The sequence below is a fragment of the Crocodylus siamensis genome, chromosome 1 (genome assembly GCF_052110815.1).
Source record: "Crocodylus siamensis isolate JL-2025a chromosome 1, ASM5211081v1, whole genome shotgun sequence".
Classification (NCBI taxonomy): domain Eukaryota; kingdom Metazoa; phylum Chordata; order Crocodylia; family Crocodylidae; genus Crocodylus; species Crocodylus siamensis.
In genome coordinates, this window is record NC_143395.1 from 385,125,567 (window position 1) to 385,702,282 (window position 576,716).

The window sequence follows — 576,716 nt, forward strand, 5'->3', positions numbered from 1 at the left end:
TTTGAGTTTGTAGGTCTCTAGTGTGACTCTACACAACATATACAAGCAATATCAACTTCCTGGAGAGGAAAACAAAAGTCATATATATAACTGTCATAGATCTATCAAAGCTGGGTAGGTAAATATACCTCACTCATCACCAGGATATCTGAGGACCTTATAAATGTTAAAGTTTCACAAACAAGGGTATCTCCTCTCTTTCGGGATACTTATGATCATTTTTACTGTTGTTGTTGAGAGAAGTGAGACTGAAACAGAGTTTTACACCATGTTGTGAATATGGTGAGTTTTGTTCTTGTTCTGTTTTCCAGTGGCAGTAATTCCACCACCCTAAGCCAGCTTACAAGAAAGTTTCATCTCTCCCTCCCATGAGTCTCCTCTTTGCGGTCTGTAGTTTCTTAATACCTGTGAAACATGGCTGATGCTGCAATTCTCAAGCTATATCTATAGTTAACTTATGTAACCATGTGGACTTAGTACACTTGCCTTCAGCATTCACATCCCTGTAATGTTGAGTGTCTGCTGGCAAAACCAGGGTGGATAAGGCACCATCATTTCTGTTCCAGTAAAGGTGCCACTGGTGAAAGCTGTGTGGGCAGAAAACAGGTGGTTGCGCAGGTGTGTCCTAACTATGCTCTGAGGGCGTATTATCCTACATGCTGATAACTTTATTACATCAAAGAATTTGGCCAAACCACATGAGTAACCCTTTTCCTTCCTCCCACAGCATTATTAATATTTAAGTTATATGTTGGGCACAAGGGAAATCAGTCTAAGGAAGTCTAAGAAAGAAAACCAAAGAAATTGTGAATTAGCCCAAATCAAGGCTGAAAGACTTGGGACTGTTCAGCCTGAAAAAGAGGAGACTCAAAGGGGACTTGATGGAAGCCTATAAATATATTAGGGCCGTACATCAGGGCCTGGGGAAGCATCTGGTCATCAAGGCCCCCAGCAGGGAACAAGAAATAATTGCACAAACTGATTGAAGATCGCTTCAGACTGAACATTAGGAAAAACTTCTTTACAAGCAGGTGTCGGGGGTTTGGAACAGCCCTCACCCCCCAAAAGGTGATACAGTGACCCACCCTAGGGATCTTCAAAAAGCATCTTGACACCCATCTTACTGGAGTCATTTGACCTCAGCAGTCTTTCTTGCCCAAGTGCAGGAGGGCTGGACCTGATGATCTGTAAGGTCCCTTCCAGCTCCTAACATCTATGAAACTCTGAAGTCTAAGTTGTTGTAACATGCTCACTGGGGAAACCAGAAGCACCAATGTACAAGTCTTCTCAACCTGCTTCTTCTCTGAATTTGGTTCTCCATGTACCTGCTTCCCCAAAGATCTGGGCCTATGAGCTCACATATATTCTTGGATTAGCAATCCATGCATCCTGCTTTCTCACACGGGCTAATTCTGCAGTGCATAATGGTGAGATTGTACCATAGTTCCTACCCATTGCACATGAATTTTGAAATGGAATGTATTACCCCCCATATATTTTACAAAGATGGTGTGGCCCAAAGTTCTCAGTAATTCCAGATGTTCAAAATAGTTATTTCCTACTTAGAAATTTCTGATCCAAAGTCCACTTCCATGTTCCTTGAATTTAGTCTCTTCTTTTATACTGAGGAGAATGACAGCAGCATCAAGCCCTGTGGCTATGAAATTACTCTTGACCTCAGGTAAGGCAGGCTTCTGTTCAGAGTGTTACAACCAATCTCTGCCCTCTTTTTCAATAACATGTGAAACCTGAAAAACTTCATAAAGTTTAGGTAGAATGGAAGGAACTCATCCCCGACTCTCAGCTTGTTATTGTCCTGATTGCTGTCTCATGGGCTCCCAATAGGTTGGAAAATGTGGTGGTAGGGGAAAAGTGGCAATTAATATAGCCACCATCCCTCACTGTCAAAGTCCCAAACTCCCAGCCCTGTGCAGGGGGTTGGGACTGGGCCACACCCCCTCCCTCCATGCAGGACCCAGTTTGGGGCCACTCTCCCCCAACAGAGCCAGACGGGATCCTACTGTTACCACCCCAGACACTACATCTGGACCACTGGCCAGATCTTGCCTGTGGACACACTGGGCACTGCCCCTGCAGCTCACCAGCCAAAAAGGTTGAGCATCACTGTACTAGAGCATTCTTACTCTTAGTCCAGCCCCATCCATCTACCTTAGAGCCTTACTATGCATTACTTTTAGGCTCCTGGATCTCTTAACCCCTATATTGTCCACATATTAAAACCATAAATTAGTTTTAAGTACACTGTAGCCATCTCAAAGATATGACATTCCAGGGCAGGTTTATCTCTGATCTATGTTATCTAAGTCATGTTCCATTAACGTGTAGCCACTCCTCACAAATGAGCCATCCAAGTTGCAGTCCTCTAGTATCCCAAGAAGCAGTGTCCTCTTCCCTAGCCTCCTCTTCTGTGTCAACAGACTTTCCACCCCCTGAATTCTACTGCCCTTTCCACCCCCAGGGATGTGACCTTCCCAACCCTAGGGGCACAACCCTGTGCAAACACCCAGTGGGGGAAGAACAAGGTAGAGGGCTAGATCAGGTCCCCATGAGCTAGGGCTTCCTTCCTGGGGCAGAGGCAGTAGCTCCCCAAAAAACACTTTCCCTCACCACTCCATCCTCCCAGCCACCCCCACACCAAATTCCCAATTTCTTTAAACATGATACCTTCTTTAATTTATTTCCTCTTTATTTCATTTTACATTCTTTCTTTTTTTACTTCTTTTTATTTTAAACTTCAGTGGCCAACTTCTTTCATTTCACCACCCTGTCCCTACCCCCATTTCATTTCTACCTCCCATTTCATTACCCACCCCCATCCCATTAACTCGCCACCTCCCAGCTTCATGTTCCCACCTCCCCCGACCCATCTCTCTCACCCCACAATCTAGAGCAAGGATAGAAGCCTGTTGTAGCTCACCAGCCCTGTAGTGGCAACTCACAGCTAGGCAGGCCCCTGCTTGCCAACCCTCTAGTGTCAAGACACAGCTGTGCAGGTGGAGGACAGTTGGAAAAGGTTTTTAGCCTTAAGGTGCGACTGCTTAAACCTCAAGCTAGCACTAACACTGATCAACATTTGAGCAGCTAAAAGTGCAACATATAACAAGACCTTCAGTCACCAAAAATCCCAAATCTCTCCACCATTCAAAAAATATGTCTGGAAGAAGGAAGGATCACAGCAAAGAAAGATTGAGGAAATGGGCTGTAATAAAGCTTATGTGGTCCCTACTACTAAAATCATCAACCTGTGTACTTTCTAGGAGGAAATTATATTCTTTTTGATTTATATAGAACTCTTCATCTCACAGGTATCCAAACTGGTCTTCTGAGGTTATATCTACATGGCACAGCATAACAGCATGTAGTAATACCTGAGCTGGCTAGTTCAGACATACCCTCAGGGCCAGATTACCTTTTATCTATTAGGCATCTAAGGAGTACTTAGGTATCCAGCCTGCTTGAGTTCCTGAAAAACTGTTCTTGCTCCTACTTTTGTAATACACTGTCAGGGCTTGGCCTGGTTAAAGTTACAGGTACAGCTACCTGGTACCTTCTGAAACCTGACCTTTGGTCACGCGATCACTTGCCTGGTTTTCTGTAGAGGTGGTCCCAACTCTCGCCTTCTGTGTCTTGATATTTTAGAATGATAACAATTGGAAGGTGGTAATTGTCATTGTCACCGGATGATGATCACTCAAAGTAGGTCTCCTCTGGGGCTCTGACCTCCCCTACACCCTGGCCTAGCACCACCCAGATGTTATGCCACCATTTCTCTTTTTTCAATCTTAAATGGCATCTCTTCTTTTCTTTCACAGGCTTGTGTGCATCTATACAATCATCTTAATGGAACTAAATTGATGCGGACTACTGGACTTCTTCAGTCTCCGGTCAGTCCCCTGGTTAGTCAGGAGAGGGCCTTTTCTATATTCCCTCTCCTTGAAGGTCAAGCCCTCTAACAATAACAACAAACCAAACTAATCTAAACCAACAAACCAACTGGGTGTAGCAGTGAACCTTGGGGTGCCTGCCACTTTAAGGGCTGGGGGCAGGCAATGCACCTTTAGTTGTTGCCACTTTAAGAGCTGGGTGATGATCGCTGAAGATGACCCCAAGAGCAATGCCGTCTGAAGCTCACGCTCCTGGTAGGGCCACCCATGGTGGCAAGGTCAACGGGGAAGTTCCAGACAATGATCCAAGAAGTCTTTGATGCCACAGCAGGCGGAGGAAAGCTGAGGCCCCAATGGCTATGAAGGTGGAAGAAGGCTGCAACAGAGAAGTGGTCCCAGTCATTGTGGTTCACCATGCCACTGAGCCTGGCTACCAACTGCCAAGACTGTGTGAGCCCGACTGCACACCAGAGTCCCCACGCTAAACATGCCATGTGCAGGCTTCCATCAGGTCCAAAAGCACTGTGGCAATGGAGGATTGGTGGTGGGAACAGGGCTGTGATACCTGGAGGCCCCCAGCCAAGAATCTGCATACAGGCGGCGGATGCATGATGGTCATTGGGTACCTGTGTCAGGACAGGAGTATCCTTCAGCAGCTGCATCTGTGACTGAGCAGTTCTTTTTAGGACACCCTCTGCTCACCATGAAAAGTGCCTCAAAAATAGGCTGTCCCTTCTCTCCTGGCTGGGAAACTGCACCCAGTGGGATCGCCATTCCTGCAGGCAAAATAAGAGAAAGCTAAACTTCAGAATCTAGAATGTGAAAATGCTCACTGACAACCCAAAGAGAGATATCCCAGAAAGACAAACTGCCATCATGGCTTGGGAGCTAGTGAGGCACAACATCGACATTGCTGCTCTCAGCAAAACTCGGCCAGGGAGGGTACAGCTTCTGGAAAGGGAAACCAGCCCGCAACCCCCATATCCACTGAGTTGGTTTCACCATCAGGAACAAGATTGCTGATGAGCTCCCCGAACTCCCTTCGGGTGTCAATGGAAGGCCGATGATCCTTCACCTGTACCTTAGCCAAAACCAATGCACCACTATGCATATGCTCCAACTTTGGATTCTGGTGAGGAAGTCAAGGAAAGGTTCTACTTTGATCTTGATAATGCCCTTGCCTCCGTCCCCAAGGAACAACAAGGTCATTCTCCTGGGTGACTTTAATACCCAGGTTGGACATGACCATGAAATCTAGAGCAGAATTATCAGCAACAGTGGTGTAGGGAAGGCCAATCCCAATGGTATCCTGCTCTTGACCAAATGATCCCAACACAGCCTGATCATGACAAACACCATCTTCCACCAGACAGACCAGCTCAAGACCACATGGAGGCATCCAAGGTCACAACACTGGCACCTCTTGGACTATATCATCATCCGGGGTAGAGACTTGAGGGCTGTGCTTGTCACAAGGTTCCATGAAGGGATCTGAGGACTGCTGGACATGCCACCAACTTGTGCGCTCAGTGATGAACATCCACCTGGTGCCAAGACACCAGAAGACCCAGAAGGCCGCCCAGAGATGGCTGAACGTCACAGCTCTGAAGAACCCTGGACAGTGGGAGAAGCGCCATCCCCAGCTGTATAGTGTACTGGAGCAAGTCCCTACTGCTTATGACATCTCCATCCAGGCACACTGGGAGCAATTCAAGTCCACTGTTCAAGACACCTGCACCCAGACCATTGGGTTTACATCAAGACAGAACCAGGACTGGTTCAACGCCAGTGACGCTCAGATCCACAGTCTCCTCAAATGGAAGCATGCAGCCTTCATTGCCTGGCAAAGCCATCCATGAACTCAGTAAAAGACGGCAGCATACCACCAGCTGAAGGCTGAGGTCCAGCAACGCATCCATGCCATAAAGAACAACTGGTAGGTAAAGAAGACGCACGTGATCCAGGGCTACACTGACCCACACAATGTATGTAATTTCTTCCAGGCTACCAAGACAACCTATGGACCCTGCCCCATTGGACAAAACCCCTTCTGATCACAGGATGGCTCCCGGCTCCTCAAGGATGATGACGCCATCCATCTGCATTGGAAGGAGCATTTCAAACTCCTCCTTAACTGGGAATCCACTGTATCAGGGGAGACACTCCAAGCCATCCTGCAATGCCCTGTGGTGGATTCCCCTGCCAATCCATCAACCATCAGAGAGCTGAAGAAGGCCATCCAACAGTTGAAAACCAACATAGCCTGTGGGCCACATAGTATACCCGCAGAGGTCTACCATGCTGGCAGTTTCCGGCTCACGTCATGACTCCATCAGCTTATCCTCCACCTTTGGGATGAAGAGGACATCCCTGGGAATCTCAAGAATACAACCATCATGACCATCTACGAGAAGGGGACAAAATCTAACTGTGGGAACTACAGGGGGATTTCTCTCCCATCCATTGGAGGTAAGATTCTGGCCCGCATCCTCCTGAACCACTTTTGTCCCATCTCTGAGGAGATCCTTCCGGAAATCCAGTGCAGCTTCTAACCATCCCAGGGCACTGTGGACATGGTTTTCATTGCTGGACAGAGCCAAGAAAAATGTTAAGAGTGAAATCAAGAACTTTTCCTTGCCTTCATTGACCTGACCAAGGTATTCAATTCCTTAAATTGTGAAGCTCTGTGGACCATCCTTCAATGCCTTGGCTGCCCACTGAGACTTGTCACCATGCTAAAGTTCCTGCATGATGATACGACTGCCACTGTCCTGAGTAGAAGATGTGAAACCGACACCTTCCACAGCCAAACTGGAGTCAAACAAGATTGCATGATCACCCCCACCTTGTTCACCATCTACCTGACCATCATCATCCACCTCACCAGATATCCAGATATGATGTACCATCCGGCATCAGTATTGACTGGATGGGCAGCTTGTCAATCTTGGGTGCTTCTGGGCAAAAACGAAACTCACCACCAAGGACATCTATGGCCTTCAGCTTGCGGGTGATTTCTGCATGATGGTTCACTCTGCACAGGATGTGCAGGTGACCTTAGATCTCTTCAACACTTTGTAAAAGAGACTTGACCTGTCCTTGAACATTGCCAAGATGAAGGTTCTCTACCAACCCTCCCCAGGCCAATTGAACATCCAACATGCTATCTACATAGACAGGGAGGCTCTGGAGTCTGTGGAGTAGTTTCTGTATCTCAGCAGCCACCTCTCTCAATGGGCTACCATCAATGAATAAGACCAGCACTGGGTCAGCTGTGCCAGTGCCACCTTCTTCAAGCTGCAACAACATGTCTTTGAAAACAGAGAACTTCAGAAGTCAATGAAGGTCCTGGTTTACAAGGCTGTTGTGTTGACCACCCTCCTCTACTGCAGTGAAACCTGGACCATCTACCAATGCCACATCAAGACCCTGGAGAGCTTTCACCGGCAGTGCTTGCATCAAATCCTGGGGATCAAATGGAAGGACTGCTGGACCAGTGCAAGCATCCTCCATGAAGCTGCGTCCACCACCATCAAAGCCTTGCTCTTGAGAAATCAACTCCGATGGATGAGCCACTGTGCCTGGATGTCCGAGAACTGCCTCCCTCATCAGATTCTCTTTTCCCAGCTCTCCATTGGCCAATGCTCAAAGGGCAGCCAAAGGAAATGGTACAAAGACACATTCAAGGTTGCCCTCAAGCATGGAGGCATCAGCACCAACACCTGGGAGAAGCAAGCTGCTGACCATTCGGTGTGGTGCCACATGGTCCACCAAGGCACTCACCACTTTGAGGCCCAATGACTTGATACAGAGGCAGAATGGTGGTGGCAGAGGAAGGAGAAGGAGACCAACAGAGCTGCAAATCCCATTGCCCCATGCAACAACATATCCCCATTGCCGAAGGATTTGTGTATCCAGAATTGGGCTCCTCAGTCACCTGAGGACCCATCAAGCCTGATGGATGTCATCCTCAACTCCAAGGGACTGCTGATGATGACGATGATTAGGGCGGGCTTTGTAGGACTCAGTTCACACAAGCTGGGGTAGCAGTTTGCTGCCAGCCACCGAAAGAGTAACATAACCTGGCTGAGCTACTTCTCAAAGAACATCTTGGAGGCAAGAGCAGGAGCTATGGGGATGGCAGGAGGCTCCTGGTCCTGGGCATGACCTGAAACTGCACCCTACCAAAGAAGGGGGGTCTGGCAGGACTGTCTGGGGAAGGACAGCCCCCAAGAAATATCAGACCAGTTACCTCCCCGGTGAAAAGTGGGTAGGGGTACCTTAACCCCAGCCCCCACCATCTAGTGGGTGAGTGTTGAGAGCAGTATGGGCCAGGCATGTTAGTAGAGAGGCACTTGAGCCCAGCAGGAGTGTGAGATCCCAGAGGCCCCAGACAGGGATTAGTGTTGTGGTGACTGCCTGCACAGAGTAGGGTGTAATTTGGGGCACCTGAAGGACTCTGCTAGTGGGGTGCAGAGTAGGACTGCAGAAGGCAGCTTGAAGGGCTGCACCAGGGGTGTACTGAATAGGGCTCCAAAGGTGGCTTGAAGGACAGTATGTGGGCCAACCCCAAGCATGACAGCAGGAAATTAGTTGCGGTGGGGCAAAAGCAGCCCACCATCAGCACAAGGTGACATCACATAGAGTAGGTGAACTTGCAGGATCTGAAGTTACTGCATAGTAGTGCCAGAGAGTGAGTAGCAAAGCCCGACAGCCCAAACGGGTCGCTCAAGGGGAGCAAGGGCCGTAGGAAGTGGCCCAGTAATGGGTGGTATGCTAGAGGCCCCTGTGAGAGGGGGTGGCGTACAAGAGGCCTTTGTGAGAGAGGGCAGCGTGAGTGAGTGTGTGGAAGAGACCAACAAATGACTAAGTTTGCTTTGGCCTCAGACTGAGGAGCAATACCAATCTGGATGCCATCTCCAAGGCATGGGCCATGGTGTAGGGAAGGTTCAGAGCCATGGATAGTGCCCCCTGGCATCAGGGTATCGAATGGGCAGCCTCCCATTTAATATAACATGATAACATTCAAGTTGTGGTAAGTGAGTCAGGGCAGACTGCCTTAGGCAGGTGGGCAGGCTACCTCATAATCTAGCCCCAGGAAGGCCCAATGTTACACTGGGGCACTTGTCTCTCCTTTGCTGGTTCCCTGTGGCTATCAGTAAGTAGCTCTCCTCTTTCCTCTTCTTTACATACACCCTAACCCAGGGGTTGTCAAACTTTTCAAACTTGAAGCACCCCTTTGGAGACTCGAGGCACCCTCAAAAAATGCCAGCTCTTAGTTTTGACTCTTATTTTTGACTGCAGAAAATACTAAAGCAATTCTTCTGTTGCAAAGAACTTAGAAAGACCACAATAGGTCATACCTTTTTTAACACTATGGATTCCTGTTTGAAATCTCTAGGTTTATCTTGTGAAACAAGTTTTCAAACTTAACAGAGCTAACTTTGAATTGCAACCCTGGTTGAGAATCATGACCTTAAGGTGAAGACAGAAAGCTTCAAGGAGGAGGACCTGCCCACCTTCTATACTGACAAGTTTTCAGAGACAGTAGAGTGGAGTAAGATCACACTTAGATAGCTGAGTGTGAACAGGCTCAGTCTTGTTCTCTGGTAATACAGCTCTGTGAAACGGCAGCATAGCAATGCAGCCTGGCACCCAGGGCAGCTGCCACCCACAGAAACAGCAGTGACTTCTGGTTGCTGCTGCCACCACCAGTGTGTTTACTATTGCAAGTTATTTAATACCCCATAGCAGAGAGGATCCCATATTTATAGAACAATAGGACAGAAATTCACTGCACATAGATCTGAGGGGGCATGATTATAAAAATGGGTTGGATTTGCACTCAGTATTTTGGGTCAAAGTGGCTTATAACTGTGAGATGACAGATGTTTCTGAAATCAACCTTTATATCAGACATACCACAAATTAGCCTCACATCCTTCTCAAGTGTCACTTAGACCCCTTTCTCCTGCCTTATCTGCTGCTCTTTTAGGCTTCCTGCCTGACCTGCTGCATTGCTTTCTGCTTCATGTCCCATGGTCTATTTGACACGCAGCATACAAAGAGGCTGCCTGAGCCACTAATGGTATGCCTGCCACAGGCTGGCCACCCGTAGCTTACTCCATGTAGTGCTATGTCCACATACTCACTTATGTTGCAATACACAGTCTGCTCCACAGATATTGCCTGCGGTATTTTGTGGTTCTAGCAAAAGGTGCTGCAATTTTATTCTTTACTGGTATAAAATGAGTCCTTCATTTTGTGTCCTTCTGGATATTAAAATGAAAGACATGGTTTATTAATGCATTGAAATATAATAAATTAAATAAAACATTCCTTAAATGTTTTGGAAGTAAAAATATATTGTCATTGTCAAACAAATATTCTCTTCAAAAATTAAACTGCAGTTAGAGTATGTTATCCTCCTCCTGACTCCTGTGTGGGTTGTCCAGTCTCTATCCTAGAAGACTATGAAGTGAAATTGTAGGAAGTGTTGTCTTTTGCCCCTTGCAAAGCATTTATGTCAAACAACATCAAATATTTATTAGGACTGCACAAAGCTGAAGAAGTCATTCAATATGATCACCAGTAACCCTGCAGAAAACACTTAAAATCTGCAAACAAAGGACAGCATAACAGTCATTATTTAACAAGTTAAAGGTGAAATGCATTTGTCTAATGTCCTCAGCAAAACATGAACAATTTCTTATTGAAAAAGTGGAAAATAATTTAACGTAAGTAGAAGTTCACAAATGAATAAGATGATGTCAACTTCTGTGGAAGTCAGAATCATAGTCACAGTAAGTGTGATTTTTTTAACCTTTGTTTTATTGTTAATAGGCTTGTAGGTTTATATACAAATATCAGGCCAACTCACAATTCTTTTCAAGTGAGAGTTTTAATGATAGTTTAGAAGTGAGAATGATCAGTCCTAAACATCTTATTAAATGTGTTTTATAAAGATCTCTGGAAGAACTAATTAAATCATTTTAATGCAGCTGGTAATTAAAACAGTGTGTAATGAAAATAAATTGTTTCACCCAATTATAAACTTTTAATGTATCAGTTAATATAATCAGATTTTACATAGACAAAAGAAATGCGGAAGATCTAATCTCTCTGGATCTAAGTAAATGACTTGTTATGATGCCACTTGGAATATTATCAATTCAGCTGCCGAAGATGGTGATAATTAGTACAAGAAGATGTGTAAAATGAGTAAGAAACATGCTAACACACGGATAAGGAGGGCCAGTGTTGAAAGGGGAAGGCTGGATTTCCTCAGGATCGCCATGCTTAATATTTTCATTAATAACTAATGCAGAAATAAGTTCATGCTAATAATATTTGCTGATGACACACTGAATACAGAGGAGGATCAGTATATCACATGGGGAAAAAAGAAATTATACTGGCCACATTGACACGAGACACTAACTGCACAGTCATTACTGTGCAGTCATTTTGTACTTGCATACACACGTACTAAATGACTGCTCAGTAACCATGTAGTGGCACAGCCAAATGGCTTTCAGGTAATGTGGCTTTGTGCTTCGTACCACGTAACACTACTGTGCAGTAGTAACAAGCTACTGGGCAGTCACTGTCTCATGTAGACACAGCCACTGAGAACTAAAGTAAGAAAAATGGGATGATACTTAGTAGTACAAGTTGCCATGCACTTGGAAGCTATAAGAACAAGAATTTATGCTATAATCCAGGAACTCATCAGTAGGAAATGACAGAGGAGGTGAAAAACATGGGTATTTTGGTTGATCAAACAGCAGTAGTAAGCCATCAATGTGATATGGCCATGTATATAGCAAATGCAATCCTAGCAGGTGTCAGGTAAAGTATTATACTTCTGGAATACTGTATGACAGTGGTGCTCAAACTTTTGGCCCTGCAGGCCAGATGAGTGGCATGAGGCTTGTCCATAGGCCAAATCAAGCCACATTCACCAAGATCAGGCCCTGGGGCTCTGCATCCCCTCCACACGGCAGGATCGGGCCCTGAACACCAGGATCTGGCTTGGGGCCTCTGTGCCACCCCTGCCTATCCCCACATGCTAGAATCAGATTCTGCATACTAGGATCAGCTTCTAGGACCTTGCACTGCTCCTACCTGCCTAATGTTCCAGGATTGAGCCCAGCACACCATACCCTGCACACTATCTAGTTTATAGGGTCTCACTATCTAGCCTGTGGGCATCCCCATGGGTCCAGAAATTTGGCAGCATGGGAGTGGTTGGGGACCAGATGTGGCCCGTGGCCCAGGGGTTAACTGCTATGTGCAGTTCTGGTCACCCAAGTTTGAGAAGGATGGATTGAATACAAAGAAGGAATGATAGGGGAATGGAAAGCCTGTCATGCTAGAGGAAAATTAAAGAGCTTGGTAGGAAATAGGTAGGTATATGTAGTAGCGGAAAATCCCTAAATAGTTCACATGCCTCTCTACTTGATACCCCACTGAGACATAGCAGCTTTATAAACTTGAGGAATTACTGCCTCAAGGAAAGGAAAAATAACCTAGTCCCTTTAGATAAAAATAGTTTATACCTGAGCAAAGAGGAATATCACACCAGAGCATATCTCAGGGGGAAATGGTGCATTTGGTGAGTTTATGCTCAGCATATGGTCTGGCAATCTGCTCACTTTCCTTGCTGTCTGCGTCATTTCCATTAAGGGATCAGTAAAAACTGAACCATTTATAGAATATCAAAGTCTAGTAGGCTTCCTTGCTTTTAATAATGACTTGAATACAAATAACTAAGGCTTATGTCTGCAGCTGAGTCCACATGAAGTCAGGGGCCAACCAGTGACCAGCAGCAGCAGATCAGGGCCTTTGTAAAGGGACCTGATTGAGCCGCTCTTAAAAGTCGCAAAGATCCACAGAAAGTACAGCTTCCAGGGTTGGAAAACACAGACAAAGGCACTTACGCATGTCCACTCTAGGCCTTTGTTGGACTCCAGGCCTGGTGCCCATGTTATCACTATACTTCAGGACAGTGGCAGAGCAGTACTGCATTAGGAATTGATTAGCTGCAGTTGCTAATGCAAGAAGTTGTTATTAATTTCCCTCACGAGGCCCAAACATTTAACTTCCTCAGTTACAAACTTCCTCTACCACTAGAACATAAGCAGTTTTCAAAGCTGGGTACAGCTGTGCCGCAGTATAGCATCTCCTGATTTTAACTGAAGATGGGATGTGACAGTTTTGCTTACTCTAATAATTCACAAACATAAGTCTGTGGTCTTGACATTAGCGTTTATGACAATGCTTCTCAAACCCCTTTTCATATCAATGGGACTACCCATGCGCTTCAGTACTTTGCTGGATCCAGGCTTACATTTACAGCTCATCTAAAAATGAAGGAAGGGTTGGACTTGAAAGCTCAAGAAATGCTGGGAGAGGATTCTCGAGAACCACATAAGAACTAGCATTAGACAAGAGAGAAGCTGCATTTTTTTTTAAATTGCTGATATAATAATTCAGCTGTCCACTGACAAGGCTTATAGAGTATGCTGAGGTCCAAGCAAAATTAAAATATGGGCATGAGGAAAGCAGTTGCCTAGAGGAGTGTTGACCCATGGAATTTATGCTCGAGCAGTTAGTATTGTATTACACTCACAAAGTAGAATCCAAATGTCAACAGCTGTGTCTTGTATCCATTATTTCCCTCCTCCCCATATATAAACCTTCCTCACCTTTTTAATTAGAAAAATTGTTTATTGACTATGACGTGGGAATGTTTTACATGCTGTTGTCCAAAACGGTGATTATTAAATAAGCAGGAAAATATGTTCAGTGGAAAATAGAGATGACCTTTAAAACAACGTCAAGCCCACACAGCCTGTGATTTGTGTAAAGGTATGTGCTGCTTTAAGAAGAGAAATTGCTGTATATTACTAGTCACTTCACATTAGTCAAAGCTGCTATGAAAAGTATCTTTGGCTAACAGAATATAGGGTAAATGAATAATTACGAGTTAAATGAATGGACTGTAACTTGCCACAGTTCAGGCTAAGATTGCTTGTGGAGGGGCTGTCTTTTCAGTGATCATTATGTGAAAAAAAAATAATTGGACTTTGTTTTTAGGTTGAAATATATTTTATAGTACTTCTTCGAGATTGAACCATCTCTTATTTTGGCTGACTCATGCACCATTGCTACAGCAGTCTCTCATGCATAGCAAAAAAAGCACCCAGAGTCACACAAGGAAAATAAATTTACTCCTTTAAAAAGGATGCCATTTTTGAGAATAAAAGGGGGTGGGGAATCTGAACTAGGTTATATGCTGTCCTCAGTTGCACTCATGTCATTCCAGTGAAATCCTAGGGGGCTGTTCAGGTGGGAATTAAGACAGAATTTGGTTCCTTCTAATTAGAAAATCAGCCAAATTGTACTGACATTTTTGGAGGTGGGTGAGAAAAGGGAATTCTTAAGGGAAACAATTTGTACAACACTGACCCTGAATAATGCTGGTATCTGAGTTAAGAAATATATATTTCAAGAAATGTTGCCAAGTTTCTTTAACGTAGCTGTTACCACACCTCATCAGAGGACTCTGATTCTTCAGTTGGATCGGCAAGCAAGAATCCTGTACTTCTGCAGAGCCTTGCAGGGGTCCTCTTGAACAGAACTGTTTACAGGTCTTACATTGCTAATGATCTCTCCCTATGTACATACAGATGAAAATGAAAATTCCCACATTATGATATAGACTTTTGGGAAGCAATATGTTCAGTTTAGTTAGCTTTCTTCATCAAAAACTTGACTGTCAAGCAGCCCAGTGGCAGCATAGAATATGTATTGCAACATGTAAGTGAATATGGCTAGGGACAGAAATTACACATAAACCAGTTTAAGTGAGCATAAACTGATTTAAACTTGTAAAAGAGCATAAGTTCAGTGCACATAAACCAGTTTCAAAATGACTGAAGCCAGTGTGGCCAGATTCTGGCCAGCATGGCCCTCTGAGGCAAAGGAGGCAGGAAGAAGGTTTATTCCACCCTCCATCCCCGGGGGACTACAGCTGAGATCTTCCAGCCCCAACTGCCACGTCTGCTGATCAATCCCTGCATGGGGTGAGTAGTGGAATAAGACCCCTTCCTGCCTCAGTTGCCAAAAGGAGCCATGCTGGAGCGGTGAGGGGGGAGTGACCCTCATGGGGCAGCAGTCCCTATCATGGTTTCCCAGGAGTACAAGCCTCTTCCCAGTGGGGGGGTGGGAGGGGCTGCGCTGCAGGTAGAAGCAGGACAGGCAGGGGTGCCACAGACTGCACAAAGCGCGTGGCAGGCACTAGGGGAGTCTGGGGAGCTATGGCCACCCCTCTGATCCCCAGTGCTGCCATTCATCCTACCAAGTCTGTGGCAGCTCTGCCTGCCCTACTCCTGCCTGCAGCACAGCACTCCCTGCCAGGAAGAGGCTTGCACTCCTGGGAAACCATGACAGAAGCTGCTGCCCCCATCATGGTACCTGCTGCCCTGCTGCTCCAGTGGCAGGGGTGGGAGCATGGCCTGAGACCAGTCGGCATGGCCCCCTTAGATGAAGAGGCATGGAGCAGTGTTATTTCCCCTGCCCCTGGCATCTGGTGGAAGGGGCAGGGAGGGGCTTATTCTGCCACTCATCCTGCCCAGGGAGCAATTAGCGGAGGCGGTGGTCAGGGCTGGAGACCCCGGCTGCAGTTCTCTGGGGGTGGGGTGGGGAATAAACTCCCTTCCTTTCCCATTTTGCCCAAGGGGCCATTCCAGCTGGTGTGTAGCCATACCCCCCACCCCTGCAGCAGTGAGGGAGGAGCACCAAACAGAGCCCAGCTCCGGTCTGTGCTGGTGGGACAGGGAGGCAGGAAGACTCTGCAGGGTTGCTCATCACTTCCTCTTCCTGCCTCCAGGTGCCTCTGGGATTTGTAGTCCACAGTTGCAGTTCATTTGAAGCTACTGCTCAGGCTGGCCATCCCCCGCCCAGGACAGCTTCTCTGCAGCCAAAGGCATGATCTAACTTCCCCTGGATTCTGGCCCAAGCCACTGCAGGCATGTGCCTGTATTTCCAGAGTCAAGGGAGAATGTCTATTCACTTGCAAATTCATTCAATCTAGGTGGGTTAGACTAACAGCAAAGACTAGGTATAGACAGTCAAAAAACCCCAGGCCAAATCAATTCAGTCTTTGCAGGTTAGTCTAAGCTGCACACATTAAATTGAAACAGACATGAAGAAACATTTACCTTTGATTCAGGAAACGCAGCCACATGCCTGTAATGGCTCAGGCCAGAAGCTGGTGGGGGGCGGGCACTATAGCAGAGCTCCCTGGCTGTGTGTTCACTTCCTCTTCCTGCTACCCCCAAGGTCTCTGGAATTTGCAGTCCAGAATTATAGCAGCAGGACTTTGTAGGGTTGCTCATCACTTCCTCTTCCTGCTTCCATGTGCCTCTGGGATTTGTAGTCCATACTTGCAGCCAGCAGTAAATCTGAGGGGAGGACGGGGTATTTAACCCCCCTCCCAGACCCCAGCTAGGGTTTTGCCTCTGGGGGGGGGGCAGTTTCCCCCCTGTAGACTGGGCTGCCTCCCCAGCTGAATTTGCCCCCCGCCCTTGTCAGCCAGCCCTCACTGCTCCAGGAAGGGAGCAGAGGGGTAGGGCCAGCCCTGCTCTCTGGAGCAGACAACACAGCCCAGACCAGGGCTGGAAAGCATGCTGGCGGACTGTAACTTAACTTGAACCAGGAAAGGGTCTGGAACAGAAATTCCATAAACCAGTTTGACCCAAATCAGTTAAGTCTGATACTACATTCAACCAGGTTTATCTTAAACCAGCTTCAACCATTTCGAAACTGGTTTACATGCACTGAAGTTCTATTCTGTTACAAGTTTAAACCAGTTTCTGATCACTTCAAACCAATTTATGTGTAACTTCTGTCTCTAGCCCTAAGATTGTATCAATTCAGTGTCCAGCTATTTGAATGGTTGTCCCTAGTCTGTGTGGACATAGCACTACATGGAGTAAGGTGCATGACCAACCTGTGTATGCCATAAGTGGCACAGACAGCCTCTTTGTGTGGCATGAGTCAGACTAGAAAGGGGACAGGCAGCACAAGCAGACAGCATGGGGCAGGAAGCAGAAAGCAAAGTAGTAGGTCAGGCAGAGAGCATAGGCCGGGGAGCTGAATATACAGAGTAGCTGATCAGACAGGAGAAGGGGTTTAAAGTGGCACTGGAAGAGGATGGGAGGCTAGTTTGTGGCACTTGTGAAAAAGGCTGACACCCACTGGAGTAAGGCGTGTGAGATCATTTCAGGATTGCCAATACCGTAAATGAAAAGACAGGCTGAGTTATTTCTGAAGTACAGCCAGGTGAAAAATGTTAATGGGGAGTGATAGGCATTTTAAAATAGGCTTATAACTCAACCTAACATTTTTTCTAAAGCATTGCAGGGTGTTATAGTTCACAGTAGAACAATGGGAACTGTACCTTGAATCAGGGGGAAAATATGCTAGTCAAGTCCTTTTCTCACACAAAAGGTAGCTCTATGGACAATAGAGGCAGCTGGGATTTTCCACAGGGAAGTGAATCAGAGATTGAACAGCACTGTGTAAAAGAGGTCCTAAGAGCCACCTGAAGGCAGTACCTATACGTATGGTACTTATGTGCAGACCTGGTTGGGAATTTTTTTAACTAATGGAAAATACTGTCAAAAGCAAAAACTTTCCCATAAGTATTACAGTTTGACTAAACTTTTATTAGGAAAGATTTCTTGGTTCCAGCATGGAAACTTATTTGACAAGGTGAAACAATAGCCTTGTGGTCAGGGGCCTTAATAGGAATCTAGGGGGGTCATGTTCAAGTCTCTGCCGTGCCTAGGGCCATAATCCAAAGTGTAGGCCTTCCACACTGATGGGGATGAGAGTCTCCTGACCAACAGGCTAGTCTGGGATTTTTTTCTCCTTTTTGATTTATGAAAGATTGTAAGATCTTGGTTTTATGCAGAACAGGAATATTTCTAAAACATCAAAGCTGCTCAGAAAAAGGAAAATCATTTCTCACCCAGGTCTATGAATATGGCTCCCATCCCCATAGTACCCCAAACACTTCAATCTATAACAAGGTTGACCTTAAAACACCCTTATGAGGAAAGGATTGGGAACTACTCATCCCCATTTTACAGATGGGAAACTGAAGAAAGAGGCAATTGAGTGACCTATCCCCAAGCTTTTACAAAACATCGGTGGCAGAGTAGGTAAAAAGCATTAATCTCCTGACTGACAATCCTCCTTCATTCTGAGAAAGTGAAGCAAGGAGGTTTGAGTGAAGCAGACAGGTACTTTATTTAAGACCCAGAACTAAAGACTCTTCTAGGTAGAAGGCATGTAACCTACAACTCAAAGATACCACTTGGTGGTGACATGGTGATGTCTGTGACAACAAGGCGATTTTCTGAACCCCTGCTACCAAGATGGAAAGGTCACATAGATGTGGGAAAGGAAGTCTTGCCCAAGAGAAAGCAGTGGGCCTCTGCAAAAGAAGAAAAACAAAGATGACATGACATTGGAGCATGGAGAAGACGGGGTAAGGTATTTTTGTTTTCATTTTCATTACCCCAGTTGACTTTTTACTTGGGATATGCTATCCACAATAAGAAGGAACTACTCAGAAAACAAGGTAAGTTGTCCAACCAAGACTGCCTGCCAGCTGGGGCACAGCTACAAGCATGGGCAACTGGTGCCGCCTTAGTCAGGGGGGGCATGTGTCCTCCTAGCAACCATTTAGTAACCGGGGGGGGTCCCCCTGCAGCCAATCTCGCTGATGCTACCAACTGGGGGGGGAGGGCGGCCCCCGCAGCCAATCACAAAGCAGCTGATCACTGCATGGCACTCCCACATCCCGGCCGGCACTTGTAGGGAGGGCACCAGTGCTCCGGCCTCCCCCCCACCCCCGCCCATCGCCTAAGCAGTGACTGCATCCAGTCAGGAGGTGCACCGGTGCTCTCAGGGGGTGCATTTTCACCCCTGTGCACCCCCTACTCATCACCACTGGCTACAAGGACAAGGGAAAATATCTGGACTCCAAAAAGTTATTTACTTTAAAATTCCTAGTAAAAGTGAGAACCCCCAGATAATGCAAAAAATGGACATTAGTGTCAGATAAAGTAACATAACAAGGGGCGGGCAAGTGAGTCCCCCAGCCCTGATTTAAAAGGGGTGCAAAAATGGCAGCCCCCACAGAGTCCCAACTGTGCTGGCCTCATCACAGTGGCAGCCACCCATGGGGGAGGTAGTAAGCAGTTGGCACTCTCCTCTTTCCCGCACCACTGTGTGCCACCCAGGGTGCCAGAACTCCTAGTTACACCTCTGGTCAGGTGCCAAATCACAGAAAATATTTCTTTCTTTTCAAACTAAATAAGAAGCTTGAATAAAATTGGGAGCATTAGGACGCAGTTCTGGTGGGGGGGGGAACAAAACCTCTCTCATTGTAGAGCTTCCAACCTGAACTTTCCCCAGCCCCACACCTCCTGGACTTTCTGTGTAAGATTTAAAAGAGCGGGGCACATGTCACAAGTCAGGAAATGGCTTCACAAAATAACTTTCATGCAATTTTTATTATTAACCAAAAAGATGAATGTCTGGAAAATTGGTCCATTCTTGTTATCTGTTATCAAATTCTATCACAGGCATAAGGGGAGAAATTGGGATTTCAAATGAAACATGCAAGAAGCATAGGCAACACACCGGGGGGGCACATAGGGGCATGTGGTCCCCCAGATTTCTGGGAGTTTGTGGAGCATGTCTAGGGGGTCTGAGAAAGGTGGCTGTGCTGCTGCTGCTCCAGGTCCCCCCATGGCTAGAGGCTGGGTGAGCAGCAGCAACAGCAGCCTAGTGTCAGCAGGCAGAGCCTGTTGCAGTTCTCCCCACACCTAGAGACCACCTGAGCACCAGCAGCAGAGCACAACCAAGTAGCAGCACCTCATCCTGTCCCCACCACTGCCTCAGGTGCTGAGTAATCACACCAGCTCCTAATTAGTTGCCTCTGGCCTCACTGCTACTGCCTTTGCCCCCTTCCCCATGCCCAATGCCTCTTTTCTTCACACTTGGCTTTACTATTCCTTTCACACACACCCTCAGTTGGAACAGCTCCCTGCATATTGTGCAGTGAGTACCCTGCCTCTCTTTCAAACCCCCCATGGAAAACCTGCTTCTTCTACAAGTCCTTTGTGTGTTAGTTTCTTCTTCAGTTTTGCCTCTACATTTGGCTCTTTCTTTTGACCTGTGTTAAATTATAAACCCTTCAAGGGACAAGATCTCATTTGATTTGTTTTGTAAGACACAACATACATTTATAGAGCTATATAAATAATTAATATATGCCTTAATTTAAAGATTATGAAGAATAAGGTGGTGATTGCTACAGAAAGATGAATGCGAGGAAAATAATTCAACCAGACTATAATTTTCTCTGGTGACCAATGAAAGAATTAACCTAAAGGAGGCCCCTTTAAGTACTTTTGCAGATAATCCTATGAATTCCAGGTATGGCTTTACTTTGCGTTCTTTATTTGCTTCCTTGTTCCAAGATACATCTGTCTATATTGTGTGTCTTCACACACTTATCCTTTCGTATTCCTCTGGGGATAATTTCTCCAAATCATTTTGCACTGTGACATCTACTGACCGGTACTTTTTTATGGCGCGCGCGCATGCACACACACACACACGGAGAAGAGCTTAAGTGACAAATATCCTAAGAACCTTCAGCATAAATTTCTTCAAGTAGTGCTGCAAGAAATATTAAGAACCAAAGTCCAGACCATAAACCGCACTTAGATATCTAAGGCAACACTTCACTAAAATGTACCCTTCTGCCTAGGGGAATCCTCAGTCACAACATAGGTGCCCAGGATTCCCACAAAATGCTTGGGAAGAGTCAAGCACCTAAAGAAAGTAGCCTCAAAAGCCAGCTGAGTGGGGAGCTAACATAGCCAGATGCAGATAAAGAGCTGGGGCTTATATGCCTCAATATCTGACTGGCCAGGTAGACATTTATGCCTCTCATAAAGCAGGTATCTCCTTCCACTCATAGTTCTCAGCCATGAATCTTCTCTTGGAATTAGGTGCCTTGGTCTATCTATGGAAAGCAAGAGAGAGAGAGGTTCCAAAATAGCCAATAGCCTAGTTGTCAGAGCACTCCCTTAGGACACAGAAAACAAGGTTCATAAATATTTAATTATGGATATGCAGAAGAAAATTTCAACAGAAAAAAATGGAAGAGACTCACCCCATCATACCCAACAACTTGGTCATTTGGGCATGGTCCTGAAACCTAGGTACCTACTACAAATCAGAGTAGAGTTGAAACCATGTCTCCCCAGAGAATGCGCTAACCACTGGCTTGTTGGGCATACTGGGACAGGTGATGTATGCTTTGAAAACAGGCCAACTGGGCTTTGCAGGCACAGTTGCCAGGACAATGTTGAAGGATCCCACTGGGGCTGTAATCCCTACTTCCATTGAACTGCTAGAACCAAGCTGTCCCACTGTAAACGAGGACAGCTTGGTTCTAGCAGTTCAATGGAAGCAGGGATTAGATTGCTCTACATGTACTCTTATTTCAGGGGTGTTGGCTGTAGCCATGTTGGTCTAAGGGCATAGGCAGGAAACATTCTTTGGGTAAATGTGATATCTTCTATTAGGCCAACTAAATAGTTGGAAAAATTGTTCCTTGCAAGCCTTCAGGTTCAAGTACCTTTCTCAGGCTGAGGGAGACTCTCTGGCAGTCTCCTGCCTGCAGAAGGGTGCTTGTACCTGAAAGCTTGCAAAGAACATTCTTTCCAACTACTTAGTTGGTCTAATTAAAATTTTCACATCTACCCAAAAAATGTTGTCTACATAGGCCCTTTAGACATTTAGGGACCTACAGAATTAGTCACCTGCTAAATAGGGATGTGTTAATACCAGTTAACTATAAATGTTGGATCTTAGCACCCAAATTTCTCCTAACATACCTAAGTGTGAAGCTAGCCCTTGGAAGAGGGCTGCAGTGACTCAGACCGTTGAGCCTGGTGAGGGATCATTAAACAACAGTTCTTTGAAGAAATGATCCACACAGGTGGCCTTTGTTAGACCATGGTAAAAGTGAACATTACTTTATCAGAGAATCTCTGAAAAGTTGTACGTGTGATTGTGTGATAAACATGGCCAGGAGCAAATGAGAAGGTTGAACTTTCATTGTATGTGACTGGTCACAAGTTTCTTTCATGAGTCTTTAGCTTTCTCTCCCTTTTCTTCTGAGTAACTAAAATAGCTCAGGCTGTAGAGACTGAAAAGTGGGGGGGAAGGAACGCCTGTGGTGAGGTCAATTAAGATTGAAACAAGTGAATACAACACAGCTGCATGGTTAAAGATTTGGGCTGGGTCTTTTCCCCCTTCTCTCTCTCAAGCAATGCCTTTTAGGGGAAATGATTCTTATAATGGCCAGGGATTTCATATGCCAAGGGGGAATGAAGGAAAGTTACTTATAATGCAAGAGCAAGCTGTTCTTCATGGTAGCAGCAGCTGAAATGAAAGGCAAATACTTTCCACTAGCTTTAATGATTTCACAAGGAACAGGGCAACAGTGATGTGTGTGCTGAAGCCAGGAAGAGAGAACTCGAAGAAGTATAAACTTGAATATTCTTGTCTTGTTTCTTAACTCAGTGGAAGATTTGTTTGATTGCCTGAGTAAAGATTTCAGGATGGGGTCCTTTGTGCAACCATATACGAAGGGATTCTATGTACAGAAATGTATTCTTTCATGCAGGCTGGATCTAGCATAGAGAAGGAATATCTGAAGGGTTTTTGTCCTCTGGAAGCCCTGTAGGCAAATATATGTTTGTGCATGTGCTCATGTACATGTATCACAGGAAGTTCCCCCATCCTTATTTTTTAGCAATGTCAGCCTGCAGTAAGGAAGAACCTGTATGGATGTATGGCAGATTAATTTGAGGGCCAAGGAGACTCTTCTCCCTTGAAACTGTAACATTTCCTGCCTTATTAAAAGACTTCAGGCCATTTCAAAAGAACTTATGTAAACACTGTATATTGTGTGTTCATCTGCCTTCCTCCCCCAGACGGAAAAAAGAGATGAGAAGTAGAGCTTTCTTTAGAAGAGGAAGCAGAGAGCTAGCATCCAGCTGGAACAAGCAATCTTCCCCTATGGGGAGCTGCTTCTGATCCATTTATTGGTGGGAAAGGCACTGAGCCCCAGAAACTCCTCAGGCAAGCACCTGCTCCTCCCACCTCTTTCAGCTTAGCTTTTCCTGAACAAGAGAACTCACTTCACCAGCACATGGGGAGGAGGGAGCCAGAGTGATTGAGCCAAGCAGCATAAAAGGGAGTTCTCTTTTATCCTTGTGTGGCCTCAGACAGCATCACTCCTCCATCTCTCTCACTTTTTCTCCTACCTCAGTGCAAACTCCTGTTTCATTTGATGCCCTTAATTCCCCTAATCCTTTCCAGAGCTGCCATTTTCCAGGTATCTCCCCCCTTTTAAATGCATTTGCCCAGACATAGAAGTTTGAATCTTCCTGACTGCACCTCATGTTATTTCCTGCCCCTTTGTTCACTTAGCCTCTCTGCAGTGCACAACACTGCCTAGTGTTACAATGCAATCAGCAAGATTAGATGCTGCATTTAACTCCTTGCAGGAGACACTCAGCTCCAAGTGGGAACTGGTGTTACTTGGCACTTTGTCAAATTAAGCCCTAAACATAACCCAGTCCACAGAACATTTCCCATTACCTTGATTTACAGTAATTTATTAACTTTTTTTTTTTTAAATCATCCAGCCAGTTTTCAGGCCTTTACCAAATATATTATCTTTATATCTTAATATTATCTACTGTGTTCCATTTATCAACCCAATAAGAGAAGAGTGATGTAGTAACTATGAATCTACCAACCCTGATAAGTTCTAGGTACTAAATTTTTTATTTATTTATTTATTTACTGTACTATAACTGAAATTAGCCATCATCTGGGAGTTCTACTTTTATTGCATTCTCTGCTATGTTCTACCCCACAAGGGAGAAGAATCAATTCCCTATGCATGCACACCTTAGTGACAGTTTCCATTAAGTGCATCTCTGTTTATCCTGTAATAAATTACCATGTAGGTACTTGATGGTAATGAAGATCTCTTTGGATCCATATTTGCACTTAAGGTGTACTACATTTTGGGTAGATTTGTTTATTTATAATAGCTCAAAGAAATATGGCAAGCCTTGAAAGAGGAATTTAAAACGTTACAAAACCAAATGTGTTCAGTGTGATCCTCAATTCATCAGTAAGTTTAGTATTAGTGTAAACTAATACAATGGTAAAAAGTGATGGTAGTACGAGTGCTAGTTTATTATTACATACAGAATTCATAACTGTACAGATCCTGAAGTTAGCTCAAAACTTACATTTCAACTCACTTCACCCCCTCCCCCACACTTTTTACAATTTCATTGCAACACTTGCAATGCAAAAGAAGCAGTGACAAACTGTTTCTGAATACAATATTAACTGTATTCCAGTTGTGCTATACTGCAGTTTCAGTGCAAATAAAAATTTCCATCTCTTGTCCAAAACTGGATACAAACAGATGAGTTTATACTGAAGTCAGATTATATTGGGTTCAAAAATAAGGGGAGAAATTTACCTCATCAAGCTTACCCACTGTATCTGTGGACCCCTCTATGCATTGCAGATATGGCAGAATTAACTGGTTGTACAATTAACTGCCTGACCAACCCGATTGCCTTCTATGGTGACTGGCTTTGTGGATGCTGGGAAAACAGTGGATACGATATACTTTGACTTTAGCAAGTCTTTTGATACAGCCTCCCACAGTGATCTTGCAAGCAAGTATGGTTTGGATTATGGACTGTAAGGTAAAGAGAAAACTGACTGGGATCATTGGGCTCAGAGGGTAGTGATCAATGGCTCAATGTCTAGTTGGCAGCTGGTATCAAGTGGGGTGCTCCAGGGGTCAGTCCTTGTTCAATATCTTCATTAACAATATGGAAGATGGGATGGATTGCACCCTCAGCAAGTTTGCAAATGACACCAAGCTGGGAGGAATAATAGAGACACTGGAGGATAGGGATTCAGAGTGACCTAGGCAAATGGAAGACTGGACCACAAGAAACTTCATGAGCTTGAACAAGGACAAGTACAAAGTACTGCACTTAGGATAGAAGAATCTCATGTACTGGTACAGACTTGGGACCAACTGGCTAAGCAGCAGCTTTGCAGAAAAGGATCTAGAGGTTACAGTGGACAACAAGCTGGATACGAGTCAACAGTGTGCCCTTGTTGCCGAGAAGGATAACAGCATCCTGGGCTGCTTTAGTAGGAGCGTTGCCAACAGATTAGAGGGGAATAATTACATCTCTTATTCTGCACGGGTGAGACCTCATCTGGGGTACAGTGTCCAGTTTTGGGCCCCTCACTACAGAAAGGACAGACAAGTTGGAGAGGGTCCAGCAGAGGGCAAGGAAAATATGATTAGGGGGTGGAGTGCATGACTTCTGAGGAAAGGCCGAGAGAACTAGGCTTATTTAGTCTGCAGAATAGAAAACTGTGGTGAAGTGGGAGTCCCTGGCTAGCCTCAGGGCTAGTTTCCCACCTGCCTTTCATGCCACACCTTGTTGGTGATTAGATTGTTAATTAAGGTGGGAGGCTGCCCATTGTACACCCCAATAGTGGGAAGGCTATCTGATACTATCTGTGAGGCTTGGGCCATGATGTATCTCAGGTAATTAGCTCAACCATCCCCTTCACCCATTAGCTGTGGACCCCAATCATGGGGACCTTCCATTTCCATAAGCCCTGGCCCCAACCCAGGCCAGCTGGGACCCCAAGCTTCTTCACTCATCATGGGCATCCCTCATGGTGGGCCCTGGCCCTTTTGACCCTTCCAGTCCTGGCCCCAGCACTGACCAGTTGAATGCCTCAGCTGGGTTTCTGCCTCCTGCCTGCGCTTAGGGATCAGGGTCCCCCGTTCCCAGCTCAGATGCTCCTGGAAGTGTGCCTGGCCCTGCCGGGTCATTCCCCAACAGGCTCAGGCACCTCCAGAAGCTTACCTGGCCTACTCTACTCTGATGTTATCTGACCCACCCAAAGGTGAGGGCTGGGATTAAGGCACCTCTACTCTCCTTTCACCAGGGTGGTAACTGACCTGGCATTTCCTGGGGGCTTCTGCACCATTGAGAGCCCCACAAGGCCACCCACTCCCAGTAGCGTGCAGTTTTAGGTCATGCCCAGGACCAGGAGCCTCTAAACCATCCCCTACAGCTCCTCCCTTACCTCCAGTACATTCTAAGCAGCCCTACAGCCAGGCAGTTTTACTGCCTGTAGCAAACTTCCCTGTTTATATAGGCAGTCATGGATCTAAAATGGCTGCTGCAATTAAGCACCTACTGGTTGCTTGGCTCAGCCCTTAAAGTGGCAGGCACCAACAGCGCCCTGCCACAAAGATGAAGGGGGATTTAATAGCAGTCTTTAACTACCTGAAGAGGGGTTCCAAAGAGGATGGAGCTGAACTGTTCTCAGTGATGGCAGATGACAGAGCAAGCAGCTGGAAACCAGCTACATGTTCAAAGTAGCTATAACACAATTAAAAGCTCCAACTAGATATAAAATTAGATCTTGAAAATGTGTACTAACTTTATAGCTAGTTGGTATCAAGCTGTAATTTGCACGTGTAGCTGGGTCTCCCCTGCACCATGCCCAGTGAAAAAACCCCAAGCCCTAGGGATTGAGGCAACTGCGATTCCCAGGGTCTAGATGTGCATGAACCCTCAATCCTCCAGCCCCTACAGCAGTCCTCTTGCCCTGGGGGTTTCCTGCACCCCCTGGGCAGGAAGATCACCACAGCAGGGATCCTCCAACCCCAGGGGGGCATGGGGCACCTCCACAGCTGGACGCCCCTCAACTGGGGTGCATGGGGCTCCTAGCCACAGCAGCCTGATTCTTGCTGGTACAGGGGGAACCAGGGATCAGCCTCCCCCTGCATCAGCAATAGGACACAATGACATCTCATGTGCGATCCCAGAATTGCACCTCCTGCCATGCACATATGGCATGGCAGGAGGCACACCTGTGTGAATTGCATATTAAATCCTATTGCACCTTTACCAGCATGTGTAGAAGGGGCCTGTTTCATCTATCTGCTCTATACCGTTGTAAGTGGTAAAGGTAAACCACAGTAATTTAGCAGCTGTTTTATTCAGAGTTAAACTGCCCTGGTTTAGTTTCTGCCTATCACAAGATTGAGCAGGCTCAGAAACAGCTGCTGTGGATCCACTGGCACATAATAGGTCCCTACACTTTTTAAATTGCTCTAATTGTTTTATTTGTCCATGCTGTATAAATATTAGTGTGGGCTATTAAACAACTACTACACTCCATCACCAAAGACAGATGAATTGTGGTAGTGGACTAGTGAGTCTTGGATTCATACATGTATGTGTATATACACACACTTCATAAAGTGTTTTGGGAACTTGAGGTATGGTATTAGAGAAACCTGAGCTTAGTATGGGTTTCCAGGACTGGAATCTTAACTGCCTCACAAGGATCAGCAATGAAAACAGCAGAATACGTTTGTTGTAGTAAAACTGCAAAACAGTTTAGGACAATGGAAGTTCAATCCTGCAGGGTGCTAAGCACTCTGGCACCAATCCAACAGAGCACTTAAACATATGAACTGTAAGCAACTGAACAATTCCAGTGAAATGATGGTTCAGTACATGCTGTGCTGGATCAGACTCAGAGTGTTTAGCATGCTGCAGGATTGAGCCCTAGGCAGGCAGGGGCACGTGAGGTTATAGCAGTAAACACTAGTGGGCAAAACTAACATCTTACTGGTGTTTGGTATCCTTGATGAAGGAAGGATCTGTTCCCACAGTCAATCGGTGCACAGGGTGTCTGTTGAGATCAATGTGTGGTTCATGTTTGGTTCAGGCTCAGAGATTGAGCAAAAATTTAAAATAGAGGATAGAGGATAAAAATTTAAAATGTAGATAGAGGATTAGTGAAGTGGACAGAGCAGGTGAACTAATCCAGACAGTTGTCATGGGAGAGAAATAGAAATGACCTCCCAGAAAGAAGAAGAGCACATGTGGAAGCCAGAGAAGGTCAGAACTGATATGCTGGAGGGAACACAGTCAAGTGGGTGGGATAGGGACACAATAAGCTTCAGAGTGTAATTTTGTAGTAGAAAATAAAGTAACTAAAGCTTGTACTAATTCTGTTATACGGCACCTTGATCTTTGATGATGGACACTCAGAAATCAAATTAGATTAGAGAAAACGGGGCTCTACCCTGCAAAGAGTGTGATGTGGTCCACAGTGAGGAACTGTGCTGCAGCACTGGGAACAGACTGAAAGTTGAGTGACTTTGGAAGATTTCTGAGTGAGAAATGGAATGAGCAAGCCATGAGGTGCCCGATGTGTTTCAAAGCAAAGATGTAAGAGGCTCATGTTGCACTGTACAGCCTTTAGCTGGCAAGCTGGCAGCACAGCAAAGGAGAACTCAATCAAGGCTGATTCCAACACAGGCGTATAGGTATATTTATGCTTGCAAAAGCAAGGAGTGTCACTTGCACAGATATATTTCATATAAATGAAAAAAAAACAACCTTTATGTTTCCTGTAGTGCCGTTAATGCGCCTACATTCCACATCCCGCAAGAAATATAAATTGGAGATCCATTGCCCCAAAATAATGCAGTCCTTTCAGAAGCTCCCTAGAAACAAGGAGTTTTCTAAATCCCAGCTCCTGGGAATCTCAGCTTTCATTTTCCTAGAAAAGACATTTTTGGCCCTTATGGTTGTGAAGCTCGAAACTTAAAGAACCATAATACAGAAGGCAAACAAAACAGGACCCAATATTTACAATCTGTTCAACCCATCTGGATTTTTAAGCAAATATCATGACAATTACAGGGGCTTCTTATGTATTTTGAATGCCTGAAAATTGGCAATATTGCAGTACAAACAACATTAAACCACACTGTTTTAGGACAAATATGTAGATAACTCTTCTCTACTCCTTCCCATCTTCTCAAAGATGATGACGTGAAAAACTTTGGTCTACAAATGTTTTTACTTGATTCTGCTTGGTGTTAATATGCATCCCATTAAATTGTTTCTTAACTAATGGGAAGTTTGCTTTTCACAACTGGGTAAATGTTAATTTCAGTAGGAATGTACTACATGTTTTTGTTATTTACTATTGAACATCTACCTGGACATTTACACTGTATACACTGCATTTTACTAAAATAGTATATGTGTATACAGTCTGTACATACTTCTATATTCATTCATATATTCAATATCAAATGCATTGCAGAAAAGAGACTAATTTTTCAAGATTATATTAATCCTGTATGAAAGGGATTCTTTAACATGGTTGTCTGTCATAGGGACTAGATTTGATAATCCACAGGGTGCATTTCAGCTCTGTGTTCCTTCTTTCTAGCCACTTCTTTACTCAACTACAGTAGCTGGTTCTTAAATATAAATATTTAAAATGTTTTCATGAAAACTTAAAACTACTTAGAATATGCATGACCATAACTCATGATCAAATTCACGGATGCATGTGGTTTCAAAAGTATATGTAGACATTATATGATCTAGTACAATAAACAGATTACACCACTTTCTAACCGGAAACTACAGGGTTTCAGAAGACATATTTTTGCCTAATGAAGTACCAGACTAAAACACAATAGTATGAGACCAGCAGCATCAATGCCATGTAAATTAATTTAAGTGTGATGTTAGCTGTTGCTGCCACCACTATAATGAATGTTTGTTCAGTCAAGAACTTAAGCAAAGCCAAATTAAACTGCCTTTCTAAGTTTCTGGTTGCAGATGGCTGATAAAATTCTATCATTTCAGCCTTCTAACATAACTAATCCTATTATAACAAATATTTTTATTGGCTGGAACTCAGCATATATATCTAAATGTTTGGTTACATATTATTTTAGTTCACTGTAGTAAAAATAATTTTTTGGAAATAAATTAAACAAAACAAACCCCATGAGTCTAAATTATTAATGGTTTTATGCCAGTACAATTGCTGAGTGCTGTACAATTAATCCAATTTCAGCAGTCGTATGGCATGAAGCAAAATAAAGTATGTATTCTAAGATGTAAAATACTTTTTAGTGCATGAAAATTATGTTTAAGAAAATTGTGTGTTATGCCACCTTGATGTACGAAAGTGAGTCCTAAATTAAAGCAACCAAGCTCCATATTGAAGGTATGTAACTTCTATGAAATTATATTGAACATTGTTTCAAATGTAGCATGTAAAATTAATTAATTAGAAGCAACCTCTTTATATTAGATCTTGATCCTGTTCCAGGGTAGAGTATTTAATGTACTATTGCAATCATTTTTGATAATCTAAAACTGGGAAGTTAAGGGTACCCTCAGCTCCCAATAGGACTAGCAAAAGTTAGGTTTGCCTTGCACCCTGCAGGGTTTCCAGTATCTTTAAAGTAAGCATAGACCATTATGATTGTCAAGCTATCTCAGTTGGCTGCACACCTGTGATTTCCCTGAATGTAGCCTGTCAGGTGTCACGCCTCATGTCATGGTGGAATTTTGTAAGATAAGGTACTTGGCTACAGCACCCTGTGCTTACCCAGAAAGCTTGACTGAATTTGGCACTTTTGTTTTTTCTCTTTGAAGGTCTATGGCCAATTGGGAATGTAATAACCAAACAATAGCATTGTTTATTTTAATAGTAGGAACAGAGCTTTAGATAAGCAGGATTTTAAGACAACAGTGTATGGACATGCCTATCTCACTTCAAGGCTTCTCATCCCTTGATGTTCAGTTACTCTGACCTAACTTCTGCTATTCCCAGCAGATCCTGGTTTCTAGATGTCTTCTGTTTCACTTCATTTTCAAAAGGTAATTTAGGGACTTTCAGAGATTTTTAGGGTCAGTAGATCATCAAGTTTGACCCCTTGCCCTGGGCAGGAAAGAGCTCTGGGTCAGATGACCCCAGCCAGGGACTTGTCCAATCTCCTCTTAAAGACCTCCAGGGTAGGAGAGAGCACCACCTCCCTTGGAAGCCCTTCCAGATTCTGGTAACGCTTACTGTGAAGAAGTTCTTCCTGATGTCCAATCTAAATCTGTTCTCTGTCAGTTTGTGGCCATTGTTTCTAGTTACCCCAAGGGGCACCCTGGTAAACAAAGCATCTCCTATTCCTCTCTGCTGCAACTCCCCCCCCCCGCCCCCAATGGATTTGTTGATGGCCACAAGATCACCTCTTACCCTTCTCTTGCAAAGGCTAAAGAGATCCAGGTCCCTCAATCTCTCCTTGTAGGGCCTTACCTGCAGGCCTCTAACCATATGAGTAGCCCTCCTCCAGACCCTCTCAAAATTATCCACATCCTTCTTGAAGTGCAGCACCCAAAACTGGACACAGTACTCCAGCTGTGGCCTGACCACTGCTGCATAGAGGGGAAGTATCACCTCCTTAGACCTATTTGTGATGCACCTGCTAATGCATGATAGAGTGCAGTTAGCTTTACTGTTCATCACATTGATGACTCATGTTCATCTTGGAGTCTACTATGACTCCGAGATCCCTTTCTGTGGCTGTGCTGCTTAGGTCATCTCCCAATCTGTATGTGTGTTGGTGATTCCTTCTCCCTAGGTGCAGCGCTTTGCACTTATCTTTATTAAACTGCATCCTGTTCTGTTCTTCCTACTTTTCCAACCTATCCAAATCTGCCTAAATCCATTCCATATCCACCCATTTGCTTACTTTGCCCCATAATTTGCTGTTGTCCGCAAATTTGGACAGAGTGCTCTCTACACCCTCATCCAAGTCACTGATAAAGATATTAAACAACACTGGTACAAGGACTGAACCCTGGGGGACCCCAATGCCCACATCTTTCCAGGTTGATATCGACCCGTCCACCACCACTCTCTGGGTGAATCCCATAAGCCAATTCACCACTCCACCTGACCATCTAATTATCTACATCACAGCTGCTTAATTTATTTATAAGAATGGGATGAGACACCCTATTGAAGGCCTTTTAAAATCCAAGTAAATGACATCTACCTTGACTACTGCATCTAAGCGTTTTCTGACCTGGTTGTAAAAAGAAACAAGGCTAGTCAGGCAGGATCTACCTGCTGTGAATCCATGCTGGTTGCCCTTCAGCATTATTTTTACTGCTGGACTCCCACAAATGTGTTCCTTAATAATTTTTTCAAAGGTTTTCCCAAGGATAGAGTTGAGACTAATTTATAGAACCTATAGATTCATAGATGATTCATAGATGCTAGGGTCGGAAGAGACCTCAACAGATCATCGAGTCCAACCCCCTGCCTAAGCAGGAAAGAGTGCTGGAGTCAGATGACCCCAGCCAAATGCCTATCCAGCCTTCCCTTAAAGACTCCCAAGGGAGGAGAGAGCACCACCTCCCTTGGAAGCCCATTCCAAATTTTGGCCACCCTTACCATGAAGAAGTTTTTCCTGATATCTAGCCTAAATCTGCTCTCTGTCAGTTTGTGACCATTGTTCCTTGTTACCCCAAGAGGTGCCCTGGTGAACAGAGCATCTCCGATCCCTTGCTGCATCCCCCTAATGAATTTGTAGATGACCATAAGTTCACCTCTCAGCCTTCTCTTGTGGAGACTAAAGAGGTCCAGGTCCCTCAGTCTCTTCTCATAGGGCTTGTCTTGTAAGCCCTTAACCATATGAATGGCCCTTCTCTGGACCCTCTCAAGTCTATCAACATTCTTCTTGAAATACAACGCCCAAAACTGGGCTCAGTACTCCATCTGTGGTCTGACCAATGCTGCATAGAGGGGAAGTATCACCTTCTTGGTTCTATTTGATAAAATGCAGTTAGTTTTGCTGATGACTTTGTCACACTGACGACTCATGTTCATCTTGGAGTCCACTATGACTCCAAGATCCCTTTCCGCTTCTGTGCTGCTGAGAGGGTCACTTCCCAGCTAGTAGATGTGGTGGATATTTTTGCGCTCTAGGTACAGCACTCTGCACTTGTCCTTGTTGTACTGCATCCTGTTGTGTACTGCCCACTTTTCTAACCTGTCCAGGTCTGCCTGCAATCATTCTCTACCCTCTGGAGTGTGCACTTCAGCCCACAATTTAGCATCAGCGACAAACTTGGACAGACTACACTTCACACCCACATCCAAGTCACTGATGAAGATATTGAAGAGTACGGGTCCAAGAACTGAACCCTTAGTTACCCTATAGTTACCCAGCTCCTCCTTCCTTCCTTTCTTGAAAATAGGGACCATGTTGGCCCTTTTCCAGGCATCTGGGACCTTCCTGAGCACCACAAGTGCTCAAACAGTCTTGCCAGTTGTTCTGCTATGACACTGGCTAATTCCCTCAGCACATTTGGATGAAGATCGTCTGGGTCTGCTGACTTGAACACATCCAGCCCCTCCAAGTGTCTCTTCACTAGGTCGGTGCTAACTGTTGGTGGGCTAGTATCCCTCTTGTGCCTGTCTATAATCCAACTGGGAGATACGTCTTTATCTGTGTTTAAGAATACAGATACAAAAAACTCAATGAAGAGCTTTGTTGCTCCTATCTGTCACCAATTGCCCTAGTCTGTCCTGTAGAGGTCCTATGTTGCCACGTGCCTTCTTTTTGCTCCCTATATACCTGAAGAAGGACTTTTTGTTGTCTTTAATTTTTGATGCCAGCCTGAATTCTATTGCTGCTTTGGCCTTTCTAACTGACTTCCTGCAAGTGCCAGCCAAGCAACTTCTCCTTGGTGGCTACCCCCTTCTACCACAGTCTGTATGCCTCTTCCCCGCCTCCCCCCCACCAGCTTTCCTGGATTTCCCTGTTCAGCCAAGAGGGTTTCTTGGCCCCTCTGCCCCCCTTTATGTGCACTGGGATTGTTCCCTTCTGTGCCTGAATGATCATTCCCTTGAGGAACAAACACCTTTCCTGGACACCCATCTCACCAATGCTCCTGTCCCAAAGTTAGCCTTTCTGAAGTCTCACACTTCTGCCCTACTGGTTATCTTCCCCACCTTTTGCCAGATAGTGAATTTCAATACTTGAACTTAGTGGACTAATTCTCATTCTTATCAGTCACAATCATTTTAAGTGTCTAACTCAATTTCTGAAAACAAGTCTTAGCCATCTAAATGCCTTAGGGGGACATCCACAAAAGGACTTGGTTATGCAACATTGAATATTGCATTGCATAACTTTTAGGAACCTTACCACCTAATGGAATCCACAGAGCCAAGGTAAGCACAAAAAAGACTTCCTGCACAAGGCCTGCGGAAAGTCTGGTTTCTACAAAAGGGATCAACTAAGCCATCAAGCTGAGCAGAGAGCAACCTAATCTATCCAACCCTGCTTTTCCCTGGGACTTAAATATTTATCTCTAATTGGTTTCTGCAAACTGGAATTCTCTCCTGGAGTTAGGTACCTACAACAGCCATTCCTCACAGGATACAGCTGGAGGGAGGAAGCAGTGGGGCAACCCCCTTCTATATGACACCTTTGTGATGGGAGCGCTCACCCAGAATATGGGACACTCTGGCTCCATTTCCACTTCAAACAGAAAGGATTTTGAACCTCTATCTCCTACCTTTGATATGAAAGCTCAAACCACCAAGCTATGAAGTGTTCCAGGGAAGGGTTTTTCCCGTACTCTTGTTGAAGCTATTCTGTTTTGCATTACTGACAGAAGAAAGCGAGTGACTCTAACGTGTGACTAGGTCATTCACCTGGGATGAAGGAGCTCTGGATTCCAATCCCTCTTCCTATGATTTCTAATATAAAATGACCAGTGAGCAGGGACTAGAACCTGTCTATCATCCCAGATGTAGAGGTGTAACTGGTAAAATTTGTAAGCTGGATAAATCAGAATAGCCCTGCTCCCCTCATCAGCCTTGCACCCTCTCCACACCCTTCCCTGTGGGAGATGCTGCTACTGTGTGGGAAAGGTGTCAGCATGGCCAGCAAGAGGTTTATACAGCAACCTTCTTGCAGCCCACTACAGCCAGTGCCATTCCCCAATGCCACTGAATCATTTGCCACAGAGATATCACAACACAAAATTCTTGTGCCCCAGATACCCACTGCTAGTTCCTCTACTACACTACTACTTACTACTTCTTTCCCTCTTTTATTGGCCTACTCAATGCTACCCTGTAGTGGGCACTAAGCAAAGGATGGTTCATACTTGTGTTTTGGATGGAATGGTAAACACACCTGAAAACCACCTTTGCATCCCACTGTTCCTGTATTCTCCTGCCTCTTTGCAGTTCAGCCAGAGTTCTAGATCTGTATTAGTTCCTCTGAAAATGATTTAACATTCACACTGCCTGACACAGTGGCATAAGTCGTGTAAGTTACTTTTGAAACAACAGTCCTAGCAATGGCAATATCCAGAGTGGCTGTCCTCAGAGATTACACAGAGTAAGTGCCAGTGGGCACTTCCTGATGTGGACACCACATCCTGATGTGGACTGTGCTGAAGTGAACTTTCAGGAGAAAACGTGGATGCTTAGTACTCAGCATATGCCAGTGTAATGGTGATGTTAATTGTCATGTACTGTAAAGTTATAACATGAACTACAGTGCCCAGAAGCCCCCAGAGGACTGGAGGAAGGAACTGTAATTTGTTCTATAACCCTCAGAAGGTGGCAGGGGCCAGGAGGAAGCAGAAGGAGCTGCATCAGAGGTGGGGTGGGCAGGGCAAAGAAGGAGATGCATGGACAGAATCAGAAGGAGCAGCAGAGCTACAACTGTGAGCTGTAGCAGCAGGGCTAAGATAGGGAGCCCAGACAGATGGCAGTTAAACATTTTCATAGTTGTTTCATAGTTGTTAGGGGCTGGACGGCACTGTATAGATTATCAGGTCCAGCCCCCCTACACATGGGCAGGAAAGACTGCTGGGATCAAATGACCCCAGCAAGACAGACATCAAGAAGTTTTTTGAAGATTGCCAGGGTGGATGACTGTACCACTTCTGGGGGAAGCGTTCCAAACCCTTGGCATTTGGCTTGTAAAAAGGTTTTTCCTTATGTCTAGCTTGAAGCGATCTTCAATCAGCTCGTGCCCATTATTTCTTGTCCTTCCCTGGGAAGCCTTGGTGAATAGATGCTCCCCCAAACCCTGATGTATGCCTGTAACTTGCAGTGCCTGTCCGGAGCTCCCCGCTTAGGTTTTTCTAGTTGCCCTGGGCCAACTGTGGTCCTATGGGCCAACAGTTTGCCCCGGCACCAGTTACCTAACCCACTGAAGCTTCTCACCTGCCGTGTCTTTGATGGAAACTATTATCTCAGGGACTGCTGTTATGCCTAGTTCATTGGTGTCCTGCTACGGTCTCTTGGTAGTGCAAGGATCTTGGGGCTCCCACCCCCCCTATACCCCACCTAGTGCCAACATGTTGTTACTTTGATGTTGCTCAGACACAGTGTTTTTCTCAGCCATCATCCTCGTTCTTCCTCCTTGGTCTATTGCAGTCCTTCTTGGCCCTGTCCCCAGTAGGGCGCCCACATCTCTTCTGATGTTTCATAGTTTCTAGGGTCGGAAGGGACCTGAGTAGATCATCTAGTCTGACCCCCCACCATGGCAGGAAACAATACTGGGGTCAAACAACCCCAGCAAGATGTTCATCTAACCTCCTCTTAAAAACCCCCAGGGTAGGAGCCAGGACCACCTCTCTTGGAAGTTGGTTCCAGATCCTAGCCACCCTGACCACGAAGTAGTGCTTCCTGATATCTAGCCTAAACCTACCCTCTGCCAGCTTGTGACCGTTATTCCTGCTCACTCCTGGCAGTGCACAGGGGAACAGTGACTCCCCCAATGCCTGCTGATCCCCCCTGACCAGTTTATAACAGGCCACAAGATCCCCCCTCAGCCTTCTCTTTTGGAGGCTGAACAGGTTCAGGTCCCGTAGCCTCTCCTCATAGGGCCTGCCCTGCTGTCCCCTGATCATGCGAGTGGCCCTCCTCTGGACCCTCTCAATGCTGACCACGTCCCTCTTGAAGTGCAGCGCCCAGAACTGGACGCAGTACTCCAGTTGCGGCCTGACCAGTGCCGCATACAGGGGGAGGATCACCTCTTTGGACCTGCTTGAGATGCATCTGTGGATGCATGACAAGGTACGGTTGGCCTTCCTGACTGCCTCCCCACACTGCTGGCCCATGTTCATCTTGGAGTCAATTATGACTCCAAGATCCTTTTCCGCCTCCGAGCTGACAAGAATAGTCATCCCTGGTGATGACCCCTTCCTTCCATTGGGTATACGCCTCCTTTTTAGCAAGGAGACAATCTCGGATGCTTTTGGTGAGCCATGGAGACTTGTGTGCTCTCCTGCTCCCTTTGATCCTCATTGGGATTACCTTCCTTTGTGCTTGGAGGATCGCCCCCTTAAGGAGCAACCACTCTCCTTGGACATCTGGCTCCCCTCCCCTCTGGGACCTCAGCGCATCCCCGATTATCCTCCTTAGCTCGCTGAAGTCTACCTTTCTAAAGTCTAGGGCTGCTGCCTTACTGCATGCCCTTGCCACCTTGAGCTGGATGGTAATTTCCAGCAGGCGATGATCGCTGTCGCCCAGGTGGTCAAGCACCTGCAGCACCCCCACCAGGTCATCACCCGTGGCCAGCACTAGGTCCAACAAGGCATCCCCCCTGGTGGGGCTGTGCACCTCCTGGGTTAGATGGAGGTCCTGCACTCTGTCTAAGAACCTACGTGAGCGTTCAGACCTGGCTGACTGCTCCTCCCAGCAGACATCCGGGAAGTTCAGGTCCCCCATGACTACCACATCTTTAGCCTTCACCACCTCTGTGAGCTGACCTAAGAATTCCTGGTCAAGCTCTTCTCCTTGGTTGGGAGGTCTGTAGTAGACCCCCACCATTAAATCTCTCACCCCTCGACTGCCTTGTACTCTAACCCAAAGCACCTCAGAGTGCCCCTCCTCTGACACCTTGCTAATTAACGAGGATGTGTATTCCTCCTTGATATAGGGTGCCACGCCCCCACCTCTCCTTCCTATCCTGTCCCTCCTGTACAACCTATAGCCCTTGACGTTCACCGCCCCGTCATGCATAAAGTCCCACCACGTTTCCGTGATCCCCACTATGTCCGGGCTGGTGTCAGCCATCAGGAGGGTGAGTTCCTCCTGCTTGTTTCCCATGCTATGAGCATTTGTGTAGAGGCATTTGAGGCCTCCCGTGGATGTGTGTACTGCCCCCCTATTCCCAGCATTGCCCTGGCCCCCATTGCTTACCTGTTTGCTCGTTTCACTCATTCATCTGGGCAGGGTTGTAGTTGTGGGTGTTGTTTGGACTGGCACCCTGATGCTTCCTCCGCCCTCATCTTCCCCATCCCCCAACGAGCCTAGTTTAAAGCCTGTCGGAGGAGGTCCACCAACCTAGAAGAGAACACATGCTTACCTTTAGGGGAAAGGTGGAGCCCATCCCATCCAAGCATGTCTCTCATTGCGATGTGCTGGTCATGGCTGAAGAAGCCAAAGCCTACCTCGAAGCACCATTCCTGTAGCTGCCAGTTGGTCTCCGCGATGCACATTTCATGCCGTCTGCCTCGTCCACTCACTGGCAGGATAGAAGAGAAAACCACCTGTGCGCCCATCTCGCTCAGCACACGCCCCAGAGCGTGGTAGTCCTCCATCAGGCGATCGGGGTGCTCCTGGCCGCATCATTAGTGCCCACGTGGACTAGGAGCATGGGGTAATAATCAGTGGGCCGGATTACGGTCTAGAGCATCCGTTTCACATCCTGAATCCTTGCTCCGGGTAGGCAGTAGACCTCACATGCCGAGGGGTCCCGGCGACAGATGGGGCCCTCCGTACCTCTCAGGATGGAGTCACCAATGACAATCACGCGACGCTTCCTCCTCCTGGCCTGCTTGTCTCCTTCAGCTCTCTTGGGATGCGGTGAGCGTGCAGTTGCCTCCGCCCTGGTTCCGTCCTCTCCTTCTTCCTCCTCCAGGGCTGCCAGGGCCTAGTACCTGTTCTCCAGCCAGACTGGAGGAACTGGTGCTGCCATGGTACGAGCAGCCCTGGCACGGGAGGTGACCGTCTGCCACTTAACAGTGGAGGGCACTTCTTGAAGTGCATCCTCCTTGGTCGTACAACCCTGCAGGGAAAGAAAATACCTGTCAATTTCCTCCTCTGCCTCTCGGATTCCCCTCAGCCTGCTAACCTCCTCCTGGAGCTCCCTCACCCGCGCCTCCAGGGCCCCAAGGCGGGCGCCTGCAGGACAGGTGTGGGGGTCCCCAGTCCCTGCCCCCCCAGGCCCTGCTGGGCAGCTCCCGCAGGCCAAGGGGGTGGGGGCCGCCAGCCCCCCCGCAGGCTCTGTCTGGGTGGAGGCCTCAGACAAGCCCCGGGAAGGGTGCACCCCCCAGGCAGAGGCCCTGGCAGCACTCCATGTCAAGACCATCGTAGGAGTTGCTGCCTGCTACTAGCTGGATGCAGTGCCTCTGCCCATGCTTGCAGGAGTCAGCCTCCGGGCCCCTTCTGCTTGCCCTCCGGCGCAAATGCCGACACAAATGCTGACGCAAATGCCTGCGCACTCTTACAGAGCGCACCTGTTTGCACGGCTCGGGAGTGCGGCTCCCTACCGGCTCAGCTAAGAGGGATCTGGGGGGCTTCCCCTCCGGATCCGGCTCAGCTGTGTCAGTCCCTCCGCCCCACTTACCTTAGAGGGATCAGCTGCTGCTCCCCACACTGCTGCTCCGCTCGCCTCTGCTTCTCAGCTGCTCCGCTCGCCGCGGCTCCAGGTCCCGTAAGGGGGCACATGTGTGTGTAAGACACACGTGTGCCTGTGTCCTTCCTCTCCCCGCTGCTCCTGGCTCTCGATATGAACTCCTTCAAGTCATGATTGAAAGCAAAGTGAACATAAGCCACCAATGCAATACTGTAGTTGGTAGAGCTAACCAAACACTGGCACGCAGCCACTGAGGCTTCTTGATCAAGGCAAAGGATGTCATCCTCCTGCTTTACTCGGCCTTGGTGAGACCGCAACTGGAGCACTGTGTCCAGTTCTGGGCACTGCACTTCAAGAAGGATTTGGAGAAGCTCAAAAGAGTCCAGAGGAGGGCTGTCTTGGTCTCCAGGACTCTAATCATGCATGTGACAGAGCCTGTGTGTTGTGGATTATTTCTCCCCAGATAAAGCACTTCACATCTCTCTGTATTAAATGACATCAGGTTGAGGTCTGCCCACTTCACAAGCCTGTCCAGGTCAGCCCATATTGCCAGCCTGCCTTTCAGTATGACAACACTCCCGGATAGCTTTGTGTCATCAGTGAACTTTGCCAGATTGCTTATAATACCTGAATCCAAATCATTAATGAACATGTTGATGAGCATTGGTCCAAGTATTGAACCCTGAGGGATGCCACTGGTCACCTTCCACCATGATGACTCAGTTCCATCAATCAATACCCTTTAGGTCCTACCATGCAGCCAGTTACTTAGCCACCAGACCATGAAGTAGTCGAGGCTGCATTTTCCCAATTTGACCATGAGGACATCATGGGAGACCAGGTCAAAGGCCTTTTTGAGGTTCAAGTATATGACATCACCCTCATTTCTCCTATCCAGGTGACACGTAACCTGATCGTAGAAGAAAATGAGGTGGATCTGGCATGACCTGCTTGTAACGAAGCCATGTTAGCTATTGTGTCAGGGCACTGTTGGTGCCTGCCACTTTAAGACTGGAGCTAAGCAGCCAGCAGGTGCTTGATTACAGTGGCCATTTTGAATCTCTGGCCACTCATATAAAAAGATCGGTTTCCTGCTGGCAGGGCAGGCAGTAATGTTGTCTGGCTGCAAGGCTCCTGGAGGTAAGGGCAGGAGCTGTAGGGGATGAACTGTAGGCTCCTGGTCCTGAGCATGTCCTAAAACTGCACCCTGCTGGGAGTGGGTGGCCTGGTGAGGCTCTCAGTGGCACGGAAGCCCCCAGGAAATGCCAGGCCAGTTATCACCCCAGTGAAAGGTGGGTAGGGGTGCCTTAACCCTAGCCCTCACCTTTGGCTGATATCAGGAGGCGCTACTTCACGGTCAGGGTGGCTAGGATCTGGAACCAACTTCCAAGGGAAGTGGTGCTGGCTCCTACCCTGGGGGTCTTTAAGAGGAGGCTAGATGTACACCTTGCTGGAGTCGTTTGACCCCAGTACTCTTTCCTGCCATGGCAGGGAGTCTGGCTTGATGATCTGCTCAGGTCCCTTCTGATCCTAGAAACAATGAAACTATGAAACTAAGTAACACTGGAGGTAGTTGGGGGCCAGGTGTGGCTGAGGCCACCTGAGCCCTGTGGGGTGCAAGACCCTGAGAGACTTCAAGGAGGGAGAGTGGGAACCAGGCATGGCTATGGCCACCTGAGCCCACTGGGGAGTGAAGCCTCGTGGCCCCAAGTGAGGGGGCGGCATGAAGCCCCAAGTGAAGGGGGAAGAGATGAGTATCCCCAAGTGAGGAGGCAGTGCGGAGCCCCGAGTGAGGGGGGCAGAGATGAATAGCCCCGAGTGAAGGGGGTGGTGCAGAGCCTCGAGTGAAGGGTGCAGTGCAGAGCCCTGAGTAAGGGGATAAAAATGCCCTGGTGGTGGGTGGCCCCAGAAAAGGGGTGGAGATGAAGAGCCCCAGTGGGGGGGAAGGAAAACCAGAGGGCTGAGTGCACAATAGGTTTACGTATATAGAGTTGCCCCCAGAAGGGGCTAGAGCAAGCTTAGACCTGGTTGGGTAATTGGCTGGTCATTACCCTGGTGAGGGTCGCGGGAGAGGCCCAAAAGATAGTATATCTGCCACCCAAGGGATGTACTAGCTAAGCCTATGGCCTAAGGGGCCCACTCCAAGAGGGAGCAAGGCAGGATGAGTCACTGATGTATGAAAGAGACCCTGTGAGAGAGGGTGGAGTGAGAGAGGCCCTAGTGAGAGGAGGACAGTACGAATGGGTGTGACTGAGGCCTGACGGTGTGGCCTAAGCTTGGTCCGGCTATAGGCCGGGAGCACTGTAACATCTGGATGCCATCTGCGAGGCATGGGCTGTGGTGCAGGGGAGGTTCAGAGCTGCAGATAGTGCCCCCTGGCATCGGGGAATAAAATGGGCAGCCTCCTGCCTTAATTAACAACTATTAATTAATTAAGAACAAGGACTGGCAAATGAGTCAGGTAAGTGGTGTGCCCAATGGCAAGTGGGGAACCTAGCTCTGTAGCTGGGTGGGAAGCCCCACGTTGTCACAGCTCTCCTTCAGAATACTGTCTTCAGTTAACTTCTGTGATGGTTTCTTTGATGATTTTCTCCTGGATTCTACCTGGGACTGAGGTCAAACTGATTGGCCTGTAGTTTCCTGGGTCCTCCCTTCTCCCTTTCCTAAAGGTAGGTACCACATTGACTTTTTCCAGTCTTCTGGGACCGCTCCCACTTGCCATGGCAAGTCTTCAAATAAATTCACCATCAGTCGTGTGATGTAGTCATAGATTTCATAGATTTCATAGACATTAGGGCTGGAAGGGACCTCGGGAGATCATCGAGTCCAGCCCCCTGCCCAAAGGGCAGGAAGTCAGCTGGGGTCATAGGATCCCAGCAAGATAAGCATCCAATTTACTCTTGAAAAGCATCCAATTTACTCTAGTCAACTAGTTCTTTTAGCACTCTTGGATGTAGTTCATCTGGTCCTGCTGACTTACAGATATTTAGCCTTTGTAGGTGCTCCCCTACAAGATCTTTGCCAACTATGGGAGGGTAGTCTCCCCCACCATGGTTATCTTGTATCCTGTCAAACAGACTAATTAACCAGTGGAATACCAACATGAAGTATTCATTCAGGTGTTCAGTTTTGTCCTGAGCATAGGCCGCAGAATGGGGTGGGCCACCTGGGCCATGGCCTGACCAACTTTTAGCACATTAATTTATATAGCCCACAAATGCACAATTGTCATTCTGGTTAAAACTGCATAGCTAATTTTTAACAGCATAGCTAGCTAAATTAACGTGCTAAAAGTTGGTCAGGTCATGGCCCAGGTGGCCCACCCCATTCTGCTGCCTGTGGTCCTGAGTGTCAGTTAACAGCCATCCCATTTCATTTACCAGGGGCCCTATGCTTCTCTTGTTCCTTTTGTGACTTCCTACATGTCTAATGAAGGACTTTTTGTTGTCCTTGATTCTGGTTGCCAATTTATGTTTGGTTTCACTGTCCTGATCTGCTCCCTGTAGGTGCTGGCAGCTGCTGAATACTCCTCTTTGGTAGTTGTTCCTGACTTCCATCCCTTGTAAGCTTCTTGCTTTAATTTCAGGAGGTCTATGACTTCCCTGTTGAACCACAGGGGTCTCCAAGCTCTTTTGCTGACTTTCTTGTGAGAGGGAATAGACTTTTTGAGCTTTTAGGATTGCTTCCTTGAGGAAAGACCACTCTTCTTGTATTCCCTTCCTCATCAGAACATGGTCCTGCAGGGCCTTGCATTTTATGGGACCAGAGACTGGTTTGGAGCCCTCTGGAGTTGTAGGAAAGTTTACAGTTCTCAAGTCTATATATCATGGTGTTAGTGTTTTCTACCAGTTACCTGTTCTTGGGTGATTTCACCACAGTGTCACTGTTTACTTTATGTTACCCAGATCCTAAGGGTATGTACCTTAATATTAATGTTTATTTACCTATGTCTGTCCAGCTCTTCTTAGCCCACCAGCCTGAGACCCTAACCCCCCGCATCCCCTATATAAAAGTGGGAACTTTCCTTGCCAGATCCCCTGCCAGTTTCTGAGGTTGCAGGGTTTGGTACACCAGAAAAGGTAAGCAAAGGAAACTGAACTACTACAGTTAGCCACAAAACCAGGCTGCAAGGGTGTCTCTTATACATCAGTATATATAAGACCATCAATATGCCCCAAAGGTACTCTGAAAGCACACAGTCTACTGAGAAGCAGAAAGTAGTCAAGCCTCCAGTACACCTGAAACTGAAAACCATGATGAGAACTTGTAAATGTTAGTTAAACTACTAGGCAATGATAAGAGCAAGCATCTGCTAATAACTGGACTGAAAACCACAATTTATACCTTCCAAACCACTTAACAAGCATCATTACTGACCTAGATATGATTCAAATAGTATCCCCAGCCCAGCTGTATGGGCAATTGCCAACTTCCCCCGTAATATTTTTAATAAAATTATTGTAAAGACATTCCATATAGCTGGTTAACATTATCATTTTTACCAAACTAATAGCCATGCTTTGCTAAAAGTAAGTAAACTGTGAGGAGAATATACTGCAGCTCATAAAGCAGCTTTTCTGCAAAAGTGCTCTTGGATAAATAACCGTATGAGTTCTTGTAAACACTCTGTACTCTCCAAATGTAAATAGTCAAAAGGTGTGTTCGAAAACCTGAAGTGATGCCAGTTCAGCATTTTATTAATAAGGGATGGTGAATTTTAGTTCAGTTTTTATGTACAAGTTACATTAGCCAATATAAAAAAGTGTTTACTTGCCTAACAGGGCTTACTGCTTAAATCAGGCTTCCTCCAACATTTTTGATAAGAATATGCAAAGCAGTAAAAGATATTTTAGATGTTAGCAAACACCTTATGCAATATATAAAGATAAGATATGGGTACTTGCCATAGAATTCAGACTGGCACTGAAAACCAGAGGGAGGTAAAAATGGGTTAGGTGTGTGGTATTTCATGCCATAGGGGACTCGCAGCAAAGTGTTTGAACTGGAATTTGGTTCTGAATTCAGAAAGGTTTTGGAGGGAGTCTGAATCCAGGATTAAGATTATCCATGATAGTGTGGAAGTTGGAGCATGTTGTCCTGAGGGTAATCCTGCTGACCCACCTACCAAATAGGTATGTTTGTGAGAAAAAGATGTCCACAGGAAAAATCCATCAAAGCAAGTGTAATGATGTGTCTCCACAGGAGTTAATGCTTATGAGGTAGATGCTCACTCCATCTCTGGCTTCCTCGGAAGGGTTAAATGAGAAAACACTGCAGAAGCTACTAAAATGGGGTCAAGGCCTCAGAGTCTGATCAGCCAATGAGAGACTGTTCCGACTGTGGGTAGGTAGTTCAGTACTTGTGCCAGGATCCAGCATTTAGTCTCCTGCTGGGAAGGTTCAGGAGTCAAAGCTCCCTCGTGTGCAACAGGTCAGTTAAGGCTTATTAAACTTATGCTTGTTTTCCTAACTTGCTTTCAGAATCCTAATTACTATTGTTCTAAACACAACAATGTCATAGTACCATGAAAGCTATAGACAAAAAACACCTGTTAAGGTCATGCAGTTCATTTCCCTCCTGATTCAGGATTATTCTTACCATAACATTTCCTAGCTTTTCCCCCTCTAGTCTGGTTCTGAAACTCCCAAACAGTGAAGTCTCCACTGTTGTTTTCAAAAACGGTTCCACAGGCTAAAAGGGCTCATTGTCCCATAATTTTTCCTTTCCCAGTGAAGTAGGGATTGGTGGTGCCTAAGCCGGGAAGGTATTATAAAGAACATAAAGGAAACAAATGAAGAAAATGGGCTGATTTTTTACTGACACTGGAGTTTTGGTTTGAAGGTGTACAGAGACTCAGTACAAGAGGTGTTGGGATCTTGCTGGCTGAACTCTGAACTCTGCATTTGGATCTCACATGTAAGTCATGTGTATGCAGTAAAGAAGTGTCCCTAGAACACACTGGGTGCATCTATATGAGATGATTTACTGCAAAATAGTATAGTTTACTGCACAGTAAGCATGCTTGTCTACACATGCATACACTGCACAGTAAACTTTGCTACTCACAAGTAAATTTGCTACCTGCACGTGCAAGTAGCAAATTTACTCACAAGCAATTACTGCTCAGTAGTACATGTGTAGATGCCAACAGGGAGCATATTTACTCCCAGTCAGCCCTGCCACTAGGGAGCCAGCCTGAGCTCAGCCCCAGGGTCCAGGGACTGAGACCCTCTCCTGCCCTAGGGCTTGGCTGCCTCTATGGCAGCCCCAACCACAGGCTCTTGAAAAACCTGCAAGCATGTTGAGCCCTGGTGCACAACAGCAGGGAGCCTGGGGTGACTGTTGGCCTCTGCTGCCCCTTCACAGGCTGCAGGCTACCTGTGCCAACCTGCCTGCATCCCAGTGCCACTGCCTGGCACCACAGTGCTGTGTAGGTGCCAGGACCACACCATCCAGCCCTGCAGGCTTCTGCCAGGCCTGCCAGAACACAAGTCCAGCTGCAGCCAGCTCCAGGCCACCAAGGCCAGCTCCAGCTGCCCACAGCCAACCCCCAGGGGCCTGCCTGGAGCCTGCAGGTGCTATGGGGCATCACCTCACTGCACAGCTCCTAGTTCCATGCCATGCCCATGCACTGGGCACTGCAAGCAGCTGTCCAGGAACAACAGCACAGGGACAACTGCACGGAGGCCCAGAAAGGCCTCTGGCCCAGAAAGCATCTGGTCCATGAAGGAGACTGGTGACATCATGGCACTGTGCAGCAAAGTGGAGATGCAGCAGCAGTTTGCACAGGATGGGTGCTCCAGTGCGCACATCTACAAGGGGCTGTCAGGCTGGATGCAGGAGCAGGGACATGACTCATTAGGTGGCAGTACCACATATAGGTCAAGCCCTTGCAGGCACAGTGAATTACAATCATCGACCACAAGCATCAGTAGGGGAGTGCTTGCAAGTTCATGCCCTTTATACGGCAGCTGACTGACATCCTTGTGCCCCAGAGGATGAGGACCCAAGCCACAGTCATGCTGTGTACTGCAGCACAGGCAGCCTGCCCAAGCCTCTGCTCCAGCCTGGAACCTGCAGTGATGTGACACCGAGGACAGGCCCCTCAGGGCACCAACAGCCTGTCCCAGCAAGCTCCCTACCCCCAGCCTCCACCAGCAGCTCAGGGAGCCTGGGCCAGTGCTTGCCCCAACAGCTGTATGACCTCAGCCCCAGCAACAAGGCATGGCTGGCCATGTCACCACTGGCTGCCAGCAGTGCCAGCTCCTTCAAGAGGGGAGGCCCTACCCGGGAACCCGCACACTGCACCCCGCTGCCCGAGTACAGCAGGAGCCAAATACCATGACTGCCATCTGGGGCCAACCAGAGTCACCAGGCATGCCCTACACAGTAAACCCTACAATGGGGTGAGAGCCCTCCCTGACCTAGCCCTTGGCCCTGGCTCTGGCCCCTGCCCCTACTCCCCACTGAACCTGGCCATTCTCCCCTGGCCCCTTGGCTCCCACCCCACAGCCTGCAGGGAGACAGGAGACAGGGAAAATCTTTGTTGAGCAGCCTGTGCCCCCAGAGCTAGGCAGGCATGGGCCTCTCATATACCAAGGAATACATCAATGCCAGTGGCAATGTCCTCCTTACCTGCAGGTGCAGGGACATGTAGCACAGCCACAGGTAGCCTTCCAGGTGATGGCAGAGGTTGCAGGATAGCCTGGGCTTACCCTCACACTGTCAAAGCTCAGGTGCACAACTGCACCCAGGGCACCATGGCCATCAGCAGCAGCAGGGCATAGTAGGTTGGGCACCCCTTGGTCCATACAAATAGCTCCTCATGCATTGTCCAATAAATGTGCAGCAGGGGCGTGCTCAGAGCAGAACGGCAGCTTGGTGGGGGCTTAGTTTCATAGTTGGTAGGGTCGGAAGAGACCTGAGCAAATCATCAAGTCCAAGCCCCTGCCATGGCCCATGGGCTTGCCCTGGGCCATCTCCCTGGAGAGGCCCCTGTGAGGAGGATGGGGGTGCAGGCATATCCCAGTTATCCAGAAGCTCCACACTTCCCAAGACCAGGCACCATGGTCTTGGCAGCAGCATAGGAGACAGGCTGGCCTGTGGGAGGAGAAGGGCAGGGGGAGCAGGGTCTGGAGCCATGAAAGCAAGTGATGCCAGAATCCTGGCCTGTCCCAACCTGGGAAGGGGGTGGGAGAGACAAGCTGCCTGAAGCCAGCACCCAGCAGCTCACTGGCCCCTGGGGAGTGAGACTGGAGTGAGCTCAACCACCAGCTGCCTGGGCCTTCCCAGCCAACTTACCATGGTTCACAGGCACCCATGCACACCCAACCCCCAATCTGAGGCTGGGCAGTACACAGGCATCTGGTACACAGCATCTTATCTCAAAAATGTTACAAACTCTCACAAACAGCTTCTTTCTCATGGCTCTGCAGGCCCTGCAGCTGCACATGGGAAGAGGCCACAGTTGGCAGCTGGGATGCAGCATCAGGGTACTCACCACCCACAGCTGTGCCCTGCAAATGCAGCAGCTCCATAGGAGAAGGACTCAGGACTGGACCCTCTTCCTGGACTGGCTGGTGATAGCCACAGAAGACTGGCTGGGATATGCACAGACATGGCAGGTTAGGACATTGCCCACCAGGACAGGTGATGGGTGGAGGACATCAGCCACCAGGACAGGTAGTGTGTGGAGGGCATGGCCTGAAAGAATGCGTGGTGGGCAGATGACATGGCCCATGAGGATATGTGGGACTGGCACATAGCCAGACCCTAGCAGACCAGGAATTCAGGGTTCATCTCCTGGTCCTGGAGCAGGACCATATGGAGATCCTGTGGGAGGCTACACTCATGGTCAGGGCAATGGAGGCCATGGAGGAAGACCACTGGGTACTGGGATACCATTCTGACCCTGACTGTCAATTTCATGCTGTCAACCCTAGCTCCACCTACCTCCTAGAAGCCACCTGTTGCCCAGCAGCAGGCCCCTCCATGAGCCTGGGCAGAGGTCCAGAGTTGCCTCCATTGGCCAGAAGCCCTTGCCCTGGTCCCCACCCCAGGTCCCCCACTACCCAGTCCCCCCATCTTTGCCCAGGCTTGCTGCTTACCCCATCTCTGTGCAGACATGCAGGCAGGACCAGGACTGCACATCAGCCCTGCTGGTTCTGGCCATTGGCTGCCGAAGGAGGAGCCACCTGCACTGGGGGAGGAGCAGCCACCATCACCCCTGGATGAGCTCCCTGTATGCTGGGCTTGCTATGGCATGCACACCCACAGGGAAACAGCCAGAGGCCAGTGTGCTGGCTACCTGTCCCCAGGCTCTGCCTCCTCAGTGCCCCCACTTCATGGCTGCTCATCCCGGGAGGGCATGCACACAACTAGAGCACTTCACTTGTTGTAAACAGTTTATATAGGGAAGAAGATGATTTATTGGTGGTAGATGGGCTGGGTGGTGGAGGGGCCCTGGTGTTGGGGAGGAAGGGAAGACAGACTCTGTTGTTGGGGGGGTATGTTTGTTGTGAGGGAAATAAAGTATTTTTCTGAGACCTGTCTGCTGGGGGTGGGTGGTGGGGCGGGGGGTCCACTGGTGGCTGTCCAAATGGGCTACAGAAACGAATGCAGGAGCAGGCGTTTGGCCAGCACCTCTCACATCCAGTGACCTGGCCCCTGCTGGTGGGTCACCCCGAGGCCTCAGAGGCAGGGGCCCACTGGGACCAGCAGAACCAGCACCATGGCCAGCAAGAAACTGGGTCACTGGGTGTCAATGATAGGAGCAGGGGCTGAAGTAGCCATGACATGAGGAGGAAAAGGCTACAACAAGAAAGTTGCCGCATAATGAGTCCAAAGTGGCTGGCTAGGAGCAGAGTGTGGGGCTGCCTAGAAAAGATGGCTGCCAGCTGCTGGCAGGTGTGGCTGGAACCTTGCACTCCCCCTGGTGGTCACATGGCTGCAGAAAGGGGGAGCAGTTTGCTGCTAGGAGCAGCATATCTGCTCCCACATGCCTGCATGTGTAGACACCTGCCCAGGAGCATTTACTCATGAGTACTTTACTCACAGGTAAACTGATCCCAGATCAAATGCATATGTAAATGCACCCACTGTTTTCACTGCACCACTTGTCAGTGTTTTTATATCTGCTCAAACAGGACATAATTTGCTCTCCATACACTGGACACATATCAAGCCCTTGGTGCTGTTTATACTCCACTTAAACAGCAAGAAGTAGGACCCATTCTACTGGGGTGAAACTCACCTAAACTGGGGGTGACCATATGTCCTGGTTTAGCCAGAACAGTCCAAGATTTCAGAGGCCAGTCCTGGCTGGCTGTTGAGAATTATAATGGACATCCCAGAAATGCACGGACACAGGGCACAATCTGACTAGAAGTTGGAGCAATGCAGAGCACCTTGCAGGTTGGCAGGCAGGCACTGCTGACTGCCGGGCACACTGCTCCACCCCCACAGGGGTGCACGGGGGGAGAGGGAATCATGTGGTGTCCCAGATTTCCCCAGTGAATGTCCCAGATGTCCTGGATCTCCTTATGGGCAGCCTACCTAAACTGCACACTAGGGCTGATTAGAGAGTCCCCATCTCAAATTTTCCCCTCTGTCTCCTCAAAACTGTCTTTGTAACTGACCCGTGCTTAGATTGCTGCTATACACAAGTCTTTTCCAGATATCTGATTTAACAGGCTTTGAATACCAAGAGTCCTGAGATAAGTACTGTAGGTCCCCACCCATGCACCAGACTCTAGAGTCGAGACCACAACCGATATTTGAAGCAACAGAATTCTGTTACTAAGATTGTCAGGTATAAAAGATACTTATGTATAACCGCTTTTAAAAGTCACAACAAAAGACTAAAACAGTTCCTAACTTGATCTGTAACAGTAGTCTAGAAAAGACCTATGAAAATAAGAGTTCTACTGATCTCCACGATGGCAGGCCACTGTCTTGTATTGGTGGCACCTTCTAGCACCCTGCAAGGTGCAGGATGTATTGTTGCCAAACATGCCTCAGCCAGCTCCTTCTGCAGTCCGTCTTCCTCATGAGCTTGATTCCATCTGACCTCAAGCTGTACTTCCTAGTCCTGTACTCCAGTGACTGTGAACTCTGTATTGACCAAGTGCCATAACAAAGAATGATGCTTGATAAGCAGGGATCCTGGTTTCTCTGATAAAAACTAGGGGTGGATAGAGATTTTGGGGGCCAATACCGATAACCAATATTTAAGGAGGCATATGAGCCGATAGTGATCCGATTTCCAATACAGCTGCCTCCAGATGGTAAGTCTGTTGTGGTGGAAGGGGTGGGGAGAGGGAGGGGGTGGGAGAGGAAGATCAATGCCCCCCCCACAGTGAGGGAGGGGGCAGGGGCAGGAGCAGGGGAAGGGGCACAGGGGCACGGGGGCCTGGAGCCACAGCTTGTGGTGGGGGTGGCTCCTACCGCTGCTTGCACCCCAGATGGGAGGAGGCATATGCCCTGCCAGTTCTGTGCAGGGTGGGGTGGGCTGCAGCTGGGGCTGCGCAGGCCTCTTCTTGGAAGGGGCAGGGCTCGGTCTGGGCGCCGGTGGCACTGAGAAGATGCAACATCCACCCTAAATTCCACCACAGTTCTTCTCCCAGCACCATCACCACTGCCAGCTGCCCAGCACAGCCCTGACTCAATGCCCCACCTCCACCCACATGCTGGGAAGAGCTGGGGCTATGCTGAATGACTGGTGGCAGCAGCACTGGGAGCAGAGGTGCAGCAAAATTTGGGGTAGATGCAGCATCCTCCCAGCACCACTGGTGCCCACTCTGAGCCCAGCCCCCACCTAGAAGAGCCCCATGCAGCCCCGGCTGCAGCCTGCCCCACCCCACACAGATCTGGGCGTCACATGCCTCCCCAGCCACCACTCCCAAGCAGTGGTGGGAGGCACTCCCCCCATGAGCCATGGCTCCAGCCACCGCCAACCCCACCCTGCCTAGGTAGTACCTGCCCCCCCTGCATTATGAGGGGGTTGATCTGCTCCACCCCCATGCCCTTCCCTCCCCCCTCCCCTTCCATCAACCAGACTTACCAGCTGGAGGCAACTTTCCACACTCCCAGCTCTGCTCCTCACTGCCTCAGTGCTGTGCTGTGGCTATGCATAGCACGGGCATTTATCGGCCAAATTATTTGGCCCCATAAGGCTGATATCTGATACAGCCAATTTTCTTTATATCAATACTGATCTGATATTGAACCAATGTATCAGTGCACCTCTAATAAAACCCCCCAAATCCATGATTAAAATGAAACACCACTCTACATATAGGTACCAATTGAACACAAATTTTTATTGATATATTTAAAATTTTAAAGCAATTTGGAAGCCCACCAGTGCCTCAATCATTATAATTAAATAAATTCTAAATACCTATATATTTTGCTATTTGATTCCAGGGGGTTTTTTATCATGAAAAATCAGAGGTCCCCTGCCTCCTTTGTTCACAGATCACAGGTTCAGGCCCCTCATTCCCAAGCCCCCCAGCCTTGCTGGTGCCCCTCTCACTCCCCTCCACAGCCCCCCAGCCCTGCAGGTGCCCTTCACTCCCCACCCACAACCCCCTGGGCCCTGCTGGTGCCCCTTGCTCTCCACATAGTCCCCTGGCCTAGCTGGTGCCCCTCACTCCGCACCCCCACAGCCTGCCCAGCCCTGCTGGTTTCCCTCACCCCCTCAACAGTCCCCTTCCCCACCAGCCCTGCCAGAGGAGGCCCCCAGCTGCCAGGGCTACAGGGCCAATCCAGGTCCACAGCTCCCTGTCTGCTGCAGCAGTGCCAGAGCCATGGCTGCCACCCGTAGAAGGCAGCAGCTGCTGCAGCAGGGCAGAGCATGGAGCCCAGCTCTTCCTCCCACACAGGGGGCACAGCCAGAGCCATGGGAAGGCGAATGCGGGCTGCCTGCTGTGGGCTCAGGCAGGGGCAGTGGGGCTGGCTCCCCGCCACCGCACGCATTCCCAGGGGAGAGGCAGGGGGACCTATGCCCCTCAGATCTGTGTGCAGAGCAGGGACAGAGACAAGCTGCCCACTGTGGGCTCAGGCTCCCCACCCTGCTGCCCTCCCCGCCGGGGTTCTGTGGCCCTGCGTCACCCTGACAATGTGCCCCCTGCCCACCCCACAGCAGTAAGGGACACAACCCCACACCGCTGCCCCCGCTGCTGGGGGGAGGGCAGGGAACTTCTCACCAGAGCAAGGTGGCACTCACAGCTGCAAAAAGCTTCCTCACCTGGCCCCACTCTACCCTTCTGCACTGCATCCCACTCATTGGTGCGCAGATGCCTCAGGGGAGGGCAGCAGGGTAGGGAACCCAAGCCCACAGCAGGCAGCCCGCACCCACCTCCACCCCATGCAGAGATCTTGGGGGTATGGGTTCCCCCTGCCCCACCTGGGAGTGCACGCAGCAGCAGGGAGATGGGCCCACCCCTCAACCCCAGGATAAGCTGCCTGCAGCCCTGTCCCACTCCCTGCTGGGACCCTGCAGCCATGCAGTCCGACCCCAGGCCCCAAGCCCCACACACCCCCAGGCTGGACAGTAGCCCCAGCCTTCTCCAACTCCCTCCCTCTCTATGGGGGCCTCAATTGCACCCCCACCCCCAGACTTACCTGGCTGCCTGGGGGCCATGTACATATACATGCATATGGTGCCGCCTACCTGACCGCCCTCCTCTCGCTCCCTCCAGTCCCTTGCAGGCTAGAACTCTGCCAGCCTGCAGACAGCTCTTTGCAAAAGTGCAAAATCTCCATGTTTCTCCATTAAAATGAGAAATCCATGTTTTTCTCTGTTTTTCCATGGGAAATGGAAAACCCGGATCCCTGCTGATAATGAAACAGCAGTTTCATCCCAACATCTTCATTCTGTTTATGGCTTGTTAATACTATCTTCAAATATAGTTTACCATCTTTAAACACTAGGTTCAGGGCACAATGAATACAGGAATAATAAGGGCCTTAGGCCTGGATATTTTTCTTTCCTCAGCAGTGTTTGTACTGCTCTGTTTACCTAGGTGTGTTTCCTTGTTCCTCTTTTTAGAAAAAGCATGGGCGCCATGTGAACAGTGGTAAGAAGAGTTTTGCAATTCTATTCTGGAGCCTGGGAATTTCCCACACTAAAATTAAGTGCATTGCCAGCATTCCATCAGTGAAAAATCCAGGAACAGGTGGGGAAAAATGTGGCTGTGGGAGAGGAGGGTGAGTTGATTGTGTTTCATAACAGTCTGACCAATGTGCGCTATACATCTCACTGCATTTTGAACGTAGCCTTCAGCGTCTGTGTTATAAGTTCAGGTATTGTAAGTAAATGGCTCATATAATTAATAACAGAATAATCATTTAAACCAATTCCTAAATTGCTCTTACAGAACACAGGTGGGCTCCTGGCTTGTGTATTTGTTCCTTATGCTGCTGTTTTGGTATACAGGAGCCACGCAAGCCCTACATACGAAAAGGCAGAAGAAAGTACCCCTGGTCCCCCTTCGTGCTTAATCTACAGAGGTTTAGATACAGGCCTAACTAGAGAACAGTAACTGAGAACTTCACTTACGTGGCAACCACCATCTTGACTGACTCAATGCCCACTGAACCATGGAGTTGCAGATGTAAAAGCAAATGCTGCCACGGCTTGAACTTAGGAGCTAAAATTATCAAGGTGGAGCTGCAAGAGACTCACATCCTTTGCAGAATGGGAAGGTAAAGGGGCCTGTAACACAGAGACTCACCAGTGTCTTATGTTTGTGCAAAGGGAAGGAAGTCTGTGTGATGTACAGCATTGTGGAGGATTCGTGGGGGTGTGGAGCAAACCATAATCATCCCTGCTGGGTGCTGCATTTAGGTACAGCTGTACAACTCTTCAACTGTATTGTATCAGGGGACACATTAGCTGCCAAAATTGGCTTAAAGCCACCTTTTACCTCTCATGATCTGAGCTGTGTAGTCTCTGTGAAGCAGGTTGATATTGGAGGGGCAGGAGAGGGTGGGAGTGAGGGTGTTTAAGTTTAGGTTAATTTTGTTCCTAGCCTTTGCCTTTCTCTAAAGCATTTTTGAGTTTTTAAATGTTTTCCATAGCATCTTCACTGCTCTCTGGATCAAGAGGGGAAAAAATGCAGGAAGCAGCTAAAAATGTGAGTCTTCTGGCCAGACCAGGATATTTAAGATCTGCTCTGACCTTTTCATTTTTAACCCCACATGTGAATTAGAGCAATGCATCTTCTTTGCCTTCTGCTTCTCCAAACCTAGCACTAAATTCAGGGGAAGCCTACAAAGAAAGAAAGATAAATAGAGACAAGGTGATATAGGATAGAGACCTACCTTACTAAAGGCTGGAGAGCACAAATATAGAAAAGCTACTAACACAGAAATCCAGAAATTCCTTTGGTTGTAAATTAGTTTCTTTTTTAGATGGTGGTCTCCATTCAGCCATAGCTTTGTCTGAAACTACTCCTCCTTAAAATTTACCCTACCCTTACACTCTTTGGGGACCTTCCCCTTCTTGTCTGTCAACACAAACCCTTTACTTCAAAAAATGAGAAGGGTTCCCTGCTGCTTCTCACGCTAAAGGGGCCCCTAAAAACAAATGTAGATCACCAAGGAGACCTGCCCTTGGCCCAGCCCCAAAAACACTTTGCAGAGAATAAAGACTCTATCCTTTTCTCAAGCTTAGGGGAGAGAACAATACCGATTATCTGAATTGTATATAAGATTCCAAAAGTCAGTTTCTGCACCACCGGACTCTATTCCTCTTACATGAATTAGCAGGCACGCATATGTCTAACTAATCAGAATTTTATTTGCTTCATATTCTAGTGTGCTTAATAACTGTGCCAAAGATTTTTGACTTTGTGAATCACTGGTCCAGCCCCAGTTGAAAGGAGAACTATATTTTGCCCCAACTTTCATTTAAAAATGTAGAGTATATTAAATGGAAAAATCAGTGATAGTCCAGGTAAATTGAAGAACACTGCAACCAGAATGCAGAAACAGTAAATGACTGGATGTGTATTTTCTATGGGGAATTTTCTAACATTTGGGCAGAAAGTGCAGAATTCATGTGTCAGGAAAACAGCAAAAAATGTCTAATGTAGAAAGCTGAGAACTGAACATGTGCAGGTACCCTGAGAACTTGAGGGTGGCAACAGAGCAATTAAGGTGTCTTGCTGCACCCTCAGGGCATGAATTCAAGCTCTGCTTTAGACTTCTGCCAAAGGCAATGTCCAGTGGACCCAGCTATAAGTTCTTAGCTGTACTCATTTGGTCTAAGGTGTCAAAGGTTGCCACATCACTCGCTTGTATGGAAGCAGCTTTGGAATCTGGCATGGCTTAACTGTGTTAGCCTAATGGACTATTTGTTTTTCATGGACTTTTGACTTGTGTTAGGGTGCTCTGAGATATTAGCCAGATAAACACAAGTAGAGAGTACTATAAAAAAGTGATCATCCTTCCGTGCTGCTATTCTTCATAAAAAATGCAATTGGTACCTATTCTTAAATCTTCTGGAACAATTTCTGCCATCATTTAAACCAATGCAAGCCCATAACCTTCATTAACGTGTCATTCTGGAACACAAACCAAGCAACTCAGTCAGGGTTGAGCTCAGAACTTGGTCCTCTTGATGACAGTCAGCTGGTATCTCTTCTCCAAAACCCACTATTGTGTAGCTTTTGGGGGCATTTACATCACTAGCACAAGCAGTACTATCAAATCAGAGAGGCACCAAATTTACACTATGGCCACACAAGGTATATAACAATAGTGGATTGGACCCCACTTACTGCCAATTGATTTAGTTTTCTCTCCATTTCTAGATACTTAGAATTTCCCTATGTCATGCAGTACTCTGATCTCTACTACAGCTTTCTATTCTACATGGATTATTGCATGTAGAAACCCACGTGGTATCTGATGGAAAACAAACTATGCACAGAACTTCCCCCAGAAAGGATCTCATAGAACAATGTTATCTTGAGGCCTGTATCATTAGTAATCTTTTTTTCTCTCTAGTTAAACACATTAGAAGTGCATTTTCAAACAGCTAGTCTCAATGATGAAGGTATCGGTTCTGTTGTCACTACTACAAGACATCCATTCAACTTTCTGAGGCAGATTTGCTCTGATCAAAAGTTACTGCTTGTCTGCCAAAGCTGGAGAGAAAATAACTTGCTGTTACAGGCTAATGAACATCTCTGTGATAACTGTACTTCCTGCTTTCAAATCATCTAGTAGGCTCTGTCTCTTGCATAGTACTAGCTTTCCTTCTGATAAGAGTGGTTAATGTGTTTTTAAAATTTTGCTCTAGAATCTACAGTTCCTGAACAATGTTTTGTCCTGTGGGTCTTTTTAGTATTGTTGCCCCTTTGGACCTGAGTGTTCAAAATTCAGGATCCTGCACTGGAAAGAGAAATTCATGATGGAGAAGAGAATTCCTTGGATGCAATTCTCTTTATTTCCATTGATAAAAGTCTTGTTTCCCTGAACATAGCAGGGATCAAAGAGGACAATTTCTTAGCTCACAAATCTAATCTAGCCAGTGTTTTCCCCAGCTGCTCACTTGCTTAATTTTTTCAGACGGTTTAACCATGAGTTTCCCTGGCTGTATCTAGGTTTTCTTTGCTCTTTTCTGTGTCTTTCTGTCCTCAGGTTCACACTGAGGAAAGGGAAATGTGCTGAGGGGGTAGGAGAACATTGCAGCAACTGCCAGATCTGTCTTTGACTTCCTTGCTGTACTCCATCCATTGGAATGGGCTCTGACTTCAGCCATCCTCCGCTGAGAAGAGTGGCTGACAGGCCAAGCCAGGGCAACATCTGTGTAAGCTTCTCCCTCATCCTTGCCCAGAAGTTATACCTCCCTTCCCTCCCCTAGCTAAGAGGCCTGTTCCTCAGTGTCCTGGAGAGCATCCACAGAAACAGGGTGTTGGCTGGGTCATTGCCAAGAATGGTAAGGAGCTCACTGATAGAAGGGAAACCTTTATGGGATGGCTCCAGATTTTTTGTTCTGGGGTTCACAGTGGGGTACACTTTAGCCTTGGCTTTGGGCTGGCAACACTTCAGCCTTGTTTGGACCCCTTGACCTGCATGCCCCCACTATCTCTTTATAAATATCTTTGTTCTTGAGTTTCCACACCGTCTCTCCCCATAGGCTGAGATCCAGAACCCCCTTCTTGCTCAAGGCAGGTGCAAGTGGCTTCAGTGCATACATCTCTTTGTAGTAAAAATGAATGGATGGTAAGAAAAGAAACTTTTTCCAAAAGAAAGAGGAGGCGATAGGGGGCTAGAGGGAGTTTATAATTTTGACCAGAGTAGTTGGCACCAATCATTTTGGGATTGCTGATGGATACTGCTACAGCCAACAAGAACAAAGCCGTGTGGATTTTGCTGCTTGAGAATGTGATGTCAGTCAGCTGAGCAGACCTGGGGTTTTGTAGGCTTATGGATACTTTACTGGTGGGGTCATATTAGTAGAACTTTCTAGTGCAGGCCAGGCACAGACATGCACAGCTGCAATTTACAATCAATCCTGCCTTGCCCCACATTTACATTTGGCCCACAAGCTGCAGATTCCTGATCAGCTTCACATGTGGCTTGCATCTCTGGCAGTGGCTCCTATTGTTACAGCTTTCCGCAAGCAAAGGGCCTGAAATAAAGGCAGCTGTTATGTGCACCATTTCAAGAGGCCTTGCTATATTTAATTTGATGTTAGCTTTCTCTCTCCTTCCCTGGCAGACAGGGTTCATTGGGTAAATGTGATATCTTTTATTAAACCAACTAAATAATTGGAAAAATTGTTCTTTGCAAGCATTCAGGGACAAGCACCCTTCTTCTGGCATAGGGAGAGTCTGCTGTTGTTTTGTGCTGTCCTGGATGGAATAGAAGCTAATATGCAAAATACAGGTCTGTGAAAATGCATGGCAGAGGCTATGAGAGACAATAAGTGTGAGACAGGTAGGTGGGGAATGTTGACCTGGCTATTTCCCTGGCTCTTTTCACTAGATTCTTCCAAATTTTGCTGGCACCTTGATGAAGTCTTCAGTGTTTCAGAGAGCACCATCTAGGATGACCATCTTTTCAAAATGGAAAGGTGGGACATATGCCTGCCTCTCCTTCCCTCCCCCCCACAACCGTCTGCAATGGCCAGAGCAGACCCCAGAAGGGGCAGGCTGTCAGCTGCAGGCTTGGGGCTCCCCACCCTGCTGCCTTTGCCCTGGGAGCCCTGCCTGCACCATCTGTGCACCCCCTGCCCGCCCACAGCAGCAGGAGGCACAACTCCATGCCATTGCTGCTGGCAGCCAGCAGGCATGCAGGCAGTGTGGGGCTCCTGGGGGAAAGCCAGCAGGGTGGAGAGTTCAGGCTACATTTACTCTGCCCTGCACACAAATCTGGGGGTCACAAATCTGGGGTCCCCTCCCCTGCCCCCTGGATGAGCCACCTGTGGCTCTGTCCTACTCCTGCCCTGAGTCCCATGCACCTTCCTGGCTAGGCAGTGCTCCCAGCCCCTGCCCCATTCCCTCCCTCTCTGTGGGAACCTCAATCTGCCCCCTCCACGCCCCCTGCCCCACCATAAACTTATTTGCAAGGAGCTGCTCTCCTAACTGCCCAGCTCTCTTACCAGCCAAGTGCAGGTGTGCATATGCACATGGTGCTCCCTGCATCCCACTCCCAGGAGCTCCTTGCAGGATGGAACACTGCCAGCCTGCAAGGGGAAGCCCATTGTTTCCCGTGGATGCCTGCACAAGACTGATAATCTGAGACAAATGCTGTCCTGGAATCGTGCAGCCTGGGACCAGGACTTGATGATCCCATTCCGGCCCAGTTAAGGAAGGGTGCCTAACACCATCTTATCCAGGGGACCCCTGATCATAGGAAAGTAGGTCTGGAACAGACCTCATGAAATCATCAGTTCCAAAAAAATCAAATCCTAAATACAAAAACAAGATACTTAAGTTGACAGTTTAGTCCATAAGGAAGAAGTTAATGATATACAGTATAGTTGAGGGGTGGAGACTGCAGGCACCCACAGTAATGCAACAAACAGTGGACAACCAGAGCACTATCTTAATTTTAGGCCTTCCGCTAGCACAACTGTATCAGCTAGTACATGGAGAAAGATCATGACTCATAGCTAACATGGCTAGGCTGGAGGCATGCTCATTATGGACACAGCTTTCCTTGTGGAAGAAGGCTTCTGCTGACAAAGCTTCACCCATTTCAAGAAGCTGGTGAAACCCTGGCAGCACAAAAGCTCCTTTTGTCAGCAGGATACCTGCAGTTGCAGCCCTGTTAGGTAGACTAAGCCTTAATCTAATTTTCCTAAATACAAAGAGAATAGTCAGGTATAGGAGATGCAACAGGGTCCTCACCAGGGGTGGCCACAAAGCCCCTGAAGCCCACTCTGCCCAAAGAAAGTAAAGTTGACAAGGGCTATCTCCCCTTCCACCTGCCACACTTTGACGAAGTTAGCTTTAATAAAACGGGAGGCTGCCCCAGAGCTTCCCAAACGAGAACACAGATGTCGCTTCACATCACCTTAAGGGCTCCTCATCTCCCCTTTAGCCACATCCAGGCCTCACAGATGTTACTGATCACTCACTGACTCAGGTCTGCCTTCTCTGTCCCTCCTAGGCTCCAGCCTCTGTCTCCTTCCACCCATGCCCAAGCACTTAGCCCATCTTGGCTATTCCTGGGCACAGCCCTGGGTCCCTGATACTATTTCCACCTCTCAGAGGCAGTAGCCTCTGGCCTTGTTGCTTCCCTTTTCTGGGTTGCAGGTCCCTGGCAGTAGCCCTCCTTGGCCTTTGAACCCCTCCACCTGAGCCCTGGCCCTGCTCCTAGGCCAGTTTTGATGTGCAGGCTCCTTAGCCCCAACAGACTCTGACTGTGGCCCCTCCTCAGCCTTTGGCCCCTACTCTTGGCCCTGGCACTGGCCCCACTCCCAGCCCAGTTGAGACCTCCCAGGATATGGGCTCCCTGGCCATACTTGTTCTTGCCCCTATGGGCTGGTCCATAACCCTGGCTCTCACCCCTCATGGAGCATTGTTCCATGACCCTGGCTGTGGCCCTGCTCCTGGACCTTGGCCTCTCTCCCTGGGCCCACTCCTAGGCTATTTGAGACCTCCACTGCTCCTAGAGTCTCAATCCCTAAACCACCAGTCTTGCTTACTCCAGCTCAGTATCAGTCAGGCACCCTGCTGCTCCAAAGCTCTTCCCTCCACAGCTCTCAGAGCTAGACAGCCTGCTCAGCTTAAGCCCTGGCCTTATATCCTACTAACCCAGCCCCTTTAGGGCATGTAGCTCCTAATTGCCTCCTGCCGCACCTGCAAGCTGTTTCCTGTGCAGCTTGCCTTCTCTTAAAGTAGCAGGAACACCCAACCTCTTAAGCTTGGTGCCACTTAAGCAGAAAAAAACACACTTGGAAGGTTTCTCAGCTGAGCCTCCTTTTAGCCAAAAAAGATCCAGTTCTGCAGGCCTCCCCGATACACAATCCCTCCTGAGGTCAGGGGGAGTTCCGTGAATGGGAAGTATTTAGGATCAGACATTCAGTCTCCTGAGAATATTTCTCAGGCCTGACTTGCTCTGGAAGTAGCTGTTAACATCTGTGGAAAAAAATGGAGCAAATGTCCCTGGGTCATAATGGGAGCATCTGACTTGCTTGAATAGAAGCAGCCAAGGGAATAGAAGGCCTTCCAAAGGTAACCTAAACCACATCTCTGGAGAACCGAAGCTTCACAATGCCAGTGCATTCCATCCTGTTCTTTTTTATTATTTCCCACTCTGGATAGATACTGCTGTTCATTCAGCAGTGCAAAACCTTTTTCACAGCAGTACCCTACCAATGTCAAGCATAGGACACATTGCAGACTGACAGTTTTCTCATTTTATTCCAATTCCCTTGCCTCAGTCCACCAGAGAGAAAAAGAGGAAAATGAAGAAAGGCACGGTTAATTTTCCTTCTTTTAGTTCTGTAACCTTAATTTCTTATCTGGCCAGCTGCACCAGAATACTTTTCTTGGGGTTTTTTTGTAATTATAATAGAATCAATTCACTTATGTGTGAAGTTATTTTTAGATTCAGTTAAAAAATTAAGCCTCAAATACATCTAGAATACTTCTTTGTAATTGACTTGCAAGAAATGAAAACTTTGTTGGAAACCGTGCCTATAAAACCTTGCATGCAAGCTCGTATGCTCAAGCACTATTCATTACCTAGGTTAAAAACTTCTGGATTTAGATTCCTTTAAAAAAATTAAGTGATAATGCAGCACTTTGGGTGCCTCAGAACAGTCTTAATCCATGTAATGTGTTCAAAAGAAATTCTGTCAAAAACCTCTTCTGTAAGGCCCAGATCCTGGCCTGGAATATAGACCATTTGTGCCACTTATGTATTGCAAAGGACACACAAAGTTCTTCTAAACAGAATTTCCTCTTTCCAAGTTAGCATCCATTTTTAGTCCTGGACATACAGTAATTTACCACAAGGTAAAAGGGGACAGGCTTTACCATGCATCAGCTGCTCTGAGGTAACTGCCCGTGTGCATACTTAATCATGAGCTCCAGCGGTTTATGACCATACTGGCTGCTGAAATCCAGCCAAAATTAAAACAGAGATTTGGGAATGCAAAATGCAAAGCAAGACAGCAATTGAGTAAACTGCCTTTAAAATGTAAGTGTTGCTTTATTTCTTAAAGTAGACATTTAAACATGTGTAGAACTTTAACTGCATAAAATTGAATAACTTCACAGGAACTGAAGGAATATATGTTGTTCTCTCTCATAGAAAATCAGATTGTTGTTGGCATTACAAGCAGCACTTTTAGGCCCCTTCAAGTAGAGCTAAAATGTCCTAATGAAATATGAGATTTTCCTTTTCTTTGTCTAAATTTATTCTTTGTACTCAGTTTCAGGGGGCATGCGCAGCTCATCCTCAGCATGGAAATTGGCAGTGCTTGTGACACCAGCCAGGGAATCAAAGGCTCCTCCTTTTGCTGAGGAGAAATAATTTTACTGAGAGAAGGAGCCACTGCTAAGGACCTCCTATAAATTTTTCTATTGATATTTGACATAATTTAACATAGAAAAAATATTGCTACGTTATTTCAATGCATTAGATAACGCCTGTAGGCCCCATGACCTGCCAGGGTTAGAAATATTTTGCCAGATCAGCACCAAGTTTTTTCAGGATGGATATACTTTCTTCAGCATTGGTAGACTCGCCACAAAAATGAAAAACAGTCAAACCTGACTTTCTGTCATACTATGCTCTAGTGGGCACACCAAAAAAAATGTACAGTTGATTATCACTTAATTTTTGTATTTCATGGACTGCACTTTCTGTCAGGCTGCAGTGCTTTCTGTTAATTTCAAATGCCTGTGTCATGATTCAAATGTGCCCCAAACCAAATGGTCTCCACTAAGTTAACAAAAATAAGTATTTAGTCTTATGTTGGAAATCTATTCACATTACTTAGACATTGGGTAGACATGCATCAGGGTGCCATTCATATGCTGTATCTTAAAAAGCAAAGTATCGGAAATTACTTACAAAGAACAGAAGAGTTCTAGGAATTTTGGAAGTATGGTGTTCATAGAAACAATATCTCATGCCAAGTACTTTTAAGCAGGAATGCTACTGATGAAGTGGACATAAATAATGAACAAGTAAGGACATTTGCCGAATTACAGAGAATGTTCAACAAACCAGGGGCCATTTCTTCAAAAACATCCATGTTAAACATAGTAGATTTGATTCTCCTCTCACAAGCACACTGCTGTACCTTCTGCGCATGTCTACATGAGACTCTTTAGACTAATTTACTACACAGTAAGGTGTCACCATGCAACTGTGCACAGCAACTACTGCACAGTAAATTAGGCTAGTACACTGTTTTCTACTCTGATTAACTCTGCAGTAGCTACTGTGCAGTACCACTCATGTAAATGTTGACTGGGAGCAAATTTTCTGTCCTGCTTGTGGGAGCTGTCCTGCTTGTGTCCCAGGAACAAGAAAGATCTAGGCCAGCCCCTGCTGGGCAGGAAACCCCCACGCAGCCAAGGGCTCAGTGGCAGCTGCCCCAAGAGTAGGACTGGTTCTGCCCAGCCCCCTGCTGAGCAGGAAATCCCCACCCAGCAAGGGATTCACCAGCAGTTGCTCCAGAAGCAGGAGAGGTGAGCCCCCCACTGGGCACTGATCCCAATGCCCAGTGGGGGGCTCACCTCTCCTGCTTCTGGAGCAACTGCTGGTGAATGTACCTGGGGCTGGAGCTGGAAGAGCTCCAGGGTCTGGAAAAGCTACCTGGGGTTGGAAGAGCTCTGCTGGCTGCTGTGGCAGCTGTCTCCTAGCCCCAAGCACATAAGGACCCCTCCCAGTGTGCACAGGGCCTGGAGACAGCTGCCACTGTAGCTGACAGAGCTCTTCTGGCCCCCTGTGCATTGGGACCAGCCCCCATGTCCCCTGCCAGCCCCCAGGCGAGTAGGTATGTACGAAATTTTTGGGTGCTGATTCAATTTGGAGGAAATTTGGCCTAATTCGGAGGCTGAATCTCCGGATCCAAATCAAATCAGGAAACCAGTTAAAAGGTCTGAATCAATTCGAGGCTCTCTGAATTGATTCAGAAAAGATTTGGAGAGCTTCACCTATTTGGGCAGTCCCCACTCGCTGCAGCAGGGAGCTGGACCCGGACTCCATGCTGGAGGAAGGGGGAGGGGGGAGAAGACCATGGGGGGACCCCTGCCAGGCCCCATCCCCTGCCTGCTCACCCAGACCCCTGAGTGCCCCCCGACCCCCGCCCGCGCTCCCAGCCGCCCCATGGCTGCCCCACCCACCCCAGCTCTTTAAAAAAAAGCCCCCACTTACTGGCTGCTGCAGTAGCCTTGAGTCTTCTGGGGGCTCGTGGCAGAGCCCCCCACGCAGCATGGGGCAGGGGGGAGCGGCAGGGATCCCCCACCCCCACCTAGCAGGAATCAGTGAATGGTGGTCTTTTTTTTTTTTAAAGGGCCAGAAGCTGGGCCGGGTGGGGCAGCCATGGGTGGGGGCTGGGGCTGCGGGCGGAGGTCAAGGGGCTCATGGCAGAGCCCCCCTGCTGCCCCCCACATGGCATGGGGCAGTGGGGGGGGCAGCAGGGATGGCCCCCCTGCCTGGCAGCAGCCAGTGAGTGGGGGCTTTTTTTTTTTTTTAAAGAGCTGGGAGACCAGATGGGGCAGCCATTGAGAGCGGACAGAGGGTGGAGCCAATTCAGAGATTTGGCTGATTCAAAGACAGTTGAATCTCCAAATCAGATTCAGCCAAATTGATTTGGGACAGTGATTCGAATCACCGAATCGAATTTCTGACCCCCGAATCAGCCAAATCCAAATCCAAAGCGAATACTAGCTGCTTTGTACAGGCAAACAGGCTAGCACCGGGGGGGCCTGGAGCTCCTCTTGGGTGCTGCAGGGGGGCAAGAGCAGCCCTGTAGTGGACTGCTCCCATTGGGAACAGATTTGTTCCCAACAGGGTGCACTTGTAGAAGTGTTCTGAGGGGAGGCTTACTGTGGAGTTATTCCAGATTTATACCAATGTAAGCAAAAGGATCTGACCTTGTCTTGCTCTATTTCTGCCTGCCTCAACTGTATTACTATAATTAAAACTAAATGGGATGATATGAATAATGTCCCCAGTGCTTCTCTAAAACTAGGAAGATATTGTCAAATCTGAAAGTTATATGAAAAAAATCAAAAATCAAGAAAAGCAGGAAAGCTGCCTCATGTTTAATTCAAAATGGTTAGATTTTTAGCTGCATTTATAATACCTCCAGTTTATCAAGACTGTGAACAAAATATAGTGGTGTGCATGCTGTATGTCGTGGATTCATCAGTATGTGTCAATACATGTCAATCTGCAGCATCCACTCTGTTATGAATATTGTCATTTACCTGATTACATGGATGGCTCACAAAAGATATTTCTCTATCAGGCAAGTGATAACAGTATCATCCCAGCTGCAGTAGCATGAAGACTTCTGCTGTAGGTTTCATAGCTCTCTGGTGTTCACCTTGGTAGAACTGCCAGTGCAGGCTGTGAACAAGTGGAATCCTATGGCATCACTACCTCTTGTTTCCTACTGTTTCAGAGAGATTTGTTCACCAACTGAAGTTCTTTGAAGAATTCAAGATGGAAACTTGATGTCAGCCACAGAAGTTAAAAAAGTGTTGGGTGCCTATAGACAAGCAGGGAAGCTGCTCCGATGCACGACGTGGAGGGCAGGGGGCATGGGGTGGAAAGGGGAGTGAACATAGCTGTAGTCAAAGGATGCGAGACAGGGAATTGGGGGGAAAGGAATGAGACTAGCTGGTTAGAAGTGGAGGGTTTACCTGGGGAGTCAGATGTGAGACAGGTTATAACGTGTCATAAACCCAATGTCTATATTTAGTCCATGATTTTTTGTATCCAGTAGATTGATAAAGTGAAGTTCATAGGCTCGCTTGTGAAAGATATTTTGTCAGAGCTAAGAGCTGGCATTTTCCAAGAGATACCTTGAATCTAACAAGGTTGAGAACCATTGTCATATGCTAATGACTGGGGGTTCATATCCCCTCAGAGTTGCTGGTTTGGGGATTTCAAAGGCAATTACATGTAATAATACTATAGTAAAGAATTCTTTATGGGCAAGAAGACTGACTGGATGGACTAACAGGACATTTTTCCTCTCAAAGGAACTCGCTATAATACAAGTCTGAAATAAATTAGATACCATATCCAAAAAGGGTTGGCTACTTTAACAAGTGTATTAGCAATAGGAACAGGCAATGCAATGAATTAGGAAACTAACCTTTCCCCATAAGATGTGCTGGCTGAAATCCTGGGCCCATTGCAGTCAACAGCAAAACTCTCATTGGTTTAAATAGCAACAGGACTTCACCCTTAATCTGTGTCAGAAAACTATAAGTGGCAGCCTCCATTGGGACTAAATTAACAGGAATATTGAAGGTCAGGATGGAAGTGTATTTGCAAAGCTGTGCTAGGCAGCCTGCATAGTTTCCAGTTCAAATTAATTTTTCCTCATGACCATTATGCTCACATTTTGTGTTTGTATATTTTATTTGCTAAGGGCAGGTGGAGTGGTCATTGCTTTACAAGATAAGACAATCCCTGCCCCAAACAGTTTATCACCTAAAAAGCTAAACAGAGAGACAGAGTGTATTGTGAGGCCTAGAAAAAGGATAAGTGTGGGGAAAAATTGCTAGTGTAGCTTAATACTCCCTATCTTTTTTATATAACTTTACTAGAACATTTCAAAGGATTTAGTAGAGGAGGAAAAAATCTATGTAAACATGGATTTGGGGAAAAGTTGAAACTATCTGGACTACTTAAAGCAGTCAGAGTGCAGTGCATTGAATTCATCTTTTCTTCAGGCAGGGAGGAAGCAGATTTGGCAAAATGGTCACTTACATAACAGCAGGGGATCTGCTTAGCTCAATACTGACTCATGCTGCTGCAGCTCTTTCCTCTACTCTAAAACTACAGCTTTGCTTACTCACTGCAGCATCAGAGAAAATCAAACCTGACGCACTAGACAAGACCCAATGTCTGCTAGAACTGTCTGCTAGAATTGTAGCTGTCATTAAGGTAGATTTTCTGAGCAAAATCATCAGCTGTGCTGAGGTATCCAGGTTGTAGCCATATTGGTCTAGAGGAAAAAGAAATCAAAACTCATGGAAGAGGTGATATCTTGTATTAGAGCAACTAGATATTAGCATACAAATTGCTGAGCAGTTTTTGGCCTTAACTCAGGAGGTGAATTAAACGCTACATTTCCCCCAATCCTGGGACAATTCTACACCAAGTTGAACCTACAGGCCCATTTTAGAGCATCCCTGAAATTGATGCCATCTATGCAAGCTGCCCACAGCCTCAAGGAGAAAATGCCAAAGGTCCCTACCTTGGTCTCAGGAAGAAGTGATGCAGTCATCAGTGACTTGGACAAGGGGGTAAAAAGCACCCTGTTCAAATTTGTTGATGACATTAAGATGTAGGGGGATGTGGCCACGCTAGAAGGGAGGAATAGGCTGCAATCAGACCTAGACAGGTTAAAGGGCTGGGCGGATGAAAATAGGATGGGATTCAATACTGACAAGTATAAGGTGATGCACCTGGGGAGGAACAACCGGCAGCATACCTACAGGCTGGGGAACTCCCTTCTCATCAGTGCAGAGGCAAAAAAGGATCTTGGAGTCATCATTGACTTCAAGATGAACATGGGCCAGCAGTGTGGGGAGGCAGTCAGGAAGGCCAACCACACCTTGTCATGCATTCACAGATGCATCTCGAGCAGGTCCAAGGAGGTGATCCTCTCCCTCTATGCGGCGCTGGTCAGGCCACAGCTGGAGTACTGCGTCCTGTTCTGGGCACTGCACTCCAAGAGGGATGTGGACAACACGGAGAGAGTCCAGAGGCAGGCCACCGGCATGATCAGGGGGCAGCAGGCCAGGCCCTATGAGGACAGGCTCAGGGACCTGAACCTGTTCAGCCTCCACAAGAGAAGGCTGAGGGGGGATCTAGTGGCCTGTTACAAACTAGTCAGGGGGGACCAGCAGCCATTGGGGGAGTCCCTGTTCCCCCGGGCACTACCAGGACTGACTAGAAATAATGGTCACAAGCTGGCAGAGGGTAAATTCAGACAAGACATCAGGAAGCAAAACTTCACTGTCTGGGTGGCTAGGATCTGGAACCAACTTCCAAGCGAAGTGGTGCTGGCTCCTACGCTGGGGGGCTTTAAGACAAGGCTAGATAGTTACCTTGCTGGGGCCATTTGACCCCAGTACTCTTTCCTGCCATGGTGGGGGGTTGGACTTGATGATCTGCTCAGGTCCCTTCCGACCCTACTAACTATGAAACTATGAAACTATTAGGACTCCCAGAGTACCCAATGCCTGCTCTGGTGGGTGCATGTTCCAGCAGCCTCAGCATCATGTGTATTCAGCGTCCCCATACTTCAAAACGGCAGCAGGGGTGCTTTAACTAAAGTTCATTAAACAAGACTCTGCGGGTGCTTTAATTAGAGCAGCTCCCAAGACAGCCTACGATCCTACCACCCCGGAGCACGTGTAAAGACACCCCCAGTGTTTGCAATGTGCTTCCTGGGGGCAACTGTAGGCAGAGCCCCTCCTCCAGATGCTGGATGCTAATAATTTAGGACCACTTTGTGCAACTGGACTGGCCTTAGGACCTATGTCAGAGAATATTGCCCTCTCTGGCCATGAATGGATGTTCAAAAAGCCCAAGGAGAAATTGATATAAGTTACACAATTTTCTGTAAGTGACCTAGGTTAGATTGGTAGTCAACAGTATACTTATTTGCCCTTTTGTTCGGAGTGGAGGGGCACAATATCTACCTGAACTGGCCAAGGTCTGCAGGTTGGGGGCACACTGCACACCTCCCAGCATGCCCCGTGGGCTCCCCAGGCTGCCAGAGACTTCCAAGATCAACCAAACACCTAGGCCAGCCCAGACTGGCTGCCAGGCATAGGCAAGCACACCCCCAACTCCCTGCCATGTCACTGTGGACCCTACCCCATTTCCAGGCCCAAGCTTCTAGAAGAGCACCAGAACAAGTACCCTCCATCGTGAGTTATATGTGCCTCCATGTCCCGCCTGCCTGCTGTGGTGTCCCACCACCTACGCCCAAGTACAAAGACTCAGGAGCTGCAGTGTGTCCTGCTTTTCACCCTATGTGACTCTCAGTAGAGATTGCAGGATATCATGCACCCCACCTGGTCATAACCTGGCAGCTGGCCACCATGGGACATGGCTTCAGCCCCAAGCCAGATAGACAACTACCTCCTCAGCCTTGAGGACCAGAAGCCTTCCCTGAATGAGTAGGGCCAGAAGGCTTAGAGTGCTCATGCCCTGGCACTAGATCTCCTACCCCGGGCTCCTCTGGCCCTGCATCCCAGGCACCACTGCCCACAACCCCGGCTGCCTGGACACTGTTCCCCTCCCCACTCCAGGGGCACACATTGAGATGTGGGGAAATGTGGCACGACAAAGAAATGTACCTCAGTTTATAAGGTGGTAGTTACCAAATTTTTCTCATGTTTAATAAAAAAACCTGTTGAACATTGCCTGTGGCAAAACATGGTCCCTCTTCCCATTGACACAAACCAGCAAAGCTCTGGAGAAGGTAGAAGTCAGGGCAGAGGAGCAAAATAACCTGGAAGGTGTGATTCGGACAGGAAGGGGTTGCGGTCACGGGGAATACCACAGGGCCTGAACTCAGCAAACACAAAACCTTGGAGGGGAGCATGGGGTAGGGAGCTATAGACCTGGCACACTAATTCCCAGACTTGAGAGTGAAGACCAGGGACTTCACCATGCAGGAGCTGGCCAGATGTGTGATCTTGGACCCACTGTCCATCTGAGAGCTGTAAGGCAGGGGCAGGAGGCAGCTGCAGGGCCAGGGAGAGAAGGCAGTGGAGCAGAAGACAACACCACAGTGAGGGCCATGAACTCCTGGCTCTCCCTCATGGACCCCAGTCCCTTGGTCTCCACCCCCAGGGCCCAGGCTCCCCCTTCAGGGACCCTGGCCACACAACTCTCAGCCATACCTGGGGCTCATGTCACACTGCAGAACCATGGACCTGGGTGAGGGGCACGGGGGATCTGGGACCTGTCCCAGATCCCCCTGTCACGCCAGTAGCTCCCAGTCGGGGCAGGATGGGAAGCATTCCACCCCAGCTGGCATTCAGGGATCCCTCCCCTAGGACCCCTGTTCCTGTAGCCCCTGGGAAGGGTCCCTGGAGAGGGGCATGGCATGCCATGGGGGTTTGGATGGCAGCCTCACTTGCCACTCCCAGCTGGAAGGGCTATGGGCTGTCTGCAGGAAGTAGTGCTAGTGCCTGTTAGGCATGTCATAGGTGGATGCAAATGATCCAGCATCCTGTCCCTAATTCCCTCTCCTGGTGCTGTGACTCTGCCACTCCACAGAGGCCCAGGTTGCCTCCTCAAAACAGCAGGTGGCCATCTCAAGCCCCTGTTCCTGCACCTTGGCAACCCCCTCAACCTGAATATGTCCCCCCCTCCACATCTGGAGTCCCTCCTCATGCCATTCCCCTAGCTCCTGGTACTAGGAATCAGCTGTGCATGCCGGGAGCTTGGAGGCAGTGACCAAGGCCTGCAGCACCTCTTCCTTGCTTCTTTAACACCTCCTACAGATACCCCTCATGCACTCTGCAGCTGTGTGGGTCCCTGGCTTTGTGCCAGCATCACGTCCTGCCTGCACCATCCTCCCTCACATAGGTGGCATCTCTGCAGTTAGACAGGGGAGACACACAATCTTTGTGTGGGTTGCAACTTTTGCTGATAAAATGAAGTATAAGAGCAGGCATCTAGGACCCTCCCAGCAGTTGTCTGGGCACTCACACAGAGACAGCAAGGTAGCTATAGTAAGTCCCCTGTCTGGACTCTTCCCCCACCCAGGGCCAGGAGCCATACCACTTCTCTACACCTGTCAGAGCAGAGACCAGGGTCCCAGCTGTGCTGCAGTGGTGCAGGGATGGATTGCCAGGGAGGGAGGGTCTGTGCCCCCTCCAGGCACTGCAGTAGGCAGTTGCTCTGATCCCTCAGAGAGTTCAGGGACCCAGGGTCCAATAAGGACTTGGGCCATCCCTGGAGCAAGAAGGGACTGATCACTCAGGGGAATGCCAGCAGAGCTCTTATACTACCCCACCCCCACCATTCTTCCCTTACAGGAGAGGCATTTCAGTGTTGTATTCATGTAGGAGCAATACTTCACCTCTGATATTTCAGTGACAGTCAGCTGGGCCTGGAGAAATTACTTTTTCTACTACTCTCAAGGGAACGCCAGCCAATACACTCCACTCCTGCTGCAGGACATGGTTCTCTGGGAGGTGCTCAACAGCTGAAGGGGGACCATCTGCTTTGGCAGTGCACCGGGGACACCTATGTTGCCATTCAATGTGAGAATCCACCTCACATACTACCTGTAGCTCCACTATGATGAACTGATGCCCATAGACACCTTCACAATTGCCAATGCTATTGGCACACTGCCAGGGGCAGCACTAGGGGGAAGCTTGGGGGGCTACAGCCACCCCAAAATTCACCTTAGCCCCCCATAGCCACACCTCCCAGTGTCACCCCTGTCCAAGCCCCCCGCCTCTTCCCCAAGCCACTGCCACCTGCCCCACACAGCTGAGCCTACCCTGCTCCTGCCCACAGCCCACAGAGGTGCAACACTCCTGGCCCAACCCAGACAAATCTGTTTGCATACAGTATATATTTTTATTCTCCTTTTGTGGATAACATAGATAAAACAGATATTTAAGTGGGTATTGTTAAAACTAATAAGTATATTAGGCCAGAAGATGTATAGTGCAGCCCCCCTCAATTTTCTGTCTAGCCCACTTCAGCCCCTCGCCCCCACCAGGAAGAGGATGGCATCACTCCTGCATACTGCTGAACCGATGACTTGATCCCAAGAGAGATTCCCCAGACTCCAGCTGCCTAAAAAGAGTCCTGCCATGCACTGTCCTTCACTTTCCAGTACCATTCTTCTACTTCGAATACTCCAGGAGGGGGTGGAGTTGGAGGTTGCTTTGCTTTCAGGGGTTAGGGCGGGGGGGGGCGGGATCCAGGACTGCAGTAGGGACACAGTTGCAGGAAGGGGTGGGAGTTGCCTTGAGGGGACAGTACAGTGACTGCCTGCACTGTGACACTTGGAGTCACCTGGCGCACATGGATTTTCCCCAGGGGTCAGATCAGAGGGGAGTGGGGAAGATGCTGGAGTGCCACTTACAAGCCTGTCCAACTGGACAACTCAACCCTGGAGGTAAGAACAGTTCAGCTGAGATAATGGTTCCCACATGAGACTCCTGCTATCACAGCTGTGCCTTTCTTGGACTGGGAGGGGGGGAAAGAGAGGGGTTGTTTGGCAAGGGGGAATTTTCTTGTTCTTGCTGTACTGCAACTCCAGTGGTTCTTATAGATAAACTGCATGTTATCTCCTGTCTGTGACCTCAATGTCCTCTCTGCCACCGGGCCTGTGGCATTGCCAGCCAGGGTGGGGTGCAGAGCACTGACACTTGTACCTGTGTTTTACACTGCATCTGCAGACCTCAATAAACTCTTTTAGTGGCTTTCTGTGAGTACAAGGGGTAGGGGGAGCTGTTTCAGTACCAATGCTTTGGCCAGCTGGGAGGAGGCTCCACTTCTGAGCGTGAGCATGGCCCTGAGAGATAGGGCAGGGGGATGCAAATGAGGCAGATTTATGTTCCTATAGAGTGGGAACATAAGAGATAACCACCCAAGGCTAGAGGCAGGGGGCCTGGCACCTCAGCTGGGGTCCAGGATGGGGGGCAGGTCAGGGGAAAGAGGGTAACTAGTCTGCCCAGTGTTGAAAGACAGAAACCTCTTAAGAATTTAGTGTCCTGAGGCCCTGTGCTTTGAGCAGTCAGGCTAGGGCAATGCACCCCCTGTGAGATTCTTGGCTACAGTGGCCTGAGAGATGACTGTGACTATGGGGATGGCCTGTAGCAGCTGTGGATCCCCCTGCTCCACCTTATTTCCCCCCTTACACCCCAGGAGCTCCACATTTCCCCCAGTGACTGGGTATCTATCATAGCCAAGTGAAGCATGTGCTAACCATAACATCCCAAGCTGCATGGTGTCATCAGTCAGTACCTGACTCATCAGCAGAAGTGTAGGGGGAAGGGCTGGCTGTGGGTCATGCTGCAGAAGCAGTCACTATAGGTAGTGAGGGCTTGGGGGGCACTCTGCACATCTGGAAGGGAGGCAAGAAGGTGTCAGAGGAGTGGAAGAGGAACACCCATGGCAGTTGTGTGAGGAATGGTGTCCTCGAGCCCACATGCTCAGCTGCTGTCTATGGGGTCGGGGACTGGGGTGAGGGGCTCTCATCAAGTCGGGGGCATGAGTCTCAATTGTTATGGCACTGGAGCTTTCCCCCTGCCCCTGGATGACCTGCTACCTGCTCTCAACCAGACCAAAGGTCCAAGAGTGCTCAGGTCCAGCTACAGGTGAACTCAGCTCCCACATCCTGTGATGATGTGGAAACCAGCACCAATGGGGGAGGACTCCTTGTGTTCCACCTCCAGAAGCTGACCTCTTGCCTCAGACCTGCTCCTGGGTGCCCAGTTGTCCTGTTGTCCCAGGGCCTCCCTGTACCTCCTCCTCCAGTGGCGTCCTGGCTAACGACTCCTCCCACCCCTCGGTGGTGCCATAGGTGTGCAGATTCTTGACACCCCTGTCCTTGGCAAGGAATCAGGACAGCTCCTCATAGAAGAGCATGGTCTGCCTTTGGACTGTGGACCTTTTGTTGGTATCATTCACAAATGTGTACTGCATCTTCATTCATTTAGTCTTGGCATGGCACTGCACACAGTCCCTGTTGGGGCTCCATGCCTGAACCTGCTGGGTAATGCAGTTTAACACATCCCTGTTGTGATGCCCCTTTTGGAACTAGTGCTGGATCTCTTCCTTGCCCCAGATGATGACAAGATTCCTCATCTCCCCGTAGTTCCAGTTGTATGACCAGGGTTGGGTAGTGGAGAAGGATGGGATGGGTTCATCCATCGACTGTGGCTGCACCCAGGGAGTCTCCGTATCCCTGGGTGGATGAAGGTCTGGCCATTTGGAGGTGAATGGAAGGATAGAAGGAAGGCTGGGAGGAGGGATGGATGGAAGGAGGGGTGGATGTACATAGGTGCGAGTACCAGTGCATGGCTCTCCCTTTCACTGCAGCTGGGTGTGGCCCTTGCTTCAGAGTGACTGGGGCTCCACTGGTCAAGCCACTCCTGCAATCTCAAACTTTTCAGGGGCTTCCAACAGACACCCCCTGATTCTGGCAGTGCCCTGTGCCCCAGCTTGGAAATTTCCAGTGTCCTCTATGTGTAACATGGAAACAGCTGGACAAACCCAAACTTCTGAAGTTTCCAGGGACATCTGCCTGCTTGCCCTGGCTTGGATGCTCAGTGCCCCTTCCCCCTGCTAAACCCACCCGGTGCTCTGGGACCCTGTAGCTGTGGGCAAAAAAAGCCTTGCAGCACCCTAGATTCACATGGCCTAGGTACTTGCCAGGAGTGGCCAAGCCAGGGATATCATGCAGGCTCAATGCCAATGTTCTCCCATACCAGCACCTGCTTGGTGATGGGGGGAGGGTCCATGATGGGATCCAGGTAGCAAGGTGCCTGGCTCTGGTCTCTGAGATGTGGTGTGCAGGAGCCAAAGTCAGGGTCCGTGGGTCTGTGCCAGAGTATGGGGGCATAGGGGTCCCTGGCTGGATGTGCAGGAGCCAGAGTTGAGGTTTGTGGGGCTGTGCCCAAGTGCAGGGTCATGGGGTCCCTAGCTGGGTATGCAGGAGCTAGTATCAGAGCCCATGGAGCTGTGCTCAGCATAGCGGGTTTTCTGGGCTCAGTATCAGGTCTGTGTGTACATGGTGGGGTGCTTCATGACAGGGTATGGGGGCACAGACCAGGGACTCAGGTGCCCAAACCCTGAGGCTCATGCAGGGGACACAGATGCTTCCCTTCCTCCCGCTGCCAGCCTGTGGCTGACAGATGGCTGGAGGCAGGGCTGGAGAGACGGGCTGTGCTAGCTCAGAAGTTCAATGCACTGGTCTAACTTAAATAATCTGATTTAACTGTACCTTGAACCAGGTCTATCTTAGATCTCTTAGACTATTTTTAAACAGGTCTATGTGTGCCAAATTTCTAGACAGTTATGGTTTTAGATAAATTTCCGATCATTTAGACCAGTCTAAGTGTAATGCCTGTACCTCCTCCCCACTCCCATTGTAAAACCAAGACTGTTTCATTCAAATAAGTTTTGCAAACAGAAGCACACCCAGTCTTGTTACATGGTAAATCCAGGACTAAAAATCAAGAAGCCATGCTTCTTGCCTCCCTGTGCTTAAACTGTGCTGCCTCCACAGCTGTTATAAACTATGGGACTAACTTTATACAATACTAAAGCAATAAATGTCATGGATAGATATTATATTCTAATATATTTCTTTGTACTTAGTTTTTCAGCTATCACTTCTAATGCAATTCAGTGAGGTACTGGTTTTGCTTGTAACAGTGTCTGTTTAACGCACCCAATAAAAACACTTCATATGAAAAGCAATGAGAAAAATTCTAGTAAAACTCTGACAGTGAAATTTCTATGGTGAATTATGTATTTTTTGCTCTCCTCCTCCAATAATCTTTGTCATTAACACAAATTAAAACCAAGCCTGATAGGCTGCTAACCATGGAGTAATTAACATTCCAAGTGCCTGTTTTTGTTTTCAAAGAAAGGGTTGAAGTAATCAAGGTCACTTTAATGCAGTGGGGAGAATGCATTTTGCAGCACTGCATTTTGGCAGATCTTCCAAAGGTTTAATAATGTAAATCAAGCATTTCTCCCAGGTTTTAAAAGGTTTAATAAATATAGATTATTTGACATGGTGTTCTTTTGCCTAGTGTGAAAAACAATCAAATTATAATTCAGTTATTTTACCCTTTGCTTATGTCACTAGACCTTAAGCAAGAAAGTCCATACATGACAGTCATTGGTAGCTAGATTCAGTAAAGGGCTCAGGGCCAGATCTGAAATAAGAATTAGGCAACAAAAGTTAAATGTAGTGGAATTTAGGCACCTAAATCCAAGTGAGTGATCCACAGGACAACTGCTTAACTACTTAATTACCTGAGACACTGTCAGCACCCATTTACATGCCTAGAATGACTGTCATCTTGACCAAGCTAAGCAGAGCCAGCCTTAGGGGTGGGTGATGTGAGCAACTGCCCAGGGCACCATGGTCAGGGGGTCACCAAACACACATACAAATGTGCATACATGCAAACACATGTTTGAGCAGCCCAGGCTCACAGCAGCACTCTCCCCCTGCTCTGCTCTCCCCCAGCCTCTCCCTGCCTCAGGGAGGAGGAGCGGTGCCCAGCCCAGCCAATCCCCTGCTTTCAGTCACTGCTCAGGAGGAGCCAGGCTGGGCATATGCAGGCAGGATGGCACCTGCTCCAGTCCACCCACCTTGCTTCCACAGAGCAGCAGCAGCGCCTGCCCACCCACCTGCTTGGCACACCATGCTGCTCTACCTCCCTTCCAGAGTGCACCCCACACCCTTGCCTGCCTGCCTGCCTCTGCCTTTACCTGCAGCAGTGCTGCTGACTTGTGAGGAGGGGTGGCAACAAAATACAAGTTTGCCCAGGGCACCATTTTCCCCAAGGCTGGCTCTGAAACCAAGCATTCTAACAATTAGTGGCCACCTGGATTAATTTAGGATTCATGAACTCTGTGTCTACACATCTCCCTGAGGGGAGCTCAGAGCATGCCTAACACCTCAAAAGCACTGAGTTCCATATAGAACACCACACCCAGGGCTATTTCCATATCAAAAAATGGCTAGAGGAGGTAGGGAAGTTCACCATTTTTTATGGTAGCCTAATAGTTAGAACTTTGTGCAGGAAGTGGGAGACTTAGCTTCTAGGCCCTCTTTAGCTTGAGGTGGTAGAAACAAATATCTCCCATCTCCCAAAGGAGTGTCTGAATGTCAGATGGGCTAGGCTAGGTAAGTGGGAATTTTTGGCACCCCTTCTGTTGATTCAGGATCTCCATGCATCAAGAAAGCAAGATCCACTAGGCCAGGAAAAGAGCCTGTGACTCCGTAGCCCAATGGTAAGAGAATTCCCTTAGGGAAAAGGAGATCTGGTTTCTCTCCCTGCGCCCAACTCCATGTATGCATTTTATTCATTGACTATTAATTGAAAATGCACAGGCCTGGGGTACAAGCTGGTACCCAGGACTCCCTTTCCAGTAGAATAGCCTCATCACAGCTACACAGTAGGGCTGTGCAAAGGTTCAGGGAGTGATTCGATGTGAAGGAGATTCGGCCCAATTCAGTGGCCAAATCTCCAAATCCGAATCAAATCAGGAGACCAAGTAAAAGGCCCAAATTGATTCGAAGCTCTCTGAATCAATTCAGAAAAGATTCAGAGAGCTTTGGAGATCCAGGCAGTCCCCACTTGCTGCCGCAGGGAGCTGGACCCGGACCACTTGCTGGTAAGTAGGGGTTGAAGGAGGGGGACTGGAGATGTGGGGAGGGGACATGGGGGCACCCCTACCAGGCCTGATCCCCCGCCTGCTCTCCCAGCCTCCCTGCGCACCACCCACCCCCGCCCAATCTCCCAGCCCCACCATGGCTGCCCTGCCCATCTGAGCTCCCACCCAGCCCTTGAAAAAAAAAACAACCTAAACTCACCAGCTGCTGCAGCAGCCTTGGAGCTTCTGAGGGCTCACGGAAGAGCCACCCACACAGTGTGGAACAATGGATCATCCCCTGCCTGGCAGGAGCCGGTGAGTCATGGCTTTTTTTTTTTAAGGTCAGGAACTGGGCCGGGCAGGGCAGCCATGGCAGGGCTGTGAGAAGAGCCCCCCATGCAGTGTGGGGCAGGGGGGGAAGCAGGGATCCCCCTCCACCTGGCAGTAGGCAGTGAATGCCTGGCTTTTTTTAAAGAGCCAGGAGCTGGGAGAACAGGTGGGGCAGCCATTGACAGCGGGCAGGGGATGGGGCTGATTCAAAGATTCAGCGGATTTGGCTGCAGCCAAATCTCTGAATCAGATTCAGCCAGATCAATTCCAGACAGCGATTATTCAAATCACTGAATCGAATCATTGCGCCCCAAATTGGCCGAACCTGAAGGGAATACTAACCGCTTCACACAAACCTACTACATAATCATGATCCTGCTTGCTTTCTCTCTCTCATTTTCTTGGATCCCTTTCTCTACAATGATCCACCTTCAACAGGAGAGGCAGGCAGGGAAAATTACACTCTCCCCCCATCAAGATCCTTGTCTTGTCTCTAGCCTGCTGGTTAGAACACTCTTCTAGGACATACAGAGCCGGAAGCTGGGAGAGCAGGCGGCTCTGGTACATCTGAACCCTTAGGGCTCTTCTAGAAGTGCCAAATCAGCTACTTTCTGGACAAATGCTCTAATCACTAAGCTCTTATCTGGGTGGGTGTGCTGACACTTAAAAGAAAACAATGAGCCAGTCCTCCATACCAAAGGGATAACTTAGAAACCTATGTCTTTGAGGGGTTTGGGGCTGTGAATCCAATCTTACATGGGCACCTAACTCAGGGCTGCAGGTAGGAGCCTAAGTCTGGGAAAGAAACACAGTTTCAGACACACCCCTCTTCAGCATTTTCCAATGGATGGCTTATGTAATTCCCCACTCTGCATGCTTGCTCTTACAAGTCCTTTCCCAAAGTTCCTAAATCAGGTGAGTTACTTCCACTATCAAATCTGGGTGCCTAAAAGTGAATATGTGGCTGTGGTGAGCACTGCCACATCTAAGTCCCATTTATGGAACTGGGCCTGAGTCTTTATTTGGGTCTAACTGGTTCTGGCTCTACCTACCCAAGCGGGGTCTGCAGTACCAGTCCTTAAAGTAGATACAGCCCTGCTTTCATGCTGATCCATGTGAGCTTTGCTTTTGGCTCTCAAAATTCTAATATAATAAAAGACTTTGTCTGTCTGTCCATAACACTCCGGGCCAACCGCACATGTGCTGCTGAGAGGGTGTGCAGCAATTGGCTGTGAGAGCCCAGAGTACTACAGCCAGAGGGGGCAAGGGAGCCACCAGGGAGGGGGAGGCGGCGGGAAAGAGGAGAGGAAGGGAGGGAGGGTAGGAAGGGATTTCTGACGGCAGCGCCCCCCTGCTGCTGCCTCTGTGACCACTGCCCAGCCCCAACAACAGCCAGCAGAGAGGGGGAGGCAGCAGGGAGGAAGGGATGAGATGGGGAGGGGAGACAGGGAGAGGGGGGATGTTTTGTGCCACCCAGTGTCAGCAGCTGCCACCGCATGCAAGCTCCTCTCCCCGCCATTCCTGGGAGCCAGCGGCAGCATGGGGTCAAGTGGCAGGGGGTGGCAGGGTGCACAGGGCCACACCAGAAGCAGTGGGGGGGGCTACAGGACCAGATGTGGGGGGGTGCATGGACATGGGGGCTGGGGGGGGCACAGGAGAGGCACATAGGGCTGGATGCAGGGAGCACGGGGAAACGCTGGAGGCAGGGGGGGCACAGAGGACTTAGACGCAGGGGGCAGGGAGGACACAGGAGTCAGGGAGGTGCACAGGGCTGGAGATGGAGCAGCAGCACCACAGGTCGCTGGGTGGCAACGCTCCGTCTCCGCCTACCCCTCCTCCCCCCCGCCATCATTCATGACAGGCAATTTGCTAGTATTCAAATAATGGCTCATCAGTTAGTGTTCCAGCTACTTGAGGAGATTCCCCTGCTGTAAAAACAAAAAGAAACAGCACTTGAGCAAGACTGACTAAATAGGCCAATATAAATGGAAAAGCCTGTATAACAGCCCCAGGCTTACTATATGTGGGCCCTCAGACTATGGGGCTGGTGACTGCCAGGAGTGGGAGACTTCAGCTGAGTCTGTTCTCCTAACAGTTCTGGAAGACTTGAACGCCAGGCATAAGCAGCTTATACATGTGTACACTTATACACAATATTGGTTTGAAATTTCTTGGAACTCTCCATTGTATTTTAATAACCTTTGCAGTGGTGGGGCATCGACAGTTCCCTTGTCCCCCTGCTTTACCTGGAACAGGTTAAGGTGTTCTTGGTGTTTTGGGGCAATGCCTCTAGTTGTGTGACAGGGTTGTTTGTATAGTTTTAGGAATAGGTTAGAAAAGCACTTCGGATAGCAATGATCCTGCCTTCAACAAGCTTGGACTAGATGATTTCCTGATACTAGATGAGTTCCTTCCAGCTCTACTTTTCCATAATTCTGTGATTTTTTGACATATAATCAAGCAAGCAATAAGGAAATACAGAAATGTATGCAGCAGACACTTACACTGCAAGCTTCATTCATGGAAGTGTAGGCCTAATTCCTTACTTCCTTGCAGTTTGGACCAGATAAGCAGTACAGGATAAGGAGAAACCTTCTTCATCTGTTCTCATGAGCATAGGGTAAACCCCTAGGTGCCATAAATGAAATATTGTCATCTCGATACTGCCTTCCTCTAGTCTCTGGTACAGAAACAACCAAGGGAAAATAGGCAAGGCTCAGGCATCCTTAGACTCCAGTGTTCTTTTGTTGCTGCAGTGCACTACTCAGGGCTATGCTACTTTGTGCAACTCATGGACCATCATAAATTGTACTTCCACATGATCCCTGGGTCTTATGCATTGTGTATAACAATCCCTGTCAGTACTCTCAACAACTGATCTTAGATATCCCTTCCTGTGGGTTAAAAAACAGGGGGCTTATTTATTCTTCATTCCAATTGTTCATGTTTTGGGTTTTCAAACAGATATACCATGAACAAATATCTATAGTGCAAATTATTTCCTAAGCCATTTTGTTTAGCTCAGGGGTTTTCAACCTTTTTCACTAAGTGTACCCCCGGCAACTGGACATGGAGCGGGCAAGGGGGAGGGGAAAGGAGTGCAGCTGAATGCGGTGCAGTGGAGCAGGGTGGTGGATGGTGGCAGCAGATGCCACCACATGCAACTTCCCTTCTCCTCCCCGCACCCTGCATCTGACTGGCTGGGCGGTGCCTGCGCGACCTGCAGAGGGGCACCACTCCCCTTGTCCCACCCCGGTTCTGCTTCTGGGAAGCAGTGACACGTGATGGTGGATGGTGGCACTCTGTCCCTGCCTCATCATGCATACTCCCTAGGGCCTTTCCAAGTACCCCTGGGGGTTTGTGTACCCCCAGTTGACAACCCCTGGTTTAGCTAATCAGGCAGTAATAAAAACTGTGTGCCTAACTGTGTTAGTTGCATTTCTTTCATGGGACTCTGAGTCTCCTCAGCTCCGACCTGGCGGGTTCACAATTTTCAATACCCGCTCTGAGTAAGACAAGAATGAGCAGAAGTCTTTATGGTACCATGAGATTATAAGCAGAAGTGCCTACTAAAAATCAAAAGTGGAGTTATGCTTAAAAATATGATATTATGATACAGTTTAGCTTTGCTCTTGAAATGTCCTGCTGCAGAGATTAAAAGAGATTTAGAACAACTTCAGATAATAATCACCACAGCCCCTAAAATTAGAATGATTATCCCAATTTGCCAGCTTGTTCACCTTCCTAAAACCCATTTTTTAGGGTTTGCTGGTTTTAAGAACTTGTGCTTGTTTTTGTTTTAAAAGACCAGGTCCAAGTGACCTGGTGGCATATTGCTAATATGTGCTGTGAAGATGTTAAGCAAAACCAGGCAGAATGAACACTTCTTGGTTTTGGTTTTTTTTATAGCCTTTGCTTCATCTCAAGTAGCCTGGATTTACAAGAATATAAGTGTCAAAATCTCAACCCATATCTCCTCCTCCAAGGTGGTGGGGCAAGGACACACTCAAGAGCCGTGAAAAAAATGAGTCATATATCTCCCAGCAGGAGCCTCTCCATTCAGATAAGAAACACGCTTGACTGCCTCCTAGGGAGTGCTGTCTGCCTCAACCAAAAATGTGGTAATGGCTGTATGGAGCTTCAAGGTGAAAGCATGAAAAATAAGTTTTTCTGGTGTCATGTCTGATTCAGTAGATAAAGAAGCCCTCATCCTTTTGTGGAAAGCAAAGATGGAATAGCACACAATCACTGTAAGATGCAGCTGCTAATCAGAAAATGATGTTGGAAAATGTGATATTTTTTAGAACAAATTTTGTAGTGTAAGAAAATGAAGCAGAACAGGGAAGAGCAGATGACAAGCTGTGCACTGCAGATATTTTCCAGAAGCATAACAAATATCTGTAAGAGGGAACAGTAAAAAGACAATCACCGCCTTTGCCACCAGTGAGCTAAAGAGCGCATGGGGACCAGCAGACTCAGATGTGGTTCTCTGCCACAGTATCAGGAGTCGGTGTAACAAACAGGTTAAATTGCCCCCAGCTGGCTTCAGTTACTGAATGGGCCTGGCTGTCAGTGGCCTAACTACCCCAGCTGGTCTCAGTTGCCTGCATGGACATTGCTGACCAGTTATAAGCAGCAGCCCTTTCAGAGCCCTGGAGGCTCCTCACCAGTACTCTGTCTAGCTTTGGGCTACTGACCCCTTGTTCTTAGTTTCCCAGTTCCTAGTTGCTGCCTCTTTGTCCCCGGTGTCTTAGGTCCTGCTTGTTTGTTCCTAGTTTCTTCTTCCCTATGTGCTGGCTTCCTCCTTGTTCCTGGTTTGTGCCATGGTTTCCTGCCCGCTGGCTCCAGCCTGGACCCCATAGACTCCAGACTACCTTGCCAGCTCCCTGACCCTTGTGTTCCGGACCTGCTTTCCTGACCTTGTCTGTTCCTGGTCCCCTAGGTTGTGATCCTCCAGGGTCAAACTCTGACTACCTACGTCTTGGTAGTACCCCTGACACTATGGGTGTTTGTCCATGTGCTCAGGGGGAGGGGGAGGGGGCAGGCACTTTAATTAGAATGGCTCCAAGAGGGACTGCTTTTCCAAGAGACTTTTTGACCACAGTGAAGCTGCCTGCCCATGCACCTGTTGCAGATATCCAAATGATTGGGGAGAGGAGGGAGAACCCATCTGCAATGCGCCTGAGCACAGTAATCTGCACACAGCCTTGTGAATTGTAACCATGAGGGCTAAAAGGCAAAAGAAACAGAAAACACTAAGGCAGTGGCATCCCTCCTGAGTTTTAGGTAGCCAAAAGAAGTATCTCTGTGGTGTTAGCTTAACAACTTAATTAAAATTAATAGTAAACAGTGGAGACCCTCATTCAATTAGTAAATTGATCATTCTGAAATCCCGTCCACTTGGGTCTTCTGTTGCTCCACAGCAGAGGACCCCCACTGAGCTGACAGCTGCTTTCTGCCACTCCATGGGATTCTGGGCGCAGATTATTCTGCTCAAGTGCATTGCAGGTGGCTTTTCCCTCCCTCCTCTCCCCACTCATTTGGAGATCTGGAACAGATGTGTGGGCAGGCAGCTTCAGTGTGGCCAAAAAAGTCTCTTGAATAACAAGCCCATCCTTCTACCAGCCAGCCCCACTGGCTGATTGAGGCCAGAACAATTAATATATAAATCTAAATTTCCACAACCTACAGGAGTATTTGGTCTGGGCTTTTGGTGCAGGCCTATCTGGTATTAAAGTGGATGACATTAAATCTGGTCTCTGTCAGCTACTGAAATATAGCACTGAACAATGAATTAGTACAGGCAAAATGGTTGGAATCATTTTTTTTTTTTAAATACTTTTTATTCTTATGGAGAACCACTGCTGTACCAGGAATGCCCATGAAACGCAGAGAAATTGTGGGTCATGATTATTCTGTATTTCCTTAGAATTAAGACCCATTAATAATGGCACTGATTTCACTGAGCTTCTCAGTTTTAAGTTTCCCCATAGACCAGACTTTGCTATAAATATCTTCATAAGAAAATATATCAAAGAAAAAGTCACCTAAAGGTTTAAGCTCTACTTCCTAACTAGAAAACTGCTTTAAAAAGTGCTAAAAAATCAGCATAAACATCAGTGCCCATAACTTCCCCAGGAATTCCTTTGTTCATCCCAAACATCATTATTGCAATGGACCAGTGCACTATGGGTTCAACTGACGTAAAGAAGTACTGAAGGGAGCTCTGTGATTTTATGGAAGCAAAGATCAGAGGTGGACCTTGGTTTGCAAACCCAAAATCTTCACCATAGACTGCAGCTTTTTGGTAGTGTTTTTAAATTTTAAATCAACTAATTATTTGGAGTCAAACAAATGAGTTTAAACACATGCAATGAGCAATCTTTGTAACTGTGCTGACGCATATCACTTTCATAATAATGCTCCATTATACAATAGTAAGTGGAAGAAACGAAAAAGAAAAACTGAAAGAGAGATAAGGGCCTTATCCACTTGGGCTTTAAGTTTTTTCATACTGTACTGATTTTCTAAAATCTCCATGTAACCGGAGGCACTTCTGTTCTGTCCATATATTGTACAGTACTTGCTGCCTCTTCTTCCTCTCCCCTCAGGGACAGCCAACATAGCCTCTTTTTAGAAGGCAGCACCTTGCATAGTTGATTTGCATCCTTTTAGACTGACTGAGGAACAAGGCCTCACTGTACTGGCCCATCCAGGCTTTCTCAGCTGGAAGCCAGGCAGCTGAATGCAGGGTCAAGAGGAAGGCCATCACATGGGAAAAACAGAAGGGCTTGGGGAAAAATATTGTTGTAGTAAAAGGAGAATGCTCTATTTTATCAAGCCTTAAATTTCAGTACACCTCTATAATGGTTGAATATGGTCTGCAAGATGATGCTTCTGTTAAGCAACCACATTCTCCATCAGGAAATGAACTGATGCTCCAGTTGTGCATTTATTCAAAGCTATTATGTATTCCCCATATGAATGATCACATGGCAAACCAGGAGGCTTCACTTTATAAAAGTTCAGCCCAAATACACGTTGGCTATTCTTTTTCTTAATTATGTACAGAGGCATAAAAAGGCAGCTGGGAACCCAGAGCAGTGGAATGCATGGGGACAGGGGCAAATTGCAGCTGCCAGTAAGATCACACAGCCTTGGGCAGTAGATGTTAGTTTTGTAACCCCCAATCCATGTCAGTGCCCAAGGCTGCTGCCCCAGTAGCCCCACAATAGTTATGCTACTAATCATATATTTAAAAATACAAGCACAGAAGAGAATAGAGCTGGCTTGACATGCACATTCCTGCTAATTATCAGAACTTCTTTTAACCCCATCAAGGCCATCCACACGCTACTCAATAGAGGGCCTTACAGGCAACCCATAGGAAAACAAGGACTCTGCCTATCTTCCCTGAAAAAATTGGAGGGAAGTCCAAGTCATAGCATGCACCATTTCATCTTGATCTTAGGGCTTCTTCTCAAGATTAACACTCAGAGACAAAATGAGAAAACCTGTTAAAATCTTTGAAAGATCCTTGGAGGGATGAAATCCTAGAGAAGGTGTTAAAGGTCCAAGTGCTTTTGAAGCGATGTATGGAGTCTTTGGTATAATTTGGGAACAGGAAGAAGTTCCTAGGAGTAAAAGAAAGGTGGTTAAACACTAGGGCTGTGCAAAGCTTCACTGATTCTATTTGGCAGAGATTAGGCCCGTTTTGGCAGCCGAATCCAAATCGAATCAGGAGACCCTTTAATCTCTCCAAAACAAATCAGAACCCTCTAAATCAAATCAAGGAGATTCAGAAAGATTTGATGATTCAGACATAGACACAGCTTTAAATGTTTTTTCTACATACCTCAAGGTACCAGGCAGCTTGTGAACACTATGATGCTGGGGTAGATGGAGAATCCCACAGAAGCACAGGGAGGGGGGAGGAGGGGAGGGGTCCCCAGTGTGCTAGGCAGCGGACCCAGAAGTGGATCAAAAGCACTTCCAGTCCACTTCCAGGTCCACTGGGGAGCACATGGGGGACCCCCCTCCACCCCCTGGCTCAGCAACTGATGCCTCCTGGGTCTGGGGGTGGCACCCTGGGTCCCCCTGCAGCTGAGTGTTGAGCTAGAGGAGCACGGGGGGGGGGGCATGCACTCAGAAGCAGGCCTGGAAGTGGACTGGAAGTATTTCCGGTCCACTTCTGGGCTCACTGCCAAGCATTTGCCGGGACCCGCCATGCTCCTCTGGGATGCTCCATCTGCCCCACCATCACAGTATTCACAAGCCATGCTGGTACCTTGAGGTATGTAGAAAAAACATTTAAAGCTGTGTCTATGGCCAAATCACCGATTCTCTGATTCAGCATCGAATCTTCAGATTCAGATTCGGTCAAATTGAATTGGGACAGTGATCCAAATCAATTAATCAAATCACTGTCCCCAATTTGGGCTGAATCTGAATCCAAATCAAATATGGGCCATTACACACACCCCTATTAATCACCCAAAGAAAGATGGTCTTTTGCAAAATAATAATTGGAGGCATTATATTCTCTTTTGTAAAAACAAACTACTGGCAAAAGTATTGTAAGAGGAGGAAATAAACAGTGGACATACGATTTGGGGACAAACACGTTGGCTTCAGGAAAGAGAAATCATGGCAGATCATAATGTTATATGAAGAATCATCACTGAATAGAGTATCAAATGTATAGGCTTCCATAAAGTATTTCATAACATAGACAAGTGTGTCACTTGCAAATTACTGAGACATAACAAAATTACATAAAAGACTTAAAATTGTGAAAGCCTTTTATAATGGATCTGATTGTAAGGTAGTCCACCTAACTCTCCCTTAGATACAGACAGATTATATGAGATAATGGTGATTTTGTCACCCTTGCTATTTCTCCTGGTTATTGATTGAGTGATGAGAAACATAACTGGAAATGAAGAGACATACAGTGGCTTTGGGGGTCTTAAATTTTGCAGGCAGCATCTGCTTATTGGCCCAGAAATTTCAAGGTGTGGTTGAGAAAACTAAAAGCTTGGAAAAGAAAGCTGAAAAGTAGAGTTGAAGATAAATATGGGAAAAATGTATATAAGAATAAATGGAACCCCAGGTTCCATAAATGGGAAGTAAATGGTACATGTATTGAATAAGTATACCATTACCTCAGAACTATTGTAAGTAACACGTAAGTATTTAGTCATTCTTGCTGAAAGGATTACACAGAGGGCACATCTACGTGTGTCATTAATACGCAGCAATAAACTTTATTGCTCCCAGGCACAGTGTTTGAATACATGCACACTGAGCCAGGTCAGAGCCAGGGATCAGCCTGCCAACCTGGGGGCTGCTCCAACCCAGCTCAACCTGCTATGGAGGGGCTGGCTGGGGCACAAAGGTGCTCCAGTGTGGGGCCAGCCAGCAGGTAGCCCCTGAACTGAAGCACCCTCATGCCCCACCCAGCCCTGTCAGTGTCTACACGAGTAGCCGCAAAGACAAAAACTCCGCCATAAGATAGTACTTCTGTTTACAATTACTAGCCTACAGTAGAATTAATTAGTTTAATGTGGCCTAATAGCACTGCACATGTAGATGCTGAGACATTTATTAAGGAGCTAGTTACACAATTCCACAGTAAACGTCTCGTGTAGAAGCGCCCAGAGACAAGTTTTTAGTGTGGCAATTAATATGTGAAAATTCCTGAAATTTCACCACAACTCCGAAATTAATTGTGGTAGGTAATTTTACTCAAAGATAACTGAGTTCCCCTTGTTGGATGTTGGATGACAACAAACGGAACAATTTACTAGTGTCTTCCTAGTAAAAACATAAGATCAAAAACAGAAAATTAGTACAGCCAAGGAGAACAATGATATAGAATTGGCAACAACTGAGTCAGTGTGTGCAGAGTAACAGCAGGCAGCATGATTAACAAAGAGAGTATGAGTTGGATTAAAAGAAGGTATGCAAAATAAAGAAGTAAGCTAAAAAGGGCATAGCTATAAAGAGAAATGGTAATGAGAAGATCAGAGCACTGTCTCAGTGTCTATAATCACCTCTCAAACACTGTTTATCAGCAATTAACTTTGCACTTGAAACTATAGAAAGCCTCCATTTCAGAAAATGCAATTTTAGCAAAATGCATGAATTAAAGAAATGCACTCTTCCTCTAGGTGTATTCCTTTCAGTTTTAAGATAAATATAAATAATGTCCTGAGTATACAGAAACAATCCATAGGTCACATTTTGCATATCATCCTAATCTGATAAGATTACCTAGCATAAACGTGAAAAACATGTTGACAACTGAATCCATTTCAAGGCTCTTTCATTAGCTATTTCATAGTCACATCTTGTAGAAGGTGAACATAAAAATAGAGCTCCCTCTTTCTTCAGCAAAGAATTTTCAAGGAGGTTTAAATGATTCCTTATCATTAATAATACATAGCCAAATATTAATTTATCCATTGCAAACTGTAATAGGAAGTGTACAGATGTAAGGGGGAAAGAGACAGCACTTTAGTGGTATTCTAGGGAAAGTCTGGGTTTCTGGAGTATTATATCAGATCTCATTCACAATCAACAGCAAATTTTAATATTATAAAAGCCTTCGCCTGTCTGTCCATAATGCTTTATTTGCACTCTGATTGATTGTCTGAAACAACCAATCAGAGTGCTCCAAGAGCATTCCATACAGGAAACATGACAGCAGCGACAGAGCTCCCTGGAGGCAGCGGCAGGTGGAGTGAGCCCAGAGCCCAAGCAGCAATGGTGGGAAGGGGGGCAAGCAGCCCTGGGCCCAATGTGGCAGGGGGGAAGGGAGGGGTAGTCCTGGGTCTGACATGGTGGGGGAGGGGGGGAGCAGAACCAAACCCCAAGTGGGGGGGGGTATAGGGGGAAAGGATGGAACAGGCCCGGACAAATGGGGGGGGCAGGGGTGGACACAGGGCTCTGTCCCTGCTCCCCCCCACCTTTATTCTTGATGGGCAATTTGCTAGTGTGATTCAAAAAAGGCTAAATAATGTTTTTGCCTCTCATGAATGACCTGGAAGAGGAGATAGAGTGCACCCTCAGCAAGTTAGCCTATGACACCAAACTGGGCGGGGGGGCGGGGAGAGAAGTAGTAAATATGCTGAAGGGTAGGGCTTGGATTCAGAGAGACCTAGACAAATTAGAGGATTGAACCAAAACAAATCTCATGAAGTTCAATAAGGACAAACAAAGTCCTAAATTTAGGACAGAACAATCCCATGCAGTACAGGCTGTAGACCAACTGGCTAAGCAGCAACTCTGCAGAAAAGGACCTGGAGGTTACAGTGGACAATAAGCTGAATATGAGCCAACAGTGTGCCCTTGTTGCAAAGAAGACTAATGGTATGCTGGGCTACTTTAGTAGGAGTGCTGTCAGCAGACAGAGGGAAGTGATTCTTCCCCACTATTTGGCACTGGTGGGGCCACATCTGGAATGTGATGTCGAGTTTTGGGCCCCCCACTACATAAAGGATGTAGACAAATTGGAGAGAGTCCAGCAGAGGGCAACAAAAATGGTTTGGGGGCTGGGGCACATGACCTCTGAGGAGAGGCTGAGGGAACTGGACTTTATTTAATCTGGAGAAGAGAAGACTGAGAGGGGATTTAATAGCAGCCTTCAACTACATGAAGGGGGGTTCCAAAGATGTTGGATCTGGACTGTTCTCAGTGGTGACAGATGACAGAACAAGGAGCAATGGTCTCAAGTTGAAGCAAGGGAATTTTCAGTTAGATATTAGGAAAAACTCTCTCACCAGTAGGGTAGTAAAACACTGGGACAGGTTACCCAGAGAGGTTGTCGAATCTCCATCTTCGGAGGTTTTTATAATCAGGCTAGTCAAAGCCTTGGCTAGGATGATCAAGTTGAGGATGGTCTTACTTTGAGCAGACAGTTTAAGTAGATAAGTGTTTCTCAATCTGTGGGTTGCAACCCAAAAGTGGATTGCAAGAAGAGTTTAAAGGGTTGTGGGAAGGTCTGAGGGAAATGCTGAAAGGCTGCATGAAGCTGGCACGTGGGGCAGGGGGTGAGGAGCAGGGGCATGATGAGCATGCAGCAGGGCAGCATAAAGCAGTGGGAGAGGGAGAGAATGGGCCAGATGCAGTAGCTGTGGGGAAGAGTGACAGATACAGAAACAGAGAGAGAGACTCTGTGGGTCAGGGACCAGGAGGGTGTGGGTTACGGCATGCTGATAGTAATGCTAATAGACCCCAGTGTGAAAAAGTTTGAGAACCACTGGCCTAGATAACCTCCTGAGGTCCTTCCAACCCTAATTTTCTATGATTCTACATTGTGGCCAAGTCAACAAAAATAGTGATCATACAAAGTACTTCAAAGATTCAGAGCACAGCATTCCTTTTCCCAATAAAGAAGAATGTGCAAAAGCTATTAAAATACTTAATTACCAAAAAAGGCAAGAAGATTGGTGTTATGCAGTATTTTGTAAATGACACATAGTAATCACTCCTATAATCCTACCTGCAAGGTTCCCTTCTTTCCCATCTTTTGGTTTCTATTCCCAACTTGGACTAATAAATTATGTAACAAATTATTATGGCCAGTGTTGGGGGGGAAAGTATCAAATATGGGTGCCTAAATTTAGGCACTTAGATGAACAGTTCAGTTTTCAAAACTTCCAGTTTCCAAGGAATCAACAGCACTTCCACATTCAGCACCTCTGAGAATCAGGCATGCCTAACTTTGGCATCCTCATTTGACAGTTGGGCTCAGCCTTTCTTTAGCCCAGTTTTGCCATTTGTAAGATAGGGAAAATAGCCACTTGACCGGGATATTACAAAGCTTATTAGTAAGAGCATGAGTTCATACAGAGAAGTAAGATGTGCAAGCCTGTTTCTACTTTTGTACAATAAAAGCCCATTATTTCTAATGTTGTATATGAGGGCCTATATTTGCCTCTTAGTTTGATACCTTTACTACAAGGCTAAGCAACATGAAATAAAATGTGTATGAAATTCAGAAGGTGAAGGCAATGAGCCCTCTGAAGGATAAAATGAGTATAGGGTGAAGGCACAGAAGCTGCTGCCATATCTTCCCCTGCTTCCTCCTATGTTGTTTTAGGGGAAACCTAAATACTATCTTGAAGCAAGTGGTTTACCTCATCATCTTCTTCCTATTTGTGTTTTTATTAAATGAACTTTTGTCCCATTCACATACCCCAATGGTAGCACTCACCTCATTCTTCTTTCACCCTCTTCCTCTCCATACAGATTCTTATACCCAATAATTAAAACATTCATTTTTCTTCTAAGTGAGAGTGAGTGAAATTCCATTCTGACTGGCAACCAGACCATTTTCTTCAAATTTGTCTCTTCTTCCATTTAGCATCTTCCCTTCTCTACCAAGTTTTCCTTTGCCTACTTTTGAGCACTGCTTGTCCCATATTAGTGCTAAATCAGAACCAAGAAACTCAGTAAAGTCGATTTAGATGTTAAGCACATTTTTCCATATTGGCAAAATACTTTACAGATCTGCCCTGAGTGAAATCCTTGAGAAAGCTTCTAGCAGAAAGATCTTCCCACCTCCTCCCAAATTAGGAAAAAGAAATGTAAATGTTCATGGGTTTGCTATATGTGGGATTTCCTAGAAATACAACCTTTTTTGAAATGCTGTAATTCCATAAACGCATCCTTGTGAAAACCAGCTCTAAAGGGATATCAAGTAAATAATACCAATTTTCAAAATTCTATAACAATGTATTTATACAAATTACAGAATTCTGTATGTATTTACACACCATTACAGAATAGCAAGTAAATAACACCCATTTTTCCAGATTTTTCTTCAATGAATTTTAGTGCTCAAGAAAGGTGCCAGATTGATAGTACTAAAAAATGAAGATTGATGTTTGTTTACAGCCCAGGCACTGCATCCAAGCAAGCTCCCCCAACCCTTTGTTTATTCCATTATCTTCAGACTGCTTTCAAAGGTTCACAAAAGCACTCAAAGGGCTTTTGAGTCTCTGTGCCCATTCAGTCCTTGGCAAGGCTGCTAACTGGCACCAGGGTGGTACTGGTTTTGTGGTGTGGACCATACTCCATTAGAAAACAAAAAGAATTAATTAATTTTACATAAGTGACCAAGCAAACTTTTGTTCACTTTTTGTCATGAGCTAAATTCAAACCAGTAAACCTGGGCTGAAAGGTTCTGTGGCCTACTGCCAACTCCTGGACCATCCAGTCTTGCAATAAATCCTACATTAAATTACATATTTTTATATTTACATAAATTCAGTATTTATATGCCATTATGGGTTATTGGTAAATTGGTTACAGTTTATATCGACTGCTGTAAGCTTATAACATTTTTTCTTGTTTTTACTCCTTTCTTTAGAAAAATACAAAATAAATTAAATAAAAGCATGACAACTAATATTAATGATCTGCCCAAGACTAAAAATCCAAGGTAATTCAATGTTAAGACTCAAACTGTGGCCTACCATCCTAGCCTCAATTCATGGCTATATTTTAACATTTGTAACTACTGTCCTGGTGTTTGTGAATTTACTACAAACTCAGATCATTATAATCTTTTTTTTTTTTTATTTTTTGCAGTTCACTTAAATGAACCTCTTTAATGCTACATAAAGAACCTGATACATCCTGGAAACTCCATTTCTCCATTTTGACCAGAAAGGCATAATGTCTTCTATCTAAGTAGTTTACCATTTGGTTAACCTGTAGCCAAACTATTTGAACATTTCAGCTACATTGGAGGGATTAAAATAAACAATTCAATGTTTTGATGTATTATATTAGGATGCTGTGACTCCTTAGACAATAATATCATCCATAGGCAAATAAATAGGCAATCCCTAATTATCTTAAATCAACTAAGTTAATTTATATAGCTGTATCATTCAGTAACAATTATTAGAAAATGCCATATTTCATTTAATTTAGTCTACTAGTATTGAGAGCCAAGATATAGCCTCTGCAACCTATTACATCACACCTTTGAGCACAGAGAGGTCACATGTGGTCATAACCTTCGGCCATATGCTGTTCCTTAACAGAAGTCAAATAATGTGCTTTTCTATCGTGGACAATTTATTATCAGAACAAAATATATTTTTGGATTATTAAATTAAAACTGGTGGCAAACATATGTGTAGCTACCCCAAAATATATCAATGATCATACTCAATTTCCTTGTGCAGGTGTCTAGAAGAACCTACCCTTGCTCCCAATGAAGTCAATGCAAAAAGTTGCATACACTTCAGTGGAGGTAGGCTCAGAACCTAAACTTCCATTGTTTTAAATTATGCTGTTAACAATCTATCCTCTATTTTCTTCAGAATATTGTAACAAGATAGTCTCTTTCCTAAGGGCAAAATCAAGCATCATTATTGCTAAAAATGTTGTTATGAGCTAAACATAAAATGTTACAAAAGCTGCATATATTACATATTATAAACTCACTTGTAACTCATGGATATTGGACGGTAGCTTCAGGAAGAAAAAAGCAAGTATAATGATTTTCCCCTCATTATTAATAGAGATTTATTAGTTTCATTTTGCAAGTTTTACTTTAAGAAGGGTGCTAATATCAAGTATTATGACAGTTCACACTGAAAGCAAATTTCATAAAAGATGTTACAATGACCCCTATGGAACTTGTATAATTCATAGTAGATAGTCAAGTGCACAAATAAACATGTTCTCAAAAGTGATCCTCTTTATCTTGTTCTTGTCCTTTTAAACCATTATGTGCTATTTGTGAGCATTTTATTTAGTACAATTGCTGACATTACTTAGCTTGTCTCTGGGATTCTGCTTAAAGAAGTATGTTTATCATTTAGCTTTGGTATAATCTGCAGTAGGTTTTAACAAGTAAAATATATTCCACCCCCTATATTTTCCAGAACTGTGAAGTTTACAATGATGGAATAAGTCACTTTTTATCAGAGAGGAAATATTACAGACACAGAATAAATTTGAAGACCCAGTTTTATCTTTAATCCTCTGGGGATAAGCTATGGAACAAGCAGTCAGAAGAGTGAATACTCAGTGTCATGAGTGGTGTGCATATTTTTACAATAATATGGGCACAAAATAGATTGTCGCCTTTAGTACATTAGGGTCACTAGAATTTTTTGTATCCATGCACCTTTATATTTACTTGCATGAATTTACCACAGGTTCATAGCGGCCTTTGCCATTTTAATGCTTACAGAGCCTAAAGCTTCCAAAATGCCTATCTGGCCTGTACATATTTCATTAAAAATAAACTCTATATAATAAATAAATATATAAAATAAATAAAATGTTGCCTTTGGAATTTCTATAAATAAATTTAACCTTTTATTTTTTTACTAAGAGGTCTTTGCTTTAAACTCACTGGGATGCTGCCCAGGGAGCAATTAACTGAAAAGTCTCTTGTTTAAGTAAGACTGCACCCTCCATGCCTTTGTAAATGCAGCGTACACTTGAGCAGGCCACCAGCCAAAAATCCTGATGAATCAAAGTATGGCAGCTATGCTGATATATGACGAAGTACAACTGATCAAAAATTTAAAAGCATGTCTATTTCCCAGCATGCATCAGGCCTTTTTCCTTCTTGCTTTTGCTTCTCTTTCTCTTTCTCTTTCACTCAATCTCTCACTCTCACACACTCTCTCTCTCGTAATAAATCAAGCGAGTGGGCATAGGCTCTCCTCCAGGAGGACAAACCTTTAAGTGCAGAACAAAATCAGCATGTTCCATCCAAGCCTCCATCATACATTATGCATGCGACAAAGTTTGGCAACAGTGGAGCTGATGTGATGACACAGCTAATCAATAAGAACCCACCGCATGAAACCTTTATAGTGGTTACTTTTTAAGGGCTCAAGTGAAGGAATTGTCTTTGTCAACTTTGGCTTAAAATATCCTTATATAGTTCAGGTACTTTCTCAGGGTCCACTGGTCTAGGTAAAAAATGTGTAAATTTTTGATGCCGTTTAGTCCTAGTCCCCTCTCTTGGAGTGCCATCTTTATTTAATGCAACATAATATCGTCTTCCAGTGTCCACATGTTTATATAGATTTGATGAATATGTGTTATACCAGTTCTCTTCAAAATGCTCTCTGAATACACACTCCTGGGTTAATTTTTCCTGTGGAAAAGAAAGAAAAAAGCAGTGAGGACATAACAGCAAAAATAACTTTCTACCCATTTAATGTGCCTCATACTGGGTATGTCTATACATGCTGCTACAGTATCGTTGTTACTGCGCCACCATTTACTGATTCCTAAAGGAAGTACTACATGATGGCACAGTAACAATCATTAGTGCGCCGTGCTAGCAGTGCATGGTTATTTTTAGCTGCTACGTCACCACGGTGACACGCTAAGTGAGAGAGCGTGTCGCTAGGGCAACGTAGGTGCAGCATCATGGTTCATGCCTGCTGACACTATGTCACCACAGTGTGCTGCTACAATGACGTAGCATCTCGTGTAGACATGCCCACTGTATTTTAAAAATTGTATCTGGTTACCTTCAATTATCAATATTAGTGACTCACTGGGTGTGTCTACATGAGATGCTGACTGCGCAGTAGCTGAATAATACTGCAAAGTAGCACGTCACAGCACTAACAGTGCTAGTGTACAGTATTATTTGGCTACTGCTCAGTAGCATCACTTAAAAGAATTCGCTGGCACTACTGCTCAGTAACTCCAGTTACTGTGCATTTATTTAGTACTTAATTATACAAGTACTAAATAAAAGCATAGTAACCACTGCGCAGTAGCGTCTCGTGTAGACACACCCATTTTGTGTATAGTATATAGCAAATAGCAAAACGTGCATGTTAAAACATTACTAATATTAAACTCAAGATTCAACAGAACTTTCTTATTTGTGCATTGCACAAAACATACATATATACAATACATGTGTGAATAGGAAAATGGTCTTCCAATAACTTCGTTTGAGAAACAACAAAAAATAGCAAACACTTTAATGCTCTATATTGGCAAACAGCTAGTAGCAAAATGATGTTACTGAACTTTTATTCGTACTCGCTCTAACCTTTATTACAAAGGATTCAAATTGTGAAATACAGCAAAAGAAAACTAAACTTGTTCTATAGGCTTCAAAAATAATGATGATGATCTGTTTAGGTCCCTTCTGACCCTAAGTACTACGATACTATGATAACTTAGGGCAAAATGCACAAAGACACCCTAGGTACTAAAACTGGACTTAATTAGAATTTGGGTGAAGTGCTTACATCGAGAAGGAAGGAAGGATTCTACTGCAAAAACAGTAAAACCCAAGAGTTGCTTAACCTGTAGTCCTGAAAGCTCCCTACATATCTGAGCAGGCAGGCACCCAGCTCCCACCTAGATATAAAATATGGAAGAAATGCACCTAAATTTTGCCTGCTTCCCCAAAGAAATCAATCCAATAGGGGTGTGTGAAGTCCGCCTAACATGTACCAGCAGCACTGAGTCAAGTTTAAAGCACAGTAGTCACTGTCCAGAATAAAACATGCCCACCAGAGGAGGTACTGATGCTCCCTAGCTCTTTATAACTTTGGGTAAAATGCTTATGTAGGAAGTGGGAGACCTGGTTTCTAGGCTCACCTCAGCCTGAATGAATTCAAAACCTCATCTTCCTCCTCCCAGAAAAGGGATAAGCACCAAGCTACAGAACAGTCTATAGTTGTATATAGTTAAACAGTCTTAGGTTGGATATTAGGAAGAACTTTCTAACCATGAGGACAGTTAAGCTCTGGAACTGATCACCTAGAAATGTTGTGAGATTTCCCTCCCTGGAAGTTTTTAAGAACAAGTTAGATAACCACCTGCATGGAATGGTTTAGACAGGGATGATCCTGCATCGGATTCTAATTCCTTCCCTACCTTTTGCAGTGCTGTGCTTCATCTGTCCATACTGCTAGTCCCATTAACTGCAATACACTTTTCTATGCCCTTCCTCCACCCCCCTTTTACCCTCCCCGCCCCTCTTTGTTTGTGTGTATATACACATGAGCGACTCAAATGGCCCCTTATTTTTAAATAAGTTTATAAAATGCATCTTTCTTGGGACAGTTTTTATCATAATTTTGTGAAATATTTTGTTTCTAGCAGTACTATTAATGCTTGTGAAAAAATAAGAAGACACATTTGTTTTAAGTAAATCCTCAACTGGTAAAGAATTCAATTCTTTAGCTTCTTACTTCTGTAAGATATACTGCCAGAAATCACCACACTGACTTTGAGCAAGGAGTTGCAACTATAACAAGTTTTACTAACATCAGCAGAAGTTGAGGGAGTTAAATGTTCTCTAATAGCTATCCAGAGAATACACATAAGACAAAACAGGCATCTTTGTAATGTACATCTTCTTGATACTGTACAAACAGAATAAAATTTAAGTACAGCTTGTGTTGTCCTAACATTTTGTTTACTTGGAATGATTTTTAAAATTACTTTGTTTTCTTTAATTGCAAAAGCAGATGCTGAGTACTGTTGTATGCTGAATGTGTAGCTCCACAGGGGACATGAAACTAATTCAAATTAAGTTTTTCTACTCTCTGCAGGGAATCAGATCACATGACATACACTGCAGATTCAATCCTTATTAAAAATAGAGATCTTCCTAAAATGTCATTCTGTCCTTTCTTGAAGACATTAATTATTCACTTCATCTACATTTCATAAATGATGAGGTTTTTTTTTTAGTATCATCATAAATGTATATTTTTAAAAGAACAAGGTTTTTTTTCCCATCCCCAGAAGGTGCACAGTCTAAAATAGCCTATCCTTTCTCTAGCAGGCTTAATGAGTTATGACAACACTGCAGTATACTACTCAACAGACCTTGTTAAAAGTTTATATATTACACTGTATTCTGCATTGTCTACTAAATGTTTTAATTTTCCTTTTAGAACATCATTAGACCCCTCCTATATTATCTCAAAATGCATGTTACCCACTTAGAAGGAAAACTGGTATTAGATCTTTACATATAATCACAACTTCAGGGCAGGCTGGAAATATAAACTGTTTTATAATATTCTGAAACAACTGTTTAGAGCACAAAGAAATTCTGGCTTGACCTAAAGACCACAGAAATAAACATTTACTTCAATTGGCTTTGAATTAGGCCCCATATTAGCTACTGTATAAGGAATACAAACAAATTACTGCAAGACAGGCTTGGTCACAATTACACTTGACTTTATACTCCCCCCATATCTTGGATGTCACGGTAAAAAGGCTATGCAGTACTCGCTATGAAGCAATCAGTTCTCATTTTACTGAATTTCCATGGTCTACTTTTTGTTAAGTTATTTTAAAGTAGTTGTATACACATATCTTGTATCACAAAGCCCAAGTAGTAAATATGAGTTTAATTCAGAAATCTGCTAACTTGGTACGTTGAAACAAAATCTGGCAAATGTTAACTACTATGGAAACCCCTTTTTCTTTTTATATTATCCACTACTTAGCAGTAGAGAAAATAGTAATTACAACATCAAAACTTCCAGCCAGCCACATTAAACTCAAGACTATGAATTAATAAAGTAGAGGACTATACAATACCACAGTGAAGGCTTGAATAGATTATTTTTAATATATATTCCTGTGGAGCAACTGATTTAAAATGTATGGAAATAAGAAAACACTTAATCCATATGGGCAGTATTATAAGAATAGCTTAATTCTCAGGGCTAGTAACTTTTATTGGAAAAATATTTAATAGTAGACATTTGTGTTGATCAGTAAATGAAAGTGTAATAAAATGCCCTGTCCCAAAATATTCTCTTTTTCCTTTGAAGGCCTGTTAATTATGGTTACATGTAAACTATGTGACTTACTCTGAAATGTGACCAAAAGAAAATTATTTTGCCCAACTTTACTAACATAACAACAAACAAGCCCTGTTGTGCGTTTGGGTCAAACAATTTTATTTTAACGAAACCTACAGTTTTGTCCTGCCCCATGAAACTACTATACTAATCTGAATCAAAACAGACATTTCAAAAATACTTACATAATCCAAAAATCCCCAAACAGTATAAAAAGAAATCAGTAAGTCAGTTTAAAAGGCCAGTCAATACTCTTAGTATGTCTCCTATGCATTATATTAAAGACTGTTCATCTTTTATAAAGTAAGCTCATGGTTAGATGTATATTCTTCCCTAAATATATATATGCTACTTTCATCTTACAGGTCTAGTGTGTGCCATGAAAAATTTAAAAAAGGGAACTATTATTTTAAGCATTTCCCTTCATATGCAATGGTCTGAACAGGCTATTGAACTTAGATTACAATAGTGTAACATCATGTTCAGAGACTGTAATTAATTGAAGAGATGTCATAAATATGACTGCAGTCATAAACCCTTTGGCTATCCTTTCGTCTGATTGCACATACTAAGCAGGCTTGTTGTCTGATTGGATAGAGAACCTCTAGGGAAACCACAGCCACTGTTGGAAACAGTACTGGTAACTAGGCAGTGCCACTTTTTCATCTAATAATATTGAATAAGGCTCATTGAATAAAGTTTCCATAGTGAAAAAAGCTCATTGAATACTTCCTGTTAAATATCTGACTTTGTGCATGTTGAAGAAAAACAAGATAAAGATGATTCAACCAATATTTTAATGCTATTCAGTCAGCTCTCAGCTGTTAAATAATTTGATAATTTATAAAAACCTATCAAAAAATGTATTTCACTTTAAAAGAGTTTTATACTGCTGAAAGAATGTCCCATAATAAAAGTAAGAGGCATTGTACTTTTAGAGGAAAGGTCTACCTACTACTATGTTAAATTGAAGTTCAGGCCAGATATGATTATTAAATATTTTTTAACAAGAGCTAAGATGTTAGGGCAGGTGTCTTGGCCAGCCCACAGTTGTGCAATTATATTTGGTCTGCCTTAGGTCATCTTGTTCTTTCAACAAGATACCATATTAATCTTAGCTAAATTGTTAATGTAATTTCATAAGACAGTTTTATTGTGCATGCACCCCCACTAGCAAACACTGTACATGGTGAAACATTTCAAAGAATTTTGGGGGCACACCCTATGAACAAGTTAGGCCCAACAAAGTTAGGCCCTGCAAAGTTAAATTTTAGGCTTCTGGACCCCAACATAGAACCCAGCATCAATAATCAGGTGCCCAAGCTCCTTTCACCATGCCTGAGCAGAGCTGGGTGCCTAAGAATGGCAGTACAAAAGCCTACATGCTAAGCAGAGAACTGCCTAGAGTTAGCTAATAGGAAACACCAAGTACAAAGGTGTTTCTGAACTCCCATTCCTCTCCAGAGCATAAAGGCCCAAATTAGGGTTCCAAAGTAGGTTCGCTCCATCCTCTCAGGATCCACAGTCCAGAACCTACTCTTGAGATCAGGAACCTACAGGCCTTTTTGAGGTGTAGCCAGACTAAATGGTAACAATGCTACTGCCCTCCCCTTATTTAATGACCTACCGGTTAGAACAGGTACCTAGGAGGCACATCTACACATTCATTTATGTGCAGTGGTTACTGTGCATTTAATTTAGTTCTTGTATAATCAACTACTAAATAAATGCACAGTAACTGGAGTTACTCTGCAGTAGTGTCTTTTTAGTAACGCTACTGCGCAGTACCCTAATAATACTGCGCAGTAGCATATTACCACTGTTTGTGCTATGACCCACTACTGCACTGTATTATCAGGCTACTGCACAGTTAGCAACTCATGTAGACACACCCAGGAAGTAGAAAACATGGGTCACAGGCCCTTTGTTGGCCTGAAACTATTCAAATCCTTATTTCCCTCTTCCAAGGGTGGCAGTATTTTTCATCCCTATTGTTAAAGCTCAGCCACTGTACAGCTAGAATGCAAAAATCATACAGCCAGAAAGAGGAAGAGGTATCATTACTGTAGCCTATTGACTAGGGCATTCTGCAAGGGGTAGAGGTAATGGGGCAGGTGTTGGGCTGTGCTTCTTGTACCCAGGATTAATTATGTGTTTTACATTTGGCAGTTGGGTTAAAAAAGAGGAATGATTCCTGAGAAGTGTTTCTTTAGGATTCCAATTTCAGATTTAACTATCTGAAGTCCATCAAAGTGCTGTGTTAGTCACCTAATTCCTTTTTTTAAAAAAAAATAGGCTTCTAAAACAAGATTTAGAAAGATTCAAGTTGCCTATGTCTAAACTTGTGATCCACTAGGCATCTTCCTGTTGGGTCTGAATGTTCCCTGCATGCCTCTAGTTTTGTACTGTGGGCATACTAAAAGCTGCCCTGGCCTGCTAGTTTGGATACACACCTGAGAAAGGGAAGTTACAGTTTTGAATCCCTGCTTCTGTCACCAGTCATATCTTTTATATTTAGTAGCCATTGAACAAATACTGACATAAAGCTGGGATACCCTGTCCCAGTTGATTGCCCCACCACTATGCCACAAAACCAGAGTTCCTCTTATACTCTCTTTTCCTGGCTCCAGAAATTTTGAATTGATTTCCAGGCAGCAACCCCACTTCAGTAAGAGAAATGAAAGGTGCCTCTGCCCAGCTTTGCTAATAGCTTGGTTACACCCTCCAGAAATGTAGCTTTGAACCACCTAAAACTGAGAAGGGCCTAGAAAATCATTTAAAAATTGTCAGCAGAGCTGGTAGCACTTGTTTCCCTTGTTAGTAGAGTCAGCAATGAAAAACTACTCAAAGAAGCTGTGGTCCCTCTATATCAGGGGTAGGAGACAATTACTTTTTTTAGATAAATAATTTCGGCACTCACATTGAAACTATGAAACTATGAAACTATGAAATCCCAAGACTTTTATCACTGATTTCAATAAAACTAGAATTTCTCTTTCTTCTACAACACCTTTTACAAGCACCAAGTTCATTATACATACCTTCATTTTACTGATATCCACTCCATTTGATTTTCAACATTTTAATTCAGTCAAGTCTTTAAGTGTGCTCTCACTAGAAATGCAAATATTTTTAAATGATGAAAGCTTTACTGCACTTGGAGTCACTCTTGCCAAGAATGCCTCTATTCCAAGAAGGGGATCTACCTGAACATGGGAACACTTTACATATACCCAGACAAATGAAACTGATAAAAGTGCCTTTCTTTCACTGTTCAGATACTGAAATGCATGGAGTTCACCCATAGGAAAGCTTGCCCTTACTGCCATTGAAAACTGACAAAATTACAAAGGTAGAGACTCTGTTAGTACAAATGATCATTGCTCCACTGATTTCAAAATACGGTACCAGATTGGAAGTTGAGTTTTATTTACCAACCCTGGCCAAGGAAGTCTTTCTGTTGTTTTCTTTACAAATTGACTAATTCTGGGGTGTTTTCAATTGTCCGTAATGACAGTATGTTTGGAACTATACAGTGCCATACTTTATCCTTCTAACGTCTATTTTATTTTTGGTTTTCCTGGCACAATCAAGGATTACAGTCCTTGATGTTATGTAAATGTTACCTGAGTATCTAATTCATGTTTGGCTAAATGTATAACAGTAAACCCTTCCAAGTATCAGTAGCAAGGTTTTACATACCCTTTGGTCTTGGAGCCAATGTAAGACCCAGCCACATTTCTAGTGAAATCAACAGAAAAAATGCCATTTAAATAGGAGCTGAATTATGAAGTCTGGTAATAATTTTTAAAAAGGGAAAAATACAGATTTTAAAAGAACAGCTTCAAACACGTTTAGATTGACTGAAGACTGTACCTTCACCAAACTCACCTCCAACTTCCACATTCTATTATGTCAAAAGACATCAAATATGCCAAGCCTACACTGGAGCTTGACAGAACCCTGTAGAATTTGCTTATGGCCTTAGTAAAGATAGCTGGAAACCTGAGGCCATAGCCAATGTTTGTCCCCCATGGAATCTACTTTTTCCCATTGATTTCAATCCCTACACTGGTCAGTTGGGTGGACAAGTCAGCTATTTTAAGGCGATTTGAACATTTGCTGTTTTTTTAATTAGAATTCATAATCTTACTAATTTTAGCTGTTTAAAAATTATGCTTTTGTTAGCTTCCTGCTCTTTTGGCCTTACACTTTGAAGACCCGGTATAAATAAATCATATTTTTTTCCCGTTAAGACAGTCATTGATTCTTATTATACAAATGTTATTTCTTGATTTGTTTTCCAAATTATCCTGATTCATTTGTCCTTTTTTCTCTCCATGGAAAGGCACCTCAGGGGTTTCAATGATAATTTTTTTGTAATTCCTTTTCTAAATATGACACAGGAGATGTAATATCAGAGAACTCTAAAAAGGCCAGGAATATGTTCTGTGCTGTTATGCCTTGCATTAGGCTTTCAGATGTGCAGCTGCTTCTGCCATCAATGATGTCTTAGACAAGTCAGCTGGCTTGGGTCTTTTGTTATCTCCATACTCCCCACCCCCACACCAGTGAAATCCCTCTGTAATGGGTCAAACTTTACCCAGACAGTTAATTTCAGCTTTGATTAAAGACAATGTGTCAATTTGTCTTAAAAAATGTAATGGTTCCTATACATGTGCAGGGATGCTGCTCTGACGCACTTAATCAAGTCTGCTGCTGCTGCAGCATCACGTGTATCAGCACCCCTGTGTTTTATGAGCTCTAGTTCAAAGCACCCCACCGCTATTTTTCAGCACAGGGATACTGATACACGTGAGACTCCTGGAGCTTTACTTAGCTTAGCTGTCAGAGCTGCACCAATTAAAACATCCCCTCTGCCCTCCCCACCCCCAACCTCCTGGAGATCTATAAATGTCCTATGATTTCAACTGAATTGGTGAATGAAAAGGTGAAAGAACAGGCAGTTATTCTGCAGGAATCAGACAATGGACATGCATCCCTTTCCACCCTTGCCCCCCTTCCTCCCCCCCAAAAAAATCAAACTTCAAACTGTTACGGGCAAAATTATTCAACATTATTTCATTCTTTTTTATAAAGCATCTAAAAGGGATTTTTTTCCACACAATAACACTTGCATATTAACATGACTTCAAGGATTCCTTTCAAACTTTCCAAACAAGAATTCAACTTTGAGTGCACTAAGAGTGAAATCCTGTCCCAACTGCAGTCCATGCAATACTTTCGTTGCCTTCTATGTGGCCAAAATGTCGTCACCTTAGTTATTTAAACATAATACTTTTTCAAAACAGCTAAGTGCCCAAAGACTAATTTTTTTCTTTAGACTGCAAACACTTCAGGGCAAGGACCATGCCTAAATGTATGTTTATCATGTGTTAACATAATGGGGCTCTTATTTTGATCAGGATCTGGGGATACTGTCAGAATAACAATAATAGGTTTTGCATGAATGGGCTCAAACTTACCTCCACCACTCAGTGAGAATTTTCTCACTGACTTCTCCAGCAGCTGAAGCAGGCCTAAAGTGCTGCTTCTCCAGCATAGTTACAGTGTACCATAATCACTTTAGTCTGCTAAATTTTATTTTTTCCTTTAATAATAAGCACTCTGGGCAAGATTTCACAAGTGCTCAGCACCAAACCACTAAAGTCTTTTTTTTTTCCTTCTGTGGTCATTGCACAGTGCTCACTTTCTAGTACAATATCCCAAAATCTTCCATTACAAAAAGAATCATGATCTTTTCCAAACAGCTTTTTAAAGGATGTGGATTTATACTGAAGTGAGCACTGTTCCCTAGGATTTCTGAATTTATCAATCAATTGCACTGTTGCACACCACCAGACCAGCATAAATGTATGTAAACTGCAGGGTAAGGACCTAGAGATACAAATCTCCTAATTAAGTCAATGGAGACCTGAGCTTTTAACCTGTTCCTGAAAAGCAAGTAAAAGTATTATATTTCACCTACTGAGCCAAATCTAAAGAAAATTATCTCTATCTGATGTTGTGAACAGCTTCCAAGCATATATCTAACGTGCCATTTTGCCTATGCATTTTAACATGTCATTTCCATATCTTTAGCCTATTCCCTAGGAAACATAATCCACAAAACCACAATTTAATACAGTTTAAGATCACTAACTGTGCTAGCTCCTGAAAAATGTAGGATATGAACAGGTGGGAAGCTGCAAATCTAGAATGAGGTATACTTGAACAGCTGCACAAATAAATTTGCACATTTGCTTATGTCTGTTGGTCCCCAATTTTCATGAGTACCCAGAATTCACACATTTTTTTAAATGCAGAGAAAGAGAAAAGAAGAAGTCATTTAGTTAAGAACTAATCAATGTAACTGTTTTGGAAAATTTTAACTTACTGTGTGTCAACTGTTTAACTAAAATAAATAACTTCTGCATGTCTGGTATATTAGAAGCTCATCACTGAACCATACAACAGCGGAACCAGAGAAATCACTTGGGTCAGTGGTTTTCGACCTTCTTGAACTTCAGGCACCCCTTCATAGACTTAAGGTAGCCCTCAGAAAATTCCAGCTCTTAGTTTTGACTCCTTTTTTATTGCAGAAAATTCCTAGAGCAATTCTTCTGTTATAAACGACTCCGAAAGACTGCTACAAGGCAGAATGTTTTTTAACACCATGGATTCTTATTTGACATTTCTAGGTTAATCTTGTGAATCATGTTTGCACACATAACAGTATTAACATTGTGTGGCATCCCACAGCACTCTTGAATGGATCTTGAGGCACCCCAGGATGCCACAGCACCCTGTTTGAGAGTCACTGACTTAGGTCATCTACTATTGCCCCATCTAGTTTTGCAAGACCTAGTCAGTACCTGCAACTTAGCTCTCCAACAAAAGCCTACATGTCAATGGAAGCAGTGCTGATGATTCACTAGTTGTTTCCCCAAATCAGTATTGATCCAATACCATGTAGGATGACATCATTAAATTATGATACCAGAACACAGTGCTGATTTCAGGTTTTATTAAGAATGCCAATCTAATATTTTTTTTCAAAGGATATTCTCCCAAGTTCTCATATAGATATACAGGTTCCTTAGCTTATTTCTGTATCGCTCACAACTACACTATCCAATTTTTAGTCAGATTGCACTGGACAAGTTCTAAAAGGATAAACTTGGAAGCTGAGGGATACTAGAAAACATACACAGATTTTCCCCAGCAACTACTCTTGAGGATCCTGTGGCATCTCTCACATCTGTAGTCTCAACAAAGATAGTGCCAACAGCAGGGCAAGCTGTTTCCTGACCCACAGCAGAGTGAAGAAAGAAGGTTTACATTTTCCCCATTCATACACAACCAAAGACCCTTTTAGAACTGGGCATCACCTTTTTAGAATTCATTGAGATCCCCAAGCCCCAAAAGAAAGGGTTAAAATAACAGGCACCTTTGGCAACATCAGAGCTAGGGAGAAGGAGGTGCTGAAAGTCAGTGGACCACTGCTTTCACATGAACCTGAGACTCCAAGCACAATTGTCCTAGTGAAATCCACCAGCAAAGGTTCAGACCTAGCCTTCACTGAAAACACAAATAAAAAATTAAGTAGGGCAATGGGACTGCTAGGGACTTTCTAGGTTACTAAGTACAGTCCCCTTATATTGCAGAAAACCTCATCATAAATGTATCAAGCTCCAGTTTGGGTTTTTTCTCCATTATTCTATTCAATGACTGTTCCAGAACTTCCCTCCTCTGAGGATTTGAACCCTCTAGTTTCCAGATAATTTATTTATGGCCAGTATATGTCATTTTTTCTGGTGTGAACATTGTCCTTTAGCTTAAATAGTTCTTTTCCCTATCTGGTGTTTTACTTTCTTAATGTGTATATGGAAGACACTCATTTCCCCTCTCAGACTTTATATCTCTAGGCCAGGGGTGGCCAACCTCCACACATATGTGGCACACAGCATGCCAGGGAGGGGACATGCACAACAGTGGAAGATTGGGCAGGGAGCAGAAAACATGCTAGCAGATTGGACAGGGGATGAGGATCTCAGGGAGAGTATGGAGCTAATTTGTAGCACATCCACCAAAAACAGTGATTAATCAAGCCATGCTTCTAGTTTCCTCTCATAAGATGGGCTGTTACATTTCCTCCAATTATCTTAGCTCCTTTCCTTGGCACCTGTCCCAGTTTAAATGCATCCTTTTTGAAGACAGTTGACTAGAATTGTACACAGTATTCCACAAAGTTTCATCAGTGTTTTATCCAGTTGTCCAATGGCTTTAATATTTCCCCATCCCTAGTGGAAATACCTCCCCTGATATATTCTAGGATAACATTTGCCTTTTTCTCATAGCTATGTCACATTAAGAGATTTCAGTCATCCTTTGATCAACATCCCTTGGTCTTTCTCCTATTGTTTCTACCTCATGACCTCCTAGTTTATAGCAAAATATTTTATTACAAGCCCCCAAGTTCATAACCCTCTACTTGGTACACTTCCATTTCATCCCATTTCTATTGCTCTAGTCCTCAATGTCATCCAGTTCTTCTTGTGTGATATTCTGATCCCCTTTTATATTGACAATGCCCCCACTGTGATATCATCAGCCAATTCCATAAGCACATGCTACTGTTTGGGGGCCTTAATTGACATATGAAATAAGATTGGGCCTAGGACCGAGTAATCTCCCTGCAGCCACACACTTCCTTTTCAAAACAACATATTCCTATAACCCAGCGGTAGGCAAAATTGCAGATTTAGCCGGTGGCTGGACTCCATTTCCCAGCAGCCCTTGCCCGTGCCACAATGACCAGTCTCCATGGAGACTCCAGGAGTGGTGAAGCACTAATAGCATGGGGCTGTGACAACCCCAAACTCCCAGGGTCTCCATGGAGACCAGTCTGAGTGGCATTGGCTGGGCACAGACACATCTGGGGCCAGGGCCAGGAACTTGCGGCAGTGATAGCGCAGGCCAGAGCCGGTGAAGAGCCACAATCCACTGCCTGCAAGTCCCTGCTCACAGAACTCACGTTCTTCATAGGGGCGTATGGGCAGATCACAGCTCTGCTTCGGCTCTGGCCCCACACTGTCACGGCTGCAAGATCTTAGCTCGGGCCCTGGAGCACCAACCCGCTCAACCATGCACCCTGCCACAACTGCTCAGGCCAGTCTCTGTAGAGACCCTGGGAGCAAGGGGCCATGACAGCCCCACACTGTCAAGGCCTGTCGCTCCAGGGATCTCCATGGAGCCCAGGTGGAGTGGCATAGGCAGGGGCTGCTGAGAAATGGAGTCCAACAAGGGCCCAATCTGGCTCACGAGCCAAACAATGGCTACCTTTGCCATAACCCTTCTAGCTTGTTCCTTACCTATCTTTTCCACCTAAACTAATGATTTTCCATATGGTACTCACCCTGTTGCCTTACTATAGTCCACCTGGATTAAACCTATTCCATTTTCTTGGTCTAGAAAATCAGTTCTTATGACACAAAGATTAACCTAGCATAACTTTCCTTCAAGTAAATCAATATTACATTCACCTCCAGATTCCAATGTTTTTCCTTCAAAATTTGTTCTGAAGCCTCGCATGCTACTGCAGTCAACTTAATGGGCCCGTAGATGCCCAGATTATCTTTTTCATTTCTTTTCATGTATGGGTAGTATGTTTACTACTCTTCAGTCTTATGGTACCATCCCCTTTAACAGGTTTATGTCTTGCTACTTGACCTGTGAACTAGCCACCTAGCCTTTGCTCCAACGTTCAACATCATTGCCATTATTGAAAACTGAGGCAAAATATTCATTTAGTTTTGGAGCCATGGCTACATTATCTTTCACGTCCACACACCCTTCACAGTAAAGCACCTCACTTTTCCTTTTTTCTTTATATTTATATCACTGATAAATGTCTTCATATGTATTTTAATATCCTTTGTCAGGTCTAACTCACTTTAACTCTTGGCACATCTCACTTTACCCTTTCTTTTCTTGACCTCTTAGACATAGCTTCCCTTGCTAAGCAGTCCTCTTTTCTATTTCTTTTAGGCTCTCTGCTTACTCTCAATAGACTTTTCAAATAGTTATTCATCCACTTAGCTCTGAATCCCTTCTGTACAATTTCTCCCCCTTACCAAAATCCAGGTTCCAGATAGCTATAGCACCTCTGACTAAAATAAATTCCTAGCCTCCTCCAAATTCAAGTCCCTGTGCTCTTCAGAACAGCTAACCCCACCAGCCAGTTCTCTTAATTTCTCGAAGCTTGCCCTTTTGAAATTGAGACCCTTAATTACAGACCAACTTTTTGTGTATCCTTCCATTTAAGGTGACCATAATTTAAGGTGAATTAGCTTATGACCACTTGATCCAAGGTTATTGGTTATTGGCTAGGATCACATTTCTGATTATCAATATATCCCTGTTTTCATCAATTCTTTTCATAACATTCATGATAAACCCAGCAGGGTACTTAGAGTTAAACCAATCCTGGCACTGCCCTGTGAGTACCAAGCATTTATTCCCATTAAATGTTATATGACACTTTTTGCAATGATGAGGGTGTTAACCCTAGTGTCATGGCCAAATTCCAGCCTTGATAATTGCCGCTCTCTACTAAAATAACCCCCTGTGGTTTTATTCAGGGAACTACTCTTCAATCTCCCTCCTAAAGGTGTTGTGCAATGCAGCTGGTGCATAATGACTGCCCTGTTTCCACCCCAACCCCCATGCCCCAAGTGGCCGCATTCAAATTGATGGAGAAATACTCTATATATCTAAGATAGAATCTAAAGTATACGAGAGACTTTTGGACCAACAGAAGATAATAACAACACCTTGCAACAACATGTATTATCTGCCCCGTCCTTGGATATTTGTAACTATGCACTAACTACCTACTTAGCCCAATTGCTTCAGACTTTTTTTTCCTAACATAGCCTCATGTATTTCTTCCTTGCTCCTTGTCCTACTATCTGAGAAACTGAATAATTCTTGTCCTTTATTTACTTTATAACCTGAAAGGTATTTATAGAACATGGCATTGTGCTCCCTTAACCACACCAAGTTATTTTTGTTAGGTTATTAAAATCTCTCTCCTCAAAAAAAAAATATTTTATTCTCAGTCTGCATAATTCTATTGCTTCTGCTGAAGGTGCCCTTCCAAAATTTGGGGGGTTGCAAGCATATACAAAATTCCAGATATAGACCCACTAGGACAGCGGAGCCTCACCTTTTCATCCCATGGACCAGATGAGCAGTGCCAAGTCTGTCTGTGCGCCAGATACCGTCCATGGGCCCAATCCAGTCATGAAATAGCCCAGCCCAGGCCCAATCCAAGACTGGGAAATTTGGCAGTGGAAGAGCAGTGGCAGTGTTAATTGCTGCCACTCCCCCATCACCAAATTTTTGGACTCAAGGGAATCCCCGTGGGCTGAATGACATGGCTTTGTGAGCTGGATTTGGCCCACAGGCTAGGAGTTAAGCACCCCTACGGTAGGAGAATAAAGAAAAGCACTATGCTAGTTAACTATGGACTACCGCACCCATGTCTTCAACTAGCTAGTTTCTAGACAGATCCTTTACAAATGAAAAAGCAGCTATTTGTTTCTTCTCCCTGTAACAAGACTTAGTTTTCAGATGTACTTAATCTCTGTTGATCTATCTAAACTCTTAAGGCTCCTTTGTCATTTGGATCCTTCCTCCTATTTACTGTTGTGAAGTGGAATCATGAGGGCTCATATCTGCAAGCTAAAAGTGGTCAAAAGAGTGCAAAATGGGAGGGGGCTACACAGTAGTCAACAAGAGTACAAAAGAGAAGGGAAACAGCACTTCCAGCCAGAAAATAACTGCTGGCCTCTTCTGGGACTGAACTTACATTCTTAGCTCTGCATGACTGAGGTTGTACAGAAAGGGCAGAGAGGAAGAATCTGAGAATATCCATTGAGTATAGCATGTTTCGATCTGAGAGTATCACCAGAAATAATTTTATACAGAATTTAAGGTTTTTAAGACCTAGCTCAACAAAGCCCTGGCTGGAATGATCTAGTTGGGGCTGGTCCTGCTTTGAACAGGGGACTGGACTACATGACTTCCTGAGGTTCCCTCCAACACTAATTTTCTGTGATTCTAGGATTTTTGAATATACTGTAAAATACTGTAAGAACTCCCTCACCTTATTCACGCTGACAAACATAGGTGCCAACTTTGCTCATGGGTGGGGTTTTTGCATCTCTGAGCCAAGCCCCGTGCATACCCAGAAGAGGTAGCACTTTACCTCAACCCAGCTCACCCAGTGTGGCTCATGGGTGCTAAACACCCACTATTTCTTTTCAGTGGGTGCTTGAGCCCCAGAGCACCTGCAGAGTCAGTGCCTATGCTGATAAACAAGGAAGGGAGATTGCAAGCAGCTGGTAACCACCTCGCAAATGGGTAATGCTTGGAAGGCCACTGAGAATATGTAAGGGTCAAGACTTGCCAGAGATGACTTAGTTGTTCTCATGGGTCTCTTGCCCTCTCTGAGAATTGACAACAGTCAGGCCCCCAGATGTTCCACTCTACCAGCTGTTCCATCTACCATTGTGAGGTACCATCTTCCCATTATGGGAAGATATGGCCTTTAAAGCAGCTTCTTTGAAGAACTGGATAAATATCACTTTTTGCAGTGTTCTTCTACAGTCATTTCAATGTAAAGATATAGTTTTCTCATAGGATACATCTACACTAGCAAGATTAATGCCAGTAATAGCAAGTCCTAACAGGAATGTACCAATCTGGTCCTATGACTCTAATGGAAATTAAGTTCAGGTGAGGTGTTTTTTTCATCATCATGAAAAAAGAATTGGTCATAAAAACTGTTCCCATCTGTATCAGAATAAAGTCAAAAACTTTCAAGTCTAATACATAGATATGCCTTCATACCAGAACAGTCAATTGTGTAACGGTTAAGACACTCACTTGGGATGATGGAGACATGCGCTTAAGTTCTGCTTTGCCTGATTCAGATCAGGGATTTGGACCTTACACTCCCACAACTCACGTGAGGACTCTATGATACTCTGGAGCACTGTTGAGTACCCATGGTTTCTGCCTCTCAAAGACCAGAAATTCCAAGAGCTCTTTTCAAGAGCAAACTGGATGCTTGTCTTGCTGGGATCCTATGACCCCAGCTGACTCCCTGCCCTTTCAGTGGGGGGCTGGACTCGATCTTCCAAGGTCCCTTCCAGCCCTAATGCCTATGAAATCTATGAAATCCATCATGGACCAGACACACGACTCCTTTTCAAATGGTATATGAAGACCCAGGAAAAGGAATTGTCATTTTCTGACAAAAATCTGTGTATCTGAAAAATTCCCAACCAACCCCAAATGAAAAACTGCTTTAAGCCATACCTGAGTTAGTGTTTCCACAACAGCTGGTAGTTGCTGACATATATGAGTAAAGTACTAATTTTGCAGGTGTTGATAAGCCTTTAAAGCATCATCATCCTAAGTAGCTATTTGAGGTTATTTTTCATTAAAAGTAATGCAATTTGATTACCATCATTCTTCTACATTCTGTTCCCCTATGCAGCATGATGGCCAGCTGTATTTTGCCAATATCTAAACTGCCCTATATTTAGCCAGTCCTCCCTATTGACCAAAGACCTCCACATGTTTTTAATAGCAGTCATTGTAACTTCTTGTTCTTCTTAGAACTTCTTGTTCTAAGTTTCTTCAAGGACTATTTTCACTAGCTCAGTATGACCAGAACACATTGCAAGCATAAATTACAAAAGTAACATAGAAAAGTGCTTTAATAGTAATAAATTTATTAGCATGCTATAATAGTCATTTTTTACATTTCTTTTTGCTATCAGATATTGGGGTTTTTTAAAATTTCATAGATTGTAGCATAATCGAATTGATTCATTGGATACATGCTTATCTAGTTAAATGATTTATTGCATTTCTGATTTTTAGCATTACTGGTTAGTATTACTGTTGTTTCTCTGAATATGTACCATGTCAAAGGACAGATAATGACTTAATTGGTTCTTTGTTCTATCGGTCAACTGTAGAATTGTTTATTATATTATACTTTCTATTCATGGTCAATCAATAATCATCTATCTATAGTCCTGCCCCTCTTCTCTGCCTCCCTTCCTTCCTCTACTCCTCCCTTCAGACCTCCCTGCTTCCTCACTGTATAGATCCTAGCATCTCCTCTCTTCTTCCCCTCTCTCCTCCTCCTCTCTCTTACTCCTTCTCCTCTTCACAAATTCATACATCTGCCGGCCACTCCCTCACACTCTTCTCTGTGTCTCCAGTGATATGTATCCCTCTCCTGTTTCCCGCTTCCCACACAATTTAGTGTTACCACCTCTGCCCTTCTGAAATATCTCCCCCAAATTGCACTTTCCTCCACCTGCATCTTCTTCAAGATTACAGTCATCCCTATCCCCTCCACCTCCCTGCTCTCACAGGGTGATGTCAGAAGAGGGAATACAGATATCTGAATCTCCCTCTGAAATCACTTTCACTGGACCACTCTCCCATGTGGGCTTCTCATTTCCACATGATCCTCTGCCAGTCATCCCCAAAGAAACATGTGGTATGGGCACTAGGGTTCTGCTCTCCTGTTCTAACTGCTTTCCAGCCCTCCTCTCATCTCCATCAGACAATATTCCATCCAACTCCATTCATGTCTCCCCTCCGTGTGGATGTCATCTACTGCCTAACTGCTCTCCACTACTTTTATCAGTGACTCCTTTTCCCTTTCCCAACCTCACCCTTAGTGATTCCTTCTGTGATCTACCTTCCATCATATTCAGCTCCTTTCTTTGTTTCTTTGCAAGGCCTGTCTCACACCAATCTAAAGTTCAGACTGATCACTTGTATAAACCTCCTCATGCTTCTGAAAGAAGGTAAGTATCCGTACAGCCTTGCACCAGGATAGATGCATTTTTCCTCCTTCAGGCCTATTAGCTCATTCATATAACACTACTCCTCCATTCTGACTCTATACCAGAAATCCAGGTTTTTGCTCTTCTCTCTAGCCATCCCTTACTCCTAGCCATCTCTCTTTCTCCCTCCCCACAAACAATCTTGGTAAGTCTTCAGAAAATGCAATCAGCAAGCTTCTTTTCTTCCTCTTTCAGGCCTTTCACAATATAGCCTCCCCTTGCCTATATAGTCTCATCTCTTATTTTGCCACTTCAAGTTTATATACCCAAGCTTTCTGTCCTACTCTATATCCTTCCTCAAGGTACATGTCTGCAACAAGGCCTACAGTAAATCACCAGTATACACTGTGGAAATTAAGAGCTATGATCAAGTTTGCAATCAGTTAACACTTGGTGAAGGGGGATGGAAGGAGTGAAAGTCAAACTCTAATAAGCTATTCCAGTGGAGGGGGGGCTAAACTTTTTGGCAGGCATGCCACAAATTAGCCCCATGCCCTCCCTGAGTACCACTCCAATTTCTTTCCCCTCACTGATCTGTGCTCTGTTTTCTGCTCCCTCCCCTTTGCTCCTTGACCTATCAGCCTCTGTGCTATATGGTCCTCCCAGACCTATATGCCATGCACAGAAGCTGCCTGTGCCACTTGTGGCATGTGTGGCATAGGTTGACCACTTCCGGGTTACATCATGCTCTTTCCTTGTTTGTTACTTTGACCTGTTAAACCATTTCTTAAAATATACAGTAAGATATAAAAGACAGAGATGACCTGTTTGCACTTGTATGTGTCGCTACAGTACCTAACACAAGGGGGTCCAGATAGGATTAAAGCTTCCGGGAATAGCAGTAATAATAATACTTGGTGCAATGTAGAGCAGAGAGGCTAAGGTTTTTATAAAACAATAAAGAACTTACCGAGCCATACAATTCCCCTTTCTCATTCATTCCAAGGTAGAGTCCACTGTCAACCCCTCGAATGCTGACAAGGCCCACTGCTATACTGATAAATTCCAGTATACCTAGAAAATTCAGAACAAAAAAGGTACAGATTGTTTCCATTTAATTACTTTTGCTGTTGGTGTATCACTAACAAAGAAGGTGATATTATCAAATTCTGCTTTAGGGCTGTGTTGCCGAGAAGTTAAGGAACTACTGACTAAATTTGTTTTTAAAAAAGAAAGGTACTTGAAACAGTTAAGTCTCTTAAGTCTACTACAGTGATGCATTGCAGATAGCACAAGGGTGTCAAGCCAAGAGATTATTCTCAACTTTTCCCAGAATTTTTTAAACAAAAAACTCTGCAGCATGTTCTTATTACACAACATTTATTGGTATCCTGATTTGTACCACAAACAACCAATTCAAAAGAAAAATGTCAAGTATTTAGAAAGATACTTTAATAATGTCAATTGTGGCCATAAAATGTGTTTTGCTAAATAAATCCCTAAAACGGTTTAATCGAAACTGCAAAAGGAAAATAAACTGTTATGCATTTGCTATGAAAAGCATTTACTTCCAAGCATCACAGAATGAGGAATACATTGAAAGAGATCTACTCACAGTGTGATCCTCCAAAGGCTTGAGAAATGAAAATCTGTGGTGCAGTCCAGAGCTTCCCAGACATTTGTCTACAAATTAATTATCTAACTCTTGGGAATATATTATTAACTCATCCCAACTTTGAAAATTAAAATATTCCCCAACCTAAATAATAGTGCATAAATGGTTAATTATTCATGTACATTTTACAGTAACCTCATAAAGAGGGAATTGTGCACCACAGATATGAACATTCTGCAAAGAAACATTGCTTCCATAAAACCCCCTATGTTCAGCACAAACGTACGTTGGTACAGCAAGTATCTGCATCGGATACCAATCCACTAGCTCCGTGCCCCCTCTTCTTCCTTTCCATCAAATTGCTTACCTCATCACTAAGGATGCTAGCATGGAGGCTTGCATAAATCTAGAATTCTAGTGGAACAAAATGGAAATAGTTTTCTATTTTCGAATGTCGATGCAAGGTTATTATGATCTCAAAATAGCTATACTGCAACATTCATACAGAAGCATATTGCTGCAGTAAGCTACTTTCTGAGCCATATAATAAAATGTAGAGCAAAGTTTTCAGTATATTTGTAGAATGTACATGTCCAGGCATCAACATAACTATTTTTAAAAGCTATTAGAAATTATCTTTACATGAAAGTGTAAAGTAACAGAGTAATATTGCAGCATTGAGTCTCATGTGGCTAATAAAAAAGCACATTCATGGATTTTTGAACAATTAATTTTGTGTCTCACAAAACAGGTTGTGCGCTAATCAATAACAAGCATGAGTCACATAAATCTAAGAAAGTATAGGTTGAAGCCTATGGGAAAACTTTATAGCCAAGATAATGTAAAGATGAAACGTATTCCTTATAAGGAACAATTGATCATTATTTTATATATTATTCAGCATAACAAAATGTAACCCTGACTTAAGACCTGGGAGTCTTAAATAGATTTGTAGCTATGTGCATGGAAAGAGGCCTCACAAATGTTGTGGGAAAATATCTAGTAATTATGGAATTATGTTTTTGAAGTAATAAAAAGTGGTACTATACTATATACAATATTTATAGTAGCATCTCCGATACAATCAGTCCATTGAAACTATTTAAATATTCCCCTTATTTCTGGATATGTTCAAATCCTGTTAATAAAGCTTTGTCTGTAAAGCTTTCACTGTGTATCATATTACTCAATAATATATATTACCAAGCAATTTTAACTGAGGCCAATCTTATATTAGGTGTATATTATTCCACATTGTAGCTAAGTTTGTAAGCCTGGCATCTTTCACATCAGCATGAAAGTAGAGTGTGACCTTAATTGCTACTCTAATTTCACATATTTGGGTGTACACTGCTGACTGTCATAAAAAAATCAGTCACGTGCTACTGCAAATGCAGCAGGAGACTTTTTAAGGTCCTTCACAATGAGCACCTACATATTTGAGATTTAGATAGCTTCTCTAAACTATTCACAGCTCATTCACAACATGTTTTATATGCAAAATTGCAACGTAATTGAAGAGATTATTTTGGGGCTTCTCTTTCTGTCCTTACTCAACCAAAACTTAATTGGGAGTTTTGCCCGTTTGAGGATTGCATGATTTGGCCCAATGCCCTTGTGAATATTTTCACTTTATAGTTTATATAATGTGCACACAGTACTTAAGAGCTGAAGCAGATATTTAAAAAGATAGTCTCCCTTAAGAGTTAGACTGATCCCAGATCAGAAGAGTCTGAATTTGACAGGTTGGACCCCATTTCCAGTCAGAAATTCTGGAAGCCTCCGAAATGAAGAAATACATTTCTAAAAATGTTTGATCTTGAATCCCCTCTTCTCAGCCATTAAGCATTGAGTTAAAGGAGCCCATTTTAAGGCAGGAAGTTAACTTCCACGTGAGGAAGCCAGGAAGAAACTTCTCTTTGTGGGAAGGTTATTCCAGAAATGTCCACAATCAGCATTTTTGCACCTTCTCTTAAAGGTTCCCAAGTCCCCTGCTGGAGACAAGATACCAGTATGATCACTTCCAGCAATCCCCCAAACATCCAGATCTTTTATGCCATTGTACTGGACATCTTTTACCAAAACAAACTGAACTTTGATGCAGTCGATGCATCATATAAAATACCCAAGAATGGAACCTGAGAATACATTTCTCTTGAACACCTTTGCAGCTGGGGATTGCGTTTGCTCCATACTTGGGACATTTGTGCAATTTGCTAGGTACAATGCTTTCCTCCTTGGCTTGCAGTTACCACCCTAAAATGCCACAAACAAGTAACTAATACAGGAGCTAAGCCTCACTGCCAGCAGCTTATTTGTGAAATTTCCTGAGAGGATGTAATGAGGTGCCCAGCACAGAGGAGGGAAGCCACAGAGGACTTGGAGACAGAGAGCACGGTAAATAGCACTGTGTTGCAATATATTTAACAAGAAATAATATTGCCTCAGAAAGACAGAGAGAGAGCGGGGAGGAGAAAGAGAGGCTCCTGGCCAGGAAGTTCTGACAGTTCAGGCTCCTGGAGCAGACTCCAAGGGGCGCAGGGGAGGAGGGGCGCAGGGGAGCAGAGGCCAGGCGGGATTTCCCCAGGCTTTCCTGCTCCCGCGGCTCCGTCCCCCGACACCTACTGCCTGCTTTTAGAAGGCTCCGCGTTTGCACTCAGCTGGAACGAGCCTGGCAGCTGGGGTGCGCTCCCTGCCAGTCACATCTGCCACCTCCGCCACAATATGCCAATTAAGAGCCCCCAGAGCAGAGCCAGCAGCTCCAGGAGGCGGGGCGGGAGGAGGCTGCTTTAGTGTTAGGCTTTCATGGAGCTGCCTGCGGCCCCCACCCCGCGCGGCTGGCAGGCCGAGCTCCCCAGGGCTGCGGGCAGCATCCCCTGCCTGAGGGCGCGGGGAGCCCGGCCTGGGGGCGGGAACGGGCCGAGAAGCCGCGGCTGAGGCAGGAACCAGCCGCCGCGCTCCCGTTTCCGGAGCTATTGTGTGCCCCGCCGCTGCCCGCAGAGATGCTCCCGCTCCCGGTCCCGGGCGCGGGGGGGAGCCGGCCCCGCGCACGAGCGCCGACCTAATGGGGCTGCATCAGTCCCGGGTGAGTTGCGGAGGCAGGAGGGGGCGGAGCAGCTCCCGCCTCCCCGCCCTGCTGCTACAGATGCTGAGCGCTGCGCTTCCTGGTGACAGCAGGTCCCGGGAGCGGAGGTCACCTCGGCAGCTTTTTTTTTTTCCCTGCATGCTCCTGATTTTTTTTTTTTCCTGCTGTGCATGCAGCCCTGGTGCTGACGCACGGCGCCCCCCCGCCGGATTCACAATGACTCCGCTGTCTGCCCAATGCCCTCGACTAAAGGAGACTGCATCAAAAAAAAACCCTTTGTCACCCGGGGATCGCGGGAGCCGTGCGCGGGGGACGCGCCTCTGCCGCTGCCCACAGATTTTGGGAGGAGGGTGCTGCAAAAATGCCGAGAGCCAGTCGCCCTTGGCTGGGGCAGCTCCCAGCACCCCGGCAAGCGCCCGAGGTGTCGCTGCACGGCCCCAGCGCCCCCTGCCCGCCTAGGGAGGTGCTGGCAGTGCCACCGACGGGGGCCACGTGCGCTGAGAAGGGCCCCGGCAAAAGCAGCGCCAGGGCTGCCCCCTCGGCCGCGGGCACAGCCCAGCAGCTCTGCGCTCCCAGCCTCACAGCACGGCTATGGGGGGGAGGCAGCTACAGGGTGGGGGACGACACCTGGAGGGGGGGTGCTGGGAGTTCCGGTGCCGCAGGGCTGGCAGCGCTGCCCCCCGGGGCCTGAAAGCCATTTGTAAAAATAGCTGGTGGCACGACCGCGGCCGCCGCAGCGCTGGCGGGGAACAGCTGGCGAGCGCGGGGGAGGGGGCGAGGACCCCGCAGAGCCCCTCCCGCCGCTCCCCGGGCAGAGCCGCCGCCGTACACCTGCTGGCGGCGGGAGCCCGCAGCCCGCGCCGCGCCACGCACCCGGCCCTCCCGCTTCGCTTCTCCCGGCCGAGGGGTGCCTAATGCGCCGAGCAGCGCGCGGCCCCCGGGTGGGGGGCGGGGACCGGGCAGACACGAATACCACTTATAAGCCTTCCTCCCTCCGGTCGCTGGAAAGCCCAGCTGCAATTTATTGCATGTCCCTTCCTATTTTATTAGACATTTTATTGCCTTTATCTCGGGTAGTGCAAGACACCGGAGGGAACTCCAGCTGCACTTTTTTTTTTTGGCTGGGTTGTTTTGCCGGCAGCTTTGCAAGCGGGCCAGCGGCGGGGCCAGAAAGGTGGGTGGGTGCGACGGGCAGAAGCGGCTCTGGAGCGGGACCCTGGCATTTCCCAGGGGCAACAGGACGGGTTGGGCCTCTGCAAGGGTGGATCCTGCCCCCTCCGTGCCGGAGCCCTTTGGCGATAGATGGTCCGGCCCCGGCGGGTGTTATCTAAGCAACCCCACCACGCACTGCCGCGCAGCTTAGATCCTGTTCGACATCTGGTCGTCAAGCATGCGGGGGGAGGGGGGGATCACCCCAGGACTTTGTTTTAACGACCTAGTTTGAGTGCTGTCAGGTGGGTTCACTCACAAGTTAACTCCTTCCGAGAGCCTGGCCGCCTGGCTAGCTCCGGCGGGCCAGATCCCCCCCCTCCTGAAACGCGGAGTGAGTCCGCGCAGGGTGGCTCGGGTTTGTGTATTCGCCCAGCCCAGAAGGGCGGCTGCAGGCCCATCTGCCGGGGGCGCGCGGGCTCTGAGTCGTGGCTGAAGCCGCAAGCCCTCCAGCCTCCAGCCCTCGATGCTGAGTCACAAATAGCGCCCGCTGGAAATGAAATCTGCGGAATGCTCTTCAAAATTAGCTCCCGGCTTCACGCGCGCATAGCTCCGGAAAGCCACATTTTGCGGCGTGCCGCTGCTCCCTCCCGGCGGCCCCGCGCCGGCTCTGCCCTGGATACCTGCCCGCGGCCCCGCGCCTACCTTCCGGGCCGGCGGGGCAGCCTCTCGTGCCGGCGGCTGCTCGGGCAGGTGCTGCAGGGGGAGAAGGAAGGAGCAGCCTGCCTTCGCGTGCGTACAAGGCGGTAGCCACTCCCTGGAGGAAACTCGGTGGATTTGCAATGGTCGTGGTTAATGATCAACCCCCACTTTAAAGTCGCGAAATCAGCCCATTCAGTAGAAACGTCCTGAACACAAAGCCTTTCCATCTCCTTCTCCCTGAGCCGCAACTTGGGGCCACAGGAGGCTGCTACTAAAAATACTGAGACTTCGCTAAGTGCTCCGGCTTTGCTGCAGTTGTGCCTCTCGTCCAGCAGCAACCCCGGACCCCAGCCATCGTCGCCACCACCGCCAGCCACCGCCACCACCAGCAGCAGCATCCAAATCCAGCCTCCTCCCCCCTTAGTTCTAGCACATTATTTCATCACATGGCTGCTAAAGGGTTAAGGATAATACCTACCAAATCTGCTGTGGTCTTGCCTCGTTCCCTGGATAGTACCATTGGGGAAGATTTCTAAATGAAATCCAGTCCTGCAGTAGAGCTGCCTCCGCCTGAGGATCCCCTTTAAATGGTCCAAGTCCGTGACTGCAGGCCCCCTGGGTAGCCCACCTGCCTCGGACTGACCCAGGTGGTCACTTAACAAAACCGGACTATCCACCGGCAAAACAGGCACATTCCCAAAGGCTACTGCATCCTGCACACCGAAATAGTTCCCAACTTCACCTAAGGGAGCCATCAGAAGATTCTGCTTTTAGAGAATAAGAGCAAACAATAATGATGGTGCCAAACCCAGGAGATACAAGATTAGGTATATCCACTCCACTCCCCTCCCTACTGCGGTTACAGAGAAAATGTTCTTTCTTCAATCCATTAAATGCATAAATAAAAGTAATATTCTGGTTGGAGTGGCACAGGTTCAAGGTCAAACCAGTTAGTCTAAGAAACCACCACTTTCTACTCACACACTGACATATGTATAAACATCTATATGTGTATCTCGCTATATGTATAGATCCCCAGCTCTTAGCAAGCAGCAAGGTCTTCAGCCCATCCAACTGTAATAAAGAAAAAAATCCGTAGTTTCTCCATTTGGTTTAAGACAAGAATGACCATAGCAACTTAAATACCTAGGCGTTATAGGGATTTTTTTTAAGATGCACAGGCTACGTCAGGATTTATGGATTCTGACTCCAGAAAGGCATGCGCTGTTTTTACTCTATAACAGACTGCATACATCAGCATGAATCCTGCAAAGGGGGTGGGGGATCTCACGTTGTTGGCTGAGATAAATCCAAAAAGAAAAAAAAAAACTTTTGACGTCCAAATCTATTATCCAGAATCCTCAGGAGGCTCCGCAGATGTCCATTGGCTTAGGATTATTGGCGATCCACAAGCAAAGCAGAACCGTACAAGTGCTTGTGTCTGTCTTGGCTGGCTCGAAACAGGTGTTGCTTCTGCAGGGCTCGCTGTGCAATGTTGTACTCCAGCACTGAGCTGCAGCTCTTGACTGTGGGTCTCCATCCAGCACGCAGAGTGGCGCAGGAAGAGGCATTGGGCTGGGTTTAAGGTAGTCCTGATTGCTGCCGGGAGGATTCTCCGCGGTCCTAGCGCCCAGCCCTACCTGCTGCAATACCGCTCCCCTTCCAGCTCTGCCCTCCTTCCAGCGGCTCTTACTGCTCTGCGGCAATCGCGCCTGCAAAGGAAGAAAGCGGCGGCCAGAAACTTTGTGGTGGGCAGGAGCCGGGCGCTCCCTGGACAAAGCGGCGCTGCCGCGGCAGGCAGGAGCTCCTGGCAGATGCCTGCAGTAGCCCAAGTCCACCGTGACATTGAGGAAACCCCCCCTCGCTCCGCTGCTTAGCCGGGGCTGGGCTCCGGCACCCCCGGGCTGCATCCCATGGGGCCCGGGAGAGCTCAAGGCCGCTGCGGGGTGCGAAGCCTGGTCCCCCGGGCCAGGTGCTGCGTGCGGCCAAAGCCGCGGCTTGCGCCCATCGCTGCGGCTTCAGTGCATGCTGCGGGGGTGGACATGCCGCAGATCCCTCCCCCGCCCCAGTTCCCCTCCCTGGTGCATTCACCACGGCTGAACCCCGCAGCACCGCGGAGGCGCCCCCCGGGGCCGCGCGGGGGAGAGCTCCAGCGCAGCCCGGCCGCGCTCCCCCGCCCCAGCCCAGCCCAGTCCCTTCCTGCTTCGCTTCCCTGCCATGCGGGGCTCCCCCTCCCAGAGCCGGGCTTTCCCCCTGCAAAGCGCCGCACAGGCGGCAGGGCTGGGCCCCGGGCCCCCTGCCCCGACGTCACGGCGCTGTGGGCCAAGGGGGGCGCAGACGGAGCCCTGCAGCAAGCCTTGGGTGTGCTCACGTGGAGGGGACAGACCGCTGGAGAGGGGGGCAGGGCCAGCGCCTGGGGAGCAGGCTGCTTGGGCGGGATGCGAGAGCGCGGGGGGATACTTCTCCAACGTGGCAGGGCTCAAGGCTCCGGAGGCTGGAGATCTGCCTGCAGAAGAGCTTTGCACCACGGAGGGACGTGCTGGTTCTTTCAGCTTAGGGGAAGCACCACAAACTGGAGTGACCTTTCCCACCTTCTCCAAGCACAGCAGCCCTGTCTTTTACCCGAGGGACCCCATCCTTCCTACCCCTCCAGTGTGACCAGCCACTTCAGAGGAAGGAGGGATCAGGATTATCATTATCTCCTATTTTTGTGATCATGGTTGTAACTTGAGTATGTCATACTAGCTATTTTTATGAAACTAATTATCACACCCTGTTCCACTGACACATATGGGGCCTGTTATGCATGGATTAACTTTACTGTGGTGGTTACTGTTTGTATTATGCCAGGATCCAGAGGCCCCTGCCAGTAGCTGTGTGGGCAAGTGCTTGATGCTGTACAAACAGAAAGAGATACAGTTACTGCCCCAAGGTGCCTACTTAGTAGGATTTAATTGTTCAGTGGTAGACAAGAAAAAGATAAGAGAGCCTCTTCCAGCTTTATAAATAAAAATTGTGGTATTCTTTAGGAGGGGCCTTAAGCACTGTTATCACAACTGTATACATCAGAGTTCAAGGACATTACTGACATGCCCAGTGGTGATAACTGTGAAAACCTGTAGAAATATTTGAAAAAAAAATGCAGAACTCCCTGTGTCATACATTTGTTATTGTCAGGGTTCACAGCTCTATTATAGTAGGTAATATAGGCACCTGGGATAAAAGAGATGGTCTCTGCCCCAAAGATTTTATATTTCCAGCAAATGATGAAAAACAACAGGTGTATACTTCAAAGAAGGGTGGATAAGGAGAAAAGACACAGACATGAATAGCATAAGAAACAGCAGGCCTACCTAACATCAAGCATTTTGTGACAGGCAAGTTTTAGAGAGAACCAAAGAAGAACAAAGTAATGGCTTATAGATATTAATGGTAACTCTTTTCATACATAATGAGTTACATGGGAGAGAACCCAATGACCCTTGCTAGAAAATTACTTCAGCAGTGAAGACTTGCACCATTGGCAAAGAAGTGGTAATATGACAAGTGATGGTACAGCTTAATACGTGTTGATCTACCAGAACTAGAAACAAGTGGAAAGGGTATTCCCAACTCCTCCCCAGTCAGTGATATAAAGAATACATTTCTAACCCTACAGGATGATGAGAAATCAGATTTTAAATCTGTCACCAGTCCAAGTCTGAATATCATCCAGCCGGTCTTTCAAACCAATATTATATGGGAAGTACATTTTATTTTGGAGGGTAAAGAGATATTTTTGCTAGTTTTTTTAAAGGCACTTAAGAAAAAGATGCGTATGCCAACATATACACATATTATGGGATATAGAAGAATTTGTGGTATAGAAGGTTTTATCTAACTTGAGGCTTTGATGTCTGAGTTATTTCATAAGGATTAAAGCCACACATGAATTATTCAGGACTTCCCCAAAATTACATTGATCTGTAAGTAGGCAGTGCTCCATATGCTGTATAAAGTCAAATTTACCCCTCCACAGAAGTTTGGTTTCATTGATATCTCGAGCAATATTAAAAGTCTGCATTTTATTCCAAAGATATTCATTCAGGAACATCTCTACCACTGGTTCCCTTCAACAAGAGATTCCCACCCACCTCCCTTATAGCCTGGCAGAGTTAAAAGACTGCATCTGCCACAGTGAGTCATCAGAAGTTACTCAGCAGCTTTATGCAGGATTTTAGCTCCCACTGACAGAGTGGGTCAAAAAAAGCCCTTCATCCCTATGCAGGGTCATAAATCTTGGCACTGTTACATCATTGTGTATTCTTCCCACAAGTACCACATCAATATGGTATCTGTGTGATAGGATGAATGTATAATATAACTTTTACCCAGGATGGAGAATACTCTGTCCTGGACCAACCACATGATACATCTAAAATCCTGTACTTCACACCTTGTAGAGATAGAAATGGATTTTCTATACCATAAGAAATATAAGATCCAGAGTTTTCCAGTAAGATACACAATGTTTGTGTGTAGTCGTAGAAGTTCTTGAGTTACCAGACCTTAAGTAGCTACATTTTCATATAGGGAAAGCCTATTTAGGAGGGAGTGCACCAGAGAAAAAGCTAAATCTGCATGTCTTGCTCCCTTAATCTGTAGGAAAATCTGCTTGTATCTCAACAAATTAATGCTTCAGACAATGTTAACTCTCATTCTGTGTCTAAACCCCTATAACTGAAAGAGGCCATTTAACTAGATGTGGATATAAGATCCATCATATTTGTGGGTTTCTTTCAGTAAATGATTGCCTGCAAACACAGGATTGGTTTTAATGGCCCAAGAGTCCCTTTCCAATCTTACATTCCTATGTTCCTTTCCTTCACGGTGCCATGAAGAAGAGGAGACCTGTCAGCACTATGAAGGAATCAGATCTCTGTGGGGCTGTTACTTCCTTTTTTCCAGGTTCTGCAGATGTTGCAAGTTACAACATGTGCCCCTATAGGCTCCGAAATAACCCAGTGTGTGAACTTAAGGAGGTTTTCCATACTATCCTGCAGATTTCATTGTAGGAAGACAAAGCTTTATTATTGCTGATCTAGCACTATGCAGCATTTGCAATGGGAGGACTTTGCTGGACGTATAACCAACCTGTCCATGCCTTGAAGGGCTTACTTTCACTAGGGAGATGATACAGGATAAAATGAACAGACTAATACATGAATGAAAAACCTTGCTTGCAAAGGCAAGCATAGCTCTGAAATGTAGGCATTATTTCAGGCTTCATCACAAGAATTATGACTTTGAAGGTACTTCGAAATAAGCTGTACTTATGAACATGCTGTGTTGCAGAAGAGGTCAGCATTTCTGCCCCGGGGCTGGGGAGGACAGTCAACTTTTAATAGCACTGATGAAACCTGAAAAGAAGAAATGGTTGGGCAAATACTATTTCAATTTATTAATTGAAGACTACTTACACTCCCGACTACAAAATTCTAGATTACCAGAAAATCAGTAATATACCTCTAAAATGATTTGGCCATGGACTTCAAGTCAGTTGGACCCTATAAAAGAAATGCTTGTAAGTCTGAAAAAGATTGACGTACCAGAATACAGTTCATTTCCCATTTCAGAACTATGTAAGAATACACCTAAAATCAGATAAAAGTCTAAAATCTTGGAGTATTTCAACAACCCTCATGGCACCAAGACATTGGCTGCTGTTGTCTCCTTTCTTCACCTATTGCAGGTTAGGGTGTTATGTCTTGTGGTTCTGTCAGGGTTGACTGTAGTTTTGCCAATAGGTTTGACAATGGATTTGTATAGAATGGCTTGGATAGGGATGATTCTGCCTCAGGCAGGGAGTTGGACTACATGACCTCTGGAAGTCCCTTCCTGCCCTATTTCTCTATGATTCTAAAGAAGGAAATATGGAAAAGTGAAACACACAAGAACTATATTTTGCCTGTGCTGAGTAATTGACATATATAAAACTTTTCAAGCTAGAGGATTATAAAATGCACTGTGAATTTTACACATAGGATTCCAAGTAAAAGCTGTTAACAGGTAGAACTAGAAGATCAAACTAGAAAAGCTACAGAGAAGGGCAACAAGGATGGTCAAGGTATGGCAAGGCTTCCATGTAAGGAGAGACTTAATAGGCTGGGGCTTTTCACTTTAAGGAAAAGAAGACTGATGGGGATATGTGAAGGGTCAATAAAATAATGAGTGTGCCATCTCTCACAATACTAGAAGTACAGGACATGCAAGGAAATTATTAGGAAGCAAGCTTAAAACTAACAAAAAGACATTCTCTCTCACACAGCATGTATTTAACTTGTGAAACTCATTGCTATAAGGTGTAGAAAATGACAATTTAACCAGGTTCCAAAGAGAAATTCATGCAGGATAGGTCCATCGATGAGTATTAAACACAATAGTAGGTGTTTAATTGCTGGAAGCAATAATAGAAGAACGGCAGGGGATAGCTAAGTCAATAAAGACCCTAAATAAATACTCTTACCTTTAGCAACTATTCTGCGCCACTATGCAGTTGAGAATACTGAGCTCATTGGACCCGTGGTATAACCCAGCAGGGCATGTCTTACATTCTTATGTAGTATCACTGTTATTCTTTGATTCACAGTTACAACTCCATGCCCTGCATAGGTTTCTTATAGCATGATGATTTTTCACCAGTCCTAGAAACTAGTGCATGAATTCATTTTAAAAACTGGCTTATCCTTATCGTGATAAGTATGGCAGAATATGGGACTTTTAACTCTCATTGGGAATGATCTAATGGTGTGATTTCAAAAGTCCTGATTTAGCTACAATCATTCTAACACCATTATGAGAAAGCTGCCGGAAATTACAGCATTATAGATACTTACGGTCTTATTTAATGTCTACATCTGCAAGGGATACTTGTAGGTACATAAGGTGGAAGCATGTGTTACTCTGTCAAAATGCTTGAAATTTGTCCCACACATTCCTCTACTGTGATTGTACACATATGTTAATTGTTGGCTCATATTTCGTGTTATTTGTTATGAATTATTTATTTTCTAATGCCTAAATATGCTGAACAAAGTGTAAAACACAATAAAGTGGTTTTTACCAACCTGCATAAATGGAATATATGCCTTAAAACTGAAAAGAAGAATACTGTGCTTAAAAATGAGAAATCTAAGATTTCCTCTAGCTATTTTTGGACACAGAGCCACCACTAGGGGTGGGCAGGGCCCAGAGCAGGGAGGTGGGGTGGTGAGTGGGCAGAGCCAACAGCAGTCAGTAGTGGCTGTCCACAAGGCCCCCCAAAGCTCCCCCACCTCAGGACAACCCTGGTTGGACATCACTTATAATTATTAATTATATATTACATAAGTGTGTGTTTAACATCTATGTATATGTATATCTGATATCTTTCTTCAGCATCCAGTTTGATACTTTTCCAACTAAAGTCTAATCTTCTATTTAACAGTCATTTTCCTCTGCATCTGTAACAGGGGTCTTCTGGGGGCCGATTTACTTTTTGCCCGCCCACCTGTTCCTGGGCTAACCGCCCACCTTCTCACCCACCATGCCTCGATGTTAGTTAGTTAGTTAGTTAATTAATTATCTTAATAAGCAGGAGGCTGCCCATTTCTTGCCCTGATGCCAGGGGGTGCTATCTGCGGCTCTGCACCTCCCCTACACCACAGCCCATGCCTTGCAGATGGCAACCTCTGTTGTCAACATCACCGGCCCCACTCTGGGGCCCAGAATCCTACTGTTTGAATGCCACCTTGATCCCTCCACTCAGGCTCCACTGCATAGCTCCCTGAGCTGCTCCCCCTTACGCATGTGGTCCCCCCGGGACCTTTTGGCTACACTGGCCCTGGCCCACCTCCAGGCCGTCGGGACCCCAGGCCCTCAGCTCTGGGCGTTCCTCATGGTAGGCCCCTGGCCCTTTGACCCTTCTGGTCCTGGCCCCAGCATTGACCAGTCGGGGGATTTCAACAGAGTTTTCTGAGTCTATGGCCCCACTCTCTTGCTGGGGTCCACCTTCTGGACCCTACAAGGGGGTAACCCACCCAGTTGTGGAAGCTGGGATTAAGGCACTCCAGCCTGCCTTTCACCAGGGTGGTAACTGGCCTGGCATTTCCTGGGGGTTTCCGCACCCACTCCCAGCAGGGTGCAGTTTTAAGTCACGCCTAGGACCAGGAGCCTCCTGACCATCCCCTACAGCTCCTCCCTTACCTCCAGAGTGTTCCATGAAGCTTTACAGCCAGGTGATGTTACTGCACCTCCAGCCAGCAGCAAAATGCCCTGCTTATATGGGCAACTAGAGCTCTAAAAATGGCCACCGCAATTAAGCACCTGCTGGCTGCTTGGCTCCAGGTCTTAAAGTGGCAGGCACAAACATTGCTGTGCCACAGTGTCATTAATCCTATGTACATCACTTGAGAATTTGGATCCAAAGCCCTGCCAGCTGTAGGAGTGGGCACTGTCTATGGTCCAGCAACTGCTAGAAATCTTTCTATTGCAGGGATTTATCTCCTACAGCCTGCTTTGGATATTCAGGGTACAGAGATACAACTCCTGTTAGATGTTACAATGAAGGTCTCTTCTGTTTTTAAAATCTATAAATCTAGGAAAGAGAAACAACAGGCTTTCAGTAGAATGAACTCAGGGAACAATCTTAGGCTTCAGACTACTCATGTAGCATCTGAGTGTGGTTCTTTCAAAATCCTGCTCTCTCTGGCTGCCCTGGACCTTGTTTATAGAGGTCTCTAAGGTAGAGCACTGTGCAGACCTACATACATAATACAGCTCCTGTTGTGCTGCAGACACCCCTCCTGTTTTTATCTTGCATTTTCCCCTCGCCTATCCGCAACTTAAATTCCATTAAATCTGGAGACAGTTTGTTGTCAGAGCATAAATAAGTAAATTAAGTCTGTTTCTGCAAATTCCTGAAAGGTAGTAACATAACTGAGGGGGGCAACCAGGACAGCAGACCTGGGAACTGCCTTTGGGTGGAGAGGGTGCAAAAATAGCCACTGTTGCAGTTTGTGACTGAATATACCACCACTACTGGCAACTCAGGAGCCAGCACAGAGCTGCCCTGCTATGCCTCTGCTGAAAACCAATATTTTTTTCTCACCCACTACAAAATTTACTTTTACCACTCCTGCTACTATATCAACAGGTCATTGCAGTATCCCTCTCCCGTTGCTGGGCCCCAGTCCTACTTTGTTGCTTAGCCCATTACATTATACACACAGCAGTTTTCAGGCAGGTTCTTTGCACCCCACCACATCATTTCTCAAGAGAAAAGGAAAAGAGCCCCCAGATTCCTAAATGATAACATGTTGTCTTTGCATCAGAAGCATAACAAACAATTTTTGTTCCCTGAGTGGCAGTGGTGGCAGCCACTATTCTTGTGCCCAGACATGGGCGAACCAGGTGGCCACTTAGGATCCAGGCAGAAATGTGATAAGGACTTCTGCAACAAAAAAATCATTATCTCTGGCAAAGTGGAGCCCGGTTCTAAAAGTCTGCCCAGGGCCGCCAGGAGTGTAGGTATGGTACTGCTTGTGCCCCCTAAGAACTGACACCTGAGGCTGGTGCCCTGGTTGCCCAGCCCTGCTTACACTACTGCTTTGCACTATTTGCATCTGTAGCTGCTCTCAAAAAAGAACAGATTCTCTAGCCTGCTCCAGTTGGAAGATCTCATAAATATGACTCCCAGAAAACTACCGTGGAGATTCCAATCCTCTCCCAGCAGCTGTTATTCGAAGAGAGCTTTATAAACTCATAACACGAGGGTCTGAAAAATGCAGCAGCACTGGGAATCCACAACTTGGATTTCAACCCAAAATAGATGCTTCCTGAACTGTTTGCTTTTTCTAAGCACCAGAGTAAAAACATTTTTAAACAGATGGAAAACCTTTTTTCCAGAGGTTGGATGCCCTTTATATATATATATATTAGTGCTTCTTCCTTTTTAAAAGTTTCTCACAACTAAAACTAAGTTAAAAAAAACCCAACTCTATTGCACCCACTGAGGAATATCAGGGTTGGCTGTATACCACCACCAAGCACTGAAAGTTTATTCATTCTGTCAAGATGCATAAACCTGGGTCTGACCCTATCACCCTTACTCCCCTGGGTAGCCTCATTACAGCCAATAAAGCTACTCACAAAGGCAGTATAATATCAGGCAAGATCGCTCAAGTTATGCGACTCATATAAAACCTAGTATGAACTAACTAAGAAATTAGATGTTAACTTTGTTCAAGATTTATAAGTACACTTTTTTAATGAATTAAGCCCTTATAATTATCAATTTGTTTCAGTTCTGCATCTAGGAACCTAAATTTGGTAGCCTCCTGTATGCTGTCTTGGAGAGTTTGTCTATAGACAACACACAGGTTCACTCCCTCATTTAAATTCTCACAGATGACAACCAAAGTCTGTGTGTTCTAATGGATTTGGTATTTATCACATGCAAAAATAGTGATTTCAAGTCACAAAGGAATGTATTCTGATTTTAAAATTCTTTGAAATAGCTCCGCAGCTGGTATAAATTGCCATTGACATCAGTGGAAGTCTGATAATTTAGACCACTGAGAGTCTGCCTCTTTGTATCTTTTACTCTCTCAGTGTAAAATACATAGCAACAAATTCATCACCCTTCTACCACTGTCCAAATACTCTGCATACAAGGGCAAATATTTGCCCCCACTTCCACAGCTGTGGAAAATTTTCTACAGTAGCACATGGCAGGGCAATTGAAGGCAGAGCAGAAGCCAGGGCGCAGGAATGAAGCTAGGTAATTGTAAAAGGTATAGACAGCTACTTCAGCTATAAAATGAAATAGCCTCTGCAGTGCAGCTCACAACTCAGCTATTCAGATCATTCAGCTTAATCAATGGACTAAGTATGTACTTATTGAACATATCTGACTGTGAATCTAATCATCATGAAATTTGCCTACATGTAAATTTGGTACTAAGAAGGGCACATATTTTGTTTATGAGTCAATATATACTGTTTTCACTATTGTTTTGCCTAATAATTTATAATGTTTCTGTAGAATTCAAAGAACAATAGAGGAGCCCTCTCAGAGCTAATATGATTCTTCCAATTTCCCTTGGGCATAATCAGAGTCAATGTAATCTAGCGTCTCTTTTATATTTCAACATTACTGAGTTCCACAAAAAAAAGTTGAGACTTCATCACAAATTTTTGTGAATTTTTCATTATCTATGTGACTGAAGCTTGTTTCTTATCATTCTCCTAAAGGAAAAATAAAAAGACACAAAAAATAAAAGCCAAGTTAGAAAAAAGAATACAATTGTGGATAATAACAGTATCCAAAAAGAGCTAGTCATTTAAAGGAGTATTTAAATACAAAGTAATTTGAACTAACTTCATCTTGTTCATAAGGCTGATGTGCAGGATCACTCAGTTAAGAAGTTACACCATGAGGTTTTTATCTTTAATATGAATATATGAATAATCAAAGTATTTGTAATTACACTGTTTTTATTAACATACAGGGCATGATTTTTAAAAATAGGTCTCTGAATCTAGCCTGACAGTCTAAGATTTTCAATTGTCTATCTCTGATGGATCCATATTTCACTGAAAGACCTGAGAAACCTTAAATAAGGCTTGTGATATAAAAGTGACTTCAGAAAGTCATGCCACCTTAGGGTATCACAAGTTGGGCCAAAATTAAAACACACAAAACCACAAAATATTTTTACATGGTTTATTTAAATCCTAAAGATTCCAGTGCTGAAATTTGGGCTCCATTTTTTTAAATCTTGCCCATATCTTTATATACAGTGTTTTTCATCACTTAGCATTTTTAACCTGAAAAGTTTCAGATGATACTATGTTTATTTTTATTTCTTCAAAAAAATTTAGCCTTTTCACCATAGAAACATCACCTACCACAACAAAAACCTGCTTAAACCAGTAAATATATTGTTTCTGTAGATGTTATGTGATGTGCAACTATTACCTTTGCATATCAATCTTTCATCTTTGAGTAATTGCTAAGTCTTCAAGCCTGTCAAGTTGTGAAAGACTGGTTATGAGCCACTAAGAAGACTCTTGAACATAATACTTTTATATTCACAGCCTAGCAGGTGGAAGTAAACTGAGAAAGGAAGCTGGTACAAACAAGAGCAACTAGCTTGTGCCCAGCATGTCATGAGTCAATGAGCAGCCAGCTGTGAGAAATTATTTTTCATAGCACACTTTGGCAGCATCTCTGACACTGGTTAGCCCACATGACTGGTCCTGCTATCAATTTCTTTTAAGAGTGGCTCTTGGGTACACTAGAGTCAGCTAGTGCTTATGAATAGCAGGTTGGAAAAACTGAAAAGCCAAAAATGACTAGTCTGTATTTCTTTTGCATTTTCTGGAGAGCTTTAAGCACTTACACACAGAGCATACGGTCTCTGCCCCTCCTCTCCTCACATTCAGCCCCCTCCCCACCAACCTTTTTTCACCATGTCTAAGTTCAGTGTAGGCGTAGAGGCATGCTCTTTCTGCTAACCACTGGCTACATTTTCCCAAAGCCTTTCAGCACAGGTGCGCACTGCACAGGATGCTGAGTGCTAGCACTTCAGCCCTCAGCACTTCAGCAGAGCTCAGCAGCCTGCAGGTTTAAGCCCTAATTGCTGTGCTCATGGCAACCATTAGGCAGCAACCTCAAACTTCCTGGATGTAAGATTCACACAAGAGGCCTCAGTGGCAACTGTTCACTGGTATAGAACTGTATGAGCCTAACTAATTTCCAGTCTTAATCCACTAGGGAATATAAACAGCTCATTATAGGTGCTACCCTCTCAATGCCAATTACCCCTAGATAATGACAAAGCATACATTCATTTTTAAAGCATCCTAATCCTCATATTTACAGTCTTTCTTGGAAACATTCACAAATGTAAGCATTCCTGTTAGCCCCCAGATTGATGACTAAGCTATGTAGAAGTGCTATGTTCATAAATATAAAAACACTCATCACAAACACATTTCCACACCAGGCAGCTCAACCTTTATTAAAGTCAGGTTAAAGCCTATTAAGCTTTAACCTCTACAGAGATATATAAAAGGAAGTCCAAACATTCACACCTGCTCTTATACAGTGGGAAATACAGGTCCCATAACCCAAAAGAAACTTTGACAATCTATACTGCTAGAAAGGAAATTCCTCAGTGTGTTTTCAATACTCCTTTAAGAATTTCTGTTCTTGATTACTGTAGTCCAATTGTTTCCAATCAGCTTAGATGCAAGAAAGTACCTGTCCATACGCAGAGTGATGCGGTGCACCTGCTTTTTCCCCTAACTGCTGCTAGATGGCAATTATCTCACAGCTAATAGGAATTTTGCAAAAATCTGTGCAATATCTTTTTGCTGATGGTTTGATGCCTCTACAGGGTTGCAGTGCCCTCAGTGCTGTATACTGTATAGCCGGTTTCTTTTCCTAATTTTCTTTTTTTCTATATCTACTGAAGTTTGTTTTTATTTTTCTCTAGTTTAGCCTTAAGGCAAGAAGCAATCAAAGCTATAGCCTGCTTCATGTACTGCAGGCTGAGTAATAATAAATATGAAAGGAATCTATGTGTGTAAAATTGTATTGGCCCTTTACTAAGAAAACTAGTTACAGGGATATTACAACTACAACTAACATTTTAGCTATGCACACAACAGACAGACTTCCTGGTACCACTTCCAAAAATCATTCCGCCTCTAATCTATCCTCTTTCCTCCACATTATATGCAGGTAGCTGCATCTTTTCTTTCAACAAATTTTGCTGTTGTGTCTTTCTGCAAATATTTGCTGACTTGCTGCAGCCAGAAGTTACAAGGACATTGGCCACTCCAGGGACACGGTCTTTATGGCAAGTCAATTGCAATGTGTTAGGCCTTGTAGTCCTCTAACTGTGCTGGTTCTTAAAGCAGTCTTTCAGTTCCTAACTTCTTGTTAATACTGTTAACAGGGAACTAGCTTCTACTGTTTTGCTGCCTTCATTTTGTTGGAGAGCATCTTATTGGTCCTCTGTATCTCAAATCACTTCATTTCTTCTCCCTTTCCTTCTGCAGATTTGCTGGTGGTTAAGGCTCTTTGTATGTCCTCCTGACCTTGATCTGAGCCCCCATGCTGGCTGTATCCTGCTACAATTTAGTTGCTTTCAGTTTCATCTCCAATATTGTCCTAGGTCTGTAGACAATTCACACAACTTATGTCTCACTTCATCCTGGATTGTTATCTTGTGATATTGCTCTAAGTGGCCACTTGATGGCTAAACCCAAACCTGCTTCTTTGTGTATAGCAGCTTCCGGTCCTTGTTTCCTTTATGGTAGAAGACTGTTTAGCTTGACTTTCCTTTAACTGCTTCTCTATACTGTCCATTATTCTTCTCCTCTTCTAGTTCAATATATAAGACACCATTCTTGACTTTAAACAGTGAACACTTTCCCCAGCATAAAGCCCTTACTTGGTATGCTGATATTATGATGTTCTGTTGAGTGGTTTTGGCTCAGTGCCAATCCTCAGTTTACCTGAAGCTTTCTCATCACTTAGGGACATAAGACTAACCTGTGAAGTATGTGCTGTAGTTCCCTGCTACCACAGGAACTATATCATGTTCCTGTTCATATGTGTATCAAGCTCCATCTTAAAACCAGGTACGATTTTTGCCTGCAATACTTCTACTGAGGCTGATTCAATTCTGATGATAAGAAACCTTCTTCTCATTTCCATCTTCTGTTTATTCATCACTAGCTTATATGTATTTGATCTCGTACCAGCATTTTGTTTCAGCATAAAAAATTCTTCTCCATCCCTGGTGTTTAACCCCTGATGTATTATTTATTTATAGAAAGCAGTTGTATTCCATCTTCAGCTTCATTTTTGTAGCAAAACAAGCTGAATTCTAGATCTTGTCATTAATATTAATACTTCTTAATTATTAATACTTCTTGATTTCTACTTATACCTGTATAACCTAGAATCAGGCCTGCCTTTTACCTGGCCATACCACATTTAATTATATTCTATTACTCCAGTCCTCAAGGCCATCCACTTCTTGAGTACTGTCAATGACACCCAAGTTCGTTTCATCCTCAAAATGTGAGATTTCCAAGAAAATCATAAAATGGGTTGGGGGAGGGGAGGGGAGGGGAGGGAAGAGGAGGCAGGGAGACCTCAAGAGGTCATCTAGTCCAGCTACCTGCTCCAGGCAGAATCATCTCTGTCTAAACCATCCCAGATAAGTGTTTATCTAAGATGCTCCTAAAAACTTCCAAAGATGGAGATTCTATAACCTGTCCAGGTAACCTGTTCCAATGTTTAACTACCTGCATAGTAAAAAAGTTCTTCCTGATATCCAACCTAAAATTTCCCTTGCTGCAATGTAAGACCATTTCTCCTTGTTCTAAAATAAGGAACAATCTAGGGGGATACAAGTGGCATTTCTGGGTCTTCTGCCTTTGCTTCTCCCACTTCCTGGGAGTCATGTTTCTAATAGAAGTAATCAAGGTTTTCCCAGCTGGCCATGTTTCTTGGAATGCCACAGAATCCAGGGGCTCTATATAACAGGTAATACATTTTAATTCATACTGCATTAACTCTTTTGTGAAATCAAAGATAGTTACTGTAAAACATCCCTCCCAGCCTGAACTCCTGATCCTCCTCATGTGCATAGTCTCAAGTTGGCAACATTTTGGGCATGGTAAGCAGTGACTGGTTCCCCTCCTTCCTGTACATACAACTGGGGATAGGGGGCAGGGAGAAGACTCTTTTGTGCAGCGATCCCTTGGTGGGACAATCAGGAAAATCTATCAGCTGTTTTTACAATCTCTTTCTTTTACCCTTTAACTATAAGATACTAGCTGATCAGACTCTTTTTTCTTGTGGTCATTATTCTCAATGCTTGCTAGGTGGCAATGTACCTTCAGCAAAGAAATAATGTGCTATCTCATAGATCCATGGAAAACTGTGTTTTCCTCTTCTTTCATCATTTTAGTACAGCCAGTGCTCTGTAAGCATACACTTACAACAGAAGATTAGTTGAAGAAATCTAAATCTGTAGTTTTATCAAACTTAAAAATGTTAAAAAGACAGTAAAAAGCCATGTGAATGAACTGGATATCTATTTAAGTTTATCTTATGTACACAAAAGTTGACAGTGTCTCTTTGAAGTAAAATATCTTCACAGTATATTGTAAATGTAGTTAATGTGGTAACAAAATAGATGTTAATATGTATCTGTAAATAATATGTAATCAACCCCACATGTTCAAGTAACTATTGTGAGAAGGCTAGTGGGGAAAGAAGGATGGAGGAGGCTAAAGCCAAGGGGAAAGTACTATTTTTAAATGACATTTTATTGAGCTGTATATGAGATAAAAGACCTGATTTGGAAGCCCTCCCGGCATAGAACAAACACTAACTTCATGGCAATTCTTGCAGGATTTGAATCAAATCCAAAAGCACAGAGTGGTGTGCATTTGTATATATACAGACACGATAACATTACAACTTCAACCTAAGTAGCAATATCTTGTTTTATTCATAGGCATGGCTTCAGTGCTATGCTATAAAGCAGAGATGCTCAAACTTCCAGCCTCAGGGGCTAAATGAGTGGCACAGGGCTGGCCCATGAGCTAGATCCTACACCTTGCCCAAATCACAGGACCTGGTTCTCATGGGGGACTTTAATTATCAGAACACCTACTGAGTGTACGCAGTCAGTCCAGCAGATTCTCAGAATGGGTTCATAATAACTTTGTGATTTAGATGGTAGATAGGCCAACTAGGGGAGAAGCTCTTCTTGAATTGGTGCTCACAAACAGGAAGGAATTAGTTGATTATATGAAAGTGAAAGGTAATATAGGTGACAGTGGACAATTAATGTGAACCAATAAATCCCAGAGTTTATTGCTCTGGAGTTTATTGTTCCCAGGAATGCCATTTGAATGTGCACCTGGACCACAGCACATCAAGCTGGATCAGAGTAGCCCTGGCTGGGCTACTTTGCCAGTCCAGGCCTGCTCCCCCCTGGTTCAATGTGCTGCAGAGGGGCTGGCTGGGGCTCGTGATACTCCACTGAAGCACTCCCATGCCCCAGCCAGCTGGGGTAGCATCTACACATACGTTGCTGCAGAGTAAAAAATGTCACTCTACTTGTATTTACAATTACTATCCTGCTGCAGAGTTAATTAGTTTACTCCAGCCTAATAGGGGCACACATGTAAAAATGCAACATTTACTGAGGAGCTAATTAGTCTGTTCTGCAGTAAATGTCTCATGTAGACATGCTGAGTAACCGCCAAATTATAGTACGCAGGAGGGAAGAGGGAAGGAGAGCAACAGAACTCCTTTCCATACCCCTTCCACAAAAGGCAGCCCCAAAATACATGCAGTACAGATTATTTAGCCCCACATCCATCTTTCAGCCATGCCACCTTCTTGGATATCAAAATTACAACACATTCTGCAAAATCCTGCTCTGTATCCCCACCCTCCATTATTTCCCAGTATGCCTCTAGTATATCTGCTCCCAGCCATTGCCAAAATTTTTCATAGAATTCTACCAGAAATCCATCTCTTCCCAGTGCTTTCCCTCTCTTGCAAGTTTTTAAGAAGTCCTCCACCTCTCTCATACTTAACTTATCCCTCTTTTAGTCCCCCTCTCATCCTGTTGCATATGATTATTGTGGCCCAACCCTCCATAAGGTGAAGCCAGACCAGGTTGCCTTGTGCCTCATCTAAATAATAAATTTTTGAAGCATCCCAGAACTCATGACAAGAATACCTGGTTCCAGTCATGACTGCAGGGGTAATTAACACATGGAAACTTTGTAGGAGGTATCTGTAGTATACACACACACTGAGTTGTGCTGAGCTGTGGGGTCACCATGGCTTAAAATGCTGCTGACTCTGCTGGGGTGCAGCCCAGTGAGATATGGTAAATCATGAGCCTTTTGGCTCTGAACTAACATAATTCATAGTTTGTATTATATATAAGTGAGTACAAAAATAGTGTTCAGGTATGTTTGTAGAGTACCTGTACTAAAAATTGTAGCAGTTTCAAAAAAGGTAAAATGCATTAATTCTGGATGAACTAAGTCTATGAGTACTATATGCAAGTTACTGCAGGTATGCTTATTTCAAAGTCAGTGTTTTCACATTTGCTCCTCAGATCTACGTGCTCAGGGAGAGCAGGGTCTGACAGTAAGGGCTAGGGGAAGGGACTGCAGAGGGAAGACAGTGACAGGAGCCAGAGGGCAAGGGGGTTGCCTGATCCCCAGATTTATTTTCTCTGCTGTAGCAGTGGGAAGGGGACAAATTCCAGGCAAACCTCCAATAATTAGCTTCTATACCTGAAAATTTTTAAATTTTTCATGTATAGAATCTAATTATTGGGGGGTCATCCACTGGACTCTTTCCAGTCTTTCCACATCTTTCTTGAAGTGTGGGACGCAAAACAGGACACAGGGCTGTCTTATATTTGAGTAAATACAGTATTGTAAGGTGGATACAAAACTGCTTTGATCATCATGCTCAACAAGTAGTCTTCAATGCCTACCCAGGGATCTTTCCTGGGTCCAGAATTAGTCAACGTCTTCAGTAATGATTTGGACTACTGTATTGAGTGCACACTTAGCAAATTTGTGGATGACACCAAGTTGGGTGGAGTTATACACACTAACGAGGGTAGAGCTATGATCTGGAATGACCTAGGGTGACAGAAAAAATAGTCCACAGTCAATTAGATGGAATTCAACAAGGACAAGGACAAAATCTTGTACTTGGGGAAAAATAATTGCATGCAGAAAGACAGACTGTGGAATTATTGGCTAGGCTGCACTACTGCAGAGAATGACCTGGGCTTTAAAGTGGTCAAGAATCTGAATATGAGCCAACAGTGTGCTCTTGTTCCAAAAAAGGTGAACAGGAATGTGCAAATCAAGGGAAATGATTCTTCTTCTCTATTCAGCATTAGTAAGGTTTCACCTGGAGTACTCTGTTCAGTTTTGGGTCCCACCTTCAAGAAAGATGTGGACAGATTGTGGAGAGCAAACAATCCAGTGGAGAGCAGCAAAAATTATTAGAGGTCTGGGAAGCATAATATATGAGGAAAGGCTGAAAAGGCTAGGGTTTTATATAGTCTGGAGAAGAGAAGACTAAGGGAGGATTTGATAACAGTCTTCAAAAACCTGAAGGGCAATTACAGAGGGGAAGGAGATAGCCTATTCTCTGTGGTCACAGAGGGCAGGAAGAGCCTCAAGCTGCAGCAGAGGAAATTTAGGCTGGGGATTAGAAGGAACTTTCTGACTATGAGGGTGGTCAAGCAGTGGAACAGGCTAGGCACATCTACAGGCCAGGCACATCTACATGTGCCATGAGGGGGGCAGCAATAAACTACACAGCTTATTACTCCACAGTTTATAGCTCCCTGGAAGCTCCCCAGGTGCGCATCTGTACATGCCCATGGACCTCAGAACACCTGGCTGGCAGGGGACCCCAGGGGTCAGCCTGCCAGCCCAGGGCTGCTCTGACTGGGCTCAGTGTGCTATGGAAGGGCTGGCTGGGGCACAAAGGTACTTCAATGCAGGGGCTAGCTGCCAGGTAGCCCTCATGTTGAAGCACCCTTGTGCCTTAGCCAACTGGTTCAGTGTGTACATGTGCACTGCTGCACATGAAAAAACTCTGCAGCAGGGTAGGACTTGTATTTATGTGCCCTAATAGGGGCACATGTGTAAATGCTGAAACATTTACTTCACAGTTAATTAGGCAACTGCGCAGTAAACATCTTGTGTAGACGTGCCCCAAGAGAAATTGTGGAATCTCTATTCCTGGAAATTTTTAAGACTAGGTTTGTAACAGAACTGTCTGGCCCTTACAGTCCTGTTGTAGAAACCAAGCTGCAGGCAGTTAGCTAATGAGGGAGAATCCCACTAACAGTTAAAGCCACAAAGCAGAGAAAAGAGAGGGGTGAACTGAGGGAAGGAACAGTTTGCAGGCAGGTGGCAGACTAGAACCCAAAGGAGCTCACTATCAGGAAGGGCCAGAACTAAAGGGCCTCTTCTCCCAGCTAATGGAGGGCTAAATGTTTTGTTTGCCCATTTATTGGTTTGCTTGGTCTGTATTTGTGTTTAGAGGGCTAGCTAAGGAGCTCTCAAGGGAGCAAAGCCAGCCTACAAGGCAGCAGGCACACCAGCCCATTTCCAAGGCAGAGCACCCGGTTGGCTGGGATAGTTTAGCCAGGGATGATTCTACTTTGAGAATCATGTGTTAGCCCCACCACAGACTGATCTAACATGCAGGGCCATATCACAGGGCCTGGAGGGCTCGCCACAGGTCCAGAAATTTGGCAGCAGGGGAACAGCAATTAATGCCACAACTGCTCCTCCACCAGCAAATTTCCAGCTATGTGGGGAGTCCCTGGGGCAGGCAGACAAGGGTCTGTGGGCTAGATCTGGAGCACCACTGCTATGAAGACTTACAAATAGTCATTGAAAACTGCATCGTTTGAGATCTAGTCCCCTTGTCCCGGGGGTGGTCAAACAAAAGAGCCCCGAGCCACACCCAGGGGGCTTCAGGAGTGGAGATCATGTATGAAATCACAAAAACAAGAAAAATACTTACCAGCGACAGGACACACAGCATTGCATGAGTGAAGAGAGGAGCCCGCTTGGATTCAGCTGAGATGAGCTGGTGACATCATAGGCAATCACTGGCTGGCAGAAATAAAAAGGATCGCCATGGAAGGAGTGAGAGAGGGAGAAGAGCCAGCAGAGACTCTCTACACTAGCAGCAGCTGGTGCACACAGATGGAAGGGGAATCCAGAAAGGGGGCAGCAACAGAGGTGCCAGTGGTTCTCAGTACAGATGGTGGAGGACTTGAGCCCGGAGGACCGCAGAATGCCAAAAGCAGGATGCTGCAGACAGTGCCAAGGAAGAATGGCATCTCAAGCCACACTCGACGGTGTAAGAGAGGTGGCAGCCCAAAAGAAGGAGCTGTAGCAGGCCCAGGAGAGACAATGAGTCATCTCCCCGAACGTTCCCGGGTACAGAAGATTGGCTGGTGAGGACGGGGGCAAAGAAGCCCCTACAGGGGGAGCGATGAGGAGACCCCATCATTCCCAGACCGTAGGGCTGGGGAAACAACTTAATAGCCCCCCCTCAATCCATATTTTTTTGTTCATTTTTCATTTCTCCCTTTTAGAGGGGCTGTGGTGATGTGGCGAGCAAGTCTCAGGAATTAATTAGCTTAGCCTAGGAAGGGCCTCGGCTCGGAGAAGTGAGTGCGGCAGAGGGACGCCAGCATTGCAGCTTCCTTCCTTTCCTCTTTTTTTTCTGTTTTGGCTTTGCATTTTCCCCAATTTGAGGTGTCCCCAAGGGGGTAGAAGCCAGGCTTAGGGAAGCTAGTAGATCTGTGGGCCAACGTAGGAGCAAAACACTCAGGACACAAAACCCGTGGGAGATATCGAAGTCAAGGACACAGCCACAGCAGAAGAACAGCTGCCTCAAGACCTAGTGGCCCACCAGAGGTTGGCGTAAGGCTGGGGTGTAGGGGAGGTGGAGCCCCACAGACAGCCATCAAGCAGACTACCCCCACCGAGGGACCTCTAGCGGTTTGCCCCCCCCACTGGTATTACATTCAAAGTCGTGGCAGGAGAGTTTGGGGGTGCCATGGAGGTGATATATACCTACCTCAGGGGCCACACAGAACACCAGTACATCCGTCACTGACCATCTGGGCCAAGGCAGCATGTAAGCAGCTTCTCAAGACCAGACCAGCACAAAGTCGTGCATTGGCCAGGAACCGACTGGAAAACCTAGCTCCATAAGAACAACCCAGCATGCAACCAGCAGCTATGGTACCTCCTGATATGTTGGGGCAGAATTTGCAAGTCCTGACGCAGATACTCGATGCCCAACAACACATGATGGAGCATCAGCAATATTGGCTACGGCACAGTCTAACTGCATTTAAGATGTCAAAAATGACAATGACAAAAATGGCGGTTTGAAATTCCCCCGCCAGTTGGGGAGCAGGAGCAGAGGGAGCAGGGCACACATGTGCCACACGTGTACCCTCCTACCTTGGCGGCGAAGGCAGCAGCTGCAGAGGAAACAGCGGCGGGGGCAGCAACAGCTGATTTCCCCTAAGGTAAGTGGGGCAGAGGGTACAGCGCAGCTGAGGCAGATCCAGAGGAGAAGCCCTTCGGAGCCCTCTTAGCTCGCCCAAAAGGGAGTCGTGCTCCTGAGCTGCATGTGAACAGTGCACACAAACAGGCGTGCTCTGTAAGGGCGCGCTGGCATTTGTGCCGGCATTCGCATAAGGTGGGCATGAGGTAGCTGCCCAGAGCAGCACCTCCAGTGAGCAAAAGCAGTAGGCACAGCTCTGCAGACATGGTGCAGACGCAGAGCACAGCTTCCAGGGGCCCCGCCCTGGTGCTACCACCTGCCATGGGCTCTTCTGAGGCCTCCACCCAGATGGAGTTCATGGCGGGGTCAGTGGCCCCTTGCCCCCCCGGCTGTGGGGGGGGCTCGGTGGGGTCCTGGGGGGGTGGTGCCTGGTGGTCCCCTTGCCTGTCCCTCCTGTGTATGACTTAGGGCCCTGGAGGAGCAGGTGAGGGAGCTCCGGGCTGAGGTGAGCAGGGTGAGGGGGATCAGGGATGCAGAGGATGAAATTAATGTCTATCTCTGTTCTCTGCAGGCCCAGTCGCCCACTGTCCCAAATCCAGAGCTGCTAGGCCTAGAGTGATGGAAGCTTCCCAGGTTCACCTGGGGAATAGGTTCGACACCCTGGCACTTGTGATAGAGAAAGACAGAGGAATTGCCTCTGGTGGGGACGATGACACTCCCCACATGACAAAGAATGGGCAGAGAGTGAACACTAGCAGGAAGGAACGCTGGGTCCTCATCGTTGGAGACTTCATCCTATGAGGACTGGAAGGTCCCATCTGCCAGCCTGATCCCATTATGCGAGAGGTCTGCTTCATGCCTGGGGCTCAGGTTAGGGACATCACAGAGAGGATCCCAGCCTACATCCAATCTGCAGACCAGTACCCCATGGTTGTCATCCACGTGGGAAAGAATGACATGGCCGGGGCAACCCTGACCGCATTATGAAGGAATTCAAGGCTCTGGAGGGACAAGCTTAAGGAGACGGGGGCTCAGGTGGTATTCTCCTCTCTTCTTCCGGTGAGTAGGCGGGAATGGTGACATGAGGCCTGCATTGGCGAGGTCAACCGGCGCTTACATACTTGGTGTCGCCAGGCAGACCTTGGGTTCCTAGATAATGCCCAAATTTTCAGGCAGGGAACTTGCTGGGGTGGGATGGGCTTCACCTCTCTCCTAAAGGCAAGCATGTCTTCTCTTCCAGGTTGGCTGATCTGGTACGGCAAGCTTTAAACTAGCCTCGCCGGGGGAGGGGGCCACAGGAAGATGAGGAGACACTACCCGAGCAAGACAGGTGACAAATGCAAGGAGTACCTAGGTCAGAAACAGGGGTCCAGACAATCTCCCAAATTGAAGGGGTGGCACACACAGCTAGGCAGGGCCTTAAATGCCTATATACCAATGCTCGTAGCATGGGGAACAAACAGGAGGAACTCACCCTCAGAATAGCCAGTTCAGACCCAGACATAATAGGGCTTACAGAAACGTGGTGGGATTCATCCCACAACTGGGTAGTTAGCATTGGGGGATTTAGGCTTTACAGGCGGGATAGAGAAGGAAGGAAAGGTGGGAGTGTGGCGCTCTATGTCAAGGAGCAATACATATCCTCTGCCAGCAAAATGAGGTCAGAGGAGGGGCAAGCTGAAGTGCTCTGGGTCAAGATACAAGGGGGCTATGGGGAGAGGGATCTAACGGTGGGGGTCTACTACAGACCCCCTAACCAAGGGGAGGAGCTGGACCAGGAATTTTCCGGCCAGCTTGCAGAGGCACTTAAGGCAAGGCATGTAGTTATCATGGGTGACTTCAATTACCCGGACATCTGCTGGGAGGAACAGTCAGCCAGGTCGGACTGTTCCAGGAGGTTCCTGGCCAAGATATAGGACCTCCACTTAATTCAGGGGCCCCATTTCAGGAGGGAAGTGGACAACATTGAAAGGGTCCAGAGGAGGGCCACCAGCATGATCTGGGGACAACAGAGCAAACCCTACAATGAGAGACTGCAGGACCTGAACCTGTTCAGCCTTGACAAAAGAAGGCTGAGGGGGGACCTGGTGACCGTCTATAATCTCGCTGGGGGGACCAGAAAGGTTTGGGAGAGACCTTGTTTCCCCTAGCGCCCCTGGCATAACAAGGAATAAGGGCCAGAAGTTCTTGGAGAGTAGGTTTAGATTAGACATCCATAAGAACTACTTCACAGTTAGGGTGGCTAGGATCTGGAACTAACTTCTAAGGGAAGTGGTGCTGGCTCCTACCCTGGGGGTCTTTAAGAGGTCTGATACCTACCTGGCTGGAGTCATTTGAGCCCAGTTTTTCTCCTGCCCAGGCAGGAGGTCAGACTTGAAGATCTACCGACCCAACCCGATTTCTATGATTCTATGACAAGGGATGACAATCCAGAAGCCTACATCAAGGCATTCAAACATCATGCCATCATGACAGGCCTTGATAAAGGATACTGGGCCAGTCAGCTTGGGGCCCTTGTGGTGGTTAAGGCCCAGGCAGCATATAGGACCCTCTCCAGAGGTGAGGCCCATGACTATGACCTAGTTAAGCAATTGTTCCAGGCCAAGAAGGGGCCAGAGGAGAAGCGGTCCAGGCTTCTTTTATAATTATTGCAGGATCTGTTCAATAAATGGATAAACCCTGCATCGTGTGACCACCATACCCTAGCAGACCAGATGCTGTTAGAGCAGTTCCTCAATGATTTGGAAGAGCGCACACAACGATGGGTATGCCAGCATTCTCCTCACAACTGCATAGAAACGCTGAAGTTGGCATAGTCATTCATGGCCTCAGAGGTTAGTTACAGCCGAGAAAAGTGCAGCCCCACCACTCCGACACCGATCCCCAGGGAACCAGAAAAGCAATGGTCCGTCTTCAGGGGCCCGGCAAGAAATATGGTTTGTTTTTGTTGTGGAAAGTTCAGTCACTTTTTGAGGGAGTGCCCGAATAATTCATCAGAGAGATGGTGTCCAGATAGCTTGGCTAGGGAACTGGCAGAGGGACATAAAGAACAAACCCAGACTGAGTCCATGGATTGTAGTTTCATTACCGGTGGTGAGGGCACCGTATGGGATCATCCGGTAGTCAAAGCCTGGATAGGGAATCGCCCCATCCAGGCAGTTTTAGATTCTGGGTGCACCCAATCCTTAGTGAAAGTGAATTTAGTTACCTCCCACCATGGTCATGAGGCAGAGCCAGTGAGAGTATCTTGCCTCCACAGGGAGACCAAACAATTTTGTCATCAGTGGATACCCCTCCAAGTCATGGACCACTGGGGGGAGTTGCTAGTGGGCTTAGTACCCTATCTGGCCTGCGACATGTTACTCAGGCAGGACTGGATCCTATATATGATATGCTAGAGAGGGTCCGAGATGTTGAGACAATGCGTAGGAATATGTGGAATTGTAAAGGATGGCTTGGGGAGCTTGAAGATAGTGAAGGGTCAGCGGACAACATAGACGTGCTAGACCTACACAACATGACCAGTAGCCACCAGTTCCAGGAGGCCCAAGGGGAAGATGCAGAGCTACAGGAATTGAGGTCATTGGCCTTGGACACATCCACCTCCCAACAGGCAGTGGCTTCGGGAAACACGCCCTGATTTGAGGTAGGAAACTAGCTCTTATATCATGTTCAACCCAGGAGGGTAGGGGAGCCCAAAAAGACACAACTCGTGGTACCCACCCGTTACCGGTACATCATTTGGTGACTCACCCATTCCAACCCCACCTGGGGTGAGACAGAACCATCGCCAGAATATTGTGATGGCTTTTCTGGCCAGGATTAGGGGAAGATGTAGCATGACATTATGCTGCCTGTCCCAAGTGCCAGAAGGCCAGAAAAAACCGTCTGCTGAGGGCCCCTCTCCAAACCATGCCAGTTATTGACATACCCTTTTCAAGGATAGCTATGGATGTTATCAGACCACTTCCCCGCAGCAGCACTGGCCATCAGTATATATTGGCATGTAGATTATACTACCTGATATCCAGACATGGTGACTGTGAGAGCAGTAACTGCTCCACAGATTGTAGAGGAGTTTGTTAAGTGGATCACGAGGAATGGGGATTCCCCAACAGATCCTAACAGATCAGGGGCATAACTTCATGTCAGAAGTGGTACAGGTGGTAAATCGTACCTTAAAAATAAAACATCTACGCACCTCAGTGTACCACTCACAGACAACAGGCTTGTGGAATGACTTAATGGAACGATAAAGAAGATGTTGTGCCAGTGTATAAGAGGGGACCCCCAGAGAAGGAATCTAGTCCTCCCCTGGTATTGTGTGTCCTTAGAGACATCCCCTCAGAGTCACTGAAGTATTCCCCTTTTGAGTTAGTATTGGGCCGCACCCCAGAGGTCTACTGCAAATCTTGAGGGAAGACTGGGAGCAAGACGCACATGAGACCCACTTTGTATCATCAGGAGTTCCAATGCAGGGTACAACTAGCCCGAAACCTGGCCAAAGGCAACTTGCAGCAGGTGCAGCACGACCAAAAAAAGAGGTACAATGCCCGCTCCAAGGTACGGGAATTTGAACTGGGACAAAAGTTGCTGGTATTGCTACCCACATGCCCAAGCAAATTATTGACTCAGTGGCAAGGTCCTTTTGAGGTGATCCAAAGGGTGGGCCCAGTGGATTATGAAGTCCATTGGCTGTGCCACCTCTGGAGAGGTAAATTTACCACATTAATCTCTTATGCGAGTGGTACCGACCCAAAGGGTGGGTAGCCTCCATGGAGGCAGAGTCCGAAGACCTGGGCTCACAGAAGAACACACAAGACACCTGTATGGCTAAAGTAGAGAGCCAAATCCAGATCGGGGATACAAGTACAAGATACAAACTCTACATTAAAGAATTCAAAGACATATTCAGAGAAGAGCCCGGATGGGTCCGAGGTGCATATCATTCTATACGAACACCTCCAGGGTCGATAGTATGAGAAAGATGGTGACCAATACCCCACCATCTCTCTGACAAGATACATAAAGAAATCAAAAAGATGTTAGAATAAGGGATCATACGGCCTTCCCAAAGCCCCTGGCATAGTCCCCTGGTCCCCATGTCCAAGCCTGATGGCTGCTTGAGTCTATGTGTTGATTACCGGCGATTGAATGCCATGGTGCTCTTTGATGCGTGCCCCATGTCACAGAACTAGTAGAATGCTAAATTCTTCTAAACCTTAGACATAGTGAAAGGGTACTGGCAGATCCCAGTAGTACCCAGGGATTGACCTAAAACCGCTTTTGGAACACCCTAAGGACTGTACGAGTTCGTCCGCATGCCGTTTAGGCTTCATGGAGCGGCTATGACTTTTCAACGCCTGATGGACCAAATCCTAGCCCCACATACCAAATATACTGCCGCATATATTGACAATATCGTCGTATTCACACAATCCTCGGCCTGCCACAAACGAGCCCTTTGTGCGGTACTCACAGAACTGAGAAAGGCAGGTCTAATCACAACCCCAAAGAAATGTGCACTAGCCCAAAGGCAAACAAAATACCTGGGGTTCCTTGTAGGACAAGGAATGATCAGGCCTTTGGAAGATAAAGTAGAAGCCATCCATAAGTTCTAGGCGCTACAAACTTGTAAACAACTCTAGTCCTTTTTAGGTTTGACCAACTATTACTGATGGTTCGTCCTGCAATTCTCCGAGTTAGCAGCACCACTTTCAGAGGCATTGAAGGGAACATGAGCAAAAGGGATAAAATGGACAAGTGAAATGACACAGAGCTTTGAGCTACTGAAGAAAGCCCTGTGTGAAGATGTGGTGATTTCATAGATTTCATAGACATTAGGGCTGGAAGGGACCTTGCAAGATCATCGAGTCCAGCCCCCCACCCAAAGGGCTGGGGTCATAGGATCCCAGCAAGATAAGCATCCAATTTGCTCTTGAATGTGTTCAGTGTAGGTGCTTGAACCACCTCCGATGGCAGGCTGTTCCAGACCTTGGGGGTTTAGACAGTAAAGAAATTCTTCCTTATGTCCAGCCTGAAATGATCTCGCAGAGTTTATGACCGTTCAACCTCGTCATCCCTTGGGGTGCTCTGGTGAACAAACATTCCCCCAGATCCTGGTGGTCACCCTAATAAACTTATAGGTGGCCATCAGATCATCCCTGAGCCTGCGCTTTTCCAGGCTAAAGAGCCCCATGGCTCTCAGCCTGTCGTCGTAAGGTCTGTTTTCCTGACCTCTGATCCTACACATGGCTCTTCTCTTGACTCTCTCAAGCTTCTCCACATCCTTTTTGAATTATGGAGCCCAAAACTGGACGCAGTACTCCAGCTGAAGCCTCACCAAGGCCAAGTATAAGAGGAGAATGATGTCCCGGGATTTGCTTGAGAAGCATCTATGGATGCAAGCCAGTGTTTTGGTCACTTCAGTAGCCGCAGCATCACATTGCAGGCTCATTTTCATCTTGTGGTCAATGATGACCCCCAAGTCTCTTTCTTCCGTAGTGCTAGCCAGTGTAGCACTGCCAAGCCTATAAGGATGCTGCAGGTTTTTCTTCCCAAGGTGGAGAACCTTGCATTTTTCAGCGTTAAGCACCATCAGATTCTCGTCCACCCATTTGCTGAGCCTGTCCAGGTCATCCTGGATCACCTGCCTAGCTTCTAGCATGGATGCTTTGCCCCAAAGTTTGGTGTCATCGGCAAACTTGGCCAGTCCACTCCTGACTCCAATGTCCACATCATTAATGAAGATGTTGAACAGTATGGGTCCAAGGACAGAGCCTTGGGGGACCCCACTGGTCACAGGACACCATGATGAGTGACTTCCATCAATTACTACCCTCTGGGTCCAACCTAAGAGCCAGTTTCCCAGCCAGCAGATCATAGCGGACACAAGGCCACAATTGGCCAGTTTCACAAAGAGGTGATCATAGGATACCAGATCAAAGGTTTTTTTGAAGTCAAGATATATGACATCAATCTCTTCTCCCTTGTCCAGGTGATAGGTCACCTGGTCATAGAAGGAAATGAGATTGGTCAAGCAAGGCCTACCCGCAACAAACCCATGCTGGCTATCCCTTAGGATGTTGGCATCAGCCAGTCCATTAAGGATGGCCTCTTTAATAAACTTTTCTAAGATCTTCCCCAGGATAGAAGTCAGGCTGATGAGCCTATAGTTAACCGGATCCACTTTCCTCCCTTTCTTGAAGATAGGCACCACATTGGCCTTCTTCCAGTCTTCGGGCACTACACCAGAGCGCCAGGAGTTTTCAAAGATCTGTGCCAGAGGCTGGGCTGTGATGCTCGCCAGCTCCTAGCAGACTCCCACTGTTGTGTCCCCTGTGCCATGCTCCCCATGAACTTTAACCCAGAGTGTCTCCAGTCGTCCACCCTGGTCACCAATATCAGCTTGCAGGGACATGTAGCTTTCCTTAACATAGAGAGCTACACCCCCGCCCCTTTTATCTACATGATCCCTCCTGTACAGGGTATAGCCATCTATACCTGAGGTCCAGTCATGGGTGGAGTCCCATCAGGTCTCCGTTATCCCAGTGACATCATAATTCTTTGCACTGAGCAGGAGGACGAACTCCTCCTGCTTATTCCCCAAGCTCCTGGCATTTGTGTACAGGCAGGCAAGTGTACCCTTGCGGGCTCTTGCCTTGCCCACAGATTGTACCAGGGCTGGGGCAAGGGTGGGCTCCTTTAAGTGCCTTGGCCCACTGGCTTTGCAAGGGTTGCTCAGCGGGCCAGCAGTGGCAGTAGTCCCCCCGTCCCCCAGTGGGCTTAGTTTAAAGCCCAGTGGAGCAGGTCAGCCAGTCTGGCTGAGAAGAGCCTCCTCCCCAGAGAAGAGAGGTGGAGGCCATCTCTTCCCAGCAGCTCTCTGCCTCTCTCGCCAAAGAGCTGGCTGTGGTCATTGAAGCCAAAGCCTTCCTGATGACACTAGCACCGCAGTCTTCGGTTGACTACGTGGATCCTCCTTTCCCTCCTCAGCCCATAGCCTGAGACTGGGAGGATCGACAAGAACACCACCTGTGCCCTCAGACCCTTTAGCACTGCTCCCAAATCCCTATAGTGCCTCATGGCCCTGGCTGGGAGCACTCTGAGCCATGTCATTGGTGCCCACATGAATAAGGAGCATAGGATAGTGGTCTGTGGGCTGGAGGAGCTTTGGAATCTTCTCTGCAATGTTCCGGATGCAGGCCCCCGGGAAGCAGCAGACTTCCCGGACTAAGGGGTCAGGGCAGTAGATTGCTCCCTAAGTCCCCATCAGGATGGACTCTCCCACAACAAACACCTTACATTTTGTCTTGGGGAGAGCGGGGACAGTTGAACCTGTGTTGCCTGTGGGATCTGGCAACTCAGCAGGCTCTGCTGGAGCAGCAAGAGGTGTGTACCTGTTGCTAAGCTCCGTCAGGGCAAGGGCCTTGGTGTGGAGGGCCTTAGGGCCTTTGACCACCTTGGTCCATGCCCCTGACTAGACAGAGTGGGAGGTCCTGGAGTCGTCCTTTGTTCTGGAGGGAGACAGTGGTCTACCCTCTGGCTCCCGGGGGAGAAGGGCCTGGCAGTAGGAGTCAATCTGCTACTCACAGTCCCTGATGGCACACAGTCTCTGCACTGTGGCCTGGAGCTTCTCCAGCTGGCATGCCAGAGACCCCAAAAGGGAACAGACCCCACACAGGGAGGTGGCCATGCTCCCGGGCCCCAGAGCCTGAAAAAGGGACAGGCAGCCCCCGCAGCCAAGAGCCAGGGGCTCCGTCTGCATGGAGCCCGGAACCATGGGCTCCGTCTGGGTGGTGGTCTCTGAGGTGCCCAAGGGGGGGGCCACAGAGCCCAAGGGGACCCTCAGGGTGCAGCGAGTGCCCATCCGTGTCATGCCCCTGGTAGGCTGACTACGGCTGGGAACGTCTACCCTGGGGGGTTCGCAGGCAAGGTCTTGGGCCCTCCCGTGCACCTTCCTGCATGAACTCCATGCTAACTCACATGCCAGCAGACAAGCACATCTGTTTGCATGGTCAAGCCCCACCCAGGCCCCTACTTGGCCCAGCCCCGCAGGGAGAGAGATAGGTAGGAGGGGGTACTCACCAGTCCCCCTCCAGTAGGTCGCCTGACTTTCATTAACCTTTTTCATTACAGACAGATGCATCAGAGACAGCTGTGGGAGCTGTGCTGACACAAAAGGATGGTGGGATAGAGAGGCCAGTCACCTATGTCAGCTGGAAGTTGCTGCCCACAGAAACATGGTGCGCCACTTTCGAACATGAACATTTGGCAATATGCTGGGCAGTGGAGTACTTCAGGTACTACCTAATGGAAAGGGAGTTCACACTAGTGACAGACCATGGTCCCTTAAAGTGACTGAGCATGACTAAAACTAATAACACCCATAATACAAGATGGGCCCTGGCCCTTCAACCTTTTAAATTCTGTATATTACACTGGCCAGGAATAAATAACAGTAGATTTTTTATCCAGACGCAACAACGATACTGAATATGGCAATAGCAAGCGAAATCTGACGGGACCACAGGACAGGACAGGTACGACTCTAATATATGAAACAAAAGTGCCCCAAAGCAACTTAAAGCGGGTAGTTATGTCCAAAGGGCAGTCAAACAAAAGAGCCCCGAGCCACACCCAGGGGGGACTCTGGGAGTGGGGGCCATATATGAAAGCACAAAAACAAGAAAACTACTTACCGGCAACAGGACACATGGCGTTGCAAGAGCGAAGAGAGGAGCCTGTGTGGGTTGTAAGCCGCACCTTTATTCAGGTGAAACCAGCCAATGATGTCATTGGTAATCACCGGCCAGCAGAAATAAAAAGGTTCACCACAGAAGGAGCAAGAGAGGGAGGAGAGCTGGCAGAGACTCTCTGTACCGCCAGCGGCTGGTGCACACAGAGGGAAGGGAAATCCAGAAAGGGGGCAGCAACAGAGGCACCAGTGGCCCTCGGTACGGGTGGTGGAAGACTTGAGCCCAGAGGACTGCAGAACGCCAAAGGCATGATGCTGCAGACAATGCCAAGGGAGAACAGCATCGCAAGCTGCACTCAGCGGCATGAGAGAGGTGGCAGCCCAAAAGAAGAAGCCGCAGCAGGCCCAGGGGAGACTACGGGTCATCTCCCCAAACATTTCCAGGTACTGGGCACAGAAGATTGGTTGGCAGGGACGGAGGCGAAGAAACCCCTACAGGGGGAGCAACAAGGAGACCCCATCATGCCCTGACTGTAGGGACAGGGAAGCAACCTAATAGGCCCCCCCCCATCCATATTTTTTTGTTCCGTTTGTTTTTTATTTCCCCCTTTTGGAGGGGTTGCCAAGGAAATGAGTACAGCAGAGGGACGCTGGTGTTACGTCTTCCTTCCTTTCCTCTTTTTTTTTTTGTTTTGGTTTTGTGTTTTCCCTGGTTCGAGTGTCCCCGAGGGGGTAGAGGCCAGGCTTAGACAAGCTAGTAGAGCTGTGGGCCACCGTAGGAGCAAAACACTCAGGACACAAAACCCGTGGGAGGTATCGAAGTCAAGGGCACACAGCCCTTGAGGAACGGCCGCCTCAAGACTTAGTGGCCTGCTGAAGGTTGGCATACGGCTGGGGTGTAGGGGAGCTGGAGCCCCACAGATGGCCATCAAGTAGACTACCCCCCCTCCGAGGGACCTCGAGTGGTTTGCCTCCCCCCACTGGTATTACATTCAAAGTTGTGGCAGGCGGGTTTGGGAGTGGCCACTGATGCAATACATACCTACCTCAGGGGCCACACAGAACATCAGTACGTCTGTCACCGACCGTCTGGGCCAACACAGCACGTGAACAGCTGCTTGAGACCAGGCAGGCACACCCCTCTGCTAGAGTTTTGGCTTCAACTTCAAGGATGCCAGGATTTTACCACTGGTTTCAGATTCCACAATATTTAAGCAATATGGAGAGAAGCAAAAATGGTCGATCATTTTCTAGCCACAGTCACAATCCCTCTTGACCACAGCAGCTTTATAGTTGTTCAAGATGCCTGTCTTGTCAATTCTGCTTTCTTATCTTCTTACATATTAGTCAACATAATTTTCTCTGAATTTCAAATATAACAAAAATATTGAACAATTTGATTTAATGTTAATATTCTGCAGTTATTGAAGTCAGTTCTTTTGAAGGGAATCTGCAGGAGAAAACTAATGAGTTTCAGTTCTGAGACATATTTTATAAAGGAAAATGTGATTCATCAGAGAAAGTGAAGTTTGTGAAACTAATTTGAACCCCTAAAGTGTTAGACTATTAGATCTTTCTAACCTTTAACTTTAAAGATTACTAAGTGTTCTGTTATTTTTTTCCTTTGGCTTATGCTTCTCTGGGTCAAACAATGATAGCAGTTTTAATTGACAAATACAGACTCATATCTGAAATATGAAGTATGAAGTAAAATGCTTTCAGATTGAAGTAGAATACCTTAAAATAAGTAGAATGCCTTACAGGAATTTTTCACATTTGCTGCACTGCAGAGAAATGTGCAGAAAGGCATAGTGATGTTCAATCCTGAATTGTTCTTACTTGGTTTCACCATTATTTTATTTTATCATTTATAATTATAGTAATACCCAGCCTTGTCAGGATCACAAATGCCTTGTGCAACTAAGCGAGTGATTCTTAACCAGGATGCCGCAAGATCTTTTAAAAGGTGACATGGGGTGTGGAGGTAAGCTAGGTATGAGGAGGTATGTGCAGGCTCAGATTTGTCTGCCCAGCTGCTACCTTGCCCTACTGCCCGCCCTTGTGCACTGTAATACATAAATTCATTTTTTAGATGGAGTGCTGCTCAATTCACAAAACTTATGGAGATGCATCAAATCAACCAAGGAGCACCTTGAGCCTAAAAAAGCTGAGAACCCCTACTGTAAGCGTGATACAAACACAGATGAATATAAGTTCACTATCCTGAAAGAACTTATCATAAAGATTCTGGGTATGTGTAACATAATTCATGTAAGTAAAATTGCTCACATGTACAAGTGTTTATAGATTTGGACAAACTTTTATTACAGTTGTATAAATACCTTTTCCTGCAAAACCCAGGTAACTGAGGCTAAGGAAGAAATTGTCTTTTTTTTTCATTATGATTATCCTTCCATCATGTTGCAAATATATGGCTGAAGAGCAAGCAAAGCAATGAGGTTCTTGCATGCTTAGATCCTTTTAGCTGTGTCTATCCTTTTGAATTTTCATTCAAGTATTTTAATTTCCTGTGATATTTCACTGTATATTAACTGGAATGTATTCACCAAGGCAAACTGAGCAAGGCAAAGGATGTTATCCTCGCCTCTACTCAGCCTTGGTGAGACAACAACTGGAGTACTGCATCCAGTTCTGGGCGCCGCACTTCAAGAAGGATGTGGAGAGTCTCGAGAGAGAGTCCAGAGGAAGCCACGTGCATGATTAGAGGCCTGGAGACCTAGATGTATGGGGAAAGGCTGAGGGACTTGGGATTGTTCAGGCTGGAAAAGAGAGGACTCTGGCTGGGGGAGACTTGGTTGCAGCCTATATCAGGAGTGTACATCAGGGCTTGGGGGAGCATCTCCCAAGGGAAGGACAAGAAATAATGGGCTCAAGCTGATTGCAGATCACTTCATACTAGACATAAGGAAAAACTTCTTTACAAACCAAGTGCTGAGGGTTTGGAACAGGACCCCCCCAGAGATGGTCTATAGGGCTCTGCAAAGCTTCGGTCCCTGATTCAATTTGGCAGAGATTCAGCTTGATTCAGTAACCAAATCTCTGAATACAAATCAAATAAGAGGACCCTTTAATCTCTCTGAAATGAATCGGAGAGATTCAGCAATTTGGACATAGACACAGCTTTAACTACATACCTCTAGGTACCAGGAGGCTTGTGAATACTGTGATGCTGGAGTGCATGTAGCATCCCACAGAAGTACAGGGGGCTCCCCAGCACGCTTGGCAGCAGACCAGGAAGTGGACCAGAAGCACTTCTTGTCCACTTCTGGGTCTGCTGGGGAGCATGCGGGGGGGGGGGGGGCACACTCCTGCGGGACACTCCATCTGCCCCAGCTTCGCAGTGTTCACAAGCCACACTGGTAGCTCAAGGTATGTAGAAAAAACTTTTAAAGCATCGAATCATCAGATTTGGATTTGGCCAAACCGAATCGGGGACAGTGATCCGAATCAACTAATCAAATCATTGTCCCTGATTTGGGCCAGATCTGAATCCAATAGGGCCCGCTCCGCGCACCCCTAGTGGTACAGTCATCCACCCTGGCAATCTTCAAAAATGTTTTGATGCCCATCTGATCCCAGCAGTCTTTCCTGCCCATGTGCAGGGGGGCTGGACCCAGTAATCTGTACTATGAAACTATGAAACTTGAACTCTAGTATACTATATCTTCCTTTGCTGTATTCTATTAACTGCTTTTCTGGAACACTTGGAAATTATTTTTCCCCCATCTGTTTTTATTACTTACCATTACAACTGATAATTTATTTAGTGTTGCAACTGAAAAGGGTTCATTGATGAAAGTAGATGCATTTATGAATTTTCAGGGAACTGAACAGGGTGGAACAGAATTGTACTAAAGCACACAAGTCCACTTAGATGCCCAGTAGGTCTAATAGAAACTGGCCTTGTGTTTTAACTGCCTTTCAAGGCCTTATATTAAAGACCCTAAAATGATTGAGTATCTTCCTCTGAGGATACCAGAGTATTACTTTGGGAATAGTAAACTCTTCTCACTTGTATGGAGGCAAGTAGAAAATATTTCCAAATAATGGCTGCCCATTGTTTCTTCATTGATTCTGACATGTTTCATGGTTTCACCTTTCCTGCTTAGTATCTGTAGCAACCCCTTTCAATCTAACACTGTATCAACTGACCTTTCAAGAATAAATGCAAAGAGGAATGCAAAATGTTCATTAAAATAATACAGATATTTCCCAGTTGTCCACATAAGAACTGTTTCAAAGATCCTTGAAGACAAAATAAATCCTCTAGGTAACTTCAGTAAGTTCTGTCGCTATCCTGTAATGCTTCTTATCCTTTCTTGAAAGAGTTTTAAATGTTTTATAAATATTAATTAAACTTCAGAATACTCACAAATCAATTATATAGCTTTTGTTCAAGTCCTATATTAATAGAAAAGCATTACCAGGCAATTGAACATACATATTATGTTTCCTTCCTCAGCTTGTACAAAAATAGGTATTTTCAAAGATCATAAAAGGTATTTTGAACTAAAGGAATAAACACTACTTAAAATAATTGTGGACATCATAGAAAACAGTAATTTAAACCAAAGTTTCATAATTTCATTCTTTTTTTAAAGAAAGAAATAATTATATATACTTTACTATTATTTTAAGATGTTGTAATTTAAGATAACCATTATTAATAATCCACAGTAATAATACAAATTGATATTGCTAGTAGCCTTAGGCAGTGGTCCAGGCAAAAAAATTCAAAATAAAATCGTATATAATATTCCTTCTACTTTGGTGCCTTACAAAACCATGTATTTTTTTAAATACTTTACAAATTAAAACCCTGATAATTCATTATTTCCTTAAAAATGTTGTGAAGTAATGTCTTCCCCCATATAAATCATAACTTTAAAGTACATAACAATAATTATTTAAAATTATATCATATTGTATTTGAAAATATGAGACTACATCCCTAATAAACCTTTCTGCTTTTTTAAGTAATGGATAATATTCACTTTACTAATCCTAACTTGTTTTATTTGTACACCCATATTTTTTTTTTCTCTGTGAGTGGGTACAGAAAAGAAAGGTATATAATGGAAAACATTAGGCAACCTTAACTATAGGCATTGCTGCCAACTCTACCTTGTGGTGAAATACAGGTGTCGTTAAAGTAAATAAAAAACCTACTATTGAGTTCAGTGAGATCAGGATTTTACCACTCTATCCAAGAGAAAAAAGGATAAATAATTCTCTGAAGTATGATAGGGTCCTCCCCTTACAAATTACCTTTGAAACACAGTGGTGGAAAAAAACCTTACCATTTTATATAATGTAATATATGCATACACAGTTGTGTACACAGTGTGTATGTGCGCACGTGCCTGTGCGTGATTGCAAATATTTCCATACCTGCATCAATCTGAGTATATTCTGAGAGTTAAATAGCATATTTGGAAATACAGCCCTTGAGTGAAATTCTTTAACCATGTGGACAGCCATTTCAGATCACTTTTGAGAAGTGATATGGCTTTATTTAAATGGGGATCAGGCACCAATGCTTTTGAAAATCTCTCTATGCACCCATCTGCATCCAGATAACTTTAAAAATCTTGCAACAAGTCCCACTTCTTCCAGACCTCTGCGGACTTGGATGGTTACTAGGTGGTGGATTAAAAACTTGACCTATTCTTCCTAATTACTCATTGGTCCTTGTGATATCTTAGGTTATTTCATCTGATGACTGATCACAAAACATTTTTAAAAGACATATTCCTGTTCACATGTTCTTACCTGTCAGAAAATCTTTGATATCCTCTCCCCTTTGAGAGCCAACAAGGCATAATAAAAATACCTTTGTATTTCCTTTAGAGAAGGGGTACCCAGGCTATGGAGTGCATACCCCTGGGGTATTCACAAGACGTCTCAGGGGGGAGGGGGAGGGGAAGGGTACGCAGGAGAAATTGTATAAAGGTGGATTTAATTTTCATTATAATAATAGGCCTTTAAGAAGTTAAAATGTAAAACATATACTGGTAGGGGTACACATACAGCTGGTAAATCTGGAATGGGGTACGTAATAGGAAAAAGTTTGGGAACCTCTGCTTTAGAGGAAGGATGGTCTTTAGTGAAAGCATTGAATGAAGGATTGGGTTCAAAACTATAGCTTTGCTATAGTCTTTGTTTGACTTTGGGCAGATTGCTTAATTACACCTCAACTACAGAAAGAGATAATAATACTTCCTTTTTCTCATCTGTCTTCTCTCTGAACTAGTTAGATAGTGAGGTCTTTGGGGCAAGCAACTGCTTCTTACTATTTGTGCATAAGCGTTCTGATTTCTGACTTCTAGGTAGTAACACAGAGCAAATATAAAATAAATAAAAAAAACCTCTCCTATTTCAGCTTCTCTGAAAAGAGGCAACATGTACAAGAAATGACTTTCCAGACCCTCCCCCACAATTTAAAGCAAGTTTTTCTTCTTGGCATATATGTAGCAGTTGAAGCTTCCATTGCTACACAGAGGCATGTGAGCTCCCCCTCAGACTAGATGCTTTAATCCATCTCTCAACTTTATCCTATGATCTAAAGTAATAAGAAAAGGCTTCAATTGAATGTAACAGGAGTTAAACTAAGCTGTTACACAGTGTATGAATGCTGGCATTATGCCTAATGCTCTTTAGGGTATTGGAGTTCTAACATAAAGTGAATCTATTTTGGCATTCAGCCTAATACGCTTATAAGACATTGAGAAGCATTAGTGGACCTTTGAACATGTGGATCTTGTTTTGTACTTCACTCCAGTTAGAGTGCTGCAAGCACAAAGTTTAACACCCAGCCCCTCCCACAAGCTTAGAAAAGACACGAAAAACAGCATACCAGTCTGACGTCAGGGGGAGTGGGGGAGGAGAAGGGGGAAGTCTTTAAAAGCCGAGCCGAGTCTGCACCACAGTAGAAGCCATTTTCGGACCCAGCAGATCGGTCCCTTCTGCCGCGGTCTGGCCAACCGCATCAGCGCTTCTCTGCCACCGACTGTCCCGGCGTACCCCTTCCCTGCGCACCGACCCGATTTGCGAACCGAACCGCAAGTAGAGAGAAAGAGAGAGAGTCGTTAATTTGTTTTGTAAACAAAACGTGTTTAATCAAGCTGCTGTACCTACGCACCTTGTTCATCGGCGTGTAAGTAAACAAATAAAAGTTTTCTTGATTACAATTTACAAACTCGTGCTCTGTTCTGCAATCAGGAGGCTCCGTGATCGGCAAACAGAGGAAAACCCCTCCCTCCCTTAAAGGCAGAACAAACCACCTTAGTGTGCCTCAGGTCCTGACCCTGCAGAGTGCACAACATGGCATCACGAACAGGTTGCTAGAAGGGAGCAGAGAACATGGAGGGGACACTGGTGAACCTCTGCCCCTGGCAGGAGGGCTCACGCTCAATTACTGATTCTGATGAACTCTGGGCTCACATCATGTACCATCAGAGTGGGGGAGAAGAACAAAATAACACAACAAGCCAGAAGAACAAAATAACCGGCTACCTCTCCCTGAAATTGCCGGAGGGAAAAGAGTGGGCAGTAACCTTAAGCCCTGCAGCATTTGGGTGTATCATGCAGTTGCCCACGGTCATTTACCGACCACAAGAGACGACTGCAACATTAAGTCTGAGCAAAGTAAAAGCGACAAGGACCGTCAACCCCACCCCGGCTCTGGAGTTCACCTGCTGTATTTGGCATGTTAAGGAAGGCGGTGAACCAACCCCGCCCAACAAGTTCACTTGCCCGGGATTAGAAGAAGGGTTCCAAGAGCACGAGTTACTAACACAGTGCCGTGAAAGTTTAGAATCAGACGGCCGCACAGCCACAAAATGGTCGGGGCCAAAATGGTATAAGGGGAAGATAATCAATGTGTTGTTCCGCACGGTGTCCATCCTGCTACGCGAGAACAACGACCTCACATCCCAATTAAAAACAATAGCACAGGTGGCTACTGAACAAGCCATGGGGCCAGCGCCCAAAGATGGCAGCAGCAGCGTGATAGTGCCAAAACCTGAACATGGCGGGAATGGGGAAGCCACTCCCACCAACACATGAACTGCCCATGGCGCCGACCGCATCACCCGTTACGTAGAAGAGGGAGGAGTTACCACTGAAACTGAAAAGAAAAGTGAAAGTCTTTACCCAACCCTTCTTCCCAGAGGACCTGGGCCGTCACCACCCATGACTGCTTACCCCGTCGCTCTAGTTAAGCAAGTGGCCGACAGGCAGGGTGTGACCCGTACCACCACCACATACCGCACCCTCACCCAAGCGGAGATGCAGGAATTACACAAGATGTCAAAGATTAAATCCAAAGAAACATTAATGATTTGGCTGGGTCATCTCATCGTAGAATATGGGTCAGAGCAACTAGATTTAGATGAGTCCTCCTACCTAACCCATCAAGTTTCATTGAGTGGAGGACACGTTACTGATCTAACAGCCATAATGAATAATGTACATTGGAACATCCCACTTCCATCCCTCATCGTGGGACAAGTTGATCATAAATCCCATCTATGGCATGCAGGACGCCCGGTCAACCCTACTGCCGAACAACTTTTGCTGAGCATCATAGGGACGTCATATTGTACTTGGAATCCCAGAGTGCACCAACTGGGATTAACCGCAGCTCAGCGAAATGAACCATGGCCTCATCGGTTCCTAAGAAATCCGGGAGCTGTACCAACAGCCATCAAGGCAATAGAAGCCTGCATAGAAGTTTACGGAGGAGACCAGGCCATCACCCTCCACCTCCTTTTAGCCCCATTAGTCGGCCAGCCCGCAGGAAACATCCTAAGCCAACTCCCACGACTCCAGGCACTCTCGAGGCCTACACCCACCACCCAAGCACACCCTGCTGCCACCCCGGACACAGGGAACTGGAGTGTAATGATGGCCGATACCCCAGCCCAAGGCAACAATAGTCAACGGACGAAGCCTCGGGGGGCACTTCACAAGCGGGCCAACTGGTTCCAGAGAACTCCATGAGAACGGGTCATGTTCGGATTTCTCCTTGCGAAATCCGGACTCAACAAGTCGCAGCTCCAAGCACTCGGGGATGCTGGACAAGAGAAACTGGCCGAGACATTAGGATTCCGAGACAAGGCAAAAAATGAGTAGCCGCCGCCGGTCACCCCAGCGGCAATGAAGATCAACGACCCTATTGCAGCATCAATGTACGACACCCAGATAGTCAAAGACAACCAATTACAGTGCGATTCCTGTTAGATACTGGAGCCCAAGTTAATGTTATACAGTCGACTGTCCCTCATATACTAACCTCTGGAAAAATCCTCATACAAGGCCTTAACTCAGTCGATCAAGCGCAGCGAGTCAAATTATTTCCAAGCCACTACCCAAAAGGCCTGACAGCAGTATTTTGGACAATCAACTTACTTGGAATCCTGGGAATATGAGCCCTGCAACTGAAAGAACAAGTTCTTCAGGCACTACCCATTTAAGTGTCGCAGATACACATGCCCAAACTTACCCACTTAGGTCGTTGGCGTTACAAACCAATTCCAACAAAAGAAACCTATAGAGCCGCTCTAGAAATACTACTTCAATGCCTCCTAGATGAGGGTAAGATACAACAGATGACAACAAACACATACCTGTCAGCAGGATGGGGAATACCAAAACTGGGGAAAAAAACAGCAGTCTGTCTTGTCATTGATTATAGAGAAGTCAATAAAAGGTGCCACACCTTGGCCCAACCCCAGTCCAAAACCCTGCCACAAATTGTCCACAAAATGTCACGAGTACAAGCCAAGAATTGGGTGGGCTGTACGACGAACCTAAAGGATATGTTTTTCTCGATCCCCATCAACAACGAAAAAGGCCTCCTCAAAATGTGTATTGAGGGAAGCTTGTATAAATGGAATGTGTGTCCCCAGGGTTATAGCAACTCTCCAGCTCTAGCGTGTTCTGAAATGAACGCTACTGTCTGTCGGTTTATGACGAAGGCAGGAGAGGAAGATCAAGATGTAAAGGTCTGGACTATTATGGGCTTCGATCGAAATAAGGTCAAACAAAAGTCCAACCAATTAGTCACTCATTTACAACAAGAAGGGTGGACAATTAACAACAAGAAGTCAAACCTTGAACCAACAACATGCATTCAGTTTCTGGGTACCACCTTCAATGGATCAACCCGCCAAGGGACGGCACATGATCTTCCCAACCAGCGGAACTGGAAGACTCACCTACCCCAGACACTCCAGGACTTCCAAACCCTACTAAGCCAACTAGTATGGCTTCGCTTCTACATACCCTCTCAGCACTTGCCAGCCTTAGCCAGGATACAAACTCAACTGCGAAATAAACAGCAGAAGAAACACCCTTGGACACCTTGGGACACAGAAAAGCTATCAGACCTACTCACAGCAACACTAGAAACCTACCTTTGAAGCCTATAATCTTTGTGAACCAATACACATTATAGCGGGATACACCAGCACACATGTTTATGCGACCGCAAAAAACACCGAAGGAGAATTGATCTTTAATACGCACAAGACACTCCAGACTTGCCAATTCCACTATGGGATTATAGGGAAAGCACTACTCGCTTCTTTTCAATTAGCACAACCCCTACACCAAGGACAAGGGTCAGTCACCCTGCCAGGAGGAACGCTATTACCACTTCTAGACCCGAGCCGGCCAGACCCTACTTTCGGAGGAGAAGTGTCCACATGGAGCACTTTAGTACTCAAACACCACTACTGTTGGCACAACTGGAGCCACCAAAATTTCCCGCCCCCACCAGAAGAAATACTGCAGAGAGTAACCCTTTATGGAACGACTCAAGCAGCGTGGATGGCATCTGATGGTACATCCAAAGATGGGGGAGCCTTTGGACTTTACTGCAGACCCTGCCATAAACTTGATCTACGTCATGCAGAGTCTGGCAACTCTCCACAACTATGTGAGTTATGAGGATTTGCCCTTATGTTACAACACTGTCTCAATGATCACGATAACACTTCACCTGTTCCAGTTATGGCCATCTACTCCCAATACATTTACTGAATAGTAACAGGAACAGCTGATCCCTCTGAGTACATAGACCTGTGGGAAGATATTTTTGCAACACTTGAAAGATTTAAAAAACCACCACTAATTAAACACACTAAATTCCACCAACCTGAGACAGACCCCGTTCACGAAGTCATCGACAAGATGCTCTAAAACCCACTTCGCACAGACACCGTCTACGCTACATCCACAACACACTCTGAACCATATATCAGATGGCTACATGAACACTGGGGTCACCCAGGAACCAAGGCCACATACGATCGCTGGCAACACACAGGAGGTAGTCAAGAACACGGTCCACGACGCCTCTGGAGACAAGTGGTGATGGGATGCGAACAATGTGCAAAAGAAAAAGCACACCCCCACAAAGCAGAACAAGGTGCTCATGACCCAAAATACTTTGCGCCAAGGAAGGTTTGGCAGGTCGACTTCATGGGACCCCTGCCCGGAGCAAAGGGGGCAACCAAGGGACTTGTCACTGTCGATCTAGGAACCCAGCAAATTGCAGTACTACCCCTTCGTAAGACCCGCAGCAGCGATGTAACTAAAGCCCTCACAAAAATCTTTGCATTTTGGCAGACCCCGAAAATAATCCGCTCTGATGGAGGACCGCCATTCACCAGAAAAACGATATCACCTTTTGCCACATTACACAATATCGCCTGGCACCATCACCTCCCGTACCACCCTCAGTCCAATGGAGTCATAGAACACGCCATCGGGTTAATAAAAGAACGAATACGAGTCAAAGGGAATGGAACCTACAGAAACTGGACCGAACACCTAAGCAAAGCTGTTCTCAATCTAAGCATTGGAAAGGCCCTATGGGAACCATGAAACACAGAAACACCTCTCCAATGGACTCCAAAATTTCAACCTGGAGAACTTGTCTGGATTGCAGTGCCACATCCTACACAGAAACACCCACAAGTGTCTCAAGGAGAAATAATACGAAAAGGAGACCATCTGAACACCTATATAGTCGACATAAAAGACTCTAATAGCCACCTGTTAGCTCACCACAACTGGCTCTCCAGGCGCTCAAAACAGTTAGAGTGTTAACCTGTCCTGAACTCGGTTACTGTTCTCCCTTTTCTTATGTTATTTCCAGGTTCACCTTCGCCAACGTGAGACTACTCTTCACCCTACTCTCGCTTGCCACCCTGCCGGTGATGAAATGCGCAAACCCGAATCCCACCGCTGACAACCCCTCCGTACTGACAACACAGTTCTGCACCTACTGTCGCTGTGGGCCGATGCTTTGGGAAACGGCGGGATGGGAGAAGGCCTGACTGCATGCCTCAAGATACCTTTGTAGGTTACAGACCCCATCTTGATCCCGTACCTTAAAGTTTTCAATGTTTCAGATTGGTTTTCCCAGGTCTCAAAGGGTTCGGTGACCTCGATCAATACCTCCGTACCCCTAGAGAGTGGAGGTTCTATCTTTTAAGATTATAGCTGGCCTCCCAATTGTTCCCTTGCCAACCTTTCTAACACCACAATGCCCCCACACGAAGCCTGTTTTGAGAGAGAAGCCTCTCATGCTTGCTCTGCCATCCCCTGGGGAATAAACCCACAAGGCGTCGACTGGTCTCACCCTGACATGTCGCTCGCCTGGGACCCCCACTCTATTACCCCACCCTGGTACCTCTCACTTACACCCAGCAGTGCCAAATCCAAATCTGAGGTCACCCTTTCCCCCCTTACCAAGCCCACACCTTTGGTCCACTGGAAAGCTTCCTTGGCCATTAACCTAACTCACCAAGGGCCCCTCGGAAATAACTCCTGGTTCAGGTTTTATTACCCGGTGTTGCAAGCAGCGTTAATCAGTGCCACCTGCCACAATGTCACCTTCCCCTTCTGACAGTCTGGCCTGCCGGAACAAGCCTCCGAACTTTTCAAGTTTAGCGGTACATGTTCGGAATTGGCCACACCAGCACCATTTGGCCTCGTCTGGGCATGTACTGATGGCCAACTGTATACTGTTTTACCTGCCACACTATCGGGTCTCCAATGCTTTTTAGGCTCTGTCTCCTTTTGCCCCCCCTTAAAAGCTTCTACCACTCATCCCATGAGTCCACTCCTCCACCGACGCATTCACTCCATTAATCCCACGTGGAGTTCACTTACATATGGCAAAAAGGTAGGCCAGGGTTTAAGTTGGGCCTTTGAAGGTTTCTTTGTTTGGGGCTTGAGCATAGCAAAAGCCCACGTGGCTATCACCCAGCTGGCGGAACAAGTCGAGCTCCTTGCCAACCATACCGCAAGCGGCCTTGACTTACTCGACCAACAATTACAGGCGACATCCCAAATGACCATGCAGAACTGCCTCGCCTTAGACGCTATGCTCATCCAACATGGAGGCCTTTGTCAATACTTAAACCTGTCCTGTGACATGTGTTGCATTGCCATCCCTAACGTTTCCCTCCTCCTTCAAAACCAGATCACCAAGTTCTGCCAGATCGCCAAAGACATTAATGCTATCTCTGGCGTTGGCCAAGGATGGTTGTCGAGCGTGTTTAAGTGGTTGGGCTGGGATGCCTCATCATGGCTGTTAAACTTATTCACCCCGCTGTTATCCCTCTTATTTCTGATTGTCGTTGTGACATCTTGTGCCTGTTGTGTTTTTCAGTTTTTAAACAAAAGTTAATAACGCTATCCGCTTTTGTGTACACCAGCTTGCCAGCACAAGATCCGGAATCTGTAGAAAGCCGAAGTGAGATGTAACTTTGTGCTGTATGGCAAGGGGGCATGTTTTGTACTTCACTCCAGTTAGAGTGCCACAAGCACAAAATTTAACACCCAGCCCCTCTCACAAGCTTAGAAAAGGCACGAAAAACAGCATACCAGTCTGACGTCAGGGGGAGTGGGGGAGGAGAAGGGGGAAGTCTTTAAAAGCCGTGCCGAGTCTGCACCACAGTAGAAGCCATTTTCGGACCCAGCAGATCAGTCCCTTCTGCCACGGTCTGGCCAACCGCATCGGCGCTTCTCCGCCACCAACTGTCCCAGCGTACCCCTTCCCTGCGCACCGACCCGATTTGCGAACCGAACCACGAGTAGAGAGAAAGAGAGAGATTCGTTAATTTGTTTTGTAAACAAAACGTGTTTAATCAAGCTGCTGTACCTACGCATCTCGTTCATCGGCGTGTAAGTAAACAAAATAAGTTTTCCTGATTACAATTTACAAACTCGTGCCCTGTTCTGCAATCAGGAGGCTCGGTGATCTGCAAACAGAGGAAAACCCCTCCCTCCCTTAAAGGCAGAATGAACCACCTTGGTGTGCCTCAGGTCCTGACCCTGCAGAGTGCACAACAGATCTGTAAGTGTCTTTAATATTTTTACTCTATTCTATTTTTACTTTACTCTTTAAATATTGTAAATATGTTTATTTTTACTCAATAAACTTTGAGGAAAATAAAGTTTCTGCCTAATTTGACTTTGTGAGAATTTCAAAAAGAACTCACAAGGACAGCCTATTTCTGCTGGCATAACTTCACATTACATTGATTATGCACTAAAAAAAGTGCATTTTGCCTGAGGAACAGTTATATATCAAAATTCAACATGGCATTAAAACTTATTGGATAATTCTATTTTTTTTACAAATTTCATAAAACGTTTTACTAGGTTGCATTTCTTTTTGCAGATTTTTAAAAATTTGGGCATCCTATCAACATAACCAGATTTGAGTTCAGCTGGGGTAATGTGCAGAGTGTACCTATAATAAGTTAGTCATATCATGTCACTTTTAATCTTCTTCAGCTTTCAGAAATTAGGCATGATCAGATAGGGTTATTTCTTGAGTGAAGAACCCTTAGGAAAACTCAAGTACTGAAGGACATACTGATTTATGACTTGTTTCATAAGAATAGTGCTAACTTCATAGTGCTGGTGAAATTTCAGTTTTAGCAGCCAAATTCTTACTAAATAGCACCCTACTGTCTACCCTAACTACTATGTAGTGTTATGTACAGTGCTATGTACAGTGTCAAGTGAACTTACCAAAGGATAAATTCTGTCTGTGCATATGCATACATGTAAATATGGTGAACTAAGAACGCAAGCAGTAGTGAATACCATGTGTGGTTACAGACTGAATCTTATAAAACTACCGTATTTCCTCAAATCCAAGACAATGTTTGAGGAGGGGGGCAGATGGCTGTGGTGGCTCCTGCACTGGCTCCAGCCCTGACCTGGGCTTGGAGTCAGAGGTGCAGCCACTGCCCTACCGCTCCCCACCTGCCCCTGTGATCTCCATACCCACCCCCCTGCCCAATGCCTCTCCCTCTTCTCCATGCTGCCTCTACACATCCCCCCCCAACATACACACACACACACACACACACACACACACACACACACACACTGCTTGCCTAACCTCTCCACATCCCCGTCCCACCCCACCCTGATGCTTACTCTGAGTCACAGCGTTGGGTCTGGTTCCACCCTGGGGCACAGAACATACGCTGGCTCCAGTCCCTGCCCAGCTATGTCTTTGTGGTTTCAGCAGCAGCTAGAGCCAGGACCAGAGCTACTGCTGCCACAGATGCTGTTACTTCCTGACTGAGTGGAGGCAGCGCCAGCATATGCTCAAGCACAAGAGAGAACAGACACAGGGTGGGGGGCAGGTGGCATAGGCACTGCAAATGGGGGCAAGTGCCAGTGAGCATGGGCACAGCACGGAGCAGGGAACAGGCAGCTATAGGGGCAAATGGTGGTGAGGGGGCAATGGCAAAAGGAAAGGTGCTGGTCAGGGCAGAGAGTTGGGGTCAGGTTGCTTGAATCCCCATCACCTGCAATTCCTACCACTATTCTCCCCTTTCCAGTGGTGGTAAGGACAAATTTAAGACAGCCGTGCAACAATTAGATTTTATACATGGAAACTTATAATACATTTATAATTTTTCCATACAAAGAATCTAATTATTGGGGGGTCATCTTAAATTTGAAGTTGTCTTGGATTTGGATAAATATAGTATGTTACCATGTGGTAGCAATTGGGCACTGTTGTGATGGATGCATACAGTGTAGGATATGCAGAATCAGAGTACAAAGGTTCATGGCAGAGGCAAGACAGGAGCAAGGCACTAGGTTCTGGGGTAGAAGAAGGATGGGAGCAAGGCACAGGCAAGGCAGTGCGGTCCCAAGTCACAAGGCTACAAACACTGCTGCCAGAACAAGACCCCAGGGTAGGTAAGAGGGTTTTTATAGCCAGTGCCATAGCAAGTGGGGGGCAAGCGGGATGACTGCCCTGGGCACTGAAGCGAAGGGGCACCAACAGGAGCTGCCCAGTTGGGGCAGGGTGCAGGATGGAGCTGTGAGAAGCTCATTTAGGGAGCTGTGGGGATGGGGGAAGGATGGCTTCCGCCTCTGCACACACTCCCAGGCAAGAATGGTGGGGCATGTGCCCCTGGATCTGTGCATGGGACAAGAGCGGGCTGCCACTGCGGGCTTTGTCCCAGGCAGCAAACTTTATTGGTATGGCACTGTTTATAGCACTCTGTAACAGAAAGCTGGGGACTCTCAATTACTTTGAGAGTAGAAGCCCAGAGAGGGAACACTGCAGGACAGGTAGGGTGCAGCTCCTACAGGTTGCTATAGTAACTGGGAAATTAAATCAATTACCAGACATCTGCAGGCAGCCCAGGGTAGTCTTCTGACCTGAAGGGGCCAGGGCCCTGGGAGGCATATAAGCCCAGAGCCTGAGCTAGAAAGGAAGTCTAACCCTGCAAGCCACAGGGGTATGAGCTCCTGGTCAGGAAAGCTATCAAGGAATGCTGAAGAAATCAAGAAACTGCTGTGCAGCCTTGGATCATCAGTGAGGCTCTGGGAACTCACCTGGGTGACCACCTTTTCAAATTGGAAAGCCTTACCTGCAGGGAGCTGCTCTCCAGGCTGCCTGGCTGTTTCCTTGGCATGTGCATATATGTGGGTGCACATGTGCCTGTGCACATACACATAGCACCTCCTGTGTCCTACTTCCACCAGCTCTTTGCAGCCTGTGAGGAGAAACCCAGATCCCTGCACAACGCTGCAAATCTGGGACAAATGCTTGTCTTAGCCGCCTGCGGATGGTTTAGATTGAGATTGTGGTCAGGGGTAGAAAGGTAAGAAAGATTTATTGACTTAAGAAAAACACAGCTATGTATAGTAACAAGACAAACAATGACAGACAAAAGCAATTCACGTCGGCAACTTATTGGCAGTCCCTCTGATGCCTGATACACAGCAAGCTTCTCTTTCACAAAGTTCAGTGAGGTCAGGCATCCCTGAACAACGCTGTCCAAAGGGTACTGGGAAGGACCCTGGAATGCAGTTCTTGGGCTCTTCGAGGTCTATGGGCTTACTGGTCCAGGCAACAGCTAATTAATCCTTTTCACAGAGCTATATTTTCCTTCTGAATGGTTTTTAAATATTCTAGCTAATTTATAGTTTCTGAAGGACACTGATAACGTGCGACCACTTAGATTCCTTTTTCCTCAATTGTCCTTAGACTAATAGCAGTACAAGCCTTGCATTCTTTTGATAGGGTAATTTTAACTGCGCCACAGGGCCTTACTACTTCTAGGCTTTGCTAAATTTACTAGGCCTTACTTTATACAAGGCCTTACTATATCTTAAACTATAATTAGGCTTTAGCAACAACTTATAGCTTAATATCAAAAGAAATACAGAAAAACACTTGGTCTAATCTTCATAGAGCCTTCAGCAAGCACCTTTATCATACAGACATACCTTTCAGCTGCCACACTCCACTCCTTGTTTGCTGAAGCACTATGATAGTTACAATTGAGATGCTAAAGCCACATGCGCTACATTGGGAAATGGGGAGGGATTTATACATTTAACTTGCATAGCATGAATAGATTTATGACAACAACGGTTGAAACACTATTTAGCGGTTGTCATTAGGGCAATGCAGAATACTATGATGGTCAAGATGGTTAGCCACGTAGTTGAGGTGACACTTGGTGACACATGAATAGCACAGATTACATTATATTATTTACATGGCTCGGGCACGTTGACAGCCAGGCTGATGATTTGCCCACCCTCTTGAGCAAGGAGAGCTAATTGAGTGCCTTGCCGAGCTTTTGCCTTAAGGCTTTGTAGTTTATTTTTCACGTTATTCTAGTTTTTTAACTGTGGCATGTTTACATCTGATACCCATGAAGTGGGTATCATAAAGTTGAGAGATATAGTCTTAGAGGAGATTTCTGACTATTTCAGGGCAATAGTACAGTTATTTAACTGCAGTAGAGCTACGGCTTTATTTTTAGCTTTTAAGCAACATGAATTGCACAAAGTCCAGGTGGTACCATTTTCATGCAGCAAATGACCTGGTCTTTTCTAACAAACACGTTGTCTTATTGTTACACATGACACATTAGGTAACTCATATACGTAGGTCATGTTAGGTGGGCTGAGAGGCCAGCCTCTTTATAGGGTCTTTAATTTAATTAAGGTGCTATTAATTTGAACCAAGGAGGTCTGTGTCACATACCGAGGGCCATTGGGGGGTAACTATTTTTCATATGGAGAATTGCAAATTCTAGTCCCAAAAGCATTTTCCTCCTAGCCCCTTGTTTAGCAAATAAGCAGTGGTCTAGTTTTCCTCTTTTACCCCTTGTACCAGGAATTAATATTTTTCTTTATCACAGCCTTACCAAGTGGTAACCCAGGTATTTTGATAGGGGTATTTCTTTTTAAACGTTGCAGGCAATTTATGATGCTCTAAGCCAGGGGGCTATTTTCTATTTTGAACGTTGTTTATTACCTGGGAAAAATGCATATTCAGTGATAACTGGACTTGCGTACAAGCAGTACTCCAAGTCTGCTTTTTGTCTGCTTTAAAAGCAGTGTTCATTATGACTTGGGCAAGATGGGCTGTTTTTAATTTTACATTAGTAATTAGCAATTTGTCAGTGTGCTTTAACATTTTTCCTTCAAGCATGCTTCCTCTAGTGAGCAGCCCTACCGCCTGTCAGAGATTGGCTATTCCTTCAGTGTTTTTTTGGGATTTATCCAAGTTTTTTACATTCATAGCTGAGTTAAGTTCGTTCTAAAGATAACTTGGAGTATCTCTTTGTTTGTGGGACTTAGGTGCACTTATGAAACGGAAAATGACTGGCCATTCCCATCTAAGCAACCCTTCAGCTACCCAGGCTCCTGCTGAATAGTTTGGAAAAGTAGCTCGGATATACCTTTGTTTTGGTTTGAACAATACTTGGGCAGTGAACAACGAAGAATTTAGGAGGGTTGGGATTTTAACTTGTGACTTCCACCAGGGTGTGGAGTTATACACAGACAGTGTTGGGGCCTCTCGTGGGGGAACGGCCAAAGATAGTAGTGAACATCCCGTTTTTTTACAAGTCACATTTATCTTTCCTTCTCAGAGAGCCTGTAGTCATGCTTCACCTCCCAGAAAGCGAAAGAGCTTCAACTGTTGCTCATGGGGACGATGCTGTATTGGGTTAATGAAATGGCATTGTCCTGGCAGAATCATAGCACTGATTTGCTTTAGGAATTCTACTGGTATGAAAGGATGAGGATAAGTGGTGGAGACTTGTGGATACAGCCTCCTTCTGGTTGTATTAAAGTGGGAACCATTCCACCACGCCTCTGTGTAGGTATGATTCATAAACTATGTAGTAACTTTGTTCTAACTTGTAATGCACTCTTCCACCTGATGAGTCTCACACCACCGCTGGAGAGTGTGATTAGCCATAGGAGTGGGAGGGGGCAGATTTTCCCATAAACGCAATGGCTTGAGAGGCTGAACAGATGCAGAATGCACTATTGGGGACACAAACTTAAGGGTGTTGAGCTCAACAGGGTTTTCCTCAGGAAGTATGTAACAGATGAACCCAAGATAATAACTTGTGCCACAAGTGCATTGACAGTTACTACCTTGCCAGTCAACTATCTTGTTTTTTCTGCTTAGAGACGAGGATTTCACTTGCTCCAGGGTGGCAGGTTTCTTCCAGTATGGATACTGCAGCTGGACTACGTGAAGGCCATCTGAGTGCGTTTCCGGGGGATGCTCTTCAGGGCTATTCCTTAAGGTCTTCAGGAGCAAGTTTATTAATATTTGGGTAATAAGAAGGATAGTCGACATGCCCTACCCAGGAAACACAATAAGGCATTAATAAAAAGAGTACATTTATAACAGTCCACCACTTCATGGTGCCAGTTGATTCAGACCACTGACAGAGCAGGACTCATCTTCAGTGGCAGGCTTAATTAGGAATGGTAATGGCTGCAGTTGTGGACAGATTTAACCTGTAGGAACAAGACAGCAAGGAGTTTGGCTCCCGTTAGGCGAATTTGATTTAAATACTCATTATGTATTATGCATATTTTTGCCTGATAATGTCTCTTTTTATTTATTTCCCTGAGGATGTTTACTATTACTTGATTTTCTGCTTGGAGCTTTCCCAGGTCACTAGCCCAGGTCGCTCTACTGCCGGTTCGTGGGGACTACCCAATCCAAAGGTTTGCTGCATGGGGCTACCTCCCAGATGGGGTCGGTTATTGGCTTAATTGATAGCTTGATCCAGGTGCAAGTCCCAGTTTTTAAGAGCCGGGCCAGCAGCCAACCACAAATTGCATTTGAGGATGCCATTGGCTCACTCTACTAATCTGTTAGACTGCGGATGGTATGGGATATGATAGGTTTGGCAAACATGCTATGTTTGGTAGTTCAGTCATATACAAGATGGTTGAGGAAATGCAGGCTATTATTACTTCGTATTTTTATAGGTGGTGGGTACACAGCTAGCAATGTTTTTAGTGCTGCACAAGTGTCCTGGGCTGTAGCTCTCGCTGAGGCACAGGCAAACATCACTCTTGTGGCAACTTCTACAGATACAAACACATATTGTCGCTTTTGGGAAGTCCAAGGGAGGGGGCTTATGAAATTACATTGCCATACCTGCCATGCTACTTTTCTTTTGCGTAATGACAACAGGACACTTGGCAGGATTTTAGTTGCATTTTTACCTCATGGCAAGTGATGCATGCATTGACTATTTCTTGTGCTTTTTTTTAGGTATATGAATGCCCCAAGATGTGGCCAGGCGGGCAGTTTCATTCATGTTGTCGATGTAGCCATTCTGAGGCTTGTTCCCCAGGTTTACAGTGGGAGGAGGAATTGGGTAACGATGGACTAGCCACTTTATTTTTTTCTTCCACATACAAGGTTTCTGCGCTCTCCTCTCTTGTTAGCTGATCAACTTGCCTATTCCACTTTGCCTCTGGGCTTTTTCCTGCTTTTTTTCCATATGCTGCACTCACACGTTGGCTTGCAGAGGAAGCTTATCTTGGGCTAATTCTTATAACGCTTTCTACTCTTCATGGCTTCAAATGTCTTGTTCTTGCCTTTTAAAGTTCTCTTTATGCCACAGGGGTAGCCATTTAGTATATTCTTTTACTACCATCCAGGAGTTGCTATAAATATAGATGGGCCTTTTAGGACGTGGACTTTCTGTTAATTCTTACATAGGTACGCTGAGCATTGCTTGGAGCTCAATATACTGCGCGCTTTTTTCGAGGCCTTGTGATACTACTTGCTTGCTATCTTGAATTCTCAAGGCAGCTGCTCTCCAGGCACGACCTCGAATGGACCTATTTGTGAACCAGACTTCAACACTAGCCGAGGTTTCTATTTCAGGTGAGAAAGGAGGTGCTTCTTTGATGGGCGAAGGTTCACTGCAGCTAGTTTGATCAGGATAAACATTAATTGTACTTTCTGTGACTCTTTCGAATAACGCAGGGCATTCCTTTGGGGTTACTCGTTGGACTTGGCTCAGAATGTAATAAATCCACCTTTGGACAGTGGTGTTTTGGGCTCTTCCCCCAGGTGGTAGCTGGTGGTCTAACAGAGCCATTTCGAGAATAGGTATAGGAGTAGTGATAACTCTTTGGGGGTTGGGCCAACCGGACTCTCTAGGCCACGTGATCAGGCGGGGTAGAAGTTGGCGGCCCCGCAGGTGCCTGGGACAATGTCGACAGTTCTGCCCTCAGGGCAGAAAATCCCTTCAGTGGCCCTGCTGGTGGTGCTGATGGCTCTGCTTTTTTGCTGCAGTGTTTAGCCCACAGCCCTTGCAAAACATTGGTGGTCACTCCATCAATTTGCACTTTATTAAAACCGACAGCTAACAAGTTCTTCCACAATTTTGCTCACGGGGTTTTGGGCCAGTCTTCTCCAGCTTTTCCCAACAATTCGGGGGATCGGGGGGTTGTTTTTCGCTGAGGCCACCACCATAGCCTTGGCAGCTTTTGTCGGCTTAGCCAGCCCTGGCTTCTACAAAATGCGTAGAAGCTGCACTAATTGCTGAATCACATCTCTTACTGGGTGATCTACCGCCTCTGGCTCCAAGGCCAACAAGGCTGAGGTACGCTCTGTTGGTGCTCATCCGCAAAGCCTCCTCCACAACGATGCTGTCATGACTTCTGCATCTGGCGTGAGAGTCCAAACCACTGCACAAATGATTTCAGTTAGTGCCAATTGATACAAGCAATGGACAGCCTCCTCTAAATTGACCCATGCTCGAGGAGCAGGACTAAGCTCTTCTTCCATATTACTATAACTGGCTGCAGTGGCTTGAAACACAGCAGAAAGCAAAGTAAAATTTTCATCACCTCCTGCAAACTGATTTAAATGGGCCTCAGGGCGCAGAATGATTTCATAGATTTCATAGACATTAGGGCTGGAAGGGACCTCGGGAGATCATCGAGTCCAGCCCCCTGCCCAAAGGGAAGGAAGTCAGCTGGGGTCATAGGATCCCAGCAAGATAAGCATCCGATTTACTTTGGGCTGCTTCAGCTTTACTCACTGAAATTACAGAAGCTCCTTCACTATACATTCGAAATAGCCAGTCTATCACTGGTTCTCCTGGCTTGGACTGATGCTGTTCTTGTATATGTCTTATTTCTGCTTGGGTAAATGAATGTAGCTCTGTTTGGGGATTCCCTTCTCATGGCCCTGAATGGGGTACTACCATGGGGAAGACCTGGCTAGGTTCCTACAGCACAGGGACATACGGGGGTGGTTCAACACCAGGCTTGTCATTAGTCTCCTCCTCTGCATCTTCCCAGAGCTCAACTTCCGGTCTCTTGTCCATAAAGACACTGCCTGATCTTGTGGAAGGACGGCTGCACATCCTGTGCTAACTGCGCGCTCTTCTCAAGGGAAGCGTCCACGCATGCAATCATAATTTTTCCCTCCCTCCTCTCTAAAGTCTCCAAACGGCTCTGAGTGGGCCATGACACCTCACACGCCATGCTGTTGAAATCTCTAAAATCTTCTAACTCCTTACTCAGCTGGGTGACCTGTTCCCGGAGCTGGGTGACTTCTTCAGCTCCTAACCACAGGCATGTGGCTAGCAGCCACAACAGGCACCCCTTCCTGGATTTACCCCAGGCAGCAGCAGCAAACCTAGCCCAATGATTGGGTAGTTCCCAGGTCAATCCAGGCAGGTCTCAATCTATCCTTATTCCACCTGGGATTCTCCATCCCCATCACCTCCTTAAGTGAAGCCACTAACGGAGCCCATGCAATTCCCTCCATTCCGACCTTTCTTTCCGGACCAGAGCCTCTCAATCCTGTTAGTGATGCCAATTTATGTCTCAGCTGCCTGTGGAGGGTTGAGATTGATTGAGAGTGTGGTCAGGGGTAGAAAGGTAAGAAAGATTTATTGACTTAACAAAAACACAACTATGTATAGTAACAAGACAAACAATGACAGACAAAAGCAATTCACGTCGGCAACTTATTGGCAGTCCCTCTGATGCCTGATACACAGCAAGCTTCTCTTTCACAAAGTTCAGCAAGGTCAGGCGTCCCCGAGCAACAATGTCCGAGGGGTACCGGGAAGGACCCTGGAATGCAGTTCTTGGGCTCCTCAAGGTCCACGGGCTCACTGATCCAGGAAACAGCTAACTAATCCTTTTTACAGAGCTGCATCTTCCTTCTGAATGGTTTCCAAATATTCCAGCTAATTTATAGCTTCTGAAGGACACTGATAACATACAACCACTTAGATTCCTTTTTCTTCAACTGTCCTTAGACTGGCTAATAGCAGTACAAGCCTTGCATTCTTTTGATAAGGTAATTTTAACTGCGCCACAGGGCCTTACTACTTCTAGGCTTTGCTAAATTTACTAGGCCTTACTTTATACAAGGCCTCACTACATCTTAAACTATAATTAGGCTTTTAGCAACAACATATAGCTTAATATCTAAACAAATACAGAAAAACACTTGGTCTAATCTTCATAGAGCCTTCATCAAGCACTTTTATCACACAGACATACTTTTCAGCTGCCACAATGCTCTCCTAGAGTCATGCAGCCCAGGGCCAGGACTTCATGAACCCATTTCAAACCCATAATTACATCAAGGCATGGAAGGAAAGACAGAAGGAAGGGCACCCTAGAGACAGAGTGGGGCATGGTTGTGGAGCCACCAGGGGTGCCACGGCCACCCCTCACACCCCATGCCACATCCTCCCAATTAAAGGCTTGTGCCCGCCATTGGTTCCCCTGGGTCACATCGTCCTTCATGGGATGGCTCAGGCCAGGCTGTTGGTGGTGCTGCAACTTAGGCCTTTGCCCATAAGCACAAAGAAGACATGGATGTAAGCCCCAAGGGACTCGACAATAGTAACAGCAGATAGGAAGGAGTTTGCTGCAAGATTAGACATCCTCTGCACCTTTCCCAAGCCTGGGGTCTGACTCTACAATTTATTAATATATAGGCATAGAGGGATTTGCTTTGCATTTTACAGTGTTTGAGGATTAGGGAGGATTTTACTGTGTGAATTACTATGTCTATATGGATGGGAGAAGATTTTGCAGTGTTTTTTATATATAGTCCGTGGGTATGGAGAATACACAGTCCTTGTTTACAGTTTTAGGAAATATTACAGTGTATTACACTCTTGTGCTTTTCTCTAAATAAGGGGTGTTGATTTGCTGGCGAGCATATTTTGAACTGTGTTTATGCCCCTCAATTTATGCCCTGCTGAGAAACAGAATGTTGTATTGTCAGGGAATATGCAAGAAGCAACATTTGTTCAGTAATATCTTTTACTGGACAAACTACCACATATAGCCAGGATGGAGCCTTTTCTGATAAATGTCTCACAAATGTCAGAAATGACCACTGAAATATCATAGATTTATAGATTCATAGATGTAGGGTCAGAAGGGACCTAAGTAGATCATCAGGTCTGACCTCCTCCCCTGGGCAGGCGAGAATACTGGGCTCATATGACCCTAGCAATCAAGCCTCCTCTTAAAGATCCCCAAGGTAGGAGCCAGCACCACTTCCCTTGGAAGTTGGTTCCAGATCCTAGCTGCCCTGACTGTGAAATAGTGTCTTCTAATGTCCAGCCTGAACCTACTCTCAAACAACTTATGGCTGTTATTCGTTGTTACTCTGGGAGGTGCATGGGTGAACAGGATACCCTCCAGCATAACTACTACTCCCCACAGCTTGGTGTCATCCAGACTTACTGAGGGTGCACACTATGCCATCTTCCAGGTCATTCCTGACCCCCATTCCCCGCTGGTCCCCACTGGTAAGTTTGTAGTTGGCCACCTCTTGTGAAGGCTGAACAGGGTCAGATCCCGTAGCCTCTCTTCATAGGGTCTGCCCCACTGTCCCTGGATCATGTAAGTGGCCCTCCGCTGGACCCTCTCGATGCTGGCCACATCTCTCCTAAAGTGCAGCACCCAGAACTGGACACAATACTCTAACTGTGGCCTGACCATTGCTGTATAGAGGGGGAGCATCACCACCTTGGCACTGCTTGTGATGCATCTGCAGATGCATGACAAGGTGCGGTTGGCCTTACTGACTGTGTCCTCACATTGGCAGCCCATGTTCATTTTGGAATCGATAATGACACCAAGATGTCTTTCTGCCATTGTGCTTTTGAGAAGGGAGTTCCCCAGCTATAGGTATGCTGCTGGTTCTTACTGCCCAAGTGCAGTACCCTGCACTTGTCAGTATTGAATCCCATCCTATTCTCATTTGCCCACCCCTGTAACCTGTCCAGGTCCAGCTGTATCCTGTCCTTCCCTTCTAGTGTGCCCACCTCACCCCAGATCTTGGTGTCATCAGCAAATTTGAACAGGGTGCTTTTCACCCCCTCATCCAAGTCACTAATAAAGAGATTAAACAGTGCGGAGCCCAAGGACCAAGCCCTGGGGACCACACTGCCCACATCCCTCCAGGTCGAACATGACCCACCCACCACGACTCTCTGGGTGCAGTCCCTCAGCCAATTTGCAACCGATCGTATCGCATGATTGTGTAGGCATCAATGCCACAGTCACCTAGCTTTTTAATGAGAATGAGATGGGAGACAGTGTCAAAGGCCTTCCTGAAGTCCAGAAAGACTACATCAGGTTGATCCCCCACTACAGTATCCTCATCTTAGTAGATGGTTGGGCAAGTTCTTTTTGTAGTGGGGGACCCAAAACTGAACACAGTACTCCAAATGTGGCCTCTCTGGTACTGAATAGAGGGGAATAATTACTTCCCTTGACCAACTGGCAATACACCTATGAATGCAGCCCAGAATGCTGTTAGCCTTCTCAGCAACAAGGGCACACTGCTTGCCCATATACAGCTTATTGCCCACTGTGATCCCCAGGTCCTTTTCTGCAGAGCTGCTGCCCAGCCAGTCAGCCCTTACCCTGTACTTGTGCATGGGATTGTTCCATCCTATGTGCAGGATTTGGCACTTGTCCTTGTTGAACCTCATGAGATTCCTTTTGGTCCAATCCTCCAACTTGTCTAAATCACCCTGAATCCTAGCTTTACCTTCCAGCATAACTACTACTCCCTGCAGCTTGGTGTCATCTGCAGACTTACTAAGGATGCACTCTATGCCATCTTCCAGGTCATTCCTGACCCCTGACCTTTGCCCCCAGAAGTCCCTCCTCTTGCCCCCAGAAGTACTCTTTTTGGAAGGGTGTTTGCCATCTTGAAACCAGAAACCCCCCCCCAAATTATATACTAAAAATCAATCCACAATACTTTTGTTTTATTTTTAAAACTTTTTTTTTCCTGATTTGCGTTTATTTGCATTGAATGTACAGAGGTGATTGCATAACAGCTCAAAATGAAATCTTAATCTTGTATATTGCAGGGGATTGGGGGGTATAGGTGGGGTTATGGGGTTTGTGGGGGGATATGGGTGTGTGTGTGTGTGTGTGTGTGTATGAATGTGTGTGTATATGTGGGGAGGGTGTTGGGGTATGTGTGGATGTGGGTGGGTGGGTATGGGGAGTTTGTGGGGATGTGTGTGTGTATGTGTGTGTGTGTGTGTATGTGTGTGTGGGTATGGGGTTTGTGGGAGCTGTGGAGTGTGTGGAGGGGGAAGGTGGCTTGGGATGTGTGTGTGCATGTATGGTGGTGTGTGTGTGGTTGTGGGGTTTGTGGGAGAGGGCTTTAGGGTATGGTGGGATGTGCATAGGAGCCCCCTGCACATGCCTTCCAGTCAGCACCCATTCCCACCCCACAACACCCAAGAGCCCACATACCCTGTGGCACCTTCTCACCACCGCCAACTGTGCAAAGTCCCAGCCCTGCCCCATGCCTACTCCAAACCACCTAGCTGCCAACCCCACTCACTGCTATGCACACACACCCCACCACACATGCACATACACATACACATCCCAAGCCACCCTCCCCCTCCACATACTCCACAGCTCCCACAAACCCCATACCCACACACACACATCCCCACAAACTCCCCATACCCACCCACCCACATCCACACATACCCCAACACCCTCCCCACACATACACACACATTCACACACACACACACCCCCATACCCCCCACAAACCCCATAACCCCACCTATACCCTCCAATCCCCTGCAATATACAAGATTAAGATTTCATTTTGAGCTGTTATGCAATCACCTCTATACATTCAATGCAAATAGGCGCAAATCAGGAAAAAAAAAAGTTTTAAAAATAAAACAAAAGTATTGTGGATTGATTTTTAGTATATAATTTGGGTTTTTTTCTGGTTTCAAGATGGCAAACACCCTTCCAAAAAGAGTACTTCTGGGGACAAGAGGAGGGACTTCTGGGGGCAAAGGTCAGGGGTCAGGAATGACCTGGAAGATGGCGTAGAGTGCACCCTTAGTAGGTCTTTTCCAAGTGGTAGCTCCTACCCTCTTATTACTGGTATACCTACTTTCTGGCAGCTAGCTCTCTAGCAGCTACATTGCTTCCTAGTGGCCAGGCCCCCAACAGCAACTGTAGGATCCCACTGTCTCTCACCCCATTCTCATTAATAAATTGAGCGACTGCGGCATTGATGCCTACACAGTTGGATGGGTCAAAAAGTGGCTGTCCTGGAACTGGTTGCTTCAAAGCAAGCAGTTAAGAGGCAGACATTTAGGTAGCCCAGGAGCAGAAGTTACAGGCGGGTCATCAGGCCAAAATGGAACCCCTTGAGAGCAGCTAGAGAGCCACCTGACAGGATGGAGTGGGGCTTTGGAGGTACATAAGGCCAGCATCAGAGACCAGGCATTCAGTCTGGCCCTGCAGGCAGCAGAGCTTCTGAGCAAGATAGCTGTAGGACAGGGACTGACTGTGCATCCAAGCTGTCCCCCAAAACTTCAAAGATAAGAGCTATGGGGTCTTATAACTTATGGGGAAATTATGACCCAGTCAGGGGGAAAGTTTTTGTTATGTCAGTGGACTGTTGTCTATGGTCTGATTAAGAAACATAGGACCTGATTGTGGCTACAGGGGAGATGTGGAGGTCGGGCAGGGGTGCCTGGTTAGGGATTTGGAAGTAAGGAGCCTAGCCTGGAGTCAGGGACCTAGAGGGCAGTGCAGGCTGAGGCTAGGCAAGCCAAGACCAGTAGGAGCAGCCCAGCCTGGGGTCAGGGATCCAAAAGGCTGGGGCTTAGGATAGGAGTATAGCAACTTTGCAAGGGCCAGGATCCCAGAGAGCAGAGGGCTGAGGCCAAACCAGGCTTAAGCTGAGAAGGCCAAAGCCTGAGGAGGCATTAGGGCCATGGGGCTCAGAGAAAAGAGCCTTGCCAGGGCCAGAGGACCAGCAGGCTGACTGGAGTGTGAGAGACAGGCCAGAGGGCCCAGTGGACAACATAAAGTACCAACTGCAAGGCATGGGCATGGCTACAAGAGTAGAAGAGGCCACAAATAGCCCTTAGGGCAACTGGTGCCCTGAGGCACTGATGGGCCCAGGAGGGCCCTGACTTAGGGCTTGAAGGGCAGGATGAGGGTCAGCTGCATATGGGAGGGACTGCTAGCCAAAATAGGCTAGGGCATGCTCTGAGACCCAAGACAGCCTCCTTTTTTCAGTGAAATAATTCCATCAAGATGTGCAGATGAGAGAACAAAGGAGGATACCCAAGGAGCAGAAGTGGGGAGGCAGGAATTGTATGACCAACCAAGAGGTGCCACAGCCACCCCTGGGGCCTGATCCTGCCACAAGAACAAACACCTGAGATATGTTAGGGCCCTACTACACATTCAAATTAAAACCGGATAGGAACGAGCAACAAAATCGTTACACACTTTAAAGCATTAACTTTATAGCTAGATCACCATTTTTCTTGTGTAATAGTTACTTTGCACATGTGGGTGGTCTAAATTTATTACATGATTAACCAGTCAATTGAATAATATACGTAATGGGTAGCAAGGGCCTTAGTCTTAACACATTACTAGACATTACTTAACACATTACTAGCAAGCATTCTAGATACCCTAGTAATGAGGACAATATAAGAACCTACATAAAATAGAATAGGAGCATTTCCAGAACTGGTATCACTCATGATTAAAGGATATACCACTTCTACATCCTATCCATTGATGATGCAGCTAATTAATACAATAATTAGCATAAAGGTATTTTTATATCTAATCATACAAGAAACAGGTGTGAATGTTCAATGTTCTGCCTCAAAAACAGGGACACCTTGCTTTGGTGCAGGCAGTTGAATCAAACTAGCACTCTTCTCTGTAGCATTGCCCAATGAATACAGACCCACAAAGTAGAAGGCTACTTACTTACTGATGTTACTCACTTTGCCTCAGGGAGGAATTGAGGCTTACTCCTAATCAATAGATGCATCTCCAGCAAAACCAAGGAGGTGATTCTTCCGTGCTACTCAGCACTGGTGAGACAGCAGCTGGAGTACTGCCTCCAGTTCTGGGCACCACACTTTAACAAGGATGTGGACAGGCTTGAGAGTGTCCAAAGAAGAGCCATCCATATGATCAGGTTCTTAAAAGGCAAGTCATACAAGATATGGCTAAGGGATCTGGGACTCTTTAGCCTGAGAAAAAGAAGGCTGATGGGACCTGGTAGCAGCTTTCCACTACATTAGGGAGGCACATCAACGGCTCAGTGAGCAACTGTTTGCTAGGGCAGCCGAGGGGAAAACCAGGAGTAATGGCCACAAACTCCTGGAAGATCAATTCAGGCTGAACATTAGGAACAACTTTTTCACAGTCAGGGTGTCCAGCCTGTGGAATAAGCTCCCTTCAGAGGTGGTGCAATCACCTACCTTGGAAATCTTCAAGAGGAGACTAGACAGTCACCTTGCTGAGATCATCTGACCCCCAGTTATCTTTCCTGCTTGTAATGTCCCTTCCAGCCTTACAATGTATGAATTTTTGAATCTATGAATAAACAACAGGCCCAAGTGACCAACTGTGAGGCTTCAACCAAAGGAGGCTGCAGTGACAGTGAACTCTTTGACATGTGTTTCTCCTTCTACAAGGAGAACATTAGAACATTTGCTTTGCTTGGATTCAGTACATGGGTTTTACACAGCTTTAGTATCTGGAGCTGGTATGCTTCACACACTGGCCATCTTAGAAGTAGTGGTGTTGCTTTGGGCTCTTTGCTGGCTCTTGAAGAAGTAGTTGTGGGTTACCTGTAACACAGTAGGCAATGCCCCCACTTACAACAACCCTTTTGCCACGCACTGGGAAAGCTGTCTAGAGTGTCACAGGGAGGCTTGCTGCCTTGCAGGCTTCACACCCTAAAGCCAGTGCAGCTTGAAAGCCCAGGATCCCCCTTTTCTGAAGAGGATGAAGCCTGCGATCAGGACTGGCCATGGCCAGAATAGCACTGGGCCTGGTGCACACAGAAGGGCAAACCCTGACGCCCAGCCCTTCCCCTGTGCCCAGCATTGCCAGGTCTTAATTATGAAATAATTGTGTGCCCGCTGGGCTTTGCTCACTCCTGAGGGCGCCGCCCTTCGGATGTCGGTCCCGCCCCGAGACTCTTGAGGGCAAAACGGATGTTCTTTCACTGCGTCACTGCCCCGCTCTCGCCTGCCACGTCTTGATGTATTGTCAATGGGGGGGGAGTCATCTGACAAGTTCTCGTTGGCTGGGTCCACCCGACAGATGTAAACAGGGCTCCAACCACCCCTGCACCCCAGCCTTACACCACCTTCTGGAGCTGGCCCTGAGAAGGGGGCACATGACTCCTCTTGCTCCTCTGCCACCTTCCTTTACCCCTTTTCCCTATACTCAAAGGGTCAAGCCTCTATAGTTATGGATCTGGCTCCAGATCCTCAGCCCTTAGAACCTATGCTTTCTAATGGGCTCGGGCATCCGCGGTCCCAACGGCGACCCCGCCCCGATCTGGCTCCTCCTTATGGATCCTTGTCACCCTACCACGCCCTGAGTGCACCTGGCTCCGGCGGGTCCTCTGCAGTGACTCCCTTTCACCGCAATCCAGTCCAGGTGCCTCCTGTCTGCTGCTGACTCCCAGACGCTGCTGCCGGCTCCTCCCGCTCTGGCTCCTCAACCTTCCCCGGACGCGCGGGGCCTCACCTTTTTCTTCCTCCGTCGGCAGATTTCCCTCTTTGGGGCCATCTGCCCCTTCTGTTGCAGCCGCCGCCACTTTTATCTTCGCCGGCCAGCGTTCGACGCTGACGTCACTGGCCGTCCGCAGCTGTATAAAGAGCCGGCTCACGAGCCGCGCAGGTTTTCCTGGGACGTCGACTCCTGCTGCCGGTGAGTTCTTGTTGTCACCCCGACCCCTGGGACATATTGTATTGGAAGCTCAAAATTATCCGATTTGCTGAAAACTATCCTACACTGAAAAAATATGCAAATAAGTATGCAAATAAATCATTTTATTTACTATATATTTCTCAATGTAACGCACCAGTGAATGAGTGAGCACTGCTGACAGCAAACCCAAAAGTCAGTTAAGACTCGCTGAGGGTTACTTGGGTTTTGCATATGCTGAATCAATTAGCTGCCTCAAAAATTATTGTACGTTTTGGGGTGTACGTAATAGCTGTGTTGGTCTGAAACAAGAAGACATACAAAAAACTAGAACTCTTGGTTCCAAAATGATACCTTTTATTAGACCAACTGGGAAATCGCAAGAAAACTGTCCTTTTCACTTCTATTATTATTGATTGTCCATGGTACAGCACAATCATTGGTACAGAGCATTATCCTTTACCTAACAACGCTGCTTGTCTTCACGTTCCCTTGGGCTCGCCATAATGTTAAGCGCTCCCTTCTGCAAACTGAGGGCAAAGGGCAGAGTAAGACCATAGGCTTCACTCCGTCACGGCGCGTGCTCTCATGCCCTCAAACTGCGAACCCTGGCGTCCCGCCCTCCTGCTGTCTCCTCCCAACTGAGGGCAAAGGGCAAAGGCTTCACTCCGCCAGGGCGCATCCTCACTAGCGGGCCGAGGGCAGCCGTTGACGTTCACAGCCGTTTCCGGGAAGATGGCGGCGTGGAGAGCAGCGGTGGTTGCGGCAGCCCGGCGCTGCCGGGTGTCCGGCTTGAAGGCGCCCCGGGCGCGGCAGCGTGGTCCTGGCCGTTGGACGGCCGCGGCGGTGGCCGCGGCGGGCGGTGCGTGGCTGGCGGCGGGCGGCGGCTGGCGCGGGGCGGACCGGCTCCTGGCGGTGCTGGCTCAGGTGAGTGAGGGACGGCCGCGGTGCAGGTGCCGGTGCCGCCTGGCCTCGGCGCTGGGGCTCGGCTCGGCGCCCCTTGGTGCCAACAGGTGCACCCGGGCCGGGTCCTGACGGACGGAGCCGCCGCGAGGAGGGCGCGGCTGGCCCTAGCCACTGACTCGGGCCCGGTCACGGCCGGGGGCGACACGGGCTGCCCACACGTGCAGCCCCCGCCGGCCGCGCCGCTTCCCCGGCACCGCCGAGGCTTGGCCCTGGGGGTTGCCGGGCGCTGACTCTGGCCTGCCTTGGAGGGTGGCGGGCTCTGGGGGCCTCTCACCTGGTGTGAGAATGGCAGGGCAGTGCCGGTGCCACATGCATTCCCCCTCAACCCTGCCTTCCCACTTGAGCAGGAGCTCCTTTCACTGAGTTTTGCTGCCCTGGCGATCCCTCGATTGGAGGATGGTCTCTGCCAGGCTCATTGATGGGTCTTGAGGCAACTGAAGAGACAGACCTATCTGCAGAAGTTTTCACAGGGGAAAGAAAGTAAGCCAAAGGCTGGAGTTTCCCTCTTTTTTCCCCTTTGAAAGCATCACCCCTGGGCATCAAAGGTTATCATCAGGGTACTACTAACAACAATAAAGCCTTCTGCAAGCTCCAAAATCTCACTGTCCATATTTGTTCTTTTCAGTTTCAGTGGCTCCCTTTTTTTCCCCTCTGCTTTCCCTTTGGAAATGAAATTGACCTGTCATTTTAAGCATGTTTTTAATTAAAGGACTATTTCAAGGGCAGTAAATCTCAATGGAGCCTACTGGTGTTAAAGTATACTGATAAAAACTCCTGTGGATTTCAGTGAGATTAGACTCCTAACACTCTAACGGTGGGGGGGGACTACAAATAATTCTTCAAGTATGATAGGGTGTTCCCCCAGAAATTTGTATTTATCTTGGAACACTATGATACCACAGTGATGGGGAAAACCTTACCACTTTATATAATATATGCCTTGTGTACGCAGTGTGCATGTATGTGCATGTCTGTGTGCATCAATATAGATACATATATTTGCAAATGTTTCTATACATGCACCAACGTGAGTAAATTTAGGGAGATAAAGGGCATACTTGGTAAAAAAAAAAAAAAAAAAATTTCACCCAAGGGCTGTATTTCCAAGTGGACAACCATCTCCTCAGGTCACTCTGAAATCAACCTATGTCAGTTGTTTTGAAAATACCCATCTGCATCCAGATAACTTTAAAAATCTCACAAGTTCCATTTTTTCCAAAAGTGCTATAGTCTTTTTGCAATGTTGTTTGTTGGGGTTACATACCTACTCTTTTGTCCCTCCATTCTGTGTTCCTGAGTGTCAGAAATGTCTGAGAGTTCTGACCTGGGAGCAATTCAAGAACAAAAAAATTGTAGTCCTCTTAACTTCTTCTATTAAATACTAAATACACTGATTTGTAGACAGTTATGTAAAGCTCAGGTTTTTTGGCTTTTTCTTGAGTACAGAGATATTAGCATTTTGTAAGGGTTGCAGTTCTTATTGTGGAGAAATGACTTTTTTTCTTCTTTTTGTTATGTTGAGGTTCTGGGAGATAATTTTATAAATTGTTAATTGTGAAGAAGGGAAATTGCTGAGATCTGCTAGCATTCAATAATTTAGCTTGGGTTAATCTGAACATTTTTTAATTGCTGAAAATGAAATAATTTTCTGTAAATTTAAACAAAATTCTGTGCCACTTACGGGTAAGATTTCTGTACACAACCTGTAGTGAATTCTGCCCAGATGAGTATATAGATCTCTCTGAAGCTGTAGGAGCTGACTGTGGAAATTGTGACTGCGAGGCATAGAAAGGACTAAAATAAAAGAAAAAAATGGGGTTATAAATCTCTGGACTGGAGGCAGAGATGGATTTGAGCATTGCATGTTTCCTTCCTATAGTACATCATTAGATTCTATGTCTAGGTCTGTAGAAGTAAAACTCGAAAATATTCAGAAACAAAAATTTGCATGGGGATAACAATTACAGATTTATTTGTGTTGCGGAACTACTTTTGTAGTAGTCTCTCAACTAATCAATCAATAATTTAAAAATCAGGCTTGTAATGAAAAATAAACTAGAATTTATTTAAACGTTTCATAGTTCTGCCAGGCACCTCTTATGAAAGCCTTGCACTTAATTTTCAGATGTTTAGACTGGTGCTCTGCAACATTTCCTGGTTTTCTTCCACATCTTTTCCTTTTTTCATTCCTTCTGCAGCTGTGCATGTGTTCAACTTGTAGCATGTGAATTAACTGGTAAAGAATAGTGATGGCTAGTTGAGGTACCTCTGTTAGTGACACTATTTAAGAATGACCTGATCTAATCATTAAAATTACATACCACAAACATAGCTTTGTTAATTGTAAGATTATACAATACAATGTCAATGGATGCTCACAATAGCTAATGTTAGGCATGTGCATCCATCTTTGTAGGATCAGGGTCTAATGTTTTGTCAAGTGTACCCTATTCAAGAGCTGTAGAAAGAAAATTTCAATATATAAACATTTGGCAAATACAGGCTTTCCATGGCAAGTACACTATGTGCTCAAAGCTAGTTCTAAAAAATCTCAGCTGTATTACAGATACCCCATTTGTCTTTCTTTGGAAAAACTACTCCTTTATCATTTTGTTAAAGTGAACAAAAAATAACTCTGGAACCTATGTTATTCCTTCATCTCAAGTGAACTTTACTGTTAACAGATTTGCAAAACAGCCCTGATCCTGACTTTAGTGGGGCTATTATTCAGTCCATAAAATAAAGAATATTCATAAGCATTTGCAGGGTCAGGATCACTGTTTCTGTTTCTCTTTTGTGAGCTGCGTTCCACATCCTAGCATCTTATACTGTTTATTGTGTTAAGCCAGTTTCCAATCTCTTTTGAGCTATGACCCTACTCGAGGTCAGTTTGTAAACCCACTTCCAGTCTGAGCCTATCTACGATAATGGACTTTCTGTGGGCCCTATAAACCCACTTGCAAGCGTTGTAGCCCCTAGTTTGAGAACTGTTGTTCTAATTCGGCGGGGGTTGGGGAGGGATTCTTACAATGAGATCTGTTTTCTTCATAGAGACACTTCTTTGTTTTTCTTCTTTTGTTTCTGTCTGTGGTAATCTCTTTTAGTTGCACTACACAACTGTCTTGGTTTGCTAGGCAGTAGTAGATTTGTTATGGAGTTTTGCCTCTGCAGTTAGTGGCATTAAAGTGCCTGATATACATTGAAAATCCTAAGCTAAAGTAACTTGCTTATTAGTCACCAGGGCTCATTGTTTCCTCTGATTTTAAAAAAAAATTGCAAATTTTCTGATTAAAACCACAAAATTCACAATTAAAATGAAACTCCACACACACTCTTTTTGTCAGTTAAACACAATGTTTTATTGATATTTACAATTTTAAATCAACTTGGAAACCTACCAGTGCCTCAATCACTTTTTAATAAAATAACGTCTAAGCACAGTAAAAGTTCTATTAACTGGCACCTTACAAGCCGGCATGCTCTATTAACTGGAATGCTGACTTGTAAGGTAAAGTGAAACCAGAAGTGCCCACAGTGGCACTTCTGGTTTCACCAAGCTCCCACGGCCCAGGGGAAAGCAGCCTGCGCTGCCAAAACCCCATGGCCAGGGGGCATAACAGGCTGTGTGGGGCCCACCTCCCTGTCCTGCAGTGCCCACAGGGCCAGCAGGAGGGTCAGTGATGCTACAGGAGGGGCAGTGACGCCCAAGAAGTGGCGGCCCAAATAGGCAAGGATGCCTGTTTGGGCCACTCAATTAACTGGCGTATTTTGTTATCTGGCATCCCCCATTCTCGGGGGATGCCGGATAACAGAGCTTTTACTGTACCTATAAATTTTGGTATTTGATGTTTGGGTTTTTTATCATGGAAAATCAGAGCACCCCCTGCACCCTTCACTCATAGAAGGCAGGTCCAGGCCCTTCACGCCCAAGCCATCCATAGCCCTTCTGCCTTTTATTTCCCACCCCAGCCCTGCCAGAGGGGGCTTCCAGCTGTCAGGGCTGCAGGGTCAGGGACCTGGGACTGCAGCCCCCTACCCCCCACAGCATTGCCTGAGCAGGAGGTGGCAGCTGCTGCAGCATAGTGGAGCACAGAGCCTGGCTTCCCCACTCCTCCGCCCCCACCCCCATGGGCAGCAAGACTGGCAGAACAGAACCCATGGGGGACAGGTGCGGGCTGCCTGCTTCAGTTTCAGGAACAGGGAGAGGGAGGGGTAGGGGGAGGCAGATCCCTACTGCTGCACGGTTGTGTGCCCCTTCCTCGCCCTGCACCCATGTGCGGCACAACCACACTCTGCCATTCCCACTGCTGCCAGATGATTAGGGGATGTGTCATCAGGGCAGTACAGAGCTCACAGCAGGAAGGAGCTTCCCTGCTCTGCTAGACTGCCAAGGCCTCAGGGGAGGGCAGCAGAGGGTGGAGCCCGAGTCCACAGCAGGTAGCCCACCCCTGGCCCATGCACAGATCTGCGGGGTAGGGATCCTCCCTTACCCTCCAGGAGTGCATGCAATGGTGGGGAGCTGGCTGCATCCCCCCGCCCCCTGGACAAGCTGCTTATAGCCCCATCTCACTCGGCACCAGAGCCCTGAGGCCACTCATTCTGGCCCTGGGCCCCAGGTCCCAAGTACTGCCCATTTGGGCAACAGCCCCAGCCCTGCCCAACTCCCTGTTTCCCTGTGGGTGCCTCAGTTCCTTCCCCCCCCCCCCCCAACTTACCTGCAGGAGCTGCTCCCTAGGCTGCCTTGGAGCCACATGCATAAACATGCACATGGTACCCCCTACCTGACCACTCTCCTCCTGTTCTCCCCAGCCCCTTGCAGACTAAAACTCTGCCAGCCTGCAGAACACTCTTTGCAAAACTGCGAAGTCCACATGATTCTCTTGTTAAAATAAAAAATCCACATTTTCCTCAGGTAAAACAGGAAATCCATGTTTTTTTTCCATGGGAAATGAAAAACCTGGATCCCTGCTTATCACCAATTAGCCCTGCAGCCAGCCATTTCTACTATATGGCTATACTTTTCTCAGTGAGTCTAATTACAGCTTCCAAATAAGATGTGCTAAACTTTTATCAATGTATCTAGTGATAAAAAAATGCATAGTGCCTTTATACTGTTTGAAAAAGACAAAATGAGTAGAAGCCACATTTTTACCATCGCAGGCTTCTTCTGGGGCAAGCCTTACAGGAAACATCTGTAAAACTGCCCTCTGAAGTTTCCTTCAAAAGCCACAGAACTGCAGGAATTCCAGAAAGTGTTGTAATCCATAGGGTAGTCGCAGAGAGACTGGCATAAATTAGGCATAAATTATTAGTTTATCTAGGTTATGCCAGGCACCCTGAAGTACCCAGGATTGGGAGGATGGGAAAATGGTTTAAAGCCTTCATTTCCTTTTTTTTCCTCCTCTCAGACTGTGCATATTCTATGTTGTGCTTCTGAGAGGTGCAGCCGAGAGTCAAAACGTTCTCTGTCTAGTCGGTGTGAAGCAAGTACTTTTGCTGTGTGAATGCAAAATGTGAATTGTCTTTAAAGTAAAACAGTTCCTTTGTATTGTTTAACACTTAAATTGATTTTTCTGTGTTCAATCAGTAGGACTTAAATGTGTGTGAAAGTTGTAGTTTAAACCAATAGGAATTTTTTTTTTCTGGTTAAGGTCCATGAGAATGGTACCTTTTTTATTTTATATTTTGTTTTTAACGTTGCATTGTTCCTGCAGTGTAAACCTGTATTTTGGATGTTGTTATGCCAAACCACATGAGAAAAAATAACTTAGATAATTGACAGCAAAAATGTGTAAAATATTTTTTTTTAATTGGCTGAAAGATTTTTTTAAAAAAAAAAAATAATATGATAAAAAAAATCTGAGAGAGTAGTTATTCTAACCTGTAGTACACTTGGAGCCAGTTGGTGGCCTTAGTTATGCTCATGAAGCTTCCAAGTCACATTTTCTCCTATAGCGCACTTTATTATTATTATTAGCCAATTGCCCATCAACAATGATGGGAGTGGGTGGGGATGGAGCCCCGTATCCGCCCCCATCCTGTCCGGACCCGCTCCCCCCTTCTCCGCTGTGGTGGCAGGGGGAGGAGAGGAGCGGGCCTGATTCAGGGGGTGTAGGGGAGGATCAAGCCTAAGGGAGAAGCCAAGGAGGGGGGGAGCAGCAGTGGGAGGATGAGAGAAGCAGGCTTCGTACCCATGTGGGAGAGAGGGCATGGGGGAGGTATGGGCCTGGGACCAAAGTGAGGAGGGGAGGCCCGCTCCTCCCCTTCCCTTCCCCTACCACTACTGTATCGGGCTATGCCCAGTGCTCCCGCCTACCCCCTCCACTGCCATGGTGGGCCAGCTTCTCCCCCGCCCTCGGGCCCACCCCCACATTGGGTCCAGACTCACTCCTCCCTTCCTCCCACTGCCATCACGACAACCTGGGCTCACTATTTTCCACTCCTCCGCACTGCCGCAGTACACCCATTTCTCCCCCTACCACTACCCTGTCAGCCCTGCAGGAGGCGCTGGCAGAGGTGTGGCAGGGCAGGCTGAGGCCACCAACGGTGCCCTCACCCCATGCCTCTGCCGCTACGTCCAGGGAACATGGGGAGGAAGGGGGACAAGGCCATGGAAAATATTCCATGTAATATAGAAACACTTTTCAGTGAAAATGCAATTGTATTGTATAAGACTCCTGGAACTCTTGTCAGCAGGTTACTTCCTTGCTACAATCAAAACTATATTAAAATAGAAGTACAGATTTAAGGCAGATACTTGAACAGGCTTTTGAAGTCTGGTTCGGTTCGATTTTGATATAATCCCTTCTCCTACATGGCCAAATCAGAAATGACAGTTGGAGAAGCTTGTAGGTCTTGGGTGAACCTCATGTTTGGATGTGACTAGTACTTAAACTTTACCAAGCATGCAGATCAGGTATAATAAGAATCTGATTTGTAAAATAAACTCAAGTACAGATAATTGAATTGCTGGTATTTTGACAGGATTGTGGCCATTTAAAGTAAGGGCTGGTTTCCTTTGGTGCCACCTGATCATTTTTGTCCCTACCTGAAGGCAGATATTGGGGCCCTCACATCATCCACTGATGCTTTTAAATCTTCTTTCCACTGAAGAATCCCAAAAAATCAGCTCAGGGAGGCAGATTCTGGATTTAATTCCAGATTTGTTAGTTACAGATTACTTTAGAAATGCCACAAGTCACACTTCAGCACAACGCTGAAAGGCTCATGGTTGACATCCAGTGCTCTGTAGAAGTTATTTCTTGCCAGCCTGTGGTAGCAGCCTTCTAGTAACTAACTACAGGTTTCCCTCACTTTATGCTGTACACGCATTCCTGGAAAATGATGCATAACTCAAATTCACATAAAGGGAACCCACTTTACAATGTAACAAATAGGGGTACGTTCCAAGGCCTCAGCTGTACTGACCTCCCAAACCCATTTTGATGACTTTTACAAGACAATTTTGGTGCTCACCAACAGCACACAAGCACAGGGCATCATCATAATGGGGATGGCAACTACAGATGCACATGCCACAGACAGTGAGGGAGGAGCACAGATCCATACAGGAGACTATTTTGGTGCATGTCACTCCCACGGTGCACTGCACAAAGCAGCTGACTGCAGGCTTCCACCACACCAATCACATAAGAGTGAATTTACCTTGTATATAACAAATTTTTGGTATTAAAAGGGTCCTTGTATAAAAGTGAATTCACACATACAGAACCCGCATAAGACAAGGGAAACCTGTACTTTGCTTTACTCAGGAGTTTATTGCTGCTATACTTATTGTTCATTTTCAAACGTAATGAAATATATATTGCAAAACATGTCTTAGGTAATGGCAAGGCAGTTGGTGTCCTGGACCAGGGGACACCATATTTTCAAGTGGTTGGGCTGGAATGATTTGGCTCTGGTTGAAGGTAGGCTGCTGCTTCTCCTTGCTGCTTAACCACAGCACAGCATGGGTGAAGTACCCAGCCACCCAGCTCCGGCTGCTGTGCAGCATGGTATGGCACAAGTGAAGCCTCCTGCCACTGAATGCTGCTGGAGCCCCTGGCTTTGCTACGTGGGCTATAGGTTGCTGACCTGTGCGGCACAAAATAAGTACTTTTGGTTTTCCTACCAAATAGTTACTAGAATGTGTTTCTGTGAAACACACATAGCATAGCAATCTGAAAATGTGAGATGTATATTATGCAAAGAAAAAAAAATCCTTAAAATTGTGTTCTTATCTCTGTTGATGGTAGAGAAGCAAAGTCTGTATATGACAACAGTGTTAATTATTGCTTGGAATTAGTAGTAACAATATCAAATTGATTAATGCTTTGTGAGAGAGAGGAAGGATTGCAATACACATGGAAAATAACTAATTGATGTATTTTCACATTTTTCAGATAAGTATAGTCTATGACTATATTTGATACAAATTTTTAATAAAAACCATTTGTATTCTTTGCAACTAAGACTTACTGACTAAATATATTACCCCATGGAATTCTTTTTTCTTTTTTCTTTTTTGTTTTTTTGCATGCCAGGTTTGATTGACCATAAATTTTTTTTTTTTTTTTAAATGACACAGGAACCAACCTTCCAAGCAGCTAAACTTCTTGATAGTATTATGGCCTTCTCATTATTTTCTATTTCAATTAATAGTACCCCAGAGTTACGGAAATATATTCCTTACAGTGTAAAATAGCTATTATACCTTTCTTCAGTAAATATAAATGTCTCTGTTCAATAGAGATCCCTGGAATGAGATTCTCATTTAGCTCTTAATCCTTTTTTAGGTACTTGTATCTTTCTGAAATTTTCTTTTGTGCAGCTAACCAGAGTAACCCTAGCTACCTCTTGTTTAATTCTATATTTCAGCATGTTTTGGAAATATTGCATGTATCAGATATCCACTAAGTCTAAATCAATAATCAGGAAATTAAATATATCACAAACATCATGCTCTGCATTAGTGACATACAGACATTGTCATGCTGTATGCTCAGAATAGAACATAGAGTAGTAAGTATGGAATCTGTAGGGCAATGATGTTGTAATTAATTATAGACTCAAATATTACTTATGGGTGTGCATTTGTTTCACAACTTTAAATACATGGTATCCATTTCAGCTTTTTGAGTGTGAGATATTTATAACCTAAAGTTTTGGCTTTGAAAATGTTTACATTTACTCCCCTCTGTGGGTGCAGAGAGATTCTTTGTACAGGTTTTTTCATTGATATTAAAACAACATGATGTCAAGTCTAATCTTAGAGGTCAGGGTTAAATCTGAACCATCTTTAGTTTGATCTGTAACCTTCTTCTCAGGATTTTCACTGTTCCTGTATGACCTGCATAGCAAAATAAATAATTCAATTAAATGTTCTTGCTGGACAGACTGATCTCTGTGGACAAACCTGTTAAATTGGGGACTAATTTGTATGCCTTTAGAGTTTTTAAACCATTTTGCCCTGCCCCCCCTTCCAATATATACAATACAATATATGGCTTTTGGTTTCATACTCTTGTGAACAGGTAAGTCAACAAATTATCAGGATTCTTTCTTTTCCAAGGACCTGCAGAAGAAAGAAGGTTCTTTGATCCCCATGTGAACTGTTTGCTAATCTCCTGTTTTAAGAAAATGAGGAGATGCATGTAAATAAAATACTGAGTATGAGGGACCCAAAGACTTGCTGTGGCAATACTAAAATTTTCCTCAACAAACTATTTCAGGTACTTTTGAAATATGCTTCATGGCAAAAGATGATGCAGAAAACCTGCTTCCTTTCTGGTCACTGTACTAGAATGAAACATTGTTCAACCCCTACTAGATTCACCAACACTAACAAAACAGGAGGATTTTCTTTATGATCTTAAAGTAGGTTTCCATCTGTATTGCAAAAGCAAAACAGTTTCTGGGCCAAGAAATAGCCAGTTTTCCTGACAAGCGGGCTAAATCAAAATTTAGTAGATGACATGGTAAACTTTCAGGCCTCAACTTTCTGTATGCAAAGCATAATCAACTAGAGGATATAACTTTTTTTTTTCTTTTCCTGTGTCATTACTTATAAACTGTGGTGAGTTGTTACTTATCCTGCCTGAAAACTTTTGTTAGCTAGGGTTGGCATTAACTTTTCCACAAAAAGGGTCAGTTGTGCACACACAGTAGCATCAATTTTCAGGTCATTATTGCAATGTGACTGTATGGCTCCAACACAGTGACACTGCACCACTGCTTCCTGCAGTTCTTGACATGAAGGATTAGTCCAGGGGTAATGAGGCTTTCCCAGCAGCTGGAATAACTGCTTGAACAGCTAGTAACCAGGTGTAGGCTACTAGGGTAGTTCAGAAGTGGCACAGATTTGCACTAAGTGAACCAGTGAATCCCACAGATGGGACTGCAGATGTGGGTTCCCTTTTTTGCTTTTTACATGAGCGTGACTGGATTGAAGACTGATGCTGATCCTCTGAGAGAGCCTTTTTCTTCTTCTTTCCCTCCAATTGACCTGGATCAAGAATGAAACTGGAAATTTTTTCTACGCTGATTTCCTAGCTTTTCTGTAAAAATGAAGAGGGAAGTATTCTTTAATAACAGGATTCGGTGTCTTCCCCACTAGATTATACCTGACCTTATTCTCTACATTTTAATATTTTTGCTGACTCCAAGTGGGTTGAATTTTTTGTAGTGTTTCAGCAAGACACTGGCAAAAGCAATCAACTGTGACCCCTGTCTGAGATAGGTGAGTGAAGTCTGTACACAGGCTGTACCTTCTTGCCATTGCTCTTGCAAGCATTAATTACACATTGAACCAGAAAGCAAAGAGTAGAGCCTTGGACTACTGATACATCAGATGGACTTTGGGACAGAAAAGCAGTTCCTAGGACTACTTTCTTGGCTTTTTTTGAAAGAGGCTTGAAGGCCTTAGAATGACACCATTCTAATCATGGCCGAGCGTATGGCTATTAGAGGTAGCTGATAGATGTAATAAATCAGTATGGACAATTATTGTTGTTTGTTTGTTTTTTTGGAGGTGGGGTGGAGGCATTCTTCAGCAGGCGAGCGCCTTAATTCTTCTTCAGGGAAAAAAAACCCTGCAGTCTTTATCTATACTGCAGTCTAAAAGCCAATTCACCCAGATCAAGAAAGTAAATATTTCCAATTTCAACAGTTTTCCCAGGAAGTGTTCTCTAATAATGGGAGTCTGAATCTTCCTCACTAAATTATACCTATCACAATGTTCTAAGTATGCTTTATATTCAATTATTCTGAAACTCCTTGTTTCAGGGAGCAATACTGACATATTCAACACAATGATCCAACTCTGGTTACTGTGCATTTATATAGTGCTTGTACTAATTAAATGCACAGTAACCACTATGCATTATTGAATGTGTAGGTGCTCTTAGTGTGTCTGGTCCTTCACGTTTTCTAGTTTAATTAAGGGTTCTATATAAACTTATGTTTACCCGCCTCATGCTAACTTTGTTCCACTCTCATTTTTCTTTCTTCATCTGTTGATTGTATATTGCATTTCTTTTTCTTTGTCAGTTTTAGGCCAAAATGAAAAGAATAAGCTGTCATAGCATATCTGTATGACTTCTGATTACTGTCTGATGAAAAATGACTTGAAAATAGTATCTATTATCTACTAGAGTTGTCGAAGTGAGCACTTATTTTTTTCAATGCCCAGTTCCAAAGTCCTTCTTGTTATTCAGTCTGTTTGGCTACATGCATCCTTTTCTAAAACTTTTCAAGGATTATAAACAGATATCAAAACTATAAAAAGCCCACAATGGAAAGGAGATTGGTAGACAGCTGTAGCGTAGCTGATGTAAGAGTTTTTCTTTAGTTGTGCTTCTGAGACTCCCTTATAATAGTCCATAGATTTTCATTTCTTCTTTAAGAAGGCACAGTCAAGCTGGTAACTGGGGAGGGGTGGTTTATAATGCTTCACTGTTCTAAATTGTTTGCAGGCATGCAATGCCCTCCTAATTAGCACAGTATGTTAGAATGTTTTCTTAAGACCATGTGAACTAAGGAAGGTACTGGGATAGTGGTGTCATGCTGGAATCATCTGCCTATCTTTATGGTATTTTGCATGCTTTGGATACTGAAAAGCATCCACTATGGTGCTAAACTGATAAAGAGAATACAGCTTTACAGGTGACATATTTGGAGGTAACTGATTCTGAATGGCAGATCCAGGCAGGCACACCATGGTATTTCAGTAAAGATGGGAACAGGAGCAGGCGCAACGACCTCTCAAGAGCAAAAAGAATAAACTCAGATATAATAGTCTGTGTAGTAAACATGTTTTACAACCAGAACTTCCAGCAGCAATGGAAATTGTTATGGAAGTTAATGTGAGGCAAAGGCTTTAATTTTCAATTAGGAAGCTTGGCTGCAGATACCAAGAAAAATTGGCCTTCATAGCTACAATTGGAGGTTAAAGGCAAGGGACATTGGTCCTAGATATGAAACTGTTCTTCACCAAATTATTTTCAGTTACTTAATAGGTTCCTCCACCCACCCCTTTGGAAATAGTTCTTCTCGACTACACTAAAAAATTGTAGGTTTAATTTTAACGCTGTTTGCAGTTCCGTGACTTTTTTTTCTTAATGGTTTGTGCACCAATATAGATCCAGAAACAGTTTCTCAAAATAATTCAGAGAAACTTTACTTCAGATTTGCTGGAAGTTATCTTCCTGAAACTGTGTTGAAAACACTTTGTACTTTACTAACTTTTTTTAATGTGAAACTGCAACAGCTGCTTAAAAAATGTTGGATATATTTTTATCGTGAACCTTGGATTTGGAAAGAAATATTCCATATTCTGATGGATTTCTACAGAAATCATTCTTGTAGGCCTTGGATGTTTAAATGTACCTCAAAAGCAAATGAATAATGTCAATAGCCACTGAGGGAATCTGTAGATGTGCAGGACATCTGCTCCAATGCACTGTAATTGCAACGTATCACAGCTGACTTGATCTAATTAGCTAATTAGCACACTCCAGCAGCCTTGGCATTTCATGTGTTCAGTGTCCCCATGTTTCCAAATGGTGGCAGGAGCTCATCAAATAAACTTCAGTTAACATACCCCTTCCATTCCACCCTTTTGAAGCACGGGACAGTGAATACATGAAACATTGTGGGCGCTTTAATTAGAGCAGCTCCGGAGCCACTCTAACTAAAGTGCGCTCCCTCCCACACCCAGAGAACATATAAAGGCAGCCTTAAGAATTTCATAAATTCCATTTGTGCACAGCTGAGTTGGCTCTACAACAGCAGTTCCCAAACCTGGGTTGCAACTCAAATGAGGGTCACGGGGGCAATGCTGGTGGCGCCGCACATAAAAGATGAGTCATGCCATGTGCTGGGAGCTTCCCCACCCCCACTGAACTTTGCTTCCAGAAGTGGGTCGCAGAAAAAGAAAACGTTGAGAACCACTGCTCTACAGCATGAAGATGCTTTGCCTTACCCTAATTTGAATTTCACCTGAAATAGTTTTCTTAGAACCACACCTCCAAATTATTAGGCTGTGCAAGCTGTTAATTTGTCCTATTTAAGTAAAAAAATAAATAAACCTTGGAACTTTACTTAAATCTGACAGCCTTCCGTGTTACGGCTCACAATGGCTTTTAAGGTTTGATTTACATATTTGTCTAATAACTCGGTTTCTTGCAGCTTGTGGTTATAGAAACAAATATTTAAATTGTCTAACAAATCAAAATAGTCAGATATCTAATTTTTGATTCATGATTGTTATTCTGTACATTTGTTACTACAGTGTTTTTTCCTTTTCAGCTAAAATACCTGCTCCTTTTCCCCATAGGTTGCTAGGTATGCTGTATTATCCACATAAAACTAGTCATCCATTCTCTCCACCTGTCCTCCAGAAACTTGCCCAAGACAAGTTTTAAGTGATGTAATAAACCTTAATTTGAGTATTTGTATCTGAACATCAAGGCCTGCAGAAAATGAATTGGCAAAAAAAAGTAATGCTTCTGTTTCTAATTAAGAAGAAAACCCCCAAACTTTAAATTTCCTGCTCAGTTGATACTGCAGAGTACCCATGATGGCTCAAGTGTCCAAAATGAATTTTCTTAGAATAGAGTTCAGAGTTGCTTTTCTCTTATTCTGAATATGCCTGTTGGAGTAAGAACATTCCGTACAACTTGCATAAAAATCTTGTAGGAAATTATTAACATATTTAAATTATTAACATATTTTTTCTCAGCTGCTGTTAAATTTGGAAAGCTGACAATATCTTAATGCCAAATACTATTTGCACTGTTTTTCTTTTAATTTTGAGCTTCATTCTTATTCTCATTTACAAGCAGAAATGCAAAAAAATTAAATTGTAAAGGAATTTCTATGCATCAAAAATAGTTCAGAAATTACACTTAGATATAAAATTGATAATACAGAAGGTTCCAGGTAGTAGGTTCACATAAAAGCATGGAACTCACTTTTCAACGCATTGTCAGATAACTTTATGTAGCCCCCTCTAGGTAAAGCTATTTTGTAGAGGTGCACCAATAAAGATTTTTTAGGCTGATACTGATGGCCGATTTATTAACAAGCTATCTTGGCCAACACTGATCCAATTGTCGATTTTGCTGTGTGGAGATCAGTGCCCAGCTGGTAAGTCTGGTGGGGAGGCGCCAGGGGGAAGGAAGGGGGCATGGGGAGCAGATTGAGGTCCTTGCAGTGAGGGATGGAGTGGGGCAGGGGTAGGTGCTGCCTAGGTGGGGCACAGGATGGAGCTACAAGCAGCTTGTCCGGGGGAGGAAGGGGTGCCTCCTGCTGCGATGTGCACCCCTGGGGGAGGAATGGTGAGCATGTGTGCCCCCTCCCCAGATCTGTGCAAAGGGTGAGGATGGGTTGCCATTATGGGCTGGGGCCAGGCACTGTGCCGGCTTCTTCCTGGCAGGGGGCAGGGGTTGGGCCACAGCTGTGCTCACGGTGGATGGCAACGGCACTGGGAGAGGGGCTACAGGGGGGCTATGGCAAATTTTGGGGTGGCTGTGGTGCCCCCCCCATAACCCATCCTCCCAACACCGCTGCTGCCCCTGAACACAGTTCCTACCCACCCTCCCACCCCCACTAGGAAGAGCCTGGTACCACCCCAGCCCACAGCAGGAGCCCACTTTCACCCTGCGCACAAATCTGGGGGCACATCCTGTGCTGCCTTGGCAGGGTTCACACAGTGGCAGGAGCCACCCCCCCTTTCCTGTCCCCCTAGATGAGCCACTTGCAGCTCCATCCCATGCCCCTACCGACCCAGTTGTGTAGCTCCTGCCCTTGCCCCACTCCCTCCCTCACTGCAGGGGGCCTCTATCTGCCCCTAATGCCCCTTTCTCCCACAGACTTACTGGATAGACACTGCACTCCATGCTGCTGGGCTGCATTCCTGGCCGTATGCATGCTGCAGCTGTGCCCATGCACACTGCATTTATCAGCGACATTATTGATCATATCAGCCAAAAGCCAATTGCCAATAATGTTAATTTACCTTTTATCAGGGGCAATATGATATGGACTGATGTATCGGTGCTCCTCTGCCATTTTAACCATTGGGAACTTTGTCTTCACATTATACATTTACATATAAAAACATATATGTGATTGCAGAGAGCAAGTATCACTATCCATTTCTGCCCGACAAGGGTATTAACTAAGCCAACAGACATCACATAGGTTAGAAATCCCATGCTGCTTATTGAGGTAAGTTGCATGTCACATTCAGCATAATGTTCACATTTGTGCCTCTTCATGAGGCTTTGTTTGCTCTTGTGTCCTTCTCAGAGCTGGCGCCTTTTTCACCTTGCATTTTCCATTCAGTCTAAAATTGCTGCAAAATGGAACCCATTTCAGTTTTCCCTCTGTAACAGTCGTGGCATGGTCTACCTTTCTGTATTAGTTAAGTGTTGATTCAAGTAGTGGTGCTTAACCTTAACAGCCCTGCAGGCTGTCGGAGTGGGGCAGGGCCAGTCCACAAAGCAAATCCTTTGTTGTGGGGTTGCTCCTAGGGTCTGATTCAACTTGAACTTGGCACACCCTCAGAGTTGGGTCAGTCTGAGAGTGTGAGCCCACATGCCAGTGATCTCATATGCTTACCTGACCCTGCACACTGGATCTGTATATGGAGTAACCCTGTGCATGGGGCCATGTTATCTGGTCCACAGGGCTCCCTGTGGTTCTGGAAATTTGGCAGCAGAGGAGCAATAACATTGTTAATTGCCACAGTTCTGGCTTTGAGAACTGTGGCAATTAACCCTGCTATTGCTCCTCTGCTGCCAAATCTTCAGCCCTATGGTAAGGTCTGCAGGCTTGTCATTGAGACTGATTTACAGTATGTTCTGGTAGTTGTGGAGCTGCTAGACCCTGGTGCACATCTTCGTACATGGTAGGATGTGATCTTAGAACCCACACGCTTGTAAATAGCAGAGTACTCAAACATTCTGAGGACATGGTAGGTGATGGATTTAATATCAGGCATATCATTTATAACCTACTTAATTCTTCCTTTCTCACATCTGGTTGATGACTGAATAAATTTAGATTGTAAATGGTGGAAAAATCACTTGGAAAATGTAGCTTTTTTTTATTACATGAAAATGATTCATGCAGTGGATATAATGGTCCTTTGTAACCTCCCTAGTACAGGCTTCTACCATTATGTCATGTTTTATATAGTTCCTGGCAGAGTGTTGCCCTAAACAATAATAGGGTCTTCTAAACACTATAACAAAGCAAATGTAATAATCTGTCTTTCCAGGAGCCGTTAATATCTAGATACATGGTGACATGTAATGAAAAAATTAGGTGGAGCGTTCTCATACAGATCTATAAGCAGTCAGAATAGGAATACCAGTTTACGTATGTGGCATGTGGATTTAAGAATAGGATTTTTGACTGTACAGTGTTAATAACCAAACCATGTCTAGACCTTACTGTACCTTATTTGGAACCTGCAACAATTACACTTTCATGCAGGATTTTTATCAGAATGGTCTCAAACAGAAAGGTCAATTTGGATAGATCAGGAATCGGCAGTTTTACAGTCTGAGAGCCAGATTTGGCCCATGAAGAGATCCAATTTGGCCCAGGAGGTTGGTGGTGCTGAGTTGTGCTGGTATGACCATCCACTCCAGCACTTTCATCTGTTGCAGAGGGGTTGGGGATCAGCTGCAGGGGTAATTGCTGGTAGTTGTCTCCTCCAAGGGGCAGGAGACTTGCAGCCTGCAGAGGGGCCAGGTTGCAAAGGGCAGCCTTGTTGGCAAAAGATGGACAAAAAAATGTGATGAAACTTTGAAAAATACCATTACAATGAAATAACAGCATTTTGTGGAAATGTATCAGTTTTAACCAGATGTTGAGTAGGAAGTCTTCCCAAGTCTGGGATGGGGTTGGGGGAGAGAAGAGTTGAGGGGAGGGGGCACAGAGAATATTCCTCAGAACATTGAATATGCTGGTGAATAAGGCATTTTCATTTGGGTTGAGACATTTCATTTCCCTGTTCCAAAAAAAAAACCCAGAAGGAAGTTGACCTCCATTTCCTACAGGGGAATTCTGTACTATGGGTATTGTGTAGTATGATGGAAGTCTAGTCAAGCATATCAAATTCTTCAAAATATTTTAAAGGCCTTTTGGTGTTGAATCTACAAAATATTGATCTTTTATTTTTTATTTATTTTGGAAAGCTGAATATGTTTTCCTGTCTCTGTCTTGCTTTAGAATCTGTATCCAACTTCAGGTATAAGATTAAGACATTTTTATAGAAAGAAAAGCTTCTAGAATTTGTTAAATAGTCTATTTTAATGAAACAAAATTGAAAATACTATTATGGATTTGGGCATTGACAAAGTACAGTTCTTCTGGAGTCTTTGAAAAAAAGATAGGTATGACATTTTATGGATATGTAATTTTAGTTCAGGATGAAGTCTTCATCCCTTAAAGCCAAATGTTCAGAACTCAGAAGACAAATTTTCTTCAAAAAATGTGTTAACTTTTTCTGTACCAGTTTGGAGAGAACTTTCTAAAAGCAAAGTAGGCTTGTCCTGAGATTGGTAATTAACAGAATTTCTTTTAAAGAACATCCTGAAGACAGTTCTGTTTGAATCAGAGTTTCCTACAGTGAGGCACAACAGCTCAAATGTGTTCTGCTATGTGAACTATTTAGCAAATAAGTAAATGTAATGTCTGTATCTTTATACATGACTTAAACAACATATAGGTGCAAAACAAGGTTTTGAATCCTAATGGTGTCCCCCAAAGTATGTCTCTTAAGATACTAAAGTTAAAAATACAGGAGAGGATGGAAGACATATCTGTTGTGTCAGCAAGGCATGTGGTAGGTTGATGTATAAAAGGAATGTAATGGATATTTTTGGATTCCATTCAATATTCCTGGGCACAAGCATTCTATCTAGGCACATTCCAGAGTGTTAAGAGCAATCTTTCCGAAAATGCATACTTATTCTTTTGTGTAATCTCCCTTGCAGCCCATTCAACTAGAAACTAGACAATATAGTTTACTTGATTTCATGATCACTGCAACCTCCATAGTAGTCACCTTTATCATTCATAATAGAAGAAGGTACTTAACTTCTAAATATTTATGAGAGTCTTTTTTTTGCATATAATATGGAGATACTGGTGATTCTGTATTTATAGTGAGATGTACACTCAGTGTAAGGATTAAACTTTTTAGGTCTTTAGGATGAATAATAAATGGATTTATTAGAGAATTTACAAGTGAATCAATTCATTTGTCATATTTTAAAGTAATCTTCTTTAAGATTCTTTATTTTTATTTTCCTGTACCAAAGACATCTCTGAAGAAAATGTAACTCTTGTAGATTTTTGGAACAGTTTATTGATCTACAGTTCTTAATAAACGTATGTACACTGAGTAGCATGTCCTACACTACAAAGTTTTTAAATTCTCCATCAAAATAATCATTTATTTTAATACCACAGCATTTAATTGATTTTTATACTAGCATTAGAAAATTGTACATACATATTTTTATCACTATTCAGAAAGATGGGAGGAGGAGAGAGGGGTTCTGTCTCACAGGGCAGTGATTTTAAAGCCTGTGGGGCTAGAAGCAGGCTTGGAAAAAAACCTCCCAGAGCCTGGTTCCCAACCCTGCAATTGCAGCCCCCACAGCACAGCTGGCACTCCCGTTTGGGGAACGGATAGGAGAGCAGTGGCTGCTGCTCCCCTGGCCTCTCCTTCTTGGCCAGTCTGAGAGGGGAGGGAAGTAAAGTTCCTAACCTATTCCCCAAACTGGGTGGAGGGGTATGGTAGGATGTGGGGGTGTACACCCCCCCAAGAATTTATTTTTGAGTTCTTATGCAGTCACCTCTATATACAATATGCAAACACAGATCATGACAGAATATTTTTTATAATAAAAATATGTTACAGTAGGTGTTTGACTTTGTATATGACTTTTTTTTTTCTGGTTCTAAGATGGCAACCCACCTCGCCCAAAAGGAGCATGTCCAGGGAGCAAGGGAAAGGACTTACGATAGCAAAGGTCAGGGGTTAGGGGTGGGACTTCCAGTCCCAAGATGGCGACAAGAGGGCAGGCCAGCTGTCAAGGGATGGGACTACCCATGCGGCCCTCAACAACCTACCAAAACTCATTAAGCGGCCCTCCACCCAAAATAATTGCCTGTCCCCCTGTTCCAGGGGGTTCCACTGACTTGAGTTCACGGTGAGCATCAAATTAGCACAATCCCTCCTTACTGCGGTGCTGGCCATCCCCTTGGCTAGATGATGAGCCTTCAGGCTACTCCAACCCTGGGCTTGGACTAGGGCTGATGTAAAGATTACACCAAAGCTACAGCTTCCTTTTTCTGTGAGAGCTTCCACTTACGGTTTCTTTCCTTTCCTTTTTAAATTACTTTTTCTGCTGCATTTTGTTACATTGGGAAAAATTCTGTGGAGCAGAACTGTCAGTGGAGTACGTTACAGTATGTAAAGAATGTTTACCAAAAAAAATCACTTTGCATAAGCCATAAATCCTGTGTAATAAGTTTTATTTGAGAGATGAAGCACTGTAACTTACTAGACATTAGCAATTACAGTATGTGAGTACAGAGGGCGTTTTTCTGTCCTAACAGCAAGAATGCAGTGCTAAGAATTTTCTCCAAAAAAAATTGCGTTGAATTTGACTCTGTCATTTAACATTCTCTGTGCTTCTTTAACTAAGCTATTTAAGCCCTAGACCTAAATAGCTGTTCACAGCTGTTGCCAGCTGATGATGGTTAGAGCTGCTCACCAAAACAAGGGAAAGGATTTTTTTCAGTATACTATTTTGACTAGCTTTAACTACTTGGTTTCTTGGTAAGGTTCTTGATATCGCTGTTGTAGAACTTTTGTCTTTCCCTACCCTTGAAGCTCCATATGCATGCACCTGTGAGAAATGGGACTCAGCCTCATGTTTTAATAAACATAATGAGCCACAAGAAGCTTACTACAATATTACACTTCTGGTCTTTTTGTTTTGGTGCAAATGGGCTGGGTTTTGCAGCACTGGTGCAGTCTGGTATAAAGTGTGTCCTATACTAGGTAGAGCATTCCAGGAAAGAATAGAAATAGACAGGGTTTTATTAACTCTTATTGTCTGAGTTTTGGGACTGAATTCTTGCTGAAATATTCTGAATATATTTCTTGCCTGAATTGTTCCCTCCAGACTTTATTTGTGCCATCTCAAACATTTATGGTGCCATATACTGAAAGGAAAACAAATGTGAAACTGAAAGGCATAGAATTAAAATATACAAACTCTTCCTGGCCCTCCTTCCACGTCCCTCAACCCTCCATATCATACAGTTCTATCAGCTGAAAAAGAAGTGCAAGTATCTTCAATTTTGCATTGTATGCATTTGTGTACATGGGAGCAGTGGCCATCTAGAGCTACTGACCTACATTTCTGATGATACATGCCCATGTAACATTTACCCAATGCTCTTCCATTTTCCATATACGCTACTTTGTAACTTTTACCACACATACTCAAGCTGAGATGCTTTCTTTGTTTTCGTATTACATTCCAGTCCAACTTCTCTACAGAAGTTTTGTGCTTACTGGTATAAGTGGGCAAAAAATTGCATTTTTTCCTACAGGTGAAAAATACTTACAGAAATTAGTAGTTCTTAGAGGTGCTACAGATGTAGTCAAATAATAAAACCGTCTTCCAGTCCCAAGATGGCAACAAGGGGGTGGGCCAACTTTCAAGGGACGGGACTACCCATGTGGCCCTCAACAGCCTACCAAAACTCATTAAGTGGCCCTCAACCCAAAACAGTTGCCTTCAGGCACTGGTACAGTTTCTTTTCTTTTTTTATGATTTGAATAGCCAGAAAATTCCCTTCCCCACCCCCCGTGAAAAAACTAAAATAGCATATAAAGTAACATAGCTTGCAGCTGCCAAAGTTTGCACCCCTGAAAAGGTAGGTTTATAATTAAATGGATGACAATAGATTTTGTGCATCTGTAAAATGTGCAAGTATGTGCATACAAAATATTATTTTGGAGGCTCTTCCATATTAATAGCTGATTTTCAGTGTGTTGACACTGAAAGGATATTCTACCATTCCTTTTTTTTTTTTATGATGCCTCCTGTTAATGCGTTCTTTTTTTCTAAACTACTGTATTAATGATGAGGACTTTTTTTTCCCAACAACCTTTAATGACTAGCCTGAAGCCATTTTCTTTCAAAGGATTAGTTTAATATTTAGACAGATAAAATTAGCTACATGGATAATTAACAGTTTAGAATAATGAATAAATAAAGCTATTACTGTAATTTACATGGCATAATCTCTATTTTCAAACCCGTTTTATTTAAAAGCATAGCTAATTGAAATATTAAGTTAAATTTAGCTGCGTTAGCAAAGAATGCTGAAAGAATGGATCTTGACTGGTTCTCCTTGTAGAGTGTCTTGAATAAGGTTAGGAAGCTTGTAATTCTAACATAATTATTGTGATCAATTAAAAGAAAGGAAAGGAAGGATTTCAGAAGGGAAACATTTTTTTTCAACCAAAATTATTCTTGTCCTATTGGTATTATCCCGGGTAAAAATAGAGAATGCTTGTTTTGAAAAAATTTGCATAAAACATACTGGTAATGTCTTCCTAGAGATGAACCCCAAGTATTTTTATCTGCATCTAATATGGTACAATATATATCTTCGATCAGATTGCATCCTTTTAGTGCCTATACCATCTATATACAGATGATAATAAAATGCATGTAATTAAGCAATATAATATTTCATCAGGTTTGAAAATTCTCTTCAGATGTTTCTAGACTCTTGCTTAAGTTCTATATGATGTAAATACCAAGAACAAAGAAGCCATTAGATTGGAAGTGGCTCTTGTGTTAGTCATAATTTATGGTTACTTGTGTTTTTCTGGATGTAGTTTTGTGCTCCAAACAAGGTCTTCTCAAGAAGGGCCTTTTTAATCATGACATCAAACAACTGCATCTTGGTTAACATGCTCCATTGATGCTTGAGTTGAGGGAAGCTGATAACATTTATACCGGAGCAAAGCCTAAAGCACGATAAAAATTTAAATGTGGTACATTGTACTCAACTTCCTGTAGCTTGGTATGCCTCCAAATTCATAATTACACCCATGAAGTTTCTTCTGGACTTTGAAATCATCATGAAAAATGGACATTGCTAAATAATATGTAAATGGCATTTGAAAGCTTCTGATCTCCAGTGTTAACTCTTTTGAAGTGAAAAATAATAGCCTAGAAAAATTTGATTCAAGATTACTTTAAGAAAAATTGATTTAGTAAATGGCTGCCTAATTTTCTTGTGATCTGTAGGGTTAGAGGTGCTAGACAGCATAAGCATGGTAAAACAGTGGGGGTGAATTCAAATTATGCTTTTTTTTAAAAAAAAAAACATCTTTCAAATCTATTATGTAGATTGTAATCAAAATTACTCTTGTTTTACCATAAGCTCCAGTAGATAGCATAAGAATTGCTACTTCAAAATTAACAATAATTTATGCTGGTTATCATTTGACCTGGCTACTTCTCCTTTCCATGCTTCCTGTAGTTCAGAGGGGAAAACAAATCTTTACATCTGCTAATAAATTGGATTGGGTCAATGTACAGCATTTGAAAAGTTCTATCCAGTGTTACTCTTCATGCCTGCTGGTGAATCACCAGTGCAAGTGTATTTTGTGCTTCTTGTGAGAGTGTATAACAAAGAAGGCTTAAAGCTAGATGTTGTTGAATGTAAGGTAACTGTTCCTTGAACACTGCTGGGCATAAGGAGGCCGTTGAGATTTATTTGGAGATGCCTGTCATTCTCGTTCATGATTATTTCATGATAAATATGCCTTTTTAATTGTCTGTTAGTATCCCTTCCACTTCTCTGTTTAAATTAAGTAAATTGATGTGGCTGTTTTGAATCTCCTAATTATTCTTAGGATATATATTTTAAGAAATTGCTGAAGTTAAATTTACTAGTTTTAATGGTAAGGTATACAAAGAGTCCTTGCTTTTGAATGTTTTGTGTATGATACCTACTACTTGAAAAAGCTAAGACTAGATAAGGATAAACATTTATTTGTACTGATGTATATGATATGATGGAAAGATGGCAGTTTTAGGAAGAGATACTGTTATCTCTGGCACTTTAATCCTCTGATGTATTTGGTTCCTTTTAGTCCAGTCATGTACTCATTATTGATCATTAATCTCCTATGCCATACCATGTTGCTATCTGCTGCCTGCACTCATTCACTGCTTGGGACTAAAACTCCCATACTTAAAAATATAAAAACTTTTGTGGATACCATTTGCCCATGAACCAAAAAGCAGTGTAAATGTGTGCCCTATTCTATAAATTGTTCCTTAACAACTTCTCTGCATGTCTTCACAATTTTTGCTATATATTCAAATGGTTAAATGTATTTCAGAAATGCATGGAGCTTGCCTTACAGACAGTACTTCTTGTCAGATCTGTGTAAAAGACTTGGATTTATCTTTAAAAACACACTGACTGCTCACCAAGTTAGCAGGCATCACTGGAAGCCATAGAATTATTCCTGATTTCTCTAAATTTGTTTCCATATTATTAGCTAAGACCTTAACAGGTAGAACAGAACATTTTGAATTTGCTCTGATGAGCTAATACAAGAGAATTTGAGGGGACAGTTCTTCTAGATGGTCTAGACATACAGTAATGTGGTGTATAAAACTGATAACACTAAGATTTTTCTGTTCTCTGTTCAAAATCCTCTTTACCACGTTAGTACTAAGAAAAGATTCCTTCATTATAGTGCTTTATAATAATGTTGATTCTTGTGATAGTGGCTGTTTTTCTTTACTCTGTTTTGAAACTGAATTCAAACAATTTCTAAAGTGTTTTAAATACTTAAATGTAGGACGAGGGCTAATTTTTAAATGGGGATTTCAGTGTCAGTTAGAAGCATAGAATCTTTTCCTTTTTTTTAGGGTTATCTAGTCCAACCTCCTGCTGAAAGTAGGACCAGCCCCAACTAATCATCCCTGCCAGGTCTTAACTTCCAAGGATGGAGATTCCATAACCTTTCTGGGTAACCTGTTCTAGTGTTTTACTGCCCTTTGTCATGGAGTGGGGCCTAGGAGCAGTCGTGATCCCACTAGCGCCCCCTACCATGTCGATTAGGTGATCCAGCACCCTCTTATCTCGTCCACCATGTCTTGTTGTTATATGGTTCTAGAAGGGAGGCTGCCTTTGATCCCCTAATACGCAGTGTTATGCTGAACTATCCCCCGTTCTGTATGAGGTGACTCGGTGCACCCCAGCCTTATGGGCAGTGCGTGCCTTCTACCTCCCTTTTAGCACGCCTCAAGCCTCGCAGCTCTTCTGGGTGTTATCAGGTCCTTTTCTTTTCTGCGCCCTGCCTGGTGCCCATGGGCTTGTCACGCAACCGACGCCCCTTTCTCTGGCACCCCTGGGCTTGTCACGCAACCAGCGCCCCTCTATCCGTTAGCCCTCTCGGGCTGACTGACCGTACTCTTTCCAGTTGGGCTCAGGCAGCCGGAGCCTTACCTGGCCTGTTTGACCCTTTGGAGTCCCCACCACTGTGGAGCCCTTCTGGGATCCTTTTCAGTCTACACCCCTACTGGGGTTTCTGTTGATTCCCAGTGGGGCTCAGGCACCCTGAGCCTTACCTGGCCCCTCTGACCCTTCAGGGTCCCCAACACTGGGAGCCCCTCTGGGATCCTTTTCGGTCCACACCCCTACTGGGGTTTCTATCAATAGTATATGCCCACTCCTGGGGCTTTGCTTAAAACCTGCCCCCACCAGGGCTTCCCTCTGTACTCGCCCCCTCATGGGGCTTCCCTCAAGTACACACCCACTCCTGGGGCTTCTCTCTGCTCCCTCCGGGCTCTCTGTAATCTTGGACTCGCCCTCTCCGGGCTCGTCTCTCTAGTAGCACCCACCCTAGGCTTCTCCTCATGTGGCTTTCCCCTTGGAGCCTGACACGAGCCCCTCGGGCTTCTCACTGGTGCTCCTTGCAGTGGGGCTCAGGTGGCCTTAGCCATGCCTGGCCCCCAAAATCCCCTTTGCCCTTCTCAGGGCTGGGGTCTTATACCCCAACTACGGTGCCCTCACTGGCACTGTGCCCCTCCCCAGGGCTGGGGTAGTACACCCCGCAATGCAGCACCACACTCCAGCACTGGGAGCATCCCCACTTTACTGGGGCGCTCCTAAATGAGGCCTCCTCCATCCCCTTATAGCCTCACCCGGTCCTCCAGTGTAACAGTAACTAAATAGAACCATAAGCCAGATGGCTGAAACACAACAATAAGCCTCCTGGCTATAACATAAGATCTAAGCCCACCTGGCTCTCTTGCAAAAGCCTCCCAGTCAGGGTCCTCTCCACCCTCACCATGCTATAGCCACTTGGGTGGTCAGGCTGCAACAATCAGTTCTGCTCTGCTCAGCTGTCCTGCAGAGCTCCTGCACCTCAGGCTGCCAGAAGGGAACTGCTTACTAAGGCTCTGGCCTGGGCTGTTTATAAAGGCCTGGCCCTGCCCCCTTCTGGCCATGTGACCAGCCTGGTTGCTCTGGCAACCACCACCTGTGCTGTCTCAGGGAGCTTCAGCAGCCCTTATTCCTTCATAGAAACAGGGCACCTGCATGACCCTGTGACACCCTCCTACAGAGAGTTTTTCCTAATATCTAACCTAAACTTCCCCTGCTGCAACTTGAGACCATTGCTCCTTGTTCTGTCCTCTGCCACCACTGAGAACAGTCCAGCTCCATCCTCTTAGGAACCACCCCTAAGGTAGCTGAAGGCTGCTATCAGATCCTGCCTCAGTCTTCTCTTCTCCAGACTAAATAAGCCCCATTCCCTCAGCTTCTCCTCAGAAGTTGTTACCCAGCCCCCTCACCATTTTCACTGCCCTCTGCTGGACCATTTTGTCCACATCCTTTCTGTAGTGGAGGTTCCAACATATATCAGGAGTCAAATACTTGTGGTTTTAATTGTATAAAATGTATGACTCTACCTTTGTCAGAAAAGGTAGCCTGAAATCAGTGAAGCCATGTCATTTGTTCTTATAAAGTACAGGAAAAAACATTAACAACAAATATTTGGACTCCTTTCTTGAAAATTATAGGTGGTTTTAATTTGAAAACTAATGGAGTCCATTCAGTGGCAAAACTTTGAGTAGCTGTACAAGAGTCATTGGTTGATATCGTGACTCATATAGCAGAACTCTCATTGATTTCCATAAGGTTAGGATATTACCCATGATTTTGTGAAAACTTGTATTTGGCCTTTGTTATGTATACGCTATCTATTGACTATCAAGTCAAAGTGATCTTAAATTACTTTGGCATATTGTTCCTCTCCTAGAATAATATGCAAAAAAAGAAGAAAAAAAAAGAAGCAATATCTGTTACTTGTATCTTGGTTCACAACTGAGACAAAAGACTGCAACTGATAGGCAACTATACAAATTAATTAAAGGGATATCTCTTATGGAAAATTTTGAGTCTCTTGGTTCCAGTGGCAGTATTTTTATTTCATCAATAGCATTTAAACGTTTTAGCACGTGAACAATGACAATATAATATTTGGCTTATTTCAGAATTGGGAAACAATACAACATATACAACAGTACAATGAGGAGTGAATTATAAGTGGTAAAGAAAAGTGTTATTGGTGAATAAGTACAACAATTACTGAAACAGATCAAAATGTAAGTGGTATGGCTAATAAAATAATAGCAGTTTTGGGGTCTGTAATTCTTTCTTGGATTAGATGCATGATATTTTGCTGGCACTGAGTTCAAACACCTATTTCCTTACTACTTGTAATTTGACTTCAGTCATGCATAGGCTTGTTGACAAGTACTTACTAGAAGTCTCTTGTGAAATTGCAAGGTAGACTAGTGCCCTACTGTGTAGCAAAAAAAAGTATCAGCATACAAGTTTCTATAACTAGTTCTAACTTTATTTATATGTACACATGAGAAAACAGGAAACAGCTTTGTTCAGAAGTATATACATGCATCTTTTGGGGGGTTTTAGTTAACATAATTTGGTGGCCACACAAAATATTTGAATTACAATTGTATCTAATTTGTAAGGTTGACACTGCTCGATACCAGTGTTCAAGCAACTTTATTATTTTAAGTGTTGTAACAAAATAAAAATATTGTGTATGAAAATGTACTTTTTGGCTAACTTGCCAAAAACTAGATTTAGAGATGGAGCTACATCTCATCACTTGTTACATACATGCATTCTTGCAATGTTGCTTGAAAAATTTTACACTTTATTCTGCAGATGCCATGAGAGAGAGGGTATATTTGATGCACTTTAAGTTTGTGGTAGGTACAAAATGCTGAAATTCAGCAGAGCAAAATGACACAACTCTTGATGTTAGCATACATCTGATATTATGGCTTGTCATTATGGCAGGACAAATGCTTTTAAACCCCTTTTAGTCTCTCTGAAGTACATCCTTGCAAAGGGCAGGTTTCACTATCTTCACCCCTCACTGGATAGAACCACTCAGCCCTACCACAGTTATCACCATGTTGTATATTACACTTAGGATATGTTTTAGTTATATTGTAGTAAGCATTACTATGAGTTAGAAAGTTTTTCTGAGAGTTGCATGGTAATGTGTACTTTGATCTAAATAAAACACATCCTAAGTACCAGAGCTGTTGAAGACTGTAGAGTGCTGTGGAGGCTGAGACCTTGTTGGGCCCAGCATCCAGCACCTACACTGGAGTCTCCTGGTCACATTACTTCCATGGAGCAGTCAAACATTAGCTCAACGCATTAGATAATGATTTGGAGATACTTTTTGCCAGAAAAGTCCTAACTTTGCTATAGTGGCACTTAGCATGCGTTTTACTGCTTGAATGGTTAGATATTAGTGATTTAAATACAGTTCACATGTGCTAAATGTAATGTGCAGCAAGGCTTTTAGCCTGAATGTCTGTACTTCAGCTTTCGCTTGCTCATCCCTGTTAATGCAACAAGCCCAGCTGTCGTTTGTACTTGGCAGCTTATGATTTCCCTTTTCCTGTGGGAATCTGTGACATCAACTGATTTAAAATTATTTAATCCAGCTTTTTTTTCAAAAGAAAGCATTATTTATGCATTCAAATGTGCATAGCTCTTAGAGCAAAAGGTGTAAAACAATACAAGCCTATATGCATTTTTTTTTCCTGATAACCTTAATCTTTCCTCCTAAGTTTCAGTAAAACTGATCTAGCCTGTTACCTGCATTACTGTGCATGGAGTGACACCCTTCTTGCTTCATTATTTGCATCTGCATCTTATGGAGCTTAGTTTATCCACTGTAAACCAATATCTTTAATCCCAGATTTAGGACTAAAAATATCAAATCTTCCCAGTCTAACTCACCTATTGCTTCCTTAAGGACCTTTTATCTTTGTCATTGTTTTGTTTCCTGTCTACTTCTTCCCAGTAACCTTTTTTTATGTCAGTGTAGCCTGGGTGACGCTGAACAAGTAAACTGAGGTGTATATGGTACTTAAAAAAAAAAAAAAAAAAATACTGTCACTCTCCATCCTTGATGTCCACATTTTAAACTTTGATCAATTTATAATTCATAGATCTATGCAACATCTGATGGGGACATCATACCATTCCTTTCTCCTGTCCTTAAACTTTTGTAAGATGTAATAGCTCTGAAAAGTTGTTTGTTGCATACTATCTACTGTGTTCTCCATAATGAAAGTTTTGTTCTTTATGGATATGAAGATGCTTAAAAAAAAACCAAAAAAAACAAAAAGCCAACCAAAACCCCTTGTATTAAAATTCATGTTTTATGTTTGTTTGAATGTCTTTGCCTTTGGCTAGAAGGAACCTTTCTCTAACTTTAAATTGTCAGCTAACAGATTTAAACACCAACTAAAAAGAAATGATGCCAAAGATTATTTTAAATCGTTTAAATTTGTTTCATGTGGTTGTATTGTTACGAGCACATGTAGTAAGGAGCTGACAATTTTAAGCACTTGAGACTTTTATGGATGAGAATATACTCGCTTGTATTACAGTAGTAATAATTAGATGGTGGTTACAGCACAGCAGCTACATAAATATATTTGAGGTTTTTGTAAGTGTCATGGCAGAGGAAGAGTCAGAACAATGTAGTTTTATGGATATTTACAAGGATTTCCTGCCATGCATGTGAATGGAGTGTTTAGTGAGCTTGGAGATGAATTGGGGAAGAGAAAAAGGCAAATGGGATGAAAGATTGTGGATTTTACTAAGATGGTAACAAGTGTTCTACATATAAAACTATAAACTAATTTCATTATAACTAATGCATCTGTACAATAACTTGTACATATTTTATTAGTACACCTGAGGAAGAACTTGCTTGCTAGAATAGTCAGAAAAATGCACACAGCATAGGATTTAATAAGCCTAGACTCCAAAAAAAAGCTTATTTTTTACCAGACCACACCTTACTCCATATCTATTTTGTTTACCTTGTACATATAGAGTGCCAGAACGGTGGTTAGGATTTCGTATATTGCTGGTACAAAAGAAAATACAAATAGCTCCAAGCTGTATCTAGCTGTGTCTGATCTTGGCAAATTGTGTGTGTGTGTGTGTGTGTGTGTATATGTGTGTGTGTGTGTGTAATATGTCATACTTTTTTTGGAACTTATTTGATCATCATTAAAGCTGACACAAGCATTGATACCCTCACTTAAGGTTCTGTGATATTTACAGTTATAAGCCTGTAAGAAGTTAAGAAACTTTGTGTGGTTGAAGCATCAGCCTTACATTGACAGATGGATGGATGTGTTTGTTTGTATATTTTTGAACAGAACAATTTCTCAGACTGAGGTTGAGGAAAATATTTTGTATAAATAATTTTTTTCACGAGCAAAATCACTGGTTTAGTAAGGCTGTAGTGCAGTGATCTCTGGGCAACAGTACCGAGTAAGTAATGTGCTTCAGGCACATTATTCCTTTGTTCTCACTGGGTGCATCTGCACAATATGTTTACTGAGGAATAGATTAATTAGCTTTGTAGTAAACATCTCACATCTACACATGCAGCCTTAGTAGGCCACAGGAAACTAATTCACTCCACAGCAGGGTATGTGTTACTTGTATTATTTACAAGTACTGCCCTGCTGCGTTTTTTACTGTATCAGGAGGCTTTGTGTCCTCTTCCTTGGATCTCTTTAGCGATAGATTTAACAACCTTTCTGCTTTCTCTTCTTTACTCAATACACGGTTCACTTAGAATTTTGTTAAGGTGCCAATTAAATCTATGTAAAATTGAAGTAACGTTCTAAGAGGAAAAGCTTTGAGGTGCTGATCTCCATTAAAATTGCACCAAGCCTTGGGTTCTTCATGGTCTCATTACTGACTATGGATGTCCAGATAGTGACAATCTGAAAAACTGTATTTCTTAATTTAAGAGGTTTCCATTCTCCATAAATATGGCCATAGTATTGCCTTCATCATCCTATTTGTAGCCAGCAATACATCTTGTCCATAAATTTGAATGTGCAAAGCGTTAGGGCTGTGTGAAGCTTCAGTCCCTAATTCAATTCAGCAGAGATTCGGCCTGATTCAGTGTCCGAATCTCCAAATCTGAGTCCAATCAGAGGACCCTTTAATCTCTCCAAATCTAATCAGGAATGCTCCGAGTAGTTCTGAAAGATTCGGCAATTCAGACACAGCTTTAATGTTTTTTGCTACATATCTTTAGGTAGCAGGCGGCTCGTGAATGCTGTGATGCAGCAGTGCATGGAGTGTCCCCAGAAGCATGGGGAACTCTCCAGCATGCTTGACAGCAGATCCAGAAGTGGACTAGAAGCATTTCCGGTCCACTGCTGCATCTGCCAGGGAGCGTGCAGGGAACCACCCTCCTGCCCCCCCTGACTTGGTGACTGGTGCCTCCTGGGTCGGGGAGGGACACCTGGGTTTCTCCTGCAGCCAATCGCTGACTTGGGGGCTGTTGTGAGAGGGGGGAGGGGCTAGTGTGCTCCCCAGTGGCTCCCCTGGTCCACTTCCAAGTTCACTGCTGAGCATGTGGAGGACCCCATCTGCATTCCTGTGGGACACTCCATGTGCCCCAGCATCGCAGCATTCACAAGCCCCACTGGTACCTCAAGATATGTAGGAAAAAAACATGTAAAGCTATCTCTGTGTCCGAATTGTTGCTTCTCCGAATCGGCATTTAATCTTCAGATTCGGCCGAATCTAATCGGAGACAGCCATCCAAATCAGCGAATCGAATTGCTGTCCCTGATTTGTGCCGAATCCAAATCAAATAGGGCCCACTTCACACGCCCCTACAAAGCATGAGCTATGAGTTTCTTACTGAAATTGCCTTTGATGACTGTCAGTGAGTCAGTCAGGTATCTGGCAATGGGGATACATTAATTCCAAAATTATTTACTCAAATTATATGTTTTATGGGCATTATAACTCTTCCTTTGGATCATTCATAAATGACCCAAGCTCACAAAGGCTCACTTAGGGGCGTTCTTTTGATTAAACAAACAAATATAGATTATGTGTGTATCTACATTAAAAAAAAATAATATTTCAGTACTTGTACCAAATGCAAAACTTTAGGTTTTGTTCACTTGGTTCTGTTGAGTAAATCATCCTCCCAGTTAGTCATTTAGCTTGTTCATTTCATTCTTGAAGTAGTTCTTTTTTTACTCCTTTAGGACTTTGTACTGCTTGCTTTGATTATGTCAAGCAAAACATACCACGTCTTTTGCAAGGGTATTAGGCTGGCTTTATCACAACTCATGGGATCTGGCAATGAATATGGAACAAGTAAAAGAAATCCTGATTGTGTTCTTTCATCTGCATGTCATATTTGTCTTTACCTTTCTCATGTTGAAATGATTTACAGATCAGAATAATGCCATGAGTTTCCAAAGGCAGAAGAATTGGGCCTAGAATTTACCTTGAAGAGAGCACAACAGTGCACAATCCAAGTGGTTCAAAGAGCTACAAACTGGTTCCTGTGATTTGCACCTTTGATGTATTCCCACTTAGCTTCTGCTTTCAAGACATTGATGTACTCTGTTATCATATATAGCATAGTGCATGGTATATAATTAGTGAGGCCTACAAGGTACTTACTAATTTTTTTATTATAACAATATCTTTTTTATTTAATGTGCATGCGATATACTTTCTGTATTTCTCTCTATGTTAAGTTCTAATTTTTGGATATGTTGGGATGTTCTTTTACAGTAGAGACATGGTCAACAGTTATAGAACTCTTAATTATTTTGATAATTTGTTTTGAATTGCTTGTGTTCTTGGCTTAAAAAAAAAAGCCTCTTGTAGAAAATAGAATCACCATTAGAAATTTTCTGGAATCTTAATCAAAGTGAGGTCAAATGAACCACAAGTCTTGTTATAGAATTAGTTGTACTAGTTTGTGGTCTTAAGGTTTTATAGAAGGATGGAAAGCAGTTCTGAAATGGTATGGCTCTTTTTGATGGGCTAGGACAGGAGGGGTTCTTTTCAACCTTGGTAAGTTACTTGCTATAATTGAAAAAATTACTCTTGATTCTCTTGCTGCTTAGGCCATGGCATGGTCTGCCATCACAAGTGCACAACAAAAAAATCTTGAAACACAATTTAGAAAAAACAGGAAAAGGTTTTATACTTACCTTTACCTCAAGAACTGTACCTGGAAAGTGTGCAAGCATGTGGCTGCATGAGAGAGATGCAAAATGTCACTTATTCTTGTATGATTGTGTTTCATTATTATTGAAGTGTATGCTGTATTGAGTCCATGATAAAAGTCCTCAAAAGATATAACTTGGAGACTGTCAGTAGATTGTTTCATTTGCTGTTTTTGTGCATAACGCCCATGATTGCTTATAGTAGTAATTCCATTTCAGAGTCTTCAATGGGTATGTAAAATGTTTACCAATAAAAAAATAATAACCATGAACGGTTAACTGAGTGCATATTAGACTCTGTTACAAATTAATATTTGCTAGAACCATGCACATTTGCTTTATGCAGGGTCCCGAGGAGAGCCACGCGCATGATCAGAGGTCAGGAAAACAGATCTTACGATGACAAGCTGAGAGCCATGGGACTCTTTAGCCTGGAAAAGCGCAGGCTCAGGGGTGATCTGATGGCCACCTATAAGTTTATCAAGGGTGACCACCAGGATCTGGGGGAACGTTTGTTCACCAGAGCGCCCCAAGGGATGACGAGGTCGAACGGTCACAAACTCCTGCAAGACCGTTTCAGGCTGGACATAAGGAAGAATTTCTTTACTGTCCAAGCCCCCAAGGTCTGGAACAGTCTGCCAGCAGAGGTGGTTCAAGCACCTACATTGAACACCTTCAAGAGTAAATTGGATGCTTATCTTGCTGGGATCCTCTGACCCCAGCTGACTTCCTGCCGTTTGGGCAGGGGGCTGGACTCGATGATCTCCCGAGGTCCCTTCCAGCCCTGATGTCTATGAAATCTATGCTTGTCCTAGTTTATGGCTGTTTTCATTGTTGCACCCAAATATGATATACGTATTCCTGTTTCTATAAAATGAATGTGGATGTTTTCTAGTCCTAAAAGTTGAGTATAGATGAGATGATCATGTACTAAATCTGAATTATTTCCTTATTTGGAAGGACTTGTCTTGAGAATTGTAACATCTGTAGCAACTTTCTGATGTCAGTAGGATTCTGTTAATCTTCAGTGCATAGAAAGTCAACAACATTAAAAAGCAGCTGGAAATAGTATGCCATCTTAACTGGTCATTTGTAGAATATGAGTGCTGTAATTTTCCATGTTGAGTATGTTGTCAGAAAAATCTGTTTCTTATGATTTAAGATTCCATTTGTTTTTCTAGATAAACGTTTCCTATGGTATGTACAGTAACTTGGTTTAATTTAATCTAAAGAAAAAGAAAAGGTTTTATAAAGTATCAACTATATTGAAATCATCTTAAGAGAGAAATTGAAAAAAAACTTGTGCAAGTAGTAGGGGTTGAATAGTTTTCCCAAATGTAGCTGGCACCTTGATCCAACATTATTTTAACTGACTTCTGTATCCCCATAAAATATAGATATAAGAAATGGATTTAGTCTATAGCATGCCTGATGTCTATAGGATTAATAACTGAAGTCTTTTCCTCTGGAATTTATGTATGCATGGGTTTAGGAATCCTTAAGTAAAGGACTGAGTATAGCTCCTCCTGACAGAAGAGAAGTATAAATAGACTGCAAGGCTCTGTCCATCAGCAGTGCCATGCATTGTCTGGTAAGCTCTGCCTATCAAATTGATACCTATAGGGAAATAGTATTTCAGGTTTAATTTGTTGCTTATTTTTCCATGATGTATGTATGTTCATCGAATTGCCATATGAGGATACTGATGAAAGGAATACATCAGCCTTTAGTATCTACACTAGTGTTTTCCACTACGAGGGAGAAATTTGCATACAGGGTAGGTCGCTTTTATGAGAGAGGACTGATTCATAAATATTGTGCTGAACCCAGTCTTGTAGGAGGATGATTTCATTCCCGAGTAAGCAAGTTGGTGGTTTTTATTTTGATTAGGTTCTGAAAGTCCTGAAGATCCTCCTCATCATATTTCCGCTATAGTAGTACACAGTGTGTTGCCATATACTAGGGGTTTCTGTCTGCACAGCTATGTCTGTCAGGAATCATCTCTCTCCACCCACACCCCACAAACATAGACCACATGTAGGCAGTATGTTTCTTTGGAAGAATCCCTACTATCCCAATAGAAGCTATGAGTGTACAAGCATTTATGCAATTTATCCTGAAAGAAGCATTGTCCCTCCAGGAAAAGATCTTCCAGGTCAGTGCTTGGAACATCTCCTGTATGAGAGTAACCTCTCTAGTAAGAATAAATGCCTGTATACTCCCCTCCCAGTCTAGTCCAGGAGGGAGGTAGAGCAGTGAAAGTATAGCTTCCCTTGTTTCCCCAGATCAGAGACTGCCCAATCTGGGAAATGGATGGGGGGTTCTCTGCCCCACTGCTCCAGTCACCTCCCAGTCCAGTCCAGGATGCAAGTGGAGCAGCTGCTGAAGGCCCAGTCCCCCGTTCCCTCCCAGCTGCCAATCCCCATTCTGGGGAGCAGGCAGGAGTTTGCCCTGATGCATCAGTCCCTTCCTGGACTGGAAGGAGTGGGGCAACTAATTCGTCATCCCTTTGAACAAGACATAAAATGTCCCTCAACTCCAAAAAGCTCAAAAAGTATGCTTAAGGTCAAATGTTTTAAATTCCAAGTTAGTCCAACTTAGTCCCATTTGAAATAACTAAGCCATGATTATATCTTCTTGTCATGTCTTCCTTTTGGCAAGTAAATTGTATAAACCTTGAATCACAGGTTGATTTTTTTTCTGTCTTCATGGTATAAGGAGTTTCTGGGAATGCTTCAGGGATAAATTTGACTACATTACATTTAATGGGATTTATTTTAATTTTTTTGCAAGCGGGGTAGAGGGGAATGATTAATTTTTTTTTATGGTAGTTTAATAGATGGTAGGTTCTTCAGCTGCTGGCTGAAGAACTATTAATTTGGTTAAACAGTACATGCTTCTTTCTGATGCTAAAATTGATGCTCTTGGAAGCATGTTGGAAAGATCCTTTTATAACAGCAATGCCTTATTTATAAAGTGATAATAAGCAGAAACATCTCTGTAAGGAACAGGCTCCCATTGTGCTGGATAAGGTATACATGTAGCCGGAAGGTCTCTTCTGAAGACTTTTCCATGCTAAAAGAACCATTTTTTTTCTTTGTAGTTATGAAATAAGACCAATGCACTTTTGGGGTGGAGGGGTTGTGATTGGGGTTGAGGGGGGTCATTTTTTAATACTTTCAAGAAATCACTTAATTCAGATTTTCTTTTCCTGCATCTTGTGCTTACTGTCTTCTGCTAATTTCTCAAGATTATTATTTTTTCCATGTCCTGGAATATGTCTTTATGTTCCTGCTGGATTTCCTCTCTTAGTGACTAAGTGATCATTGGCAAGTTTTAAATTAGTCACAACTTTCATGGCAGGAGGCAGAGAGGATGGGGAATATTTAAACCTCCTCCCCACCACGTTGCTGTTTATATGCATCTTGTTGTTTCAGTTGCTGGGCATTCCTGTTCACTTTCCTTTGGCACTTAAGGACATGTTATAGATGGCACCATTCAATTTTATTTAGCATCAGACTTGTAAGGCTACTACTGCCATAGCTTCTCTTGAGCTTATGATCAAAGTTTGGATTCTTGTTGATATTGTAAAATCCTATTTTTGTTTCAGTAAGCTGTTCTTAATGTTGATTTTATCAGAACAATAGGGAAGAAAGCCAGAGTTGAGTGTAAAGGCAACAGCTAAGTAGGTCTGCTTCAAATGATCCAATTAAACTTCCTCTCCATAAAAACATTACCAAATAGTATTTGTACTACCGTATGCCATTCTCCCTCTAAAGAGATCCTGACTTACTTCTCACCATTGTACAATACTTTGTCACAATTTATAATCTGTACCTGTAATTGTATAATTCCTTTTTGTTTCCTTTGAATTCACTGACTTTTTTTCCCATTCACTTTCCTCCACAAACTGCCTACATTCTGAACTTCTAATAGCTATCCAACAGTTTGTATTATCAGCGCCCCCTAGTGCAAGTTTTCATTTATTCCTTGTTTTTGTTTTTTTGGTGCTGTTGGGAATATGTCACAAATTTATTTTATAATCTATCCATTTAACTCTGTGTTCTGTTGCACTAGCTTATTTCTGCTGAGTGAATTTTACCTTTTAGCACCTTTTTTGCTTGATAACTTCTTTTTTTTTATCTCATAGAATCATAGAAGTTGGGTTGGAAGGGACCTTATAGATCTTCAAGTCCAACCCCTGCCAGGGCAGGAGAAAAAACTGGGCTCAGATGATCCCAGCTAGGTAGGCATCAAGCCTCCTCTTAAAGACCCCCAGGGTAGGAGCCAGCACCACTTCCCTTGGAAGTTGGTTCCAGATCCTAGCCGCCCTAACTGTGAAGTAGTTCTTACGGATGTCTAATCTAAACCTCGTCTCCAACAATTTATGGCTGTTATTCCTTGTTATGCCAGGAGGTCACTAGGGGAAACAAGGTCTTTCCCAAACCCTTATGGCTCCCCCATGTGAGTTTATAGACTGTCATCAGGTCCCCCTTCAGCCTTCTCTTGTGAAGGCTGAACAGGTTCAGGTCCCACAGTCTCTCATTGTAGGGTCTGCCCTGTAGTCCCCGGATCATGCCGGTGGCCGTCCTCTGGACCCTCTCAATGTTGTCCATATCCCTCCTGAAGTGGGGCTCACAGAACTGGACACAGTACTCCAGCTGTGGCCTGACCAGTGTTGCATAGAGGGGGAGGATCACCTCTTTGGCCCTGCTTGAGATGCATCTGTGGATGCACAACAAGGTCCAGTTAGCCCCGCCAACTGTGACCTCGCATTGTCGGCCAGTGTTCATCTTGGAGTCAGTAATGACTCCAAGATCCCTTTTTTGTCTCTGTGCTCTCAAGAAAGGAGTTTCCCCATCTTATAAGTGTGCTGCTGGTTACTGCTGCCCAAGTACAGCACCCTGCACTTGCCAGTATTGAAGCACATCCTGTTTTTGCTAGCCCACCCCTGTAACCTATCCAGGTCTTGCTGCAGTCTTCCCCTCCCTACTATTGTGCTCGCCTCACCCCAAATTTTGGTATCATCAGCGAATTTAAACAGGTTGCTTTTCACCCCATCATCCAAATCGCTGATAAAGACATTGAACAGCGCGGGCCCAGGGACTCCACTGCCCACTTCTCCCCAGGTCGAATATGACCCATCCACCACCACCCTCTGAGTGTGACCCTTCAGCCAATCTGCAATCCATCTGACTGTGTAGGCATCAATGCCAGAGTCGCCCAATTTTTTAATGAGGATGGAGTGGGAGATGGTGTCAAAAACCTTACTGAAGTTCAGAAAAACTACATCCACGGCAACACCTGCATCCAATGCTTTTGTGACCTGATCATAAAAGGCAATCAGGTTGGTCAGACATGAACTGCCCCTAATGAAACCGTGCTGGTTGCCCTTGAGTATTATCTCTGAGGCTGGCCCATGCTATCAAATATTTTATATTTCTTCTTTCTAACTTTTAACTCTGCTATTTTACATATTCAAGTTCAACCAGCATTTAATAATTTCTGTTAAACATTTAAATGCTGATATTAAATCCCTATTTTCAAACATTGCAATTTTACTAGAGATTCAATTACTAAATTATAATTTTTTAAGGTGGAATCCTTCCTTTCTGTGTCCTCCTGGCACAGAATTTAGCAGAATTCACAGGTTCATTGGAAGCTGACATAAATGACCACACCATGAGCACTTCTGCTCTGGCCTTGAGCTTGCAACCTCTGGGCTGTCAACCATGAGGCTTAGTGCCTCTGCCATGCCAGCCCCTGAAGGTAGAATGATACCTACACATCTTCAATCACACTCTTTAATCATAAGTCTAAGTAGTACATAGATAATACTTTTTCCCAATCTTATCATGGTACTGTATAATATTTCATACAATTAGTGTGCTCTAGTTTGCGTAAATAGCTTTAAATATTTCAGTGCTTCAATTTTTTTACCAACTTTTATTTCACCTTTCTGCTGTTTCTCCTTTGGTTCTCTATGTCACTCTTTATTATTTTAGTCCCTTTACTGTCTTTAGTTCTTCCTATTTGTGTGTCCTCCAGTGTCTGTTTACTTCTGGAAGGCCTACTTTGGTATAGTCTGTTACTCAGTATTTTTGTTTTCACTCCCTTCTCCTCTAGTATTTTTTGGTCTGGTGTACAGCTTTTCTTTGTAGTTTTTAGAATTCCAATTGCTATCATTAATTTTGTGTACTGACAGTTCTGTCTCAACAGTGACTACCGTTTAATCCAACTGATGTAGTTCAAACAAATAAATTCTTTCCCATTTGAGAAGTGAAAAATGTATTTTATACATTCACTGCAGAAGTTCCTTTCCAGTCCCTGGTTACCTCAATATATTTAGTCTGTAAAAAGCATTATTCATCATTTTATTCCAGAAGAACTTTGGCTTCAGTAATAAGACATCATAGTTTCATAGTTGGTAGGGCTGGAGGGATCTGAACAGATCAAGTCTGACCCCCTGCCATGGGCAGGAAAGAGTGCTGGCGTCAAATGACCCCGGCTGGGTGAACATTTAGCCTCCTACTGAATATGTCCACAATAAGTGATTTCTTTCAAATTTAACCTTTTTCACATGCCTCTTTTAGTGTAGTATACCACAGCAGAAAGTCAGTAATTGTTAAATAAGAATTTCATTTGATTATTTTGTTGCCTTTTTAAACAATTCCCATTACTTGATCCTCTAGCCAAGCACCAAAGAGAAGGAAATTTAAGGTGAGTGCTGTTCAAAACTAAGTGGTGCTTGGAGGAGACAGGGAGAAATTTAATTGGGCTTTGGAATTGTGTTGCTGTTTTTGGAATTGTACCCGTCACCCTATAAGCAGTATTTGAAGCTTTTATTGTAAATATGGCACTATCTGAAGAAAAAAGGAAGCCCCAATCAAGCAAGGATGGATGTTTGTTTCATACTATTGTGTTTTTTAATGAGACTAGCCTGTTCCCTTTCTGCTGCCTGCTCAGATTGGCTTGTCTTTCATGCAAGAGATTTATTTTAGAATTTCAGATATAGATTAATGCATTATGCATCTCAGGATTGAAAAAACTGGTTTTCACTGCTTTTGACGGTGGCAAAATCTATTGTATGGAAAGCACGGTAAATATGATACGCTGTATTGCATAAACAGCTTGTTTATACCAATACCATTATTTTCTAGTTAAGATGGTGTCAGTTGGATAGTAATTATGGCAGCTTGTAATTCCCAGAAAATTGTCTCATTGTCGTTTTATTATGAAAAAAGACCAATCACTATACATTTATTTGCCATTAACATTCATGTAATTTTGGTTTTGAATTGATATAGTACAACATATAATTTATTTTGTCTATTGCTTATGAGAACACTTGTGGAGTGGAGGCCAGTGGGTCATATTATGGAAATATAGCAGTCAGGCAGGCTGTTACATAAAATTATGAATATAAGGGTCATTGGTTTGGGCATTCAGGAACTTTCAGTAGGGCTTGCTGTTTAGGTTATTTAATTCTGTTATATTTGGTCTTTAAAAGAAAATCCATGACTAGACTGCAACACAGGGTTCTTCCCTTCTTGGTCAGACAGGAAGGACTGATAAATATAATTTTGACACTCTCCAGGATCTCTACCCAAGGTTCTCTGATTTGATTCCTTTCTCGAAGCATTCAGAAGCAGGGCAGGGAACTTATAGCCAATGATTAAGTTGTGATCTTAGACCCATTATGGATTTTATCTTCTCTACAGTGAACACTGGGAGAGATACTATTTTTTCTTTTACATATATGCACCTTGGTTCATCTGTTCAGTATTCCTCTGTCCAGATGCATAGATTTCAGTGTAAGAAGTCTGTAAGGGTGGAACAATTTGGAAATAAAACAATGGTAAAAATCCTGTGGTACAAGAGAATGCCAATAGTCCCTGAGGAAACAATGGATGAGCTATTAATTGGAAAACGTCCTTGCCTATCTCTAACCAAGTTGGGAGGGTTTATTCTTCTTAGAACTGAACCTAGTAGCAGAGGGGATACTAAACTTCAACAGATGTTAAGTTACAGGAGAAGTTGTTGTCAGCAGCAGAAAACTGAATCTCCAACGCACAAACTTCAAAACAGAGATTGAAGTATGTGAGCTGGGTCAAACTTACTAAAGCTTGCAAGGGAAATGTAAGGTATATAGGTAAAAGACGATGTGCATAGTAGACTTCTGTCCTTTGCTTGTCATGCTGTGTATCTCTGCGTGAATGAAGAATGCTTTCTTTTGAAGAAAGTATGTTTGAGTGACTAATCATATGCTGGCACATGCTTCTACAAGTAAAAGGCTTGTACTTGCTGTCTGTTTTTAGACTTATTGAGTTAACATAGCTGGTAAACAGTTGTAGCCCAGAGATCCAGCATAAAGATGGTAGGGTGACCTGATTCCATCCAGAAATTGGGATGATAGTAACAAACAAACACTCTCGAACAGTGTATGGAATTGAAAGAGCTACTCACCATTTGACGCCCATCTTAGTGGATTTTCTAATGCCCATATTGTATCTAAGCACTTTTCAAGCTTATGCCGAGTTGGTTTCACTGGATGAAGGTTTCTCTGTTCCCTGCACTGTCTATAGTAGTTTTGGCTTAAGGGAGCCCTGCAGTTTTTTTGGAATAGCCTTCCTGCTCTTGCAGCTGAGAGACAGACTAGAGGACATGGCTCAGAAAGAAAGAAAGAAGGATGTGGCAATTAGGCATAAGGGAATGGGCTACACCACAAAGCAGGGAGGGCAAAGTTGCTCCCCTTTTGGGACAGAGGCCTCTGAAGTCCATTAATTTTTTATTTTTCTATGTACTTATGTGTTTGGGAGCGTTTCTAGGTCTAACTTCTTGGTTATTCTGTTGCACTAGTTGTATACACCAAAAGAATGTCAAGTCAGGAATACTTAGGCTGTATATCCCCTAGCAGGCTCTTTAAAAACCGTGCTACATGACAGTCATAGATTCATAGACAATGTTTTTTCTTTTAAGCCTGAAGGGAGTATTATGTTAATGTAGTCAGACCTACATAACAGCAGTTTTTGAAGTTCAGCCAGTGACTTTTGCAATGAGCATAACTTGTGGTTGAGCTTAGAGAGTATCATTTAGGAAAACATACTCTTTTGATTTGGAGATACCCAAGTGAGGAAGAAGCTACTACATTTCTTAACAGTGTTTTCCTATGATTAACCTCCACTGTGGAAGACTTTGCAATTTTTTTTCTCGGTTTCAGATTTATTAGCTTTCATATTTCATTATAGAATCCTCTTATGCTTTTGTTGTTCGATTGAAAAACCTTTAATATTTCTCCATGTAGTTACTCACGGGTTATGATCTTATCTTTCTGAATAGGTAATTAAATTGAACTTGACCTAGCAGGGTGGCTTTGATGTAAATCAAGTTGATTTAAATCACTGGTCAGGAAGCCTTGACTTAATCGCTGTTTGCTACAAAAAATGCATTCTTGTTGTTTGGTTTAACCTTAAAACATATTATTCACAATTCCAAGATAGATGTAGATTTCATTTTTAAAAGGTACACACTGTACATTTTAAAAGTAGTGATTTATTTTGATATTTTTCAGATAAATTTTGCAGCTGCATCAGAAAACTGAATTATGATTTGGTTATTTTATTTACCAAAGCTAATTGAAGCAGATATTTGTGAAGTAATTGGGGGTGAATTGTCTCCAATTCACTAGATTAATCATGGATTTTGGGGGGATGTTTTTGCCACACTATATTAGGAGAACATCAAATGAGCACTGCAGCCATGTTATTCGCTTGGAGCTTTCTTAACTTTCTTCTAGATTTCTTCTCATCTTTTATTTCTTCTCTTTCTTATGTCCTAGCAAGCAAGCCTGCTGCCACAGTAGGTTTTCCCTTCTACCATACCATTCCCTCACTAGATCTCAGATCAGTGGAGAAGCTATACTCAAACTTATACCTCAAGACTTCTGGAATATTTTGTTCAAAATGTTCTTCTTGTTTCTACTGCTCCTTCTTCCTTGCACTTATCTCCAGACCCTGCTGCTCTACCCCCCACCCCCGGGAAGGCATTGGGGGGCATGTGCCCCCCAGATTTGTGCTCAGGGCAGGTGTGGGCTGCTAGCTGTGGGCCTGGGGCTCTCCGCTCTGTTGCTTTTGCCTTGGGGGCTCCACATCAGCTGCACGTCCCTGCTCTCCCAGCAATAGCGGGGGCAGCGAGTTATGCCTATCACTGCTGGGCAGGCAAGGGACATGCAGCCGATGCAGTGCCCCTGGGGCAAAGGCAGGAGAGCGGAGAGCCCCAATCCCATAGCAAGTAGCCTGCATCTGCCCTCAGCTCCGCTCCAGTTAAAAGCATCCCAGCCTTTAAAATGGTGGCAGTGGCACTTGAATAAATCTCATTGAACGAGCTTTAGGTCAGGCACCCCTGCCACCATTTTTAAGTGCCAAGATGGTGATCCCCTGGATGAGCCGCCTGTGGCTCCATCCCATTCACCAACCTGGCTGGGTAGCACCCCCAGCCCCTACCCCACTCCCTCCCTCACCATGGGAGCCTTGATTTGCCCCCACCACACCCCTTTTCTCCCCCCGTGCCCTTCCTCCTCCACAGACTTACCTGCAGAGTGCTGCCCTCCACACTGCCTGGATACATCCCTGTAAATCGGTTATTGGATCAATTGGTCAATATGGCCAGTTAATAATTGGCTATAGGTACTGGCCAAGAAGATGGTTATTGATGCACCCCTAATGTTTACCTAGTCAAGACTGAATTATTTCATTGGAACGTCATATTTAGTTGGCTATTTGCAATGACCTTTGTGTCCTTCTCAGAGTTGCTGCTTTCCTGCATAAAATTCTATATGTATGACCTTGTACATCACTGTGTTAAAATGCATATTTAATCATTTTTAGTTTAGGAAGCTATTATGATCACACGATAGCTGTGAGCTGTCCTTGTTATTTACCATGTCACTTGTCTTTGTATTGCAGACTTGATGAGATCAGTAAGCCCTTTAGCTTTATTTTGTCTTCAACATTTCTCATAAGCCTACGATGCAACAGAAAACACCACTAGCAAGCCAGTAGAATATTCACTGTCCCTGTGCCCTTCTTAAGGGATTGAAGGAAACAAACGAACAAGAAAACCCCTACAAAATACTGTATTTTTCACAAACCTGTACCCCTAAATAAAATGTGGATCTTGTTTTTGGTAAGCAGAACTTAGAAAAAAATGTTTATTTAGGAGTCATGGTTGACTGTGTGACAGAATCAGTTCCCCTGGAAACCCAGTGTCCAGGAAGTGTGGCATCCCAGAAGGCAGTTTGTGTGAGGAAGCAGGAACTTCCTGGTGTGGTAAGACAGCATCTAGGCTAGGCCCTAAACCCTTGCAAAAGCAGCATCAAGACCTGTTACTATTTACTGTAACTAGTTCTTTATATAATTTCCTGCAAATAAAATATAGTTTCCACACCACAAACCTCATCAAGATGCTACAAATTGAATGCAGCAGCTTACTTGTCCCAAGACAATTCAGGCACAATGTCTACTTGCTCTGTTCTACCCTGCTTCTAGTCCAGTGGGGAAAAATCTGCTTCCCTTCTTACAATGCACACCCCAATTTCAGAGGTCTGATTTTTCAGGGAAAAGATACATGTGTTATAAAAGTTAATATGATAATTACTTTCCTTGTCAGTTGACAGAAACATTTTAGTTCTTAAAAGTAAAAGGTGGGAAGAACAAGGAGTCCTTGGGGAAAATTCTTCCTGAAAATTTCCAGAGTTCTGGAGATCAAGAATAAAAGTAAAGCATTTCAGTGAAAGCTTCTATAAATGATCCAGAGTTTATACAGAAAACAGAATGGTGTGCAGTTTGCCAAGAGGATGGATACAAAACGTACGCTCAAGTGTGCAAATGATCCTCATGGTAGTGGTGGGGAAATCCGTTGATTATCTTCCATGTCACAATAGGTGATGCCACCAAAATTCCACGAGAATAGGGTAAAGAAAAGATGGCCAGGCTATGAAACATTGTAAAAAAAATAGAAGTTCAGGTGACCTTCATGGACTTTTCTAGTTTCTAGAGAAGGAAGGTAGAGATGTGACCAAGATCAAAAGATGGCTCAGGAACTGGTAGTACAAGCACTTTTTTATGGGACTACAAGCACTTTTCCGTTCAAGTATCTGGGGTAACAAGCTTCTGGGATCAGGAAAGAAATGACAGAAAAGAGATTGGAAGAAATGCATTGAATCCAGGCCTGTTTTTTTTTATGCACAGGAAGAGGGAAATAGAGCAATTAAGGATATAGTGGAGACAGACTATTAGAGACAGCAGGGAAAAAAGAAAGAAATATTGCTTGTAGCATAGACAAGGCAGCAATATAGTTAGTGAAGAGACTATACCTAAACTTGGTAAAATACTGGATGGGGATGGAAAGAAACAATTGAGATGATACAATAATGAAAGGAAACAACAAAATGGAGGAACTAAAACAACTGATGATGTAGGTGAAACTGGATGTTATAGGGTAATTAGATGAAATAACAGTTGTGACTAAAAACATAGTATAGAACCATTCTGAAAAGCAAGCAAGCAATAGGATAGTATACGTTAGTGTCATAGACCCTGGAAAAAAGAATTTTGATCATAATCAGTTTGTGAAATTGACAGAAAATGGAAGACTGGAAGGAACCTCCTGGATTATGGTGACTACCTTTCATCGTAATTAACTCTGTCATACAATTCTATTAATACACTAGTCTTCCTCTATCTTGGAATTATTTGGTTTTTGGCCTCACTGCTATGGTTGGAAGGTTTACAAGAGCAGCATATTCCAGGAACTTCCTCTCCTCCGATCTTTGGAAATTAGACAAAAGTTTCTAACCTAAATTTATTTGTGGCAAATTTTACCCCATTTGTACTTGTGCCACATTTATGCTTTTGCTAAAATTACTGTTCTTTTCCCCTGGTGTTTGTCTATATTGTGAAGTTATTGACAGTAATCAGTTCCTTTTGCTGCCTTCATTTTGCTACAGTAAATAGGTCAGGTTCTTAAGTCTCCATTCTCCTGATCAAGCTAATAGCCCTTTTCTACACCTGTAATATTAGAGGTCTCCTATAGACCTCAGGATTGGATGTGCCTAGGGATTTCTATAATCTTCTTTTGCAGAAAATACTACCAAACACTGCTATCAGGGGAGATATTTAATTTTCCTGTTGTAGGCTGGAGAGGAAGTGCTATAATGTCAAGATGTTCCTGAGTATGTTTGAGACCTGACGCATTTCTTTAATGAGTGGTCCAGGAACCAGCATACGGTCATAGTATTTTAAACGTGGCTTTCATAAGTAGTGAGGATGTTACAGAAGAGCTGGTCATAAAAATAACCTTGGCTCAAATCATTGAGTTGTTTTGATTTTAAATGAAAAGGTAAAACTGGGTTTAAAACTGGTCACTTTCATTTGCATGTGGAATAATGCACGTGATTTTGTTCTATCTGATGTGTAGCTCAAGTTGTGGCTGCTTCGCTCCAAGACCCAAGGAAGTTCCCAAAATCTTATCTGACTTATCTCCCAAATGTATAGTTAGTGCAATAAGAGATGGCACACAAAACTTCTTCGCCTTTTTATACTTTGTCTGGGCCATGACAGCTACGGTGATGCTCTCTTATCTGTGTGTAACTAAGGAGTTTTATTTTCAGTGGGTAAACTGTGACAAATTAAGAGAATAATTTAAGCCTATCAGACTATATTAGGATTTAATTATGAAGGATTTGGGATTTATACCAAAAAGTATAAAAACTACCTGGAAATCTGATATCAAGCAAAAGGGAAAAGCTTGTGGGAAAGGGATTCTTTGCAGCCAACTAGAAGGATAACCAATCCAGAATCAATATTGGGAGAGAGCATAGTGGAAAAGAGTATTGCTAACCAATGAAAGCTCTATCAGAGCTTGTGGAAGAGGTCTTCAAGGAATCCATTTCTAAGCACTTAGAGGAGGAGATGATTAGGAACAGTCAGCATGAGTTCACCAAGGACAAGTCATGCCTGATCAACCTGATTGCCTTCTATGACAATGACTAGCTCTGTGGATACAGGGAGTGTAAGTATTATACCTTGACTTAATGATTTTCATAGATTTCGTAGAGATTAGGGCTAGAAAGGACCTCATAAGATCATAGGGTCCGGCCCCCCATCCAAGGGGCAGGAAGTCATCTAGGGTCAAAGGATCCCGGCAAGATAAGCATCAAAGTGTTTCTTAAAAGTGTCCAGAGTAGGTGCACCACCTCTGGGTGGAGTCTGTTCCAGGCTTTGGGGGCTCAGACAATAAACAAGTTTTTCCTTATGTCCAGCCTAAAACAGTCTTGCAGGAGTCTGTGACCATTGGACCTTGTCATCCTTTGGGGTGCTCTGGTGAACAGGTGTTCCCCCAGTTCCTGATGCACACCCCTTATGTACTTACAGGCTGCCACCCAGTCACCCCTGAGCCTACAATTCTCCAGAATGAAGAGTCCCATAGCTCTCAGACTTTCCTCATAAGTTCTGTTCTCTTGCCCTGTGATCATGCGCGTGGTTCTCCTTTGGACTCTTTCAAGCTTCTCCATGTCCTTCCTAATTGTGGAGCTCAGAATTGGATGCGGTACTCCAGCTGCAGCCTCACCAAGACTGAGTACAGCAGGATGACGTCCTGGGTCTTGCTCGAGATGCATTGGTAGATGCGATCCAGAGTTTTGTTTGCTTTGCCAGCTGTGGCATCACATTGATGGCTCATGTTCATCTTGTGGTCAATCAACACCTTGCATTTCTCTGTATTGAATTCTATCAAGTTTTCATCTGCCCACCTTGCAAGCCTATCGAGGTCAGCCTGGATTACCAGCCTATCCTCAAGTGTGGACACTCTTCCCCAGAGTTTGGTGTTGTCACCAAACTTAGCCAGTTCACTTCTGACACCAGTATCCAGATAGTTTATGAAGTCACTAAAGAATACAGGTCTGAGAATAGAGCCTTGGGGGACACCACTAGTCATTGCGTGCCATGTTGATTTGGTTCTGTCAACTACCACCCTCTGAATCCAACCTTGGAGCCAGTTCCCCAGCCATTGGACTGTCAAGTAGTCAAGGCCACAATTACCCAGTTTTTCCATGAGGACATCATGGGACACCAGAACATTAGGAGACACAAGGTTAAAGGTTTTTTTTGAAGTTCAAATAAATGACATCAACCTCTTCCCTTTTGTCCAGGTGATATGTCACCTGGTCATAGAAAGAAATGAGGTTGGTTAGGCAAGACCTACACACAACAACCCCATGCTGGCTATCGCTCAGAATGTTGCCTTCTTTTAGCCTGTCAAAAATTTTCATAGATTTCATAGACATTAGGGCTGGAAGGGACCTCGGGAGATCATCGAGTCCAGCCCCCTGCCCAAAGGGCAGGAAGTCAGCTGGGGTCATAGGATCCCAGCAAGATAAGCATCCAATTTACTCTTGAAGGTGTTCAATGTAGGTGCTTGAACCACTTCCGCTGGCAGACTGTTCCAGACCTTGGGGGCTCGGACAGTAAAGAAATTCTTCCTTATGTCCAGCCTGAAACGGTCTTGCAGGAGTTTGTGACCGTTCGACCTCGTCATCCCTTGGGGCGCTCTGGTGAACAGACGTTCCCCCAGATCCTGGTGGTCACCCCTGATAAACTTATAGGTGGCCATCAGATCACCCCTGAGCCTGCGCTTTTCCAGGCTAAAGAGTCCCATGGCTCTCAGCCTGTCATCGTAAGATCTGTTTTCCTGACCTCTGATCATGCGCGTGGCTCTCCTCTGGACTCTCTCAAGCTTCTCCACATCCTTTTTGAATTGTGGAGCCCAAAACTGGACGCAGTACTCCAGCTGCGGCCTCACCAAGGCCGAGTACAAAGGGAGAATGACGTCCCGGGATTTGCTTGAGAAGCATCTGTGGATGCACGCCAGCATTTTGGTCGCTTTACTAGCCGCAGCATCGCATTGCAGGCTCATGTTCATCTTGTGGTCAATGATGACCCCCAAGTCTTTTTTTCTGTAGTGCTAACCAACGTAGCACTGCCGAGCCTATAAGGATGCTGCAGGTTTTTCCTCTCAAGGTGGAGAACCTTGCATTTTTCGGTGTTAAACACCATGAGGTTCTTATCTGCCCATTTGCTGAGCTTGTCCAGGTCAGCCTGGATCACCCGCCTATCTTCTGGCGTGGATGCTTTGCCCCAAAGTTTAGTGTCATCGGCGAACTTGGCCAGTCCACTCCTGACTCCAATGTCCACATCGTTAATGAAGATGTTGAACAGTATGGGTCCCAGGACAGAGCCTTGAGGGACCCCACTGGTCACAGGGCACCATGATGAGTGACTGCCATCAATCACAACCCTCTGGGTCCGACCACGAAGCCAGTTTCCCAGCCAGCGGATAGTGGTGGAGCCAAGGCCACAACCGGCCAGTTTGGCCAAGAGGTGATCATATTTTGATACAGTCTCCTACAGCGTTATTGTAAGCAAGCTAAAGAAGTACAGTGGGATGAATGGGCTGTAAGGTGGAAAGAAAAATAGCTGTATCATCAGGCTTAGAAGGTAGTAGCCAATGGCTCGATGTCTAGTTGGCACCTGGTATCAAGTGGAATGCCCCAGGGGTCAGCCCTGGGCCAGTTTTGTTCAATATTTTTATCAATGACCTGGAAGATGGGATGGTGTTACACCCTCAACAAGTTTGCAGATAACACCAGCGGGGGTGAGGGGTAGTAGATATGGTGAAGGGTAGGGCTAAGATTGAGAGTAACCTCAAAAAATTAGAGGATTGCACCAAAGGAAATCGCAAGATGTTCAATAAGGAGAAATGCAAAGTCCTGTATTTAGGACAAAGCAATCCCATGCCCCAGTACAGGGTGGGGACTGACTGGCTAAGCAGCAGCTATGCAGAAAAAGGACCCGAGTGTTACAGTGGACAATAAGCTGAATATGAGCCTTACCAAGAAGGCTAATGGCATACTGAGCTGGATTAGTAGGAGTGTTGTCAGCAGATTGAGAAGCGATTATTTCCCTCTATTTGGTACTCTATCTGGAGTAGTGTATCCAGTTTTGGGCCCCCCACTACAGAAAGAATGTGGACAAGTTGAAGGAAGTCCAGCAGAGGACAGTGAAAACAGGTAGGGGGTTGGGGCACATGACTTCTGAGGAGAAGCTGATGGAACTGGCCTTATTTAATCTGCAGAAGAGAAGACTCGGTTGGGATTTAATAGCAGCCTTCAAGTACCTGAAGGGTGGTTCCAAAGAGGACAAAGCTAGACTGTTTTCAGTGGTATCACATGACAGAGTAAGGAGCAATCGTCTCAAGTTGCAGTAAGGGAAGTTTAGGGTTAGACATCAGGAACAACTTTCTCACTAGGAGGGTAGTAAAGCGCTGGAACAGCTTACTCAGGGAGGTTGTGGAGTCTCTGTCCTTGGAGGTTTTTAAGACCCAGGTAGACAAAGCCTTGACTGAGATGATCTAGTTGGTGATGGTCCTACTTTGAGCAGGGAGTTGAACTAGATGACGTCCTGAGGTCCTTTCCAATTCTAACTTTCTATGATTCTATGACAGTAAATACTCTTAACTAGTAGATTCATTCTTGTTTTTCCATCAAGATATCTCTGAATTTTACTTCAGCCATCTACTATTCCTTTTTCAGCGTTCACCTGCCTATTTTACAAAAGGTCTTTTAAATATTCAAAGTTAACAAATGTATTCTGAGTCCCACTTAAAATTGAATAAAACTGTCAAAAACTCCAGTCTTTTTACTGGATACAAAATCGGTGGACACTGTGGATACTTAGAGTACCAGGTATGACAGCATTGTACATTGCTATGACCTGCCTGATCTACAATCAAAAGGCAGGATACAGGTTCACCTTCTAGACTAACTGAATAGGAGATGAATAAGTTTTAGTGAGCCACATCTCATTTCATGAAGTGCTGGCTTATTTCAGGGTCCATTCAGATTGAAGCAAAGTAACCTCTGGGATATTTCTAGAATTTGCGTTATGCAGTATAGTCTTGCTTGGATTCAGCTTCTTGGGGGAAGAGGGGAATCCAATCCAGTATCTCAAAGTTGCAGAATTGGTTTCCATTGCAAAAAAAATCCAAACTTAAGGATCTTGCTTTCTGTCAGAAAATCCCTTGTGTAAGATGGCCGGTTTAATTGGAAGGCTTGTCTCTTGATTCATTACAACTTCCCTAATGCAAATTATGTTTCCAGGAATTAGAATTCTAGCAGATACTGTCTTCATAAATGAGACAACAATTTATGTACAAATGTTTGTCTGAAGGATATAGTCATACAGGATTCTCTAGCCCATCTTTTATTGAGAATTTGGGAACATTCTCTTGAGGGGTTAGAAAAGAGAATCTTGATCACTATGTTAACTTTCTAACACCTTTAATTTCTCTTCTTCATCAAAGGTGGTCCTCTGCAGCTTTTTTCTGTTGTAATCTATAAATATAAAATCTTATTGCCATTTCATTTTTGACAAAAGCCTGACTTGATAAAACTAAACTATCCACTCCATTTTGAAGACTGCATAATTACATGAAAAGTAGTATTAACAATAGGAACCAAATATATCAGAGTATAGTGCTAATGTGCTTATATGCAATGAGGGTAGATTTAATTATAGTGCATTTACAATTGGTATGCCAAGGGCAATAAACTTTACAACAACTCACAAAAGTTTTAATAAGCATGAAACATAAGAACAATGCAGACTGAACCTTTCTTGCATCCAAAAAGCTGAAATGCAAAGTTTTTATTCTGTATTGCCTCAGGTAAAAAGGTCTGTAGAAAGAGATAAATGATGACAAAGCTTTGATGTTAATAAACCCAAATGGAAGTCAAAAATCAAAGTGTGTAAATGGCTAGGTTATAAAAAGAAAGATGACAGAGTTATACCCTGTAATTAGCTGTAATTTGTGCTTTCGGCGCAGCTATTTGTTCTGCATGAATCAGAGGTTGTCTTATGTCTTCTTGTCCCTGTATAATCACAGTATTGGAACATCCCACTTTAAACCTATACAGGTATTTTAAAAAATGTGTATTTATTTTTTGAGCTGGGTTTGCTCATGTGGCCTTTAGTAGTATTTTAATCCAAGCATATACTTCAGAGCTGCAAAAGTTTAATAGAATAACCGAAAATTTTATTATTGTAGTAGTTTTTAGTAAAATGCAGGAAAACCACAAATTTTAGGTTTCTGGCCAAAATCTAAACCTCAGAGGGTACTGTATGTTGTGAAGGCAGATAACATCAAAACTAGCAGCTGGGCAACCCAGTTAAATTATTTAAAGATTTTTTTTTCCATAAATGGCTCTCATCTATATTTAAAAATATCATAAATTGTGATTAGATAAATAATTTCATGGAGTTGGTGTCTTTCTTTGTGTAACATGAGGTTAGTTTTTCACGGATGGGATTCCCCCCTTCCCACCCTATATATAAAGCAGGTCAGTTTTGTACTATTTCTCGTTTATATGAACTGTGAAGACTTAAAAGGCATCTTTTTTTTTTCTTTAGATTCAAAAGAAACTGCAAAAGATTACAGATGCAAAAAAAATACAACAGGTTTTACTAATGGATAGTTAATATCCTGTAGTCACAATTAGTATGTGTATGGGTGTTATGGTTTATAAAATTGTTTTCTTTCACTTGGAAAACATGAAAGTAGATATTTGGCTGTAGAATCATAGAATAATAGGACGGGAAGGGACCCATCAGCTTGTCAAGTCCGTTCCCCTGCCATGGGCAGGAGGTGGTTGGGCTCAAATGAGCTCAATGAGGTGCTTGTCCAGCCTCCTTTTGAACACTTCCAGGGATGGCGACTGCACCACCTCTGCTGGGAGTGTTTCAGATTCTAGAAACTCTTATGGGAAAGCAGTTTTTCCTTGTGTCCAGCCTAAATTTTCCCTCAACTGCATGTCCAGCTGGTTAATTACCTGATTGTAGAAGGACACCAGGTTTGTTAGGTATGGCCTCCCCTTGAGAAAGCCGTGCCGGTTGGTTCTTAATACCTTAATACCCTGCCAGTTACGAGCTTGCGGTTGATGGCCTCCTTGACAGTTTTTTCAAAGATTTTTCCTGGGACTGAAGTCAGACAGGCCAGTCTGTAGTTGGCAGGGCCATCTCCCTTTTTTTCCTTAAAGATGGGTACCACATTAGCCCTCTTCCAGTTGTGGAACTTCAGGAGTGGTCCTGAACAACTCTTTGAACAGCCTTGCCAGAGGCACCACTATGAGGTCGGCCAGTTCTTTCAGGACTCTTGGATGCAGGTCATCTGGCCCAGCAGACTTGAAAATGTCCAAATGTTCTAAGAATATTTTCACCTGTTTGGGACTGATTTTATGTGTACTGCTGTCTTCCTCATATTCTCTGGGCCTCTGGACAGGTGATGAGTTTACGTCTGATTTCAAGAATACTGATGCAAAGTAAGTATTTAGGAGCTCTGCCTCTTCGTAGGGATCAACTTCAGGCTGCCCCTCCACATTCAGTAGGGGTCCAACAGTGGAGCTTGATTTTTTTTTTTTTCTTGTTTTCTGTGTACCTCTAGAAGGATTTTTTGATGTCTTTTAATTCAGTTGCCAGCTTGATCTCTATGCATGCCTTGGCTTTCTTTGTCCCATACCTGAAGACCCTGGCTGTATGTATGTATTCCTCTCTGGATGCTGCACCATTTTTCCATTTCATATACGCTTTTTTTCTTTTTGAGAAGTTCTCTAACGTCCCTGTTGAGTCAAGCATGTCTGGCCCCTTTCCCTCTTTTTGACTGTGGGAATGGCCTCTCTTTGAGCACTAATTGCCTCCTTAAGGAAGGACCACCATTCCTGAACTCCCAAGTCATCCAGTCGCTGGTTGAGAAGGGCCTTTCTAACTAGACTCTTGAGTTTACCAAAGTCTGCCCTTCTGAAGTCTAGGGCGTCTGTTCTGCTGGCAGAATTCCCAGCCTTTCGATGGATGGTGAAGCTGATCATCCTGTTTATTGCCCATGCTTCTGGTGTTGCCATAAAGACAGCTGAGTTCACCCCTAGTCTTTGCAGGTTTTCTGCCCCTCTGCAGTTCTCTCACAGCATTAGTACTCATCCAGATGCCCCTTACTTAAATATCCTCCCCAGGTCATCTTGGCCTGAGGATTTATGCCCAGTAGTGGAATCTACCCCCACTGCCACAGGCTTGCCTAGTTTAAAGCCTGCTCAGCAAGTCGGCAATTCTCATAGAGAAGAGCTTCTCCCCTCTGCCTATGAAGTGAATTCCATCTCTTGCACGTATATGAATGCTGTTGAACTGCATATCAAGGTCAAGGAATCCAAGACCAACATGGTGACACCATCTCCGAAGCCTTTGGTTTACTTCTTCGATGCATTCCTTCTCTTCCATGCATTCCTCCCTACAAAGTTCATCATGATATCCTCATGTTATAAGCACATGCTTCAATACTGGGACATGCTTTTAGGCATGTTTTTTGTAAAAATTAAAGTTCTCATTTGATGCAAATATTTAGGATGCTGTCCCAAGGTGGCTTTCACTTAAACTGTTAGGAGACTTTTAAGGCAAACTACTGTAGCTTAAAGGAGAATCATATCACCAAGCTGATAAACCCATGTTGGTGAAATCAGTGGAGTGGGTACATTATGTTGACAGAGCTTTTTGTCAGGTTAGCTTATGCTGTTGCAGAGGTGGGTGTAACTACTTTGCTTAAATCTGAATGGATGTTGAAATAAACTTGCACTTTATGAAGTGAGCTGTGGCTCATTAAAACTTATTCATCCCCAGTTCATTTAGTCTAGATTCTAGAAGGTGAACCTATATAGTTCCTTTTCTCTGTGTGTGTGCTATGTCTGGACTTGAGGCATTTATCAACACAGCTATGCTGACATAGCTACAGTGACAGAAAGGCTGTCTATATGCATGCTCAAGTGTGGGGGTGGGGGCATTTTAATTAGAACTGCTCCCAAAGAGCTGCTGTAATTAAAATGCTTCATCGTCATGTCTGTTAAGCCTTAATGCATTTAAAAATGGCCATGGGATGCTTTAGCTAAACCTCATTTGACTACCTTTCTAGGAAACCTCATTTGAGGTTTAGCTAAAGTGTCCCTGTGTCCATTTCAAAATGATGAAACAGTGCTAAAGCATTTAATTAGAATGTGAAACAGACCCAATTAATCAAGTCTGCTCCAATACTTTCTCACGAACAAGCTCGTGTATAGGCAGCCAAACTGTTTCGTGTAGGTTGTCTGACCACCACAATCCCACAGCACAATGCATGAGTGCACTGCCTGCATTGATTCAGGCTTCTGCTTCCTTTAGGCAAGGGGTGTCAAAGACTGTGGGCTGGATGTGGCCTACTAAGTCTTATTTTCCAGTCCCATAGTGCTGCCTGTGGCTTGCAGACCAGCATACAATGTGTGGCACGTGCTGGCTGTGGCCTTATACAGTGCAAGTAGAGCCCATGTCATGCAGGCTGCATGCAGCTTGAGGTGCACAGCTGGTGCGCATGCTACAGATATCACATAGGTCAGTCTGAAGTACATGCTGCATGCAGTGCCCGTGCCAGATCCAGAGCGCAGGGTCAGTCTAGCGCAAGTGCAACATGCATCCTGGAATGGCCCTGTGGATGGGGTGTGCTGTCTGTGGGGCTAGATCTGACTTGCATGTTGCAGGCAGCATGTGGGCAAGTCCAGGGCACATGCTGCCTGCAGCACCCACACTGACCCAGTCCTGCACTCTAGATCTAGTACATGGGCCCAGTCTCTGGGTCCATTTTAGCCCACAGACCAGCTCCATGCCCCTCATTGAGCTCATGGTGCTCGGGCCAGGTGCCAGATGATTGGAAGGTAGCCAGTGTGGTCCCCATCTTTAAAAAAGGGAGGAGGGAGGGCCCAGGCACTTATAGGCCCGTCAGTCTTACCTCAATCCTAGGGAAACTCTTTGAGAAGATCATCATGGAGCACATCTGTGATGGGCCGGCCTCAGAGATGATGCTCAAGGGCAACCAGCAGGGTTTCATTAGGGGGAGGTCATGTCAAACCAACCTGATTGCCTTTTATGATCAGGTCACAAAAACCTTGGATTCAGGTGTTGCCATGGATGTAGTCTTTCTGGACTTCAGCAAGGCCTTTGACACTGTCTCCCACCCCATCCTCATTAAGAAATTAGGTGACTGTGGCATTGATGCCTACACAGTCAGATGGATTGCAGATTGGCTGAAGGGTCACACTCAGAGGGTGGTGGTGAATGGGTCATATTCAACCTGGGGAGAAATGGGCAGCGGAGTCCCCCAGGCTTCGGTCCTTGGGCCCACGCTGTTCAATGTCTTTATCAGCGATTTGGATGATGGGGTGAAAAGCACCCTGTTTAAATTTGCTGATGATACCAAAATTTGGGGTGAGGTGAGCACGCTAGTAGAGGGGGAAAGACTGCAGCAAGACCTGGATGGGGTGGGCTAGCAAAAACAGGATGTGCTTCAATACTGGCAAGTGCAGGGTGCTGCACTTGGGCAGTAGTAACCAGCAGCACACTTATAAGATGGGGAAACTCCCTTCTTGAGAGCATGGAGGCAGAAAGGGATCTTGGAGTCATTATTGACTCCAAGATGAACATGGGCCAACAATGCAAGGTCACGGTTGGCAGGGCTAACTGGACCTTGTCATGCATCCACAGGTGTGTCTCAAGCAGGGCCAAGGAGGTGATCCTCCCCCTCTATGCAACACTGGTCAGACCACAGCTGGAGTACTGTGTCCAGTTCTTTGCGCCCCACTTCAGGAGGGATGTGGACAACATTGAGAGGGTCCAGAGGAGGGCCACCGGCATGATCCGGGGACTACAGGGCAGACCCTACAATGAGAGACTGTGGGACCTGAACCTGTTCAGCCTTCACAAGAGAAGGCTGAAGGGGGACCTGATGACAGTCTATAAACTCACTAGGGGGGACCATAAGGGTTTGGGAGAGACCTTGTTTCCCCTAGCACCCCCTGGCATAACAAGGAATAATGGCCACAAGTTGTTGGAGACTAGGTTTAGATTAGACATTCGTAAGAACTACTTCACAGTTAGGGTGGCTAGGATCTGGAACCAATTTCCAAGGGAAGTGGTGCTGGCTCCTACCCTGGGGGTCTTTAAGAGGAGGCTTGATGCCTACCTAGCTGGGATCATTTGAGCCCGGTTTTGTTTTTTTTTCTCCTGCCCTGGCAGGGGGTCGGACGTAAAGATCTATAAGGTCCCTTCCAATCCGACTTCTATGATTCTCTGATTCTCTGATCAAGCCCCCAAGCCCAGATTAGTTTGGCCCCCTGTGCTGTAGGCTCTGTAGGACCCACAATTTATCTTTAAAATGAAACACTGGGGCTGTTTCAGGCTCCTTTCCAGTGTCCACTTTCAGGCCCACTGGAGACGGTGCTTGAGAGCAGGTGCAGACTGATGAGGCTATGGCAGCCTTGCTGGCAGACTTCTGGGTCTGGAGCATACTTACAAACTCAGGTGTCTGTGGCATGTTTAAGCTTACTGGGACAAGTTCCAGGACAAATTACTGTTGTTGTATAGACTCATCCTTTGTATAACTCAATTGTTTTCTCTCTGTTCTGGGCAAGGTTGGCAAGCTGCAGTCCTTGCTGTAACTGGTGTCTCCCCTGTTACAAGGGAAGAGGCAAATTCTGACATCTCCTTCTCAGAGATGAGAAGAGAAGTGGTTGGATGGAAGAGGAGAGAGCTGTGTGCCACTCTGCATTATATGTTTTTGGGCCTGAGCTCTGTTCTCAACAAACACTATTTCTGGATTATTTTGTTTTATTTATGCTAGTTGTTCCGTTTCTCTTACTTTGGGCTGCCCTGAGGCTTTGTTTCATATAAATAAATAACCTAATTGGCCAGAAAGCCTAAATGAAATAAAATTTTGTGTTGATTTTTCACCAACTGTTAAACATTTAAATGGCAGTATAACTTCATTGAAAGCTGATAGCATATGAATAAAATAATGCTTCTAAAAATAACTATCTTGTTTGTCTTGGAATAGACTACCTAAGGAAGCTGTAGACTCTCCATCATTGGAGGTATTGAAGAACAGGTTGTACAACTGGGGTGGAAAAATACAGCCCCAAGGGTCTTTGTCGGGCCCACAGTGGGTTCCTTGGTCCCGCCTGCCCGTAGTACATCCTGCAGAGAGCTCTTTGCAGAAGGTGATTTTCACAGGTATCCCAATTCAAATAAAAAATTTGTTTTCTGTTAAAAGGGAAAATCTAGAGACATTACTTTGTTTTCTATGGGAAACAGAAAACCTAGATCCCTAGTGGTCACCCTGTTTTAGCTGTGGCAGGGTGGTAAGGTATTGTAGTTTATGTCTTGTGGTTGTCATAGTTGACTCTTGTTTTGCTAGTAGGTTAGACCAGGGGTCAACATTGTTTTTGGGCAGTCTCAAAAACAACTTCAACCTCGACTTGTAAGATGTTAGTGTGCCAGGGTAGATGGCAGGGGAGTCGCAAAGGGTCTGATCCTTGTTGTGGCAGCGCAGCCCCAGCCCCTTCCCTACCGTCTGCCCTGAGGCTCGTGTGCCCATCACAGAGCCCAGGCTGCTTGCAGCAGGGAGGCTGCTAGCAGCTGCACCAAGGTCTGTGGAGCACCAGTCTGGCTCACTGCTCATGGGAGAGTCTACATGCATCTTGATGCAGAGGTCAGGGAAGGGGTTGAGGCTGCATTACCATAACAAGGATCAGGCCCTTCATGGCTTCCCTGCTGTCTGCCCCAAAGCATGCTTGCCAAGGAAAATGCCTTCACATGCCACACTCTAGCGCACATACTGAGGGTTGCCTACCCTGGGTTGGACGATACATTTGTATAGGATAGTTTAGATAGGGATGATCCTGCTTCAGGCAGGGGGTTGAACTAGTTGACCTATGGAGGTCCCTTCCAGCCCTACTTCTGTATTACTTTGACTACTTCAGTAGTAATCAACTGAAAACATGGATGGCTGTACAACAAGGTTTCAAACTCTTCTGAACCATTTAACTTGTATCTGTAACTTATACTGAGGAGGCAAGTTGGAGCACTAAGAAAATCAAAGAAAACCAAGTGTTTATTGCATGTATTCTGTTTACTGAAGAACATTTAACAGGTATCAAAGACGCAGCTTTTTAGTCCTTGTCAATAACCTCCCCCCCCCCATTTTTATTAGACATATTTTGATTTATTTCCTCCTGGCCTTTTTGTGTGCGTTTCATTGTATATTTGATCTTGCATACTGTTATCCAGTAAAATTCTAAAGCTAACTAATCCATGACAATCAGTAAAGCATCACCATTTATGGGAGCGGTGCTATTAGGCCAGAGGAAACTAATTCATTCTGCTGTAGGATAGTACTGCCTGATACACATACTATCCTACGGCAGAATTATTTTACTTTGCTGCAACACAAGTGTAGATGGAGACCAAGACTGGCTGGGGCACAAAGTTGCTACCTTGTTGAGGCTGCTTGCCAGCTAGTAGTACTGTCATGCCCTGGTCAGCCTCTCCGCCGCATGTTGAGCCAGGGCAGAGCAGGTCTGGGCTGGCAGGCTGACCCCCCAGCTGAAGGCTACTATTAAATCCCCGCTCAGTCTTCTCTTCTCCAAACTAAATACGCCCAATTCCACCAGCCTCTCCTCAAAAGTCATGTGTCCCAGCCCCCTAACCATTTTCATTGCCCTTCACTGGTTTCTCTCCCAACTTATCCACATCCTTTTGGGGGGAGGGGGGAGCGAGGGCAAAACTAGACTCCGGATGTGGCCTCACCAGTGCCGAATAAAAGGTGATAATCACTTCCCTTGATCTGCTGGCAGCACTCAGTCCCACTAATGCAGCCCAGTATGCTGTTAGCCTTCTTGGCAGCAAAGGCATGCTGTTTGCTTATATTCAGCTTATTGTCCGCTATAACCCGTAGGTCGTTTTCTGCAGAGCTGCTGCTTAGCCAGTCAGTCACCAGCCTGTGCATGCACCAGCCTGGTGCACGGGATTGTTCCACCCTAAGTGCAGTTTGCACCTGTCCTTATTGAACATCCTGAGATTTCTTCTGGTGAAGTCCTCCAATTTGTCAAGGTCTTTCTGAATCCTAGCCCTACCTTACACCATATCTACTACTCGCCCCAGCTTAGTGTCATCTGCAAACTTGCTGAGGGTAGACTCCATCCCATCTCAGGTTGTTAATGAAAATATTGAACAAAATCAGTTACCTTTTTGGTCTTTTTTGGCAATCTGTTTAATCAGGTTTTCATTAAAAAAGAATTGGCTTTTGTATATTATATTTAAAATTTTGTTTTTCTTAAGTTAGCCTTCAGAGATACCACTTTGACTTGTGTTTTGATTTTTTTTTTTTTTTTTTTTTGCTTTGACAATACCTTTTGTGCTACTAAAGCATTAGACATCTGCATTATAGAATTGCAGTTCTCCTTTGGTTCCACTTCCCTCACAACATCACAACAAAAATACTCTGGCTTTTTTGCGGTCATTGAATCTCTGGAGGATAACTTAAAATCTATCTCAGTGATTTCTAACAAATGAGGGTTACTTATGACAAGCCAGTAGTTGTCCTGTGCTTTTAATTTGGAGCAGGAATGTGGTGGGTTTAAGTTTAAATTTGAATTAAAAGCTATATGCCAAACCTTCTTGTAAGTCCCTGCAAATCCTACCACAATGGAAACTACGAAGTAACAAAAAATATTGTGAAACAAATGCCTCCTGGGTGGCTAATTATTAACATTCTTTCGTTTTTAGTCAAAGGAAACCTCTATCTTCTCTCTAAATGTTGTCTGACTTGTGAGAGCAAGAGTGCTCTGTGGTGGTGAACTGGAAATTCTTAAATAAGAACCACTTATGCAGGAATTCTCATTTTTCTCATTACTTAATTGAAGAAAAATACCAGTTCTAAAAAGGAAGTGTTGCATAGATCTGATTTAAGTCTTTACAGCCAAACTACCAGGACTCTCCTGACCCTAATTAAAATATTATGTAAACAATTTTCTGTAATGCTTGTACTGGTTTATAGATGTTTTCCTTATAAATTCATCATTAATTCTACTTTGGTACTGTCAAGCCTTGCTACTAATTTTAGTATATTTTGCTTGGACAAACTAATTAAATGAAAGTACTTTTTAAAAATGAACTCCCAAAGCTCTTCTACTTATTGTAATGGTGATACATGCTACTAATGTATTGCTTCAAGGAAAACCTTGCAAATTAAATTATGCCTTTACAATGATATGCAGTTTTCCTGTGTGTTGCATGGTATAATACTGGATCATTTCCAATCTGTGTAGGCATTCATTGGACTAGAAGCTTATAATGTCATAATTGTAATGAGAATGGGAAATATTAACTCTTTATAACACCGGGGAAAAACAATAGGTTAAACATGGAGAAGGGATGCACAAAAATTCAACCCAGCAGTTCTTTTCAGTGTCTGTGTTTTGCACAGAGGTAACCCTCCTGGATTCTTCTGTGTATACTGTACTCCTCAATTACATGGTACATTTTATACAAACTTCACAGTAAGATTCAAATTCTGGCAGACTCTGCTGCAGTTTGTGTTCAGCTGTTTAAACTCCCAAAGATCACTCTTAAATCAGTGAAGTACTGATACACAAGATACACCAAGAGGCAAATAAGTTGTCTGTGTATATACAGGTTTCCCTTGCTTTATGTGGTACATGCATTCCCAGAAAACTGCACATAAGTCAAATTTGCATAAAGGGAACCCAGTTTATAAGGTAACAAATAGGGATACGTTCCCATGGTCGTGAGGGAGGAAGGGAGGCTGGGCCTAAGGAAGAGGCGTGGGACAGGGTGCAGTGCAGCCCAGCCCAGCAGCCGTGGGCAGGTGGTGTCGGCTGCTCCTGGGGCTGCAGCAGGGAGAAAAGCAGAGGGAACGGCCAGTGGATGCAGAGTGGGGCACAGCTCCTGCTGCTGTGTGCACCCTGGGAGGGCTGCAGGCTGGGGGGCTGTGCTGGGCTCTTCTGGGTGGGGGGGAGGCATACCCCGGATCTGCACGCAGGAAGGAGCAGGCTGCTGCTGTGGGCTGGGGCTGGCGGCAGCACCAGACTCTTCCTAGTGCTCGGGGTGGGCAGTGGCTGTGCTGGGAGGGAAGGTTGGGGGGGGGCTATGGTGAATTTTGAGGTGACTGCAGCCCCTCTCCCAGTACCGCTGCTGCCTGCCCCGAGCACCAGGAAGAGCCCGGTGCTGCTGCCAGCCCCAGCTAGCAGCAGCAGCCTGCTCTCATCCTGCGCATGCATCTGAGGGAGCACACCCTCCAGGAAGAGCCTGGTGTAGCCTCCTAGCCCACAGCCCTCCCAGGGTGCATGTAGCAGCAAGAGCCGTGCTGCCTGCCCCACACCCACTGACAGTTCCTTCCACTTTGCTCTCTGCTGTAGCCCTGAGAGTGGCCAACGCCACCTGCCTGCAGCCACTGGACTGTGCCACTCCTTTCTGAACCCCTCCCTATCCCCTACAGACCTACCTTGCATATAACAAATTTTGGGTGCAAAAAGGGTCATTGCATAAGACAAATTCTCATATAGAGAAAGAACCTGCATAAAGCAAGGGAAATTTGTAGTTAGTAAAACATCTGACCCCAAAAATATAACAAAAAAATTAGACCTAAAAAGTTCTGGTTTGCTAGTGTTGTAAAAATGCACTTAATCTGAAGTTCAGTTAAGTTTACCCTGATGATCTGTTGTTTACCTTGTCTATATACATAAACTGACCATTTCCTTACTTGTTAGTTGGAAAAGAAAACAAGCCCTATTTTTTATTAAAAGTTCCACCTTTTGTGTTCCTTTTGGTCTCAATATTTTACAAAATTCAAGGAAAGAAAGGGAACAGTAGGGTGTTTGTTGTATAAGTTTTTTTTCATTTGGGTTTCTTAAACTCTCTTGCATCTCTTAGGGGACAGATGCCTTGTAATGTATCTCTATTCTTTTCTCCCTTACAAGAGCTCAAAGCATGTTTATTTTAGTGAAGTAAATGATTTTGCTGGGGGGAGCTTTTAACCCTCCTGTGACCAGGTTTTGTTACTGACATTTCTGGTAATGCACACAATGTTCCTGCTTTTCTTGATGATGTCCAGTTGGAAACCTAGAGAAAGACCTCTATCGACCTGAACTTCGAAGGATTTTTAGTGTAACATTGTAGGAGTTGATCATAGTTTGCAACTTGCTCTTCTGTTTTCAGGGAGCTATTTAGTGCCGTTTTTGCCAGTCGTTACCCAAGGAGTTTGCTAATGCACAGCAACAATTTTCTAAATGTAGAATAATTGGTCCACTTTTGTACAACATGCCAGAAAAGTACAGTGGTACAAGTCAAATAATATTAGTAGCTTGAAAACAGTTTGGTTGTAATTTCATTAAAAGTAAAATTTTTCCATTCATCAGACACAAAATATATAACCAGCAATAAGTTACAAGCTGTTGAAGTGTATCCATTTGAATACTGAGAGATTTTGAGTTTGCCCTAGCTCTCCACTAATGCCCAAGAAACATGTGAAAAGTGATGATAATGAATACAGCATGTCATGATGGGGCTATAAAAGCTAAAGACATTTCCTTAATTAAGTCAAAGGACTGCATTTGTCCAAAGATTCATCAAGCTCCGTACTTGATTTATGGTATATTAACTTTTTCAAGAAAAACAGCATAAAATAATTTTTCTTGTAACTTATTGTACATAAATTCAAAAGCAGGCTAACTTCCAAAAGAAGTTTTATGTACTATACCTAAAACAATTTCATAGTAGTTTCCCCATCAGTCCCCATCAATATTGTGACTTTACGTACTATCAAATTTAAGATCATGTTTGTACCTTGTGGGTGTGTCTACATGAGATGCTTACTGCAGAGTAGCCTAATTAGTTCCTCTGTATAAGTCAATGAAATGTAAATAGCTGCTTCATGTTGAACTTAAGAGTAAAGGTGCTTTGTTGAAAAGGTATGGACTTAAGCACATCTTGCAAAAGCAGACTTTTTAAAATACAGTTGCATAATACCCATAGTTCTGGGTCAATTAAAATGCTGTATGTTAAGTTAGAGGTGCAGTATCATAGGGATGGTTCTTCTAACATCTTATGCTCAAATCCCATTTCTTAATAACATTAGAAATGGAAACATAGCAAACTAGATATATATTCGTGTAAATTGTTGCCTTTGACATCTCCCAGCTTAATAGTTACCACCATACATCAGTATTGACAGGACAAAGTGAATAGTGAGTTATCAAGTGACAGTGAAGAGTTAATGTTCTTCTTTCAGCCTTTTCGATACTTAAATCCAGTTCCGTAAAAGGAAATTTAAATTAACGGTGCAGCTAGTACACATCAAATTTTTTTTAAAAAAGCTTGGATGAATCGACGGCCAAATTAAGCTGATTTTTTTTCTTTAAGCGAGTGGAAGAGTCTTGGTGTAGGCTTAGGGGTTTTAGAGAGAACTTTAAAAGTTTAGAATAATTAGAAGTTATTTTTCCATTACTTCTGTAAGATGATACAGTACAGCAACCATAATATTCAAATACTGACTATATTATTAGGAGTTTAATGATTTTAACGTAGTACAGCATTACTCTTGATAGAGCTCGTATAAAGTATTAGTATTTGCTAACTGGTTTTTTTTCAAAGTTTTTGAAAGTTTCTTTATTCAAACTAGTGCCCCTCTTTTTAGCCTGTCTCCACCTCAAAAACATGTTTGAAGTGTTGTCCAATTAAAGAGCTTTTACTAAAGGGTCTCCCCCAAAAATGGACAAGGAAGATTAGGAAAGGCAGAGGTAAACTTGCCTGTGAAAAGTGGTTTGTAAATTCTCTTTCAGGATCAGGCCTGAGAGACTGGAGACAAAGTGGGTTTTTTTTCTGAGAAATGTGCCTCTACAGGTAGTTGGTTATTCTTGTCTTTGATAGGTTCTGGTGTGCAGTTTGGGGGGGTTCTGGAGATTGTTGGCAGGTTTTGTGTTTTGAGCTGTAGGAAGTTGGCTTCAGTTCTGGTCATGAGGTTAGGTTAGCAAGGTTTGGTGCTTGTTTGAATTTACAAACCACTTTTCAGAGCCGGGCCTATGAACTTCACTTCATCAGCCTCCTAGGTAGTAGGTACAGAAATTTACGGACTCAGTTTATGACACACTCCAAGCTGCCAGACATCTGACTCCCCAGCTACCTCTCCACTTTTACCTGAGCTGCTACACCCCCCTCTCCCTCACTCCCTGATGCCTCCATTTCCATTTTCACTGGCTAGTTTTCTTGCCTGCATTGTATGCCAGCCTCTGGCTTCTTTCTTATTCCTTCTGTCCAGGAACAGCACATGCGCAAACCAACTGCAGGTGCTTCCTCAGCCTGACGAAGGATTTTTCACCCCAAAAGCTTGCTAAGATATATTTCTGTAACTAGCCATCATTCAGTTGGTCTGCTAAAACATACCAGATTAGATTGAGCCAAAGGAAGGGACCTTGTCTGCCAGTGCCATGTCCTTAGATGAACACCCCTAGCACCTGACTGGAAGGACCCAGGGCCCTGGGCACATCTAAGCCCCAGGGCTGGGGCTGGCAGGGAGACTTCTCTAGTAGCTGCTGGAGAAGAAGCTCCTGCAAGAAAGGAAAGAAAGGCTCTAGTCTGTGATGGTTTGGCTGCTTGAGATGCTGCTGGTGCTACTGTGCTGCTTACTAAGTTATTACCTGTTGTCATTTAAAGTGGTGGACTGGATTGAGGCTGTAGGGGAGGAGGCAACCTCATTGGGGCAGACTACTGTCGTGTAGAGGCACCAGTGCCACTGAGGGTGCGCCTTAATACATAGTGTCACCCATGTCACAAGTTTTGTTTGTCAGCAGCCTGAGGTGCAGTTTCCCAGAATCCCTTGCATCTACCTCCTTGAAAGCTGGCAGTCCTCACGGCCTCAGCAGGGCCTAGCATGCCTGCAGTTTTCACCCTTCTGTGCCTTACCACATGCACATGACACAAGTTTTGCTTCTCAGCAGCTTGAAGTGCAGTCTCCCAGAAACCTCTGCACCTATCTTCTTGAAACTTGGCAGGCATCACAGCCTCAGAAGGGGCTACCATCCTTACAAGTTTCATCAAAATCAAGCAGGACATGACAAAGTTAATAGGCAGTGTTGTGCTTCCCCATTATAGCCTCTGGGCGAAACATCGAAACAGCATTTAAACAGCAAACCAGTTTCAACAAAATGAAATGGAACAGTGGTCTCAAAATGAAACGAAACTCAAAACAAAACACTGTCCCGTCAAAACGTCCCTAATGACCAGTTATAAAGTATGTTGAGGAAGGGTAAGGGATGGGAGAATATGGAGAGCTTTTGCCAAGTCTTAAGTGACTTGCTACAACATTTGTGCCTCTCTGATCTAAAGCAGTTTCCTAGTGATTTAATGTTCTATGCTTTATATCCGTTCCAATACAATTATGAGTTGTATGCACTATTAGTACCTAGGTTGTTAAATTTTCATTTTCTGCCAGAACTGTGTAAAATTTCTGGTGCTTATTTCCACTTTCTTGTTTTATCAAATTGTCATTTTCCTTTTACTACAATAATACTTTAGCGTATACATAAATGGTAGCTAAAACCTAATAACTATCTTATACCAAAAAATTATATAACAATATGTTGTTTTTTTTAGTTTGGCCATCAGTTTGCATGGTATAGATCTTATAATCTGTTTAATAGTTAACTCTGTGAGGAAATGGCATCGGTTCAAAAAATTATCATGGTCCTAAAGTGTCATGAATGACATTTGATACTGTTGATGCTACTAATTCTGTTGATAGTTAAGTTTGCTTAGTGCTTTCCTCCATACAGGGGTGACATGTAGGGGGTATATGCAGGTGCACATGCACACGCAGAGCATGGCGGTGCACCCTCTACAAGAAAGTCACCTACAGGCAGTCACCACTCGCCAGCCCACTGGCGGCATCTGAGGGCAGTCTGCGATCCCCACTAGATGCTGCTGATGCTGCTGGCGGCATCTGCAGATGGTCACTAACCCCTGGTCAGCCACCACCACGCCCCGCCCCCCACCTGCCCCCGACAGCACTGGTGGCATCTGCAGGAACTCCCCGCTTACTGCTCCTACCGCCACTGCTGCACTCCCACCATCACTGTGCCCCCCCAGCTGCTGGGGGCACACGTCATTCATGCCTCTATATACCTCTGGTTTCAATTACTCACATGCCAAAGTTTAACCACTGGGTTTGAAACTTTCCATGCCAAGTGCCTACCTCAAACTGAATGGTGTTGGGACACAAGGCTACATTGGGACACAGTTAGAGGAACCAAGGAGCAGAAGTAGACAGGATAGATGAAGGCCTGGGGCGGCAGCAAGCATGGAAATGGAAATAGGGGCATGAGTAGAAGTGAGAAATGAAGGACTAAGGAAGGAAGAATCACAGGGATGGAAATCAGTTTTGGGGGAGTGAAACAGATTTGAGAAGAGTAGGAGCATAAAGGGATAAGTAGAAACTGAAGGCATTATACTTGCCTATAGACCTCAGAATAGAAACCTGGACTTCTGGGTTTCCACAGCCCCTGGCACATGTTACATCTGTGGTGCAGTTAACTTATTGATCACATCATAAATTGTCACAGCGCTACAAGTAAAGCCTGTTTTATGGTGCCATAAAGTGGCAAACCTGCCACGAAGATACTCCACAGAAGTATGTGGAACATCTTTGTGGCTTATTTGTATAGTGCCATAAATTGAACATGTAAGCCCCCACCCTTCTTCCTGAACCCATATGCAGTCCTGGTTTTTAGACATTTGAGGGCACTGGGTCCCTGGGATCAGGGAGTCTCCCCAGTGTCCCTATGCAATGGAATATTAGAAAACCATGTGTGAAGCTGGGCTCCCATGGTTTTGCAGCTGCCATATAGGGGGAATTGAACTGAAAGAGAATAGGTACACACCTTATACCTGCTTGGAAAGGCACTGCTAAATTTACTCTAAACAGTAATATACCTAGTGACACAATCTGTATTGTTAATAGGATTGACTAACATCTGGAACAGAACATTTTCCAAGTTTTCCTTGACCTTTGCTCACGTAACTTAAACATGTAATGGTAGTCTTTATCTTGTCATACCTTGGCTAATTATCCTACTGTCAGCACAAGTAATATTTCTATTGATATGAAAATAACTGTACAGTAAAAACATTTTGTTTAGGCACAAAGGCCACTTTGCAGTATCCAGTTGAACTGATTTCTTTTGAACTCAGTCAGTCTTTCAACCAGTGAGGGGTTGGGGAAGCAAACCCTGGTCCTATGCCCACTAGCAACACATTTCTGGTGGAGTGGGTGGGCAGGGGAGTTGGCAGGCTGCAGTCCCTTGGGACTCTGCTCAGTGACAGTTCACCTCACTCTCCATCCTTTTCTCCCTCCTCTTGGAGGGAGGGAAGGGGGCAGAGCACTGTGGGATGTTGGAGTACTGAGGCACCTCATAGTGCTACAGCACATTGGACAGATGTACCTGTGTGCTACAAAATGTAACACAACAGAATTGCTGTTCATCAATGATATAGGGCACATATAGTGCTATAAATGTAACATCTATTCATTGCCATAGATGCCTAAGTAGTGATTAGATGCCCAATAAGTATTTTCTGGGTATCTTAGTTTGTAATTTGGCTTTGCTATTTGACAGTGTAGCAATATGTTCTTACTGATTTCCCCCTTGCCTTCCCCTTCCATCAAATATCTCTGTGTAGGTCAAGGATGTCAAAGACTGAACTGATTTCTAAATCTGATCTGGTGGAAATTGCCTTGTGCAAAAGTGAGGTGTGATAGTTCCTGTTTGCCAAGAAGCTCTGGCTGTCCAAGAAACTGATACTGGCCTGTGACTGAGTCTCTTGGATGCTACTACAATGCAAATGAAAGCTTGCAGAAAAGGACAGTTTTCTTGCCATTTTCCAGTTGGTCTAATAAAACTCTTGGTTCCAAAATGGAACCTAGAGTTCTAGTTTTGTTTCAACTAGATCTTTACTGAAAGGAGATGAAAACAGTGTGCTGTATAGTTGTTCTCTTTAATTTAGCAAATAAAAAGTAAGAGTGTTATTTTTTTACTCTATATGGTGAGTTAAAAGAAAAGTATGTTGTTTCCCCAACAATTCATATGGAACAAAACTAGTGTCACTGTCATATTTTCTTGATATATTAATTTTAAAATACAAAGTAATTTCTCTAAGACAGCTATAAAACTCAAAGCAAAGAGAATGTTATTCACAATAACTTCACTGCTTTCCATATGTCATACAGAAATCAATCTAAGACCTCAAATAAAAAATGTTAACCTGTTTTGTTTTGAATTTAGTTTGTAAATAGCAGTTGGAGTTTGGCTGTGGATTTGCGTGTATACCAGTTAAGAACCACTGAATTTTTTTTAAATAACTGGTTGACTTATTTCTTGCAAGTTTTCTTTTGTAGATGGCTTTTGAAAGTGTGCTGTATTTAAAACCTCAGCCTAGATTTAGAATGGCTTTGAAACTGTTTTCAAGGTGGTAGAATAGAAATAGGGTGACATGACCACTTAATCTCTAGCTGGGGCCAACGGTTCTTTTTTAGATAATCCCACCATTCTTACAAGATGTTAATGCAGTGTATCTAGTAACTGTCCAGCAGTTACAAGGGGACAAAATAAGCCAATCACTTCAAGAGGATCCATGGTATTCACTAAATTGCTTCTGAAGATGAGGGTCTATTATCAACAACTGTCTCGATCTCTATTTTCCTGGTGATGCTTACTTACACAAGCATAGTATTGTTTTGAAAGCCAGGTATCTAGATCATGCTTAATATAATTTAATCTGATTTTTTTTTTTTTTTTTTTACCAGTTCATGTAAAATGAAACGAGGGCTATAATGATCAGAAAACAAAGAAAAAACAGAGCGCATTCTAATGATCAGCAAACAAAAGGATAAAAATTCTCTTTGATTAGTAATAATTGCTCTTTGATTAGTAATAATTTACCAACAAAAATTAAGGAAACTTAAAAATATAATTATGTCTCTGCTGTTGGAATCTCACAATTATAAATATAGGTGTCAATATCTTGTAATTAGCCCACCATTTAGCTGTGTTTTAATAGAACTGATGCTTTCATTTTACCAAATCATTGTGTACAATTTTTGTGAAAACCTGTTAAGTTGATTGAGATCTAGTGAAAATTGCTAAAGAAAAAGGATTTCATTTAACCTTGAAAATTCATTTAGACTTGGTGCTCTTCTACAAATCATTCAAACTTCCTGCAATAATTCTTCTATAATTTCTGTGTAGTTAAGTACGTTCAGTCTCCATAACAGGCTTGAAATGTATGCAACGTTAGTCCAAAAGTTTAAATCTTAATAACAGTAGGATCAAAGGACCTACACGGACAGGGGTTCTTTTTGGTGGGGTTTTTTTTTTTTTTAATGCAGCATGACACAGACATAAATGTTAACCTGGGTTAAAGGCTTTTATAACATGAGTTTTGGATATTGTTTTTCATAGTTTCTAGGGTCGGAAGGGACCTGAGCAGATCATCTAGTCTGACCCCCTGCCATGGCAGGAATGAGTACTGGGGTCAAATGACCCCAGCAAAGTGTTTATCTAACCTCCTCTTAAAAACCCCCAGGGTAGGAGCCTGGACCACTTCTCTTGGAAGTTGGTTCCAGATCCTAGCCCTGACCGTGAAGTAGCACCTCCTGATATCTAACCTAAACCTACCCTCTTCCAGCTTGTGACTGTTATTCCTGGTCACTCCTGGCGGTGCTCGGGGGAACAGTGTCTCCCCCAATGCCTGCTGATCCCCCTTGACTAGTTTGTAACAGGCCACGAGATCCCTGTACATTAAAATCTATTCTCCTTGTCTCCGGCAGAGAGAGAAATTACGCACACCTTACATCTTTCTCATTTTGTTTGCTCACCAATTTATGAGCCCTTGCTGGGAAAACAGGCTACAGCTGTGACAAGCTGCTTGTGTTCTTGCATGCAAAACTGAAATACTTGCATATAGATTTTAAATATTAAAGTTTTAAAAATTAGCATACGGATCTTGTGTGTCATGAAATTTTAAAATATACAACTCAGAATATTCAGACTTGCTTTGGAAGCACTTGTATTGCTTTAAGGTACCAAAAATACTGAAGCTACAGTACCCTTTTATTATTGTTTTATTATTAAAACCACTCGGTGAGTTTTTAATCTTTGCTTACATTTGTCTTGAAAGACCCAAGGCTTACTTGGTGGTTGTTTGTTCTTTAGATGATTCTAGCTAAGAGTCTGACTCAGGGTTTTTTTTCTTTTCATTTGGTGTCAACAGTATAGGTTTAATATTGAAATTAAATACCTATTTATAACTATGAAGGGTTTGGGGTTTTTTATTGCCCATCATGGAAGCTGGTCACTGTGTGCTTGTGCAGAGATTCAAGGAGACGCATATTAACTTTTGAAGAGCCACATGTGACTCTGGAGCCGCAGGTTGGCCACCCCTGTCATAGAGGATAGAAACTTATTTCTAAGTCTGATAATGTGGTCTATTGTTGCTTTTTCTTCTGGTGGACATCTAGAGTGTAGATGCTCAGTTTCATCAAAAACGTCTTCAAATCTTACACTCATTATAGCATGTAAAATTCTAGATTTTGGGAAAGAGTAACTCTTGTGGTTCAAGATAATGGCTGCATCCACATGAGCATGCACATGAATTTTGTGGCACCTCACAGACTTTCAAGGCACCACAAAATGCACCCTGCCCACATGATTTGGTTCTTGGTGCTGCATATTTGCAGCATGTAGCCAAATTTTAGATACCGGGAAATCCCACTGTCAAAAAAGCAAGAACAAAACAACTCATGGGGAAAAAAAGGTGCAGCAACACGTGTGGCAGTTGCATATGCCTCCTGAAACTGGAACCTAGCCAACCAAAGCCAAGCTACTGGCCAGGGCCCACCCACCTGGATCACTACTGCTGGCGCCCCAGGAGGCTGCCAGGACCCCATCTAAAGCTCTTGGGGCCAGCCCCACCCGGAGCATTTTTCTCCATAATAACCCCATGTGCAGGAGCATACACCAGGGCAAAAAGCAGCGGCATAAATTTTGCTTCTGCTTTTTTTCCCCATAGCAACTGCATGCCCCTGCATGTGGGGATGCAGCCAGTGGGGATACTTTTTCTATATATAATAGTAACATGGGATATGCTGAGTGTTGTAACATATACTAGTTCCTAGGCACAATAGTATGGGGAAATCCAAATTGTATAGTGACCTTCTGTTTTTTATTTATCTTGTAAAATCTGTAAGTGCTCTTTCACTCTAAGGTTTTTTTTCTTGGAATTAGTTTGGGTGGTGGGGGTGAAGGGACATGTGTGTAGGGGTGTCTGCTGCTGTACCTCAGTCATGTTTAGTTTGGTTTCCCAAAGTATCCAAAGGTAGTACAATACTAGGTACAATATTCCCAGCTAGTTATATTTTCACAATTTATTTTTCAATTGTAGAAACTCAAATGTGTCCCAAATCCATTAGCTTATCTTTCCACCACCCAACTGCTCCTGTACTGCTGTAAGTCAAACTTCCTAATTGAAGGCTACAGCTTTGAGTAACGGATAGTACTGAGGTGCACGGGGAAGCCATATGCCTGAGAGATGAAATGCATGGCAGGACTTCTGTCTGGGGAGCCAGGGTGATCAGATTCATGTGTTGCTTATGCCCTGCCCACTTACTTTCACAAAAGAGCATCTCATGAATATGCAATCCCTGGTTTCAAAAGCTGCAACATATGCTTGCAAGTAAAGGGAATGTTTTCTTCCAGGGCTAGGGACAGAAGTTCCACATAAGCTGGTTTAAGTGCTCAAAAACTGGTTTAAACCTGTTACACAACATAAATTGAGTGCACGTAAACCAGTTTCAAAATGGCCAAAACCAGTCTGAGATAAACCTAGTTGAATGTGGTATCAGACTTAACTGATTCAGCTCAAACCAGTTTATAGAACTTCTGTCCTCGATCCCTTCCTGGTTTAAGTTAACCCAGAGTCCCCCAGCATCCCAGCATGCTTTGAAGCCCTTGGCGGGGCTGTGCTGTCTGCTCCAGTGAAGCAGGGCTGGCCCCACCCCTTTACTCCCTTGCCAGAATATGGTTGAGCAGGGACTGGGGCATGGCCAGATGCCAGCCCCCCTAAGGTGAAGGGGACATGGAGATGTTTATTTCCTGTTCCTCCCCTGCCCCACCAGCATGGACCTGCTAGGTATTTCTCTGTTTACTGCTCCAGAGGCGGGGGCATGGCTAGCTGCGGCAGTAGCCTCAAGTGAACTGGCCAGGAAGGGGGTTTAATCCCCCCATCCCACTGGCATGGACCCAAGCCAGGGTCTGCCTGGCACTTCCCCCTTTTTATTCCCACCTCTGCCCTGAGGGACTACAGCCAGGGTCTGTCAGCCCAGACTGCTGCTGATTGCCCCCTGCCTGGGGCAAGCAGTAGGATAAGCTCTTTCCCTGCCCTTCTGGTGGGACTCAATGCATGACTGGGTGGTGAATGTCAAGGGCTATAGGCTATAGGCTGTACAGGAGGGACAGGATAGGAAGGAAAGGAGGGGGTGTGGCACTCTACATTAAGGAGGAATACCTATCCTTGTCAATTAACAGGCCCCAGGGAAGGCACACCTAGGCCAAGGGTTAGTGAGGAACTAGTTAGGGAACTTCTGGAGGGACTGGATGTATTCAAGTCGGCAGGTCTGGACGATCTCCACCCCAGAGTAGTAAGGGAATTGGCTGAGGTCATTGCAGGACCCCTGGCACGGCTTTACGACCACTCGTGGTGCTAGAGGACTGGAAGAGGGCCAACATTGTTCCCATCTTCAAAAAAGGGAGGAAGGAGGACCTGGGAAACTATAGGCTGCTCAGTCTTACCTCGATCTTGGGCAGGCTTTTTGAGAATTATTCTGGCACATATCCATGAGGGGCCAGCAGGGGAGATCATGCTTAGGGCAACCAACACGGGTTCATTAGTGGCAGGTCCTGTCACACCAACCTGGTGGCCGCCTATGATCAGGTTACCAGATCATTAGATGCAGGGGCAGCAATGGACATAGTTTTCCTGGACTTTCGGAAGGCCTTCAACACGGTCTTTCACCCTGTTCTCATTAAGAAACTGGGGGACTGTGGTGTCAACACCCACACAGTCAATTGGGTGTCCAACTGGCTGGAGGGCCGCACCCAGAGAGTAGTGGTGGATGGGTCATTTTTGACCTGGAGGGTTGTGGGCAGTGGGGTTCCGCAGGGCTCCATCCTCGAGCCCGCACTGTTCAATGTCTTCATCAGTGATTTGGACGAGGGGGTAAAAAGCACGGTGTTCAAATTTGCTGATGACACTAAGATGTGGGGGGATGTGGGCACTCTAGAAGGGAGCAATAGGCTGCAATCGGACCTAGACAGGTTACAAGGGTGGGCAGATAAGAATAGGATGGGATTCAACACTGACAAGTGCAAAGTGATGCACCTGGGGAAGAACAATTGGCACCATACCTACAGGTTGGGGAACTCCATTCTTGTCTCTGTGGAGGCGGAAAAGGATCTTGGAGTTGTCACTGACTCCAAGATGAACATGGGCCAGCAGTGTGGGGATGCAGTCAGGAAGGCCAAGCGTACCTTGTCATGCATCCACAGATGCATCTCAAGCATGTCTAAGGAGATGATACTCCCCCTCTATGCAGCACTGGTCAGGCCGCAGCTGGAGTACTGTGTCCAGTTCTGGGTGCCGCACTCCAAGAGGGATGTGGGCAACACAGAGAGAGAGTCCAGAGGCGGGCCACTCATATGATCAGGGGGCAGCAGGGCAGGCCCTACGAGGAGAGGCTCTGGGACCTGAACCTGTTCAGCCTCCACAAGAGAAGGCTGAGGGGGAATGTAGTGGCCTGTTACAAACTAGTCAGAGGGGACCAGCAGGCATTTGGGAAGTCCCTGTTCCCCTGAGCACTACCAGGAGTGACTAGAAATAATGGTCACAAGCTGGCAGAGGGTAGATTTAGGCTAGATATCAGGAGGCGCTACTTCACAGTGAGGGTGGCTAGGATCTGGAACCAACTTCCAAGTGAAGTGGTGCAGGCTCCTACCCTGGGGGTCTTTAAGAGGAGGCTAGATGTATACCTTGCAGTCGTTTGACCCCAGTACTTTTTCCTGCCATGGCAGGGGGTCGGACTAGATGATCTACTCGGGTCCCTTCTGACCCTAGAAACTATGAAACTATGCCACATGGAGGGAGAAAATAACCCCCCTCCCTTCCCCCTCACCTAAGGGAACCATGCCAGCTGGCCTCTGGCCATGCCCCCACCCCTGTCACTGGAGCAGTGAGGGGGCAGGGACCATGACAGGGGCAGCACCCCCGTCATGGTTTCCCAGGGAACACAAGCTTCTTCCCAGAGGGGGGCTGTGGTGCAGGTGGGAGCGGGACAGTCATAGACCATCCAGTCGAGCAGCAGTGATGTTATAGGAGACCTCGGGGGCTATGGCCACCCCTCCAAGACCTGGTGCCGTCACTTGCCTCACGCAGTCTGTAGCAGCTCTGAGTGCCCTGCCCCACCCCATGCCCACCCACAGTGCCAGCCCCCTACTGGGAAGAGGCTTGTGCTCCCCAGGAAACCATGATGGAGAGTGCTGCCCCCATCAGGGTCCCAGCCTCCTCAGCAAGGCAGGGGTTAGGGGTGTGACCACAGGCCAGCCGGCATGGACCCCTTAGGCAAGGGGGCAGGGACGGGGGTTATTTCCCACTTCACTCCAGTACAAAAGGCAGGGAGGGAGCTGCAGTCCCCCAGGGGTGGAGGCGGGTGTAAACCTTCTCCCTGTCCCCTCTGCCGCAGGGGGCCATGCTGGATGCCTCAGGCCATGCCTCCACTCCTGGGGCAGTGAGGAGGGAGTGCCAGGCAGACCCCAGCTCGGGTCTGTGCTGATAGGACAGGGAGGGGGGAAGCAGAGCACAGCTGAAACAGTCAGCACAGCCCCTCCCTGGCCGGTTCACTTGAGGCTGCTGCTGGGACTGGCACCCCCCTCCCCCAGCACAGCCTCCCTGCAGCAGAGGGTGCATTCTAGCGCTCACACACCCGCCACTTCTGGCCTGAGCCACTGCAGGCATGTGCTTGTCTTTCTTGAATGTCTATTCACTTGCAAATTGGTTCAATTTAGGCAAGTTAGACTAACCTGCAAAAACTGAATCAATTCAGGCTCTAGCTTTTTGAATGTCTGTCCCTTGCCCAGGTGTTTCTGTGTATAATTGTGTAGAGAATGTGCACAATCAAGGCTCAAGTTTTCTTTCAGTTTGTTTTTTAACACAAAATTGCCTTGCAGTCAAGGGTTTGTTAACAATATTTATGACCCAACTACAACATTCCAGAAAAACTGTGAAAATGCAAACCAAGCCTTAATTACAGCACCACTTCTGTTGGTGAAATAGGAATGCCAGGTAAAAAACAATTAAACTTTCTTTTAACCAGATACTAACTAATATTTGTCTGCTCATAGATAAAGAGCACCATAATTTAGAATGATTTACAATCTGAGGATAGTAGAGTGATCAAAGCGGTACCCCCAGTGCTTGTTAAATCAGTTCTTCTGCAAGAACATAAACTATTAACATAAAGCTGTTTTAGTCAGGTAACCTTAAATAGGTCAAATACCTGCAGCTTTCCATATTTCATATATATAGTTGACCGTGAATTTAGTAAAAGGCAGGATATGATTGATTATGGTTAAACCTAATTGTTTACAAGGTTTATAGTCTTTATATCAGAATTTCTGAAATGTGGGTTCAGTTGACTCAATACATTTAATTTATTAGGTGCACAATATTATATAAATTTCAAATGATGTTAAGATTATGCAATGTTTGTGTACTGGAGATGGAGACCATAGGAGCTGTTCAAAGTTAGTGCTTTGTATGAGGTAACTGTATGGTAATTGAAGCTAGGTTAATATAGAAAAGTGATATCTTGCATGTATCCACATGATGGGTATAAATTTAGTTTCTTCACATTGTTTCCCTCTAATGACCTGTGTTTAAACACTAGAAATACTGACCTTTTATCATGGCAGTTTTCAACGTGGTCCACAGACCCCTGGGAGTCCTCAGACTATGTCTAAAGTGTCTGCAAAGTTGACTATGATCAATCAAAAGTATGTGAATACCCACACTTACAGTTCTGAGGGGTCTGCATCTCCATTCAGAATTTCCAAAGGGGCCCACATGTCTATTCAAATTTTTTTTAGGGGTTCCCAAATAAAATAAAATTAAAAAAAATGGTCGAAAACACTGTTCTTCACATTTCTAGAACCAAACCCTCACTCTAGATAGCAGAATTCCTCATCTATACTTGGTAGAAATTATCAACTGACAAATTATTAGATAACTTTGTAGCTTCTGCCTTCTGGATTGAAGTGTTTTAAATCATTTTGTCTTGGACTTGCCTTTAACTTAGGCAAAGTGGAAACAGATAGCTCTACACACTACATTAGAATACAGATACTTAAAAAGGTTTTTCCTCCCAAAACATATAATCTTCAAATAAGATTTCCGCAGATAAGTGTCTTGTATAACTGGTCACTTACCTTGCATTTGTCAATGCTGTTATGCCTACCCATTCACCTAGTTGTATTACGGTACATATTTCCCTCACTTTTTACTCGGGTTCTGTATGTGCCAATTTGCTCTTATGCTATGACCCTTTTCATACCAAAAATTTGTTATATGTGAGGTAAATTCACTCTTATGTGATCGGTGTGGTGGAAGCCTGCAGTCAGCTGCTCTGTGCGGTGCGTTGTAGGAGTGATGCACAACAAAATATAGTTTCCTGTGATGATCTGTGGTCTCTACTTGTTGTGTGTGACTCATGTTTCTGTAGTTGCCATCCCCATTATGATAATGCTTGTGTGTACTGTCTGCTGTTGGTGAGTACCAAAATTGTTTTGTAAAAGTGGTCGAAATGGGTCTGGGGGTCAGTACAGTCAAGGTCTTGGAACATACCCCTATTTGTTACACTGTAAAGTGGGTTCCCTTTATGTGAATTTGAGTTATGCGCCGTTTTTCAGGAATGCATGTACAACATAAAGCAAGGGAAACTTGTAGTTTATGCTAAAAGCTCCTGACCCGCTTCTCTAAACTAAGTAATTTTATGTGATGTATTTGCCTGTTCCATTTATCTGATTCTCCACTTCATTAATAAATTAAGCATTCGTTCAAATACAAGACCTAGTGACTACCTCTCTGATAACATTGTGCCATGTTAAAATTGGCTTTTTACCATAGTGTGTTGATAATAATCTGATCCTGCATATAAATTTACCCTACATTTTCAAGGTCAATGTTAGGAAACACAGCTTTTTCTGTGAATATAAGTGTTTCAGTGCTTGAAATTCCTTTACAAAATCCTATAAAGAAAAAGGATCCTGCTTAAAGACACTTTTGCCAAGGCTCAACACAAGGCAACTATAAAGTAGGCAAAAATAGTCTTTTCTATGCGAGTGGTGACCTCCAGCTTTAGCCGAGGAATTCATAAACTGGAGATTAGGAGGAATGTTCAGATTTTGAGGGTGTTCAGACATTGGAACAGGCTACTTAAAGAACTCATGGAATCTTCATCCCTAGAAATTTTTAAGAGCAGGTTAGTAAAACACTTAACTGAGATGACTTATTCAGGAGTAGTCCTGTCTTGAGCAGGGGGCTAGACTAGATGACCTCATAAGGTCCTTTCTAACCCTATTTTCAAATGATCCTATGAAGGTCAGTGAATTTGCAAAGTAATGGAAGTTTCATAGTTTCATAGTTTGTAGGGTCGGAAGGGACCTGAGCAGATCATCTAGTCCGACCCCCTGCCATGGCAGGAAAGAATACTGGGGTCAGATGACCCCAGCAAGATGTTCATCTAACCTCCTCTTAAACACCCCCAGGGTAGGAGCCTGCACCACTTCTCTTCCAGACCCTAGCCGCCCTGACTGTGAAGTAGCGCCTCCTGATATCTAACCTAAATCTACCCTCTGCCAGCTTGTGACCGTTATTTCTGGTCACTCCTGGCGGTGCTCGGGGAAACAGTGACTCCCCCAATGCCTGCTGATCCCTCCTGACTAGTTTATAACAGGCCACAAGATCACCCCTCAGCCTTCTCTTTTGGAGGCTGAACAGGTTCAGGTCCCACAGCCTGTCCTCATAGGGCCTGCCCTGCTGTCTCCTGATCATACGAGTGGCCCTCCTCTGGACTCTCTCCATGCTGTTGACATCCCTCTTGAAGTGCGGCGCCCAGAACTGGACGCAGTACTCCAACTGCGGCCTGAGCAGTGCCGCATAGAGGGGGAGGATCACCTCCTTGGACCTGCTCGAGATGCATCTGTGGATGCATGCCAAGGTGCGGTTGGCCTTCCTTACTGCCTCTCCACACTGCCGGCCCATGTTCATCTTGGAGTCAATGATGACCCCCAGATCCCTTTCTGCCTCTGTGCTGATAAGAGGGGAGTTCCCCAACCTGTAGGTCTGGTGCCGGTTGTTCCTCCCGAGGTGCATCACCTTGCGCTTGTCTGTGTTGAAACCCATCCTATTCTCGTCCGCCCACCCTTTTATAACCTGTGGAGGTCTGATTGTAGCCTGTTGCATCCTTCCAGTGTACCCACGTCCCCCCACATCTTAGTGTCATCAGCAAATTTGAACAGGGTGCTTTTTACCCCCTCATCTAAATCGCTGATGAAGATGTTGAACAGTGCAGGCCCGAGGACCGAGCCCTGCGGAACCCCACTGCCCACGTCCTTCCAGGTTGAGAGAGACCCATCTACTACCACCCTCTGGGTGCGGCCCTCCAGCCAGTTGGCGACCCATTTGACTGTGTGGGTGTCTACACCACAGCCCCCCAGTTTCTTAATGAGAATGGGGTGAGAGACAGTGTCAAAAGCCTTCCGGAAGTCCAGGAAGATTATATCCACTGCAACCCCTGTGTCTAACGATCTGGTGATCTGATCGTAAAAGGCCACCAGGTTGGTCTGACAGGACCTTCCATTGATGAACCCATGCTGGTTGCCCCTAAGCATGCAGTCTCCTGCTGGCCCCTCCTGGATGTGTGCCAGCATAATTTTCTCGAACAGCTTGCCTAGGATCGAGGTGAGACTAACCGGCCTATAATTTCCCGGGTCCTCCTTCCTGCCTTTTTTGAAGATGGGGACCACGTTGGCCCTCTTCCAGTCCTCCGGTACCTCACCAGAGCACCACGAGTGCTCATAAAGTTGTGCCAGGGGACTTGCAATGACCTCGGTCAGTTCCTTTAGAACTCTGGGGTGGAGCTCATCCGGGCTGGCTGACTTGAATATGTCCAACCCCTCCAGAAGCTCCCTAACTAAATCCTCGCTAACCCATGGCCCAGGTGTGCCTCCCCCGGGGCCCGAGGGGGGCCCAGCAGGGAGGTGGCTGTTCTGGTCCCTACTTAGGAAGACGGAGGCAAAGAAATCGTTAAACATGTTAGCTTTGCCGTCTGGTGTGATGACCAAGTTACCCATGTCGTCCTGCAAGGGCCCCACATTACCCGGGACCTTCTTTTTACCCCCTATGTATTTAAAAAAAGACTTCTTATTCTCCTTAATCTGGGAAGCTAGTCCCAGTTCCATTTCTGCCTTGGCCTTCCTAACTGCCCCTGCTACATCCCCGAGCAACTACAGAATAGTCCTCCCTGGTGATGACCCCTTCTTTCCACTGGGTATAAGCCTCCTTTTTAGCAAGGAGACATTCCCGGATGCTTTTGGTGAGCCACAGAGGCTTGTGTGCTCTCCTGCTTCCTTTGATCCTGGTTGGGATTACCTTCCTTTGGGCTTGGAGAATCTTCTCCTTAAGGAGCGACCACTCTCCTTGGACACCTGGCTCCCCTCCCCCCCCCCCAGGACCTCAGCGTTTCTCCAACTATCCTCCTTAGCTCGTTGAAGTCTCCCCTCCTAAAATCTAGGGCCGCTGCCTTACTGCATGCCTTTGCCACCTTGTGCTGGATGGTGAATTCCAGCAGGCGATCGCTGTCGCCCAGGTGGTCGAGCACTCGCACCCCCCTCACCAGGTCATCACCCGTGGCCAGCACTAGGTCCAACAAGGCATCCCCCCTGGTGGGGCCGTGCCCCTCCTGGGTTAGATGGAGGTCCTGCACTCTGGCCAAGAACCTGCGGGAGCGTTCAGACCTGGCTGACTGCTCTTCCCAGGAGATGTCTGGGAAATTCAGGTCCCCCATGACAACCACATCCTTAGCCTTCACTACCTCTGTGAGCTGACCCAAGAATTCCTGGTCAAGCTCTTCACCCTGGTTGGGAGGTCTGTAGTAGACTCCCACCATTAAGTCCCTTTCCCCTCGACTGCCTTGTACTCTAACCCAAAGCACTTCAGAGTGCCCCTCCCCTGGCTCCTTGCTAATTAACGAGGATGTGTATTCCTCCTTAATAGAGCGCCACGCCCCACCCCTCTGTCCTATCCTGTCCCTCCTGTACAGCCTATAGCCCTTGACATTGACCGCCCAATCATGCGTTTCGTCCCACCATGTTTCCGTAATCCCCACTATGTCCAGGCTAGCGTCAGCCAGCAGGAAGGTGAGTTCCTCCTGCTTGTTGCCCATACTACGAGCATTTGTGTAGAGGCATTTGAGGCCTCCTGTGGGTTTGTGTACTGACCCCCCTATTCCCAACGTTACCCTGGCTCCTCTCTCTTACCTGTTTGATTGCTTCGCTCATTGGGCTGGGCTGGGCTGTAGTTGTGGGTGCTGTTTGGTCTGGCAGTCTGATATTTCCTCTGCCCTCATCTTCTCCTTCCCCCGACGAGCCTAGTTTAAAGCCTGCCGGAGGAGGTCCGCCAACCTAGAAGAGAACACACGCTTACCTTTAGGGGAAAGGTGGAGCCCGTCCCACCCCAGCATGTCTCTCATCGTGATGTGCCGGTCGTCGCTGAGGAAGCCAAAGCCCTCCTTGAAGCACCATTCCTGTAGCTGCCAGTTGGTTTCCGCAATGCACGTTTCATGCCGTCTGCCTCATCCACTCACTGGCAGGATAGAAGAGAAAACCACCTGTGCGCCCATCTCCTTCAGCACGCACCCCAGAGCGTGGTAGTCCTCCATCAGGTGATCGGGGCTCCTCCTGGCTCAGCTAAGAGGGATCCGAGGGGTTCCCCTCCGGATCCGGCTCAGCTGCGCCGGCCCCTCTGCCCCACTTACCTTAGGGGGATCAGCTGCTGCTGCCCCCGCTGCTGCTCCGCTCTGCTCGCCTCTGCTGCTCTCGCCTCCACTCCGGGTCAGGTAAGGGGGCACGCGTGTGTGCAAGACACACGTTTGCCTGTTTCCTTACTCTCCCCGCTGCTCCTTGCTCCCAAGTGCCAGAAGCTACGTCAAACCGCAGCTTTTAAAGGCTGCGGTTTGAATTTCCTGCTTCCGCTCTGTCTGCCAATCAGGCACTCCGGACTTGCCAGAAGTGCCTGCCAGCAATCCCGCCCCCTGCTCTCCCTTGCTGGGGGAACCCGGTGCCTCCCTGAGGGATACCCCTGGGGGTGCTCCCTGGCTTGGACAGTCCCCCCCTAGCCCACCCTGTTTGCGCGCTCTGTTTGCGCGGCTCCCTACCGGCTCAGCTAAGAGGGATCCGGGGGGCTTCCCCTCTGGATCCGGCTCAGCTGTGCTGGCCCCTCTGCCCCACTTACCTTAGGGGGATCAGCTGCTGCTGCCCCCGCTGCTGCTCCGCTCTGCTCGCCTCTGCTGCTCTCGCCTCCGCTCCGGGTCAGGTAAGGGGGCACATGTGTGTGCAAGACACGTGTGCCTGTTTCCTTACTCTCCCCGCTGCTCCTTGCTCCCGAGCAAGTTATTTCTCATTAATTGTGATAGCTCCATATTGGTGCATAAAGGTAACCTCCGATTGTCAATGTACAATCAGAGCCTCAAGAAATAGACCTTACTGAAACGTAATATATAAACTATTATGTAACTGCTGTCGTTTCAGCAATGAGAAATTCAATAAATTCTTTATATGTTATAACTCTGCATTCAGAATTGTATGTTCAAAATAAAACACATCTGATTTTCAATGTCTGTGAACTCTTAGTTTAAATGGTAACTGCATGACCTTTTCTGTGATTTGCTATTTTCTGTGGCTTTTTTCCTAAGAGTGTAAGATTCCCCTGTATGACTCACTGTGCACACTCCAATTACGGTGTACATTTCTTCTTGTAGAGATGGAGCTAAAAATAATAGAACTTGAATAGTAGTAAAAGTATAGCTTTGGCTGTAAGATAAAGGCAATAAAAAGATTCATTAATTCTTTGTGAGATGGGAGTATATTATCTATACAGACAGACTGAGATAACTTTGTATATTTACATCTTCTATTTGAACTAATGATATATGCTGCATAAAGTTTATTTGATTAACAAAACTACTATAGATCTTTACAAAATACTCTGTTACTTTTTAAATTGTTGATTTATTTTTAAAGCTAATAACTTTGAGAATATTCATCTGCATCATTCTCTTTTTAGTTCTACATTATAATGACATGTAACTTACACTGTAGTCAGCCCATGTCAATCAAAATGCTTTTAGATGCTTAATATATCAGTGTTAAGAAAAATGGACTTTCTCATGTTGGACCTTGACAAGTTATAGTCATAATTTCCAAGCATAGTGTCAAATAACTGCAGAACAAAGATTTCTCTGTTAATGTTGTATATTGTTTTTATGACCTATTTATATGCAGTCTCACAAAGGCCCATAATTTACTTTGCTCCTGGTTAAGCCATAGAATTTATTCATTCATTCATAAAGCACCCTTTGAAATGTACTTTGTCTGTAAACAAATACTTTTTCTATTCATAAATATTACACAAAGCAATAATTGTTTGTATTTTTTTAGCCTTTAACCCAAATGCTGTTTTAATCTTCCAAAAGAATCACTTAATTTGGCCAGACAAGAGTTTGTTGTATTTACACTGAGTTTTATAGTTTGGTAAGTGTTTAAGTGCATATTTTAAAATTTTCTTTCATTTGCCTTTTTATATTTGTTAAATACCAAACCTTCTTAGTGAAAAGCTTTAGTAACTGCTGTATATTGATCGATCCATACCTGTACTAGCCAATGAACTGCCTTGAAGACTATTAAAATAAACTTTTTAACTATGGGTAGCTTTATAGCTTTACACTGTAGTCTCTTGCATATAATTTAAACTATAATTCCTTTCCCAAAAGAACAAATTTATTAACAGATTAATATAGATATAGATTTTGTAGCTAGATTAATGTCTCTTCACACCAACTGAAGTTTGCATCCTCACTGGATCCTTACCACTCATTTATAGTACTTCGGGTGTTCCAGTCAGACTATTAGTAAATTAATTAATTTACTTTTAATCTATTCTAGATTTAAAACGTCCTTTGGATTTAGTGTATTCTTGGTCAGGAATGGTAATTTTGGAAGCTTATTTCTACAGAAATTAAATCTGATAACTCTGCCAAAGTAAACATGGTAAGGACTCCTCAAGAGACGGATAAATTCAGGCTAATTAGCAGTTAACTGTGCCCTATGCAGTGTCTCATTCTTAAAGTGTAGCATAAGATATAAAGTACTTTAAAGATCTTATAGTAAGTGTTTTGGTGTTTTTGTCTTGTTTGGGACTTTTTATTTGCACCTATGATGTTGATACGTTTAGGAGGAACTGCAGAATTGTACCACGGAAAACATTACTAACATTGCATTAATACTCAGTAAATAACAGCTATAGCAGAAAAATCAATTAAGAATTAAGTCAACCATGGTGTGTAAAGCTTGAAATCTATACAGCTAATTCATTCATACTTACAGAACTATAGTGTGAAGCAGCTGGTATAATCCAGTTTCATAGCATTCTTTTTATATAGTTTCTATGGTTTCTACCACAAGTGTAAGGAGGAAAAGTGCTTTTGTACAATCAACACTGGTAACACCTGTCTATCAGCAGTTTTCTCTTCTCTTACCCTCTCCTACTTATGTTCTTGCGGCTAAAGTACTTAATGATGTCTGGTGATTTGGGGATGAAATAGCAGGCAACAGCCCTCTGTCATTTTGGTATGGATTTCATGTTTTGGAGGGAAACAATCTTCTGAAAGTGTTCTTTACAGGTTTATATTTACAGTATGTATTATAAGTCACTTTAATGTTCCATTACACATGGTAGGAAGTATGCCAGCATATTGCTTACAGTTGTGGATTACTGTGCGGGCAAAGAATTGGAGTTACCCCATTTGACTAAAGGAGGGGTGGGCAAAATATGGCCTGTGGGTCAGATCTAGCCTGCCAGGCTGTTCTATCTGACCTGCGGAGGCCCTCCAAAAGGCAGTTCTTGACAGAATTCACCAAAAAAGATTAACAAAAAAAAGTGAGATGCTATTTCAAGGTTATGTAGATGAAGGTACATAGTATTTGACTTTAAAGGTTGAAGGTATTACCCATTATATAATATTTCTGTAGGCTAGCTATAGTAGCTGGTTTTGAAGTAATGATGTTCTATTGAGCCCTGTCACTAAAATACTCCATGTACATATTGTTGTTGTTTGTTGCCAAGCCAGCACAATTTGATATCAGTTTTTAAGATTTCAAATGGATTTTAGTACTTTTCCAGTAAGTCACAGACTGGCACAAGGTATAAATATATTTAGAGTTATTTAAAACATTTAAGTCTCAAGCATTCCATTAAAACACCAAAATAACTTTACAGCAAAGGCATTTAATGGTAACAAGTGATGAAGACTGCATGAAAGAAATCATTGAAAGCAGGCAACTTCTGTTAAAACATTCCACTGGTTTATAACCCTAAGACTAACAGGTGCTTCAACTTTGTTCTTTCACACTTGTGGAAAAGGACAATTATGATGTGGGGCTCTAGTCTGTAAGCTACCAGGTGAGTTCAGCAGTCCTGCCTGTTAAGTTCGAGCAGTGGTTCTCAATATTTTTAGACTCAAGGTACCCTTCAGAGATTGCCAGGTCTTAGTTTTCACTAGTCTCTTTGTAACAGAAGCATTCCATAGCCAAGAACTCAAAGAAAGCAATAGGTCAGATTGTTATTAACATTTTGGTTAGGTACATACAGTCAAAAAGCGCAAGGTTGAATCAGTTCAGTCTTCACAGGTTAGTCTAAATTGCACAAATTAAATTGAAGAAGAAATGAACAGACATTTACCTTTGATTACAGGAAATGTAGTCACATGCCTGCAGTGGCTCAGGCCAGAAGCCAGGGGGCACTAGAACATGGCTCTCTGGCTATGTGTTCACTTCCACTTCCTGCTGCCCCCAGGGTCTCTGGGATTTATAGTCCAGAATTACAGCAGCAGGACTCTGCAGGGTTGCTCATTACTTCCTGTTCTTGCTTCCAGGTGCCTCTGGGATTTGTAGTCCACAGTCACAGCCAGCAGTAAGTTTGAGTGGGGGAGGGGTGTTCAACCCTCCTCCACCCCCAAACCCCAGCCAGGGTTTGCCTGTGGAGGGGGCAGTCCCTCTCCCCCACTGCATTCCCAGCTGGGCTTGTCCCTGCCTCTTGTCAGCCAGCTGACCAAAATGTCACCGCTCCAGCTAGGGAGCAGAGGAGTGAGGCCAGCCCCTACTTAAGGCTGCAAAATGCTGGGATGCTGGGGAACTGTGATTTAACCTGAACCAGGAAGAGATCTGGGGCAGAAGTTTCATAAACCAGTTCGACCCAAATCAGTTAAGTCTTGTACTACATTCAACCAGGTTTATCTTAAACCAGTTTCAGCCATTTTGAAACAGGTTTACGTGCACTGAACTTCTGTTCTGTTATAGGTTTAAACCAGTTTTTGATCACTTAAACTGGTTTATTTGCAACTTCTGTACCTAGCTTATGGGTTCCCATTTGAAATGTTTGGATTTATCTTGTGAATCGTGTGTAGATGTTTGCATACCTAACAATGTTAATGGTACCCTGCAGCATCTTTCAAAGGATTTCATGGCATCCTGGTTGAAAACTACTGAGTTAGAAGAGCTCTAAACCACTCCATTTAACTTTACAAACTTTGTAATGAAAATCCTAAAGTACTTTTGAATATATGTGCAATTCAAATCTTGCATTAATTTCTATATTTTAAAAATTCATAATGAAGTGATCGTTCATATTTCAAACTGTTTGGGGATTTTTTAACCAGCAAAACATGAGGTTAGTATTGGCAGAATTTAAAACAGAGTACCTAGACAGAATGGTTAGTAATTTCTTGAAAGATTTTTCTCTAAAAAGTTCAAATTTTACAAGAGGAATCACTAACCAATTTGCTTTTTTGCAAAATAGTGCTTTTACTCCCTTTTTTTTCTGATTTTATTTATAGTTGTGGCTTTGTTTGCAGGACTGATATTTCAACCGTATTTTCTTCCCTTCAAGCACTGTGAAAGGCTTCCAGTAGCTTCTCTAATGCCAGTTAATTCAGTCAGTATCCTGAATCACTTTTTGGGTGGAATGAGTGAACTCCCTTGATATATTCCAATGCTATATTTAATGAGCAAAATGATAATGTCCACCTTTCAGAAATCTCTACAAATAACCTAATATAACTTTTCTGTACATAGTATTATAACTTTAGTCTGACTGCTGCCAGAATTATAAACCAATTTTTTATATCCTGAAAAGAGGGAATACACAGATTTCTTATTACTAAAATACCTGTTTCTATTCTTGATGAGGTATGATAGGCCACAGATGTCAGGATTTCAGGGCTGACTATGACTGATTATGCATCTGAAGGAAGCATAATTTGGGGCAGCAGGATTTTTGTGGCTTTTTTATGGCACCTGTTTTAAACTGTTCAGAAGCTTGGAGTGTTAGTAGCCCCAGTAGATAAGGATTAGTAGGAAAAAGCAAGTGAGGTATTCAAAGATGCATTGATAAATTGCAAAAACATATGATAAATTACATTGATCGCATGCATGCAGCTAAATTATAAGTAATATGTTTGCGCATAGAGCTCTCAAGATTTTGTGTTTCGAAAGTGGTAAAACTCAGTTTAGTGAGTTTAGGAACAATACAGTTAGATATAAAAGGATTTAGATCTGTTTAGGTGACTAGGCCAACAGCTGGTAAATGCAGTTCACTGTGGAAAAATATAAAATAATTAATCTGGGAGCAAGAAACGAAAGGAAATGCAGTATGTGCTTAAATAGAACAATCATTCAGCACACTGCCTAGGAAAAGGATTTGAAGGTTATTGTGGAAAAATCATTGAAACCATGAGGCTTGTGCACAGCTGCAATTGAGTGAGTTACTAAGTTGTATTAGATCTAGGGGACAGCATACAAAACAGGCGATATGGTTACAAGAGTCTTAGACTCCATCTGGAATGCTTCATACACTGTTGGCCACCATGCCACACAAGGAAGAGATTCTTGCCTCAGGAGAGAGTGCAATAAGAAGCATCAAAGATAAAGTAATTTTTATGAATAAAATTTAAGGGAGGTAGGCTAGTGAAATTCATACTAATTTTTCTTGCAGGATAAAAAATTAGGGGCAGTCCCAAGAATTGGAAAAGTAGGTAAAAATGGGGAATCTAGGCAGCACTATTTCATGCAGTGTATAAGAAATAGGTTACTTCAAAAATACTATTGATAATACAAAACACAGGCATATTCTGTAGAGTCCCACATATAGGATTAGAGGGAATGTCAAACAGTCAGAAAGGTGTGCTTGAGTTAGGCCTGTGAGCTGACGCTTATTTTTTCTAAAAATTAATGCCTCTTGCATTGTTATGTTCTTCAACATGGTGAACTTATTATGGCTTGTAACCCAACTATATTTTCTGCATATGAATTATGTTTCCACATCTGCTAACACTGCTTTTAAAAGTATGTGGGAGGAACCTCGAGCCTTCATGTTGTGTTAAGAAAAGCATGTTTTTATTCTTCATATACTGTTCTAGATCTCCAAATAGTTTCATAGTTCTAGGGTCGGAAGGGACCTAAGCAGATCATCTAGTCCGACCCCCTGCCATGGCAGAAAAGAATACTGGGGTCAAATGACCCCAGCAAGATGTTCATCTAACCTCCTCTTAAACACCCCCAGGGTAGGAGAATGCACCACTTCTCTTGGAAGCTGGTTCCAGACCCTAGCTGCCCTGACTGTGAAGTAGCGCCTTCTGATATCTAACCTAAACCTACCCTCTGCCAGCTTGTGACCGTTATTCCTGGTCACTCCTGGCAGTGCTCGGGGAAACAGTGACTTCCCCAATGCCTGCTGATCCCCCCTGACTAGTTTATAACAGGCCACAAGATCCCCCCTCAGCCTTCTCTTTTGGAGGCTGAACAGGTTCAGGTCCCACAGCCTGTCCTCATAGGGCCTGCCCTGTTGTCCCCTGATCATAGGAGTGGCCCTCCTCTGGACCCTCTCCATGCTGTCGACATCCCTCTTGAAGTGCGGTGCCCAGAACTGGACGCAGTACTCCAACTGCGGCCTGAGCAGTGCCGCATAGAGGGGGAGGATCACCTCCTTGGACCTGCTCGAGATGCATCTGTGGATGCATGCCAAGGTGCGGTTGGCCTTCCTTACTGCCTCTCCACACTGCCGGCCCATGTTCATCTTGGAGTCAATGATGACCCCCAGATCCCTTTCCGCCTCTGTGCTGATAAGAGGGGAGCTCCCCAACCTGTAGGTCTGGTGCCGGTTGTTCCTCCCGAGGTGCATCACCTTGCACTTGTCTGTGTTGGAACCCATCCTATTCTCGTCCGCCCACCCTTGTAACCTGTGGAGGTCTGATTGTAGCCTGTTGCATCCTTCCAGTGTACCCACGTCCCCCCACATGTTAGTGTCATCAGCAAATTTGAACAGGGTGCTTTTTACCCCCTCATCCAAATCACTGATGAAGATGTTGAACAGTGCATGCCCGAGGACCGAGCCCTGCGGAACCCCACTGCCCACGTCCTTCCAGGTTGAGAGAGACCCATCTACTACCACCCTCTGGGTAAGGCCCTCTTGCCAGTTGGCGACCCATTTGACTGTGTGGGTGTCTACACCACAGCCCCCCAGTTTCTTAATGAGAACGGGGTGAGAGACAGTGTCAAAAGCCTTCCGGAAGTCCAGGAAGACTGTCCACTGCTACCCCTGCATCTAATGATCTGGTGATCTGATCGTAAAAGGCCACCAGGTTGGTCTGACAGGACCTGCCACTGATGAACCCATGTTGGATGTCCCTAAGCATGCAGTCCCCTGCTGGCCCCTCCCGGATGTGTGCCAGCATAATTTTCTCGAACGGCTTGCCTAGGATCGAGGTGAGACTAACCGGCCTATAGTTTCCCGGGTCCTCCTTCCTGCCTTTTTTGAAGATGGGGACCACGTTGGCCCTCTTCCAGTCCTCCGGTACCTCACCAGAGCACCACGAGTGCTCATAAAGTTGTGCCAGGGGACTTGCAATGACCTTGGCCAGTTCCTTTAGAACTCTAGGGTGGAGCTCATCCAGGCCGGCTGACTTGAATGTGTCCAACCCCTCCAGAAGCTCCCTAACTAAATCCTCGCTAACCCGTGGCCCAGGTGTGCCTCCCCCGGGGCCCGAGGGGGGCCCAGCAGGGAGGTGGCTGTTCTGGTCCCTACTTAGGAAGACGGAGGCAAAGAAATCGTTAAACATGTTAGCTTTGCCGTCTGGTGTGATGACCAAGTTACCCATGTCGTCCTGCAAGGGCCCCACATTACCCAGGACCTTCTTTTTATGCCCTACGTATTTAAAAAAAGACTTATTGTCCTTAATCTGGGAAGCTAGTCCCAGTTCCATCTCTGCCTTGGCCTTCCTAACTGCCCCCCTACATCACCGAGCAACTACAGAATAGCCCTCCCTGGTGATGACCCCTTCTTTCCACTGGGTATAAGCCTCCTTTTTAGCAAGGAGATATTCCCGGATTCTTTTGGTGAGCCACAATCTAGCAACTCAAAATGAGGCACGAACGTCTAGTAGTACACATTCATGGAAGACATAAGAGCAGCATAGTAGGAATGGTGAACTTTTGCACAAATTGTCAGAATTTAGTAAAAATGTTTTAGACAAAAATTTCTATTTGTCACCTTTTTCCACCTGTGGGTTACAATGAGAAAGGTAAATTAAAAATAATGTTGTGTTCTATGGTTGGGGCTGGACGGCATGTACTTGAAATGAAAATGTATGCTAAAGCATGTGAACTATTTTAAGTAATAAAATATTACAATATTACAAATTTGGGAGAAACCCTTCACTATCCAGTACTTGGCTGTACAGGAAACTTAGCTCTGCTTTTTTTCTAATGTCTACCTAACTTTTGTAGAAAGAATAAAATACTGTCAGTAACATGAATAATGTGTGAAATAACTAGTTATTCATTTGAATTTTTTAGAGAGAATGTCATGCTGGTTTATGGATGAAATTTCTCTGCTTCAGGCTGTCTGCAGCCAAAGATCAGAACAAGATCTTGCAGGAATAGTTATGAAGTTTGTCAAACTCCAGTACATTTTAAACAGTGTTGTCCTCCTTATACTTGACTGAAGGTCTCTCATATTTATCTTATAAATAACTGTAAAACACATAATCAGTCCAGATTTCTGTATAACAGTCATTCTCAACCAGGGTGCCATGAGGTCTTTGAAGAGTACCTCAGGAAGTATGAGGAGATAAGCAAGGTGTGAGGAGAAGGTGAAGGCAGGCTTAGGCATGAAAAAAAGGTTAAGTACAGACGGTCATAAAGCTGGAGGCTAAATCAATTCAGTCTTTGCAGGTTAGTCTAAGCTGCGCAGATTGAACCGATAAGCAAACAGACATTCACTTTTGATTCAGGAAATGTAGCCACATGCCTGCAGTGGCTTAAGACAAAAGCCAGGGGTTGCTAGAGCATGCCCGCCAGCCAGTGCCAAAGGGAAGGGAAGAGAGAAGCCCTCCAAAGCATCCCCTTACCCTGCTCCAGAGCAGGGGGCATGGACAGACACCAGCCCAGGCTAGCCCACTGGAGGGTAGGGACCCCATCCAGGGGGGCGGGGGCAGTGCCTGTCAAACTTCTGCACCCCTTTACTCCCCACTTAAAGGGGAGAGGGGAGGAGGCAGCCACTGCCAGAATAAGGGGAGGGGGTGAGGGAAAAGGTAATGGCATTGAATTTATAAAAGCTTGAACAAGAACAGTGCTTTCTCTGAAGCAAGCATGTATTAAACACAGCACTTTGCAACCTCAAGCACACGAAAGAACAGAAACCTTTGCCTAAGCTAAGATACAGCCCAGTAAAACACTGTGAGAGCACACACAGTGTAGTCTAACTTCAAATGAATGCAAGAAACCAAAATGACAAGAAAAAGCCTTGCATAATCCTGAGGGCAAAGTGTTTCCTTACAGCCAGGTATTCAGAAAGTCCTTGTTTATGTATTCCAGTCTCCCACCTTTTACAAGTTCCGCTTTATAAGTAAATGTAGTTTTCTGCTTGCTTTGGTCACGCTAGCTCAAACTGTCTACAACCCTCTCCTGTTTCTCTGTTTCCAGCACATACATGTGATGATTGTGCCAGGTCTTTGCCAACACCTCCCACATCCGTCTGTTCCTGCAGGGCTTGGCTCTGTGCTCACAGGTAGCAGGGAAATTATGCCCCCTCCCCCTCCCCTTCTCAACTACTTGTAGTTCTTTGCTTTCTTTGGTCACACCAGCCCAAGCAGTCCCACTCTTGTTTCCTTAGTTCCATCTCCAGCACACACATAATGATGGTGTCAGGTCTTTGTCAACACCTCCCACCTCTCAGTCTGATCCTCCAGGGCTTGGCACCAGCACACTGAGCTGGGGAAGTGGGGGATTAAAGCTCCTCCCAGCCCCCAGCCAGAGTTTGCCTGAGAGGGGCTGGCCCTGTCAGGCTGTTGCCTGCCCACACCCTGCACTCTGTTCCAACAGAGAGCAGGGGGCATGGGCAGCACGCTGAGCTGGGGATGGGGGATTAAAGCCTCTCCCAAATCCCACCTCGGGTTTGCCTGGCGGGGGCAGTCCCTCTAAGACTGTTAACCTTTCCTGTGCCCCTGCCCCCTCTGTTCCAGGGGGGGAAAGGTCTACAGTCCCCAGCCAGGTTTCTTACTCCTGACCCCCTTGTCAGCCAGCCCGTACTGCTAGAGAGCAGAGGGGTGGGGCCAACCCTGCTCTCTGGAGTAGATGGCACAGCCCAGTCCAGGACTGCAAAGCATGCTGGGGGACTCTGATTTAACTGAAAGAAGGAAGGGGTCTGGGACAGAAAGGGTTAAGTCTCTTTTCTGACTGTCCACTTCTGCAGATCTTTTGGCCCTATTCCAAATATACTACTAAAATCACTTCTGGGTAACAACTTCTTTATTTCCTTCCATCTCCAGAGTGACTGGAGAACGAAAGGAGATGGAAGAAACAGTACTCGGGATGCACGTGGTGCCATATAGTAGTATGAATATTGACCCATAGCATATTCCTAGTTATACAGGTGGTATAATTACCACAGTTAATGCCAGTGTCCTCAAATATCCCCATAGAAGCAAAGCCTTACAGTGGCCTGCCATAAACCAATAATAAACAAGCTTCTGCTCTAGTGAAGGAATAATTGTTTTACAACTCATGGTTTGAAAGAGATGTGCAGATCTTCTGTTGCCAAAGCCAGGTGGACCATTCAGCAGATCTACTTTGCAAAATGGTTCTTTTCCTAATATTTCTGGAACCAATGGAGCTTTATATGTATTATTATTAATGTTTCTTCATCTTTTCTGCTTATTATTATACAAGGAAACTAAATTAATTTTTTTCAGCATATACACTCAATCCTTAGTGCAACATTTCCCTACCTGGGATACTGAGAGTATTCAGATGTCTTTTGAAAGGATCATGAGAGGAAGGAATGGGAAAATAAAGGAAGAGAAAGGAGAAAGAAGTGCAAGGAAGGAAGAAAAAAAGAACAATTTTAGAATATCTTTTACATTGTTAGAGAGGTAATTGTATGGTTGTCTTCATAGATTTCATAGACATTAGGGCTGGAAGGGACCTCAGAAGATCATCGAGTCCAGCCCCCCGCCTGAGGGGCAGGAAGTCAGCTGGGGCCATAGGATCCCAGCAACATAAATATCCAGTTTTCTCTTGAAGGCATTCAATGTGGGCACTTGAACCACCTCTGATGGCAGGCTATTCCAGACCTTGGGGGCTCAGACAATAAAGAAATTCTTCTTATGTCCAGCCTGAAATGGTTTTGCAGGAGTTTATAACCATTAGACCTTGTTGTCCCATGGGGCACTCTGGTGAACAAACGTTCCCCCAGATCCTGGTGGATACCCTTTACAAACTTATAGGTGGCCATCAGATCCCCCTGAGCCTGCACTTTTCCAGGCTGAAGAGTCCCATAGCTCTCAACCTGTCATCATAAGGTCTGTTTTCCTGTCCTCTGATCATGCACGTGGCTCTCTTCTTCACTCTCAAGCTTTTCCACATCCTTTTTGAATTGTGGAGCCCAAAACTGGACACACTACTCCAGCTGCGGCCTCACCAAGGCCGAATACAACGGGAGAATGATGTCCCAGGATTTGCTTGAGAAGCATCGATGGATGCAAGCCAGTGTTTTGCTTGTTTTACTAGCTGCAGCATCACATTGCAGGCTCATGTTCATCTTGTGGTCAGTGAGGACCCCCAAGTCCCTTTCTTCCGTAGTGCTAGCTAGCGTAGCACTGCCGAGCCTATAAGGATTTCATAGACATTAGGGCTGAAAGGGACCTTGGAAGATCATAAAGTCCAGCCCTGAATGCTGCAGGCTTTTCCTCCCAAGATGGAGAACATTGCATTTTTCAGTGTTAAACACCATCAGGTTCTTGTCCTCCCATTTCCTGAGCCTGTCAAGGTCAGCCTAGATCACCCTCCTGTCCTCAGGTGTGGATGCTTTACCCCAAAGCTTGGTATCATCAGCGAATTTGGCCAGTCTGCTTCTGACTCCAATGTCCACATCATTAATGAAGATGTTGAACAATATGGGTCCAAGGACAGAGCCATGGGAGACCTTACTGGTCACAGGGCACCACGACGATTGACTTCCATCAACCACCACCCTCTGGGTCCAACCATGGAGCCAATTCCCTAGCCAGTGGATCATGGTGGACCCGAAGCCACAGTTGGCCAGTTTTGCCAAGAGATGATCATGGGATACCAGATTGAAGGCTTTTTTAAAGTCAAGATATATGACGTCAATCTTTTCTCCCTTGTCCAGGTGATAGGTCACTTGGTCATAAAAGGAAATGAGATTGGTCAAGCAAGACCTACCCACAACAAATCTGTGCTGGCTATCCTGCAGGATGTTGCCATTGGCCAGCCTGTTAAGAATGGCCTCTTTGATAATCTTTTCTAAAACCTTCCCCAGGATAGCAGTCAGGCTGATGGACCTGTAGTTTGCCAGATCCACTTTCCTCCCTTTCTTGAAGATAGGCATGACATTAGCCTTCCTCCAGTCTTTGAGCACTTCACCAGAGTGCCAGGAGTTCTCGTACCATGCCAGGAGCTGAGCTATGATGCAGGTGAGCTCCTTGAGTACCCTGGGGTGTGTAAACTGTCAGGGCTGGCTGACTTGAAGGTGTCCAGCTGTGTTGCTTTTATCATCTGTCACAGGCAATCGTAAGTATATAGCAGTACAGCAAACCTAAAAAGTTGTGTGTAACCCAAAATATTTGAGAACCACTGCGTTTAGTCTTTTAAACTTACCAGGCTACCACATGAGGAAATCAAGAAGCAGCTCTTGTGGCCAAAATTAATCAGTTGGGCCTTGAACGGCTAGTTGTTGGAAGATAGAGAAGGACTTCTCAGAGGTCATATTACAATAGTATCAGAATATGAGGCCCCTTAAACCAATGCATGTGGTTTTTAATGAGTCGTGAAGTAAAATCACAAGGCAAAAACTCGATTTTTTTGTGTGTGTGTGTCTGAAGTAAATGCCTGTTGAAGCAGGTGTCTCTTACAATAATTGTAATTGTTCTTAAGAGAAATGCTGGGTTCTTCTGACTGGTATCATTCCCTGGTAGTGGGACCAGCAGATTTCAAGTCTTTTACTCTACAAGAAGTCTGGCAATCATAAAAGCTGTATAGCTGTATTTGAGATCAATGAAGTGTAAGAAAACATTTCAATTTTAGAGTGCAAACATATAGTTTTAAATGCATGGCTGTACAGTTTTGAAAAAAGCAAAATGTATAGTGAGCACAATGCTTTTATTCAACTTTAAAAATTTAACAGGCATTTTACCAAGTGTCAATTTACAGCTTAAGATAATGGATTTTGGCTGTGTGCACAGCTATTAAGTAAAGTTTATTAAAATGGATTAAAAAAAACTGAGAAAGTAGCCTGTAAAAGAGAACTTTTTAAACACTGGCTGGTGGAGTTGTTGCATGCAGATCTTCCCCTAGAGACAAGAATACATATCCATGCTTAGATCACTAGTGGAAAATTAGTTTGTCACGGGAAGGGCCCCCAGGAGTGGCCGTGATCTCTCCTGCGCCCCTACCGTGCCAAGTTGCCCTTCTAGCACCCTCGTCTCGCCCGCCACTTCTTTGCTGTTTATATAATATTAATGGGAGGTTGCCCTTCCTGGGCTTCTCGGACCCGGTGCTCTTGCCCTCTATGGATATCTCTTGGTGCACCCCCCCCAGGGTGTCGCGTGGCTCCTTCTGCCCCAATACCACGCCCAAGCCTCGCCGGTGTTCCGGACGTTCTTATGTCTGTGTGCTCGCCCCTACCTGGGGTCTCTCAATATGTACACCCCCTCTCTCTGGGGTCTCGCAGTATACGCACCCAATATACTCACCCCTTCCAGGCTTCTGTTCACCCTCTCGCCCTTTTCTGGGCTTCTCTCCTATAAACGCCCTTTCCAGGGTCTTTCCACTATAAGCGTCTCTCTCCCGGGGCCCCTCAGCATGTCAATATGTACGCGCCCTCTCCGGGCTTCCTGCCCACGCACTCAGCCTCGTCAGGCTTCTATTCTGTATGCGCCTTGTCTCTGTCGGGTCCCTATCCACACGTCCGCCCCTCTCCAGGCTTGTTCTCGTGCACCTACCCCTCTCCGGGACTTTTACCACGCGCTCGCCATTCTCCGGGACTCTGTGCCGGTAGGAAGCCAATCACTCACCCTGGAGCCTCCTATTCTAATCTGCCCTCCCTGGGGCTTCCTCTTCCCATGTACCTGCCCTCTCTGGGGCCTACGCGCCGCTCCTCGCCCTCTCTGGGGCCTACGCTGCACTGGGCAGAATACCGCCCCCCACGGGGCCGGGGTCATGACACCCCACAACGTCGCTCCTCTCTCCGGCGCTCAACCGCAGTGCCAGCTCTGGCACCAATTGCTGTGCCCTCCCAGGGCACCCAGGAACGCCCCCCACTCCACTGGGGAGCTCCTAATGAGGCCTCCTCCGTCCCCTGCAGCCTCCGGTATTACACAGTCACTACAACAACGAACATAAAGCCATGAGCCCACCGGCTGTAACACAAAATCAGCCTCCCGGCTACAACGTAAATTCCTTGCCACCTTGGCTCTCCTTCAAAACCTCCCTGCCAGGGTCCTCTCCACCCTGTACCATGATGCCGACGCTCAGGTGGTCAGGCTGCTCTACTCGTCCCTGCTTTGTTCTGCTCTGCAGCAAGACTCTCACTCCTCATGCCATCACGCAAACGATCAGGCTAGGCTGCTCTGCTCTGCTCTGCTCAGGCTGTCAGAGGGGAACTGCCGGTAGGCTTTGGCCTGGGCTGTTTATAAAGGCCTGGCCCTGCCCCCTTTTGGTCATGTGACCAGCCTGGCTGCTCCGGCAACCAACACCTGTGCTGTCTCAGGGAGCTTCAGCAGCCCTTATTCCTAATGTCAGTAGCAGGCACCCTAGTGCCTTGCTACATAGTTCAATAACCTCATCCTGTAAGTAGTTGTTAATACAGCTTTGCAAAGTTGTTGCGGAAAAATACCAACGTAACAGACTCATTCACCTTCACTGTACTGGTGTAATCATCATGATATTGTAGTAGCCTTATATAGGGAGATAAGCAATTGCAGCTTCTGAAGTTTTCACTTACTGTCATAAAATCATCACACAACTTGTCATAATAGGATCTAAGCATCTGTTCAGAAAGGCACTTAAGCTTAATTATATCCATCCCTAAAGCATTTAAATAAGTGTTCAACCTTAAGCATACAGTTAAGTCTTATTGACTTAAATGAGACTTAAGCATGTGCTTAAGGTTTGGGGGGGTTGATTGGTTGGTTGGGCTTTTTGTTTTGTTTTTCCCCCTCCTCCCCACCCCCCCCAAATAAGAAAGCTTTCTTGAATCTGGGTCTCTATTAGGAGGTCACAGAAATAGTTGACATTACAAGATATAGCTAGCATGTATTGCAGAGATTTGTGCTTGGCCTGAATTATTATTTTGACATAAAATGTTTTTATTATATATTTTAACTTAAGATGTAACAGAAAAGGTATGTAATAATAATTTGAGATCATTGTAGCCAAATCCAAATATTTCTGATGGAAGTTCAGTTACTCACATCTCCTCAGTCTGGAGATTATTAGGGACATCAGGGAATATAGTGCGTATTATAAAATCTCAGCTTCTATACATTATATTTTTCTTTGTACATCTGAGCAGTTCCAAAATCCAGTTTTAACCTTGACATACAATACCAGGCATAAAAAAATACCATCTATAAAAAGAGATATGCAATAGGAAAAATTTTCAAACATGCAAAATTCCAGAGTAAATCTACTATTTTTGACATGATCCTAGATAACAGAGATCAAACACTGAATTCTATCAAAAGAAAAAGAAATAATGATACTCAGTAGTCTTAAACGTTTTCTCCTATGCTTAGATTAAAGTTCTCAAACAAGAAAGAAAATATATGTTGCAGTAATAGCTAAGAGAATGCTAACATTTATAGATAAGTACTGATATATTTGAAAAATGTAGGAGTGCCTGGGCTCTTAGGATGCTTGATCAATTAATTTATTAAGCAAAGGAGATAGACCAATATAGACATAACTTGACTCAACCTGTTTCATGCATAATTTTATCCCTCTTGAAATAAACATTCTAGTCAAACTATTTTAGGAAATGATAGTTGCTGAGTTGCAGGAGATGGAAAGAAGATTGTATCAGATTGAGTTCTGGACCTCCCAAGGAAATGTAATGTTTGTTCTGTCACTGTGGTCATCTTCCAGGAATACAGCAGCTCCTTGCAAATTAAACACCACTGATAGCCATGTAGGTCTGTGGCTGGGGGAGGCAACAAATGCTTGACTACCTGAGTAGATGATGTTACAGCCTAAAAACAGTCGATTGTGGTGTCAGCAGGATAACAGAAACCAGCTGCATCTAGCATTTGAGAAAACATTGAAAAAATTGTAATAAAGTTACATGTTCAACTTATTGCTCTCCAATACTGTAGAGAAGGAAGACCCCTTCGTTGCTCTGTTGCATCTTTCTGGCTGCTTAAGTTGCAGTAATCATGAGTTCTGAAGAGAGGACTGGGTGAAACAAATCTGACCCTTCTTTGTGGCAAGGAAGGTCACTACATAGGGATGAAGTTTTGTTCATTGTAATAAAAACAAAAAGGTGGTAACTACCATGCACTAATCAAGAATGCACAGATTTCTTATTCTGTAATAACTCCAGCTACTATAACATTGCTAAATATTTATGGTGCCTACTAGGCTTCATGTTAAACCCTTTTGAAATCCTGACAAAATTATCCTTGAAGCCTCTAACTTTAAAAGTGATCATTTTAATTACTGTAATTTGAGCTGTGGCTATTAAGTCTTTTGATAGCCACATTTTTAGGCATAGTGTTTGCTTGGTTAAACGTTAAAATTTTTATATATATATATTTTACTTTGAGTTTGCAGACAGCTAATTTCTTATCCAGTGTCAGTTTCTCTGTCATCCATGCTGTCTTCAACCTTTTTCCTTGTAGGTGTTTTCAAAAACTGTTTAGTTATGGCCCAGCCATAATGTTTGTGGAAATCATAAGATTTTTTTTAAACCAGTTCTTATCATTGTCTTTTTCCAGCATGTATGCAGCCTAGTTTTTTCCTTTAATTTTTTTAAAATTCTTTGAATAACTAATTAGTTAAATAGGATGTGCTTAAATAAAATCCATCTATTGTGGCACTTTGAATATGTTGCATTCTAGAGTTGGAGGGAAAAATGCTTTTCTTTCATACTTTGAAAGTGTGGCCCAAACTGTAAAGTTAAGTATTATACCGTTTGAAACAAGAATGGTGATAAAAGTGAATATCTGTCCTAATAGATATTTAAAATTTTTCCTGCCGGTTTCCATTTTCACAGCAGAAGGCAGCAAAACTTTAAACTGAGCATCATACTGGTTTCTCAGCTGTCTTTCTTGATCCTGTTTTTCTGTTCCCTTTGTAATCTTTTTGTCATGTAAAATATGTTGGTAAGCATATAAAGGGAAAAATTTGTGTAGGTAAAAAGTTTAAAAAAATAATCAACAAAGACCAGGGAAAATGTCCACTTATTGGCAAGTGTAATGCATTTTAAGACATAAAAGTTTTACACCATGCATGCCCTAAGAACACTCACTCCCACAGAAAACAAATCACTTACTTGAATGTTAAGTCAGCAGCTTTATGGGGAAATAAATATATTTTTACAGCCTAATTACAGTATAAACATTACTTACAGCAAAGTCATTACAATTGTGAGAGTTATTTTTGTACCAAGCTTATGAGACATTTCAGTGCTTTTCCTGGTCTCTGTTGGGACCAGTCTAAATCCTCTGAACACAACCCTGACCCACATACTGAAGATCTTAAATTGTTAACTACTTATGGCTTTTATAACATGTTCAAACCTTTTTTTAAAAAACAAACTTCCATTTGGTTCTGTTTTCCATTTGCTTTTACATGCTATTATACTCTGATTTACCACTACAGACATTTTACATACTGGTGACAGTTCACTATCTTTAAAAGTGAAGGATTTCACACTTTGCAGATGGTGTTTAAAGCTTTATATGAGAGGTGGTGGTAGTAGTTCTCTTTTTTTATGGCAACTGAAACAGTTCACTCCACATCAATTATACCAGCTCTTTAAAGTACCAGACACTCTAAGTTGAGAAACTGTATTGTATGGCATGGCTAATAATGTAGTTTAAAATACAGTAGCCTAATTCAGAAAAAATGTTCAGTAATCAACTTCTGTCAAGAATTTCTTGGTCTTAGTTCCATAGTTTGAGAGCACACCATGAACAGACTATTTCCCCTAAGAAATTTTGTTATTTTAACTTGGAAGATATCAGACTTCCAAAAGAAGAAGCATTTTGTGTCTCCTGACAATTAAAGAAAAGATTTCAATGGTACCATTTGCCTCAGAAAAATGCAGTTTCTTCAAAAACAATAGGAAAAAATACTGAAGTAATAATGTACCAGAGCTTTCCAGTAATACATCAGCTGTCATATATGAGATTAGCCTTTTGCATGTTCTTATGAATTAATGTTTTTTTTAAGAATTCCCATTCACCAATGATGGGCACATGATTTTTTAAATTTTTTATTCTAAACAGTGAATTTGCTGTTTCAAAACATTTGCAGCAAGCAGATGTTTTTGTCCACATCCAAATAAAATTGTCCATGGAGTTCTGTGTTTGTTTTGTTTCATTAAAAATATATATTGTCTTCACACGAGATTTTTTTTTTTTTAGCTGTCATCCTCAGCTTCTTTACTGAGAGTTAGTCCAATGCTTGTAAAATAACTTTGTATTGCAAAGACCATCTTGGTCGCCTGTCATGAATACTGAGTCCTGGTATTGCTAAATACAAAGCTGGATTTAAAGAAAAGGGCCTCGGAACATCAACATCCAGAGTTTGTGGCTGAGAAGGCCGCTGCTCCTAGAAGTAAGCTCCATGGTTATTTTTCACAGAGACTTGAGCACCAGCCAATAGGGCTTTGCTCAAAAAGACTTAACAGCATTTTGGAGCCACCTGAGTTTCTCTTTCATGTGGGAAGCTTCAGGAAGAAAGGCCATGAAATTTGGGTTAATTCAGAGCAAGCCGTATTTGATCTTAAACTACAGTTGCAGACTGATTTGTCAATTAATACTACTCCTTAAGGACTAACTGAAAACTAATAAAGGTATGTGCGCTTTTTTCAGTTAAAAGCTATTTATAATCTTGAGTTCTTTATCTTTTTAGGGGTGATGGGGGGCCTTATTATTATGAGCCTTATTTCCTGTTTTCTTCATTTTTGAGTTGCATAGTCCAATATGTTGGAACCAGTATATAGATCACTTCTACTACAGTAAAGCCACAAAAGATGCTCTGCCTTTTAGGATGCTTATTACTCATAGTGGAGAACCTATTGTCCCAAAGCCTACAGGTTTCAAAGACCAGGTAGTTATTTCAATCAGCAGATGTTGTATGTGTTAGTCTGCTCCGCAATTAAAACTGAAGATGTATTTCATGTAATACAATCCTGTCATTGTGCTGCAGAATAAATCCTGGGCACACAAAGCACAAGTACCTAGGTTAAAAATTGACAGATTAAAGGATATGCATTTTAATGCCTAATTATATTTGGCACACTGCATGTTTGTAAGAGCTGATATGGAAATCTAAGACTATTTCTACTTGTACCTTTCTAAAAGGCACTGTGTACTAGTCACTGTTTAAAACATTATGAATGTGCAAACATGTTAGCTATAGTGCTTATAAATGACAGGTATTCAGATAAGTATTTTGAAAATATGCAAATGACAGGCTGTTCTGAGGGCAGGCAAACAGTCCCTTTCAAAATGCATCCCTCAAAGTATGTAGATTATAAAATAACATACCAATGTAATACCTCTTCAGAAATATTGTTGGCATATAATAACGGTATGTTATATAGAGCAATTGGAAATGGAAATACAGTTCACTGAAAATTCTGCTTATAAAGTTGATAATCTTTTTTCCCCAAAAAATCTTTCTACTATCAGCAGTCTCATCGCTTCTGTTTCTAGATCTGTTTAATTACAAAAATACTTTCATTGTTTTCCTTAAAACTATTCTCTAGTTTCTTACATGTTACTACCTCAGAGTCGTGTTCCTTCTCATTTCTTATCCACCTCTGTCTTTTAATTTCTCCTAATCCTGCTCTGTGCTTACTTTTATTCCTTTGAATCCCCTTCTTTGTCATCTTTCCCTACACTTGGTTTGGGAATATATTCATTTAGATTTTGACCAGTCTCCCACTTTCTAGGCACTACCTTCTCCTTCCTGTTTCCAGGATTAATTCCTATCTTCTGAACAATAGCCTTTTAAAGGGCGCTCTCTCATTGAATCCCATTAGAATTTTTGTGATGTGCACTTTGACTAAGTACAGACAATTGAAAAGCCCAAGCCTGAATTGATTCAATCTTCACAGTTTAGTCTAAGCTGCATAGATTGCACTCATAAGCAAGTGGACAGACATTCACTTTTGATTCCGGAAATGCAGTCATATGTCTGCAATCTCCTTGCTCAGCTGAAGCAGACAGCTTGAGCAAAGTAGCCCATCCACACTGTGAGGGGAAGTTTGCAGGTGGTGCAAAGCATCCTGGGATGCTAGGGGACTGTGAGTTGACTTGAATCTGGACAGGATCTGGGACAGAAGTTCAATAAACCAATTTAACTTAAGTCTGATACTACATTCAGATTTATCTCAAACTGTTCAGCCATTTTGAAAGTAGTTTATGTGCGCTGGACTTCTGTTACAGATTTGAACCAGTTTCTGATCATTTATACCAGCTTATGTGTAACTTCTGTCCCTAGCCTTTATGCAAAGAAAAGGGAGAGAGCATGGCGAGCATGTAACCATATTAAACTATGACATGACCAGGGATCCTGGTTTTCGCTGATTTAAAAAAAACCAAAAAAACCCCACACAAAACAAAACCCCACGATCCATTATTAAAATGAAAGGCTCCCCTCCCCCACAGAACCCACCTGGCCCTGCTTGTGCCCCTCACTCTTCCCCGCTCCCCCAGCCTACTACCTCTGCTGGTTCCCCTACCTACAGTCTCCTGCCCCCCAGCCCTGCCAGAGGGGCCCCTAGCTGCCAGGACTATGGGGTCAGGGACCTGGGTCCACAGCTCCCTTCCCCCAACAGGACGTAGCAGGTGCTGCAGTAGAGTACAGCCCAGCTTCCCACTCCACTGCATGTCTGCTGTGGGCTTGGGTTGGAGGAGGGGAGGAGCCTGGCCTCATGCCACTGCATGCACTACTGGGAACACAGGGAGGACCCATGCCTTCCCATATCTGTGTGCAGGGTGGGGGCAGGCACAGGCTGCCTGCTGCAGGCTTGGGCTTCACCTCTGCTGTCCTCCCCTGGGGTCTCCACAGCCCAGCAGGTGCAACCAGGTGCTGCAGGAAACAGCAGGGCAGCACAGGGAAGCTTGTTGCTGCTGCAAGCCTTGTGCTGCCCTGGTGACATGCCCACTGCCCGTGCAGTGGCAGTGAGGGCCACAACCCCACACTGCTGCCGCGTGCACAAGGATTGCCTCGCCAGGGCAGTGCAGAGCTCACAGCAGTGCAGACCTTCCCCTTGTGGCCCTGCTGTGCCCTACAGAGCTGTGTTGTACTCAATGGGCTCTGGAAGCCTCTGGTGAGGGCAGCAGGACTGGGAGCCTGTATCTGCCCTACACACAGATCTGGGGGGTATGGGTTCCCCCCAGCCTCCCTGGGAGTGCATGCAGCAGCAGGGAGCCAGCCCCACCCCCCACCTTCTGGTCAAGCTACCCACAGTCCTGTTCCACTCCCCACCAGGGCCCTGCAGCCACATGTTGCAGCCCCAGGTGCCAAGCCCCACGCACCACCCAGCTGGGCAGCAGCTTCAGCCCTGCCCAATTCCCTTCTTCCATATGGGGGCTTCAATCCCCACCCCCCACTTACCTATGGGAGCTGCTCTCCAAGCTGCCTGGCAGCCATGTGCATGTATATGCACATGGCTCCCCCTGCCTGACCACCCTCCTCCCACTCCCTCCCAGCCCCTTGCAGGCTGGAACTCTGCTAGTCTCCAGAGAGCTCTTTGCAAACTGCAAAATCCATGGGTTTCTCTGTTAAAATGAGAAATGTGCATTTTCCTCAAGTAAAGGGGAAAATCCACATTTTTCTCCTTTTTTTCCTGGGAAATGGAAAACCTAAATTCCTGGACATGACTAACAGGCTGTATCTCAATATAGTGGGTCAAATCTTCAGGCTTAACATTGTTTGGTCTGGACTGCTACAGTTTATACAAATTAGAAAGCTGTTGAAAAAGGCATCTTCTCTCACCAAAGCAAAGTGTTGTGTAGTGTAAACCACAGATTAACGTGTGCAAACCCAAGATAATACAAGCACAATATCTGTGGAAAAGTCCAGCATTTCTCTTCCTAGCCCTCTGCCAGTTGCTCTTAAGTCAGCATAAAAATTGTGGGGAAGAAAAGGATGGCTGCAGAAAATATTACCTTTTCCCCCCAAATTGGGGAAGCAAATAGGCAGGAATACCTCTTCTTGTTTCAAATACCCAACTTTTCATTTTATATGTGGTACTATAGTAAACATAAGAATTATGAAGCAAATACTATTGCTTACCATTTTAAATTTGTAGGAACAGAATAGTACACAGTCTATATGGATATACCAGCAATACATTTGTCCACTTATATCAACTAGCAGATTATTTTATTAGGTATTAACATTGTTTGAGTTTCTGAGAACTCTACAAACCTGTTTCCTGTGCGTGTTATCTTTAAGGTGTTTATGTGACTTTCCCTTTTTTTCTGTATGTATTTGATACTTCTAAAGAAGTGTGTGCAAGCAGTGTATTATTGAAGTAGTGGATTTTATCAGCAGCACAGTGTGATAACTTGCAAGTTGAAGTGTAAATTTATGGTTTGTTAAATGAGTTAGTTCTGTGTTTCGTTAGAACTTGTGGACTCTGCCTGCTTTTGTTATATTTTCTTTGTGAAAATGTGTTTTAACTTCATATTTTGTCTTCACCTTGTGGCTAGGGACAGAAATTACATATACACCGATTATAAGTGATCAGAAACTTGTTCAAATCTATAACACAACAGTTCAGTGCACATAACCTACTTTCAAAATGGCCAAAAGTGGTTTAAGATAAACCTGGATGGATGTAGCATTAGAGTTAACTGATTTAGGTTAAATTGGTTTGTTGAACTTTTGTCCCAGATCCCCTCCATCTTCAAGTTAACGCACAGTCCCCCAGCATCCCGGGATGCTTTGCAGCTCCCCACAAACCCCACCTCCCAGGGTAGTGGGCTGGCCTTGGCCCTGATGTGGAAATGACGACAGGATCACTGCTTGGCTAGCAGAAGTGCTTTATTTTGCATGGCCACGGGAGGAGAAACAAGGACGGCTAATTCTCAACAGAAGCAAGGCACAGGCTCTGTTATATACTTGTGAGAAAAAGACACAGATCAGCCTCCCCCTTAATATACTCTTGTCTGACAGTAATTCACCCTGGAGTCTTGCTAGACTAAACGCATTTTCTCCAGCTGTCTCCCAATAAGCTTATCCTCAAGGCCTCCTTGTTATTTGGCCTTTACTTATGCTCCTTATTATGGCCTAACTTTATTTTGTTTGCTCCAGTATTTTTCCTTATCATTCCCCCCTTGTAAGCGCTTGTGCTTACATCTCTATATTCATAAGACCTTTGACCTCTTCTCGACGCTCACACTCATAGGCCACTTCTCTGAGCACTATCATATACAACTCAGTTGCAGACAACCTAGAAACACTCTGGGCGGTTTTTGATAAGCAAAGGCATAAGCAGCACAAAATCATTTGGATAATAATAACACACAAAGGCATAATACACTTACAATGCACCACTTCAATAGGGATTTAACCCATCCCCCACCAATCGAAGAATTTCTTTTTGGCAACAGCATGAATCACTTACAACTGCTTTCTTATGGTGCGGAGATCCCCTTGCACTCGTTGGTGCTGATCTATCCAAGTGCAGCATGTGTGGTTCACAACCACGCATACCCCTCCCCCCCTTGGGCGGCTAGGAGATAGTCCAGGGTCATACAATTCTCAACAGCTACTTGTCCCACCTGGGTAATCTCATCATTGAGAGCTCCTAAAGCATCGGCACTAGCATTGAAAAAGTTCTCCATGACTCCCAAAATATTTATGATAGCCTTTTCTAATTCAGCTACACCTAGGCAAGGGAGGAATGCCCTGGTGAATTAGTGAAACCCTGTGTGTCGGAGAACCAGTAGGTTCTCAACCGCATGCCGATTTCTGGCTAGGCCAGGTGGGAAGTTAGACTCTTCATGCCAAGAGAGGCTAGAGTGCAAGTCAAACTTTGGGACAACTCTGCCCAAAGTACAGGTGCCAACCCAGTTCCATGGTAGAGTCTTATGGGCGTCATCCCCACATAGCCAGTACAAACCGGGAGCTGTTGTAGTACTAAGATCCCTACAGGGTGTGTTCCCCTCCCAACATTTTCGATTGACCTGTAGGGTGTAAGAAGGGGCACGTTGGCTCTCCAGCATTCTGAGATGGGATATTGATTGGTTACAGGAAACAGAACCTAACATTAATAAAAATCAAAGCCATTGAACACTAAACTAGACCCCATACTGTAGTTCCCATCTGAAGTTGTAAAGGTGGTGATGGGCGCCTTGTCGCAAAAATGGGACTGAACCTCTCCTGACACCTTTCCTCTTTGCTCAGCCCACGGCCAGGTGAAGGTCACCTTGCATCTGGGGTAATGCCCTACAAAGTAGCCAGCCTCCCCCGTCCTTCCTGTCCTATTAAACTTATAACACACAGCCGCTTCCAGCCCTGAAGACAGTTTCCAATTGTCTCGAGCCATTTTCCACCATGCAGATTGACAGTTGGTTTCTGCTAGATGGGGGGGAAAAACCTGACAAAGCTGGTATTGGAGTCAGTTCCCTAAACCTCAAGGGGAATTGGCACTCCAAGCATTGGGATTCCCTTGGTCGGATGCGTGCGCCCACGTATGCATACCCAGTAATTTGTAAGATTTCTTGCATGAGCAATGCTCTGTCCCAGGAATACAACACTGTTTTCTTTCCACGCCCCAACTGGAACCCCTGGCAAGAGCCAAAGCAAAAGAAGGGACAATATCTTAGGGCCTGCCCGAGCACTATCCCAACGCAGCTATCTCTTGGAACTCTGAGGAACTTCCTTCGACTAAAACTTTGGCCTCCAGCACACTACTAATAACAAAACACTAATCGCAAAAATATAAAACAACGTAACTCCCTAGGGAGTTTCTAAATCTACGTAATTGTCTGCAATTTTCCCACGGGTTAGTGCTATTCACACTAATATTACTGAATGTTACTATTACTATTCTATGTATTAGTACACAGAACTAAAGTTCATAGCTTCAGATGAAGTTTGGCTAGCCGGGTAGGCTGTTTTCGAGACTTTGTCGTCTAATCTTCGCTCACAGAAACTCTTCGAGATTTCGTTGTCTGATCTTCACTCACAGGAACCCTCTGGATCTTCAAGGAGGTATCACCAGTGAGAGAAACCTTCCACCCCATTGGGGCAGATACCTTTTTGCAGTGGGAGGTATGGACCCAAGCAGAAACCTCAGCAACATTTACGGCAGTTGGGGTGGTTAACAGGACCTGGAAAGCCCCTTCCACCAAGGCTGTAGGCAATCCTTCCTCTGATGGACCTTAATCAGGATCCAATCTACCGGTTGGACCAGACTGACATCCGGGTCACCGTCTAGAGACTGATGTGATGCTGTGGCTTTAACCTGCAATGAGATAACCTTGAGGGCCTTGGTCAGCCCTTGGCAGTAGGTTAATAGGGAATCATGAAGATGAGTCAGGTGTTGGGGTGGAGGGCTGGCAAGTCCCTTCATGGGTCAACTCATAACAATCTTAAAAGGGGTCAGACCCGAAGACCTTTGAACAAAGTTTTGGATTTGGAAAAGAACCAAAGGAAGGGATTCTGGCTATTTTAGACCAGTATGTTCACAAGTCTTCGCCAGGTGAAGCTTAATATCAATGTTTTTCCATTCCACTTTACCTCTACTCTGAAGATGATTTGGGGTGTGGAGTTGGAATCGAATGGAAAGGACCTTGGAAACAAGTTGGACTACCTGGTCAATGAAATGAGGGCCTTGGTCTGAGTCCAGGGAAAGGGGTAGACCGAAGCGGGGAACCAGGTCAAAAGCTTCTTGGCCACAGTGAGAGCATCACTGAGCAAGAGTATGCCTCAGGCCAGCCACTGAAAAAGCAGACAATGACTAGCACATATTTCCAGGGTCCTGACCTGGGCAGCTCAATAAAGTCCATCTGGAGGTGGGAGAAGGGATAATGCCCCAAAGGTCTGTGTGGCTGGCGGGGTGGTCGGCCAGGGTTGTGTCATTGACACTGCAGGCACTGGTGAAAAAAGTGGGCTGCCACAGCAAAAAAAAAAAAACCCAGGGCATACCAATGATGATCTACCTCGGCCATCATTCCCCCTTTGGCCGAGTGGACCACTGAGTGGGCCATTTGGGCTAAAAGGGACAACAAGGCCCGGGGGGCTACAAGGTGACCAGATGGGTATCGCCACAAGGAATCAGAGTGGAGAGAGCAGCCCGCAGAAATTCAGGCATCTTTTTCAATGTCCAGGCAGCATCCTAGAGGGAGGGGAGGTCGGGGAGACAGGAGAAGAGAGGTAGAGAGTGGCCTGAAGGACTGGAGCCGAGAGTTCAGACAAGGCAGCAGTCTTGGCCGCAGCATCTGCCCTGTCATTTCCCAGAGACACAGGATCATCAGCAACAGTGTGCACTTTGCACCATAAAACAGCAGGGGCAGAGGGAAGAAGAATAGCATCCAGGAGAGCAGTAATAAGGCAATGGTGAGAAATGGGAGTTCCAGCAGAAGTAAGGAAACTTCACTGCTTCCAGATCTGCCCAAAAGAGTGGCAGATACCAAAGGCACAGTGAGAGTTGGTATAGATACTAGCAGATTGTTCAGCAGCAAGGTGGCAGGCATGAGTCAGAGAATGTGTTCAGCAGCTTAAGCACTAGAAACAGAAAGAGAAGCAGATTCAATGACAGCAGTCAGAACAGACAGCATAACCAGCTCGGAGAACACCATGACTATCTCAAAAACAGGAGCCATCGTAAAGAATGAGGTCAGGGTTAGTCAGAGGGGTATCAGAAAGATCAGGACGGGGAAGAGAAACAAAATCCACAATCTGGGTACAGTCATGGGGTTGACCATCAGAGGGTGAAGGTAAAAGGCAGAATTGAGGGGGTCACAGTGAACAAGGGTCACATGGTCTGCCGCTAGGAGGACCACCTCATAGTGGGTTAAGCGGCCAGGGGACAGGTGCTGAGTCCTGCTGCGTTGAAGAAGGGTGAGGACAGCGTGAGGGATAGCAACAGTAAGGGGGTGCCCAAGAACAAGGTTATCAGTTTAGAAACCAGCAGGGCAGCAGCAGCAACAGTGCGGAGGCAAGGGGGAAACCCAGAAGCAACTGGGTCAAGGGAGGCACTATAATAAGCAATGGGATGGTGTGGGGAAGGCCCAAAAGGCTGGATTAAGACACCAGAAGCAGTGCCTTGGTGTTCATGACAGACATGAGTGGACGGTTTAGAATAATCAGGCAAACCGAGTGTGGGAGAAGAGGAAAGGGCTTGCTTGAGCTGGCAGAAGGCAGATTCATGGCCTTCATCCCAGAGTAGTGAGTCAGGGCAAGAGTCACAGGTGAGAAGGGTAAGAGGTTTGGAAAGTCCAGAGTAATTGGGAATTCACTGGCGGGGTGTCAGTAGTAGTTGGCAGCACCTAGAAAACCACATAGCTGGCGTTCAGTCTGTGGGTGAGGGAGAGAGAGAACAACAGAAAGACGATCAGGACACAAGTGACGGGTACTGTGAGAAATACTATAGCCCAGGTAGGTAACGGAAGCCCAAAAGAATTGGAGTTTAGAATGGGAAGCTTGTGGCCCTGCGCTGCAAGTTCTAAAAGGGCAATAGAATCAGCTTGGCAATGAGGGAGGGGTATCAGAGCAGAGAAGCAAATCATCTACATATTGAACAAGCACAGAATCATGAGGCAGCTGGACTGTATCAAGGTCAGACTTGAGAAGTTGGCTGTATATAGTGGGTGAGTCACGAAAACCTTGAGGCAGACAGGTGAAAGTATACTGCCGGCCCTGATAAGTAAAAGCAAAAAGATACTGAGAATCAGGGTGAACTGGTATAGAAAAAAAACATTACAGAGATCCACCACAGAAAAACAAGAGGCAGAAGCAGGTATCTGAGAGAGAACAGTGGCAGGATTGGGCACCAAAGCTGTCAAGGGAACCACAAAATTGTTAGTAACACGCAAATCTTGAACAAACTGATAAACAGGTAATCCTTCAGGGGTGAATTTCCCTGGTTTGCAGACTGGCAGGATTGGGGTATTACAACTGGAGCGAGTAGGTACAAGAACTCCTTGCTCTAGGAGCCCTTGTATGACAGGTGTAATGCCTTGAGAAGGCAGTAGCCAACAGCAGATATTGCAGGACCGATGGGGGAGACACTCCTGGTTTAACCGTGATAGAAACTGGGATGGCACTCTTAAGCACCACACCGGTTGTGGAGTGGGATCAAAAGGACTCAGGAAGGTGAGCCAATAGTTCCTGTTGCAACGAGGAAGAAGCTAGAGTCTCTGGGTTTTCTCAGCTGTCCTAATACTGATCTTCACCTTTGAAGGACTGGAGAGGAGCTGGTCCGAACGGTGGAGCTCACCGGGCACCTGGCTGAAACAGAAGGGCACTAGCTGAGAGCAGGGGCCCCTGGGGTCTATTTGGGCACTCATTCTTCCAGTGGCCTTTCTGTTTGCAGTAGTGACCGACATCATTAGGAATGTCAAAAGGACCGGGTGGTCGGGCCAAGTGAAACTGTCCAGTAGAGCACTGTGGTCTGGTGTCACCCTGAAGATCTCTGATTTGTAGAGCCATCAATTTTTCCTGAGCCTTTGATTTTTGCTGCTGAGCTTTAGTATAGAAGTGAGCGGCAGCAGTCAGAATTTCAGTAATGGGTTTGGCTTCCCACCCAATCACAGTGCTTTTCAGGGACTCGGAGATCCTAGGTAACAGCCCTAAAACAGATCTGAATAACCATGGCAAGGAGGCTGCTTTCTGGGTCCTGATTACCAGAATGTGCCTTATAGGCAGGATTCTCTTCTGGCTTCTGCTTTTTAAATTTTTCTTCATTATCCTTATAGGAAGCCACAAGGGTGCGCTTATGGCACTTTTCAGATTCATCTTCCTATAGGTACCAGGCTTCCATTTGAATGGGGTGCTTGCTTTCCAAATTTCCCTGGAGATTTTTGAGAATTTGATGATCCCAGGACCCATCTAAGGGCCAGCGCAATTTGGGGTCACCATCGGTATACCAATTCCATTTAGTTAGATATTGAGTTGACCGGGGCCCATATTTTAGATGCATAAACCGGGCAGGATCCTGCTGCAGGACCTTAGAGGTCCCGCCTAGGACTTACTGACACTGAAACAGGCAGGTACTCACCCTGGCCAGGGATTTTTCCAGAACCAAACAGGAAGATGGTAGATCCGGGTCCAGAGCATCGAAGCCACAGAGCCGAAGAACCAAGTCGAGGAGAGCCTTCTCGGAGCGATGGAGTCAAAGATCGGAGATGAGGGTCCTACTCGGGGCAGTCTGTGTAAGGACACATCCTGGATGAGCCCCCAGGATGATGTGGAAATCACAACAGGATCACTGCTTGGCTAGCAGAAGCGCTTTATTTTTCATGGCCACAGGAGAAGAAGCAAGGGCGGCCAATTCTCAACAGAAGCAGGGCACAGGCTCTGTTATATACTTGTGAGAAAAAGACACAGATCAGCCTCCCCCTTAATACACTCTTGGCAGTCTGACAATAATTCACCCTGGGGTCTTGCTAGACTAAATGCGTTTTCTCCAGCTGTTTCCCAATAAGCTTATCCTCAAGGTCTCTGTTATTTGGCCTTTACTTATCCTCCTTATTATGGCCTAACTTTATTTTGCTTCCTTCAGTATTTTTCCTCATCAGCCCAAGCTGTCTGCTTCAGCCAAGCAGGGAGGCATGCTCTAGTGCACTCCCTCCCCTCCCCCTGCCCATCCCCTTCTGGCTTGGGCCACTGCAGACATGTGGCTGCATTTTTGCAATAAAAAATGAATGCCTGTTCACTTACGTATTGATCCAATCTATACAGCTTAGACTAACCTGCAAAGATGGAATCTATTCAATCTCCAGCTTTTCTGTACTTAGACTACGAGCACAACACAGCCAGAGATCATGGGAATTGAGTGGTAGGAGTTAAAAAGTTTTAAACTGTGACTAAATAACATGGGATTACCCCCATTGCAGTAGTGTACAAAAGCCCCAGTCAGGCTTTGGAAGTCAGTGGGCTAGTCTGTGTAGAACACAAGTGAAATTTGCTCTCTGCAGCAGAGTACTTAATCCAAGACCAATCAGCAAGTGAAAACAGAGCCAAAGCAAAAAGCAGCAGTGATGAGGCAGTACTGTCATCTTGCTCAAATCTTGGGTGTTTGCCTCCAGAATTGAAATTCAGATATCTGAGTTAGGTTCCCAGGGTTGCAGTGCTTTGAACAGAGAGCACTTGGAATATGGATTCACAACAGCCTGTAGGCTCAACAAGATGACGGCTAGATCAGTCGACGGTAAATATGGGAAGAGGGTATGCATCTTAACTCTCATCCTTTTCCCAAACTTAGGTTGTGGCTAGATGTTCCTCTAGACCCTAAGTTAGTTTGGGATTCACAGCCTGAAACCCCACACAGACCTTGCCACATAATTGGAAGAAAAGGCTAACCTGTTGCTAACTACTATGATAGTCAAAGCACTCCCAAGTTCTAGATCCTCATTAGCCTGAGGGTTTAAACCCACATCAACCACCTTTCAGGTGAGTACTCTCACCACCAGGCTATGGGCTGGGCAAGGCTTAAGGGAACCTTAATGCTTCCTGTTGAAGTAAGGCAGCCAAGAGTTCAAACTCGTAAAGCCAAAGGAAAGCAAGAAAGAAGGAGCTTGACTCGTAAGCCCAGCAAGGAGTGCAGTGTCCTCAGAGGGAGGGAGCCCTGGATTATAGCCCCTAGGGCTACTTACACATTTTGCATTGTTTAGATATTGGATAAAAGGCATAAACAGTTCTTGAAGTGGGAGATGCAGGTTCAAACTTCCTTGAGCTAAGGAGGGTCTAAAACAGGTTCCACTTTCCGGGCAAGGACTGTATGGCAAAAGGTGGGGTCCTTCCCCATTAAATATGCATATTAATCCCTTAGGAGATTTAGGTACAGGGATGCCTAGGTGGTGAATTCCAAAGACTCTTGAGTGTGATTAGAATGGCAGTGTGCACACATTCAAAATGGCAGCTCTCGTGGGCATGTGAGTAGCTGTACTTTAGATGTGCAGGTCAGTCTTATCCTGTATCCAAGTGTTTGGGTAGAGCTTTCCTGAATTGCTTAGTGGGACTTAAATGTATAAGTTCTTCCTAAGCTGCAACTTAATCATCTAAATCTTTTTTTTTCCCTTTAGCCCATAGCAGTGTCAACACATACATATTCAAATGCAGTCTCGTCCTTAGCTATCATTATAGTCATCATAGCAGAAGTGTCTTAAGTAAGATTTTGAAGAAAGAAGAAGCTAATGGTCATGTTTTCTTTAATAAGAACTGATCCATTTAATTCAGGGGTGGGCAGTTATTTTGACTAGTGGGCCACTTAATGAGTTTTGGTGAATTGTCAAGGGCTGCACTCATAATCTTTCAGAAGACATCATTTTAACAAATTGGACATAAAAACAAATCATATACTAAAACTCAAACATTTACTATAGCATATTTTAAAATTTTATTGCAGAAAATATTTTTGTCCTGATTTATGGTTTTTTTTGACTAGTGTATATAGAGGTGATTGCATAATAGCTCAAAATAAAGTCTTACTCTTGTGTATTGTGTGTGTGTGTGGGCAGGGTTGGATGTGGGGGCTGTGCGTGGAGATGGTTGGTTGTGTATAGATAGGGCTGGGGGGGTAGTGAGTGCACATGTGTGGAGGGGGCTGCCTATGTGTTAGGCTCCAGGAGCCTGCCAGGGGTGGGTGCATGCAGCAGAGCCCACCCAGGGGGGTGCAGTGCTGGTGCCGTCCACCCTACCCCTCATCTGGCCTGCAGCTGTCCCCACAACACTCCACATGGGGTCACACCCCACCTGGCCCCACCCAGGGTAGCCAGCACCACACATCCCTGCACCTGTTGCCGGCCCCAGCACCTGGCCAGCATACACAGGTCCCTGGTGGAGCTGCTTCCGCTGCTGCTGGGTACTAAGCTTCCTACCCCTCCAGCAACTCTTAGTCCTGCACCTCTGTGGCTGCCTCCCACTCACTCGGCTACCCACAGGTGGCTCCTTATTGTACCAAGTGGGCAGAGTGAATGGAGGGTGGTCAGGAACTGAAACCAGAGCCCCATGCACTGGGGCAGGAGCTACCCATCTGCAGCTTCCCCTGTCCCTGGCTGGTGGGCATGTGATGCCTGGCACACATCTCAACAGCTGCTGTTTCCTTGCATTACCTACTACCTGGAGTGGCAGGAAGAGGAGGAGCTGCTGGTGGCAGGGGGAGCTGAGCAGTACCCAGGTGACTGTAACAGCAACCTTGCTGGGAACCTGTGCACGCTGGCTGGGGCTGGGGCCAAGGCAAAGGCCATCAGTGGGTGTGGGCAGGAGCACAGGGCAGTCTGCCCCAGGCTGCAGCAGGCAGGGCTTGTCCCCAAGCTGGGTGCCACAGGAAGAGTTGGAGGCCAGATGCAATCAGTTGGTGGATCCAGCCCACAGGCTATATTTTACCCACCCCAACTTAATTTCATTTTCTTTTACTTTGAGGTTCAGTTCCTCAGGCACCCTACTATTTCATTCTTAGAATGCCGAGTTGTATCAGCTTGCTTCGGTAATCTGTTCTAAACCTCAGGGTTTTTTCTGGGAAAGTTTTTATAACATTAGCATTTGGAAATCATATGGGTGATAACACTACAGCATTAGTGGATTTAATTTTATGTTGCTAGACACAGTATTCTAAATGGATAGAACTTTTTTTTTCAAATGGAAATCAATAACTTTTTTCTGGTTTGGTTTGTTTCCAAATTTGCAAGTTGCTCTGTTGAGTTAAGCCAGAGAAATATAAAATGGAAATGAAATCAAGTAGACTAATTCACTTCAAAATAATATTTTACTTCATATCTGGTCCCTTTGATTTGATGTCAATTTTAGTAACTTTGTGAATTTGAGTAAATGTTTGTATAATATGTGGCTCAGTCTTCATCATATAAAGTACATATCAAATGCACGCCTTTTATGTATTTCTTGTTAAATCTTTTTCACTTATGAAAGTTTTAAACTTTAAACCTGGGAACTCCAAGCTTTAATTTCTTGTTCTCTTTGTTCATTATATACTAAATGTGTTAACTTTTGAAGCATAGATTAAGGATGAGTTGAGCTTTCAGGTTAGTTTTAGATTTCTGTATTTTGATAGATCCAAACTGGATTTAGTTGAAATTAATGTTACAATACTCACAAAAGTTAAATGCACAGTTTTCATAAGATTCATGGAAATTTGAGACTGACTTGCTTAATCCATCCCAGGATTTACAGTGAATTTATAGATTCAGGCCCAGTGTTCCAGAGGACGTGGTGGCACCAGTTAGGTTTTTGATATTGCCTGTGCTTTAGTTGTGGCAGGGAGGCAGAGTTAATGGAGCAATCAATACTCTGCCAGATCTTGGGAGGTGGAAGAAAGGATTGCTCTTGCCTTTCTGTCTCTGAGGGGAGGAAGAAAACATCTTGTGTCCTTTTCTTATATCCAAAAGAAAATAGGATCTCTCTCATGTGTGCATGCACACACAAAAAACTTCAGCTAGAGAGAAGGCTGTGAGTAAGGAAAGAGGATGTAACATGGATTAAAACCCTAAGAAAAAGAAAACAGGTTAAGAAAATGGGGAGGGGGGAGTGGGGAGAGCTGGACAGAGGCCAAATGAGAAAAGTGTTAAAGGGAACAAAGAATAGAATAGAAAGAATAGTTTTTAAGAGGAAATCATTCAAAATTAGACATTACTGAAATTACAGAAAAACTGAACCAAGGAGAGAAATATACCGAAAAAGGTGATGAACATACCAAGACACTGCTCTGTACAAAGGAAGAAAAGAGAAGGAACAACTGATATAACTTTATATTGATATGTTAAACTTGATAGTTAAATTTATTAATAATTATTTAGATTAAAATAGTCCACATGTACAAATACTGAGTCTGTGTATGCATATGTTTCGCATATTGAGTGCTTAAATCTTTCCTTAAATGCTGTACAGGATTTGTGTTGCTTAGCTACATCGTCATATAAACAAAACCCTGTTAACCCCTTCTAACTCTCCACTGTTAAACTGGTAGTAGTTCATAAATAATATTTAAAAGATATAACTGATTTTTGTTTGCAGAAGAACACATTTAAGTGAGGTCTATTCATTGTATTTCTGTACAGTGAGCAAATGGGAGAAAAAGCACTGGGGAGTGGGACCCTGCTGGTGAGAGTGTGCCTTTTATAGAGACCAAAATAAAAAAGGAAACCTCAAGTATTCTTCACTAGCTTTCAAAATAAATGTCAAAGGTAAGCAGATTTAGCACATAAATTCAAAAATGATGTTGAAGGACCAAAAGCATTAATGTAAAAAATTGCCTTAAGCATTTCTCAATGCAAGCAGCAGACCATGATCTTCAATAATGCTTACAGACGCCAGTAGTTACCTGAGAACTGATACTCTGCCACCTCAACAGTGGTGGGAAACACTTGCGTCATTAGAGGGCTCTTTTGATGTCATTCAAGTCTAATTCACCATTAACTATTATAGCTCTACCATTAACATTCTCAAATTAACATTCAAGGTCTGACTTAAAACCACAAAAGCAACTAAATTCCAAGTTAAGGCTGAAGCCCCATCTTTAATTCATTCAGTTGTGCCCTGTATTATAGAGCATGTGGTATGTGGGAACACCCACTGTTTGAAGCCCTTGCTGTATCTAGGCACAATAGAACAATCTAAGGATGGAATTTCAGCCAGAGCCTTGACATTAATTTAACATAGCTTCTTGTGGTTTAATTTTTTCTTATGGGGGACTGTTAAGACAAAAGTAAACCCAAGTGTATCTAGCGGTCATTTTCAATTATGCATACAAGAGCATTTTGATAAAATAGTATTAAGTCTTTCTTACTTGTCTGAATAAATCTGAGTAAATCGAAATTTTGTATCCTACCAGTTATTAATTTGGGCTATTAAAATGGTCAGTCATAGATGTTTTGAAATGCAAATTATATTCATAAAATATCCTTATACAAACACAAAAATGTTTCCTGCAGTATGTTTGTCATTGCTTATTCACAGTCTGATAGTAACCTAAGAAGGGAAAAACCAATTTTCCCCTTTTTTGCTCTGTCAGCTGAACAATTTGTAGATGTGGCAGTTGTTTTCAAGCAAAAGCATTGGGCTGGTTGTTGCCTTTTTTCCTTAAAATTGTTGTGAGTAGCCGATCTTATTCTCTTTCTTTCTTTTCTTTTCTTTTCTTTTCTTTTCCTGGTTGAAGGACCACTTTGAAAACTCAGAAAAATGTCCTGGGGATCTTATTCATCCTTTAAACACAGTGGGAAAGGTGTTAGGAGAAAAGAACCCTTTTATAAAATTTCAAGAATGTATTTTAAGTGGTATTAAGAAGAGCCAAACAGGGAATGTTTGATATAGTCAAATAAAATATCATCCTTTTATCCCCTTAAACCAAAATTTAATTTAGTCCTTGGTCACAAATATTTAATGCTTTTAATTATGCTAATTTTCCAGTCACCTGTGATCTTGCAGATTAGAACAAGAGCCTAACTTTTAGTGTAGAAAAAGCAACAAAAAAACCCAAATAAACCTTAAGTTTCTTTGCAAAGCAACTGTTTATTATTCAAGAACCATCATTGGCCTAAGGCATGTATCAAAAAAGGACATATGCTGGATGTAAAGTGAAAGAGTAAAGAGCAACTGAAAAAGGGGCAGCTTCAGTAAAGCTTCTAGGTTGCCATGTTCTACCCGGTAAAACTTAGCATGTACCCAGTGGCCTATACTACTTTAGGATGTACCACTTCACTGCCTATCTCCTCTGTTTCTCACCACAGCAGAACTATGTTTTCTGTTCTGACCTTTGCAACAAGGTATTCTGGATTGCTGGGCATAATAGCCCCAAACCTACAGACATAATTAATTGGAAAGAAACTGTTTAAACTAGGCAATCAAGGAAAATAATTCAGCAATCCTGATTCAAAATTTAATGGCACACTCATAACACAGAGTAGCTTGTCAAAGAAAATTTGTGGCAAACAGTATTCCCCATGTTGTTTACCAAGAGTGGATATGTTGGCTTCATATAGTGAGTTCAGGGAAGAAGACCTAGTTTCTTCATTGCCTGGATAGAAAAAAATGGGATTTTACCAAATATCTAATGGCTAGACTAAATACAGAAGACAGGCAAAAGATAGGGCAAAAAGGCCCCTTAGAGACCAGCTCTTTCAGAGTGGCATAAGCTTTTGTAGGCTACAGTCTACTTTGTCATAGCACCTGACAAAATAGTCACTTGCGAAAGCTCATGTCTCTCTGAACAAGTTAGTGTCAAAGGGACTACTACCCTGTCCTTCCTTCTGCCTGACTTGAGATAATACAGTTAACTACCGTATTTATTCAAATATAGATGACCTTCACAATGAGATGACCTCCCCCTCCCCCCCCCCCAAGGGCATAGGATTCTGTACATGGAAAATGTATAAATTTGTCATAATTTTCCAGACAAGGCTCTTTGGGTGAATCTGATATCTTTTATTAGACCAGCTTAAATAGTTGGAGGAAAAAAAGGAGTCTGTCCGCTGCCCAGCTTGGTCCCAATTATGTCAGAGCAGAGCGGTGTAGGGCACAGCCCTCCTCAGACTCCCAGCAGTGGCCAGCAGATCAGATAGGCTTGATTGGCAGGCTGGATGTGGCTTACAGGCTGTATTTTGCCTACCCCTGATCTCAGTTCACTATTTATTGGATCTTCAAAAGAACTTGGACAACGGCTAAAGTAAAATCAAAGTATTCTAAGGTTGGCAGAAAAGTGGGGTGCTAGCGCATGCTTGCAGTGGCTCAGGCTAGAACCTGGGGCGTGCTTGAGCAGACCTCCTTTTCTGCAAGGAGCTGAGCTGAGGGGGGGCATGGCCAGGCCTCGGCATAACTATCTCATTAGGGTTGTCTGCCTGCATGGTCCCAGGCTTTTCCCCGCTGGCTGCGCAAGGGGCGAGAGTGTTGCTAGCCCCCAGCAACTAGCACTCCGAGGCAAATGGTGGGGGGGAGGTGCAGTGTATGCATCTGTTGATGATATGAAGCTTTTCAATCTCCCTCCCTGCTTCCTCATACTAGCTGCAGCAAACTGACAGGCAAGCAAGCCATCTGGGGGCTGATAGTGAGAGTCTTTATCACCCGATTAGCAAAACAATGGCTTCTCTCCATTATTTCAAGTTTCTTAACTAGCTTACTGGCTTACCTGTTGATTAGCTCCAAATAGCCCTAAGCAGACACTCTTCTGTCTGCCTGTCCCAATGAAATTGGAGAAAGACACACACAGACATCTCTCAGTATTAGCTAGCATACCACATGCCTAGGGTCTGGGCTGGGTTCCATGCTGTGGGAGGTGAGAGGGAGCGGGATAGAATTTCCTGCTTGAGCAGGAAGAGGGGTAGGGGGAAGCCAAGCAGACCCTGCTGTGTTTGCAGTCTCTGCTGGAGCCTTACACAGCATTAGCTAGTATACCACACGCTGGCTATGGTCCATGCTATGGCAGAGAGGAGGAAGGGATCCCTACTTAAGCAGCGAGTGGCAAGGGGGCAGGGGGACGGGACACAGGGAAGCCAGCAGACCCTGCTGTGCCTGCAAGTCTGCCAGACCTCTGGCCAGGGGGCAGAGGGCAGGGGCCAGCTCTGCTGTGGAGCAGAGAGCTCTGCCCAGCCCAGAGATCATGCTGGGAAACTGAGGGATTCTGATTTAACTTAAATCAGCAGGGGATCTGGGACAGACATTGCATAAACTGGTTTGACCCAAATCAGTTAAGTCTGATACTGCATTCAACCAGCTTTATCTCAAACTGGTTTCAGCCATTTTCAGACTGGTTTATATGCACTGAATATCTGTTCTGTTACAGGTTTAAACCAGTTTCTGGTCATTTAAACTGGTTTATATATCATTTATCTGTCCCTAGCCCAAGAGTCTTGCCTAACTGCTGTCTGAACTGCTGCCAGAGGTCTGAGTTGGGGCCTCCTCCTACCTTTGTTGGGTCACTCACAGAGAGGGAGAATTGGACTGAGTTTGCTGCTCAGCAGATGCATCAAATAAAATAACGGTACTCATTTAGCAGCATAAATACTAATCTAAAACACTTTGTCATTTAAAATGATAGCTTAAATAACGTAACCATGAGAGTCCATACTTTTAAATTGATTTTTATTTTCCTAATACCTACAGCATGAGTTGTGGACTACAGCCTAACGGTGCTGTATGCTATACAAAACAAAAATGTTCGCTGCCCCACAGAGCTTACCACCTAGGATTAGAGGAGTATTGACTGATGCACAGGGAGTACTGGAAAGCAATGACATGTTACTGTGCTGAGAACGCTGCCTATCATGCTGACCAGCAACCCAGCTGGTATGTTTTGTATGCATTTTGAGAGTAGAATTGGTGAGGTTTGAAGGAGCAGAATGAGAAAACTTGCACATGGTTTAGGAGAGCTTCTGCCAGAGAGTGGGGGAGTATCAGAAAGCTGAGTAGTATGTTTCTTTTTTGCTCATACATGGTGTATGAGAGGACTTGATAGATTTGATGCATAGGTTTTTGGGGGGAAGGTTGTGGAGGGCTGTTCTTTTTTGTTTAGTTTTTTTGATTTTATGTTTTTTGCTTGCTGATATTCAGTGCCAAGGAAAAGAAACTTACCTAACTAAGAAAGTAACTTTTCCAGGCTGTTGACATGTCTGTGCTTGTTTAATGCCTAAAACATTCCAAGAGAAATGCTTATTTCTGGGGACACAAAAATACAATCTGGCACCTTGGAAAAGTAGAGATGGATAAAGAAAGCACCTGCTGGACAGGTTAGACACTTTTTTAATTTGTCACTGGGCAAGGATGAATTGAATTAGCATTTGTACAAAATTTGAAATACCTTTGTTTTTAATTCTAGTTCTGCAGGGTCTTGGACTTTAAGTCTCTTCCAGCAACTATGTTTTCAATAAATGTATGTGTCGAGCAACACATCTCAAAAACAGTAAAGTGTAAGAAGCTTCAGATGGATAAAAAATTATCTGTTTAGTGACCTCTGGGAGGAATGGTCCCAACCTCTTATCTTTGCTATGTGCCCGGCACTGTGGGCCCCAGGCCACTGGAGAGGAACTGCAGGCAGGGGGCAGCAGGTGCTGCTGAGCTACTAGGGCTCCTGCCCAGCTAGACTGTACAGACCCATGGCTTCCTCTTGCCCCCACAGACAAGGGCTGGGGCTGCAGACCTCTCCTGTGCCCGATCCTGCTGACACAGGGAGGGAGGTGCCAGGCATGCTGCACTTGTGCCACTGAAGCTTGGGCCTGACCTGGCCTGGAAGGCTCCTCTGCAGTGCTGGGCTTGGACCCCTCTGCTCACTCTAGGGAAATGGGGGGTCTGGTACCAGTGGAGTTTGCCTCCTGCCCTTGGTACTGGGGCCATGTGGAGCTTGGCCCAGCCCTGAGGTGGGGCTGTGTATGGCTTATTCAGCCCAAAGAGGCACTATGGTGGCTGGCACAGACAGCACCAGGCCTGAGTGGTCACCATTAGCCCCTTGTACAGTGAGCGCAGCCCTAGAGAGTTCCTGAGCGGCAGCAGCATAGTAGGGATCCCGGGGGGCAGCATTAGGGCTGCAACAGCAGCCTCTCAGACTGAAGCCGCTGTGCTGCCAGCCCTCCAAGTGACCTTGGGGCTGTACTCACTGGGCCATCAACAACCCCTCAGGCATGGCACAGCCTGTTCCAGCTGCCACGGTACCTCCTCAGGCTGAGCCAGCCACGTGCTCAGCCCCTCCTCAGGGCAAGGCCAGGCCCTGTGCAGGCCCAGCACTGTGGGCCAGAGGGGGAAGGCTGCAGTGCACCCAGTAGGGGCTGCCCCACTGGGACCAGAACGACCTTCACCTAGGGCAAGCTGGGGAGGTCCCAGCCTGCCAGCATGGAGGATCCTTCCAGGTCCAGGCCACAGCAGCTCAAGCACAGCAGGAGATGCAGAGAGCTCGTCACTCTGCCCATGCCCCATCAGTGCAGGGGGGCCAGGCAAACCCACTGTGGGGCCAGGAGTCTTGCTGCTGTGGTGGAAAGGCCCCGCCTGACCTCTGTGTGGGGCCCAGCACCTCCCTCCCACTCTGTGACAGTAGGATCTGGGCATAGGAGAGGTCTGCAGCCCCAGGCCTTGCCCACAGGAGCAAGGGGATGCCACAGCTCTGCAACTGGGCAGCACCCCAGCCGCTTAGTCGCACCTGCCATCCCCTGCCAGCAGCCTGGGGCCTATACAGTGCCAGGCACAGGATGAAGATATAAGGGGCTGGGGCCATTCCGACCAAAGGTCACTAAACTGTAAATGATAAACAACAAATTATTTAAACATAATCCTTTTTAACCATTTATATCTCTATTAAATACATGCTCATTGCTTTCCCAAAACCCAATTTAAATTCATTCAAAAGCAGGCCAATGGATATGGCTGGTGTTGAATTAACATCAGGTAAATTTGTTATCAATTTATTATCAAACCTTACATGGTGTAAAAGTGTGTAGTATATTTTGGACAAAAAGCCCAGTATCAAAAAGTTTTTGAAACCATTGTCCAGTTGAAATTATAAATCAGTATTGGGGGATCCAAATACATAACAAAAGTTCCATTTCATTGCCTAAGCTCTAAAAAATTGATGGATGTTATATTAAGAGATCCCTCAAGTAACTAAACAATGCTAAGGATCAAAGATACTCGGAGAAGCATCTGTTGGCACAGTTAGCTGTTGACAGTACTAGTTTGTAATTATTTATTTGGGTCAACTGAGGTAGAGATATATTTTTTTTTATTACTATCTGACATTACATGCGAAATGCTCTAGTTTTATTTTGGGGTTTCAGTTGTTTCAGTTCCATACCCTATCTCATAAAACTTTACTGTATCTTTTATCAAATGCATTCAGGAAATGGCAACAGCAACAGTTAATCATTTTTAGAAAAACACAAAGGATAGGAAAAATCCCAGCAAGCAGCACCAAGGAAAATAATTTATTTTCTTGATCTTTGTGACTAACATTTCCTCTAACCTTTTTTTTTTTTTTTTTTTTAATGTAATTCATCAATGACACCTTTAAATATGGTTAAAAACAATATAAATGAAACCCATTTTTGGACACATGCCAGTATTTTTCTTTTGCTATTTTGAATAGATCCATAAATATCAGGAAAAATTAAAATAGTATATTAGAAATCATTTGTTACACTCAGTGGTAATTTGACACAATTAGTCTTGTCAGACAGTTGAGCCAAAATCAGTATAACTTTCCAGAAGACAAGATTTGATAAAAGAGGCTTTAAAAGAAATATAGACTAATCTGAGGACACAAAATAGAGGATCAAATTCAAAGAGAATGAAATATTTTCAAATATTTTTTTTCCTTTTAATTTAGACAATCTGCCTATTTTAGGGTTCCCTCTAGTGTCCATCACTCTGCTCAGCTTTTTGGTCCTACAGGTTGGATGAGTGGCACAGGGCTGGTCTGTAGGCTGGATTCCTTGTGGGGTCACCACCCTGTGCCAGCCCAGTCCCACAAAGCATGTCCTAGTTTGCAAGACCATGCTGTCTTGCCCACTGGGCTCTCCACAAGGAGGAGTGGGGGGTGGGAGAGTGAGAGAGAGCATGCACACACTTTCTAAATCATACTTATTTTGGTTCAGAGCTTTGTAAAAGAATAACAGCTCTGGAACTGCTGTATTACTAAGATTTTTAGGATGTGCCAACCTTTAATGTCCATAACCATCTTTCATGAAAATATACCATTGAAAGAGTCACGTTTAGCATATCGCTTTGTGTTTTTTCTCAATTAGTATGGTCCCCTTCCAGGCCTTCAGTAGTTGAAAGTCTGCCCTATGCTGCTATGTGAATGAAATACAATGCACAGGGTATTAAAGAACTGTTAATGTTTCATTTTGCATTATGCTGTCTGCACAGTCACCACTGCCAGATTATACCAACTAAAGATTTAGCCCGTAACTTCAGAACTTGGGGTAATAAAGGAAAGGTTTTTTTACAGAACCCAAATGGTTCTTTTAGCGTCTAACATCCTTAAACTAGATAGAATTGTTGTGTGACCAAAATTTTTGCCCCCTTCAACCCATTTTTTTTTAACTTTGTGACATGGCTTTTAAATTATTAAAACTTCAACCCTTATTTGACTGTTGCATTTTAGTGTTGTTTCCCATTTTTCATTAGACAGTCCCTCAGAATTTAGAATCTAATTTCAATGGCCAGAATTAAGCTTTTCCTCTTGATGGCAAGTTAGATTTTGCAACATAGATAAAAATCTATTTTTATTTAAATCAGGTTTTTTATTTCATCGTTTGCTTTTGTGAAGATGCTTTTTAAAAAAAATAAACCTATATAGATTTTATTTAAAATATGTTGAAGCTCGAAGATATCATCGTGGAATAGGGATTATAACTTCTAATTATATACTATTTAAGACTATATTCAGGTAACCTTTTTAGAAAAGTTTTATAAATAGGTTACAGCAGGGCATGGACTATATTAGGGGCTCAAACTTACGGGTTTCCCAAGGAGTGGTCTATATGTTAGTAAATATTGAAGAAAGCCACTCTACCCAATGGAACGCAGTGCTCGGTCTAGAAGATCCCATTAAGCATCTCTGTGATACTTAGTTTCAGCTCTCAAAGTGCATATGTGTATCCAGAAATAACATCCTCCTTAACAATATTATATGCAGATGAGAGAGAACAGACCTGATTACCTACCCATCAACCTCCTCTTGTGTCTCTGCAAGTTTGGTTACACAGAGTCAAATCCTTAACTTTCTCTAAAAGTGCACAGTTTCAAGAAGTTAAATGAATAAAGGATATCACACAAGAATGTACTTTTTATAGAAAACAGTGATTAAATTGAGGCTCCCTGACCCTTGATTTAAATCATGATTTAAATCTATTTGATTTAAATCAAATCCACCCTGTAATTGTTCAAGACTTTTAGTCATGCCAGTCTAGATTGTACATTTTAGTGGTCAGAGTGCCACTAGAACAAAGAAGAAATTATTTTTTAATGTTTTTCCATCTGAATGCACATAAGGAATATGGTAGTTGTTTTAAATATCCTTTATCGGATCTTTCTCTTTTACATCTCTGCACCCTATCATACACAATATTCCACTTATTTTAGTGTGGCACCAGTAAATATCAGAAAGCAGGAAAACAAGGTACTAACAAGTCACCTGTAGGACTGGGTCCAACTTTCAGCCAAAATGGCCCATTTTTGTTAATGGTGCAAAATTTTTGTGGAGTTGAGAGAGATTCAGTGTTGCTAAGACCAAACATTCAGAAATTATACAGTAGACCCCAAAATATCACCGAGTGGTCTTTAAACTCAGGGAGTTTTTTAATGATTTTTTGGCATGTAGCAGAGTTTTTGACCTTTTAGGATTCATACTATATAATAAAGGAAAGGCTAGAAATTTTCTAATGAGAAAACATAATGACACTACTCCAGAAGTTAAAAGATTTAGGGAAAACAAAATGTTGCAAGATGCACAATCAAATTACAAGAATTTGCAAAAGCAGTGTGTTTCATTGTAAGGATTGACTGTTAGCTAAAGATGCTTAGTATAAAAGCTTTCTTAAGAAATGGGATTTGTTTCCAAAAATGTTTCACAAGCATACAAAGCAAAATTCATATCAGGAGTACAGTCCACTGAAATATATATTCACAATTTTGCTAAATTCTATTTTCATGCATCAAGTATGTCCAGAATCAAACTTGCATACTTAAATTGATTATTGTTGAAGTTTAGTATTTTTATTATCACTAAAAAGGTATGTACTAGATAGGGCTCAAACAAATATTGCAGTATTTTAGTAACCTGAAAATCCAATTGGTATGGACAGTTGCATAATTGGATTAACTTTGTTTTTTTCCATAAACTTTTACTATTTTGTTTGTGCAAAAAAGATTATCTTTCATTCCATAATTTCAATTAAAACACCACTATAGAACAATTTTCTATTCTTAAATTTCCTTCAGGGCACAAACTGTTGACATTATTATGAGAAGATGATGGCTTTAATAAGAATACTGAATGTTAATACTCCACAAATATGAACTATTTACTTGATATCTGAACCAGCATTTGTTGAAGCTTGTTAACAAGACAGTTCTATAGTCACTAGTCCAAAAAGTTTTAAACAGAAGAACACAGGAGGAATTGAGACTTTTGTTACATTAAACTTGTTTTTTCCCCGCAGAGTATGTGAATCTGATTAGTAAAAGAATAAAAATGCTATTTATATCATGAGCTCCCCTTTCCCTTTTCATGTGCAAGATGAAGCTTTGAAGGAATACTGATTGCTTGAAACATGGCCACTGTATAGGTAGTTAAAAAATGGCTTATGGTGCTAACTTACCCTTGACTCCCTCTTCCTGAAAAATTTTAGGTTTCCAGAAACATTTGCTAATTCTAAGTTTTGTTTTCCCCATCCCTGCTGCTCTGTGAAAGGCACAAGGAAGCAAAGGAAAAAGACTAATGATGCAAGAAAGAAAGTGACCCTGATTATATGACCGTGTCAGGTGTGAACTTAAACATTTTGCTGTAGATCATGTTTCCACTTAAAAATAGTAACGGAATTTATAGACTATAAGAAATTTTTAGTGTTACAGTCTATAAAAATAACTGATATTAAAGCAACACTCCATATTAGACAAGGAACTATAATGGAAGGTTACACTTGGTTAGGCTGTGGTTGTGTCAAGGTTGACTGTGTAGTTTATTGAATACAGGGTCCCTGGCGGCTGGCTGGCCTACCCTACTTGGACGCAGGGAAGTGGTACGCAGCATGGAGTAATCTATGGTGGCAGCCCTGCGCCACTGCTTCTAGGGAGGGAAGGGAAGTTTGCAACCCCCTTGTCACAGTATCAAAATGTTTGAGAACCGCTGATCTAATAGGTTAGACAATAGATTTGTATAGGGCAGTTGGATAGGAATGATCCTGCCTCATAATGTCCTACTTTTATGCGATTAGGTGATTACTTCCGTAACATTTATATTAATCTGTTTACAGACATGGAAACCCATCCCCTCTCCCCCTCCCCCCCAAAAAACAGGGCTGTATTTTAAGCTTGGTGTGTGTCCGCAATGAGCACAGCACTTGTCCAAAAGAGGCATCACGTTAGTTTGATCCAGCTCGCCCAACGTCTGTATAGACTGCACACTTCAGCAGGGCTTTTTGACCCCACAGTAATACTCAATCTATAGAGATGCTGGGGAGCAGGGTCAAACTAAAGTGCTTCCTCTTCCAGTAAAGCACCAGGTTTTGGGGTTTTTTTTCTCTTTTTCGTGTCTGTCAGCAGTCTTCATGCCTAAGCATTGTACAGATATTTGAGATCATGCAGTTTGGAACATTCTTCAGATTTGTTTCTTCACAGTGTAAGCACATGACTTATTTTCATAAATCTTTCTATAGCATCTACTATGCCTGAGACTGTTGTAAAATATGTAATAGAGCGGGGTGGGTAGCCATGTTTCCAACTGAGGAAAATTGCAAAATATCAAAAATGTTTTTGTCCTACGTGGGGCACAAAATTCAACTAAAATCTTCCATGAACAATTTGGGTCATTGAAACTTCCTTTCAGTTTCAGCCATTTGTAATTTTTTAAAGTTTTCTTTCCTGATCATGAGTTTACATTTTGAAATGAAAAGTCTTTTTGAACCAGAAAACTGGAATATTTCAGTTGTGAAACTGTATGGTTTAAATGTTAAATTTAACTTTTACAGAAATTATTTGAGTAAAATTTTTATTGGAACCAGAACTTTTCCCATTAAAAGGGTTTGTTTTGTTGAATTAGCATTTTCTGAAAAAAAAAATTGCCAAAAATTTTTAACCGGCTTGAAAAAATAATAGGTAAAGATAGGAGGTCTTTGGGTCTCATTTTAGATTTTCTTGGTTTTTTCCATTCTTTTCCATAACACTTACACTATTTAAATGTAGCGATTAGGGTTAACATTGTTGGTGAAGAATTGTTTTGTGGCATGTGTTCATATACGTATGTCATCCTATTTTGGAGTGTCATTTCTCTCTGCATTCAGTTCTCTCTGAAACTTGAAAAGATGATGTTTATATCTTGCTTTGACTATTTCCAAGTTCTTCCTCCTCCTGTCACTGTTGCTGCTTCTGCAGCATTAACTCTGTTTTTGACACACATCTCACAATATTTGGTGGTTTCTCTTTAAGCAGTAGCTCCTAGAGTTAGGTAATTGTGTGAGAATTTTAACATTAAATGGGAGGAAAAAAACTAAGAGCTTGAAGAAATAAACCCTAAATTTTCCCCAAATACAAATTACATAAAAAAGGCATAATTTAATTAATTTATTTTTTAATCTCCTGACTTTGGAGGCATTATTGACCATTTTGATTTGTGATATTGTTTCTGTCATTCTTCATTCTCTTTGCTGTCATTCCCATTACTTCTGTTGTCTAAAACCAAAGCCCACACATTCACTAGGATACCACTCTTCCTATATGATATTCACAGTCATTTCTTCATTGTTAGACAAGTAACTTCATGATTGACTGAAATGATTTGAACTGCACACTATTTAGTCCTTTGTTATGAATGACCCTGAGGGGAGAGACAAGACCCTTTAGCCAGGCTTTGGTCCCAGCGGGAGCATTGGCACATGCCAGTCAGTCTCCAGCCTTGGCAGTAGCCAACACCTAATGCTTTTGGGAAGGCTTAAAAGCCCTGATCTACCCTGACACAGCATATAGCAGAAATGGTGGAAGAGTAACCAGCAATGCCCAGAAGCATCGGAAATACCATGGTAGGACATATGAGCATAGATCATCCCCAAACAGTTGCTATCCAACCTCTTCCTGAATACCACTAGTGATGCAGAGTCCACAACTTCCCTAGGCAGTCTATTCCATTGCCTCCTTATTCTAACAGTGAAAACATTTTTTCTGGGTATTCAATCTAAACTTATTCTGCCACAGCTTCTAGCCATTGATCTGCATCCTCCTCTGCAGCAAAAGAGAAAATGTATTTTCCCTCGTCTTTATGGCACCCTTCAAGTATATGAAGATTGCTATCGTGTCCCCTTGTAAGCACCTGCATATTTCCAATTTCCCAGTATGTATGTGCCTGTGTATGCTAATCTTGGACCCTTGGGGTGTCTATACATGTGCTCTGGGGAGTGGGGAATGCTTTAATTAGAGTGGCTCCAAGAGCTGCTCTAATTAAAGTGCCCAAAGCATCTTATGTATCAGTGTCCACATGCTTTAAAATGGCAGTGGGGGCACTTTAACTAAAGCTCATTAAGAGACGCTGGAGTCTGCTAGAGTATGGTAATTGCCATGCTCCAGTAGACTCAATTATTTAAGCCTACTCTGACATGCTGTAATTACAGCACGTTGGAGCAGCCTCACTGCTCGTGTATAGGCACTCCTAAATGCTAAAAGTGTTGAGAACATGAATCTGTTACCATGAGACTGTTGCCACAAACATACTTTAGAAACTAGTTAACCCTTGTCATTCCCCTGGACCATTGTTTTCATGCAATATATACTCTTCGTATGAGCCGATTTCTAAAAGCAAATTTCTTAATATCATTCTCTAGCCATCAACTATCACCTCCTGTGTCTTGCATCTAATGCTTCTGTGGATGCATCCCAAAACTATATTTGCCTTTTCAGCAGCTGTATCACGCTGCAGACTTATGTTGAGTTTGTAGTCTACCAAGACTCCCAAGTCCTTTTCCATCGAGCTAGGTGTCACCCATTTTATATTTGGATTTTTGGATATTCCTCCCAAAGTGTAGCACCTTGCATTTTTCTTTACTGAACTTCATCCTATTATCTCTAGTTCAGCTTTCTAATCTGTCCTTCTGAATTGTGTTCACATTCTCCAACATGTTTGCAGTCCTTCCCTGTTTTGTGTTGTCTGCAAACTTGCTCAAGAAGCTTTCTGTGCCAGTATCCAAATCATTAATAAACACATTGAACAGCACTGATTCCAGGACAGAACCCTATGGGACTCCACTCAAAACCTCCTTCCATTTTGGTATGGACCCGTTAACAATTACCCTTGCTGGCTAGTCCTTTTGAGCAGCATGGAAGACAGACGTGTACCCAAGGACATGCTACAGTAAAAGCTGAGTTATCCGGCACCATACAAGCTGGCATGCTCTGCTAACCGGCATGCTGGCTTGTAAGGAAAAAGTGAAACCAGAAGTGCCCACCATGGCACTTCCAGTTTCACGGAGCCCCCACAGCCCAGGGGAAAGCAGCCTGCGCTGCCAAGCCCCCATGACTCAGGGCATAGCAGCCTGTGCAGGTCCCCCCTCCCTGTTCCACAGGGCCTACAGGAGGGGCGGCGATGTGGCGGGAAAGGTGGCAACATCCCAGATGCAGCAGGACAGGCGGCAGTCTGAACAGGCAAAGAAGCCTGTTCGGGCCTCTCAGTTATCCAGCATATTTTGTTATTCGGCCCCCTCCATTCCCCCTGGGTGTTGGATAACAAAGGTTTTACTGTATATGGAGAGTTGTCGGAGGGAACAAGAACAACAGGACATCCTAACCTTTGCTACAAAGATGCATGTAACCAGGGCTTCAAAGTCCACAGCAGGAATTGGCTCCAACAGCTTGAAGAGAAAAGAATCCATAGGAAGCAAGCAGCTCCTGAACCACCCAACCATGAGACGCAGACTTGCAACCACTGCTACAGATCATGCAAATCTGAGATTGGACTGTTCAGTCACATGAGACACTACAAACCATCTGCATTGTAGGCTGCAATATCCACCATCCTCTCATAGGTGAAAGGATGCTAAAAAGCTTGCAGCTATTGAATCGCTTATCTAGTTACCATGTGGTACTTTTATCCAGCCCATGTTTCTCCAATATGTTTATGAGAAGGTCACGTGAGACCTTGTCAAAAGCCTTGCTGAAGTCCAGATACACTAAATCTGTAGCATTGTCAAAGAAGGAGATCAGGTTTCTTTGACACAATTTGGCATAAATCCATGCCGACCAATTTCAGTCAGCCCTTCCTCTTCTAGATGCTTGTAAGTGGCCTTGCTTAGGATATGCTCCAGTAACTTCCCAGATATTGAGATGAGGCTAACCAGTCTGTAGTTCTCAGGGTCATAGAATCATAGAAGTCGGGTTGGAAGGGACCTTATAGATCTTCAAGCCTGACCCCCTGCCAGGGCAGGAGAAAAAAAAACTGGGCTCAAATGATCCCAGCTAGGTAGGCATCAAGCCTCCTCTTAAAGACCCCCAGGGTAGGAGCCAGCACCACTTCCCTTGGAAGTTGGTTCCAGATCCTAGCCGCCCTAACTGAAGTAGTTCTTATGGATGTCTAATCTAAACCTCCTCTCCAACAACTTGTGGCTGTTATTCCTTGTTATGCCAGGGGGCACTAGCGGAAACAAGGTCTCTCCCAAACCCTTCTGGTCCCCCCTAGTGAGTTTATAGACTGTCACCAGGTCCCCCCTCAGCCTTCTCTTGTGAAGGCTGAACAGGTTCAGGTCCCACAGTCTCTCATTGTAGGGTCTGCCCTGTAGTCCCCGGATCATTCAGGTGGCCCTCCTCTGGACCCTTTCAATGTTGTCCACATCCCTCCTGAAGTGGGGCGCACAGAACTGAACACAGTACTCCAGCTGTGACCTGACCAGTGTTGCATAGAGGGGGAGGATCACCTTCTTGGCCCTACTTGAGACGCACCTATGGATGCATGACAAGGTCCAGTTAGCCCTGCCAACCGTGACCTCGCATTGTCGGCCAGTGTTCATCTTGGAGTCAATAATGGGTCCTCCTTGCCTTTATTAAAGAGAGGCATTACATCGACCCTTTTCCAGCCCTCTGGTACCTGGCCTGTTTCCTGTAACTTCCTGAATTTCTTTGCCAAAGGCTCCAAGATCTCCTCTGCTAGTTCCTTCAGGACTCTGGGATGAAGCTCATCCAACTCTACTGAATTGAATTCATTAAGATCCAACATAAGCTGTCCAACAGTCACTTTTGTTATCTCTTCCCTGAGCTTGCTCCCTTCCTTATCCGTGTAATCCTTAAAGACTGAGATAAAGTATTTGTTGAGTAGTTTCACCTTCTTTGCTTCTTTGGTTATTTGAATAGTTAGACAGCTAGGAGGACTGTGTACATAGTGACGCATTAAAACTGAAATACGTTAGGTGTCATATAGGTAAATGAGGAAAAGCATACTGCTCACATATGCAAATCAGGGCACTAAATCATTTGCATAACATCTCCAGATTCCTAGATCTTTATTCTTAACAGGTAAGCCTGTTCCTCATGCCTGCAGATGTCCTTTCCTCTGCCTCTTCCTCAGCAATTCTACCACAGAGTGCTTGAAAGCAGTCACTGACTTCAACCCTCTCCTCTTCAATCCTGGGGCCTTCCTTCTTCAAGTAGTCACATGCTGACACTTCTCCTAATATACCCTGTTGTGTTAACAGGAGTGTTGCACAGAAGCCATTGAAAGTGATTTGTCCCTTCTAATCAGTAATGGCTAGTCATCCCCTTGGGTACTGTCTTCATTTTGGGCCCTATACTTCCAGACAGATATGAACAAATTGAGAAGATTCCAGTGAGAGCAACAAAAAACTATTAGAGGTGTAGGAAACATGACTTTGAGGAAAGATTGGAAGAACCGAGATTCTTTAGTCTGGAGAAAAGTGGGGAAATTCAATAACAGGCTCCAAATATAGGAAAGATAGCTATAAAGAGGTTGGTGATAGATTTCTCTGTGGCCTGAGGGGACAGGACAAGAAGCAATGGTCCTAAATTGGAGGAAGGAAAATTTAGGTTTGAGATGAGAAAGAACTTTATAACTCTGAGGGTGGTTAAGCATTGAAACAGATTACATCTCCAGTCTTGGAAGTTTTTAAAAGAAGGTTACACAAACACTTAGATGAAATGATTTTGACTGAGATGATCTTGTCCTTTGAGCCAGGAGGTTAGACTAGATAATCTCCTGAGGTCCCTTCTAATTCTGTTTTTCTTTGATTCTGTGATAATAAAAGTCATCATATGACCCTGCCTTATTACAATTCTGGTCTAAAAAACAAACCATATTTTTGTTGCATCAATCTTTTCTCTGTTTCAGAAGGAAGATGTTGCTGATGAGGAAATGGCAGAAAAACTGTCTATTCGAAAACAACGCTTTATGCATTTTGCATCATTGGAATATAATGGAGAATATTACATGACACCAAGGGATTTCCTGTTCTCAGTGATGTTTGATCAAGTTGGGCGTAAGTCAATTCTTGTTTAATACATAGTACTATATTTCCTCACATACCACATGTCCCTGAGTAAGACGCACACCTTGTTTTTGAAAAGGTGGAATTAAGAAAAAAAGATCTTTCCTTGAAAATACCAGTAAGTACAGAATTTTTGCAGGGAAAACACAGGCAGCTGCAGTTGGGGATGCTCAAAAACCTGTGGCTGCTCTGTAACTTCCTTACCTGCAGGATACAGCCAATCAGCCTGAGAAGATACAAGGGGCCAGGCAGTTCAGCTTCCTGAGGACAGGATCCTGCTGCAGCTGATCTGGCCAGCCCCACTTTTTGAACTAGATGGACCCTCACCTGACAGCAGGTGACACTGACTGCTCAGCTTGATGTGCAGTTTGGCTTCTACAGGATTGGGCTCTCTGCTTCCCACACTTTCTCATTTAAAGCTTACACCTCCATTTTCACCAGGTGATTTTCAGGGACTGGGGGGTGCATGTCATGTGCAAGTAAATATGGTAAAGGTGAAGGATTGATCCTGTGGGTGCTTTTTAAAAGGCACTAACCTTTTGCCATCATTTATAAACAGCATACTTGTAAATCCTGACAGGCACCAGTTGGCTTACCTGTTAAGAATAAAGATAAAGGAATCTGGAGATATTATGCAAATAATTTAGTGCCCTGATTGGCATATGTAATCAGTGTGCTTTTCCTCATTTACCTATATGACATCTAATATAATTCAGTTCTAATACATCAATATTCAAAACACAGCCCTCCTAGCTGTCTAACTATTCCACTCACTAATAACTTGACCTACTTTGGAGGAGGAGGCAGCAATGGGTGTGCCTTGAAAGTCACAAAGCAAGGAGGGAAAGGGTGCAGGGAGATTTGGACTTCAGCCCTGGGCTTCGTTTTGCAACAGGATGTCTCTTGTACAGAAGTGGAGCTTGTACGAAACATATTGATATTATGTATGCATTTTTTTAAAGTTTTTTTTTTTTTAAGTTTGTCCTCCAAAATTAAACCAGTAGGCAACGTAGTAAGTGCATGGGTTATGAAGCTGTTTTCTTTTTGCCATGGGTTTAGGGTATGAATTCATGTGTCCTGGCCAAATCCTAGCCTGGTTAACAATTAACTCACTCTGAAAATTCAATTGTAGCTGTCTCTTCAAGCTGTCTCTTCACTTTCTTGCCACACAGAGTGCAACAATGTCACAACTGGAGTTTCATGCTTTTAAAGCAGTAATCTCCTTTCCTCTTTTAGGGCGTTATTAACCATGCTGTGAAGGTGGGGGTAAGGGGTCACTTTAACTAGAGCGGCCCTTGGAGCTGCTCTAATTAAAGTGCCACAGCATCTCATGTATCAGCATCCTTGCACTTCAAAATGGCAATGGGGGCACTTTAACTAAAGCTCATGAATCGAGCTTTAGTTAAAGCACCCCCGCTGCCATTCTGAAACACGGGAATGCTGATACACGAGACACAGAGGCTGGCTGGAGTACACTAATTAGCACACTCCAACAGACTCGATTAATCAAGAGTAGTGCTCAGAGCAGCCTCCTGGCACATCTAGAGGCACCCTTATAGACCCAGTGTTCCTGCTGCAGATTCTGTCAGATTATACAGATCTACTCTCTCCAGTCTAATGTTCTTCCTTCCTCCAAGTCTGTGACTCTTCCCTGTTGCATGGATCTCATTACAGCTACCCTCTCTGCAACCTTTAGTCTTAATGCAATGGCTTTATAAGAAGCTTGATGTTCTTTTTGGGGGCTGATAAAGTTCATTGTTTAAGAGCCCAGAAGGGGGTGCCCACAATCTATGAGTTGTCTGGGAGAAGGAGTAGATTTACCAGGTAAGCGTGATTTGTGGTGTTTTCGGAGATTTGTAGGTATAACTATAACAATCCTGATGTATTTTACTTTAATATACATATAAATTTGATGTGTTAAAGATTGCAGCTGTTTTTCCACCTGTACATTTACAGCCCCTTAAAAATACATACATTTTAAAGCAACCTAAAAGTAACTTAAGTCCTTGAACCAGTTTTCTGGCTCTTGGTTGGTTTCACAAATCAAGTTAAACTGTTTTAGTCTTGTCATAGCTGTTATAAAAACACAAAATGGAGAAGGGTATGCATCTTCTAGACACCTTTAGTAAATGTGACCTTTTCAAGCTTTGCATCCTTGCAGGTTGTCTCTAATCTTGAAGTTGACCTTTTCATGTAACAACAAGTAATTTCTCCCACAGATCAGCATGACATTGTCAAATGCTCTTACTAGTCTAAAATAAAAAAATAAAACATTTAAATAAGTGACCATATATAGTTTTAGCTTATAAAAGTTGAGTCATGCTGACCCTAGTTTCTTATTCCTTTTAAAAATGGGCATTAACATTTTTAATAGGAAAAAATTGTCCCCTTTTTGCACACTTTTCAGTAACTTAAAAAGGTGGAAGGGGTTTTCCATGCGTTTTCCAAACAAATACTAAAAGAACCTGAGCCTAGAAAATTTTAGCCATGAAGCTGCGTGCTTCAGAAAGTTGTGTGTGAAAGTAAGGTTATAATAAGAAGCATCTTAGCAATTCCTCCTTGGGAGGAATAGCAATTGCTCCCAGATATAGCCAGAATCGTACATATTCATTGTTTGCTCCTAGAACAGCGGCATACATTCAGTTTTTCAATGTGGTGGTATATGGACAAGATTCCTTTGTTAGATGAAGCCATATTAAATGTAGATATTTACTGATTGTATGACACAGTTATCTTAAGACAACGACTTCAAAGAAAAAAAATAAAGCTTAGATGCAGTAATGTGAATTTCACATTCCAGTTTGATTTCAAACTTACTAATAGCTAACATGCTGCAAAAGGAAAACATTTTAGAAGTCATAGATACACTTTAATATATGCACACATAGTCTTAATGCTTTAATAAGTGAATGTAACTGGTGAAGGCACATTAACCTGAAACAGATTTAGAACTGTTAGAATTACTTTTTGTCCAATGTTAAAGAATGCTAGGCGTTTTCTTACTTGTAGCTAGTAATAGCAATTCTCCATTGAGAATCTGAATTATTTTTATATTCAGTTATTTATCGCAGAAAAAAATACCATTCCTTTTATTTAGAATTATCTCCGTGGAGGACAATCTACACAATATTACAAGCTCTTACCCATTTATATTAATTAGTGTACCAAGCAGATGAATTTCTTAACTCATGTTGTAATTGATTTGGACACTCTCTCTGCTTAAAACATACAATTAATTCACTTTTATCCTAGAGGCATACCAACAAGATATTTCAGCGCTTAAATTTGGATCTGTCCCAAGTTTTTTTAAGAGAAAACTGAAATATTTCACCACTGATCTCATCAGGTCTTTTAGTTATTTGTTTATTAACGTGCTTTTTATCTTTCCATAAAGGTGTACACTTCAATATTTGATTCTATACTTGAGCAACTATGACTATTATATCTGTGTATAAAATTATTGTAATTCAGAAATTCTCAATTTGATTTTAGACTTAGCTTTAAAAATAGCCCATAAAAAAGCTTGAGAACTCTGGCAATAATTAGATTTATAATAACCATTTGTTCTCATAAACACTAATATACAGATAAATTAACACTGCCAGCTGGCTGCCATAAATAATCAAAATGAAAAGGAGAGTTTACCTCAGCTGGTAAACAGTAAAAACTCCTGGAAAGCCTGTTGCTCTCAAAACACCCAGCAGCTTAGACTCATCCTTCTCCCCAAAGCCCTGCTAAGTAAACAAGGCTTTTGCAATATGCCTAGAGGGAGCACCAATTGGAAGCCATGCTGGACCGATGTGGGGAAAAGCTTGAGCCTTTTTGAAAGCAGCCTCCTGTTTCATCTTACCATAAGGACACCTGTGGCAGTATGTGACAAGGAGGGAGGAGATCTCTCAGGGACTGCTTTTTGTAAGTCATGACAGACGCTTTCAGCTGTATTCAGAGATCAGTACAGATCCCAGAGCTGTAGTATCAATGCTCCCCTTGCCCCACTCTAAAAAAAAATATTTTTTTTTTTTTGCATACCGCATGCTCCCAAAAAACACATACCTGAGGCATTTATACACATATGTTTTTGTCCCACTAAGTGCCAAAGAGCCTCTGCTTTAAATCAGACTTGATGGTAGTTGTGTGGTAGAGTTTCTGCCTACCATGTGGGAGATCCAAGTTCAACTCCTACCTGGGGTGATTTGGTGCAAGTGAAATAATGGAGGAATTCTTGGGGGTTAGGCTAGATGGTCTGTTCAGGTCCTTCCTCAAGCTAGTAGGGAGGGAAAGACTGCAGCAAGACCTGGATAAGTTGCAGTGGTGGGCTAACAAAAACAGGATGTGCTTCAATACTGATAAGTGCAGTAGCAACCAACAGCACACTTATAAGATGGGAAGTTCCCTTCTTGAGAGCACAGAGGCAGTCATTATTGCCTCCAAGATGAACATGGGCTGACAATGTGAGGTCACGGTTGGCAGGGCTAACTGCATCTCAGCTGGAGTACTGTGTCCAGTTCATTGTGCCCCACTTCAGGAGGGATGTGGACAACATTGAGAGGGTCCGGAGGAGGGCCACCTGAATGATCCGGGGACTACAGGGCAGACCCTACAATGGGAGGGACCTTGTTTCCCCTAGCACCCCCTGGGGTAACAAGGAATAACAGCCAGAAGTTGTTGGAGAGTAGGTTTAGATTAGACATCTGTAAGAACTACTTCACAGTTAGGGTGGCTAGGATCTAGAACCAACTTCCTAGGGAAGTGGTGCTGGCTCCTACCCTGGGGGTCTTTAAGAGGAGGCTTGATGACTACCTGGCTGGAATCATTTGAGCCCAGTTTTTTCTCCTGCCCTGGCAGGGGATCAGACTTGAAGATCTACAAGGTCCCTTCTGACCCGACGTATATGATTCTGTGAATCGAGTCTGTTCTTCTTGGAAGCTCATGCAAAATGCATGCACCTCTGATGTGTTTTAGTTCAAAAGCACGCCATTGCCATTTTCTCAGTGCTGACGCACATTTTGCCGTTTATACAGCTGCATGCACTGCAGCACTGGGCACTTTTCACAGTCCCTACCACTACGGTGCATGCATGTATACAAATGCCCCTTGATTTTGGAAGGTGGAATGCAAAAAAACAGGATTTGTCCAGAAGTCATGGCAGACTTCGTGACAAAATAAGTTGCCCTGGAAATATAAAGTGTCCAGGAAATGAGATAGTCTGAGTGAAGCAGCAGGGCCTTCCTGATTGGTAGGACATCAACAAAGCTAGGCTTCAGACTTCTACAAGAGCAGTAGCAAGACTATTATTTCTTTCCTGTAAATAGTTCTTTATATAAATTCCTGTAAAGAATGGAGTATTGTTTCCACACCACTAGGGTTACCATACATCCAAGTTTTCCCAGACCTGTCCTCTTTTTTTGGGTCCTCCCAATTCCTTCTGGGCATTTTTTTTTTCAATGTCAGCAAGTGTTGCTGATTTTGAGTTTGCCTCCACTTTGCTGCGGTAAACTGGGAAGTGCTGGGAAAGAGCTGTTTGGGGCTGGGGAGAGTGGGGGAAGGTGATTGGAGGCCAGGGCATCACATGCTCTGTGCACAGGCCTCGGGAGTTGCATACACGTGTGCCTACTGGTATTGGGGATGCAGCAGGTTGGGAAGGTAGGGGAAGGGGATGGGAGCTGGGAGGCAGCAGGGAGCGGCATGGGCAGCAGGGCTGAGAGAGGCAGGGGGCTGCGGGTTGAGAGTGAGGGGTGTTGGCAGGTCGGGGGGGAAGAAGGAGAGTGCAGGTCAGGAGTAAGGGGTATCAGCAGGGACGGGGTGCTACTGTTTGGGAGTAAGGGGAATTGGCATGATCTGAGGGGCTGGGTACTATGGGTCAAGAGTGAGGGGGCAGCAGGAGGGCTGGGGGGTCTGTAGTTTGGAAGTGAGGGGCAGAGGCAAGGCATGGGCATATGACTGCTCCCCCACCACAATCATATACCCCCTTCCACCTCTCTCCCAACCCTCCAAAATGTCCTCTTTTAACTGGAAATATGGTAATACTACACACCACAAATCTCATCTCATCGGGATATAGATTGCATGGAGCAGCTCACTTGCCCTGTACCAGTTTAGTTACAAGCTACTGTGCTCAGCCAAAGGGTTAACACAGCACTCAGGCCCTCCTGCTTGCTGAGACCACAAAGAAGCAGCAGCCATCTTGGCAGTATTAGAGTCAGGGTCTCCCTGCTTCTATTCTGATGAAGAAAAATCCCAGTAGCTTCCCTACTGAAGATGCATACCCCAATGGCGAAACGGTGCATGTGATATGTAAGTAAATGCAGTAAATAGGTGAGACCATTTGTTGTAAGAGCCAGTTTTTCTCCTGGATGATGAAATTGTAAAAACTAAGTTGCAAAAGTTCTACCATTCTTGTAGGAGAGCTAGCCTGTTTGCTCTCTCATCTGTTGCATTTGGGGGAGAAGGTGAAAGGTTTGTGTCCTATTTCCAGCAACTTCAGGAAGCATCTTCCTTTCACTCCTGGTATGGAGTGTTGTCAGGATCTTTTCTATTTTCTCTTACTGGAGGAATGGGATTTCTCTCCCAGGTGTCTCTTCCTATTCCTGTATTTTCTCTCCTGAAATACCTATTTCCTTTTATTTTATGCCCCTTTCCCCCACCCGCTCTACCACCGCTTGTCCTCCATCTGACTTCTCATCCTCTTGTCCACCGTCTGTCTCTTCCTTGCAAAGTAATGGAAACATTTCTTTCTTAATCCTCCTGTCCTGGTTCTGCCTGTTTATAGGTCCCTAAAGAAATGGGTAGTGAAAGAAAACATAACATGCATTTAATTATGTAACATTTAACTGTGGACTGTTGATGTAACTGCTGGGTGGGAGGTGACTGCTATACTTTTCTGTCTCATCAGACAACAACAAGGTGATAGCAGGTCTCCTTGCTTACAAAATCAGCTCATACCAGTAGGAAGCTGAACTTTTTCTTACAAAAGGCAGCAATTGCCAACCATGAAAGAGGGAGGTGATTCCTTGAACAAGATTAGATTCATGCCCCCCATCAGAAGAATAGAAATTAATACCTGCTCCCTCATTTGCTGCTAGGAAAGTAAGGATGCATGACTTCTGAAGGAAAATGGCAAATATCAGGTGCTCCATTCTCAAACAGGCAGTGATGATTTAAACTTGTGTTATGCAAATGTGGTGCAGTTTTTTCCCAATTAAGAGGCAGGTTGGCTCCATAGCAAGAACATTTTCAAAACTTTTGTCCACACACCCTTTTGGAGTGACTCACTTCATGAAGTTAATTGTATTTTGTCATTTTAGCTTTGATTAGCCTTTTTTAAACTTGAAACCAGGTAGAAGATGCACGATAGCTTGGAAGAACTGTATTTACAATTGAACTTCAAAACTACTGTAATCCTGTTTGTTTTCCTTCTGTTACTCCATATTATATTGGAAAATCCCAGACTGAAATTATATCCAGTACATCCACTACAAGAAATTAATCCTGTATAGGTTTCTTGGTATTTAAAGTATTAGAGAGAGAGAAATCATTGTCAGATCGGGGCACTCCCTTTCTTTCACTGTAGGAAAATTAAAAAGAGAAAGTGCAGCATCCAGCCCATCAGAAAATGAACATATAAGGGTAAAACTTGAAATGTTGACATACATCTTAATTTCAATCCTTTTTCATCTAAGAATCAGTTTGGTTTTTTTTCAGGTTCTTCCTGAAACTGAGTTTCCTCTGTCTCTTGTTGTTTGTTAGAGAAACATATTCCAAGAAAGTTTTTAACAGTTATTACTAGTAATCCTGGTAGAATGAAAAGCTAAAGCTAAAAGAAACTAAGACTGCAGTTCTGATGCATACAAACTTGGTCAGTGGGGCTTCATATACACAACAGGCCACCTGCAGGATCTGGACATAAATATTTATTATAAGGAACATTTTCCCTTTTACAACATTGGTATTTGGTTCCTAACTTAGTGTTTACTCATCTCAAGGAGTTTACAATTTAAATTCAATATGAGTTTACAAATTAAATTCCATTCAGTAATGAGGTCCATAAACAGGTAAAACAATTAAGAGGTCAAAGGAAGGACTAGGATGACAGGATAAATTGGTTATTGTAGGAATAGTTGTTACCCATCTTATTCCTTGTAGACTGCAGAGGTAAGAGCTTGCTTTTGGAGAGTACCTAGGCACTTAGGGTGCCTATACATGAGCAGGGAAGCTGCTCCGATACTGTAATTCTAGCTCATGACCATTACTGCACTCCAGCAGCTTCCCATGTCTCATGTATCAGTGTTCTTGCACTTCAAAATGGTGGCAGGGCGCATTATCTAAAGTTCATTCAATGAGCTTTAAAGTGTTCCTGGCGCCATTTTGAAGTTCAGGGATGCTGATACACAAGACACTTATTTTACCGTAATTAAAGTACCCCCCAACCTCCCCCTTCCCCCAGAGCATGTGGATAAACACCCAGGAAGTTTGCGTTCATTTAGGATAAGACTTAAGCAGGTACTTAACTTTAAGCATGCTCTTAGAACCCATTGAAGTCTCCTGGAGACCAACATAATACAATACAGTAATACAGTTTGTCTACCTAAAATCGAATTTTAAGCCTCATTGCCTTCAGTTAATCCATTGGACATGAGAAAACAAACCCAGAACAAATGTTGTTGGGCATTCATTTATTTTCCTAAAGGTGTTTTAACATTAAAAGCAATCAGTTAAATCTGTTTAGTAGCTTTTAAAGCAAAATCACTTTACAGTTGTTGTCTGAATAACTCTTTTGGTTGGAAAGTTCAGCTGGTCAACTCTTCATTGTCTGCATATTCTTAAGTGTTTAGCGATCTTTTTCAAGTAGAGTTTTAAGACAGTCATTGTCAGTTCCCCTCAGTTATTCATACATTAATGTTGAGTGGAAACCCTTAGCCTGATGTGTCAGTTTGAGCATGAAGACTGTGCCTTTCTTAGTAAACAGGAGTTGCTATTCCTGATTTCAGCTGATAAGCATGACTCTGTAATTTGTTGTAGCTGGAGTAGCTAATATAATTGCAGCAGACAATTAAAGGGATGCCGCTAAACAGCATAAAATTAAAGAGAGCATGAATGAAAGACGTTAATAGCTGCCATCAAACATCTATCAGCAATCACAGACCTCAGTGAAAATGATGGGCATACTAGCCACCCTTTCTTCATGCAAAGTGGAAGAAGCAATTAAGTTCCTTTTATGGTATAAGGTAACTGGGAATAATGGAAACTACTACTCAGAACACAAAAATGTGCTGTTCCTCACTGGTGTTTAGGCACTTAAGGCCCATTGTCTTAAGCAGGAGCTAGGAATCAAAATATGTTTAGAAGATCTGGACTGAGGCAATCAACCACTAAGCTCTGGGGGCCATATGGTTTGGGGAGACTGGTACCAAGAGCTGGGATGTTGATTAATTGGAGCTGAATCTGCAGATTGAAAGGAGAAGGTAAAGAAGACATGAGCAGAAGAAAGAAGAAGAAAGCAAGCCAGGGAAGCAATGATAACCTTGTCCATTAGAGGGAATACAGCCTGTTCCTTGTGGCACAGGACAGGCTGAAAAAGCAAGTTTGGAAGTTGTGGTCATATGGGCTCCCTGCTGTTTCCTCAAACACAGTATGAATGTACAGGGATATGCAGTTCTGCACCAAGGAAGTTCCTGACACATATCATCTATTTCTACTAATGGAAACAACCCCAGAAAATCCTGATCAGTTCATTCCTAGAATCAAATGGGAACAACATTAAACCTCCCCCCCTCTCCCTACCAGCTTCTGGAGGATTGCCAAGCACATATTCATAGCATATACCGTGAAGCCCACATCACTTGTAAAGTTACTTCCACCAGTCAAACCTGTTTTAAAAAAACAAGCAGGTTTTTTTGCAGCTGCATATGTTCTTTATGGCATCCGTCTTGTTTTTGTCTGCATAATATGTCCTAAATAACCTCAGCGTTTCCAATGGTTGAAATTATAGCTGTAGAGAAGCTCATCACCTCGGCTGTGTTATAGTGTGAGTTAGTTAAGAAGCTAGTATTTTATCATTATTCTTATTTTTGTTGCAGGCTGTTAATATCCTAAGACTTACAGGATCAGGAGAAGAGCTTAGAAAGAATATTACATTTTTAAGGTCGGCAACATAATGGTGATGTCCACTTTAACTTTTTCTTTTAATATACTTATACTATAGTTTCTTATATTCACATTTGATACAATATATTATTATAAGATTATTTTTGTATATTTTTCACATACCTAACATACATAATTTAACTAGCTTTTCAAGTTAATTTTTGGTATTGCACTGTTTCACTCAATAATTTTCACTTGGTGAATTACTTCATGTGCTTTGTTGCTTGTATACTTTTATATTTTCTTTCCACTTAAATGTAATTCAAATTTACAAGAGATTAACTAGTGATCTGTATGCCAGATGAGTATTCTTATTGACAATCCCAGACAAAAAGGGCATTTATAGACATGCTTCAGGAGTGGTGGGGAGGGGCACTTTTAATTAAAAGCATCCCTCTTGGAGATGCTCTAATTAAAGCACCCCAAGTATCATGTGTATCACATTCAACTAAAGCTCCTTGAATGAGCTTTAATTAAAGCACCCTGCCACTGTTTTTCAGTGCGGGAACACTGATGCACATAACGCTGGAGTCTGCTGGAGTGCAGTAATTATCACATTCCAGCAGACTCAATTAATGTAATTACAGTGTGTTGGAGCAGCTTCACTGCACATGTATAGGCGCCCAAAGTGTTAAAATTAGAACCAGTATCAAACTACCTTAGATATATATGGATTGCCAAAAGGATTTCTACATGTGTTTGGGTAGAATTTATTACTGTAGTAGTATTGTGTGCCCTTTGTCAGTGTTTCGAAACATGCAATAGATGGGAATTTATTATACAATACTTTTCAAGATAATAAAACATAGTTCGATTACATAGGACTGTAGTGCAAATACATGAGCTGTCATAAAATATAACCCAAATGATCTTGAACTCTGTTTTGATTAACCTTAATTCAACAATTTTGTTCATTTGCTTCCTGGTACATGAGCTTTTTATTACTGATTTTGTTTAATATAGGCAAAAATTGTGAGATTCATGGCATTTTTCTGTTGATTAAATCACACCTGTAAAGTTTGTTATTTACTGTTGGGGTGATAATGAAGAAAAAATATTTACAATCCTGCCATTTAAAGAGTATGAACTGATACCAAATACACAGCTTTTTAACAGACTTACTTTGTTTTGCATATTGACACAATAAAGTACTCAGAATGGCAAGGTCCAAATAAGTGTGCTGTCTAGAAGTGGCATTGAATGTTGCATTTTATCTGAAAATATTTGCTTCATTCTGTTACAGTTGCTTGCTTAAGGAAAGCCTTTTGCCCCAGTTTTGAATTACTAGCAAAAGAGTAAAAAAGTTCTGATGGCCGGACAGCACCTGTACCTATACTGGTCTCTTACACTGATCAACTTAACACATGCAGAAAGTACTTTGGGGACCTTTGTATTTATGGCTACATGCCAGATACTCAGTGTTCAAACACCGCAACCACAAGGATGTTGAGCAAAGTACCACTCTAGCAAGACATTACAAATTATAGTATGTACAACATTTACAATTGCATATTTTATTATTCCTCTGTTTAACATGTTGCAGAAACTTCAGAATGTGCTCTACTATTGTGTAATGAAAGTATCAAAGAATAAATTTAGCATACTATGGTATATCATAGACTTCCAATGTATTTTAAGGGTAATTGAAAATGTTGTGCATAACAAATAAAGGCCTAATTGGCTTTAGATTTGTTTTAACAAGAAATTAATTTTCATTGAGGTATACTCGATATTTTTAAAAGACTTGAGGTCAGCTTTAGTTAAGCCTTGTATTTTAAGGAACCGTTGCATACAATTAGAAAAGATTCATGTTTCAATTTATACAGACTTTTATGATGTTGGTCCTCTTACCTTGAGAGAAGACAGAAATATTGCCTCTCCTATATTGTTTCTATAACATTTGACAAACATCTGCTTAAATTCTTAAGACGCGCTAGTGTAACTACTTTTAAATTAGCATTACAGTGTTGAATGAAAAATTACACTACCTTAAAATTAGGCTTCCTTTTATTCAAAATCCTTCCAGTTCCCAGATATTGAACAAAAAGTTAATCCAGATGTAAAGCATTTTAATAAATTTCTTAAAAATCGAAATAGCTTTGGTCATTGCATATTGCTTAATTTACTTTTGCTTTCTTTTTTTAATTATGCATTATTTATAACATACCTTTTAAAGATCTTAAAATTACATTTATCTATATGGATATGTTTTTTCCATATTAGTCTTGGGAAATGCCTCCTTTCCTTCCCATTGTTCCCTTCCACATGGAGCATCAAATTGGCAAGGTTTTCTTTCTCTCAAAACCATTCCTTAATAAACGAGAGCCCTGATCCTGCAATCATTTATGTATGGGAGCAGTCCCACTGAATTTGACAAGGTTGTCAGTGGAAATTGATGGGTTTTAAGTTTGTCTATGCGAGTAAACTTGCTCATTGTGATATGTTATCATATTGTAGTTACTATGGGACTTGATGTTTAACCTAATACTTTGCTATATGTTGCCTTACTGTCAATCTCAAAAGTGAATTTTGGGGGAAGAGGAATAAATCACAAGAATTGTTTGTGCTGTGGGGGGGAGAGGAAAGGGAGAATGAAGGATCACTAGACAATGAAAAATATTCCAAAAATAAGGAAATGAGTAATAAACCTAATGGACTATTATGGTATTTCTAGATACGCAGGGCCTTTCTTAATGTTAAAAATGTATATTAAATTGTAGGTTTCAGTCTTTTCAGACTCAGAAAATTATGCTCCCTTTATGTTTCATCTTAGGGTCTAAACATAAGGAGTAAAGCAGAGCAGAGAAATGATAATATTTAATGGAGGAAACTAAACTATTCCTTCCCCTAACTCTTAAGGGAGAAGATTGTTAGAGTATAGATTATCTCTCTTCATTTAAAATACCAGGCTTTCTAAAAAGCAATTAACTAAAGATAAATTTCCTACCTCCTCTGCTCTTCATGGGAAAAATATGTATCAGGTCTAAAACTTTCTCCAAACTGATTGCCCAATACAATACAATGGATGAGACCCAAAGATGACAATTCTATCTTTCGGTGTCTGTACATTTGCCTGTAGCATTAATGCACTGGTGAGCATAAATGCATTTATTCTGGCAATATCCCCATGAGTCCAGCAGTTCTCAGATAATGTTTGTAATTTATATTCCATCTTCCCCAAAATGGACACTTCAAGGATACAGACCTGGCCACAGAGATTAAGACCCATTTTCAGGCAACTAGATTGGAAAACTTGATTTTTTAGGTGCCTAAATTTACAAAGTTAAATGTGTAAAACATGCATTTAAATATTCATAAAGCAAATCTTCAGCTAGAGCTAGAAAATGAATCCAGACTTCCTCGGCCTGTGCTTCATGAGAAACCATCCTACCACACCCTCTCCATGGTTAGTATGTTTTATCTGTTGTTATTATCTTTTAATCTTCTGGTATCACTCAGATTCTCCAGACATTTACAGAAAAGGATTGAGGTTGTATGGTGATAGATGGTCATGATTTTGGTTCCAAAGAGGCTAGCTGAATTGAACCAAAACAGTGAATTTTAAAACATTAGAGGACAGAAGAGGAGAATGAGGTGGAGGGAGTTCCAGAAAGTTATTAGAATTTTTTTTTTTTTTTGGTTTTATACAACTCAGTCTTTCTAACCACTTAACCATTATCTGCCTGATTTTTGAAAGTAAGTTTTTTGGGGAAAGAACGTAATGTGCAGTTGGAATGGTGAACAAGTTTGCTTTTACATTTTCGCTCTCATTAAATACATCTAAAGTTTAGAGAAGAGCAGAAATGTGAAATTGTTCATGCAACCCTGTCTTGCAACTTCCACCAGCTGCATATACCCATGGACTTTCCACATGGATGTTCATCTACTTTTTCCCTCCCAAATCAGATCTGGAAGCCCAACTTCAACTCAACAAAATATTTTTAATTTTAAATGTTGTGATAATATTTACCTTTGAGATTGTAATTGAATTTAATTCTTTAAAAAGTTGTGTTTGATAGTAGAATATAATTCCAACATTATGGGTTAAATATTAGAATCTTCCTGCACAGATGGTCAAATGGATGAGCTCTTCTCTACTTTGCCAAAAAAAATACTTTTGTACTTTTCTTATTCCCCAGCATGACCTAGCATTATTAGTACTGGTACCTCAACTGTACAAGGGTAAGAAATTTTAGCAGTTTATCTAATTGTGCAATTTTTGTAAATGTGCTTTTTATCAAGAAGTAATTGAAATATTGCAGGCTTCCATATAAGTTTAGTAGCATATCTTGATGTGTAATGTGTTTTATAGAATTGAAGTCAAAGCTGTTGCATTTTAGCAGGTGGTGAGTCCAAGTATCAAGCAACAGAATGTATTTTTTTCCAGCATCACATCTGGTCCCCTCAGTGAGCCAGTTCTTTTGCCTTTTGGTGTATTTAACTGCTGGCAGTTGCAGCAGCAAAAAATTGACTTTGGGTCAGGTGTCTGGTTACTGTATGCTTGGATGCCTTTGTCTTTTCAGTCATACTTGTTTGTAAGGAGTATGCCCTTAATTATACTTCTGAACAAAGTAACTCGTGGGTTTTAGCAGTTTCATTGCCTGCTGTGGACAGGTGCGTTTGTTTCTTGTCTGAGAACTGTTATTTAGATCCAAGTTATAAAACAGTGGTAAAGATTACTTAAGAGCAAGTCTGCAGTACCAATCAGTTCAAGTTTTTTGGCCTTTTTTGTTCATACTAACTGTATTAGAACTGCATTAGTTAAAATCATATTATTCTTATATCAGTTTAAATTAACAGTGAGATCATAGTGAGCTTCAGAAGATTTTTGTTTAGTGTTTTTTTTTCTCGTAACGCTGCTGAGTTGTTCAAGAATAAAGTGGAATAGGAGTTCTTATCATTCTTAACTTCTGATTATGAAAAAATGTTTGGCAGGGAGCGGTGTTATTAGCTATTAAGCTGTTGGGGAAGCAGTGATTGTCAGTGAAAAGATGTATACAACTTCTCAATGAAGTAAAACAATTTTATTTAAAAAATATGAACAAAAGAATGAATATTAGAATTTTCTCTACTTGAGAACTGTTGTAAGCAAGAGGCAAGCAACCTCTGGTACAACACCCCTTCAAGGCTTTAGTTATTTAGAGTGTAAAAGTTATTGAGTGTTTAATAGCATCTTCATGGAAAACAGATTCTTTAAAACAAAAGAAAATATCCCATCTACATATAGAATACTTGTAATACGAGTAATGGAAATATCTAGTTATTAATAACAGGAGTCTGCATGTTGTATAAACATAGGCTACCTTAGAATTTCAGAGGTCTTACAGCAGCTCCTAGTTTAGCTCACTATTCCAGTTTTGTGACATATGACTATGATAGAAGATAAGTAAGAAAATGTACTTTTCTTCTTTATGGATGTGAACAAGTCTCAAGAATTCTTAAAATAATTCCTGCCTCTGTAAATATTTCTCTTATTTGTAATTAATTTTTTGTAGTGCACTGTACACCATTTAGATTTTGGCATGCCTCAGAAAATGTCAGGAAATAACAGGGATTTTTCGTGCTGTAAATACTGAATCACTTCAGCAGATTACTTCATTATTTTTTTTATTTTAATGAATGCAGTGGAGTTCTGAAACATCCTGTTTAGCTGACAATTAAGTCTTAACAGATGTAGTGTGAAAATCAGAATCCTATTTTTTTTACTGCTGTTGCATGAAGTTAATTTCTTGTAGCATATATCTTTTGCAAGTGGCAAGTATTGTTGTAATTCTAAGAAAATAAGATCTGTGTTTAAAAAAAAAACCTGTGGTTGTATTGGAATAGTTGAGTGCTCTCACACAATGGGGATGAAAGATATGTGAGTCTGTACTAGCTAGGATACATCTACAGTAATCCAGACTTTATTACATTTGAGTTCTAATTTCCATTCTGAATTTTCCTTTTCAGTTTTTCATAGTTATTTATTTTTAAATTTTCCAAGCTTGATCCTAAACAAAAGGTGATTTTTTTAATGAACGTTATAGTCAAACTAATATAGCTATATTGAAAGATTTTGATGTATAGAACAGATTATTTTTCCATATGGTCTTATTAGAAATGTTTCATTCTGATTTGGTTTGGTTTTGTTTTGGTTTGATTTTTTTTAAGGCTTAAGCTGGAAGTATTAGATATAGTTTTATAGTTATTAGGGTTGTAAGGGACCTATTAGATCATTGAGTCCGACCCTCTGCACTGGGCAGGAAAGAGCGCTGGGGTCAGGTGACGCCAGCCAGATGTCTATCCAATCTCCTTATGAATATTTCCAAGGAAGGGGACAACACTACTTCCCTTGGAAGCCTGTTCCATATTTTGGCGACCCTCACTGTAAGAAGTCTTCTCATGTCCAGCCTGAATTTGCTGTCTTTTAACTTGTGTCCATTATTTCTAGTTACCCTGTAGCAGGGCACTAGGGTGCCTGCTACTGATAACAGGAATATAGGCTTAGCTGCCAGTCACCAGGGCAGCACAAGTGGGTTGCTAAGGCAACCGATTGGGTCAGCTGACCAGAAGGGGGCAGGGCCTGGCCTTTATAAACTGCAAGGCCAAGGCCAGAGTCAGTTCCCCTCTGGCAGCCTAAGAAGAGGGAGCTCTGCTGGAGCAAACATAGCTGAACATAACAGAGAGACCTGATGGCTGGCGAGTGTCTGCTTACAATACTGGGTGGAGGAAACCCTGAGAAAGATATACGCGAGGGATAGCCGGGTTGGCTTGAAGTTTACGTTGTAACCCAGGAGGGGGGGGAGTTTCTGTTTTGGTTATTGTTACGACCAGAGGACCGGGCGAGGCTGTAGGGGTGGAGGAGGCCTCAAGGAAGCTCCCCGGCAGGGGGAGGGGTTCCTAGCGCCACAGGGGCACTGCATTTTGGGGTGTCCCGACCCCAGTGTGGGCGACTGTTGGGACAGGCCCAATGGGGCGTAGGCCCAGGAAGGCAGGTCTGGGGGCCAGGTAGGACGAAGGCCGCCTGAGCCCCAATTGCGATGAGCCCGAGTCAGGCACAGGACCCAAGGAGGGGTCTGGGGGCCAGGTAAGGCTGAGGCCACCTGAGCCCCAATTCTGGGAAGCCCAAGTCGGGCATAGAAGGCCCCAGAGCAGGCGGGAGCGCGCGAGGCGCAAGCATAAGCCCCAGAGCGGGTGGGAGCACGAGAGATATTAGCAAAGGTCCCAGCGTCGGCGAGAGCGCGGGAAGCGTGGGACACGGGCCCCGGTTGGGGGCAAGGGTGCAGGAAGCGCGAGGCACAGGCCCCAGTGGGGCACTGTCTATGGGTGAGAGGCCCCGGGAGAGGGCATGGACATTGAGCAAGCCCCGGGAGAGGGCGTGAACATTGAGCAAGCCCGGGGAGAGGAGGAGTATAGGGCGTAGAGTAGAGTCCCGGCATAGTAAGGCGGGCACCATGCCACCATGGGCAGGAAGGCAGCCTCCCATTAATAACATAAGATCAAAGACGTGGCGGGTGAGATAGAGGATGCATTCAAGACCCGAGTTGGCACGGGTAGGTAGGGCACTGGGGGAGGTCACGGCATCCCTAAAGGCCCCCCTGCCACATACCCCAACTGTCACCCTGGTAAACATCGTATCCCCCACTTCCTGTTAACCCCCTCCCCCAATGAGTTTGTAGGCAGCCACAAGATCACCTCTCAGCCTTCTCTTGTGAAGGCTAAAGATGTCCAGGTCTCCCAATAGGTCCACAAAGGGTTTTTTCTGTAGGCCTTTAACCAGACAGGTGGCCTTCCTTTGAACTCTTTCCTAGTTATCCACATCCCTCCTGAAGTGCAGCGACCAAAACTGGATGCAGTACTCTAGCTGCGGCTTGATCAATGCCGCATAGAGGAGAAGTATCACCTCCCTAGACATGTTTGTGATGCACCTATTTATGCAAGAAAGAGTGCAGTTAGCTGTACGTATTATGTCATCACATTGGTGACTCATGTTCATTATGGAGTCAGTTATGACTCCGAGGTCCCTTTCTGCAGTTGTGCTGCTTAGAATGGTCCCTCCCAGATTATAGGAGTGCTGATGATTCTTCCCCCCCAGGTGCAACACATGACACTTACCCTTGTTAAACTTCATCCTATTCTATTACGCCCACCTCCCCAGCCTGTCCAAGTCTGCTTGGATTTGCTCCCTGCCCTCTAGTGTGTTTACCTCCCCCCATAGTTTTGTGTCATTAGTAGACTTGGGCGGGGTACTTACTACTCCCTCATCCAAGTCACTAATGAAAATATTGAATAGTACTGGTCCCAGGACAGAGCCTTGAGGGACTCCACTGCCTACATTTCTCCAGGTAGAAACTGGCCCATCTACCACCACTCTCTGGGTACGTCCCATAAGCCAATTTTCCACCCACTGAACTGTGTAATAATCTACATTGCAGTTTTTTAGTTTATTTAGAAGATTTGGGTGTGACACTGTGTCAAAGGCTGTTTTTAAAGTCTAGGTAAACAACATCTACCTCTGTTCCCTCATCCAAGCATTTTGTGACCTGGTCATAAAATGAAGCTAGGTTGGTCAGGCAGGATCTGCCTGCTGTGAACCCATGCTGATTGCTCCTTACTTTACCCACTGGTCCCCCACAAATGTGATCTTTAACTATTTTCCCAAAGGTCTTCTCAAGAATGGCGGTGAGGCTAACCAGCCTATAGTTACCTGGTTCCTTCTTCCTCCCCTTCTTGAAAATAGGGATCACATTGGCCCTTTTCCAGTCCTCTGGGATTTGTCCTGAGCGCCTCGAGTGCTCGAACAGTTGTGCCAGCAGGTCTGCTATGACTCCAGCATTCCCTATGTACCCTGGGGTGAAGATCATCAAGGCCTGTTGACTTAAATACATTCAGGCCCTCCAGATGCCCCCTTACTAGGTTTGCATGAACCACTGGTGGGTTGGTATCTATCCTGGGCTTGTCTAAAGTTCAAATGGGATGCATATTCGTATTCGTGTCCAGGAACATGGATGCAAAGAATTCATTTAGAGTCTCTGCTTTAACCATCCTATTTGTTACCAGTTGTCCTTGTTCATCCTGAAGTGGTCCTAAGTTATCTTGCACTTTCTTTTTGCTGCCTATGTACTTTAAAAATGACTTTTTGTTATCCTTAACTTTTGTTGCCAGCCTAAGCTCCATCTCCACTTTGGCTCTCCTCACTGCTTCCCTGCAGGCTCAAGGGAACGTATGGCTTTCTCAATGTTCATCATTATGAGTCAAGGTACAATGTACATGGGTTTAGCTCTGCCAGAAGTCTGTATAATGATGAATGCAACCCTATGGGATGGGGGAACTCATGGGACCTCAGGCCAAGGAAACTTTCTGAACCTCTTAGAGGGGTGAGCAGTGGAGTTTCTCAGGTCCCTTTGAGAATCCCAGCCATTCACTATTCCTTATCTACTGAAGGCCCACCCTTCCTTATCTCATCTGCTGAAGTAGGATAACAGCAAATGCATGAATAAAGGTGTCAGAATTTGAAACATACAGGCCTGCCCTTCTTTCAGCGCCATATACTTCTTTGGCAACTCTAGCAGTCAGGCTCATTGTCCTATATATTGCAAAATGATTAACAAATCTGATCAGATTGCACTGTCATGGTTCCATATGTAAGAGCAACTGTTTGCAGTCCAGTCCAGCAGAGAGAGCATATTCTGATCATGATGCCCTCACCCATAAGCCTGTCATTCTACTGCCTGGGACCAATATTTTCATTAATGATCTTGGCACAAAAAGTAGAAAGTATGGCAATGAAATTTTCTGATGACAAAAAGGTGAGGGGCATTGCCAGGACAGGAAAGGATCAGAATATCATACATCATCTATCCTGTTATTCTACTAGATTGTGCTCTGGAAAATGCCTTTCTTGTCAGATCCCAGGATGGTTAGGAGATCTAGCAGTATCAAGGTTTAGTAACATCAGTTGCATTTTATTGACCCAGTGTTCTTGTTCTCCCAGATGGAATTGTCAGCGTATCTTGTACACGTTATGTTAATCATTGATCTCTTTAAACCTTGTGCACTAGAAAGCTCTTCATGGAATAAGTAAAATATGGTCAATCTTGGGTACTAGATTTATTTCATTCAGAATCTTCCTCCGACCAGCTGGAGGATCTAATGTTCCTCTTTGGTACAAAAGGAAGATGACAAACCCTAGAATATTCAGAACTCTGGAACTCCTACCAGACTATTTTTAAGAGACTTAAGTTTCTTTGAAAATATATTTTAATAGCCTTGGCATGGTACAGTTTGCTTTTGGTCTGCTGCTTTGTTGTAGTTCCCATTTCTGAAAACTTGATTTTCTGATCTGATTATATGTGGAACAGTTGAGACTCATTGCACTACAAGCACATACTAGATCACTTTTTTCAAACATTGCATAAGGTATCCTGTATTTTACAGAACTGATTAATTCTGGATTTTTTCATTTTTTCCTTCTCACATTTTGGTTTTGAGGTTTTTTGCCAGAGAGGGGTTCCCTATTTGCTGCCTCCAAATGATTTCAAGCATGATGGAAGAGATGCTCATAATAGAGAACCTCCTCTGAATGGGAATAGCAATTTGTTTTCTCATCAGGACTTGTCCTAGCTTATTGTGTTGGACAAGCAGATTCTGGTAACTGGTTCTTCTTAAACTTTCTAGTTAGTGAAGAAAGGACAAATCTGCTTTTGGAGTAAGTTCTTGGTAGTCTCTAAGTGCATGACCTTTCCTTTGTATTAACTTTCATCTGTTTTATTTTCCTTTAGCCCTGAACTTGATCCATTTATTTTTGCATCATATTCTGGTCCTCCTCTGTCTTGACAGTACTTCCCAACTTCTTGATGTTTGCAAATTTCATTGCCATATTTTCCATATTGGGGCCAGAATCATTAATGAAAATATTTGTCCCAAGACTGGTAGAATTCCCATAGTAATTTGCTTCTATCCTAGTAATTTCCATTTCAGGGGAGGAAAAAAAAAGCCTTATTCTTATACTAATCCCTGCCACATTAAATGCTTAACTAGAGACCAATTATGTCTATCACATTTCTATTGTCTAAAGATATCAGTTGCCTCTTCAAAGAATAATCAGATTAGTCTGGCCTTAAACTGCCTTTGATGATCCCATGTTTCATTCTGTCTCTTTATGCATTTTGTTCATTTCTTAATTATTTTCTTTAAAATGTGTTTTAAAGCCTTGCATGCTACAGTCAGACTAACAGTTTTCTATATACCTGTTTCCAATTGCCTGATCAAACTGCACCCCACTTCTGCAAGTAGAGTTACTACATTTCCTCTTCTCCAGTCATACAAAAACACCTTTGATTTCATAGATATATTAACAGACTTTACTACCAGCCTTCTAATTTCATGTACCAGTTTGTTCAAAATTCTGGGAGAAAAGCTATCCAGTACCCTAAACTTAAGCAGATCCAGCTCTTTGAGTTTTACTTCTATAACTTCAGTCTTGTGCACTCTTCTTAATTAGCCAGACTTTCTTGGCACCTGTAATTTCCATCACAACCCTCATCAAAAAAGAGGAGGCAACTATTCATTTATACCTTGGACTCTGCCCATGGGGATTTTCAGTTGAAATAATTCTTTGATTTTCCTTTGTTTTAAATAGTAAAAAATAATTTCTTGGTTACACTTGATTTGCAGGTAAGAATTTTAAGCTTGTCAGAGTGATAATTAAAATCAAATATAAATGGACAGGTATCCAGGTTGTAGCCATCTTGGTCTAGAGGAAAAAGCAATTGGGGCTTGTGGACAGAGGTGATATCTTTTAATAGACCAACAAGATTTTTGCAAAAAATTATTTAATTGCAAGCTTTTGGCCACAAACACCCTTCATCAGGCATCTGAGAAAAGATTGTAGAAGTTCTCCTGGGTAGAAATCAAAGTTTAAATATAAATGGATTAACTTACAATTAAAATACCCTAGAGCCCCTCTACACATACAGGTAACGGCACAATGGTAGGAGGCATGATTGTGGGATCGCCGATTAGATACTATTGTACATCATCATTAGTGCAGGGGGAGCCTGAAATCATGATCCCAGGATTCCCCTCCTCTGGCTTCTGTGATTGTGAGTCCTACAGCTGACATTGGCTGCTGGGCTTGCATTGGGGACAGCACTGGGAAAGCTGCCCCCATGGCAAGCCTCATCAGCTGCAGGGCTCAGAGCAAAGCTGCTGCAAGTGTCATAGTGTTTGTGTGGGTCTCAGCAGCAGCAGCTGCTTTCTCCTCTCTGCCCCCACTTCGAGCCCCATACCTCACAAGGCCCACAGCAGCAGCAGTGTTCTTTCTACTGTCCCGGCTGTGAGCCTGGCAGCAGATGACACTGCCCCCACTGCAAGCCTGACAGCCAACAAGACTTACAGTGGCAGAAGTATTCTCCTTGCTGCAAGGCCCAGAGCTGACAAGGCTCACAGGAAAGGCAATGCTAGGAACTCTGGTGAGCCTTGTTGGCTGCAGGGCTGGCAGCAGCTGGTACACCCCAGTGTCTGGGAGCCCTTCAGTTGATGGGGCTCTGTGATAGGAGTGCCAGTATTGGAGCCTGTCCAGGTATGGCTCTGCCCTCCTGTAATGGGCTAACCTCCTGCTTACTCATCTGCCACACCTTGATCTTATTTAATTAATAGATTGTTGTAATTAGCAGGAGGCTGCCCATTTCTACGTGCCCCGATGATGGGGGGGCGCTATCTGTGGCTCCTTTTCCTCCCCTACACTGCAGCCCAAGCCTCGCAGATAGTGCTGGTGTGATCTGACTTTGGCCCTGTTATGTCTCAGCCCTCTTTTTTGCCCTCGGGGCTCCTCGCTGCCCCTCTGCACTCTCGGGGCCCCTCACTGCCCCTCTGCACTCTTGCCGCCCCTGTTGCACTCTCAGAGCTCCTCGCCGCCCCTGTTGCACTCTCAGGGCTAGGCCAAAATGCACCCTGCAAAACACTGTGCCTTCTCCGGTGCCAGGAACCCCCATGCTACTGGGGAGTCCCTATGAGGCCTCCTCCAACCCCTAATAGCCTCACCCGGTCCTCCGGTTAAAGAGTAAACACAAAGCCAAACTGTCTGGTACAACAGTTAATCCCTACCAGGCAAAAATACTCCAGCTCATGGCAGCAACCCGCAAATACTCGTGCAGCCAAACCTTGGCCTTCTCTCCGCACTGGCTGAGCTCCTCACTCCTTGGCTGTCAGAGGAGGAACTGCCACCCTAGCCTCCTGCCTGGGTTTAAGAAGGGCTAAGCCCTGCCTCTTCCTGTCAGGGGGTTTTGCCGGTTGTCCCGGCAACCAGCACCTGTGTTGCCCTGGTGACTGGCGGCTGTGCCTCCCCCTTCTCACCGCTAGGACTCTCTGGGGCCATCCCTGTTCTCAGGCGCAGGACACCTAAGTGCTCTGCGACAGGCTCCTAGCTGTAACAATATGTATGGATCTCAGAGGCAAAACCAGCAGCAGCAGAAAGGAGAAGTCTGAAGGAGGAACAGGAAGTAAGGGGGAGGAGACAGAAAGAGAGTTAGAGAGGCTGCAGGAGAACAGCAGGCCCTGTAACAGATCTGTAAGAAATTGCTATAATAAAGACACTGTTTATATTGAGCAAGGAGCTGTTCCTTGATTACCCCGCAAAAGGTCACATGAAACATGGTGGCAGCAAAAAGTCTGTGAGGAAGCCCAAGACAAGAGAGAGACCTGGGCCCCAGCAGTGATTCAAACAGATTGTGAGAAGCATGGAGGAACTGAAGCCCCCGGGGCAGCAGCTGGATTTCAACACACAGAGCGTGGCACAGGCATGGACACAATGGAAGCAAGAATTCAGTTTGTATACAGAGTTAACCATGGCTGATGAAGAAGAAAAAGTGAAAGTAAAGCTGTTTTACTATCTAGTTGGGGGACACGGCCATGAAATAAGTGCGACTGATGCCAGGGAACTCTGACACACTAAAACAGTTACTAGAAGTGTTTGATGCATACCGTGACCCCAGGAAAAATGAAACTGTAGAGAGATATCAATTTTTCACCTGAAACCAAGAGGAAGATGAAGGAAAAGAGGCCTGTATCACAGCACTGAAAATTCTGGCATCCTCATGTAACTTTGGAAACATAAAAGACTCCCTAATCAGGGGTAGGATTGTGTGTGGTACACGGGACTCTGCTCTGAGGGAGAGACTACTAAGAGAGGTAGATCTAACCCTGGAAAAAATCACCAAACTACAAGGGCAACAGAATTGTCTAAACACAGAATCAAAACAATACCAACAGCCACATGTACAGAGCAGGTTCACAGGCTCACCTTAAAGGACTCTGGAAAGCAGGAACCTGACAGACCAACTGCAAACACCAACAATATGATTCAGTGCATGTGCTGTGGAAAGCTACATAAAAAGCAGAAGGACAAATGCCTAGCCTATGGAAAAAGTGCAAAAAATATGGAAAAAAGAATCATTTCAGGGGTAACCTATTTCAGGGGACATCCAAATAGAAAAAAAAAAATAGTCCACACAGTGGTGAGGGATCAGGAGACAACAGATGAGGAGGAAGGTATCAGTGTAAATTTGACAGATTCACAGACTCAGAGGATACGTATAACACATTACAGAAAAAAGTGGGTAACAACTCAGCCATATTTGCAACAACAATGCTAGAGCAAAGACCTATAAGATTCCAGGTGGATTGTGGAGCCACTTGCAATGTCCTTCCTGTTGTCGTGGAAAAAGACGTGTATACTTTAGGGTCAGGTCAGTAGAAGCTTTTATTCAGAGCTACAGCTGTAGGAGAGAACTCAGAGCAACATGGATTCACCAAGCACTCCAGGGTGATCTCTCCCTTTCAAGCAGAATCATCCAGTTTATATGCTTTTGAACAGCAGTTACACAGGATGTGATTGCATAGCCAATTTTCCTGAGCAAGCAGTCAAAGATATCAAACGCACTTTCTGTTCTCTCAAAAGCAACAGACACATACTTCTCTCAAGGCTGTGGATATGGGTGAAGCAGAACACTTGGGAATACAAAGAACAAACATTTCCTTCCGTCTTTGCTCTAACATGCAGAGCCAGCAATTTCCCACTTAACTGTCACAGTCATCTTACAACTTGCAGTTTAGCTTGACCAAAGTTTAAGGCATCCATTTTGTTTGATTCCACACCGTGAATCTATTGAGTAGCGGCATCAGAATGGAAAAATGTCACAATTAAGTGCTGTTAATGTATAAGAAAAACAACTGTGAGGCCACTGGGAAAGTGCTGGGTGACTATAATAAATCCACGCAACAAGAAACAGTACTGCCTGGAATTTATAGTGATTGACAGCTGGGCAGCCAGGCAGCACAGGCCATGGATTTAATTACAGTGCAACACCACAACATCCTCCAGGTCACAGAAGAGCAAGAATGGTCATTAGGTTCACTACCTAACATTCTGTTAAGATATGGAGACATATTAAGAAACTGGGGGACTGTGGTGTTGACGCCCACGCAGTCAATTGGGTCGCCAACTGGCTGGAGGGCCACACCCAGAGGGTGGTAGTGGATGGGTCCTTCTCAACCTGGAGGGTTGTGGGCAGTGGGGTTCCGCAGGGCTCGGTCCTTGGGCCCGCACTGTTCAACACCTTCATCAGCGATTTGGATGAGGGGGTAAAAAGCACCCTGTTCAAATTTGCTGATGACACTAAGATGTGGGGGGATGTGGGCACACTAGAAGGAAGCATCAGACTACAATCAGACCTAGACAGGTTACAAGGGTGGGCGGATGTGAATAGGATGGGATTCAACACAGACAAGTGCAAGGTGATGCACCTGGGGAGGAACAACTGGCACCATACCTACAGGTTAGGGAACTCCCCTCTTGTCAGCACGGAGGTGGAAAAGGATCTTGGAGTCATCATTGACTCCAAGATGAACATGGGCCAGCAGTGTGGAGAGGCAGTAAGGAAGGCCAACCACACCTTGTCATGCATCCACAGATGCATCTCGAGCAGGTCCAAGGAGGTGATCCTCCCCCTCTATGCGGCACTGGTCAGGCTGCAGCTGGAGTACTGCATCCAGTTCTGGGCACTGCACTTCAAGAGGGATGTGGACAGCATCGAGAGGGTCCAGAGGAGGGCCACTCGCATGATCAGGGGACAGCAAGGAGAGGCTACGGGACCTGAACCTGTTCAGCCTCCAAAAGAGAAGGCTGAGGGGGAATCTAGTGGCCTGTTATATACTAGTCAGGGGGGATCAGCAGGCATTGGGGGAGTCACTATTCCCCTGTGCACTGCCAGGAGTGACCAGGAATAACAGTCACAAGCTGGCAGAGGGCAGGTTTAAGCTAGATAACAGGAAGCGCTACTTCACGGTCAGGGTGGCTAGGATCTGGAACCAACTTCCAGGAGAAGTGGTGCTGGCTCCTACCCTGGGGGTTTTTAAGAGGAGGTTAGATGAACATCTTGCTGGGGTCGTTTGACCCCAGTATTATTTCCTGCCATGGCGGGGGGTGAGACTAGATGATCTGCTCAGGTCCCTTCCGACCCTAGAAACTATGAAACTATTCCATGGCACTGGACTCTTTGAAGGCAAACTGAAGTTAGAAATAGATCCACAGGTGAAACCAGTACAACTACCAAAACACAGAGTTCTGCTAGCCCTGCTGGAGCCTTTGAAGAAAGAACTGATAAACCTGCAGAAAAAAGGCATCATCACACCAGTTGAAAAAAGCACCGACTGGATCAGCAGCCTAGTAGTGGCAAGGAAGCCGTCAAGCAAACAGAATCTGCATTGATCTGAAAGCACTTAACGGAGCACTCAAAAGAAGCCACTACCCACTGCCAACGATTGAGGATGTACTTACTCCCTGACCTGTCTAGGGCAAAAGTGTTCACAGTTTGCGATGTCAAGAATCGATTTTGGCATGTGGAGCTAGACTAATCTTCCAGCCAGCTGATAACCTTTAGTACACCTTTTGGCAGATATCGCTGGTTAAGGATGCCCATGGGAAGCAGTCCAGCTCCGGAAGTTTTCCAGCAGAAACTGAACCAGGAGCTGGAAGGTCTTCCAGGTATCAAGATTTTACCTGATAATATTCCTTTCATAGGAGAAGGGGATGATAAGGAAGAGGTGATCCATGACCATGACACCAAACTGCAGCAACTCCTTAACAGATACTGGGAGAGGAACATTGAACTGAATGCCGACAAAATACAGCTGAGAAGAATGGAAGTACCCTACACTGGACATCTAGCTTTAAAAGGACTACGGCCAGCCCCAGAGAAGGTGAGCCATTATGGAAATACCCAGGCCACAGGATGTCAAAGGAGTCCAGCACTTTATTGAGATGTTAACTATCTGTCCAAATTTTGTGCACACTTATCTAACACTTGTGAGCCACTCAGTGTTACTAACACACAGCGATGCAGCCTGGGAATGGGCACATACCCTAGAGGAGGCATTCAAAAGAATTAAAAAACTCATCAGCGAGGCCCCAACACTGAAGTACTGCAACACAGCTGAGCAACTAGTACTACAGTGTAATGTGTCAGAAGATCTGGGAGCAGTACTAATGCAGAACGAGCAGCCCATAACTTTTGCTAGTAGAGCAATGACTGAAACCAAAAGGAGATGTGCACAGATAGAAAAGGAGTTACTAGCGGTATTGTTTGGACTAGAATGGTTCCATCAGTTCACCTTCTGACAGAGAGATATGCAATCAGATCGCAAACCGTTAGAGATCATAATGAAAAAACCCTTGCTGAGTGCTCCTAAGAGATTTCAACTCATGCTGCTGAGACTCCAGGCGTATGACGTGAGTATAAAGTACTACCCCTAAGTAGAGCATACCTTCCATAGTGCAGCACAGATGGATCTGCAGAACAGGAGATAGAGTCCATTAATATGGTACAAGACTTACCCATCTCCAAAAGCAGTCTCAAAGCAGTACAACAGAGTACAGAACAGGATGGTGTGCTACAAGCAGTTAAGCTGTCCTAGGGGGTTGGCCACAGCACAAAGCACAAGTACCACCAGAAGTTGCTGCATATTACCAATGGAGAGATGAACTATGTACACAGGATGGAATTCGGTTCAAGGGAGACAAAGTAGTGATCCCAGTAGCTCTGTGGCGAGACATCGTGAACTGACTCCATGCTTCACACATGGGAATAGAGTCATGCCTGAGGAGAGCACAGGAGTGCATCTACTGGCCAGGCATGAATGCCCACTTGAGAACATACATAGAACAGTGTGAGGTGTGCAAGGAATACAGTGACAAACAGCAAAAAGAGACATTGAACCCTCATGACATCCCCTCTCGGCCCTAGGAAAAGGTAGGGACTGACTTGTTCAATGGTAATGACAGAAACTATATAGTCACCATAGTCTACTATTCCCATTTTGGGGAGGTGGATAACCTTACCAAGCTGAAGGTTCATTTTGTGCACCATGGGATACCTGACGCTGTTATCAGACAATGGCCCACAATACACCACAAGAGAATTCAAACAGTTCTGCACTAGATGAGAATTCCAGCACAAGACATCATCCCCTGGGAACCCACGAAGCAATGGGAAGGCTGAATCAGTGGTAAAGACAGCCAAGAGACTCTTGTTGAAGGCAAATAAGACTGCAGGGGATCCCTACCTGGCTCTTTTGGACCATCACAATGCACCTTCCCAAGGAATGGACAGTAGCCCAGCCCAAAGATTAATGGGCCAGACTAAGACATTATTCCTCATGAGAGACTGTTTGCTACAACCCTGGTGGGGAAGGAGCGACAGTACATGGAAGCAGCTAAAAAAGCAACAGTCTCAGCAGGTATCACAGTATAACAAAGGAGCCACTGTGCAGAGGAGAAGAGGTCTGGGTACAACCAGTAAGTCCACATGTGACAGAATGGCAAAAGGCCACTGTTGAGGGTGCAGTGGGACATAGTTCCTACGAAGTTGTCACAGATAGTGGACAGTGACTGAGACATAACTGGAAGCAGCTGCAGAGTGCTGGCAAAGCAGAAATACAAGTGAGAAAAAGATTCCAGGATCAGGACCAAGACAACTTTGACAACTGGTCAATCATCAGTGAGCACCAGATAGGGGAGAAAGACGCCATGGACTCCACAAAAGAAAGAGATACACAAGCAGAGTCCAGCCCACAAAACAATGATATGGACAGAACAGGAGCAAGTGTAGCACCAAGGAAAATCAACCAAACAAAAGTGGGAGGCTGGTACAACGACTAGCACACCTGGATGAAAGTGAGCCCTAAAGAACACAACAGACAAGCAGTAAAGGCTCAGTCTCCATAGTGGGGTATGTGCTAGCAACCTCTGGCCCAACCAGGGGAATAAGTTAATTATCTATTTTGAACTGTTGAAAGGAAAGATGTAACAATATGTATGGATCTCAGAGGCAAAACGAGCAGCAGCAGAAAGGAGGAAGGAGGAGTCTGGGGGCGGAGACGAAAAAGGAAGAGTGTTGGAGGGACTGCAGGAGAACAGCAGGCCCTATAACAGTTCTGTAAGAAACCGCTAAAATTAAGACACTGTTTTTATTAAGTAAGGAGCTGTTCCTTGATTACCCACACAGGGTCACATGAAACACCAGCCACAAGGGAGCACTTGGCCACACTTTCAACTAATGACTTGATTAGAACAAGCTACAAAGTTATTACATATTTTCTGTGGAATAACTGTGTAGTGTGTTGCTTTTTTATCAAGGCATTGATTGGTTGAACTTGTAGCTGGGTCACAACTTAAAGCATGATTAACAGGTTAATCACACCTTAAGTATGTGTTGAAGGGGGAACTCTTTGACCTTTCAAAGAAAGAGATGTTATTTCTGAATTGATTGGTTTTGAGAAGCTCATTGTTTCAAATGTACAGATTAATTTTATACTGCACATGAACATTTTATTTATAAAAGCTATATTATGAAATGCTTTGAGTTAGCTCATATGGCTAAAGTTAAAATAAGTGATACAAAATGAAAGCATGAAAGGGCTGTATTTGCCTGGGCTGTGCAGATAAGCAAATGTAAGACAACCAGTTTCTACAGTATCCAATCTTTCTTTTTAAAATATGAATATTAATTTAATATTTCACTTATTTTTGCCAAGATAACTTTGGAAATGACCAGCTCAGAGGTCTCTCCCAAAGTCTACGCAAAAAGGACTTGATATTAACTCTGTTGTTTCTTATTCGTTATCATAATACAGCAGAGTAAAATTTAACAAGACTATTTGGCTTGACTGACATTCAGAAAATTTTAAACAATGACACTTGAAAGAATTGTATAAATTCTTTTCTGCTGCTACTTAGAAAAGTTGATTTGGTGATAAATAAAAGAAATGTGGCAAAGCTAGTAAGTATGTTTACAGAAATGGGGAAATGTTAGAAGTTGAGAGTTGAAAGCCAAGGATTATACCAAGTTATCACTAATAGGCAAATGTGACATGTAACTTCTGTGTTAATTCAGGTTTTCTCATATAACTAATTAATCTGTTATGAGTGGTGTTTACATTCATTTTTAATTGTTTGCTGACTTTGTGCAGTAACTTAAATCAGAGCTGTCCAACTGGCAGTCCATGGGCTGTATACAGCCCCTAAAGATTTAGCCCCTGGGTTCCTGGTCTAGGTACCGTTCCTCTCTTTGTAGTCTTTAAGATGTTTGAAAGACATAAGACTGAGTGTTTCAAGTTTGCAAGCATCTTGTATTGATCTTTACATACAAGGGGGAAGCTGGAAATGAGAGCCAATACCCTGGCTGGTGCTCCACAGATAACATTTCCATATACAGAGTAAAAGTTATTCTGAAGAAAGAAAAGTTGCATTTGCTGCAGGAGGTTATTACGGTAGGAGGAAAAATAAAAATATGGATATCACTGCTAAGGCAGTCCTGGAAAATGGATCCAAATATCATAGGCTGCTCATGGTTAAATAAGAGGAATCATTATTGGGAACTGGGATCTAACACATGCTTGTGCTTTGCGGGTGCTGCTTTCATGACAGGACCTACCTGTTCAATCTTTCATTATCAAATTGTTTCTCCCACTGTCTCAACTACTGAAAAAGCTTTCTACTTTTTTGGCTCACATAATAAAATATTTTCTCTGGAACTTAGCAAGCTCCAAATTCTAAAGTATTAATCACTTTTTTTATCATAAAGTCAAAGTCAAGCTCAGAAATGCCTGTTCAGGATTTCCTTTTCAGAGGCTAAAAATTCACGGAAAACATGTAGTATTCCCTTCTCTGGATAGGAACAGCCCTCTCTAAAGAAAGGAGAACTTAGATTTTTTAGTTCTTTTTGTTCTTTTTAGGTTGGCCTCTATGTTTTGCTTTTGCCAAGGTATATGCTAAAAAAAGATTTTGGAGCTGAGGAGATAAAGTGCTGCTTTAAATTTCTTTTTGCTTTAATCTCAAGAGACATTCATCCTCCATGTCAAGAAACAGTCTGAGTTGTCTTAAACTTAGAAACTCTTGCAGTTGTCTCATCTAATTAGAAAACTAAAGAGTGGAATTTAGGCCTTGATGATCTGGATTAGTGTTTCTCAACCCATGGTACACATACCCCTGGGGGTACGCGAGACACCAGCAGGGGGTATGCAGGTGCTGCGTTTTGGTTTTTGCCTGCTCAGGATGGAAGTTCCGGCTGCTGCCCCTCCCGCTGTGTCCAGCGAGCCAGGGCTTTCACTCCCCAGCATCAGTGTACCGGGGGGGAGGCCCCACGCAGTCTGCTTTGCCCCAGGCCATGGTGGGAAAAGTGAGACTCAGCTCGCAGCAGCAAAACTGGAAGTGCCACAGTGGGACTTCTGGTTTTGCTTTTGCCGCATCAATCTTCAGGGAGTACGTAAAGTACCAAAGGTTGAGAACCACTGATCTGGACCACCATTTTAAGTGCTGCAAATCAACTCCTGAAGGGAATCTCCAATAAAGCATGATGAGGAATCTGAAGGTGGAAAAGGTAATAGAGATCTCTTAAGGAAGTTATGAGGATGTTTAGCATAGCAGGAGGTGTGAATGTTGGGATTGTGACTCAGATCCCATCATTCCTTGAACTGAATATTTGTCAGCAGCCAAGGTTTAAATTCAACTCTGTAGAAAACTGCATTTATGCTGTTGCTCATTCTGATAATATTTCAGTACTGTAGACAAGGAACACTTTTCTCCCTAAATAAACATACTTATTTCTTTTTATTACTTACTTTTGTTGCCAGAGTTGTTATCAGTGGAAAAAGATGGTAACAATAGGATGGGGTAGTGGTGGGTGATGTTTTGGCAGGGAAGGATTTAAGGCAGTGTTATAAAGAAGAAAGTAAATTGCTTGCACTTGATGGGCAGAGAAAAAATGAACAGCATGAAAGAGGGAGCAAAGTTTTCCATGACCTTTATAAATTAAGGAAGGACAGAAATCAGTTATCTTGCTTATGAGATTTCCAGAACATGAAGCTGGACCCAGGCCTATCTGTTTCAAAGGTCTGACTGCGGATTACTGAGATGCATGATCTAAAGATGGGTGGGAGATTCTCAAATTGATTCTTCCAGCAGAATTCCCCTGTACTTTCCAACAAATTTTTACCTCTAGAATGTAAATTATTCTCTGATATTTGTAAAAAAAAGTTTCACTTCATGCTGCTGTAATAAAATTAATTAAACTTTAAAAAATATTATTTTAACAAAAAAGAAAACATTAAAGAAACTGTAGATAATTTTGATATGCAATAAAGTGAAAGGAAAAATAATGCATAGGCGACTAGGTGAACAGGATCCAAATAGCTTTTATGTTTACAGGACTCCTGAGACTCCACTCAATTTATGTGAAATGTCAGTGCTCCTGGTTCCTTATCCTCTGAAATAATTTCATTTGGCTTGATGGACTAATACATCTGCTATTTACTGCTTGGACTCAAGCACAATATATGATCTACATCTGAATAGTATTATGAGGAAAGCACTACATTTTTCATACTGATCCCGTGAATAACTTGAAATTTTTCATGAGATGTTTGTCTCGTATTTTCATGTCAAAATTACATTAGGTCATTAAAGTTGTCAGCTGAAATGTTTTCAGTTAGTAATGAGCAACATCGACATAAACTGTGTGCAACTATCAGGATAAAATTTTTTAAAAAATCTTTACAACTTGATTATCTCAAGGTAATGATACCCAAAACTGTTTTTATTAAGTATGTAATAAAAATGCATATACATAGGAGAGCAAATGCATAATTCTTTTGAAAATAGATGGTCGTATTAGATGGTGGCATTTTCTAGCCTGGAGTTCTTCTATGCCAAAATACTCTTTACATAACAGAGCAACAATTAAAGCATATACTTGCTTCACATAATTTAGCTCATAGATTCATAGACGTTAGGGCTGGAAGGGACCTCAAAGATCATCAAGTCCAGCCCCCTGCCCCAGGACCAGAAAATCAGCTAGGGTCAAAAGACCCCAGCAAGATAAGCATCAAAGCGTTTCTTGAATAAATCCAGAGTAGGTGCCTGCACGACTTCTAGAGGGAGTCTAATCCAGGTCTTGGGGGCTCAGACAGTAAAGACATTTTTTCTTATATCCAGCCTAAAACAGTCTTGGAGGAGTTTACGACCGTTTGTCCTTGTTTTTCCTTGGGGCGCTCTGGTGAACAGATGTTCTCCCAGATCCTGATGAACACCCCTTGTATACTTACAGGTAGTTAGCAGGTGCCCCCTGAGCCTGTGCTTTTCCAGGCTGAAGAGTCCCATGACTCTCAGCCTTTCTTCATGGGGCTTTTTCTCTTGGCCTCCAATCATGTGCGTGGCTCTCCTCTGGACTCTCAAGCTTCTCAACATGGTTCTTGAATTGTGGAGCCCAGAACTGGATGCAGTACTCCAGCTGCAGCCTCACCAAGGCCGAGTACAGCAGGAGGATGACATCCTGAGATTTACTTGAGAAGCATCTATAGATGCAAGCCAGGATTTTGTTTGCTTTAGCAGCTGCAACATCGCATTGGTGGCTTGTATTCATCTTGTGGTCAGTCATGACCCCCAAGTCTCTTTCAGCCATGGTGCTAGCAAGCGTAGCGCTGCCAAGCCTATAAGTATATCACAGGGTTTTTTCCCAATATGGAGTACCTTGCATTTATCAGTATTGAACATCATCAGGTTTGTGTCCTCCCACTTACTAAGCTTATCCAAGTCAGCCTGAATCACTAGCCTGTCCTCAGGTGTGGACGCTGTGCCCCAAAGTTTAGTGTCATTGGTGAACTTAGCCAGTGCGCTTCTGACACCAGTGTCCACATCTTTATCAATGATGTTGAAGAGAACTGGTCCAAGGACAGAGTCTTGGGGGACACCACTGGTTATGGAGTGCCATAATGACTCACTGCCATGAACCACTACTTTTTGGGTGTAACCTGAGCCAATTTCAGTTTGATATGATTTGTAGTTTCTATTTAGAGAATAAATAAGATCAAAGCAAACAAGAAAGAAGATAAAAGCCCATTAGGAAACATTGGGTGCGTCTACATGAGATGCCTACTGTGCATTAGCCTAATAACACTGCTCAGTAATGCATCACAGCACAAACCATGCTAATAGCCTACTGTGCAGTGTTATGAAGCTGATGCGCAGTAAGCATCACTAAATAACCATCGCTGGTGCTACTGCACAGTAATTCTAGGTACTGTGCATTTATTTAATATTTTATAAAGGAAGTACTAGACTAAGGGCATTTTTAAATGTGGTTCAGGATGCAGCACCAGGCACTTGAATTAGTGAGCCATGCTAATTAAAAGTGCCTGCACATCATGTGCATCAGCGTCCTTGCACATCCCCATGCTAAAAAAATGGCACCAGGACGTTTTGAACTAAATCGCATCAAATGTGTTTTATTTCAAAGTGCCGTGCCGCATTTTTTTCAGCACGGGGATGCTGATACACGTGACGTGGAAGGCTCCAAGAGCACATCAGTTTTCATGCGCCAGCAGACTCAGTTAATCAAGTCCTCTCTGACATGCTGGATATCCAGTGTGCTGGAGCAGGCTCCACACATGTCTATAGGAGCCCTAAATGTGCAGTACATAAAGCATATTAATGAACGTATAGATGTGCCCATTGTTTTCTGTTGCCCACAACAGATTTAGGCCTTGATTCCCTCCTCCGCTCTACTCTGATACACACCTTTTCATCTTCATACTCCAGGGATATCTGAGTATCTTTATATCAGTGCTAAGTTCACATGAAAAGGAACAAATTAACGGCCACTCATCTTCATGAGCACAGAAGTGCCATTAGCCAGTGAAAGAATCCATCTCATAATAATTAGAAGTCTCTTCAACTGTACAGGCATTTTTAACATTTTGTTAGTTGCAAACATAAAATAACAGTGATGGGTCATATGAATAAGACTTACAGTTTCAAATATCTATATAACAAGTTTCAATTTGGGTAAGGACAGTTGTGAACATCTTTTACTATCTAGTCAACTTTCTGAGCCAAAGCAATTTCTGAGATAGTGATGTGGTTTGTAGAGTGAGTTTCAAGCTTTCAAACAAGTCCCTGTCTTCTCTACAATGCAATAAGAAGAATTGCAATGCCCTCAAGACACTTGCTTTTTTCACACTTTTTTTTGAAAGGACAACCAGAGTGTCACTGATATCAGTGTGCTTTTCTACATACTTTTTCATTCTATCTGGGTATCTTTCGTATCCATTGCTGGGTTTTCCCCTTTCAAAACTTGATCTAACTTTGCCACGTGTAATCCACCCACTAAGAGCATTAGAGTCCCTAATGTTTTTGTTTCATTAAGCCTTGGTATTGTTTTCTCTGTTTGCTAGTATGGGGCAGTAATAGATGCTGTGCACAGTTAAGCTCTTCAATGTAGGGATTATGGCCTGCAAAGGTCCAGTCTGGTACAAGGGATTGGTGGCATGGAGCTACACCATGCTGCCCATCTGGTCCACAACATTCCCTTCTCTTGAGAGAAACCTATGGCTGCACCATTTCTATATTTCCTTCTCTGCAGAGGGGTTAGGAACCTGCAGCAAGAGTGAGTACAGGCAGCTTGGTGCTCCATGGCCTGCTCCAGCAAAGTCTGCTAACCCCACTGCTTTAATGACATAATCATTATTGTTACTTTTGTACTATTGTAGCAGGCTTACCTTCCAGAGTTTGGGTTGAGTCCCAGGCTTGAGATTCTGCTGTTTTGATTGGTGGAGCCCATCCACCAATGAGGCAGCAAGAGAAGGGAAGTCACGCCCCTTTCCGGGGGGTGGGGAGAGGGGAGAGGAGCATCCCTGGACCTGGTTGGAGACTGCAATACTGTGAGGTCTAGAAGACTTCAGGGGAAGAGCCCTGGAGAGTAGAAAAGGAGCTGCGTGCCCAGCACAAGGGAGATTTGTCAGGGATGGAGAAGAGAGAACAGCTGAGGAGAGCTGGTCAGCAGGGCAAAGCAGTAGTCGGAAGACTCCTTGAAGACTTCCATCGGCGGAGAGCTGCAGATGGCTTCAGTGGTTAGGCTCTCCATGACTCATGGAGTCCGAACCCTGGGAGCTGCGTGAGATGGCTTGGATCTGCAACCTTTCGCATGTGGCCAGAGACACAGTGCACAGCCCGGTGCACGGAGCAGGATCTTCGGTGCCACTTGGGTGGCACAAGCCCCCAGCCTCTGCACGAGCCCAGGAGCTCAATGCAGCAGGTGCTGCATGGAGGGTGAGAGACCCTGAGAGTCACTTGAGGTAGCTTGGGTCTATAGCTGCTGGCGTGGGGCAGCAGCTCAGTGCAGATGACATCACACAGGGTCTGGGAGCAAATGGAGGCTGCCCGGGCCTCCAATCCCTAGCACAAGGCAAAGCACCTGCTACACACAGTGGTGCTTGTGGCCCTAAGATGGGCCAGTGGCAGCAGAGTCAGGCAGCAGGAAAACCTAGCAGGAACAGAGCTCGACCTGGAGAATGGGAGGCAACCCACCGGGACTGTGGAGTAGCATGTTACTCTGGAAAGAGGATCCCCATGGGGGGGGGACCCCCAGGGTTGTGAAGGGGCACCACATAGGCCGCTCATGGGTGATATGAGGGGCTTAGGAGTCTTTGGAGTCTCCCTCTTCTTTTCTTTCCCCCTACCTCCTTTACTGTAGTGGTACCTTGGGAGTGGGGCCCCTGCCCCGGAGGGCACCCAAGCAGTCTCAGGATTTCTTGTTATATTTGTAGGCTGTGCCTCATAGTTTATGTGAATAAGTTGAAGTAATAGTTTGTATAGTTATAGAGTTATAATATTGCCCCATCAGTCTCCTTTGTTCTGGGTTGTTCTGTGGTTTACTTGTATTTTTTAATAGTGTTTGTGTGTGTGTGCACGCGCATATATATGTGTGTGTGTGTGCACGCGCATATATATGTATGTGTATATATATGGAAAGAGAGTATAGGGTTTATTGTTTTGGAAATTTGTATGTATATATACTCTATGTCCTTACCCTTTAATGGTTTTGTTGTAATAATAAATGTGTATATAGTTAAGTAATTGATTGACTGGACCTGACTCTATAGGGGATGGGGACAGCCTCTGGGCTGCTGTGTCTCTCCACCGCACACTGCCCTGCCAATAATTGTCTCAATTGGAGAGGAGAGTACAAACCTGTGTACACCCGGGCTACACTATCTTTTATATTTTCTCCTATTTTTGTTGCATGCTTTCTTTGGCTTTGTCTATCCTCCCATGCCTGTGCACATCCATGCGGTATGGCAACTCTGTGCAACTCCACTAAGCAGCGATGGAGCAGAATCAAAGATCTTGAGTGCTGGAGCTTCAGGGGAGCTGAAGTAAGAATGAAAAGAAAAGAATTCTGCCACTGACTTGGCACCCTTTGGACTTAAATGCAAAGGCCATATCTTGAAGTTAGTTTTTCCACACAATTATAATCAAATGTATCTTTACAGGCAGAAAAGTATAGCAAGTTTCTTGGTAATGCTTATGTTGAACATGTTCTCAGGCCGATTGGTTGGGAACCTACAGCTGACAGACCTGACCCAGCCCACCAAGTGGCCTTTTCCAGCCCGCAAAGCAAGGACATCAGCAGGAATTTGGTGTCAGGAAAACTGGCAATGGGGAAAGCAGCAACAACAGGAATCAGGTTGGAAGCAGCAGTCTGGCTTCTGTTCAAGCTCCATTAATTTGGCCTGTTGCTCCTAAAAGGTTGCTGATCCCTGGCTTAGGCATTACTATGAAGAGACACCTGAAAATACGTAGGTAGGCTAATTAGTTACAGTCAGTGAACATTTCTGAAATACTCATTTCAAGGCTGGTTCATACCACCATCTCTTTAAAAACTGAAGAAAATTGCCTTGCCCTGAAAATTCAGTCAGAATCATCCTTTGATGTTTTCTCTCTCCTTCAGCTTCCTGCCCTGACTACCCCAGGCTGCCTCACTCACAAGGAAATCTTCTTGCATTACTGAGATGTGATGCAACACACTCTTCTGAAGTAAAGATTTGCCAACTTTGGCCTCAGCCCAGGAATCTGTATAAGCTCTAGTCACTTCTTTAGAGGAACCATTGCTCTGAAGAAAGAATGACATTCATGTACATCTCTGAAGTTTGGAAGTTTTTTCTATAAATCATCACATCAGAAATTTCTGAAATTCTGTCCTATGGAATAGGACATTCCATGCTTGTTTTTCATTTGGAGCTGCTAATTCAAGTGATTAGGATGGTTTTTATCAATTGCTTTTATATTTAGCAGTTCTTAGGGTCAGTAAGTCATTTCTAGCTTAAGTTGGTTCTTACCAGATTGTTTAACCGTGCTCTCATTTATTGATCAAATATCAGCTTTTGAGGATTTTTCACAGAAATCTTATCTGTTGCTTAGAGTCTTCAAAACAATCTTTGTTTTCAAAATGTTTTTAGCCTGCCACTAAATAGTGTTTCATAAGGAGAACATAACAGTAGCTGATCTGAGTTGTCTTTAAATTATTTTTTTATTATTATTAATGAGCCTTAAGTCACAATTAATGACTTGGTCTCTGTTATGCCAGAACAGTACAAACAGTAAGAGAAAGTGCTTGGCCCAAAGAATTTAAACAAAGAAAATAAGAAAAACAAAGGCAGAGACATTAAGTGATCTGTTAAGAAATTTGTAGGCTTCCTGGTAATTGAACCCAAGCTTCTTAACTTTTAATTTGTGCCTTTGGCTAGTTGTACACACCACAGGGGTTTAATTTGGTTTAGTTCTCCCTAAAATGAAATGGTGGGTTTTTAAAAACACCACTTCAATTTAGGGAGAATTAAACTGAATTAAACCCCCATGGCATGTACACAAGGGTGGGGGCCCGATCTTTACCTGCTTCTCTGGCAAAGTTTCCCAAAAACATCTCCTAAGAGATTGGTGATTCCTCAAAATAGTTTGTGGTGAAAAAAATTCTATGTTAAAAGCCCTGTTTGTGAAAATCAGTGCCCTTCAAAGCGCCTGAAGTAGTGCACTCAGAAATTTAGGAATCTGCAGTTCTAGCTACTTCTATAAGTATAGGTCCATGTGTGTATTCAGTGGCCAAGATAGAGCTCAATTAGCTGGCATAATGAATCTAGGTATAGAACAAATGTTAATAAAAAGCAATGTTATCCAAGTCCCAGGTGAATAGTTGCAAGCTCCTTATGAGAAATACGAGCAAACAGTTGACATAGAGTATTGCTGTTTGGATAGGTAGAAGCAGTTTGTGGTGGGGGTGTCCACAGTCAACCCCCAAACTGTGGATCTCTTGAACAAACACCTCAAACACCTCAGATGCTCCATCATACCTCCCAATAACTTCCCCACAAGATTCACACTTAGTTTAACCAAACTTAAACTTCAGCTAGGTCTTTGTGCCTCTGCAAGACCCTGCTTCAGTGGGATTCTTCTCAGATAAGGATCCAACTGCAAGACTTATTTTGCAAAATCAGTCTTTGTTAATTGAACTGTCACTTTAGTTCTAATCTCTCATTTAAAAAATAAATAAAAACTAAAGCAACACCAGATTACAGCTGATGTGATTTGAATTTACCAGACTTGAGCAAAATAGCAGCGGGTGGCAACAACTAGAAAGTGGATATTGAGCAAAAATAACAAGACTGCTTTATTCTCTAGGTACTACCATGTCTTTATTTGAAGTATTGCCAGAGGTGGCATCCTAAGAAAACTTCCATAAGTTACTATATTTACTTGGTTCTAAAATGAGGTTTTTCCCCCTCTCATTTAACATTGGAGGGTTTGTCTTGGAATCAAGTATGTGGCTTGGGCTCCAGTCCCTACCCAGGGTTGAAGGCATAGTCACAGGTGCAGCTGCTGCTCCCCACCATGTACCCTTTGCCCTCCCCTTCATGTCTGCATCCCACCATCTTCTCCCTCCAACCCCCCCGCCATGCGTCTGTGCATGATGTAGCCTGGGGCACTGAGCATAGTCCCAGCCTAACCGCAAAGCAGTGGCATGCAGGCCACACAGCTCCTATGGGCTAGGGACAGACATTACACATAAACAAGTTTAAGTGATCAGAAACTGGTTTAAACCTGTAACAGAACAGATGCTCAGTGCACATAAACTGGTTTGAAAATGGCTAAAACCGATTTGAGAAATCTGGTTGAATGTAGTATCAGACTTATTTGAGTCAAACCAGGTTATGCAGTGTCTGTCCCAGAGCCCTTCCTGGTTTAAGTTAAATCAGAGTCCCCCAGCATCCCAGATGCTTTGCAGTGCTGGGCAGGGCTCTGCTTTCTACTCCAGCTGAGTAAGGCTCACCCCTCTGCTCCCTGGCTGCAGCTCCTACAGAGACTTCAGGTACAGGGCATTTGCCTGGCTTCCTCCTGCTCCCCTCCTCCTCACCACTCCCTGCTCAAACAGGGATTCCCCCCTCCCCTCTACCTTACACAAGCACCTCTCAGCATTAGTTAGCATACCTCGTGCTGGCTATGTCAATACTATCAGCATGCTGATAGGCTCGGTAGTGCTACGTTGGTTAGCACTACAGATGAAAGGGACTTGGGGGTCATGATTGACCACAAGATGAACATGAGCCTTCAATGCCTTGGGGTACAAACATTCGCCAGAGTGCCCCACAGGATGACAGGATCAAATGGTCACAAACTCCGCTGTGACCGATTCAGGCTGGACATAAGAAAGAACTTCTTCACTGTCCAAGCCCCCAAGTTTTGGAATAGACTGCCGCTGAAGGCAGTTCAAGCACCCACTTTGAACGCCTTCAAGCCACATTTGGATGCTTATCTTGCTGGAATCCTATGATCCCTGCTGACTTCCTGCCCCTGGGGCAGGGGGCTGGACTCTATCCTCCAGGGTCCCTTCCAGCCCAAATGTCTATGAAATCTATGAACCACCTGCATTCACACTGCCTGTCCCACTGCAACACCAGAAGGGATGAATTAAAGATGATCTTCAATAATTAGATTCTGTACGAGGAAAATTATAGCTTTTATAAAATTTTCCATGTATAGAATCTAATTATTGGGGGATCATTTTAAATTCAGAAAAATCGTTGGCTTGAGTAAATATAGTACTTTGCTAACTCAAGGTGATGGTAATCTATTATTAATCTGATCCTAACAGCCACTTAGTAACGTTTCTAAATTGCATTTGGGCATTTTTGGTGGCCTCCACTCCTCCAAAAAAAAATTCCTATCCAGTCATATGCATTGAAGGTCTGGGTGGCCTTCAAGCATATACCATGATCCAGAAGGATCAATGGTTGCCACCATATATATATTTATATATGTGTATGTGTGTATGTATATTAGGGCTGTGCAAAGCTTCGGTCGCTGATTTGATTTGGCAGAGATTCGGCCCAATTTGGTGGACAAATCTCCGAATCCAAATCAAATCAGGAGACCCTTTAATCTCTCTGAATCGAATCACAACTCTCCGAATCGATTCAGAAAGATTTGAAAAAATTCGACGATTCAAACATAGACACAGCTTTAAATGTTTTTTTCTACATACTTCAGGGTACCAGGCGGCTTATGAATACTGAGATGCTGGGGCTGATAAAGCATCCCACAGGAGTGCAGGGGGATTCCCAGTGTGCCCGGCAGCAGTACTTCTGGTCCACTTCCAGGTCCACTGGGGAGCACACAGGAAACACCCCCCCCCAGGCCTCCAGGCCCCCAGCTTGGCAACTGGTGCCTCCTGGGTCTGGGGGGGTACCTGGGGTCCCCTCGTGGCTGGTCACCGATCTGGGGAGCATGGCAGGGGTCCCCACACACACTTGGTGCCCACTTCCCGCCCACTTCCGGGTTCTCCACTGAGTATGTGGGGGGGGGCCCTGCATTCCCGTGGGACACTCCATCTGCCCCACCATTGCAACATTCGTGAGTCATGCCTGCTACCTTGAGGTACGTAAAAAAAATAAAGCTGTGTCTATGGCCAAATCACTGATTCTCCGAATCCGCATTGAATCTTCAGATTCGGATTCAGTCGAATCGAATTGGGACAATGATCCAAATCAACAAATTGAATCACTGTCCCCAATTCAGGCCGAATCCAAATCGAATACAGCCCATTTTGCACACCCCTAGTGTGTGTGTGTGTGTGTGTGTGTGTGTGTGTGTATCTATATATGTGTATATATAGTAGGGGTGTGCGAAACAGGGCATATTTGATTTGGATTCAGCCCAAATCAGGAACAATGATTCAATTGATTGATTTGGATCACTGTCCCGATTTGATTTGGCCAAATCCGAATCTGAAGATGTGATGCTGATTTGGAGAATCAGCGATGCGTCTATGGCCGAAGCTTTAAATGCTTTTTCTACATACCTCGAAGTATCAGGCGCGGCACATGAACACTCTGATGGTCGGGTGGATGGAGCATCCCACAGGAGCGGCGGGGATCCCCAGCGTGTTTGGCAGTGGACCCGGAAGTGAACCAGAAGTATTTCCAGTCCACTTCCAGGTCTGCCCAGGAGTGACTGGGGGACTCCCCCTATGCCCCCCGCAGCTTGGCAGTCAGCCCTGGGGGGATGCTGGGTGTCCCCCCAGAGCCACCAGTCACTGAACAGGGGGTCCCCTGCACGCTCCCCAGCAGACCCAGAAGTGGACTGGAAATGCTTCTGGTCCACTTCCGGGTCCACTGCCAAACACACTGGGGACCCCCCTGCGCTTCTGTGGGACATTCCATCCACTACAGCATCTCAGCATTCACAAGCTGCCTGGTTCCTTGAGATATGTAGAAAAAACATTTAAATCTGTGTCTATGTCTGAATTGTCAAATCTCTCCAAATCGATTCGGAGAGTTGTGATTCGATTTGAAGAGATTAAAGGGTCTCCTGATTTGATTTGGATTCAGAGATTCAATTGCTGAATAAGGCCAGATCTCCCTCGAATTGAATCAGTGGCCAAAGCTTCACACAGCCTCTGTGTGTGTGTGTGTGTGTGTGTGCGTGTGTGTGCGTGTGTGTGAGATAAGTTAGAATGGAATTCTCCCTATAAAAATAGAATAAATTGAAACGTTCTGCTTTGTCAGAGAGTGAATCACGTTCCTCGCTCTTTTTGACATTTGATTTTTATTATCATAGTTGATCTTAGTGATTTTTGTTCATAAGATTCTTTTGCTGCAAACACATTTTGTCAGTTCTAAGCCTTTCCTAATTGTATTAGAGTAATGGGTGTTACTGAGTGCAAGTATGCACTTGTTTAATTCAGTACTGGCCTAACACTAATCCCAGTACTGATGTCAGGTTCATTCTACATGTTGCTATAAGGAGATGATAGGTGATGGAAACATTTCTATTGTCAAAAATTTACGTGACAAAAGACCATCCATGCCGATGGCAGATTAAAACAAAAGTAGCTGCTGTTGGTATTTTCTCAGTTATGGTTGTCAACTAACTTCATTTTCTTGGCTGAAGGCAAAGAATTTTTTTACTTGCATGTTGGCTGGGTATTTCAATAAAATAGCTTCATTTACAAAGTTAAGATGTCCTTTGCCTGTAACAAGATGTGCCTGTACTTGGTTGCTGGTTCATGGATCTACTGTGAATAGTGAAAATCAGATGATGGAATTTCTGAAATAGGTCGGGAACTTTGAAAATTTTCCTGAGCCAAAATTCGATTGCAGACTTGGAAGGTCAGTTGAAAAAAGTAGTTTCCATTCTCTCTTGCTCAGGACAATAATATTTTCACTTTCAGGCATGGAACTTAGACTGTTGTAATTGTAAATATTTTTTCTAATACACCATTGATTTGTATGTATGTAAGAAAGAAAGAAGAAATTACATGTGTAAGCTTTCTTACTTGGCAGACTTCGATCTTAGTAGATATATTTTTACCTGCATTTCCTAAATGAAAGGTTAGGTCCTGAAGCATGTTGGTAGGTATCAGGAATGAAATGTTTAGCAGGTCCCCAGATTCAGTTGATAAGAAAACAGAGGGACCACCTTTTCAAATACACTGTCTTAACAGAAAGGTCTGAGGCATGGGTGATCCACTGCATAAAAGTTTGAGAACCATGTGTCAAATGTATTTTCCAGTGGTGGAATGCCACTAGTGGGATCTGATATGATCAGATGTAAGCCCTCAGGATTTATCAGGATTCGCTGTTTTGCTGCTCAAATCTTTTGTTGTTTGTTGAACGAAGCAGCTTCCACGAGATCCATCATGACTCTTTAGTAATGTCACACACCCCTGCGCTTAGGCCTTGTCCACATGGTATAGAGAAGCTATTAAAGCCTCTCTAGTGAACTGTTGAAGCATGGCTTTTGCTAAGCACTAACCCTGTTTTTCTAACCAGTATAGACAAGGAACCATACATTTGATGAGTCATTATATGATACTAACAAAGATCTCCTTGTTGGAGTTTTACACTGATCTTGTGAGAGACTGAAACGTGGAAAGGATAAGCACTAAGGGCTAAATCAGCATTTAGGCAATATTATGAAAATTACAATAAAAATAGTTAAAATTTATGGTGCAAAATGGGAATTACATTAAGTATTCACAAATGATCCATATAGTTAATGTATTCAAAGGATAATTGGTTTTAAATAGTAGAGAATATTAAAATTACAGTTTTGGGAGAAGACTCTCGTATTCAGTTTAAATTATGATATGGACTGCAAAATCCTTTATTGTGATAGTTTATACTAGTTATACTGTAATGTGAAAAATAATAGTAACAAGAAAATGTCATTTCTTCTCAGCAGTTACTGAATTACTCAAGGATCACAATGCCATCTTTGTTAGAATAAGTTGAAACAAATATAATTTTAGGCCCATTTACAAACAAACAAAAAATTACCTGCTGTACTTGCAGTAGGTCCTGCACTAAAAATAGCAGTAATATCTTCGTTTGCTTGTCAACCCCTTTCCTCATCCTCTCCTGCTCTTTCTCATTCTGTTTTTTTTTTCCTATCTGATAATCAAGCCTTTCCTCCCAGTTTGGTTACTTAGTCTTTCAAACCCAACCTAGTTGGTATCGCTCTTCTTTCCTCGTCATTCTGTTCATGTGCCCAGTTTGGTTGATGAGATCCCTCCTTCCCTAGTGTGCAAGTTCATCCATATGGCCATAGTTCTGTGTGCTCTCCATGAAACTGGTCTCCATTTTTCCCCCCACTATTGGAGGCTCTGTCTCCCTTCATTCCTTCCTTTCCATTATGCCTTGGGCTAAATACACCTAGACCTCCTCCTTCACCGTTACTTTCTTTTTCTCTTAAAGAAAACTCATATGGCATGTCAGCATCTTACATTTTACTGGGAAGTTGGGTAGAGCTGAGTTGGAGTATCATTATGCAGGATGGTGTTAATGGGTCCTATCAACCAAGCTGATATGCGACTGCCAGACAGAAGAAATGGACCACAAGCGGTTCCCCTTTTTCCCTTTCTAGTTTTCTGATATTCACTTATTAGGGTTTTTCTCATTGTTAGAGCATTTCCTACAATTCTGAAGCTGGCTCAGTGGAGTACTCAAAAGATACCAGGGTCTATATGGACAAATTATCAAGGTGAGCAAAGAGCCTCACAGAATTGACCCATAAACTGTTATAGCTGTAGCTTCAAAAGTACAGCAGTTAATGGCATGTTTGTATTATGGACTTCATAGATCCTTCTAAAACATAACCTGGCACAATGAAAGATTCTTCAGCATATGATTCCTCAACAGCATAAAAGCTTTATCTGCATTGAGGTCACCTGTGTAAGCATGGGTACATCTGTACTTGGATGCAAGGGAAGATTGAATCCTGCAGACAGTGATGTTGGCATGAGAGGTGGCACTCTCCCTTCTTTGTCATTACCTATGTTTCTGTATGGTTTTGAAGGATGGTGGTAAAATCTGGCCACACAGAAGGGAGAGGAGGGCAGCCCAGCCCCAATCCAGCTGCACGGTAGAAGGGGGCTTGAGATGGCCCCAACCTGGCCCCATGTAGGTGAGGGGTTTGACCTGGCCACAATCCAACCCTGCAGCAGGGTGTGCCTAGTCCCACAAGAGGAAGGGGGCAGGGCCCAACCTCACCCTGGCTGGGCAGAGGGAAAATGGCCCAGCTGCCTGGCGACGGAGGAGGTATGGCCCGGCTCCAATCTGGTGATGTGGGGCAAGTTCATGGCCCAACTCCGACCCACCCCATGGGGCTTAGAATTTTGGCAGTAATGAGTGGTGGTAGTACTGGCACTGCTCCCCCACCACCAAATTTCCCAACCCACGGAGGCCCTGTAAGCCTGATTCCAAGACTCTGCAGGTCACTTTTGGCCCATGGGCCAGAGGTTGAGCACCCTTTCTTAGCATCTTTCTGGTGAGATGAAAAAATTGAGGTCTGTACCACTTAGTTCATTAATAAATGTCTGATGTGCTCCTGTCAACTCTAACAAGAGCTAGGGGTGTAGACTGCTGCTGACAATGTGATTATTCTTCCTACTGCTACCGCACACAGGAAGCTTCTTCACTTCATGCCTCATGCTGTTGTGAAACATTCTGATGCTGTGCTACCTATGTGTCATATTCTGCCCAAAAGATAGCTGCTTCAGTGCTAGTATAAACAGAGCTCATGTAATAATATTCTGGTGGTGTTTTAGCCGTGTTTAACACCTTTTATTTCAAATACTTCATTTTGCTCTCTTTCAGTTCCATATCTGTCTGTAAAATGCATGCAAACATATATTCATATATAATAACAGGTGGTGTTGACAGCAGTGCCTGTAGTTAAAGTCACCATGAACTTTCCATTATGACTGGAGACTGGGGCTCCAGTAGCTTTTAAATTTGCCAAACTTCAGCCATTGGGATTGATGTGTTCTCTGCCAGATGTCTGCCATATGCTGAATGTTTTTTCAGACTGTTTCAGCAGAAATGGTTCTGCCATCTCAGATAACAAAGACAGAAGAAAAGGCATTGTTCAGCCCATGTTTAAAAATGTATCTTGCAGTCAGTTTGAGACAAACTAGTGCATTCAGGCTTTGAAAGAGGAACTTACAGTTTGCCAGTGGAATCTCCCTGGTGTCAGGTGTATAATTTTTAACATCCATGTAGAAAGTCCACCCATATTTGGTCAGGGTATATCCTCCAAAGACAACAGATTGTCTGTCATGGGCATGCTCTGCTCCCATACAGCCCCTGTCCCAACTGCATTGTAATGCCCACTCAGAGCAACTGAGTGTTCCATCCAGAGACTCCAGGGACCAAGCAGATAGGTAGTTACTCCTCCCAGTTGTAAGCGGCCATTGTGGCACCAGGCTGTGAGACCAGGAAAGCTTACGTCTCTGTTCTAAGTCTCCTCTGCTGGCAGAAGAAGTAGCAAATTGACTTGAATTCAAAGGACTTAAAGGCCAGAGGATTGAAAGCAACAGGAGAGTCGATGGGTCGGGAGCAATAGTAGCCCAAAGGGGAGAGAGATCAGAACTGTGAGGGAAAGAGAGCAGAGAATGGGACGGGCTGGGGTAATAAGGACAGAAGAGTCAGAACTGCTAGAACACTTCCATCCAGAATGTGAGATTGAACCAAGCATTCATGAGGGTCCTTATGTTCTGTTACTGTCAAGCTAATTATTATGTTGGAAAAATGAAACATCCCTTTATAGTGGCTTGTCCCCACTGAAGAGAACAACCTATTACTGCCACCCATTACTTTTAGTCAGGTAGGTGCCAGGGGTCAATCTGGTTCTATAGGATAGAATTTAGTTGTTTTCCTTTTCCAATCAGCTGAAGAAATAATATCAAAAGCAACATTAAAAGAACTCTAGTTCTGTCATTTCTTATCTTGTGAATGCTTGATTCTGCATTTCACGGTGAATTATAATTGCATACACAAACTTGTGTATGTAAAACATCTAATTAAGCTGCTTCCATTTTGGGATCCAGGGTGCAGGTAGCACAGTGCATACATAAAACGTGCGCACACACGCGCGTGCGCACACACACACACACACACACACACACACACACACGAATTAGTCATAAATACCTGAAGCAGTTTATGGTTTCATCTAGCTTGCAGTATTGAACAGGCTGTTCGTGTAATTTTTTTAACATAGTCCTTCCCTGTTCAGTAGTGCAGGAACTGGAAACAAACGGCCAACTACAAAATATTCTGTTTCTCATTACTTAACATTTTCCCATAAAAATATGAAAAAATGCTACAGAACTTCATCAAAGTTTTAAAGTCAGTTATTCAATAATGATGATTGTTTTTTGTTGCAGGTAAATCTTCAGCCAAGAAACTGACAAAAAAGGTAAGCAAAGTGTTCTTTTTGTTCTTCAAAAGAAGTTGCATTCTTTCTGTTACTAAACCTAATGGACTTCTCTTTCACAACTGTTTTTTGTATGTGTATGTGTGTTTGTATTTAAAGGAGGTAGATGCTGCACTGGCATGCGTTACAAAAGCTAAACCAGGACCGACCTTTTTTAGAGACCTTGGCGATAAAGGTAATACTACACTTGGCACTGAAAAATACATTTTCTTTTTACTAATTTAATGTAAATTGAATATATTAAAAGAAATTTCTACAAGCTTTACCTTATTGCAGTCTTCCAAGAAGTTAAATCCCTGATAAAGTATTCCCCCAGCTTTTGAAAGAAGAATAAAGGGACACCAAAGGCTATTCTGGGATGCTACAAAATGTTTATATGTCTATAAATAAATAGATAAATCCTATTTGATACTCAGAAGGAATAATGGCCTTTGGAAGAAGCAGATCTCCATACCTGGGAAGAGTAGGTCATAGGCCAAATTGACCTTTGTTTAAAAAAAAAATCTTCTTTGTTATGTCCATGTTTAGCCATGTATTTACACTGGGAATAAAAGTTCTGACCACTTGGATGGTACCATTTATAATAGGAAATCAGTGACTCCTTATGATCTAATTCAGAGCATCCTTATTTCCCCAGTCCTTTTCAATTATAAATCAGAGGATCCCAGCTCCTTTCATTCTTGAATCCTCTTCCCTCTACCATTTTTTTTTGCAGTAGCAGATACTGCATCTCCCCAAAGCCATCTGTAAAGGAGTCTCATGAATTAGCCAACAGGATATGGTTGTGTAGGCAGGCAGTACAGCCTCCCACTTGCTACATCAAGCCTTAGCATGTAAACTCAACAATATGCCTAAAGCCCACCCATCCAGAAAGTTAGAAATCGATGGCCGTTTATGCACATACTTTTTTGTCCTGCGACGTGCCGGAGATCCACCACTTAGGAGCAGACTCAATTGAATCTGTTCTGCAACAACCTGAGACAAACTGCACTGTGTGACGTGCAGTTGCGTGAGTGGTGAAATGCGCATCAAAGTGCAGAAAATGGCAGTGGTGCACTTTTGAACCTCCAGTGTGTTTTAGTTCAATAGTGTTCTGCCACTATTTTTTTCAGTGCTGATGTGCATTTTGCCACTTATACAACTGCAAGCATCGCAGCACTGGGCACTTTTCAGAGCACCTAGTACTGTGGCGCTTGCATGTGTAAGAATGCCATGTAAGATAAGCACATTAGGGCTCAAGTAAACCAAGCAAAGGGATGCGTTTGTGTAAAACTTGTCCTGCTGAAGCAGAGCTGGGGACTATGCAATCCTGACAGGCAGATAAAGAACTAAATACCTGCAAACTGACCTGCTGTTGCATATGTGATAAGAATGGGTAGTAAGGCATTACACTGATACATATGCTGCATGGATCTTCCAGCTTTAATTACTTCTTGCAAGACTCCAGCAGAAGCTTTTGCTGAAGTGCACATGTTGTTGTAGAGTCACTTGAGCTGCCAGCATACTGGAAAAGTGTTCCTACAGCTTTTGCCCACACGAGTAGACTTAGAGTTTGATCTACTACAAGCCTCCTTATTGACCCTGAATTCAGCTTATTAAAAAATACCCCTATAAATTAAAAAAAATAACAACAATAGTACATTTGCAAGTGAATAAAGACTCCACAGCTGTTTTGATATGTAGCTGGGATTTTTTCTTCTGTTAAATGACTCCTGAAATATTCACTGGAGAAAAACTATCGTTGGTTCAGTTTGCAGAATATCAAGCTAGGACATTGTGCCTTCTAGTGGACAATTTTAAAACTAGCTTTCACATTCTTGTGTACATAGTTGTGATTGAATATTCAGATTATTTTATTTATTAGCAACATTTCCTCTATTCTCAGCTTATCAGTGAAGATTATTTTTGAGGCAGGGGGCAGAAGGGGAGAGGAAAACACTCTTGGGAAAATACAATTTTTTATCCCATCCTAAAAGAAAGGGTCTTGTTTTCAGTTGTGCCCAGGATTAAGTACTTTGTAGTATGTGAAGCTTTATTCTTTTAATTCTTGTTTGAATGTAAATAAAATGTGTTGGTTTTTTTTAATTTGTCTATTGCAGCTATTAGACATAAATTTTAAATGATTTTATATGTAATCTCTGAATTTTAAAACATTCACAAAAAGATTTTATTAATTTTACATATAAGCTGAAGTGGTCACATTTCTATAAAAGTAATATAAACAAAAAAAATTGAGAGAGATATTCATGTAGAAAAATAAAATCTGCTTCATTAGTCAGGTGTATGCTGATTTCAGTGTAATTAGTTACAAACAGAGACTATCAAATATAATATAGCTTTCCTTTAAAGCAGAGGTAGGTTTGGAAAAACAATTAGAAATATTTTTTACTTTTTTACTGTTTCTTTCCTTTTCCGTGTTTCGCTTAATCAGCTTAAGCTCATTACAGCAACAGCAGAGCTTACAATCTTTCAAACAAACTTCTTCTCTTCACTTTTCACTGTAAGCACTACTGTGTTGTCTGTGGTACAGGTCTGTAAGAGAGCATCATCTTCCACATGACGTCTCTTCTCTGGATCTTCATATCTTTCAGGCCATATGCAAGTCATACAGGTTCTCTGAGATGTGACCTTGTTATCTAGAAACACTACCACAAATCTCATCCAGGCTTTTTTCAGCTTATGCCTCTCTTGCTGCTATATCTTCTCTGAAACTAGTAAGTGCAGCCTTGCGCATTCAAAATGGACTTATCCATTCAAAATGCGCTTACCCATTCAAAATGCAAAGATCGTTTTCATTGCTGCTCACCTTGACCATGTCACCTCTCCCTTTGCATCCCTTCACTGACTCTTTCTTCATCACTTCCAATGTCTTTTGTAGGTTATCCTCATATCTCTTACATTGCTAAGATGCAAACTCCCAAGCCAGTGATACCACACTTTATTATTCTTTTGTTAGAATATTCAAGTAAGTATTTTTCTGCTATTTCCCATGTTATTCTACGTGTGTGGAATTCACTTCTGTGAAGTCATTTCATTGTCTTCCCTGAACCTTTCCTTAAAACTTGCTTCCTTAAAATTTGCTTTTGCCATGATGCCCACAAAATGAACTCAATAGTAGGCAGCAATAAGTTATGACCTCTGCCTATCATGGCGTTGAATATTGTCTCATCATTTCTTTGTGTCCTCCAGATCCATCTGTGAATGCTTTCTTGTTGTTGAACTCTGCTGGTACAGTGACTAGCATAGGGCAGACCTTGTCCAAGACCAGGGTTCCTAAGTGCTACAGCAGCAGTACAAGTAGTAATTTGTTTTTTCTGCCAAAAGACTAATAAAGTATTTGTAACCAGAATCCCTGAAATAATACCCACTGTTTGCATAATGTGTTACAAGGTCAAAGCCACTATGTAGACACAAACGCCATAGTCCTCACAACCCACTCATTGGTTATGTGGGCTAACATTTCTCTCCTTTTTATACAAGTAGTGAAACTAAAACAGAAGGTATAATGGTTTACTGACTCACTGCATGGCTTGGGGTGACAGGATTAGCGTTCAAACTTCTGACTTCTAACCCTGTGTTTTTTATGCCATCAGTGAATGAGTACTTCTAAACTTTGGAAGTGCACTAAAAAGCAAATTTAGTGTTAAATTATTTCACACCCACTAAAGGCATTGTTGGCTCTGTATAGTAATTAATCAGAAGTTAATTGTTTATTGCTGAGGCTTAAGGTGGATTTCTTATCTATAAATTAAGCAAATACAAATTTTAAGAAGTTGTTTATCTTTGAGCAGATAGGAATGTTTAAAGTATGCCATTTGAAATAGCTTCAACATTATATAGTGTTTAGTTCACATGTTAAAAGTAGCTTAACTATTTTTAAAAACTGTTTATGAAAAAGCCCTTTAATTTTTTTTTTTCTTAAAACATTATCATTGGACAGATGGTTAGGATTCTGCTGTTAACCACCCTTTTTATGTACCCTCTATCTTTAGCTTGTATGCAGCTATTTTGACACTTGTCACATCTTCGTGTTTTTTCAGACTTTTCATTTTACTCTGTCTTTCAAAGGAAAACACTGGAATTTTCCTTCAAAAGGCGGGGAAGAGACACTTTCACCTTGTAGAAAGGACATGTTCCTATTTAAAAAAAAAAAAAAGACAACGATGCCTCTTGGCACAGGGCCCAGCAGTACTATCAGTGCAATCTAGCAGCTTGGCAGCTTTGCATGTTGCCATATTCCCCTTGAGAATTAGAGAGAAGCTATCCTCCGCCTTTTCAAGGCTGCCAAAGGATGAAATACTTTGATCCTTCAGAGGAACATTAGAGCAGTTTGCCTCCTAGGTACTATATATGACAAAATACATTTAAGTTATTCATCTTCATATAAATACTGAATATTTTCAGTGAAAATCCAGAGATTTAATGCAGACCTTTTATCAATACCAATAAACCTAACTCAATTTGATTTGAATGTTGCTGAGATACTGGGAAAAGAAATTCATTTCCAGAGCATTAAAAATGCAGTAAAACAATTCTGTTTAAGTAACAATGATTAAAGAAAATATTTATTTCTAAGTTATCATTACTTAAAACATTGATATTTTACTGAATATTTAACATTATAAGTTTACAAAGATTGAATATGCAAGTCTTGTTATAACTACTGCAAAATAATATGCTGATGTTGCAACTTAAAGCTTCTGTCTCTTTGGTGCTGTTTTATTTTAGGACTGATCTCATATACAGAGTACCTGTTTTTGCTGACAATCCTCACAAGTAAGTATTTTGTTATATGAAGGAATATCTAATTTGTAACACTGCCCAATATTTCAAATTCCTATTACTTCTAACTTGCCATCACAGTGATGTCTAACATGGTTTTATAGTGAAATATGTGGCTGTGGAACATTAAGGAAATAATGTAAATGGATATTGCCTCAGTTGACTGTAGCCTGGTTCCAGGTATTATCTGTGGTTAGTGATAGCACTTTAAAGATCTTGATAAGTCCTGCAAGACAAGGTCAAGAATTGGATATGTAGCCATTTACCAAAAAATGGGCAAGGGCAGAGCTAAGGAGTCTTTTTAGTAGCAAGGTGTTAGTTGTGTTTGATAATAAGATGTTTACTGATTAGGAAATAGCCTCATTCAGTGGTATAATATACTATCACAATGATACAGAAGAAATGAGTGGTCTGTCATTACTATGCTCAGGACATTTTGTAGGACACTATCTAAATAGCTCCTGTTCAGAATATTTTTGTTGAAACTTCTGTTCCCATGTGCCACTGTCTGAGACCATTGTTATCCTGGCTTTTTTTTTTTAATCTGTTTTCTCCTCCTCCTTTCCATTGGTTCCATTTTTCCCCTCTCTTGTGTGTTCTTCCATTGACTTTTGTTTCCCTTTCTCCCTTATTTGCAATCACATTGCTCTTCTTCTTGCCTTCTGTTCTGTTGGTAATTTATAATAGCACTCCATTCTGGCCTGACTCACCGGAAGGTGTGGAAGCCATTTATTTGCCTGTCACAAGACTGAGTTGAATGCCGTAGGAGCAGGGAGGATGTAGGTGAGATGGCTGGAAACTGTTAGATTCCAATGCCTCGAGCAAAAAAGGTACTCTTTCACCCACATTCATGAAGACAGTGAATCAAGATTTCCAAGGAGCTGCCTCATACTTTAACTGCAAATGTGATGGCAGCTCTTTGTAGTACAGGCATGTGTGTGAGGACTGATCCTGTCTGGGCATGTGTGTGAGGGCTGACAGGCTGAATCTGTCTTATACTTCATGTAAGCTGCCTCCCCCTTGCTAGTCTGATGTGCTGTACTGAAGGCTGAGAAATTTTAATGGAAGGTTTCCATAAATGCATATGATAGACCTTAAAAGTGCGGCTTGTGACTAGCTGTGGTACAGTCCAACTGTATGACCATATAAGCTTAGTCTTGTTAACTAATACATTAAACCAAAATTTTGGAGCTCTGGATGTCAGTGGATGCTGAGCAGCCATTCTCATCTTCATGGACCTTCCTGCAGCATTTAAGACACATTCACGAGATGTTCTTCCTTCACCCAAGAGAGATGGCAGGAATCTAGGCAGTTGGTTGAAAGTGGTTTTGAACTCTTCCTTAGACAACACACCCAAGGAGTGGTGCCACCAGATCTACACCTTGTTGAGTGCCTCAAGCATCAATCACTATCTACACTCAGCTGCAAGTGAACTGCTTTGACAACATGGCCTTGTTGCCAGTAACATACCCATGAAGCACAGCTCTAGTCACCACATAAAACTATCCCACCACTGCCCAGGTGGCACAAAGAGATTGGTTCACAAATGAAGAATATCTGATTGAAGCTGAACTCAGGTGAGAGAGGAATTATGTTTGTAGGCAGAGGAAAGAACTTTGAGGAATTCACAATCACAGTCTCTTTTTACTAAAGATGCAGTGGTAAATTGTACCATTTGTACACGGAGGAGCACCCCAGATCCCACTGTAACTCTAATTTATTACATCCAGTATATTTGACTTGGAAAACTTGCTACTTGAGATATTTTCCCACCTTGGTTTTATACCTGTCATATTTATATAATGCTTATTCAGCTTTTTCCACCTCTGTTGAACTACAGCAGTGTAGTATATCTCACAGCAGTCAGCCCTCAGAAAGCTCCAGCTGGTACAAAGCATACCATAAGGCGTACAGCTTCAGTATAACCAAGCAATCATATAAGTATACTGCCATTCTAAGAAATAGTGACTCCATCCAGTGTTGCATCCAGCATTAGGAGCATTAGATGCATAATAGGTGTTCAAAAGTATATCTGAATAGGCAGTGATTACCTAAAAGAATTATTGCTAAGTAATATCATGTATAAACTAGATAGGAAGAGAAGGACACTAGTAGATATGAAAGAAATTTTTAAAGAAAAACTGCCTTGTTTCTTTTCATATATTCCAAAGAAGGAGAATGTCCTTCCATACAAGCTGAATTACCTGCCACTGGTTTATTGAATGGGGAGGTAGCACATGGGATTCAACCCATTAGGAAAAATCTAACAAAGTCATTAAAAAAAGATCATTTCATTGCAACTTATTTATTTTATGTAGTATGCTTTTTTAATTAAAAGTTAAGTAAATAGGATAGCAAAAGCTCCTACTTCTTTCAATTCAAGGGTTGTTAGGTTAAGAGTAAGACGGCACTGATGCTTTAGCTCAAATAAGAAAGTGAAACAGTATCAAAGTAAGCAGTTTCTGCTTTTTCAGACAATTCAGCAGCATTTCAGGATTTGCCATATAGAAGTGGATTGAATTGCAAAAAAACAAAGGAACCATTTTATGCAGAATGAAAATCCAGTAATAATTTTGCTTCTTAAATTACACAAAAGGTTATCATATACATCATTCTGAAAGCAAATGTCAACAACTGTTAGTCCTTCCATCTGTATCTAAGAAGTATCCCATATCAATCAGCTCTGGATATTTCATAGTTATGTAGCCTACATGTCTGTGAATGCTTGCATCTTCCTAGAAACAATCAGATTGTTCAAACTTGCTCTCTGGTGTTTTTTAATAAGGTCTCCCAAATCCCATACAGTTGTCTGGATCAGCAACCTAGTAGGGCCTCTCCCTTGTTTCTGTACATCTGGTGGTGGTGGTAGTAGTAGTAATAATAATGCCTGTAAGTACAGTTATCCCAGTTTTCCAGCTGAAGAAGCTGAGGCAGAAGGAAGTAGAATGAGTTCTTCAAGGTGACCCAGTAGGTCACCAGTAGAATAGACACTCCAGATCTTCTGAGTCCCAGTTGAGTCCTGTATCTACTAGGAAAGACTGCTGCCATCTATATTCTGGGTATTAAGACTCATCTTCAAAAATGTTTGCCAAATGAAGGCCTTATGTGATCCACTGCAGTATCTATCCCCTTTCCTCTCACATGTGCCTTGACTACACAATGTCTTTTTTTCAGGAATGCTAAACTGCATTCCCTTTTTAGGGATTTCTGGAACCTCTTCCTAGTGAGAGACTATAAACTGAGCATGATACCTCTACCAAAAGCTTTATTCCAATTAATACTTATAAAAGCTTGAGATAATGTTTGCAGGAAAGGTACTCAGTGTAACCTACCTATGCAGATTAACATGAAGATCTGATTTTCAGATTCTACAGTTTTGTCTGACTATGGAGTTAAACACAAATATGTTTGAGCACTTTGAAGTATGCTTATTTTATAAATGCATACCATAAAGGGTTACATCATATCAGATAAGAATGGCATGTTGTGAACTATGTGAGTGGCTTTAGCCACTTTATTTTTAAGAAATATAAGTTGCGACCCAGATGTTATGAATTATTATATAATAAATCAGTACACTTTAGAGAATTAAAGTTGCTATAGCATAGTTTCCTGATACTGTTTAATAAGTGAATGCTGTTGGCGAAACATATAGAAAGAAACATTTATATAAGGAGGAAGCTAGTAGCTTAGCCCATCGTATCATCACTCAGTCAGCTTGGGGGTTTTCTCTGGAGTTCTGTTTAGTACACTGCAGTGACATTTATAAAATATTAGGGCACTTAGTAACTTAAAAATGTTAATTAGCTGATGGAGAGGTAATGACATATAAAGACAAACTATAATATTTTTATTACATTGACTGTAAAGTAGAAAAGAACATGTCAATATTTTTCAATCTGAAAAAATATAAGCTTTTGTTACCATGAAGTTAAAAAAATGTAGATTTTTGTCAGTCAGTGGCTAATGGACTGTCTCCAAAAACTTTCTGAATGGCCTCATGGGGTCTCAAGGGATGTCGTGTTTCATTGCGCTTTGGACTAAACTTTAATTTTTTAAGGCATTAGTGTCCCCACTGAATGAAAGCAGATGTTCCACATTCATGTCTGACTGGTTTGTCTAGGGCAGAATTATTAATAGAGTTGCAAATACCCCCAAATTAACTGTGCTGGCTTGCTCCTGCAGTGGTCTTGAAACACATTTTATCACTATATTATTTCTGTGTAGTCTAGCTAGTAGGGCAATCCGTTAATGGGTCTGGTCATCTCAAATCAGCAAAATAAGACCAGTTCAGACAGCTTTGTATTTTCCTAATGCTCTCACACAACTCAGACCACATGGGTTTTTTTGGCTGAAGAAGTGGCACCAACTTTGTGAAATAATTGCAACGTATAATTCTGCCAACTGCAAAAAATTTTAAAATTTAGGTTTGTTTGTAAACTGAGAACTACAAATTATGTAGAGTGAATTTTCTCCTAACAGAAGTTACAAAATATGGTCCTAAAAAAAATATGTGGGTTGACTCAGTGATGCTCTTGCTAATTCCCATGCACCTGAGAGAATTTATTGTAATTTTACAAATCCAATCTCCTGCTTTCTAAAGCAGTGGAGATAGAAAAAAGTGTTTATTGTATACCCTGTCTCTAAGAGGACAATACTCCTGAGACCACCCTATGGTGAATCATCTAATCAATTTGGGAATATTGATTGGCTTTCAAAGACACTTCCAGGTCACTCCAGCATAAAAGTAGAGCTTAATAATGGTCAGGGACAATGGAGACACATAAAAGGGATGCACAGGAAAAGGTGCTAGGCCACTGATTTTCAAAGTTAAGCAAAAACAATTGTATAGGCACAATTCATGCTTCCTTACCCACCACCCTATCACCATCTTTTGAAATTATTATAAAATTATTTTCCATTGTTCATGTAATACCTGTTATGGTTCATGTGGTTTGTTAGAAATATGAACTACCTGTCTAACTATGGAGAACTGAAGCTGCAGGCAAGGTTTCAGCTGCCTTAAATATTTATATAGAAATGTATATGTATTTTTGCACCTCATTACAGAACCACAGTCTGGATTTCATATTGCGTTTAAAATGCTGGATACTGATGGCAATAAACATGTTGAGAAGAAGGAATTCTTTAAGGTATGTGCATTCATACTCAATTTTGAAGTGTATACACAATTTTACAAATGTTATCCACTGAATGAAAATACATTAAATTATTTAAGTATATTCCTTTGCATCTAAGCTATGATCATATCTCGCAGTACAGAAAACAATATTTGCTAATACAGATTATTATGAGAAGTGAGCATATAAGAAAGTATCACTGTAGAAGTTTAAAATTAGTTCAGTCAGGCCTCAGTTAATTTTGATAAAGCTTACTTTTTGCCTATATTTACAAGACACATACAGATATCTACAGCTCTGTTAATGGATTGATAGTAGTAGACTATATCCCAAGTTTGACCTATCTTTAAAGACCATCAAAGGAAACTCTTCTAATTTCTGAAGGGCTGAAGCAGAGAGGGAGCTGCTGTGAGATAAGCAACTCAGCAGCAGGACTGCCTTGAGTCCTTGACTCTGGGTCTCACTGGTGCTTCAGTGTTTGCCTAGTGCCTGCTGTGTGGGGGGGTGTTTATGGGAGTTTTTATTGTGGGGGGATTGTTTGTTTGTTTTTTTACCCCCTCTGCAGTGACTGATTGACGGGACTTCCTCTGTCTAATTGAAGGATGGAGCTAAGCTAAGCAGGCTTATAAAAGGCAGCCCCTTACAAAAAAAAAAACAAAACAGAGCAAGGAACAGAAAGGGAGGGAGTCTGGGCACAGATCTGGGTGTTTAGTTTGTGTGGTTTACAACCTACATATCCTCCAGGGGGTAAATGAGGCATAAATGGTGGCTGGGTCAGCAGTTGTGGCCTGCACAGAATATGTCATGTTTGTGTTCCTCCCAGAGGGTCAGGACACTTCAGCTACATCTGGTGTCTGCCTTGGAGAAAAAAAGTCAAAGTTTGGAAACATGGATATTCACACTGCATTTTATCAATAAAAAGGGAGATTATTTGGAGTTATGTGAGGCTGGTACTTGAAGTTACGTGAGGCTGGTACTGGACAGGCAAAAGGAAAAGGGGAGGTGGCAGCATGCGACTACTAAAAGGAGGAGAGTCTCCAGAATTGAAAAGGAGCAGACTGAGCAACCACTTTCAAGCACTCTGTGGTGGAAAGGCTGAGGAAGAGGCAGAAGATGAGAACATCTGCAGTCATCATGCAGAGCACTTGGCAGTCTAGAGAGCAGGAAGTACAGGGTCCCAGAGATGGGGGTCTAGGACCACTGCACCAAGAAGGAAAAGAAGAGTGGTGGTCACCGGTAACTCCCTTCTGCAAGGGACAGAGGCACCAATTTGTCATCCAGATTTGGGGTCCCAGTAGGTGTGCTGTCTGCTTGGAGCCTGAATTCAGGATGTCAGATTCTTTGTTGTCCATGCAGGTACCAGTGATGCTGTCAAGAATAATGACAGAGGCAGATCTGAGGCAACTATGAGGCTCTTGGCAGGAGCTTGGAGCACAAGTGGTGTTTTCATTGATCCTCCTGGTAGAAAGCAAGGGCCCAAGCAGGAACTATTGTATCCTGGAAGTAAATCTGTGGCTAAGGTGGTGGTATTGGCATGAAGGGCTTGAGTTCTTTGACACTGGACGGATGTTCTAACCAGAACTGGAAACAGCATCTTTGCGCATCATCTGGCTAACCTAGTAAGGAGTCAAACTAGGTTCCTTGGGTGGTGATGAACAAAATTGTCTGGCAACAGAGCTAACGATCCAGAGGGAAAGGGACTGGAAGAAGCAGCTCAACTCTCAGAAAGGGCCAGGGAGCCACAGGACAGCAACAAGTGACACAAAAGGAAAACAAGTAGGTTGGCGTGCAAAACGCATACAATGTATGTATACAAATGCAGTACGTGTGTAAAATAAGATGAGCTGGAACTGGCAGCCTATGAAATGAGCTATGTGACCTAATTGGCATCACATACACCTGGTGAGACAGCTCTTATGACTGGAACATTGAGGGCTACACTGTTTTGGAAGGTGAGGATCGGGAGAAAAGATGGTGGTATCACTTTGTGTGTCAGAAATGCATACGCTTGTTCCCTGCTTGAGGAGAAAAAAGATAACAGAGCAGAATGCATTTGGGTGAAGACAAAAGGTGAAATGCAGCATTGATATAATGGTGAGGATTTATTACCATTTGAGGAAGAAGTGGTAGATGAGGCATTTTTTAAGGAGGTGACAAAATTAGCCAAAAACTATGTGATGGCTCTGATGGGAGACTTCAACTTCCTGGACATCTGCTGGAAGAACAGTACAGACAAACATAAAATGTCAAGTCAGATCCTAACTTGTTTGGAGGACAGCTTTCTGTACCAGGGAATAATCTATTTTGGATCTTCTCCTGACCAATCGGAAAGAACTGGTGCAGGACGTGAAGATGGTCAGTAACTTGGGAGCGTGATTACAGTTTGATAGAATTCCAGATCCTGAGACAGAGAAAGCATGATTTCAGCAGAACTAAGATACTAGATTTCACAAAAGGTGGATTTCAACTGATTCAAGGAGTTAATAGGCTTGGTGCCATGGGCAGAAAGGAGGCCTGGAAGCTTCCAAGGGACACAGTATTGGAAGCACAACTAGAAACTTTTGATACAATGGAAGTACAAGAAAAATGCTAAGAGACCAATGTGGCTGTAGAAGGAGCTTCTGGGTTGCCTCAAATGCAAAAGGAAAGCATACAGGCAATGCAGAAATGGACAGGAAACCAAGAAAGCATAGCATGAAATAGCAAGACTTCAGGAACATGATCAGGAAGGCAAAGATAAAGAATGAGCTGCATCTGATGAGGAAGATTAAAGACAACAAAAAGAGGCTGTGTAAGTATAACAACCAGAAAAGAAAGCCCAAGGAAACTGTGGGTTTGTTAACTAGCCAAGGGAAACCCTTAACAAAAGATGCATTGAAGGTAGATTTATTCAACAGTTACTATGCCTCAGTCTTCACAAAAAAATTAGGCTGCAACCCAATAAAGATTATTTGGATAGGAAAAAGGACAAGCTGAGGAACAAGATAACAAAAGAGACTGTCAGAGAGCTTTTGGTGGGTCTAAATGAGTTCAAGTCAGCAGAGCCTGATGAACTTTATCCAGGGCACTGAAGGAGCTGGCAGAGGAGATCTTGGAGCCCCTGGCAATTAAGTAGTGAGAGTTGGACAAAGTACCAAAAAACTGGAAAGGGGCTAATGTAGTGCCCCTCTTTAAAAAAAAGGATCTCAACAGGTTGGAAAGCTAGATTGGAAAGATAGACTGGAGCTAACAGAATGAAGTTCAATGCTGACAAATGCAAGATGCTGCACCTTGGAGGGACTAATCAAAAATAGGAATAGAAAACAGATGACATGTGGATGGATGATGGTGCTATGGAGAAAGATCCAGAACAGGGTTGGCAACCCCTGGCATGCATGCTGAGAATGACATGTGAGGCCATTTTGCTCGGCACACCACAGCCAGCCCTGGCTCTCAGTAGCTGCTGCCAGCGATGGAGCCCAAGCTGCTGCCAGCAGGGTTTGCAGCATCCCAGCTGCCTGCTGGGTGCAGCCTGGGCTCCCAATTGGCAGCAGCTACCCAGAGCCAGGGCCAGCTGCAGCCGGGAGGCTGCAAACAGCTGTACTAGTCTCCACAGCACTGGCATCAGCTCTGTACCAGCATGTGCAGGCGCACCTCAGAGCGGGCAATGGCGGAGGGCCGAGGCAGCACAACCCCAGTCTCTCCCCTGCTCCCAGCACAGAGCTGGTGACTGGGCTTCGGAGCCCAGCACAGCTGTTTGTAGCCACCCTGGGCTCTGGACAGCAGCAGCAAGCAGTGGGCAGGCTGTAAACAGCTGCACCAGGCTCCACAGCTGCGGCATCAGCTCCATTTGCGTGCAGTCACCACCAGCATGGAGCTGATGCCAGAGCTGCGGAGCCTGGCACAGTTGTTTGCAGTCTTCCGGCTGCAGCCATCCCTGGCTCTGGGCAGCTGCTGCCAGCTGGGATTCCAGGCTGCTACCAGCAGGCAGCTGAGATGCTGCAAGCCCTGCTGGAAGCAGCCTGGGCTCCAGCAGCTATGCAGAGCTGGGGTAGCTGCTGACAGCCACAGAGTCCAGTCTGGGGGGCAGGGGCTTTGGGTGGGAGGCAAGGGGCAGAAGCAGGGCATCCTGCCATGTACCCCCTGCCCTCATTTGGTTTTTCTGGCATGCCGGCACTCCGGCACTTTCTAGGGTAGGCATTGTGGTGTTTTTTGGCACTCCAGCCAAAAAACGTGGTCTACCCCTGATCTAGAAATTGTGGTAGATCACAGACTCAATATGAGCATGATGCAGCTGCACAAAAGGCAAATGTAGTTTTGGGTTGCATCAATAGCCGCATTAGGTGTCAAACGTGGGAGGTAATAGCATCTCTGTACTCATTACCGATTAGACCTTATCTGGACTATTGTATGGAGTTTTGGGCACCACATTTTAAAGAGGCTGTGGAGAAGTTACAGAGGGTCAGGGGGTGACAAAAATGTTAAAGCGTTTGGAAGGCAAGACATACAAAGAGAGGTTGAAGGAAATAGGCATGTTCAGCTTGCAGAAAGGGTGCTTAAGAAGGGACATGATAGCAGTCTTCAAATACCTGAATAGCTGCCATAAAGAAGAGGGAAAACACCTTTTCTCACTTGCTGCAGAGACTAGGACATGGACCACTGGCTTGAAGATGGAACAAAGTATATTTAGATTGCATATCAGGAAAAAATTCTTCACTGTTAGAACAGTGAGGCAGTGGAATAGACTGCCTAGGGAAGTTGTGGACCCTTCATTATTGGAGGTGTTCAAGAAGAGATTAGACAGCCACTGGTCAGGGATGATCTAGGTGTAACTGTGGGTATTTTCCATGTTTCTGGGCTTTGCTGGTTGCTGCATGCGGTTAAGAAGGAATTCTTTCCCCTCCTGTTGCTGTGTCAGGAAATGGTTTTAAAGCCTTTCTCAGAGGCACTGGGTGTTGTTTGCAGCCAAGGCTGGGGTTTGACTTGTGTGTGCCAGTGCTTGTGCTGGGACTTAAAACCAGAGATTCCTGTCTTGCCCCTCTTCTCAGAGTCAGACTAACCACCATATTTGGGTCAGGAAAGAATTTTAGCCCATGGTCAGATTGGTATGGACTGGGGGGTTGCTTTCCTGGGATCTTTCAAACGTATTTTAACATCCCTTGCAGCAGCAGGACATTGGTCACCCTGCCTTACCTGTGGCAGATTGTCTTGTGTTTTGTCAAGGTTGACTCTGTTGTTTTGCTCTGGATTTGATTTGTAGAAGTCTTCTAATTTCTGAAGGACGGGATTCAGTGACCTAGGAGGCCCTTCCTATTGTGTTCTTAATATTGACTTTAGAAAAATCCATCTCTCCCTCTGAATTGTTCATAATCAGGTGTGTTGTTCTGCAACGGCCCCTCTGCATGTGCAGGTAAAGGCTCAATGGGATCTAATGTACTATCTGTATAATTGTGCTTCCTGCCATGCCACGTGCATATTAGGAGGTGTGATTGTGGGATCACGAATTAGATCCCATCATGCCTTATTACTGGTGCAGGGGGAGCAGCTGAAATCTTCCAGCCATGAGGATGCACAAAGCAACCCCTGCAGCAGGGAGCTCTGTCAGCTGATGGGGCTCCCAACCACAGGGCACAGACTACACATGCAAATTAGAGCTGGGTAGAAACCAGCTCTAAAGTTATTACGCATTTTCCAGCAGTAACTTTATAGCTGCTTTGGACCTGTTTACGGCACCATAGTTAACTTGTGTGTGTAGTCAATCTAAAGTAATTGCACAGTTCATCAGGTAACTGCATAATATATGTAACGTGTAGAGGAGGCCCAAGCAGCAAAGAGATATTGTTTTCAAATTCCTGTGCAATAATAGAGGGGGGAAAGATCAGTATTCTGCAAAAGGAAAAAAAAATAGGAAAAAGGTTTATTATTAGGCTTCTAAAAATAATGTTAATTACATAGCATGTAAAATCGGGAAGTACGTAAGAGGGTCTTTACGTAAGAAGGTAGTCTTAAATAATTCATGTCAGAAGTAAAAAGTGTTATTAATGAAACCCCTCTTTTAATGAACCGCAGCATAATCCCTATTGTTGGCTGTAGATACATTTTTAAAGAAGCAAAAGTGATTGCTATCCTCCTTTATGAATTGTTCTCCCTAATGATACCCAGTACTTTGGACAAAGTCAGAAATACAGTAGAATCTGTCAACTCTGAACTTTAATAAAAATCACCTGCTTGACTGGGAAATTGCCAAAGATTCCACAGAATATATTTCACTGACATTAAATTTTGGAGTATTAGCACAGCAACTGCTGGCATGTATTTCTTGCTGTCAATCCTTTGTGTGGGTCAGGTTTCCCAGCTTGCACATGGTTGTTAACTGAATCCAGCTCACCTAAATTCTGTTTTTAAAAGTGTTTTAATGCTTAGTGGTACCTTTTTTTAAAACTGTTACTGAAACTGAACAATGTTTCCCAAGGTAGTGTTCTTATGAGCCTCTAATTATTGTGACTTAACAGTGCCACACACTCTCAACAGTTTCAGTGTAGAAACTCATGGCTGTGAAGAAGTTCTGTTAAAGTGTTCATATCACTCTGCTGATGAAAAATAAGACAAAATTATAGAACAGTTGCTGGGGGTTTTTTCCTTTGTATTTTTCATTTGTACTTGCTGATCCTGTTAATCCTGTTGGATGGGAATCAGGACAATTTAAAAATACTTCAGTCATTGAAATAGCTATTATAGCTATATTGTTCAACTAAAAAGTGGCAGTACACTGAGGATAAGCATAGGCACTCATTTCTAGTTCTGCAAATTTCTGAGAAAAGTCAAGTTTACAGGCATTCCAACCTGCAGCTACACCTTCCTGGCAGGCAAACTGAGGCTGAGCATTACCCTTGTGTAAATGTCCTTGTGCCATGACTAGGTCTGAGGAAGGAATAGAGGGCAGCAACAGCTTAATTCTTCCCCTTCTCTGGGAGGAAGAGAGCTGTGGAGATATGCTCTGTGCCTTCCACAGACTGCGATGAGTCAAGCTGCTACTGCTTCCTGCCCCTTCCATAGGGCACCCGGCTCTATGGAAGATATGGAAGCAGAGTGTGGGGGATAGCTGCAGCTTGTCTCATTCTGGTCCTTGGAAGAAGTCAAGCAGCAGAAAAAAGCCCCTCTCCCCAGTCTCTGAGACCTGTCGAGCCATAGGGAAATTGCCTCCAGTGACCCTGGTCTGTGGAAGGTGCAGGGGCAGCATATAGCCAGTAAAAGTAAGTCCATTAAAGGAGATAAATTTGACTCCTGGCTGCATGAAGTTTAGTGCAGTGAAATGTTACTTTGCTACCTCTTTAACTATATACTGCTTCAGGAAAGCAAGAAAAAAGAAACCTTCAGAAATATATTGCAAGTCACTCATGTTGTACATGATAAATCATCTCTAATTGTCATTGCCTATTTCAGTTAATTCTGATTGAATTATCCAGTCCAATATTAACAGCTGAAAGTCATCAAAATAAGTGATAAAAAACACAGTGCAATCAATAAAAATAATGTGATTCCTGCCGAGGCAATCAAATTAAGTGGAAGTCATTGTAGATTAAGCTACTTTGTATTTCTTCATACTATATTAAGGAATTAAAATGGGAGTGGTAAGAACACACAAAATGTAATGCAAGCTCATGAAAATCATTGCATTCAAAATTGTCCCTAAGGATGTGAGCAGGCCATAGAATTGCTTCACCAGAAAAATAGGCCTAGAAATTAGATGAGATTTGTTTTTCCTGCTGAGTGATCTTATTTATTATTCGGGAAAGAACAAGGAGGGTTCAGAGCAGGACGTGAAAATAATCACTGAAGGGAATCTTATTGTATGACTACATTTATGAGAAGTGAATATTTTACTGCTTGTAAAGTCATAGCTCCCAAGATTAAATTTAAGCACTACAACAAATTATCATAAAGCCTTAAATTTTACGTATCAGCTATAATGTAATGAAAGAATATCCTATTCTTCAAGCTTTCAGTGTGAAATGGAGAATTTTTATCAAAATACAGCTAGTGCTGGTTTATCAAAATCTCATTTAAAGTGACATTTTTTTTGCTTTTATTTTCTCCACTTCTAATTTATTTTCGGTTTCTTTTTTCTTCTATGAAGCCATCAAGCATCTATATGGCTAACCAATTAAAAAACTTTAGCCTAGATCATGTTCCACCTATTAGGTCTTTAAGTACAATCCTGTTAGGCTCTACTTAAGTCCCTGAAAAAACATTAATGCAAAAGATGGGTGGGTCCTCCTTTTCCTTGTTGCTTAAAGCTAAGATGGACAAGATATATGTTAATAGTTTCTCAGAGACTTGAGCAAGGTGGAATAGAATCAGATTTGCACACCTAGTAAATGAAATTAGGATCTTGTGGTAAACATGCAACTAACAAAATCTGTTGGCCTTTATAGTGCCATGACTGGCATCCAAAGAAAATCAGTCACAACTATTTTCTACCTAGTTTATTTTGCCTCTTGCTTGGTTTCTTCACTTCCAAGCTAAGTGCAGACAATTGGAGAGGTTAAAATAATAGGCTCAAAATGGCCACCTGATTTAAACTTAGCTTTTCCCAGTGAAGACCTTACACTTACAGACCCCATCTCAGTGACTGGCAATCAGTCTAAATCTGTAACTGTACAGAAGTTCCATGCACACAAACCAGTCTAAAAATCACAGAACCCAGTTTAAGATGAACCTGGATCCATGTAGTATGAAACTTATTTGATTCAGGTCAAACACGGAACTCCTGCAGGCTTTCCCTGCGCAGCCCCAGGGCTGGGAAAACCCAGCCACTGGCCCCAGCCCCAAAGCTTCGCTTTTCATGCTGCACCCCCAACCCCAGCTATTTTTTGCTCCCCACTCCCAACCAGCCAGCCCGCTCAACCCCCATCCCACAAGCTGGTCCAGGTGCAGCCATTTTTATCAGCGTTCATGGCTTTCAGAACTGAGCAAGTATAAGTCCCAGTGGGAGGAGAGGCAGGAGGGATGGGGGGTGTAGGTTCGCAGAGGGGAATCCCACACCACCCATGGGTTATGCCTTCCCCCAACCCCCACCCTCACAGGTTGCACCTGCCCTCCTACACCTCATGAGTTGCACCTCCCCACATCTACCAGCAGACCTCCCAGCTCCCACCACTGGCCCCCCAGTCCAACTTACCTGATATCGGGCATCCATTTTAAATCAATTTAACCTCCCCCAGTGCCCCAAATGTCTGTACTTAGCCCCAGTCTCTATGAAGTTGTCATGTATATTTTGTATCATATCTCTAATTGAATTAGCAAATGTTATAATACTTTCTCTTCCTTCCTAACTATACACAGACTAAAAAATACTGCATTTCATGGAAATATCTTTTGAAGCATAGTTACTTCCAAAGGATTTCCCAGTAAAATTGATCAGATTTAAAGCAGCTTCTCTGTAACTTTGTCAAAGGGGGAGAACATTCAGTCTTCCTGACTGAATTCCACTCAGTTGCACAATTAAATCCATTTCTGCACATGCTACAAGAGGTGTACTTCATCACTTGGTATATGTATCCATATCCTTCAATCTTATGAGAGCCAGAAAGGAATGTGTAGACTCAGTTAAGTCTCAAGTGTATAAAAATGTCTGGTCCCTGTTCAAAACAAGTACTGTAAGGTGTCTTACAGGTTCCTACCCACTCCCTCACCTTAACTTTGTGGAGAAGATCACAAAGAAGGATTCTGTCAACTTATGCAGCATCCAAAATTTTCTCATTTTTTGAAGCATAGCTGGATCTGACATTGGAAAATGCCTTTGAAGTTGGTAATTGCTTTATGATAGTGGACAAAAATCATATATCCATACAAATAACATTATCTCTATTAGCTTGCTCCTTGGGGAGCATCCTGAATTATGACTGTCTTATGGAACATGAGAATGATATCTAGAGTTGTTTGAAAGGTGATTTGAAGTCCCTAAACTAATCTAATTAGTGGAATGTTCTCATCCCTTTGTTCATTATGTAAGTAAAGCTACTCTGGGAGATTTTCATGGGAGGGAGGAAAGGAAGTAGAGGGAGTTTGGTCTGGGAGTTTTTCAGCCTCCACTGGAAGGTGGGCCGGATGTATTGGAGCTTCCCCTTACCCCCAAGGTAGGTGGGGGGTCCAATTCATCCATCCCACCCTCCAGCACTAGCTGGGGATCCCCTTCAATGAGCTCCAACTATACCCTTCCCCCACCCTCATTCTGAAAACTTTGCAGCCTGGAGGGCCATTGTTAGGGGAAACCAGCTGAAGGTGCAGCCAAAAGTTAGATTCCCCTGCCCCTTAACCAACAGTGAACTTCAGTTTGGTCCAGGGAGGAAATTGTTGCAACTCAGAATGCTTCCTGCAAAGCGTTCTCAGTTATGGTGGAGAGCTGGACTTCTGTGTGTACCCTAAGAGAGCAGTCCCAGCCCTATTGAAGTCGACAGCAGAACTCCTTTTGACTTCTGCAGGATCAGAGTTTTACCTTAGAATTGAATATATTAGCTAACTTATTAAAAATGTACCTTTTATCTTGGCATGGGTAGCCATGATGTCATATGTTTTGTTTTGTTTTCCTGTAAGTGATGTAATTGTGTAATAACTTTATGAAATGACTTGTCTCAAATCAAATGACAGATTCCCTAATGATACATCAGAATTTTATACTTGTATAGAGCATAAAACACATCTAGGCCACATATAAAGCAACTGTGTATGTTAAAAGGACTATGTGATGCAGTGCATGAATGTAATAATCTTCTGGCAAAATTTTTAGTATTGTAAAGCAGTAAAAATGAGAAGTGATTGGTCCAAAATTTCATTAAAATCCCAGTGAAACTGTTTATAATATCAGTTTAATCCTCGAACTGTGTCACTAAATCATCACAGGACAGTCAGGGGGGAAAGTGGTTCTACGAATTCATATAGAAAAAATAAGGGTAAAAGAGACAGGACAGTCAGTATAGGGAAAGTGAGTAGTTTGTCCTAGAATACAGGAAAACTTAGTGCAGTATAAATGGAAATGGTAGGGCAATATTGAAGATGCAATAACCAAAAAAGTAAAAACTGAGAGAACAAAAAGGTGAAGTAGAAAGTGTATAACAAACACCAGTGCTTGTTCAGGTACTTGCTTTGTCATAACTAGGCATCTGGGTTTTCCATTTGCCATGAAAAAACATGGTAAAACGCAAATTTTCTCCTCTAAAGGAGAAAAACCCTAGAAACTGTGGATTTCCCCTTGCAAGCTGGCAGAGTTCTAGCCTGCAAGGGGCTGCTTGGGCTGACGGGAGCAGGTTGCAGGGAGCAGGGGCATCATGTCTTCGCACACCTTTGCACGTTGCAGCCAGGCAGTGTGGTGGAAAACAGCTCCTGCGGCTCCCTCCAGGTAAGTCTATGTGGGTGGGGGAGCACAGGTGACGACGGAGGAAGGGCACAAGCCATAGCATTGGGGGGGGGGGGGCACATGCCCAGATTTCTGTGCCAACAGTGGGGCATGGGGCTGTAGCCTGGCTGGACCAGCTCCAGGCAAAAGCTGCTGCTGTGGCCCATTGGGCATGACCCAGTGCAGTCTGAAGTGCTACACCTCCATTGCCACAAAGGTGAGGCACCCCCTGCCTGCCCAGCAGCAGTGGAGGGCAGAACTCCATGCTGCTGCCACAGCTTACCTTGGCAACCATGGCAGCATGGCAGAGCTCCATCCCACACCAGGTCCCATCTGCTGAGCCACAGAGGGAGCTCCTGTTCAGAACTGGTCTAGCCAGGCTGCAGCCCCACACCCTGCTGTGGGCACAGAAATCTGGGGGCTTATGCTCCTTACCCTCTCAATACATTGCCTGTGCCTACACCTGCCCTTCCTCCTACACCCACACTATTCCCCACACACCCACCTCCTTCCCCACACACTGGGAGGTCTGGAGCTGGGGGGGGGCAGTGGGTCAGTTTGAGGGACACCAGCAGAGCTGAGGTGGGGGGAAACTGGGTCGGGAGTGAAGGGCACCAGCAATGGCAGGGGGCTGCAGGTTTGGGAGTAAGGAGCACCAGCAGGGCTGAGGGGTGGGGGAACTGTGTCAGGAGTGAGGGGCACTGCCAGGGACAGGGGACTGTGGGTTAGGAGTGAGGAGCCTCGGTGGGATATGAATCAAGAATGAGGGGCACCAGCAAGGCTTGCAGGGACTGTGGGTTGGGAGTGAGGGGCAACAGCATGGGCAGGGGCAGGGCACTGGTATATCAGGGCTGCTCACAAAGCAGTGAGGGGGGACAGCCGCAACTGGATGCAGGTCCTGGTTAGAAAAAGGGGCAGGGAGAGCTCTAATTTTCCATGATAAAAAACCAGAATCAAATGCCAAATTATATAAATATTTAGAATTTATTTTATTATAATGATTGAGGCACTGGTAGGCTTCCAAATTGCTTTAAAATTGTAAATATATCAATAAAACATTGTGTTCAACAGACACACACACACACATATGTAGTGGTGTTTCATTTTAAACATGGATTTTGGGTTTTTTAATGAGAGAAGTTGGATTTTTAAACACAGAAAACCAGGATCCTTGGTCGTAACTCACTGTCTAGCTGTTTTCTGCTAGTTCTCTATTTAGACTGTAAATTCCTTAAGGTCACAAATTTGTTTCTTTAATTGTTTGCAAAATACTTATCATACTTTGATTTTTTTTTTTTATAACTGAATATGGCCAACAATATCAAGAATGTAGCCAGGCACATGGTTTGCCATGCAAATCATTCAGGGGAATGAGGAGAACAACAAAAACAGGAAGCACTCCACAGGAATCTGTCATCAGTTGTATACAGTAAAAGCCTAAAGAGCTTTCTGGCCGAGGCCAGACTGATTATAAATGGTAGTGCCCGCTTCCTGCTGAACTGGAACCAGTAACACAAGAAAGTAAGGCCACAGGAACTGCAGATGCTATCTTGCCCTCTAACAGAAAGACAAGCACATCTGTCTCTTCTGTTCAGTAAGTTTTACTACACCCATCACATAAAAGTTAAAATGGGTAACATTTCATTCATTCAGTATGTGCCCTTAGGCCTTCTGTAATGCATGCCATCCAAACTTTACACCAAATACATTATTAGTTTTTTCGTGGGTATTTCTATAGCACTCATTGTCACTGAGAGGTTCTCAGTCTGCTTAATTTACAGTGGGTTGCTAGATTATGGGAAAATAATTTTGCTAATTGTGGCAGCTTTTACTTCAGTACTTCTCCACTTAGCTGGAGCTCATCAGTGATCCTGTCCAGCTGATTGGAAAAAACACACCTTTTGAAATAATAGCCACAGCAAACAACTGGAACACTTCAGTGGTCCCATGCCATTGTTTGCTGCAGCTAACTGTACCCTGCAGCCAGTTGACAAACCTCAACTATTCAGGGGGCTAAGGAACCTGTCTCCTGAATGTTCCACAAATCTTAATGAATTCATCTTCAAAACACAACTAGAGAAAGTTTTTATTAGTTTTTTACCAATAAGGACCTAGGCATGGAGAGTAAATCAGAATTATCTAAAGCATTCATTGGTTCAGTTGTTTGAGTCTAGATTGTTTTTTCTTTAAAGTACGTGTTACTTCTGTTTGCTAACCTGCTCTCTGCATGGTCTTTCATTGGTGCCTGATGTGTTATCTGTGGCTCACAGAAGTTTATACATCTCTGATTGAGTTAGTCTATAAGATACACCTTTACCTTCTGCTCTGTTTTGATAACATTGTATATGCTTAAGGCACAGCTTCCATTGGCTTCAATTTGCAGGTGAGTGCCAGCATTTCTATAATTTCAGTCCCAGTTGTTTGAAACTGGGCACCCAGAATGTGATAAATACACATTGGCCACCTGTTAAAATGATTCCTTTTAGGAACTCTAGGACAAAGGCAGGGAGAAAATCCAGTTTTCTAAGGCAGCATTAACTGCCTAAACTGTGAGATCCTTTTCTCTTCCTAAAATGCAGTCTTCTTTTATTGCACATTTTCACACTTGTGCATCAAATGAATCAGGATGCAACAGACAACCCCCTTGTTTACTGAAGAGCCCTGTTTAAACATCATCTGTCTAGGAACACTGGGAGGTGACTGTATGATCATGTATTTAGACTGTATTACAAACTATACACACAAAAGGGATGAATGCAAGCTGATTAATTCAGCCATTACCTGACTTTTGAGCACTTGCCTTTTCAACCTCCACATTAGTGAAGAGGCAGACATCATTTCCTTTGAAAGAAAGAAAGAATTCCCTCATGTGAAGCCATTATGGCTTCCAATGTGGGACATCATTTTTTAGATCTACAGCACAGATATCTACATGTGTTAAGGGTAGCTGTACTAAGCTGGTATAAGCCCCTATAGGGCTCTGAGGACAAGGCAGAATAGTGCGGGTAGCAAAATTTAGGGTTTGGGGAGGGGAAAGTTATTAAAGGAAAATGTTGATTCATATTTGTGAAAGAGAATGAGATCAAATAAATGCCTTTTGCACTTGGAGCCAGAGACCTGTGTGTTTCTGATTTTAAAGGCCAGCTTCCAACCTGCACCTGGTATTATACAACTGGACCCAAACCCGCAACCCATGTTAGCAAGTCTTCTTACCCACATACCAGCCTGGCCTGCTTTAGGTAAACCCATGACCTGACCTGTGCTGCTGACAGACATGGAAGAAAAAAACAACAACAAAGACCCCTGCGCTTTCCCAGAAGCAGCAGCATGTAGTTCAGCCTCACTCTGCAGTGCCCGTATAAATCGGATGTTTCAGTGGGGCTTTTTGGCACTTTTGTCTAAAGCTGATTCAATCAGCTACTATATAAAAGTGCCAAAAAACCCCACTGAAGCACCTGATCTATACAGACATTAGGCAAGCCAAATCAAACTAATACACTACCTCTTCTGGGCATGTGCTGGGCAGCTGCTGACAGATGTGTGGGGGGGTGGGGAAACATGCTTTACTAAAAGAAGCAGTGCCTTAGCATTCAAAATGGCTTCAAAGGAGATCAAACAAAAGATGGATCAGGGAGTGACACACCCTGATCCATCTTTTGTTTGATCTCCTTCACAGCCATTCTTCCTTCTTTGTTTGATCTCATTCACACTGCTGCTTTCAGTAAAGCACAGTTTTTTTCATGTCTGTCAGCAGTCGGTGGTGAGGCTTATCCAACACAAGTCTAACCTGAAAAAAATTTTCAGACCTGCACCTGAACTGCGAAATGTGAAGTAGTTCACATTCCCACCTGAATCCAGCCTGCTTTGCGGATTACCCATGGGTACCCAGCCCCATGCAGGACTCTACTTGGAGCTAAACAAATGAAGTCTGTGATGGTTCGGGGGGAGATTGTTTCACATCCTAAAATCAGCCACCACCAAATTTCTGTCTCTCTCACAGATGAGCTTTACCATTATTTTGGAGAATTCCACTGTGCCAGAGGAACATAGCTGTTGTTCACAGTCTTGATCCTGGAGTTTGACGTGGTGTTTTAGATATCCTGGATCAGAGATACCCTTGAAGATAAGAAGTGAGAACTTGAACTTGAAATACCTAAGGGGTTAAAGCAGGTTAAAGTTATAAGCAACTAAAAATGGGTCTTTATAATGAAAAAAGTTTGGGGTTAATATTTAGACAAATTACTCAAAAGTCTATCAACCATAAACCTGAAGAAAAAAACATTGGATCCAGTAAACAGAACAAAAGATAGAAAATTAGAATGGTAATGAATGTTTAGTAATCCTCTTTTTCTAAAACAATACACCTGTGCACACATACTCCGCATACAAGTTAGATTTTATTAAGATTCTGTGTGATGTGAATTGTTGGTCTCTGCAGTTCCTGTTGGATGAGTGAACATCCCTAAAAACTACAAATGTCCAGGACTAACTGCATGTGCAAAAATGAATTACCATTACTGCTTGAGTTGCAACATACAATACAGTCCCCAGAGCTATCAATTCTGTGTCCTCCACTAGCACTGAATTCATTTAAACATTTAAAAGATGAAAAATTATTTTTCAAAAATGAAGACCTTTACAATCTACTAAAGCTTGTTTTCTCCTGAGAAAGTTTCTACTTAATAATATATCTCTTTATAGAGGGTCATCAATTATGTATAATATGCCTCAGCCTCTTTGAATTACTTTATTTAAAATATGATGGCCATTAGTGTGTAAGACTGATGAACAGATATAAATATTAAATACAGGTAAATGTTACAGTGCAATAAAGACAGTCTTGGAGCTGCTGAGTACTAGGATCTTTTGCTTAAGGGCACAATTCTCTCATTCTGCTATGAACACCATACCATCTTGCTGCCTTCATTTTCCAGGAAAAATATATTCAAACTGATGAAAAGGCTAATTTTCTCAAAGAATGGATATGAACTTCATAGGAATTTGTATAGTTAAGAAAATTGCAAGCATAAATCTTTCAGAAAACCTTCAATGAAAATTGCACTTTAAGCATATACACATTATTGCTTTCAGCAGATTGTCTCCAGTGATGTATTTTTGAAAAAAATACGAATAGCTAAAGAAAAATCATATTTCTTTGGTCTCGTGGCAGAGTAAAAGTTGTGTTTTCATCTCTCTGTTTTTATGTGAACACAGGAGGTAAAAAATGTGGTTTTCATGGTAAAAATTAGTGATTTTTTTTCCACTTGTGAGCAAAATTCTTCTATGAACACTTGATCCATTACCAGCAAGAACTTCATGACCCTAAAATGGCAGTTTTTAACCATGAATTATTTATATTCTTATTTGATAGGATATGGAGGGGAATCAGAGTAATGTTATTGTTTTGTTTATATTTAATGGCACCTAATTGTATTTTGATGCTTAACACTTATTGTTAAGACTTATGGAGTCTCCATGTCCCATGGAGCTGAAAATTTAGGTTTATTATGTGACACAACCGCTGAATCAAATAAATGAGCAGGATGAAAAGGGAAAGGAGAATAACTACAGTGCAAGCAATAGAAGAAGCTCATTGGGCACAGACAAAAGTGACAATTTCCCCCCAGTCTGGCCACAGAAAGCAATTTAAAGCTGTGACCAAACACAAATACATGGCATAACTACCTATCTAGCCACTGAGATCTGGTTGTGCTGTTTAGAAGCTTTTCCCACTCACAAAGTGGTAGCATGAGAGTTGGCTCAGAGGTGTTGAAAGAAACAGTGGCAGAAGACAATGCATAAGTTTTAAAACCATCTCTCGTAAGTGCCTGCAAATTCACAGTGCTCTATTTATATCCAAGCTGGTATACTAAATGTAATAAGTCCCTTGTTCTTTTATTTTTGCTTTCCATTGAGGATTGGGGCAAACGCCCATGAAGGTAGGTGAGCTTTGCTCAGTACCATATTAAATTGCTCATTACGTGAGAACATTGACTTTCAACTTACTTTTGAGTAGTTATAAAGAATAAATTAATGAGGAAATCTTGCTTCAACCTGTATTTAGAAAGATGGGTTTAAACACATTGGCAAGAGTCAGTATAACACAGCTGGTGTGTTTGCCTGACACTATTAGGCAGCCAGGGCTGTCCAGCTTCTGAGTGGTCAAGGATGCACCACAGCACTCCCAGGGGCAAGGGCAGGAAGTGAAAGCTGGAGAGAGGGGGAGAACCTGGAGATCCTAGTGGCAGCAGCCGCACAAGTGAGAGGAGGGAGCATCACCTGGGCAAGAGCCTGTGGGCTGCGAGTAAACGTTTTGGCCAGCAGGCTGCTACTTGAACAGTCCTACTTTAAGGGATGACAACAGTTTTGAAAAGTACATAAGCCTCCACTGGTAAATTTATTCCTGGTGGCACCTCCAGGCAGACTGTCTCTTCAGCCAGGGCCTGTATAACTATTGACACTGACAAAACCATCCATTTGGCGACAGGCTAACTGGCAGTGTTGCTCAGTAGTGCTAATTATCGCATCTCAAGCTCCGTGTAGAGATGAGTTGCATTGTTTCTGGTTTAGGAGGCAGCCTACCCACAGCATCAGAGAATGTTTGAGGCTGCCTGCACTGGGGACTACTACATTCATTTTTTAGACTAGTAAATCTCAGCCAGGGTGCCACAGCACCCTGGGGTACCTTCAGACTCTTTCAAGAGCACTGTGGGGTGCCATGCAATGTTAGCACTTCAAACATTGTTCAGAAGATAAGCTGAGAGATTTCAAGTAGATTTCCATAATGTTAAAACATTCTGACCTGTTGTGGTCTTTCTGAGTTCTCTGCAACAGAAAAATTGCTCTATTATTTTTGTATAATTAAAAAAAAAAAAAAACCTAGTGAAAATTAAGAATTGGCATTTTACAAGCATAGTAAGAGGTGCTTTGAGCCTGAAAAGGTTGAGAACCACTGATATAGACAGCCATGAACTCCCAAATCGCTTAGGCCATGTAAAAAATCTACTTTCATGAATGTTCCTGTTTAAAAAATAAATAGTTCAGTTCATATGTTGATGAAATAAAATTGTGTGTTTATCTAAGAAATCAATTGTATTGGTTTTGGTATTAATTTCTCCTGTTAACAATCCAGTATATGTTTTAAACAGATGAGCCTTTCTTGTCTAGCAGATCCTACACATTTTCAGAGATATTCAAAAGTGTTTAAGTGAACTTTGTGCAAACAGTGTGAAAATAAGTATGGGGGAAAAAAACCTGGATTTCTCCTAAAGTGATCTGGGGTGTAACATCCCTGAATACTGACATTTTTTAGGGGTGGACTGTAGGTGAGATACTCCCAGCATAAAAGAATTTCTGTCAGAAACAGAATAAACATTTCCAATAACTGGAAAGGCAGCTGATTAAGAAGTGCTCTGCTTCAGTAACGAGAACTATGAGGAAGTGTTAATATCTGAGTAACCTGTTTTCAAGTATTTAAAGGGTTTTTTAATACTAAATAGCTTACAATGGTCAGAAAAACAGCAATAGAAAAATGGGGGGGGTTATAATTACTAAAAGGGGAAGTTAATATATGCCCTTGGAATACAAGACTATTAAACAATCAAATATGTAATTACCCTGTTTTTTATTGCATTCAGCTACAGAAAATCATTGGGAAGCATGACGACTTCAAAACAGCTGCTGGAGGTGAAGCTATATTGCAGGTATGGCTGTAGATATAAATAAATATCTTTTCTTTCTTGCTGTGAATACTTCTATGAACTCTATTTGTTATGTTTTACTGAACTCATAGATGAGTGTCAGTCATATGTGTCAGTTGTAACACTTTAAATGAAAGTGTAGAGTCTGTCAACTCTGCTTTTTAATTTGGGAAAGAAAAATGTTTCTATAAATGTTTTTCAACTTAACTTCTGAATACTTTATAAAATATAGTAGTCACTGTGCTTTATTACTATGTAGGGATTTCAGTTTATAAAGCCTAAGCCTATATTTAAAAGCAATATTTTTAAATCAGTGAAAAACAATACATTGTTGCATAGGGGGAGAGGCTATTACTGAAGCAGGCAAGTAGCAAGCCGCAAAACACCTTTCAAATTAGAATCAGTGCCTTAAACTTACCTAAGAACCAATCAGTGGTCAATGCAGGACATATTCTACATATCAGGTCTATTTTCTGGGTCAGTTTACAGTGCAATTCTCCTCTTGAAGTGACAAAGGCATAGAGTACATGAGCAGAGAGTGGTAGTTAGCAGTATTAGCTTGAAGTCAGGCAGCAGGCAAGGTACATTTGCATTTTAGGGCACTTTTACTTGTGTTCCAGGGATTGAAGGGGGTACTTTAATTAGAGTGGCTCTGAGAGCTACTCTAATTAATTCATGTCCAGCTGCGGCTGTTCCTGCCCCCACCCTCCCAGCTGCCCTGTGGGCTGAGCAGCCCTGATACGCTGGTGCCATGCCATTGCCCCTCACTTCCAACCCAGAGTCCCCCCAGCCCTGCCGGTGCCCCTTACTCCCCTCCCACAGCCTCCTGGCCCTGACAGTGCCCCTCACTCCCAACCCACAGCCCAGCCCTACTCATGCCCCTCACTCACAACCCATAACCCCCTGCACCTCCAGCCCTGCCAGAGGGGGACCCCAGCTGCCACTGCTATGGAACCAGAGACGGGGCCTGCAGCCCTCTGTCCCTCCCCAGCAGCACCCAAGCCCTGGCTGCCACCCATGGAAGTCAGCAGCTGCTGCAGCCTGGCTCCGCCCCCATCCCCACTCCCCTCCTCCCATGGGCGGCACAGCTGGAGCAGAGAACATGTGGGGGAAGGATGTAGGCTGTTCACTCCCCACTTTGCTGCCCTCCCTCAGGGGTCTCCATGGCCCAGTGGGCAGGACCCAGTGCAAGAGAGCACAGCAGGCCAGGGAGGCTTGGTGCCACTGTATCCACCCCTGCCCCATACACACATCGGGGGGGGCTCATGTCCTCCTCCCCAGGAGTGCATGCAACAATGGGAAACCAGCTTCTCTATCACCCCCTAGATAAGCCACCCTTGGTTCCCTCCTGCTCCCTGACTGTGCACTGCAGCCGCACATTCCCACCCCAGCCCTGGGCCTCACACACCACCCTGGCTGGGCAGTGCCTCCAGTCCCAGCGCTACTGTGGAGGCTTCCATCCACCCTTCCCCCACACCCCTAAGTTTACCTGCGGGGAGCTGCAGGAGCTGCTCCACACTGCCTCATCACCACATGCATGCGCACATGGCACCCCCGTTCTGATCACCCTATTCCCACTCCCCCCAGCCCCAAGCAGCCCCTTGGAACCTGAAACTGCCAGCGTGCAAGGGAGACCCAGTGTTTTCCACATTTTGCTCCTTTAAAAAAGAAAATCTGTGATTTTTTCCATGGCAAATGAAAAACCCGGATCCCTGGCTGTCACTAAAAAACAGGAATATACAACATCTTAATCTTAAATGAAGTTGTACTTTTAATGGAGTCCAGCAATAGGCCTACTCACAGGTATTTTCCACAGAAGCCCTTTAGGCTCTTGTGTTAAGCATGTGTTCATAGTCAATACCCCTTTTACTTGTAAAAGTTCTTTTTGCCAGCTTAGGCTTCAAAAAGAGTTGATGACTTTGTTATTTAGTCATGTCTTCACTTCTCAGCTAGTCTACAGAGTGAGCATGAAACATTTCAGCACTTAGAAAAATCTAGCTAGTACAAAACAGTGTAGTATAGTTCCCCAGCAGCACAAATTAGCATGGATACGTCAAACCTGTGCTGTTTCCTGCACTGGCTTCCCAAAAATCACTAATCAGATTAATAAAGTGGCAGATGGTAGGTATATAAGATATGATGGCACAGGCAAAACAGAATCTGTTTGGATGAAAACCATGTTAGGAAGGAATAATAAAAAAGACCTAGAGCAGCAGTTCCCAAACTGTGGTGTGTACTACCAATAGTACACAGACAACCTGTGAGTGGTATATGGAAGGCCAGGGGGAGGGGTGGGACACGCACGCACACAGACACCCAGCCCAGCCTGCTGCAGGCGGCCAGGAACACAGTCCAGCTAAGTGTGCAACAGTGCCCAGCAGGTGTTGAAGAGAAAGGCCATGGGGCAAGAAAGAAGCGGGGGGAGGGGGTTCCAGATTGAGGTCCCCACAGTGAGGAAGAGAGTGGGGCAGAGGCAGGGAAAGGGGTAAGGGTGAATGAGGAATGGTGGGAGCCCTGGGCAGCTTGTCCAGTGGCACGGGGGAAAGGGGGCTCCCTCCACTGCACAAACCCCCTCTCATCACAACGTGCTTAACAAAAAGAATACACAAGAACAAAGGTAGTATATGAAGTTTTATTTATTGTCACCAGGTTTAGAATTTGTAGAAAACCTGGTATTTACTGGAAAAAAACCCAAAAAAGCAACATTTATGATTATTAACTACTAGCAAATGGCCTGTTGAGAATGATGGGGGGGACAGAGGCCTGCATCCCTCCCCACCCCCAGTTCAGGCCAGGGCTGGGGAGGGAGCCATTCCCCCCATCCCCTACCGCTTTGGGCCAGGGCTGGGGCCTACATAGCTCCCTGTCTTCCCCTCGCTGCTTCGGGCACAGCCACCAGTAACCCTCCTTCCCTTCCTGCTTCCCTGTTCCCCGCCACCTCTCCTCCCTACTGGCTGTTGTTGGGGGGATAGGGGGAGTGGCGCCAGCCCCTGTCTCCAAGGAGTAGACCCCCTGCTGTGTCCCCTCCGTTATGGCGGCACCCTGGTTCCTGTTGAACCCCTCTGCCTCCAAAGAGCAGGGGAGGGAGGCGAGGCTGGCCTCGCCCCCCTCTCCTCCAGCCCCTCAGTCCCCACTGTAATGGCAGCGCTCTGCTGTCTGTCCCTGTCTGTATAGGGCACTCTGGCTGCTAAGACAGCCTATCAGCGCATGAATAATGTGCTACAAACAGACAGACTTAGGCTTCTTTTAATATTAGAATATTAATATTCAGTGCATCCTGACATGCACCCCCTGCCCCAGTTTTGTTTATCTAGTGTGCTGGCACTTTACAAGATGCACCTTGTGGGTTTTTTGCTTCTCCAGCCAAAAATGTTGCCTACCGCTTATTTATGCTGTCTTTTTTCCAATTTACAATTGTTTTACATAGCTACCGTAACCGATGAAATAATGTTTTATGATTACTAAAGGTTTTGACGTTATTTTAATACATAGTCTGTTACCTATGTGTATGAAAAAATTGCAGGTGGTACTTAAGGCTGTAACATTTTAAATTGGTGGTACTCGGTCTGTCAGAGTTTGCGAACCACTGACCTAGACACTGGTTTAGGAGTTTACTACAGGTCCCCGTCTCCCCACCCCCAGTTCAAACTTGTCAATGAATAGGGTTATCTATAAGGTCTTAAGAGATTTCATTAATCATGGACATTGTTTAATTATGGGACACTTCAGTTTCCCTAACTAAGATTTGGCTAGTGAACGCTACACATAATAGTAGGTAAAGATATTTTTGGACAAGTGACCAATTGATTTCTTTATCAAGTGTGGCATCTGGTGATGAGAGGAAAGCTAGCCTAGGAAAGCTAGTAGCAAGGATCTTGTAGAAGAACTAGTTGTGGGGAATAAACTGGAGTCAAGCAATTATCAATTGACTTGGTTTAGATTAAATTGCAGGGGAGACAAGACCAGGATCTTGGAAGATCTTGCACTTCGAAAGGGCTAATTTTGGGAAATTAAGAAATTAGTTGAGGTTGACTAGATTTCAGCGCTAAGAGACATGAGTGTGTAAGTGATGCAATATTATTTAAAGGCAAAAAAAAATTTTGGGACCTTACATCTGAAGCAAAAGGAAAAAAAAATTGACATGAAAGGACTACAGACCTGCATAGATCAGGGGTTTTCAACCTTTTTTTAATAAGCGTACCCCAGCAGCCAGACATGGAGCGGGGTGGGAGGGGGTGACGTGGCTGGACATGGAGCTACAGCAGTGCAGGGTGGTAGATGGCAGCCACCATCGCATGCAAGCTTCGCTTCCCCCCACTGCATCTGGCCACCCAGACAGCGCCTGTGTGGCCCACAGAGGGGGCACCGCTGCCCTCATCCCTGCCTCCCCCCTCCAGCCGTGGTCCTGGGAGGCGGTAGCGTGGGGTGATAGGTGGCAGCGCTCCTTCCCCATGAGCATCCCCTAGGGTCTTCAAGCATCCCCCCCCGGTTGACAACCCCAGCATAGAAAAACAAACGCCTCAAACAGGCCATTAAGAATAAGCAGTGTACTTAGAAGTAATAAAAATGGGAGGAAGAAAGAATACCTGTCCATGTCTAAGAATGCAAAAATAAAGTGAGAATGGCCAAAGGTTTAGCTGAGCTTGACTTTGCAAGAACCATTAAAGTTTATAGCAGGATTGGGCATGTAAATGAACCAGGAGGAAAGAACTGAGCAACTATATGCTGAAGGAAGGAATGAAGATGAAGGACATTGTGCAAGAACTAAACAAATGCTTTGCCTCAATCTTCAGTAAGGATTAAGATGTAACTGAAGATATTGGCAGGCTGCCATATCTGAGTGAGAATTCGTGTCTGAAAATTTCTACATCAGAGGAAGAAGCAAAAATAACAAATACAGTTTGGATACCCGAAAGACTGCCTGAAGAACTGTGATGGAGGCTGCAGCTGACAGCTACATTCCCCGGGCACACATAAACACTGTACAGTAAAGATAAAGCTTGATTGTGTGGCAGACAGAACTTTCTCTAAGACTCTAAAATGAATCCCCCCACAATTCTGAGCCTTCATAATCTTACCACTTTCCACTTCATGTGCAAGGCATGTTCCTTTACCTTGCCTTCTCTAGCATAAGTACACAGTAATTCATATATTGGTGGGAGAAAAGGCAAGGCAACAGGCGCAGACAGACTGCCATTGAATTTATAATATAACTTGAGATTCTAAGACCCAAGTAATTGGATATGTACAATGAGCTAGAAGTATTAATGCATTCCCACACACTCCAAAAAAAGTTGCAATTGTCTCTTACCCAGTAAGGTCCCAGACTGTGGTAGCTAGCTATAGCTGATCTTCCTCACCAATTTTAACACCAAAATATTAACTTAAAACTCTTGCAAAAAAGCTTGATAAGATCCTATCCCAAATCATACACACACCTCTGTTTGACCTATAACTACAACCCTTTTAGCTTAATAATAACAAACAGGACAGGCCGGAGTACAGAATCTTGCTTTATGTTGATAATACTGTGATTCTCTGATCAGAACCTGAAGATCTAATTCCTAGCTATATTTAAACTTATTTAATGTGTTTAGACACCTTTAAGGATATCAAAATTAATTGAACTAAGTTGGAAATTCTGAACATAACCAGACATGTTTATAGAGGAATATGAGCAGAGGATTCAGAGGAGGTGTGGTGCCATGGTGACACCTCCCTTTTGGGTCATGCTATGGGAACAGCAGCCAGGGATTGTGTTTTTAAGTCCTCAAAGCAGGTAAAAATCCCTGCCCCCCCAGTACCCCCTTTCTTCCTCACAGCATGTTTCCTCTCCTCCTTCCCCCTGCCCACTGCTGCTGTTCCCAGATGACCCAGGAGTGAAGTGAACTCTGGGGTTGGTCCTGCCTCACTCCAGCCAAGGTGCATGTGGAATCAGGCTCTGCCAGGGATAGCAGCAACAGGTGAGTTCCCTCTCCCTGCCCAGTCCTCTTGGGTGTTCTTCACGCAGCCTGGCAGGAGCAGGGCAGGAGTGGCTCTGGAGCTCCCTAGCCCTTTGGTCATCTGGGAACAGTAATGGAGGGCGGGGGGCAGGGGAGTGGAATGGGAGGGGAAGGGACGTGCCACTGAGCATGAAGGAAAAGGAAAGGGATGCCAAGAGATGGGGAAGAGGGATTCTTACCTGCTTTGGAGGCTTAAAAAAAAAAACCTTAGCTGCTGCTGTTGTAGCATGGTCTGTCCACCCCAGTGTGGGGGGGAGGCTGAGAGCAGGGATGCAGCCACCCCTGCAGCGCCGTTATTGCTCTCACACCCCACTTTTATCAAATCCTGGATTCACCTATGAAGATGAACTAACTGAAATGTCAGGTGACAAACCGAATATGAAGTCCTTATGAATACTCATCCCCTGTGGAATGAAGCGTGGTCAAAATTAATAAATATAAAGTTCACTGAGATAGCGAGAGATTTTTGGCAACTGGACAATGCTGCACTTAGTCTTTTGGGACCAGGTTAATATTATCAAACAACTGTGCTTTTCAACCTACTGTATGTCACAAGAAGATTTCTGGTTACTGTTCCCCCATTTTATATTTTGAGTATGAACCATTTTTCAGGTATTTGCTGACAGTGTAAATTGTAACTGGCATATCTGATAGCTTTAGATTCCCTATCTTGCAGCATTGTTTATATGATCAAGCATCCCTTTGTAATCATATTAAAATGCCTTCTCCCTCCCTTCCATCCCCTCCTCCTCCATTTGCTGCTGCTTTTTCCACTGTCCAAGGGCCAGGGGAAGCTTCAGAGTTGCTCTTGCCTCCTCCAGGTGTATTTGTGGGGAGGGAGTGGGTTCTCCCATAATCCACACCCCCCTCAGGAGGAGGCATGGGAAGCCACTGCTGCTGTCGCTGCTGTAGGTGAGCCCAGGCCCCATGCAGCCCAGCTTCAGCAGGCAGGAGCAGCTCTCAAGATTCCTGCACCCCTGGGACAGTGCAGAAAGTAACCATGGCAAGTAGGGGACAGGTGATGGGGACAGGAGAAGATAGGTCTGTGAGCATGGAAGGGAAGGGGAGATTCCCTTCTGGTTTGGGGACTTTTTTAAAGTCCCCAGTGGCTGCAGCAGCACAGATCAGTTGGAAAGAGGGGTGCGGCCACACCATTGCACCTCCTGTAGATCTGCCCCAACAGATACCTAATCTAGCTGCATGTCCCTGCTTGCAGCTTAAGCACCTCCTGAAGAACATTTTTGGTCCTGATGTCCAGGGATGCCAGACACTCTGAAGTTGCTGCTGATATGGAAAGAACTCTTTAGTTTGTTTGGCCTGCTATAGCTGTTTTTATGACTTCCTGGCCCAAAAGACTCTACCTAATGCATATTATCTACACCAGGCTTGGAACAAAGATTTCTGTATGTCCTTGAACCTAGCCAGGAGCAAAGTACCTTGTAAAACAGTAAAAACTATATCATTGATCTACAGTAAATGCTGATCTAGTTGAAATTTTTTTCATTCACACTGGTACCTGCAGAAGCTACAGTATACACCCTTTGCCAAATGAGACTATGGCTGGAAATTTGGATCTTCCAGACCTGTGCTGCCTTTCCTGTTGTGGGACTGTCCCATGATACAGTCCTTTCAACTAGAGGTTTGTAGGAGAATTAATTTGATAATTGATACACCTCTTAAAAGTATTTCCCAGGACTTCATTTTCTTTATATATCCCAAACTCTTAAAAACTCTCTAACTCGCATACAGTTTGGTTTTCTAGAGAGAGCAACTTGTCTTGCAAAGATTGAAAAGTGGATTACTTCCAGAAATAGAAGCCTGGCATTATGATTTATAATGGCTGACCTACCAGCTGTAGAGTGGGTAACATCTCAGAGATGAGGGATAACAGATAACTTTTTTAAAAGATTTGGTCTGACGTTCTAAAAATGCTTGCTAAATCCCTAGCAAATAGAAACTAAGATGTCTGTCCCCCTTCTCTACCCGGCTCCTTTTTCTCTCTCCTTTCTTTCCCCTTCATTTTCTTTTTCTGTTTTCCTTTCTTTTTCTGTTCTCTCTCTTAAAAAAAAATCCAATCATAAAAAACCCTATAAAAACAAGACCCCTCACTGTCAGTCTAGGGGCAAACATTCAGAAAGCCTGAACTTGACTTGACTCAATCTTTGCAGGTTAGTCTAACGTGGCTAGGCTAAATCAGTTTTGTAACTGGACAGACGTCCCACAGATGCAGGCACATGCCTGCAGTACCTCAGGCTAGAAGCTGGGGGGCACTAGAGCAGCCCTCCCTTCCACAGCATGGAGGTGAGGGGGGCATGGCTAGGCTTGGGCAGGAGCTCTGATAGCTCAACAGGGAATTGATATCAGTGTTTATCACCCAATTAAGAAAACAACAGAGGGACATTACCACCTACTTGTTGATTCTGCCTGTTTATTCTACGTATTGATTCAGCACAGACCATAGCCAGCATGTGGTCTGCTAGCTAAGCTAATACACAGATACCTCCTCAGCAAGGCAGAGGGGAGGGGGGAATTCCTGCTTAGCGGGGAATGGTGAGGGGAAGAGAGAAGCAGCCTACAGTCTCTGGAGCTCCATCCAGGGAGCAGAGGGGAGGGCCCAGCCCTGCTGTGAAGCAGAGAGCCCTGCGCAGCCCAGAGAGCATGCCGAGATTCTGAGGGTGTCTGGTTTATCTTAAATCAGCAAGGGGTCTGGGACAGACGTTGCATAAATCGGCTTGAGCCGAATCAGTTAAGTCTGATACTACATTCAACCAGGTTTATCTCAAACCGGTTTCAGCCATTCTCAAACTGGTTTATGTGCCCTGAACATCTGGGCTAGGGGCAGACATTACATGTAAACCAGTTTAAGTGATCAGAAACTGGTTTAAAGCTGTAACAGAACAGATGTTCAGTGCCCATAAACCAGTTTCAAAATGGCTGAAACTGGTTTGAGCTTCAAACCAGTTTATGCATGTTTGTCCCAGACTCTTTGCTGACTGAAGGTCATGGGAGACTGGTGCCTTCTGAGTCAGGGCGAGCGCTTCCCCATTTATGCAAGTTACAGCTGCACTTAATTATTTGCAGCATCAAGACCTCTATTAGTATAATTTTTAGCAGGTCCTGTGATTTAATAAGAAAATAATTTTATCTGAGCCATCAGTCTTTCCTTATTAAGACAGAAATTTCAGGAGTTAAAGTAACATTTTGAAAGCACTGCCACTTGGGAGCATAAGGAGTTATCAAAAAAATTATGCTTTTATTTTCTTATAATAAAAATACACTTAGAACTATAGGCTTTTGCAGTTGTAATATATACTGCTTCTATGCCATAGGTTACTTTAACATTTTCTGTAGTTCAGAAGCTTGGAAAGAGGAACATACTTGGTAGATGCAGACTAGCATGATACCTAGGATTAGTGCTTGGGATACTCCTAAGAATTTTTCTGTTCAGCACTTTTTGTGGGTATAAGATCAGGTTTCCATCTCACTCCCATGGTGGAGATAAAAAGTTTCAAAATATAAAATTGTTCTTCCACCTAACCTCAGGAGTATGCATTGTTGGAAATATTAATACATCTCTCATAAGCTCTTAACAAAGAATAGTCGTGTTGGTACTAATTTATAGAGTTCAGCAGCAAAGGTACTTAACAAGTCTATGGACAAAAAGAATTATGTACTAACATGTACCCTAATTTAATAGCATTAAAATTGGCAAAAGCAGTCTTTTCAAACTACACCCTTAAGCTATAGTCTCTCAGGTTTCCTATTGCATATTCTGCTTTAAAGAAATGTACTGTTTTGTAGTTTTAAAATATACTTAACTCTTGCTAACATAGTACTTGGATGTGTGCCAATTCCACCTTGGAGTTTCAACTGATAAAAAAGGGAGCAAACAAGTAGGTGCATATTTTTTATAAATCCAGGGATAGGCTTTGTCATCTTAGATAAGATGAGATGGGTATTATTTATATGTCTTCTAGCTTATAAGAGAAATCTGAGGAGAGGAACAAACCTGTCTTTTGTGTTGCAGATTGAGTCTTTAAAACGTTATTGTAAACCCTTGATTTTTCAGCCCTGTTTTTCAGTGCAACAAAAGGGATTTTTGTTTAGATGTATGATTAAATGTGAGTTATTGAAAGCTTCATTACTAATTACAAATTAATTTTTAAATGATATCAACAAGCCTATTATGTACTTTATAAATCCATCTTAAATTGGAAGTACAAGGACAGAATAAAAGCAAAAGTATGCTGATCCTCCTTTGATGCTTCTTGGAAAACCTTGGATTCTGACATGACAACCAAAAATTTTGCTTTTGACTTTCAAATAAGCAGGTAGGAATGTTTTATGCATCAGTCATGGTATTTGTTGCCTAAAGCACTTTAATTCTGAAACATAAACCTTGCGGGTATTTAAATGTTCTACCTGCCATCAAATGATAATATGCAGTAAGTGCAGTCACATGTCCCTTGGATAGATTTTTTTTAAGTTAGCTCATACTTAGCTCATATTACTGGCATTAGGTGAAAGGTGGCATGGAAGTAGAAACAAGGCATGTTACCTTTTTAACTATAAAATACTTTGTCACATATGCAGTAAGCATGAAACACAGTGTGCTTGTTATTGATGATGCTGAAAGCTAAATAACCATTAGTATTAAATCTTATGAATAGACTCTTGTCTTTCATCTTACCTCTTCAGCTGGATAAAAGACACACAGGCTATTTAGCTGTTATAAGAATAGTTCTGTTGAAATCCTTGTGGACTTCCAAAAAAAATCTCTCTTCATGTTGCTTAGTGTTTTGTTGTGTTCAAAGAAATGCTACTCTGCTAGTGGTGAAAGAAGAATGTAGCACAGAAATCCACCACATTGTGTGGGTTTAGGCTTTATAAAAATGCAGTAGTTAAACTGAACTGATGTGTATCTTTTGTTTTCTGTACAGCTATTTCCCCCCAAATAAAAACAAAATACAATAAAATACTAAGCTGTTTATAGTGGTATAAGAAAACTGAGATCTAACAAATAGCCTTATAACAATATAAAAACATTTGCATAACTGCTAGTTGGTGTTTCAGACATATTTATTAATAAATTTGTTACAAAGCAGAATCTACAGGTTGCTAGAAATTAAGTTTCCCAAAATAACCCAAAAGAATTAGCTGAAATGCAAATACAAAATTGATTTGAAAGAGAAGATTAACCTAAACATGAAGGTTGCTATGTATTTAACCAACAGTTGTCTTAACAGCTAATAACAGAAAATACAGAAAATTATTTTGTGCCTTATTATTCAAGGTGGCACTACCATGCTATTTAGTGTCATGCCTATTATACAATTTAAGTAATGCAGAACACCTATAATTATTGAAACTAGAACGCAATCTCCATTTATTTTGAAGACAGCTGTTAATTCTTATCCTAAATTAGTACTTGAATTATACTATATCCTAATCAATTATAAGTAATTTTAAGTTGCTATTGCCAGCTTAGTTAGCTAACTTAATACATTGTTTTTGCTCTAACTAGTACATGGCAGTTCCCTTGAACACCTTCATAGTCGGACTTCTAGCAGGAAGTTTAGAGTCTGACAAACAGTACAATACTTTTTATTTTTAAGTGCCTACTGGAGCAAACTACTCTGTCATGAATTATGGGAGTAAAATTAGAGGAGTGATTTTTTTTTTTCATATGTAAACCATAATTATCCTCACATTTAACCCCATGATCAGTGTTTTACCAAAGGAAGAGTTAAATGATGACCCTGTTTATGCCCAGTGTTTAGTGCTGCTTAGCTGCTACATTTTCTGCTTCTGATAGTTCAAGTACAACACAGGTCACAATACATTGTTGAAGAGAATTGTTCAGCTTTTCTTTAGGATTTTGAATTTGCTGGCTGCCAGAATAGCAGAATTGCAAGCAACTTCTGGGACACTCTGACTCAAATAAGCATTTGTTTGTTTGTGTTGAATTGATAATAATTATAATACAAGTGTATTTAATTTGTTTTCTAGGAGCCAGAACTGGAAGACTCAGATGTTAATACAATGTTGCTGGTACACTTCTTTGGAAAAGCAGGAAATGACAAACTTCGCTATTCTGAATTTTGCAGGTAGTGTTTAAGCACTGATAGTCATTGATCACAGTCATTCTCTATAGCTCCAGATTATGTAATTGTTAACAGTTTGTTTCTGCCTAGTTAAATCACCATATAAGGAACAGAAAACCTGTGCAAAAGCATTAAAAATGTTACCTGTCATTGCTATAATAGTGGGATACAGACTTTTTCCCTACTCCCCCAAAAGAATAACATTTTAAGTAGGAGGTTCTCTCTCAGAAGACTCCAAATTGTTTTACAGATTTTACATGTGTAGCAATCATGTCACCCACTGAAATGCTCTTGGAATAGAACTATGCATATGCTCGTGCACAGAACTCAAATTTAGGACAGGAAGCAAAGAATACCATATCCAACAGAAGCTGCAGTGGACTAACATGAGACTTTCTTCCCTGAAAAGTGACAGCATTTCCTTCAGGATGCAAAATATTTGTTCTCTCGCGCAGCAAGCATTCTCTTCCCAAAGGTTATAATGGAAGTCAGAAATTAACAAAGAAACTCTAAGAATAATGACAGTCATTCAGCTTATTAAAGCAGTAATACAAAATTAAGGATTGCAAATCATTTAACTAGAAACACACTCACTACTGTGTTTTGTAGTTGTTATGGTCAGAAACGATGATATTGTCCTCTCAGGGCAGAGTCTCCTTACCTGGCCACTTTCAACCTGACAGCCCAACAGCATAACTCATCTTAAGACACAAATGCAGCTTATCCTTATCAGTAGCTAAACCCATCACTTTAACACCTTAATTTATTATGCTTCAAAAATCTCTGGTACTGTGGGACAAAAATATTTGCAACCATATCAAGAATACCACATCTTCATGTGTAGTGTTGACCCCCAAAGGTATTTATGTACCTAGCTCTCATTGAAATGTTTCACAACAGTGAATTAATTGAGAGTTAGACACCTAAATAGAGATGAGGTGCTTAACTCTTGTTGGGGATGTTAGCCCTTGGTCTTATGTTATGATCAAAGAGAACAAATTATTTACACTATTGTTAACATTGTTTTTCAAAGATATTGACTGATGATTCAAATCTGCTAAAATTCAAGTCTGATAATGCGTATAATTCAGTTTCTGTTCAGCTGAAATGTAATTATATTCAATCTATGCTATTAGGAATAAATGCCGTTGCTCTTAACAGAGGGTTCAGAAAAGCCAGAACAAAAAGTGGCATTTTTCTTAACACTATAAAATGTTTCCTCTCCACTGATTTGGGCACATACCAGTCTTCCAGTAAACAAACCTTTCTCTTTTGAAGCTCTTGTCTCAGTAGAACTCTAAATGAGTAAAATTAGGTGTAACTTGTCTGTAGCTCCCTTCTCTGTAAATACAATAGGCCCGCTAATGAAACAAAGGACAGAAAGTACCAGTAAAAGGTTGTGTTTGCATATACAGTATAAACTGGAATGCGTCAGGTTTTAGATAAAATCCTACACTGACCCAGTGAGGCATGACATTGATAAAACTATGGACCTAGTATGTTCAGAAAATGTAGGTTAAAGACCTTTGCCTACCACACAGATAGAGGCCTGTAATCAAAATCAAACTCCCACATCTTGCTCTTAAAGTTTGTGGGATAAGTGTAAGGTTTAATGCAGGTAATTTTTCAATGGTGGCAGTTATTTTTCATAGAGTTGGAATGTGCCTCTTTATCACTGCATATACACACTCCATTTAAGTTGCGACATGACAGCGGAGTTTGTTTAACAGAGAAGGGTGAATAAAAGGATCAGTGTCTTTTTAACCTGTGAGGAGATATCACTTTTCACATGATTTTATTTGCAAGTAAATCAAGCACATCATTTCTGCATTGCTATTGTTCAGGGACAATGTGATTTCTATCTGATGGCCTCTCACAACATTTTACCTCACGCGGGAAGCTATTGTTGGCTGTTTGATCAAAGTGCCATGCTGTTTTTACAAGAGATGACTGATGAGCTATACAGACATAGATCATTGTCAAAAGGGAAAAAGAACAATGGCAAATGCTTTTATCATTTTCCAAGTACTTGCTAGAAAGCTTTTCCATTGATCAGAGTAGTACCTAAAAAAAAGTTGGAATGATTAGATTTGTTTAGGACATATTAAAACCTGTCACACCAGTTAAATACACAGGTATCCATGTGGTCTAGATTCCTTTAAAAAAAGGGCATGCTTCCTTGATGAAATGTCACCATGTTTATGTTAGGTTAATATATTTTCTTTCAGAAAGTTGAAATGAATTTCCTCACCTCATTACTTACTTTTTAATTATTCTCCTTGCTCAATTTTTCCGGCTGAATTAAAGACACCCTTTGTAATTGTGCAGTCACCTGTATCTTCATTTACACCGGTGTTATCCAGCCTTTTCGGCCTGATGTCCAAATATTTTAAACAGGTTAAAGGGCCATGGTTGATATTTCAGAGAAGAAAGAACCTCTCCAGCCAGCTCAGAGCTGATTGTCAGGTCTTGCACCTCCATTCCTGCAGCCCCTGGCACAGGGGGCATGTTGGGTGCAGGAAAGGAAAGTAGGTGAAACATTGGTACATTGGCTGTCTGTGGTGATATGTGATCTCTTGCATCCAGGTGATACAAGGAAAAAATAGGCTCTGGACTGCTTTAACCTTTGCCAAGACTGAGAGAATCAAACTGGTTGTTGGTTCTACACTTCTTTTTTTTTTTTTTGTCTTTCCTGGGCTGGGCTAGTATGGCATGGTAGAGGGGAGGGATCGCCTTTAGATAGTTTCATTCTACCTTCCATATTTACTTGATTCCAAGTCAAGCTTTTCTTTCTCCTTTTAATGTAGGGGAAAAAAGCCCTTCTTCTTGGACTTAAGTACAGGCTGGCAGGGAGGGCAGACAGCTGCTGCAGCTGCATACACACCCCACCTTCTTGCAGCCTCAGGCCTCCTACCTCCCTTCCCCCTTCTCCTCACCTCCCCATCCCTGCGGCCTCTGCCCCCACCCTCCACTTACCCTTGCTCTGGCTTGGGTCCCAGCAGGTTCCGTCTCTGCTGTAGCCTGGGGCACAGAACATGTGTTTGCTCCAGCTCCAGTGTGGTCCCATAGCAGCAGCAGCTCAAGGTGGGTCCCAGAGCAGGAGCTGGAGATGTCACGCCACCATTGCTGCTATGGGATCATGCTAGGGCTAGAGCAGAAACATGCTCCGTGCCCTAGCCCTAAATGAGGCGCAGTGTGCCAGGATGCCTCTCCAGGGGTGGCTGTGAAGCCCCTGCAGCCCTCAATTTGTGGGCAATTACCCTGTTTAGCCCCCCACTACACCTTGATGTTTATCTTAATGAGAGAGGCTGCCCCGGGGCTTCCTAAATTGTTCTTCCAAATGACCACCAGGTACACGTGATCTCTGCCTTATGGGCTAATTGCATGGCTCCATTCCTTGCCTACACCATGCCCCATGCCTTGCAAATGACATCTTCATTCATGTTTTCTTTCACTTAAGCCCCCTTCTGGGGTTCCTGGACCCTCACTGGTCCCACACTCTCAGCCTCTCAATCACTAGCTAACCTCCCCCGCCCCAATTAGCCCTAGCCCATACCTGCCAGTGCATTCACCCCAGGTGCCCTGCCACACAGTATTTAAGTGAAAACCAAAGCAGAGGAGAATGTGTCCACAGCAACTTTTCTTGTTAGGTTTGCAGGTAGCTGCCTTTGCATCATTTGGATCTTTTTGAAGGGATGAGACTTCTTTCCTTCATAAGAGTCCTTGCAATTACTAGAGAACGCTGCTTTCTTATGCCATGATGCTATACAAACATTCAGCACAGAAGCAAAATTGTGAGAAGGAAACTTGCCCTAACCTTTTTGTGGTGTTTCATCTTGCTACTTCGTATGCTGTAAGGAAAATGGAAAGCTAGCATTTCATTTCCACACTAGAGGAAACGCTAGAGCTCTGAGGTTCCCCAGTTTCATTAAATTTTCACTTTTAAATAAAAGTGAGTTATTGAAGTATTTTTAAGAGACTGTCTCTGTATGTAAAGCACTTTCCAGAACAGGGACCTGGGCTTAATAGGGTTTCTGGATGCCATCATGACACAATTTAATTAATTACAAATTAAGCTTTTTGGCCTCCAGCCTCAGTATTCTGATAAAATAGGCTAGATGAAATGAAGTACTGCCTTCCCTCTGCCTTCTTTCTTGTAAATTATTGATTTCTCTAATTTTTCTTTTGTTTAAATCTGGCCTTGATTCTAAGCTAAGAAACTTTCCTGTGGAAATAATTCCAATAGATTTACTAGTAGCATTACTTTGGGTTTCTACAGAGGCAGCTGAGATCAGAAACCTTCCCCTGTGATAAAGTTCTGGTTGTGTTGAAATACATGGTAGTGCTCCTATTGAAATCATCAGAGCCAGGATTTCACCCTACTTTCTTAATTTTTCCTTAGGAACTATGCACTGTTTAAGGAATATAAACTTTTTTTTAGTTGAGATTCACCATTTTGAATAAGCTTATTCAGAGATCCAGGTGATGCATGGAAATACATTCATAATAATGTGTGTTAATGATACAGATGTGACCAAGCTTATCCCATTTTGAAGGTTTATAACTTAGCTAGACATTTTTCAAATAGAAGTTATTTTAAAAATTCCTATTAGGATTTTAAATTTTCACATTTGGGAACAGAAATGACCTAGGCTGCTGACATGATGATTTATATTATAGTAACTTGAAATAAAGGAGAATATTGAATCTGAATATTAAATTGCATTGTTCCATTTTTGTCCTGAGTAGTATTGGGTACTATATGAAATCTTCCCACTCAGGCTTGCCAAAAGCAAACCTACCAAGTTGAATTAATCACCCCTTGAATTCTTATAGTACCCATCTTTAAGAAAGCGAAGGAGGAGGATATTGGGAACTACAGACTACTCAGTCTCACCTCAGTCCCTGGAAAAATCACAGAGCAGGTTCTCAAGGAATCCATTTCTAAGCACTTGGAAGGAGGGGGAGGTGATTAGGAACAGTCAGCATGGATTCACCCAGGGCAAGTCATGCCTGATCAACCTGATTGCCATTTATGATGAGATGACTGGCTCTGTGGATGTGGGGAGACCAGTGGATGTGACATACCTTGATTTTAACAAGGCTTTTGATACAGTCTCCTGCAACATTCTTACAAGCAAGCTAAGGAAGTACAGGTTGCATGAAAGAACTTACAGTGGGTGGATAGAAAACGGACTGGATTGTCAGGCTCACAGGGTAGTAATCAGTGTTCAGTGTCTAGTTAGCAGCTGGTCTCAAGTGGAGTGCCCCAGGGGTCGTTCCTGGGGCCATTTTTATTCAATATCTTCATCAATGACTTGAGATGGGATGGAGTGCACGCTTAGCAATTGTGCAGATGACATCAAGATGAGGGGTGAGGGGTAGTAGGTATACTGGAGGGTAGGGCTAGGATTCAGTGTGACCGACACAAATTCAAGGATTGGACTAAAAGAAATCTTATGAGATTCAATAAGGAGAAGTGGTAAAGGACTGGACCAGGCTACCCATGGAGGTTGTAGAATCTCCATCCTTAGAGGTTTTTCAGACCCTGGTAGACAAAGCCTTGGCAAGGATGACGGATGATCTAGTTGGGCTGGTCCTGCTTTGAGCAGGGAGTTGTACTAGATGACCTCCTGAAGTCCCTTCCAGTCCTAATTTTCTATGAGTCTATGATTCTTCACACCTAATTAAGCAGGGCTCACCTCCACCTCCATATGGGTCTGAGTACAGCAAGGGACGTGTGGCTTAGCCACAGGAAGAAAGCACTGTTTTCTGAGGGCAGGCAACAGTCTGTACCCAAGAAGTACCTCACACTAGTTTCAGTGCATCAGACATGATGATTTTTTAGATGAGAAAAGGGTTTGGGATGGAAGGGAGAAAATGCCAGCCAGCCTCTTCCTCCTCCTACTGGATTTGCTGCCTTCAACTGGCAAAGAACTGGGAGGGGTTCTCCGTCAGCAACCTGCAGTCCTCTGAGGTGCAGATGCGTTCTGTTTCAGTTACCCAGCCCTCCTCCTGTGTGTAGTAGCTAGTGATCTGTGCTGCTAGGAGCTGGATTTGACCAATTGCCTGGAGTATTTAGGGATGAAGATTTTTCCCCACTATGCAATATTGGCAGGTGCTTAATGGATTGTTCACCTCCCTCGATGCATTGTCTTTGCTGCAATTGTACCCCCACAATCTGGGGGAGTCTTGTGTTTAGAAATAATATAGCGTTCATCACATTTTGTGCCTGGTGCTTAGTGGGGTATTTGTCCAAGGTCATTAAGAAATAAAATGACTTTAGTCATAAGTGTGGGTAAGAGTGTTGCCATGTGAACATAAGGTAAAGTTGTGCATGAATTGCCTTCAGCAGATTCAAGAAAAAGAAAGTTGAAATTCTCACGTGAATATTCAGTACATTCATATATCTCACAGTTAGTGTAGATAAAGGCTAAAATGGTCATCTCTCAGAGGTAAATGAAACCAGGGTTTTACTGATAGAACTTGTACCTTTAAGGGCAAGGAGGTACTTAAGGTGTTGTTCAATCAAAGATTTCCTCTGTGCTTTCACAGGCAGGTGGGTTAGAGTTCTCCATTGAACAGATTCCTGCAGGCAGTCATGGGAGGTCTGTCAAAGTTACTGGTTACATGATGAAGCCGTGCGTGACTGGCACCAGTGAACTCCTCTTGGAGTTTAGCTAATAAATGTGGAGCCTGCGACTTAGAATCTATTCCACTGTCTGTCTGTCTTTCACCTGCATTTCCTAAGCAATGAGGCCATGTTCAGGCACACTTCTGCCTATACCACTCTAATTATATGGAAGAAATTACAATAGGGAGTTTGTTGCAGAGGCCATTCCCCTACAGACAACACAGAGCTCCAAACTGCTGATTGTCCAAGTGAACTCATTAAAAACTAAAGATAGCTACACTGACTAAAATGCCTCAGTTTCAATGAAAATGAGGCCATACAAACAGAAAGCAAAGGAGTATCTACCAATACTGTTTAAGGCACCTGACTGCTGTTCTCTTCTCCAAGTACTTGTTTTGTCTTAGTATAAAGATACGTGGTTTTGTCCTATCTATAGTTAGTTATTACAGATCAATAAAAAGTTTGTATGAAAATCTGCAGGCATAGTAAAGAAAGTAGAGACATGGTAAAGGGGCTTTTATGTCCCATGTAACCACTCAGAAATGTGGCCAACAAACAAAAGCAGAATTAATAAAATAGGAAATAAAAGATATCTGGAAATGGGAAATGTTTGAACACAGGCCATGCTCATAGATTTTAAGAACAGAAGGAATAATTGAGATCATCTAGCCCAAATCAAAGAAACTCAAAACCACCCCTATACTTAAAAGTTTTAGGGTCTCTGGCCTCTAGTTTATACCTTTCATCCTTTATCTACCTTGTTAGGAGAAAAAACAAATCCCATAAAGTTCAGGCCTTTCTTGTTCAGATTATGCTCTTAACTCCCAAATATCTGTGACATCCTTTGCCGTAGTACTAATGTCATATTAATGCCATATTACTCCATAAGCTGATGATCACACGCCTGATTTCCCAATCCCTCCTCATGGTTATAACCTTTCTTGCTCTATCCGACCTTATATGTGATTTTACATTTCTCTTTTATCACCTTTTATGATTGGGGTTCATGTAGCTTGCGATTGCTACACAATAGCCTATTTTTGCCAGGTTACATTATAGTCAGCCTTCTTTTTAATCATTGGCTAGCAAAATTGCACATAATCTTCTGGAATATTCTAAAATCATATTTCTGAAAATATTCAGAATCATATTTGATGCACTTTGCATATTCTTTTCTCAAGGTATTAAGTATATGCTAACATATCAGTATATTTATTTCATTCTGCAGTATCCAGTAATATATGTAAGACTTAGAGAGCACCCTAGTGGTATAATTACTGAAACACACACCACTGAAAACATCTTTACATACACAGGTAAAATTAGATCAACGATAAAGTAAAGTAGTGGAACACTAGTATTTGAATTCCTATTTCCCCTAAATAGTAGCTATGTTAGTGGTAATAAAAGTATTACTTAATAGTACTTTTGTTAAATATTGAACTGTATTTGTTTACATTTTAGATTTATGGAAAATTTACAAACAGAAGTGCAAGAAATGGAATTCATACAATTTTCAAAAGGCATGAACTTCATGAGAAAAGAGGACTTTGCAGAATGGTTACTATATTTCACTCATGAGGAAAACAATGAAATTTACTGGCATAATGTGAAAGAGAGGATCCAGGCAGGAGAGGTTAGTATACTATTTTTGTTTTGGTCCTTACTTCAAATTCAAATGCAAGATTCTAGTTATGAAACTGTCAACCAAAAATGTGCATCTTGGCAGACAGAGAAGCTCTTGTCACTTTTTTGAAAAATATTTTTATATCAAAAGGATGATGATTATTTGACAGCTACAAAATAGAAACATAAAAAGTGATCAACACCGTCTCATGTAAATACTAGGTTGCGAAGTAAACAGATCTACCTGATCTTGGATTTATTTTCTAATATACCTAACTTGATTTATTTGGTACTCTAGAATATCAGTTTGGAAGAATTCAAGACTTTTTGCAAGTTTACAAACCATTTGGAAGACTTTTCTATTGCAATGCAAATGTTTACAGTAGCTAATCGTCCTGTTAAACGGGGTAAGTTTTACACAGTTTTGTGTGTACATACCTTTAAATGTAGGAAGAAAATATGCTGCATAGAAATCAGTGTAAATAACTTCTCTTGAATTAGTACTACAAACTCTGAAAACTAGTACTTTATTAACTTTTATTACAAATGTATTTACCGTCCATAAAGAATATATGTGCCCATAACCACAAGTCAGTTTAATTTCTAAATACCAGAGTGTGCTGTAATATATTATTCACAGAATTACTCACAAGAGTCTGAAATATCAATGAATAGATTTGATTTAAAGATTTTAATGGAGATGCTTACTTGCATAGTGGGTTTATGTTAATAAAACCATTAACTCTGAAGAAACTGACAGTAGGGGTTTGTTCTTGTAACAGGTTATAACCCCGCTGTGTTTCTCGCTTGTTCGTTTCATTCATCACTTTCTCTGTTTTTCCCCAAAATGTATGTTTATCGTTATATATTAATTGCTTAAGAAATTTCTTCACAGCCAAATATCAACATTTTGAAGAAAGAAGCTGCTGTCATTACTAAAAATGACAAATATCTGCCTGTAGGAACTTTGTTCTTCTTTTTCAAATAAACTCATTAGTAACTGAAGCACATGAGATATGTTGCTCTGCTTTCTGCTCCCTGCATTATCTGTAGCTATGCTGTCTGTCCCATCCCCAGTCTGCCATGTGTCACATAAAGAGACTCCCCATGCTACTTGTGGCATTCGTGCTGCAGCTTGGCCACCCCTGACTTACAGACTGAGAGACAACATAAAAGAGAAACTTGCTAAAAAATATCCCAACCCTGGTTTTGTTCTAGCCCTGTAATGAGTAATGCGCAATAATCCAGGTTTTGCAAAACCTCAGTCAGTTTTGATTTTTTAAAAGTTCAGTCCAGTATAATTGATATCCGGGGTCTACTTTTATCTGATGCGTACAAGTTTCAGAACATGTGTTTACACGCATGTGCGTGTACATGCACACATGAGACACAGAAAAGGACAGTGAAATTACTGTGTTTAATATCAGTAACCTGGGGTGAACCTTCTGGATTTGGCCTACTTCAAGACCTGCCAAGTATCAATGGGAATATTAGGAACTCAGAAGTCGTCCTTCTGAGTTGGACCAGTTGTGGGTCTCTGGTTTCTGGTGGTGGCTGGAGAAAACTGCTTCTAAAACAATAAAACTAAGTGCTAATGGGGAAAGTTTCTTCCTGACCACCAGGCAGTTACTAATTAACTTACGCATTGAAATAGAGCTTTCCATAGTATGTTACTTCCTATTTAAGGTACTTGCAGGTGTTATTCTGCCAGGCTCTTTAAAGGCCTCACTGTTTTGTGTGAAGTCCACAGTTAACTATGAGTTAAACTTATTTGCTTTATTCTCTTCCTATTTTTCATATACTTCAACTTATCCTTCTACATACACTTTTTTCTTTTTTTCTTTTTTTACATCTTTAGTCTTTAGCTGTTTGTTCTTTGGGTTCCTTTTTAGCAGTCTGGCTTTCTGTTAACATTTTACCAGCGATAGAATGGGTTTAAAGATTTTTATACCAGGCTATTTAACTATAGTCCCTTTTTAGTTCCTATGTTGTTTAGAAATCTTCACATCTTCTCCAGTCAGTCAGCTTAAACAGCTTTTTATACTTAAAATAAGGATTAAACTCTAAAGACAAACATAAAGATGCTTCATAAGAAACATCTAATTTTAAAAAATAACGCTTCATTATTTTATGTCATTTTTAGCTTCTGGTACAGTCCTTTGTACAGCCATGATTACCTTAATTAAATTTTAGGCACTATTATTGGCTGAACTATAATTATTGCAGGGGTTGACAACCTACTGCAGGGGTTTTCAACCTTTTTAGGAAGTGTACCCCTGGTGGCCAGACATGGGAGGGGGCAGCTTCATGCAGAACCAGGGAGGGCTTGTACCTGCCACCCACTGCCCCATACTGCTGCACCATGCTTTCCCACATGTCGCTCTGTGGGCTGCTGATGGACCTTGCACATAGCCAAACATGCACCACCCATCAGCAGCCCATGGAGCTGCATGTGCGACCAGCTGTACAAAGGCAGTGTGGGCAGTGGATGGTGAGAGCAGCATGCCACCTCCCCCTCACATCCGGCCAGCTGGGCGGCACCTGTGTGGCTCACAGAGGGGTACCGCTGCTCTAGCCCTCTGGACCTGCTCCTGGGAAGTGGCAGTGTGAGGTGGTGGGAGGCGGCACTCTGTCCTCACCCACCTCTAGATCAGACCTTCACAGGCTGGATCAGAGTTCTTTGAAGGCTGGATGCTGATCCCTGACCTACTGAATTATCTTCTGTCCATCACTGAAGACCACTTCAAGAGTGTTCTCTAACAGTCTCTAGAACTAACTTGGATTTACTTCAGAGCTACTAACAGACTCTATAAAGATTCCATACGGAAACTCTCTGTAAAGATTGTATAAAGATCCAGTGTCCATGCATGGACCTGCTTAAAAATCTGTAAATCTATAATTCATAGATTCATAGATGTTAGAGTCGGAAGGGACCTCAGTAGGTCATCAAGTCTGACCCCCTGCCCTGGGCAGGAAAGAGCGCTGGGGTCAGACAACCCCAGCTAGGTGCTTGTCCAGTTTCCTCTTGAAGACCCCCAAGGCAGGGGAGAGCACCACCTTCCTTGGAAGTCCATTCCAGATTCTGGCAAACCTTACTGTGAAGAAATTCTTTCTAATGTCCAACCTAAATCTGCTCTCCATCAATCTATGGTCATTGTTCCTAGTTACTCCAGGGGGTGCCTTAGTAAATGGAGCATCTCCTATTCCCTGCTGCCTTCCCCTGATGAATATATAGGCAGCCACAAGATCACCTCTCAACCTTCTCTTGCGAAGGCTGAAGAAATCTAGGTCCCTCAGTCTCTCCTCGTAGGGCCTTGCCTACAGGCCTCTGACCATATGAGTGGCCCTTCTCTGAACCTTCTCAAGATTCTCCGCATCCCTCTAAAAGAGTGGCACCCAAAACTGGATGCTGTACTCCAACTGCAGCCTGACTAGTGCTGGATAGAGGGGAAGCATCACCTCCCTGGACCTGTTCATCATGCATATGCTAATGCATGATAAAGTGCAGTTAGCCTTGTTGATCGCTTCATCACATGGACAACTCGTGTTCATTTTGGAGTCAAAGATCCCTTTGCACTGCTGTGCTGCTGAGGTCATCCCCCAGCCTGTAAATGTGTTGGTGATTCTTTTTGCCCAAGTGCAGCACTTTGCACTTGTCTTCATTGAATTGCATCATATTTTGTTCTGCCCATTTTTCCAATCTGTCCAGATCCACCTGAATCCATTCCCTACCCTCTGGTGTGTTAACTTTGCCCCATAATTTGGTATCATCTGCGAACTTGGACAGGGTGTTCTCCATGTCCTCATCCAAGTCGCTGATGAAGACACTGAATAGCACCGGCCCAAGGACCGAGGCTTGCAGGACTCCACTGCCCTCATCTTTCCAGGTCGATATCAATCCATCCACCACCACTCTCTGGGTGCAACCCTTAAGCTAATTTGCACCCACCTGACCATGTAATCATCTACATCACAGCCTGCCAGTTTATTTACACAAGCAGAATACGATACTATATTGAAGGCCTTCTTAAAGTCTAGGTAAATGACATCTATCTCAACTCCTGCGTCTAAGCATTTTGTGACCTGGTCATAAAAAGAAACAAGGTTAGTCAGGCAGGATCTCCCTGCAATGAATCTGTACTGATTTACTTTCAGCATTATTTCCCATGCTGCGCTCCCACAAATGTGATCCTTAATGCTTTTTTCCAGAGTTTTCCCAAGGATAGAGGTGAGACTAACTGGCCTACAGTTTCCCAGTTCCTCCATCCTCCCCTTCTTGAAAATAGGAACCACACTGGCCCTTTTCCAGTCCTCTGGGACCTGACCAGAGCACCATGAGTGCTCGAACAGCCATGCCAGCAGTTCTGCTACAACACTGGCCAATTCCTTCAGCACCCTTGGATGAAGTTCATCTGGGCCCACTGATTTGAACACATCCAGCCCCTCCAAGTGCCCCTTCACTAAGTCTGCACTAACAATTGGTGAGCTGGTGTCCCTCCTGTGTCGATCTATGATCCAAGTGGGAGATTTGTCTTCATTTGTCTTTTTACAGATGTAAAAAACTAACTGAAGAGCTCAGCTTTGTTCCCCACTCTGTCACCAGTTGCCCTCCTGTAGGGGTCCTGTGCTACCCTGCGCCTTCCTTTTGTTCCCTATATACCTGAAGAAGGACTTTTTGTTGTCCTTCATTTTTGTCACCTGCCTGAGTTCTAGTCCTGCTTTGGCCTTCCTCACTGATTCCCTTCAAGTGCAAGCCAGGAAGATATACTCCTCCTTGGTAGCTACCCCCTGTTTCCACAGCCTGTATACCTCTTTCTTTGCCCTTAGGCTTTCCTGGACTTCCCTGTTCAGCCAAAAGGGCTTCTTGGCCCCTTTGCCCCCTTTTATGTGCAATGGGATTGTCTCCTTCTGCGCCCATAGGATTGCTCCTTTGAGGAACGACCACCCCCATTTCACCAGTGCTCTTGAGCTTTAATGTCTGACTAACTAATCTCCTGAGCACACTGAAGTTAGCCTTTCTGAAGTCTAGCACTTCAGCCCTGGTGGTTAGTTTACCCACCCTTCACCAGATAGTGAATTCAGTCAATCAATGGTCAGTATCCCCTAGGTTACCTTATACCTGCAGATTCCCCACCAAGTCATCTGTAGCTAACACCAAGTCCAACAAGGCATTTCTCCTAGTGGGGTTGTATACCTCCTGCATTAGGTGGAGGTCCTATATGCAGTGGTTACATTTTTGCTGACTACTTCTCCCAGCAGATGTCAGGGTAGTTTAGGTCACTCAGTTCTGCATTATTCTCTTCCAGATTCCTCTTCCGTTATGGCTAGGGATAGACATTACACACAAACCATTTACTGGTTTAAACCTGTTACAACAGACATTCAGTGCACATAAACCAGTTGCAAAATGGCTGAAATGATTTTGAGATAAACCTCTTTGAATGTAGTATCAGACTTACCTGATTTGGCTCAAACCAGTTTATGTAATGTCTGTCCCTGGCCCCTTGCTGGTTTAAGATAAAACAAGAGACTCCCAGCATCCCACCCTGCTCTCTGGGCTGGGAGGGGCTCTGTGCTCCAGCCCAGCCAGGCTGGCCCTGCACCTGTGCTCCCCAGCCCAAGCAGGAACAGGTAGGGGTGGGGGTCTGGCCAGAGGGGGGTTTAATTCCCTGCTCCCTGTGCCACCAGCAGGGGGCGAATTAAACCCCTCTCTGGCCAGTTCAACCTGGGTTGGCCACGCCACCCCAGCACAGCTTCCCGGCAGCTGAGGGTATGCTCTAGCACCCCCCAGCACCTGGCCTGAACAACTGCGGGGTGTGCCGACATTTTCTCAGTCCAGAGTGAATGTTTGTCCAGTTACAAACCAGTTCAGCCTAGGCAGGTTAGACTAACCTGCAAAGGTTGAATCAATGCAAGGTCCTTTGAGTGTCTGTCCCTAGCTGATGTCTACAAATGTTTGTTGCAGGCTAGGCTGTAGGGTGCTATGATTTGCTGCTTTTATGGTCAGCGTAATCATTTCACTATTCCCTTGTTCTCCACACTCATACGCTTACCTGTGCACATTTCTGATGAGCCAAAACTGGTGAGCCCTTTGTGCATGATTAAAAAGAAAGTAAATCTTTCATCCCGCAAGTACTTGTCCCAACCTGTTGCCTCTGGGCAACACAGATAGATTAAAACAATGTGAAAAGAGGAGTATGCAATACTAGGAAGAGAAGTAGAGGCTAGAGTTGCATTGCTAATTTTTTTCTCCCGTGAGTTCTATTAAACCATTCTTCTCTTCTACACATTCAGGAATGGGCAGTGCAAGTCCTAAGGCCTATTACAGGACACAGCACCAAAAGCACACAAAACTATGTTATAAACGCTGCCTTTGGTGGCTGCAGGTTAGAGGATTGTTGGGTGAGGTGGTCCAAGTCCTTGGAAAAACATCTTCTAGACAGCTTGAGACTGGTTCCAAATAAAATGTTGTTCTTTTATAAGCCTTTTGTCAGGCAAGTGCTTGTAACCCACATGCACGTGTCAACCAAAAGTAGTTAATTCTTAAATATGCAGCTATTTTCAGCAAAAATTAATGATTACCATTTTTAGTGTTGCTTCAGAAATAACATATTTTAAAAGCCTATAATATAAGCAGTAAAGATTGCCTTGAAATATAAAACAAGCTCAAGGGCACATGGATTGAGATCTTCTAATATAGTTTACTAGTTCACACATCCCAAATACTATAGGGAAGACTTGGACCCAGGAGACTTGATATATACTGGTATGTAATCCTAGTATTTGATGTATTTTAGTATTTCTTGATTCCATGGTGATATATGCAATATAATGTTATTTTTTTATTAGCTGAATTTAAGAGAGCAGTGAAAGTGGCTACAGGACAGGAGCTATCCGATAATGTCTTGGACACTGTTTTCAAGATATTTGATTTGGATGGAGATGATTGTCTTAGCCATGGCGAGTTTCTGGGAGTTCTGAAGAACAGGATGCATCGAGGCTTAAGGGTAACAAACATTCACGTTATCTAAAATAAATGACTATTGGGACGTTATAGAACTTTTCTTATAAATGCCTGTAGAAGTGCAAGCACAAATAGCAGAAAGACACAAATGAATCCTACTGTTCAGGAGTCCTAGACAAAAGCTGCCCCATTTTTTAGATTTTATGCTGCTCCTAAAAATTCAGACGCTGCTTACAGCAGCAGTCTGTAATATACAGTGTGATGTGTGCCCATCTGATGTGAAATGAAGAACACTGAAAAAGTCACCTAAGAAAACACACTATTCATGACTTTTGTTGAGGGTTGCAATGTGTGTGTACATGCCTGCACTGAGCATGCTTCCCCTTCATTAACATTCTGCTCTTGGCTGAGATCATGGCACACCTTACACAGCAAATGTATAATTTTGTTTGAAGTGTTATCCATGAGTACTCACGAGAATGTAAAAGAATTTAGGAGAAACTGAGGATTTCTAGTATCCATACTGGAAATACAAAGGAACCACTTCCTTAATGGCATTCACTTTTTTTTTTTTCCAGGAGGTGGAGGGAAGAATGTAATCTTGATGAGCATTTTTTATGGCACTGTTCTGGTTAACATGAACCAACTTCCCCACTACCCTTCCGTCTTCCCTTCCCCGTGGACTCCCTGATTAGTGGAAAAGTTTTGGATCCTGATTCAAATGGAAGTTCAGGCTTAGGTCTAATAATAATAGAAATAGTCTATGAACAAAATAACCATCACCGCTCAAACCTTCACCAAGAAAGCAAGAGGATGAATAAAATCAAATTTACAACACACTGAGAAGTCCTGAGGGCTAGCTGATTGTTGTAGGTGTAGTGATGTGCTTATTGCAATCCTTGGGATATCCATGTGAATCGTGGAAGTAGCAGCATTTTAGTCGGATGCTTTTGTGTGTTGAACAACATAACAAAGGAAAGGAATGTTCTTTGTAAATGTGGAAGAACACTGTGTAACTTCTGATGTTGTTAACAGGTACCACAACAGCAAGGTGTGCAAGGATACTGGAAATGTGTGAAAAGAGAAAGCATTAAAGGAGCAAAAGAAGTCTGGAAACAAACTGGGAGAAGTCCTTTTTAAAGAGAAAGCTTTGTTCTGTTGCTGTAAATGTTGGGGTTGGAGTTTTTGCATACGTTGTTTACATACTGGCTCAATCATAATTTTTATGCAGTTTAAATATTTAAGCAGTCCAATATCTGGTGCAGTAATCTTATAGTATGTTTTGGAATAATTGGATTTGATTCTGTTAGCACTTCTGACTTCCATACGAAAAGATACTAATTCCAGGAAACGCTGAAGTTTACAAAAATGGGCATCAGCAAAATTCCTGTGTGGAATCTGACTCCATACTCTAGCTTAGGGGCGTCTGAGTTAGTATTGGTCACTAGATGATTGGGCTGAACAAATAATTTCTTAGTCAGAGGTAGGAGTGTCTTCTCACTCAGCCAAACTATGGCAATGTTGGCCAATCAGAATGAGTAACAACAGCTGAATCTTATCCATGCAGTCTCTCTGAGACCACAGTGTTGGTACTGCAGGGAAAGCTCAGCCATATTATTTTTTGTGTTGTCACAATTGCTTGTATGTTTGGTGTTGGTAGTGAATAAATGTACTTTGTATGCTCTCATAGTAATAGAATGTAGAGATCTTAATCCAAACTGGAAATGTTAGACTTTGTACAGACCTTGAAAACTGTAAACTGGTTTGTGAAAGTGCTTTAGACTCTTTACAATTTCCTCAACAAATAGAATAAATTAGAAAATTAGGAGCAAAGACCCTCAGCTGAACATTGTATCCCAAATTGCTTATGACAGTCATTAATTATTTGGCTTGAATCAAAACTCGAAGGGTAAATGTTTAACTAGGACAGTGTTACCTTTGTTCTGTCTGCTTCCTAGAATTACTTAAACAGTTTCTTAACAACGGTGTGATAGGAGGCCTACAATATCTCAGGATCCCAAAGTACCAGAGCAAAATAAGTCCACAGGGAGATCAAATTAAAATGTAAGTCTTGAGTACAGAACATGTACTTATATTGTTGCTATGTATTTGTTGTAGTTGCTGTGTATCAAGCATACATGTATGTCTACACATGCAAAACTGTGTAAAATTTCCTTTGGGTAACAGCAGGCTCCTGGAGCTCTGAGGCAGGGTCAGCCAGGAAGGACCTGTTTGTAAAGGTCCCCGGGCTTCTTGTCCCATTTTCTAGTTTGCTCAGGCCAATGTAGAAAGTTTAGCCTTTCAGAATGACAATCTAGCCTTCCTTGTAAAACCATCTTAAAAAAAAACCCAGCAGACTGAACAAATACTCACCCCTTCTTTTAAAAGTGATTACTAGTCACCAGCTACTCTTCTCCAGAATACATTTGAGATCATTAGAAGAATCCTTTTTTTTTTTTTCAGTTTTTCCAGAAGAATTAGGTACTAATACTTCCCAAAGATGAAGAATGTGAGGAACCCACAATGAAAAATCATCATCATGTAAGTTCTTCCACCACTCAGCTTTAAAACATAAAGTCCAGTGAGTACTTGAACAAATTATTGCTCAATGTTGGAGACCTCAAAAACAAATATAGATTGTTCTCTTCTAAACAAATTAGTCAAGAAATAAGCTAAACCACGATGTCACCTGTCAGCTACCAGTATCTTGCACCCCCTCAGTCCTACTTCAGACCAATTCAAAGAGGTAACACTGTTTCCAGATACCCATCATGTGAAATATCTTATTCCAGCGAGCCCCAAATACTCCTTTGCCACCTCCACAAAGTTACAGGGATGAAATAAAACACTTTGAACTGCCTTCATTCCTTTCTCTGAAACTGAACCTAGAGGGTTCTTACAGGGAACAAGAAAAAATGATTAAATATTTTGTAAGTGCTCAGACACTGCTAATGAGGGAAACAAGTACTAGGGAGATGACTCTACAGGAAGACAAAGTGCTTTAGGGTGCTTTTGGCAGCTGCAAAAACCAAGAAAGCAAGCTTTTAAATGGTTTCCACTACACTAAGATGTTTCCCTCCAACTATCAAGTCCCAGCCCATCAAGGTCCTACAGTTTTAGGACCCTACAGAGCCAAAAAAAAATTATCTGTATCTTCCCCTCCAAGACACTTCTTTAGGACAAAGGAGAATTGCATTCCTTGAGAAGCCTTTTGTTCAAATTCTGGATTTAATGGACATTGCCTTTGATTTGCTTTATTGTTTATATTTTAGAAAAAAGGGTTGTTGTTTGGGGTGGAGTTTATTTTCATTTTGAATTCTGACTTGCTCAGAGTTTTCTCAGTAGTCTATTTTACAGTTTTGCTTGTGTGGGTTGTTTTCTAATCATTTGTTGTTTGTCTTATCGATACTTTTTGAAAAATAAATTGGTCCAACTCTGATAGCAGTGTAACACCTCCTTGACCATTTATTCCTGGATCTGGTCAGTAGTGTAATGAGAGGTGCGTGACAGGGGCACCTGGTCCAGGCGCCCACTTTACAAAGGGTGCAAGAATGGCAGCCTGGCCCCTGCCATTGCTGCTGCCTGGTAGTCCAGTGCCTCTGGATCTAGTCAATCATCAGTGGCAAGGTTTGGCAGCAAGTTCATTAAAAAGTAATGTTTGAAGTTTATAGGTCATTTTTAAAGCAAAGTGTATTTTATATATCAAATTAAAATGAAAATGAAAGCAGCAGCAGTTACTTGCCATACATTTTCGTATAAAAAACGGAATCACTGACAGGGAATAGAAATCCACTGTGAATCCAACCTATAAGTATACCCAGGAAAGAAAGCCACTCAAAGCTGGGGAGACTCCTGCCTGAGAGCTTGAAGGATCTGGCTCTGTGATTCATTCTTTTCAGCTATTTTTCATTTGCCATCACTAATAATTTTTTTAATACGACCCCTAAATAACACCAAAATTGAAAGTATTGTTCACACAGGCAGTTACATTGGCCTTTTCTTTTAAGCAGTCCACAGTGGCCTTTTAAAAATTTAATTCAGCTCTCGAGGGAAGTAACATGGCTACAGTAACTGCATATTCATTTGCAAGCTCTGTCATCATTACATACAATCTGCTTTCTAATCAAACAGTATTTGAAAGTTTCTGCACAATGCCATTTGTATCAGTTAAGCATTAGGATTAATTTAGTTCTTAATCTTCTTATCTCTTCTTCTGACTATGAACAGAATATTACAGCATACAATTTAATTACGAAAAAATGTCCTTCCAAATATTAAGTGAATACTGGGATGATGGGTGCTATAGAAAACAAAAGGTAGATATGTTTTTTGTTGCCAGAGTCTCAAAAGTTGGTTGAATGCTTCCTCAGAGACGCTATACATCCCACCAAGACAAGCTACGTGCCCTTTTACTTGGATCTAAGGTTGGAGGATGCAGATAATTGTGCACTAATGTTTCATAAACTTTTTATATACTTGGTTTCTGAAACTCAAATCCATGTTTTAGTGTGAATCCATTACACTCTACCCAGGTATTATCATTACACACTACACTGCTTTACTTGAACCAGTTTTGAGTCCCCAGACTTTACAGGAAAACTTCTTGCTTCCTCTTTTGATTACTACAGTTTAATTTTTATTTGCTAATGACGGTTAAATGGACCCTAACTTCTATAAAACCACACAAACCCTAGAGCAATAAGCTGAGTGAATGAAGTGTGAACAAGAGTCATTGGTTTTGTTGGGAGGTTCTTTTTCACTCTTTGGGTTTCTTAAAATGAAAATCCCTAAGGATCAACTCTAGTTAGGCTTTCTTGCTTTTATGTAATGAGGTCAAGCATTTTCCTTTGCTCATGTTGTTCTGTGATGTTCGTTGTATGTTAGGCAATGATGAAAGTAAAGTATAATTTGTCATTTGTACCTTCTAAATTATAAACGCCATACATAACAATATATGAGTAAATAGCAAAAGTAAATCTGGTGATTTATTCTTTGTTCACATACCTATACTGGGAACTACATTAACAGTACTTGTGAATGTATTTGTGCTTCAGCAACCACCATTTATCATAAAGGATTTTTCTTCTCTGCTTTCCTAATTAGTATGTGCATTGAACTAATTATTTTAACAATGCAGAACACTACCTTCATTCATCAATTCCAGCCTTTGTATTGAAGGAAATACCTTTTGTCTGTTAATGCTGCTGCCTACCCTAGAGGCATATATGTTCACCACATAGCCTCTTGTACTTTTCATAAATCAGTGATTCTCAACCAGGGTGTCAGGGCACCCTGGAGCCCTGCCAGATCCTTTGAAGGGTGCTGCAAGGTATGAGGTGATAAGCAGATAAGGTAAGTAAATAAACTCAGGCTCAGGCTTGTCCCTGTCTGGACAGTCCCCCACCCCCACTGCCCATCCCCTCAGCAAAGAGGGTAGGCACTGTGATATATAAATTAGTGTTTGAAATTGGGTGCTAGTTTATCCACAAAGTTATGGAGGGGTGCTGTGAGTTCAGTGAGAAGTGCCACGTGTGCACAATAGTTGAGAGCTACTGTCATAGATAATATGTTGGATACAGAAAACCAAAGAATAAATGCACATAAAGGGAAAAGCAAGAGTGAAGAGAATTAAACCTCAGTTATTTACTGCTTCATAGCACTATACATCTTTGATGTGTTCTACAAAATGAAACCTTGTACACCAGGGATTGTATGGCATGTGCAAAGATGATTAGACCAAGAGAACAAGAAAATATTTTTAAATTGGATACTCATTCACATGTTGATTTGGGAGTAGAGATGGGGTTTTAGAAATGCTGTTTCTTTCTTGTCCTACAATTTAAGAAAAATCTGCAAATATGTCTTAGCCCTCAAATTTAATCTTGTCTATAAAGTAAACAAAGCAAAGCTTGGTCAGGAAAAGACTCCAGTACAGAAACAAATCTTCTGTAATTTCTTTGAATAGAAAATATGTAGTTAAGTGATGGCATGGTCATTATTAGTTGGTTCCAATCTGACCTAGCAACAGCTCCTGTAACACAACTGATAGCAAAGAAACATAAAGATGATATTGACAAACTTAGACATACACTGTTAGCACCCAGCCAACCAAATAAATTCCTCCTAGAGAAACTGAAGATGTCGCCCAACAAGAGGTGAAAAGGCCCATTCAGAAAAGGAAACCTGAGAGACTGTGTCATGCACAAAATTAATCTGCAAACAAGGGCACCTTTCTTCCACTCTCCTGCTATTAGAATGTTTCCTACTGTCCTTGTTGATTAAACAATTCCTAGTTGGTTCAGCAATGTAAGAATTACTATGGCATATGTGGAAAAAGTTTTCCCATTAGGCTAGTACTGTCTTACTTAATGGTGTTTTCAGTTCAGCAACAATAGTGCACTAGTGCAGAACTCTCCTCATCCTCATTAGTAACTACTGTGCTGTTTGTGCAATCTAACATCCAGAAGCCTGGGGCTTGTTAACAGCGCACCCACCTGCATAGGGATAATAAATAGTGTCCCATTTCTTGAAAGGCCAAAGAACTAACATTTTCAAGCCTGGCTGTCCAAAACAAACTTCTAAATTCATACTTAGGCACCTAAATGAAAGTAGCCTGATGTTCAGGATTTCTAGGTAACGGTGGGAACTGTGTACTCAGCATCTTTGAAAAGCAGGTTGCTTTCATTCAGGATTTGAATAGACACGTAGGAAGCTAATGTCAAGCACCTAGGTTTAAACGCTTTGTCTATAATCTTTAATTGTCCCTGAGAAGGGCACCCTCTGTAATCATGCATAATTACTATTAAATTCCAAGGTGCTGTGAAGAGTTAGGAGTCTTAGAAAGGAAAAGCTGGAAAGTTCTGCAAACTTGGGTTTAGTAGCTGGAGAGGGAAGTATATTTTAAAATAGTTTCACTCCACAAGCAGATTACTGAAAGCAGAAAGCAATGCAAGTCAGTGCCATGGCTACAGTTCCACTGGGGGACAATTGTTAAAGAAACAATGTCTCAACACTCTGATTTGCTCAGTAAACAGCTTGTTCTGCACACAGGGAGAGGCTGTTTCTCAGGACTTGCCTACTTGAAAGACTTTCTTTTCTTTGCTTTCAAGTATATCTTTAGATTTTTCAGCATTAACTCCTCAGTGTCCTCATGCATTCTTCTTATATTTTTATGTAGCATCTTGCCCCTCTTCTACCTGGTTTAGAAGCAACCTAATGCTACTTTGGAATGAGTCACTTTAGTCAAAAGTTTGAATGCATCCCTAGTCTTTGATAACTCATACAGTGAATTCATGAAGCTACAGTGGTTCATCTACACAACTATACTGCTGTAAGATTGAGGGAAAGGCAGGGAACCCAAAAGTGACCCAATGCCATTAAATTTTAGAAAGCAAAATTCAGTAAAATTGAGATTTTTGGGCGGGAGTCAAAAAGGCCCTGCAGTTAAAACATTCCAGAAACGTGCTGCTGAACAGAAGGGGAAGTAGTAATCAATAGTGTAATTTATGGTGGGGGTGACCGGGGCACCAGCCTGGGGTGCCAACTTGTGACAGGGCAGGGGGGAGAGGAAGGCACGGTAATAGCAGCCACTGCACCACTGCTGGCATTTAGGCTGCAGGCATAGCCCCTCATGCCACCAGCAGCTTCGACACACAACTACTCAACTGCACCTCTGACCATATGTTCATACGTCTAAATGGCTGTGCTTGCAAGGCACTTTGAGCCAAGGATAAATCCTTCAAACTGTGAAGATTAAATAGAAAAGCTAAAATACAGCAGCATACATTACAGGAGGTGTAAGATGGGGAATCAGATGGATCAGACATGAGTCTGAAAAGCAAATATGTAAAGGTGAATGAAACATTCTGGACAATGGACATCAGAAACAGCAAGTTTCTGAATGCATAAGGGAGTCTGCTGGATAATCAGAGTTTAAAAGCAGAAACTGTAAGGACTACTGAAGAAACTAAATTGTGTCTTGGCATTGGCCCTCAGCATAAAGAATCTTGGGGAATTTCTTACCCTGGACCTGCTCTTTTATGGTAAGACTGAAATGCTCTCAGACTGAGATGAAAGAAGAAAGGCACAATCATTTAAATTGCAATAAATTATCAGGCAGTGGGTGCATCTACACATTCTATAAATCCACAGCAATGAACCCTGGTACATATGCCAGATTTTACCACTCCCAGGTGCTGTGTTTGAATAGCATTGCATGTGTAGATGCCAAGACATTTACTGCAGAGCTATTTTGGCAACTCTGCAATAAACCTTTTGTGTAGATGCGCCCAGTATCTGTAGGAGTTTTGGCAGAAAATGTTTTTGCAATATCTTGTTTTAAAAAGTTCCTGTACTAGGAAACTAAAGGGGCACATCCACACATGTAGGCACATGCACTTGCAGCAGGTCAAATAGCAGCGGCACAAATTTGTGCTGGAGCTTTGTGTCTGAACATGCACTTCGGCATGGGGCAAGTTGTGCCACTTGGGGCAAACTGACCCTGCCCAGCTCCTCCCAGATATGCAGCCAGAGGGATCTAGAGGCTGGGGCCAGCACCTGGGCTGGCCCCAGCAGTATAAAAAGCTGCCCTGGTGAGCAGCTCAGGGCTACTTGCCCTCAGGAACTTCTGGGGTATTTTCACATTTTGACCCTTTGACCCCCCTGTCACTCCTATCCTGTTTTTGCTTTTGTTGTCCCAAGAAATGTGTTGCATCTTTCACCTTTTGGCCCCCCAAAGGGGCTGTTAGTTAGCTGGGTGGGCCTTAAGGCCCATGTTAATACTGAAGATATGAATAGGAACTTCTGGAGGAGGAGCCTCTGGTAGGAAGTTGGCCATGCCCCTTCTGTCCCAGGCTGCTGCAAGCTGCTGCATTGTTCTTAGAGCTCTTGGGGGTAAGTTGGCCACACTCCTTCCTACCTCGGGCTGCTGCTGTTGCTGTTCCCCCTTCCCACAGGGGGGTCCTCTGATGCACGCTGCTGTTCCTCCCACACACACCAAGGAGGCGCTCACTGCACTGCATCGCACCCCAGCTTCTGCAGACCTGTTCTGGCCTGCTGCTCAGCCCACCATGAAGCTGCAAGCAGGAGACAGCCTGGGGGGGGACTGCCTGTAAGCCCCTCCCCCACCATCACTGCTGGCGTCTAAAGGTGCCTTTCTGTCCCAGCTGCCTTGGCAGGCCACCCCTCACCTTCACTTCCACTTTCACTTGAAGCACACCCTGAGTGGCTGAACTAAAGGGCTGCTACTACCACGGCTGCTGTTGCTGCTGCTACTGCCCCTCTCAGGAGAGAAGGAGATTCCCCACTGCACCACCTTGCACCACTCAACACCGCACCTCCACTGGATTATTCCCTAATTGACTGATTACTCCTGCTGCCTCTCTGCATCTGATCCTGCTTTGTTTTCCTGCCTATTGCTCTGCTGCTGAGAGCCTGGCTAGAGGACTGATCTTCAACAAAGCCCCTCCACTGCTCCAGCCATCTGTTACATCTGCCTCAGCAGCCTTCCCTGTGTGTTTTTCTTCTTGTGTGGTAAATCCTGTGGTCCATTCCCCCTGCCCTGGTGTTTGTTCTGTGGCTGAGTAAGCCAGCTGGAGTCTCCCAAGCCCTTGTGTGTGCATTACACACACACTCACTCACTCTCTCTGCCCCCAAGCATAGCCCTCCCAGTTTTTTGTTTGTTTTTTTTTTCCTGTGGGGCTGTGCTCACTGAGCTTCAGCATGCACACACACACCCCCTGCCCATTTCCCCCACAACTCTAGCCTGGCCACTAGCCCCACTGTATATTTTGGTTTTCTTTATTGTTTTCCCCTCCCTCACATGAAGCAGCAGCAGGGAAGGAATCTTCGGGGGGGGGGGCAGATGCCCCCACAGAGCTTCCTGCAGCCCCCACTCAGGAGGCAGAACCTGACCAACCTCCTCTGGGGGTAGAGAAGCCTGCAGCCTCTGCTTCAGGAGCAGGCAGGACTCCGGCAGGGAGCCAATAGGTCCAGGGGATCTCCCTTGGCCTGGGCCTCCCTGAGGGGTTCCCAAGCCCCCTCCCCCACCATCAGGGACCAAGGGCAAGAGCAGTGGGAGGGGCTCCTCTTCAGCCTCCTCCACAGCTGGGAATGGGAAGGGCGAGTGCCCCATCCCCAAGCCTAGACCACCAGCACCTGAGGGGACCAGGTGCATCACACCAACCAGCACACCCACTCAGCCTGTGCCTGGGCCTAGCCCCAGCCCCACCAATGTGACTCCCCAATGGGGGAATCACAGCTATGCACAGGCAGCTGCGGGGTGACCCAAAGCCATGGGGCCTAGACCCTCCACCACCAGCCCTTTCAGCTCGGGTGGAGGGGCCCCCTTTCTGGCACCCACCTGCAGGCATGGGGTGAAGTGCCAACTACCCAAGTGGGAGAACCTGCACTTTGAGACCTGGGTGCAAGCCCTGGCTTGGGTAGTGAGGGCACGCAAGATCATGGCAGCCTCCCACTCTCATGACAAGGGGGTCTTTTTCCTTGCCTCAGAGGCCACCATACAAAAGGTGGTGGAGAGGGGGCACATGGTGGAGGGCAAGTACATTCCCCATGAGCCTCTAGAAGAGCTGTGGACCAGGGTGGTTCTTAGCTCCATCCTTCCCTATATCCCTAATTGGGCCCTGCTCCCCCAACTCCAAACCCTGGGGAGAGTTATCACCCCAGTGGCCCTTTTGCTGGGATGCTGAGACCCCAGCATCCACTATGTGCACTTTTTCTGTTGCCAGATTATGATCCAGGTGGTGGTGGGACTGAGGGTGGAGGCTGAGGGGGTGCCTCGTGATTCCTTTTCAAGGGGCCCTGGTGAGGGTTTTCTGTATGCTGGGGGACCCGTGATTTTTTCCAGTGCCACACCCCAAGGCACTTGCATCATGGGTGCCCCATGGGCCAGTATAGAGGGCATCTGCAGGTCCCACTGGCAAGAGTGGTGCCCCTGCCATTGGTACCCCTCCTCCCTCAGGCCTCCCTGGCACCCAAGCCACATCATCCAGCCCCCCTTTGAGCTCAAGCGACCTCACCCCAAAACCAAATTTTGCAGGGTCCCATGAAGGACAGCAGCAGCCAAGGAGAAAGAGGGAACGGGGGCCCCCTGCCCTTAGTCATGCCCTCACTGTTGTTACCTGTCAGCTCCATGTTCTTGGGGAACCCTGACACAGGACCCAGACTGTCTGACTCACAAAGAATTCCCCCCCACCCACCTAAACAGAAACTGATTAAGATGCAGTGAGAGACGCACCTAAAACCCTCCAGATAAGGGTGACAAGAGTAAAACAACTGCCCTAGGTCTCATTTGCATCTGAGATGGGAACAGATGACCATTCATTTACATGAGAGATGGAGAACAGAAAACCTGAAGCAGAGACTGCAGTGAATTCTGGGATCAGCGAAGCAGGGGAGCACTGCATGATGGGGAAGCTGTGTTCCAAATGCTAATCAACCCCCACACCCAGCTCAGCATTTGTCAGACCAGTTCTCATCTGGATTTACAAAGGACTTCCCCGCCCCCCCCCCCACACACACACACACAACTCTAAGCAAGAGTAAGTTTACTAGGCATCTCAGGCCGTACATTCTCCGGTCCCACTATGGGAGGCCTACGCAAACTTAATTGGCTACAACTCGGTTGCCGGGTTAGGGAATGCTGAGGCAATAGACCGAGTCAGTGGGGTATGGATAACATTTGAACAATGGTACAGGGTTCATCACAGCGTCCAGCCCATTGGAGCCCTGTCCACAAGTGTTGTCATACTTTTCCCGAGACGACTGTGGAAGTCCTCTCCACAACAGGTTATGAACACTCCAAGAATTGCCTTAAGTCTGTTAAAAGACTATAGTAAGATCTGGAAAAGTCATGCTAAGCTGAGGCTTGTTCACAGCAAGTAAAAATCAAAAACCCTGATGCTGCAATCTATTGTTTTGGAAGACACCAAGAGATATCCCATCAAGTATATAATGTCAAGCTGGCTCCCAAGTAGGTGTTTCCTGAGTATCAGTCAAGTTCCTGAGATGTTCCACCCAGATAACCCTTTGTCAATAGAGAGGACAATTTGATTTACAAATTGAAGACAAAGGGAAGATCCAGCAAAGGATTTAGGCACCTAAAACAGAATTTGGGCAGACCTTTATATGCAGAAGTCCAATATCACAATCCAAAACCTGCCCACCCAATAACCCCCTAATCCTTGAAATGTCTAAACCAGCAATTCTCAATCAGGGTGTTGCAAGATCCTTTGAAGGATGTCACAGGATGCTGCTCAATTGTGCAAACACCTCATGATTGAAATAAATAAATAAATAAATATAGAAAAGACAAACCCAGAAATTTAGAATAGGAAGCTTTAGTACGAAAAGCATTTTGACTTGTAATCTTTCTTTGCAGCAGAATTGCTCTAGTATTTTTCTATAATCAAAATACAACTGAAAGCAGAGAGATGGCATTTTCGAAGGGGTGCCCTGAACCTAACAAGGCTGAGAACCACCGATCTAAACTTAATAACCCCTTTTTACCTGAAAGTTCCCCTGATCCCTGCAGTTGCACTTCTGTACATGTCCAGCACTGTTCTAGCCTAAGCAGTTCAGCACTTAACTAGCTCCTGCCTAAGCCCCGCTGGGGTCCAGAAACCCAGAGCAATGTCTAAATTGTCAAAGAGGCTTGATCTGACAGGCAAGCTCACAACTTGCCTAATATATGCTGACAGTATCAGGCCCCCCAAGATGCTTTAGCATTTAATGGGAGTAGTGGTGATGTATAATTATTATAGCAGTAACCCAGGCAGTGAGAGACCTGGGTCCAAAGCCTGAGGGGGTTCAAGTCTATACCTGCCGCCACCAGGTTGTATGCCCTAACCACTAGGGGTACAGAGAGAAAACTCCCATGCTAGCTAGCCTATTTGTTGTAGACAGCTCTATTAAAGCATCCATTCAGTGCACAGCTGTATTCAAAGAAAGTTCAGATAATGCTAGGATGCTTAAGTGGTAGGATGGGGAATAATATGAAAAATATAATGCTTTTGATATTCAGTCTTGTGTGGAATATTGAATGCAGCACTGCTCACCTGTCATACGAAAGACATTACAGAGCTTTGAGGTATAAAGAGATGAGTATCAGATAGTGAATGAATAGTACATTAAAAGCTGTGGAAGAATGAAGAGGAGAGAGGGAGAATACCTTAGTTACTAAGTATGAAATTGAGAGACCAAACCCAGAGGTAGAGAAGTAAAAAGTATCAAAGGGGGTTCAGACATTTCATGTTTTAGCTATTCAGCAGCTTCAGAGTCAGCAGAAGAGAGTTGTGGAAGATCTGACAGAGCTGCACATGATGTGCACCATTCTCAGCTGCACTGCAGCTACACGGAGAGCCATTCCTGTATCCTCAACTCTGGTCGTGTCACACACCTCATCACTATACCCTCACCTAAAATGCCTGATCTTGCATCAGGGATTGTGTGTCAGTTGAGAGCCACGTAGTCTCTTCTCAGGTTATATAAGGAGGAATCTTACTGGAGTTTCTTGTGCAGTGAGCAGAATAGGCAAGAGACAGGGTGGCAGTGGTTAGGGGCAATCCCTGCTACGGACCTGTAGGGCTGGCTATGCCAGCAAGAGACTTACCCAGGCAGGTGCAGAAGAGCTGCACATCTCGAGCACCCCAGGAAAAAGTGGAGAGAGAAGTTAGAAGGCAAGCAAGCCCCCAGGGGCACTGGACCACATGACCCAGGGAGGCAGCTCTGATTGGCTGAGAAAAAAGAGCTGCAAGTTTAAACAGATAACAGAAAGACCTTCAGTGTTTGGCATCCCCAGGAACAGAGAAAACACAGTGGAGCCAGGAGCTGTGTGAAATGGGACAGAAGGTTCAGGTGAGCCCTGAGTGAAGATCCAGCCAGCCCTTTAGGAAAAGCTGAACTTTTCCTTTCCTGCCTTGCCTTTCCTGATTGTTTCCCACTGAGCAGGGGGAGCCATAGTGGCAATGCTAGAGACAGGGTCCAGTGGGGGGCTTTTTCTCGGGACCTCCAGTGGGGGCCAGCAAGGGCGAGCCAAACTGGATCATGAAGATAGTGATGGGATTTACAGAAAAGCCAAGGCAGGTGAAAGCCCCAAGACAGGTTAGCTACATAGTAAGCACAGAAAAGGAGAAAAAAAAAAGAAACGGGATTGAGTTATACACCCAGCTGGGATTGTAGGGAAGATTTAAAAAACATGATTAATTTAGGGACTTTAGATGTATTTGGGGCCTGATTAGGGAAATAGACCATAATTTACTTTAATGGGTAAACTAAGTACAGCTGTGAAAGCTAGGCTCATGAGATATTGATATGTTGTTGCAAGGAGCCTACAAGTGGGTTCCAGGAGGCATCAAGAGAATAAAGTTGTAAAGCCTGAAGTAAGGTTCAAGGATAAGCCAAAGGAAAAAGTAATAAATAAGTTGATCTAAAGGACTAGCTAAGGAATTCCTGCAGCACATGAAGGAAGATGCAGGATAAGTGAGGCATAGAGGCTATAGTGAATGCCATACATGTGGGTGAGCAAGCAGCTTAACCATGGATAGAGACTTCAAAGGAGCCAGGACAAGAGTCAGAAAGTGACGAACCAGGAGACATGGAGGAGCTCAGAGATTCAATCCACATAGGCTTCCCCACGTAAGACCACAGGGACTTTTCACCACATGCCTGAGAGGCAAGGAGCAGGGTGTAGGGGAGATGGAGCCCTGCAGAAAAACTGGGACCCCACCAAATAGATCTTCTCCCAAGGAATCATCCAATCTCCCTAAGAGAAACAACTCAAGGCATGCTGAGAGGGCATAACAAAGATCCATAGCATTACAGCACAGTGGTAGGGCCAGAATACACATACGCTCACAAACAGTATCCACTATGGAGATGTTTGGTTATACAATAAATGTTGTCTTCTATTGATAAGTTGGTGATAAGGTGCCTTCCAGATGTCTTTGAAAAGTGGCACTTGTGGTATCTCCTGAATTTTATGTAGGAGATTCTTTGATGTAATACAACATTTGATGTTGGAAGTGGAATAGGTAAGAGGGCTAGTAGCCGCTCGGTGTTTGCTAATCTCATAGATTCATAGATTCCTTGATGTTAGGGTCGGAAGGGACCTCAGTAGATCATTGAGTCCAATCCCCTGCCCTGGGCAGAAAAGAGCACTGAGGTCAGAAGACCCTAGCCAGGTGTTTGTCTAGTCTCCTCTTGAAGACCCCCAAGGTAGGGGAGAGCACCACCTCCCTTGGGAACCCATTCCAGATTCTGGCAACCCTTACCGTAAAGTTATTCCTGATGTCTAGCCTAAATCTGCTGTCTGTCAGTTTGTGGCCATTGTTCCTAGTTACCCTGATGCCCCTTCTCCCCCACCCCCCAATGAATTTGTAGGTGGCCACACAATCACCTCTCAGACTTCTCTTGTGGAGGCTGAAGAGATCTAGGTCCCTCAGTCTTTCCTCACAGGGCCTTGCCTGCAGGCCCCTAACCACACAAGTGGCCCTCCTCTGAACCCTCTTGAGGTTACCCACATCCATCTTGAAGTGAGGTCTAATATCAAGGACCCTCCATCTTATAGTCCTTGTTGTTCTCATATTTTGATTCTGTAATATATCAAATAAAATTTTCAAGCTTGCTTAAAGCTGTTTGGTAGCTAATTTGATCCAGACAGACCCTCTACATTTGTAGCAGAAGGTGTAATATGTACAATGTCTGAAAGTAGCAGTGAAACACCCCAACAGAATATCCCAAATTCAGTGCACACTTGGTAAACAGTTAATGAGTTCTCTGCTAACAAACCTACTAAGTAATGTACAGTTTAAACGCAACATTATTTGGTCTCTCTGTCTTTTAACCTTTAAATAAAACAGTAGAGAGAAATATCAGTTCAAGCTTTACTAACCTGCTATATAAGCTTCCAAGAGAAGTGGTGCAGGCTCCTACCATGGGGGTGTTTAAGAGGAGGTTAGATGAACATCTTGCTGGGGTCATTTGACCCCAGTACTCTTTCCTGCCATGGCAGGGGGTCAGACTAGATGATCTGCTCAGGTCCCTTCCGACCCTAGAAACTATGAAACTATGAAACTCATTTTCTTTGGACAGCCTTAACCAAGAAGGTGCACAGTATTTTCTAACCAAATAGCAGAAGCTTAATGTCAGTTTATACAGGGTTTAGCACATTAACTCCATAAGTGGAGCATGAAAATAATATTTAGGAGGCCATTTCTGCTCTGAGCTGCTCTTTATTGAGGTGATCCTTGTAGATAAAGGTGTAGTCTAAAGTTATTTCTCTATATACTGGGTTTAGGTTAATCCATGCTAGTCCAAATAAAAAAGCAGTGTAGGAAGTTTTCAATAACAGTGAAGGAAACTAAAAGCATTAGGTCTCCTGATGAGGGAACCCAAAAAGGTACAAGAACAGCTACTTCCTTTTTGGGTCCCCTCATCAGGAGGCTTGTGACAAATCACAAGACTCTCTCTTACTGAGAGTTTCATTACTGGCAGCCACCCAACCGTCAGTTGGATTGAGGCTGCTTGCCTAGCTAAGGGCATGTTGTCCAGATCTAGATCTGTTACTCTGAGTCACACAGCCTTGAATCCAACCTTCTCCCGTTTTGTTTTTAATATTCAGCAATAGGGTGGCAGAATGCCCCACTTACCCCATTTTTTTAACCAAACTAGTTCAAAACTAAAAATGTAATTACACTATTTCTATAATATTTTAAACTGTTTAATTATTCCTGTGGCTACTTTTTCTCCCATCCCTGATCCCCCCCTCCCCCCTTATTCAGCAGAAAAAAGGAAAAAGGGGGAAAGGCTGAGAGTGGGGGAATTAAAGATAAAATGTTCCACAAAAGTTTACTAAACTTTTTGTGATTTCTTTTGTGATTTATGATTTCTTTCCCCAGTGAAATCTGCCTTTAAAGTCTCACTTTTCCTCCAAAAGGCAGCTCCCTCTTCTACAACATCAGTTCAGAGTGCTAGCATCTATCTCCAACCAGGAAATAAGGGGTAATTACTGAAATACCAGAACTGAAGAGTTGTTGAAAGGCAAATATTTATTGTAGACAAAATGGACTTAATCTTATACTTCTCCCAATCCAGCTCCTTGGTCGTCCCTAATAGAAAAAAATGTCACTATTGAAGAATGACCCCTTGCCGGGGTCATCTGACCCCGGTGCTCTTTCCTGCTAAGGCAGGGGGTCGGACTAGATGATCTACCTAGGTCCCTTCCGACTCTAGCTACTATGAAACTATGAAACTATGAATGCCAAAGAGCAATGCCCAATATGAATCATCTTTTTCTTAATCAGACTACTACGGTTTTTGTTTTGTTTGGGGTTTTTAGCAGGAGGACAGAAATCCCTCAGAACTGTTAATCCCTCCTGAATGTGTTGCTTTCCCAATTACCATTTTTATCAAACAGTTAAGCATAATGAAAGACACATGTGTGGCTCTTGTCAGATCTTACTGCTCAAAAATAAGCCTCATTCACTCAGAAGTGCATAAGGCCCAAGAAATCAAACCATTTGTCCCATTGTCTTCTTACATCCTTTAAACTTCGTGAGACAAAGGAAGCTCTTATCTCAGATTTCTTCAGTCAACTAATTTGGAGCCAAAAAATCATTTACACTACACTACTCTTGATCTACTTCATCCTTTTAGAGTTATAGGAATTACTCTGAATTATTGATGGGGCTGACAGTATGCAAATCACAGCATAAAAGTATAGTAATCAGTTGCTCTTCGATAGTGCATTTAAACTGAAGATGACAAAACACTTTACAATTAATTAATTAACCTTCACATCACATTTTAAGCTATATAAATATAGCCTTCTCAGAATATAGGAATTAGACACAGAGGTCTTGATTTACCATTGCTTTGCATCTTGCTATTGCCATCACAGTAGAATCCTCTTCCTGTGTTACACCAAGGGTAGTATTTTACACTCACATTTCAGATGGAAAAGAAAATGCAGTGTGCAAGCAAGTGGTGAACTGAGCCCAGATTGGTCAAAAATTGTATAATAAATCAAAAATGTCATCACACCCATCCCCCTTGTAAGCCAGAATCAATTACACCTAATCCATTCCTGGTTGATATTCATGAAACCTTTTCTTTTTGTTAAACTATCATTAATGAATCTGTGGGAAGAGATTCCAAATCCCCTTTGGTTTTAAAATGCAAAACCATCCTTCCTCTTCAGCCCTCAGCAAGGGGAAGAACCATCAAACTAGAAGCACTGATAGCTGCCACTTTTTAATCTCATAATTATTGTCCCAAAATCATGTTCAAGCCATTATTATTTGTTTGTAGTGTCATAATGCCCAAGAGCCCATCATGAACCAGCAGTCCACTGTGCTAGGCACTGTACAAATGAAAAAACATGGTCTTTGTCCCCAAATGTTGACAATATATGTACATTAGGCTGCCCCGTAATGGATATATATAATTTCTGACAGGGTCTCTTCACTGCAGAACTTAGCATCAGACAAGTGAGTCACCATATGGCCCTTGGCAGACATTAATTTAAACATGATGGAATCTGAGCAATTTTGTCCTGAATCCCAAAAATCATGCCTCTTGCTATATTAAGTATTCAAGATCTAGCATGGCAGGATGCACATTTTCTGGGCTCTGAGATAAAATTGGTCCCCGGGGTAGGGCCGCTCAGTGTGGCTTTAAACTTGCCTGTGTATGGGGAGCCTCGTTTTGGGAAGTGGCTCCTTGATTCCAGGCCATACCAGGCTGTACCAGCTAGGCTTTGAAGTTCAGCATCATGAAGCTGTTACCTCCCCATCTGCCCCTTTAAATTTGCCAGTGCCCAGAGAACTCAGCATGGAGACTGGGATCCCCATGCACCAGGAAATTTAAGTGAGCTTGTGAGCAGCCTAGTACCAGAGAGGCCAGGCTCCTTGGGCATCCTTTAACATGTCACACATTCAAATTAAAGCATGATACAAACCATACAGAGATGTTCCACATTAACTGTGGAACATCATTGTGTCTGGTTTGTCATTTTTATCTCAAGAGAAATTGGTTGAGTGTGTGGCATATTCCTATTTATGTTAATCATGCAATAAATGTAAAAGCTGCCAGCAATCTATGAATAAGAGTTTTTGTTAACCTTTTGAGAAATAAATGGTATTGCTCAAAGTGGTGATACCACATTTGTACCCCTCTCCAAAGACCAGCATTGCAGAAAAGGTAAACCTGTGCGCTGATGTGGGTTTTTTACAGTTATCAGAGGGGGGAGAGATTGTAATGGGAATAAATTAAACCTTTCATGATGTCCAAGGGTAGTGACTTTACTTGCCATGGCTGAAATACATATTTGAGAGAACTGCCCAGTAAAACAGAAATGCAGAAAGAGAACTGGGGTGCTATACCACAATATAATATGGAAGCAAAAAAAGACTGACACAATATTAGGCTACACACGCAAAAAAAATCATATCAAATAGTATATAAGTCATGGGTTTATTTTATATGAGTCTGCAGTGACTGAAGCTGAAATATTGCATTCAGTTCTGGGCATCTTACCAGGAAGCTCTTAACAAAGTAGAATGGGTTTAGAGAGAAATAATAAAAATGATTTGGGGTTAAAATGATTGCCTTATTATAAAATGTTAAAAGATCTAAATAATTCTGTAATTTAACTAAGATAACAAAGGATATAAAAAAAAAGTTAACAAACATACCAGTACCTGGGGGAGAGAAATTATTTGTGTAGTAGAATATACACAGGTCTGACTAAGAAGAGTAAGAAAAAGAAAAAAGAAAGAGATACATTTGAGCAAATATAATGTAAAATGTCCCATTAGTGCAATATTGAATAATCTCCTTAGGGAAGTGGAAGAAGACCCTTTCACCTGGAATATATAAAACTTAGAAGGGGCAAAATTCAGTAAAGAAAAGTGTACTAGTAAAACAATTACACATGGGCACAGAAATTAACAGGATAGTCGTTTCCTTCTCTAATTTCTACAATTTACATAAATATGTTTTCTGAGAGATGACATGGATAACTAAGACACACAACATGCCAAAATGAAACATGAGTTACTGCAGTAGGACTGCTTTGTGTCATCTGATTTTTGTAGCTGTTTTAAAGCAGTAACAATAACTGTTTTAGCTAAATGAACAGTTTCCACAAGGTGGCTCTCTTGCTTTTCAAGATATTTACTTTCTCTTTTTCAAACCTGAATTTAGACTGTAACTCAGAATTCAGTTAATTTACACTGAGTATTAAGATCTTTTTCTAAAAATCACTAAAAGAAAGATGTATAGGCTGAACTCTATGAGAACACTTTAAAAAGCATTCCCTGGAGTGGGGAGGTATTAATGAAAACTGTTGGCTGAAATTATTCTAGTTATCTAGATATTATAATGTGAAAACACAGCATCAGATATTAGAGGTGCCTAAGAACCAAATCTTGATTCTGCTAAGTCTTTGATAAGTTTTCCACCAATTTAATTAAAGCAAGATTTCATTTATTTCATAGACATTAGGGGCTGGAAGGGACCTCCTGAGATCTAGTCCAGCCCCCGCTCCACCACAGGCAGGGATTCAGCTGGGATCAAGTGACCCCAGCAAGAAAAACATCCATATGTTTTTTGAAAGAGTCCAGAGTAGGTGCTTGCACCACTTCTGGGGGGAGTCTATTCCAGACCCTGGACACTTGCACCATAAAGAACTTTGTTCTTATGCCTAGTCAAAATCGGCCTTCCTGGAGTTTATGGCCGTTAGACCTTATTATCCCTTGGGGAGCTCTGGTGAACAGCTGTTCTCCTAGGTCCTGATGTACCCTTCTTATATAATTGTAGGCTGCTACCCGGTCCCCCCTGAGCCTTCTCTTTTCCAGACTGAAGAGTCCCAAGTCCCTCAGCCTCTCCTCATATGGCCTACCCTCCAGGCCTTGGATCATACTAGTGGCTCTCCTCTGGACTCTCTCAAGCTTTTCTACATCCCTCCTGAAGTGGGGGACCCAAAACTGGACACAGTACTCCAGCTGCAGTCTCACCAGGCCTGAGTAAAGCAGAAGGATGACATCCCTGGTTTTGCTTGAGATGAATCGGTGGATGAATGCCAGAGTATGATTTGCTTTGCCAGCCACAGCATCGCATTGGTGGCTCATATTCATCTTGTGGTCAACCAAGACCCCCAAGTCTCTTTCAGTCATGGTGCTAGTGAGCATAGCACTGCCAAGCCTGTATGTTGAGCGTTCTTCCTACCAAGGTGTAGCACCTTACTCTTCTCTACACTGAAGGCCATCAGCTTTTGGTCAGCCCACCTTGACAGCATGTCCAAGTCGGCCTGTATCCCCAGCCTGTCCTGCTGTGTGAGCGCCCTCCCCCATAATTTGGTGTCATCCATGATCTTTGCCAGTTCACATTTGACTCCTGAATCCAAATCGTTAATGAAGATGTTAAAGAGTACTAGCCCAAGTACCAAGCCTGGAGGGACTCCACTGGTCACCCTGTACCACATTGATTTGCTCCCGCCAACTAGTACTCTTTGGGTCCGACCCTGTAGCCAGTTACCTAGCCATCAGACAGTAAGATAATCAAGGCCACAGTTCCCCAGCTTAACCATGAGGACATCATGGGGAACTAGGTCAAAGGCTTTCTTTAAATCCAGATATATGACATCCATGTCATCTCCCTTGTCCAGGGCACGTGTTAACTGGTCATAGAAGGAGATGAGTTTGGTCAGGCAAGATCTGCCAGTCACAAAGCTGTGTTGGCTGGCATTCAGATGCTTGCCTTCTGTTAGTCTGTTGTTGATGGATCCCTTGACAATTTTCTCCAGGATTTTTCCAGAGACGGATGTCAGACTGATTGGTCTATAATTCCCCAGGGCATCCCTTCTCCCTTTCTTAAAGTTAGGGACCACGTTGGCTCTTTTCCAGTCTTCCAGGACCTTGCCTAAGCACCACGAGTTTTCAAATATCTTTGCCAAGGGGGTGCAATGATGTCTGCCAGCTCTTTCAAGACTCTCAGGTGCATTCTATCTGGGCCCATGGACTTATGAATGTCCAGCTTCTCAAGGTGTTCCCTAACCTGATCCACATCAATTTGGGACCCATCACCCACTCCCAGAATGGTTTGTGTCCTTTCTGACAGCATGATCCCCTTGGGAGGGTGAAAAACTGATGGGAAAAAGTAATTTAGGAGATTGGTCCTTTCTTAGGCATCAGATGTCAGTTACCCCATTACATCTCACAGGGGTCCAATGCTATCTTTGTTCTTTTTTCAATTTCCCACCTATCTGAAGAAGGACTTTTTGTTGTCCTTGATTTCCGTAGCTAGCCTGAGTTCAGTTTTTGCCTTGGCTTTGCTGGACCACTCTCTACTGGTGCAGGTGAGTGCTGAGTAGTCCTCTTTGGTGATGCTTCCCATTTTCCATCTGGTGTAGGCTTCTCTTTTGAGTTTAATGAACAATTCCTTGTTCAGGCAAGGGGGCTTCCTTGTCTGTTGACTACATTTCTTGCAAGATGAAATGGCTTTACCCTGTGCTTCAAGGATTATGTTTCTGAGAGATGACCATTCCTCATGTACTCCCTTTCAAGGGGGGCATATGGCCTCTAATTGCCTGACTGACCAAATCTCTGAGTTTGCAAAAGTCAGCCTTCCCAAAGTTAAGGATTTCTGTTTTACTGAGGGATTTGCCTGCTCTTCAGTGAACTAAGAAGGTGACCAATTCATGGTCACTGTCACCAAGCTTCCCCTCAATCCTCACATTGCTCCCCTTTAGGGAGATCCTCCCCTTTAGCCAAGACCAGATCAAGCAATGCCTCTCTCACAGTCAGCCCAAAGACTTCCTGCATTAGGTAGAGATCATCAATGCAAATGAAAAAGCTACTCAACCTGTCAGATTTGGCATGCGCTTATCCCAAGAAATGTCAGGGAAGTTGAAGTCCCCCAAGACATCATGTATAGGGAGCACACAGTTTTATGTAGTTATAATAATAAAATTATATATATATATTTTTTGAGCAGTAAGATCTGACAGAGGCACACATATACGTTCCATTACACTCATGTATTTGGTAAAATGGAGAATTGGGAAAGCAACAGATTCAAGAGGAATTAAGAGTTCTGCTAAAACACCCAAACAAGACAAAAACTTATTAAGTCTGATTAAGAAAAGAATATTCCTGTTGGGCACTGCTCTTTGGCATTCTTCAATAGTTACTTTTACAGATGGATGGATGGATGGATATCAAATTATTTGTGCCTCAGTTCTACTGAAAACTCTACCTTTCCCCCACACTGATGGGTTATTACACAAAGTATTGGTAAGATATGGAATATGCTGCATCTTAATTGTTTGCAGTATAACAAAACTGGGTAGAAAGATCAGCTCCACGTTGTAGGTGTAAAAATATATCAAAAAATCTGGCTTCTAGTTCTGTTTAGCAGGTTATAAAGGAAGGCTGTCTAACTGGTGGCCCATGGCCTGAATCCAGTCTGTGAGGGGTTAGTGTGCCCTCCAACCCCACCCCCCACAATTGTGGCTCCCCACATCACTCCTGCTGATGCAGCACCCCCAAGTCTCCAAGCTCTCCCTCCCTCTTCTGGCTTCTGCTTCCTGCCCTCATTCCTGGGGGCAGGGTGGGCAGGGCAGGGCAGCAGGCAGGCACTGTGTGCAGGGCAGGGAGACGTCAATGCTGCCACTGCAGTAAGAGAGGGGCCAGTCAGCCCACACTATGGGGAGGGAACCAGGTTGTCTGAACCACCAGCAGAAATGGTTGGACAGCCCTGTGTGACAGGAAGCCAGAAGCTCTTGTCACTAAATAGAGAGTGCAGCAGGCCATGCCTGTGCAGGGCTGCAGCAGAGGGCCCTTGAATAAAATGGCTGCCTGCCCCAGGTGGCCAGAACAGTGCAACCAGTGATTGACAGGTCTGGGGCAGAAGTAATGGGTGAGGTGACCCAGAGAGAGACATATAAGCCCAAGGCCTGAAGCAAGAGGGGCAGTCTGGCCCTGTAGGCTGCAAGGGGCAGAGCTGTGGGGAAGAGAGGGGCCTGTCTGGCCAGGGAGGAAGAACCCCAGACTGCAGGAAAGCTACAGGAACCCCTGCACCTCCAGGCAACTGAAGAGAAGTATTTTGGGGCCTGGTATTGTAGCTGGTTGCCATGGGGTAGTGTTAACCTTTTGTTTGAGAGCAGATGCTCATATTTTTTTGTTTGTGTTTAAATACCAAAGGATTGGCTTGTGGCTATAGAGGTGGAGGAGTCCACTGAGGTGTCAAGGGCACCCCAGGTCCTAGACCCTTGGAAGGGTGTAGCACTGCTCTTAGCAAGACAGTGGGGCCAAGGGTCCCAGAGCCCATAAGGGGCAGGGCCAGGGGCCGGGGGGAGGCAACAGGGTGGACCCCTGAAAGGTGAGAGGGGTGAGTAAGGTGGGCTCCAGGCAGACACCGGGGGGTGATTCTGCTGCCCCAGCACTTGAGCCACTACACCCTGTTATAAAATATTAGTGAGGTAAAATGCCAGAACAGTAAAGTGGCATCATATTCTGTACTTGTATGATGGCTCACTGTGCCAGGTACTAAATTCCTTCCAGTTTTGGCTTCCACCAACAGAAAGTTGGAAAATTACAGATTATGCAATTTAAATGAACATTTTTATTATGTCACATAAAAATTCTTATTAACAGTTATTAAAGGAAATCCCTGTGTAAAAAGTGATTATAGACATGCATCTTTTTAGAAGTGGAGCTATAATGATGCCTAACTGCAATTGTCAAACATTTAATAATGCTACTAATTCATAAAAATGGTTATATGCAGTTAACTTATGTTAATATACTACACTAGACAAGTTATTTGGGTCCTAATGAAGTCAGTGGGAGTTTTGCTGTGGACTTCGAAAAAGTAAGGCGATGCATAGGGCATGCACCCCCTGAGAGTGCTGGTGTACCCCTTGACTGGCTGCGCTCGCCACTTAGGCGATGGGCAGGCGGGAGCGCCGGTGCCCTCCCTGCAAGCGCTGGCCGGGGAGTGGAGTGCTCTTGTGTTCCCAGAAGCAGCTACAGCCACTTCCAGAAGCAGCTGCAGTGATCTGCTGTCTTGTGATCAACCATGGAGGGCTCTCCCCTCCTGGTCAGTGGGATCAGCCACGGGGGTACCCCCCCCCAGTCAGTGACTGGTCACTGGGGAGGCATGTGCCCCCCATGACTAAGGTGGCACCAGTCGCCCATGGCTTTGTCACATCTTTTCATGCTTGTATATCTAAGCCCATGATTCAGACTTAGCACCTCAGAGCAATAATGTAAAAAAAAAAAAAAATCAACCACAAATGCAACTATGTGGCAATGTTAAGATTTAGAGTCAGTTCTTCGCTGAAGGGAAACATTTACTAAAAATGGGTTTAGCCAAGGGCACTAGCATAACCAAGGTGGGGTGAGCAGGGGAAAAACCTCAGCTGCTGACAACAGGAGGGGGCAGAAAAATAGCAGGTGCCACCGCAGCTGTACCAGCAGCATGCTGGCAGCTGGAAGCCACAGCTTCCTATTAGTCTCACAGCTGGCCTGGATGCCCAACTGCCTTGTTATGCCTCTGCCAATAGTCTCATCAACAGAATTCAAGGGTTCTATCCCTAGCTCTTTCACTTCTAGAAACTCCAAGAATGTCCTAGAGTTATCCAATTTCCAGCAGGGCTATCCAATTTCTAACTGTCCAGGGACTGTATACCTCATGGGTCTCCAAACTCCATGTTGTATGGGCCACATGCAAACCCCTGCACTGCACAGACAGCATACTCCCCAGCCCTGCCCCAGAGACCACAGCTGCTGCATACTGGCAGCAGGTTACCTAATTCCTATTTTCACTGGAGCACAGGCCTTGCAACAGAGCCAGATGCAAGCTGTGCCCCCTCATTAATTTGACCACATGATCACTAGACCAGATAACACAGATCATAACATTGGAGAGTTACTCACTTGAATATCTGTCATATACGTCACCACCTGCTTACAGTATCCCTTTGCTCTCTACATTGGGCAACCAGGCAATCCCTATGTGTTAGAATGAATGAACACCCATCTGATGTGAGTGCTTCCCTTCTCTGTTATAATCATCTTGAGATGGATTTTCACATTTTGTTTCCAATGGCAACTGTACAACTTCAGTCATGACTAATTCATTAAGAATCTAAAAGCATACTGAAATTCTCCAGTAGAACATATGTACATATCAATTATTACTGAATTATTGAATCTTTGCTGATGGTGCAACACTTTAACCATGGGAAATGAAAATGTTTCTTTTATTTTCTCTATATAATTTTTAATTGTTAAACATGTTTATGTAAAAGGCAAGGATTTTTGTGGATCATATCTTTTATTGGACCACCTACATAGTTGGTATAAATTATATATATTATACTTTAGGTTGTTGTTATATTTTAAATTATACTATAAGTTTAAATTAAATTATACATTATTGAAATTTATAGTTGTTTGTTTTTCATTCCCAGGGAATTTCTTTCCTGTCCAATTTCATAGCCCCACCATTTTTATTCATCACTGTGCCTGCTTCTTTTCTCGGACCTGATAAAGAATGCCTTGCATTCACAAGCTCATTTAACTTTATCCTGACCATGCAGTTGGTCCAATAAAAAATACCATCCCACAAAATCTTTGTTATTCTCATAATAAAATGTTTATTATATAAATATGTAATAATATGAGTATTTCAAAATGACAATGGCAGAGTTTTGAATACAGATCTCCTTCGCTTTATGCGGGTTCTGTATGTACGAACTTGTTCTTATGTGATGATCCTTTTTATACCAAAAATTTGTTATATGCAAGGTAAATTCAATCTTATGCGACCAGTGCGGTGGAAGCCTGCAGTCAGCTGCTTTGTATGGCACATTGTGGGAGTGATGCCCACAGTCCCCTGTGTGGATCTACGCTCCTCGCTCGTTGTTTGCAACACGTGTTTCTGTAGTTGTCATCTCCATTATGGTAACATTCACCATCAGCCTGTGTTTGTCCCCCATCTGCTGTTGGTGAGTACCAAAATTGTCTTGTAAAAGTGGTAGAAATGGGTCTGGGGGTCAGTACAGTCGAGGTCTTGGAACGTACCCCTCCCTATTTGTTACATTGTCAAGTGGGTTCCCATTATGTGAATTTGAGTTATGCGCCATTTTCCAGGAACACATGTACAACATAAAGCAAGAGAAACCTGTATATAGCAAATAATTTGACAGTGACAAAGAATACCTAAAAAATATTTCAATTAAAATTCTATCCTCACCAAGTTAGAACAAAACACAATTGAAAATTGTTTTGACTTTTTTTGGCCATTTCTATTAATCACATATATAAGCAGAAAGGTAGGTAGCTGGGTTAGTTTGAAGTCAGGCAGAAGGCAGGGTGGAGGTGCACCATATAGGCTAACTGAATGCATAAGCAATCATGTATGGAATAACGGTAATACAGTGCAGCTAAATAAGTACCTGCAGTTAAATCCCAAATTAATCTTTCCAAAGCAAAGGGAGATGGGGTGGTCCACTGGCACACTTGCACCCCCTTTTGATTCCTGCTCCACCCCAAAGTTTAAAACCACTAGTCTGGCAGTGGCAGCAGCATGTCTGGTCAGGCAGTGCTGAGGGAGTCACTTTACTTCATGGCTCTTTATCATCTACCTGGTCCCTTGTAACTGCATTGCACAAATGTTATGGATCTTCTCTCCTTTTTAACGGTCTTGATGTTCCACCAGTCAAGCTAGCCTTTGTTTTGCACGTGTGTGATTTGTGCACTGCTGCTGGGAATTAAACTCCTACTTCACAGTCTTGCAGATTTGTTTTTTAACTAATTTCAATCAAGTTGTATTTCTTTTTGCTTCAATCTTAAACTGAACCATCTGGCCCTAGACCCCTAGCCTATTAGTAAAGCTAATTCTAGTTTCTTTTTAACTGGAAAAAACTCTGCATTGTTTTATATGTGATGATGCACCTCACCATGGGCGCCCCCTTTTCAAAACCGTAAATCTGACCATGTTCCAAAGTAGAAATCTTTGGAAATCAAGAACCTGAGCATCCCTAACACACTGTTATCCACGTGGCTAGCTCTTATTTAACATGAAAAGAACTGCCTCCTCTCACATGGCAGTCGCCAGTGCCTGAGGTAAGAAATGAAGCAGTTCTGTGCTCTTCCAGGGGGAGAAGAGCCATCCACATGGGTGTGGGGACAGACAGGGTGATAACTGTCCCTCATAAGTTTCGGCAGCCATGGGTGACTGGTGCCACCTCAGTCAGGGGGGCACATTCCCCTCCAGCAACCAGTCAGCGACTGGGGGGGAAGGGGGCCAATCTCACTGACCAGGGGAGGGGAATCCCCCACAGCAAAACACAGGGCCAGTCTTGCTGAGGGGAGCAGGGGCAGTCCCCTGCAGCAAAACTCACAGCTGATCTCAGTGACCAGGGTAGCATCCCCAGCTGCAAAACTCAGGGCTGATCTGGGGGGGGGGCTGTCTCCCACAGAACTCAGGGCGAATCTCACTGACTGGGGGGACCGTCCCGTGGCAAAACGTACCCTCTGGCTGCTCCCAAAAGTGGCCATGGCCTACATCCGGCACTCCCACTCCCCGGCTGGTGCTCACTGGGTGCTCCTGCTGCCAGGCGCTCCTGAGCCGGGAGCGTGGCCTGTCAGGGGGTGCACATGCACCCCTACACTTCGCCACCGTCGGGAGCTGTGAGCGGCGGGTATAGGCAGATCTACAGTGTTGAAAATAATGGGGGGAGGGGAGTGCTATGGTGAGGTGCACCATCATGTCTAAAACAACCATGTTTCTTCTTAAAAAAAAACTAGAAGCAGTGCTAAGAGGCCAGGGACCGAGGGCTGGACTATAAGTAAAAACAAATCTAACTTCATGGGAGTGACTTGGGCGGTTTCTTCCCAGGAGCTGCGGGACCGAGCGCACCTGGCCCGGCGGCAAGAGCCCGCGCTGGCGGGCGGGGAAGGGGCGGCTCCCGCTGCCGCGCGCAGTGCCGGGGCGGCCGAGGGGGCGGCGCGGAGACTGGGGCGGCCGTGGCCCCGCCCGGGTGCGGCCCGGCCCGGCCCGGCCCTGCCCTGCCCTGCCGCGTCGGGGGCGGGGAGCGGAGGCTCCGCAGTAACCGCGGTCGCAGCGCCGGCGCCGATGCCTCCTGCAGCGGCCGGGCAGGGAAGATGGCGCCGTCCCACGTCCTCAAGTGCTGCCAGCGCGTGCTGGCCTGGGTGCCCGTGGCCTTCATCGCCCTGGTCGTGGCCTGGTCCTACTACGCCTACGTGGTGGAGCTGTGCGTGTGTGAGTGCCCGGCCGGCGGCTTCTCGGGCGGGGGGGACGGAGCTGGGCGCCTGCGGTCCCTGGAGACCGACGGGTCTGAACCGTTCACTGCCGACTAAACGCACCGAGTCGGGACCCCCCCCGCGTCAACTGCCCAACCACGGGCCCCGCAGGGTTGGGCCGCGTCCCCGTGCCCCTGCGGGGCTGAATTGGGGCCAAGTCAAGCCCCTTCCTCCCTGGATTGGGGCCAGGAGCCCCGTTCATTGCCCGCCCTCTACTTCTGCACCTGCCCTGGGTGCCAGCCGGCAGATCGGGCCCGCCAAGGGGACCGCCGATCTAGGGCCAAACCTCTTCCTGCCCCGTGTCAAGGAGGAGACACCCCCAAATAGTGGACTTGAAGACGCAGCATGCGGTGCAAGCCCCGTAGTCTGCGCATCTGGGTGTGTGTTTGCCCCTGAGCTGTAGTATGGGAGGACAGTGCCCCGCGCCGCCGTTTGTGTTGGGGGCACGGGATGCTCTTGTGCTTGATGTTGTGGAAGCCTGCAGTTAGTTGTAGGGTATATTTTATAGTCAGACACGCTTGAAAACACCGCTAAGTCCATTTATATGGAATGAGGTTTTTCCACAGTATTTAGGCAGAGAAATCAGTATCACTTGCTTTTTGGTGAACATTGGCCATGGCTGGCGGTCTTTTCAGACGTAATGTCTCCTGTATATTGGAGTAAGACAGAGGAATACTGCATAGGCTTCAGACTTGGCCTCTTCCGAGGTCCCTTCCAGCCCTAATGTCTCTGAAATCCATGACATGTTTAGTTATCCCATGAGATGAAAGGGTTAAAAAAACTTGTTACGTTATGAAGTGGTTTTTTGGGTGTTTTTTTTATTTCACCTGAAATGTATGTGTAGACAAACATGTTGCACTACAAGGCATCTCCAGGCATCTGCACTGTGGTCTAATATAGTATTCATGTGATTAAGGTTTTCTTGTCTTATTTTATGAAAACCTATTCAAAACAGTTGGTGCTTGGCTAGCCACTAATTTTGGCTGGCCTTGTAGTTTCAGGGTGCAGTCATTTGTTACAGTAGCTCCTAGAAGCCTTGTATGATATTGCAAGTTCATTTTGTATGTGTGCAGCATGTGAGAGAGCCTCCATCCAGAGGAGTTTGAGCTGACTGAACAGGACAGTCAGAGGGTAGACAGGAAACTAAGTCACTGATGTTTGTTTGGTCCTTTGGTTACTAAGTTTATATGCTGCCTTTTCCTAAAAAAAGGCTCAGGGAAGCTTATAGTAGGAGACATTAAAAAAAAACTTTTTAGAAACAGAATACAACATTAAAATAAGAAGACAGAACAAAACAAACTTCCTGCTCCTCCCCCTCCCTCAAGCCCTAGATCTGTAAAACAACATGCTGGGTAATACAGGAAGTCTGTCCATACCAGAAGATGAATCCAGATCTTCTGATTCCCACTGCAGTATCTTGACTGCAGGACCAGCTGGTCTTAATGACCGTCAGACTGATAACGGTGCACTGCAAATTTTGGTCATGATCCTGCAAAGGTCCATAAGCCCACATAAGGCTCCACTGAATACAGTGTGACTTTACTCCTGGGGAAATACCTACAGGATTACCTGCAACCTTTTGTTGCATTCATAGATCAAATTGCAAGCTGTCTGGCATTTGTAAGTGGGGAAAGTGGATATTTTTCATTGCTAATGTTTATAGCTGTACCTTTTTAATAATAGGAAAACTGGTATGTTATTTTTATTGCTTTAGTGAAACCCTGGTTTATTAATAACCACTATGTGTGAATGCCTTAAGTATTGTGTCTTTCTGTGAATAATAAAGTTGACATGCTGGGGCTTCTTTCCCCCCTCCGTTGTATTTTACTGTATCACTGTATAGAGGTGATATAAGAGGTAGTAGTATAAGGGTGGAGAATCTAGGTTTCTCTTCCTCCTCTTTTGCACTGCAGGTAAAAAAGCTTAGTACTGGCTCAAAGTGAAATTACTTGCTTCTCATCTTTACTTAGCTGATGATTTCTACAGGAAAAGGTAAAATTACTTGCTTTGGTTTTTATGGCATGTATGTTTTCTTCTGGTTTATATACTACCAGAATGTGTAACAGCAAGGACACGCCTTTAATGCACCACTAGTAAATGAAGGTAACAGTGATCTTTGCAGGTTGTCACACAGCCAGTGCAGAGGAAAAGCTTTTAGTTGGTTTCACTTCTGTGTTTCATTCTTTAAAAAGCAACACAACATGCAGATGATTCCTGATTGCTCCTAGGGGAATAGCATTGAGAGGCAAGTGGGAGAAAAGTCTAGAGAACAAGAAACAAACATTGAAATGGAGAGAATAAAGCAAGGAAGAGAGAAAAATGGTCGCAAATGTCAGTATTGTCCATAGGATTTAAGAAAGGCCTTGCATGTAAACACTAACAACTTGAGGAAATATCTGGGAAGTAAGTATGGGGGGTAGTACTGGAAAGTGTTGGAGAGGGTAGGGAAAGGGAATTCCTCCTGGTTTTTTGTTATTAGTTTTATTTTTCTAATGTAGTTCTTCCTGTATAGGCCCTGTTAATTGAATTAAGAAGTGAGTTGTCAAAAAGGTAAAAGGCTGATCTGAGTCTGGTAGCTCATTAGGCAAGTATGCTTTAGGCATACCCACTTCTGTAACCAAAAGCATGCAAGAGATTGATGTGCCAAAGATTATGTCTGACAGCCTTTGATTCTCCAGCCCAAATGACCATGTACCCATGTACAGTAGGGGTGCACTGGTATGGATTTTTTTTGGCCGACACTGCAGCTCGGAGAGAAGCGTCTAACCGATATATCTGTTGTGGGGGAAGGAGCATGAAGGGAACAGATTGGGGCCCCTAGGGTGAGGGAGGGAATGGGTGGGGCAGGTGTAGGCACTGCCCAGCTGGGGTGGGGCACAGCAGGGAGCTGCATGTACCCCCAGGGGAGGCATGAGGGGCATGTGCCCCCCAATCTGCGTGTGGGGCAAGGGCAAGCTGCTGCTGTGAGCTGCAGCCAGGGAGTGCTGGGCTCTTCCCGGCAGAGGGGCTAGGCCAGGGCTGTGCTTGGGGGTGGGTGGCTGCAGTGCTGGGAGGGGGGCTATGGGTGTACTAGTCACCCCTAAATTTGCCATAGCCTCCCCCACAACCCCTGCCCATAGCTCCCTCACAGTGCCACTGCCACCACCCACCCTGAGTGTTGCCCTGGCCCAACCCCCGTCGGGATGAGCCCGGTGCCGTCCTCAGAGCCAGCCCACAGCAGCAGCCCACCTTTGCTCCGCGCACAGATCTGAGGAGCACATGCACCGTGCACCACCCCCTTCCCCCACTCCCCTCCGGTGCCTCCCTTGGGCGTGCATGCAATGATGGGAGCCACCCCACTCCCTGCACCCCTCAGATGAGCTGCTCACAGCTCCATCCCATGCCTCACCCTGGCTGACCAGTGCCTGCCCCAGCTGTAGCCCCGCTCCCTGATCTGCCCCTCACCATGTTTTCCTTCCCCACAACAGACTTACCAGCTTGATGCTGCTCTTGAAACTGGCAGGATTTCATAGATTTCTTAGACATTAGGGCGGGAAGGGACCTCGGAAGATCATCAAGTCCAGGCCCCTGCCCCAGGGGCAGGAAGTCAGCTGGGGTCAAAGGATCCCTGCAAGATAAGCTTCCGAGCATTTCTTGAATGAGTCTAGAGTAGGTGCCTGCACCACTTCTGGAGGGAGTCTATTCCATGTCTTGGGGGCTCAGACAGTAAAGAAAATTTTCCTTATGTCCAGCCTAAAACAGTCTTGGAGGAGTTTATGACCGTTGGTCCTTGTTTTTCCTTGGGGCACTCTGATGAACAGATGTTCCCCCAGATCCTGATGTAGACCCCATATGTACTTACAGGCAGCCACCAGGTCCCTCCTGAGTCTGTGCTTTTTCAGGCTGAAGAGTCCCATGGCTCTCAGCCTGTCTTCATAAGGCCTGTTCTCCTGCCCTCTGATCATGCGCGTGGCTCTCCCCTGGACTCTCTCAAGCTTCTTGACATCCTTCTTGAATTGTGAAGCCCAGAATTGGATGCAGTACTCCAGCTGTGGCCTTACCAAGGCCAAGTACAGCGGGAGGATGACATCCTGAGATTTACTTCAGAAGCATCTATGGATACAAGCCAAAGTTTTGTTTGCTTTACCAGCTGCGACTTCACATTGGTGGCTCATGTTCATACAGGATGCATATTGGCAGTTGGATTAGTATTGGCCAATATGGCTTGTTAATAATCCACTATCAGTATTGGCCCCAAAAATATTTATTGGTGCAGCCCTACTTCTTGCATATCTATCAGGCATAATGCCTCTAAACACTAAGAATGCCCTAACCTGCCACAGGTAAAGCAGATGGATGAAGGCACTGCGGATGTCATGCTGCTGTGAGGAAAGAAGTATTTTTGGTAAAATACACTAGAGTTTGTCCCCATTCCCTCTTCCATTTCTTGGGGTGTCCACATGTTTTGGTTTCTTGTTTCCATATTTCTTTCTCATACCTCTGACAGATTGGGAGCTGCTTTCAAATGGATGAATAATATGTTGACCTGGTTATGGAAACGTTAATTCTGAATGTAATAAGGTCGGTCTGCCAGGGAAAAACAGTTAAAGGGAAGAATGACTCATGATAAGCCACTTCTCACCAAATGTGTGAGAGTGGTTAATATAATGCCAGGATGGGAAAAACCCAGAAACACAGAGATCAGTGGAACTTAAAAAAGAAACTTGCTCTCTCTTCAGAGAAAAGTGGAAGGCACGTATCTGATTTCTGTGTCTTAGTCTGGTTCCTGGAAATAAGTAGGAGGATGGTGTCCAGAAAACATTAAGCATGAGTACATTCCATCAGGGGATGGTAGAGAGAATATACGTGTAGACTCTGTTTTAAATCCTTCCTTTACTGGTCTCTTCATACTCTAAAAACAAACAATACTTTGATTTAGCACTGTTAGGTGTGCAAACATGATTCACAAATTAAACCAGATTGCAAATAGGAATCCATAGTGTTAAAACCATTCTGACCTGTTGTGGTCTATCTGAACATGCACAGAGAGACTACAAACATGCACTTTGCAGTGCCTCAGAGGCTTTTGAGGTGCCACAAAACACACGTACTGCGTATGAAAAGGTTCTCTGTGCTGCATATGCACAGCATGGAGCCAAAATTAGATACTGGGAAATCCCAGTATCTTAAAAAAAAAAGCAAGACAGTTCATGGAGCTGCACCCAAAACCAGAACCTGTCCAGCCAGCACCTGCTGCAGCCCTGGAGGGCCCCCGGGACCCCCAGGTAAGGCTGACCAGGCCAGCCCAGGCATTAGCCCCAACCTCTCCTACCCCACTCAGGCAATTTGCTGCATGCCAGAGTTGTGCTACTGCTACTTGCCCCTTGGGAAACGCTCATTCCTGCTCATCTGAATGTGCCCTCTGAGTCCTTTGCAACAGAAAAACTGCTGTGTTATTTTTCTGTAGTCAAAAATGGTGTAAAAACTAAGTGCTGGCACTTTCTGAGGAGTGCCTTCAATCTGTCAAGCCCTGCCTTGAATCTATAAAGGTTGGGAAACACTGTCCTTCACTATATTTGGTATCTTTTGCACACTAGAAGGATACACTTTATTAAAGTAATTATATATTTTCATGCACTCTCAGATTTTTTTTTTTTTACTTTTATAATAGAAAATAACAATTTTTCTTGAAGTTAATTTGAACTCATGATTTGTGTGAAGCTCTATTTTGATAGCAATTGGAATTTACCAAAAAAAGCATTAAAACAACATCTTGAAACAGTTGAATATAATCCACTTGCTTTCAATGCAAAACCATTTTTGATAAAAAAAATTATGTATGTGTAAACTTATTTTCATAACTGATTACAAAAAAAACCCCAACGAGCTGTCATCTGTTGTTAGTGAATTGACCTGAGTGAGGCAAAAATCATGGTATTCAGGATTTTAGAACTGGTATATCTTCTTTCTCTCATCTAGTTTCTTCCATGTGTAGGGAAAAAAAACAAACTTACTTTGATCTTCAGTTCCCAATAGGTTTCTGAATTTTGAGTAAGTTAGTCATAGAACTGAACTAGATGAATGAAGTAGAAAAAAATTAATTCAGTATTTTCTCTGCATCCAAAAAAGTTTTAACATTTTAGCAAACTGGTTCCTGGTTATTAGCTGGTGACTTGAATCAGTTCAGTAGTTTTATTTTCTTTAAAAACATTCTCAATGTTAGGTACTGCAACCCTAGGCTTAGCCTGTGATGGGGAGAGTTGCTGAGTTCCACCCTGAGATAAATAAGATTGGAGAGGGTTCACTCCGAGGTCAGAAGGAACAGGGTACAGCTGGGCCTGTAACAACAAGAAACCTTTCATAGCATGTATTAGTAGTGTATTTAATCCCATAGTATCAGGGCACAATTAAATCTGGATCACATACAAAATAATCACATCCCTACAGTAGGAGCATATCCCAGTAGGAGCACGTCCTTGGCAGACAGCATCCTTGGCTCAAACTACATGGAACTGCTTTGCGTGTAAACTGAACTGCAGGGTGAAAATGATTAGAATTAGATTGCGACTCGGATATGCTTCATTTTACAGCTGACTTCAGTGTAAAGCCACTAAACTTAGCATGTTTCTCCCGGGGTAATTTACAGCCCAAGGAGGAGATCAGCAAGCACAATGGAAGTGCTTTTGTGGGTGAAAGCAAAGAATGTCTGGCTCTGCAGTGGTGTGTAGGGCAGTGTTTCCCAATCAGTGTACCACGGAATTTTGCCATGGCAATGAGCTACAATGAGTTACAATAGGTATGAGGATAGGCAATGCCTTAACAGGTGTGCCATGGAAAATTTTTATAACTGTAAGTGTGCCTTGGGCTGGAAAAGACTGGGAAACACTGGTTTAGGGGATAGAGAAGACTTTAGAAATCAGAAACCAGCAAGTCTGCCTAATTATGTTAATCTTAAATAGTTGCTTTTGGATGATTATTTATTTTGTGTCAGCCAGTTTCATATGGATCACCAAAATTAATATTTAGCCCTGGCAAACATCCTTCTGTCTGAAGCATGTTTGTGTTGGAAGCTTAGGTTGTTTGTGGGCTAATACAAAGCAAGGCCTAGCAAGGCTGCTAGCTGGAATCTCAGCTGGTTTGGTTGGGGTCAAAAGACATTGCTATGACCTGTGTAAAATGAGTTGGTGACTGAATGTGCTCCATTTCCTGCAAGATAAGCATTTGCAGTGTCCCACAATTTTAACCACACTATTAATATTGCAGTTTACATTACTTGATAACATAGTTCAGTCACCATCTGTGGTATCTTTAGATGTGTTGCCTGCAAAATAGATCTAAGATACATTGGTTGCAGGCTTTTTCAGGAAATTGGTATTGTTATCTTCTCTATAAAGGTTCAGATCCTAAAACATATCTGCTTGATGCCTTTTGCTTATGCTTCATTTTTAAGGAGAAAATCTTGCTGTATCTTTTTACTTTAATTATCTAAGCCTATACATGTTCTCATGCTGAAGATAACAAAGTTAAGTCCTAGAACACAAATAAGTTTCAGATTGAGACTGTGTAGGGAGCCAGGGCACTTATGTGCTTGTTTTGCTTGTGGTGGATCTCTTGTGGCCTGGGGCAGAGCCTTTTTCTCCAGGAAAACTCTGCTCTTGTGAGGTACCATGCCCAAATACATTGTTTGAGGGTTTGCCCTAGTTTTAATATACTCCTGCTTATCCCCTGCACCTTGAGTTCCTCTAGTATTTTAGCGTTCCCCTAGCAGGAGCATATTAAAACCTTAAGGGACTGTGGGACTCGGGTCCATCTCCACTGGCCTCAGTAGAACTTCTCTTGAACTCTGCAAGCTCTTACATAAGGACTACAGGACCTAGGATCTACTGGTTTCCTTGCAAGAGGAATTTTAAATGTCCTGATGTTACAGTATGTTGAAGGTCCAGAAGGCACTTTGCCAGGGCTTAGTGCAGTGGGGGCCAGCTTTTGTGGCATGCCTGCCAAAAATTAGTCCCACATGCTCCCCAAATACTGCTCCAGTCCCCTCCACCTGCATGAACTGCTGGTCTGCCTTCTCCTACCTGACTTGTGTGCTTCTGTGCTGCTTGTCCCCTCCCTGATCTGCCCTCTGCCACATAGACTGCCCATGCCATGTGTGAAACCTTTGCCGCAGGTTAGCCACCCTTGGCCTAGTGCATGTGCATGTAAACACAGTGTACCTCTAGGGTAGATCAAATGGTAAAGAGGGGGATGCTATGGCCATTTTTTAGTCACCAAACTTGACATGCTTGTAGAATACAGCTGCCAAACCTTTCAGTATCACTGTCTTCTGCCCTACTTCTAGATCTAAAACCCTTCTGCGGTGCCTCAGACTTGAGTGTTTTTTCTGTGGTGAGAAGAAGCTTTCTATTGTTGCTGACCGGGCTTCACCCCTGAGCTTTCAGATGTTCTGATTTGGGCACAAAAAAATCAGTGGCTTGCCTGTGCTATGGCACCCAGTGTTCTTTTATACTGACTGAACTCTGCCCCCAATAACAACAGTGCAGCGGCTTGTGCAAAACTTCCCTATAAGTAGCTGAGTCCTAAATGAAATCATAGCATTGCCTGTGAGAGGGTTTGGGGTATATCCAAAGTATAACTGTCCAGAAGAATGCATCTAATGTGCAGTGGTGTCTCTAAGATCAGATCATAAGAGAGGATGTAGTTTAGTGTAATAGCTGGAACATCAATTTGGGAATAACGGTCTTCCTTTCATAGTCCAGTACTTCTCTTCCATGGGTGTCTTCCTAGGTAGGCTTTACCATACTTGGACACAGCAGCAGAGAAATCTCTTTTTAAATGTCAGACTCAAAGTACTTTGGTGTACTTTGGTAGCTAAAATATTCCCTTCTCTTTCCCCTCCCATCTTTCTTATGGCCTTGTCTTCATTAAGAAGAAAGCTGTTGCATCACAGGGTAGCTACCGTGATAAACATGTTACACAGGCAAAATGCAGTTTTTGTGTGTGACTGGAACTGAAGATTTAGCTCTATCTGCTAGTATCTGGAAAGACTGCAAATTGCCTTGTGCTCACTGAAGTGGTTGACATTTTAGCTATCGCATGGTATGAAAACAACTCGCCTTGGCATGGAAGCAACCTGTGTCGTGAGAAGCTATCTGCAATGCACCCTGTCCTGAGGAATGACAGAAAGATCTGGATTCAGTTAATTTAGATCCTGGGATCATGCATTTTGGGTTGATACACAAGTATGTTTGTGTTACTGTGCCAGCAATCACTGCTTCAAGTAAAGAAGCAATCCTTTCTAATTTCCCTGAAGCGCAATCTGCAATAAGAAGGCTGGTTTGTTCTAGTGCTGTGATTTTAGGGAGTACTGGATAAACAAAAAAACAGTAATTTCATCTGTTTTCTCACAAATCTTTATTATTGCAATGTTACCAGCATACAAACCAGGACAATACAGCTGTACGCTATTTCAGCATCATCAGATGCTTCTTATTCTGTAGTTGTATAAAGCATCAGCAATACAGTACTGTACAAGACTTGAATATTATACTTTTGTATCTGTTGCAACATTTCTTAAAAGTAGAACCCTCACTTCACAGAGGATAGAAAGCGAGAGTGATTAGTTATTGCTAAATATTTATCTATGTCTAAAAATCGTATTTTGAAACAGTGATGGATGTGCCCTTTACCATGTCACCACTCGGATGGGTGTTGAGCAAAGTTCCCACTCATTGGAGGCTATCTGATGCTTTATGGGCTTGAAAAACCACATTCCCCATATGGAGGACTTCCTTGCAGCACCAGCCATATGCTATGGGGTTGGGTTTTTAGGACTCCCACCGTCAGCAGGCCTCCCTTTGCTTCATGGCTGTGGGAGACCCAGTTACAGGAGCCTATGGGCTACATGCTGGCCCCTCACAGGCCACCAGTTTGACAACCCTGTTATACAGGAGGTGTTATGCAGCTCAGAAAATGAAATGGATGCAATATGTGCCCTTTGTATGATGCCATCAAAGGATCTGTGGGCTTTTTTATTAGTGTATTTGTTTTTTTGCTTTATACATTACAGGTATGTCAAGTTTAAACCTTGATTTTGCTAGAGGACTTAGTGATTGTGTTAACGGAGTTGGGGGCTGTGTGTGTGTGCACATGCACGCGTGTGTGTGAACTCTTGTCCCTTACTTGAAAGGAGTAGGCTACTCTGTTAAAGATTCTACAAAGGTACCTTTTCTCTCAAGTATTTTTCAAATGTTAGAGTTAACACACAATCCTGAAGTTATGAATAGTTCAAGTAAAGATCCATTTTCCTTTCTCAATAATCGGACTTTACATTTTTGTATCTAAATTCCACCAGTTCTTCAGTCATCTGCACTCGCATAGGAAAACTAGAGTAGATGTGAACTTCTAATGTTTTAAAAATGTTGGTTTTCCCTAACTTCTTAAAACAATTCTTTTAAGAATGTTATGGATTTTTAGGGGGTAGGGAATAAGCGTCTCTTTTGTAAGTTTACTTTTTAACTTTTGAAACTTTTGAATTCAATTTTAAATAGATGATAAAACCTGAAGAGCAAAACTTTTCTTCAGCAGCCCTTAATTGCATGAAGCATAGATATATTTTGCCTGATCTGCCTTGTTTGTTCAACATTGGGTGTGTATGTGATGGCTTAAATGTGTTATCTCTTTGCTTCTTTAATTTGTGAAACATTAATAATTGGATGTGGTGCAAAGTGGGAATCTGAGACTAGTCCCAGTTCTCTGTCTGTATATCTGGGTGAAGGGGGAGATTCTTTTCTTTTTAATGCTTTTTACTCCACTCAGCATATCATTGTTTTCCTAACTATTTTCTAATACTTTTGAGAGCCATTTAAGTAAGTCTATGAAATTTTCATTTTTTCCCTAACATTTCATCATTTTGTGTGAAAAACTATAGCTTCCTAAATACATTTTCAGAGTCTTCAGTTCAGTTGTCAGTGTTGGATTTCTTGGAAACTGTTCATAATCTGTCTTGAAGTTCCAGGATATTCTTCATATTTTTTAAAACATTTAAGGTAAGATAATCCAGTTTTCCCTCTTCAGTCTTTCTGGAAATATCAGATAACCTTGTTACCTAACTAAGCTAATTGTATACAAGAGGGGGAAAAGGACACAGCAGCAGATGCACCCAGAACTGTAGTCACTCTATCAGACTACCCTGTTCTAGTATCTTTTGAATTTTTAAAAGTAGAAATATATTGTAGCCTTGCCTGCTTCCACAGAATAGTTTATTAGAAGTGGGAAGTTTGTCCAAAGAAAACACTTCAGCAGGAATGACTCCTTACAACAATATAACTTTTGACTTCCCTTTTCTTTCAGACCTTGGCTAAAAATTGAGACCAGTCACCCTATACTCTGCAGTGTTTTAAATGTTTGTCCTTCCCTTTCTGATAGAAGACCAAATTGCTCATCTGCACCCTAATTATGTTCCACTGCGACTACTGTAATCTTCTTTTCTGGTGTCATCAGCAGCCTTGTGTTAATAGCTGGATCATCTTGCTTCCTGGACACAGTGCAACTCCCTATCCCCTACCCTTAATCCATCCAGTATGTGACTGCAAAATCTTCTTTCACTGATGGCTTCGGTCACATTGCTTTCCACCCCCCTTTGAGTCATTCTGCTTGTTCCTTGTTATACTGTGCCTCAGAATCAGCCTTCTCCTTGCCTTCAGGGTCCCTGTCATTCAGATTTCTCCTTAAAATAATTTTGTACCGTAATTATAGAATAAATACAACAACCTTCTGAATCATGACTTATAGACTCCTGAAAAGCTTGAGTTTATGCATTGCTATCTCTACTTACACTTCCTGGGATATGTGTGGTCTTATCTTGGATACAGGAAACTATCTTTTGTATCTTTGTGGAACATCCAGCAAAAGGATGGGTACTAAAAAACCTAAGCCTTTTAAATTTTATTTCCACTTTTTCCATTAATTAAAAAAAACGAAATAGTTTTCCCATGAAAATGTCTCATTCCAAAAGCTAAATATACATATAATTTAGTAAAGCTGCTTGCTTTTTTAGAATAATTGAAACAAAGTTATTTTTAAAAAGAGTTTGAAGAACATCTTTTAGGTTTCTGTGGTAGATTTAAAACTTGAGAGCAGCTGATGATTAACTGATGGTTTTCTTACAGTGAGTGAAGAAAGTGTACTTTATGCTGTAATTCTTCTTGACAAAGCACTCAAACAATAATTTTTTTTTTAGAGCCCAGAAGAGTTTTGAAGCTTTGGTGAATTGGTGTGGTCATCTTATAAATGTGAGAACACAATACCCTTTCTGAGCTACACTACCTAAGGCTTATTCATTATACTTAAATATGGCATGTGTCTAAAATTTAAAATTAAAGTATCTTTTCCATTAGAAAATTGCTCCATATATTTAACACAGAAATCTGTTGCAAACTGTAATCTAGAAGAGAGCTAAAGGTTGTTTTTTGGGAGGAAATACGGTTTTTTATTTTATATTACCCAGTTTGAATTAGCATATTTAGACTAATACGAAATGATCCTGAATTTAAAACAACTCTGCCCCAGTAATTAGATTCTGTACATGGAAGATGCATACATTTGTGTAGTTTTCCATGTGTAGAATCTGATCACTGGAGAGTCATCTTAAAGTCATCCCCACCACTGCTCCAGGAAGCTCTGTCCCTGTTACAACCTGGGGCACAGAGCACAGCCTAAACCCAGCCCCTTAGCAGCACGGTAGACCCAGCACAGGGTGGGGAGATGGAGACGAAGGGAAGGGAGGTGAGGGAGGGCAAGAGCTGAGGCTGCAGGGGGAGATGTGGGGCAGAGGTGGCGGGGGTTGGAGCTGGAGCAATAGCAGCTGTGTGCTTTCCCACCATCTCATATTCATTTCCAAGACAAGGGACTTCTTTGCTCATGTTAAATGGAGGAAAGATCTGTGTCTTAGATTCGAGTAAATATGGTATTACTATTTGAAATCACTGCTGAGACTTGCAAAGTCAGATTGGTAAGTACACAATATATAGTACTTCTCATGCCAGCTTTGCTGGAAGGAGAAAATGCCTATTAGAACAAAGTGGTTTTGAAGCAATTTACTTGGTTCATAATTTAAACATTTTTAACAAATGGGTGTGTGGAAAGAATGCAGTTGGAAAGCTGCCAAATATAAAGGTAAAGTTATATCACTTAATTTTGGGGGAGGATGGACTATCAGAGTGCGTTATAGGACTAATCTTTATGCCACGGGTATATGCTTTATGCTAATCTTTCAGGAACTGGCCAGTATTTACTCTTCATGTGTACTTGCAGTTTGCTGACAGCCATTCTTTAGCAGTGTATAATTTCCATAAATAATAAACCAATGGCAAGAAGTCCCCACTAATCGCACACATTTCTTTATTGTGCCCATTCAATCGGTGACATTTATATCTGCATCTCTAAGTATTTTGGGTTTTGCATTCTGATGCTAAGTATCTTAGAAAGGTGGAGGCAAAGATGATTTCAGTTGGCAAATATCCCACCCCCAAGCCTGGTCAAATTCTGTCTGTGAGACTGGGTTTCTATTGTGTCCCATCTTGCTTTTCACTTCCCTGGGTCTCAGTAGGTTACAGGTCTGCCTCCTTTTGGGCCTCTCTGGCACTCTCTAGGAACAAGTTCTTTGCCCCTCTTCATAGCAATGGGACAATGTAGCCAGCTGCCTAGGACCCTCACACACAGTGCTGAATTACTGAATAGCTTAAGCACTATGCTAGAGCTGTAGCCTTACAGACACTGTTTCCAGTTTCTCCTAAAGGCCACATAGTAACAAGGAACAAATAGACACAGGTTAAATAAAATAACAGATTCTGCCTGTATTTCCCTGCCTCAGTTTCTTTACCACCTTTTGAACAGGTTCTGATCCAGGTCGTCTTGGGACTCCAGGGTCCTTCTTCTGTTCATGGAGTCTTTTTGCTCCAAACTAAGCATTCTAGGATCTGGGTTGATCTATTAGCTAGATGGAGACACTTGCTCCTGATATGAAAATATTCCTTTCTGATCCTTTTTCACCTGCAGCTCCGTGTCCTGCTCTGTAAGCCCCTTAGCCTCCCAGCCAACTGACACTTTGTTCTGTTGCTGAGGATCTTCCTCTCTTCACTTTCCGCCTTCCCTGGAGCAAAATTGGAGAAACTAGTTCTAGCTTCAGCCACCTCCTCCTATGAAGTTTACAGCTGAATAAACAACCATTATGGCATAACTACATCACCCAATATTTGCAAATTGTACATGGACAGATCCCCAAATCACGGCCAGATTTATGATCCTTTTGTCTGTTTCTTTGCAGAGATGCAATGATGATTGGTATTACATGAGTACTTGAAAGTTCAGTGCGTCTGATTGTCAGGAACTGCATTCTTCCATCTTTTCTGCAACTAATAGAAATAGAATGGGACGGTTTTATTAAAGCTTGGCATAGATATGTTGCATCTAGCTGCAGTTAAAGTAAATCATTGTCCGTTTGACGTTGACGCGTTGCTGACCAACAGTCACTTCTGCTTGAATGTCAAATGTTTGCACCAATCTAAAACCACAATAATCATCATTATCTTCAGTATAAAAAAAATCAGAAAAGCTCCTGTCCAGAAAATTACATGTAGTCTCCTTAATAGGAGACCCCAGTCTGTTCATTGGCTTCCTAGGTCATTAAAAGTTCCACAGTATCAATATACTAGGTCTCTTAAGAAGGGTTACTGTCTTTATGTTCTGCAGTTAGATTATAAGGGAGTTTCACCAGTCCTGCATATGAAGAAAACTCATTTCATGTGAGACTTACAGTTTGTCCCGGGGGGGGAAGCCTTATTTTTGTAAGAGGTGAGGAAAGTGTACAGTTGGAAATGAGTCATTTTAACTATTTACATAATTCAACAACATAATTCTTTTACCCATCCCTTTCTTAGATTGTCAGGTCTTCCACTGAGTGTAGATAACTGCGCTGTGTTAAAAACACAAAGTAACTCTGGTAATAGTAATATAACTTTTAAAATTGAATATATTCAAAATGATAACGTTGTTTGGGTTTTGGGGGGGGGGGGTTTGTTTTTGTTTTTTAAAAAACCGACAACCTTGTTTCTTTTAACCTCTGAAATCTTTGTAAACAATAGAAAGTGCAGAATACCTCAAGAGAATGAAAATCAAACTTATAGTCTGATGAAAAGCCTATATATTAGATGTATTTAGAATTTGGAAAAGTCACTGGAAGTACTCATGGCCAGGATTTATATTCCTCTCTATTGGATGTGGCCAAATAACTTCACTAATATTTCAGGCTAGATATAGATGTTGCACATAATCTGCACTAGGTGATAGGACTTTGAACCAAGCCTGTAACCATTCAGAAGTTTGGAGTGTTGCCCCAGGATTCCTTTTACAGAGACCCCACCAAAGATTGATACAGCCCCTCATCCGATTTGTTATCAAGTGAACTTTGTGAGTAATCCCTAGGCTTCTTACAAGATAATTATCCTTGCAATATGACCTGGCAAGCACTTCCTTAGATGTTATAGTAGCGACCTTTGGTGGAACCAGCCTCAGATCCTCTGCTGGGTGTGTGGGATGTTAGTTTCTGGATTCCTTGTTACTCAAAGCAAGAATTCCAAGGCTGCTCCTGTATCCCCAGGGCGGCAACACAAACACACACCATCTCTTTGTCCACTACTTTTGTACTTTTGTCCACTACTTCTCATCTCAAACTGTCCAATCCTCAAGTTTCTTACCTCATCTTTTTAGATGAGATACTCCAATCCTATTCCATTTTTGGTTTCCTTTCCTTTTAGGGAAACTACTGTTCCTAGTAAGCCCGCTGTACTAATCGCAGCACTCACGCTTCCCAGTGTCTTATAAGGCACTCTGGACAGTTTAATTGCTTAGTTCCGGGAAGGCCTAAAGTTATGCTAAAAGCTTGAACATAACTCAGTTTGCCCATTATACAGAGCACATAGTTCAGACTAAAATTGCAGAACTTGGTCTAAGATAGTCCTGGATCAATGTGCACTCAAACTTTACTCAAATTAGGTTAGTCCAGAGTATCAAATTTCCATACCAGTTCCCCTATTGAATCAAGTTAGTTCGCTGTCCTCTGGCATCTTAGGGTCCTTTGTGGGCCCCTGCTAACCCCTCCATGCAGGGAGGTGTGCTGGAACTTGGCCCACGCTCAGCTGCTCTGGTCGAGTGTCAGCTGGCCCCATCCCAGGCTCTCGCAGAGTAGAGTCAGCACAGTGCTTGATGATGGTGAGAAAGGGGTGCTTGCCTGTTCCCTAAAGCCTACTCATGCTCCCTGGGTCTGTGCTCCCTTGTGGGGGAATGGGGGTCCTTGGTGGGGGAGTGTGGAAGCCCACCTAGGGACCCCCTGCTCTCCATAAGCGGGGAGACTCAGGGAGAAGACTGAGCTGCTGCTTTCACTGCTTGTCTGCTGATGACAGATGCTTGTAGCTGACAGAGGACTAGCAGGGGGAGGGAGGCATGTGCCTGGCAGCCAGTGCGGGGTGCTGCATGCTCAACAATGCAGGAGCTGCTGGCCTCAGGCAGTGCTGGCAGCCTACATGGCAACCCCGCCCCTGCCCAGGGTGAACGTGTGTTCTGTTTGCCGCCGAACTAACCTGGACTGCTTAGAGAAACCCACCTGTTAGTTTGAATCTGCCTCAGACTTTTGAATGTCTGTATGTAGTCTGAGAACTCATAAATACTCTCTTTTTGGTTTAGCGTAATCAGGACTCTTGATACCTTCCCATCTTATTTTATCTGGAGTTGAAGGGTGAATGCATTTTGTTTACTAGGATCTCAAGGTAGGCCATTAGGCCAAGTGTGATTAAGATATTTTATGTTGTATACGGTAATCTGCGTACTTAATCATTAACATCGGTACTGGTTGTAAAAATACAACCCTAAATTGGGAAAAGGTAGAATTTTTTTTGTAAAAGCACTGATAATTCCTTGATCAGACACATTGAGGAATGAGATGCATCTGTATACATCCTTTTTGAGTTTTTAAATACATAGTTTCCAGATACTACCCTCAGTGAGCCAGGTGCTTTATAGGCATAAAGGGGTATGCATTTAGGAAACTCATGTCACAAAAACATTTCTTCTCTCTTTGCTGTCATTTTTATTACTTCTGTTGCTTATCTTTGTGGCAAATTTAGCTCAGGTTGTCCCTAGCACACATTCTACCCAGATAAAAAAAATCTTTATTTAGTGGTATTTCACTCTTTTGGGCCAGCCAACTTGGACTGAAAACTTGAATGAACACCCTACTCTCACCCACAAATACACTTGCTCTATAGTGTGGACCCAAGCTATCCCATCTAGTGCCTCTTGTGTCGTGTCCGTCCCCCCCTCCATTTTGGACCTGTCAGGGGCAAATTTGCTTTTGACAAGAGCAGTTCAGTTTAGGTCTGCTCCTGCCATGCTTTGCCCCACTGCAACAGCCAAAGAGAGCTCCAAGCTCCTCCCGGGTGCCAACCCTGTTCTGTCAAGGGACAGAGGTGCTGGTCTCTGTGGGGTGGGGGAGAGCTGCCCTGGCTGCCGGGCAGCTGTCTCCCAGCCACATGGAGATCGGGATGGGTCCCAATCAGCATCCCACCAAGCCAAGACAGCTTTCACTACCCCTTGTGTCCCCCTGCTACTTAGGCTAACCAGGAGCAATTTGCTTCTGGTCAGCATCTACGTGTCCATTAGTTTAATGTGCCGATTTCTCGTACCTGTATCTACAGGTACTAGAAAACAGTGCATTAGACTAATCTGCTATCTAGTAATTGCTGCACATATGTAGATGCTGACACTTTACTACACATTAATATAATACATAGGTAAGTGTTTCATGTAGATACACCAATACTGTGCCTCCTGTAATGTGTTGATAACAGCTAGCAGCAGGGGCTTCCAGGCAGCGGATCACAGCTCTGCCTCAACTCCAGACCATGCTGTCTCTGCTGCAAAATCCTGTCCCCAGCCCCAGAGAAGCACCCTGCCCAGCCACATGCCCTACCAGCTCTCCTTAGGCCAGTCTCCATGGAAACCCTGGTTCTGTTGCCCCACCCCTCCATGGAAACTGGCTGCAGTGACACAGGCAGGGGCTGCTGGGAAATGGAGTTCAGCTTTCCATTGGATCCGCCACTTTGCCCCCCCCCCGGTTTAGCCCATTGTACCAATATAAGGATTTTATGGTGACTTATGGAACAATCTGATTATTTGACTGCCTTTTGTTTACGAGTAAGGGGTAGGTTTTCAAAAGCATGAATGACTGATACCTATTAAAAGCAAAAAACATTAGGCACCAAAATGTTTAATTTGCCAGTCCATGCCTTTGAACATCTCATCTCCCCTTAAGTCTTTGTCTGCCTTCTTGCTTCAAGAGAAGTGGAGTTTGGCTTTTTCAGCTAGGGATCCATTCAAAATTGCCAATAAGCAGACATGGTTCGATAAGCAGTTCTGCAGTGGTCTGCGTTTTACTGGGATTTCTACTTATTAAAATATTTTTGTGCATTATACTCCCCTGTACATCCCTCGTCTGCAGACCCTAATGATTCGTTAACTGTTTGACAGCAAAGGTAATAGGACTTCTGCCCTCGTTCTCACCTGAGCTCACGTCAGTGGAGCACTGAGAATAGAATGTTGCTGCGTTGAGCTTACCTGTGGCTACCTTTATTCTGCGCTGAGTTTACCTGTGGCTCGGGTGGGCAAAATATGGCCTGCAGGCCAGATGCAGGTTGCAAGGCCATTCTACCTGGCCCACAGGGCCTCTAAAAAATTTAGAAAATTAATATTTATCCCTTTTGGTTCCTGTCAAAGATGACAGGAACCAGGGGCAGTAAGACCCAAGGGAAGCCTGGCAGGCTCCCACAACAGCAGGACCCATCTGGCTCTGCCCCTGCCTGCCCCCCCCCCAGTTGGAAGCCCCAGCAGGGGCTTCTGCCCTGGGACCATGTGGCTCCTTGACTGCACCAGCGCGGGAAACTCAGGGAAGGGCAGGGGAGGACTGCAGGCAGGGAAGAAGCCCAGGGAAAAGCGGCCCCTCCCCTACCCCGTGGCCAGGGCTCCCTGTTGCAGCCACTCGCAGCCTGCGCAAGGCTGTCCTGAGCAGTCACAGGCAGCCCCATGTGAGCTGTGAGTGGCTGCAGCACGGGGCTCAGGCCACAGGGCAGAGCTGCTTTTCCCATGCTCAGCACTAGCTTGTAACCCGCTGCCAGCCTGGGCCCCGCATCGGCTCTGGGCTTGCCCATTGGGGCTGCGCACAGCAGCAGCTGCAACCCCCCCACTTGCTGTGTTGGACAGTGTTTGCTGCTGCTGCCTGCCTGGAGCTTGTGCACTGAGCAGCCCAGAGGCGGTGGTGGCAAACACTGCCCGGTGTGGCAGGCAGGGGGGGCCGCAGCTGCTGCCACTGTTGGCAGCCCTGATGGGTGAGCCCGAAACTAGTGCAGGGCCCAAGCTGGCTGTGGGGGTGGGTTCCCGCACTCAGCACCAGCTTGTAAAAGTGGCCCCTCCCCTGCCCCATGGCCAGCGCCCAGTGCTGCAGCTGCTCGCAGCCCACATGGGGCTGTTGTGCCTGCTCAGGACAGCTTTGCATGGCCTGCGAGCGGCTGCAGCAGGAAGTGCCGGCCACAGGTCAGGGGAGGAGCCGCTTTCCCCTGTGCTCCGTACCATCTCCTTCCCTGCTGGTGAGCAAGGGGTCGGGGCTGCACGCTGCCCCCCACCTGTACTGGGGGGCATTGGGAGTAAGTGGGTGCATGGGGCCCACACCAGTGTCCCGGGGTCAGCGCCAGCAGGGCCCAGAGCAGGGCAGCAGGAGTACAGGGTCCCAGGTGGTAGGGGCTCTATGGAGTCAGGCCAGCTCCCCCTCTCCCTGCTGGTACAGCCCAGCTCCACAGACGCCTGCCAGCCTGCACCCTGCTCTGGGCCCCACCGGTGCTGGCCCTGGGACATTGGTCCTAAGATGGTGACCAGGGGATGAGGCACTTGTCAAGGGGCAGGACTACCCACGTGGCCCTTGACAGCTTGCCAAAACTGAGTAAGCGGCCCTCCGCCTGAAATAATTACCCACCCCTGCTGTAGCTGGATGCGACTCATGCTGGAACGTGACCCTTCCTGGGCTCTCATCTTGTCTTCACAGGATGTAGCTGAGCAGCTGTAGTGCCATGAGCAGCAGTGTTAGAGGCATATGCCCCTGAAACTGCAAATTTGGTACAGCTTTCTTCAAAAATCAAAGGACTAGCATAAGATTGATGTCACAGCCCCACAGATCACCTCTAAATGACTATTAAAATTAAAGTGCATAATCTGTGATCTCAATTCCTGTCTGCACATTTTAGTAATGATTTAATTACCAAGTCATTAACTTGATAATTGGTAATACTATTTTTACTTGAATCTAAAATCAGGATTTTTTTCCATATTTAAGATAAGGGAAGCTCCTCAGCTTGGATTTGAGTATGAAGTGGCCTAGGGTTAGAGCCAAAGCTGCTGCTGCCTTCTCCCCCCCCACCTCCCATCCCTGGTAACATCTGATACAATAGCAGCAGCTCTTTTAGGGTGAATTAGTCAGCAGGGGGTGGGGGGCAGAGGGAACTGCATGGCCTCGCTCCTGCCCTCTATGCCTGGCACAAGGGGTAGGCAGCAGGGGCGAAAAAGTGATTGGAGGAACAAGCACCTATGGATGTTATTGTGGGGAACTAATTTATCTGTTCAATGCCCATGTTAATGCATATCTGTTGGAGAAAAAAAGTCTTGGATACATAGAACACTTGTGTGAGGTTCATGAAGTTTTGTGGGGGTCGGTTCTGCAGACTACTTTAAAAGCATTGCTTAGTCTGCTGTATTTCCCTGGGGCGTCCCCTCTTTCCTCATTAGGAATAATACTTGTACTGATTGTGTTTCCTTCTTGGTTCCTATTGGTACAAATACTGGGTTTTGAACTAGAAATGACTTCACCATAAAACTCCCTAACTTGTTCATGTTGTAAGGGAATATCTTCTGGGCAGTGTGCTTTTCATTCGCTTTACATTATTTGTTCTAGTCGAACGCATTAACGGTTGCTTTAACCATAATACAAACTGTGACTCTGTTTAGTAACAAAACAAGTCATAATGGCTCGTACTGTGCAACTGTAATCTCACTTTTACCATGTTTAGAATATAGCGCATCTTATAAGGTCAGTCCCTGGGTGTGCTGCATTTATGAAGCTCTCTGTGAGCTAATAAATAGAGCAGTACAGGTGGCAAGGCATTCCCACAAATTGGCTGTTTTGTGCAGTCCAAAAAAATGCCTTGGTATGTGGGTTTGTTGGGGGATAGCTTTTTTTCTTTTCCACTTTTTGAAATCAAGGTTCAGCTGAAGTGAGAGAGGCTTCCCATCAACACTTGCCAAAGCCATCGTTGAATGCCTTTTGAGTTTTCTTGAAACTTACCCAAAAGTTGTGACAGGAGTTCAAACAGTGATCTTTCCAATTTGACTTCACAGAAATAAGTGATCCACCCTTGAAATATTTATGTAAGGAAAAGCAGGCACCCTACAGAATAGTAGACAGGTGTTGTGGGAGCTGCATCCTGTCCTGGTAGTGTTAGCAGCACGTGAGTGAGCCAACTGTTCAAGGCCACGCTTCCACGTCTAATGTTACAATGTTACAACACCACATTATGAACATTTTTTGCAGTGTATTATTAAAAACTGTCTATCATTGCAGTGGATCTTGGGCAGAAGTGTTATAAACTCAGCAACTTGTTAAAGTAAATCTGTTCCAACTTGGCAAGTTGTACACTTCTGCCTGGGCTTCCTTTCAGCTGGCAATACATGTATTCAGCTCTTGCCCCTGCTAGCATTGCATCAGAGATCCATCAATATCTTGTTGGTCTCTGGCCAGCTGAGAGCACATCAGCTCCATCTTCATGAAGTCATTCTTAAAAAAGCAGCTTGGTAGTAGTGCCTGTGGATGAATGCAGCAGTAGATGATTTCTGGTTAGGAAATAGGGAGACAGAAAGAAAAGGTCACAGAGTTGTGGATTTTAAAGGACTGGGGAGATATTTGATGATTGGCTCTTTATAACTGGCATTGTGCAAGTCTTTTATGCACAATTTTGTAGCTGCTGAGGGAAATGTCGTCCAGGTCTCTTATATCCCAGTGGTGCCACTGCCAGCCCACTTCGTTATGATCACTGATCATCATCACATGAGTAAGTGTTTTCACACGTGGGTGAGTGAAGGGTTAACAGGAATTCCCAAGCTGTTCTTCAGGTTAAGTAGTGAGATGTGCTTCATTTAAACTCTAGAGCTGGTTGTTTAATCCAGAAGAGTAAGGGCAGCAGTCTAGTGAAAGAATGCACTTACATGTGCACTTTAGTGCTCGTCGTGGGTGGGGAGGAGGAACTAACATGAATGTAAATGTTTACTCTTAAGGTACTTTGGGGAGACTACACTGTTTCGAAGTCTGGCTTCCTTGGGGTCTGTCAGTGGTGCTTTGAAGAATACTAACATATATACTCAAATCCAAGATAAGGTTTTCTTTTTCAGTCGGCATCCAGGGGGGAGGGGCCTTGTCTTGGATTCAGGTACCAGCCTGGGACAGACAACAGCTCAGCTATGGTTTCAGCTCTGGGCTCAGGCCAAAGCTTGGAGCCATCTCCTGCCTGCCCCAATCTGGGATGGCTCATCTGGCAGGGGAGGGGGCTCACAGCTGGGAGAGCACAGGGGAGACCATGGGGTATTGGTGGTGTAAGAGAACAGGACATACCCCTGTGTGTGGTTTGGGGGAAGTATGGCAGAGACTATGCAGCCTGTGCCCCCTCCCCCTTACCTTCTGCTCAGGTCCCTCTAGCCCTAACTAGGCCTGGCCAAAAACTGCCACTGCTTTTCCCTGGCTGGGCTGGGCTCCGGAGCAGAGCTACAACAATAGGTAAGTTTGTAGGGGAAGAGGGGCAAGGGAAATGGGTATGGCCCATTACCCCCACTGCTGCTGCTTTCCCTGCCACAGCAGTGGTGAGGGACAAATTTAAAATGGCCTTTTACTAATTGTATTGTATACATGGAAAATTATAACACAATTATAATTTTTCATGTATAGCATGTAATTATTATTGGGGGAGGTCATCTTAAATTCAGAGTTGTCCTGGATTTTCATAAATATGATGTATCACGCAAGGTCTTGTTCTTCCTACATCTTTATTTTTATTTGCATTTTTTCTGAATTCGTTGCTTGCCAGTGAGTTAGATGGACCCTACCATGAGGATGATTCTGCAGTTCAGTTACTGCACTGAGTAAAGATGTGTTACGTTCTTGTTTCAGTTCTGCTAACTGCTTTTCTGAGAGAGACCTGGCAAACTACTTCTGTGTGCCTCAGAACAGACAGGTTTCCTGGCCTTGCGGGACTTTTGGAGGTACCTGGGTACTGCTGTGGTAGTCACTGGTGGGGGACATGTGTTTGGATGTCTCCTTTTGAAGTAGTGCAGTTTCTGAATGTCAGCTTCTGAGACAGCTCAGTTTGGGTATTCAGAAAATGCAAGCCCGAAGTCATGAGTAACTTATGAAAAATTTGATTTTTTTTCTTCTGATTAATTAGATCATTGTTCTCCTACCTATGCAGGATTTTTTTCCCCTGTCCTGCATAAAAGACAGATTTGTGAGTGTAAGAAACAGTGTGGGTAAAAACAGAAAAAATGGTGTGAAAGAGAGAGATTCAAGGCATTACATTTGTGTCGGGGAGTGGCGGAGAGTTTCTCCTGGTACAAAGAACTAACGTACCATTCAAGGAAGGAAGGAAACAGTCATTTTATACCTTGCTGTGGGTGATTCTTGGTACGTAATAACTGGCATTAAGTCCTTTGAATGAGTGTTTTTCTTTTATTTTCTTCTTTGGCTTCATGTTGAGAGGAGAGAACTAGAGTTTGCAGCACAATGCAGGTGACTGCAGTGTAGTGTAGAAAGACTGAAGTTCACTTTAGTTAGCTCAGGTACTATTAATGATTCATACACAGCAGCAAAGAGCTCAGCACAGGCTAATTTATCCTGCTACTTGGGTGGGTTTGCAGCCCACACTAAGCTCCATGGTACCACAAGTAGCTTAGCCTTGATACCTGCACTATCTAGTAGAAGCTGTATTAGATATCTGTACACTACACCACAGTCTTTTCTGCAATTGCAGTGTCACTGTAACTTTAGTCAGAGTTGCACAGTGCTGTCAGCTAAATTATAGAAACCCAATGTGATCTTCAAGTCTCTGGAAACTTGCAAGGTTTCCGAATCATTCTGTATGTATTTCATAAACTTGCAAGATTGCAGTGTGAATTGGACTATAATTACTTCTGTGTCCATATCTTTTTTTTTTTTAACAAAGAGCTGTTAAAACATTGAAGACTTACTGTAGGAAACTGAGAATTTAATGTAAAATGTGCTTTGAAGAAGTTTGGCCTTCTGAATACAAAGGCATAAAGGGGGGGGGAGGAAATGTGCACTGTAGACCAACCAAAGAATATGTTTTGAACTCTTCTGCTCTCAGCAAGAATGGAATGTAAATACTGTACATTTGCTTCCTTTTGTGGTAATTTGACAGGATCTTGATTGCAGCTCCCTGAGCACAAATCTCTGCTCCTGTACATTTCCTCTTGCAGACAGTGCCTTACACTGGTGATTTAACAATACTTTCCATGCAGTGGTCTAAGTAGGGATGGACAAGCAGGGCACCAGCTCCAGGTGCCAACTTGAGGATTGCCCCTCACCCTCTGGCAGCAGAAGTAGCCCTACAGCATTGTACTTGCAGTAGATTTAGCTGGATAGGGATAGAAAGAAATAGATCTTGGAGATGCACAGGAGTAAGAACTGGTGAAACTTATTATCACTTCAATACCTGGGGCAGGGAAGAAGAGATGAAAATAACCTGCAGACTATTCAGTTGAGTGACGGGGAGGAAAATGATGTGATACTCAAAGTGACAGAGTTCCAAGATCTTAAGAAATAGATTGAATGCAACTAACATGGATATCTGCATGGGAACTTCTGTAAAGAACTTCATTATTATTTTTCACTCCCTCTCTACCTCCTGGTTTGGAGGCAGTGATTTAGTTGTGCTTTTCTAGAATTGATGTCAGTGGTAAATAAAGCTGAGTGACTGCATACATCTTCACGTTCAGAGAGTATAGTAGGTACATATCAGAAGTATAACGTTTAATTAGATCACAGTTAGCTTATGCATTGTGAATTTGGTTAAACCATGGAATCTGCGACTCATGAGTTCTGTCTTTAGACTCTGCTACTGACTTCTTAGATGTTAGAAGAAACAAGTGTTCTTATGTGGTACACAGGTGCATAACTTTTTATAAAAAAATATTTCAGTGTGTGCATATTTCGCATAGCTCGGTTCTAATAAAGCTTTTTGTTGAGGGAAAAAGATACAGATTTACTTACTATTTCTCTCTTTCTTTTTTCCCCATAGTTACTATTACTTCAGCTGGAGAAAAAGGTAAGAAATATACTGTTCATTTTCAGATTATAAAAGTTGTAAGTAAGGAGGTCCCCTTTTTCCCTTTATATAACCATTCAAGTATCTGACACATTGAAATTTAATTCTGTTTACTGTGGCAATTTTGTTTTTGCATAAACTCTCCAGAATGAGCAGGTGGGCAAATAAAAGTGAATTGTTGTGGGTAGAAATTATTGAATTTTCAGTGCCATATGCTTGGGCCTGTCTTTGGAAAAAAAATGAATCTAGTATTCATAATGTATCAGATGTGTCTGTACTCCAGTGGGCAGTATTGCATAAATACTCAACTTAGTATAATTCAGCAAGTTTGATCAGGTGCAACAAGCAACATTGCCCCAGTAGTGAGAGAGGGGATTATTCAGCTCAATTGTTTAAAATTTTAGTTTTGCTCCCATAACTTCTAGCTCATTGGCAGTTCCTGCTTGGAAATACATGATGATGAGCAATCGCTGTGCTGGTAATGGTGACCCATAAAGGTGCTTTTCTGGAGCTAGTAGCTTGATGGGTGGTGGGTAGGTTTGTGTAAGTGCCCTTTTCTCTACATAAAGCTTTGAAAAATTTTCTCTGAAAAATTATTAGGCCAGGTCATGGCCCTGAGTCACCAAGCTCCAGAAGTAGAAGCAGTATAACCATGTTGTGTAACACTGTGCCTGGGCTACTTAGTTCTGGTTCCCAGGGGAGTTAATGAGCCTATACTGATGTGTATGACCTGTTTCCAGTTCTGCTGCTAGCTTGCTGTACCACTGTTGGAAGACCTTGGCTTCTTATGTATCCCCCAGAAGATGTAGCTCCTAGGGGAGAGCATATAGCTTGTTATTTGGTGGGGAGCATGAGAGAAACTCTAGCATCTAGCGGGACCTTCATGGAATGCAGTGCCCGAAGGAATGATCTGGCTTTCTTTTCTAAATCTCCAAGCTGTGAGCTCCCTTGAGGCGGGAACTATCTCTTACTATGTGTTTATACAGCATACGGGGGTCCTCCAAGAGCTCCTGTACTAGTAATACTGTGTACAAAAATACTTTACTCTCCAAACCTTTCAGAATAGACCAGTCATGAGTTCCAGCAGATTTCCTTGGTTGATGGAATAATCAGTGGGGATCGTGTTTTTTTTCTGCTTTTAAAAATCACAAATTCTCTGATGTTAAAAAAACAAAACTACCACAACCAACAAATTCTATGAGTTAAAAAAACCAAAATCCACATTTTTCCATGATTAAAAATTAAATGCTACTATATATGTAGGTATCGGCTGAACACAATGTTTATAGCTATAATAGTAAAGGTGCACTGATACATTAGTCTGATATCAGGTCGGTACCGATATGAAGAAAATTGTCTACATTGGATATCAGCCCTGTGGGGTCAATAATTTGGCCAATAAATGCCTGTGCTGTGCGCAGCTGCAGCGCAGCACAGAACAGAGCCAGGAGTGTGAAGAGCTGCCTCCAGCTGGTAAGTTGGAAGGGAAGGGGGGACGGGGCGTGAGAAGGCAGATCAACACCCCCTGGTGAGGGAGGGGACAGGGGCAGGCTCTGCACAACGGACATAGGATAGAGGTGCAGCTCGTAGGGTGGGGGCAGCTCCTGATACTGCTTGCACTCTGGGGCACTGGGGGGGGATGTGCCCCTGGATCGTTGTGGGGTGGAGCCAGAGCTGGTGCTGTGCCAGGGCTTCTCTTGCCAGGGGACTGGGCTCGGAGCAGGCTCTGATGGTGCTGGAAAGAGGCTGCAACCACCCCAAATTTTGCTGCAGCTCAACTCCAAGCCCCATGCCATCGCCCAGTGCAGCCTCAGTTTTTCCTGGCATTTGGGTGGAAGCGGGGCATTCAGCCAGGGCTGTGGTGGTGTGGGGCTGGGAGCAGAGCTGCAGCAAAATTTGGGGTGGCTGCAGCCTCCATCCAGCGCTGCCAAAGCCTGCTCCAAGTCCAGCCCCCAGCAACCAAAGCCCCATGCAGCTCCAGCTCTACCCTGCAGCTGCAGCCTGTCCCGCGCTGTGCAGATCCAGGGGTGCAGCTCCCCCTGGCCTGCCATCCTGGGGTGCAAGCAGCAGCAGGATCCATCCCCCACCCCACGAGCTGCAGCTCTGTCCTGCACCCCTCTGCATCCCATGGGCAGCACCTGCCCCCTTCCTCACTGCAGGGGGGGTGGGGCATTGATCTACCCTCGCCCATGCTCGTTCCCTCTCCCTTCCCATTCCACCACACCGGACTTACTACCTGGAGGCAGCTGTGTCAGGTATCGGATCAGATCTGTATCAGCTGATATGCCTCCTTAAATATCGGCTGTCAGTACTTATTCCTCTGTGCCTAGCTATTGGTAATGTACAGCCAATAGGAGGGTGGGGATAGTAGGGATTTTTACGGTCATACTTTTCCTTCCTGATTCAAAGCACTTCACAAGTAATTCACATATACATTATTTTCCATCACTTGGAGCTGCATCTGGAATGTAGAGCAGCAGCAGTTAAGGAATGAAATAAAATATAGGTTGTGTCCTTTTCTGTGTCTTTTTCTGGAAAAAATAAGAGCCATATTCTCTTCACATATACAAAGTAGATCAGGAGAATTATTTTTGGGCTTATTTTAAAAACCACTTGCATGGGAAAGTGAATTCCATGGAGTTTATCTAACTCAGAAACAATGAAAAACAGTGTAAACCCATACATTTTATAAAAACTGCCAAAGCAGATCTGATTTGTGTAGTGATGCTCACTTTAAGATCTTAATACAAAATCAGATGCCTCTTTGAACTTTGTAGCCCTTGTTTACTTTTTGTCTTCTTGCCTCAGTAGAATTGAGTCCTCTAGTAGCTCTTCTTTATGTAAGATTGTAATGGATGTAAACAAAATTTGTGTGTCTTGAAAGGTATATTTTTTGTTTCATATTTCAAATGCAGGTTCAGACATGTTACAATTGTACTTAGTTAAGATTTTCTGTTTTAATTTAGTAATGATTTCTTAATATTAATTCCCTTCCTTCTCATTTTTAAGGTGTATTTCTCTTAGAATGTAGAAATTAAGTTAGCCCTAATAGTCTCTCCTAAAGAAGTGATAAATATTTTAAATGTTAATGTTCCTATAGATACTGGAACTGCTCTGTACTAAATATAACTGAACTGTTTCTTTCTTTTTTTATTTTGGGGCTGGGGGGGTTGTTTTTCTTACATATTTGGAACTGATGTACCACCACAAAAAACGTTTAGGCTATAATCTTGCAGGAAGAGAATTCTAATGACACCCACAAAATCAAATACACAGTGGTGTTTTCACCGTCTAAGGGAGTATCTTGGCATGTATGTGTATTTAATCTAGCTTCTGAAGATTATCACAAGAATTTAAGAAAACTGTTTATTCGTTAAATGGAAAGTGTGCTTCTGTTCCCCAGCATGTCCATTTTCCTGAAAAATCAGTCTTAGATAAATGTTAAGTATTACACTTTGTCCTTGATACAGTAGGAGCTCTCATGAATTTTTCCCTAGGGTCCTCTTCTTTTAACCCTTAATCAGCGTAACCCCTAATGGATCCTTTGGAAGACTGTGCAAGACACCCTCTTCCTTTAAAGCACTGTGCCTTTGCAGTACTCTCAGTATCTGCTAAACTATCAAATGAAATCTAAACAGGGGCCCTTTATACATTCCTCTTCCAAATGCTGTCTTGCTTTCCCTAAACTGCTTAGTTTTCCAGTATATATCTAGGTTTTTTTTTACTTTTATGGAGAGCAGGAACTTCAGCATTGAAGATAGAAAAATAAGACCACCAGTCAGTTTAATTAGCTGCCAAGTATGCTAATTAATTTTCTGTTAAACTTACAGGGTTTTTTTACACTTCAAAACAGTCAAACTTTAGAGTAATGATTAGTGAATTGCCTGTCAAGAATGATGGATGAATGGCGTCTTTCTTGGTGGTGTTGTGCATCTAATTGTCTTATCACCGTGGCATTTTCTTGGGACTTATTTGCACGACTTTCTTCATTGCATCATGTATTTAATTGTCTTCTCACAGTGGCCCCTGGCGATCAGCACTCTTGTTGGAGTTGTGTATCTGTCTCCTCACAGTAGCCTCCTCTTGGGATTCATTTGCACAGCTCTCTTGATGTCTCCTCAAGTCCTATTTCCTTCTTCATGTAGCTTGCTCCTCGGGGCTTAGTCCATCCATCTGTGTCTGTCTGTGTGTCTCTCTGTCCGTAATGCTCTTTAAGGGCGCCGGGAAGGGCAGAGGGAGGGGCCAGCTGAGGAGAAGCAGGAGCCAATCTCCTGGCTACTGTGAGGCTACTTTCTTGATGCTGTTGTGCATCTAATTGTCTTAGCCAGGAACCCAGCTCCTGCTTTTCCTCAGCTGGTCCCTCCCTGTTGGTCTCCTGGCACCCTTAAAGAACATTACAGACAGACTGATTAAGCGTATATCTATAGATATATCTATCTATATATAGATATATGCCCCCCTCCCTCTCTGGGCCCACTCTCCCCTTTCCTTCTGCTGCTTGGGGTCTGGGCCTGCTCCCCACTTTCCCCACCACAGCAGCGGGTAGCAGCGGGTGGAATAGGCCAGGGCCTGAGGGTGGGGAGAAGCTGGGCCACCACAGGGGGAAGGAGAGGAGTGGGCCCAGGCCCGAAGAAGGGAGGAGGCTCGCTCTTCCCCTCCCCCAGCTGCTGTTGTGTTGGGCTGGCCCGCTGCTGCTCCCCCCACCTCTGCAGCTGCTCAGCTTCTCCCCCACTTGGGCTCACTCCTCCCTTCCCCCCACTGGTGCTGCCACGGCATGCCCCCTCCTCCCCCCACTCGCATCAGGCCTGCTCCTCCACCCATTGCCACTGCATCAGTCCTGCAGATGGTGATGACACAAGCAGGGAGGGGTGGACTGAGGCCAGCGCTGGTGGCCTATCCCCCCTGTGGCATCTTGACCCTGCTCCCCCACCTGTGCCACCACCATCACATCCAAGGAGCTGGGGGGCGGTGCAAGGACAGCTCTGGTGGCCTTGCCCCCCTTCCTCCCCCGTCCACTCCATCGTCGCCACCTGCAGGGAGCAGGGCGAGGGGGCTTGCCTGGCCCCCGCCCCCATTCCATCCTCTCTGTTGCCACTGCATCCAGGGTTTCACCCCCCTGTGCTGGTCTCACCCCCCCCCCCAATCCATCCTGTGCCCCCACCATTATGGTGGCGCACCGCCAACTTCTGTCCAATGCTTCTTGGCACTCTGGCTTTTTTTTAACCAATCAGGGTACAGAGTGCTATGGGCAGATAGACAGACACATTCTTTCTCGTTCTTTGTCTGGTTTGAATGTAAAAGAAAATAAATGGACCCTACAAATATGCACCAGCTGGTTTCTACTGTGTGTCAAGATGGTTTGGGATTCTTTAAAGGGTTGCCTGCAAGAGTTCTGTTGCGACTGCCCCAACAGGTTGGGTAGAGTGGAGGGGGAAACTATTAAAATTAGTGTCTTCCCCCTCCCCCTTCTCTCCTTTCTTAAGAGTCACCTTCCTTCTGCTTGGCAGAATACCTTTCTCAATTGCAGTAACAAAAGTAACAAGGGAGGCAGGAGCAAAATTAAGAGGCTGTTCTGGGATCCATGGTTGGACACTGATCATCTGGATAATTAATTGAAAGGCCTCTGCTTCCCTTGAGAAGTCCTCAAGTAGCAACAGAGGGCTTGCCTTCTGCTCCAGTGTTGATGTTCTTCTCTTCAGACTTCTTCACCATCTTGTTGTCTTAAATAGTGCAAGAACTCCTAGATCTCTTTGAAAGCTGTCTTTTTCCATTCAGTACTGGCAACAAAGCTAGCTTCTTGGCCGTTTAGCTAAGATCAAGTCTAGTAGCTATCATTTGCATTTCAGTAGTGCCAGGAAGACCCTCAGGAAGACCCCAGGCTCCATTGTTCTAGTTAGTGTTTGTGCCAGATAGTCTCAGATGAGGTTGCATTCTGGGGGTAACTTTTCTGAAGTATCTTAGCTCCCAATTAAAAATATTTAGATTAGGTGGGTGCTGGGAGGGCAGGACCTATCACTTTCTCTCTACCAATCCCTACTACTCCATCTCATCCCCATTCTCTGTGTTTCCCCTGCTGTCTTACCTCAATTTGACTACTTTCATTAACCCACTTTCCTGGAATTTTTGTAGTTTATTCATGTTCTGTCTAAGCCAGGGGCGGGCAAAGTCTGGCCGGCAGTGGACTCCATTTTCCAACGGTTCCTGCCTATGCGGCTGGACCCAGCTTCCATGGAGACTCCAGAGCAGCTGCGCTGTAATGGCATGAGCCAGGGTTTCCATGGAGACCAGCCCCAGCAGCACTGGCAGGCAGCAGTGTGCCAGCCTCCCTGGGGGGGGCGGTGCGCGCTGAGTGGGGTGCTGTACTGCAGGCAGGAGTGGGGCAGGCTTAGCTACAGGGAATTTTGCCTACAAGGAATTTTGGGATGGCTATAGCCTCCCCATGCCCCCTAGTGCTATCCCTGCTGGCAGGGCATGTGGCAGGGTGCAGAGCTGCTCTCCAGAACCTGGTTGGGATCTTGCAGCAGTGACAGCATGGTCTGGACCTGGGCCAGAGCCACTATCTGCAGCCTGCATGCTCTGCCCCAGTTCTGGACCATGCTGTCACTGCTGCAAGATCCCAGATGGGCTCTGGAGCAGCTCCATGCCCTGCTGCATACCCTGTCGAGGATGCTGGGGCCAGTCTCCACAGAAACCCTGGCCTTGCGCTATCACAGCGTGGCTGCTGCTGGAGTCTCCATGGAAACCAGACCCAGCCATGTAGGCAGGGGCTGCTAGGAAATGGAATCCAGCTGCTGGCCAGATCTGCCATTTTGCCATTCGTGATCTAAGCCTATATTGTAAGCTAGTCAGAGAAAACCATCTCTTGCTGTATAGTACCTAGCACGCTGAGACATTTCATAGTTTTATAGTCTTTAGAGTTTGAAGGGACCTCAATAGATCATTGAGTCTGACTCCCTGCCCTAGGCAGGAAAGAGTGCTGGGGTCATATGACCCCAGCCAGGTGCTTGTCTAGTCTCCTTTTAAAGACGCCCAAGGTAGGGGAGAGCACCACCTCCCCTGGAAGCCCATTCCAGATTCTAGCAAGCCTTACCGTAAAGACGTTCTTCCTGATGTCCAACCTAAATCTCCTCTCTGTCAGATGTTTCATGTTCATGTAACAGAATTGCAGGTTTTAGGGCACCATATGCAAGGCTTTTTTCTGCTTGTTCTGTCAAATGAATCCCATTGGCTCTGTCCCTTGACAGTAAGATGGTTTCGGTGTTCCTCTTTTAGGCATAAAGGGCAACGGATAAGGGCAAAAGGACTCTACAAGGAAAAAGCTTAGGAAGATTCAAATCCATGAGAGCTCAAATCAGCTTAATGTTGTCATAGTAAAAAAAAGACAAAGAAGGCCAGGAGGGAATAAGCTTGCTTGCTTTATTCAAAGGTGGTAGAAACTGCAGCCTTAAGGTCAGCATCATGCTATTCCTGAAACATTAAATATAGCTTCTTTAAAGATCTTTGTATAGCTATGCACAGAAATAGGTCAAGTTTTCCCCTTCAAGGAACAGAAGATAATGTAAATATTTTATGTTCCTTCCTTTTTAGGAGGCCAGTTGCCTTACACCACGCAGCTGTTTCCACCTACTGTTAAGAGGAAATAACTGGCAGGAAATGGGGACTGGAGGAAACTTCTTGGGCCATAGATTCAGACCCTTGCTGTCACAAGCAATTGCATCATATAAGGCGATTTGTAAAATGATCACGCTTCATCTTAAAATTAGTTTGGTTTTTATTCATGCTCCTCCTTTTGGAAGGCTCTTATAGAACTTTGTTCTTCTGTTATAAACCTCATTTTCAGACAAAAGTTTATTCATAACAAGTTTAGACCAGTTTGTTCTTGTGCCACCAGTCTACTTTAGCTTTCCTCCTTCCTTGACATTTAGTCTCATGATATGCCGAATAGTCATATTCTCCCATAGACATAATTTTGCTAAATTAAACAAGTCTATCCTTGTAAGAAAAGCTGTCCATTCCCCTAACCACCATAACAGTCCTTCTTTGCATCTGTTCCAGTCTGAGTTCATGTTTCTTGAGTATAGATTACCAGTTGCACACACATAACAGAGGTCTTCACAATGCCATGTACAAAGACCAATTAATTATTAATTCCAATCTCTGCTGTATCGACCTCATCTTGTGTACCCTAAAGTTGCATCTGCCTTTTTCATAGCCACATTGCTTTGGCAGCTTACAGTCATTCTGTGGTTTTTCCTGTGTAACTTCAAACTGATAGGCATCTTGCTTATAGCAGAAATTCTGGTTTGCCCTAGTGTATGGCCTTCTATTTTATATTAATAAATGTCATCCCATTTGTCTAACTCCAGTGTTCAAGGTCATCTGACCCTTCCTGTGTGATTTTTTTTTTCCAGTTTGTTAATGCCTCTCTAACTTCATTACCACCTCTCTACTTTTTGTGCCCAGGTCATCAATTAAAGTATTTTAATAAAACACTGGTCTTAGATCAGTCCTTTAGGAACAGTACAAATCTGTCTTAGTTGTACAGTACTAGCCTGCCTACATTGTTCCAACAGTCAGTGGTTCTGCCTCCTGCTAGTATGAACTTTAGGTCATGTCCTGAAGAGGTGCGACTAACTGTGTCTGGATCTGTACATCAAGCTTATTGCTTGCTTTACTTCTCTTGCCTTGGCCTGGTCCTAGAGACAGTTTTTTGGAGGAAGGAAGAACTCTAACTGAAACTTTCATTGCACCCATATGGGTGACTAGTTTGACCTTTGCAAGCTAATCACATTCTACATCCATCCTTAGATATCCCTCATTAAATTCCTTCCAAGAATTGCATGCCAGCTGCTTCTCGTGGTCTCCTTCCCCTCCGCCAATGCTAGGGGTTAACAAAGTACTTGATATCCATCTTTATTCTGTTAACTCTAGACAAGCCATTAAGTTAAAAGGTGAAACAGTAGCATGCTGCCTCTTCAGCTGAGGCCACACCCAGTTCTTTCAGAAATCCAACCACCATCCCTCTCCTGTGTTGATGACCTACTAAATCCTTAAGAGATGCCAGAAATAATTTAAATACTACACAGCCTTGAGTTCTTTGAAGGATTATCCTGTTGATTGAATCTTCCAGAAGCTGTCCAGCACCATATTTTCTCATGTACAACACATATATAACCTTTTTTTCCCCAAAAAACAGCTGCTAGAAAGTGTAGTGTACATTATTGATGCAAAAAAATTGTGGTCCGTTTCTTGGAGGCTCATAAAGTATTACAGACACACATACATTAGATGGCACAAAAGGTGTATTTGCAAATAGGGTTAGAGCAGAGTTAAAAACTCAGATTACTTTGAACCCACTAAGGAATTTTTGCAGGCTGTATTTATCTTTTTCCTCCTGGGCACGTGTGCAGAAACAGGAACTTTTACAACTCATTTCCGTTTCATACAAGCATACATGTGGTTACATCACTACATTCATCGTATGTATATTATAATTAACTACTTAAGTATGCAGGGCGGAGAGGTAAATATGCATCAGCTAATTAAGCATGCTCAGAGGGTACTATAGGTCACCAAGAGTTTAAACCCCCCCCCTTTCAAGGACACAGTCAGTTGAATCCCAGCTTCTGTAATCTGCATGAGAAAGGCTAGGGAGAAGCTGGGGGAGAGTCTGCGATTTAGTATAAGAAGAGCTGTGGCAAGGCTGGGCAAGGAAAAAAGTCCTTGGCAGTGTTTCTTTCTTATCAGGTGCAAGATGCAAGCTGTGCACTTCTAACAATACTCCATTTCTAACATTATAGTGAGGGAATAAAGCTTCTGTTGCAAAAGTAAAGTCTGCACTCAGTTGACAGGGAACAGGACAGTGAGCAGGCTCAGCTCTCTGCTGCTCTTCAGTTGCTTATTATAAGAAAAGTTACCCCCACCCTTCATTGTTCCCTTCAAAAGCAAGATTTGTATCTTCTTCTGGGGCATGGTGTATGTGAGAAAATACAGTAATAACAAATGCATCAAAATGAACATTTTGTCTTGAAATTAGCTACACCTCTCTTTTTATGTCATTCCCATTTACTCTTCAGTATAGGTTTGACAGTGCTGAGTCTAGCTTGCTCCCCTACCAGTGAGGCATGAGCATGCTATGGAAGTAACAACAATTTTTTAAATTACAGATATTCTTTTTTTTGATTTGGCAGCTGGAAAACAGAATGACCGCACAGTTACATGAAAGAAAAAGTGATAAAAGTAAAAGTTCTTATTTGGATATGCTCCTAGAGACATGAAATGTTGCATCAAGAATTCCCATTAGATCAAGTCACCAACATTTTATGAAGAGCCTTTCCAAGATGGGAACAGACAGGGAACCTATTATATGAAATTGTTGTAAAATTCATGTGGTAAACATTCTTTGTAGATTGAACGTAGGACAGCATTTTTTTTCTTTCTTTTGCTTTAGCACGTAGTGTCAGCTCCATTAGAAATAAAATATCATTTATGATACTGGCATGTGTAACATAACTTTTCTTAGTATGATGCCTACAATATAAGATGCTTTTTCACTTGCTGACAAATTAAATATACTGTACATTAGGAACACAGTTCAACTGGCACTTGCTCTTAGCACAGATCTCAAAGATGATGATTTAAGTGTGTACTTTTAATGTAGATTTAATTTTGGGACATGGGAAAGTGGTGGAGAAGGGTGTAAATCTGGCCATGGTAGATGCACTGTAGGCTTTCATTTAAGTGGCCTGATTCAGAGTGCATATTTCTTTAAGTGGTGGGTTGGTGCAGTCAACAAGTAGTGTTATACCTGATGACTTGGGTGTTTTACAATAAAGTGGGAGTCTGTTTGGGAGATCATCTCAAGACCAAGTTCTTAATCATCATAATTTTAATGTAACCTATGCCATATGAATCGTATCATGTGGCCTATGAAGTGGATTTAAGTAGACACTCTTGATCAGTGCTAATTCTATTCTGGATGAAATGAAAATTTCTTTGAAATTTGATCTTACTGGCTCACTGAAGAAAAATAGCTTGTCTGCACCAAAAATCATTGCTTTTTATGTTTTACTTCTTGCTCTTTTCAGCAGTTCTCACTGAAATCTTATTTGTATTTATTTTTATTGCAGTTGTCTACCTTGTGGTTTTTCATCTGTCGTTTGTCATGTTTGTATGGTCCTATTGGAAGACAATTTTTACACCTCCCGCTTCCCCCTCCAATGAGGTAAATTTGTCAGAAAAATGTCAGTGCTTTTATAAACAGGTTAACTGTTGTTAGTAGCGACACTTGTTTAAAATGCAGTGTATTCACCTTTCTGTTCTCATTAACTAAAATAGTGGAGCATGTTGCCATACCATGAACGTGTTTCATCAAATTACTTTTTGAAACCATTGTCTCATTTACAACCCGGTAGCATTTCTTCAGTTTGAATGTATGTAGTTATTAACTGGCAACAAGTTTGACAACATTTGGACATCTATGCTTGAATAATATGATATGTAAGTATTTGTGATGGTGCTCTACTGTTTTGCAATAGGGCGATTTCATTTGGTATTTTAGAATAAATAAAGCATAATACAGTATCTCAAATTCAGTGATTCAGTTTGTATGCATTTCCATGTAGTTCTGCACTCAAACCTTATGAATGACCTTTTTGGGTAAGAAAATGTATACAGTATGCACCCAGATCTTTAAGAGAACTGAAGTGCCCAATATAAGCCTATTGATTAGGAGCTAGAGCATTTAGTAAATAGCAATTTGTATATGTAAAGATGAACAATAATGTGTTACTACTGTAAAAATGCTAGCTTTATTCAAAGGTAACTAATAATAGTATCCAAAAGGGTTCAGTTAGATGGATTACTCTGACATGATGGTTTTCTTCCTGTTATTCTTTTATAGGAATTTTAAAACTGGTTAATTCCTTTTATAGGAATTTTAAGACTGGGGGTGGGGGAAGGGGTTGTATTTTGGTGGGGTTGACTTTTTCTAAATACTAACTTTTAGCATGAAGCAGACTTTTATGCCTGAAAACTTGCTGGTAGTCAAACAGCAAAATACTTTTTCTGTTCTGATGTACAAGTGTATTCCTGAAAACTAGACTATGGCTGGGAAGGGAGCCAAAGTAAGATTCTGATGTGTAACTGAGCAAAAGTACTGAATGGTTAAGAGATGTTTTCACAGGGAGCTTAGTCTTGGGAGTGATGTTTGGCTTAATTGCATCTGTTTTCTATGATAATGATGAAGCAGTTGGCATGTCTGGTAGATTGTCAGTTGAACTACTATGTTGCTCCAAGAATCAGCAAACTGCATACACTTCTGTAAGCATCAGCCTATGTTTATAATTTTTGCTGTCTGCCTGGACACCTCAGTGATAGAAACTAGGCCTGTGCATAATTTCAACTGGTGTTTTGTTTCAAAGCTGTTTCAATGCGTTTCAAGCTCGAAACAGCAAAAATGAAATGAAATTAAGGCTTCGAAACAGCTTTGAAATGAAACAAGGGCACTTAAAGCTTTTGAAGCCGGGCTCACTTGCAGCTAAACAGAAACTAAGGAGAGGGAGGGGGAAGAAGAAGGGAAGGACTGCTCTGATATTGACATCTAGCTCCCAGTTTGATTCTCCAGCTCTCTGATCATTTCCCCAGCTCTTTCTGCGACAGGAAGACTGTGGTGCTGCTGCTGACTCGAGCCTGCAGTGGTAGCCTGCTGAAACCTGGCGTGCAGATCCGGGGCCCTGTCCCCCTTCCCCTTCCTCTGGAAAAGCTGGGAGAAACAATCAGCTGGGGAACTGAGCTGGGGGCTGAGGGAGTTTGGGTACCTGAACATTCCCCCAGCTCCTTGATCGCTTCCCCCAGCTATTCCTGCAGGGCGTGGGCACCCGGATGATGCAGAATGACAGCAGGCTGCTGCTGCCAGCTGGGGATGATGGCAGCTCTAGGCTATTTCCCCAGCTGGCAGCAGCATCCTGCTGCATCCCCGCCTACAGATCTAGGGGCCTGTGGCCCCCCCCCAGAGCTGGGGGAATGATCAGAGTGCTAGAGAAACAAACCTGGAGCTCCGGCTGACAGAAGGATCTGCTCCAGCTCCAGGACAGTGAGCGGCACCCTGCTGAGCCACACTGCACCCGCCCCATGGGGAAGCTGCCGTGAGGGGAGTGGGGGGGTGATCCCCGCGCTGCGCAGGGAGGTTCTGCCACAAGTGCCTAGAGGCCTGACAGATTTGGTGAGTGTGGGGCTTTTTTTTTTTTTTTTTTTTTAAAGGGCCACACTCACCAGCTGTGGAGCATGTGGATGACAGCATGCTGCTGCTGCCAGCTGGAGCTAGTGCCAACACCCAAGTCTGCCTGATGCAGCCCACACCGAGCACCGGGAAGAACCCAATGCTGGCGTTGGCCCCAACTGGCAGCGGCACCCTGCTGTCATCCCGCACGCAGATCTGGGGACCTGTGCCCGCAGGGAGGGCTGCAGGGCTATGCCAGACTCCTCCTGGGAGGAGCAGGCCCCTGGATCTGTGTGTGGGATGACAGCATGCTGCTGCTGCTGCCGGCAAGTGATACAAGTTTTGCTTTGAACAGTTTGAGGTGCAGTTTCACAGAAACCCCTGCACCTATCTCCTTGAAACTTGGCAGGCTTCATGCCCTTAAAAGAAGCTATCAATACTGCAATTTTCATCTGAATCAGGCAAGAAATGACAAAGTTAGACATTTTTGTGATTTTCCCCATTCTAGCCTATAGGTGAAACGTCGAAACCCATCAAAACAGTTTCGACGAAATGAAACGGAATGGTGCTTTGAAACAGCTGAATGAAATGCTGTCCCTTTGAAACAGCGAAACGAAAGTCGAAATGAAACGGTGCTGTTTTGCGTAGCCCTAATAGAAACCTTCTGCCTACTGGCACCTATGTTCTAGCTAACTGCAGTATAAGTGGCAACATAGTCTCAACTTCTAATATGAGACAAAGAGGTGACCTAGACCTCGAGGCATGTGATTAAGAGAGACCTTGGCAATTTTAATTGAGGAAAAATTAGGTCTCAGCTGTAGGTTATACGTATGTTTTTATGCATGACTTTTACTGGAAAGCCAGCTTCCTCCACAGTCTTCTCTCTGCCTCTGTGTCTGTCACTTATGTTCACATAAGATTTCATAGACATTAGGGCTGGAAGGGACCTCGGAAGATCATAGAGTCCAGCCCCGCCCAAAGGGCAGGAAGTCAGTTGGGGTCATAGGATCCCAGCAAGATATAAGAGGGCATATATCATTCTTTGAGCTGTTTTTAAATCTGATTTAATGTTTTTCCATTGTATAGGAATTGAAATATATGCGTTTTGGTCATTTAAATTACCCTTTCTTGCAAAATAAGTGGCAACCTGTAATCTTACTACTGTACTAAAAAAAGATCTCACCATTGTTCTTGTACTACTGTAATCCCCACACAATTGTAACAAGGAAGAACAGTCAACGTTATGTGAGATTCTAAGGATAGGAAACAAAGGGACTCTTTCTGTTACTAGTTTCATTGAGAGTTACTGGAACCTTGTGTGGAATGTAGATAGCTTTTTGTTGATCTGTAACTTCAGATGCCTATGAACATAATGGGTTATGTCCAGAGAGACCACAGTTATGGGACATATTTTGAAACTTCAGTTTTCAGAATTTAAGGAGTAATACAAGAAGGCAACAACAAAGTCTTCCTCTCCCTATGGTAAAAAGAAAAGTGAAATTGCCTCCATTTGACCCCACTATTGCCCAGCCAACCACTGAGACGCCAAAGAAAATGGAGAATTGCAGGAAAATGCATACAAACTAATTATTCAGAGATAATTGGAGGTAAAGTATGGCTAAAATGATCAAAACTGCCAGTGCTTCCAAGACAGCATCTTCCCTTTGCTGTATAGACATGGGAGTATTTTAACAGTCAGCGCACACAGCCAAAACAAGACTGCCTTCAGGTGGTTCTTGCCAGAAACTCGAAGTTTAGAAGGATGTTGCATGATTCGGAACAAAGAACATTGTGGGCCGTACCCTGTTGGAACTGATTTGAACACCATGGGACATAGCACTGAAATGTATAATACTAGTGAGTGTTAAAAAATCTGTTTCGTATGTGATTACAAATTCTCCAGATTTATTCTGGTAAAGCTGCTAATTCAGTGAGGCCTTGTATGGGTCTTTTAATTTATGCAAGCTTTGTAATTCTTCCTAAGAGCTATGTTGAGATGTCACTGAAGTCAAACCCTTGGTATTAGCTGATGGAGCTTGAGACCATCACTGGTCTTATTAAATGTGCCAGCCATATCCATTCAGCTGAGTTGCAGCTGTGAAAATATAAGCATTTTTCCCAACTTTTAGAAAATGTTTTTTATTCCTTCTGGACCTTCTCCTCCAGCAGGTTAGAGATTGCACAGCAGCCATGGAGCCTGACTCCTCTTTGCAGCAGCAAGTAGCTCTTGCAAAGCCCTCTGAAGTCAGAGATTTATAAACATCACTGGGAAGAGATTAAATGTATGGCTTTATAAAACTCCATCTAGTACAGGGTGAAGTCATGTACTTTCTTCATTGCAAAGGGAAATTGAATAGCTGTAACGAGGGAAAATTCAAACATTATAAAAGCTCAGGTACACAGAGCCAATCCATGTATTTTCAGACTATGTGGAACATGATTCTTGTTTGACCTTATATTACTTACTACCCACAACACCGTGTTTGGGAACATTATAAGCAGATGTTACTGCCTCATTTAGAGGTGAAGCATTTAAAATGTATATTTTAGCTGTGAGATTAAAATCAAAACAAATCTTCATCCTTTTTTCTGTTTGCAGTTTTGCTTGTCAAAAGCTGATAAAGAACAATATGAAAGAGAAGAGAGACCAGAATCCCAGCAAGAAATTTTGCGAAGAGCTGCTAAAGACTTGCCTATCTATACCACAACAGCATCAAGGGGTGAGGTGCACAAAAAAATGTTAATCTAATTCAATAAAACTTATTGATGCTGTGTCGACCATCTGCTAAACAAATACTGAAAGGCCATAACTTCGTATTGCCTGATGAGATGCCAGAGTTCTTTGTCTGTGAATCTTAATAAATAGAATAATTTTCTTGAAAACATCCTTCTTCAATAACAAATTTATCATGAAAATATTTACATTGCAGTCTGCCTGCCATAATGTTAGATAGATTAAAGAAACAGAGTGGGAAGGCTGAATTTTAATCTCTATTCAGTCCCAATTATAGAAAGCATAGTTAAGGCTTGTATTTATTTTCACTACGGTGTTTTATCTGGGAGTAGAGAAGCTAAAGAATTAGTGAATTCTGCTTCCACTATGAACCATAATTCTCTGTACAGAGTTGTTTGGAAAGCTAATATGAAAAGTAAATGCAAAAATAGTTGAAGGATCATAAAGAGTGATTTTTAAACATCACTGTTTAGATTCTCTGAAAATATGAGAATATGAATGACTTCCTCTGATGCCTGAATATACTACTGCTAATTTTTTATAAATACTTCAGTACCCTAAAGCTAGTAGTATTGAAGGTTTATCCAAGGATCTGAGATTTAATTTAGGTAGAACATTTTATAACTTTTAACATTTCCTGTAGAAAGTCATACTCAGTTTTGCCTTGAGGAAATGCATCATTTTTGACTTGGATCTGAGTCCAGGAAGCACTGTTTTCCTCCTTGTTTCCAGCTGCTTTTATTGGGCAGAGGCTATCTAAAAACAACTGGAGAGGAGGAGAAGCCAGCTGAAGTACCGTATTTTTCGGACCATAAGACGCACCGGACCATAAGACGCACCCCTCCTGGAGCCTCAGTCTCTGCGGCAGCAAGTCCCTCCTTCGGACTCCTGCCCCGTCTGTTCCGGCCGGCCATTTTTATTGCCGGCTCCCGGCCACCGGCACGGGCGCCGGCTTCCGGTCTAAACAAGCGGTGGATGTCCCGCTCAGGCTCCGCCGCCTCCGCGGGCAAGCTCCGCCCCGTCTCCCCGGGACACGGCATAAACAAGCGGCGGGTGTCCCGCTCGGGCTCCGCTGCCTCCGCGGGCAAGCTCCGCCCCGTCTCCCCGGGACACACACCTTCGGACCATAAGACGCACCCTCGTTTTCCCCCCACTTTTGGGGGGCAAAAAGTGCGTCTTATGGTCCGAAAAATACGGTATCTGAATAGAGGACTACTAGAGAGTAGGAAAGTAAAAAGCTTACCTTCAAAGAGAGAGAGAGAGAGAGAGAGATGGGATACCCCTGGAGAAAGGAATAAAGATGTTGGGCAGTATGTCAAGAGCAGCATGGGGACTAGGTATCTGGTAACGTGTCCAAAAAAGAAGAAATGAAGCATCAGGGAAGCATGTGCTAAAAGAGGTGCTCAACCTTTCAGCCCTGTGGGCCGGATGAGTGGTGCAGGGGCAGTCTGTGGGCCAGATCACCTGTGGTGTTGGCACCAGGATTGGGCCGTGTGTGCCTGATGTAGAGTGCCCAGTTACATACCCAGCTCTTGGGGGTGCGGGGGCATGGATCCTGAAATACGGCAGCAGGGAAATGGCAGTTAATGTTGCCATCACTTACTGTGCCAAATTTTTGGACCCATGGGCAGCATGGTGGACTAGATAATTTGGCTCTGTGAACTAGGTCTGGCCCACAGGCTGGGGGTTGAGCACCCCTCTGCTAGAGAATCATGGAAGTGGGGGAACAGAACACATTGAACAAAAAACAAAAGAATAAAATATTGCAATGGATAAAGCTAAGTCTACTATTACATTTTCCCCTTTGGACTCTTGTTGCCATAGCAATCTGATACGATTCAGAGTGGGCAGGTCCAAGAATGGAAGAAGGAGATGTCTTTTGAGACCATCTTTTAAGATGAGATTTCTGCTATGAAGCAATAGAGAATTTAATGTGTGTAATTTAACTTTACAAAGAACTATTTAATAAATTGACTTTTAAAATTTGGACACAGCCATCAGATATTGTGATCGATGCCAACTCATCAAACCTGATCGCTGTCACCACTGTTCTGCATGTGATGTGTAAGTAATTGTGTCTCCTGTTTGAATTCTTATTTTATAAATGTGTGCCTTTTTTCACTGTGTGCCAGTCTGCATAATAGTAGGTCTACAGTCTCGTCCATCTACCAGATCTTAGAGCTGGGTTTCATGTAAATAGTGAAAATCTGTATTACCTATACTGGAACTGCAACAGTTCTAGTAAATATGAAGGCTTATGGACCATAGAAGTTAGGGCAGAATTTTTTGTAAAACGCATTCATTCTAAAAGATCTTATTTGAGTGGAGGGAGTCCAGTCTGTGGGAGAAGTGCCACCAGAAGTTTCTGCTGTATAACTGAGTGCTAGCCTGCTCCTGTTCTAGTCACATATGTTTATGCTATAGGAGTTACAATGTTGTTTTAGGGGAGTTACAGTAAAATTGAAGATTTTCATTGCTTCAGAGGTCTTTATTATCCTCTAGATGACTCCTGCTGCACCAAAAAAATCTGTTGTAGGCTACTAGAGACTGGGGAAACTGTAAAATAGACTTCAGAAGCTAAACTTGGGAAATTTTTAATTAAGAAACCTGGTGAACATTGCATGTTAGTCTTGCAGCTAATATGAAGCATAGTGAGAAACCTAATGAATGCATGTGCTTGTTTAGTACAACAAAGCCAAAGGATAGCAAATTCAAAGCGGGGAGAAAATGGAATATAAACCACTGAAGTGATTTACATACTTTCTTCATCTTCTTCCATGCACCCAAAGCTCTTTTTCTGTTTGGCGTTTAATAGACTTGATCGAGTGCCACACTAAAGTATTTATCTACAGTAGCTCTAGAGAGTGCTGATTATTAAATCAATCTTTATAAGATGATGAATTTCCAATGTCATACTCCAATGATGAAGTGACTTGGTGCTCTGTAAAAATAGTGTATATGGTCTGTGAAAACAGAGGGTACTTTGTGTTGCTGAATAGCAGCCCTTGTTGATTTAAAGGGGCTTTTTTGACTGGCTCTTTTTAGTCCCATCTAGTCTTCCTGGGAGGTATGGCAAACTCTGATATGGGGGTTGTACTTGGAAGGACAGAGTTGATAAGTAAAAAATAAAATTAAAAAGTTATTGTGGATCTGGAGGAAATTCTAGGCCAGATTATTTTAAAAATAAAGTGTATGTTTTTATTGAAAAAGGCCTTTTTCTTTTTCAGATGTGTACTAAAAATGGACCATCATTGTCCTTGGTATGGTTTTTTGTTTGTTTGTGTTTAATTACCATAACTCATGAAAACAATGGGTCAGCTCGACGTTCTGTTAGGCAGATTTAAGTATAGAACAAATCCACTTATTTCAGTGGAATTTCTCTACATTATGGCATATGTAAATGAGAAACAGCATTTTCCCCTTCATGTCTGATTTGCATGCAATAGATTGGGATTGGGGGTCTAAGAAAATAAAAATGTATTTAGTTTAGTGATCTTATGTGTAAATACACAAAAGAGATGACCAGTTTTGAAAGAGATGAGATACTGATGAGCTGCTCTTTAGTTGTGCTTAGTTGAATACTGTGTATGGCAAAAAAATAGCAACCATCTGTTACTTAATTGACTGACTTCATGTAGGAATTGAATTGCACACAGCTATCACATAGGATTAGTTCACTGGGATTTCTAATATTGTTTTCACTTAGGTTCCTGGAGTGCAGGGAATAAAACCTTGACATTCAGTGTCTGTTCAGTATCATGAAATGAAGTAAACATGATGCATTGTCCAAGCCAATAATGCTAGCAAGGGCAGCCATTATTATAGGTGTTCTAGGGCCTTACATAACGCCCACTGAAGCTGCCGTTACCTTCAGTGGAGTAGGCCCCTAATTTCTGACAGGAAGCATGACGTGACCTTTTGCCAGATCGATACTTTACGTAACAAAATCTGCCTAAAATGGTGCTTGTTGCCAGCTGAGTTTTGTTCAGCAAAGCTGGTGGACAGGAGGGGGAGGTTGGGAGAGATACCTAGATCACATACCTGAGGGAAGACACCATTTTAAAATCTACATTTTAAACAAATTTCTGAGCTGGTTTGCTTGTTTTTAGTATCTATTTTTTGATTGGAAGAAATTGTTCCAATTGATAGCCTGCTGGAATCAAACAGTAACACTTCACAGATGTATACATCTTGCTAACCTATTGGTCTCTATCTCTCTCTTTTCTAGGGTGAATAACTGCGTGGGATTTTCTAACTACAAATTCTTCCTCCTGTTTTTAATGTACTCCTTACTATACTGTCTGTTCGTTGCTGCTACAGTCTTGCAGTACTTTATAAAGTTTTGGACAGTAAGTTTTGGGGTTTTTGTTAAATTTGCATGCATTTTTGAAGACCTTTACAGACCCTCATGTGCTCAGTCATTTTTACTCTATTTCATGGATCATTCTCATCACCAGCACCAGTCAAGGTGACCTGAAGCAAGAGCACTTTCTGAATTGAAATTAATTAATTAAGTTGTATGTTGAATAAGGTACAAACATTGGGGGAAGAAACTTCAATAGTAATAATAGTGTATAACTTCTCTGATCCATCAAAATTGAGCATCACAGCTCAGTTTTTCTGAATACATGTGCTGAGTACTTACTGACAGAGAACTGGTTAGAATTAAACTATAGAATAAGAGAAGCAATGACAAATATGTCAAATTTTAATTTATGGATGTTTTTTGAGAGAAGAGGCAGCTAAATTTACCTGTTCACTGTGAGTCTGCTCAGCTGTAATACAGAGTACAGACAGTTGCAAATTTCAGTTTGAGATTAAGTAGCTCTTGCTGACCTGACATGTCTAATATAAGTTTTGCCTAGTAGATGCAGTGTTGCTGCTACTTTTTTTGCAAAATTATCAATGCCCCTATGTTATATCAATATAGATATGAATCTATATTTCTTGCCTTAAGAACTCCATTCAAATAGGTTTATGTAACGTGAAAACAACCTTGTGCATGAGTATTTATGCCAGCTGTGTCTCAGTCAATAATTTGCATTTCCTTCTCCTGCCTGTAAAAACTTTCTATGGGCCTATCCTAACAGACTAGAGAGAACAGGGTGTAGCTACCTTCAGAATATTACTGTAATGCTACTGCAAAATAATGAATTGCTGCTGATTCTTCCAGTCAAAGGCTCTCTTGCATTTTTTTAAATTTTATAATGGCAGTTACCTCTTAGACACAAGCTGCCATCTGTATAGCTGTGAAAAGCAGTAATTATCCTCGTAGTTGTAAGGATGACAGATCTTGGAGCAAAAAGATATATTCAACTCAGGATTTTTCTGTTAGCATAAAAGAAACTAGAGGATATATTCAGAATAGCAATACTTTAAGACAACTGTTTGCATCATTTACCTTTTAGAAACCAAACATTATATTATTTCAGTGTTATTTAGGGTTGAAACCCTAACCTTGCAAAGTATTATTGGTCTAATCTACCCTCTTGGGTAGATTAGATTACCCTAATTATTCTCTTGCCACTGTCCATTAACAGAGAGCCAAAGAACTCCATGAATTTAGGTTTCTGACACATTCACTAAATGGCACAATGGGATATGTTCCACAATCCCAACGGTCATGTCTTCTGCCATGCCACACATGTATGACAAGTTGTGCAGTTTTGGGATTGGGGATCAGGTCCCAATCACGCTGTTATTGTTTGCTGATACAGGCATCATGATCCCAGACTCCCCCTGCAACAGCGAGTTGGTATCTGGTGAACCAATGCAGTCTTGGGACTGCGTGAGTCAGCTGATTGTGGATTAGAGTCTTCAAAGTGTACTGGGGCCGTTCCCAGAGCTATGCCATGCAGCCAGCATCAGGCTGCCTGGCAGGGACCTGCCACATGTTCAGTTTAAGGTGCAGTAGAAACCACAAAATTACACATTTTGTGGAATAATTCTCCGTTATTTCCTGTTTTGTTGTGCCATTAATTTCTGGAATGCGTGGCTGGTTCCTGGTTATGATGTAATTATTTGGTTAATTGCATCTTAACTGTAGTGTCTGCCCAGGGGCCTTAGTGTTTCAATAACTTACAGAACTGCAGTCTCCAAATTATGCATTCAGTTGAGGTTTTACTGATTTAATTCTAGGGTTGTTGGGGGTTTTTTTTTATTTAAGTGGTATGAATCTGGTATTTAGTCTTATTGATTATATACTACTTAATCTTTAATGAATTTGAGCACATGCTAATACTAGACATTGCAGAACAGGGAGGCAAATGAGTTACATACTTTTTCTATTTTTAAGAGAGTAATTTTAGATGAGGGCCCATGTACTGTACAGGTCAGTGTGTGAGCAAACCAGGAGCAAAGGGAATGGTTTTGCTTTGTCACCTCACTTCATGCATCCTTTTATAGTGAAACTTCTCTAGACATGTGGATGTAACAAGCATTTAATGCCAGCATTTACATCAAGCCTCTGCCAAAGCCCATTGGACTCTATACAAAAGCAGATTTCTGAGTGGAGAAAGGAAGCTTAAGAGCTGCTTACAAAATCAGTGACTGAAATGTTCACTGAATTAATGCATTGCTTCTGAAAAGTGACTGTTTGGAAAGTGAAGTTCCATTTTTTTCAGCAGCACTTCTTTTGTATATTGAATGAGCTCTGCTTTCCACTAGTGACTAAAAATAAGCATTTGGTGCTGCAGAGTCAGCACGCTTAGAAAAATTGAGCACTATTCCATCTTGTACATCAACCAAAGAGTTATTTTGATTATCAGATTGCCCAGGTGTCCCTCTGAGCCTGATTTTGTCTGCAAAATCTTTAATACATTCTGGCTCAGCTGTCAGACTGTAATCATTTTGTTGGACTTGCAGTAGGGAAAAACACCTTTTTAATTGCAACCTTGTATATAGTATAAGCTGGGAACTGAGAGACAAAAACCAAAAAAATTCATGAAATCTATACCATTTTTATAATCATGTTTCAAAATAGAAGTGCATCTAATACCTATATTCAAGTCCTGAATCTTAGCTATTTAAAATTTTCATGAGAACAAGTAGATCATTTTTACTTCTACAGACAAGTTGCGGTACCACTAGTCAGTAGGGCTTATGAAAGTCACTTGTCTGTATTATGCAGGAAGGCTGTTCGGGTTTGCTTGTTTGTTCTAAGCCTTGATTGTTTTACGTGGCTAAAAAAACTATAGCCCATATGGTTGAAAGGTGAGCCTTACAAATAGAAATCAAGTGTTCTAATGCAATGCTGACCCAGGACTGCTGACTTCAGTGCCTCTGCTTATCTTGCCAATACTGCAAAGGGAACATTGACCAAGCTGGTCAGTTTTAATTGTGGCTCTTCGGATCTTTTGAGGCAAAACTGGCATGAAAATGTTCCAGGTGAAACTTCCTCTGCTGAAACCTGAGGAACATACAAGAATGGGCAGGCTATTGACTGGGAAGAAGGATCCTAGAATGTTACGTGGAAGGAGACCTATACATTGGATGAATTAGCTGTTGCTGGGCTTTGGGCCCAGACATGGAGAGAGACTGTTGCTTTCTTCCTTCCAGCACCCAATGGAGAAGATGTCTGCAAACTTATAAAGCATGTATGAGCTATAGTCTACAAAGATTGAACCATCAAGCTTGGTCTAGCAACAGCAGCTTCCCAGTAGGAAGCCAATCAACTTTATTCACAGAAGATACCGGTCAGGGAAGAGTTGGGAGAGTTTAGGTTCCTAGCTGGCCATTGTTACTGGCCCCAGGGTGTTAGCTATTAGGTGTCTGGAAAAGCCTTTTTATATGAAGAAGCAGGAGGGTGCATGGAATTGGAAGACAGGGAGACATGAGAGATGAAAAATATCCCTTGGCTGAGGAGGGAAGGTGGAGTAATGGTAAAAGTTTACATTATTGTTGTTCTCAGATGTCTGGGGCCTTGTAATGCTGGGCATTGTCAGAAAAGACAATCCTTGTCCCCAAGCTGTAGGATGCTGCACAGATGGGGAGGCAGTGAGGAAGCTGATATTGAAAACAACACAGGAAGTATGGTATTATGGAAAGACCACAGGAAAAAAGGGAGCCAGGAAGGAAAAGAGTAAATCGCAAAAGTAAGAGCAAGAAACAGTTTGTGTGAAGTCTTATTAACTAGAAAGCTAATTGACAATCTTCATAACAGTAAATGGAGCAGGACTGTTTCAGAAGGGAGATTTTCCCTTCTAATTGCTAAGGAGATAATAGCACAAGGGTTTTTCACACTAGCTTTGAGCTAATGGGTAACAAGTAACTTGGTGGGTTTTTTTCCAGCCCAGATCATCAGCAATTTATAATTCTTGCAAACCTGTATTCTGCCACTAGCAGGTAGGATTGCTCTTGGACAGAGTAATGCAAATCCCACAACAGTCAGGGATTTTTTTGGCCCCTTCCCCATCCTTGGTCTAATTCTTAACAGTGGAGGAGATCCCATGCCTTGTAACAAAGCTCGCTATAGTTATACTATGTTTGCATGACACCCCCAGATACCTGAACATCAGCAGTACAGACTCTGCAAATATTGTACACTTACCTGCCACCTGAATCTCCCTTACTGAAAAACTGTACATCTTCCTCACATGCCACAGAGGATTTTTATAACATCTTTTCGTCAAAGTATTGTACAGAGCATTTTTAGGAATTATTACTGTAATGATAAGGTAGATGGAGGCCTAGCTACAGTTCAGATCTTGCTTGTGCCTTGATGTGGATGTTAGACTCTGTCTTAGAGATCAGAGGAAGCAGAATGTTCTTGTTAGTCTAAGATTTTCATTCCTCTCAGGGTAATCACTCAAGAGGATTAGACAAGACCTTAGTTTAATAAGATGTGTATAACATGAGTAGCCATAGCTCTGAATAGTAGCAGTGGCTGAAAACTTAGTCCTTGTTTACTTATTTCCACATTGCATGCTTTGTTTATATCTGAATACAGTCCTCTTACTACTTGGCCCTTTGGGTCATTAAGCCTGTGTTTCCAGCTGTGCTAAATACCTTGCGCCTATCGGATATTCTGCCGAACTCCATAATTATTTGGAAATCCTGAGCATGGGCTAAATAAAGCTTACTTGCAGCTGAAGAGCTCAGGCTTCTGAAAATACAGAATAGATCAGTAAAGGCTTCTGACTGATTCTAGAAATCAATAATGAAACCCATAGGTAAGACTTGATTTTTCAGTAGTGACAAATAAGTGTTTGTGCTAGTAGTGCTGTGGCTCTTGTAGGGGTAAGCAAGCCACTGAGGCCAGGGCATTAAAAACAAGTGCCCAGCTCAACACCTTAAGTGGGTTTGACTTTCAAAAGCGTTGAGCACTTGGCACGGAAACATCTCTGACATCCATTTCTAAAAATCCTGGCTTTGCAATGCTGTCAGATGAATCTTACTATGCTGTGAACTCTTTCTGAAGGAATCAGGATCCAAGCCACTTAGACTACTAATAGGGGAAATAGGATTTAGACTGGAGCAAGGCCTTTACTAAGAACTCCTCTACACCCCAAGAACAGGTCTTCATAATGAACAATCCGGCATATTTTGAAGTTCCACTGCTTCACGGTTCTGACAATAGCTTTTTCTATTTTTTTTAATCGGCCTGCAGACTCTGACAGAACTTTGGTTATTCTATTCTGTAACTTTATTCCATGTGTGGAGCCCTATCTTTAAATTGACAATATGAGACTCAAAAAGATGGCAGCCTATGTTGGATTGGAAAGCTTTGATTTCCTGAGCATGAATATCAGCACTAGAGCAGGGACGGGCAATTATTTTGAGCAGAGGGCTGCTTACCCAGTTTTGGCAGGCTGTTGAGGGCCGCATGGCTAGCCCTGCCCCTTGACATGTGCCCCACCCCCTGGTCACCATCTTGGGGCCAATGTCCCAGTGTCTTGAGAGCAATGTCCCAGGGCCAGCACCAGTGGGGCCCAGAGCAGGGCAGAGGCTGGCAAGGGTCTGTGGAGCTGGGCTGGGCTGCACCAGCAGGGAGTGGGGAGCTGGCCCAACTCCATAGAGTCCCAGCCAGCGGGGACCCTGCGCTCCTGCCACCCTGCTCTGGGCCCCACCGGCACTGGCCCCAGGACACCTGTGTGGGCCCTGTGCTCCCACTGGCTCCCCACCCACTCACACCCAGTGCCCACCAGCCCTGTGGTTCAAGCAAGCAGCAGCGCACAGCCCCGGCCCCTTGCTTGCTGGCAGGGAAGAAGTTGGTGCTGAGCATGGGGAAAAGTGGCCCCTCACCTGCCCCACGGCCGGTGCCCTGTGTTGCAGACACAGGCAGCCCCAGGCAGGCTGTGAGCGGCTGCAGCGCAGGGCACTGGCCATGGGGCAGGCAAGGGGCCGCTTTTCCCTGCGTTCAGCACCAGCTTGTAACCCGGCCCCACTGCCAGCTTGGCAGTGGGGCTGGGTTACCAGGTGGTGCTGAGTGCAGCGGGGGCGGGAAACAGCCCCTCGCCCACCCCATAGCCGGCGCCCCACGCTGCAGCTGCTCACAGCCTGCCTGGGGCTGCCTGTGCCTGCTCCAGACAGCCCTGCGGGCTGCGAGTGCCTGCAGTGCAGGGTGCCAGCCATGGAGCGGGTGAGGGGCCGCTTTTCTCCATGCAGCAAAGAAGTCCAGGGAAGAGCTGAGTGTGGGGGGGAAGTGACCCCTCCCACGCCTGGTGCCCCACGCTCCAGGTGCTCGCAGCCCACATCAGGCTGTCCAGAGTGAGCACAGGCAGCCCCACCCAGGCTGCAGCACAGGACACTGGGTGTGTGTGTGGGGGGGCTGCTTTCCCCCCATGCTCCTTCCCTGCCTGGGGTCCCACACCCTTACCTGAGCTTCCCAACCCAGAAACCCCGGCAGGGGCTTTCAGCTTAGGGGCAGGCCCTGCTGTTGTTGGGGACCGCTGGGCTTCCCCTGGGTCCTACTGCCCTTGGTTCCTGTCATTTTTGACAGGAACCAAGGGCAGAGAAATATAAATTTTCCAATTTTTTTTAGGGGCCCTGCGGGCTGGATAGAATGGCCTCACAGGCCAGATCCGGCCCGCAGGCCATACTTTGCCCACCCCTGCACTAGTGTCACCCTCAATTAACTCTGGTGTCATGGGATTGAAAAATGGCTTTTATCCCCTTTGGTGTGAGGTGTGGGGAAGAAAATTAAAAAAAAAAAAATGAAAGAGAACACAAATGAAACCATCTCTGCATAAGGATACTGGCAAGTCGAGAGGCCAGGGTAAGGTGGTGGCAGAAAGAACTGTGTTTGGAGCTTGCCGTTTGTCCAGTTTTGCCTAGAATAGGATGAAAGGTGTGAGGTTGGCTAATGCATCCTAACATATTTTAAAAGTCTACCTTGTCTTGTCTACATGTGCTAAATTGGTTGAGATTAAACTTGGAGGAAGCCTAGGCTTTTATTAGCTGTATAGGCGACTGGTAGGGGATACATGAGGGTGCATGTGCCCCTCCTGACGGCCAACACTGATGCTGTTGGTAGGGGTGGTTCCCCCCCCCTACAGGGTCAGTGGCTTCCCCACCAGGTTCAGGAGGCACCAGTCGCTCATGGCTGTTTTCACATATGTTAAAGGCAGCAGGCCTTGTCTCTGCACTGAACTCTTAAAATGCTAGTACATGTTTGATAATGTACCATCACACCTGAAATCCTAGTTTAGATAAGACTACTGTTGGAGGAGAAGAAGCCTACAGTTTTTGGTTGTTATTTTTTTTCCTTATCCTGTAGGAGGCATCAGGATCATTGTGAACTCTGTGTTGTCAATATGTTACACCAGAAAGGGTCTTAGTGCAAGGAAAGAGGGAAGAGTAGTTTTTCTTGTGCCATTTTTCTTTAATAAAGTAAAATAAAGACGAGAAAGCAATCAGTTTTATTGTGCCTTAACAAGAGCCTGTTCCTTAAAAGCTGTACATCCCCTTACACCTGAAAAACAAGCAAATCCTGTTTGAGTGGAAAACATTTCCCTCCTTGTATTTACAAAACCCCTACATGACTCCTACATCCTCTGGTGATGAGTGTGTTGGAAATGCCTGTAGATTTATAATAGTTAAATTCTGCAGCTGTTGTTCAGCTAGAGTATGCCAAGCTTGAGTTGTTCTTCCCATGAGTATTGTGCCCACATTTTAGTAGTAATATACTTTAATTATAAAATTAAAAGATAAATAAATGAAAACTACTTGTAGAGTGAGCATTAGATGCAGCTGTGTTTTGAAAGCTGATGAAACATGCTAAATGCTGCCCATGCTTGATATAAATATTACTGATTATACACGTCGGTAGCAAGCTTCAGGATTTAAAATAAGTTGGCAATGTACTTCAGTCCTATTACCCCTGCGAATGAAGGCTAAGACATCTGATGGGCATTGGAGCTCTGCACGTTTTAGAGCACATGTGCACACAAATCATCTCTTTCCTAACAAAGCCTGTGCTGCTTTCCAACATTTGCATTGAAGTGATATTGGTATTTAATAAATTGTCTTTGTTTGTACAAAGCTTTGCCGCAGGAAATCTGCAGAGAATTGTCCAAAGGTAAAATCCAATGTTGATGTGGTTAATTTAAAGAATTGTTCCTACTGTGCCTTTTCTAGTTCTCTCCGTGGCAGCTCCTGTTGTTTCCTAAAGGAGGGAAGCTTTTAATCTCCTTTTTTCTGTATAAGAGAGGTGATATGAAGTGTGTCTATGTGTGTGGTTGTTGCAATTAGTGTCTAGAAAAGAGATTTGTTGTTGGATAAGTATATGTTGAATGGGCTGATAGAAAAAGAAATGGTAATGCCAACTAAATCTCAGTAGAAATAGACTGTCTTGTATCTAGTGCTGTTAAAGGTCAGCTGCCTAAAATGAGTGAGTTTTTGAGCTTATGTAAATGAGCCGTCTTTAAAAAATACTATTTAGCTCTTGAAGGTATACAGCAAAGCCTAAAGCCAGAGGGAAGAAATGTAACGTAATTTTTTATTTTTTTTAAATCCCACTTATATAAAAGTATTATCAAGAAAAGCTGGTTTCTGTGAAAACACAGTTACCATAATTTTGCCATTGACACAGGCCTAAAATGTTTGTTGTGGGTGTGCTGTGTTCTACGTTACTATTTGACTGCTTAAAGACCGCTTGACTTTAGGAGCCTGTAATTTCCAAGACCTTAAGTGTGTGAGGCAATTAAGCCTGTATAATTAAACCAGTTCCCCTCTCCTTTCATGCTCTCTGCTTTGGGTGTGTGTTGAAAGGACACTGTCAACTTAAAAATCTGCTTTTTGAAATAGCTCTTAAATAAAGTAGGTTGAGGTACATGTTGTTGAGGTTCCCTCTGTTGCTCCTTGTAGCGTCAGATCCAAATTTTTGTTTTTAAGTATAATTTCTCACCACGATTGCTGTGCAGAAAGCAGCACCAGAAGAGGAATAGGTTGTACTGGGAATGTAGTCAGCTCTACAAAGCAAATGCTTCTTACTTCTAGTCATTACTGCCTTATACTAGCTTTACATAATAGGGAAAAGAAACCTTATTTAAAAAGATTTGCATAATGTTGAGTGAAGGGGGCAAAAGCTTCACAAGTTAAGCACAGAAAAAAAGTTCAAGAATGATGCTGGATTATTTACTAAAAAGTGTTAATTTTAAATCTTTATCTTTATTTTTTCTTTCTTTTCTCCCCAGAACGAACTGCCAGACACACAGGCGAAATTCCATGTACTTTTCCTTTTCTTTGTGGCTGCCATGTTCTTCATCAGCATACTATCACTTTTCAGCTACCACTGCTGGCTAGTTGGCAAAAACAGATCAACAATAGGTCAGTTAATGGGAATATGTAGCTGTCATTTGTTTGGAAATCTAAATATTGTTCTGAACATGAGGTATACAGGATGTAGCATAACATTTAGGGAAAATTTAAAAATCTCATGAAATGTGGAACTTTTGGGGTGGAAATAACCAAAAAATTAAAAAAGAGTTTACTGCAGAGTCTGTTGCAAGATGATGGCATGTAGTGTGGCCACTGTGCACAGCCAAAGTTATGGTCCATAGCTGATCACGCAGGTTGTTCATTTTCTGATCCCTGAATAGGGCCAGTTTCTATTGCATTTTTATGTAGTGTTGAGTATAGGCCCCAAATTCCTGATTCAACGTGCTGCCATTGCATAACTTCTATCCGGCAGCTGTAATTGGGCCCCGTGAAGGTCAGGGCCATGTTGTACAAGGTGCTTAATGTACATGCAGTAAGACGCAATCCACGCTGCAAGAATGTTGTAAAATCTTATGGGCTGAAAATAAGAGGTAAAATTCTGCTAGAAAGTGCCTTGCGAAAAAGCTGCATTAAAACTAAAAACACTGACAAATATTTTCATTTACTCTTAAAGGAGTAAGAGACGTCACTACAGGCAACCCCTGCTTAATGCTCTTAATTGGTTCTGGAAAAACTGAGTATTAAGTAGAACCGTGCTAAGCGAAACCCATTTCCCCATAGAAATTAATGTAAATAGAGATAATTGGTTACTGCTGCTTCTTGCTGCAGCTTCTAACTACAGGCCCTTCTCTACACTCCTCCGCCTGCCTGCCAGCCGCTCCAGCACCACATGCCAGCCCACACCCCGTACTTCTGCTGCTCCACCCTTTGCCCCCTCTGGCACTGGCCCTGGCCTTGGCCCCGTACTCACGCCTGCCCCCCACTCACTGCTTCTCACTGCCACCGCTTCTCCTCACCCACCCTGCCCACCAACTGCTCTGGCACTGTGCTTCAGCCCGGGCACCCTGCTCCTGCTGCCCTGCCCTGGGCCCCTGTCAGCCCTGGCCCTGCAGCACCAGTGCCCTGGCTCTGCACCACTCATTCCCGCCCTCCCACTTGCTGCCACTATCTGCTCTCACCGCCGCTGCTGCTTTGCTGAGTGCTGTAACGAAACTGGCTCAGCACTAAGTGAAATCAGGTATGAATTTTAAATGAGCACTATAGCGAAATAGCATTAAGTGAAACCACATTAAACGGGGGTTGCCTGTAATTCTTTCTTTTCCTGTTGTAAACAGGTTCTTGCTGGTCAGCATAATACTTTCTAATAAATATTTAACTTAAAAACATTGGATAATTTTTTTAAATTCTGTAATCACATAGGAGTTCAAATCCCACTGACTTTCAGTGAGACCAGCCCCAAAGTGAATTTATTACTAGAAAATGAGACCATCTTTTAAGTCCTGAGGTGATGTTGCTGTGATGGTCCAGAAGCTATGCAAGGGGCAAGAGTTCTTGTGGGTGATATTTTTTATTGAACCAACTGTATGGTTAGTTATTACTTCTTTTTAGACCTAGCAACCATTGAAGATTTGTCTGTACCTGGTAGCATGAGCAAACTGCCTTTGAAATAATGCTTTGAATGAAGCTTTAATGTGTTTCCTGCTCAGACATCATTGTTTGAGGCAGATTATCTATTTCCTATCTTCCTTCACTAAACACGATTGTGGTGAGACAACTCTCATGTTATTTGGATGCTGTTGATTGCCTTGATCCTTGTTTGTCTTGTTACAGACTTGGTTTTAGCATAGGCAGTGCGTTGGTTGACTTATTTCTAGTAATGACCAGGAGTTGGATTGTAGTTTATCAGCTGCTTTTGAGTCCATGATCATGAACTAATCTTAATTCAGCTACCGACTTTTAGTGCCTTTGCTTTTTTATTTAGGGGAAACTGAAGTGGCCATTAAGACATGCTTGTTTCTCTTCCTGAAGAAGCTTCAAGCATGGTATGAAACAGGGTACTACTGTCCTGTTCATTAAGAATAGAGGAATTTTAGGAGATTTAGTAAAGGAGCATTTGGTCTGCTGTCTTTCAAATGCTGATGATATCCAACCAAGGTATCAGTTCTCCAGGTTAAACAACAATGTTTTTAGTACCTTAGCCAATATCTGTCTAAGATCGGGGCATAAATGGCTAAAGCCAAGCCAGACTGGTACACTGGTGAATAAACCAGTGGAAATTATCCCTTAGGCAAATTAACTAAGTTGATATCCATGCCTTACCATAATGCACTTTATCATTGCTGATAGTTTACCTGCGCTCCCTGTTTGTGCCATGTGTCTTTCTGTTGCCCGCAACAGGCATTAGTAATAAAGAAATTATTTTTTTATTATCTTTGTTTCCCGCCCTTCTCAGCATGTTTGCAGTTTAATGGTGGTTTTTATTTATTTATCTTTACAGAAGCATTTCGTGCACCCACATTTCGAAATGGCCCTGACAAAAATGGCTTCTCTCTTGGATGCAGTAAAAATCTGAGAGAGGTTTTTGGAGACGAAACAAAGTATTGGTTGCTACCTGTTTTTACAAGGTATTAAATCTTATTCCAGTTAAAATTATGAATTGATTTCAGTGATTCTTCTTCCCACTGCCTCCCCCAAAACCCTCTATCCATAAAGTTTGGAATGTGAGAATTTGTTGAAGGAAGGCTATATTAAACCGTTGAACAAACTGGGCTGATGAATTGAACCCTGGGCCACAAGGAGAGCTAAGAATCTTGCCACAACCAAGATTATTTTGAAACCTGTTTTTGAGAACATTACTTAGAAAGGAGCTGCCCATTGGAAATGATAGCACAAATGGTGCCTGACACAGAATAGGAATCCAGCAACACAAAGGCAAGGCCTAGAAACTCTCAAGCTACAAAAAAAAAAAAAAAAAAAATTATCAAAGGAAAACATGGTATATGTTTTAGAAACAGTTAAAAGACACATTTGACACAATTTTGCCTTAGGTATAGAGATGTAAATGTCATTTTAAAAATGTATGTTTAGCCTTCTCTAATTATAGCAGTCAAATGATTAACTGATTACACAGCAGCTCAAACACAGCTTCTGCTGGGAGCCATTCTGGGTTACTGGAGCCCTTTAACTGTGAGGGGGTGGGAGGAGGGAAGCCCAGCCAGACAGCACAGCCCACCTAGCCTACTTAAAGCCCTGCCAGGAAGGGAACACCTGTGAACAAGTAGCTTATTGCTTAATTTGATGAATCATTAGCAGGGATCCAGGTTTTCCATTTCCCATGGAAAAACAGAGTAGACCACAGATTTTACCTTTTACTGGAGGCAAACGTGGATTTCTCATTTTACCAGAGAAACCTGCAAATTATACAAGTTTGCACTGAGCTCCCTACAGAATGGCAGATTTCCAGCCTGCAGGGAGCTGGGAGAGAGTGGAAGGAAGGTGGTCAGGCAGGGGGCACCATGTGCATATAGATGCACATGGCTCGAGGCAGCCTGGAGAGCAGCTTCCACAGGTAAGTGAGGGGCGGAGGGTGGGGATTGAGGCCCCCATAGGGAGGGAGGAAAGGAGCTGGGCAGGGCTCTGGCTGCTGCCCAGCTGGGCGGTGCATGGGGCTTGGGGTTCAGGGCTGCAATGCATAGCTCCAGGGCCCCAGCAGGGAGCGGAATGGAGCTACAGGTGGCTCGTCTGGGGGAAAGATGGCTGGCTCCCCATTGCCATGCGCATTCCTGAGGAGGAAGGGGGACTGTGACCCCCAGATCTGTGCGCAGGGCAGGCATGGGCTGCATGTTCAGCCTCTCACCCTGCTTCCCTCCCCCAGGGCCTCCACAGCTCAACAGGCATGACCCAGTACAGCAGGGAACAGCGAAGCCACGTGAGGATCTCCTTGCTGTTACGAGCTCCACACTGCCCTGGCAATGTGCTGCTGTTTTGAGGGGTGCAGCCCTGTGCTGCTGCTCTCACTGCAGCCCCATGCACAGGAGGTGCGTCGCCAGGGCAATGCGGAGCTCACAGCAAGCAGCTTCTCCGTGCAGCTCTGCTGTTCCCGGCTGCGCTAGGTTGTGCCTGCTGGGCTATGGAGGCTTCAGAGGAGGGAAGCAGGGCAAAAAGCCCAAGCCCACAGCCTGCACCTGCCCCGCAAACAGATCTGCAGGATTCGGTTCCCTCTGCCCCACGGGAATGCCCACAGTGGTGGAGAGCTGCCTCCCTTCCCCCCCTGCCTGCCATAGCCCTGGCAGCTGGGGTCCCACTCTGGCAGGGCTGGGGGAGCAAGGGCTGTGGTTCAGGGGGTAAGGGGCACCAGCAAGACTGGGGACTGTGGAGGGGGAGTGAGAGGCACGAGCAGGGCCAGGGGACTGTGGATGGGGGAGTGAGGGGAACCAGCATGGCTGTGGGGGGACTTTAATATTAATCACGGATTTGCAGTTTTTTATTAGAGAATTTGCAATATTTTTATTGGAGAATTTGTGATTTTTTTTTTTTTTTATAAGGGAAAACCAGGATCCCTGGTTATTAGGCTGCTGACTGTTTTCCTCTTAGGCTATGGGTACTAGTCCCCCTCCCTTTCCCTTCCCCTTCCCTTCCTCCTCACTCCTCCCTCCCTTCCTCCTGCTTGCCCTGCTGCCTTCTGATTCCTGCTGGGGTATGTGGCTTCCCTTCCCTGCCAGACTGTGCCTGCACCAAGCTAAAGGATAATTGGTAAGCTAACCAGTTATCATTGCACTTAGGGCTAAACTTTCACATACCCATAGCTTAATCAAATGTGTGTTGAGATAATGTGATGTACAAGGTTCTGATTACATGAAGGAAATTTGGAAGTCCTCCACATCAGTTTTAAAACTGATTTCAGGGGACCCAGTGTTAGGAAGAGGATCTAGAACCAATAAGAGTTAAAGTCCAACAATGCTCTTGCAGTATCTTTTTATCTGTTAAGGTTGCTTTTAAAGCAACTCTAATCAAAATTCAGTGCCGGTACAAAGTAGGTGGCCACTAGAACCTTGTCCTGCACTGTTGCCTCCACTAATTTTAAAATGCCAGATCGTCTGGATCTGTTTAGTGTCTGCCTGTATGAAAGATGTACAGAAACAAGCCTAGGTAAGAGGAGCCAGTTATTTGGCCATATTCAAAGAATTATCTATGCTACATATCCCTAAAATTTGTGGCCTAAAATCTGTGATACTGGGACTCTGTCATGATAGACAGCAGTATATTTGGACAGAATGGGCAAGACTTATTTACAGGTCTACCCCCAACCACAGAGGCTACGTCCAGCATTTAAGCAGTTGATCACATGGCACAGAGGCCTCCCTGCCAGCCCTGCATGTAATCCCCAACCTTTATGAAGCTAGAAACAGACATCTTCCTTGGAGTGTGATCAGCTGTGCCACTATGGCATGGCATGGCATAGCTAATATGTTTTGCTGATGTCTACAGGGGCCCAATCCTGTGGGAGAAGGGCCTTGGGTATTGTGCCCCAATTTGGGTCCCATGTTTGCAAGCAGAGGAAATCTGTGCATCTGCAAGCACAGAGAAGGGATCTCCTAGAAGTCCTCCCTCTGCAGGGTATTCAAGTGCAGTGGGAAGGGAAACGCTGCAGGGGATTCCTCCACAACTTGACATGGAGCTGGGAGGGTGGTTTCCTGCTTCCAGACATGGGCCCTGTGTCAGGGTTGAAGCACCCAGGACCCTTTCCCACAGAATCAGGCTCCTGAAGCTGTGGAAGTTCCTGCCTGGGGTGACATTTGGCTTTCATATGAAAACCAAGGTAATTTTATTAATGTGTGACTAAATCTGTGTTTGGACTTTATTAAATTGGCTCATGTTCTTTTGCTGTGTAGCTTGGGTGATGGCTGTAATTTTCCAACTCGCCTGGTGATAATGGATCCAGAGCAACTTACTGTCTCAAGCCAAAATGAACCTGCCAAAAGGTATAAAGATTCAGTTGTTTGTCTTGTATTTTGCTTTCTATCTTGTTTCATCTGGAGAATAAACTTCAGAGCAAGTCTGGGAGAAAATTTTAATCATTTGTATTCCCAGTTGGGTCGTAAATTAGCTAGATAATCCATCCCATTCTGAGGAATTATGGTGTTCCTCCCTGGAGAGCAGTAGATCAAAAAAACAGGAATATTATACAAAGGGGACAAGAAATAATATGGAAAATATAAATGGACTAGCCAATTGCCCATCAAGAATGACAGGGGGGGCAGGAGCAGGCAGGAAGAGCCCTGTGTTCCGGGCCCGCTCCCCCTTCCCTCTGGCTGCTGGGGGCCTGGACCCGCTTTTCCCTGCTCCCCACCAGAGTGGCGGGGGGAAAGGGGAGGAGTGGGCTCAAGGGTGGAGAGAAGCCCAGGGGGAAAGGGGGGCGGTACAGGAGTGAACCCAGAGAAACCCAGGAACGGGCGGAAGGGGGATAGGAGTAGCGGCTTTGGGGCCAACACGGGAGAGGGGGTGGGGGAGGAGTGGGCCCAGGTCTGAGAGGGCGAGGAGGCATGCTCCTGCCCTCCCCCCACCGCTGCTGCGTTGGGCTGAGCCAGGCCCACTGCTCCCCCCCCTACCCCCAGCACAGCAAGCTGGCTTCTCCCCCACTCAGGTTTGCTCCACCTCCTGCCCTGCATATCAGGCCTGGGCCCACTTCTCTCCTCTCCCCACTGCTGCTGCATCGGGCATGGTCCTCCCACCTTGCAGGCAGCAACGACAGAAGTGGGGAGGGGCAGGATGGGCCGAGGCCAGGGCCAGTTGCCTTGCTCCCCGCCCCCTGCAGCACCCCAAACCCTCCCCCACCTTATCTCCAAGGGTGGGAGGCAGGCCAGCTCTGGTGGCTTCGCCCCCTGCTCCATTGTCTCCACCTAGAGGGACCGGGGCAGGGGGGACAAGGCCAGCACTGCTGGCCTTGCCTCCCCTGCTCCATTGCCACTGACCCAAGGGAACTGGCCTCGATTTCCCCCCCACTGTTCCCTGTGTCCCTGCCATCATGGTGGCACTCCACTGTGCCATCACTACCTGTCCAAATGCTTATTCACACTCTAATTGGCTATTTCAGTCAGCCACTCAGAGCACAAATAAAGCGTTATGGACGGACAGACAGATGGACGATTAAGGCTTTTATAATATTAGAATAGATTGATAGTGCACTTATCCTTGAACTGTGTAAGATTGGTTACCTCTCAAACAGAATACAAGGGATTAGGCAGCATGATACAAAGCCTGTGAAGAGAGATTTGAAAATGTTAATATGATATAATTTTAGAAAGAGGTGAGTAGGAGGTGCATAGAAATGCAGATTGTGTTGAAAGCCATTGGTGCATCTGCTAGCACTCCTCCTGACATGCAGAAGACACTGGAGCATCATACCACCTACATGAGGAATGCAACTTGCTGGTTTCCAGTTATGGGTCATCTTTTGCTCATATGACAATCTGTGCTAGTGAAGAGACGCAAAGCTAGTGTTTTGTGTATTTTTGGGCAACTTGACTGAGACCAGATAAAGATAGGCACTGTTTTTATAGAACTTATGAAGTGGTATTGAAGACTGTTTATTCAGTCAGGTTATGTGAGCATATAAACGTCTTTTGCTGTAAACTGAGGAGGTCTCTTAGCTGAAAATTGTTAATTACAGTTCAGTTTCCTAAGAGAGCCTGAGGAGGGTTAAGACAGCACATGCTTAAGGAAAACTCAGATACTTTTGTATTCAATATACTGTATAGTCTCAAATGCAACACACTTTTCCCCCCTAAAATCAGTCCCCCAGTTTTGGGGGGCATTTATTAAGCAGGGAAGCTGACATTCTGCCCAAGGTTGGATGTATCCTGGTTTGACACCTGTTCCACAGAGCAGCAGTTTTGGTATTACTCTTCAGGCAGCTAAGGGAGTCAGTTGACTTAAAGGTTCATTGTTCTTCACTCTGTGGGTGTTAATGATGGTATCTCGTTTTTAATGGTCTTCATGTTCCACTAATCAAGCTAAGCTTTCTTAGGGAAGTTTTGCTATCTGCTAGCTGTTCCTGGTCTGTCTTTCACACAGTCTGTAATTCTAGCACAGATTCTGTAGCTCTCTTCAAAATAATCTACCACAGAGACCTTGCTCTAGCAAGTAGCAGCTTAAGGATTCAGCTTTACTTATGCAGGAAAGAAAGAGTGAATCAGCTGAAGAATAGACTCTGTGCAGCCATAACTCTGGGAGAAGCTTTTAATCTTCATTCTGCCTTAAAAAAACAAAGTGTGTATTGTTTTGGGGGTGTATTGTATGTGAGAAAATATGGTAACCAAACTGAGGAAGGTATGCAATCTTAAATATGAGAGAAGCGTCCTGGTCCAAAAAACATAGTGGCATCCTGCACTAGGAGCATGCTGGATGGAGCCCTCATGACTAAGTTGTCCCATAGTCATGTGCTGCTTTCCTTTTTCCATATGTGCTGGTTACTTTTACTAGTTAATCTTCATGGCAGTCATACAGCTGAAAGCCCAGGACAGGTGCTGATAGAGTTTTTTAAATGGAATGTCCCAGCTGCGAACTTTTGCAGTTTCTTCTTGAATAGTAAATATCATAACTCAGCAGCAGAAACTATTTTCATTTAAACAAGTTTGGGCAACAGTCAAGTTCAAAGGTGTAAAAATGCTTTATTTGCACTTCTATTGCATTGGTTACTCTCTGCTTGCCCTTTTTAAGTAATTTGATTAATTTTTGAAGTGTACAACTATTACGATTAGAGGTGCCAGCTGTTGACAATAATTTGGCTTACTCTGCTTTTCAGCTCTGGAACCAGTCAGCCCTTTCCTGCTAAGCCACTCAGTGAGTCACAGAATCGATTGCTGGCCAGTGAAAGTCAGTGGGCGGAAAGTGGCTCTGAAGAAGAAAATGTTAAATCAGGTAAAATGTATAACCCTAGAAAAATAGGGCTGGAAGAAATCCAAAGAGGTCTAGTCCAAACCCCTGTCTAACCTATCCCAAACAACCATTTGGAATCTGCGAATGGGAGGTCTCTCTCTCTCTCTCTCACCTGTTCCATTGCTTAATCACCTGCATAGTTGAAACGTTTAATCTAATATTTAACCTTACATTTCCTTTGTTGCAATCTAAACCCATTATTTCTTCCAACTGTTCAAGGCTTGTCATTTTTGTTGCTGGCTTTTGAGCTCTTTCAAATTTATCAACATCTTTCTTGAAGTAGAGTGCCCAAATCTTGGATGTAGCACTCCAAGTGAGGCTTCATCAGTGCTGAATAAAATGGAAGATTTTTTTCCCAGGGTTTGCATACAACACATCTATCAATATATTGTAGTATGTGGTCAGTATTTCCCACCCCCCAACAATATCATATGTTCAGATCTGATGCACTATAAATCTCTGTTCCTTTTCTAAATTTGTGCAGCCTAGCCAATTGTTCCCCCATTGTGTACATGTTGTGCATTTGATTGTAGCTTCCTAAGTGTAGTGTATTGTACTTTGTTCTTTCTGAATTTCATCTTATTTTATTTCATATGATTTACAATTTACCAAATTACGGAAGTCATTTTGAATTTTAATCCTGTTTTCTATAGTGTCTGCTACTCCACTTAGTTTGGAGTCATCCAGAATTTATAATTTAGTAAATACAAAGTAGCTCTTAATGTACCACGTAATCCAGTCCTGTAAGTGATTAATAAAGATACTGAACATTACTGGACACAAGACAAGACCCCCCTGGGGAGTCCCACTTGATACCTCCTCCCAATTTGATGTTGACATTGGGCATGATTATCCAACCAGTTGAGAAAAATGTTCCAGCATAAGCCCATGAGTGTCGTGTTTCTGCAGCAATTATTGTTATAAAAATCATTTAGGCAAGGATAGCTGAGCTGCAGACATTTCTGATGAACTTCAGTGGGAAGACTGGAACCAGTATTTTATGTATAGAATAAAACTAACGTGGTCATTCCAGTCTGATCTATAGCAGGTTACTGCGCTAAGCCAACTAGAAAATTGTTATCATTTTCCATTCTCAAGTTGTTCTGAATGTTTTAGTGTGGGATGGGTTTGCCTTTTTGTTTTAAAAGAAGAAAAATAGTTCTCTAATAGAAAAATGGCAATAGCACAATGAATACTTGTTTCTGGTTTGAAAACAGTAGAATTGTTTTTCATTATTTATTTGGTACAGATCTTTTTTTAAAAATAAATCATTGAGATAATGAACATCTTATATTTTAGGTGCAAAAAAGCATATTATAGTTTCAATGGAAAGCTGATCTTAACCTGGTACTGGCCAACTATCTCAATGAGAAGCGGTAAGTAACTGAAAATTTTGCAAACCTAAAAGGCCATAAGCAATTCACCATATTTACTCAAATCCAAGACAAGGATTTTTTTCCCCTCCATTTAACATTAGACACGGCTTTCCACCTGTCTTGGATTTGAGGACAAGGCAGCTATAAGCAGTGGGAAGTGGGAAAGACGGGCACTGGGAGGAGAACAGGTGATGGGGGGGTGTAAGCATGTGTTGGGGACAAATGGCAAGAGAGGAAGGTGCAGGAGGGGCAGGCAAAATGGGGACAAGTGATGGGGGAACTGCTTCCCTACCACCTGGCTCCCTACCGTTGTTTTCCCTGCTACAGCAGTTGAGGGGGGACAAATTTAAGACAGTCCTCCAATAATCATAATCTCTGCCTGGAAAATTACAACAAATGTAAAGTTTTCCTTATATGGAATCTAATTAGGGAGGAGTGGTCTTAAATTCAGAGTAGTCTTGGATTCAAGTAAGTACAGTATTTATTTCTGTGTTGAAATAATCAATCACTGAATTCAGGGAAAAGTAAAGAGCTTGGTCTTTCATGCACCAGAAATACCAGAAGTCTATTTCTAAAACGCTTCATATTTCCAAATAAGAGATGGTGTCTTCATTCTAATCCAGTAGGCCCCTTCAGTAAAACACTTTGGGAAATCAATTCTAGAATAAACTAAAATTCAAATGAAATTCAATTCAGCCTTCCTTGTTTTAGTAACAGTGGATTCATGGAGAAAAATTCACTAAGTAAATGAGCTGCAAGCCAATTTTTAGGGCCAGTTGTGAATTTCCTCGAGTTGAAAGATAATCATTGGTGAGAAAAGAACTGGAGGAGCAGATAGGAGGCAGCAGGGTGTAAGATGGAGATATGTATATACATGTATGTATGTGTGTCTGCATATATTTATATAAATAAACAAATAAATTAAATGTATGCAGATAAATTGTGTGTGTGTGTGTGTGTGTGTGTATTCCTTTTATATTTTAGAAGACCAGAGGCTTTTTTTCCTTATGTTAAGTGGGGAAACAATCCTCATCTTAGAATCAAGCAAATACTGGTACATGGTTTTAAAAACCTTTTATGCATAAAATTAATTGAGGGAGGTCCATATAATTCTTGAATTCAGCCTGATCTACTTGTTTTATCAAGGTTAACAGTTACACTTCCACTAATTAACTGATTTCCTTTCATTAGGTTTTTGCAACACATTTGCGCTTGAATATTAATTTTGTTCAGAAGATGTCCAGTAAAATGGAACAGTGCACACATTACAGAAGATACATGAAAAAATGAGTTTTTGTACAGTACAATGGATGCTTGTAAGCACTACTGCAGAGCAGGGAAGTAAGACAGATGCCTTAACGTGTGTTTATGCAACATTGAATTCTGTAATGCTACCAAAGGGTCAAATCCTGAAGTATCCTGTATGGATGCCCATGGCACAAACAGAGTGGACACTATGCATTTCTGCTATGCTCTGATGGTGGGGATAGATCCGCAGAAAACTCAAGCAGACCCCATCCCGCTGTGCACTGCGGAAGCTACTTCCACAGCAAGTCTGCAGCATGCCAAGGAAGGGAAAAGTAGATGTGTTGTCCACAAACAGGCCAGTGAGTCTGCACAATGTAGATACATGTGGCCCAAACACCGGGTAGGAGGAGAACAGGATGGTGTATCCTTTCCTCTTCCTAGTACCCAGCAGCAGCTGGTCACAAGCTGCCTACCCATTACCCTGGTTCTGTAACCCTCATGGGGCTTGAAATTTCTCCCTTTAGTCGTTCTCTGTTGCAGCACAATGCCAAGCAAGTAAAGCCTCTCTACTTGGGCTTCGCTTGTTTGATTTAGGATTGGGCCCTTAGTCATTTTCATTTAATTTTGTTAATTGTATTAGGAATGTAACTTAAGCTGCATACATGTGATCAGGGGTTTCTGTGGTAGAAAAACTTACTCAAAGACCCTGAACAGACATTCCAATGCAGTCGCTGAGCAGCCAAGGAACCCTTGTGCACACATCTTAGGCTCTGCAGTCTACCTGGTGACAAATAACAACAGTGCATAGGGCAACCTTGATTGGGTGACCCAAATTGTCTTGTAGGCTGCATCTCAGTGCAGCTGCTTGGCTGGAACAGTAGAATCCAGCCTGAGTGACACACTGTTTCCCTGGACCCATGGGGCTGGGAACAAAGCACATTGGAATACTGGAAGATCCTACAGCTGGAGCTTCTCGAAGGTACATGTACAGAAGTTCACTCTCACAAGATAAACTCCCAGGAGCAATTTAACCATGGTTGTTCCCAGTTTATTTTTCTCTTAGAGCAGGCATTTTTGCTGAGAGAGAAAAAACCTCAATGTTTATATACCTGATTTCTGCTGGGAGAGAGAAGTGGCTCTCTGTTTAGAAACTGAATGTCTGTACATGGCCTTAGTCACGTGAATTTTCTTTTAGACCTATTTTACCTGGATAATAATACTACTTGCCTCTTAACACAAAAAGTTTGCCAATCCAAAATGAACTAACAAACCAGCTAATTTTTCTCTGGTGGGTGCAGAATGGTCTTGCAAGCCAGTAATAGAAGGGCAAGATACTAGTAGCAGCAGAAACCGGATTGCAGTTGTGTAGTGTACTAGAAAATAGAACTGGAGGAGAATACTGCTTTATATATTGGACTATTACTGGTTTGTGAACACTTGTTTTATACTTTTTGTTTTACCTTTTTAAATAAAAACAAAGGGTTTTTTATTGTTGGTTCTAAAGTACCATTTACATGGAGTTTGAATAGCTGATGAAACTTAAATGACGAATCATACATGTATTTAATCCACTGAAAGTTCATTGTGTGCTATGCTCTGTTATTTTAACTTCTGTTTTAAGTGATGGCAACTGAAAAAGCTGAACTCGGTGCTTTATGAAATGCCATACTTCATGAAAGATGAAATATTTTTCTTACACGGGGAATAAAGTTCATCTAAAGCTCAAGACCTGCAGTAAACCAAACATACCCACATATCTTATTTTTGGATAGAAAAGCTAGTGCTAGATATTTTGCAGTGGTCTGGAAACTGCACTCAGCAACATTTTTACAAATACTCCTTTCCTTTCCATTTCTTCTGTAATATATGATGAACCAGTGCCATAGCCCTCTTAAAACTGACTGGAAGGCAGGTGAGTTGCTGATCAGAGAGAACAGTGCTGAAGGAACCTACCTATTGAGTTAACCTCCTGAATTGGTTACTTCTATGGTTAATTGTTTCTAGATCCATATGGATATAGATATATGCATGTTTAAGTTAATGTACAGCAGAGTTTTGCCTTTGAAAAAAACCTCAAATCACCTCTGAAGTTTAAAATTGTATCTCTTCCTTAAAAATGCTCCTTAAGAAGGAGAGAATAATTTTGAGCCTACAAATGTTCCTGTGAAATTAATGGTCCAATTTGAAATTTTTATAAACTTTGCAGCGTGTTGCAGCAAACTCTGTCCTTGTATACAAGGGAATATCTGCCAAGTTCAGCATCTACAAGAACATCAGTATGGCTTCCCTTAAACTACTTTTTTCCTCTCCCTCAAATATTGTGTCCATCTCATCAGAGATTGGCAATCTCTGCTTAGCTGAAAAGAAACAAAAAGCCTCCAGATTTCAGTTATGTCAGCATGTTGAGCTTGGAAAGTTACAGCCTCAGGAGCCCCTCCACTAAGATACCTTTTGGCATGGGATGTCTGTACTGGGTTGAGAAACAGAAGACTTCGATTTCAACGCACCTCTTGTACCAACTGGTGCAAAGGCTGAGATTGTGCTCAAGAGTTTTATAATTCTGGAGGAAATACTGCATTTACCTTACCTGGTCACTTCTGTCTTAGGAAGAGGTAACTGAAGAACTGGGGAGGTTGCACGGGCTAATTTCTGGCAAAGTTGGGAACAGAATCCAAATCTGTGCTATAGCAAAGCTTCCTACTCGGCAGTACTGCCTGATTCTAAGGACTGGCCTGAACACCGTCCTGCTTGGACTGTTCAGTTTATACCAGCATAAATATGTCAATCTGTGCAAGAGTTTAGCAGCAGTTTAACTGGAGTCATCAACTATCAGAACACCACTGAAGCATGTACTCAGTAATCTGAACACAAGACCTGCCACCACCCTGCCCGGTATACAATACATGCCAGAGCAATGGCAACTAAAAGAGAAGTCTTTTAACAGTTGTTTCAGTTTGTTTGTTTTCCTGAATCAACAAACTGAAGGAAAACAAAGCTGTTACTTCAAGGTCATATTCTAGAGCAGGGCTGTCCAGCTCATTTGGGTTGGCAGGCCAGATCCAGACTGGCGATACTTGTGGCCAGTGTACCCCCAGCAGCAGAGCATGCAGCTGTGGCATTAAATCTTGTGTACTGACCATGCCCCCACCGCTTGCCCTGTTGTGAAAAGTATTTGTAACAGGAATCTCAACCTGAAAATTGTGCAGCAGGGTCACTAGTGGTGGTTTTAACCCCAAGTGCTGGTCCTGCCAACACAGCAACTCTGGTAGTCACAGGGGTGAACCCCACTGCTGCTTACCCTACCTTAAAATTTCTGGCCATCCAACAGGCTGCAATTTTACCACTGATAAGGCCACATGTCACCTATAGGCCTCCATTTCTTCAGCAGTGCTGTAGAGCAAGTTTAGTATATCTGTTTTATATTGGAACAATTTACCCAGGTTCACAGAAGCTTAGGGCTGGAAGGGACCTTGTGAGATCACTGAGTCTAGCCCCCCTGCTGGGGTGAAAGACTTATACTAGAACAATTTTGAATTTTTTAAATTTATTTATTTATTTATTTAGCACAAGCTTTGGTCCCATTTGATTTAGAAAATAATGCTCTGCTGTGTCTTGATTTCTGAGCCACTGTAGTGTAAAGTAGTATAAAAGTTTTGTGGAAACAAGCTTTCATAGATTAAGACCAGATTTTTGTTGAGTGGTCTCCAAAGACCTGTGGTTTTTCTTTTGCATCTGGATAAGGCACAATGAACTGAAATTTCCATAAAGAACTAGTGCTGTTTCTGATGCTTGTGGAGCTTTGAGTACCATAGGTAGGGATCTACCTAATTCATGGATGCTGCCTCCATATTTCATGGTCCCAGCATGGTGTTGGGCATCATTTTTGTGATGTAGCATGGCAGGGGTGCCTCCCATGCCTCTAGCCAAGTGAACCTGGAAGTCCTGCACCTCCCCAGAGATTGACGGGTCACCATCTATTAATCTGGGGAGGAGCAACACTTCCAGAGCCCCTCAGTGAATCTCAACCCCCATCCCTGCCCTGCATGCTCCAGTAGACCAGGGCTTCCTGCCCTTTTCTGTCTAAAGCTGCCTTTTCCCCCCTCCCCCTTGCTGACTGGCTGCCACTTTCCCGCTTTTTTGAAGGGACCAGGGTTTTTAATGGGGGTCCTACCAAATTCAACAGCACCCTCTTGAGTTAATGAAGCAGGGGTTGTCCTTTGAGGTTAAAGCATCTCTCTGAAAGCCCACATTCTGTAACAGTGTAAAATTAAGGAATCCCCCTCTGAATATAGTCACCATTGCTGGAGAACAGATTGGCACAAGGAAGGCTATTTCAGTGGAAGTATTATGAAAATAAACTTAAAGGTTGAAAAGGTAGCCATGGGTGACCTATTAAGTTCACTAGCCAAATAGGTGCCTGTCACTGGGGTGAGGAGTAGGCTACCCCATTTTTGCTATCCTCTTTATGGTGGTGGGGAGGTGGGGAAACGGGCTGAGGCATGTAACTGGTATCCAGCTGACATCAAGGCTATTAATGTTAAAGCAGTTCTACTGACCGTCCCTTAGTTATAAAAGCAAGGGCACTGTTGCTGTCAGGGGAAGTGGCAGGGAAAGCTAGAGGGCAGAGAAGGTGAGTCGGTAATAACACCACGTTTGGTAAGGAGGGAAGCAAAATAAGTCTGGCTGCTATTCTGCAAACTATTTTTGAGTGTTATCAACAGAAGCAGGACTTTGAATTAGGTGTAAACCAGCGTGCACATGCCTTTAGCCCAGGCATCCCTGTTGAACAGCTCAGAGGCTTCCAGTCACTATACTGCAGGAACCCAGCCCACCCTTCCAGGATCGCTGGGTGTTTTCTCCGGATAATATTGTTATTTTTATAAACCTGTTCCACATCTGCAAATATAGAAACACTGGGGTTGTAGCCAAGTAATAGCAACATACTAAGCCTTCAGGCCCTTCAGAATGAATTTTGCAGCCAATAATAATCCAGTTATCCAAGAATTGCTGAAATAGTCTCCTACGACAACAGTCTACACACTTTAATATTTTTAAAGGTTAGGGGTTTTTTTTAATGAAATGTAGGTAAAATGCTCCAAGGATGGAAGCCCAATATCAGACTCATGTGTAAGGGTTGTGCAAATGTCTGAATCATTGAGCATGACAAGCAGTTTAAATCAGGCAAGGAATCCCTGGAAATAAAATAACTGAGCTTGCTCAAAAGTCTCAGCTAATGCTTTTGCTTATGTTTGCCAATATTTTTATGACATGGTAGTTTCATTAACATCTATGTAGCATAATCAGATTGCTTTATTATAAATTTATAAATGGCTTGTCAAGTCTGGGCAAAGTTGTATGACTGAGGAAGGAAAAATGACATGCTGATCTTTATTATCAATCACTTTCTTGCAATAACAGAATTTGACTTCACAAATTATAGAGTGATATTTTAAGCCAAGACTTCCACTTAATAGTTCAGAAGGTGACACTAGAAGAATTGTTGCCATTGTTACTGTTTTTTAGCTATCTGATCAGGACATATGCTGTACTGTTAACCAATATACCCAGAAATGTGTAGTATACACAGGTGCCAAGATCATCTTTGTCCAGTATGTAGGAACTAACACACTGTCAAGCACTTGCACTCACATGGGTGTTAAATATCTAAATCTTTCAGGTACTGCATATTTGTTGCTTTGATCTTTTCCTGGTGCTTTCTGGGACAAAATAATCATTCACCTTCTAGATGGCTAACTTCCTGTCCATGTTCACACCCCAAGTTGAATTATACTATTTTGCTTTTTTATTTTCATTTATGGACAGTTGTCATACAGTTTCAGTCATCTGGAGCCCTAACACTGGAACAAAAGTTGCATTTGTAGTTAAGGATTAAGGTTAATGCTGACAGCCACATGTGCATCTGATTTAAAAGTGACACAAGCTAGTGAAATTACTCTTCAATCTAAGCAGTGACTAGCCAAATTCCAAGAAATAGCTTTGAATACGAAGGGTATAGACATGCAAATAAATTATGTCAGATGTACCTGTGAGCACCTCCTTTATAAGGTGGTTAATGCAAGGTGGCTTGCCCCTTGCTGAGAGTGAGATTAGCTACCTCTGGTTTCCCCCAGGTCAGAGCATGCGCAGGTTACTGTAGAGGTAGCTAGCACACTGTAAATTCACACCCTCATTTGTTCTGTAGTAACTTGGTGGAATTTGACTCCATATTTTCCTATATGAAGACTGAGCTATCTAGAACCCAAGCATACTTTAGGGATTCAAATAGACAGAACTTTTTGTAATTAAATTTGGTTTTGTAATGCCTGAAATTTAATTAAATATTCAACACTCAGAACTTCCTGTATCACTACATGATACCAAAGAGCAGCTGCAGAATAGTTATTTATTGTAATACCAGACAGGTTTACTAAGTTCATTTCTATCAATGTATTTGGGATGCTTTTTGTATGCATTTTCTGTAATACACAGATGCTGCAATATGTAATAAAATGCAGATAATTATAGTTCATCTTAGAGCTGATTGTTCAAACTGACATTAATTTAGACTAGGCAGTAATATTGTGCAGTATTACTTGAATTTGTTTCTGTTGGTAAAGTGTGACCACATTTACAAGATTCTTTAATATTACTTAGTTTTCAAAAAATGATTTTTTGTTTTTCCAACAGAAACTAAGAAGAGTGCTTGGCACTCATGCAGATGTGTTGGGAACAAAGTATTGGAATCTCCTGTTGGCACCAAAGAATTAATGGTCACCTGGAGATTTCCTACTGTTGCAGTTCAATAAAGTGTTCAACATCTCATTGTTGACCACTTGCCCTCCTACATCAGCTCTAGTGTAGTATTCCGAGGAAACTAAGGCTTGCCATAGTATTTTTAGGATCAATCCACATCTGGTTCAGGAAGAAGATGCTAGTTGCCAATTCAAAGCTTGCCCCAATTTTAAATCAGTTGATTATGTAAACTAGATATCCCTGCAGTTACTCCAGCTTCTGTATTTGCCAGTGAATGTCATCTCCATTGCACTGTAATGGCAAAGTTCAGGTGTCTGCAACCATTTCACTTACGTAGTTGTCTTTATTGTGCTGCATAAACTTGCAATGAGTTGTATTAAGTCTGTATGAGGTTGATTATACAAGGATAAATATGTAATAAATGATACTTACTGTATTTTTTGTATATTGCAGGTAGGAATATTCCTATGCACAAAGAAAACATGTTGCCATTTATAGTTTCATACTTGAAATAATTTTTTTAATGAGCTTTTATAAAGGAAGTAAATAATACAAAGACACATCACTTTGCCTGAAGTTCCTTCATATTTTTTTAAACTGTAGCTTATAACCTCCCTGTATATGTTGGGTTTTTTCCACCAATGTAATCTTAAACCATTATTTACTGTTGAGTGTTTGCATTCAGAATTTTGTAAATCAAGATTCAGACTTTCATTCTTATTTTATCTGAAATACATTCAAGTTTAAGGCAAAATTTGCACCTTTTTAGGTCCTTTTTTTCCCAAAGTGGTAAACTATTATATCAGTGAATGCAAGAATAACTTAATAAAGAATGTGAAATATTCTGGTTATTGTTTAAATGCAATGTATGTGTTTTGTAAAGCATACAGCATGTTCTTTTAACTAATGGAAAAGCTTATGGGGGAAATCTCCTTCTGTAGTTTTAATAGACAGGAATTTGTATGGTATGCTTTATGGTACTGATGATTCTTCTCCTACACTTACACTCTTGGGCTCACAAAGATTGTATTACCTTTCAACCCACTCTTGTTTAAGTAAGTAAAGGAAAATCTGATGCTGCATTTTCAAGAATCAGTAGATGCTAACATTAGTGAATTATAATTTTTAGTCTCTCAAACTGGACTGTTTGGGATATATTTAAACTCCTTTAATACAGCAAATGTCATGTAAGCTTTTCTTTTTAAAGGGACAACTGTAAAATTGTTTTGAGAGACAGTCTGGTCAGAGCAGAGATGACTTCAGTTCTCTGAATGGAATATAACCCTATAAGACGTGGCAGTAGATCAGTCACTGCTTTTCAAATGTAAATGAACAGATTTTCATGAATACAAACCCAGTTTAAACACTTAGTTAGCCTGTAAATGCATTTCATCCACCTTATACTGGTTTAGTCCAGAATTCTATTTAATGGTCAGGGAAGTATATTTCAACTGTTCTCTATTGTAGTTGAATTATTAAGTAATTAGCATTACTAAGTTTAGTGTAGAAAATTATGGCTTCTTAAAAATAGACTGTTCCCTTCTAACATTTGTAATTTGAATTGGGCAGGGACAGGATGAAATGGTAGCACAAGCAGATAATAAAGTGGAAGAAAAGAATAGCAACTGATTGGTAGAATACAAAGCTATTTCTAAACACAAAAAAAAAATGCACACAAAAATTCCAACCACTGAGAGATGTAGTCAGAAAGTATTTAAAAGACTAAAGTGAAGTTGATGGTCCATGAATTTTCAAATTAATGTTGAATTGGAATCAAGTTAGATTAAATATAGAAAGCATTCAGCCCCTTTGATTTGTTGAGGAGCCTGGTAGCTATCAATTAATTATAAACCTAACACAATGAAGTCAGTCTAGTTATCAGCATAATGGGTAGTAGTCAAAAAGACACTACCAGCTTAACAGTTACCAAATCTTCTCAACAGGAGTTTAAGCAGCAGTGAGAACAGAAGGCAAAACAGATTTTTAAACAACATTTTCTTGTTTTCTTCCAAACAATGAGCAAAGGAGGCTGGCATCCAAGAGAAGGTGATCTCTTGCTAATAAACAAGAGATAACAGGTAGAGTGGGGCAGGCTGTGAAGGGTTTGCAGTACAGAAGGTAGGCAGTAGTTACACTTCAAAACTTTACATAGTGAAAAAAATAGGTTAGGAAAGCAGTCTTAGCATCACTACTGTTGCCAGATAAATGAAATCCTGCCCTGCAGGTGTCATCCAGAGAAAAGGATGATATAGTGATCAAGATACAAAGTAAGACCCTAGAAAAAATTGTCCCTGAATCCCATTACAGGTGACTATTCTGCTCCAAACAGATTTTACTAAAAAGCTGAGCATATATTCAACAAGTAGTAATTTATGGCTCTCAACATAGTTTGAGACTTACAGAACCACCCTTCAAGTTCCTCTGGCAAATGGGTTGTGATGATACTTTAGACTTTATGGTTAAGCACACTGAAGTGAGGCATACACCATGCTCACTTCCATTTGGAAAAAGCCCTTCTAAACCAATGCTTTCCTTAAGATATCTGTAGCTGTTGCAAAATATTGAGATAAGACACAAGTCTGCTCTTGAAATCTAGCAGGTCCTCACCTGTGATTTGTGTCTGAACAGCTGACTGTCAGAAAAGGGGATATCTGAAGTGCACAAGAATTATAGATTCCTACAGAAAACTAAACACCGTCAATCTTAAAGTATTATTTTACATCTTCCCATTCTAAATGAACAAAATGGGAACTCAGTCCAAACTGTTATGGCCTCCCTGGTTTTGTTATAGCTGCCTACTCTTTCTCTCAGTGCCTGCCCCACTATAACACAGCTTTCCCAGTTGCAGTGGTAGAAATGAATTCAAAACTATCCTTTATTAATTAGATTCTAATCATGGAAAACTAACAAATTCATAAGTTGTCCACATATAGAATCTAATTACGCACAGTGGGGCATCATCTTAAATTTGGGGCGGTCTTGGATTCAGGTTAGCATGATCTTTCCTCCATCTGGAAACTACTCTGAGGGCAATCTAAGTCTCATCTTTCATCAAGTAGAAGTAAAGGTTTCCCCTCAATTTATGCAGTACATGCATTCCTGGAGAATACTGCATAAATCAAATTTGCATAAAGCAAACCCACTTTATAGTATAAGAAATAGGGATAGGTCCTGTTTCAGCTGCTCCCAGGGCCACTCTAGCCGCAGCTACCTACAGCCACTGGGCTGCACCATGCCCCAAATGCCCCCAAGGCCCTGCCTGTCTCTACTCACCCCAGCTCCTGTTGCAGCTGTCCTGGGAGGAGCTGATACCAGCTCCATATAGCCGCTGGGCTGCACTGTGCTCCGTCACAGCACCCAGGGCCACTGCAACCGGGGCTGGGGTGAGTGCCGTGCCCCACGCCACCCACATCTCTGTTTGTCTGCACTCACCCCAGCCAGTGCTGGAGCAGCCCCAGGAGCAGCTGGTGCCAGCAGCTCCCAGGGCTGCTGCAGCCAGGGCTGAGGCAAGTGAGACCATGGCTCTTTCCCCTGCTCCCACAGACTTACCTGCTTGGGGTAGGGGGGACATCTGTGCTTATCGCATAAAGAGTGAATTTACCTTGCATATAATGAATTATGGGTGTAAATATGCTCATCACATAAGAGTGAATTCACATATAAAAGAACCTGGATAAATCGAGGGAAACCTGTAGTATAGAATCCGGCTATTAAACTTCACACACACACAACAAATCCTTTCTGAAGAAATCTCTTTTAATTTCAGTAACTCTTAACAAGATATTGCATGTCTTTCACATCTTTGTCCCCAGTTTTCAGACAGGTACAAAGCTCCCCAGACCCAACGTAAGCGCACTCCCACAAAGCAGGCTGCATTGCTCAAGTTGCTGTCCATTTTTTGGACACATTTAAATGATTCAACCGATCTCCAAGATACTTGTGTGGGGGGAAGTTGGAGACCATCCGGCTTCTCAAAGCCTCCCATTGTGCCTGTCGCCGCTCGGTGTTATGCTTATACTCTTCCTTGGCTGTCAGATATGAGCAGCTCAACCAATATTGGTTCTCTGCTTCGATTTCCAGTCTCCTAATCATCCTTGTCTTCATGCCCAGAGTCACCTTCCTTGGCCGCCTGTACTTCCCAATCCATTGGCTCCCAGGAATCTTATTACGGAGTAGGGCCAGGCTCAGAAACATGGCACCTTGGGAAGCCAAAACACGCATCTTTAATCTCTTCGTAGGCTCCAGCTCCTTGGAGCCAGCTCAGAAGGGCAGCAGCGGAGGCGCGGGGCTGCCCAGGGTAGAGCTCGCTCCCTCCCTCCCAGGCTCCCCCATGCCTTCCCGCTCCGCTCCCCAGAAGTGCCCTGCTGCAGCAGCAGACACGCCTGAACCACCGCGGCGCCTCCAGAGAGCGGTCGGCCGGCTCCCACGCCCGGAGGGAAGGGAAACACCGCGCCCAGACTCACCGTCTAGCCCCGGCTCAACAACAAACACGACCCCGCGCGCGACAAGATGGCGCCGCGCACGCCTCATATGTCATCTCCTCGCGCGGGAGGGCGGGGCCTCGCGGCAGCCAACGAAACGCGTCCTCGCGGAGATTTGAAACCGCGGGCGGGCGGGAGTGGCGCTTCTGCGTTTTCAACCGCTTCCCGGTCTCAACTGCGAGTCGGGCTCCACCGTCATCATGAGCGTGTCCGGGAGCTTCTTCAGCGGCCTGCGCCAGCTGGCGGTCACGCTGGAGCGAGAGACGCGGCAGCTGGAGCGGGCATTGAACCGGGAGGAGCGTGGTGAGGCGGGGCAGGAGGAGGCTCCTGGGAGCGCAAGTGCCGCGGGCAGCCCGCGTGTGCGGGGCATGTGGCAGCTCAGGAAGGGGCAGGGAGAGGAAAGTGGAGTAAAGGAAACGGAGTGGCTCTGGGGAGAGAAGGCAGGTGGCACCTCCGCCAAAAAGGCTGGCTCTCCACTGAGCCGGTGCATTCTCGCACCAGGTGCGTGGAAATGTCGTATTTGAAATTCAGCGTATTTTCATCTGTGATGACTTGATGACACCGAGAAGCTTTGAGCCAGGGGTCTGGTGGGGATTTGTTTTTAGCGTCTAAATTGTTGTTAGAGCGTTGTAGCCTTGTACATATCCGCTCGCGCCGTTGTCTCCGAGGTCTAAGGGCAGTCGGTTCTCCTCACCTTCTCCGTTTCCTCAGAAGACCGTTAGTAGGATCCGGGCAGCCGCGTGCTGTTTGTCTCTATGCATTCTTCTCTTCCTCTGTAGTCTGTCTGCACGTTTGTTTCAAGAGTCTTCACTTGTCAGCTTTTTGCTCTGTACGTTGCAGTGTCTCGGCTCGTAGTAGCTGTTCCCTTTTATTTCACTTACGCACATTAACTCTATTTCCAGTATAGCATGCACAAACTGATTTTGAAGACACTAGCCTTGGTCTGCCTACAAAAGTAGTCAGTTAAGTTGGTATTTATGTCCTGTTGTCTGCAGGTGAACAGACAAAAACAATCTAAACACCTTTTCAATATCTGAACTGAAAATTTGCTCCATGTTTCAAGGGACATTTCTGGCAATGTAGTCTCAGTCACTTGTATTACCAATATTTGGATTAGTAACAGTGGACTTAATCTGATCCCAGTCGGTTTCTGTCATCTTTGCTTTTTACACTGATTTTGCTGCAGTCTTGTGGTGCATGCTGGATTTGATGTATGATTTCATGCTTGATGCTCTTTTTTGTTTTTGCATGTTGACTTTAATAGAAGCCTACAGACATAGTAGAAATAATTGAGATTACAGATATTGTGACAAAAAGATACCGATCCTTCTGTATTTCTTCCAAACTTGTTTTTGTTAACATTCACAATGAAGACTATGAAGACGAACCTCCAGTGAGAGTGTTACATGATTTGCATTGTGAAGTCAGAACTTTAAAGGTAATGTGTGACTCACCTCATTCACCAAATTATGCTGTTGTTTATCTTTTTACTTTCCCAGTTTGTGGATTATACAATTAAACATTTCAGCAGTTTTTCTTCATGAGAGTCAATAGCTTTGAATCTGACTTTATTATTGGGACCTGCAGACAAAATGGTTTCCGAAGTCAATACACACTTTTTATAAAGTTGATGTCAGCCACTTGAGTGCCTTCTGCCAGTTGGTGCACATGAGAGGAATCCAATTTCAACTTTAACCTTCCAGGGTGTGGTTTAAAATAAAGACATCACACTGAAAATATTTTCCTGTCATCTTGGTATATGGATACTTTGTTGACTGTGTTCAAGTAGTGTGTGTGTGTGGACTAACATATATTAAAAAAAAATCTTAGGGAGTTGGCTGTAGTATGGAAGGGTTTCTAACAGAGCATTATTCCAAGTAAATATATTTTATCACATTTTACAGTGAACTACATAAAACTTTTCCATATTTTAAATTTGTATTTATACTTACCAATGTTTAAGGGTCTGCTGTAATGAATTATTGAGGCTTGTACTTTTAAAGAGTTTGGAAGCTAAACCTGTTAAATTAGCCCTGGGTTTGGGGCTCTTGCTTTTTTCCTCCTGCATGCAGTGGAAGCAGGAAGATACCATTAGTCTGTAAAAATTCCTAATGTTCTCTTTTGTTTATTAGTGTCACTGCTCCAAATTGCACTCCCTTAACCACAATCCATGAGGTGCCTGTGATTCTCCCAGTGTTCTGTCTAGAATGTGCTAAAGGGCAGAATGCAATCCTGGAGCCTTATGTGAAGTCCTTCCTATAATCTGACCTGTGAGCAATGACATGGACCGCCTGCCTTTCTCAACCCATGTTGAGCCATACACCCCTTAAATCAAGTGCTCCCAATGCTATTAGTTGTGGATAGTAGTGGTAGAAAGATGCTGCATTGGAAGTGGATAGTTTAGTAAAGGTGATGGAAGGCTGGCATTTCTAGAAAGAAAGATAGTGTTGCCATTGTACATAGTTGACAGTTTATGGCGGTTGCATTTAGGTTAGGCTGGAGACATAGGCCTTTATTTATACAGGCTTTCATGTCTACTACTGCAGATTTTGAGGAATTTGCATCACTAAAAATCCTAGTGGGAGAGGGGAGGGGAGCATACAGACGTTCCAGCCTGTAGCTGCCCCCTCTCTCCTGCTCCCGTGTGTTCCCAAGGCGGGGGAGCAGCTGGTGGGGACCAGGGAGGAGTTGAGTGGCTGGTGTTCCTCCTGCATCCCTCAGACCAGATTCAGCCTAATATGGGGAACACTAAGGGAACTTTTCTCTGCTGTTTTCCTGCACATTTCTCAGACTGGGATCAACCCAGTTTGGGAAACGTGCAGAGAGCATTTTCCTCACTGCTCCCCTGTCTTCCCTAGACTGGGGTCACCCTAATCTGATAAATGTCTGGGCATGCATTGAATTCTTCCCAGTCCCTGGGTGCAGCCAAATGAGAAAATTGTGTTTAGTATTTATTTCCTATATAAGTGAGTCTGCTGCAGGAGAGAGAGATCTTCCTGGTTGAAAGGTTATCTTTCTCCTGGAATCGGCATGTTTCCCAAGGGGAAAAACTTCACTAATGCACATGTATACCCTGTTCCTAGTGGGAGAGTAGCATTTCTCCCACTAGAAACATAATGTCTATCCTACCCATAGAGTGTGAGGGCCTTTTGGATGGTTGAAGTCTTTACTTATTTGCTTTTTGTGGCTTTGTCAAGTATGATGCAAGAAGACTGCAATTGTTTGTCTTCACAAAGAATAAGAGGGAACATGATGAAAATATGTATAATACAGATTTCCTTTGCTTTATGCTGTACCTATGTTCCAGGAAAACAGTGCATAACTTGAATTTGCATAAAGGGAACCCACTTTACAATGTAGCAAATAGAGGTATGTTCCAAGACCTTGACTGTACTGACTCTCAGACCCATTTCGACCACTTTTTACAAAACAATTTTGGTACTCTCCAACAGCAGATAGTGCACATAAGCACAAGGTAGTGCTTCTTCACAGTTCAAAATCTCCAGTTTTGTCTCCAGTGTTAGTGAACTTCTCTTGCGCTTCATTGATGGACCAAAAAGAGGGGTAGGAGATAAGCTAGTGGGATGCTTAGAAGCCATAATGGGGATGGCAACTACAGAAACATATGTCATAGACAGCGAGCGAGGAGAACAGATCCACACAGGAGACTATATATTTGGATGCACATCACTTCCACAGTGAACCACAGAAAGCAGCTGACTGCAGGCTTCCACCACTCCAGTCACATAAGAGTGAATTTACCTTGCAGATACCAAAATTTGTTATAAAAATGATCCTTGCATAAGAGCGAATTTGCACATACAGAACCTACATGCAGCAAGGGAAACCTGTATAATTGTTTAACCAGACGTTGTGGGGGGGACAGTTGTTCTCCCAACTTCAGCACAGTGACACAGGGAATAATTTTAATGTATAAGCTGACAAATCCAAAATCGGTAAACCAATATTTTTATGCAGTGTGCAGTTAGACAGTTACCTTCTTTGCTGCATTATGTCACTGAGACCAAACCAGTTTTAAAAGGGTTTGGACGTGTGAATAACAATTCTAAATAACTGTCAGAATTCAAAATGTGTGCTGGCATTAATGTTACATCTCTAGCTGCTGGTCACAACCCAGTTTTTTTGTTGGTATTAGGAAGAGGCCTAATGTAGGATTCATAGCTGCATAATGAGAGATGTTTCATGTTCTCAAACATCTTGTGATATTTAGGCTATTGATGAAAAACAGGTATTATCAAGCATGGCAACTCCTCTTTTCAGAATTAGAAACCATTTCTAATTATAAAAGTAGCTGCTTGGTGATGAGTCCCTATGGAATTGATTATTTTAATGTTGTTAAATTTCAATTGTATTGTCATATAACTAATTGTTAGTCATATACCTTTAATAGATGTCACTTCTACTCTTTATAATATATGCTTACATTGCACCAGGACTGCTACTCAGGACTGTGCTTCACTACCCTACTGAGTGGTTTCCCATGGTTTTTTTCTTAAAACAAACATCAGTAATAATAAAAAAAAATGAGTCTGCCTACCAAATTTCAGCTGGTGACCAGTGTTCAGAAGGAACAAGATGTTTAGTAAAACTGCTTAAAATTTTAGGGTTTTTTTTTTCTTACTATACACATCTTTATTTTGTGACTACTATTTTGAATAAGGAAAGCCTTTTCTTGAAGGTTCATTGCTTTTACCCATTCGCTTAAATGTCATTATACTCCTTGCTGATCCATTAACAAAAGAAAGGAAAAGTTGCCTATGTTCTTGTTATGTACAAGTTAGTTGTTTATATTAGGATAGGGCAGGACTCTAAAGTGCTACAGGTATTTATGAATAAATCCATGCATAGACACTTATACCAGAACAAGTGTTGCGTTAGTTTGTTTGTTTTTAAGATTAATCTACTTTGTTAGTCAGGACTGTATCTCACTGGACATAAGTCTATGTACACACAAGGCGTTAGACAGGTTTTTATATACCACTATCTTTTTTTCTTTTCAAAGGGGGATGTTAGAGCTACCCTTGAAAAGAGTCGCTGTGAAAGAGAAGAAATGTATGACTACATAAAGGCTAGCAAAGTGCTGATGCAAAGAAATGCATCTGATATTGGAAAAATAAGAGAACTCTTCCAGAAATATGGTTATAAACCACTTGTCAGGGATAACTCAGGTAATGCTTCTTGAAAAGAAACATTTGAGGAAATGCGATTTGCTGAAGCTTGAACTTTACAGTATATGTATCTACATTTTATAGCTAGTTCATACTGCATCTGACCTGTTCTTTAATATAATGTGAGCTTAGGCTAGTTCTTATTTCTGTGAATTCCTATCACTTCACCTGTTTATAAATCCCTGGAAGCGTGTGTAATCTAACTGGGTTGTGTGAACACATTAGACATGTATCACAATAATAAGCATAACATTGCAGCCCTTGATCTTTTATTTTTATACGTGTACCACAGTAATAGTTTTACATTAGTATTCAAAGGGTCTTCTGCTGCTTGCTCTAAACCCAGACAAAAAACCCAGCAGTTCTAGAGTTAGATTAGCTTATGTTTTGTTTGGGTTTTTCTTAAACTCAATATTAGAAAAAGATAATGAGTGCTTTGTGGTCACTTAACAGCAACGTTCTTAAAACATCTTGGTTAACACATTTTTGGACTCAACTCTTAGCCAAGTTTAGGCTTTGCATAGGCAAGAAGTAGCACTCCTTCACCTTAAGCTTGCTCAGATCCTTGTGAAAATTTCAGAAGGAGTATTCTTTTCAATTTAGCTTAAAATGATTCCTTGATCTAAGGCTCTAAACTATACCAAAACAAGAGTACTAGTGCTCAAATAAGTCGGTGACAAAAAAAGAGTGGTCCATGATAACTACCTGTGTTCTCACTCTTATTTCAGGGTAGGAGTATTAATCTAAAGCCAACTTTCAGTAGCTTATTGCTTTCTTGGAGGAATAAGCTACCAGAGGTTAAGGGCAAGCACTCATGGTGAACCATCGTTTGCCTCAAGGTAACTTGTTCATGAGTGTCTGCTGTAAATATATATGCAGTGTCTAACAAACCTGGTTCAAAATCATATAATTGGTTAAGAAACAGGAACTCTTGTAAGTGAGATCGCCTTTTCTTGAACCACCTACATGGTTGAGAGACATAAGCAAGTTTTCAGGTATCACAGTACCATTCCTCGGGCTGCTGGAAGAGAAGCAGACACAGCAGAACCAGGTAGCAGATGGAGCCAGGTTTTATGTAAAACCCCATATGTAAATAAAACGTAAGCAATTATCTGGCAGGCAGAAGAGATGCAGTAAAAACATGCTAATGGAAGAACAAGATCATTCAGGGGGATTGTTAACACCTGTGAAATGCAGAGGTTAACAAATGGAGTATGCAGCCACTGTCTGTGTTAAATCGCTGTCACTTAGCGTCCACTTAAATAATGAATTTCTGTTCCCATGATCATTTTGTGATATAGTTTATATATGATTTGTACACATACCTTTTAAGTGGTGAGGGTAGCTTTCAACAGAGTCCTACTGGCATTAACCTTCTCTTTAACCCAAAAAAAGAGGAGAGTTTATTCCCAGAACTGGAAAGAAATTTTGTTTCCAACGTGCATTTTTTGTATAGTTGTTAACTGGAGGTGCACCTCCACATCGGTCCCATATTGGATCAGCACTGATATAAGGAAAATTGACAATGTCAGCAATCAGCTTTTTTTGGCTTATGTGGCTGATTAATGTCCCTGATAAATGCCCTACGTATGCATGCAGCTGCAGCACAGCACGCAGGTGGTCAGGAGCACAGTCCAGCAGCCGGGTCAGGCTGGTAAGTCTGTGAGAGAAGGGGCATGAGGGGAGTGGATCAAGGTCCCCACAGTGAGGGAAGGAGTGGGTCTGGGGCAGGGGTAGGTGCTGCACAGACAGGATGGGACAGGGGCATGGCTTCCACCACTACATGCAGCCCAGGAGGGTAGGGCGGGGTGTATGCCCCCAGATCTGTATATGGGGCAAGGGTGGGCTCTTCACAGTAGGAGGCTGGGCCGGGTTATGCTCAGGGCAGGCGGTGACAGCACTAGGCAGGGGACTGCAGCCACCCCAAAATTATAGCCCCCACCAACCTCTCCTCCCAGTGCTGCTGCCACCTTCCCTGAGTGAAGCCCACCCTCACCACACATACAGATCCGGGAGCACATGCCCCCGTGCCCTCCCTGGGTGTGTACAGACGTGGGAGCTGCCACCTCCCTGCACCTCCCAGATGAGCTGCCTGCCCCAGCTCTACTTGATACTCACTGTGGAGGCCTTGATCTGCCCACACCCCTTCCTTCAACCACAACAGATGTACCAGCCCAATACTGCTCTCCAAACTTATCGGCTGCATATCAGCAATCGGATCAGTATCAGCCAATATGGTTCATTAAAAATCAGCCATTGGTACTGGCCCAAAAAAAACTCTATCAGTGCACCCTTAAGTAATAAGTTAATATTTTGCTTTTATAAGAACTACTTTTTATTTAACAACAAATAAGGCTTTCTGCTACTGCTTAGCCTTACATTTTCATGCTTATTAGCTTTCAGATCTTATTCCCCATATACTTATTTCAATAAAGACATTATTTTTTGGATTCCTTTCAACAGGGTTTCAGTTTTTTACAAGCAACCCTTGTGTATGTGGGCCTAAGCACTGGTAAATCTGATTCCAGGTTCAACATTATTAGGAGTAAGATGAAGGGGCCAGTCTTTCATATTGTACTCAGCAGTGGATTTGGAAAACAGTCTTAACTGTTTTCAGTCTCAGACAGTTTTTTGATGATACACTGACATTTGTCACATCCTCTGTCTGTAACAAAACAGTGAAGGAGGAAGACAAGGAAGTTAACCATGAATCCGAGGTATCTGATCAGAATAATTCTGATCAAGAAGAGAACAAGCCTGGCATTCCTGCCTACATTGAAAAACCACCTGTACCTCAGGATCCTCTACGAAGCCCGCATCTGTCAGATTTTGGTCTTTCACAGTATGCTTTCTCCAGAACGTGGAATGCAATGAATATACAAGCCCAAACAAATATGCATAAAGAAGATTCAAGAAATAATACAACTCCGGCCCCAAAACAGATGCCTTATATGCCACCCATAACACCCAAATGTACATTAAAGATGGATGGTTGTGAGCATTTAACTCCAAAGCTTGAACATTTTGGCATTAGTGAACACACCATGTGTTTGAATGAAGACTATACAATGACACTTATTAATAAATCTCTTCAGGCAAACAAAATGTAAGTAGATGAGTTTTTTAATTTGAGGTTTTTTTCTCTTGTATTTTCTGTAGTTTCTTCTGTAGTGATATTAGTTCCCTACCAGCGTAGGTTTTGGTGACAGGTGACCTGATCTTCTGTCTTTTCTTTGCAATTTCCTGCTTTTAATATCCAGCTCTTTACATGCATGTATAGATAGGGTAGATCAGTTGCTTGTTCCTACAGATATTGTGCCACTAAAAACTTTTTTCCCAGTTTAAATGAGTTTAACATAGTGCAGAGACAGGCACAGTGTATATTGCGAGCCTCAGAATTGGGTTCCAATGTCAGTAAATATTGTCTTTTTTACAGTAATCATCAAAGCACTACTTTTTTAAGGATATTTTAATGACTAGAGAAAAGATGTCTCTACGTTACAGATTGGTGCACAATAAGGTTGTTTTTTTTGGTTTTGGGGTTTTTTTTAAAGTTAGCACTTCCTTTAAAAGTAGTCATCAGCTGTAATGTTGACGCTGCTTTGGGGATAAATTCTAGTTGCCAGAAAATAATATAAATGCTTATATGATGGAAAAAGTTTGCAAAATTAATTCTCTGTGGTATTTACAACAGACATTGGAGTATTGATAATTTGGACTGATTTCAGGGCCTGACTTCCAAAAATGGGTGCAACCAAGCCTGAAAATCAGGCTCTTACTGTTCAGAATTGAATGAAATGGAGAAAGTAAACAGCATAACTGATTTTAAAGCAATTAACTTCCTATTGTTTGGTTGTAGTAGGTAAGGTTATTAACAGAAGTTACAATATTATTACTAGTACAATAACAAAAAAAATCCCGTTAGCAGGCTTCCAAACTTCTTAGCAACAAAGCTAACTCACAATTGTATACAGACCTAAATTAATTGCAACTCATGCTAACCACACCAACATCGTGTAAATCATCAAAGGCTGAACATTGAGGATTAGGAGCATCCTGCTGTTTGCAGGGGGAGGTAGTTGAAGTTAGGAGACCTAAAGGGATGTTTGACTTCAGTCAGCTCCTTGCTTCCTGTAGTCTGTGAACTTCGTTAGTGTTGCTAGACTGAATAGTCCATCATGGCTTTTTTTTTTATAAATAGGTAATGCATATATTTTAGCTATTGTACATCAAGGCAGAATGAATCAAAACCACTCATTTTTGTGACTTAAGTGAACATCAGGAAGCCTTAATTTAAATGATTGACTTTAATGTACTTTTCCTTTTGCACTTCTTTTCCTAAGGAAAGAATTGATCCAATCAGTTGATGTGACTACTAAAATATGTAGGTTAGCAACTAAATATAGCCTTTACTCTATTTAGAGTACTACTTTGAGCCAGATCCAATGCCTACTGCAGTACTAAATTTTATGTGCTTAGTTCCGCAGTGAAATCTAAAAACAGGAGTTAATCATGCAGGATCCCTATACAATCCGTTGGAAAAGCTGAGTGCCTCAAGGGAGTCGTTTAGAACTAGTCAGTAAGAACCTGCAGGCATGGAATTATTTCTGAACTCCCACCACTCTTGGAGCTGCAGGTATCAAGACTACAGGCGCAACGGCTCTATCTGCTTAGAAACCTACCCTGAGAGGATTCAGCCTACTAATGTTCTTACAAGGAACTGAACACAACTGGAAGTGGTGCCTACCTTATAATAAGCTATATTTTATTTCCTAGTGGTTATAGCATTTGCATAGGCCCCCCTCATCTGAGAGAGGAGGGTGGATTCAAATCCACATTTTTAACCTCTGCATAATGCTGGCATTGCCAGGTTATAGTATAGATTGGTTTAGGGCACACTTCACCTCTTCTGTTTCTGCAGTAAGACAGTTTTAAAGGATGCAAATTTATGAGGCTAGAAGGGAAATAAGCAAGGAGGAGTCTGACTCTGTAGCCTAGTGATTAGGGTACTTCCCTAGGACAGGATCCTGGGTTTCAGTCCCTGTACTATCTATTCCTTTTACATAAACCAGTCCAAGGTTAAACCATAGAAATAATCCTGAGGTAAGGGACTGGAGTAGGTAGGATTCTCTTTCTTCTTCCCTGCCTCCAACTTGAAAAGCACATCTTTAAAGATCCACAGAGGCAGAATTATCTTAATTATTTTTTCATTAAGCTATCTTTAAATGTGCTTGATTTCTTAGGTAAAAAGTGAATGATCAGCATTTGTATTTAAAACTGACACAAACAGATAGCCTGTGTTATCTGACAGATATTTCTAATCCTCCTAAGCCAAACTTTTGAAAGTATTGAGGTGTCTGAAGATGAACATAAGTGCTTGTAAAATTTTACAACAACGCCCAAAGTAGGTTAGATGCCTGACTGTCACTCAATGAATGTTAGACCCCTCATGCGCATTCATTTAATGGCGCAATGGGATTCGATTCAAATAGCACCATTACTACTTGCTGGTGCAGGGGAAGCCCAAGATTATGTCCTAGCAAGTTGAAAGGTCTGGCTAGGACCAACAGTCAGCTGACTGTGGTTCTGCATGCTGGAGTCAACATCGGAGACTTGAATTGCAGCATGGGGTCAGAGCTGACAATCAGCTGATTGTCAGCCCTGGCTGGGAAAGCCCCAGTCCAGCTCAAAACTGGGATTGTCTGGGTTGGACTGACAATCAGCTGATTGTCCAAATCCCATGCCCAGCAGCTCTGGCCAGGCTGCCCAGCACAGGAAATCAGAGACATTTTACTGGGGGAAGAGTGGAGAAAGCTGGGAGCCTTGGATCCTCCATGCCCAAGCAGCCTAGCAACAGCTGCTGGACAAAGGGTTTTAAATTCCCAACAAAAAAACCTCCTCAGCACCTAGGGTGTCACAGGGTCTATTGAACCTCTCTCACCGTCTGAGGCTGAACATCTGGGGAGTGTTAAAAAGCACAGCTGCAGTCCCTCTGCAAGCATGTATTGTTGGGTTTTTGGGGTTTTTTTGCGGGGGGGAGGTGTATTTTAAAGCTCTGTGTGGCAGGATCTGTTAGTCAAGACATAGGAAGCTGGGCTTTCCTGGCTCTCCAGCTTCCTGTACTCTGCCCTATTAAGTGGCGGCTCCCAGCTGTATACCCGCTCCCTGATGTCAGGCTCTTGGCACCCCCACCTGCTCTCTGCCTCCAGGGATTGAAGAGGGGTGCTGGGTCCAGAACCCAATGCTGTCCCCAGCCTGATCACACTTATCAGGTAAGGGACAACTGTGGCCCAGACTCTGGGGCTGCCCCATAGTGGATCCCTTTGGTCAAATGGGCATCAGGAGTTGTCATGGATCAGCCCTGTTATGCCACATGTTCAATTTAAGGCGTGATGCACACAAGCTATGAAGATGTTACACTTTGTTTGTAGAATATGTTTGTGGCTTGCTTGCTGTACTATCACACCATAAATTGGCATTAGCATGTAGAAGGATTACTATTTATGCTGCAGTTAACTCTCTAATCATATCTTAAATGTAACATGTCAGGGCCTAAGTCTCCTCACCTGCTTTAGCTTCTTCTGAAAACCTGACTAGAATCTATCTGTATCTTTTTAGATGCCTTTATTTCTGTTTGAAAATCTGTGTCTTTCAAGTTTATTAGATCTCGTTCTTTTTTTTTCCTGTTTTTTATCCATTTATTAAAGAAAGAAAGGTAATTAAGGTAAAAGGCTTTTTATTTTTCCTGAACAGCATAAATTAAATGTGCTTATGTTTGGGGATGTGGTAAATACTAACATTTGTTCCACAGACAGTAATATATTTACTCATTGCAATATGTAATTGTTTTAACCTTGGAATAAAGGGAGAAATGTTTTTTTAATTTCTAACTATATTATTAAATTGGAAATTATGACAACTTACATTACAGCCTAATCCATTGAGGCTGCTTACAGACTTGGTGGGGAGGGGGAGAGAGGAAAACAAAACAGCACTTTACTTTCACCTTGGCATGCCCCTGTGCTGAGTGCAGTGCTTGGCCAAAAGAGGCATCATATCAGCTTGACCCAGCTCGCCCAGCATCTGAAATAGCTTGCGCTTCAGTGGAGCTTTTTGGCACTCCTATCCAATAGCTGATTCAATCAACTATTAGATAAAAGTGCACAAGCTATCTAGATGCCGGTGATGTGGGTCAAACTGAAGTGCTACCTCTTCCTGTAAGGCGCTTTTTTTTTCTTCCTGGTTGGGGGTGGGGTTCCACATCTGTCAGTCCTCTAAAAGTAAATGAGTTAGTGCTTCATCAAAGGATCCTCAGATTTTAACAACTTAAGGCAGGGGTGTTGAAAATAGGCAGGTAGGCTGGATGTAACTCATAGAATTGTATCATCTGTCCCACATGGCTTCTGGAGGAGTTGGGAATTTGGGGTAGAATGAGCACAGCCAGAGCCTGCTGCTGAATTCTGGGTAACAGAGGCTGGTTGGATGCTTTTAGGTGTCATTGGGTTTAGAGACAGCTGTGTTAATTCCTGCAGCTCCCTGAGATGACAGACACTGTTTACCTGGCCACTGGAGGTGGGTTTGAATCTGGCATGTGAGGTTTCCCATGGTTTATATAGTACTTTGCAAAATTATCATGGTTAAATATTCTGGTTACTATGGCTATATAAATGTTAACGGTATTCTTTCAATCATGAAACCCCAGCATGATTTCTTAATGTTACTTTTCTAGCTATAACTTTTCTTTTGGGAATTTTCAGGGTAACCAAGTATAACAATAATGAAGTTATTGCAGTAACATCAAGTTCCAGCAAAATTATGGTTAGTCCTGGGCCAACAATGAAAATGCCTACTAAAAATGGTGAGTTCAAGGCATTCTCAATACATGTGAATAGTGGTAACTTTTTAATTCTGAAGTGAATTAACTACACTGACATTTCATGTCCAGTATTAATTATATACTAAATGTGCAGAAAATTATTCCCAAAGGATACAAAATTAGGAGGGTTTGGTGTGAAGCATCTGGACTTACAGGAAATTGTTTGCTTTTTCTGTTTGCCTATCCAACCAGCATCTTCTAAAGGGACCAAAAATAGAATCACTGTGACTCCTTTGCTTTCAGTAAAGGTACTGTCATGTCCCCTTCATTATGCTCTTTGAGAACCCTGTTTACAATTTAAAGAAGCAAGAATAAAGCCACTGTAAAAACTAGTTGACCAGGCATTATCACTTAAGTTTTTCAGGAGTAGTTGTGCAGTACCTTAAAAGGGAAAACAGAGACTTTGTATTGATTTGCACTAAGATCTTTATGCATTTTCATTTGCAAGCGTTTAGAGTCCAGAAAACTTAAGCACCATTGAAGGAAGTACTTTTCTTTAAAAAAAATAGGATTTATGTGCATTTTTAAGCAAGAAATTAGTTCTTGAAAGGAAATATTGCATGGGTTTGGACATAGAACTTGTAGGTGTATCCAGTAGATGGAATAAGGCTTTTATTTTTAGATGTCCTAGTAATGTGATTATCTCTTTAGTGATAAAGTGTCATGATGTCGGCATTTGATGATGTTATTCTAGGATATGTGAATAAACAGAAACTATTTCTCAATTTCTAATACTGCAGTGTGAAACTGAATGATGATAGAAGTTCTGTTTATCCAAGCATGTGAAATTATTAGTTGTACCTATTTCAGCTCTTGATTATATGGCTTCTCCCTTGATGCCTACTTTCTGCACTCCTGGCTTGAAAATTCCTTCCAAAAGAGATGCTGTCGCTTTATCAAAATCCCCGGATAGTAAAGAATCAATTACTTTTAATGATTCATTAATACCAACACATCCCAACTTTCAAACTGTCTGGCTAAAAACAGAATCTAAAGTAAGTATTAAATAACACTTTACTAATAATATTTAAGATAATGTGCGTGATAATGTAAACTAACGTAACTTTTTTAATGAGTCAGTAATGAGATTCCCTTCCCACGCTGCTTCTATAGGCAGGTGTATCATTGTAGAATTTAACATCTGAACACCAATTTTTAAGAATACTATTAATCACCTCCTATAACTGCTAGACTAACTTAAGCCATTTTACTACACTTTAATCTTTTTGTGCAGCAGTTAAAGCAAAGGAACAAGGATGAGTCAGTGGGAGAGAATGGTATGACAAATCAACCACCCACAAAAAATTGTGTTCCTTCTATTTTAAGCTCAGACAAGTATCTTGAACATCTTGGAGAACTCTCTCCTCCAAAAATATCAAACTATGAAAGTCTTCCTAACACTCCTCCACCTCCAGAAATAACAGAGATACCAGAAGACATTTTACAGGTTGGGGTTTGTTTTTTGGTTTGTTTGTTTGTTTTTTTTATTTTATGTGTGTCTGTGCACAACTTTCAAATTTGCAGGGCATGGTGGTGGCAGAATAACACGAGCATTTTCTACTGCATCAGAGATGTGAGTTCAAGCCCCACTCCAGACTCATGTCATAGGCTGACCTCAGTCAACCAATCAATAAGTGGTTATTGCAGAGGTGGATCCAGCCTGCAAAGGAATTTTGTGTGGTCCACAGAGCATCTCTCAGCCCTTCTCCACCCAGGGGGGCAGCCCAAGCCACGGCACATGCGGTCAGTCCTGGCTCCGGGCGCACAGCAGGGCTGGGGCAGCGTGACGGCCAGACTTGCTTCCCAACATTCTCAGCGGTGATGGCCCCTTCCAGCTGCCACCACTATTGGTTCCAGCTCTGCTGCCTGGGACCCATCTGCCCCACACCCACTGCTAGGGGCAAGACCCACAGGGGCAGGGCACACAGCTGGGCAGGGAGCAGCACCTGGGAGCAAGACAGGTGGGCAGGGCTGAGATTGCAGGGCAGTCACAGCTTGGGGCCAGGGGCCAGGGCCCAGGACAGAACTGGGTGATCTGGTGCCTGCGCTCCACGAAACTGGTGCCTGTTGCAGGGGCATGCAAGGAGCAGATTACAGCTCTGCCCCGGACCCTGGTTCTACACTATCACCACCCTACGATCCTTGCCTCTGTCTACCCATCCTGCTCCTGGATGCTGTGCTTTACCTACCCACAGCCCCATCCCCCGGCTGAGTGTGCCCTGCCTGCACAGGTCTCTGCCAGTCTGTCTGGAGACCCTGAGATCACAGGGTGGTGACAGAACAAGGCCAGGACACAGGGCACAGCCATGATCCACTCCTTGTATGCCCTTGCCTGTGGAGCTGGTGCCCATGTTGGAGACATACGGGGAGCTGATTGCAGCTCTGCCTTGGACCCCAGTCTGTGCTGTCATGGGCCCATGATTTCAGCCCCACCTGCCTTTTCTGCTCCCAGATGTTGCTTCCTCACAACTTGCAGCTCCATCTTAGCTGCCCTGGTGAGCGCAGAGCAGAGCCACTTAGAATTTTGGTAAGCTGTTCTAGAAACCACTGTTCCTTTACCTTATGCATTCAGTGGGTTCTTGGACTTGGGGAGGACCTTTTTGAGCATTTTTATAGCAATTCTTTTATTTGAAAAAAGTATTTTTTCATCATGTTTCACTCTTCATAAATAGTTTGCTGGTCAAAATGAGTCTAACTCAAAGCATGATGATAATCTTTAATCCCTCTACTGCTTTATTTTAGATATTATCAAAGTATAATCCAAAAGTAAATGCACCTACAGCCAAAAAAATGGAGACCAAACCAGGAATTACTACAAGATTTGGAAGTAATACCAAAGATTATTGCAACAAAGAGAATAAGTAAGAGTTAATTCCTCAGATGTGCTAAAGCAATCAAATCTGTTTAATGGGGGGTGGTATATTTGAAGGGATGCATTAGTTTAGAAATGAATACAGTTGTTTTCAATACAAATACCAGACCTTGGCCAGGTCCCATGCAGCTGTATGCAGCCCCCCAGCTGCCTTCGCAGTCAGCCCCAGTTTTTGGGCAGGTGCAGCAGGCAAGCTGCAAACAGTTGCATGGGGCTCCAAAGTTCTGGCACTGGCTCAGTGCCAGTGATGACTGCACACATGGCTCAGAGCATAGAGCAAGGAAGGGCCTGGGGCAATGCAACCACAGCCCCCCCGCCCACTCTGCTGTGCACTCAGAGGTGCATGTGCAACCTCCGCCAGCAACAAGGGTCAGGCCCCTTGAAGCTTCCTTGTGCTCTGCCTTGGCGCACCAAGTCAAGGTATGGGTCAGAGTTGGAGTGTGTTTTGCACTCTGGCCAAAAACCATTGCTGACCCTGTTCTATACTGACAGCCATGTGTGTATCTAATTTAAGTCTGACAAACTAGTGAAATCCAGTCTTTGTAAGTAGTAACGAGCCAAATTCCAATCAGTTACTTCGAATATGAAGGCTAAGGAAATGCAAACAAATTACCTCAGATGTACCTGTGAGCACCGCCTTATATGGTACTTCATGCAAGGTGGTTTACCTCTTGCTGAGAGTGAATATAGCTACCTCTAATTTCCCCTAGGTCAGAGCATGCACACAGGCAGTTCCTACAGAGTTCCTAGCACACTGTAAATTTGCACCCTAGCTTGCTCTGTAGTAACTTGTTGAAATTTTACCTTGCATATTTTCCTATATGGACACTATCTAGTTCATCTGGAACCCAAGCATGTTTTAGGAATTCAAACAGATATTTGAAAAGAATCCAGATAAGTTCATTACTGAACTGTCTTAAACACAGATCAGCAGAGACACTTTTCATAATGCCTGACACCTAATTAAATATTCAAGACTCAGAGCATCTTGTATTACTTCATGTTACCAAAGAGCAGCTGCAGAATAGTTATTATAATACTGAACTTGTTTACTGAGTTCATTTCTATCTATGTAGTTGGATGCTTTTTTGTATGTATTTTCTCTAATACATAGATGCTGTAATATGTAATACTGCAGATGATAATTATAGTTCATTTTGGAGCTGATTGTTCAAATTGACATTAGTTTAGACAGTAGTATTGTGCAGTATTACTTTAATTTTGTTTCTGTTGGTAGAACCTGTTATGTTTAAAAGACTGTTTAATATTACTTGGTTTCCAAAGACGCATCCTTTCTAAATGATATGCATGGAAATATAATTCCCACTTCTTATTAGTGTAAGGAGAGAAGTAAACAGAGGTGGATAAACAACTGATTAAATATGGCCTTATGCCTTTTCTTAATCGGGAAGGAACCTAAGGGCTGGTGTATGAACTTAGTAAATATAATGTTCTTTCTTGACCAAAATAGAAATTAAATGTCAACATTCTTTAGTCTCATTTATTTTTCTTCTAGGGCTCCTTCGCTTGTCCTTGAACAAAAGCCTTGATGGCTTCCTTGGGTATTGTGTTTGATATTGGGTCACGAAATCAAGGACTAGAAATGCCATGTGATTTTTCTTAAGTGACTAACTGCACAGCCCAGTTAGATTCTGAATATTCAAAGCCTTTCAGCAAAAAAAAATTAAGGAAAAAAAGCTTGAACCTTCTTAAAGAGAAAGTTATTGGTGACCGTAGCGGGTTCTCGTTCAATTTTATTATGACTGGGGCAGCCCTGCCCCACATGACATAGCATCAATGATGAACAAACAAACATACAATCAAACAAAGGGTTAACTCGCAGCTAGACCAGGAGAGAGGATACTGTCTTGGTGCTACCTCCTCCATACCGCCCTCTCTTTCTTTTCCCCCAGCTCTGTTCAGTGGGAGCTTTTAACTTCCTCTGGTCCAGGCATTCATCCCTGTCAGCTGCTTCCCTCCCCCAGCAGGCAGGCTAACATTTTAATGGCCTGAGAGATGCACCCAGTTACAATGATAAATAATTTGTGCTTCTATTAATATTTCATATAAGCTAATACACTATACATTTATGTTTTTTGATGCTTGTTTTGATATTTAATTTGAATTTGTTATATGTTTTTTAGGTTTTGAGTAGAAAGACAACATGCTTGCAGAGTTGCCCAACATAACAATATTCAAAAGGGGCCCTGTATTAGATGGAGAACAGTGGATAGATATTTTGGCTAATATACATGAAACTTGGATCTACCTGCATAGTGGAATCAAATTGAGCTGTGATTTCTAAATTTGAAGCAAAGGACCTTCAGTTTCTCACAGATCATTATTCACCTTAATCCCACATGGTACTCTATTGAAGAAGAGGAGTGGTGGTGAAATCTGTGGACTCTGTTTTGGGAACCATTGTATTTGAGCAAAACTGGCATTTTAATTTAGCCGGCACTTTCTTGTGACAAACAAAGCCCTTGATAATATCTTATTTCCGTAACTGATAAGAATTCTCTTTATTGAAGATGCTATTGAGATATTAAACAAGCGGCCTCTTCAGGATGTATATGCAGGGGATATTATGGATATTTCCAACCAGATGTTTGAGGGGTGAGCTGAGAAATGGGGGGGGCAGGGTTGGTCTGCATTCATAAATTATCTTGCTGAAATTTGCAAGAGTTCACGAAGGTTAAGGAAAGAAGAACTATAGAAAAGAGACTAGTACAAAGGAAAGAAGCCTCTTGTACAGAGGATTTGGGGGAAGCAATCTTGCTTACTTTTTAACAGTTTGTACTAAATCTGCGTAAAATAAAACATTGTCAAAAATATTTATCCATGTTTTTCTGTATTAATGACATTCTTCAAAAAGCTGTTGAATATAAGTCATATGTAATTCTTCAACAACTGAGGGCCAACAGTTTTTGTTTTGTTGGGCTTTTTTTATAACAGGAAAGTCTTCTGCTTGGGGAAAAAAACCATACCTCAACAATTTTGAAAGGGAAACACTGATGCATCACTCTGTTGTAGTTGGCAGATTTCTGCTGCAGCGTCTCCCTGCTAACAAGAAGTAGATGATGCCCTACATCTACAGATTTTGGTGTTGTTACTGAAAGGTCCAGAATAAAACCCAACTTTCAGCTTGGGTAGCAGACTATCTGCTTCCTGTGGTGAAACAAGCTGATAGTTCAGATTTCCTGACTCTCTCATATCATAGAATCATGGAATCAATGAGTCGGAAGGGACCTAGACAGATCATCTAGTCTGACCCCCTGCCATGGGCAGGAAGGAGCACTGGGGGTGGGAGGGGTCATAAGACCCCAGCCAGGTGTGTATCCAGTCTCCTCTTGAAGATTTCCAGGGAAGGTGAGAGCACCACCTCTCTGGGAAGCCTATTCCAGGCTCTGGCCACCCTTACAGTGAAGTAGTTCTTCCTAATATCTAACCTAAACCTATCCTCCCTCAGCTTGTGGCCATTGTTCCTGGTGACTCCAAGGGGGGCCCTGGTGAACAGACTTTCCCCAAGTCCCTGCTGCTGGCCCCGATAAGGTTGTAGGCAGCCACAAGATCTGCCCTCAGTCTCCTTGCAGAGACTGAAGAGATTCAGGTCCCTCAGCCTCTTCTCATAGGGCTGGCCACAGAGGCCCCCAACCATACGAGTGGCCCTCCTCTGGACCCTCTCCAAGTTCTCCATGTCCTTGAAGTGTGGCACCCAGAACTGGAGACAGTACTCCAGCTGTGGCCTGACCAGTGCCGCATACAGGGGGAGCAAGACCTCTCTGAACCTGTTAATGATGCCCCTGTTGATGCATGACAGGGTGCGGTTGGTTCTGCCTATTGCTTCGTCATATTGGCAACTCATATTCATCCTGGAGTCGGTCATGACTCCAAGATCCCTCTCTGCCTCTGTGCTGCTGAGAGGGTCAGCCCCTAACCTATAACCATAATGCTGGTTCCCCTCCCCAGGTGCAGCACCCTGCACTTGTCCTTGTTGAACCACATCCTGTTCAGGTCCACCCACTTCTCCAACCTATCCAGGTCTGCCTGGATGCACTCCCTGCCTGCCGGTGTATTCACTTTACCCCCCAGCTTGGTGTCATCAGTGAACTTGAACAGGGTGCACTCCACGCCCTTGTCCAGGTCACTAATGACGATGTTGAACAGCACTGGCCCAAGGACTGAGCCCTGGGGGACTCTGCTGCCCGCGCCCTCCCAGGTCGACATCAACCCGTCCACCACCCTCTGGGTTCCCCCCTGGAGCCAGTTTGCTACCCATGTGACCGTGCATTCGTCAATGCCTCAGTCCCTCAGCTTGCCCACCAGAATTGGGTGGGACACTGTGTCGAAGGCCTTCTGGAAGTCCAAGAAGATGACATTGACTTCCTCCTTCACATATAAGCTCTTGTTACCTGGTCATAGAAAGAGACCAGGTTAGTCAGGCAGAATCGGCTTGGCACAAACCCGTGTTGGTTACCCCTCAACATCACTTTCCCTGTAGGGCTCTCAAAAATGTGGCCCTTGATAATTTTTTCAAAGACCTTCCCCAGGATATAGTGAGGCTGACTGGCCTGTAGTTGCCAGGCTCTTCCTTCCTCCCCTTCTTGAAAATAGGAACCACATTGGCCCTTTTGCAGTCCTCAGGGACTTGGCCTGAACACCAGGAGTCCTCAAACAGCCATGCTAATGGCTCCGCAATGACACCAGCCAATTTCCTCAGCACCCGTGGATGAAGGTCATCCGGGACCGCTGACTTGGATACATCTAAGCCCTCCAGGTAATCCTTAACTAGGTCTGAACTAACAGCTGGGGGACTCGCATCCTTCCTGGGCCTCTCTACGCTGTCACCTGAGATCACCCCATTATCAGCAGACAGGAACACTGAAGCAAAGAACTTGTTGAAGAGTTCTGCCTTCCCTCGTGCATCCGCCACCAACTGCCCTGCCCTGCCCTGCTCTGCCTTGTAGGGGTCCAGTGTTACCCCGAGACTTCTTGCTACCTATATACTTGAAGAAGGATTTTTTGTTATCCTTAATCCCAGAAGCTAATCTAAGCTCCAGTGCTGCTTTAGCCTTCCTTACCAAATCCTTACAAGCTTGGGTCAGGGAAGTGTACTCCTCCTTTGTCCCTGCCCCCTGCTTCCACCACCAGTATGCTTTTTTCTTTGCCCTCAGGCCAGTCTGGATATCTGTGCTCAGCCATGAAGGTTTCTTGGACCCTTTTCCGGCCTTCCTGCACAGAGGAATTGCACCCTGCTGTGCACCAAGGATAGCCTCCTTGAGGAAGGACCACCTTTCCTGGACCCCGTATTAGCTACCCCCTGGGCTCCGAGTGCCTGCCTGACTACTGCCCTGAGCAGACTGAAGTTGGCTTTCCTAAAGCCAAGCATTTGCACTGTGCTAGGTACACCTTTCTCTCATTTCTGTTTGTTTTTGCACAGTAGCAACTTTAATAAATGTTTGCCAGGGCACAAATAAAATAGTAGAAGTGCTCTGGCCAGCAGCCAGGCCATCTCCCTGGAGGACCAACCCTCTTTGTTCCGGCACATGCTATTGTAGCATGCACTGTGCCACATTGTTTCTCTGCTTTTTTTGTTACTGCAGAATCGCAGGCATGAGGTTTGCGATGCCACAAACCTCATGTGTCTGTATGTCTGGATGCAGCCACAGAAAGAAAATTTATGCCTTCCATGTTTGTGGATAGTTAACCCTTGGGCTGCTGAGCCATGAAGCTTGGGATTAGACAAGCCACTGTCTGCTTCAAGGAGAGCTGCACGCCTCAAACTGGGGAAGTCCAGTAGGAGCGTCTTAGAATTCTAGGAGAAGAGACTAAGGATGAGGAAGATCTTACCGGAACAGTTCTGAGTATAATCAGCGTGGGATGAAGACTCCAGCACTATCACATGAGGAATAGATACTGTCCAGGAAAGTTACTACTGGTAGGAAACCAACTGAGCTGTGTGCCTTCCAGAGTAAAAAAGACAGGTGTGTCTGAGCCAGAAAAGACTTGACATACTTCTATATGTTTGCATCTCAAGGGAGGCTCCAGGCAACCTAACAAAACACTAAACAGGACGGGATGTAGCAGGCAGTAAAACGATTCACACTCGAGGAGTGGCCATATTGAAATGGCAATGTACCACAGAGTGACACCCTACTGAGTGAGGGATGAGCTACATGTGCAAGATTGGCTTTTGTTTGAAGGAGACAGATTTTGGAGGTAATGTGAAATGACATCATGCTTCCTGCTGGGTATAGAGATACCACTGAAATGAGCCAGAGAGAGTATCTACTGGCCAGACCTAGATGCCTAATTAAAACCATACATCAAACAGTGAAACTTGTGCAAATTGTGCAATGACTAACAGGAGACTACAGCCTCATGAAACATCTGCCTTCATAGATTTCATAGACATTAGGGCTGGAAGGGACCTCGGAAGATCATCAAGTCCAGCTCCCCACCCAAAGGGCAGGAAGTCAGCTGGGGTCATAGGATCCCAGCAAGATAAGCATCCAGTTTGCTCTTGAATGTGTTCAGTGTAGGTGCTTGAACCACCTCCGATGGCAGGCTGTTCCAGACCTTGGGGGCTCGGACAGTAAAGAAATTCTTCCTTACGTACAGCCTGAAATGGTCTCGCAGTAGTTTATGACCGTTCGACCTCGTCATCCCTTGGAGCGCTCTGGTGAACAAACGTTCCCCCAGAAACTGGTGGTCACCCCTGATAAACTTATAGGTGGCCATCAGATCACCCCTGAGCCTGTGCTTTTCCAGGCTAAAGAGCCCCATGGCTCTCAGCCTGTTGTCGTAAGGTCTGTTTTCCTGACCTCTGATCATGCGCGTGGCTCTTCTCTGGACTCTCTCAAGCTTCTCCACATCCTTTTTGAATTATGGAGCCCAAAACTGGTCGCAATACTCCAGCAGCAGCCTCACCAAGGCCGAGTACAAAGGGAGAATGACGTCCCGGGATTTGCTCGAGAAGCATCTATGGATGCAAGCCAGCATTTTGGTCGCTTTAGTAGCTGCAGCATTGCATTGCAGGCGCGTGTTTGCGGTCAATGATGACCCCCAAATCTCTTTCTTCTGTAGTACTAGCCAGTGTAGCACTACCAAGCCTATAAGGATGCTTCAGGCTTTTCTTCCCAAGGTGGAGAACCTTGCATTTTTCAGTGTTAAACACCATCAGGTTCTCATTTGCCCATTTCCTGAGCCTGTCCAAGTCAGCCTGGATCACCCGCCTTTCTTCAGGTGTGGATGCTTTGCCCCAAAGTTTGGTGTCATCAGCGAACTTGGCCAGTCCACTCCTGACTCCAATGTCCACATCATTAATGAAGATGTTGAACAATATGGGTCCAAGGACCGAGACTTGGGGGACCCCACTTGTCACAGGACACCATGATGAATGACTTCCATCAATTACAACCCTCTGGGTCCAACCACAGAGCCAGTTTCCCAGCCAGTGGATCATGGTGGACCCAAGGCCACAATTGACCAGTTTCGCCAAGAGGTGATCATGGGATACCGGATCAAAGGCTTTTTTGAAGTCAAGATATATGACATCAATCTCTTCTCCCTTGTCCAGGTGATAAGTCACCTGGTCATAGAAGGAAATGAGATTGGTCAAGTAAGACCTACCCACAACACACCTGTGCTGGCTATCCCTTAGGATGTTGGCGTCGGCCAGTCCATTAAGGATGGCCTCTTTAATAAACTTTTCTAAGATCTTCCCCAGGATAGAAGTCAAGCTGATGGGCCTATAGTTAGCCGGATCCACTTTCCTCCCTTTTTTTGAAGATCGGCACCACATCGGCCTTCTTCCAGTCTTTGGGCACCACACCAGAGCACCAGGAGTTTTCAAAGATCCGTGCCAGGGGCTGGGCTATGACGCTCGCCAGCTCCTTGAGTACCCTGGGGTGTAGATTGTCAGGGCCGGCTGACTTGATGATATCCAGCCTCTCAAGATGTACCTTCACGAGGTCAGCATTAATGGAGGGCAGGGGATCTCCCCCATCCGCAACTCCCTGTCCCGTAGCAGGCATGGGCGTCCCATGGGACTGATGAAAGACCAACACAAAGTACCCATTTAATAGGTTGGCTTTTTCCTTGGCATCAGTTGTCAGTTGCCCCATCTGGTTCAGCAGGGGTCCAATGTTGCCTTTGCTTTTCCTCCGGCTCCTCACATATCTGAAAAAGGTCTTTTTGTTGTCCTTGATTCTCAAAGCTAGTTGGAAGTCAGTTGCAGCCTTGGCTTTCCTGGTTTGCTCCCTGCAGGACCGGACCGGACCAGTGCAGAATAATCCTCCTTGGAGGTGAATCCCATCCTCCATCCTTTGTAGGCTTTTCTTTTTAGCCTCAGGAGGTCTGCTAGATCCCTGGAGAGCCAGGGGGGCTGCTGGGCCCTCTTGCTGCCTTTCCTTCGAGATGGAATAGACTTAGCTTGTGCACTGAGGATCACTCCCTTGAGGAGCAACCACTCTTCTTGAACTCCCCTCTCCCTGGGGTTGTGGTCCCTTAGGGCCTGACTGACTCCTGAGCTTGTCAAAGTCAGCTTTTCTGAAGTCAAGGACTTCCATGTTGCTGACTGACTTGTTATGGCGGATGGTTTAATAGTTTCATAGTTTCTAGGGTCAGAAGGGACCTGAGCAGATCATCTAGTCCGACCCACTGCCATGGCAGGAAAGAGTACTGGGGTCAAACAACCCCAGCAGGGTGTTCATCTAATCTCCTCTTAAAGACCCCCAGGGTAGAGGCCAGCACCACTTCTCTTGGAAGTTGGTTCCAGACCCTAGCCGCCCTGACCGTGAAGTAGCGCCTCCTGATATCTAGCCTAAACCTACCCTCTGCCAGCTTGTGACCGTTATTCCTGGTCACTCCTGGCGGTGCTCGGGGGAGCAGGGACTCCCCCAATGCCTGCTGATCCCCGCTGACTAGTTTGTAATAGGCCACTAGATCCCCCCTCAGCCTTCTCTTCTGGAGGCTGAACAGGTTCAGGTCCCGTAGCCTCTCCTCATAGGGCCTGCCCTGCTGCCCCCTGATCGTGCCGGTGGCCCGCCTCTGGACCCTCTCCATGTTGTCCACATCCCTCTTGAAGTGCGGCGCCCAGAACTGGATGTAGTACTCCAGCTGCGGCCTAACCAGTGCCGCATAGAGGGGGAGGATCACCTCCTTGGACCTGCTTGAGATGCATCTGTGGATGCATGACAAGGTGTGGTTGGCCTTCCTGACTGCTTCCCCACACTGCCGACCCATGTTCATCTTGGAGTCAATGATGACTCCAAGATCCTTTTCTGACTCTGTACTGACCAGAAGGGAGTTCCCCAACCTGTAGGTTGTTCCTCCCCAGGTGCATCACTTTGCACTTGTCAGTGTTGAATCCCATCCTGTTCTAATCCGTCCACCCTTGTAACCTGTCTAGATCCGACTGTATCCTATTGCTCCCTTCTAGAGTGCCCACATCCCCCCACATCTTAGTGTCATCAGCAAATTTAAACAGGGTGCTTTTTACCCCCTCATCCAAATTGCTGATGAAGAAGTTGAACAGTGCAGGCCCGAGGACGGAGCCCTGCAGAACCCCACTGCCCACGTCCTTCCAGGATGAAAATGACCCGTCCACCACCATCTCTGGGTGCGGTCCTCCAGCCAGTTTGCGACCCAATTGACTGTGTAGGTGCCGACACCACAATACCCCAGTTTCTTAATGAGAACGGGGTGAGAGACCGTGTTGAAGGTCTTCCGAAAGTCCAGGAAGACTATGTCTGCTGTTACCCCTGCATCTAATGATTTGGTGATCTGGTCATAGAAGGCCACCAGGTTGGTCTGACAGGACCTGCCACTGATGAACCCGTGTTGGTTGCCCCTAAGCATGAAATCCCCTGCTGGCCCTTCATGAATGTGTGCCAGCATAATTTTCTCGAACAGCTTGCCTAGGATCAAAGTAAGACTAACTGGCCTATAGTTTCCCAGATCCTCCTTCTTCCCCTTTTTGAAGATGGGAACCATGTTGGCCCTCTTCCAGTCCTCTGGCACCACACCAGAGCACCACGAGTGCTCGTAAAGCCGTGCCAGGGGTCCTGCAATGACCTCAGCCAATTCCTTTAGTATTCTAGGGTGGAGATCGTCTGGACTGGCTGACTTGAATACGTCCAGTCCCTCCAGAAATTCCCTAACTAGTTCCTCGCTAACTCTTGGCCTAGGTGCGCCTTCCCTGGGGCCTGAGCGGGGCCCAGTGGGGGCTGGTGACTGTTCCGGTCCCTGCTTAGGAAGATGGAGGCAAAGAAATTGTTAAATATGTTGGCTTTAGTTGGTGTCTGTAGTTGGTGTGATGACCAAATTTCCTAACATGTCCTGCAGGGGCCCCACATTACCAGAACCTTCTTTTTACCCCCTATGTATTTAAAGAAGGACTTCTTATTGTCCCTAATCCAGGAAGCTAGTCCCAGTTCCATCTCTGCCTTGGCCTTCCTGACTGCCCCCCTACATCCCTGAGGAACTGCAATATAGTCATCCCTGGTGATGTCCCCTCTCTTCCACTGGGTGTACGCCTCCCTTTTAGCTAGGAGGCATACACCCAGTGACGGTGATCAGCTCGTGGTCACTGTCACCCAGCTTCCCATCAATCACTAGGTCGCCGATTAGGTCATCCCCCGTAGCCAGTACCAGCTCGAGCAGCGCTTTGCCTCTCATTGGCCCATAGACTTCTTGAGTCAGGTAGAGGTCATCCACGCGTGAGAGGAAGCTTTGCGACCACCCGGATTTTGCTGAGTGATCCTTCCATGAGATGTCTGGGTAATTGAAGTCACCCATGACAGCCATGGTCCTGGAGCATGCGGCCTCAGCCAGTTCCCGGGCAAACTCCTGGTCAAGCTCAGGACTTTGGGTGGGAGGTCTGTAGTAGACTCCCACCGTTGTGTCCCCTGTGGCATGTTCCCCATGAATTTTAACCCAGAGGGTCTCTAACCGTCCACCCTGGTTGCCAATATCAGCTTGCAGGGACATGTAGCTTTCCTTAACATAGAGAGCTACACCTCCACCCCTTTCATCTACATAATCCCTCCTGTACAGGGTATAGCCATCTATACCTGAAGTCCAGTCATGGGTGGAGTCCCACTAGGTCTCCATTATCCTAGTGACATCATAATTCTTTGCATTGAGCAGGAGGACAAGCTCCTCCTGCTTATTCCCCAAGCTCCTGGCATTTGTGTACAGGCACGCAAGTGTCCCCTTGGGGGCTCTTGCCCACAGACTGTACTAGGGCTGGGGCAAGGGTGAGCTCCCTTAAGTGCCTTGGCTTGCTGGCTTTGCAAGGGTTGCTCAGCGGGCCAGCAGTGGCAGTAGTCCCCCCAGTGGGCTTAGTTTAAAGCCCAGTGGAGCAGGTCAGCCAGTCTGGCTGAGAAGAGCCTCCTCCCCAGAGAAGAGAGGTGGAGGCCATCTCTTCCCTGCAGCTCTCTGCCTCTCTCGCCAAAGAGCTGGCTGTGGTCATTGAAGCCAAAGCCTTCCCGATGACACTAGCACCGCAGTCTTCGGTTGACTATGTGGATCCTCCTCTCCCTCCTCAGCCCATAGCCCAAGACTGGGAGGATTGACGAGAACACCACCTGTGCCCCCAGACCCTTTAACCCCGCTCCCAAATCGCCTTCTCAACCCATTGCCAAATAAAAGGTTGGAACAGACTTGTTCACGTCTACTTGCAGAAACTGTGGTTACAGTAGATTGTAGTCCAGTTTCTGTGATGTATGGTGTGCCTGACATGCTTTTTTTAGATAAGGGATTTCAGTACACTGCACCAAGAGGAGGTTTCTGCATGCCAATTCTGAAGATGGCACCAGCAGTAAAAACAGTCAGGACACTAATGGTAAAGACAAAACAAAGGAAGAGGGACTCCTGCCTGGCAGTGCTGGGTCCTTGCACACACCCTTCCATTGGCAAATAGGTTTGCACAAAGGAGGACAGGCAAGAGAACCACATCATGCTCCTTACAAGGCATCATCTCTGCAGCCCCATGGAGAAACAGCCTGTACACAAATGTAATGCAATAGAATGTCAGATGCAGCTCCCCCACCTCCAAAGCATTATGCAAAGGTGTGGCCATCCTAGCTGGGTTAGGACTGAGATCATCTATTGATTCAAAACAGTAGCAGTGATGAGACGAAAGACTGCCGCATAGCAGTAACAGACACCTGGCATATTGGGATAGCCATAGGAGGAAATGCAGCAGGAGCCTAAACTATTAGCTTGCTTAATATAGAAGACACCAGGAATAGGAGCAATATAGAGAACTGTCAGGATCTTCCCAACAGAATGAAAGCAGAAAGAGTATAAAAGCAAATTCCTCACCCAAAGCAATAACACAGTGTTAGTGCAAACCAGCACAGACCTAACAGGCTATGATGGGGTAGTAGAGGCTGTGCCCCTTGAATGGGGTTAGAAGCCAGTAATCTCTAATTTAGGCTTGCACAACAGGAAGTATTTACAAAGAAATGACATAGCAACCATGGAGACTAAGCACAGGGAGCACCAGGAAGTTCATTCCCTCATGTTACTGTGTCACTGACTAGGTCTTGTACCAAAGAGCCAGCTTAGTTTTACAGATTTGGAGTTCTTAATATGGGAGCCAGAATGCGGTCCATACAATGCAAGCTGACTCCCATATTAAGTCTTAAGGAATATGGTGGGCAATCTGATATCAGATCCAAGGAATGTGAGGATTGCGCTTCCTAGAAAGCTGCAGTCCTGTGAAAGTAGAAGGGTAAGTTAGAAATCTCCCTTCTGTGTTTATGGTGACTCATGATTTACTGAGCGCAGCCCTAAGTGTTACTGGTTCACTTTTAGGGTGTGGACAAAATAATCATTTGAAACATTCCAAATGTCTTTAAAACTTCAATGAGGCATAGAAACAGACGCCCTTTGAAATATTTCCAGAGCTGAAGTGCTTCGGAACAGGAACTTTTGAAATGAGGAACTATTGAAGTATTTTGCATTGGGACGCATATGTCCTCCAGTGTCCCACAGTAGTCCACTCTTTCTTCCCCCATGGGAAAGGGTGAAAGCAATGGACAGTGTGGCAAGCTGACTTGACAGCCTGTGTAGCTACTAGGTCCCACTTCCTAGTCCTAAGCACTCCAGTACTTAGGGGACCCAACACTATCAGTGCTGGGTTCTCCAGCCCCAAACCTCTTTACCTCTCTGCTCCTATGAGAGGGGAAGAAGAAAAGGTTTAGGGGATTTGGGCCTGGAAAGTCAGAATCCTGGCAGTGAGAGTAGGAGCAGGGGGGGCAGTTGAACCTTAAAGAGAAGAGCAGGGGGAGAGGTATAACCCCCGTGGCATGAAAAGGGAGTGGAGCAGCAGTCTGCAGCAGCCCTTGTAGCGCTGCCTGGCTGCAGAGCCATGGACGCATGGCAGTTCCAGCAACTTCGAAGTGTTTCATCGGGGTCACTAACAGGACTGCACATATGCCCTGCTGCTGAAACAATTTCTTTCTGAGACATTTCCAAGGCCATTACTTGGGAATGTTTCAAAATGACTTCTGTCCATGCCTGTACGGTACCTATGTGGCTGCTAGATGGGCCACCTTTCAGGTTGTTGTCTTCCAAACTAGTTCCAGGGCTGAAGCATTTGTGCCAGCGCCCCTCCTTGACTGTGCAGTGAATGCTGCTCTCCCTTTCCTCTGTAAACTGCCTAGGGAAGTTCCATACAGGCACCACCTAAACTGCATGTGGGGGCAGGAGAGCAACCTTCAGAGCTCCTCTTGTATATCACATGCTGGTGCTTTCCAAGAAATCCATTCATGTTAAGGCAACTCCCTTTCAAGCATTAAAAATGCAGGATTTCTCAGATGCAACCTTTGGCTGCATGAACACAAACTATATGATTGCAGACATTTGGCACATATGGTGTGTTGCTACTACTTGTCCCTGGTGAATGTGGGTGTGCAGCAGGTTATCCTGGTGGGGTAGGGGAGGCTGGGGCCAGCAGCTGTGCTGACCCCAGCAGCCTTATCTTGGATCTTGGGGGAGCTGCAGCCATGGCACTTCTACAGCTGGAAGCCTGGCTGGCAGCCTGAGTGGCAATGGCTGGCCAGGCTCTGGTTTTAGGCAGCACACAGTACCACCATGTGCACCACCCTGCTTTTTTTTGGCATGGCTTTTCTTGACCCTGGGATCTCCCTGGGTCAATAGACCCCTCCCCCAGCTAGCGCTTCTAGGTAGCAGCGCAGGGAATGCCTGCATGTGCAGTATGTGGTGCCACAGATGTGTCTATGGTACCACATACCGCATATGTACACTCCGTAGCTTTCAAGGGCAGCAAAATCTAAAATCAGATTTGTTCTGATTAAAACTAAACCTTACATGTTTTTAAAAAATAAAACAAGTTTTAGGAGCCAAGAATAGTGCAGAGAGTCTCTTTCCACCAATGAGAGACAGTTGTACCTCAAACACACGATGACTTCTTTCCTAGAGATTCCACAGGCCATAAAACTGAAGGCCAATTATTGGGTATACACCAATTGCTAATCTCAGCCAAGCTATTCAGACTAATTTTTTTCATATGCCTAGCAAGAAAAATCCTTTTTGTAATAAATGGGGCAACAAGTAAGTCTTGTGGTCTAGCATTATGAGCTTGGCTTGGAGTGAGACATCTTGGGTTTTGCTTTAGTCACATTCCTGATGGGATATGTGATGAGAGCCACTGCTTGAAGCTTAATGAACTACAATGAAGCAGTGTTGCACTCTAAATAACAATTAGTCATCCTAAACATTTATTTTGAATTTTCAAGAGGTTGTGTGGGGAAGCATTGGTGAAATTAGTAGCATAAAGGCCTCAATCTGTGCTATCAAAGACAGAATAGCAATGAATAGGCCATCAGCATGAAGGGAACACAAGGAAGGTCTCTAATTATAACGGACAGAAAAATCTAGAGCCTCCTGGGGAACTTAATATAAATTCTTCCAAAACAATAAAATCCTCAGCATGGCAAATATTTGCACCAGAGCTCAATTTCCAAGCCAGATCTCTACTGCATAATTGTGAACAAGCTTTTGAGCCTCCCTGGAAATTAAACTACAAGTGATCAAAGGTCATTGCACCAGGATGAAAACTTCCAATGAGCATTTAATGCATGTTAACTTATGTGAAATCAATGTGAATATTTGGCTGAGGCTAATCAACTTTGCCTGGTGTTCCTATACAGGCAAAGTCCAAGATCTTCAGAGCCCTCAAGGAGGAAATTCTACCAAGGGTGACCTTCTGCCTCCTGGCAACCAAACAGCTAGGCACCTCAGCTAGGCAAAAGGTTGGGTGCTCATGCCAGAAGCCTGTTTGGATCACTTAGGTATCTTTATCATCATACCCACTGCCTTTCAGCAATTATTTTCTAGCTTCTTGAGCTAGGCTTACCTAAGAGTTAGGGAATCCTTGAGAGTTGTGGACAAGAACTATCCTATTCAATTTCAATTCCTCACCTGTCCAAGGACCGTTTTCATAGAAATCTGAAGGAGAAAGGAGGTTGACTCCCTTTTACAAGCACAATCAAGGAAAAAGGTGTAGGGACAGGAGTGTTTATTCTCACTATTTCATAACACCAGAGAAGAAAGGAGGTTAGATAGATATTTTTTCGTTGTTTCATGATGCAAAACTGCTGTTTCAAATTTGGAACCCCTTCATTAGATCCTCAGCATAGGCAGTCAGTTCTTGACTTACAAGGTGCCTGTTTTAAATGTCTATATTTCCAGGCCATAGGAGGTACTTTGTTCCATCTAGAAATCACTGAGTCCTGCCTTCCAGCCCGTCTGTCTCCCTGATGGTTTTTACTAAATGTCTGAAGTTAGCAACAGCTCATCTAAGGAGACAAGTAATGAAAGTATATCTTGAATTAGGTGACAGGCTGATTCAAGGGACATCATTGCAACAGTTGATCAACTCAGTGCAAGCAGTCCTAAAACTATTTGTTTCACTTGCTCTGAGTCAAGACAGGGCACATCTACACGTGTGCATTTACTGTGTAGTACAGGTGTGCATCTACACATGCATGCCTGTACTGCTCAGTAATCATGGTGACTTACACTGACTTAAGCATAAATTTGATACCTGCATCATACAGGATCAAATTTACACCCAATTAGTTACTGCACAGTAGCACACATGTAGACACTTTACTGTGCAGGAACACCATGTGTGGGGACTGACTTGGGACTAACTTTAATCCCAAATCAGTCCACACACAGCGTTAATACACTTTAACACCTGCACATGTAGACACTGGCTTATTCCCGTTTATTGCGCTGTAATTTCCTGTACAGTCAATTTAGGCCAGTGTAAATACACATGTAGAAATGCCCAGAGAAATCTTACACTGAGGCAAACTCAGAGAATAGTAACAAAGTTAAACTCCAGATCAGTAAGAGGCTTTCCTTTCATAACAAAAATTTTACATCATAGCAGACCTCATTCAATAACTTCAAGACCAGGGTTGAGCATCAGTTTTGTGTCTCAGACTTCTAAGAACCAAGGCTTTTATGCACTTATGTTACACATATGCCAGGCTTCACCTCAAGTCTATAAAAGGGTTGCCAGAATCAGTGCATTTCCAGCAAGACACTTGGACATGGTGGTCACAAGTCATGCAACAAGTTGTTAAAACTGGTGAACTGAACTAGTTCAGGTATGCAAAAAAATACTCTTCTCCACACCTCTACCCACAAAGAGTTCAATAATATATGCTTCCACTCACTGATGAGGGTCATAGAGATCATCTTCAAAGTCAGGATCTATGGCCTAATATTGCTTGTATACAAATGGTTTAAATTCCCTTTTATGAGGTTAATAGATGAAGTATTGTTGGACATGCAACAGCCACGTAAGCAGCTGGATAGATAAGGAGGAAGTAAGATCAAACATCTATGCCTTGATAGAGCAGAGGAGTAGTACATTTTGCAGCAGATCATACTAGTAGCTCTGCACGTTCCTGTCTTCAGAATATGCTGGCAGACCAGTTTAGGAAGGATTTTTCTTAAAATCAAGGATCATCTGTGGAACCCTGAGTAATATGGAGCTTCCTTAGCAAACAGCAATTCCCAAAAGGAATTTCCAAAGTTTCCAAAAGACCTCTAGTATTGGATAGTCTGTTTCATAAGGAAGATAAAATCCAGGCTCCCAGTCAAAACCCTTCTTACTCCTTTGGATGCTGGAGTTGAAGTCTGCATTTCCACTGATCCCTATTAGAAGGTCCTGAGGAACTAAGACAAGACACATGGCAGCATAAACATGGGCCAGGCATTTTTTATATTTGGACCTGATAAACCCATTACTACAACCACCAGTAACCTTGTCTATTCTATCCAACATAGCTTGCCAGATGATAAGATTCCACAGCCAGATCCAGCACCTTTTCTATGTTATTATGTTTCAGTGTTATTAAAGAGGAATGGTGAGGACATTACTTGTTTTAACAAATTTGCTTCTGAATAAGGAAAAATGTAATGACTGCTATATTTTAACAAAGCTCGTCTTATTTTCAGGCCTCTGCTGCTGACTTTCTGATTTTTGTCAGTAAGTAAACATCATAAGTGACATAAAGAAATGTAGTGAAATGGTTCTGTATATTATATTTTAATACTTAGTCTGGCTTTGGAATCAGAGGCCCCTGTTGAGCAGTCCCTAACCACAGCTGACCTGACCAGTAAACAATAGCACTGGTAAGATGATAACATCTCATCTCTACTGCTTGGCAAGTATTGATAGCATTGATGAGACCCAAAAATGTGTATCTCAAGATCTTGACTAAAATCTTATTAAATTTCTGTGCTGATTACTCAGAGGCCATCTCGTGCTTTCTTTTCTGGAATCCTACAAAGAAGTTCTGGAGAATTAGGCATATCTTTTTCCTACAAGTCGCAATACTTATACAAACAATAGCAATGTAGATGTTTGCATTCCTTGTGTAAATAGGGTAGTTTGAGCAATATAACCAATATTGATTTAAACAGTGTTATAGAAAACCTATCTTTTGATACATTTAAGCAGACTGGGATAAGAAAACAATATGCAGGAGTGTGTAGGGCTGGTTATCACGGATAAAATGTGAAAAAAGTGCATACTGTATTAAGACTTGCTATAGACTGAATCTGTGCTCATGGGAGCAACCCATCAAATACCACAGTTTGCATAACCAGTAACCTAAGTAACAAATAAATATTGGGTGTGTAATGGAGATGGTTGTCTCATAAAGATAAAATAGAATTGTATTTAGTGTTTGGGGTGGCCTGTTAACCCACAGAGCCACCTAAGAAGGGTAGGTTCAGGTTGTACATGTCAAATAATATCATCTCCTTATGCCCATAATTCAGTTAATTGTAAATGAATTGCCTTAATTGTTCTGTTCTCTTTTTAGTAGCAAGTGCCTGTGTTTTGCTTGCTTTTAAACACAAACTGGGACAGGTGTCAGTCAAATAAATCTTCCCAAACACTTGTCAAGTCATCAAATGGTGCAGCATTCTTTTTGCTGTGTGATTTTTTTTTTTCAAATCACTGGAGTTAGTAAATAGAGGCAAACTTATTCAGTTGTTTGGGCCATGGGTTTGCACCAGGATGGGGAATTTGCCTTGTTTCCTGATCTGCATAAATGTTGTTGATATTCACAGCATGAAAACAACTCCTTTTGATTAAGTGCCATCAACATCTGTAGCTAGAAGGGCTGCTGTGCATCATTAACAGTTAGATTCTGAGGTTCTTATGTTGGGTAGTAAAATAAAAAAAAATGCCACTTTGGAGGAGCAATTACAACATCACTGGCCAGTCAGCAGTATCACATGTATGTTATTCGATGGGAATGTTCCCAAGATGTGCATTCCATACTATACTTACTATTCAAAAGTTGTTAATTGCTATGAAATATATCACCCACTTTTCACACTTCTATTAGATAAAAAAGTAGATAAAAAGTGTAACAGATGTTTAATCATCAATTGTAATGACTACAAATGTGCTGCTTTCTCTAGCAAAGGATGCTACGAAAAGGGTACTGTAGTTTAAAAAAAACAAAACACGCACTCATCTTTAAATTGCTCTTTAAAAGTTTTCCCTTGGCTCTGACCCTGTGCTGCAATGCAGCGCATTTTATATAAAAGTCCAGATTCTACCAAGAACGTTTTCTGTATCACACTGTAACAGCTGTTCTGCCAACCCTCATGTGAGCCACCCTGTCTCAACACCTTCCAAGTAACTCTCACCTGCTTCCTAATTGTAAGATGGATCCAGTACTTTAATAAAAGCTGTGTGCTTTAATACAAAAACCTTTTCCACTCTGAATTTTATCTGTTCCATGCTAGGCTCATCCTTGGGGTAGTTCCCTCTGAGATGTTTCTGTTCTATCTGGGAATGCACAGAAGGACACAGAGAGACAATAATACACTATGTCCTGGGACAGAGAAATAAGACACTCAAATGCATTTTTATAAATGGGAGCTGCAGATCATTTGGGAGTTTTAGGCATGACTGTGGGAAGGAGAAGCCCATAGCTACAGGGTGACTTTAGATTAAGGCTTGGTTTGTTCCTGTCTACATGGGACAGTAAAGTTGTGCCAGCAAAAACCAATCCATCAACTATTCAATACTTTTAAATAGGAAGGAAGGGAGGGAGGGATTGAGGGATTGTTTTCCACGTTTCCTTCCTCTGTCTCAAGCCCTCCTTCCTGCTTTCTGTATACCACATCCTTGAGATAACTTCAAAATACCCTCTAATTACTGGGTAGAGAAGTCTTGGTTCTTTCATCTCTCCTCTGCGTTTCAGCCCCTTGTTCTACAAATGGATGAGGTGTACTTGTGCACTCAAAATGGATAACCACAGCTCATCAAAACAAGGGGAAGAAATTATTTCAAGTGTTCCTGAAAGCTTTGCTGTCTGATTTTATTGACAGAGTAAAGAGCATATGTGTTTGATAGAGGAAGATTTTCAAGGGCAGGTCCAGCCTTCAACTTCTGGTGATTTATTTTATAAAATAGAATAGGGATCGTAGAACCTCTTGAAGTTCAAAGCTATTTGTTTATGCATGCCCTGCTTACATAGGCATCGATAGGCCAACATAACTGAACAATACTCACAATAATTCACACTAAGTTGTTGCCACCAGTTTTCAGTGACTTCCCACATGTCTTTGCACGCACCTTCCTGCTGAGGTGGTCCTTGTGAGGAGGCCAAGTAAATTTTCATTGCCAGAGAATATCTGCTTAAGTCGGTGAATTTTCTGAGGAGCAAAAATATTACATCTTGGGTGTATAAGGGGCTTTCTAAATCTTCAAGCTTATCTGAACCAAGATCTTACCTATTTTGACAACCTATGCTGCTGCCCACTAGCACTCTGCCAAGCTACATACCTACTAGGGCTATGCAATGCTTCAGTCACTGATTCAAGTTGGTGGAGATGCAGCCCAATTCAGTGGCTGAATCTCCAAATCCAAACCGAATCAGGAGACCCTCTAATCTCTCCGAATGGAATCAGAACCCTCCAAATTGATTCAGAGAGATTTGAAAAGATTCAACAATTCAGACACGCCTCCAGACCTCAGGTTGGGGAGGACTGGGTTAGAGAGCTTCTTGAGGGGCTGGATGTGTTCAAGTCAGCGGGTCCAGATGCTCTCCACTCCAGGGTGTTGAGGGAGCTAGCTGGGGTTATTGCAGGGCCCTTGGCACGGCTCTACGAGCGCTCGTGGTGCTCGGGCCAGGTGCCAGATGACTGGAAGATAGCTAACGTGGTCCCCAGCTTCAAAAAAGGGAAGAGAGAGGACCCGGGCAACTATAGGCCCGTCAGTCTTACCTCTATCCTTGGGAAACTCTTTGAGATGATCCTCAAGGAGCACATCTGTGATGGGCTGGCTTCAGGGATGATGCTCAAAGGGCAACCAGCATGGTTTCATTAGGAGCAGGTCATGTCAGACCAACCTGATTGCCTTTTATGATCAGGTCACAAAGGCAATGGATGCAGGTGTTGCCGTGGACATAATCTTTCTAGACTTCAGCAAGGCCTTTGACTCCGTCTCCCACCCCATCCTCATTAAAAAACTAGGCGACAGTAGCATTGATACCTACACAGTCAGATGGATTGCAGATTGGCACAAGGGTTGTGCTCAGAGGGTGGTGATGGATGGGTCATATTCAGCCTGGGGGGAAGTGGGCAGCAGAGTCCCCCGGGGCTCAGGCCTGGGGCCTGCGCTGTTCAATTTCTTCATCAGCAATTTGGATGACGGGGTGAAATACAACCCGTTTAAATTCGCTGATGATACCAAAATTTGGGGTGAGGTGAGCATGCTAGTAGGGAGGGAAAGACTGCAACAAGACCTGGATAGGTTACAGGAGTGGGCTGACATAAACAGGATGAGTTTCAACACTGACAAGTGCAGGGTGCTGCACTTAGGCAGCAGTAACCAGCAGCACACTTATAAGATGGGAAACTCCCTTCTTGAGAGCATGGAGGCAGAAAGGGGTCTTAGAGTCATTATTGACTCCAAGATGAACATGGGCCGACAATGCGAGGTCACGGTTGGCAGGGCTAACCGGACCTTGTCATGCATCCACAGCTGCATCTCATGTAGGGCCAAGGAGGTGATCCTCCCCCTCTATGCAGCACTGGTCAGGCCACAGCTGGAGTACTGCATCCAGTTCTGTGTGCCCCACTTCAAGAGGGATGTGGACAACACTGAGAGGGTCCAGAGGAGGGCCACCCGCATGATCCGGGGACAACAGGGCAGACCCTACATTGAAAGACTGTGGGACCTAAACCTGTTCAGCCTTCACAAGAGAAGGCTGAGGGGGGACCTGATGACTGTCTATAAACTCACTAGGGGGGACCAGAAGGGTTTGGGGGAGACATTGTTTCCCCTAGCACCCCCTGGCATAACAAGGAACAATGGACACAAATTATTAGAGAGTAGATTTAGATTAGACATCCGCAAGAACTACTCCACAGTTAGGGTGGCTAGGATCTGGAACCAACTTCCTAGGGAAGTGGTGCTGGCTTCTACCCTGGGGGTCTTTAAGAAGAGACTTGATGACTACCTGGATGGACTCATTTGAGTCCAGTCTTTTCTCCTGCCCAGGCGGGGAGTCGGACTTGAAGATCTACAAGGTCCCTTCCGACCCGACTTCTATGATTCTATGACATAGACACAACTTTAAATTTTTTTTCTTCATACCTTAAGGTACCAGGCGGCTTGTGAATGCTGAGATGCTGGGGCAAATGGAGCATCCCACAGGGGGCTCCCCAGCACACTCAGCAGCAGACCCAGAAGTGGACCAGAAGCACTTCCGGTCCACTTCCAGGTCTGCCAGGGAATGTGCGGGGTCCCCCTGCCCCTGCCCCTGGCTTGGCAACTGGTGCCTTCTGGGTCTGGGGTGCACTTGGGGTCCTCCACAGCCAATCACTGAGCTGGGGGTGGGGGGGAGGCACAGGCGGGGCCCCCAGTGCACTCAGCAGTGGACCTGGAAGTGGACTGGAAGTACTTTGGTAGACCAGTTAAAAGTTCTGAATTGATTTGGAAAAGCTTCAGAAAAGATTCAGCTACTTCAGAGATTTGGGCATAGACTAAACAGGCAACTAACACAGCTGCCTCCAGCTGGTAAGTCTGTTGGGGTTGGGGGAGGGAAGGGTCCTGGGGGAGGGAAGGATTGGGGCTGGGAAAAGCTGCCCAGCCACTGTGAGGGGGGGCACGGGATGCAGGCGCAGCAGGGGTCGGAGAGAGGGCTCTGCCCTGCTGCTGCTTGCCCAGCCAGGGCAGAGTGGATGCAGGTGCAGCTCGCTCCAAGTGGAAGGGGGTAAGTGGCAGCAGGACAGAGTTCCCACTCCAAATGCTGATGCGGGTGCGGCAGCACTAGGAGTGGGGGCTATGCCCTGCTGCTGCCTGGAATGAGCTGTGTCTGCATTGCGCCCCCCACATCAGCTGGGCAAGCAGCAGCAGGGCATAGCTACCGCACTGACATCCCATGTCTTCCCATGCCGGCTGGCAACTAGCAGCAGTGCCTGTGCTCCCATGCCGGCTGGCAAGCAGCGACAGGGCAGAGTCCCCACTCCGGGTGCTGCTGCAACTGCATCAGCACTGGGAGCAGGAGGCCCTGCCCTGTTGCCATTTACCAGCCAGCACAGAAGGGCGGGCACTATTGCTGCCTGCCAGCCAGCGCAGAGGGGGCACAGGATGCTGGTGCAGCAGTGTTGAGAAAAGGGGCTGTGCCCTCCTGCCGCCTAGCCCCTTCCACCTGAAGCAAGCTGCGGCTGCATCCCTCCTTCCTCCGCCCCAGCTGGGCAAGCAGGAGCAGGGCAGATCCCCTGCTCCCAGTGCTGCTGTGCCCGCAGCCCCTTGCCCCCCCTCCCTGAGTAACGCGACCCTGCTCCAGCTGGTCCCAGCCCCAATTCCTGCCTCCCCCATTCCCCTTCCCCCCTCCCCCAACCCCAACAGACTTACCAGCTGGAGGCAGCTGTGTCAGCTACCTGTTTAGCCTATGGCCAAATCTCCAAAGTGGTGCCGAATCTTTTGGATCAGATTCGGCTGAATTGATTTGGGACAAGTGATTAAAATCTCTGAATCAAATCACTGTCCTCCGAGTCTGAAGCAAATACTTGCCGGTTCGCACAGGCCTACTGTGCAGTACCACTCATGTAGATGCCAGTGATGATGCATAGGGGGTGCATGGGGGTGCACGTGCACCCCCTGAGAGTGCTAGTGCATGCTCCCCACTTAGGCAACTGGCAGGGAGGCAGGCTTGTGAAGCAGCTGCCAGTGAACCCCCAGCTGGGCAGGGATTCCCCACCCAGCAGGGGGCTGGCTGGAGCTGTCCCACTTGTGGGGCAGCTGCTAAAGGGCCTCCAGCTAGGTGGAAAATTCCTGCCCAGCCAAGAGCTCACTGGTGGAATAGCTCCCAGCCAGCCTCATGCTGGGTGGGGACTCCTCTTCCAGATGGGGGCCCACTGGCATCTAAGCCTCCCAATGTGCATGGGGCCAGGAGAGCTCTGCTGACTGCAGCAGCAGCTATCTCCTGGCCCCATGTACATCAGGACCCCTCCCGATGTTCTTGGTGCCAGCAGACAGCTGCTACTGCAGCCAACAGAACTCTCCTGGCCCCATACATTTTGGGACCAGCCCCTGTGCCACCTGCCAGCCCTTGGACTACAGTACTGCCCCCATCAGGAGCAGATTTGCTTCCAACAGGTACACATGTAGATGTGGTCCCAGGGAAGGCTTACTGCACAGTATTTTATTGTGCAGTAAGTCTATAGTGCAGTGATTCCCAAACCGTGGCACACATACCACCAGTGGTACACAGACAACTTGTGAGTGGTACACGATTGGCTGGGGGGAGGGGTGGGGCTTGCACACACCCAGCTCAGCCTGCTGCAAGTGGCCAGGAATGCAGTCTGGTCATGTGTGCATCAGTGCTCAGCAGGTAAGTGTAATGGGGGAAGGGCCATGGGAGGAGAAAGGGAGGGGGGGAAGATTGAGGACCCCATGGTGAGGAAGGGAGTGGGGCAGAGGCGTGAATAGAGGTCTGGGGGAGGGTGGTGGGAGTCTTGGGCGGCTTGTCCAGGACACAGCAGCACTCCCACCACTGTGCGCAACCTAGGGTAGGCACAGGGGGAACCTGCCCCCCCGGTCTGTGCTTGGGGCAGGCTGCCATTGCCTTGTGGCTGTGCGCAATGCCACATGCCTTCTGTGCACTGGCTGCCCAGCAGTGAAAGGCACTTGGCATTGTGTGCAGCTCCCAAGGCACAGAGCCACCTCTGCCCCACACATAAATCTGGGGGGCAGGTGGGCCCCATGCCTACCCCAGGGTGCATACACTGATGGGGGGCTCCCCCGCACACCTGGAAAGGCCCTTGTTGCCTGGGAAGGGCTGTGGCTGGCAGATGGGCAGGGGTGCCCAGTGGCATCTGAAGTGGGGGCTGGCTTGGCCCACACAGCTTCATGAGGGGATGCTGGCTGAGGCAGGATGCCAGGCTCAGGGGGGCTTTTGGCTCCAGGCTTGCCCTCCCTGCCCACCAGGCACAGTGTGAGCAGGGCAGAGCCTTCCCCACTACAAGGGCATGGCTATGGGAGCTCCTGGGAACAGCCGCCGCAGCTGCCCCAGCCTGCATGAGCCCTGGCCTTGCCCACCCCCAGTTTCTTCCAAGAGGCTGGGCCAGGGCAGGCAATGCAGAAGGCTGCTGCACTGCAGGCTCCTGGCTGGCTTGGCTGAGAGCCGCCTGCGGCAGCTATTCCCAGGACCCAGGGAGTCCCTGCTGCAGCCCAGGGGCCTCCACCCTGCTCCTGCTGTGTCCGGTGCGCACAGGCTGAGCCCGGAACCCCCAAGACCAGCATCCTGCCCTGGCCAGGCAGCGTTCCCCTGTAAGCAGGGCGACTGTACCCCACCCCACAGAGCTGCCTGGGCCCAGCCGGGCCCTACCTCTGTGTTGCTGAGCACCCCCACTGTGGCCCGAGTCTGAATAGCCCTGGGGCAGCCCCCGCTCCCTGCCCAGCCCTGGGTCTCCTCTGACTGCCACCTTCCCAAGGGCCCTGCTGGACCAGCCTGCCCACAGTACCTCACCCCACACCTGCTCTCCCCACCCCGCCTTCCTCTTTTCTCTCCCTGTCTTCCTTCCCTCTCTTTCTCCCTCTCCACCTCTTTTCTAGCTCTTCTCTTCCTCCTCTCTCATCTTTTCTTTTCTCTCTCCACTCTCTTCTCTTCCCCACCTCTCATCACAACATGCTTAACAATGAAGAATACACAAGAATAAAGGTAGTATATGAAGTATTTATTGTCACCAGGTTTAGAATTTGTAGAAAACCTGCTATTTACTGTAAAAAAGGAAAAAAAGCAACATTTATGATTATTAATTATATTAATATGCAGTGTGTCCTGCCATGTACCCCCGCCCCGTTTTGTTATTCTGGTGTGCTGGCACTCCAGCACCTTACAAGGTACACCTTGCAGTTCTTTGGTTCTCTGGCCAAAAATGTTGCCTACCCCTGGTTTACACTGTCTTTTTTCCAATTTACAATTATTCTATATATGGCTACTGTGACTAATAAAACAACGTTTTATGATTACTAAAGGTTTTGATGTTTTAATACATAGTCTGTTACCTATGAATATGAAAAATTTGCTGGTGGTACTTAAGGCTGTATCTTTTTAAACTGGTGGTACTCAGTCTGTCAGTTTGAGAACCACTGCTATAGTGCATTAATAGCATCTGTAGACACACCCAGTGTCACATTCTGTCAGAAAAACTGCAGCACATTTTTTTAACCCAGTTTATATGCTGTAATGTCTAGACACTGGCTGAGTCAGGGGAATAGCAGTAAAACTTGTATCTTTCTGTTTTTAGCAATTTATGTCTTAGCTGTCACATTACTTTAAAGTATTGCTTTGTTTAATAATAACAGAGATATCGTCATTGATTTGTTCTGACATACCAGGCTCCGAAACCTTTTACTAGAATAATTTTCAATTCTTTATGAAGCAAGAGTAAGAACTTGTCTGAATACTCTCTCATTAAAATCTCTTATTGCAATGGTACTATTAACATTTTTAACCAAATGGCTAAAAATGTGTGGGTATTGTGGACTGTTCCAGTGATGAGGAGAAATTAATGGAGTCAGGTATTTCTCTGATCCAATCTTTGTTATTTGCAAAGAATGTATGAAGACCTGTTTTCCTAAAATAACAGGAAACCAGAGATTGTTTCCTGGCTCACAAAACCCCAGTTTACATGTGCTTGCATACACCCTTATGCACACTTGTACATTTACACAGTGCCATCATAAAGGTATATGGTGATATACCTGAAAAATCCTTGGACTTTTTCCAGGATAGGAAAGAAGAATGAGTTGTTAAGACTGTGAAATACCACTGGCAAAAGGAAAATCCACCCCTCCTCAGTGACGATGGGCAAGATGAAATAACAAACTGAAAGAAGGAAAGAGAGAAAAAGATAAACTGGTAAACGACTTAGCATGGAGCGGCACATATTGATCAACAGATTTGGGAAGCCGATGTGGCAGCTAGCTCTATACCAAACTAGAGAAAGGCCTTCAGACGACACTGGTACCTTGTACCTGTGAACAAAAAGATTGACATGGAAAATTCCTCATCATCCCTGAACACCAAATGAAAACATTTTCAGAAAGCAACTGAAACATAGAAGCTGGTGTTTTCTAAGGGATGCCTTGGGTCTAAAAAGGTTGAAGACCAGTATCATCCCTTTTGAAAATGGAAGATTCCCTCTGTCTTTTCTTTTTGAACTTCACATAATCGTGGGGATGCTGCCACCACCTATCTTTTCAATAAAAGAAAACTATAGAAGTGCCACTCTGCTCTGCCTAACTTTAGAGTAACACAGTAACTTAAGAGTAACACCTTTCTAGGTGGATAACTTTTTTGGTATATCCACAAGTACATTTCTCTTGTATTCATTACTTTTCTGCTGCTGTTCAGAGCCAAGGAATGAAGGTAGTGGATTGTTTCTCTTTTTTTGTTAACATTTATTAAGATGTGGCCTGAAAGCATCCCTTACAGCCACTGCTGCTTGTCTGGGATCAGGCCAGTCATTTCAGTCCTTCAGAGCAGTGTTTCTCAACCTTTTAAGTAGCAAGTACCCCCTAACTTCTGAAAATTTTAATAAGTACCCCAACATTCAATTTTACAGGGGATTTTATATTTACAGACTGTGCCATATGTTGGAAGAGGGGCTGTGTATATAAGGCTGTGAAATGACAGATGTCTGATTTGGTTGCCCCCTTTTACACCAGGGGTGCACAACTCAAGTATGTATCTGAGCTAGAGGTGAAGTTGGCCAAAGCTAGGGGGGCTGAACACTAAATTATTACTGGGGAATTTCATTTTTTTAATTGCACATTTTTTGCCATAGTTTTGAGAGGAAAAGAGGGTGAGAGTGTTGGGGTATTCCCATACCCCCTGCCTGTCTCATGTACCCCCAGGGGTACACGTACCACAGGTTGAGAAACAATGCTTCAGAGAGACTGACCAGTTCCTAAGCCTATAGCCAAAAGCTGCTTGTTCAAAGCATGCAAGGCAATCATGGAGCCATCAAAATCAATTAGATCTACAATCCAGACTATATTCCTTCTCATAACATTCCATTTTACATCTAAATAAGCTCTCCATTGTTTGCTAGCTCTGCCATCTTCCTTCCTGTGCCCTTGTTACAAGGTATTTTGCAGAATTCAGATTCCTCAGAATCTGACATGGCTGTGCCATGAGTGCTTCTGCTATGGCCTCAAACTTGCAATCTTTGGGAGTCAGACTCAATGATCCATTGAGGTCCTTTCCAACCCTAACATCTATGAACCATGTGCCTTAGTGCCCACCCCCCCCTACTCTGCTATCTGTTCCTACTTTTCCTCTCCAAACATTACCTGAATTTTATTTTAAAAAATTATTACTATTAAGTTTGCCAAAGTCAAG

The 576,716-nt window shown here is 43.9% G+C and overlaps 7 protein-coding genes and 1 pseudogene across 15 annotated transcripts; 5 read left to right on the forward strand and 3 right to left on the reverse strand.

Annotated features, from left to right (window-relative positions):
• Positions 1–91,677: 91,677 nt before the first annotated feature.
• FGF9 (fibroblast growth factor 9) lies at positions 91,678–127,402 on the reverse strand. Of its 3 annotated transcripts, XM_090028967.1 has the most exons (4): positions 121,742–127,402; positions 120,791–121,054; positions 114,732–114,835; positions 91,679–95,173 (listed from the first exon to the last, which is right to left on the reverse strand). In XM_090028967.1, exons 1-4 carry the CDS (start codon positions 122,220–122,222, stop codon positions 94,928–94,930), a joined length of 1,095 nt encoding a protein of 364 aa, XP_089885093.1. In that variant the 5' UTR covers positions 122,223–127,402; the 3' UTR covers positions 91,679–94,927. The 3 variants fall into 3 exon arrangements, with proteins under 3 accessions (XP_089885084.1, XP_089885076.1, XP_089885093.1); XM_090028958.1 differs by lacking the exons at positions 120,791–121,054; positions 121,742–127,402 and adding an exon at positions 120,316–120,777 and having other exon boundaries at positions 91,678–95,173; XM_090028950.1 differs by lacking the exons at positions 120,791–121,054; positions 121,742–127,402 and adding an exon at positions 115,377–120,305 and having other exon boundaries at positions 91,678–95,173.
• A 31,466-nt stretch (positions 127,403–158,868) lies between these two features.
• On the reverse strand, positions 158,869–184,865 carry LOC149875174 (uncharacterized). 3 transcript variants are annotated; one of them, XR_016439325.1, is made up of 3 exons: positions 184,735–184,865; positions 184,092–184,300; positions 158,869–159,204 (listed from the first exon to the last, which is right to left on the reverse strand). XR_016439325.1 is itself a non-coding variant. In XM_090028995.1 (3 exons), the coding sequence occupies exons 1-3, from the start codon at positions 184,827–184,829 to the stop codon at positions 183,120–183,122; spliced, it is 366 nt and encodes a 121-aa protein (XP_089885121.1). In that variant the 5' UTR covers positions 184,830–184,859; the 3' UTR covers positions 180,376–183,119. The 3 variants fall into 3 exon arrangements, 1 of the variants encoding a protein (XP_089885121.1); XM_090028995.1 differs by lacking the exon at positions 158,869–159,204 and adding an exon at positions 180,376–183,181 and having other exon boundaries at positions 184,735–184,859; XR_016439324.1 differs by lacking the exon at positions 158,869–159,204 and having other exon boundaries at positions 180,376–184,358; positions 184,735–184,852.
• LOC149875175 (uncharacterized) lies at positions 159,408–160,244 on the forward strand. Its single transcript, XM_090031749.1, has one exon. The coding sequence runs from the start codon at positions 159,537–159,539 to the stop codon at positions 160,239–160,241; it is 705 nt and encodes a 234-aa protein (XP_089887875.1). The 5' UTR covers positions 159,408–159,536; the 3' UTR covers positions 160,242–160,244.
• Positions 160,368–161,309, forward strand: LOC149875176 (uncharacterized; annotated as a pseudogene).
• Positions 184,866–184,960: 95 nt separating the features above from the next.
• On the forward strand, positions 184,961–430,101 carry MICU2 (mitochondrial calcium uptake 2). 2 transcript variants are annotated; one of them, XR_016439323.1, is made up of 13 exons: positions 184,961–185,198; positions 319,861–320,008; positions 368,749–368,780; positions 368,898–368,973; positions 373,527–373,574; positions 378,651–378,733; positions 397,733–397,798; positions 409,807–409,904; positions 418,000–418,171; positions 418,460–418,568; positions 425,011–425,168; positions 426,161–427,189; positions 427,589–430,101. XR_016439323.1 is itself a non-coding variant. In XM_090028979.1 (12 exons), the coding sequence occupies exons 1-12, from the start codon at positions 185,007–185,009 to the stop codon at positions 426,263–426,265; spliced, it is 1,287 nt and encodes a 428-aa protein (XP_089885105.1). In that variant the 5' UTR covers positions 184,961–185,006; the 3' UTR covers positions 426,266–430,101. The 2 variants fall into 2 exon arrangements, 1 of the variants encoding a protein (XP_089885105.1); XM_090028979.1 differs by having other exon boundaries at positions 426,161–430,101.
• A 24,065-nt stretch (positions 430,102–454,166) lies between these two features.
• On the forward strand, positions 454,167–529,655 carry ZDHHC20 (zDHHC palmitoyltransferase 20). The gene is made up of 13 exons (XM_090029052.1): positions 454,167–454,432; positions 479,907–479,933; positions 491,063–491,157; positions 495,752–495,872; positions 497,881–497,950; positions 499,114–499,146; positions 500,115–500,235; positions 509,521–509,653; positions 512,043–512,169; positions 515,437–515,526; positions 518,349–518,464; positions 519,782–519,858; positions 521,050–529,655. The coding sequence occupies exons 1-12, from the start codon at positions 454,315–454,317 to the stop codon at positions 519,817–519,819; spliced, it is 1,089 nt and encodes a 362-aa protein (XP_089885178.1). The 5' UTR covers positions 454,167–454,314; the 3' UTR covers positions 519,820–519,858; positions 521,050–529,655.
• A 1,939-nt stretch (positions 529,656–531,594) lies between these two features.
• On the reverse strand, positions 531,595–532,479 carry MRPL57 (mitochondrial ribosomal protein L57). The gene is made up of 2 exons (XM_090029064.1): positions 532,323–532,479; positions 531,595–532,058 (listed from the first exon to the last, which is right to left on the reverse strand). Exons 1-2 carry the CDS (start codon positions 532,387–532,389, stop codon positions 531,739–531,741), a joined length of 387 nt encoding a protein of 128 aa, XP_089885190.1. The 5' UTR covers positions 532,390–532,479; the 3' UTR covers positions 531,595–531,738.
• SKA3 (spindle and kinetochore associated complex subunit 3) lies at positions 532,418–551,105 on the forward strand. Of its 4 annotated transcripts, none has more exons than XM_090029030.1 (9): positions 532,418–532,643; positions 533,714–533,778; positions 537,364–537,529; positions 540,209–540,635; positions 545,287–545,387; positions 546,216–546,400; positions 546,640–546,852; positions 548,148–548,266; positions 550,422–551,105. In XM_090029030.1, the coding sequence occupies exons 1-9, from the start codon at positions 532,541–532,543 to the stop codon at positions 550,426–550,428; spliced, it is 1,386 nt and encodes a 461-aa protein (XP_089885156.1). In that variant the 5' UTR covers positions 532,418–532,540; the 3' UTR covers positions 550,429–551,105. The 4 variants fall into 4 exon arrangements, with proteins under 4 accessions (XP_089885156.1, XP_089885164.1, XP_089885147.1 ...); XM_090029021.1 differs by lacking the exon at positions 532,418–532,643 and adding an exon at positions 532,659–532,841 and having other exon boundaries at positions 546,643–546,852; XM_090029016.1 differs by lacking the exon at positions 532,418–532,643 and adding an exon at positions 532,661–532,841.
• The last annotated feature ends 25,611 nt before the right edge of the window (positions 551,106–576,716 follow it).

Coding starts and splice junctions, on each gene's coding strand:
- FGF9 (XM_090028967.1), bottom strand. CDS start 122,222: ATGCAGCCCGGGGGTGCCGGAGCCCAGCCCCGGCTAAGCAGCGGAGCG. Junction 121,055..121,741: donor CAAGACAGACACAAGCACTT/GTACGGTTCTGC, acceptor TGGCTCCCTTAG/GTGAAGTTGGGAACTATTTC. Junction 114,836..120,790: donor GCAAGACCACAGCAGATTTG/GTAGGTATTATC, acceptor TGAATTTTCTAG/GTATACTGGAATTTATCAGT.
- LOC149875175 (XM_090031749.1), top strand. CDS start 159,537: ATGGAGGGGACACTGGTGAACCTCTGCCCCTGGCAGGAGGGCTCACGC.
- LOC149875174 (XM_090028995.1), bottom strand. CDS start 184,829: ATGGTCTTACTCTGCCCTTTGCCCTCAGTTTGCAGAAGGGAGCGCTTA. Junction 184,301..184,734: donor AAGACAAGCAGCGTTGTTAG/GTAAAGGATAAT, acceptor AATATGTCCCAG/GGGTCGGGGTGACAACAAGA. Junction 183,182..184,091: donor GCCGACGGAGGAAGAAAAAG/GTGAGGCCCCGC, acceptor ACTGTGTTACAG/GTAACCCACAACTACTTCTT.
- MICU2 (XM_090028979.1), top strand. CDS start 185,007: ATGGCGGCGTGGAGAGCAGCGGTGGTTGCGGCAGCCCGGCGCTGCCGG. Junction 320,009..368,748: donor GATGTTTGATCAAGTTGGGC/GTAAGTCAATTC, acceptor TTTTTGTTGCAG/GTAAATCTTCAGCCAAGAAA. Junction 418,569..425,010: donor TAATCGTCCTGTTAAACGGG/GTAAGTTTTACA, acceptor TTTTTTTATTAG/CTGAATTTAAGAGAGCAGTG.
- ZDHHC20 (XM_090029052.1), top strand. CDS start 454,315: ATGGCGCCGTCCCACGTCCTCAAGTGCTGCCAGCGCGTGCTGGCCTGG. Junction 500,236..509,520: donor ACTTTATAAAGTTTTGGACA/GTAAGTTTTGGG, acceptor TTTTCTCCCCAG/AACGAACTGCCAGACACACA. Junction 518,465..519,781: donor AGAAGAAAATGTTAAATCAG/GTAAAATGTATA, acceptor CTTATATTTTAG/GTGCAAAAAAGCATATTATA.
- MRPL57 (XM_090029064.1), bottom strand. CDS start 532,389: ATGAGGCGTGCGCGGCGCCATCTTGTCGCGCGCGGGGTCGTGTTTGTT. Junction 532,059..532,322: donor TGTTGAGCCGGGGCTAGACG/GTGAGTCTGGGC, acceptor TGGCTTCCCAAG/GTGCCATGTTTCTGAGCCTG.
- SKA3 (XM_090029016.1), top strand. CDS start 532,709: ATGTGGCAGCTCAGGAAGGGGCAGGGAGAGGAAAGTGGAGTAAAGGAA. Junction 533,779..537,363: donor GTGAAGTCAGAACTTTAAAG/GTAATGTGTGAC, acceptor TTCTTTTCAAAG/GGGGATGTTAGAGCTACCCT. Junction 545,388..546,215: donor GAAAATGCCTACTAAAAATG/GTGAGTTCAAGG, acceptor TACCTATTTCAG/CTCTTGATTATATGGCTTCT.